General features: G+C 51.1%; 2 protein-coding genes and 2 pseudogenes across 15 annotated transcripts; all 4 read right to left on the reverse strand.

Moving 5' to 3' along the window:
* Positions 1 to 61,918: 61,918 nt before the first annotated feature.
* On the reverse strand, positions 61,919 to 62,540 carry LOC128053777 (uncharacterized; annotated as a pseudogene).
* A 2,293-nt stretch (positions 62,541 to 64,833) lies between these two features.
* TTC7B (tetratricopeptide repeat domain 7B) lies at positions 64,834 to 332,084 on the reverse strand. 9 transcript variants are annotated; one of them, XR_008199968.1, is made up of 23 exons: positions 331,938 to 332,084; positions 303,059 to 303,213; positions 298,106 to 298,274; positions 259,116 to 259,246; positions 240,438 to 240,559; positions 200,639 to 200,717; positions 193,956 to 194,128; positions 186,519 to 186,582; positions 182,637 to 182,774; positions 163,032 to 163,115; positions 161,712 to 161,816; positions 159,742 to 159,859; positions 157,679 to 157,736; positions 150,683 to 150,755; positions 147,215 to 147,375; positions 123,084 to 123,200; positions 115,027 to 115,124; positions 110,900 to 111,070; positions 108,353 to 108,403; positions 99,506 to 99,646; positions 88,448 to 88,650; positions 74,533 to 74,640; positions 65,120 to 65,157 (listed from the first exon to the last, which is right to left on the reverse strand). XR_008199968.1 is itself a non-coding variant. In XM_052646209.1 (22 exons), exons 1-22 carry the CDS (start codon positions 332,056 to 332,058, stop codon positions 64,936 to 64,938), a joined length of 2,754 nt encoding a protein of 917 aa, XP_052502169.1. In that variant the 5' UTR covers positions 332,059 to 332,084; the 3' UTR covers positions 64,834 to 64,935. The 9 variants fall into 9 exon arrangements, 8 of the variants coding, with proteins under 8 accessions (XP_052502169.1, XP_052502171.1, XP_052502170.1 ...); XM_052646209.1 differs by lacking the exon at positions 74,533 to 74,640 and having other exon boundaries at positions 64,834 to 65,157; XM_052646212.1 differs by lacking the exons at positions 65,120 to 65,157; positions 74,533 to 74,640 and adding an exon at positions 87,862 to 87,894.
* On the reverse strand, positions 228,283 to 228,405 carry LOC128054906 (uncharacterized; annotated as a pseudogene).
* A 40,124-nt stretch (positions 332,085 to 372,208) lies between the features above and the next one.
* On the reverse strand, positions 372,209 to 551,617 carry RPS6KA5 (ribosomal protein S6 kinase A5). Of its 6 annotated transcripts, none has more exons than XM_052647253.1 (17): positions 551,502 to 551,614; positions 498,024 to 498,095; positions 474,939 to 475,157; positions 450,564 to 450,679; positions 447,744 to 447,851; positions 418,622 to 418,705; positions 416,271 to 416,374; positions 399,205 to 399,355; positions 394,213 to 394,374; positions 392,041 to 392,166; positions 391,516 to 391,649; positions 390,772 to 390,865; positions 387,192 to 387,362; positions 383,580 to 383,771; positions 378,314 to 378,473; positions 376,450 to 376,613; positions 372,209 to 374,013 (listed from the first exon to the last, which is right to left on the reverse strand). In XM_052647253.1, the coding sequence occupies exons 1-17, from the start codon at positions 551,575 to 551,577 to the stop codon at positions 373,774 to 373,776; spliced, it is 2,373 nt and encodes a 790-aa protein (XP_052503213.1). In that variant the 5' UTR covers positions 551,578 to 551,614; the 3' UTR covers positions 372,209 to 373,773. The 6 variants fall into 6 exon arrangements, with proteins under 6 accessions (XP_052503213.1, XP_052503218.1, XP_052503216.1 ...); XM_052647258.1 differs by lacking the exon at positions 551,502 to 551,614 and adding an exon at positions 537,644 to 537,683; XM_052647256.1 differs by lacking the exon at positions 551,502 to 551,614 and adding an exon at positions 515,873 to 515,908.
* Positions 551,618 to 576,716: the final 25,099 nt, after the last annotated feature.

Raw genomic sequence — 576,716 nt, forward strand, 5'->3', positions numbered from 1 at the left:
CTTTAAAAACATTTCCATCCTTCCTTGTAGTCACAGGTGGCCATGCGCCTGTGTGCTAGCCGATGGAGTGTGATCAAAATGATGTGTGACACTTCCAGGTGAGGCCCATAAAAAACTTCCCACAGGCACTTGTCCATGCTTTTTCTCTTTTGCTAGTTTGATGTAGACAAGCAAGGCAAAGATGGTGAAGCTGCGATGCAGGAGGCTGGGCCCCTCCGTTGCCACATGGAAGAGCTTGCTTGCTTGCTGGATTCCTCAGTCATTTCTGGCTCATCGAGACCTTGTGGACTGTAGCCCGCCAGGTTCCTCTGTCCATGGAACTGTCCAGGCAAGAATCCTGAAGTGGGCTGCCATTCCCTTCCCCCAGGATCTTTCTGACCCAGGGATCGAACCCGGGTCTCCTGCATTGCAGGCAGACTTGTTACCCTCTGAGCCACCAGGGAAGCGCTGGAATAGTCACCCACTAATCAGAGACGTGGCTTCAGACTCTGGTGAACACACAGCGAGCTCCTGCCACGTCTGGCCCACTGTCATGTCCAGGCTTCTCGGTGGGCAGACCCTCCTCCTCCCCCTTCCCCTCTGCCTGCGCCTGTGACCCGCGTGGCGCCCGCTCCCCGAGCCTGTCCTCACCCCCTGGGGCAGCACCCGTGCTCCCGGGACCCTGCCCTGTCACACACCGGACTGTGAATTCCTTGTTTACACACCGTCTCCAGTCACCGGAACCACAGCTGGGGCTCAGCAAGACTAGCGGACTGAACAAGGACCGCGTGTGCAGTATGAAGGTGCACCAGATCCGTGTTCTGAAAACAACGGAAGGCTGGCTGATGTCTGCAAAAGGCTGTGGAAATAACACACTCACCGTCTCGGCCAGCTTTAAGTCTCAAAGCGGACCGTCGGCCCAGCCACAGCTCCAGTCACTGACGGGACGGCTCCCAGTGAAGCCCTCGGGTCTGCACTGGTGCTGACAGCGCGGGCGGCGCGGCCCTGCGTCCCCCGCAGCGAGCTCCAAGCCCCGGCTCTGCGTGGAGCTGGCTGTGCCGTCTAGGACCCGCTGCCCCTACCCTGGCCCAGACTCAGCCCCTCACCCCTCCAGCTCGGAGAGTGTGTCTGGGAGGAGGGAGGCAGTCTGACGGAGGTGGGCCTGGGAAGGGACAGGGCCTGAGGCTGGGGCAGACGCACGGCTTCTCTGGATCCCACGCGGCGTCCAGTCAGCAAGCGCAGAATCGCGGGTCCAGGCCTCGGTTCCCCCGCCTCGGTCAGCTCAACTCCAGCGTCTCAGGGCTCCACACTCCCCATAGGGAGGCCATTACCTTACGAACAGATTCTGGGGACCACTGCCACCCCAAAGTGGAAGCGCAAGTCGCTCAGTCGTGTCTGACTCTTTGTGACCCCATGGACTGTGCAGTCCCTGGAATTCTCCAGGCCAGAACACTGGAGTGGGTAGCCTTTCCCTTCTCCAGGGGACCTTCCCAACCCAGGGATCGAACCCAGGTCTCCCGCATGGTGGGTGGATTCTTCACCAGCTGAGCCACCAGGGAAGCCCACCACCACCAGAAGTCATACAAAATTAAAACAGTACTAGAAATACGGTAGTCCAAATGAGTTCTGATTTTTTTTCATGTTCATTATTTTGAAAGGGCTTTTTACAACACTCCATACCAACGTCTTTCTAAAACGCTTTCTTTTACTCGTTTATTGCGCTGCCTCTGTTTGCTGCCTTCTTCATGCCCGCTGGGCCTCCTGCCTCAGGGCCCAGGAGGCAGGCGGCCTTGGCCGAAAGCGCCTGGGGACCACGGGCCCCTGTGCCGTGAGTGGGGCCCTCCTGCCCCCACGGGCAGTGCTAATGTCCCCTCACCCGTGCGGGAGAGGAGTCAGGCCCCCAGATCCTGCGGGCTCGGAGGGGGCGGGAAGGCCCGCATGTGCGGGGCTGAGGCTGCGACAGAGGCCGCGGGCAGCGGGAGCGGAGCCGGGAGGGGCCAGCAGGCAGGGCCTGGGAGAGGCCGCGGCTCTCCCTGCGGCGGGGCTGCGGGCGCGAGGGCCGGGGGCTTCCTGCCGCTGAGGCCAGCGGGAGGGGGGCGGCGGGGACAGGGGCCCCACAGCCTTCCGGCCGTTCCTCTGGGGTTCCCGCAGCAGCAGCAGAGCAGGACCAGCTAAAGGCACCCCCTTCAGAGCCAGGCTGACCAGATCCAGCCCTGGGCCCCATCATGGCCTTGGGAGCGTCACGTCCTGTTTTCTGAGACAAGACTTGGTCCAAATGGGAAGGGATCAGAAAGGCCAACTAGCCAGCAACCTTGATTTCAGAGAAGGCTGCCTAGGCCTCGTGCGGACAAGGAGCTCTTCAAGAACCTGCTGGGAAAAGGCAAGCAGGAGCCTGAGCCAGGACTTCTGACTCCACCCAAGTGCTTCACCCAGCACATCGCTGTGAATGTCGGGTGCCCAGCAACATCCAGCTGCCTGTTCCCCCCATTTAACACTCATCCCTCCACCTCCATTCAGCCGCCCTAATGCCTTATTCCATCTGTGCTCATCTGTCACCCATCCATGCACCTGTCAGCCTATCCAACTAGTCTGTATCCGCCCCTCTACCCCCATCCTGGCCGCCATCCATCCGTCTACCCACCTGTGTGCCCATCTTTCCATCCAACCACCGTGACATCCATCAGCCTGGAGGAATAGGGCAATGACTTGGGTACACGACCAACAGTTTTGCCACAGGGTGTGAGAAGCTACAATTATTACTATTAAACTCTTTGTTCCAAACTCAGTTCAGTGATTGCTGAGTTTCTATTAAGTTCACTGCTAGGTAGGGGCAGGGATTCAGGAAAAAAGCCCCCAAACAAAATATTTCCTCCTAAAGAAATATGACAACTGAAAGCAATTTTAGACCTTGGGTTGGGAAAATAAAAGAAGTATAAAGAACATTATGGAGACAATTGATGAAATTCTAATATGGATTGTAGAATAGACAATCGTATATTGTTGGTATGTTTAATTTCCTGATTTTTGTAACTGTACTGTGGTTATGTAAGAGAATGTCCTTTTTCTTAGGAAATTCACACCGAAGTGTTTAGGGATAAAGGGACTTGAAATCTCTGACTTACTTGAAATGATTTCAGAAAAAATATTATTTTTATCATATATGTAAATATATATATAATATATAATATGCTATATATGGTAATATAGAAGGAGGAAGAGAGAGGAAGCAAATGGGGCAAAAAGTAAGCAATTGATGGATTTGGGTCAGGATTTTATGGGGGAGCCTTCCAGCCAGAGTAAAATCCTAAAGTAAGGAAACCCCAAGAAAAGGAAGAAGAATATATGGGGGACCTTTTACTATTCTTGCAAAATTTTTGTTTGTTTGAGATGACATGAAATTAAAAGTCATTCTCCCAACTCAATAGTTCCGTTGTCCTGGAGCTTGTCATTTAGATGAAGGAGATACTCACTGGAAACCCAAATACGAGGAAGACAGGCTGTGTATTACTCTGTGAGTGTTCATGTTCCCTCCCCCACCCGCAATGTCGGTAATGAAGAACCAGAGGGCAGAGAAGGAAAGGAAACCGGTAGGGGGTGGGGCGAGGGTGGGCTTGTGAGAGCGGCAGCCTCCGGGTGGACGGGAACTTGGGAGCTGCAAAGGAGCTTCTGAGAATCTGCCATGGATTATGAATTTGATTCTTTTTCAAGAATCAAGGACTGAAATGTCTTTAAAAAGTAATTTTGGTTGCTTGACTATCTTTGAGTGCAACTTTATGCAAAGACTGACTCGCATGGAGCCCTGCGTCTTATCCCAGTTACAGAAGTATCTCGTTCCCTTCAGTGAGGACCACAGCAGAGGACACTGGGGAGTGGGCTGGTCAGAGAAGACAGAGGCTTGAGATGTGAGCGGCACCAGGTCAGGCAGAGAGGAAGCGGGAACCACGGGAATCCAGGTGACGGGGTGTCCCCTGCTTATTCAGCGTCTATGCAGAGCACATCACGAGAAACGCTGGGCTGGAGGAAGCACAAGCTGGAATCAAGATTGTCGGGAGAAATATCAATCACCTCAGATATGCAGATGACACCACCCTTATGGCAGAAAGTGAAGAAGAACTAAAGAGCCTCTTGATGAAAGTGAAAGAGGAGAGTGAAAAAGTTGGCTTAAAGCTCAACATTCAGAAAACGAAGATCATGGCATCCGGTCCCATCACTTCATGGGAAATAGATGGGGAAACAGTGGAAACAGTGACAGACTTTCTTTGCTTGGGCTCCAAAATCACTGCAGATGTTGACTGCAGCCATGAAATTAAACAATGCTTGCTCCTTGGAAGAAAAGCTATGACAAACCTAGACAGTGTATTAAAAAGCAGAGACATTATTTTGCCAACAAAGGTCTGTCTAGTCAAGGCTATGGTTTTTCCAGTAGTCATGTATAGATGTGAGAGTTGGACCATAAAGAAGGCTGAGTGCCGACGAATTGATGCTTTTGAACTGTGATGTTGGAGGAGACTCTTGAGAGTCTCTTGGAAAGCAAGGAGATCCCACCAGTCCATCCTAAAGGAAATCAACCCCAAATATTATTAGAAGGACTGATGCTGAAGCTGAAACTCCAATACTTTGGCCACCTCATGCGAAGAACTGACTCATTTGAAAAGACCCCGATGCTGGGAAAGACTGAGGGCAGGAGGAGAAGGGGACGACAGAGGATGAGATGGTTGGATGGCATCACTGACTTGGTGGACATGAGTTTGCGTAAACTCTGGGAGCTGGTGATGGACAGGGAGGCCTGGCGTGCTGCGGTTCATGGGGTCAGAGGCTTGGACACGACTGAGCGACCGAACAGAGCAAGGTAACAGAGCGGAATGCACAGAGGAGATGGGTGCTCCTGACGCCCTGTGCCGGGCTCGCTTACACCCTTCGTTTAACCCATGCGGTCAGCCCTGCTTAATCCGTGCAGTGCATCCCTGCTCACTGCTCACTGTTAGCCCTCCTTTGCAGATGAGGAGACTGGGTCACGGAGGGTTTGCCTGTGCTGCTGGTAGGGGCAGAAGTAAGAAGTGCGCGGCTCTAAAGACCTTCGCTGCCTCAGGAAAGGGCACGGCTCAGAGACAGCGGCCCTTACCAGGGACGATGGCAACCACTCGCGTGAGTTACCACGCAGCAGGAGGTGCTGGGAAGGAACACAGAACCAACAAGCCACCAGCAGCAAGAGGAGATCGGGAAAGGTCAAAGAGGGAGGAGACACCGTCCACGTGTCCTGCCCACGTCCCAGAGTCCTTCCATGGGGGTCCATCTTGACTGAGCAATGTGCACACCGCCAGGAAGGGTCCCGAGTCAGGACGACTGGCCAGAGACAGCCTGGAAACTCACCTCATCAGCATCAAACCCGAGACTGGGAGCCCCGCGGCAGGGCGGTCCTCCTGGGCCCCCTCACCTGCTGTCCTCCATCAGGGCGCCCCTCCCAGTAAAGTTTCTTCCCTTGTGTGGCCGTGTCTCCCTGGACCGGTCGCTTCTGAGTGTGAGACAAGAGCCCGCTCTCGGGCCCTGGAAGGGGTCCCCCATTCTTACTAGGAGTAAGATCCCAGGCTTCACAAAAGCAGATATCCAGAAAACTACTTCGAGGGAAAGGGCTTGGTGGACATGGAGTAGGAAGGATCTGGGCTGGGGATTCCAAGCTCCCAGTTACCCAGCCGCCCCAGTGCTGACGACAAGGCGACCGCTCAGAGTGCCAGGCTGGCCGACCTCTCAGCCTGACGGCGCCTCCTCGGGGAGGGGACCGCCAGGCACACACACGCAGGGAGGAGGGGTGTGATGCTGTGGGCAGACTCCAGCTGTGAACTGCCGGCTGCCGCTTGCCGTTCTCTCCTGCCGCAGGATGGGGGAAGCCCCCACCCCTGCTAGTGGGTCATCGGTGGGCTCACCCCAGCTGCTCAGTTAGTCCAGCCTCCCTGCTCGGCGGACTGGACTGCAGCCCGGCCCTCCTGGCCAGCCCTGAGTCCAGAACCGAAACTTTCTGGATGGGACAAGGGGCTGAGCGTGTGACTCAAGCCTGTGTCGGGAGGGACGGCTTCAGGGCGGGGTGAGCGGAGCAGTGAAGCCAGAGAAGAAGGTCACTGGGATTCAGCAAAGCAGGGCTCCCCCGACCGGGCCGGGGCCGTCTCCTGTCAGCCAGTGGTGAACGACGGCAGGCCCCGCGGGGCGGCCGAGCCACAAACGGAAGGCACCTGGGCCTCTGACGGACGGTCAGGCCGCCAGCTGACCCGCCACCCTGCGTGCTCACCAGGATGAGTGTAGACAGAGGTGACTTCTGCTGCGGCGGTGTGTCACATTTGGGGCCTGTTTGTTACAGCAGTTAGCTACTCACACGCAGTCTGAATCACCAGGGTGTCAGGCAAAGAGCACCTACTCCCGGCTCTGCCGCCAGTCCACTCTGTCACCTTGGACTGCTCACTGCTCTGGGCCTTGGTTTCACCATCTGCGAGAAAAAGAGGGTCAGTTAGCGGATTTCCAAAGTCTCTTCTGCAGTTCCACAAGTCTGTTTCCTAAAAGGCGGGTGGTGGTGTTTGACAATAGAAACCCCGTCAACAATTTGACAAAATGACCCGAACACTCTTACTGATGACATGGTAAAGGGGAGCTTGCAGTTTGTGGTGGAGACTGGCTGATTAACGATGTCTAAGGACCATTGATAAGTACGTCAGTGACAGCTGGGAAAGGCGGTCTCCAGCGCCATGCTCTTAGAATCAACGATCTGGATGAAGACATAGAAAGGAAGCTGAATAAATATAGATCTTCGTCAACTTACAGTGGGTTACATCCCGCTGTGTTCATGGGCTTACCTAGAGACCTTCTTGCATTAGCCTACAGCTGGGCAAAGTTACCGGAAACAAAGGCCGTTTTATAAGTAAGTATTGAATATCTCGTGTCATATATTGAAGGCTGTACTGAAAGTGAAAAGCGGAACAGTGGTCCGGGTCCAGAACGGCTGTGAGTGTATGGGTGTGCACTCTCAAGACTGCTGACTGGCGAGGAGCTGTGGCTCACTGCCCAGCATCACAAGAGGACTGTACCACATCCCACAGACAGAAGAAAAGCAAAGCTCAGAATCTGAAGCGTGATTTCCACTGAACACACACTGCTTTCGCACCACCATGAAGTCAAAAAATTGTTGTAAGCCAGGGACAGTCTATAGCAAAGCTGGGAGGGCTGGTTCATAGATGGATGTGGGACTTATGGTTCAAAACAGTCTCTGTTAGGCAAGAAGCTGGGACGAAGGCAACAAAGAAAAATGAACCAAGATGAACGCAGGTCAGGGCCCTTGTTTTGGCAACAGGCCTTCGCAACAGGCTGTGCAAGAGTGCCCTGGACACTCCTGCTGACCGCAGGCTCTCATGGAGCCAACGTCATGTCATGGCTGCTGAGACACGCAGCTTCTGAGCCTGCACCAAGCGCACACCCAGGATCCCGGGAGGGGACACCTTGGGAAGTGTCCATCCTGAAGGTCAGGCCATACCTGGGATTTTTGTTCTGTTTAAGGGACCACTGATGCTTCAGAATAGAAATCAGAACAGTCTTTCTGTAAAGGGTCGGAGAGTAAATGTTTTAGGCTTGGTAGGTCCTACAGTGTCAGTGTTAACTATTCAACTTGGCCTTTGCAAATCAAAAGCAGCCACAGACAATAATTGAGTAAGTGTGGCTGTTGTCTGAATAAAACTTTATTTACAAAACAAGGAGTGGGCCGGATCTGGTCTTTGGGCTGCTGTTTGCATTCCCTACTTGGAAAGAGGCAACAAAAATGACTGGAGCTGTCAGGGTCCTGGGGGCAGGGGCATAGGTGAATCGGTGAAACAAACAGGCGGGATTCAGTGTGGAGAGTTAGGCGTGCCACCCAGTGATCCTCGAAGGAAAACTATGATGGGCGGAAGCAATAAAGAGGCTTATTTGCCTTCATGTCAAGGAAGACTCCATAAATTAGCAAAGATGATTCTGTGTCTTCAGAGGTGTGCACGCAGAAGCTGGGGGGTGGGGGAATTGGGCGGGGTGCTCTTTAATGCCCAGTCTTACTCTGGAGTAAAAGCTGCTCTGCCTCCCACGGCGCCCCTGTGCCCCCTTCCTTCCCAGTACTCAGTGCGGAGCTGGCACACCCTGCCCACAGAGAGAGGCATGAACAGTACACGGGACAGGCATCACAGTCCCTCTCATCATCGGCGTCAGGAGCTGGGGAGACGGGGGGACGTTTGTAGGACCGGCTTGATGGGACACTTGTGGTGAGCCCGGTGGGCGCCCGGCGGGCCTCTGGCTGCAGACACGCTCCCCTGCCCCCCTGGGGGAGAGAAAGCTGGTTCCTCAACTGGGAGAACTGAATGCCCAGGCTGGGCATTCAGAGCTCCCAGCGTAACCAGAGTGGATGAGCTCATTCCACTGGTCTTTCAGAGTACAGGCACCTTGGCGCCCGCAGATGGAAATGCAAGCCTCCTTGGTCAGTTTTGGCTGACGCTGGAAGGAGGCTTGCTAACAGAAGCGGGGCCTCCGGGTTTCTTGACGCAGCATTCTGGATCCTGTCACTTCAGTTCTGTAAGGTCACGACTGCCCTTGTCCAGGTCTTACTCATTCACTCTTGGAATAAACCAGAGGCACCAGCCACAAGATTTTGGTTACTAGTAAGAGAAACTCCAACTCACCTGACCGCACAGAAGCAGAGAAGCAAGTGACTCATCACCAAAGGCATGAGACCCAAACGCAAGTTAGTGAGATGCCTGCTCAGGTAAGAGACTCCCCAGTTCCAAACGGCTTCACCAGTGAAGACATACATCCATTATGTCAGCAGCAATCATGGAACCCCGCCTTCCTGGTTACAGCTGATTGGATCAGGGGAAAGCACTGGACTCAGAGCAGCCAATCAGTGGCCCGGCCAACAGTCAGTGGGATGTGTAGAGGAGGAGTCCGTCCAATCAAAGCACTGGCAATAAAGAGGTCCTGGTTGGAGCTCCTTCTTGGAAATTTGGTCCTGAGAGTTGGAGTAAGACCTAAGATCCTTAGAGGGAGCTGGAGACAAACGTCCCAGCCCAGGTAGTGAGTGGAGGAGTTTGAGCTCACGGGTATGGAAGCCAGGGGAAAGCCAGGAGCCGACCTGGAGAGGAGCTGCCCATCTGGACGGCCAGAGCTCAAGCGGCTGCTTCCTGGCCTCCAGTCTGTCCCGGTCTTTTTGCGTCTCTCCAGGGATTTTGCCAGGGATGATGCCCAGTGGCGGCCTGGCGGAGCTGCCATCTCTGCTGCTTTTACAGTGTCTTTATACACGACCTCCCCCCCGCCACCCGATATCACTAGACGGGGTGAGCGGGGCACAGTGGACCCCCTGGGACTCTGAGCTGGTCTCTTGCAGGACTATGATGGGATAGCAGACACCCTGGGTCAGGTTCTCAGGGCCCACAGGAGATAGGAGAGGGCGCTGGCAGTGGCACCCACGTCTCCGGCCTCCTGGGCATCCTGAGTCCAGCCCTAGGCCAGGAGGCTTCTCCGGCCCCGTGGGGGTGAGCACTGGGCAGCCAAGGCCAGGAAACTCAGCCAACGGAGGTGCCTCGCACAGATGGGCAGCTGGCACTGCCCTCCGCCCTGGCCTCACGCGGGAAGGCCAGTGTGGGGTCCAAGCAGTGGGGAGGGAAGTGGAGACTGGGTCTCCAGACCTCCCCGCACCCTCATTTCATTAGCAGCTCCTGGAGTTTCTCAGACAATGGAGACTGTCCAGATACAGCAGAGGCTGGGGGTGTAGTCACGGGATCCAACCAAACTCCTGGGTCTGCCAGTTACCAGGCAAGTCACCCAACCTCCCTGGGCCTCTTCTTGCCCATCTGTGAAATGGGGATGATGATAGTACCTACCACACAGCAGTGAGAGGGTTAAATGAGCTCAGATGCATAAAGCACCTGAGACGGTGCCTGGTGCATACTAGGTGGCCAGTAAACATCGCCTTCTGCTCTTAGGAGCCAAGGTTCAGGGAAGGTTGCGGAGGACCTAGAGAGAGGAGAAAAAACAAGGAGAGAAAGCTCAGGAGAAGACGGGAATGAAGGGGGCAGAGGAAGGGGAGCCACTGGATGCGGCAGCTCCCCCCCCCCCCCCGGGGGGGGCCTGCTTGGGGCTCCCTCTCTTGTTCTTCCCTCCCCCATATGTTCTTCAGAATTCTGAGGAGTTCTGCTTCCACCCCCAGCAGTTGCCATGGTGACGGAACCCTGGACCCAGTGGAGGGTTCTCTGCGCTTGGCAACGGGACCGCAGCGCCCCGCCCCATGCCTGCCTGTGCGTGGGCGGCCGGCTCGGGCTGCCGCAGGGCCTCCTGTCTCCACGGAGACACAGCCCCCAGAATCCAGGCCGGGAGCCCCTGCATGACCGGCACCGATGGCCCTCAGGGGGCATCCAGTCTGTCCCTTTGCAGGTGGGACGCTGAGCCAGAGAGGCCTCCCGACTGCCCTGGACCCGCTCCCTGGGGTGCAGCTGTGAGTCCTGCTGGCGGGGTGCTGGGGACGTCACAGGCAGGACCAAGTCCACGGCAGGGCGGCCAGCTCTGGGGACCTGCGTGGTTGCTGAGACCAGGGAGACACACGAAATCTCGGGGACCCTGAGGAGAGCGCCACTGACCCCGCCCCGGCACAGGTCTCAGTGGAGTTTGCTGGGGGCCATTTTTGTTCTCCTCCCAATAGTCCCGACTTTGAGCCAGAGTGAGAATGTTGCAACGCCAGCCTTTAGCAAGCCTCCCCTGGCCTCCCCTGGCAGGGCCGAGGCCCCGGCTCAGCCCCGCCTCCAGCCCTTTCCTCCCCCAGAGCGAGCCTTGGTTCCCAGGAGTCACTGTCTCCTTCAAGAGTCAGGAGGTCCCGGCTTCTTTCACTTCTCATCTACTTCGTTTCTTTAGTGTGATTTTCTTCCGTGGATCCATGTTTTCAAAACTTTGTCTCGGGCTTCCCTGATGGTCCAGTGGTGAAGAATCCGCCTGCCAGTGCAGAGGACGTGGGTTAGACCCCTGGTACGGGAAGATTCCTCGTGTCTCGGGGCAGCGAAGCCCCTGCACCGCAACTGCGGAGCCTGCCTCTCGAGCCCCGTGTTCCGTGACTGCAGCCTCGGGCCGGCCCACAAGACAAGCCGCAGATGAGAACGTGCGGAACCAGTGCAGCCCCGCTAGAGAGTAGCCCCGCCCACCGCAACTAACGAAAGCCGGTGCACAGTAATGAAGACCCAGCACAGTCAAAAATATAAAAGTCTTGTCCCTTGAGCAAAAAGCCTTTATTGAGCAACTTGCTCACATAGCCCATTAAAAAAAGCTTCCCAGCCCTGGATATCCCAGGTTTGCCTGCCCCAGAGGCAGAGACGTGGGACTTGTGTGGTTGAATGGTGGGTACGTTTCAAGAAATGAAAGTTGACACTTTCATTTCATGAGCTCAGGGCTCATGCAAGTGAAGGTCCTCAGGTTGGTGATGATGAGATTTCTCCCAAGTCCCACGAATCCACCAGTGAGAAGGACGGGGACTGTCTTGGGAGCTGTGGTTACTGTCCAGATTGAGGCCAGGATGCACCATGTCAGGCCCACCCCACCTCTTGGGAGCCCTGAGGGTCCAGGCATTTGGGGGAATGTAGACGACTCTTGTGGTCTGCTGAGAATCCAGCTCTTGGAAAGAAGGGGTCTCTCATCCTGCTTCTGATAATATGACATGGATGACAAAGACACTCATTGGAAGCAAAGGGCTTTGCTTGAGCCATCTTAGTGGCCTGGAAGCTATTACCCCCAAACTAGAGGTGAAACCCATAAGTTCTGATTTTCAATAGAAACTCGGAGTTGGAAAATTCCCTCAGAGGTAGATATTGCCCAGCGTCCTCATCGCCCAGGGCTGTGAACTGCAATCTAGGTGATGGCACAGGCAGGGGGTGAGTGTGAGGTCCAGAGCCACGAGATAGAGGCTCAAACTCCACCTCTTGTTCCTGAGCTGAGCGATTACAGAAGAATGACATTACTTCTCTAAGCCTCAGTCTTTCCATCTATAAAACGTGGCCCCTGTTCATTCCTTCACCAGGTCACGTATTCCACAGGAGAAGGACCATATTAACCTCTTGTTTCTCTTCCACATTCCTATCACAGACAGCCTGGCATAATAGTCCCAGAGAAATCGAAGGACAGGAACCAACCACAAGGACATCACTTCCCCAGACCATCCACCACTCATTCGTCTCATTAATTGATTTGCTCATTTGTTCAACCAAAATTTATTGTCATCACTTACACGTCAGGGACACAGCGGTGTGGGAGACAGACAAGAAGCTTATTGAGGTCAAAAGTGGTCTTCACGCACTGGAATGTGGGAGGTACAGGATACAGAGGAGACCGCTTTCATTTCTGCAGAACCCAAGCAGCCTTCCCAGAGGAGGTGACAACTCAGCCAAGATCTCAAAGATAAGAAGGTTTAACATAAGCAAAGCCAGTAGCTTGAGTTCTAGGAAAGATAAGTGTCACCCGGAGGGGGAGGGGTTCTCTGGGGGCCACGCAATTCCCCTTCCCAGAGAAACGACCTCATTCTGAGCAGAGACCGGCCAGGTGGTTCAGGACCACGGAGAGCACCACAGGGACTGTGAACCGTTTTGAACTTGCTGATTTGCAGGGGTATGACTCAGGCCAAGGCCCGAGGAGACAGGCAGATCCGTGTGGCCTGGGGACCACCAGGTTAGAAGCAGAGGGAGGAGAATCTGAGGACTGACCAAAGTCCAGCTGCCTCCTCGCCAACCGCATGACGGCCGCGGTCACCAGACCCGAGCCTGGTGGGCAATTCCCAGGCCTGAGAGTCCGGGAACCCTGCTGGCCACAAGGAAGACGGCAGGGTGATTGAGACAAGTGATTCTCAAACTGTTACAGAATCAGAAATCCCTTTGAGAATCTCCCAAATAATGAAGAATAAATTTAGAAACATAACATAGTAAAGAAATAAATTAAATAGTACGTCAGAAGGTCATAAATGTCATGGGGAAAAGGACACTCCCTCCCCAGTAAAAAAAAAAAAAAAAAAAAACGAAAAAAAAAAAGCATACCCAAGTGAACCGAATTTTTTGGTATAACTTAGGAAGTTCTTTTTTTTCTTTCAGGAATTCTAAGATCATCTGTTATTTGTTTGTTATTTGTGATTGAAGTTTAGCTGATTTAAATCTTATGTTAGTTTCAGGTAAACAGTGCAAGAGTGATTCAATGGTTTGTAGATTAGATTCCGCTTGAACTCATCATAAAGTGGGGGTCGTGTTCCCTGAGCTGTACAATATATCCTTGTAGCTTATTTCTTCTACACATTGTAGTTTGTAACTCTCAATCCTCTACCCCTGTCTTATCCCTTCCTCCCTTTCCCTCTCCACCAGTACCCACCAGTCTATTCTCTGTATCTGTGATTTTTAGCATGCCTGAACCCTCCGTGGGCACGTTTAAGAACCAGTGCCCCTCCAGAGTATAACCCACCCTGCATGAGAGTCGGGGTGGAGGGGGAGCGTAAAGGTGGAGAGAGAAGCTGGCTGAGTCTGCCGGGACCCCAAGACAGTGTTGGGGGCCATGCTCCCTGAGCAGCTGCTAGGGGCACCCTGGGCTCCCGGCTCCCGACTTACCTGCAGCCCCATCTGTCCAGCATTGTATTAACTGAGCACCTCTGCTGGCTCAGTCCCTGTTCCAGACACTAAGGAGGTACCAGTGAGCAGAAGACGTAGAGCCGATGCCCTCCCTGACCCTCGGAGCCTATATTCTAGTGGATGGATACAGAGAGTGAATAGTCGGATAACAAAATAAGGTTTACTCAAAGTGGTGCGTGCTGGGAAATAGAGGAAGAAGCTTGGCAGGTTAAGAGGGCCTGAACAGGAAGGAAAGCCAGAAAAGAGGGCACACGTGTATGTGTGTGACCGGTTCACTTCGCTGCGCGCTGGAAGTTAGCACAGTGTTGTAAAGCAACTGCGCTCCAGTGTGTGCGTGCTAAGTCGCTCGGTCGTGCGCGACTCTGTGTGGCCCCGTGGACTGTAGCCCGACAGGCTCCTCTGGCCATGGGCTTCTCCAGGCAAGAATGGCGGGTTGCCATTTCCTGCGCCAGGGGGTCTTCCCGACCCAGGGACTGAGACTGTGCCGCTCACGCCGCCTGCTCTGCCGGGTGGATTCTTTACCACTAGCACCACCCTGTCAATACTCCAGTAAAAAATTTAAAAAATAAAATTAAGTAGAATTAAAAAGTAGATAACCAACAAAGGCCTGCTGTGTAGCACAGGAAACCTGCTCACGACTCGGTAATGAGCTAAATGGGAAAAGAATCTAAAAAGGGGACCAGACCATGGGGAGGCTCCACCAGGCCAGCAGCCAGGGCAACGAGAAAACAAGTCAGGTTCTGAACAGATTCTGACAGTAGAACCAGCAGCATTCGCTGGAGGATGAAACGCGGGATGGAAGAGAGAAGACTCAAGAACGCCTCTTCGACCTGAGCCGCTGGGAGGATGGAGCTTCCATCCGCCGAGACGAGGAGGACGCCGCCGGAGGAGCGGCGGGGAGGCAGAACGGGGTCTCGTGCGTCTCGAGTGCTGTTCAAGGTGACTGACTGATATTTGTCTGTTAGAGTCTCCCGGGTCCCTGCGCAGCGCACGGCTCTCCTTGCTGCGTGCGGGCTTCCTTGTCCTAAGGCAAGGGGGGGGTCTCAGTCCCCCAGCCGGAGACTGAACTCACATCCCCTGCGTGAGAAGACAGATTCTGAACCTCCCGGCCACCAGGGAGCCGCCAGCCTTGTTCTTTTTGAGACGGTCATCAGGCATCGCAGTGGAGATGTGGAGGAGGCGTTTGAAGCGTGAGCCGGACTCCACAGCCTGAGTGCCCCCCTCGGAGCGGGCCTGTCTCCTCACGCATCTTCCACCGTGGCTTGCAGGTCCCAGGGTGGTTTCGCTGCGTGGGGTTAACAGGATGAAGATGGGGGGAGGGGGTCCCCGTCCTCGGGCCGTCTCTTCTCCACACTGAGCGTGCCCAGCTCCGCCACGTGCCCTCCCCCTGGTGAGTGTGGTCCTGCCCCTTGGCGGGTGTGCCTGGCACAGAGCCTCTTTAGAGAACATAGCACAGTGGAGAAGAATGCCCACAGACCACAGCCAGGTGTCCAACCCTGGCCCCGTTCTCACCGTGGGACCCGAAGCAGCTTACTCAAGCCCTCTGTGCTTCAAGGTCTCTGAAGACGAGGAGATAACTAGCAGGCCTTCCTTTGCAGACTTCCTGACAACGAAGGGGGATAACGCCTAGAGAGAGTCTAGGCATGGTGCGTGCTCAGGAAAGGCGAGCACCCATCGTCGTGGGTGGAGCTTGACTCTGTACCGACCTCAGCCTGTGTTCAGGCCAGCCAGCCCTGGTCTGCCCCGGTTCACACAGCATGCTCCAGCCCACGTGCTCAGGCGCCCCATTTCACAGACACGGGGATGATGGTAACTCTGAGAGGCCAGCGGACACTTCTCAGGCCCTTCAGCTTGCTGTTGCTGTTCAGTTGCTCGGTTGGGTCCGACTCTTCGTGACCCCTTGGGCTGCAGCACACCAGGCCTCCCTGTCCTTCACTGTCTCCTGGAGTTTGTGCAAGCTCATGTCCTTTGAGTCGGTGATGCCGTGCAACCATCTCATCCTCTGTCGTCCCCTTCTCCTCCTGCCCTCAATCTTTCCCAGCATCAGGGTCTTTTCCAATGAGTCAGCTCTCCGCATCAGGTGGCCAAAGTATTGGAGTTTCAGCCTCAGCATCAGTCCTTCCAATGAACACCCAGGGCTGATCTCCTTTAGGATGGACTGGTTGGATCTCCTTGCAGGCCAAGGGACTCTCAAGAGTCTCCTCCAGCACCCCAGTTGAAGAGCATCAGTTCTTCGGCGCTCAGCCCTCTTTATGGTCCAGCTCTCGCATCCACACATGACCACTGGGAAACCATAGCTACACCACAGCTGGTCAGGGCAAATGCAGCCCCGGGTCTGGCTCAGGAGAGAGGCAGCTACCGGCCTGAGTGAAGCTGCGGTGGGAACTGGAGGCTGGAGCAGGGAGCAGAGGAGACAGGCAGCGCTGGGGGGCGGGCTGTGCATTTCCAGCAGGAGGAGGGAGCAGAAACCCGGGGCCCCCTGAGGGGCAGAGGAAAGTCTGCCATGGACACCTGGCTGCCCCGTTAGGGCCACGGGGACCCCCACTCCCCGGCCCCACGAGCCGCCTGCTCAGCTCCATCCCGCCCTCCTGCCCACTGCCCGAGCCTGGGCTCTGCTCCCCCGGCCCCCAGCTGGCCGTCCCCCTGGGCAGACTCCCTCAGGTCTCAGACTTGCAGACTGTCCTAGGGGCCCCCACCCCAGAACACAGCCCCAGAAGCCAGAGGCCCTGGTGCGCTGTTCGCTGTGCATCCCAAGGCCCACTGTGCAGTCAGGCCGCTTCCAGGCCTCAGGCTCCATGTCCCTGAGCCCGTTCACTGCCTGCCCACCCCCCTGCGTCTGCCCAGCACGTTCGTCCCTGCCCACCAGTGAGAGCCCCTCCAGGACCCCCTCCCTCTTCTCTGTCATCACCCGCTCTCTGCACGCCCTTAATCACACCTAGCTCCACCCACTGAACTCCATCACTCGGCTGGACCACTTCCTGTCCCCTCCTGACCGCACAGTGACCTCCCAGCGGCCCCACCCTGGTCCATGCCCCCAACCCCCATCATGCACACAATTCCGCCCTTCCTGCCGAAGCCAAGTGGGTCCTTCCCCTCCAGGACTCCTCGATGTCCTTGGGAGAGAGTCCAGATCCCTCCGCAGGCCCTGCACGGCCCTTGGAAGCTGGACTTCTTCTTCTTTGTGAATGTTTATCTATTTGGCTGTGCCAGGTCTTAGCTGCAGCACACAGGGTCTAGCTTCCTGACCAGGGATCGAACCTGGGCCCCCTTCACTGGGGGGCAGAGCCTGAGCCACTGGACCACCAGGGAGGTCCCGAAGCTGGCCTTCTGCTCCCCTCTGCTCTGCCTGTATGGCATTCTGCTTGTTTCAGGAACCGCCATGCTTCTCTATGCCTCTGTGCCTTTGCACATCCCATTCTTTCCTCCCGGAATGTGTAAAGGCCTCCCCTGTCTGCAGGAGAGACATCCACCCCTCACATTCCTGAAGCACGTACACAGAAACCCGTCCTGACTGCCCAGAGTTGTACAATTCCTCCTCAAACTTGCACATGTTACTGTGAATACTGTATTACATTTCTCACATTGTACCTTAAGATTTGGAAGTTTCTCTCCCCTATGAGGGATTTCTTTAACAGGCTTATGGTTTATTTAGACTGAACATGAACACCCATGCGCACGTTTAAGTATAAGCAGTGCCCAGCTCAAGTAGGCGTCCATAAATATGTAAATAACGACTGTGTTGACAGACAGCAAGGATGGGAAGACAAAGGGAAGGAGGGAAGAAAGAATGATTGGACGGACGGACGGAAGGAAGGAAGGAAGGAAGGAAGGGAAGAGCAAAGAAGGATGGATGGAGACCTTAAGGAGCGAGGGTGGAAGGACGGGCAGAAAGTGACTGGAAGGAGGTGAGGATGAAGGCTGGGCAGATGGGGGGCTAGAAAGACTGAAGTTTGGATGAAAAGAAGGAGAGGTGAGAGAAAGGAAAGAAGGATGACTCAGAATCATTGGCTGGAAGGAGTGAGTGGATGGTTGGGTGAATGAAAGGCTGAGAAGATGGAGGGAAGAATGGGACGGAAGGGGAGGCAGGGGGAAGAACGGAAAGGCTGAGTGAGTGCGTGAATAATCAGACATGATTCACGGACAGAGGTGAGGTTTTGTGCCACTGAAGCTGGTTGACTTCCTAGCAAGGCGGGCTGGGGCTCCCGCGTCATCCCTGTAGCTGGTCTCAGCTGCCTGATTGGTGTGTTTATACTGCACACTTTGACCTTAGACAATAAAGTCATCATCCATTGGTGCTTATCCAGAAAAACTAGAATTCTGTAGACCGGTTAGTTCCGTAGATTAAGGGCATGTCAGAGCAAACAGCCCTGAGGGTGCAGCAGCCTGCCTGGGTGGCAGCCGGGACCCTGAGACCTCAGCCTTGGCCTCAGCCCCTCGGAGCCCCTGCGGACGGCACACTGCTCCCCGAGTTGCTCACCTCTTCTCCCGGGAGTCTCGCTCTGGGCTATGCCTCGCCGGTCACCAACCTGGAGAGAGGTTTTTTCGTGGAGCAGTTGTGAAAAGGAAAGGACCTCACCCAGGGCTGAGGCTGCAGAGGTCGGAGCGGGGCAGCCACCTTTCCACACCCGGAGGGACTCTGACCAGAGGAAAGGGGGTCAATCCAGGGATTGATCCACGGCCCGCTTCTGGGTGCCCTGCCAGGGCCGAGGCACAGAGGAGGTCTGGGCAGCGCTGGAGAGCAGGCTCAGCACCTGGGAATCCCCGGGGGAGGTGAGCAGGAAGGCAGGGTGCCCCCCCGGGGACCCCCAGACAGGCGTGCGTGGAGGGACCTGGCCTTGTGGGCAGGATCAAGGCTGAGCCCTACCTGTGCCTCCAGCTTTCTCCCCTCCATGGTGCTCGTCCCTCTTTCTCAGCTCTTCACCGTGGGCTTTTTAATGAGGCTTCCAGAAGGCGCCTGGATTCCCGCGGTGCCCACACACTGCCTGTTGGCCGGCATCCGGTGAGGCCGCGGTGAGCCAGCAGAGCCACGCCTGGGAGGCCACCGCCCCTGTCTGCGCCTCCTCCCGCACAGCCCCCTCGGAAGCTGCCTCTGCAGCTCCTCCTCACCTGCTCATGGAGCCCGGTAGCAGCCCCAGAGGGCGGCCTTGGGGTTTCTACTGCATAGTCAGACCCAGACCCGCGGCAAGGGGACCCAGAGAGGCCACACAGCTCAGCCACCAGGCACGGGTTCCGGAAGGCAGCTCGAGGCGTGGGGAGGGCCTTCACTGTCTCAGCCTCTCTGTCTAAGTCAAGTTCCCCTGCCTGCTTGCTTTCTTTTAGGTAGCCTGGGGACAGAGCATGCATTTTTACAAGGCAACATTTTATTTTCTTTTTCTCCTTTTCGTCCTGGAAAACAATTCAGGCCTTTCTTTTCATGCTTCATGACCATAGTGACTGAGAAAAGTCTGCTCTGGAAAGCTGAGGGAGGGTCCAAGTTTCCTAGGGAGGCTGACGGGACCTCGGGGTGGGCCGGCCCGCTTTCCTTGGTGCCAGCGTGGTTACCCCACCCCTGCGGCCAGCCCCAGACTTCCTCTTCGCGGGCCTCGAGCCCGCTGCGGTTTTCAATGTGGTTATTTTTCAGAGTTAAGAATCTGTGGGTTTTAATTGCGCCCCAGGACACATACCACCCTGCTCTGCTCCTGACCGCTGAGCTCCCAGAGGCAGAGCAGGAGACTCCGGGTAAGGCGCGAGGCACTGTCACGCTGACGGCTCACGGAACCACAGAGAGCTCTGTTCACTCAGCCAGAGACAAGTCCTGGGAACGGCTGCAGAGAAGTAGATATACCGGGCCTAATTAAAATGTCCTTGTGCCAGTTAATAGTTCAGTTGTAGAAATACATAGCCAGATTGTCGGAATGCTGTCCTTGGGGGTCTTATTTCTTCGCGTCTTTCAGGGTCCAGACTCCTTGCCTCCACTCTCACCCCTTGTAGTCATTTTCAGCATCTCGTCTGGAGAGAAACTTTAGGCACACACATTCAGGATCAGGTCAGAAAACTTTCTCTATAAAGGGCCAGAGAGCAAGTGTCTTAAACCTTCTGGGTCTGATGGTTGCCGGGGCAGTCATGCAACTCTGCACAAAGCAGCCATAGAGGATAGTAGCCAGATGAGCATGGCTGTGCTCCAATAAAACTTTATTTACAAAAACAGGCTGAGGGCCTGATCTGGCCCTTAGGTTGTATTTTGCCAGTCTCTCTGTAGAAAAAAGACAGATATAAATGGCCAGAATGGCGAACATTCAGGAAGATGAGGGAAAGAACTGGTTGGATTTCTGTGTGGAGAAGCCTTGGAAAGTTAGACATCCACCTCTTTAAAGCATCACGGGAAGGAGGAAGGAATCAGTGGCCCCAGAGGCAGGCTGTACTGGGTCGGGGAGTTACATATATGCTAAAGGTCTGTCTAGTCAAGGCTTTTTTCAGGGGTCATGTACGAATGTGAGAGTTGAACTATAAAGAAAGCTGAGCTCCAAAGAATTGATGCTTTTGAACTGTGGAGTTGGAGAAGACTCTTGAGAGTCCCTTGGACTGCAAGGAGATCCAATCAGTCCATCCTAAAGGAGATCAGTTCTGGGTGTTCATTGGAAGGACTGATGTTGAAGCTGAAGCTCCAATACTTTGGCCACCTGATGCGAAGAGGTGACTCATTGGAAAAGATCCTGATGCTGGGAAAGATTGAAGGCGGGAGGAGAAGGGGACGACAGAGGATGAGATGGCTGGATGGCATCCCCAACTCAATGGACATAAGTTTCGGTGGACTCCGGGAGTTGGTGATGGACAGGGAGGCCTGGTGTTCTGTGGTCCATGGGGTCGCAGAGAGTTGGACATGACTGAGCGACAGAACTGAACTTGATGCTAAGTCGCTTCAGTCGTGTCTGACTCTTTGCTTCCTCATGGAGTGTAGCCTGCCAGGCTCCTCCATCCATGGGATTCTCCAGGTAAGAATACTGGAGTGGGTTGCCATTTCCTCCTCCAGGGGATCTTCCGGACCCAGGGACTGAAACACCTGTTGGGTCTACCTGCATTGGTTAGATGGGTTCTTTACCACTCGCGCCCCCTGGGGGGTGGAGTCACAGGAAGTATATTTTCATTCATGGCAAGACATCAGTAACCGGAGACACCCATAAACAGTGAGGGGGTGAGCTCCCCATCATTGGTCTCTTCGAGCAGCGGGGTCTGTGCTCAATCCCCTTCAAGTCTGGCAGGCCTGTGACAACGTGAGGATGATGCTACGTGACTTCTGAGGCTGGGTCTGAACGGGTGACAAGCTCCGTCTGTTTCTGCTGGGATGTTCGCCCGTGGAACCCAGACACCATGCTCTCAGGAAGCCCGGGCCACGTAAAGGCCTCCAGCTGCTTCGGCCAACTGCCCCACTGAGGCCCGGCTGACAACCGGCCTTGACCTCCAGACACGGGTGTGCGGGAGTCTTCAAAATGACGCCAGTCCAGACACTGGAGCCACCTCGGAGGCTCAGTGAGAGCCAGCCGACCCCCAGAAATGGAGGACACAGGAGCAAAATGTGGTTTTCAAAAAAATGAACTGTAATTGATTTGCCGGACTGTGCTGGTTCTGGGTGCACACTGACATAATTCGGTTATAAATATGTGTGTGTGTATGCACATGTATGCAGAGATACACTCTTTTTCACACTCTTTTCCACGATAGGTTATGATAAGACATTGACTGCAGTCTCCTACGCTATACGGTAGGCCCTGTTTATCTGTTTTATGCACAGCCATGTGTCTGCTAACCCTGAATTCCTAAAGTATCCCTTCTCCCCTCCCCCTACGGCAACCATAGATTTGTTCTCTGTGTCTGCCTCTGTTTTGTAAATAAGTTAATTTGTATCTTTTTTCTTCTTATTTTGTATCTTCTTTCTTTTTTTTTCCCCAGACTGTGAACTCTGTGAAGCCTGTGGGATCTTAGTTCCCTGACCAGGAAGTGAACTCATGTCTCCTGCACTGGAATCAGAGTCTTAACTGTGGACGGCCAGGGAAGCCTCTGCATCATTTTCGAATTGTATTCTACATGTAAGTGGTATCAGGTGGTGCTTGTCTTTGTCTGGCATATTCCACTCAGGGTGACCATCTCTAGGCCCTTTCACGTTGCTGCAAACGGCAGCGTTTCATCTCCTGTGGCTGAGCACTCTTCTACTACATACACAGATATGCATGGAATGCGATAGCTATCTATCTGTATATAGATTATACATAGCCGTCTACACAACCTCTTCATCTGCCATCTGCGGATGGACATTGGCACTGCCTCCGAGCCCTGGCTATGGCAAGTAGTGCTGCTGTGAATGTTGGGGGTGCGTGGAGACTGTTGCGCTTTGTGGTTTTAAGCCACTCAGTGGTGGGGGCGATTTGCTATTTAAAAACATTGAACAGGGGCTTGCCCGGGGGTGCAGGGGTTAAGGATCCGCCCTGCAGTGCAGGGGACACCGGTTCGATCCCCGGTCTGGGGAGGTCCCACATGCTGTGCATGGGGCAACTGAGCCCAGCGGCCACAGCTACTGCAGCCCCCTGCCCTGGAGCCCAGGCTCCCCAACGAGAGACACCCCCGCAGCGAGAAGCCACGCACCCCAACTCCAGAGAGGCCCTTGCTCACCGAAACTAGGGAAAAGCCTGCCGAAATGAAATTAATAAATATTTTTAAAAATGAACAGCAGCAAGTTGGCGTGTTGCTTGTAACCCCAGCATTCCCACTGACACTGACCCCTTCCTGGAGAGCGGCCGTCCGGAGCACGCCCTCCGCTCCTGCGCCCCCCACCTCGCTCTCTGAGTCCCCGCGGGGTGGGGGCCGCCCCCTCCCGTGGAGTCTGCAGGGCCTCCTTCCCCCAGGGGGCTCGCTCCAGGCCTGGGGGCATGGGGACTCGGCTGGATGTACGCCCCTGCCTGCCGGCCGCGGGGCCCTGGTCTGCGTCCTCAGTGCGGGTGGGCTCGGGAAAGTCCACCGCCCTGGGCTCTGGCGGGCACCTCTCCCAGCGGCAGCAGGAGGGTGAAGCCTGGCTCGGCTTTAACTCCCAGCGGCCTTCACGTGAGCCCGGAAGGCTCACCCATGCCAGGACCCCGTCAGGCCCCGGAGCCACACACGTGAGCCCAGGAGAGGAGACACGCCTCCCTCCTTCCCTCTCACGCCACCCCAGGCCCCGCCTTTCGTGGGTGCTCTTCCCAAGAAGACTGAGAGCCCCGTTCCAGGCAGGCGTCATCTGACCTCGCCCCCCGGATGTGGTCAGCACCACGGCCCCAGCGTGGTGACCCCCAGGAGCCCCAGCCTGGGGTTTTCCTGAAAGTCCAGGCTATCCCACGCGGGCGTGGGATTCCACTTTCCCCTTGCAGTGCCCTTGGCCCAGGTCGGGGCGGCTCCCTGCACGTGGCTTCTCCAGGAGAGATGGTGAAGGTTCTGGGAGTCAGGCAGGGCGGGGGCTGAAACACAGCTGCAGAGGGAACCAGACCCTCCCTGGCTCTGTGACCTTGGCCGGGTCACTGACCGTCTCTGGCCTCTGGAGGAGTGGAGACAGCGGCCCTTCGGGGGCAGTGGGGCAGCTCAGGGAGACGACGCGTGTGGTGTGCCTCAGCAGTGCCTGCTGTGTGGGGGCTGTGAGCAGTCGCAGCCGTCGTGCCTGCCAGGTGGCCTGCCAGGGGCACGCAGCCCAGCACAGCGCAGGCGGCCCCGGCCCCGGCTCCTCCGTTTCCCGGCTCTGACTGCCTGCTTCCACCTGACCTCACACTCCGGCCCCGAGCCCGTTCTCCTTGTGAAATGACCACTTGCCCTTTGCTGTTGGACACTATCGTTTACACTACTGGAGTGTACCCGCCCCCCACCCCCCAAAGTCCTCACGGTCCAGGGAGCCGCACGCCAGCTCCCTTCTCGGGCGCGTGAGTCAGAACTGGCTCTCCTCCCTGTCCTGGCAGACCCCTCTCCCTTCTTGTTTACCCCAAACAAAGAGGAAAAGGCCCCAGAGAGCAGGGGGTTGGGAACTGGCCTTGGTGTCAGGGACAAACAGCTCGAGTCTGGGCTGCTAGAGCAATGTGACCCCCAGAGTGCCTGGGGACACGCCTCTGTCCCCACCAGCAGTCTGAGCCTGGGCGAGCTCCTTTCTGTCTTTGAGCCCAAGTTTTGTCTTTCCTGAAAGGGGCGCAAGAGTTGCAGTTGTGAGGCGTCGGGGCTGCCTGCCTCACTCGGGCTGAGCCAGGACCCCGCACTGAGTGGGTCATGACCCTGTGAAGCTGGTCCCCCCTTCTTTCCAGGCTCACTGGCGCCCTCACCCCGACCTACAGTCCGTGACGATGGCATGTGCGCAGACAGGCTCACCCTTTACACGTGGGTGCCAGGGGGGGTGGGACCTCCACCGCGTCCCCTGTCAGGGACCCCGTGCCCAGTGCTGGGCCATACGCAGAGAACCACCCTGATCCAGAGGAATGAACGTGCAAATATGTGATTTCTAGCTGGGCCTGGGAACCCAGGGCAGAGGCTCCCAAGGAGCACCTTGGGGTGAGTCAGCAGGCAGAGGCAGGCGAGGGCAAGGAGCATCGTCTCAGCCCATCTGACCTTCGGAGAATTCCCAAACAGGGGACAAGGACCAGCCCAACCCAGCCTGCTGTAGGCCATGCTGACTCGGAGGGTGATGGATTTCCTTTCCCAGAATCCAGGGGCACTGGAGGCACCTCAGATGAAGAACTCTCTAGCACCCACAGGCCTGAGCTGCTCTGCTTTCCCCAAGTCAGTTTCATCCTGTGATCTTTGTCATTCTCGTGATCCCATTACAATGTATTGTTTTACTGGATAAACGTAATGTTTGATAAATGTTGTATTTAGTTTAAGCAATAACTATGATGTACCAGGCACTATTCCTGGTGTTTGAAAAATATGAATTGACTTACTACATTGACGCTAAAAGATGCTGTTATTCAATCTCCAAATCATGTCTGACTCTTTGTGACCCCATGGACCACAGCACGCCAGGCCTCCCTGTCCATCACCAGCTCCTGGAGTTTACTCAAACTCATGTCCATCGAGTCGGTGATGTCATCCAACTGTCTCATCCTCTGTCATTCCCTTCTCCTCCCGCCTTCAATCTTTCCCAGCATCAGGGTGTTTTCCAAGGAGTCAGCTCTTCGCATCAGGTGGCCAAAGTACTGGAGTTTCAGCTTCAACATCAGTCTTTCCAATGAACACCGAGGGCTGATCTCCTGTAGGATGGACTGGTTTGATCTCCTTGAAGTCGAAGGGACTCTCAAGAGTCTTCTCCAACACCGCAGTTCAAAAGCATCAGTTCTTCAGTGCTCAGCTTTCTTTATAGTCCAACTCTCACATCCATACATGACCACAGGAAAAACCGTAGCCTTGACTAGACGGACCTTTGTTGGCAAAGTAATGCCTCTGCTTTTCAATATGGTATCTAGGTTGGTCATAACCTTTCTTCCAAGGAGATGGATACTGTTCATTAACTGAAACTCAGAGAGGTTGAGTAGCTTTCTGGAGGTCACGTGGCTGATGGATGTTAGACCAGGGTTCTCTGCTTCCTTCTGGGAGGAAGCAGCTGAGAACAGGGCATAGCACGGCTCGGGATCTGTCTCTGGACACAGTCTTGTCTCATAAGCTCCTCCAGGTGCTGTGTGGGCCTCAGTTTCTTCATCTGTAAAAGGGGACAATAATGGCCTGCTCGGTGGGAGTGCAGGGCTGGGGGCCTGGCTCCACTCTCTCCTTCCCATCCACCATCTGCCAAGGCTGGCTTGGAAGCACTTGCCAACGCGATCCTGCTGGAATAAGCCCCTGGGCTGGAAGGAGGTCAGAGCAGGGCGGGGAACGAGCCTCAACCCTGGGGCTGGCTGCTCGAGGGAGCCCCAGGGTGCGCGCTGAACAGCATGAGGCCAGCGCACAGCAGCTGTGGAGCCTGAGCCGCGGGTAGTTTGCCGGGGGAGAGGGGGCGACCCTGATGTCAGATGGCTTCCCCGGCACGGCCTGCCCCCACCTTCAGGAAATCCACTCAGTTACCCGAAGGGCTCCCTGCGCAAGCGACCTGCCAAGGTACATGGGGCCCTCGTGTGCGAAGACAGGCTCTGGGCTGGAGGAGGCCAAGCCGGCAGAAAGCCGTCAGGCACCCACCTGGGAGGGGTGGTCATCCTCCAAACCAGCCTCCAGCCTCAGAGCGCCTACCCTAGACATGCCAGGCCCCCTGCAAGGGGAGGATCAGCAGGGGCCTCGGGCAGGGAGAGGGGAACCTAGCGCTGGCCACCTCACGGGCCTGTCCTGGGAGGCCCCCCAGGTCACCCTCTGACTTTCTCCCCGAAGGAGGAAACGGCCTTGGGCACGGCTGAGACCTCTGCGGAGCAAAAGCGAGCTCTTCTCATGGGGCCTCCCTGGACGCACCTCCCGTGGTCCCTCCGTGTGGTCTGTGCAGAATCAGTCCTCTGACTAGCCCGTAAGGACCGCTGTAGAGTTGCCGCGGGGGCGAGGTGGGATGGGGTGTTAACCGTGACAGTTCATACGTTGGGAGCGTTATCTCACGCCGTGATTCTTACCGTCCCATCCTGACGCATCTTGGTTTGGTCAAACACGGGGAACCTTCGAAATGACGGAGGTGAGGTCAGTTCTCCCCGCGCCCACCCATGGGGGGTGGTGGCGCAGCTTTGAGGCTGCGCAAGTGCGATGACCAGCGTGTGGGGGGCAGGTGGACGCCCCCACGTCCGCTCCTGCGGGGGACAGGACCCGGTGCTGGGCCTGTCTCGCCAGCTCCTTCCCTGCGTCCCTGGGCCAGGACCCCCTGCCATCCCCCTGGGCTTCAGCGTGTCCGTCAAACCCTCGAGGGACCAGTAGGTTCCCCGCTCTGCCGTCCTGCAGCCCCGCCTGCCCAGCCCCGGGGAAGCCCCTCGTGGTGGGAAACCCCTGAGCCGCCTCATGAAGGAAAGAACGCGCCCCTGGAGTTGTCACAGCAGAGCGGGCCTCCGGCACCTCCTGTTTACCGAGGCTGAGTAAACCCAGCCGGGCCCTGGCAACCGGCACAAAGGGCCTCTGTGTGCCCGCGGCCCCGCGCCTCCCCGGCTCAGTGCCCGCCGCGAGCGCAGGGAGGGCCGGCAGGCAGGGGACCTGCAGCGTGCGGCCCGGGGCGTCCACCGCAGGCAGGAAGCTCTGCGGTCAGGCGTGGAGCCGGGACCGGGGGCGGGGCGGGGCGGGACGGGGCGGGGCGGGGCGGGGCGGGACGAGGCGGGGCGGGACGAGGCGGGGCGGAGGCGGGGCAGAGGTGGGGCGGAGGCGGGGCGGGGGGGGCGGGACGAGGCGGGGCGGGGCGGGGCGGGGCGAGGGGCGGGGGCGGGGCGGGGCGGGGCGGAGGCGGGGCGGGGGCGGGGCCGAGCTGCAGTGACTCCGGCTCCAGTACCTGATGTCGACAAGGGGCTGCACCCCATCGGCCTCGAGGCCTCCCGGGCCTCAAACGAGACGAGTCGTACCCCCTTCGAGTGCTGGGGGCTCCGCGCTCCCAGGCCCCCTTTTTGACACGAGGAGCCCCTCTCCCAGAAACCAGCTGTATCCCAGGCCCTGGGTAAGCCCCTCTCCTTGCTGTCTAAACGGGGTGAGGCGGATAATGACAAGCGGTGGATTCATGCAGGGCGTGACGCGCTCCTGCCAACTGAGGAATGCCTTGGCTGAAAAATGAGGAGACATGAGAAAGTAATTCGTAAAACACCTCATAAAAGAGTGGCTGACCAGCACTTGGGAGCAGGGGAACCACACTCCCTGTAACAAAAAGAAAAATAAAGCAACAGTGATGTTTTCTTCTTTTCCTCCCAGTAGATTATCAAAAGAGAAGAAATATCTCCCCTAGTGTTGTCAGAAATGTGGGGACGTAGACTGACTCACTGGAGAAGGAAATGGTAACCCACTCCAGTACTCTTACCTGGAGAAGCCCATGGACGGAGAAGCCTGGTAGGCTACAGTCCACGGGGTCGCAAAGAGTTGGACACGACCGAGCGACTTCACTTCACTTTCGCTTTCAGACTCACTCGATGGACTCGAGTCTGAGTGAACTCTGGGAGTTGGTGATGGAGAGGGGGGCCTGGCGTGCTGCGATTCATGGGGTCGCAAAGAGTCGGACACGACTGAGTGACTGAACTGAACTGAACTGAGGAGCCCCTGCAAACTAACACTCTGTCACCTTCTAACTCTTGGCCACCAACATAAACCTACCTGTTCTTCACTTTCCTTGACTGTAAAGTGGGGATGAAAGTAACCACCTCACAGTTTTGGTGGGAGGATTAAATGAATCATCAGGTATAAAATGCTTAGAGCAGTGCCAGGCAGAGGAAAAATGCTTAATTCATGGTGGTGTTCTTCAGTCACTCAGTTGTGTCCGACTCTCTGCAACCCCATGGACTGCAGCACAGCAGGCCTCCCTGTCCATCACCAACTCCTGGAGATTACTCAAACTCGTGTCCATAGAGTCAGTGATGCCATACAACCATCTCATCCTGTCATCCCCTTCTCCTCCTGCCTTCAATCTTTCCCAGCATCAGGATCTTTTCCAATAAGTCAGTTCTTCACATCACGTGGCCAAAGTATTGGAGTTTCAGCTTCAGCATCAGTCCTTCCAATGAATATTCAGGACTGATCTCCTTTAGGATGGACTGGTTGGATCTCCTTGCAGTCCAAGGGACTCTCAAGAGTCTTCTCCAACACCACAGTTCAAAAACATCAATTCTTCAGTGCTCAGCCTTCTTTATTGTCCAACTCTCACGTCCATACATGACTACTGGAAAAATCAAGGCTTTGACTAGACAGACAGACCTTTGTCGGCAAAGTAATGTCTCTGCTTTTTAATATGCTATCTAGGTTGGTCATACCTTTTATTACAAGGAGCAAATGTCTTTTCATTTCATGACTGCAGTCACCATCTGCAGTGATTCTGGAACCCAAGAAAATAAAGTCAGCCACTGTTTCCATTGTTTCCCCATCTATTTGCCATGAAGTGATGGGACCGGATGCCCACGGTAGCTACTTATTATTATTATTTAAAAAGTAAGTTGGTACAGTCTCTGTAAAGGACAATTTGGAAACACAGTTTCAAATCCCAGTTTTAAATCGCCCACCAGTTCCTGACCTTTCCTGTTGGTTCAGATGGCAAAGAATCTGCTTGCAATGTAAGAAACTCAGATTCAATCTCTGGGTGAGAAAGCTTCCCTGGAGAAGAGAATGGTGACCCACTCCAGTATTCTTGCCTGGAGAATTCCATGGAGAGAGGTGCCTGGCAGGCTACACAGTTCATGGGGTCGCAGAAGACTGAGTGAATAACGCTTTCACTCTACTTTCCAGATCTAAGGAAACAATCAGGCAAGTGGGCCAAGACTTACATGAAAGGATAAGCATCAGAGCATTGTTTGAAAGAACAAAAAACTGGAAAAAATCCTAATGGCCTAACAGGAAACAGGATAGTTAGATTGTAACCCATCTATGCAATGGAATCCTGCCCAGACTCAATCCCAGCGGGCAGGGGTGTCTGGACCATGCCGGCCCACTGGGATCGCGGCGGGCAGAGGTGCCTGGACCAGGCTAGCCCGCCACGACCCCAGCGGCCAGAGATGTCTGGACCAGGCCGCCCCGCAGGGATCGCAGCAGGCAGAGATGTCTGGACCAGCCCAGCCTGCCTCGATCGCAGTGGGCAGAGATGTCTGGACCAGGCTGACTCGCCTCGATCCCAGCGGGCAGAGATGTCTGGACCAGACCATGCCGCGGGCAGAGATGTCTGGACCCGGCCGATCGCCGGGATCGCAGCGGGCAGAGATGTCTGGAACAGACCATGCCGCGGGCAGAGATGTCTGGACCAGGCCGGCCCGCCGGGATCGCACTGGGCAGAGATGTCTGGACCAGGCCTGCTGGCCAGGATCGCAGGAGGCAGAGATGCCTGGACTATGCCGCCCGGCCGGGATTGCAGTGGGCAGAGATGTCTGGACTAGGGCGGCCCGCCTTGTTCTTAGCAGGCAGAGATGTCTGGACCAGGCCGGCCTGCCGGGATCACAGTGGGCAGAGATGTCTGGACCAGGCCGGCCCACCTCGATCGCAGCGGGCAGAGATGTCTGGAACAGGCCGGCACGCCTCGATCGCAGAGGGCAGAGATGTTTGGACCATGCCGGCCCGCCTCGATCGCAGCAGGCAGACATGTCTGGACCATGACTGTCCGCCTATATCGCAGCAGGCAGAGATGTCTGGACCATGCTGGCCTGCCTTGATTGCAGCGGGCAGAAATGTCTTGATCATGCCGGCCCGCCAGGATCGCAGCGTGCAGAGATATCTGGACCATGCTGGCCCGCCTAGATCGCAGCAGGCAGAGATGTCTGGACCATGCCGGCCCGCCGGGATCGCAGCGGGCAGAGATGTCTGGACCATGCCAGCCCGCCGGTATTGCAGCGGGCAGAGATGTCTGGACCATGCCAGCCCACAGGGATTGCAGCGGGCAGAGAAGTCTGGACCATGCCGGCCCGCCGGTATCAGAGCGGGCAGAGATGTCTGGACCATGCCGGTCCACAGGGATTGCAGTGGGCAGAGATGTCTGGACCATGCCGGCCCGCCTCGATCGCAGCGGGCAGAGATGTCAGGACCAGGCCGGCAGGCCGGGATTGCAGCAGATAGAGATGTCTGGACCAGGCCAGTCCACCTTGATCGCAGCGGGCAGAGATGTCTGGACCAGGCCGGCCCGCTGGGATCGCAGCGGGCAGAGATGTCAGGATGAGACCAGGCCGCGGGCAGAGATGTCTGGACCAGGCCGGCCCGACTCGATCGCAGCGGGCAGAGATGTCTGGACCAGGCCGGCCCGCAGGGATGGCAACTGGCAGACATGTCTGGACCAGGCCGGCCCGCCGGAATCACAGCGGGCAGAGATTCTGGACAAGACCGGCCCGCCGGGATCGCAAATGGCAGATATGTCTGGACCAGGCCGGCCCGCCGGAATTGCAGCGGGCAGTGATTCTGGAAAAGGCCGGCCGTCCGGGATCGCAGCGGGCAGAGATGTCTGAACCAGGCCGGCCCACCTCGATCACAGCGGGCAGAAATGTCTGGACCAGGCCGGCCTGCCGGGATCGCAGCGGGCAGAGATGTCTGGACCAGACCAGGCCGCGGGCAGAGATGTCTGGACCAGGCCGGCCCGACTCGATCGCAGTGGGCAGAGATATCTGGAGCATGCCCGTCCGCCGAGTTTGCAGCAGGCAGAGATGTCTGGACCATGCCGGCCCCCCAGGATTGCAGCAGGCAGAGATGTCTGGACCAGGCCTGCCCGCCTTCATGGCAGAGGGCAGAGATTTCTGGATCAGGCCGGCCTGCCGGGATCGCAGCGGGCAGAGATATCTGGACCAGGCCGGCCCGCCGGGATCGCAGAGGGCAGAGATGTCTGGGCCAGGCCGGCCCGCCGGGATCGCAGCGGGCAGAAATGTCTGGGCCAGGCCAGCCCGCCGGGATCGCAGTGGGCAGAGATGTCTGGACCAGGCCGGCCCGCCGGGATCGCAGCGGGCAGAGATGTCTGGACCAGACCAGGCCGCGGGCAGAGATGTCTGGACCAGGCCAGCCCGACTCGATTGCAGTGGGCAGAGATGTCTGGACCAAGCCAGCCCGCAGGGATCGCAACTGGCAGATATGTTTGGACCAGGCCGGCCCGCCGGAATTGCAGCGGGCAGAGATTCTGGACAAGGCCGGCCCGCCGGGATAGCAACTGGCAGATATGTCTGGACCAGGCCGGCCCGCCGGAATTGCAGCGGGCAGAGATTCTGGACAAGGCCGGCCCGCCGGGATCACAGCGGGCAGAGATGTCTGGACTATGCCGCCCGGCCGGGATCGCAGCGGGTAAAGATGTCTGGACCAGGCCGGCCCGCCTTGTTCTTAGCAGGCAGAGATGTCTGGACCAGGTCGGCCCGCCGGGATCACAGCGGGCACCGATGTCTGGACCAGGCCGGCACCCCTCGATCGCAGCGGGCAAAAATGTCTGGACCATACCGGTCCCCTCGATAGCGGGCGGGCAGAGATATCTGAAACATGCCGGCCCGCCTCACTCGCAGCTGGCAGAGATGTCTGGACCATGCCGACCTGCCTCGATCGCAGCGGGCAGAGATGTCTGGACCAGGCTGGCCCGCCGGGATCGCAGCGGGCTGAGATACCTGGACCACTCTGGCCCGCCGGGATCACAGCAGGCAGAGATGTCAGGACCAGGCCGACCCGCCTCGATCGCGGCGGGCAGAGATGTCTGGACCATGCCGGCCCGCCTCGATCGCAGCGGGCAGAGATGTCTGGACCATGCCGGCCTGAATCTCTCTCAGGTGGCAGAGATGTCTGGACCATGCCGGCCGGCCTCGATCGCAGCTGGCAGAGATTTCTGGACCATGTCAGCCCGCCTCGATCCCAGCGGGCAGAGATGTCTGGAACAGGCCGGCCAGCTGGGATCGCAGCGGGCAGAGATGTCTGGACCATGTCGACCCGCCAGGATCGCAGCGGGCAGAGATGTCTGGACCAGGCCGGCCCGCCGGGATCGCAGCGGGCAGAGATGTCTGGACCAGTCCGACCCGCCGGGATCGCAGCGGGCAGAGATGTCTGGACCATGCCGGCCCGCCTCGATGTCCGCAGGAAGAGATGCCTGGACCATGCCGGCCCGCCTGTATCAAAGCGGGCAGAGATGTCTGGATGATGCCGGCCCGCCTCGATCGCAGTGGGCAGAGATTTCTGGACGATGCCGGCCCGCCTCGATCGCAGCGGGCAGAAATGTCTGGTTCCGGCCGTCCCGCCGGGATTGCAGTGCGCAGAGATGTCTGGATCACGCCTGCCAGCCGGGATCGCAGCGGGCAGAGATGTCTGAACCAGCCCGGCATGCCTCGATCGCAGTGGGCAGGGATGTCTGGACCAGGCCGGCCAGCCTCGAAAGCAGCGGGCAGAGATGTCTGGACACGGCTGGCCCGCCGGGATCGCAGCAGGCAGAGATGTCTGGACCAGGCCGGCCCGCCTCGATCGCAGCGGGCAGAGATATCTGGACCACGCCGGCCCGCCTAGATCGCTGGGAGCAGAGGTGTCTGGATCAGGCCGCCCTGCTGGGTTCGCAGCGGGCAGAGATGTCTGGACCAGGCCTGCCCACTGGGATCGCAGCGGGCAGAGATGTCTCTACTATTCCGCCCGGCCGGGATGGCAGCGGGCAGAGATGTCTGGACCAGGCCACCCCGCCTTGTACATAGGAGGCAGAGATGTCTGGACCAGGCTGGTACGCCGGGATCGCAGCGGGCTCTGATGTCTGGACAAGGCCTGCCCGCCAGAATCGCAGCGGGCAGAGATGTCTGGACTATGCCGCCCGGCCGGGATCGCAGTGGCAAGAGATGTGTGGACCAGGCCGGCCCGCCTTGTTTTTAGCAGACAGAGATGTCTGGACCATGCTGGCCCGCCTCGATTGCAGCGGGCAGAGATGTCTGGACCATGCCGGCCCGCCTCAATGGCCACGGGAAGAAATGTCTGGAGCATGCCGGCCCGCCGGGTTCAAAGCAGGCAGAGACGTCTGGACGATTGCGGCCCGCCTCGATCGCAGCGGGCAAAAATGTCTGGACCATACCGGTCCCCTCGATCGCGGCGGGCAGAGATATCTGAAACATGCCGGCCCGCCTCACTTGCAGCTGGCAGAGATGTCTGGACCATGCCGGCCCGCCTCGATCGCAGCGGGCAGAGATGTCTGGACCATGCCGGCCCTCTGGGATCGCAGCGGGCAGAGAAGTCTGCATCATGCCGGCCCGCCGGGATCACAGCGGGCAGGGATGTCTGGCCCATGCCAGCCAGCCTCAATCGCAGCGGGCAGAGATATCTGGAGCATGCCGGTCCGCCGAGTTTGCAGCAGGCAGAGATGTCTGGACCATGCCGGCCCGCCAGGATTGCAGCGGGCAGAGATGTCTGGACCATGCCAGCCTGCCGGGATCGCAGCAGGCAGAGTTGTCGGGACCATGCCGGCCCGCCGGAATCGCAGCGGGCAGAGATGTCTGGACCATGCCGGCCCTCCGGGATCGCAGCGGGCAGAGATGTCTGGACCGTGCTGACCCGCCGGGATCGCAGCCGGCAGAGATGTCTGGACCGTGCCGGCCCGCAGGGATTGCAGCGGGCACAGATGTCTGGACCATGCCAGCCTGCTGGGATGGCAGAGAGCAGAGATGTCTGGACCATGCCAGCCTGCCGTGATCGCTGCGGCCAGAGTTGTTTGAACCATGCTGGCCCGCCGGTATCGCAACGGGCAGAGAAGTCTGGACCATGCCGGCCCGCAGGGATCGCAGCGGGCAGAGATGTCTGGACCAGGCCAGCAGGCCGGGATCGCAGCGGGCAGAGATGTCTGGACCAGACCAGGCCGTGGGCAGAGACGTCCGGAACAGGACAACCTGTCTCATCGCAGTGGGCAGAGATGTCTGGACCAGACCGGCCCGCTGGAAATGCAGCGGGCAGAGATTCTGGACAAGGCCGGCCCGCCGGGATCGCAACTGGTAGATATGTCTGGACCAGGCCGGCCCGCCGGAATCGCAGTGGGCAGAGATGTCTCTACCAAGCCGACACTCCTCGATCGGACCGGGCAGAGATGTCTGGACCAGGCCGGCCAGCCGTGATCGCAGCGGGCAGAGAAGTCTGGACCAGGCCTGCCCGCCAGAATCACAGCAGGCAGAGATGTCTGGACTATGCTGCCCAGCCGGGATCGCAGTGGGCAGAGATGTCTGGACCAGGCCAGCCTGCCTTGTTCTTAGCAGGCAGAGATGTCTGGACCAGGCCGACCCACCGGGATCACAGCGGGCAGAGATGTCTGGACCAGGCCGGCCACCCACGATAGCAGCGGGCAAAGATGTCTGGACCAGGCCGGCACGCCTTGATCGCAGTGGGCAGAGACGTCTGGACCAGGCTGGAACGCTGGGATCGCGGCGGGCAGAGATGTCTGGACCATGCCGGGCCGCGTCGAAGGCCGCTGGCAGATATGTCTGGACAAGGCCGGCCCGCATTGATCACAGCGGGTAAAGATGTCTGGACCAGGCTGGCCCGCCGGGATGGCAGCGGGCAGAGATGTCTGGACCAGACCAGACCGCGGGCAGAGTTGTCTGGACCAGGCCAGCCCGAATCGATAGCAGTGGGCAGAGATGTCTGGACCAGGCCGGCCCACCGGGATCGCAACTGGCAGATAGGTCTGGAACAGGCCGGCCCACTGGAATCGCAACGGGCAGAGATTCTGGACAAGTCCGGCCCGCTGGGATCGCAGCGGGCAGAGATGTCTGGACCAGGCCGTCCCACGGGGATCGCAGCGGGCAGAGATGTCTGGACCAGGCCGGCCCGCCGGGATCGCAGAGGAAACATATGTCTCGATCATGCCAGCCCGCCACGATCGCAGCGAGCAGAGATGTCTGGACCAGGCCTGCCCTCCGGGATCGCAGAGGAAAGAGATGTCTGGACCAGGCCAACCTACTGGGATCGCAGCGGGCAGAGATATCTGGACCCGGGTGGCCCGCCGGGATCGCAACGGGCAGAGATGTCTGGACCAGGCCTGCCCTCCCGGATTGCAGAGGAAAGAGATGTCTGGACCATGCCGGCCCGCCGGGATCACAGTGGGCAGAGATGTCTGGACCATGCCGGCCCGGGGGATCGCAGCGGGCAGAGATGTCTGTTTCAGGCAGGCCCGCCTCGATCCCGGCAGGCAGAGATGCCTGGAACAGGCCGGCCCGCCTCGATCCCAGCAGGCAGAGACGTCTGGACCAGGCCGGCCCTCCGGGGTGGCAGCGGGCAGAGATGTCTGTTCCAGGCCGGCCCGCCGGGATCGCAGCGGGCAGAGATGTCTGGACCAGGCCGGCCAGACAGGATCACAGCAGGCAAAGATGTCTGGACCAGGTCGGCCAGCCGGGATCGCAGCGGGCAAAGATGTCTGGACCAGGCCAGCCCGCCGGGATCGCAGCGGGCAGTGATGTCTGGACCATGGCCGGCCCGCAGGGATCGCAGCGGGCAGAGATATCTGGACCAGCCCGGCCCACCGGGATTGCAACTGGCAGTGATTTCTGGACCAGACCAAGCAGCAGGCAGAGATGTCTGGACCAGGCCGCCTTGCCTCGATCGCAGCGGGCAGAGACGTCTGGACCAGGCCGGCCCGCCTCGATCGCAGCGGGCAGAGATATCTGGACCAGGCCGGCCCGCTCGATCGCAGCGGGCAGAGATGTCTGGACCAGGTGGGCCCACCTCGATCGCAGTGGGCAGAAATGTTTGTACCAGGCCGGCCTGCCAGGATCGCAGCGGCCATAGATTTCTGGACCATGCCGGCCCGCCTCGATCGCAGCGGGCAGAGATGTCTGGACCTGGCCGGCTCACCTTGATCGCAGCGGGCAGAGACGTCTGGACCAGGCCGGCCCTCCGCTATGGCAGTGGGCAGAGATGTCTGGACCAGGCCGGCTCGCCTCGATTGCAGCGGGCAGAGATGTCTGGACCAGGCCGGGCCGCCGGTATCACAGCGGGCAGAGATGTCTGGCCCAGGACTGCCCGCTAGGATTGCAGCGGGCAGAGATGTCTGGACCAGGGCCGGCCCACCGGGATCGCAGCGGGCAGAGATATCTGGACCAGGGCCAGCCCGCCAGGATCGCAGTGGGCAGAGATGTCTGGACAAGGCCAGCTCACCTCAATTGCAGCGGGCAGAGATGTCTGGACCAGGCCGGCACGCCTCGATCACAGCGGGCAGATATGTTTGTACCCGGCCGGCCCACCAGGATCGCAGCGGGCAGAGATGTCTCGACCAGGGCCGGCCCCCCGGGATCGCAGCGGGCAGAGATTTCTGGACCAGACCAGGCAGCGGGCAGAGATGTCTGGACCAGACCAGGCAGCGGGCGGAGATTCTGGACCAGGCCGGCCAGCCTCGATCACAGCAGGTACAGATGTCTGGACCAGGACAGCCCGCCCGGATCGCAGCGAGCAGAGATGTCTGGATAAGGGCGGCCCACCGGGATCGCAGCGGGCAGAGATGTCTAGACCAGGGCCGGCCCGCCGGGATTGCAGCGGGCAGAGATGTCTGGACCAGGCCGGCTCGCCTCGATCCCAGCGGGCAGAGATGTCTGGAACATGCCGGCCTCCGGGGTTCGCAGCGTGCAGAGATGGGTGGACCAGGCCGGCCCGCCGGGATCGCAGCGGGCAGAGATGTCGGGACCAGGCCGGCCAGACAGGATTGCAGCGGGCAGAGATGTCTGGACCAAGTCGCCCAGCCGGGATCGCAGTGGGCAAAGATGTCTGGACCCGACCAGGCAGCGGGCAGAGATCCTGGACCTTGCCGGCCTGCCTCGATCGCAGCGGGCAGAGATGTCTGGTCCAGGCTGGCCAGCCTCGATCCCCTGGGCAGAGATGTCTGGATCAGGCCAACCCACCTCGTTCGCAGCGGGCAGAGCTGTCTGGACCAGGCCGGCCCACCGGGATCGCAGCGGGCAGAGATGTCTGGACCAGGCCGGCCCACTGGGAACGCAGCAGGCAGAGATGTCTGGACCCGGCCGGCCCGCCGGGATCGCAGTGGGCAGAGATGTCTGGACCAGGCCGGCCCGCCGGGATCACAGCGGGCAGAGAGGGATCGCAGCGGGCAGAGATGTCTGGACAAGGGTGGCCCACCGGGAACGCAGCGGGCAGAGATGTCTCTACCAGGGCCGGCCCGCCGGGATCGCAGCGGGCAGAGATGTCTGGAACATGCCGGGCTGCCGGGTTCGCAGCGTGCAGAGATGGGTGGACCATGCCGACCCCCCGGGATCGCAGCGGGCAGAAATATCTGGACCAGGCCGGCCTACTGGGATGGCAGCAGGCAGAGATATCTGGACTCGGCTGGCCCACCGGGATCGCAAAGGGCAGAGATGTCTAGACCAGGCCGGCCCGCCTCGATCGCAGAGGAAAGAGATGTCTCGATCATGCCGGCCCGCCACGATCGCAGCGGGCAGAGATGTCTGGACCAGGCCAGCCTGCCCAGATGGCAGCCGGCAGAGATGTCTGCACCAGGGCCGCCCACCGGGATCACAGCGGGCAGAGATGTCTGGACAAGGGTGGCCCACCGGGAACGCAGCGGGCAGAGATGTCTCGACCAGGGCCGGCCCGCCGAGATCGCAGCGGGCAGAGATGTCTGGAACATGCCAGCCTGCCGGGTTCGCAGCGTGCAGAGATGGGTGGACCATGCCGACCCCCTGGGATCGCAGCGGGCAGAAATATCTGGACCATGCCAGCCCTCCGGGTTCGCAGCGGGCAGAGATGTCTGGACCAGGCCAGCCTACTGGGATCGCAGCGGGCAGAGATATCTGGACTCGGCTGGCCCGCCGGGATCGCAATGGGCAGAGATGTCTGGACCAGACCTGCCCTCCGGGATCGCAGAGGAAAGAGATGTCTCGATCATGCCGGCCCGCCACGATCGCAGCGGACAGAGATGTCTGGATCATGCCGGCCCGCCTCGATCGCAGCAGGCAGAGATGTCGGGACCAGGCCAGCCAGACAGGATCGCAGCGGGCAGAGATGTCTGGACCAAGTCGCCCAGCCGGGATCGCAGTGGGCAGAGATGTCTGGACCCGACCAGGCAGCGGGCAGAGATCCTGGACCTTGCCGGCCTGCCTCGATCGCAGCGGGCAGAGATGTCTGGACCAGGCCGGAACGCCGGGATCGCAACGCGCAGAGATGTCTGGTCCAGGCTGGCCAGCCTCGATCCCCTGGGCAGAGATGTCTGGATCAGGCCAACCCACCTCGTTCGCAGCGGGCAGAGCTGTCTGGACCAGGCCGGCCAGACAGGATCGCAGCGGGCAGAGATGTCTGGACCAAGTCGCCCAGCCGGGTTCGCAGCAGGCAAAGATGTCTGGACCCGGCCGGCCCGCCGGGATGGCAGCAGGCAGAGATGTCTGGACCAATCAGGCCCGCCTCGATCGCATCGGTCAGAGATGTCTGGACCAGTCCGGCCCACCTCCTTCGCAGCGGGCAGAGATGTCTGGACCAGGCCGGCCCGCCTCGATCCCGGCGGGCAGAGATGTCTGCACCATGCTGGCCCGCTGGGATCGCAGCGGGCAGAGATGTCTGATTCAGGCCGGCCTGCCTCGATCCCGGCAGGCAGAGATGTCTGCACCATGCCGGCCCGCCGGGATCGCAGTGGGCAGAGATGTCTGGAACATGCTGGCCTGGGGGATCGTAGCGGGCAGAGATGTCTGGACCAGGCCGGCCCACCGGGATCGCAGCGGGCAGAGATGTCTGGACCAGGCCAGCCCAGCGGGATCGCAGCGGGCAGAGATGTCTGGACCTGGCCGGCCCAGTGGGATCGCAGCCGGCAGAGATGTCTGCACCAGGCCCGCCCGCCGGGATCGCAGCGGCACAGATGTCTGGACCAGGTCGGCGAGCCGGTATCGCAGCTGCCATAGATGTCTGAACCAGGCCAGCCTGCCAGGATCCCAGCGGGCAGAGATGTCTGAACCAGGCCAGCCTGCCGGGATCCCAGCGGGCAGAGATGTCTGGACCAGACCAGGCAACGGGCCAAGATGTCTCGACCAGACCAGGTAGCGGACAGAGAGGTCTGGACTAGGCTGGCCAGCCTCGATCGCAGCGGGCAGAGATGTCTGAACCAGGCCAGCCCGCCGGGATCACAGCGGGCAGAGATGTCTGGACCATGCCAGCCCGGCTCGATCGTAGCGGGCAGAGCTCTCTGGACCAGACCGGCCCGCCGGGATTGCAGCAGCCAGAGATATCTGTACCAGGCTGGGCCGCCGGTATCGTAGCGGGCAGAGATGTCTGGACCAGGCCGGCCCACCGGGATCCCAGCGGGCAGAGATGTCTGGACCAGGCCGGCCCAGCGGGATCGCAGCGGGCAGAGATGTCTGGACCAGGCCAGCCCAGCGGGATCGCAGCGGGCAGAGATGTCTGGACCTGGCCGGCCCAGTGGGATCGCAGCCGGCAGAGATGTCTGCACCAGGCCCGCCCGCCAGGATCGCAGCGGCACAGATGTCTGGACCAGGTCGGCGAGCCGGTATCGCAGCTGCCATAGATGTCTGAACCAGGCCAGCCTGCCAGGATCCCAGCGGGCAGAGATGTCTGAACCAGGCCAGCCTGCTGGGATCCCAGCGGGCAGAGATGTCTGGACCAGACCAGGCAACGGGCCAAGATGTCTCGACCAGACCAGGTAGCGGACAGAGAGGTCTGGACTAGGCTGGCCAGCCTCGATCGCAGCGGGCAGAGATGTCTGGACCATGCCAGCCCGGCTCGATCGTAGCGGGCAGAGCTCTCTGGACCAGACCGGCCCGCCGGGATTGCAGCAGCCAGAGATATCTGTACCAGGCTGGGCCGCCGGTATCGCAGCGGGCAGAGATGTCTGGACCAGGCCAGCCCGCCGGGATCACAGCGGGCAGAGATGTCTGGACCATGCCGGCCCTCCTCAATCGCAGCGAGCAGAGATGTCTGGACCATGCCGGTCCGGGGGATCGTAGCGGGCAGGAATGTCTGGACCAGGCCGGCCCGCCGGGATCGCAGCGGGCAGAAATGTCTGTACCAGGACGGCCCTCCTCGATCGCGGCGGGCGGAGATGTCTGGACCAGGCCGGCCCGCCTCGATCGCATCGGGCAGAGATGTCTGGACCGGACCGGACCGGCCCGCCGGGATCGCCGTGGGCAGAGATGTCTGGACCAGACTGGCCCGCCGGGTTCCCAGCAGGCAGAGATGCCTGGACCAGGCCAGCCTGCCTCGATCTCAGTGGGCAGAGATGCCTCGACCAGGTCTGCCCGCCTCGATCCCAGCGGCCAGAGATGCCAGGACCAGGCCGGCCCGCCTCAATCCCAGAGGGCAGAGATGTTCCTACAATCCCGCCCAGCCTCGATCACAGAGGGCAGAGATGTCTGTACAATCCCGCCCAGCCTCGATCACAGAGGGGAGAGATGTTCCTACAATCCCGCCCAGCCTCGATCACAGAGGGCAAAGATGTCTGGACAATCCCGCCCAGCCTCGATCACAGAGGACAGAGATGTCTGGACAATCCCACCCAGCCTCGATCACAGAGGGCAAAGATGTCTGGACAATCCCGCCCAGCCTCGATCACAGAGGGCAGAGATGTTCCTACAGTCCCGCCCAGCCTCGATCACAGAGGGCAGAAATGTTCCTACAATCCCGCCCAGCCTCGATCACAGAGGACAGAGATGTTTGTCCTGATATGGAAAGTTCTCCCTGTCATGCTAGAGGTTGGAAAAGGAAGTCATGTGACTGCAAATACAAAGAGATCCCATTTATGTGAAATAGATTGGAAACATGAATGTATAGGTTTTGTGTTTTGTGTGAGGATATTCACCAGAATGCCAGCAGTGGCTTTCTCTTCAGGTACCTTTTACTTTCTTCTTTATAATTTTCTGTATTATTTAAGCTAAAATGCAAGCAAACATGGGCTTCCCAGGTGGTGCAGTGGTAAAGAATCCATCTGTCAATGCAGGAGACGCAGGAGATGTGGGTTGGATCCCTAGGTTGGGAAGATCCCCTGGAAGAAGAAATGGCAACCCACTCTAGTATTCTTGCCTGGAGAATCCTGTGGACAGAGGAGCCTGGCGGGCTGCCATCCATGGGGCCGCAAGATCCGGACCCCGCTGAGCACTTGCAGGCACACAAACAAACATGTAAAAAGTTTTTTTTTTCTTTTTAAAGCTTACTCAAACCTTTTCTGTTGTTTACAGTTCAAATGCAACGTGTTGAATGGAGTAATGAAAGCCTTGCTCTCAGCGTTTGTAAGCGGAGCAGGGCGTGGAGGCTCAGGTTGGGGAGAGAAGCCATCTGTCTGGGTGGTGGGGTGTTGGGAAGACAGGGGGGACCCTGGGTGGGGGCAGGAGGGGCCCTGCACTGTCGGGGCCTGCAGGAGTCTGGGGCTGTGAGGCGCGGCGTGGAGGGGGCAGCCGGGTCGCGAGGCTGAGGTCGGATCGCGGGGAGCAGGCCCGGTGCGGGGGGCGGCCCTCACTTGGAAGCCTGGGGCGGCCCTGACCCTTCCTGGCCGCCCACATGCAGGCCTCACCGCTCCGGCCAGGGTGCCTGGGAAAGGCGGGACCGGCCTCAAGAGGCTGGGGCTCACACACCAGCAGCCCCGGCCCCGACCTAGTCTCTCCCAGCCCCGCAGGGCCCGGGCCGCCCGTGACCCGTGCTGAGAGCTCGGAAGGGTCTGGGTCCGCCGTGGTCAGACGGCTCTCCCACCCCGGAGGCCGATGAAGGCCGCCACACAGCGTGACTGGTCACCACGGGGCTCGGGCCAGAGGCGTCGCACACTCACAGGAGACTCGCGCCTCTTCTCAGCTCGGGCCACGCCCCTGGTTGTGCAGAGAGGCGCTTGCCCCCCTCGGCACTCGGTAATTCTCGGTGGGCCCTGTCCCGTGCCCTGTAGGGTGTTTAGCAGCATCCTTGCCCGCTACCTATCAGATGCCGATGCGCCCCTGCCGGTTATCAATGCAAGCGAGGTGTTGGTCGCTCAGACGTGTCTGACTCTTTGCGATCTCATGGGCTGTAGCCCTCCAGGCTCCTCTGTCCACAGGATTCTCCAGGCAGGAATACTGGAGTGCGTTGCCATTTCCTTCTCCAGGGGATCTTCCCGACCCAGGGATTGCTGGGCCTCCTGCACTGCAGGCAGACTCAACCATCTGAGCTACAGCCCCAAATGTCTCCAGACGTCACCCATGGCCCCTGGGTGGCACAGTCACCCCCAGATGGGAACTGGGACCCCACAGTGACCTCTGTGTCCATCTGCCCTCTCCAGGACTGAGTGCTCCTCCCAGGCAGGGTCTCAGAGCCCCAGCTCAGGCTGGGTGCTCAGAAGGGACTCAGCAGTGCTTGACCCCAGCCCTGTCTCCCGCAGACCTCTCCCCTCCCCACTGCAGAGTTGGGGGCAGGAGCAACAGAAAGATGGGCAGGCAGGCCCCGCCCCCTGAGAACCCCACCCCCAGCCCTGTCCCTGGGCAGTGCCCATGCCTGCCCAGCCCAGGATGCTGAAAGCCCACTTCACCCTCCCACCTCCCCCAGGTCTGGTCTCCAAGTCACCATGATCAAAAGAAATCCTTGGAGAGAAACAAGCTTCAATAACCTTTTCAGACACTCCCCCCCGCAACCCCACCTGCACACCAGGAAGCTGGCCTCCCGAGACACAAATGACTCCCTCTCCTTGGGTCTGCACATGCATCTTTCGCTCGTATCCTTCGCGCCCATCCTCCACTCGCATCCTTCACGCACATCTTTTGTGGGCATCCTTCGCCGGCATCCTTCACTCGCATCTTCCCGGCACCTGCTCGCTCAGAGGGTGGGGACACCGGATGCCACGCCACATCCTTAACATCTGGATTATCTACAATGAGTTACATTCTCAGGACGGCCCACCAGAAGGCACGCTGTCGGTGCTGCGCCTCTAGACCTGCAGGCGGGGATGTCCAGGAGGGGCCCCGGGCAGGGGCGCCGCGGGCTGCAGGACCCCAGGTGCGGTGGGCGTGGGGGCTCATGAGGCCAGCGTGCTGGGGCAGGGAGCAGCACCAGTGAGAGGTTCGACCTCCTCAGACTACGATCCGGAAGGGATGGTCACTTCCTTCTGCCCATGCTTAGGACAAGCATAGCCAAACATAAAGCGAGAAGCCATTCCAGGCGGGCGGCCAGCAGGGCACGCAGGGCATCGAAGGAAGGAAAGTCGCGACAGCTGCCTGGCTGGAGCTGGCAAAGCATCTGCGGGTTCAGGGACCCACATGGCGATGCGAATTGTCCCTTCGGAAGGTCCCTTCGCAGAACCCAAGTCCTGGACAAGAGCTCACAGGGCTCATGGGTGTCAGCAAAACCCTGAGGAGGAGGCTTTCAGATAAAGTCAGAGCAGAGCCACGGCTCCAGGAGAAGGACGGCCACCAGTCCCCGGAGAGGAGACCCTGGAACTGATGACCAAGCCCCGCTGCCGGGCTCCCTGTCCTCGGGCTCTATTAGCTGCAGGACAGGCTGTGGACTTCCTTTCAGAAGGTGCCTGCCAGCCAGCCATCTGCAATAAGGACCTTCATTTGCTGCTGCCTCAGGGCTTCTCAGCACTCCTGGTTCCTGGGGCCCATAGAGCAGGGACCACACTAAAGTATCTGAGCTTCTAAATAGCTTCCTAGCTTTTCAGAGTGAAGGGGACCCCAGGCGGCCCTGTGACGCCACTGCCCACAGGCAGGCAGGTGTTTGGTGAGGGCGGGTGGTGAGTGGGACCCTGCGGGAATGTCAGCAGGGGTGCCATGGTGAGTCTGCCCTTGTTGAGGTCCTTTAATGGACCGGAACCTGGTGGTCTGGAGTCGACAGATAAGAAAGTAAAGGAGAGAGAAAGAGGCTGATGATCCTTGGTTTATGCAGAAAGCCAATAAAGCCCCTGCACGGGGCTTGCTCTGTTCACGGAGGCCTCAGGCACCCTCTCGATGGGGTGAAGGCTCAGAGCGCCTTCTCGAGACGGTCTTAGAAGCCCGGGCAGGAAACTGAACTCAGAGGGCCTCTGTGCTCCAAAGAAATAGCCTGAGAGAGAGAGAGAGAGAGGGAGAGAGAGAGAGAGAAAGACAGACATGGGGACCAGAGCTTTGATGGCGCAAAGGTGTTTTAATCAACATGCTGTGGGCATATATACTGTACTTATTCTCAGCAAAGATAAAGATTAAAATTCCAGACTTAGAAAACATAGGCGATCCATATGAAAGAGAGAGAGGGTTGTAAACAATCACTTTTACCGAATGGTTCACAAGAGGAAGAGGGTACTTATCACCGTATAGAAAAACTAATGAAGGCAAGCCCGGGAGAGGCTTGCCTCTCCTCTTAATTCCTGAGTATTCAGGAATTAATAAGGAACAGAGAATTCCAGACAGACCCAAAGCAGCACACAGGAAGCCTCCTGTTAAATGCTTCCTGACCCTAAAGGAAACCAACCCTGAATACTCAGTGGAAGGGCTGATGCTGAAGCTCCAACACTTTGGCCACCTGATGCAAAGAGCATCATTTTTCATTGGAAAAGACCCTGATGCTGGGAAAGACTGAAGGCGGAGGAGAAGGGGATGACAGAGGACAAGATGGTTGGATGGCATCACGGACTCAATGGACATGAGTTTGAGTAAACTCCAGGAGTTGGTGATGGACAGGGAGGCCTGGCGCGCTGCAGGCCATGGGGTCGAAAGAGTCGGACGTGGCAAGAACAATGTCATGGTAGGAAGAAATAAGGGCTGGGCAGGCAGATCCAGGTGTCTGGGTTTGGGGGACACAATGCTGTGACCAAGACTGGTGTCCAGGATGAGCACGAGCAGGGAAGAGGCCCCTCCTGCTCCTAGCAAGCTGGCTGTCTGCAGCAGAGGTGCTTCTGACTGGGCTCCCTCTTTGGGGCACAGCTGCTCGGGATTTGGGGTCCCTTCCTCTCCTCCGCGGGGAGTGCAAACCCCTGGGCCTCCTGGGCCTCCTGTGCCTCTGTCTTCACATTGCCCTGGAGGATGGCGTTCATGGCCATGTGGGTACAAGCACAAGACATTTGCACTGACCTCCCCTTCCTCTCCCTAAGCGTCCGAATCCTGGTTTTGTTTGAATCAGCAGCATACCCAGGGCTGTGGGACAAATCCTGCCTCCCTGATGGTGCTGTGCCCTTTCTCTAGATTCTCTCTTTCCTGAGCTCCCTTGCAAGCTCGAGGTGGCCACTGATTCAGTCCCAGGCAATGAAATATCAGGGGACGTCTGCGGGGAGGAAGTTAGGGAGATATTTGGGAGAACTTTTGCTTCTTCATAAAAGGGGCAGATATGAAAGGAGAGTTCTCTCAGGCCATTGCTCCTCCTTTTCATGCTGGGATGTAGGCGTGATGGCCAGAGGTGGAGCAGGCATCCTGCAACTGGGTGGCATCAGGCTAACACCGAGGATGGTGCACAAAGATATGGAAAGAACCTAGGTTTTTGATGACCTCACCAGACTGCCAAGTCACCCTGAAGCCCCCTACACCCAGGATTCTTGTTAAACAAGGACTTACTGTACTTGTGGCTTAGCTGGGTTCTGACCCTTGCAGCCAAACACATCAGGGCGGCAGTGAGGTGTGTCTTGCTCAGCGTGAGCATGTGTGACCCACCCGGCATGGAGGTCATAATCACCTGGCATGTGTGTGCCTGTGGTGTGCGTGCACTCGGTCGCTTACCCACATGGTTGTGCAGGGATGGATGATGAATGTGTGAAGTATATGCACAGAGTTGAAATGTGATTCAAGTCCAAGTCTTGTGACGCGGCACAGCCCTGGGGAATAGTCCTTCCTTAACTAAACTCAGAGGATGGTGGCGGCTCGCTGAGCTGGAAGTTCATGTGCCAGGTGCCAACACGACCCAGCGGCAGGGCCAGAGTTCCGGCTCTGCCTGGCAGAGGGGAAAGCAAGGCTCCTAGACACTAAGCGATGTGGCCGAGTCACAAGCTGAGACATGGGAAGGCTGGACTTGAACCAAATTTTCTGCTTGTCTACATGGCCTCACACAGCGCTGGGGGCATTGGAAGGCTACACTCTGCACACACACATGTGGTGTGTGTGTATGTGGTGTGTGTGTATAAGGTGTGTGTATGGGAGTGTGTTCAGGGTGTGTGTGTAGGGTGTGTGTGCAGGGGTGTGTCTACAGGGTGTGTGTGCAGGGGTGTATGTGTATGGTGTGTGTAGGGTGTGTGTGCAGGGGTGTGTCTACAGGGTGTGTGTGCAGGGGTGTATGTGTATGGTGTGTGTGCAGGGGTGTGTGTGCGGGGGTGTGTGCAGATGTGTGTGTGCAGGCTGTATGTGTGTAGGCTGTGTGTGCAGGTGTGTGTGTGCAGGGGTGTATATGTAGGGTGTGTATGCAGGTGTGTGTGTATAGGGTGTGTGTGCAGGTGTGTGTTTGCAGGGGTGTGTGTGCAGGATGTGTGTGCAGGTGTGTGTGCAGGTGTGTGCGTGCAGGTGTGTGTGTGCAGGGGGTGTGTGTAGGGTGTGTGTGCAGGGATGTGTGTGTAGGGTGTGTGTGCAGGGGTGTGTGTGTGTGGGTGTGTGTGTGCAGGTGTGTGTGGGGTGTGTGTGTGCAGGGGTGTGTGTGTAGGGTGTGTGTGCAGGGTGTGTGTGTAGGGTGTGTGTGCAGGGGTGTGTGTGTGTGGGTGTGTGTGTGCAGGGTGTGTGTTGAGGGGTGTGTGTGTAGGGTGTGTGTGCAGGGTGTGTGTGTAGGGTGTGTGTGCAGGGGTGTGTGTGTGTGGGTGTGTGTGTGTAGGGTGTGTGTGCAAGGGTGTGTGTAGGCTGTGTGTGCAGGGGTGTGTGTGCTGGGTGTGTGTAGGGTGTGTGTGCAGGGTGTGTGTGCAGGGGTGTGTGTGTGGGGTGTGTGTGCAGGGGTGTGTGTGCAGGGGTGTGTGTGTAGGGTGTGTGTGCAGGGATGTGTGTGCAGGGGATGTGTGCAGGGGTGTGTGTGCAGGGTGTGTGTGCAGGGATGTGTGTGCAGGGTGTGTGTGCAGGGATGTGTGTGTAGGATGTGTTTGCAAGGTGTGTGTGCAGGGGTGTGTGTGCAGGGTGTGTGTGCAGGGATGTGTGTGCGGGGTGTGTGTGCAGGGATGTGTGTGCAGGGTGTGTGTGCAGGGTGTGTGTGCAGGGGTGTGTGTGTGGGGGTGTGTAGGGTGTGTGTGCAAGGGTGTGTGTGGGGTGTGTGTGCAAGGGTGTGTGTAGGGTGTGTGTGCAAGGGTGTGTGTGCAGCGATGTGTGTGCAAGGGTGTGTGTAGGGTGTGTGTGCAAGGGTGTGTGTGTAGGGTGTGTGTGCAGCAATGTGTGTGGAGGAGCGTGTGCACGCGGGCCAGTTGCATGGGCTCGCCCAGACTCCCGGGCTCCGGCAGGCCTGCCCTGTGCACTAACTGCCTCCAGCTCCCGGGGCGCCGGGGCCTGCCTCTCCCTTCTCCAAAGCAGTGTCCGCAGCAGCCACGGTCACAGCCCAGGGGACACACCGCCTCCCCGTTTGTCCTGCCGCCGCGCTGCCCGGGCTGGTCCGGGCCACCACTGGCAGGCGGGTTTCCTGCCCCCCCCAGCCCCGGCCCCGCGCCTTTGTGGCCGGCTTTGCTGCACCTGCTTCCTTCTCATTTGATGCCAAACCCCCAGATGAGGGGGGCTCCCCAGGCTCTTCCGGCCGCGCCAGCCCAGGGGTGGGGTGGGGACCCTGTATGAGAGCAAGCTGGCGAAGGGCGGCAGCAGCTCAGAGAGACGTCCCGGGCTCCTTGCCTGCCCTCACCCCCTCTTGTCCTAGTGGATCTTTCAATCTGTCCTGAAGTCAGGGTCCCCTAGGACCTCAGGCTCTGGCCCAGAGGTCGCCCAGGCACAGCAAAAGGAAGAGGAAGCCCTCCCACTCTCAGCTGATGGGACCTGCCTCCTCCCTGCACTCCTGGTCCTCACCTCCCTTTCTGCATCTCTGGTGGGAGAGTCCCCCCAACCTGGAGCTCAGGGCAGTCCCGCTTCCTGGGCCCGCCCAGCCCCTCCGGCCCCCCAGCTGCAGGCCTCCCTTGCACAATTTTCTCACAACAAGAGCGCTGTCTTGCTGTCTTCCCCCCAGGGAGTCTTTGATCCAACTTAGGCCCCAAGCCAAAAAGTCACTAAAAGAAGGCACAGCCAAGGAGAGGGGAAAATTGCCCTTCTGACGGGACAGAGCTAAACACCACCACATGCCAAGGCTCTGGCCTCCCCAGGAGCTCAGGGGAGCTTCTCAGGGTGGGCGGGGGTGGGCAGAGGCGGGGAATGCCATCTAGCTGGGAGCCCAACTTCATCCCTGACTCGAGCTGAGGACCAGCCCCTGGGGATGCCGCCTGGCCCCTGGCGTGGAGCAGCTCCGGTGAGGAGGGCCTCCCGAGGGCCCCACGGCTCCACGGCTCACCTGTGTGTTTGGTGGGACACCGACCTGCGCCCTTCGCAGGACAGATGACCCCCTGAGGCCTGGGAGCGGTGACCTGCCCAGTGCCACAGAGTAGCTGGGGCAGCCCTGGCTGTTCCCATGCCCCCTGCAGCCCCCCAGGCTAAGGGAGGCAGCGCAGATTCAAGGCAGCGGCCCTCGGAGGTGGCGCTCCCGTCTCGCCGTGTCAGCCCCTTGCTGCAGAAGCTGAGGCCTGGAGTGGGCTCTCTGCCAGGACAGAGGCTGAAACACTCGGCTCATGTTCCTGCCTGCAACCTGCCCAAACCAAGTAGTTGGTGCTTTTTTTTTTTTCCACTTTGGCTGTTTTCGGCATCTTAGTTCCCTACACGGGGATTGAACCAGCGCCCTCGGGGGTGGAAGCACAGTCTTCATCACTGGACCTCCCTTCAGAGGAAGTCCCGGAAACTAAGCAGCTGCACGTGCGGGTGCTGACTGAAAAGATGCACGCAGTGAGAGTTGCGAGTTAAGTGATATTTGGGGCAAAAAGAGGACTGTAGTCCGGGAGACAGCACCTCAGATGCTCTGAGAGAGAGCTCCACAGAGACAGAGGGGGAAGGTCAAGATAGAAGATGTAGGTGAAGGGGAGTTCAGTGCAATCGAGGACTCATTTTACAAAAGGCTTTCTGCCAGTCACGGGGAGCTGATGTCACCGGGAAGGGATTTAGTGCTTCTCTAGAAACGAGGAGATGCGAGGATGAGGATCACGAAATCTGTTCCTGCAAACATCGAGCTGTCTGAAGACCTGCTCCACCGGATTCCCCGGGCGCAGAGCGCCTCCCTGCAGCCTGGACCCCTCAGCGGGTGTTGAAGGGCGCAGTCCCCACAGGGCAGATGGCAAACGCCTTGCTGTTCAGTTGCTGGCAGTGCTCTCGGCGGGCGCCCATTTGTAGCTGACAGGACCTAGTGCTCTGGGTCTCCAGCACATGATCCCAGTTGCTTTTTACAACAAACTGGCAGCTTAGGCCCCCCTATTACCCTCCCATTTACAGATGAGTGAGTTGGGATGGCAAGGGACAGACCCAGGGTCACACGTGGGTCTGGTACACGGTGGGACTCAGACCTGGGGCATCTGACCCCACTGTCCACGGCCTCTGACGCAGGCCGCCCTTCGCTGCTCCCTCAGCATGCCGGTGGGAAGGTGCGTGCTCTCTCTGCAGGGCGCCTGGCGCGTCACGGGTGCCCAGAGGCCGTGGCATGGAATCGAGACCCGGTACACTGAGCAGACACAGCAGCAGGGCGCTGGTGGAGACGTCACGGGGGAGACGGAAGGGGCGGAGGCTGAAGCAGTGGTCAGGGCGTCCCGGTGGCTCAGACAGTGCAGAGTTCGCCTGCCGTGCAGGAGACCTGGGTTCAACTCCTGGGGCCAGAAGATTCCCCTGGAGAAGAAAATGGCAACCCAGTCCAGTATTCTTGCCTGCAGAATCCCATGAACAGAGGAGCCTGGTGGGCTCCAGTCTGTGGGGTCACAAGGGTTGGATACGACCGAGTGACTACTGCTAATCCTGTGAATAATCCCGAGTGCAGTTTAAGGGTCTGCTGTGGTTATGGGAGGCGCGATCCCGGAACATGCAGTTTGTCTGCTCAGGAGGAGGGACAGGCCGGGGGCTGTGAAGAGGAGGTCAGGACCCTTCAGGGAGTAGCCAAGCAGAGTGCAGGGGTCTGTCAGGGAAACCCAGCTGGGCAGCGGCAGGAGACCCTATAGGCTGAACGAGGCAGCCGGCGGCTGGACAGCTTCCTCCAGGCACTGCAACCAGCTGGGGGTGACCGAGAGACGCCCGGCTCTTGTGGCTTCCTCTGTCCCCCAGCCACAGCCGTCCTCGGCCTCTGGAGCTTCTGCTGAGAGCCTGCCCCCATCACCTGCGCCCCACAGGAGTACCACGTTCCCAGAGGGGAGTCAAGGCAGGCCCCCCAGCTTGACACTGCCCCTTCTCGAAGCCGCCTCCGGGCCCCACACAGCCCCCTGCTCTCCCGACCTCTGTGTGATAGCAGATGGGACCAGGCCTCTCAGAGAGACCCATTCCTCCACCAGGGACAGGGGAGCTGAGCCTGGGTGGGTTGCCAGGGCAACAGCAGCCCCCAGGGAGGCAGGCCTGATGGCTGAGTGGAGGCAGGGAGCTGGGTGCTGGGGACTCACAGCCCAGCCTCCTTCATGCTTAAGTGCTGTTAGCCGATGTGTGTGTGTGTGCATGCCTGGGTGTGCAAGCAGGAGTGTGTAATGGGGTGTGTGTGCCCTGGTGCGTCTCTCTGGGCCCATAGGCTCGATGCTGCGGGGAAAGGAGAGGGGAGGGGAGGCGAGGGCCGGGAGGGAGGCGAGGGCCGGGAGGGAGGCGCCTCGGGAACCCGTCCCCATCTCCGGGATGCGGCTCCCTGTGTAGATGAGGAAGCTGGGCACAGGGAGAAGGCGCTTCCCCGGGCCTCCCGGCTCCGAGCCCAGGCTCTGCCCCTGAGCCCTCTGCCCCAATCACACATTTCCCTCTGTCCTGATGGACCATGTGCCTGGTCCTCTTGAGCGGAGCTCCAGGCTCACTGGCCATCCCTGCTCCTGGGGCAGGTTCGGGGCCTCTGTGTGGAGGCCCCAGGCCGATGAAGTGCCTGTGCAGGGCAGAGCCTGGGCCCATGGGGCTGAGGGTCTGGGGGAGGTGGTCGGGGAAAGGGCATTGGGTGCTGGGCTGGACCCCACCCGGTCAGCTGAGCACCGGAGGCTGAGGGTCCCGAGTCCCCTGGGTTCCTCCTGCTGTGCCCCCGTCACCAGGAGGGGCGCCTGGGCAGCCCCTGACCTGCAGCCTCATCGGAGGCCAGGCTCCTTCCCCACCCAGCTCGGTGGGAAGAGCCGGGGACAGAGGGTGGGTCAGGCTTCCCACCCCAGCAGCTCACCAGCCTCGTGACCCAGGGGACATTTCTTATCTCCTCCGAAGCCTTGGACTTTTCACCTGTAACAAGGTACCCACCAGACCGCCCGGGCTGCCACGGCGAAGTACCCGACATGGGGCTTAGACAGCAGACCGCCATTTTCTCAGAGGTCCAGAGGCTGGACGTCCAAGAGCAGGGCGTGGCAGGGCTGGTCCCAGGGCTTGCAGACGGCTGCCTCCTCCCCAGGTCCTCAGCGGTCCTCCCACGGGTCCTCACTGGTCCTCCCCGGATCCTCAGTAGTCCTCCCCGATTCCCCAGCGGTCCTCCCCCGGTCCTCGGCGGTCCTCCCCAGGGTCCCCAGCGGTCCTCCCCGGATACTCAGCAGTCCTCCCCCGGATCCTCCACGATCCTCTCCCGGATCCTCCCCCAGATCCTCAGCTGTCCTCCCCCAGATCCTCAGCCGTCCTCCCCGGGCCCCCAGCGGTCCTCCCTCGGTCCTCATTGGTCCTCCCCCGGTCCTCGGTCCTCCCCCGGTCCTCGGTCCTCCCCCGGATCCTCAGCGGTCCTCCTCCGGATCCTCAGCGGTCCTCCCTGGGTCCTCAGCGGTCCTCCCTGGGTCCTCAGCGATCCTCCCCCGGGTCCTCAGCGGTCCTCCCCTGTCCTCCCCGGGTTCTCAGCGGTCCTCCCCGGATCCTCGGCGGTCCTCCTCCGGATCCTCGGCGGTCCTCCCCGGATTCTCGGCCGTCCTCCCCCTGTTGGTGGCTGTCCTCACCTCCTTTCTTGTCTCCCTGTCAGCTTGGGTGTGTCCACCCGCACGGCTTTGTATAGGCGGTTCACGGCTTCGTATAGACGGTTCACGGCTTCAAGGCCCCGTCTCTAAACGCGATCACACTCAGGTCCCGGGGCGGGCCCTCAGCACGGGAATTTGGGGGTGGTTGTGCGGTCGCTAAGGCGTCGAGCTCTCTGTGGCTCCGGGGACCGCAGCCCAGCAGGCCTCCCTGTCCCCCACTCTCTCCGGGGTTTGCTCGCGTTCACGTCCACTCGGTCACTGGTGCCATACCGCCGTCTCATCCCCGGGGGCTACAGCTCAGCCCCTGACAGGCGCGATGCGAGCGGCAGCCTCAGCGCTTTGCTGTGACGGTTGCTCACCGCGGAGCGCGGCCTGGCCTGGGGTCATCACACATCGTGTCCGTGACCCTCACGCCCGCGGGGAGCACAGGCCCGCGCCGCCGGGGAATGGGGGGCCCAGGGCTTGGGGCGTGGCCTGGGTGGGCCCTTGGCTGGGGCGCAGCTTTCTCAAGCCTGCCCTGTCCACTCCACTGCAGGGAAGGGCAGGCGTGCACCGTTTCCAAGGGCGGTTTTCACACCCCCGGACCAGCGGGCACAGCCCGGCCTCAGTGCGAGTGGGGCACGTAGCAGAGCCCTGCACTTCCTGGACGGGGAAACTGAGTCACGGGGAAGCCGTCACTGCAGCAGGGGCTGGGGTGCACCGGGGCTGCAGGCCAGCCTGCGTGTCCCGAGCCCCGGGCGGGAGAGGAGGTGGGCCTGGCCTGAGCAAGGGAAGGGTCCCCGGGCCCCGCCTGCAGCCCCGCCCCCGGACCCGCCCACCGAGCAGCCGCCTCCGGAGCCGGCAGCAGGGACGGGCTGGGCTCCTGAAACCATTCCTAAAAAGGAATCAGGCTGCAGCAGCCCGGGCTATTTTTAGACAATTGTGTTGAAAAATTCCCAGAGTACATGCGGCATCATGCATTTTCTTCTTCGGGAAGAGAGTGGAGAGGGAGCGAGCGGATGCCCCCTCCACTGGGAGGTCCCTGCAGCGCGGAGCCTGCAGCGCGGAGCCCAGGGCCTAGGGCCAGGGCGGGGCTCCCCTCCGTCCCTCCTCGTCCTGGGTTTTCAGGGGGCCGGGGGCCACGATCACCCCTTGTTACAAGTGAGGAAACTGAGGCCATTGGCCCTTGTCCTCATCCTCAGTCTTTACTTAAAAGAAAAAAAGCTTAACTTTTTTTTTCTATTCCTTTAAAAATCGTTTGTTGGAATATAGTTGATTTACAATGCTGTGTTAGTTTCAGGGGCAGCAGTGACCCAGTCGTGCATATACGTGCGCATCTATTCTTCAGGTTTTTTTCCCATGTAGGCCGTTACAGGCTACGGAGCGGGGTTCCCCGAGCTGCGCTTCTTCGTCCTCCGTTTTATATACAATGATGTGCATATGGGGTTTCCCTGGTGGCTCAGCAAGAATCTGCCTAAGATGCAGGAGACCTGGGTTCGATCCCCGGGTCGGGAAGATCCCCTGGAGAAGGAATGGCAGCCCACTCCAGCATTCTTGCCTGGAGAATCCCACGGACGGAGGAGCCTGGGGGCGACAGTCCACGGGGCCACAATACAGCTGGACATGATTTAGTGACTAAACAGCAAGCAGTGTGTCTAACTCACTTCCAACCTCCAGATTTATCCCTTCTCCTGCCCCCACGCCGCGTTCCCCACTGGTAACTGTAAATTTGTTTCTTACATCTGTGACTCATTTTTTTAAAAAAACTCTTAAAATGATACAAATGGACTTATTTACAAAAACAAAAGCAGATGCACAGACTTACAGAACAAGCTTATGGCGGCCAGAGGGGAAGGATGGGAGTCTGGGAGGGACATGGACACACCGCTGTGTTTAAAGTGGATGGCCAGCAAGGACCTGATGTATAACACGGAATTCTGCTCAGTGTTATGGGCCAGCCTGGACTGGAGGGGAGCTTGGGCGAGAAAGGATCCATGTATGTGTGTGGCTGAGTCCTTTCTCTGTTCACCTGAAACTATCACAGCATTGTTAGTCAGCTATACTCCCACATAAGTTAAAAAAAACCCAGCTTTATTGGGAGTATAATTGACTCACAGTAGGCTGCACGTAATTAAATACTTCAACTTGATACCACCTTCGTTTAAACCGATGGGGCCAGCACCGCACTTCAGACCGTGAGCACAGCCATCAGCCCTTAGGCCCCGCCCCTCTCTGCCGGCCCACCCCCCGCCCCCGCCCCCGCCCCCCCCCCGCCCCCCATTCCCTCCCGCCCCCGAAACCACGTGTCTGCTTTCTGTAGCTGACTTGCTTGCATTTTGCAGTAGTTTCTGTAAATGGAATCTCATAGTGGGCTCTCTTTTTATGACTGGCTTCCTCATCGTTCCGTTGCAATACACGCACGTTGTCCTGTGTATCAATAGCCCGTTCCTTTTTATTACCCGACGATCTCATTTCGTGAATGGACTGCGGTTTGTTTCTCCATTCACGTGTTGATGCATACTTGAGCTGTCTCCAGTTTGGGGCTATTATGAATAAAGCAGCTCTGGACATTCACGGACAAGTCTTTGTGTGGACAGATATTTCCTTTATGGTAAATACACAAGAGAGGAATTTCTATGTTTAACTTTAAAAGAAACTGCCAAACTGTTTTCCAAGGTGGCGGCACGGTTTTACATTCCCACCAGCAATACCCAAGGGCTCCAGTTTCTTCGCTTTGGAGCCAACACTTGCTCTCGTCTGTCTTCTGGATTCCAGACGCCCTAGCGGGTGTGAAGTGGTATCTCGTGGTGATTTTGATTTGCACTTCCCTCATGACTAAGGATATTGAACATCTTTCCGTGCACTTATTGGCCCAGATTGTACTTCTTCCTTAAATAAGTGTTTAATTTGGGGATAGTTTTAGATTTAGTAAAAAGTTGCAAAGATAACATACTCATATACTGCTCACCCAGTTTCCTCTAATACTAACCCCTTATATCACCTGGGATTTGTCACAACTGAGGAACCAGCATTGCTCTATTGCCATTAATTACTGTCTAACTTTATTCAGAGCTCACCGGTCCGTTACACTGGTCGGAACCGACACCACATCATAGCCTCCTGTTTCCATACGCTTCTCTGGTTTGGGTCACTTTCTCTGACTTTCCTTGTTTTCCACGCTTTTGACAGATTTGAGAAGTATTGTTAGGTATTTTGTAGAAAGGGCTTCAAATTGGGTTTCTCTGATGTTTTCTCATGATCGGGGTGGTAGGTTTGGGGACCAAGAGCCTTCTCTTCCCTTGGTATCGAGGTGCAGGCTGTCCGCGTGACTGGCACTGGTGATGACCTGATCGCCAGGTCAAGGCGCTGTCTGCCAGCTTTCTCCCACTGTTGCTGTTTTCCTCTTTCCAGACTCTGCCCTTTGGAAAGGAGCTGCTGGGTCCAGCCAGCACTAAGCTCCCTAAGCCTCACTTAGATTTGAGCGCCTTCTGTGCCAGGCCCTCACGCTGATACTCCTTTAACCCTCAGCTCCACCACGGTCTCTCTGGGAGAGGCACCAGTTACCCCTAAACTCAGGAACGATTAGGGTTACAAAGGATGGTCATTCAAAGCTTTTCTCACCCATTTAACAGATGAGGCAGGTGAGGCCCGTAGAGAGAGGTGACTCACTTATCACAGAGGTGGTCTTGGGGCCCTGGGCCAGGGCAGAGGTCTAGAAGGGTGCCCTCCCTGGTCCAGAGCAGGCATCTGTTGGTACACGAGTTGGGCATGTGAGGATTGAAGGGTACAGACCTGCTTGTGATTCAGTTTCTCTATGAGCAGAGAAGAGTCATCAGGATACGTGTGCCGCCCAGGTGCCTGCCCAACAAGCCCCCCTCCACCCTGCTGGGAGTCTGGAATGCCCCCAAACTGGCCATACAGCAGAGCAGAGGCTGGCTCCACACAACCCTCCAAGTGCTCAGGGCCCACAGTGGGCAGACACGATCACAGCCTGCGAGGTGAGTATAAACCGGGAGGGCCGTTAATTCATGCATATCAAGGGCATCGGGCATGTTAATGGTTCTGCTCTGGTTCCCTCAGGGAGGTCATGGATGGGTCGTGGAGTTGGATCCTGGATGGAATACAGGTTTTGCTCTTTCGAGAGTCCCTTTACTACCTCGAGTCTCAGTTTTCTAATTTATAAAATGAGGGTGGATTTGAGAAATGCTTTTTTTTTTGGTGAAATGGGTGGTGTTAAAGTGTGGACCAATCCACCATCCCTATCCTATGGGTGGATAGGCTAGCAAAATTGTACAGGTGCCTCTCACGTGCCCAGTAGCCCCCAGCCCTGCATACCTAGGACCAAACCGCCGTCTAGTTCTGTGTCCAGATGCCTCTGAGGTTTCTGATCCCTGGTCAGACTAGGGGAGGGGGAAGCTGAATCCTGCTGCGTCCGCCCTAGTGGACTCTCACAGGTGATGCCGGGGAACAGGGCCAGCCCGTGAAGACTGGGCGCCCGCATTGGACCCGCTTGCTGACGGAACGCTCCTTGTCGCTCAGTGTCACCGCCTTGCAGAGGGGCCCCCTGGCCACCGACAAAACAACCACCCACCCGTCGCTTAGAACTTGCTCCCAGCAGCACCACCTACCCAATAATTAGTTCATTTATTCACCCCGCTGCTGTCTGCCTCCCTAAGTCCCACCTAGGCTGTGAAATCCCAGGCCCACAGGAAGTGCCCGAAATTCGGTGTCTAATAAAGGACGTCACCCCTGGGACTCAGCTCCGCAGCAGGCAGGGCGCCCAGGGACCTGGGGAGTCTGGGCGGGGCTCTCCTTGCCCGGCAGCTGCACCCTCCTGGAGCCGCTGGGTCAGCAGAGCTGGGGTGAAGCTCCGTCTGGAATGCCCTCCTTCCGGCTGCGGCCTTGGGGTGCGGCCTGGGGAGGGAAGAGAAACCCACTGGAGCCGTCAGGCGTGTTAAATGGCACCGACGACGGGGCACACGTGTCTGCCGAGAGCAGGGCTGCTTCTGCACACACCCGAAATCTTTGCAGTGGCCTTGTCCTGCCCATTTGACGATGAGAAAACTGAGACTCAGAAGTAGGGACCCCCTCCCCGCAAGGTTCTTTGGGGAGTGGGCGTCCAGGGCCAGATTCCAACCCCAGAGCCCAAAGCCATGGACACGGGCCTGCCTCGGGCTGCCACAGACACAGGATCTGGGCGGCAAAGGCGGGGCATCAGCGGCGGCTCTGGGGCGGCCCTGTGGGCAGGGGGCCCAGCCCAAGCCGCCAGCCTCCTTGGGCGGAGAGGGGAGGCTGTGAGCCTTCCTCTGGCTGCAGACAGTCCTGGGGGGAGGCGGGGACGGAGCCCCCATCCCTCAGCCTGGGCCCCCTCGCCCAGGCAGCGTGCATCCTCGGGGTTACGGTACAGCTCATGGCCTGGGAAGCCGAGGGGCACCCCACGTGAGACAGGCCTTGCAGACCCTTCCCCTGGGGTGATGTGAAGACCTGTGAGACCCGCCGCCCTGGGGTCACCAGGAAGCCCTATTGTCCTGACCGGCTGGAGACAGAGGAGGCAGGGGCGGCCGGCTGGGGCTCCTGGTGCCAGCAGATGGGTGCACAGCGTCCCATCAGCTGTGCAGCCCTCCCTGCAGCTGGCTCCATGCTGGCCCCAGCCTCTGGGGGCCTGGCCCCTGGGTCCCCACGGTTGCCTGCTGACCCACTCCCCAGCTGGAAGGGCAGGCTGAGCGGGGGCCCTGGGCTCAGAGGGCTGGTGACTCGGGTCACCCCAGGCAGGCACAGAGCTGGGACGGGTCCCCGGGGTGTGGCCCCAGAGACCCCCGAGGCGCCCCCGCCTGCCCCAGATGCTGGGGGCCGGCCCTTCCAGGTCCCATCCGGCCGTGGCAGGGTGGGGGGCGGCAGGAATGAGCTGACCGCAAGCGGGGGGGAGGCTGGCAGCGGGGATGGTGGCCGTGCTGAGCATCCATCTCCGGGGAGCGGCTGTCTGTCTGTCCACTTGGCAGGAGACTGGGGTCCCCCGACCCAGCAGGGTCTGCCCGCAGCCCGTCTGAACCCAGAAAGGACCTCACGGGCTCAGGAACTGTGGCCCAGGGCGTTGGGTGCTTCCAGAGAGGAGTGGGTGAGGGCTGAGCGGCTGGTGGCCATTCCCAATGCGGCCAGTGCCCCCTGCTGGGGCGGGGGCGGGCAGGGAGGAGTCGGACAGGGTAGGACGGGGGGCTGTGCAGAGAGGGGGTTCCTGGTGGGAGGGGAGACAGGGATGAGGGGGAGGCGGGGATGGGGGAGGCGGGGATGGGGCAGTCCTGCCACCCCCTCAGCTGGTGTCTGCTGGGCTGGGGGAGCTGGGGTGGGCTGTGGGGCCTGGCCAGGCTGCAGAGGGGGTGAGAGTCTGGCCCAGGTGCCCGGAGCCAACAGCATGAGGGCTGATCTCCAGAGAGCAGGGCAGGACCTCCTGGGGGCAAAGGGACAGGCCACCCTGGGATGGCCGCATGACCCCTGAGGAGCTTGGGGGACCGTGCGGAGGAGTCGGGGGCTCACACAGCCCTGAGTCTCCCCTGCAGGCAGGGAAGGGCCGGGGGTGGAGGTCTCCCCTCCCACTGGGTGGCCCTGAGCCCACGCCCTCTGCGTCCGGACATGAGCCAGCCCCGAGGTCCTCCCCTTGAAGGAAGGCCTCCCCGCCCCTCACTCTGCCCCCTGCCGGGCCCCCTGCCCTGTCCCCTCCAGCTCAAGGGGGATGCTGAGCCCTGGCCTCAGGGCCCGGTGCCGGGACTGTAGGAACCGCGGCCCCGACGGCCCTGGCTCCAGCCTGGTCAGCAGGCCTCTTTGCCGACACGCGGTGGGTGCCTTCTCAGGAACGGCTGCGGCCCGCGGCCCCCTCGCTCTGCAATGAGCTGCAGGCCTTCCCTCCGCTCTTGACGCCCCGCCAACCTGGCCTTCCCCGCTCTCTGCCCAAACAGCTCACCTCAGCCAGGGCGGCCACAACAAACCTAACCACAGCCTGGGTGGCTGCAGCAGCAGAATTGCTCTTTCTCACAGCTCTGAAGGCCGGACAACCGTCAGGAGATGGGCAGCTGCGGCGAGAGGCCTGGCGAGAGGCCTCCTCCCTGCCGGCAGCCTCGGCCGTGTGTGAGCTCTCTGTGTCTCTCCTTATGGGGCCACTAACCCTACTGGGTCAGGGGCCCTTCCTTCTGACCTGATTTAACCTTAATTACTTCCTTGAAGGAGCCATCTCCAAATACACACACTGGGGGTTAGGGCTTCAACAAATACATTTGGGAGGGCGCACAATTCAATCGGGGGCTTCCCAGGGGGCTCAGTGGGAAAGGACCCGCCTGCCAATGCAGGAGATGCCAGAGATGTGGGTTTGATCCCTGGGTCGGGAAAATCCCTGGAGGAGGAAATGGCAACCCACTCCAGTGTTCTCGCCTGGAGAATCCCATGGACAGAGGAGCCTGGTGGATTACAGTCCATGGGGTCGCAAAAAGTCAGACATAGCTGGGAACACACACACTCAAGTCAATCCATAGCTGGGAGCACACACACACACACACACACACACACACACACACGTCAACCCACAGTATAACTCTTGCCCAGATCGTTGCTGATGTCTGTGGGGCAAACCCAAGGGTCACTTCCTAGATGTGCCCTACTGGAACTATGGGCACGAACACAGCCAACCAACCACGCTTTCCTCCTGAAAACTGGGTCTTCAGTTGGCCGCTGAGTCTCCAGTCTCCTTTGGCGCTAGGAGGTCCCGCCCTGGCTTCAGTGTGGGGTCCACCTTGCCCGACTCTCCCCATGTCGTTTGGGGTTGGGGGCGCATGACTCAGGCGTGGCTTGGCTCATCCTTCACTCACTCGGTCAGGGAACTAGGTCCCGCATGCCGCATTTTAGCCTGAATGCTGCAGCTAAAAAGACCCCACGTGCCGCAAGAGCCGCCATGCCGCCACTCAGACCTGCTGCAGACAGACTGAAAAAAGAATAGAGGATCCTCGGGTCTGTCGGAGGGCCTCCCCGGGGGCTCAGCTGGTGGAGAATCCGCCTGCAACGCAGGAGACCTGGGTTCCATCCTGGGCTGGGAAGATCCTGGAGAAGGGAAACGCTGCCCACTCCAGTGCTCTGGCCTGGAGAATCCCATGGACTGTAGAGCCCACGGGGTTCCAGGGAGCTGGACGCGGCTGAGAGGCTTTCACTTTCAGGGCTGTGAGCGAGTGGCTCAGGTAGAAGCAGGGAAACACCGCAGCGCGTGGGGGCTGGGCCATGGCGCTGGGAGAGGTGCAGACGCCTCAGACGGGATCTGCGGAGAAACGACAGGATTTCCTGAACGGTAGAAAGCAGAGGGGGCGGGTGGGGTTAAGGACAAGCAGAGGCACTTAGGAGTTCCCACGTGGGGAGTAACGAGTCTGGCGATAATTCCCCGTGCTTCTCAGGCCCCATGCAAGCACAAGGGATGGAAACCTACACTGCTGGCTCTAAGTGAAACAGAGAGCGTACTGGTCCCCAGGATGGAAAGCTCTGGGGCTTTAGTTCTCAGTGATGACCTGGAGTCTCTCTACTGCCCCACCGTCGGCTCTGAGCTGGCATCAATCCCAGGCAGGCCATCCCATGCCACCAAATCGCTACCAGCAGGCCCAAGCTGGCATCTCAACAGGATGTCAAACCCAACAGAAAAAGAAGCTTTTTCCTAACATTTCTGTAACACAAGTCCTAGAGGGGCCTTCCATTGGCCAAGCTTGGACCAAGCATCCAAACCCAGTTCAGTTCAGTTCAGTTCAGTCCATTTCAGTCGTGTCCAACTCTTTTTGACCCCATGAACCACAGCATGCCAGGCCTCCCTGTCCATCACCAACTCCCGGAGTTCACCCAAACCTATGTCCATTGGGTCAGTGATGCCATCCAACCATCTCATCCTCTGTCATCCCCTTCTCCTCCTGCCTTCAATCTTCCCCAGCATCAGAGTCTTTTGAAATGGGTCAGCTCTTCAGATCAGGTGGCCAAAGTACTGGAGTTTCAGCTTCAGCATCAGTCCTTCCAAAGAACATCCAGGACTGATCTCCTTTACGATGGGCTGGTTGGATCTCCTTGCAGTCCAAGGGACTCTTGAGAGTCTTCTCCAACACCACAGTTCAAAAGCATCAATTTTTCAGTGCTCAGCTTTCCTTATAGTACGATTCTCACATCCATACATGACCACTGGAAAAACCATAGCCTTGACTAGACGGACCTTTGTCAGTAAGGTAATGTCTCTGCTTTTTAATATGCTGTCTAGGTTGGTCATAACTTTAAATTTCATGGCTGGAATCACCATCTGCAGTGATTTTGGAGCCCCCAAAAATAAAGTCTCTCACTGTTTCCACAGTTTCCTCATCTGTTTCCCATGAAGTGATGGGACCGGATGCTATGATCTTCGTTTTCTGAATGTTGAGCTTTAAGCCAACTTTTTCATTCTCCTCTTTCACTTTCTTCAAGAGGCTTTTTAGTTCCTCTTCACTTTCTGCCATAAGGGTGGTGTCATCTGCATATCTGAGGTTATTGATATTCCTCCCAGCAATCTTGATTCCAGTTTGTGCTTCTTCCAGCCCAGTGTTTCTCATGATGTGCTCTGCATATAAGTTAAATAAGCAGGGTGACAATATACAGCCTTGATGGACTCCTTTTCCTATTTGGAACCAGTCTGTTGTTCCATGTCCAGTTCTAACTGTTGCTTCCTGACCTGCATACAGATTTCTCAAGAGGCAGGTCAGGTGGTCTGGTATTCCATCTCTTTCAGAATTTTCCACAGTTTCTTGTGATCCACACAGTCAAAGGCTTTGGCATAGTCAATAAAGCAGAAATAGATGTTTTTTCTGGAACTCTCTTGCTTTTTCCATGATCCAGCGGATGTTGGCAATTTGATCTCTGGTTCCTCTGCCTTTTCTAAAACCAGCTTGAACATCTGGAAGTTCACGGTTCACGTATTGCTGAAGCCTAGCTTGGAGAATTTTGAGCATTACTTTACTAGCGTGTGAGATGAGTGCAATTGTGCAGTAGTGTGAGCATTCTTTGGCATTGCCTTTCTTTGGAATTGGAATGAAAACTGACCTTTCCCAATCCTGTGGCCACTGCTGAGTTTTCCAAATTTGCTGGCATATTGAGTGTAGCACTTTCACAGCATCATCTTTTAGGACTTGAAATAGCTCAACTGGAATTCCATCACCTCCACTAGCTTTGTTCATAGTGATGCTTTCTAAGGCCCACTTGACTTTGCATTCCAGGATGTCTGGCTCTAGTTGAGTGATCACACCATCGTGGTTATCTGGGTCGTGAAGATCTTATTTGTACAGTTCTTCTGTGTATTCTTGCCACCTCTTCTTAATATCTTCTGCTTCTGTCAGGTCCATACCATTTCTGTCCTTTATTGAGCCCATCTTACCATCACTAAATTATAAGCCTCTATGGTTCTGGATGAAAAGACTGGACCTTCGAGTTCACCCTTGAGCCATGTGGATGGAGACTGGGCTGTCCTGAGAGGCGGGATGCTCTGGAGGGGACGATGCCAGACAGGCAGACAGGAGCCATCAGCACGGTCTGGTGTGCACAGGATTTTCCAAGGTTAAGTCCTGGCACGGAGCTGGCCTGGGAGAGAGTGGCTGGTATGGAAAGTGGACCGTTATCCTCGGGTGGTGGGCCTGGTCTCCTGCCTTCTCAGTCCTGAGCTGGGTGGGGGGAGTGTCTGCCACCACAGTTCTGCACAGGATCTCAGGCTGGGCGCTCACCCTCTAGCCAGGGCTACCCAGTGCCTCACACTGCAAGTTCCATGACCACCCATGGGAGGCTGCCTGCTGTGGCAGTGCTGAGATTGGGATGCCTACCTGCCCTGCCCACAGGGAGCTTTTGCCTGCAGTCTCTCCCCAGACATCAGCTGCACCCTCACCAGCCTGCTCAGTGAGTCAGGGAGGTCATGCCCAGCTTAGGCAGGGGCTCTCAAGGCTTCAGGGTGCTCCTGGCAATGTGGGGCCACCACACTGATGCTCAGCCAATCAGCTCTGGGGGATTAGGGAGGCCTTCTCAACTTCTCTCCGGTTCTTGGTGTCTACTCTTTACTGTCCAATCTATTGGGTGGAGCCTTCAGCTTCACGTTCTGCTCAAACCCCCTCATACGCCCTCTCCTCATGGTGGCAAGAGGGCTGCTGTTGTTACAGCCTCACAACTCAGGTTCAAGTCCAGTGGGAGAGGGACAGCCTTTCCATGCAGCTCCCATCCTAAGTGGACCACTTCAGGTCACATGCTCACTCCTGATCGTCTGTTGAAGGGAACAGCTAGATGGTGACTGGCCAGGCCTGAGTCACAAGCTCCAATTTCAGGCAACACAGGAAAGGAGAATTGCCCCACTAACATGAGGGCCAGACCTCCTCATTCCAAGGGCTGACCCGTCCAGGGCAGCCCCCAGACACCAAAAGCTCCCTATTCTATGAACTGAGTCTTAGGCTCTCTGTGGTCTGTGGGTTTTCATGAAAAAACACAAGCTGTGGGTCCATTTAAAAATCATTTTATTATTAACATCATCTTTCCATTTAGCCAAGTGTCTGTAATGTATAAGGAATGTCGGTAAATATTCCATTTGAAGCTTCTTTGTACATATTTCCATCGATAAATAAACTCTGAATTCACATAAAAAAGTTAAACTTAAATAACTCATATTTCCTTCTCTTGTAACAGGCATATATTGGCAAAATATAAATATTCTTGGACTCAGGCTTTGTTCTAAGTGAGGACAGTAATTTATCACATGGTACAATTATTGACAACAAAACCAAGAAATTGTCAGCTGGTGTCCTGGCTTGGACTAGTTACTGAGGTGGGAAACAGAGAATTCACATTTGGTTTCCGGGCCAAGGATAGAGCAGGAGTGGTGATGGGGGGGGGCGGGTAGAGAATAGTTTTCTTTACAGCTCTGATAAAAATAATCTGCTCTGCCACTGAATTTTAACTTTGAATACATTCTTCTACATTTGCGGATTAATTCCATAATCATGTTACTTAAAACTCGGACGTCAACTAATAAAATATGACACGTAATCCATTTGAACCACGTCAGTAGGTTTGAGAACTATCATCGGGCTGGCGGGAGCGGCAACACAAATGCACGTGGAGGGCGGTGACTGGGGGTCGGCTGGCTGAGTCCACGGCGGTCGGTCGCACACTCTTCCGGGGCCTCGCGCAGCAGGCGGCCGTGTGCCTGAGCGGCGGGGAGGCCGGGCCGCTCAGAGCGCGCGGGGCATGACGGGAAGGGTACGGCGCGGGGGGTGACGGGAAGGGCACGGCGCGGGGCATGACGGGAAGGGCACGGCGCGGGGGGTGACGGGAAGGGCACGGCGCGGGGGGTGACGGGAAGGGCACGGCGCGGGGCGTGACGGGAAGGGCACGGCACGGGGGGTGACGGGAAGGGCACGGTGCAGGGGGTGACGGAAGGGCACGGTGCAGGGGGTGACGGAAGGGCACGGCGCGGGGCATGACGGGAAGGGCACGGTGCGGGGGGTGACGGGAAGGGTACGGTGCGGGGGGTGACGGGAAGGGTACGGTGCGGGGGGTGACGGGAAGGGCACGGCGCGGGGGGTGACGGGAAGGGCACGGCGCGGGGGGTGACGGGAAGGGCACGGTGCAGGGGGTGACGGAAGGGCACGGTGCAGGGGGTGACGGAAGGGCACGGCGCGGGGCATGACGGGAAGGGCACGGTGCGGGGGGTGACGGGAAGGGCACGGTGCGGGGGGTGACGGGAAGGGCACGGTGCGGGGGGTGACGGGAAGGGCAGGGCGGGGCGGCTCAGAGCGCGCGGGGGATGACGGTGAAGGGCACCGCGGGGCTGCTGGCCTCCAGCTCCAGGGCCGTCAGGAAGCACTCGGTGGCCGCCGCGTCGTTGCCCTGAGCCTGCAGGACCTCGCCCAGGCCGTTCCAGACCTCGTGGGCCGTGGAGTTCACCTGCACCGCGTCCCGCAGGATCTTCTCGGCCAGACTGTAGCGGCCCAGCTGGTGGAGGATCAGGGCCTGCAGAGGCAGACAGACAGACAGACAGTCAGAGAGACGACGCCCGGGACTCCGAGCTGTCCCTGAGCTTCCGCATGTTCCTCGGAGGCAGGCAGGTGTCTCCACCGGGCCGGGCACAGTGGAAGTGCAAGTTCTTCCTGCTCTCAGGGTGGGACTCAGAAGGATCACTCAAACCATGCACCGTACGAAGTCACCGGCATCCCGCCACTTGTGAACAGCAACAAAAAATGTCATTTCAAAAGGTTCACCCAGAATGCACCACGCGGAACGGCCACGGTCTGTCTGTGCTGACGCATGGGTCACGGCTGACACCCGCCGGACAGAGGGGTGTTTGCCATCTTTTACTTTTCTTAACCTCAAGAAACGTCACAACAAACAGAACAGAAATGTCAGCTGCTCACAGCCCCCACCCTGGCCGCACCCCGGTCTCACTGTCCCCTCCGGGCTCGGCGCCCCCCCACGGCTGTCACTTCAGTTTTAATCAGAGCGTGCGTGTTGGTCCCCAGATATCCCATCCTAATTGTGTTTCCAGGTTGTGGGTCTCCACAACTGGTGTGTGTGCATTTCATCTGACAGACTCTCATTTACTCAAGGATTCCCGCGCGGGGAGACCCCCAGGCTTCCAAGTCTCAAGCGACTGAACAACAGCCCCGACCTTCGCGTTGGCACCAGGCCATCGGGGTGGCCTCACTGCGTCTCGGGGCTGAATGGGGCGCGGGTGGGGGTGCGGAGCCCTCCTCGCTGCTGTCCGCTTTCCGGGTGTTACCGGCCATCTTGGCCTGCGCTACTTCAGATGAGCTTCAGGGTTACTGCGAGTCCCTCTGGCTGTGCGCGATCGCTCTCAGAGCAGGGAGAAGCTGACACCTTTACAAAGCCTCGTCTTCCTGGCCAGAACGTGACCTGGCCTCCGGGCCTGCAGACCTCAGGCCTGCACGTTCTCTCCGAGCCTCGCGTGTGGCGGGGCTGAGGCCGCCCCGGTTTCCTCAAGGCTGCACCTCACCAGGGGCCAAGGGCAGAGCCGGGCTGTGCTGCCCGAGGGTTGGCTGCGGCCGAGCTACAGCCGCCAGCACCCTGAGCCCACACTCCAGGGGGCTCCCGCCTCTGAGATGAGCTCCTGGAGTGGGTAGGGGCGCCCTCGGCAGGCAGCGGCCAGGCCCCGAGGGCTGTGGCCTGGGTAGTTCTCAGGACCAGAGGGCACCCTGACCGCCCAGAGCCGTCGGCCCCTCTGAGCACCTGACTCAGGGCAATGAGGCTGACCTGGGAGCCTGTGGTCAGAAGGTGATGGCTGGGACACCCACGGCCTCAGCAACGAGCATGCCTCGGTCCTGGCGGGGCAGGTTCCTGAGTGAGGAGGAGGAGCAGGAGGGCTCGGGCGGGGGTGGAGGCTGTCCTCCCCGGGCAGAGGATGGTAAGCCCAGGGTCAGGCCCCCTCTCGGAGGGGAAAACTGCAAGGAGAATAGCGTGTTTGGTTTCTTAGTAACATCATCATATCTAATGAAGTCACAGGGGCCTCCCTGGGGACTCAGACAGTAAAGAGTCCGCCTGCAATGCGGGAGACCTGGGTTTGAGCCCTGGGTTGAGAAGACCCCCGGAGAAGGGAAAGGCTACCAATTCCAGTATTCTTGCCCGGAGAATCCCCTGACTGAGGAGCCTGGTGGGCTACGGCCGTGGGGTCGCAGAGGTCGGACACGCCTGAGCAGACAGGCTCAGAAAGGCCCAGGGTCTCGCCCGAGGTCACAGGGCCCAGGAGGGTGGGGCTGGGCGGCCAGCCTGAGGCCCGCTCCCGTCCTCCCACCTCAGCCTTTCTGCGCTCGCCGCCGCCGCTGGCACTTTAGAGACCGGCCCCCGGGCACCAGCCCAGCTCCATCTGAGCAGAAGGGTGCCCTGTGCTCAGGGTCCCTCCAGTGGGTCCCTCCCAGCCCCTCCTTCCCGCAGCTGTGATGGGTGGCTCCCCTCCAGGGCACAGCCTTTCTCCCGTCTGTATGCTGTTCGGGAGCACCCTGCGTATTCGCTCAATGACCGGGGGGCTGCTTGCCTCTCTCTGGGGGCCACAGGCTGGCGGTCATCTTGAGGCTCAGGGTGGCTGCAGATGCCGAAGGCCTGGGGGTCCTGTTAGTCAGAAAGCAGATCTGCGAGCTGAGACTCAGGAGCACCGGGACCTTGGTCCAGCAGGGCCTGGAGGTGACTGCTCCCAGCAGCAGCGCTCTGACCCCACCCTGCTGGAGTGCGGGCAAGGACACCAGCCCCCTAGCCGGGAATTTTGTTTCGAAAGTGGCAGCTGCTGGACCTTGGGGGCTCCAGGGGCACAGGGCAGGGGCAAGGGCACCCCTCCGAAAATGCCTGCAGGAACCAGCCGTGGGCTAATCCAACCTGCTGTCCTCAGGGCTGGCCAGCTAAGGGCCTTGTGATTCTCTAGGCTTCTTACCGGCTTGGGAATTTCCAGCCCATCCCTGGACTTATATTTCTAATGTAAGAACAGGCTCCCATTTCCAGATGACCTTGAAGCTTCCTGAGCAATCTGTTTAGTGGAATTAATTCCGAAAGCCGGGGCAGCGTGGGGAGGCATCACAGACTTGCCAGGGGCTGCCAGCTCATGCTTGGCAAGAGAATGAAACATCGGCCTCTCCCCAGTCCCCCAGTGAGCCAAGGGTGGCTCAGAAATCAGGCAGAGTGAGGGCAACCAGAGCAAGCTCCGGCCGGGGGCTGAGTCAGTGCCAGGAGCCAGCGTTGCTGGCAGGCTGGCCAGAGGTGGGCTGGCACCTGGACACGTCTGGCCGTCGGGACCGGTGTGCCTCCGGAGCCCCTCTGCATTGTGAGGGGCTTCCATATGCCCGTTCCCTGATGCCCCCTTCATTCTTCAGGTCCCGCTTCCTCTCTCCTCCGAAGATCAAGGCCTCACCTCTGAGGCTGGCACTCTGCTGTGCTCACCCCCAGCCAGGCCCCGCTTTCTCCCAGAACAGGCCTCTTGGCTCATCCAGGCTGATCCATCAGCCCAGGTATTTCTGCAGGACGCAGTGCCCACCCCTTCTCCACCTCCCCAACCTTGGTCAGTCCCATCCGGCCCTCTTGCTGGAGCTCTAGTCCATCTGCCTGAAGCCTTGACAATCCCAAAGTCCAGGCCACACCATCCCCTTAGGCAGCACTGTGCGTGCGTGTGTGTGTGTGTGTGTGTGTGTGTGTGTGTGTGTGCGCGCACTAAGTCACTTCAGTCCTGTCTGACTCTTTGCAACCCCATGGACTGTAGCCTGCCAGGCTCCTTTGTCCATGGGATTCTCCAGGCAAGGATACTGCAGTGGCTTGCCAGGCCCTTTGTCCTGGGATTCTCCAGGCAAGGATGCTGCAGTGGCTTGCCAGGCCCTCCTCCAGGGGATCTTTCTGACCCAGGGATCGAACCCACATCTCTTGTGGCTTCTGCGCCGGCAGGCGGGTTCTTTACCACTGGCGCTCCCTGGGAAGCCCTTAGGCAGCTCTACCCAGTGGCATATTAAAAAAGCAGACACGTTACTTTGCTAACAAAGGTCCGTCTAGTCAAAGCTATAGTTTCTCCAGTAGTCATGTATGCATGTGAGAGTTGGACCATAAAGCAAGCTGAGCACCGAAGAACTGATGCTTTTGAACTGTGGTGCTGGGGAAGACTCTTGAGTCCCTTGGACTGCAAGGAGATCCAACCAGTCAATAATAAAGGAAATCAGTCTTGGGTGTTCACTGGAAGGACTGATGCTAAAGCTGAAACTTCCAATACTTTGGCCACCTAATGCAAAGAACTGACTCATCTGAAAACACCCTGATGCTGGGAAAGATTGAAGGCAGGAGGAGAAGGGGACGACGGAGGATGAGATGGTTGGATGGCATCACGGACTCAATGGACATGAGTTTGAGTGAACTCCGGGAGTTGGTGATGGACAGGGAGGCCTGGCGTGCTGTGGTCCATGGGGTCGCAAAGAGACATGACTGAGCGACTGAACTGACTGACTGACGCAGTGGCATTTAGGTCCCGTCTCCAGCCCTCAGCCCAGCAGGAGACAGAGAGTTTGATGACTGACATATTTCATTACCTTAACAAGCAAGCCCTCCCCCAGCTCCCACACAAACTCAGTGAGTGCGCAAACCCCAGCCACGCACTGGGGACACAGATGTGGGCAAGAAGCCGTCCTGTCCTCAAAGCTGGGGGCACGGTGATAACCCCAGCGTGACCGAGCTGTGTGCCTGGCACTGGGCTCTACCTCAGCCACCGGCAAGACTGCACTTCACCTCTACTGTCTGCACGTCGGGGCCACAAGGCCGGCTCCTGCCCGAGACGCCTCTGCTGGGGTAAAGTGGCGGAGCTGAGACGTGGTTGCTGCGGCCCCAACGCTAGGCCCGCACTCCTCCTCTGAGGGAAGGCGTGCAAACGGCCTGTGCCTCTGCCAGCCCTGCCGATTCCGGGGCCACCGGAGATGAGGGCCCACTGGGGCCGGCCTCCCGAGTAGACAGGAGCCCCCCGAGGAGGCGACTCTCAGTCCCTCTCTTCAGACGCAAATGAACACAACTTGCTAAGCTTGCAATTATTATAATCAGGTGTTTTGTACAAAGAAGACCTTGGTGAGGCACCACACTGGAAGTGAGGGATTAAATTAAACCTGTTCTTTCAAAGGAGACAAAAGGCACTTGGCAGGTTTGAGGACAATCAGTGTCTTCCTCACTCATGGCTTTTATGTGCGTGTGGAGACTGCTGCCCAGGGATGGAGCCCCTGGTGCCCCTGGCTGCTTGCTGGGGCGCCGTGCGGGGGCCCTGGCTCTGGGGAGCGTCTCTGTCCATGCCCAGGACAAAAGCCCCTTGGAGATTTTTTAATTAAAAAAATGTACTTATTTTTCCTTTTTTTTGGCTGCGCCTCGAGGCCTGTGGGATCTTTGTCCCCCGACCAGGGATCGCAACGGTGCCCCCTGCGTTGGAAGCAAGCGCAGTTCTAACGACGGGCCCCCAGGGAAGAAGTCCTGCCTCTTGGAGACTTTAGACATCACCGCGGGGCTCTGCCCAAGTGCCAAGCCAGCGCTTCGCTTGGGGGTGCACTGGGTCCCTGATCGGGACACCCGCCCTGCGGCACCGCTGCTGGGGGCTCCTGAGCTGGGGGGACCCACCAGGGGCAGTGGAGCCAGTGGAGCGAGAGGGCAGAGGCACGTCGGAGCACGGGCCCCCGGCTCCCCGCGAGCTCAGCTCCACCACGGACTCGGGCAGCTTGCTCGGGTCCCAGGGGCTCTGCCTGAAACATGGGGACAAGGACCGAGACACGGGAGGCCAGCGAGGCCTGCATGAGGCCTGCATGAGGCCTGCGAGGGCTCAGTGACGGAAGCCGTCGCTGAACCGTCCCGTGGTCAACGCCGTGATTCTGAGCGACCGCGGGGCAGGGGCTCCCGGGCGCCCGCGGCCGATTGTCCGCCCCTGCGCCCTCTCGGCCGGGCCTGGTCAGATCAGGGAGCCTCCGATTCGCCTCTGCCTGGGCGGCACCCGGCGCGGCCCAGCACCCCGAGGGCCTCGGTGAGCGTCTGCTGGACGGATGCAGAGACGGATAAGGACGGCGGAGGAGGGAGGTGCGGGGGGGGCGGGGGGCCCAGCTCCCTTCCCTGCGACGTAAGCCTGGCCCCACCGGGCGGCCTCCCAACAACCCTCCCACCCGTAAGCTTTGCCGGCAGAAGCGCCGCACCGGTGCCCGCAGCCCTCGCCAGCCTCGCCAGCCCCCGCTGCAACCCGGCTGTCCCCAGCCCTGTGGACGCGCCCTTCGTGGTGCGAAGTTTCCAGAGCAAAGGAGCCGTGACGCCACCTCTCCGTCGGGAGGTCTGAGCGCCTCTCCGACTTCCGCTAGGAAGAGGCGGAGGCGGCGGCTTCCTCCCTGAGAACCAGCGTAGAGGCGGCGGCTGCGTCTCTTCACCCCCAGGGCTGCCTCCACCCCCAAGTCCCGGGGCTTGAATTACTATCTGCCTCCCGAGGTCTGGGTGTCCCACACTGCAGCCGGCGGGACCCTCAGAGCCCGGGAGGGACCCCCAGAGGGGGGCGGGACCCCCAGAGGGTGGCGGGACCCCCAGAGGATGGCGGGACCCTCAGAAGCCGGGTGGGACCCCCAGAAGCCAGGTGGGACCCCCAGAGGGTGGCAGGACCCTCAGAGGGTGGCGGGACCCCCAGAGGCTGGTGGGACCCTCAGAAGCTGGGCGGGACCCCCAGAAGCCAGCTGGGTGGGACCCCCAGAGGGTGACGGGACCCCCAGAGGCTGGTGGGACCCTCAGAAGCCAGGTGGGACCCCCCAGAGGGTGGCGGGACCCCCAGAGGATGGTGGGACCCTCAGAAGCCGGGGGGGTACCCCCAGAGGGTGGCAGGACCCCCAGAGGCTGGCGGGCTCCCCAGAGGCTGGGCTGGCCAGGTGATGGGAAATCCTGGGTGTAGGCAGGCGATTTCACCATCAGCTGCAGCCTGAGACAGGACTCATAAATTCAATGAGCTCACGCTCAGAAACACCAACATCAACGTCGCCAAAGCTCAGCATGGGGCACCGACCTAATTCAATGTCAGATCTGGCTGGCCCCATGCGTTATCAAGGGACATCCTCGAGAAGGCAGCTCAGGGCAGACTGTGCTGCTCAGGCTGCGGTGGGGGGCTGGCGGGGGCGAAGGCGGGCGGTAGGGGTGGTCCTGGGGTCCCCAGAAGACATGGGGATGCTGGGTGTTTTCCTCACTCTGAGGCCAAGAAAGCTCTCAGTAACATCCCGGCCCATCTCCAGACTCGCTGCCCTCGATCTCCCATTGCAATCGTGTGCCCTGTTGTTGCCAGCGAGAAGGACCTCGAGTCTCCACCAGCCCTCAGGAGAGCACCATGGCACCCGGCAGGACCTCAGCGCCCCCACCAGCTCCCCACGCTCTCACTTTTCCACTCTAATGGCCAAGAGACTCCCGCTGACTTATTTAAACGTCTCCCAGGTTGGCTTATTTTATTTTTATCTGCCTTCTCCAGCAACACGCCAGAAGGGGCAACAGCTCAGGGCGGCCGGGAAGTCAGCGCTCCCCACGAGGCGCCCGCGGTGGAAAGTCGGTGCTAATCACCCCCCGAGGGAGGCGTGCCCGTGTGTGTTTGGGAAGATGGTGCCCCGCCCCTGGGGTCCACCCCAGGCCCGGCCTCCCCCCAAGGCCCCAGGACCCCCGGGGGGGCACAGCAGCCCAGGAAGCCAGCTGGCTCCCCCCAGCAGCTGGTGGGGTGGGGATGGTGGGGGAGACCTGGCCCCAGAGTCCCAGCCAGCGGAGTGGGGGTTCTCTGTGGTCAGGAAGACGTTCACACGGGAACACCACATTGCTGGGGCCGCCCTGGTGGCTCAGCTGGTAAAGAACTGGCCTGCAGTGCAGGAGACCCGGGTTCGATCCCTGGGTCAGGAAGAGCCCCTGGAGGAGGACATGGCAGCCCGCTCCAGTACTCTGCCCTGGAGAATCCCACGGACGGAGGCGCCTGGCGGGCTGCAGCCCACGGGGTCGCGAGCGTTGGCATGGTGACTAAGACACACTGCGCGGCTGAGCTCACAGGCTTCCTGGAGAAGCCGAGGCGCGGGGCCCCAGAGACCCCAGCCCCAGCCTGTGGTCCCGGGCCAGGACCCCTTCCCGACATCCCTGACAACCCCCATCAGACCCCCATCCCAACTTGTCCTCGGTGGGGTGGGGGGTCACACCTTTGAAGCATCACTACACTTGGGTCTGAACATTTATCACCAACACAATGAAAGCAAAAGCCTGTCCTGTCATTTCCAGCAAGGAGCCCCGGCCTCCCCTGGGCCGGGAAGCATCACAGTGGTGGAGAGCAGGTCCTCTCAGGCCAGCTCTGCCGTCCACCACCAACTGTCCAGCTTAGGTAGAACCTTCTCTCTAGCCTCTTTCCTGACCTAGAAAATGAAGGGGTGGAGGAGGTGATCTGCAGATGAAAATTCGAGGCTTTGGTCAAATTTTCCACCCAACAAGTATTTTTTGGAGCATCAGCTACATACCAGCGAAGAAGAGCCTCTAAAGTGAAGGAGGGGAGTGAAACAGCTGGCTTAAAGCTCAACATTCAGAAAACGAAGATCATGGCACCCGGTCCCAAAACTTCATGGCAAATAGATGGGGAAACAATGGAAACGGTGACAGACTTTCTCTTATTGGGCTCCAAAATCACTGCAGATGGTGACTGCAGCCATGAAATTCAAAGATGCTTGCTCCTTGGAAGAAAAGCTATGACCAACCTAGACAGCATATTAAAAGGCAGAGACATTACTTTGACAACAAAGGTCCGTCTAGTCAAAGCTATGGTTTTCCAGTGGTCATGTATGGATGTGAGAGTTGGACTGTGAAGAAAGCTGAGCACCAAAGAATTGATGCTTTTGAACTGTGGTGTTGGAGAAGATTCTTGAGAGTCCCTTGGACTGCAAGATCAAACCAGTCCATCCTAAAGGAGACCAGTCCTGGGTGTTCACTGGAAGGACTGATGATAAAGCTGAAATTCCAATACTTTGGCCACCTGATGGGAAGAACTGACTCATTTGAAAAGATCCTGATGCTGGGAAAGATTGAAGGCAGGAGGAGAAGGGGACGACAGAGGATGAGATGGCTGGATGGCATCACCGACTGGATGGACATGAGTTTGGGTTAGCTCTGTGAGTTGGTGATGGACAGGGAGGCTTGGCGTGCTGCAGTCCGTGGGGTTGCAAAGAGTCGGACACGACTGAGCGACTGTTCTGACTGAATTGAGCTACGTATCTGGTGCATATCTGTTCTTTCAGGGCTTAAACTTTAATTGGAGAAACAAGCAGAAAACACGGCAAGGTGGCCTCTCTCCCGCCTTCAGCAGGGCAGAGTGCCCACGGAGGGCCAGGAAGGGGGCTGGGAAGGGCTGCCTGGGGCGGGGGGTCCTCCTAGGGGGAGGCCCTCGTGGGTGGGGGGCCCTCCAGCAGTAAGACGGACACAAACGGGAGAGCGGCCCCGGAGGCGTGGCCCTTTCCACCTCGAGGCCCAGCGTGGGTGGGAGAGAGAGGGGGTATCTCTCTGAGTCTGGGAGACCCTGGGGACGCCCGTCTCAGTCCCCTGGGACCTGTGTGCCCTGGGACCCAGTGGGCGCTCAGTAAACGCTGCTCGTCCGAAAGGCAGTCAGGACACGTCGGTGCTGGGTGGACGCTGGGCGTGGGTGTCACCCGCTCCCCGAGGAGGGCGGGCACCCTGCACACATGTCTGGGAGCGGCAGGGCAAGGAGGGTGCGGTGGGGCATGTGGGACCTCCAGGCCAGGCCCTGCAGGCTCTGTCGGAGTCTCACAATGGACCCACAGGGCCCAGGGATTTCCGGGCAGTCCCGCGGGGCCGCCGGCCGAGGCCCCCCCGAGGGCGGCGATCCCCTACCTGTCGGGGACGCGGTCATCTTGGCCAGTGGCTGCCGCATCCCCGCCAAGCGCTGGGCATGAACTATTTTTCCACTTTTCCACAGGAACAGGAGTGATAAGACGCTTTCTGACGAAGGGAGAACAGGAATTGATAAAGCCTGGAAAATTCTTTTTCCGCAAATAACAGGAGGAGTCAGCACAGAGTCCGGGCAGGAAGGCAGGTGGGGGTCCGGGGGTGGGCTGAATGTCCTGCCGCCCGTTTGCTGGGACGCGGGACCCTGCCCTGCCCTCGGGGCTGGCTCGGCTCCTCGGGGCTGCAGAGCCCGTGGGACGGACGGCCTGGCCTCCACGCCCCACATGGCAGAGCCCTCACGCTGACCACCCCAGAGAAGAGCCAGCGTCACTTCCTCAACGCTCCCCGTTCCTGTGGGAAGGGCAGGGACGTGGCCCTCGGGGCTGGACTGCGGTGCTGGCAGCTGCCCTTCCATGGACTTCGATGCCAGCGCCGTGAAGTCTGCAGGCCACGAGCCCCTGTGGGGAGCTCCCCGGTGGACCCTGAGGCTGGACGGGTCGCCTGGATGGAGGGAGGGAGTCAGAGGGGTCAGGGGCAGCCGCTGCAAACGGCGCCTGTGGTCAGGCCACAGGACGCGCGCGTGGACTCAGGGAAGGCACTGGTCCCGGGGGCGGCCACTCACAGGCAGGGGCATCTACCCCCAGCTGCACTGCCAAAGAGCGGGGGTCTGCTCTCAGCCCCTGCAGCCACTCGGGGACCCCTGCTCACTGTCTGGGGGACTTTGCTGAGAAGGGAGCCCTCCCCGTCTCCCAGAAGGCAGGGCCCCGGGACACCCAACATCCACCTTGCCGGGCCCCGGGGGCCTGCGCACTTTAGACGGTTCTCGTAGCCGCTTCCTGGAGCCAAAGGAAGGGGCAGAATCCTAACAGCCACCAGGCGGGAGCGCCCCTGGCGGCCTCATGAGAATGGGACTCATGTCTGCAGGACAGAGGCCACACTGCCGTCCAGGGTCGCAGGAGTGGCCAGTGGATGGCAGAGCTAGAACGTGAGCGCTGCCCACCACCTCGGCTCCCATCCCCAAGCCCCGGATGGTGCTGTGTGTCCCCCCGAGCCTCCCCTGCGGGCCGTCTCCACGCAGAGGGGCCAGGTGACCCCACCGCGTCACTCCACGAGCACGCCCGCCCACCCCTTGGAGCCCTGCCTCGCGGATGCCCCCTGCTCCCCTGTCCCCTGCCTCCCTCCATGCTAAGCCATCTGACCCCAGGCCACAGTGTGCAGCAGACTGGCCTCCAGAAGGAAAACGCCCCGTTCACAGCGTCCACCACCTTCCGTGGTGTGAACACCCCTCCGGGGCCGAGTTCACGGGATGTCTCTGCAGGGCTGGGGCGGGTTAGCCCAGGATGCTGCTGTCTCCAGGGCTGAGGGCGGAAGGGGAGAAGCGGCCTTTTTCCCCTCGTCAGGCGATGTGACTCCACAAAGCTTGCGTTAAGTCACTCAGTCGTGTCCGACTCTTTGTGACCCCATGGACCATAGCCCCCCAGGCTCCTCTGTTCATGGGACTCTCCAGGCAAGAACACTGGAGTGGTTGCCATGCCCTCCTCCAGGGGATCTTCCTGACCTGGGGATCGAACTTGTGCCTCCTGCTGCAGGTGGGTTCTTCACTGCTGAGCCCCCGGGAAGCCCCAGGCAAGCTGAGGGTATCAGTGAAATGCCCTTGGAACGCCCCCGGGCCTCTGTCTCCTCCCCTTCAGCCTCCAAAGGCTCCCTGGGCAGCCGGCCTCCTGAGCCTGGCCCCCTAACGCCGGCAGTCCCTGTGAGCTGGGCTGCCCCCTGCTGTAGCCGTGGTGGGCGCCGGGGGCGGGGGCAGAGTCAGCAGGAGGAACGGGGTTTGCAGCGTCAACCGTCCCAGAGGCAGAGGCTGATCCGTCCCCTCCGGGTGAGACACCCGGGGGCAGGTAGAGACATCTAACAGCGTGTGGGAGCTCTAATTAGAGAGCCAGTTATAACCCACTGACCTGCCTGGTTTTGACAGGCCTGGAAAAACGCATGTTTGTTCCAGGAAGAAGCAGGCTTTGCTTCTGGTTTGTTCTGAGAGATCCCCGCGGGGACGGCTTGCTGGCACTTTGGTTCCAGCCTCCTGTGTCTGTCCGGATGCCCGTGGCCCCAACATGGGGGATCAGAGGGAACCTGTGGGGACTCTGGTCCCTAAGGGGAGGGCTGCTTTCCACCACAGGCCTGCTTCATGCTTCTGTTTATGAGGAAGGACACAGCCTGGTACCCATAGGCTCCCCCGCAGGGCCGGGCAGGCAGTTTCTGCTTCGTCTGAAAGGACGTCAGTTGGCATTTCAATCAAGGGTCTCTTCAAGACAGACCTCCCGGCAAGGCCGGGCCCCAGGCTCAGTGGCTGTGTGTCCAAGCTTCCTTGCAGAAACAGGCCCTCTGATCATCAGCTGGGGTCCCTGCCCTCCCCGGGGAGGCTGACGCCTGCCAGAGACTCAGGTCTCCAGGAGACACAGAGAAGGGACGGAGCGCGTTTCTCCCTAGAGCCAAGGCCACGTCCACTGTCAGACGGCAGGCGTGTAGGTGCAGTTAGAGGCAGCGCTGACACGGCGCAGGCGCTGCACAGGCCTTCCGGATGACTCGGGGACGTTCTGAAAGGCGTGGGAGGAAACCGTACCTGCAGAGGTGTGCCTAAGGGACAGGTGCTCTGCAAACCCCGAGCCGCTGAGGAAGGAGAGGGGGGGTGCAGACGGGACGAGAAGGGGCCTCGGGACTGCCAGCAGCCGGCAGGAGCGACCGGGACAAGCAACCCGGGGCGTGGGCAGCAGGGCTGGGGTCCCAGGAACCGAGCCAGAGGGGCCGTGGGGCAGAAAAGCCCTCAGACTCGGGTCCCGCCTCTCCCCAGCTGGCCGCCGAAGCCTCGGGGGGCCCCCGGCAGCCTCCTTACCCAGCACTCAGCCCTGTGCGCCTGCGTGGCTCCCTGGCCAGCAGGCCTCTACGAGCAGGGTCTGCGGGGCCCGGCCCCCGAGCAGGCTCCCAGTCTCCACCTTCCCAGAGCCCGAGGGCTGGAAACCTGGCGATCCTTGGCCTTTCATCACTGGTGCGTGTGGCATCCCTTCCTTCTAAGCGATGAGCCCAAGGACCTAGGGAGGACATCCTGCTAGAAGTTTCCCCCAGGTCCTGCCTCTGGTTTTTCTTCACTGACATCAAGGATATCGGTGTCCACCAGAGTGGACGGGTGGCAGACGAAAGCCTGGACTAAAAATCCCTTACCCCCGACCCCCTTGGCAACAGAAGGGATGCCAAAGATGGACCCAGAGACATTCCTACACATGCCCAGACTCCCAAACCAGAGCTGAAGCGCGTGGATCTAGGCATTTCCAGGGCTCGGGCAGCTGTGAGCAGGGAGACATCCCCGGGCGAGGTGAGAGGCAGGAGAAGGGATGGAGGCTTCACCCAGGTGGGAGCAAAAGAGGAAGGAGACAGCTACAGTAGATGCTGCTTGACACGAAGACAGGGTCACACCCTTCAACCCCTAGAAGGTGGTGAGAAACTCCTCTCCTCCCACCAGAACAAGGGGCTGAGTTCTCTGGGGCGAGGGTCACCGTGCAGGAGGTTAGAAAGCTGATCCATTTCACGCCCACTGCAGCTCAGGAAGGCAAGTGCTAGGATCCCATTTAACAGATAAGGAAAGGGCTCAGTTGCTCAGTCGTGCTCTTTGTGACCCCATGGACTGTAGCCCGCCCCGCTCCTCTGTCCCTGGGATTCTCCAGGCAAGAATACTGGAGTGGGTTGCCATGCCCTCCTCCAGGGGATCTTCCCAACCAGGGATTAAGCCCACATCTCTTGTGTCTCCTGCACTGGCAGGTGGGTCCTTTATCACTAGTGCCACGGGCGTGAAATCTTCAGAAGTGATGGAGTCAGGATTCCTGGGGGTGGGAGCTGCCACTCAGCGCTGCACCCCCAGCTGCCCCCGCATCCCTCTCTGTAAAAGGAGCTGCTCAGATGGGGGGATCCCATGGGTGCTCTAAACCCCGGAGTGCCCTCCACTCTCTGGGGAGCTCCAGGTCCAAAGGCTTTCTGCCACCCATCCACTCTGGCCCCTCATCCTTCGTACTGGTGAGGAAAAACCAGAAGCAGACCCTGCGGGAACTTCTGGCGGGAGGTCCCCCCTAGGCCTTTGGGCTAAAGGGTTTGAAGTTCAGACCGTCAGAAGGTTCAGACCACACGAGGGAAGACACGGCCCAGAGAGAAAGTCCAGAAACACTAGTGAGGGGGCATCTCTGAGACCAGCAGCGGAAGATGGGGGCAATTTAAGCGTCAGACAGGCTGGGGCTGCCAGCCCAGGTGGCCCCAAATGCCCCCGGGGGGAGACGGGGGCCGCCTCACCACGCCCTCCGGCTGAGTTCAGAGGCGGCCCCTGTGGGGGAAGATGCTCAGGAAGCCAAGGAAGCAGCAGGGCTGAGATCCGGGGAGGCCTGAAGCCAGGAGGGCACTAGGGGCCACGCCTTGAGCACAGGACGACCCTGGTAAATGAGACGAGTCCAGACCAAGTTCCTAATCCCAGCTAGGGAGCAAGACCGCGGCGAGGTGGGAAGGTGGTGGAAGCGAGATGCCAAGCCGTCCCGGAAGACTGGAGCAGAATTGCTAAGAATGAGTGGTTTGGGTAGGGTACGTCAGATTTTAAATAGTTTTAGATCATCATTAGTAATGAGACACTGAACCACACCGCCTATAATGAGTCATCTAAGAATACAAAACAGAAAACAGAAATAAACAAAAGACTCTGATGCTGGGAGGGATTGGGGGCAGGAGGAGAAGGGGACGACCGAGGATGAGGTGGCTGGATGGCATCACCGACTCGATGGACATGGGTCTGGGTAAACTCCGGGAGTTGGTGATGGACAGGGAGGCCTGGCGTGCTGCGATTCATGCGGTCGCAAAGAGTCGGACACGACTGAGCGCCTGAACAACAAGGGCACAGCACAGAAAATAGAAACGCAGAACTCTCTATCTTTGTTCCCTTAAGTTGCTGCAAAGGAACGCCTGGTGGCATGGCTTGCATTTCAGAGCCTGCGCCGGGTCTGCGCTGCTTCTGGGTCTGTGACTTCAGTCCTCAGTGAAATCAGGGGTGGCCTGAAGCCACAGAGCCCTGGCCAGCACCCAGAAATGCTGCAGTGGGAGGAAGGACCCAATAATCAAGCAGAAAATGTCTGCAGAGACTACGTCTGCACTGAATGAGGCCGTTGGGGCTGGGAGGATGCCTGGGGGTGGGTGGGCGGCGAGAACAAGGCCACAAGCCACACAGGGGTCGTGCAGGCATCCAGCAGAAGTTCCAGAGTCCCAGGGAACACGCCTTTCGCTCCACTGAGGTCACTAATGCCCAGCTGAAAATGCTGTCAGCTAAAGGACACAGCTCCAAAGGAAGTGAAGATGCAGCTGGTGCCATAAACACCATTCAATTCCTGCTTCTTCCCCTAGGTCATTTCCAGTACCCTCCCCACCCACTCACACGTGCCCTCCGCTGGATGCCCCCCGACCCGCTTCAGCAGACCCGCTCTCCGTTTCTGCCACTGCCGTCGCCTCCCACCGAGACGGGTGTGTGCTGGGGCGCTCAGTCGTGTCTGACTCTGCGACCCCCTGGACTGCAGCCCGCCAGGCTCCTCTGTCCATGGGATTCTCCAGGCAGGAAAACCACAGTGGGTGCCCACTTCCTCCTCCAGGGGATCTTCCCCACCCAGGGATTGAACCCGCAGCTCCGGCATTGGCAGGCAGGCTCTTTACCACCTGCACCGCCCGGGAAGCCCCAAAGCAGGCACTCTGCAAACCCAGTTAGGGCAACGCGGTCTCCCCTTCCCTTCCCCAGAGGAGCCGCCCTCTGAGCGAACTGTGAGAGCGAGGAAGATACCGTGGTGCTGTGGAAATAAGGAAGCTGCTTCCAACTGGGTTTGGGGTGGGGGTCGGGGGTGAAAGAAGAATCTCCTTGAGTCTGGGACCAAGAGCAGAGGTGGTCTCGGCCCGACGGGACACCAGGCCCATGGTCTATGGGGGAGCCAGTAGGAGGGGCTGAGTCACCATCAAGGGACCAGGAAGTGTCCTTGGGGAGAGAGGACGGAGGGGTGACCCACAGGAGAGTTCACCCGGCCCGGGGCGGTGAGGTCTGGGTGTCCGCTGTTTTCAGACAGGAATCGATGCTTAGTGACACTCGCGGGGCGCGCGGGAGGCTCCCCCTTGCTGGGCTGGGCTGTCTCCAGGGGGGATTCCCCAGGAGGCCCTGGTCTCGAGGGAAGAAGGTGGATGAGAAGCGGCCCCTGAAGAGGCTCCGCGGCGGGAGGGGCGCTGCCTGAATCAGCACAGCCCCTTGGTGCCGCCGTGCCAGCCAGCTGCCTCCTCGCCCCCCGCCGCCGCCCCAGGGACCACCTGAGCCTCCCAGCACCCGTGTCTGGGTTGGGCCTTGGGGCCTGGCACGGAGCTTGGCCGGGAACAGGGAGAGCGCACAGGGCTCCGACCAAGGACGGTGGACTCTTGTGAGCTGCCGTTCTGATCTCTGGTGCGGAACTAGGCCCCCTGTGGGCGAGGTCGCGGGTCCGCGCCCGCCTGGACTGAGACCCCCCGAAGCCCCCGCAGACGCCTGCCCTGGGCCGGGCCTCTCCCCGCGACGCTGCTCCTGGGGACCGAGGCCACGCGACTCCAGTCCTGAGCCCTGGCTGGCTGTGGTCCCAGCCACCACGCCCCCAGACGGGTTCAAGGTCTGGCATGGAGGAGTGTCTGGAGACGACAGGACAGGGTCTGAGCGTGAGGGGGGCTGTCCTGCGCCATCCCAGCCCTGGAGCGGAGGGCTGCCGGCAGCCTTCTCTCGCATTCCGCCCCCGGGGCAGGCCTGAGGGCGCCCGCCAGGCCGGCACACCCGGACCCCCCGGGAGCCCGGCTCATCCTCCTGAGACCCGCCGCCGGAAGTCCGTGACTCAGCCCCGCCCAGGCCGCCACGGCGCCCCCTACGTCACTTCCTGTCCTTGTGGCCGACGGGACCTGCCGAGGACGAGGGACGGGGAGCTGGCGAACCTGACCGGCGAGACTAGCCTGTTCCCACGGGCTCTGCTGAGTCTAGTCACGGCAGCGGCCCCAGGGTTTGGGCCGGGCCTTCACTCACGAGAGGGGATTGGTGACAGCTGTGAAGGGCACGGTCACCTCTGCCCCCTCCCACCCCCAAGCCGGCGGCCACCCCCCAGTCTACGCAGCCACTGCGCTGCCAGGCGGGATGCCGCCCCCAGGGAGCAGACAGCTCCGCGTCGGTTCAACCAGTGCTTCCAGGGAGGGCGGTCCAGGGGCCAACACCTCCCACCAGGGTGGGTGGGTGGGGGGCCAAGAAAGGCTCCCCTGGGCAGTGACCCCCGAGTCTGCTCCGTGAGAGGCTCTGTCCCTCCTGCCCGTGCACCTCTGCCCTAGGCCGAGGCCCCAGCATAGCCTGGCCACGGGCCATCGTCCACAGCAGTCCGGTCTGGCCCGGCGTGGCCACCCCGAGCTCGGGCAGAGGTGACGCCTTCTGTCTCTGCCTGAGACAGGTCAGGCCAGCGGAGGCCTCCGCTGTTTCCTGACCCCTTTCAGCCGCGATGACCAGGGCGACAGGCTCGAAAGCCACAGTCAGAAAGTAATACTCGAACAGGAAAGCACCACGCTTCTGGCCAAGCATGTGCCATGATACGTTCTTACTTCAGCTCCCCTAGTTGCTGAAATTCGGTTCAGGGGGAAAGCCACTTCAGAGGTCAGCTCCTCCGGAAAAGAACTCTCAAATAGAAACAGAGGGGCCTCCACCACGGGCGAGTGGACCTGAGCTAGTGCTTAGAGAGCCTGTGGGACTCAACCTGCAAAACCATACCACCAGGCGGCCACTGTTATTATCCCCATTCCACAGCCGAGAAAATGGAGGCCCAGGAAGACTAAGGGACTTGGCCACACAGTCGGGAAGTGATAAAGCAGGGACCCAGGTGGGCTGGCCCCGGCGCCATGCTCTTGACTGCTGTGCTGTCCTATTGTTTAAGCTCTAGACCCTTAACAGACTTGACCTTCCGGTCCTGGCTCTGCTCCTAACTTGAAATGTGACCTGGGGCAGGTCACCAAGCGCAGTGTCTTTCCCATCAGTAAAAAAGAGATTCTCGATTTCACCACACCTTGCAAGAATAAACATCAGACGTGGAGGATGAGGTTTTAAATTTCTTTTCAGAGGTGAAGGTTATGTTCATGCCAAGGATTCCCAGTTCTCAGAAGGGCCTGAAGCTGTCAGAGTTGCTAAGAGGCCGTGTGTACCATGAAAGGGTGGCAGCCGAGCTGGCTGGAGAACCAGCAGCTGGTAGGAAGCCCTGCACCCTCCTCTGTTAGTCTGAGCCCCAGATAAACGGCCAAGAACGACAGCAGAGAAACGAAGGCCTGTACGCTTTTCAAAGATGGCTATCAACAGCACACAGGCGCGCAGAAAGGGTGGCCCTCTAAATATTTCATTAGTCTTTCTTTAAAGCAAACAATCATCCTCCTTATGTTTAAAAGCAGTTTTAAAATCCTGAAAGTAAATGAAATACAATGAATAGATGAGACGGCCTTCTCACTCGACTGCGGTAGTTTTGTTCCCTCCCAATCATGCCTCCCGTGTGAGGAGAGAAATTGATACTTTGGATGAAAGAGATCGGTTTCTAAGGACGAGCGTTCGCAAGGGGAAGGACATCTCCGTTCTGCTCCATTACCTTAATTGTCCCTGGGTCTCGTCTAGAGTAACAGGATCAGAGTTCCCTTCTCTAAGACGGGTTTCTCCAAGGCAAAGATGCGTAGCCCTGCCCTGTCCATCTGTGCCCTGGGCCCCAGGTCCCCCTTGCTAATCTGATGGATAAATTAGATCCACAGACTCAGCTGCCATCTCTGGTGAAAGTGTTAATCGCTCAGTCATGTCTGACTCTTTTTGACCCCTTGGACTATGGCCCACCAGGCTTCTCTCTCCATGGAATTCTCCAGGCAAGAATACTGGAGTGGGTTGTCATTCCCTTCTCCAGGGGATCTTCCCCACCCAGGCATCCAACCTAGTTCTCCCGCATTGCAGGCAGATTCTTTACCATCTGAGCCAGCAGGGCCATCTCTGGAATCACCCTGAAAAATTCACCAGCTTCCTGCTGCCTCTCTCCTCCAACAGGGCTATCCATTGGAAAACATGCTTCTAAATAATGAAATATGAGACACAAGCAATTTCCCCCAAATCTCATGAAACAGATGAACACTTTAAAAGAGCGAGAGGAATAGAAACACCAGAGTTTCATAATTTAGCAGCACAAGCTGCCTGCCTCAAGCAAGCTGGAGCTCACCACCTTCCCTGGATTCAAACCCTCCCTGCCATCCTTCTGGCTTGTCATGCATAATGGGATGAAACATTTTCCCTCAGTAATCAAGCCTGTAAGCTTCTAGACAGTTAAAAGAAAGCTCCGACTTCAGGGCGATGTTGTGAGCCTTGTTTTGATGCTTCTGGCTCAAACTTTAGAGCCGTGAAAACAGCTTAAGCTGTAGTAACCATGCAGAACCTCGCATTTCAGGTCCTCCTTCCAGACCCACCGCCAGCAGGGCGTGCCCCTGGGTATTTCGTAATCAAATCCACTTTTCCGACAGCATGGCCATTCTCTGCCAGCCTCTGCAACTCACGTGCTCCTGAAACAGAACTGCGACCCACATCTAAAGTTCTCACGCTCGATGTCACTGCAGACTTCCGATGTTTCAGAAAGCCTAAGACAGGGGACTTCCCTGGAGGTCCAGTGGTTGGACTTGGCCTTCCAGTGTAGGGGATGTGGGTTTGATTCCAGCTTGGGGGGGCCAAAACCGCCCCAAAAACATAAAGCAGAAGCAATACTGTAACAAATTCAATGAAGACTTTTAAAAGAAGAAAGAAGAAAATGTAAGATCATGGAGGAAACCCTCAGGGACAACTCATCCTGGAACCTTAGCCTGGAGCTCACGCCTCAGTCCAGCCACAGGGGTCAACCAGCACTTCTGGACACTTGATGCCCAGACAAAAAGCTTGTTCTGTTATTTGACTGGCCCTTTATTATGGTGATCCCCAAACTGTCTTTCCACTGAGCAGGAATCCCTCCCCGCCTCACTGATGGGTCCTTTCTGCCCTGCCACCCACCATCAAGGGGCTGTCCAGCCAAGGCAGGCAGGCGGGCCTTCACCCTGTGCCCGCGGGGGGTCCCCGACCCCTGGCTTCCAGTGGTCGCTTTTCCCCATTGTCCTTCCTTTTCTCTGGGAGCTCCACCACGGGGCCTTTCTCACGAGCTCCCACAGCAGAGCAGGAGAAGTTTACCAGCTCTCCGCTCTCCCAGCTACCCTCCTTTGAAGGACAGCTGGCGTCTGTCCCTGGACAGGCGTCCAGCCTTGTTGGAGACCTTCGACGTGCAAGGGCATGGCCCTGAGAACTTTCATTCTATTTTCTCCTGCTCAGCATCGGCTCTCAAATCTTTGTCTGCCTCAGTTGGAGGCCCCGCCCTCGGGGCACACATCCATCCTCTTCCTTGGCGGGGGTGGGGGGCAGGCAGGGGCCCCTGGGCCCAGTCCCTCTCCAGCTCGTGTCTCCATAAAGCTGCACGGGCATGTCGCCCACACGCTGCCCTGCCGCCCTCAGCACACCCTGGGCGAGCCCCACCATCTGCTTCTGATTTCACACCTTTTTTGACCAGCTGAGCGCATTGGTAATGTGCTCCAGGATAAGTCTATTTCTCAGCAACATCTCTCCTCTGGTCTTACATCAGCGCCTGCGCACAGCCCTCCTGGCCCCCTTCCACACTCACCTCTCTGTTAGAGGCTCTGTTCCTCTCTCTCCCCCTCATCTCACATTCTGCTCGAGAGCCCAGGCTGACATGATTGGAGGGCAGGCTCATGGCGCTGCTTGCGGAGCCTGGCCCTGCTCTGGTCACCGTGGCCCTGGTTCTGAGCCCGGCCCGCCCTTGGCCTGGGTGGTGCCACCCAGAGGCTGTTCCTCTGCCCTCAGTTCCCCCTTCTGCCCCCGACTCCCGATCACAGCGTTACTGGTATGGAAAAGGTTGCTCCATGTTTCATTAATTCATCTTGGGTCTTGGGAGTGAAAGGCTTTTTAACCATAGCATGCAAATATATGTAAATTTATACACTTATGCAAAAATGATATGAAAATATGCCTTTAGATTTTTCTGGAAAAAACGTCTGATCACTCTATGAATCCCTCCCTTGTCAACAGCATGACTTTGTAATTCCTCACCCCGTCAGCTCACTGCTCCCTTACTATCTGCCCACACTCAGCTCTCTTCTCTTGTGCTAACTCATTATTAATATTAAACACATGATTTCTCTTCTTTCTTCTCACTGTATGTGAATTTAGACGCATCTCTGAAGGCTGAAACTATTAGAAAACTGTCAATTTTTGTTGGAGTTTCATGTATGTTTCTGTTGTCAAGTCCGACCTTATGTTAACTTTAATGCTTTAATGAAAACCATCTGCCCCCAAGTCATTAATGCTTTTTCAACAGTATCACTGTGCTTGCATTTCTCTGCACTCATGCCTTTCCTGTGAGCTGGGCTGATGGAGGGGGCTGGCACACATTACCACTAGCCTGCTCTCAAAGGGAACAAATATCCCTTCCTCGGGGAACAAGCTCACGCCCCCGACCGGGAACCACTCTCCACGTTTAGCATCAACCCCTAGTCTCTACCTGTGACGCAGAACACGGCTTCCTTCTCTCAAGACGGCTCCCTCCAACAGCCCCTCTGCTCCTCCCCTCTCTCTGAGCATCAGGGCTGGCGCAGACACGCTTCCTGCCCTCTGGGTTTTTCCATGGCCTGCAGTCGGCCTGTAGGCAGCTCCTTCCTTTGGAACCCCTTGCCTTGATCTTTGCGGGGGGGGGGGGGGGGGGGGCGGTCCTCTTTGCTGCTCAGGTTCTTCAAACTCCATCTAGTCTTGACCACTGACCCCTGGCCTGGCCGGGCAGGTAGGCCTCCCTGGTCCCCTCATCACCGCACGGCCTGCTCCCCCAGAGTCAGGTGGGTGCTGACACTCACGTCTGCTTCCGCCTCCTCTGCCACGTAAGTCTAGAGCCCTGCCTCTTCCCTGGGGTGTGACCTGGTGAAAAGACGGCCTCGTCTCCCTGCTGCCCCCTCGTCTTCACTTCTTCCTGATCTTTTTAGGCCCAATCGGCCAGTGCTTACTCGCCCGGTCGGGTCTGACTCTCTGCGACCCCGTGGACTGCAGCCCATCAGGCGCCCCTGTCCATGGGATTCTCCAGGCAAGAATCCCGGAGTGGGCTGCCGTGCCCTCCTCCAGAGGATCTTCCCGGCCCAGGGACGGAACTCATGTCCCCTGCATTGCCGGGTGGATTCTTTACCACTGAGCCAGCAGGGAAGCCCATTGAGACGTCTTAGGGGTTTATTATTATTATTCTTACAGTTTTCTACTGGTGAGACCCCTGAGGGAGCTAATGTCTGCGGGCCAGAGAAGGCTCAGCTGTGGCTCTGGATCCAACAGGCAAGGCTCCGCCATCACCCGGCCCTTGCTCACCAGCTCTCCTAGCCTGGGCCCGCGGCCGCTCCTTTCAGAAGGGAAAGCGCCTGGCATTTGTCAGGGAGCTCAGGTGTCTTGACAAGCTCCAAAGGTGAAACCGAAAACCTTCCTGGTGCGATTTGCCTATTCGATCTTTTGTCTCATGTGTTCCCCTTGGGGATGAACAAGAAATACTTCTCTGAATAATTTATAGGCCCTGGGGTAGAAACACGCTGCCTCTTTTTAATAAAAAAGCTGGGTACATGGCCTTGATTATACCTCTTCTGTGATACTTCAGCAAAGGCAGAGAGACCTCAGAAGCTCTTTACAAATTCCTTTTAAAATAGTGAGACAAAGATAAAAAGCCATGTAATGCTTCTAATCAAATAAAAGAATGTTTGTATAATACATACGATTATTTATAAAGCTGTATTGAGCTGTGAAAGGCTCATACAGGGAAGCTGAAAAAACTCAACAGCTGGAATTGCTATAAGGTCTGATTTACTTTTAAAACTGAAAATGGCTGTCTTCAGTTTTCTGCTGAATGAGCACCTCCTGGGTGTCGGGGCTCTCCTAGGCTCGTCACATGGATCATTTCATGGAGTTCTCACGAGTGAGCTGGGTAAGGAGCGGGTCAAGGCACAGAATCACCGAGGCTCCTGGGGGTGCGTGACCAGCCCACGGTGCCCCAGGACCACAGATGGGGCTGAACTGGAACCCAGAGCTGACTCAGAAGCACACATGTCGCACGGTCCCTAACAGTGGGCGCCCCAGCCTTCCGTTGAAAACTAGTAGATGCCGCTCAGTTCTGTCTGCGTTTTGCGATGTTACTGTGGGCAATGCCGAGAGAATGGAGGGTTTGGGACCATCTGGAGTACATTTCACTTATTAGTTACAACACTGTCTCCTCTTCGCCCTGGACAGAACCTCACGGCCTCTCTGGGTGCAAGCCGAATGTTTTCATTTAACGGGAGGCTGGGGTGACTTCCCTGGGTCCTTGCAGTGTGGGGAGGCTGTCCCCCTCCTCTGACTGGATGTCCCTGCCACCCAGTGGCCTCGGGGACAGGCTGAGCTCTTGGCTCCAAGGGGCCCCCGAAAACGTAAAGAGCTCTGAGTCTTGCCCTGCAGGCTCCCCGGGGTGTGGACACCCCCAAGGGGGCTGCTCCCCACAGTGCGGAGACCAAGACGACAGTGACGGCGCCCAGGGCCACAAGAACGTGTTCGTCAAGGCCGGAGCCACAGGGACACCTCCCCCAGAAGACTCCGCCCTCAGCCAGCCCAGGCGCCCAGGCAGCCCGTGTGCTGCCCGCCCCCAGGAGCTCCCCCTGCGCAGACCGCCGCAGGGAGTGCCCCGCCGCCCCGGAGGGGCCCCTCTGCGCTCACCAGCCGCTGCATGCTCTTCACGTGGGTGGGGCTGATGGACAAGGCCTCCTCGTACCACCGCCGGGCCTCGTCCACGTTCCCGCGGAGCTCCGCCACCTGGCCGCGCATGTAGAGGACGTTGTGGGACATGGGGAAGAGGTTGGCAGCTTCCTGCGTGCAGGCCATGGCCTCCGCGGGCTTCCCGATGCCGATGTAGACTTCCGCTGTGAGAACGAGAGCACAGGCGGATGCATCCCGGGTCACCGCCCCCCAGACGCCCTGCAGACGGCCGGGGCTCTGGCTGGGACGCTGGCGCCCCCGAGGGAGCCTGGCAGGGGCCCGAGCCCGCCCCAGCCCAAGTGGGAACAGCCGGGCGACAGTCCTTCCTGCCCCCAATAGGGGCACGAGAGTCACGGCCACAGGGCCTCCAAGGAGACACCTGTCAGCACCAAGAGGGGCCTGAGGCCTGCCGGGCCCACTGCCCCCGGAGGACACCCGCCCCTGGAGGACACCTCCCCCAGAAGACTCCCGCCCCAGAGGACACCCGCCCCTGGAGGACACCTCCCCAAGAAGACTCCCGCCCCCGGAAGACACCTGCCCCTGGAGGATACCTCCCCAAGAAGACTCCCACCCCTGGAGGACACCCACCCCCAGAGGACACCCCCGGAGGACACCCACCCCAGGAGGACTCCCGCCCCCAGAGGACACCCACCCCTGGAGGACTCCCGCCCCCGGAAGACTCCCCCCCCCCCAGAGGACACCCACCCCAGGCCCACCCAGGACACCGGCCCTCAGCTCTGACGTCCATAGAATGAGGGCTGGCTGAGCCCAAGGACGGGCCAAGCAAAGGTGCACAGCCCCTCAGCAGGCAATGGCGCTGCCCCTCGGCCGGTTCTTCTGAAGCCCGCAAGCGTGACAAGGGCTGCGGGTGGAGGCTGACACGTCTGTGGGTATGAAGTCAGATGGCTGCTCGATCCAACCCTGCCCTGGGCTGAACTGGGAAAACCGCCGCCCGCGGGGACTATTACCTGAGACCGGCACAGCCCGCTGAGACCCCAGGCTGCCACTTTCCAAACAGCAGCGGCCGGAGCCCTCCTCCAGCAGCCCCAAGGCTCCCTCGTCTGCACAAAGGGCCCGTGCAGACGCCCGGCGGTCCGACCCCCGCTCTGGGCCCACCGACGCCGCCTCCCAGCTCAGGGCCGCCCCTTCCCTTCCTCACCCGTCCTGCCCTGACCACTGCCCTCTGCCCTGGCAGAGAAAGCTGTTTCTGTGCCCACATCTCCAAGCTCCACACATACTAATACGTCGTGTAGAACCGGATGCACCCGAGGATAGGAACGACGGAAGAACGCAGTGGAAAAGGGCTCGGAGACGGAGACGGCCACTCTTTCTCACACACCCCTGGCGGCGTCTCCCAGGGGCGCGGCCTCCACCCCGCTCCTGTCTCCTCCAGCCCCTCTGTGTGTCCGCGCAGTCGCCACCAGAGCAGCCTCCCCGGCAAAGCCCTGCGGGGGTCACCCCTTCCCCAAGGTCTCTCGGCCCGGGCACCCCTCAGCCCGCAGCCTTCCCTGACCCCACAGGCAGGACCCCTTCACCAGGGCTAAATTCAGGTGAAGGAGAGAGACAAGGGCCTTCTGAGCTCATTAGATGCAGGCCTGGGGAGTCTCCCGCCTTGAATGATGAGGGGGGCTCCTGACCGGGGGACCTGGCCCGGGACGCACCCACAGGCTCCCGGGTGCCCGGTGTCCCCGTTCCTGCGTCTAGTTTCGGATACTAGTCGGGCTCCTGCTCGGTGTCAGCTGCGAGGCTGAGAACTGGGCCCCGCACTGTGTCTCAGGCTTGGGACCGCGCAGAGGTCCCGGGCGACTGGGGGGTGGGGTGGGGGTCAGTCGCTGAGCAGCCTGGACCCCGCCGGCCAGCCGTGCGCCTCAGGGCTGCGTGTCCCCTGGAGACGGAGACGCTCCCCTCACCGAGGCGCCTGCTCCCCGGGGCTCCGGCTGCCCACGGGCGCTTCTCTGAGACCCGTGGGAGGGCCGCTCCTGGTGCGGATGCCCTCAGACCCCCTTCAGCCGGGCCGCTGGCAGGGGCGGGGGAAAGAAAAGGCGAGTGGGGACGAGCTTCCCCTGGATCCTGTGGGCTCCCTGACCCTGCAAACCACTCCCTCACCCCAAGCCCTGCTTCTCCAGGGAGAGGAGCCTGGTGCCTGGAAAACAAGCTGGGCAAGCTGGTGCTGGCTTCCTGGGCAGCACGCAGGCTCCCCTGCCTTTGTGAATTGGCTCTTTCATGTGGAAATTCCATGAGGGCTAAGAGGACAGAGGTCCTGCGAACCGACGAGCTTCCTGCCTCCTGGCAGAGTCAGCAGGCCTGGGGAGGCCGCCACCCTTATCCGCTCCCACGGGAACGGCCCTTCATTGCTTCTGCTTTGGGGGGCTCAGGAAGGTGAAGGAGGCAGGGGCTCTGCTTTCATGGGTGGGTCCCGGCCCTGCGCCCCTCTAGGACCCCACGCCGGGCCTGCCGTCCCTGCGAGGAGTGCAGCCCATGTCCTGCCCTCGTGGAGGCCCTGTCGGGGTCCTGCTGCACATTTGACATTTGCTTCCGAGTTTGCAAACGGCTGTGTCCACTGTCAAGGGTGACCCCTTTGCATCGGCGATGGCGAGACTCGGGCACTGTGTTTCACCGCATTTGTGACACACTTTGTCCCCGGCCCCGCTGTTTTCCTGTCCCTGCTGCTTCCTGAGCCCCGACCCTCGGCTGACCCTGACTCGCCACCCGAGGAGCTGGCAGCAGCCGGCAGGGAAGCCCCTAACCTCTGTCCTTGACCCCTGCTGTCCCCTCTTGGCCCCTCAGGGGTCTCCCTGCAAGGACTGTGCCCCCCACCCCCACCAGGGCGGCCCCCTCCCCAATGCTCCACTGACATGCCTATCTGTGTCACCAACTCCCGGATCCCAAACCCAACACAGGCTCCTGTCTCCTCCTTATCCACCCTCAGCACCTCCCAGCTGCTATGTCCACTGAAAACTCACTGCTTATTCACAGAGTGGAGAGGGAAGGCGAAGGGGCAGGGGACTGAGACACACGGACTATTAGGGATGAAAGAACCTACGACGATGTATTATACAACACGGGGCTGCGGGGAACATTTGATAACACTATGGAGTGTATTATAATGTGATATACAATTAATATATGTACATACTATAATGTTATAATTAATATATATACTATTCTAATACACACAGGCGTAGTGGGTGCGTTATATATTATGAGCCTAATATACATACACGTACAGCGTGTGCATACTCAGTCGTGTCCGACTCTTTGAGACCTCCTGGACCGAAGCCCGCCAGGCTCCGCTGTCCACGGGATTTTTCAGGCAAGAATGCAGGAGTGGGTTGCCCTGCCCTCCTCCAGGGGACCTTCCTGACCAGGGATCAAACCAGGTCTCATCACCCTTGCATTGTGGGCAGGTCCTTTACCACCAGCACTACCTGGGAAGCCCAATATAGTATTCAGCATACATTACTTATCATATTTTATTTTATACATGGAGTATAACCTTTAAAAACACATTAAAAATACAAGGCTGATTTAGAAATTATCTTATAAGCTCCTGAGTGATCGCCGCCTGCTGAGCACGCTCGTGCGTCACCGCGACTGTCCCGACGGTGTCACTTTGCAGGGAGAGCAGCAGGCCTGGGGAAGCAGGTCCCGGCAGACGGCGGCGGGGCCGGAGTCTCCATGAGTCCAGCCCGGGACCCAAGCCCCCGGGTTCCCCCGCTGCAGGGACAGCACCCCCTCGCTTTCCCCCACCTTGCTGACCACTCCCTTGCCACTGACTTGGCGTTCCTCTCCTCCCCCGTTTTTGGGGGTGCTGCACTGGACCCCAGTGGTGGGCTGAGGGCCCTCCAGTCGCAGCCCAGGAGCTCTCAGGTGTGGCCTGTGGGGTCCAGTTCCCTGACCAGGGATGGAACCGGGGCCCCTGCATCCGGGGCGTGGAGCCTTAGAACTGGACCCCCAGGGACGCCCCTTCAGGTCTGGGTCCTGGCTGTCCCTTCCTCCATCAGCGTTCCCGCCCAGGCCTTCCCGTCACATTCCTTGGCTTTAAAACGCCACCCACGACTTCCCGTTTCCTGCCCAAACCTCGAGCGAGGGTTGAATATCCATCCACCTGTTGCCCCACCCAGGCCGCCAGTGGCGGGAAGCAGAAGCACCGCCACACGCGGACTCCTTCGCGCGCGCGCCTCAGCCAGCAGCGGCTGCTCTGTGCATGCTCGTCGGCTCCCCCCGGGGACCGGCTCGGGCGCCCCGCCGCGACCTGGAGCCCCCGCGGTCCAGCAAGAGCGCCCCCGGCCTCGGCGCGCCCCCGCCCCCCACGGCCTGGTCTGACGACGCCCCCTCCGCGCCTTCCACGCCCGGCGCCACCTCCCTTCGGTCTCCCGAGCCTGCCCCGCCGCCCCAGGGCCCTCGGCACGGGAGCCCAGCGCGGCTGAAGCGCCAACCCCACGAAGGGAGGCTCGCCGGCCGCCGAGGCCGCCCCAGAGCCTGGAGCTCAGACGCCTCCGGCGGGCTCCCGGCTGGGGGCCGCCCTGGGTCTGGATTCCGGTTTCTCCCCGTGTCAGCCGTGTGACCCTAGCGGGGTGGCGGGAGGCCTGTCTTGCTGTTTCTTGGGTAAAGCGGCGTGACTGAAGGCAGGTATACCTCATACGGCTGCGCTTCCCCAGCGGCCCATCGGTAAGGAGTCCCCCGGCGGGTTCAGTTCCTGGGTCGGGAAGATCCCTGGAGCAGGAAATGGCAACCCGCTCCAGGACGCTGGCCTGGAGAATCCCATGGACTGGGGCCTGGTGGGCTACAGTCCATGCGATTGCTGAGTTGGAGACGGCTGAGCATTTTAAATGGCTACTGCAAGGAGCAGACAAGCTGAGACGCATGCACTCCTGAGAGAAGATCCGGCAGGCGGTGCTTGGCAAACGGCAGCCAGCTGCAGGCTGCACCCCGGGAATCCAACCTTCCCCCAACCCACCTCCAGGGCAGGGTAGGGGCAGGGCCGGCGGGGCTGACCCGTGGAGACTGGCATGAGGGCAGCCTGACCCCTGGGCACTGAGGCTCCCTCCCGCAGGCACGCCCTGTGCAGGGACCCTCACGCCACCTGTCTGTGAGTTGTCTCCATCCTGGCCTGGTGCCCAGGCCACTGGCTCACCCTGCGACCCCACCAAAGCACCTCCGGGCAGCCGGGAGGAAGCAGGCAGGGGGCAGGGCGGAAGGGACAGGCCAGCCGGGGCCAAGGAACTTGTGAGGGTCACAGCTCCACACTCCCAGCAGAAATCCAAAAATCTTATCTTGCACATCTACGAATAGCCGCTGGTTTTGACGGTGAGAGGTGCCAAAGCGAAAGCTATAATTATTAGTAAGTAACAAGCAGAAATTATCCACCTACTGCAGTCATTTTTAGCTACCATCCCCGAAGAGGATACTGAAGGGTGGGCACCAAGAGGCTGCTTGGTTTGAGAAAGACCCTGGCTCAGCCCGTGACTGTGAATGTATGAATTTCCAATGGCTGGTGACCACGTGCGTGTGCTTCTAAAGAAACAGGTCTATGACTCCCAGAGAGATACGTCTTAAGGCGCAACTACCCTCACGTGCTTTAACTCAGCCCCCCGACTCCTGTCTCAGTGAGACTCCAGAGGAGCTGGCTCCTCTCTGGCCTGGGTTTCCCTTCTGTACAACAGAGGAAAACACCCCTTCTGACCTTCTTTATAAAATGGTGTATATATTACAAACAGCACTGGAAGATACTTGGAACTTTCAGGAAAAGAGACCGTAAAAATGGGCAGTTGCTTTTGAAACATCGTGTGATGCCCAGATGCTGTAAAGAAAAGATTGATAAATGTAAAAAAAAAGAATCGGCAAAAAAAATCACAACAACAAAACCCTAAAACACAAACTAAATGAGAGAAAAGATAGCGCATATGACGCAAGGCAACTTTCTCTGGCACACAGCCAACGCTCACAAATCAGAAAGAAATGCTCAGCATCTAAGGAGGTAAATGGCAGGACCCACGAGCAGACAATGAAGCCCCACTTTCCCCTGTCAGACTGGCCACCACCTGGAAGTCGGACAACTCGCTGTGCTATAAAGATGGGAGGAAATATATATGTATATTTATTTATATATAAAGATGGGAGGAAATATATATATTTATATATAAAGATGGGAGGAAATACATAAATTTATATATAAAGATGGGAGGAAATGGCCTTTCGCATCTTGTTGCTGTTGAGTCGCTAAGTTGTATCCAACCGAGGGACTGTAGCCTGCCGGGCTCCTCTGTCCATGCAATTTTCTAGGCAAGGACACTGGAGTGGGTTGCCATTTCCTTCTCCAGAGCATCTCTCCGACCCAGGGGCGGACTCTACCGCTGAGCCACAGGGCAGTCCTGACACCTTGCTGGCCGGAATGCGAACTGGCACAGCTGCGGAAGGCAACGTGACAGACTTTCCAGGACTGAGGAGTAACTTTCGATCTATCAATTCCACCTTCAGGGATTAGCCTTACACAGAAGGACTGATGCCGAAGCTGAAGCTCCAGTACTTTAGCCACCTGATGCGGAGAACTGACTCAATGGAAAAGACCCTGATGCTGGGAAAGATTGAGGGCAGGAGGAGAAGGGGGCGACAGAGGATGAGATGGTTGGACGGCACCGCCGACTCAATGGACATGGGTTTGGGTGGACTCCGGGAGTTGGTGATGGACATGAGGCCTGGCGTGCTGTGGTTCATGGGGTCACAGAGTCGGACACGAGTGAGCAACTGAACTGAACTTACGCAGAATGATGTACAGAAGGCTATTACTGATGCACTGTCTGTAACAAAAGAATACTAGAAATAATCTAAACGTGAGTCAGCGGATCACTGGTTAAACGATGGTCAGTTCACACAATGGGTTCGGTCTCTGATGTGACAGGTAGCGGTCTCCACGAGAGTCACCCCTCTGACAGGTGTGCAGCTGCTCACTGGCGGCCGTGGAGGGGGGTGACTGGTGCTCAGCATGGGGAACGCCTCCATTCCATGTCTTTTGTGCCCTTTAAATGATGTACCATGAACTTGGATTATTTTTTCAAACATAATTTAAATGAAATTGTCACATTCAGTTCAGTTCAGTCGCTCAGTCGTGTCTGACTCTTTGCGACCCCAAGAATCGCAGCACGCCAGGCCTCCCTGTCCATCACCAACTCCCGGAGTTCACTCAGACTCACGTCCATAGAGTCGGTGATGCTATCCAGCCATCTCATCCTCTGTCGTCCCCTTCTCCTCCTGCCCTCAATCCCTCCCAGCATCAGAGTCTTTTCCAATGAGTCAACCCTTCGCATGAGGTGGCCAAAGTACTGGACTTTCAGCTTTAGCATCATTCCTTCCAAAGAAATCCCAGGGCTGATCTCCTTCAGAAATGGACTGGTTGGATCTCCTTGCAGTCCAAGGGACTCTCAAGAGTCTTCTCCAACACCACAGTTCAAAAGCATCAATTCTTCGGCGCTCAGCCTTCTTCACAGTCCAACTCTCACATCCATATATGACCACAGGAAAAACCATAGCCTTGACTAGACGGACCTTAGTTGACCAAGTAATGTCTCTGCTTTTGAATATGCTATCGAGCTTGGTCATAACTTTTCTTCCAAGGACTAAGCGTCTTTTAATTTCATGGCTGCAGTCACCATCTGCAGTGATTTTGGAGCCCAAAAAAATAAAGTCTGACACTGTTTCCACTGTTTTCCCATCTATTTGCCATGAAGTGATGGGACCAGATGCCATGATCTTCGTTTTCTGAATGTTGAGCTTTAAGCCAACTTTTTCGCTCTCCTCTTTCACTTTCATCAAGAGGCTTTTTAGTTCCTCTTCACTTTCTGCCATAAGGGTGGTGTCATCTGCATATCTGAGGTTATTGATTTTTCTCCTGGTAATCTTGATTCCAGCTTGTGTTTCTTCCAGTCCAGCATTTCTCATGATGTACTCTGCACAGAAGTTAAATAAGCAGGGTGACAATATACAGCCTTGACGGACTCCTTTTCCTATTTGGAACCAGTCTGTTGTTCCATGTCCAGTTCTAACTGTTGCTTCCTGACCTGCATACAGATTTCTCAAGAGGCAGGTCAGGTGGTCTGGTATTCCATCTCTTTCAGAATTTTCCACAGTTTCTTGTGATCCACACAGTCAAAGGCTTTGGCATAGTCAATAAAGCAGAAATAGATGTTTTTCTGGAACTCTCTTGCTTTTTCCATGATCCAGCGGATGTTGGCAATTTGATCTCTGGTTCCTCTGCCTTTTCTAAAACCACCTTGAACATCAGGAAGTTCACGGTTCACGTATTGCTGAAGCCTGGCTTGGAGAATTTTGAGCATTACTTTACTAGTGTGTGAGATGAGTGCAATCGTGCGGTAGTTTGAGCATTCTTTTGCATAGGTTCAGACAAACCAAGTGGGCGAACATGGACAACCCGCGTGGGTCGGCCGCTGGGTGTCCCGGGAGGAGCTGGGGGCTCTGGGTCAGAAGTGCCAGGGCGGGGATCGCCCTGGGGGCGAGCACCCCTGCTCTCCTGGGCTGGGCTCCCTGCAGGGCTGGTGGCTGGCCCCTCAGAGCAGCAGAGGCTCGGGGCTCCCACTCACGACCTCTCTGCCTTTCAGACACACACCCCGTGGCACGGGACCTGCTTGTATGACAGGCCGGACGTCTGGGTCACCTCAGAGTGGCCTCACCTGCCACTCTCAAACCCGGGGCCGCCTCCATTGGGCCCCGCCTCACCAGCTCCCGCTACACTCGGACCACAGGAGACAAGAGGCCCACAGGCCACAGAAAGACCAGCCTGGGGTCCTGGGCCTTGATCTAGCTTCCTCTGAAACCTGCGACGTTTACAGAAGCTGGCGGTATTGCTGGAGCTGATGATGGACAGAGATGTTCCCTGGTTTCCATACGTTCTCAAAAAATGTGGGTCACTTTTATTTTGCCTCCCAGAGCAGTCAAGCTCAAACCACATATGGTAAAACCTTACATTTCAGTGGAAGGTTGTTGTATGAATTCTTTCTGAATTTACCTCTTCAAAGACTAGATTGAATATATGACACAATTCTAATCTTGACTCAAACAAAGTCAGTGCTTTGGAAGAGTCAATAGGGCATCAGTCCTATAAGATTCTAATTTATGCCACTATTCATGCTACATATGTGTGATTTGTATTCTGCTCGGAGTTTATATGGCAGGTACGACATTTGCTTTCCAGAATTCAATTCCACCAACTCCCAGAATGTTAAAAGCCATACCTATTAATAGCAATGAGAGCTTTATTCTTTCTTATAGGCTATGGCAATGAGAAATGGATGTCACGTGATTAGTAAAACTTCTAGGACAACTCCAAATGGAATCTTAGCTGCCAAGTTCATCAATGCTCTAAGAAGCAGATACAGTTTCTTCCCAAGAGTCATGGCAGGTCATGCCAAGAGGAGCAAAGTGTGGCCTTACCACACATCGGGCGGGCGAAGGTGTCCTGAACTCACTGAGCCTCATCCAGGTCATCAGCATTTCTGAGACACAAGCAAGAACGGCAGGGCCTGAGGGGTCAGGGGAGCTGGCTCCAGCCTGGAAGGGTCCCCACCAGCCCTCTGGCTTTTCAGACTTTGGCCCTTCAAAAACTCAACTTCAGGGATTCCCCGGCAGGCCAGTGGCTAAGACTCCATGCTCCCAGCACAGGGGGCTCGGGTTGGATCCCTGGTCAGGAAACTGGACCCCGTGTGCCACAGCTGAGAGTTTGCACAAAGCGACCGAAGGTCCTGCCACCGCAGCTGACACCTGCGCAGCCAAATAAACGCCCATTAAAGACAACAACAGTAACCTGACTTCAGGCCCGTTTTAAAAGACAGCCTGCCCCTCCACTAGCCCGCAGGTTCAGGCAGCCTCACCTGACCTGGACACTAAAGAGAACCCCTTCTCGTTCTGTTTTTTGCCATCAGGGCTCATGAGGGTGACGGAAGAGGACAGTCATTACGTCCTAGACTGGGGACTGGGCTCTTCTGCAAGCAAGCTGCAAGGGAGGCTTCACAGCTGCTCCCGGGTCCTCAGCATCAGCCCGTCTAGAGCCCCCGTGAGGCCGAACGCTGGCAAGCGTCTGCGCAGGGGAACAATGAGCAGGGCCGTGAGTCAGCCCACGTCTATGCTTCTGCTTAGAAGAATATAATTTGTTAATTTACGGGCATTGTTACCGCTCGCAGAAGGCGCTGGCTGAGCTTGGCTCTGGGACATGCCCAAGCCAGGTAAATAAACCCACCTGTGTCTTCTTACGCAAAGGTCGAAAACAAGGTTGCGCATCCTACAGTTAGCCCTGGCACAAGCGGACCAAGCAGGTGGGCAGGGGTGGGTAAGAAGCGCTTTCCCCAGCCAGATCGGGGCTTTCACCAGGCACCCGGGAGCCAAGCCTGGGAAGGCCTGGCAGGCCCAGGGCTAAAACATGAGGAACGCAAGTGATCGTTCACACGGAACTACACGCCTGCAAGCAAGTCAGCCGCTACCACTGGCTCCCTACAGGGGCCTCTCACGGTGAAAATGCCGGGGTGCTGGATTTACTTGGGGGACTTCCTAGCTATGCAGAAGCAGCCGTGAGAAAATGGGGAGGTCACACCTGCTTTCTGGGCTAGCGTCCCGTCCCGCAGCCATGGGTACCTGCCTTGCTCTCTGAGGCTCACCAGGAGTGCCGTCAGAGAGGGGAGCCTGGACACAAGGGTGCAGCCCCTTCCCCGGCCTAGATGAAGACGTCTTTGTCACCCGGACTCCCGACCCCTCTCCCAGGGTCTCTGGGATGTCACTGCTAGAGTGCGCGGGGCGCTGAGCTCATCACCCCAGGAGAGGGTGCAGTGAACCCCGCGGCGCGGAGGAGGAAAGGGAGGCTCAGAGCTGAAGCAGGACCGCCGGACCTCCGGGCACCCTGCAGAGGCGGTCTGGGGAGCAGTGGCCCTGCTCCCGCGTGAACGCTGCCGCCCCGGGTGCACGCCCCCCCTCGGCGCAGCGGCAGGCGGGGTGGGGCAGGGGGCAGAGCCGTACCTGCGTGCAGCCAGATCTGCGCCAGCGTCATCCAGGGGTGCAAGGGGCCCTGCTTGGGGGCGCTGCTCTGCAGGGACGAGGCCACTTCTGACAGCGCCTGCTCCACTCTGGAGGCCGCGACTGATGTGGCGTGGATGGAGCCTGCGGGGTTTGGGTGGGGGTTCGAGAAGACGGCGTCAGAGGCGAAAGGACAGACCGAACCAGCCAACCCCACACGCCCCGCAGCCCCCACACAGACACGAGACCAAGATGCACGCACGTCCCTCCCCCGGGGGTGTCTGAGTTTCGAGGGTCACACCCCATGCGACTGCTGGGGCCTGGCATCCTAGTTTCTGTCCTTGGTCTTAGTTCCTGTCCTTGCTTTTGCTGCCCTCTGAGTCACCGCAGAGCTTAGACTGCAGAGCGACTCTCCAGGAGCCTCGAGTGGGCTAAGAAGGGGGACGCTGGCAGAGACGCGCTGCTGAACCCGGCGCGCTTGAAGGGTGACCTAGGCAGGCGCCAGAGCACCCTCCCGGGGCCTGGACCTGGAGACTCCCCGGGGGACAGGGGAGGGACCACCCTGGTCTGCGGCGAAGGATTCCGCCTGGAGGGTTTTGCTCTCAAGACACACCCAGCAACCGCCCACTTTGTCCCCTGGCCTCTGAAGGATCTGGGGCCACAGTCTAGGGTGCGACTTGAAAGCTACAGAAGCACTTTTGCCCGCTGTGGAAGCAGACGGCCACCGCCGAGGCTAACACCAGCCTGCTGGAGGTCAGGCCGCCGCAGAGAGGCTGCGCCTGCCTTACTCGTCTGTAAAAGCTGCTCTTCTGAGGGGCTGGGGCAGGCCGCCGTCTGGACAGGTTCACTAGCCTGAGGGATCTGGCCAAAGGGCTGCTACTCAGACATCAAATGAGTCAAACCACACGTTCTTCCCATGCTGACCTGGGGAACTCCTGCCAGATAGGGGCCACCTTCCGAAACAGGGGTCTCTCCCCACCTCTTTCCCACATCCCCTCTTGGAGGAATGGTTTCAGAACCGAGAACAGGAGTCTCAGTTATTTCAGATTGAAAACTCGTGACATTTATATTCACCGGCAACACTCTTAATTTATAGCTCGTCCTCAAGCGTAATACAGGGATAAACATTCCAGCCCTGTCGGTGCTAACTATCAACTTATCATGAGGTTGAAAATGGTGATTATAGAGAGATACACGCTGACTACTCAAATAAACCCAAGCTGGGTCTACTCTGGGTAAGAGAAGACTGTGAGCATAAAAATAATTTCTGCTGGGGCTTTCAAATGTACCATAATTTATTCATTTTTAAGAGTATTTGCAGTGATAAACTGGCCATCCATATTGTGTTTTGACAGTCCCAACATGAAGGAATGTGGATTTTTCTCAATATACTCAAATCCTGTGGTGGCAGGGGGTTGGTGGAAGTGAAACGTGGGAGGGGGCTGGGGACCCCAGAATCCAGCTTCTGTGGACAATCCCCACACAGACAGCACCCACAGGGTCACGTAAGAGGGCGGCTCTGGAGAAGGACCAGGGAGGCCTCCAGAGTCAGCGCTGCCCTGTGAGGAGGCCCATGAGGCCAAGTTCAAAGGTAACGCAGGAGAGCTGATGGAGCTCAGCTAAGAACTGACTGTGCGGAGACCAAGTGTGTCAGACTACTTAAAAAAAACCCTAAGCAGCAAGATGATGAAACTGCTGTTGGTTTGGGGGGTCTTGTTCTGTTTTCAACCTCTTTATGGAAAATCAGCGTTTTAACTTTGATAACAGGGATGGACGTAGCTTCTCTGAGATTTTTAATAGCAACGATTAGTTAAATAAATGAAACTGCTGTTGCTACATCCTGACGCTGTTACTAAGCTGGCTTACCTCTCACTGACTACCTCCAACAGGGGTTCTCAACCTTGGCTTCACATTAGAATCACTTATGGATTAAAAACACGACCACGATGCCATAGCTACAGCATCACTGACGCTGGAGGGGGGGTGGGGCAGCCATCTATTCATTAATAGCCCAGGCAACACCAACGCACAGCTAAGACTGAGGCCCCGACCTGGGGAGACGGGAAGAGGGTGTTATTAGAAGACGGTGGGTCAAGAAAAGCCTGCGGGCTTCGGCCCCACAGCTCAGCCAGCTTGAGCGGTCCTGCCTCCCTGCAGCCCAGCAACCTGGGGAAAGGGGACCAGGAAGCTCTTGTTCTTTAGGACAGACGTTCTCAGAGCCCTCTTATCTCAGAATCTCTTTGGACTCTGCGAAGTCATTTTCTTTAATTAATTAATTAATTTGGCTGCACCTGGTCTCAGCCAAGGCATATGGGATCTATTTCCCTGACTGGGGATCGAACCTGGGCCCTCTGTATCAGGAATGTGAAGTCTTAGCCTCTGGATCGCCAGGGAAGTCCCTCTGCAAAGTTATTGCAAGCCCTCTCAAGAGATCTTGTTTGCATGGATTATATCCATTGATACTGAAATCAAAAATGAAATCAAAACTGAGAAATGCTTAAAATGTTTCATTAAAAAAAAAATTAACCACTGCTCTAGAAAAATTCTACACATTTTCTACTAAATTCTCAGACTCCTTGGTTACAAGGATTTGTGACTTTTAGACAAGGGGCTAATTTTGCTTTTCAGATGATTCACAAACGAACTTCTCAGAAATAATGTCAAAGTTCCTTCTCTTCGTAATGTCTACACACACTGGGGCTTCTCTGGTGGTTCAGGTGGTGAAGCGTCTGCCTGAATGACCCAGGTTTCATCCCTGGGTCAGGAAGAAGATCCCCTGGAGAAGGAAATGGCAACTCACTCCAGTACTCTTTCCTGGAGAATCCCATGGACGGAGGAGCCTGGTGGGCTACAGTCTTTGCTACAGTCGCAAAGAGTCAGACACAACTGAGCGACTTCACTCACTCGCGTACACAACTAAATTCATTAATTCTTCACATACGAACGTTTCACTGTGAAGAAGGTCCGGCAAACGATGATGCCAGCAGTGGTGATTATCAGTTTTAGTGAACTAGTTTTGATTGTCATTTTTGATTATCAGTCTTAGAGGCCTGTTCCAGGCACTCTGGTGTGCATTCTATGTATATTGCTTCATTTAATTTTTAAACAATTCTCTGAGGCAGGTAACACTGTTACCTACATTATTTAGACGACAAAATTGAGATTTAGTGAGTAAGTTACCCAAATGCATATAGCCAGCAGGTGACTCAGACACTAGTCTAACTGCAAATCTAGGCTCTAAATCCAGCTCCGATACCGCCTCCTCCAGGAAGGCTGCCGTGAGCCTTTGGTTCCTCCTCCCTACCAGCCTCGGGCAAAACGTTAGAGCTCGGGACCTCAGTGCCCCATATCTTCCTGTGGCCATGGTGATCCCTGTACAGACAACACTGTTTTACGTTAAAGTTAACGTAACCATCTCTCTTATGAGACTGGGTGGTTCTGGGAGACAGGAGTCATGTCCTCCATTTAGGTATTGTGAAAGTGAAGTGAAAGTCACTCAGTCGTGTCCGACTCTTAGTGACCCCATGGACTCTTCAGTCCATGGGATTCTCCAGGCCAGAATACTGGAGTGGGTAGCTTTATCCCTTCTGCAGGGGATCTTCCCAACCCAGGGGTCGAACACAGGTCTCCCGCACTGCAGGTGGAGTCTTCATCAGCTGAGCCACCAGGGAAGCCCGCTAGGTATTTTAGGGGCTAAGAATGCCAGGCCCCTGAAATGCGCTTGGTAAATGCTCGTGGAACGAGCGAGCGACTGAGTGAAGACCTGTCACGGTATGAAACCTGGAAGAGAGGGGCCCCTTCGAGGGAACCACGTCTGGGTGCCCTACCCGCCTTCCCTGATGGCCCAGGGGCCAGAACCTTCCCCGTCTCAAAGGGCTCCTCCCAACCACTGGCACTAAGACTGACCGTGGTGCACTCCCGAATTAACACTGCTCTTACCTAGGGGCTTCCCAGCTCCAGGGTAACTAACCCCCTTACAAAGGGAGGGTGACTGAGGTTCATCAGAAACAACTGTTTCCTTCCTAGATGATCCCTTTTCACACACGTCTCACAGGGCAGACACCCTTCAGGTTCTGAAGGAGGGGTGGGTATTTGAGCATTCAATATTTATTAACAACAGCAGGTGATTTACAATAATGATAAAAATACTTAATAGCTAATGTCTACAGGGCTTCCCGTGTGGCTCAGCTGGTAAAGAATTCACCTGCAATGCAGGAGACCTGGATTCAGTCCCTGGGTTGGGAATATCCCCTGGAGAAGGGAATGGCGACCCACTCCAGTATTCTGGCCTGGAGAATTCTATGGACTCTATAGTCCACGGGGTCGTGAAGAGTTGGATACAACTGAGCAACTTGAACTTTCACTTTCACTCTTCCTAGCAATAGTGCAAATATGTCAAACGCTTTCACTGGGTTAGAATTTGGAGGAAGAAAGGGCTAAGCGTCACTATGAATTAGAATGGATAAATCTGATTTTACAAAAAGTAATCAAAACAGCCTGCATCTTACTGTTGCATAGGACTGAAATGGTAAGTGTCAAGATAGATTTTGATTTATGTAGTCAAGCTAGAAACGCTAGTGCTGACCAACCTATTTTTAAAGCAACCCTTTTCTTTCTCATGAAAGCAAATGTATTCTTACAGCGTGCGTGGGGGTTAAGAGGATTATCCCTCCAAGGGAAATGGACAAACTGAGGCTTGAGAAAGGAATCAGAGGGGGAACAGAAGGCATATTTCTAATTTGAAATCCAGGACTCTGGAGGAATAAGCTTCCAGATAATCAGGTTTGACAGGTGAGTCAGGGGACGTGTCTGGCCGCTGAGCATCTCCTATTTATCACATTAATTCGAGAAGTGCTTATCCCTGTCGGAACCCTCAGGGCCGAGCAGCCACCAAGTCCCTCAGTCACAGGGTGCAGGGACTCTGAAAAGCCACCGTGAAACCAACTGAACCGACAGCTGACGTGGGCAGGTGAAAGTGGGCCCTGAAACCTGGCCTAGGTTCTGTGTCCATGGGGAACATGATGTCCTGGAGCTGAACTTCCTCCCACCTAGATGCCCAAGAGAAAATGCTGCTTTGGACCTCTGATACGTCTGCAAAGCGCCGCTTGAAGAACTGTTCTGATCCCCAACTCCAGGGTCTTTATCTGAGTCCCCGCTTAGGACCACCATCTGCGTGGGGTGTGGAAGGGGGCTGCTGATAGAGAGCCCAGGCCGCGGGGCCAGGAGCCAGGGCCCCTGACCTCAGGAAGCAGAATGCAAGCTCCGCACCCCCAGAGGATTCCTACCCCCATACCTATCATTTCCTGAAGCCCACAGAGAAATTCTGCCAGAAGCAGGACAGCGGGTCCAGCCAGCTCACACTGCCTGCAGCTGACGTCTTTCCAAATCCTCTCCTCAGCTCACTACACCTGTGGTCAGCTTCACACAGACCTCCGACAGGGACCTAGTTCAACACTTGAAGTTCATCAGGCAAAGGAATCTCAGAGCCCGTAGCACTGTTAAGCAAAAGGCAGTAAACTTCGGCCGGGTCGTGTTCGGTCACCTGTATTTGCACAAGCAGGGTCACTGACTGCCTGGCGTGTTTTTACACTCCAGCGGCCCTCTCGACTCTTCTGGTGGCGGAACCTAAGCCGCTGTGGTGTGAACGATGCCCACCTTCCCTCCCATCCTCACAGCGCGTAGACGGGGAACAGGTCTCAGATGCAACCCTGCTGACTTGGTGCATCACAGCCCACGAACAACTGTGCTACTGACGTGCGAAAAAGAACAAAAACCCCTCTCCCGAACAGCCACGAGCGGGCCCAGGTCCAAGAGTCCGCGCGGGGTCCAGGCTGCCCTCCGCCTCCAGCCCTGGCGCGCTCGGGGCCCCGTCCCGTCTGCCCCGGGCAGCCTCGCAGGCACCCGCCCGGCGCTGCTCTGGGAAGAGCCCGTGTGCGCAGGAATTACCCACTGCCCGGAGCTCTCTGTCTTCCCTCGGTCCTGAATTGACTCAGGGCTACCTGTTGGCAGAGTTCACTCAGCTTCCGGTTCTTCGAAGCTGTGCCCCTTCCCCAACAATGAAATTAAAAAGAGAAACAACGCAGCTTCACTTCTCAAAGGCCCCGCGCACTGAATGGTGATCTGAACGACTAAACATTCCGCCAGACAGCTGGGCTGGAAACCTTCCATCCCTAACAGGAGAAGGATGCCTGTTTCTCAAGACGAGGCTTGAGCGCTGATGAGGGGTGGTCGGCGACCTCCTCGCACCGGTCCCTGCGCTCTGAGAGCCTCGGGGGCGCGGGCCTGAGCAGCGGGTGAGGAAGGGGAGGAGGGACAGGGCCCCGCATGTTCTCGGAATCCTTAAAACACACGGGCCATTTTCCCTCCACGCCCACCCCTCAAGCCCGGGTCGGGACAATCCCCATCTCCGCTGGAGACGGTCCCGCCTCTGATTTGGGGGGGTGGGCTCCTCACACGGGGCTGTCAAGGGTCTCCCTCCCGCATTCTGGCCCCTGGAGGGCTGCCCCCTCCCCCCGAGTTGGCGGCCTTAGGGGCCACTTAGGTGTCATCCGCCTCCCGCCCGCCACGAGGCCTGCTGCCTGTGGGCTCTGCGGATCAGTAAATTTGGGGGCTGTTCTCTAGCTACTTTCCTTGCTCCCTGTGTGAAAAGGACACTAAGACAGCCAAGTACATCCGGACAAGCCAACCCCCCAGTCCCAAGACGAGCCACGACTCCCAGTGACTTTCAGAGTGCCAAGCACAGCTCAGCCCTGATGGGACGTGCTTTCCTCCTGCAAGGGGGGGTCCTCTCCAGGGAAAGGGTAGGGAAGGACCCCGGAGGCAGGGGGCATGCGCGGCGGCCAGCGTGCGCCAGAGGTGTTGGCGGGGCGCTCAGCAGGCATGCGGGGGGCCGGCTGCAGGCGGGAGGCAGTACCTTCGGGAGGACTACACGGGGAGGCTCCCCACCTGCCCCAACCCCGCCGCTGCACAGTCCTGAGCCCCCCACTCTGCACCGAAGCGCCCGCCCCTGGGGAAAGCGGCTTGTGGACGCGGCCAGGGAGAAGGCTCCCGGCTTGGGCTGCGGTCTCGCTCCCGGACACACACGCCCGGCGTCAGCCCGAGGGCCGCATTACTGACGTGTCCACCTCCTGAGCTGCCATTCAACCTCGTCTAGAGAAAGACATCCTGGAACTAAGTGAACTGCGGCAGCGTCCAGTGTTTGTCGCTCAGTCGTGTCCGACCCTTTATGACCCCGTGGACTGTGGCCTCTGTCGTGGGATTCTCCAAACAGGAACCCTGGGGTGGGTTGACGTGCCCTCCTCCAGGTGATCTTTCTAACCCAGGGATGGAACCTGAGACCCCCACGTTGCACGTAGATTCTTTACCATCTGAGCCCCCAGGGAAGCCCAAACTATTTTTTAAAGAGAATTAACTTTAATTAAAAAAGCAAGAACGTTTACACTTCAACTGCCACCCCTCAAAGGCAGTGGGGCCATCATTAGAGGGACCTTTTCATATATAGATTAAAAAGTGACTTTTTTCTGTTAGGCAGAGGCAGAAGGTAAAGTCAGTCACCACCTCACTGACTGGTCACTTCCTGATCCTGACGGATGTTTTTAAATGTCAGAAAACGCAACGTCAATAATAAGATGCTCACCAGCTCGGCCTAGTCTCTCACTTTGCTTCACCTGAGCGGTGTGTGTTTTACTTAGAATCATTCTCTTCTCTGGGCTCCTAAAGAAAGCAGCACTTTCCTCAGAATCAGTGAAATGAAATGAAGCTGGGGACAAGAGCCGGCACATTCTCGGAGAGAACACCCACCCAGCTCCCCCTCCAGAATGACGACCGCTGGGGTGGGTGCACGGGGCGCCCGGGGGCCTCAGCTCAGGAGTGCGGGCACCGTGGGGGCGGCCTGGCGGCTACCTTCCAGGCCAGCTCTCCCCGCCTGGCCGGTCACTGCCCTCTGGGAGCCACAGGGGCTGGTAGAGGCTTAAAGTCAGGACCAGCTCCTGGTAAGCCACAAAGGCGTCTGTGAACAGCGTGCTCAAGTTGCTTCAGCCGTGTCCGACTCTGCGACCCCACGGACTGTAGCCCGCCAGGCTCCTCTGTCCAGGCAGGAATACTGGAGTGGTCCGCCATTTCCTCTCCAGGGCATCTTCCTGACCCAGAGATCAAATTGGCATCTCTTGGGTTTCCTGCATTACGACTAGTGGCACCTGGGGAGCCCGGGTGTGTGAGCAGAATAGCAAGCAAATTTAGCTCCTCACAGGTGAGGAGTCCAAGGCCAGGAAGGTTAAATGGGTTGCATGGGCCCCTCTGCAGAACTGCCCGCTGAACCCAGATTCCCCTGGCCTTCCAGAGACTGCGGGCTGTTTTTATCAAAAGGGTTAAGACCTCTGTATGAATACGTCAAACCTCATTTTACCGTATGGAAAGGGAATCGCTTTTTCTATGTAGCAAAAAGAGTTGAACCAGAAAGGAATTTTGAGATTCAACTAGTTCCCTCTACCCCAAATCTACAGATGACCCTCGCTGGGAAGCCTAGATGTCTCACACTTTGGGTCAGTCGCCGCGGGGCTGCTGACACCCCCACCGCACGCCTTCCCTTGGGCATTTTTCCTGCAATGCCTCCGCCTGTAGTCCTTCCCAGACAAGCGCTGCCTCCTCCGTATTTAAACCCAAGCTGCAGGCGGGAGCGTTAGAATCTCGCGCGAGCTGGGCCCCGCGAGGAGTGAGCAAGCGGGTGGCAGCTTAGGGTCCAGGCCATCCGAACACTCCCAGGAATCAACAGCCACAACACACACTGCGCGGTGGAGGGTAGCGTGATTCTGGAGACCCTGGGGAAAGTTAATAGATCGGTGAACTACTTACTAACTGAAAAAAGGGAGGGAAAACCATGAAAGTATACTTCTGGAGAGTTGCCTTGGAACAACAAATCAAACCAAAAATTAAAACCAAGAAACAAACATTTGAAAACTCAAAATTAAGGCTAAGAAAGCAAATGGAATTCTCATAACCTTCCAACTGTAAGTCTGGTTGTCTGGGATCAGATTTCAATTCAAGAGTGACATATGTTTTTCCACTAACAATGATTTTTTTTTTAAAGCAAAGGAAGGCCAACTGGGCATTCCCCTCCGTGTTTAAATGTTCCCTCAGCACGTGAAAGCTGACCAATGCATGGACTGGTTTGTTTCCAGGGCAGGAAATTCCAAAGGGAAGGGAAAAATAATCAAACAAGCAATTTTCAGATCTTTCCACACATTAAGCCTCTTCATGATTCCAACAGTTGTAGGGTTGGGCTAGTGATCAATCCTGTGAAGTCAAAGGATTGGGGGTGGGGTGGGATTCATGAAGCTTTAGGTCTAGGCTATCTGTTCTAGGGGAAAGAGCTGGCATTCAAATTTCCTATAATTTTAATCAAGAAATTCTGCCTGTACTAGGCACGTGCACGTGCGGCATGTTTCCCTTCTCTAGCCGAATGCTGTGTTTGTGGCTGGGATGCAACACCTGGTGACCGGTGACCGGCGAGGGGCTCCCTGAGGACGGAAGGTGACTCAGAGCTTTGTGAAGAATAAACAACTGAGCACTGCCTGGTGCATATTATGTTCAGCAGAAAGCCCACAGGGTGCACGCTGCCCTGCCCATTTGCTCATTAATCTGATATCAGGTGTCCCACCGGAAAGGTGGACCTCAGTCCTCAGAGGTTTAAAGGGACACAGGGCGTCTTGGGATGCAAGGAGGTAAATATCGGTGGGTGTGGAGGTAGGTGGCTTTGTTATGCAAACGAGAAGGGGAGGGGTGGTGGGAATATCTAACCTCATTCTGGAACAGTTTTTCTTGTTATTGTTCAGCTGCCAGTCTGTCTGACTCTGCGACCCTGTGGACTGCAGCCTGCCAGGCTTGTCTGTCCATGGGCTTTTCCTGCTGACAATACTGGAGGGGGCTGCCATTTCCTCCTCCAGGGGATCGTCGCCACCCAGGGATCAAACCCACATCTCTTGCACTGGCAGGTGAATTCTCTACAGCTGAGCCACCTGGCTCAGTAAGATTCCGTTTTAAGAACCCCAGCCTCAAGCTGGGCAAAAAATGTAAAAAACAACTTTTCTGGAAAAACCAAAACAGAAAAAAAACCAAAGTTGGCAACTGCTCCTAGTCATTGTATTAAGGGAAAATGTCTATTTTAAGAAGTAGATTAAAAACAGCGTAAGCAGTTTAAAAACATTATCTTCATCTTCCATTTTGTAAAAGTGGGATTGTCATCGAGGCTGAGTTCTGAACAGCTACTACGCAGATAAGTAAGGTCAGAGTGTTTCTTGGTTTAAATGATTTATTTTAGACGATAGTCTCCTTTCTGTGTGTGTGTGTGTGTGCACGTGTGAGTGAGTCTAACACAGCAGGTCGCCATCAGAAATATGAGCACATTAGGGAGAGTACTTTATATGCTGAGGTTTTGCTCAGCATATAACTGAGCGTTCGGACCAAAGATGAGCCCTTATAAATCAGGGATATAGAGATTAAATTTTCTGGCTGTGTTGCAGGTAAAGTGAGCATTAAATAAATGAGTGGAAGAGCAAGGGTGGATCTCCTGGTGAGACCCACATTTAGGGGCCATTTCAGGACTTTATCAACCAGTGTCTCATTTTAATACAGGGATCTTTTTTTTTTTAATTGACAGGACCCAAAACAGACTTTCAAATGTTCCTATTATTTAAAAGCAAGATTATATTAAAACACTGTTCAATTTCCCTGCCTAGATTCATGCCACAAGCCCTACATTTTCTTTCCCTGCAAATGGAAAGCAATTTATAGTCTTACAACCACTGGCCCTGGAGCCACGAGAAGGTATTTCACACACGTGCACACTCTTGAGCCCCAGCTCAGGCCTCCTGAATCGTAAGCTCTGGGGGTCGGACCCAGGGAGCCTGCCGTCTTCAAAGCTCTCTGCGTGACTGTAACACAGCGTAAGCTCTGAGAATCACGTATTTAAAAGGCAGATGACCGATATCTTTACAATGCGACCTTGATTATGACTTACTTGTTGAATTCATTTCTAAATCGAAAACTGGAAATAATTAGGGATGTTCTAATCTGTCGTTTTTAAGAAAATAGGATCTTTATGCATTGATATCAACTCCAGGAAATCACAGGCGTGCTCAAGAGCCAGAGACAGTGTTCTAGAAAAGCTCCCGTTGATCCTGCTCAAGACGGGTTTCCTCTGCGTTCCGGAGGGCAGGGCGGAGCTCAGCAACACTGCCTCCTGCCCCAGGCAGCACCTGGGATTTCAGACTAGCAAGATTTCCTGTCAGTTGGATTTGATGGCATTTGCTACCCAGCTTATCAGTTAGGAAGATTATCAGAAAATAAAACATCAGGCAAATGAAGCAGGTCTAAGAAAGGAAAAAAAAAACAAACATAAACCATGTTTCCACAGAGAGGGCTCCTGGCGGGGCCCCGGGTCACTGACTGAGCGTGCAGCCGGGGGCCACACGAAGGTTTCGGTTTTGGGGTGAGAAGGAGGATGAGGAGACAGAAACAGGTGGAGAGGAGACGCGGTTCTTGGAAGAGAAGAGGAGGAGGAGGAGTCTGACACTAAGAGTGAAAGAGAAAAAAAGGAAAAAGGCAAAAAGCTTTAGAAACACGAAGAAAAAATGAACTAGCTTTTAATACTCACATAAGCTGCAAAGAAAATGAGGTCATGTGATACACAATCATTCCTCTACTTGACAACAGAATACAAGTGCTTTTCGAAGAAAACAAATTTGCTGTTTTTCCACTGGTTATTATCTGTTCTGCAACAACACCATGGAATAAAGATAACTCAGATTTACCTGGGCACAGATTCGGCAGTATGGTCCATCGAAAATAATACGTCTTTAACCTACAGTATCCGCAACATTCTAGAGGGAAAGAAACTCTTTGCTTTTCAATTGGAAAGGATTAGAACTTGACTTTTCCTTGATTTGTTTTTTTATGAGAAGCACTTATATAAAATTTACTTGAACACTAAGGTTTTCCTAGGTGCGGCTGTTGAGGGGCAACCACGGGCCGGGTCCCAGCATGGCAGCAATGGGGTGTCAGTGCAGGGGCTGGGCTGGCTGTCACCTCCTGTCTTCAGCTGGAGAGACCCAGCACGGGAGGGAGGACCACCACGGCGACAGCTGAAAACTTTCCTGGACAAAGTGGGGCAAACTTTCAAGGTGGAAGAATCATTTTACTTCGGATAGGTGTCTGGCAATATCCACCAATGACTAAAGATAAATCCCCTTACTCCACATCCTGTTTTGAAGGCAAAAGGAAGAAAAAAAAATTTTTTTTTCATCCTCTATTTAAGGAACTAACTTATTCCAAAGAAAAAACAATGACTCATAGTTCCAGAGTTGAAAGACTGTCCTTCCGCTGGAGTCTCTTTTGACGGCTAGGGCCTACTGGACGGTAGAGGTGGGGGTGGGGAGAGAAGGGGACCGAGAGGCGGTATTAGGAGGGAAAGCGGATTCTTCACGGGTCGTTCTCACTCTGCCACACCCGCCTAATGAACCCCACGTCCACCCTCTGGCTGCAGTGGGCGTGGCTGGCCCGAGGCTTCTAGACTCGGGCTCCCCTCCTGTGACGGCTCAGATCCGCATCTGGGCAATTGCAGGGGTGGAGACAGGCGTCCCGGCGAGTTACCCACCTTTCAAAACGAACACCGCCAAGCCTGTACTTCACCATGCCCCAGATGTGTGATGAGGGTACCTTGGCTAGACTTTTAAAGAACTCTTATCTGTTTGACACATACATTGAAACTTTAACAGGCAAAATATGATATCTGAGATCTGCCTCAGAATACCTTACAGAAACTAAGTGTTGGACAGCAGAGATAAGGGGAAAAAAAATAGGGACTGTTGGGGGCTAGTGGCAGCTACACGGGGACTCATGGCACTAGTATCTCTGTTTTGGTGTATTTGAAGCTTTTCCACAATAGAAAATTTAAAAATAAATAAAAGGGAAATAAAATTTTAGCTCTAGAAAACAAAAAGGACAATCCAAGGGGGGCTGTGGCTTCGAGAAGGGGTCTCCTGTGCCACAGTGACGGGGTGGGCGGCGTTGTGACCGCGGAGGTCGCCTCCGGGCCGGGCACGCGTCTTCACCCGCTGTGCTCCTGGCAGAGGCTTGGGTCCTTCAGGGCATTTAGAAAATCCACTGATTGTGGAGCTGAAATAAAGCCCCAGGACACTCTCCGCTGACGAAGGCAGGGGGGCTGGGGGACGCGTGAAGGGGCCCCACGGGGGCCGAGCAGCCCAGACACAGTCGGCTGTTTTCAAGTCAAGGGATGTGGGAAATAAGATCTAAGCTTATTTGCATGGAAGGGAAAACCAAAAGCTAATAAAACCGGTTATCTTCAGGAAAAGGCGAGGGAGAAGGGCAGGGAGGAAGCAGGGCATCCCTACGGAACCTTCGGAATCAGAGCTTAAGCTAAATCCGTGGGTCGTTCGGGAGACAGGGGTCCACACAGATGCGCCAATAGGCACTGCTGTCCTCCTGGAACTGCCCACGGGCTCAGCTGAACAAAACTGCCCTTTATTCATCAAGACGGAGGCACCTTTTCCATTTACGGGAGAGTCTGTTGGGTTTTTTTAAGTCTCTTGGATTTAAAGGATCATCTCAGAATGTTCTGCCATCATTTACGACCAGTCTGGCGCTGATAAGGTCTGCTAACATGGCCTTCCATTCTTCCGGCTCCCTAGCCTCCTGGTAAGTCCTGGTGGTGGTAAAACCAACGACTTGGGGCTCCCGGGCAGGGCGGGTAAGAAGCGCCTTGGAGGGGCTCATGTGGCAAGTACAACCACAACACCACAGCAACACGGCCACTGGTCGGCACCTGGGAGCCTGCGCCCCAGCAGTGTGGACCCCACCCCTGCTCAGGATTCAGGGACAGCGGTGCCCACTGCGGACAAGGGCGGCCGCCCACTGCGGACAAGGGCGGCCACCCCCGCTGGGCACGAGACACACCTCACCGGGACGCTGTGGCACCTGAGGCTTCCTCTGCGGAGGGAGCCTCCTGAGGGCTCGGGGTGGGGGGGACGCTCCTGGGGCAACGGGAGAACCAACCCCAAGGGCCTCGCTCATTTTCTCCTACCTGTTCGCACTGTGATGTAGACGAAAGTTTGGGGACCTCGGGGCAAATGAAGACCCCGACCAGCTGGAAGGACAGGGGGTCTGACTTCATACCAGGGTCCTCACAGGGTCCTGGGCGGGGAGGAGGCCCCAGGCGGGTGAGCATCACCTCCCTGTCTTCTCTCCCCGGAGGTCAGAGCCTCGCCTTGTGGGGGCTAAGAGCCCGACCTTCCCTTTTCTGCAGCGAGGGGTCACGCACGTCCCTCCAGTGGGACTGGACCGTGAGCAGAGTCCAGCTCAGGGTCGGCCTGGTTCACATCTAAGCCTGCCAGTGGCTGGCCCTCAGCCCGGGGCCCAGGCCGCTGCAGGGCCGAGCCCCTGTGGCCCTCCCAGCCTGCACCTGGAGCGGCGGCTGGTAAACGGCACTGGCTGAAATCTGCGCTGCTCAGCGCTCTCCTGACCGGGGAGCCCCAGGGCCCTGTGGTCGGGCTTCCTGTGCCAACTTGAGGTCTGGAAAAGGGGGCCTAGCCGGGCAAGGTGGGCAGCTGGGAGAACAGCTCAGGCGAGGACTGCGCCCGGCTCCCGTCCCCGGGGAGAGGCTCTCCAGGGTGACCCCCCGCGCTGGGCTCAGGGCTGCTCTCCGGCTCTTTGCAGGGACTGGGTCAGGACCTGGGGCCGCTGGGGGCGCCCGGAGGTGGACTGAACCACACAGAGCCCCAGGCGGGTGGCGGGGAGGCAGCAAACCCGCTCCCCACGACACCCGGGGTCTGCCTCAGGCTCACAGCTGGACACATCTCAATAGTCCAGGGGTCCGTTGAGTCCTCCAGACGGCCCCCTGAGATGTCAGTATTCCTATCAGAAATTACTTGTCTGCACTTCTGGAGATGACAGCGGTATCTCTACCTGGCCTATACTTAGGCAACTGTAGAAACACAGATGTGAACTGACGTGCTAGTATCTACAGAGAGGCAGGAAGTGCGGCAGGCCTCCTCTGGGGGGTCAGTAGACTCGGAGGCTCAGAACCCACTGCCCCCTCACAGGGGTCCTTTGCGGGGTGGGTGTGTGTTCGTGGGTGCCACGGATGAGACACCGAAACCTTGATTTCAGCAAGTCTGAAATCTACAGAGAGACAAAGAAACACAAAAGCCGAGGGACGCCTGCAGGGGATGGGAAGAGTCTAATTTTAGTTTCGAATTTTTGGCTTCAAGAACAAGGGGAAAAACAGAAAGATTTCAAAGAATTGTGTTGGCAAGGAATAGGACGGCCCCCACCGTGAACACAGGCTTGAAAAAGACCCTGGGGAAAAGGCCCGTCAGACGGCAGATGAGCCAGTTTCCCTGGGGGTGCCTCCCCACCCTGGGCCCGGGGATCTTCACCCCACGGGGCTCGGGGCCGGGCCCCACCCCGCTCCGGTTAACACCGTTTCAGCCCCGCTGCCCGTTCAGTCTCACCTGTCTCGGGATCGCTGAAGTCTGGCAAAGTAATTGTATTAAGCTGTCGTCTGTCAGCGATGGTTCTATCTAAGAGGCTGCTCCCACGTCCAGAATCACTGCAAAACACAGCTGCAAAGGTCAGTCATTGGAAGGTGGGCGGGGGAAGGAACGAGGAGCACCTGATCCCCACGCCCGAATTGCGTTTCTGACGTTCTTCGGCACCTCGTCACCTGTCACCACGCATCCAGCTTTCCCTGGGCCGGCTTCCTTTCAGCATCCGTATCCCCAGTGCGGCTCAAGCCGCGCCTGCGGGCCTGAGCTAGTGCGGGAAATGAAACGTGGAGCCAGTGTCTCCCCGCCAACGGGGGCTCACTGCTGGGCACCCGCGCTGGGCGCCAGGCTCGCCGGGCCCATGAGTGCGCCATCCTCCCGTTGCCTTACGGAACCCGCACTCAGTACGTATGCTTCCAGCCGGTGGCGGCCCAGAAAGACCACCCGGGGCATCTCGATAAGCCGCTGAGGCCCGGGTCCTGCCCGACCCAACAGATCAGAAGTGCTGGCGTTCAAAGCTCCCCTTGGTTCCAACGCGGAGCCGAATTCAAGAACCACTGGGCCCTACTTTTCAAAGGCTATCACAGCCACGGCCTCGTTTGGGTCCTGAGAACAAGCCTTTATCATCAATAATGCGGTCGAGGCCTCTGACTAATGAACAAGGGAGAAGCTGTGTGAGGCTGCACACGGGACAGGGGGCTGGCAGAGAGCCCCCAGCCAGCGCTCCTGAGCAGGAGGCAGCCTCAGGAAGGGCACTGCGGGTCCTGCCAGCAGCCTCCCAGCTGGCGCCCCCAACCAGCGTCCCGCACTGAGCCTCGCAGGCTGCTCCTGCAAAACGGGACTGGCCACCCCTCAGGTGAGTCACGGGGAGACCACACAGGCCACTCACTCACAGCCCTTGGCTCACACTGCTCCCCTCTAACTGCAGAAGCCTGCAAGCAAAAACAATGAAAACCGCCTTCTTCTTTTTCCTCCATCACGATACTCTATCAAAGATGCATATTTGTGTCTTGAGGTTTGAGCCTAATGCTTTTCTTTCAATCCTTTTCTTTTGTTTTTAAATCTGGGGGCTCTACGGATGATTTTTTTAGTTGTTGTTGTCAAGAAATTCAACTTTGACAATAAAGGGACACGATTTCCTTCCTCTCTGCAGCTGTTGCTAAAAGTGGTACCAACAAGATTTGCTATGAAACTTAATATGGTTTGCAGGCTGTAATTTCCATGTCCAGTGAGGTAGTCAGAGAAATCCACAGGAAACAGAAGGAAACTTGCTTCAGTACAGACTGTTTGTCAGCCTATACTTATGACATCACTGGATACATGTTTTTTGGAAACTATTCTATTAGTTATTTCCATGTCTCAGAAACAATAAATGTCTCTGAGCAGAAGACAGCATGAAAGTCTGTGCAAACAAGCATTAATCACATCACCAACTGAATGTTTCTGGCATTGTTCTGTTCAGGCATGTATTTTTAATATAAATATTACAAAAATACGATAAAAATTTGGCAAAGAGTTAATCATCTGAATGTTGCTATAGGTCCCCACCTAGGAGTTTTGGGAAGATATGATCTCAAAATATAGTGATAGTTTTCATCACCTTGGGGATTCCAGGACACAGTGAGGTGCTGGAATTGCAAAGGAAGGATGTGCCTAGGTTTTCAGTGAACTGAACCTTGGTAAGAGGATGGGAACTGTCTGTCCCAGGCTTCCCACTGCACCAAGTTTCAGAGCACAGGGCTGGCTGCTGCGTGCTGTGTTGCATCCTGGAACCCAGCCGGCCCAGGAGTCTGGGTTCCTTCCTACATCTGTCCCTGATGGTTGGTCACTCTGAGCAAGGCCACTTCCTGTGTGCTTCGGGGACTTCCCTGTGAGATGAGGAAGATTGTCTTCCAACGTACGCACAAGTCAGGCTGAACTGAGGTCATGCAGACACAGCATTCAGAAGAGTGACAACTCCTGGGCACACACCTCAGAGGTGCTTATAAGTACCGTGCTTGCAAATGTCACATGACGGCAGGTTTGAGGAAGCCGAGTTAAGGACCTCCAACCCCAGGTGTTAGAAACCCCAACTAAGACAAAATCTTGACTTACAAAGATCACTCAGTAAGCTGTTGACCTGTTTCTCTCCCACCAGCTGAGAAACTACGTACGGTTGTATTCCTTCCTTTATCTCCACCGTATATAGGCAAGAGTAACTAGTCTGAACGGAGACGGAGACGCTTTTGTCTCCACCCTGACTTAGTGACTAAGAATCCCGCTGGACGCTTTAAGCAGGTCCAGTTCTTGGCTTACATGCCGCAGACTCTGCCTTCACCGTGACCCACAGGAGGAGGGAGAAGGGGCCGGGGAGGCCTGGCCGGCCCTCGAGGCGGCTTAGCGCTCGCGCTCTGGCCTGTCCCCCCGTGAGCCCTCCTCTCTCTGGGACACGTGTGCTTGGGCTCCTCTGCGGACCACCTCCCCCGATGGCCCCGCCACCTCGGCTCCTCTCTGGCTTGCCCTTAGGTGCCAGGACCCCCTCCCAAGGAGGCTGGCAGAAAGGAAGGGAAAACCATTCCCGGCAACGGTGTCAGTAGAAGGTTTAGAGAAAGAAAACCAGAAGGAGCCTCAAATCCACTGCCCATGAGCTGCAGGGACCCACACGTGGAGATGGACGTGTCTGGGAGCTCCTGCGCCCCTAAGTCAGGACTGAAAGTCCAGAGTAAACTCTCCTGATGGTTGAGCTGTTCTGGAAACCGGAAACTTCTCTAACTGCAAGAGGAAAGCTGGTGGGGGGCTGGGAGTTGGATACTAGAGTTCATCACCGCTTTGTCGCTTCCTGGCTCTGAGATAGTGCCAGGTACATGATGAATACTGGATGTAACAGGGGGCCTTGGAGCGGAAACTGGAGCATTTCCCAGGCGTCTTCAGGCAGGATCACACAAACAAGGCAAGTCCCTTCACTTCCGAACTCAGCTTTCTCATCAGTAAAAAGGGTCTGACAGAACGCAACAGCTGCCCATTTTCTGGGGCTGCTCTGAAAAGGCATGAGAGCGCACTGTGCAAAAAGAAAATCTCCTCCGAAATACGGGGGACTACCAGCATTAAGAAGAGGCGGCGAGGACACACAGAAGAACTACACAAAAAAGATCTTCACGACCCAGATAACCACGATGATGTGATCCCTCCTAGAGCCAGACATCCCGGAGTGCGAAGTCAAGTGGGCCTTAGGAAGCATCACTACGAACAAAGCTAGTGGAGGTGATGGAATTCCAGCTGAGCTATTTCAAATCCTGAAAGATGATGCTGTGAAAGTGCTGTACTCAATATGCTTGGAAAACTCAGCAGTGGCCACAGGACTGGAAAAAGTCAGTTTTCATTCCAATCCCAAAGAAAAGAAATGCCAAGGAATGTTCTAACTACTGCACAATTGCACTCATCTCACACGCTAGTAAAGTAATGTTCAAAATTCTCCAAGCCAGGCTTCAGCAATACGTGACCCGTGAACTTTCAGTTGTTCAAGCTGGTTTTACAAAAGGCAGAGGAACCAGAGATCAAATTGCCAACATCCGTTGGATCATTGTTTTTCAATGAGAGTTCCAGAAAAACATCTTTATTGATTATGCCAAAGCCTTTGACTGTGTGGATCACAATCAACTGTGGAAAATTCTGAAAGAGATGGGAATACCAGACCATCTTACCTGCCTCCTGAGAAATCTGTATGCAGGTCAAGAAGCGGTTAGAACCAGATATGGAACAACAGACTGGTTCCAAATAGGAAAAGGAGTACGTCAAGGCTGTATACTGTCACCGAGCTTATTTAACTTATATGCAGAGCACATCATGAGAAATGCTGGGCTAGATGAAGCACAAGCAGAATCAAGATTGCTGGGAGAAATAGCAATAACCTCAGATATGGACGTGACACCACACTTATGGCAGAAAGCAAAGAAGAACTAAAAAGCCTCTCGATGAAAGTGAAAGTGGAGACTGAAAAAGTTGGCTTAAAACTCAACATTCAGAAAACTAAGATCATGGCATCTGGTCCCATCACTTCATGGCAAATAGATGGGGAAACAATGGAAACAGTGACAGACTTTATTTTAGGAGCTCCAAAATCACTGCAGATGGTGACTGCAGCCATGAAATTAAAAGACGCTTGCTCCTTGGAAGAAAGGCTATGAGAAACCTAGGCAGCATATTAAAAAGCAGAGACACTATTTTTCTAACAAAGGTCCATCTAGTCAAAACAATGGTTTTTCCAGTAGTCATGTATGGATGTGAGAGCTGGACTATAAAGAAAGCTGAGTGCCAAAGAATTGATACTTTTGAACTGTGGTGTTGGAGGAGACTCTTGAGAGTCCCTTGGACAGCAAGGAGATCCAATCAGTCCATCCTAAAGAAATCAGTCCTGAATATCCATTGAAAGGACTGATGCTGAAGGTGAAACTCCAATCATTTGGCCACCTGATAAGAAGAACTGACAAATTTGAAAAAAACCTGATGCTGGGAAAGATTGAAGGTGGGAGGAGAAGGGGATGACAGAGGATGAGATGGCTGGATGGCATCACTGACTCAATGGACATGAGTTTGAGTGAACTCCGGGCTGCGGTGAAGGACAGGGGGGCCTGGCGTGCTGCAGGCCACGGTGTCACAAGGAGTCGGACACGACTGAGCGACTGAGCTGGTTAGCGTGAAATGGGGTTTCCCGTTCCCAGCTGAGGTTACAGCAAAGAACTTGTCCTTTTTCCCTTTCAACACTTACGTGCTATGCATTAATGTGATTGAAATGGGACTTAGGAAGAAAAAGTTTCCTTCCAATCATGTGACTACATGATGGATGGTCCAAGTGGTGGCGACAAGAGGGAGAAGAGTGGTTAACAATAAGAAACCAAAGGCAAAGAAGCTGGCTGTCGACTGAGAGAGGGGCATAGGCGGTGGGGAGGGCCTGGATGTTCAGCAGACCGGGGTCTGAATCAAAGATGTACCAGTTGTTTAGCTGAGAAAACTAGGGCAAGATCTGTAACCTCACGCAGCTTCACTTTTTTTTTGTTTATAAAGTGGAATGAACAGCAGCCGTCTGGCAAGGCTGAGACATGGCTTGAGAAGAACGTATAAACAGCCTGGCCCGGCAGCAGAGAGACGGGGAAGTGCTTCCACGCCGGGAGGCTGCTGGACTGTCTAGTGAGGCTCTGGCCGAAGTCACTCGGTCTTGAGTGGCCAGGTCAACACTTGCGAGAACAGCCGGAGCTGTGCGCTTCCCCGAGAGAGGAGGCAGACCATGAGGCGGGTTTCTGTCCCAAAGGCAAGCGCAACCTTGCAGGCCTCAGGAAGTCCGCCCAGGTTTCTGCAGTGACCGGCACTCTGCCAGGCGCACGCCGAGGAGAACGCCCTGCCCCCTGCGCTCACGGGAGCTGTGGCCTGAGCTGGGGGTGTGGCTCTCCCTCAGGCCAAAGTTAACAGGAGGGGCAGGTTGCAGAGAACACTCAGCGAGGTCCGGCCGCAGTCTGGCCCTGCGATGCCCCAGGGTCGTCCTCTGTGCCCTTGTGTTCCCGGCTCTGGAGGCCCGTGCCAGCCCCCAGGGGGGTTTGTAGGGGTGGGAGCAGGGGGGAGACCCTGAGGGTGAGAAGAGACCTCCCCACGAGGCATCCTAGACCCAAGGGGCGCCTGAGCCCCAAGTCATCGAGGCCCTCCTGCAGCCGGAAGCCAGCCTCCTGCAGCCAGGGGGCTTTCTGCTTCCCAGGCAGGGCTGCCTCTCACCCACCTGCTCATGGGCCTCTGGCCTTTTCTAGAACCCTGTGTGACCCGACTGGGGCTGCCGGGCCCAGAGCTGCCCTGATCTGGGGACCGCGGGGCGCTGCCCTCCCAAGCCCTCCCCCGCCCAGCCCCGTACTGTGCCCCCTTTGTGCCAGGGCTGCATCCTCCGACGGCGCGGGGAGGGCGGCTAAAGCTGCGCAGCGGGGAGGGCCACAGGAGAAGCGCTTTATTTCTATCCCAGAGAAAATACAGTTAGAAGAGCAACAGGAAGACCTGCCGCCCCTCCCCCGAGGCACCTCTCCCCCCAGGCACCCCTCCCCCCCGAGGCACCCCACCCCACCCCCCACCCCGCCCCATCCTCCCTGCCCCGCAGCCAGGCTCCACCCTGCGCCGCCAGAAGATCCTCCGGGAGACGGAGGAAGCATGCACACAGCCCAGGCATTTGGTGAAGTATTTTTAAAGAGCTTTCCGATTCTGCTATTTTTTTTTTTTCTCCTCACATTCAATATTCTTGGTTGCTACGTGGGAGGAAATGTGGGGAGGTGGGAGAGGTGTGGAGAACAGAGGGGAAATTGGCAACATGGGAGCTGGTGGATTTCTTTCCTCATTTCTCCGGGGCACAGACAAAGGCATGAGCTCCAGCGGGAAGCAGCCAGCTCCACAGTGCCGCCTCCGGCCCGGCTCGTGGCAAAGACCCTCCCCACGGCCCGAATCCTGCTGCTGCAGGGAGACTGGGAGACAGGGAGGGGGGCTCTGGGGACAGAAATGCGGGCGTTTCCCACTGCTGCCTACAGACTGAGAAGGCAGCCTTCTCCAAACATCAGGATGACGTTTAGCTCCAGAACACAGCCACAGAAGGAGGCCCGTCTCCGGCGGTCTTCCCACCGAGGGGAGACGGCTGGGGTGGCCTCCCCGCCTGCGCCGGGGGCTCATGAGAGACGGCCTGGGCCAAGGCCTCTCCTCCTTCACCTTCTCAGCCCTGCTCTGCAGGGTCTAGACCTGACTAATGCTCCCCAGTTACCGACCAGCTCTTCCCTGTTCCTGTCACACCAGCGGCTGTGCGCTCCGCCCAGCCCTTCAGAGCAGGAAGCTTAGCCCTGGCTTCCTTTTTCGCTCCCTTGGAGTCGCCCCAGACTCTCCTGATGTTGCCTGGCCCCGGTCTCTTCACTGTCCTTGTGGAAGCCCCGCCTGAGCCCACACACCCTCCCCCTGCCGGCCTCCCGGGGGCTGGGCCGGACCCCGAACACATCCGTGACTTACACATTTCAGACTCCTGACTCTTCAGAGTAGCAGGCAGGCTATCCATACGTCCTGCTGCGAACCTGAACATATTCTGAGTGTGTGAGTGGCTCTCTGAATTCACCTGAATCACCAGGTCCCCTTTTGCTAAATCACTTCCGTCACAGGTCTGGGCACACTTTGTAATCTAGACATTTGCTGGGAACAACTGCTCAAGACTTGAATATGATGCTTTTCGGGGACATACTGGGAGAGGACTGGTGGGCCGCCTAGCGGCCCTTCCCCACAGAATCTGCCTGTGCGGCGTGGGGCCTTGACCGACTGAGACTGGCCAGGCCGTTTCACAGCTCTGGGGGGCAGAGTTGCCCGGCGGAAAACCTACCAATTTTGTCTGGTTGAGACACAATCAGTGTCATTAGAGAAGGTAACCCCAAACAATATATTTCATTGTTTTATAGGATATTATTTTTTTTATATTTGCAAATTCATTTCAGCATATCTAGTTTTCAAATTCTTCTTTGACTTGGTCTTAACAGTTTATTGCTTCCTTCATTAGTTAATGAGATAAATAAAACCTTTGATACATGCTTCCTGTATATTTGAGTCATGATTTTAGCTGCTTGAAAATTACACTTTATCACCCCAATAGCAATTTCTACTCTCCCTGGTAGGATGCGGCCTGTTATCCACTCAGGTCTTTTAAATATTACTGTGAGAACACCATCTGGAATATATAACTGACTAGTCTAGCCACAAATCACTAGCAAGATGGTAAGACTCTTCAAAGGAATTATGTAAATGGCTGGTTGAGCGAAATCAGGAGACCGATCGGAATTGAGCCTAGCAGGCCACCGTGGTGGCAAAAGCATAAGAAACCCATAACTTGGCGGATTCATCAAACGCTTTAACGTGCCCTTAAAGACGGACGTGAGGCTCCACCGCGCGGCTGGGGGTGCACGGGGCTGGAGAGCCCGTCCCGCCAGATGCCGGGCGCCACGCGATGCCCGCACGCCGCGCGATGCCCGCACGCCGCGGGCCTGGCCTCTTACCTGGGGTTGGTCAGGTTGTAGCAGGATTTCCAGATCTGTAGCATGTGCTTGCACGTGAGGAGCGCCTCGTCCGGGCCCCGGGAGAGGGACTCCAGCTTCACTTTGGAAAACAGCAGTCTGCGTGGGGAGACAGAGGGGAGGACACAGCTCAGGCCGGAGCCCGGCAGGACGGCTCGGGCGGCCGGGAGCTCTGGGAACCCTGCAGGGGGGCACAGCGTCCGTTCGGGTTTTCCCTAAGGAACCGGAAGGGACTCTGGCCACCGTACAGGAGGGGGAGTCCGAAGGCTGGACCCGAGGGAAGCGCAGCAGCCGGGGACTCCAGAGCTCGCGGGGCAAGATCCGGCTTTGCCCGAGTCTCGCCCCCACGGCGACGTCGGCACAGTGCCGCCACGGGTGGTCAGGTGAAAAGCATCCGAGCGGCTGATTTCATTCAGGACACAGAGATTTTAGGAACAGGGCGCTTTTTAGAGCACAACCACCTTATCTGCAAAACCTCAAAAATCCATCAAAAGTGAATTTTGATTTATTTACAAAACTCCACGCGATGTGACTCGGTTGATATAAATATCTATCAGTGACGTTACGCAGTGATCATCATTGCATGAAGGAGATGACAGCTTGCACCCAGGGCTCATGAAAAGCGGGGCCTGGGTAAGGCCTTCCCCTCTGGATCTGCTCCAGCCCTGCTCTGACGGGGCAAGGACTTCACCAAGTCACCACTGTCACTGACTGCCTCCCCCTTCTTGGCCCTGCCCATGGCCGTCCAGGCCGCCAGGGCGCTCAGCGTGGCCCCTCCTCCCTTTCCCGGCCTCTCAGAGCCCCTCTGCGCGCAGTCTGCTCACTCCCTCTGGCATCAGCTCCCTTGGTTCCCGGGCTCATTGCCGTTGTCCTTGTGAAGCCCCAGCCTGAGCCCAGCTTCCGTCCCGATGGCCGTGCTATCCTCTCACTTTCCCGGCTCTGAGAGATCGTACATGAAGAAATCGCATCTAAACGTCACTCCCACGCCCAGCTCAAGAAACTACAGTGGCTCCTGACCGCCTGTAACGATAAGTCAAGATTCCTTACCGAGGCCTTGCAGACTCTGCCCGCAGGCCGCCGTGTGTCACCAGCCCGTTTGGCGCCGTGTTTTCTACTGGGCTCTTTGCTCCTACCAGCGTAATTCACTTCGGAGAGCGTGCGTGTGAGCTCAGTCGCGTCTGCTGATGCACTGCAGCCTGCCAGGCTCCTCTCTCCATGGGGTTTTTCAGGCAAGAGTACTTGAGTGGGTTGCCATTTCCTCCTCCAAGAGATCTTTCCAACCCAGGGATTGAACTCATGTCTCCTGCACTGCTGGCGGATTCTTTCACCGCTGAGCCACCTGGAGGCCCCATGTAATTCTCCAGAGTCTGTGTTTTGATCATAACTCTGAGAGTACACGCCATGTTCTCAATCTTAACCTCTGCTAATCCACGTCTCTCCTTGATTCCTCCTAAATTCACCAAAACCCCATCTCATCACACAAGTCTCCCACGGATCCCACTTAATCACACCTTCATCTTTGCTCCATGTGCGCCACAGGCGTGCAAAGTCACTTCAGTCGCGTCCGACTCTGCAACCCCGTGGACTGTAGCCCACCAGGCTCCTCGGTCCATGCGATTCTCCAGGCCAGAGTCCTGCAGTGTGTTGCCATCTCCTCCTCCAGGGGATCTTCCTGACCCAGGGATCGAACCCGCATCTCTTGCGTCTCCTGCAGTGGCAGCTGGGTTCTCTGCCACCAGCGCCACCTAGGAAGTCCTTGTGAGGCGGTGTTTGTTGTTAATAAAAGGAAGACGAAGACAGGGAGGAGCTCCTGCTTGTTGAAGTCTTCTGTGTGCCCCCGCTCGGCCCTTTACAGGTCGCCTTTGTAAGGACCCTTCTCAGTCGGTGGTGTTCATCTCCCATCAACAAGAAAATCCCAGTATCTCTCTCTGGCCTTCCTTCCACAGTGCTTAGCACTGTAAGGTCAACAAGCTTCAAATCAGCATTTTCTCTCTAAACCACAGATGATAAAGAAAAATGTTTCTAGTGATTGAAGTTAGACCTATAGGAGAATTCCTCACTAGAGACCACTCATTTGAAGGCAGGCACTTCTGAGGTGGGCAGTCTCTTTTCCTCTATGAGCTGGAATAAGCTGGTCCTGAGAGGCGCCACCCGAGCTCGGGATGGCTCGGCACCATCCTCTCCCTCCCAGTGGAGTCCGGATGCCCGAGCAGGTGCTGGCGGCCCCCCGGGGTCAGGGCTGTAGTCCCCTCAAGCCTGGGGCTGCAGAAGCTGGGGGGGAGGGGGGAAGAACCACAGGCCAAGAAATGAGGGCAGCAGGGCCTAGCCTACCAGCGGCAGGCAGAGAGAGGCCAGACGGAGGTAGGGCTTGGCTTCGGCTCAAAAACACCTCAAGGAGTGACGTTCCTGGAGGCCTTTCCAGGACTGCTTGCAGGGAACGGCAGCTACTCAGGCTGTCTTCAGGGGTTTTTAAGAAGGCAGATGTTGACTCATGAGTGTCTTCATGAGTCTAGAAGGTAGTGGGAGTACTTTTTCACCAGAAAGTGTTAAAAGTGAAAGTGAAAATGTGAGTCACTCAGTCGTGTCTGACTCTCTGCAACCCCGTGGACTGTGGCCCACCAGGCTCCTTCGTCCATGGGGTTCTCCAGGCAAGAAGACTGGAGTGGTTGCCATTCCTTCCTCCAGGGGATCTTCCTGACCCAGGGATAGAACCCTGGTCTCCCGAGTTGCAGACAGATTCTTTACCACGTTTCCAGCAGAGTCTTCCAGCAAACACAGGTCACCTGGGAGGCGTGTCACAGAGGAAGCAGAGCTGCTGAGCGGTCACCTGTCAGCTGTAGTGGGGACCTGCTTGGACGCCAGAGACCTCACGGGTGATGGTTGGGCACCAAGCCAGTCGGGCCAATGGGCCACCCTGCCAGGACCACGGTGGGTTCTCGGAGGCCCCCGGGTCCTCTGACTGAGCCAGGCTCGAAGCGGGCCTGCCCACAGGGGCCAGGAGGTTGGTGGGGAGATCTCCGCCCAGCATGCAGCTTGGCTCTGAGAGCAGTTATCACGGCTCCTGTAACTGGACAGGACGCCAGAGCCTGTCTCTAGGCTGCAGCTTGGGAGAGCAGTTCTGTGCAAGGCTTCCTGGTGGAAAAAGAACTTCTAATTAACATGAAATAACAGCTTTCAAACACTTGACTCAGGACATGGAGTTGAAAAGGTGTGGGCTGGATTTCAGAAAACCCGACGGGAAGACCAATAGTACAACTGCTGAGCCCGAGTGATGGGGAAGGCGCCGGACGAGGCGCGGAAGGGAGCAGCGCGATGGAGAGGCTGGGGTGGCAGAGGGGCCGGGGACGGGGCCGGGGCCAGGGCCAGGAACGGGGGGCTGGGGGACAGGGGGTCTGGGGACAGGGGGCTGGGGGCAGGGCCAGGGACATGGGGGCTGGGGGACAGGGCTGGGGACAGAGGGGCTGGGGACGGGGGTGCTGGGGGACAAGGGGGCTGGGGGCCAGGGACAGGGGGCTGGGGGCCAGGGGGGCCGGGGACAGGGCCAGGGACAGGGGGCTGGGGACAGGGCTGGGGACAGAGGGGCTGGGGCAGCAGAGGGGCCGGGGCCAGGGCTGGGGCCAGAGGGGCTGGGGCAGCAGAGGGGCCGGGGCCAGGGCTGGGGACAGGGGGGCTGGGGACGGGGGTGCTGGGGGACAAGGGGGCTGGGAGCCAGGGGTCTGGGGACAGGGGGCTGGGGGCCGGGGGGCTGGGGGCCAGGGGGGCCGGGGACAGGGCTGGGGGGGCAGAGCCACTCGCCCACCGTCAGGCATGTCCTGCACGATGGCAGACCTCCGGGACCCCTGAATCTGGCCCGCCCTTGAAGGCAGGCAGAAGTGGGGGCAGAGGGCTGGCCTCAGAGCCCGGCCCTGAGCCTGGCTGGTGAGGCGGAGAACAAAGCCGGAAGAGACCCCGGGACCCCTGGCGCCCTTCCCGCGGAGCCCAGCTCGCGCATCTCAGGACTGTTGCAAACGCCTGGCTGGGGGCACGTTCCACTAGGACAGACTCAAAGATACACACAGCGACTGGCGTTCACGGGCCGCGGTCGATGTCCCAAGAGGCCGCAGATCCCACCGATGGAGGAGACCCTGAGGCAGAAATCCCGAGACCGACCACCCGCGGCTGTCTCAGCGCGCCGAGCTGTCGATGCGACGGAGGCGGCAGCCGGTGGACGGCTACACCCACCCCCGGTCCAACCACGGCCAAGTGAGGTGTTTCTCTAAGTGCAGTCAGACGTCAGGTGCTGGGAGAATGGCCTCTTCCTGTTCCCTGCAGCTGGCTCAAAGTCCATTAATCTAATTTTAAAACTCTTTGTTCAGAGACTCCTCGAATCCTTACAGGAAATTAATGAAGACTAGAACTTCCCTACAATACCCATCTGACGATGTTCCTGGAGCCCAAATCTAGCAGCTCGGGCAGTGCCCCTGAGGGCCTGGCTCCTGCCCATGTGCTCCGCCCGCCAGGAGCACCCCCATCCTAGTCAGGGTAGGTCACCCTCCTCACGCCCCTGAGTCTGTGCGCAGGCTGTTCCTTCTGTCTGGAGCTACTTTTCCATCCGTTTCTGCTTTTAAAGCCTTCTCTACTTAGCTTTCAAGATTCAGGTCAAACCTCCTTGCCCCCCAACCACTGAAGCCAGCCTTAAGTAAACAGAAGCTAAAACTCCCAAATGGAAATGCAATTCCAGAAAATACAAGAGCTCTCCGTTGTGGAATAATGAGCTATAAGCCAGGAAGCTTCTGCTTCCAAGACAAGTGAAATAATAACAGTAACCACAGTGGCTGCCAGACGCTGTAAACATGTAATCCGTGATTCTTACAACATCTCTTCAAGTTAGGCCGAAAGCTAAGTCTTCTGCCCGAGTTCACACAGCTGGATCCTGGCAGAACAGAAATGTACGCCCAAACCCACTTGACTCCAAAGCGCAGGACAAGAAACCAGAGAAAGACTTAAAATATTCTAAACACACTACTGACACTAATGAAGAGATGTAGCATTTTCTAATGCACTGTTAAATATTTAAAACCCTAAAATGTGCAAGTGATAACGAATCCACCTACAATGCAGGAGACACAGAAGGCATGGGTTTGATCCCTGGGTCAGGAAGCTCCCTGGGAGCAGGAAATGGCAACCTACTCCTGTATTTTTGCCTGGAGAATCTCCTGGACAGAGGAGCCTGCTGGGCTACCTTCCATAGGCTCACAAAGAATCAGACAGGGCTGAGCACGCATATGGAGACAAAATCTGCAAAGATCTCCGTTAGATGCTGTGTGGAAGAGAAAGAGGCATAAAATACAGTTCCTTGCCCTCAGAGAATATATAGTCCAATCAGTAAAATAAAGACTTGCCACAAAGATGAGGTAAGGTTTCTGGCTTAGGCACAGATTGTGTGTGTGTGTGTCCGACTCTCTGTGACCCCTCTCCAGGCTCCTCCATGCGTGGGATTCTCTAGGGAGGAATTTTGGAGCGGGTTGCCATTTCCTTCTCCAGCGGATCTTCCCAACTCAGGAGGCCCTGAAATTTGGGCAGGGCTGCAGGGAAAGAGGAGTTGGGGCTGCTGAGGTATTGTTCCTAGGATGCGTGATTCTGAATAAAATGATTACATTTGCTTTTTGTGACTTGCTTCTTCCCTCAAAAGTCAGGTGCATATAAAACTCTAGACACTTGACGGACATGGTTAATCAGGGTTTTACTTTTCATTAGAACTAATAGAAATAATATTTTACCCCATTTTTGGAATTTTTTTGAGAATCCCAGAGTAACTCTCAAAATAACTGCCTGGCTTAGTGTAGCGCTGAGAGAGAAGATGTGGGCCCCTGGTGAAGCTCTGGGGTCTGTGGCGTCGCGAGTTCTCATCAGGCACTTTGGGCAATGCACCAGGGCCCGGTTTAATCTCCAATTTCACCCCCAGGAAGGTTTCCTCACTCCCTGGACACCCTACCTCGAGCACATCCCTCTGGTTTAGCTTTACCCTGGGCCCCACCCCCATGCGACCCAGACATGATCCCTCACAGGCCCTCCTACCTCTCTGCCTGTGTTCTCCGCCCGCCTGGAGGTCTCCTTCCCAGGGACCCTCCCAACGACCCGTGCAAGTCCATCTGTCTGACATTTCTGATCTGCCCCTCCCCACGCAGCAACTAGCTTCTTCCTCATCTCATTTGCATATTTCTTTTCATCTGTTTACTTATAAACATAGACAGCATATTAAAAAGCCATCACTTTGCTGACAAAGGTCCATATAGTCAAGGCTATGGCTTCTCCAGGAGTCATGTACGGGTGTGAGAGTTCACCATAAAGATGGCTGAGCACCAAATGACTGATGCTTTTGAACTGTGCTGTTGGGGAAGACTCTTGAGAGTCCCTTGGACTGCAAGGAGATCCAACCAGTTGATCCTAAAGGAAATCAGTCCTGAATATTCACTGGAAGGACTGATGCTGAAGCTGAAGCTCCAATACTTTGGCCACCTGACGTGAAGGAGTGACTCATTGGAAAAGACCCTGATGCTGGGAACGACTAAGGCGGGGTGGGGGGGCGGGGGGCGACAGAGGATGAAATGGTTGGATGGCAGCACAGACTTGGTGGACATGAGTTAGAGTAAACTCCAGGAGACAGGAAAGACAGAGAAGCCTGGCGTGCTGCAGTCCATGGGGTCACAAAGAGCTGGACACGACGGAGCGACTGAACGGCGAGCTACGCAGTTGTGAGCGTGCCTGATCATGGATCTGTTCATCTTCTTGTTAGTCATTTAAAAAGTGCCTAATAGGCCCTCGAGGCCACAAAGAGGAGTAAGACGCGGTATTCCTCCCCTCACCAAAAGCTCACAGTCTAGCGGTCTAGACACAGGATATGTGATAAACCCATAGACATACGGATGAGGTTATCTGGCAGCGCAAAAGGAAGGAGACAGGGTCCATGGAGGACAACCGAGAGGGGCTTTTCTAGTTCGGGAGGGACGGGCTCTGGGGAGAGGCCTTCCAGACAGGCAGAGGGACCATCTCAAGCCAAGGCAGGATCGTCCCCGTGTGCTCAAAGAATGGGGTCTGGAGTCTGGGATATAAGGCTGGGACCTGAGAACACGACCAAAGAGGAGATATTGCTAAATTCTGAAATCTAGTATGCCTCACCAAGCTTTCTGATGAAGAACTGTCAATGACAATAAATTAGGAAAGTTTAGAGAAATGCCATAGTAATAAACTCCCTCCAATCTTACTTGACAGCATAGAAAATGCACGCATTAATTGCATCAAGGAGGAAACACACATGTTAATAAACAAACCCTCACTAATCAGATCCGTAAACGCTGTCGTCAAGGCCGCTGACTCAGAAAGAACATCTCGGGAAGCCAGAACGTCTGGTATTTTCTGCTGATCTGTTTGCAGCGCTTGGGCTATGCCTGCCAGGGACCTGTCTTTGTTTAGCGGCTGAATGTCAGCCAGGATACAAAACAGCTGTGCAGAAAATGCCTGTGGTGTTTGCCCAAGCGGGGCAGTGGCCACGGGGACCTCGAACACCGCCCCCATCTCTCTTCCGGGGGCCTGAGCTGAGGGCTGGCGTGGACCGGCTGCAAAACACCTGCGGGGAGCGTCAGCAGGCGGAAGAGACCGCACAGGGGGCAGGGGTGGGAGGAGGCAGGTGCGCTGAGACGCAGTGTGAGGTGGGGAAGGTGGCTGGGCAGCCACGCAGCAGAAGGGGAGAGGGGCCGAGCGGGGCGCCCGGAACACATGGTGAGGCAGAGGCGGCGGAAACCCGACGCCGGGACGGAGTCTGAGAGCGCTGAGCAGGCCCCTCGCCGGTCACCGACCGGCCGTCATCAGACACCGCCGACCAGCCCTCCAACACCGGGGTGAGCGGCAGCCCTCAGGTTCCAGGCTGGCTTTGGGGAAGGAAATCCATCTCAACTCCTCCTCGCCCGCGTTTCTGACGGCCTGCTGGTCTCGGAGCCCTGGCTCTCCCGCTGGAATTAGCAGGCTGATCCCGGGACGGGGTGTTCTCTGCAAAACGTGGTCTCTGATACGGGCTGAGTCACCGTCGCCAGAGGGAGCGGGGCCGGGACTGGTCACCGGGCCACCTGGCCTGACACATCTCCATGGGCTCAGCCACACCCAGGCGTGTCCGCAATGGTGGGCGTACAGCTGTGCGGGCCCAGGGCTGGCGCTCCCGGACCCCCGAGGACCCTCTGAGGACAGGTGGAAGGAGGAGGGTTTGGCGCCAGTCACATGACGGCTCCCATAACCACGTGGAGAACAAATCACTCATGGAGATGGACCAACAACCATCATCTGAACGAATGGTCTGTCTGCTCAGCTTCCTTCATCATCTGGCTCACCTAACTGCCGTGCTGACAGCTGTTCATCGACTCACTAGAAAAAGAAAAAGATATAGCTTTTTCCAGTTAACCCAAACCTGAGAAAGACCTTGAGGGTCCTGCAGTGAATGCTTTGCTACTCAAGAATGTGGTCAGGGCGGTACCTTCTGCGTGCCCTGGGAACCTGGGAGAAGTGCAGAAAACCCACCCACTCCAGGCCTAGTGCGGGTTCCCCTGGTGGCTCAGACAGTAAGAACCTGCCTGCAAGCCAGAAGACCCAGGCTTGCTCCCTGGATTGGGAAGACCCTGTGGAGAAGGATCTTCAGTGTTGGTACCTGGAGAATCCCGTGGACAGAGCAGTCACATGTAACAAGACGGGTTAGAATCTTGTTCTAATGCATTAGAACGAGACCTGATGGATTAGAATCTTCATGTAACAAGATTCCTAGGTGATCTGTGTGCAAATTTAAGTTCAAAAAGCACCACTCTACTTCATAACTCTCCATTTTTACTTTCAATGGTCTGATTTTTTTTTTAAGACCTCCAGGAAAACACTTCCCATAGTCCCTACACTTAGGCAGTTCTGTGTTTATTTCATTCCAGTAAGAATTTTGAAGGTATTTTATTCTTAAACTCAGTGGCCATTCTGATCAACCACTTACATTAAGGTCATAAATGAAGGACACCCCCCCCACCTGTGGTCTCTAACCTTCCTTTCCTTTTAGAGAGATTCTCTGGGTGACTTTCTGGGGGCTGTGCTATAGGAAATGGCAACCCACTCCAGTATTCTTGCCTGGAAAATCCCACAGACAGAGGAGCCTGGTGGGCTACAATCCACGGGATCGCAAAGAGTCGGACACGACTGAGCGCCTAAGAACAACAAGGTCCTTGCTGAGCGTGGCTAGTGGGGACCAGTGTTCCGAGCCAGGGCACCACTCACCCTGTCAGCCACAGAAAGGGCACCTGAGTGCAGAGCGCTGGACCGTCACCACTGCCCGGGGCGTCTGCCTCAAGGCTGGAGAACTCAACCGTCTTCCTGAACCAGGCAAGAAAACAGGAGCTGGCTTCAAGGCCTCTTTGGAGCCATGCCTGCCCACCCCAAAGCTAATCAAATCCAGACATTCCTGAGATGTGCATTCACTTACAGGGACTCTGCTGACAGAAGTCTGCCCATGGCTACCGGACGGACACCCCTGGTCTGCAAGCTGGTCGGAGACTGAGCGCCTGGTGTCCATCACAAACCCCAGAGCGCAGGCTGACGTCTGCTCGGCTGGCTAACAGAACCACCAAAGGAGGGTTGAAGAGCGTGGCTGGAAACGAAGAGCGGCTGGCCCAGGGGGCTCATTCGCCAACTTCTCTGGGAGCCTCTACCACTGAGGAAGTTCTGGAAATGCGACCACACTCAGGGCCCGCGGCCGGGGAAGGAGACCCCGCACAGGGTGCTGGCAGGTGTGGGGGCCCCCCCGCCGGCCTCCTTGTCTCCCCGGCCAGGGCTGCCCGAGCTGCTGGCTCCAGGACCACGGGCGCCACTTCTGTTTGGCCAAAGCCAGCCCCGCGGGGAGACACCTGGGTTTACAGGCGCGCCCACCCCCAGCGCAGGCCGAGGCCGGCCGCTGGCCTCCTCTCCGGACAGGCAGGGCCTCCCGCTGAGCCCCGTGTCAGTTACACCCTGCTGCGCCTTTCAGCCGGAGTGTCAACAACCTGGACACTCCCCCATCCTCCTAGCGGTATTTTTAGAACAAACAAACAACGGACATATTTAGCAGCAATAAATCACCCTGAGAAACCCCAGTGTGGCTCATTTTTTGCTCGCACTTTAGCTACTAACCTCAACTCTGATTAGGGTCCTGGAACCTCAGCTGGAAGTGCCCGGGAGGGCTGAGCGAGAACACGTGTGCACCAGGCCGCCGAGGCCTGGGAGAGCGGCTTCGGGCCTGCGAGCGACGTGCTGGCGACGGGAGCCGTGCCCTTCAGTGCCACCCTCAGAGCAGCAGTCAGGACGGCCTCCCAGGCACCGTCTGACCGGGTAGAACCGGGGCGGAGGGGGTGCAGAGAAGCAAGAGGCCCAGAAGCCGCCCTGGAGCTGGGAAGCGAGTGGGTGAGCAGCGGTCTGGGCCCAGGGAGCCCTCCGCCACGGAAAGGCGCAAGCAGGGAAAACTAGAAGCACCCTTTCCCAGGAAACTGCCCGAGCCCTAAAAATAAGACTTTGTTCTCTCTCAGCCAGGACCACCACCGAGTGTCTCTAACACGGGCGGGGCGAACCGAGAGCGGATTGGCCCCTCGCCGGGGGCTCGAGGGGTCCCAGCTCCCTGAGCAGAGAGTGCACCTGCATCCCAGCGGTGGACGCACAGAGTCGGAGCCCCGGGGCCGCCAGAGGAGTCCCTTCATCTTTACTTTCTGACTCAGCTGCCACGGCCGAGGCCTCCCCGTGTCCCCACGTCTGAGGATGGGGACTCAAGAAGGAAGGACAACACTGGGCCCCTGCAGGGATAAAGGCAGACGCTGAAAGGACGGGGACCCTACAGTCACCCAGACCCAGAGGGAAGGGGGCTCGACCCCCCAAGACACAGACTCTCAGGAAGCCGTGAAGGTCTGCGACACAGAGTCAGAGTGGGAGCCAGACGGGGAGGCGTCGGGTGCCTGGACGCGGGCCGGTGGAGCGGGCAGAGGCGGAGCGGGCTCAGAGCCCACGCGGGGCCAGGGTCCTCGCACAGCACTACTCCTGTGACCCCGGGCGCTTTGCCCTCACTTTCTCTCAGCACATGGGGAGGTCTGGTTTGTCTTTGCTGCTTCCCAGGTGCCCAGGGAGGCCTGGGGCTGCGGCTCCCGAGCAGCACGGGCGGCCGCGGCGGTGGTCCGTGTTCCCAAGCGCTCGCGCACCACGGTGGCCCCCGAGCTGACGCTGTGCTGTGGGAGGGGCCAGGGGACGGCCCCCTGGGCCTCGGCTCGGCGGGCACAGATCGGCAGGAAGCAGGCCCCCCATCCTTAACTGCTGCTGCTGTTGTTCAGCTGCCAAATAGTGTCCGGCTCTTTGAGACCCCACGGACTGCAGCACGCCAGGCCTCCCTGTCCATCACCAACTCCCAGAGTTTGCCCAAACTCACGTCCATCGAGCCGGTGATGCCATCCAACCATCTCATCCTCTGTCATCCCCTTCTCCTCCTGCCCTCAATCTTTCCCAGCATCAGGGTCTTTTGAAATGAGTCAGCTCTTCACATCAGGTGGCCAAAGTACTGGAGCTTCAGCTTCAGCATCAGTCCTTCCAGTGAATATTCAGGACTGATCTCCTTTAGGATGGACTGGCTGGATCTCCTTGCAGCCCAAGGGACTCTCAAGAGTCTCTACAGCACCACGGTGCAAAGGCATCAGCTCTTTGGCGCTCAGCCTTCTTCACAGCCCAAACCTCCCGTGTAAGAGTAATCATGCACGGCTTGTCCTTTTGTGACCAGCTCATTTTATCAGCATAACATCCTCAAGTTTCATCCATGTTGCGGCTTATTTCATAGCATATTTCAGATTTTCTTTTTTTTTTTTTTAGATTTCCCTTCCTTTTAAAAACCTGAATCATATTCCATGTATATAGGTCACACTTTGCTCATCTATCTACTCATCCATGGACGCTTGCGTGGTGTCTGCTTTTTGGGTCTTATGAATACTGCTGTTATGAACACGAGTGTACAGCCTCTGTTCCTTCTTTCAATTCTTTTGAGTATTTACCCAGAAGTGGAATTGCTGGACCATACAATAATCTATTTTTATTATTTTGAGGAACCGCCACACTATTTTCCACAGCAGCTGCACCATTTTACATTCCCACCAGCAGAGCACAAAGTTCTGGCTTCTCCACGCCCTCTCCAACACTTGTTACTATCTGCTGGTTTTTTTTTTTTTTTTAATAATAGCCATCCTAATGGTATCTCATTGTGGCTTTGATTTGCTTCCCCTAATGATTAGTGATGCTAAGACTATTTCCATGGGCTCACTGGTCACTTGAATATCTGCTTTGGAGAAAGTGAAAGTGAAGTGAAGTCACTCAGTTGTGTCCGACTCTTTGCGACCCCATGGACTGTAGCCTACCGGGCTCCTCCCTCCATGGGATTCTCCAGGCAAGAGTACTGGAGTGGGTTGCCATTTCCTTCTCCAGGGGATCTTCCCGACCCAGGGATCGAACCCTGGTCTCCTGCATTCCAGGCAGACGCTTTAACCTCTGAGCCACCAGGGAAGCTTTGGAGAAAGGTCTATTCAAACCCTTTGTTCATTTTTTTTGTTTTTTCATTTGAGTTTTTGTTGTCGTTATGGAAGTCTGATTTTAAGCAAGCTACTGCACCACTGAACCCACTCCACTTTGATCTGTGGTATCTTTTAGGCAGTCACTCACTACCCTTTGCCCAAAGATTGCCCGAACTTGTATCCGAGGAAAGGGCATCGCCAGTCAGTTACTGTGAGCTCATCCTTCCCAGACATCCTTCCATGGGTCATTCCTCCAGTTTAACAGGATGAACAGCCTCTTTCCTTGCGTTCCAACTTTCTATCAAATACAGATTTAATGGGCATGTTCATTAACCCATCACTCAGCTCAGACATAAAAATAGCCCATAACACCTGGCCTCTCAGTAATCCCTACATCGAAACATTACTCAATATGATATTTCAACTTAAAACTGAGTTTCTCTGAGAGTGTGTGTTGAGTGAGACAGAGTGAGAAAAAGGCATAGTCTTACTTGCCAAGTAATGACTTGTTTTAAATCAGATACATACTCCACTCAAGAAAAGGATGCTCTTCACCACGTTTTCTGGTTTCTTGAAGAGAATAACGGAGGAGACAGGACGAGCCCCTGCTCACAGCGACTGCTGGCTTGAAGAGAACATGGACCGTCTCTGTTGTCCGGGGCAGCCTCTCCAGCCCCTCACACGGCAACTGGAATGTGAGGGGAGCGCAGAGCTTCCAAGGCACAGAACACAGAGGCTGAGGCCAGGCTGCCTGGGCCCAAAGCCCGACCCCGACATCGAGGAGACGCATCATCTCGGACAAGCCGCTTAACTCCTCTGTGCCTTAGTGTCCTTATCTGCAAAATGAGGGTGATAATACTACCAGCCTCTGGTGTTCTCATGATGATTAAAGTAGTGTGAAGTGTGTGAAGTGCTCCTAGGAGTTGCCTGTATACAAAACGGGCTTCCCAGGTGGTGCTAGAACCTGCCGGCCAGTGCAGGGGACATAAGCGATGCAGGTCTGATGCCTGGGAAGGTCCCCTGGAGGAGGCAATGGCAGCCCACCCCAGTGTTCTTGCCTGGAGAATTCCATGGGCGGAGGGGCCTGGCGAAGAGATACAGCTGAGCAACGGGGCGCGTGTGCACGTATACAAAGTAGAACGTGGCTGGAGATCGTTACTGCTGAATCAGTGGACAAACGGGTGAGTGAATGGGAGTTATATACGTTTCCATGCAGTTAGTTCCTACTGGTGTAAAAAGAAACATGATTATCCGGCAAAATCCGCGTCCATACTGGTGCGAGTGAAAGCCCATGAAGAGAGCTCGTCTTCCGAGCTGGTACCTCGAGGATTATCTGGGCATCTGACACGGCACAGTCACGGATCGGAAACCACCACAAGCGCCCCTCTTGTTCTTTTACCTTCGAGAGGTTTCAAGGGCTGCTTTCTGTGCTTTGTGGTGACATCTGATGGCTTCTGTGTGCGGCTGACTGATGGCCTCTCTGAGAGCCCGAGAATAAGTGCCTTCATAAGCTCTATTTAAGTAGGAAATGGTAAAGTTCAGATCAACTGAAAATCTGTAATTAGGAAAGCTGTATAATCACAACTTCTCTTAGGGCAAGAAGCTATACCTTGGCGTGGCTGGGTATAGTTAGATGCCTTTGGAAGGCTGGGCTGAATTAGAATAAAACTCAGTTACACTAGAGTTCTCAAATCCGCCATTGGCACGATACTCTCTGATATATTTTCCAAAGACAAAAGTAACAGACTGTCAGCTCTTACTGTGATATTCTATCTAAAAATGAATAATCCCAGGCAGAAGCACAAAGTCTGCGAGGGCCTGACCACACCCTGGTCACGCTGTCTTCAGAAGAGAGAAGTGCTTCCAACATCAGCCAGCATCAACGTCTATATTCCTGGACCAATAAGGAGAATTACTAAGTAAAATATATTAATCAATTAGGAAATTTTTGCCAAGCTGTATTTTGAAAGAACAACAGAGGCTCTTATACCAAGTACAAGAGACAGTGCATCTACCAGAATCCATGAACACCATATAAAAATGTACATTTTGTTAAATTTTATTTCAGGAAAAACATACAGTGTGTTAAAAGACTTTTAATATATAATCAGCAAATGCTAAGTTTCCATCCTTTAGTTTAGGCATTTAATAGTTAAAGGCTTTAAGAAAACAAGTTTTCAACAGAAGAAAAAGGCAGTATTAGAGAGAGAAGAAAGACAAGACGCCCACAGAAGCGGCAGCCACACGTTCACCCGTCGCTGATCACACCAAACGTAGAAGGAGCAAACACTCGAGACAAAAGGCGGAACTCACCTGGCTAAACAGGAAAGCAAAACCCTAACTAACAAGACCCAAGAAAACGAAATAAAACCGCCGTAGGAGAAGAGATGCCAGAAGGAGCAATGCCTGAGAATCTCCTACCAACAGCAAACACAACGAGACCAGCTCACAGCTGGGGAGCCCCGAGCAGGGCTCGCTCCTTAGCCACGCGCCCCACGGCGGCGGCGGCCGCAGCAGACGCCGCAGCGCCTCAGCCACGCCGGCGCCTGCGTCGGAATGCACCGAGGCGGGCTGCGCAGCAGCGGCCAAAGGAGCAGGCCCTCAGCGGCGAGGAGGCCGGAGCCTGGACTCGTGGGTCCGGCGTGAAAATCTCTTTTGAGAGAAAGGCCAGACACAATTTTGGACACAGACCGAGAAAGTTTTGCCAGCAACAGACCCTCACTAACATTTCCAGGCTGATCACTAAACAGCAACAATCAAAACAGAATGCTTCTTTTCCAAATTAGTAAAGGAAGGATAGGTAACAAAACCATAATTGATCTGCAAGAAGGTAGGAGAGGATTAGATACGGGAAAAGAGCAGGGCAAACAGAAAACACAGATGAAGGGGAGACATTAATACAAGCATGTCACTCTTCACAGTAGATGGCAGTGAACTAGCCGCTCCAGATACAGTCAGCCTGAGCTAAAAGGAATCGCTACATACAGTGAGCACTGAGTGTGTCCACAACCTAAGACGCTCCCAGGAAGGATGGAAAGATATTCCAAGTACACACACACAGACGGTACGTGTGTATATATGTGTGTGTATACGTATATATGGACATTTGTAAGTGGGTGTATGATGAAGCTAACTATGCAGTTTGGTACATACTGATGAAAGGTAGGGTTTACAAGGAAGACATAGCAATTCTGTGGCTTCCCTGGTGGTGCAGATGGTAAAGAACCTGCCTCCAATGCAGGGGACCTGAGTTCAATCCTTGGGTGTGGAAGATCCCCTGGAGAAGGGAATGGCTACCCGCTCCAGTATTCTGGCCTGGAGAATTCCATGGACAGAGGGGCCTGGCAGGCTACAGTCCAGGGGGTCACAACTGAACCACTAACACACATAGCAATTCTAAAGTTAAACACACCTAAGAAAACAGCTTTAAAATATATAAGACGAAAATCGCTGTAACTATGTGGTGAAATAGTACAATCTACCAGCAGAGTCAGCGTGAACATCCCTCTGCTCAATAATTGATAGATGACGTACACAAAACAACACTGACAAGAATAAATAAGATCTGAAAACACAGGTGACAGCTCGACCTTATATATAAAAGTAAGATTGATCCCCAAAGGCAGGAAACAGTCTTTTCAAGCACACGTGAAGTATTTATCAGAAGTGACTATATGCTGGGCCATAATATAAGTCTTAACAAGTTTCAAATTTATATAGATTGCAGTCTCTGAACACAATTCAATGAAGTTAAAAGACCATTGACAAAAGATAAGTTTTAAAAAGTCCAAGTATCTGATAATCATAAAACACAGTTCTAAAATAATTAATGTGTCAAAAAAGAATAATGGAAATTTTAAAATATTTAGAACTAAACAGTAACAAAAATTTCACATATCAAAACTTGTGGTTTGTAGCTAAATTAGTACTTGGTGAAATATTTTCTCTTAAATGCTTATGTCAGAAAATAAGAAAGGGGGATTTCCTGGCAGACCAGTGCAGTAGAATTCTGCACTCTCACTGTCAAGGGCTTGGGTTCAATCCCTGGCCAGGGAACTGGGATCCTACAACAGCATGGCCAAAAAGGTCAACAGAAAATAAGAAAGGGAAAAACCTTTCTATGTGAGCCAAACATCCAACTGAAAAGTTAAGAAAGAAAACCAGCTAAAACAAAGCAGAACAGATTGTAAGAAAATAGGAGAAAAGAAATAACAGAAACAAGGACAGAAATTCATAAAAGAGAAAGCAAATATACACTTGAGATGATTTAAAAAAAAAACACTGGTTCTTTGAAAAGATCAATGTTTCAAACAGGTTCCTGGCAAGATTGTTCAAGGGAAAAAAAAAAAAATCAAACAGTACTAAAAAGACTTAACCAAAAATGCTATATGACAGTAAATAGTGTTAAAACATTATAAATAATTCTTTCAGTCATATAAGAATGTTCAAACTACTGCACAACTGCACTCATCTCACAAACTAACAAAGTAATGCTCGAAATTCTCCAAGCCAGGCTTCAACAGTACGTGAACCGAGAATTCCCAGATGTTCGAGCTGGTGTTAGAAAAGGCAGAGGAACCAGAGATCAAATTGCCAGCATCCACTGGATCATCGAAAAAGCAAGAGAGTTCCAGAAAAACATCTATTTCTGCTTTATTGACTACGCTAAAGTCTTTGACTGTGTGGATCACAACAAACTGTGGAAAATTCTTCCAGAGATGGGAATACCAGACCATCAGGCCTGCCTCCTGAGAAATGTGTATGCAGGTCAGGAAGCAACAGTTAGAATCAGACATAGAACAACAGACTGGTTCCAAATTGGTCAAGGAGTACGTCAAGGCTGTATACTGTCACCCTGTTTATTTAACTTATATGCAGACTACATCCTACAAAGTGCTGGGCTGGATGAAGCACAAGCTGGAATCAAGATTGCCAGGAGAAATATCAGTAACCTCAGATATGCAGATGACACCACCCTTATGACAGAAAGTGAAGAGGAAGTGAAGAGCCTCTACATGAAGGTGAAAGAGAAGAGTGAAAAAGCTGGCTTAAAATTCAACATTCAAAAAAACTAAGGTCATGGCATCCAGTCCCATCACTTCATGGTAGATCGATGGGGAAACAGTGGAAACAGTGACAGACTTTCTTTTCTTGGGCTCCAAAATCACTGCAGACAGTGACTGCAGCCATGAAGTTAAAAGACGCTTACTCCTTGGAAGAAAAGCTGTGACAAACTTAGCATATTAAAAAGCAGAGACGTTACTTTGTCGAGAAAGGTCTGCATAGCCAAAGCTATGGTTTTTCCAGTATTAATATATGGATGTGAGAGCTGGACTTTGAACTGTGGTGTTGGAGAAAACTCTTGAGAGTACATTAAACTGCAAGGAGATCCAACCAGTCCATCCTAAAGGAGATCAGTCCTGAGTGTTCATCGGAAAGACTGATGCTGAAGCTGAAACTCCCAAATTGTAGTCAGCTGATGTGAAGAACTGACTCACTAGAAAGACTCTGATGCTGGGAAAAATTGAAGGCAGGAGGAGAAGGGGACGACAGAGGATGAGATGGCTGGATGGCATCACTGGGACATGAGTTTGAGCAGGCTCCAGGAGATGGTGAAGGTCAGGGAAGCCTGCTGTGCTGCAGTCCACGGGGCCGCAAAGAGTCGGACATGGCAGAGAAACTGAACGGCAACAAATAAATAACTCTGCCAACAAAACTTAGGGCTTAGAGTAAACGGACACATTCTCAAAACACATACAGTGTATTAAACATAGATTAATAAAGTAGGATGCAGAAAACCTCAATAGCCTTTAATCATTTAAAAAACAGTATCAGAAGTGCTTCCATGGACAAAAGACCGGTCCCAGATGGTTTTACAAAGAATTTTAATCTTACACAAAGATTCCGAAAGACACACAAAAGAACTACTGCAACTCATTATGAGGCTGGCTTAATCTCGATGCCAAAACCTGACAAGGATATAACAAGAAAGAAAAATCATAATCTATTTCATACATGAACATAAATGTTCTTTAGAAAATGAATAAACTGAATCTATTAAAGAGCTAATAGATTACAATCAAGTTGGGCTTATTCCAAGAATGCAAAATTAATTTAATGTTTAAAAATATCAATTAATATAACATTCACAGATTAAAAGAGTAAAATTACATAATAATCATATTAATAAATACAGAAAAAGCACTTGATAAAATTTAATATCAGTTTATGATTAAAGAAACAAACTCTTAGCAAGCCTTCTTGGAAGAAAGAAATTTTCTTAACCTTTTAAATAAAGGTTTAAGTGGAAAAGCATGGAATATTTTTCAGGCAACTAGGAATAAATCTAGTAAACACTGGAAACATGTTTATAAAGAAAATTATAAAGCTTCATTTAAAAAATATTTTTAAAGGTCTAAATAATTAGAGACATCTAACTTTCCCCCAACCAAGTTATTAGATGAAATGTATTGGGTTGGCCACAAAATTGTTTGTGTTATTCTGTAAGGAGTTACAAAAAACCTGAATAAACTTTTTTGCCAGTCCAATAATTCCAGTCAAAATCTCAACAGGTTTTTTTTGGTGGAACTTGAAAAGCAAATATGAACGTTTATATGAAGGCTCAAAGGCCTGAGGACAGCCGGGACACCCCCAAGAAGCGAGTTACGGGGTGGACCGACCTCATGGATAACGTTGCGAGAATGATGATAGAGCAGCAGCGGCAGAGACGGGCGCCCTGAACGGTGGGGACGCGTGGGGAGCTCGCAGTCAGCTCCTCCCACGGACCCATGTTTGATTTAAGACCAGAGCGGTCCTGGGGAGAAACGGGAAAGGAGTCTTTTCAATACATGATGCTGGACACTTGGGTATCCCCATGGGAAAATGACCGTGGATCCTTATCATCCCCCATACACAAAGCAGTCAGTTCCATAGGGACTCTAGCTTCAGGGATGAAAGATAACCCGAGAGGGCTTTAGAAGATAACAAGAAAGGCTTCTTAAGCCAGACACAGAACTACTATCCTTGGATAGGACTGATTCAACTGATTCAATTATACTTCAAGAACTCCTGTTCCTCAAAAGATCCCGTAAGAGAAAGCAAAGGCAGGACACGAACTGGGGGACTTTCACCACACAGGTAACCAACAAAAGCCTTTTGAACTATACATAAAGAAGTCTGACAAGTTATTATGAAAGAGACAGCCCAGGTAGAAAAGAGGACTTCTACAGAAAAGCTGAATGACCAACAAACAAAAAGGTGTTCAACCTCCTCGATAATGAACGCCACGCCACTTAGACTCACCATGGGGTGCCACTAACCAGCGCCGCCAAGTCTGAGTGTTGGTGTTGGGAGCCACGTGGGCTCTTGGGCACCGCTGGTGGAGAAGAGAATGCACACAACCACTTTGGAATTATTCGGTAAGACTGAAGATACACGCATCCTACGGTCCAACAGTTCCGCTCCTAGGAGTCCACCTGACGAAAGGCTTGCACACAGGCATCAGAACTGTGTCAGGATATCTGTAGCACCATGCTTCATGACAGTCAGACACTGCAGACAGCCCACGTACCCACTTATGGCAGACGAGAAACAGAAATGCGGGTGTATTTATACAAGAAAGTACCATTCGTATAAATGAGCACACTGCTGCTGTATGCAAGAGGGATGACCTCAGAAACACAAAGCTAAGCAATGAAAAAAGAATAAAAATGTATTATTACTGAGTACAATTCCATTAAAATTTTTTAAAATACACAAACCCAGAAATTTTTATCATTTAGGAATACCAACATCTGTGATATAGAAACACAAAAGACTGCCCAACACAGAGTTCAGGAGAGCAGCTAACCAGTGTAGGGAGAGGTCGGGGTGGGAAAGTGGAGCGCCCAGGAAGCTCGCAGCAACATTAAGGGTTTTTTCTTAAACACAGAAGCACTTATACATGGGTTACTTGCATTTTTATTTTAAATAGATTTAATAAGTAGTCTTTTGCTTCTACTCAATATTTAATCACGTTAAAGGATTCAAAATATCACATGTGAAGCTGCTGTGTTCGTTGTCATAATATTTATAGGAATGCCTTTCAATTATTGAAACATCAGTTCAGTTCAGTCACTCAGTTGTGTCCGACTCTTTGCGACCCCACGAATCGCAGCACGCCAGGCCTCCCTGTCCATCACCAACTCCCGGAGTTCACTCAGACTCACGTCCATCGAGTCGGTGATGCTATCCAGCCATCTCATCCTCCGTCGTCCCCTTTTCCTCCTGCCCCCAATCCCTCCCAGCATCAGAGTCTTTTCCAATGAGTCAACTCTTCGCATGAGAAGGCCAAAGTACTGGAGTTTCAGCTTTAGCATCATTCCTTCCAAAGAAATCCCAGGGTTGATCTCCTTCAGAATGGACTGGTTGGATCTCCTTGCAGTCCAAGGGACTCTCAGGAGTCTTCTCCAACAACACAGTTCAAAAGCATCAATTCTTCAGCCCTCAGCCTTCTTCACAGTCCAACTCTCACATCCATACATGACCACAGGAAAAACCATAGCCTTGACTAGACGGACCTTAGTCGGCACAGTAATGTCTCTGCTTTTGAATATGCTATCTAGGTTGGTCATAACTTTTTTTCCAAGGAGTAAGCGTCTTTTAATTTCATGGCTGCAGGCACCATCTGCAGTGATCTTGGAGCCCAATGCCTTCACCGCCCTGGCCAGGACAGAGGACTGCCGCCGGAGGAACAGCTGGTGCCTCCAGGGTTGCCTAACCATACTGACTGCCACCATGAGATGATAAAAGCTGGTGGTCAGGCTTTCCTGGTGGCTTGGAGGTAAACGATCCACCTGCCAATGCAGAAGACACGGGTTCAAGCCCTGGTGCCGGAAGAGCCCGCTTGCCACAGAGCAACTAAGCCCGAGCGCTACGCTGCTGAGCCCGCGCTCCAGAGCCGTGAGCCCGCAGCTGCTGAGCCCACGCGCTGCCGCTACTAAGCCCCCGCGCCCTGGAGCCCGGGCTCCGCGGTGAGAAGCCCCTGCGACGGGAAGCCCACGTTCCGCAGCACAGCGCAGCCGCGGCAACCGGGGAAAGCCGCGGGCAGCGGCGAAGACCCGGCGCAGCCAGCCATAGCACAGAATAAACCGATTCTATTAAGAACTCACAGTTACGTATCTTGAAGGAGCTCCAGTTCCTCGGCTTAACGGGGACCAAGTGTTAAAGTCACAGTGTTAGCTGCACAGCCGTGTCCGATTGTACCTTTTCAGGCTCCTCTGTCCGTGGGATTCTCCAGGCAAGAGTACTGGAGTGGGTAGTCATTCCCTTCCCCAGGGGATCTCCCCCACTCAGGGATCGAACCCAGGTCTCCTGCATCGCAGGCAGATTCTTTACCACCTGAGCCGCTCAGGGAAGCCCCAGAGGGAACCAAAAAGCTCTGTAATTCCCTGCATCAGGCTAAGATGCTAGTTCAATCAGTTCTTGGTTCAATAGCCGGAGAGGCCTGACCCTAACAGCAGGTCTTCCTGCTCTCATCTCCCCCTGGCAGGGGCTGAGGAAACACCCACTACACCCCCAGGCTGGGGTGGGTCACAGCTGTCAGACACGAGGCACAGGAGGCCATCCCAGGCTTCCCAGAGTCTGCAGCTCTGCGCGAGACGAGCTGGTCACAGACAGATGACGCTACAGGGCAGTTGGGACAGGTGCCCAGGGAATCTTGTTTAGGTTGGTGTTGAAATGTTTTACCCAGGATGGGAAGAAACCATGGGATCTACTGACTACATCTGGCCCCCGACTTTTAATAAAGTATTCTTGGGAAGAAGTTCCCCATCACAAAGGAAGAAATACAAATATTTAAAAAGCAAACAAGTCATCAGGGCTCTGAGCCCCGCTGCCATGTGCTCTGCTTTTTTGAGCTTACAGCTTAACATTAAAATAACAGGCTCGCATTCCTCAAATATCTCCACTGCTGTTCCTTACTTCCACTACTTGAAAAGGCTGTCAGCTGCTGTCACTTGGAGGCATTACCATATTTGCCACCACTGTTTGCTGCTTGCAGTGTGGCGCGGCCATTAGTTTAATAAGCCTGCTGTTTATTGACACCCCAGGCTGTCTACGCGAGAGCCACAGGCTGGAGTTTGACTTCTAACAAAGGTGCTGAGGGTGGGAGGCAGGAGCGACCACTTTATACATATTGATGAGAGAAACGGAGTTCAGTTGCATCAGGCTAAACTTTACTGATGGGCCCCGTGTTTTTTTAAAGTGTTTCAACCACTTTATGGTTCCATGGGCTAACCAGCCTTGGATAAAATCCAGACATGTCCTCAGAGAGCAGAAAAGCAAGCTTGAGACCTGCAAGAAGTCAAACTCGGAGGCAAAGCCCTTTAATTCACTCCGCATAAATAGCTGAGCCTGCAGAAGAAACCTCCAGTCAGAGGTGTCCTGGATTATAACGAGAATTTTCTCGATGGGAAGAAGAGAAATGCCCTTTCCACTTGAAGACAAAGAAATGTTTGTAATGGAAATGTGTGAGCCAGTTTTCCAAGGGGAGTTGCTGAAACGCACTGATTAAAACCACCGTGAGGGGAGGAGGCAGAGAGATGAAGCCAAGGCTGAGCCACTTACAATCTGCGGCGTTTCTGAGAGCGGAGAGCCAGCCCACCTTTCTCCCCCTGCCCCGGGCCGCCCCCCCCCCCACCCCACTGGTGACCCTGCACTAGAGAATTAGAACCCGCCAGCCTGCAGGACTGCTCACTGTCTCTGACCACTGTGTTCTGGTTACTAAGCCACTCCACCGAGGATAAAACGGGAACCGAGCAACCCCAAAGACGATGTCCTTTCCACCAGAGCCTCATCACTGCCCTGGATTCAGGGATTCGGAGGGAAGGGGTGAAGACGCGCAGGCAATTCCAGCACACGGCGGTGTGTTATGACATTTCTTAGCTTACATACAAATATTGTTGATTGATTTAAGCAGTTCCGTTTCCAAGAGAATACAACGAAGACACAAAGGGGTCAGGTATCCTGATCAAAGCCGCCTACAATATAGCAATCACCTGGAATTTGTGCAAGTCCTTGGCAATGTAGGATAAACAAGCTCTAAAGCAATGATTCCCAAATTTTAGTCATTGGCGTTTATGCAACGTCACTTTTGCCATATCCACATATATTAATATTTTCCTTTAAATTCACCTTAAAACAACTCATTAAAAAATTTTTAGTCTCCCTCTGAGCAATCGTTTCTGTGAAATCACACTTTGATATGCAGCTGTGTTTTTTCTAATGTTCATTTAAAAATGCATAACTGTTAAAATGAAACAGTTCATCCATAATGAATTTCAAATCATCTTGTATACCTCAAGGGTACACACTGGAAAAAAAGGGATAAAGTATTTCACCTCAGGTTGACTTGAGAGACTGTTTCTAAATATCATAAAAAAATAAGAGTGAAGAGGATTTTGTACTATTTACCACCAGGATGTTCATGAAGGACTTGGACAGATTGAAGAGCTAAATCTCACACCTTCTGTGTAAGGAAAAATAAGTAAGTCCGGGATCACTTACATGAAATTTTCTGGATGCTCGCTCAGGGCCATGTCGATGATGCTCAGAGCATCGTGGTGATGCTTCTGCGCTGAGAGCAGGAGGGCGAGGAGGTGCAGGGAGTTGGCGTCGTCGCCTTGAAGTTGAAGAGCTTGGCGGACGTATCCCAGAGCCTCTGGGATCTGGTTTAAAATAAAACCCAGAAGAATTCTCAGACACACGCACACGCCCAGCCACCATTTCAGTATCGGAAAGTCGAAGCATTAGTCGCTCAGTGGTGTCCGACTCTTTGCGGCCCCGTGGACTGTAGCCGCCGGGCTCCTCCGTCCGTCGGATTCTCCAGGCAGGAAGACTGGAACTGGTTGCCATGCCCTCCTCCAGGGGATCTTCCCAGCCCAGGGATCAAAGCCAGGTCTCACACACGGAGGGCAGACTCTGTGCCGTCTGAGCCCCCGGGGACGCCTCTGATTCTCTGTAAACGTTGGGAGTTGTTTCCCCATGTGTGACATTCAGATTTTAAGCCATACTTATGGCCGCCCCAGGATATTAACCACAAACACGAAGACAGAGGCCCCTTCAAGCGACAGAATGACTGATGAAGTGATGCAGACTCCCTCAGCAAAACTGCCAGTCCCCAATCTTCCAATTCTCCCTAAATAAACCATCTCTCTCTTTTCCCACACAACTGCTTTACTTTTGATTATGCCCAAGATAATTTCACTCTAAATGGAGACATAACAAATTGCCAAAAGTTGTTAAACTGCCTTAGCTGAACGGTTCCCATTTTTTCCCAAGTAGTGCTGAAATGAAAGTACTTAGTAAGTTTCAAAACTTTACACGGAGCTTTCCAAATGATCACACACCTGTGACTCTTTTCAAGCTCCTTTGTCCTGGATCTCAAGGAGATACGCAAACAAACAAACAAAGCACCCACACCTTTCCAAACTACAATCCAAAATAACACCACCCAAGAAGCAGACTGCGAGGCCACGCACAAAGCGGGTGTATCCAAGTGTGAGCAGGACTCGATGCAACTCTAACCTTTAAAGTCTGCAGCTGTTCAAGACTTTCTTCAGAATCACCCAATACAAGCGTTGATAAAATGCATACGTAACGGATATGTGAACACCAGAGTTTCCATACAGGTTTAACAGTATTCACCTGCCAAGCAGGAGACCTGGGTTTGATCCCTGGGATGGGAAGATCCCCTGGAGGAGGAAATGGTGACCCACTCCAATGTTCTTGCCTGGAGAATCCCATGGACAGAGGAGCCTGGCGGGCTGCAGTCCACAGGGTCAGAGAGTTGGGCACGACAGCGCGCAGCAGCAGCGGCAGTGGAGAGCGGGGCCTGGAGCCGGATTTCGGGGCAGGCTCACGACGGGCCTCCTTAGCACGCGGCCCAGGGTGCCGCCTGCCTGCTCGCTCCAACCCCGGCCCGGGCTGGACCCCTCTGCTCTCCTGCTTCCTCCCAGCCCCCGTGACCGCGCTCCTTAGCAGGGAGCCGTGACCTCTGTCTGTCCCCACGTCTGTTTGTTTTCCTCTCTGAAGTTCCATTTTTGATGAATGTAAGTTAAAAATGCTGGTTTAGAGGGGTGTTCTGCTTCTGAGCCCTAGAATCCCAGCTATCACAGTGGGGACCTATCGTCTCAAGGGGGTGAGGGGAGGGTCTGCAGTCCAGAGAGGAGACGTGCCTTGGGTGGGTCCCCCAGCCTCGTGCGGAGACCAGAGCGGCTCTGCGTCCACTTCCTCCCCCGCAACCTCCTCCAGGTCAGACAGCAACGGCTCTGAGGACAAGGGGGCTTCCCTGTGGCTCAGCTGGTAAAGAATCCGCCTGCAATGCAGGAGACCCGGGGTTCGATTCCTGGGTCGGGAAGATCTGCTAGAGAAGGGAAAGGCTACCCTCTCCAGTATTCTGGGGCTTCCCTGGTGGCTCAGCTGGTAAAGAATCCATCTGCAATGCAGGAGACCTGGGTTCGATCCCTGGGTTGGGAAGATCCCCTGGAGAAGGGAAAGGTTACCCACTCCAGTATTCCGACCTGGAGAATTCTATGGACTATATAGTCCATGGGGTCTCGAAGAGTCGGACCCGACTGAGCGGCTTCCACTTTCATTTCACTTTCACTAAGGACGAGGGCCCCTCCCCGTCGCCCTCCCTGCCTGGGGGGCAGGCACACGGCACAGTGTCCTGCTGGGGGCCTCCGGAGGCCCACGTGGCACCCACAGAGCTCCAGCAACTCCTCCCCTCCCCAGGGACAGCCTACTGCGCAGACAGCACTCAGCTTGGTATCTGGAGAGACTCAAAAAGGCAGGTACACTCGCGATGTCTGTTTTCAGGGAGGTCCAATCCAATCAAGAAAAAACGGATACAGGATCCAAAGTGGTGCTCTCAGAGGCCAGGCTGACCTGAAGGAATTCCAGGTTGGTTCCTTCATTCACCCAGCATTAGTGAGTGCCTACCACGTGCCAGGCAGCGTGCCGGCTGCCAGGGCAAAGCAGTGATGGTGACTGTCGGGGGTTCCTGCCCTCGGGGAACCTGAAGTCTAGAGAGAAAGACAGCGAGCAGGAGCGCAGGACAGGAGGGAGGAGCGGAGTAGGGAGCCCGGTGAAGGGGCTTCAGGGAGGAGGCGGGAAGAGGTCCTGGTGCCGAGGGAGGCGGGCGGTGGGTCACCCCCCGACAGCTCTCGCTGCAGCAGCGCATGGTCAGGCCAGCGGCGAGCCGTGCGAGGCCAGGCAGCAGGACCTGGACACGGACGGGGTCTCTTGGTTCCCGCGGCCCCCGGCCCCCAGCGGGAGCCGCCTAGCGCCCTTCGCCAGGCTCCAGGAGGTCAGACGCGTGGGCACAGCCCGGCCTGCCGGGGGAAGCGCGTGTTCGGGGAGCTGACCCTTGAGTCACCCTCGGGCCGGCGCTCGGGAACGTGCTGGGGTCACCACCAGCGTCTCCCGCCTGGTGGGCCGGCGGGCACGGGGCTGGCGCCGGGAAGGTGGAGACCGGCGGAGCGCGGCCCTGCGGCCAGGCGGGCACCGCGGGGGCTCGTTTCGGGGAGCCGCTGTGCGTTGCTGTTCACCCTCCTCCGTGTTTGACAGGGACGGGTCTCCTCTGCGTACACCGCCAGCGTCCTCCGGCCGGCCGATGCCCGGGCCCCTCCGGTGACGGAGTCCCTGCCGCGCAGCTCAGCCCCAGGCTCTGTGAGCGAGCGGCGGGGGGCTCCCTGGCGACCCCTGGGGTCACCAAGGGCTGACCCGTCGCCACCCGACCAGGGGAGCCCTCCAGATTGCATGTGTGACCTCCAAAAGCAGGGCCCGGCCTGCCTTGTGTCTGCACGGCTGCCGCTCCAGCGGACGAAACCCGGGGCCTGTGCCGGAACTCAGCGTCCCCGGGGAGAGGCTTCAGGGCAGCCCCAGGGGGCCGAACGCAGACGGTCCCCAACCCAGACCGCGCTGAGAAGGAGCGGGCGCCGGGCCTCCGGGCGCGGGGCCGGCGGGACTGACCTGTCTGGAGATGGCGAGCTGCAGGGCCAGGTAGAAGGCGGCCTGGTGGTCCGTGGGCGACAGGCTGTGGGCCCTGCAAGAGCGTGGGCAGCGGTTAGGGCATCAGGGGCTCCCATCGGTGCTTTTACTTATACCGAGGCCCCATATTAACAACCTCTATGTTGCACACAAATGAAAGTATTTGATAGCCCTTATGGGCTCAACGTTTTCTTTTTATACAAGATATCATCGTAGTCTGTCTCCAGTAAGTTCTTCTGAGACCCCATTTGGTGCAACACTGACATAAACTGCAGATCCCTCTTGGTCCATGTTTGCATGGCCCATCTTTTGACACCTCTTTACTTTCACATATTCTATATCCTTGTAATTCAGTGGCCTCTCTTGCAAACAGATTAAATTGCTTATAAACCCAGTGCTGCTGTCTTTGTCTAGCTCTGTAAGGCAGTCACTTATAATTATTATACTGATTCATGTATTTGGTTTTAGTATTTCCTTTTTGGGGTGCTTTCTATTTTTCCTCCCGGATCCCGGTTTCTTTCTGCTTTCTTTCCTTATTTTGGAATTATTACTTTCTAATCAGCTTTAACTTTTAAACCAGTCATACATGTTGCTAAAGGTTTTACAGTATTTTTAAATATGAATACCCTTAGTACAATAAAGTCTAACTACAACTTAAAGTTTTTGTTTCATTTACACTCTTCTCCTCTGTCCACTAGCTAATGGAATGCACGTCCCCTCTTGGCCCTGCACGTGGGATGACACATTTCTGGGTTTCATCTTGCATCGGCAATGGCAGCCGATGAGCCTGGCTTCGAGAAGGAGCCTGAGGTGGAGAATCCGCAGGACACTGTCCGACGCCCCCAGCGGGCGCCTCCCTCAGGCTGGGCAGGCGAGGCCACGTGTCACCCTGGGAGGCGTGAGCACTCCTGGCAGGCCGACGGCTGCTGTGGTTAAGTTGTGGCTTGGCCTTGATGCTACTTCATCCAAATTTCTGGATTTCAGAGAAACCATATGAAAATCAAAGGCCTGGCTTTGCTTGTAAAGTGAGGTTTTGGTTTTTTGATGAACTGCAGGGAGAAATAGAGGATACTCATTCACTCTTTTGAAGGTTCCACTAAGTCCCACGTAGTTTTCTAAAGACATGTAACTGTGACATGTAAGACTCCATGCCCAGACACTAGACTGTCTATCAACTGGCTTTTGGCGCCAATAGGAAGAGGCTATACTGGCCTCTTACTTGATGGTAAGCATGTCATTCTTGCTTTTACGTGGAAGTCTACTGTATTTTATAGACAACTCAAAATGGGGCTATAGATGAGACATAACTCTGTGTCTAACAGTCCAGTGGGAAGAGAAAAACAAACTTTTACTTTCTTTAAAAGGCACTGTAGAGCAGACTAATCACAAACGGGGAGGGCCAGACAGTGAACAAAACTTCAGACTGTCCTGTCAACATTCTGTGATTAAGGGAGGATCTTCTACCAGCAAATTCAAGATGAAAAAGAATGCCAAATCACTATAGAGTCAACTGTGGCAAACACGCGGAGGATGGACTTCTATAGTAATAGGCCTTTTTAACAGGGCTGTCTGTCTGCTGTGGGGAAAAAGGCGAAAAAGTCTTCTGAATGTTTGCAACCCAGAAAATATGTGAACTTCAACAACCCGGGGCACTATCTGGGCAAAGACCCTGACGCTGGGAAAGACTGAAGGCAGGAGGAGAAGGGGACGACAGAGGATGAGGTGGCTGGAGGCATCACCGGCTCGATGGACGTGAGTCTGAGCAGGCTCCGGGAGTTGGGGATGGACGGGGAGGCCTGGCGCGCTGCAGTCCATGGGGTTGCAGAGTCGGACGCGACTGAGCGACTGAACTGAGCTGCTCTGGGCAAATGTCGTAGCTCATGTGTGGGACTCGGGGGAACGAGGGGGTGAGGGGGGACCCTCTGTTCCTTTTACAATCTTAAGAGCGAAACTCCCATCCCTGGGAAATAAGCTTGCCTCAAAACACAGCTGGAGGACTTCTCTCACTTTAGTCTAAGAAGCTGAGGCTGAAGACTTGCCTTTGTTGCCCTTGGAGATGCTGTATTTCTAGTGGAGGCCTACTCAGAATGCCCCAGTTTTCATTACTTGACAGGCATTGGTTTTCCATGAATTTGTACATCAAAGAATTTTTTTCTTTGGTGTTCATAAAAAGTAAGATTGGAATGTCATGGTTTCTGTCTCTCCCAATTATTCAGGGAAAATGAATACAAAATGAATTATGAAGAGACTTTGAATTAATTAGCATTATTTATTTTATCTCATCTTCTTTCACAATTAATAAAACCAGCTTCCTACAACCCTCAAAAAGAATTCCACAGAGCTAAAATTTTCTCAGCACAGTTTAGATTTTTTACAAATGAAGTTAAATTAAATCATGGTTGCCTCTACCCAACACCAACCAAGTAGAAAGCTGGCAGTGGTCTGGAGAGCTCAGGGGTGGATAAGAATGGTTCTGACCAAGGGTCCTTCCTACTTAGCATCTGCAAACAATTATTAACTATTAATCCACAGCACCAAGAAAGAGATGTGCTAGAAATCTTGGCATCACTGGGGTGCATTAGGACATCTGAAGAACTGCCAGTGTGGCTGATGATGAATATACAGTCACCAAATTTCTGATGAGTTAAAACTTAAACACACACATTTTAAAACAGCTTATTTCCATAACTTGGTTAAAGAGATAATCTGGTCACTTCAGCCTATGAAAGAAAAGAAGAAACACGGAGTTGCCCAAGAAAACTAGAAAAGCTCATGGTGTTCATCTCAGGTAGACTCTAAAAGCCTCTCTTCAGCTGCGCAGGACGACTTCGGCAGCGAGGCGTCCCGTGACACCGTGTCTGTACGCCCACAGGAAACCTGCTCGACAGAAATCACCAAGCCGTGCAGGCGAGAGGAAGGGCGTTGGTGATCTTGAAAACTGCAAGCCTGCTGGACCCTGTACGTGAATAGAGAGCAGCCCTCTAAACCCCATTCCCACGCAGTGAGTATCTGGTGAAGCTGCTAAGAGAAATTCAAATTCCTAAAAGTGTCTTCACAGGGAAGCTCACAAAGTGCTTCCCTTGTCAAAGCACCTCCGTATTAATTAATTCCATGCTTTAACAGAAACAGCTGTTAAACTACTGGCCCACTGAGGCCACCATCTATTCATCCACCCACCCATCTATCCATCCATCCGTCCATTCACTCAGCCATCCATCCATTCATTCAGTCATCCGTTCATCCAGCCACTCAGCCAGCCAGCCATTCACTCAGCCATCCGTCCATCCATCCGTCCACATATGCAGTACCTACTGTGATGCCAGGCCCTAGCCCCAGTGACAGCCCCTAGAAGCTGCCACTCAGATCAATTCTTCTTCTTAGAAAGCTCTGCAAACAACACTGGTTTTCTTCACTACACTTTTGTACAGGACAAATGAGTTGGTTCAACCTCTTAGGCTGAACTTGTAAGCATATGAACAGCTGAAGATTTCAATATTATGGTGCAATCACGTAACTGGGATGTCTTCAAAAATCACCTTTCTGAATCCAAGAGGGAGAAACCTTTTTGAATTCTGACTCCAGTCATAACTGAGGTATTTTTCACGTTAGCTCTGCAACCTCACCACTTTTTGAGTTACATCATTTTCTTTTTAACCAAAAATTACCAAAACAGTTGTATTAACAGAACTGTGGGAAGACTTAAAATATATGATAAAAAAAAATTCTCACCCAAATGATTTTTAAATATGCATTTACATATAAGAAGCGACACAAGTCCTTCTCATGTTCTTAAAATCTTTCCCTTATAGCTTTCCGTGACACGCACGGTCACAGACTAGGAGCGTCCTAGTTAATGTGTGCTTGAAACAAAATATTTTGATTCCTTTGAAAAATACACTTAAATACACATAAATAAAAATTTAGGTTAGCCTTCCCCAATATAATCACATGGGTTAGTAGGATTTTATTCCTCTTTATTCCCATATGAACAAATATTTTAAAAATCCCTTTGAACTAGAAACTAAGAAAAAGAGGGACAAAAAGAAATTCAGGCCAAGGGAACAGCTGTTACATAACACGAAGTTACGAGCTCCGCGGCTCAAGGCAGACCACCACCATGGCTGTTTTTAGAGAGCCAGTAGACGTGCTGGTTTAAGAAAAGTGAAACAGATGTAATGACCACTTTCTTAGGCATCCATGTGTGGGTTTTACAAAGTAGGACTGGAAAATTTAAAACTCCAGATCATTTGAAATGGAAATGCTTTCCACACTCGGTGCTGAAGAGCATCAACAGAAACTTCGCGCCGAGACAGGAGGTCTGTTTGCAGCTGTCAGTTGGTACTTTCTGTCGTTAACCAGTCTGGGACTGGCAGTGTGAAGGAGCTATGGTGAGCCTGCTAGGGAAGGGAAAGGAAAGAGATGAAAGCATCTCAGACTAACTGAAACCCAGCGGTAATGATTTCATGAAAAAAGGAGCATGTCCACGGTGACGGATCTGCAGGAAACCCTGGTTCTAGGGACAGAGATCCATCAACAATTATCAGGGACCAGAGAGCGCTCAGACTACCGCAGAGCTGCACTCAGCTCACGCTCTGGTGAAGCAATGCTCAAAATTCTCCAAGCCAGGCTTCAGCAATACGTGAACCGTGAACTTCAAGCTGGTTTTAGAAAAGGCAGAGGAACCAGAGATCAAATTGCCAACATTGCTGGATCATTCAAAAAGCAAGAGAGTTCCAGAAAAACATCTATTTCTGCTTTCTTGACTATGCCAAAGCCTTTGACTGTGTGGATCACAAGAAACTGTGGAAAATTCTTCCAGAGATGGGAATACCAGACCACCTGACCTGCCTCTTGAGAAACCTATACGCAGGTCAGGAAGCAACAGTTAGAACTGGACATGGAACAACAGACTGGTTCCAAATAGGAAAAGGAGTACGTCAAGGCTCTATATTGTCACCCTGCTTATTTAACTTATATGCAGAGTACATCATGAGAAATGCTGGGCTGGAAGAAGCACAAGCTGGAATCAAGATTGCCGGGAGAAATATCAATAACCTCAGATATGCAGGTGACACCACCCTTATGGCAGAGAGTGAAGAGGAACTAAAAAGCCTCTTGATGAAAGTGAAAGAGGAGAGTGAAAACGTTGGCTTAAAGCTCAACATTCAGAAAATGAAGATCATAGCATCCAGTCCCATCACTTCATGGGAAATAGATGGGGAAACAGTGGAAACAGTGTCAGACTTTATTTTTGGGGGCTCCAAAATCACTGCAGATGGTGACTGCAGCCATGAAATTAAAAGACACTTACTCCTTGGAAGGAAAATTATGACCAACCTAGACAGCATATTAAAAAGCAGAGACATTACTTTGCCAACAAAGGTCCGTCTAGTCAAGGCTATGGTTTTCCCAGTGGTCATGTATGGATGTGAGAGTTGGACTGTGAAGAAAGCTGAGTGCCGAAGAATTGATGCTTTTGAAGTGTGGTGTTGGAGAAGACTCTTGAGAGTCCCTTGGACTGCAAGGAGATCCAACCAGTCCATCCTAAAGGAGATCAGTCCTGGGTGTTCATTGGAAGGACTGATACTAAAGCTGAAACTCCAGTACTTTGGCCACCTCATGCAAAGAGTTGACTTATTGGAAAAGACCCTGATGCTGGGAGGGATTGGAGGCAGGAGGAGACGGGAACGACAGAGTATGAGATGGCTGGATGGCATCACCGACTCAATGGACATGGGTTTGAGTGAACTCCGGAAGTTGGTGATGGACAGGGAGGCCTCGCATGCTGTGATTCATGGGGTTGCAAAAAGTCGGAGATGACTGAGCGACTGAACTGAACTGAGAGATCCTCCCGAAACTTCAGGGTAGGTAACTGAGCTTCTAATATAACAGCAAGAAATCAGGGTAACACAGATATTTAAGGAGACAGGATCAATACCAATTCCACACTGGACGTCACGGTGCTATGCTCTCAGCGATCCATCACACCTCCAGGAAGAATCAGGTCAGGGCACCGTGGTGCAGGGGGCTTCCTGGGTGGCACTGGTGGTGAAGAACCCGCCTGCCAGTGCAGGAGATGTAAGAGACCTGGGCTCAGCTCCTGGGTTGGGACGATGCCCTGGAGGAGGGCATGCAACCCGCTCCAGCACTCTTGCCTGGAGAATTCCATGGGCAGAGGAGCCTGGCAGGCTACAGTCCACTGGGTTGCAAAGAGGAGTCAGACACGACTTAGCCGCAGCAGCACTGGTGTAGTGGGTACCAGAGAAGCTGGTCAGCATCAGAGACCTTGACCTTCCCGACTTCCATAGCCACAGGCCTCTGGCTCTTCATCCCGGCATCTCAGACCCTTACCTGCAGTGAACACACACCTTGTCTTGTCTACTTACTGATGTGGGCCAAAGCTCAAGTAAAGGGTGTGAAAGGGCCCTGGGACACACAAGCACTGTCTAACATAGGGCCTTCTCTAATTTCGTGAAAGGCACAGCGATGGGGCTGACCGTAAGGTGTTATGGAACACGGCAGGGATAGAGAGCCCTGGGCCTGCTGGCCTGACTGTCTTAGGTAGTATTTCAGAGACTGTCCTAATATCTGGCTTTTTTCATTTCCTAATATAAAAATCTGCAGCTTGACATGTTAAAAAAGAAAAAAGCAAGCAAAGAATGATCCTTTTTCTAGATGATGAAAAATGTCTTTAATAAAAGGAATCGTCTCCGTGGACATAAAAAGTACCTCTCCTGGAGCTGAAATAACTTGATTAGGAATGAACATGTGCCCAGATGAATAAACAGATGAAGAATGTGGATCTGCACGGCAGCAGTGACGCAGCACGCTTCATGCTGTGTGTTCAGTGCTCAAGAGGAAAGACTCCCAGGGGTGGAACACTGTTTACATAATCCTTATAAATATCTCTTCTTTTTATACTCACCACACTCTGGTGTCATTGTGTACAGCCGAGTGAAGAGAGGAACTCCCACTCACCTCTGAAACGCAAGAAGCGCCTTTCTCTGGAGGACCTCCTGCACCCCTCGCAGAGAAGCTAAGGAAAGGGTTCAGTTAGTCAGTGACATGGAACAAATATGAAACATTACAAAACCACACATTTGACTGATTAAGAGCCACAGATTCTGGGTGCCTACATGCCCAGTGTGCCCTGGTGCTATAGAGGATGGCAGACAAAGGCCAGGTCAGCTGAGGTCCTTACGCTTGGGCATAACTCTGCAACCATGCCAAGGGGAGAATGGGCGGTGGCTGGGCAATCTTGGTACCCCCAGGAAAAGGGGCCCATCTTCAAAAGACCAGCTGGGAATTCCAGAGAGGAAAACATTCTCAAGGGCAGGCACGTAATCCCCAGGTGAAGCAAGACTCTGCCAAAATGGACTAGGAGAGATTCAAGCACCAGTGGGTGGATTAGACAGTCTTCAGAGAGCCTTCTGGCACCAAGAACCAAGGACACCAGCCTAAGGCCAAGAGAGACCAGCTTAATTCAGGTGGGCAATGCCCAGGACCTCTGATATCTTGATGTGAACCCCAGAGACAGACCGGGCAAGCTCAATAGCAAGACTGTAAATCAGCTCAACCCTGCCCCTGTGTACAGGACATGAGAAAGGGCACCTCAGAATCTGGTAGAAGCTAAAAAGATACTCCTTACTGCAACAACAGAAAAAGTCCTGCTTATGGTTGCCTCTGGAGATGGCCCTTATCTAACGAATCCAGCAAGGCAGAGCCCATCCTGACATCGCTCTGAGGATGGCGGAGGGCTGCCAGAACTGGGTGTAGCTGAAACCCATGGCTAACTCAGAACAAGAGTAAGTGAGCTAGAGGGAAGCAGAGGGGTGAACCAGGGGAACCACGGACACAGATGAACCCAACAGGGCCATGCGACTCACCCAGGGCTCATCAGGGGTACAGACCAAAGAATTTACATGGATAAATACAAGGTACTAAATTTCACTTCACTGAAAGTCTGCTATAGTTAAAAGATGTTTTGGGTATTGCCAGTATATCAAGCGTATATGAAAAATTGGCAAAAAATCCATTACTGAGAATCAATGGATATGCAAAATTTCTCCAGGATCTTTAGGGATCGAACCCAGGTCTCCTGCATTGGAGGCAGACACTTTAACCTCTGAGCCACCAGGGAAGCCCCTTTGATATTTTAGAGCAGAGGAAAGAAATATTTGGGGTAACATGTCAAATAAACTCTAGCAATATTACAAAGGAAGAAAAAGGAAATGATGCGAGGGTAGTGTTTTCTCTTAAGGGGGCTGTGATTTCTGGGGACGCTTGAAGGGCTCCCAGGTGGCCGGCAAAGTTCTATCTCCTGAGCAGGGTGGTGACTGTAAGGATATTTTCCCTTTTAATAATTTACTGAGTTAGATAATCATTTTTTAGATTTTTTTTTGGTATCTGTGTTATATTTCACAGCAAAACATTCAAGAAATAATAGAGCTCATAAAAACAATTTAGCAATTGACCCTTTCTGCAAACATTGAACTGAAAACCTCATTAGGTGCAGAAAACATACTTAAGATTGTTTTTTAGCCAAGAACACATCTACTGAAACAGTAAATACGTCCAGAGTGTCGGGTCACTGCATGGACTGTGCGCCCCTGGATACACACGCACGTGCCTGTGAGCTAAGACGTGCAAATGGAGGGGGCGGGCCCTGAGAAACCAAGGTGGGCTTTCTGGGGGAGGTGAGCCCCGAACACTCCTGCATTCTTGGGCCTAAGACCAACATCCCTTCACACAGGGCGGGCTCGGCCGGGGCTTGGGCACAGCTGGCTGCAGGCCAGGGGGGTTGCGTCGTCTCTCATAGCACAGCTCTGGGCAGACCCCCCACATCTGCCGGCACACACCCCCGTGAAGAGGGACCTGGGCGCCCAGGCCCAGGGCCATCGTCACCCGCTCCCCATCTCTGCCCTGTCTGAGCAAAGAGGACGCCGGGGGCAGGGCCCCCAGGACAGGGGGACCCGCCCTGCGCCTTCCGGAGACTCGGGGCAGCGGCAGTGCCGCCAGCCCCCGTGGGTGGCCCCACTCACCGTCAGTGGCCTGCAGACTGTAGGTCAGCCCCAGGGCCAGGTAGCCTTTAGCCTTGAACTCTGACGTTTTCTCTCCTGCATCAACCACCGTTTTGGCAAACTTCTCGGCTTCTTCCAACTGAAAAACCAGATCAGTTAAAAACAACAACAACCTGCAGAATTTCTAATGAGAGTTCCCCAAAGCATCTGCTGCCAAAGACGATTTCTGATGAGTCACTGTTAAAATAAGTCCAAAGCCTTCCAGGGCCACTCTGGAGACTGTGTTCTCTTAATTTGAGCCTCTCAAACAGGCCTCAGGACCCCCACCTGGCCTTTTTCCTTTAAACTACCCGGTGTTGCTTTTCTGCCTCTTTCCCAAGGCCCCTTTCACACTCTGTGGGGCTGTTCCGTCTCTGCTCTTCCCCAGCGGGCTCTGTGGCTGGGCTGTGCTGGACTCAGAAGTTACGCACGTCTGTACGTGTGATTTGCAAAGAACAAAGGTCTTGAAATGTTTTGTGCTTCAGTAGTTCCTTTTTAGCATGATACAAAGAGTCCTTTAGGCTTGGAAAAATTTCAAAACTCCACCTATTTATTTTATTGAGTTGGCCAGAAAGTTCGTTCAGGCTTCGTACGCACAGGCCAGAAACCCGAATGAACTTTTTGGCCAATCCTGTACACTACACAAGGCATGGCTCTCACCCCAGCAGCTTCCAATGGGAAAGCAGTGCAGCCGCAAACCACACCCACAGTAAGGCGACCTTCTGCGCACCTCATCAGAGACAAAAGCAGCAAGGTTTGTTCCTTCGGAGCATGGTAAGTATTGATGCTACTGAAGCTGGGGGACAGTACATGGATGACAGCTGATTACACTCTTTCCTTCTGTGGTATTTTGAAATTTTAATAATAAAAATATTTTAAAAACACAGAAATGACTTGCTATTCTCATCTTGAAAAAAACAGGTTTATTTAAGGCGTCATGGAGTTGAACAGTGCCACGGCTGGAAGCTGGCACGCCCAAAGAGCAAAGGTTTGGTCCCCGGCCCTGGCCCCCGCTCAGAATCTGCCTGCTTGCCCCCTTGCTTGCCACGCCAAGCTGCTGAAACCTGCATGGGCCACACGACGCCTTCACAGCTGTGATTCAGGTGAGAACCTGCTCTTTCAAGATGCCTCTTTTCTTCCACATTTCCCGCCTCCCCCCACCTCCAATTCCCCCTCCGCTGGTGAGAATAAACGGAAAAAACAAGCAACAAGGACCATACTAAAAACCTCAGCCAGGAGCCTCTGGCCTGTTTGGGCAACTTCTTATCACGAACCCCAACATGAAGTTAGAGGAGGACGTTAAGACTCCACTACGTGTGACAGTCATCCATACACCATCTCAGCAACAGCCTGCGTTGTCTAGCGTCTGCTCAAAGGGTATATTTTTGAGGAAGCACACCGAATCAATGGACACGAGTTTGAGCAAACTCCGGGGAACAGGGAAGGGCAGGGAGGCCTGGTTTGCTGCCGTTGACGGCGTCACAGAGAGTCGGACACGAACAGCAACGATTGCTGCAGGTCAGGCTCTTCCCGAATTCTAACCTGAACAAGAACGTTTGAGAGGAAAGCCTCTGTGCAAGGAGAGGGATGAGGGGGCTGGGTTTACACACGAGCTAAAGCGGAGGGTGCCTCTTGGCTTTACAGAAGAGCTCAGGCTAAGAGGGAACCGCTAAGGGGCCAGCCCGTTCCGGTCCGGCACGACTTGCGTACAGGATGCATCTGAGCAGCGTTCCAGTTCTATCTCACCATTTCTAGCTCTGAAGCGCATTCCCATGGAAAACAAGCACCTGGAGTTCTACTGATTCCTGAAGTCCCTGGGGTGGGAGCTAAGGCCCGAGAAGGCCAGAGGCCCAGGCCAGGAGCCCGGGGCTCGAGCAGCCTTGCTTGTGTGCGGCCAATGATTCCTGCGGTCCCCTCTCCACCCAGATGGAGCAGGGCTCGCGGGCACTCACCCAGTGCAGGGAGCCCACACACAGCTTGGCGGCCAGCAGCGGGATGGCGGCGTCGTCCGGCCTCAGGCGGATACACTCCTTCAGCACCTTCACGGCGCGCGCGGACTTGGCGAAAGGAGAGCGTCTCTGTGAGACTCAGCGTTTCTGAGCAGAACCAAAACCTGAAGTCTTCCCAGAGGGGTTTCTGGTGAGGACACCCCCTAAATGAGATTTTCCAACTTGGGCCCAAGCGAGCAGGGGTCTGGGGATGGTGGTAACCAGGGTTGGAACTTCTGGGGGACTGGGGAGTAAACTGTGGTCAAAGCAAGTGAAAATGCTTCCCTGGCATCGGTGCCCTCGCTTCATTCCCTACCTGCTCAGTCGCTGTAAAAGTAAGGGCAAGAAGACAGCAGAGGTTTGTGGCATTATAGAAAATTAACTGCCCAACTTAAAACGTGTGTGTGTCTGTGTGTTAGTCACTCAGTCGTGTCTGACTTTTTGCGACCCCATGGATCGCAGCCCACCAGGCTCCTCGGTCCATGGGATTCTCCAGGCAAGAATACTGGAGTGGGTTGCTATTCCCTTCTCCAAGAGATCTTCCCGACCCAGGGATCAAACCCAGGTCTCCTGCACTGCAGGCAGATTCTTGACCATCTGAGCCACCGGGGACGCCTGATTTAAAGTGTACCGTACAGAATCTCCGTCTCCACTTGCCCGAAGAAAACTCTTGTGTCTCAGACTTGACTATTTACTAAAGGGCCCAAACTAACAAGAAAAACAGTGGCCACTGTCTTTTATCGAGAGTGTTCGGGCCGGGACTACTTTAGCACCTTGTGGGTGTCATCTCACTGCCTGATGACAAGTCTGTGAAGCTGGGACCACGTGTCTATGGGGTGGACACTGAGAGACCTGCCAGGGGGCATGTGGCCGAGAGGGCAGCGCCAGGCCCCTCTCCACAGTCCTCCCTTTCAACCACACACAGCCTAACCACACACAAGCTAAGACAGCCATGTCTTGCTAACAATAATTAACAGACGTGCCCCTCCAGGAACAGCTGACACGCTTAGATGAGTGAAAGGGGTCGGTGTGAAGAACTGACCTTAGTTTAAGCCATATCTTAACAAAGTTACAACAACTAGAAAAAAATGCCAGAATTTCAAAATTTTTCTTCTCCGTGACGTCTCCATGTTGGCCCCCAAATAATTAAACGTGACCATTCATTTCTTAATGACCACAGGAGCGTTTCAGAGAACTGGTGCAGACGTCTACCGGGCCCCACCGCATCCCATGAAAGTCAAGTTACCCGTGGGCGCGGGGACTGCATGCCGCGGGGAGACTCACTTTTCCTGCAGCCATGAGCGACAGAGCAAACTGGTACCACAGGTGGAACTCCTCGAAGGCAAACTTCATGGCTCTCTCCAAGCACTGGTTGGGAGAGAAGAAGGCAGACGGCCGGGGTGAGCTGCCGGCATCCCGGCTGGACAGGGGTGAGCGTGGGTCCCGCCAGACCTGCCTCCTGGAGCGTTGAGCACACCCTCCCACAGTGAGCACCCCCGCGGGCCCCCAGCCACACACTGTGCCACAGGCCGGGACAGTCTGCAGCTGGCTAACACAGCCTTTTCTGGTTCAGTCTCAGCATATTTTATTTACAGTCCATTTTACGCATCTTAGTGTATAGTTCTGAGAGTTTGGACAAACGTATATAACAATGTAACCACCAATACAGACTAAATGAAGTGCAGTCCAATCTGCCATCCCCCCAAATTCTCCCGTGTTCTTTTGCAGAGAAACTGTTCCGACACTGCCTCCGACCCGCCAACCCCCGCCACTTCAAGACTGGAACCTACATTTGTCCTTATGAGTTTTCCTTTGCAAGAAATGTCATAGAAATGAAGTCAGGCAGTATGTAGCTTTTTGAGTGTGGTTATTTCCATTTCGGATAACGCATATGACATTCATCTATCTGCACAACACGACCCTTGATCCCAAAGAGCTTCTCATGTGGTACAGGGAAAGAGGAAGGCACAGTAAACTGCTCAAACGCAAGGTCCTGACCGACAAGGCTCCCGAGAGGAGGAAACGGAAAGCCCTGGGAAGGCGGTCTTGGGGAACAGGAACGGCGTCCTGGAAGAATGCACTTGAGCCGGGCTTTCACGGATGAGAAGGGAAAACACACAGCTGGGATTTGGAACTGGTGCTTCCGGGCGTCCCGGTAGCTCAGTCAGTAAAGAATCCGCCTGCAGCGCGGGAGACCTGGGTTCGATCCCTGGGTCGGAAAGACGCCCTGGAGAAGGAAATGGCAACCCACTCCAGTATTCTTGCCTGGAGAATCTCATGGACAGAGAAGCCTGGTGGGCTACAGTCCATGGGGTCACAAGAGTCGGACACGACTGAGCGACTAAACCACCGCCGCTCCCGAATGAGGGCGGACACACAGACACGGAGGCAGGAGTGCACTCTTCTCCGGCAGCCCCGGAGCCCTCAGCGTGCCGGGGGGCAGACGGCCCAGTGTGGCCCACCGAGGGCTCCGGGGCTGGGGGCAGGCGTGGCTGGGGCTGCGGCGCTGAGCGCCCCACCGGCCTCGCCTCCTGTGACTGCCCCTCCCTCCTCACCCAGCCTCGCTCCCCCGCCCCTGTGCGCCCACCCGCCTCAGCCCAGCCCAGCTGCACTCTGAGAAAGTACCCAGGGCAGAGATCCTGGCTCCCGTCTCTCCAGGGGCAGAGCTACAAATCCCGGCCACCCAGACGATGAGGGGCCTCTCGTTTCCGCACAGAGTGGCTCGGCCACCCCAGAGCTTCAGGGAGACTGCAGGTGGGGAGGGGTGCACCCCAGGGTGGGGAAGGCCAGCCCTAGGTGGACACGGGGGCCGGGGCCTTCAGAGCCAAGTGCAGAGCTGAGGGATGTGGCTGCAGTCAGCATCAGCAAGGAAGGGCCACTCAAGGAAGGAGCGGGGGCAAGTGAGATGGGAGGGAGAGGACCCCAGAGTGTCTGGCCTGCATACCGAGGAGCAAACACATGGCACAGAAGGCCTGTGTGTGTGTGTTCATCAGAGGGAGGGACAGAGAAAGAGACAGAGAGAAAGGCACTCTAGAATTAAGGGAGAGTGCAGAGGCAACCTGTGAGGAACAGGTGGGCAGAGAAGAAAAGGGATAAGCCAGAGGCCCAGGCCCCCAGAGCAACGGACCCTGGGCCGAGGCCTTCCCGCCAGGGGGCAGGTTCTGCAGGGCTAAGAGGCGCAGCCCTTGGACCCCGAGACGCAGCTCAGCCCGTTTCCTCTCTAAAGATGGAACGAGCCAGCTGCTGGGAGGAACGGAAAGGAACAGGGCTAGGAGCTTCCAGAATGAACAGGGCAGTGGCACCCTGAAGGAGCAGAGTGCGCCCTTGGAGGCGGTGGCCGCTTCTCTGCAGTGAAGCCCCTCGCGGCTCGGGGACAGGAGAAGGCAGGCGTTGCTCAGGAGGAGCGGAGGCGAGGAGGGGCGTGCTCAGCGTCCGACTCTCTGTGACCCACCGACTGCAGCCCACCAGGCTCCTCTGTCCACGGGACTCTATCAGGGAAGCCCCAGGGGCTCAGCGGTAAAGAATCCACTTACCATGCAGGAGACCTGGGTTCGATCCTGGGTCAGGAGGATCCCCCGGAGAAGGGAGTGGCAACCCACCCCTGTATTCTCGTCTGGGGAATCCCATGGACAGAGGAGCCTGGTGGGCTACAGTCCATGGGGTCACAAGAGTCAGACACAACCGAGCAACTAACACAACAGCAAATGATGGCACCGATACAGGATGTGAGGTGGACACCGCCCCTCGCTGGAGACACACAACGCAGACCTCAGGGCTGGCCACGCGTCTCCATCCCGCACCAGGATGTCGGCAGGAGTTCAAGGGAGGAGCGCTCAGTGGGCACACACTCTGCCCTCGGCTCCGGACACAGTCTCCACGCTGGAGGTGGGTGGCCAGGAAGCGAGAGCCCTGGAGACAGACGTGCCTCCCTGGGATGCCTGAGCAGAGCCGGGCCGGCCCGGGGCCGCGGGGCGCTGCAGACCTCCTGCCGTGCGGAGGAAATTAACCTGCACTCGGTTAAGGCACTGTCAGCTTGTCAGCTACTTCTGGATTCGCCTCTCACTAACACAGACGCCGGACGGCAGAGACCCGGAGCCCTCTTACCTGCTCCACTACGTGGCCGAGCGACAGGCAGGCACGACTGCGCCTTTAGGAAGTGCAGGAGGGGAAACGAGAGGAAGGCAGCTCGCTGAGAAGGTCGAGCAGGCAGGATGGGGTGCTGGGGGCAGACTCGGCCCAGGTGTGGGGTGGTACGGCTGGGGAAACGCGGGGAGGCCAGGGGTTACGGAGAAAAAGTGAAAAGTCAACAGAATCTGGAAACTGATTTAGGGAAGGGGGATGCGGGATGAGAATGATGATCACACTGACGGAAAGAGGCAAAGGAGTCGGTGTGTGCGGAGGAGGTAGACGATGATCAGAGAGGAGGTGTGTTCCAACAGCTCCGCTCAACTAGCTCACCGCAACACAACCACGAATGCTCAAATGTATAGACAGAGACAGTCAAGTGTTTGAGTGCTTTTCTTCTCCTTTGCTAAGGGGAATGATAAATATCAACTGTCTCCCTGATAAACAAAAGGAGCTCATAGCTGAAACAGTCTGTTCTGAACCAAAAAGCCAGATGCTATAAATAAGCGTGCATCCAAGTTTTCTTCTGTGATAGAGGCTAACGCACTCATCATCCTCAGTGAGAAACGTTCACGGAAGCTTAACTGGTACAGAGCTCCATCCCAGGTGCACCAGGGAAATAGCAGCCCTCATAAAGACAGAGTCTCAGGGCCGCCAGGGAGCTCGGGAAGCACCTAGTTGAGGTCCTCAAAGGAGAGGCTGCCAATCAATCACCTCAAAACTCTTCTTTTTGCTTTCAGGCAGGGAAACTGGGGGAAGGACACCCTGGATAAAAGGGGCACAGACTCTCCCTTCCAGGCAGCCAAGCCCAAGGGTGAATGAAGAAGGAAAGAGATTGGAGTGTTTCATGTGACCTGAGTACAGCCAATCAGGTGCTCCCACCACAGAGCTCTCTCCAGAGGTCAGGGCAGGGGAGCGGGCTGCTGGAAGCTGGTTTCTGTGGCTGGGCCTGGGGCCACAGTAGCAGCCAGGCTGGTGGAAGCCCTCCAGACTTAACTGTATCCTCCCAAACTGGGGCAGGAGCCTCCTTAATCTCTGTTCACTCCTGATCTTGAGGCGTCTATGGATTCTGGGTGCTAAATGGTTTGCACCGGTAGATGCCTTTCCTGCTTGAAAGAACGAGCTGGGCTCTGTTAGCCACAACCTTGTCATGGGTTCCAAGATCACTGCAGATGGTGACTGCAGCCATGAAATTAAAAGACGCTTGCTCCTTGGAAGAAAAGCTATGACGAACCTAGACAGCATATTAAAAAGCAGAGACATCACTTTGCCAACAAAGTTCCATCTAGTCAAGGCTATGCTTTTTCCAGTAGTCATGTATGGATGTGAGAATTGGACCATAAAGAAAGCTGAGCGCTGAAGAATTGATGCGTTTGAACTGTGGTGTTGGAGAAGATTCTTGAGAGTCCCTAGGACTGCAAGGAGACCCAACCAGTCCATCGTAAAGAAGATCAGTCCTGAATATTCATTGGAAGGACTGATGCTGAAGCTGAAACGCCAATATTTTGGCTACATCATTGGAAAAGACTCTGATGCTGGGAAAGATTGAAGGCAGGAGGAGAAGGGGACAACAGAGGCTGAGATGGCTGGATGGCATCACTGACTGGATGGACATGAGTTTGAGCAAGCTTCAGGAACTGGTGATGGACAGGGAGGCCTGGCATGCTGCAGTCCATGGGGTCGCAAAGAGTGGGACACGACTGAGCGACTGAACTGAACTGAAGGCCATGAAGGTGTACCCAGGCTCCACTTATAACAAGCCCTACCTCCCAGCCCACAACAAGCACTTGTACCGCTTCTGCCTGCGAACCTTCCAGAATAGGAGAATCACCTGGACAGCAGCCAGAAACAAAGAATCTAGGCTTCACCACAGATCACTGCTGCTGAGTCGCTTTAGTTGTGTCCGACTCTGTGCGACCCCATAGACGGCAGCCCATCAGGCTCCGCCGTCCCTGGGATTCTCCAGGCAAGAACACTGGAGTGGGTTGCCATTTCCTTCTGCAATGCATGAAAGTGAAAAGTGAAAGTGAAGTCACTCAGTCGTGTCCGACCCTCAGGACCCCATGGACTGCAGCCCACCAGGCTCCTTGTGAATTTGGGCAAAGCCAATCAACCCCTAACCCAGATTCCCCATTACCAAACGGGAAATACAGCAGCAAGCAGTGTAAAAATTATCAGGAGGATTAAATTAGCTAACACATAAAAAGCGACAGTACTCAGATCCAGGCTAGTAGATCAGCTTCTTTTTTTTTTTAATGAATACTCTTAAATTAAGAAAGAAAATGTAACATGATGCCTATCATTTTATCCAAATTTAATATATGAAAATTCAAACTTACAATACATCGTATCATAAATAAGTATTTACTTTATAAAATGTTTCCTCATTTGAGGAAAGGATTCAGACTGAGGACGTTGAAAATAACGTACAACTTTACAGAACCAAACGAGAATGTACGTTTGTGCTGAGTGTGCGCTCAGTCGTGTCCGACTGTTTCCGACACCATGGACTGTAACTCACCAGGCTCCTCCGTCCATGGGATTCTCCGGGCAAGAACACTGGAGTGGGTTGCCATGCGCTCCTCCAGGGGAGCTTCCCGGCCCAGGGACAGAATCCCTGTCTCCCACACTGGCAGGTAGATTCTCTGCCGCTGAGCCACCAGGGACGCCCGTATCACTTTTTAAGGGAATAACAAGGCAGATGCTCCAGCTCCCCAGGTGGAGCAGTGGCCAAGAATTCGCCTGCCAAGGCAGGGGGTGCAGGTTCGACCCCTGGGTCGGGAAGATCCCCTGGAGAAGGGAGCGGCAACCCACTCCGGTATTCTTCCCTGGAGAATCCCATGGACGGAGGAGCCTGGTGGGCTACAGTCCATGGGGTCGCAAAGAGTCAGGCATGACTGAGTGGCTAACACTTCCAGTAAGTGGTATGGAGTGAATGTTTGTGTCCCCCTAAAATTCATATTGAAACCTAACCCCCCATGTGATATTAGGAGACCCTGGTCAGGAGGGTGGAGCCACAGAGAGATCCCTTGCTCCTTCAGACATGGTGGGCAGTCTGCAACCCGGACGTGAGCCTTTACTAGACAGCAAACTTGCTAGTCATGATCTCGGACTTCCCAGACTCCAGAACTACGAGAACTAAAAGCTTTTTGTGTACACGCAACCCAGCCTGCGGTACTCTGTTACTGCAGCCCAGATGGCTGAGGCCACAAGCTCTTGGCTAACACTGCAGCCAGGCGCTGTTCTGATTGCTTTACGAGAACTGCCTCATCCTGGTCAGGTGACCCAACGAGGTCCAACAGATGGCTGTTCAGTCAGTGACTCGTGTCTGGCTCCTTGCGACCTCATGGACTGCAGCAATGTCTGCTGGAGTTTGCTCAGACTCACGTCCCTCGAGTCAGTGGTGACGTCCACACAGGTACTGTTCCACTTACCGAGGAGGCGGCGGAGCGGAGCTGCAGCCAGGACTGCGCCGGGGCTCAGAGCGCCGGGAGAGCAGGCTCTACGCCCAGCGGTCCGCTGCGGAGCTGGGGCCACAGCTCCCCCTGCCTCTGAGAGCTCCCTACGGACAAGCCGCTCGAACGGCTAGGCGCCCTCTCACCACATAAAGCAAAGTTTGGCTAAATAAAAGGCTCCTGAAAATGCCACATGTTCCCTGAACTATTCCTGAGATTCAGCAATATGCCCTTGTTTCCACGTCCTCTGAGGACTGGGGTCTTTTCAGCTTGCAGGATTTTCAAGAAACCACAGATCTCACGGTGTCCACTAGCACCGCTGTGCCATCTCAAAGGCGCACAGTTTGATAAAGACAGGCCGTGGTTTCCTCTACGTGCAGACCTTTCACAGGCCTCCCCCAGCTCGGACCCCTTCCTCGTTACTGTAACAACACACATTCCAGTATAAGCTGTAGGGGTGCTATAAAGACAGACAGGAAATGCAAGCCAACAATTACAAATTAACCCTTTGCGCTGATTCCGAAATATCCCAGCTCTGGCCTCACAGCGGATGGCTGTCCTCCTGAGGGCTCTTGGCAGCCTTTCTGAGAGCTGGCTCGGAAAAGTGCCCAGACAGCTCCAGCTGTTCCTGAGGTCCTGATGCCAAGCATCCCGCTAAGCCACGGAGCGTGTCCTCCTCTATGTGCCTGTGAATGCTGAAGTTACATAAGTCTCTAAGTGGCTCAGGTCAGCAGGCGTGCGTGCACGCTCAGTCACCTCAGTCACGTCCGACTCTTTGCGCCCCGTGGACAGTAGCCCGTGGACAGTAGCCCACCAGGCCCCTCTGGCCGTGGGATTCTCCAGGCAAGGATCCTAGAGTGGGTGGCCAGGCCCTCCTCCAGGGCATCTTCCTGACCCAGGGACTGAACCAGCGTCTCCTGCATCACAGATGGAGTTCTGTACCGCTGAGCCACCAGGGAAGCCTCGCAGGTCAGCATCACAAAGGAAACCCTCTTCCAGGGAAGGCGTCTAAGTGCAAGGGGGGCTTGGGGTGTCACTGGGGCGCTTGCCGCCCACAGCCTCTGCTCCTTAGACCAGGTGTTGGCTCACCTTGATTCTGTTTAACTGCACCTTTTACGCGTCCTAGTCATATCTGGATGTGATAAGAGTACAAATGTGCAGTTTCTTCCTTCTTAAAAATTTTTATTATTGAAAATGCTCAAACTAAGACAAAGACGGGGAAATAACAAAATAAAACCCCAAGTACCTGTCACCTTGTTTCAACTATCAACTCAATTCTGAATCTTTTTTAAAAAATACTTATTTGGCTGCACGTGTCTTAGTTACGACATGTGGGGTCTAGTTCCCTGACCAGGGACTGGACCTGGGCTCCTGTCTTGGGAGTGCAGGCTTAGCCACCAGACCACCAGGGAAGCCCCTCAATTCTGAATCTTGTTTCATGCATATCCCCAACGCATTTCTCCCCAACATATTATTCTGATGCAGATCATAGCATAACATCTTGTCCATAAATTTTAAATTTCCAGTTTTAATAAAGTAGGGAGATTGGGAAGAGACTGCTAAGTCGCTTCAGTCGTGTCCAACTCTGTGCGACCCCGGAGAGAGCAGCCCACCAGGCTCCCCCATCCCTGGGATTCTCCAGGCAAGAACACTGGAGTGGGTTGCCATTTCCTTCTCCAATGCATGAAAGTGAAAAGTGAAAGTGAAGTCGCTCAGTCGTGTCCGACTCTTCGAGACCCCATGGACTGCAGCCCACCAGGCTCCTCCATCCATGGGATTTTCCAGGCAAGAGAAGTGGAGTGGGCTGCCATCGCCTTCTCTGTGGGAAGAGACTATGTGCTACAAAGTAAAAGAATTCACATTTCAGTAATGGCTCCAGTCTAAGTGGATGAAAATGGACTTTTAAGAAGATGTAGGCTTTTGGGGGCGAAGCCAGATGGGAGTGGGTGCACGAAAGAGGCAGCCTCGGTCACCAAGGCCCAGGCAGGCCGGTGGCTGGAGAGGAGGCACAGGACGTGCTGACTCCATGCCAACTCCCCCCTCATCAGCCAGAGCCGCACTGTGGGCTTCAAGCAAGGAACGCGTGAAAACGCTCGGAAGACGGACTTCCTGCGGTTAAGACTGTGCTTCCAATTCAGGGGGCTCAGGTTCGATCCCTGGACAGGGAACTAGGATCCCACATGCCACACAGCTCGACCCATAAACGAATATTAATACATAAATAAAATTTTTAAAATGCTTAGAAGAGTGGCTGGCGCAGAGTAAATTCAACCAGCATGTTGCTGTCGGTGTTGCTTTCATCAGAGAAGCAGATGCTGCTGCGGGGAGCCCCGGGATCGGGGTGCCAGCGGAGGGCAGAGGAGGGTGGGAGGGAGCCCCCAGGCGAGAAAGGGGAGATGAGAGCTGGATGCTGGCCCTTCTCCTCTTCCAGCGCCCAGCGGAGAGACGGTGGAGCAGGCCCAGGGTCCACGTATCCCTGCGTCACCCACACGCAACAGCGGCGCCACCTCCAAACTGTCTCCCTCATGAGAAAAGAAGGCGGGCTTGGCGACAGTTATTATTTCTACCAGGAAAGAGAGGCCCGTTCACCGCCAACATCCTGCTGCCACCTCTCTAAATCCCAGACAACATTCATTTAATACCAAGAATATTTGGGAGAACAGTTATTAGACTCTAGCTGGCATCCTCATCATTTGAGTGGTAGTCAAAATGTCACTTCCAAAATAGTGATTTCCTTTCGGTAGCAAGAGCTCACCCTTTCCCACGCCCTGTTTCGGCTCTTCCTCGATCAGCCATCTCTGAGGGGGCTCCAGGAATGAGAAGTTCTTCTGGCACAAGAAAAGGGTTTAGCGACTGCCTTCCCAGCCCCATGGCGTGAGCCGGGTGCGTGGCACTGACAGCCGTGTGACACCGCGAGCAAGGGGAAGCCAGCGCCTGTTTCTGGAATTCGAGGGTGAGCTTCAGCCTCCAAAAACCCATGGGGGAGGGGGGATGGATAAAATAATCAGATACCCCTCAAATTTAGCCTGGAGCTGAAGTCTGAAATCCATCCCTATTAAAACAGAACAGTCAGCGCAGTGAACTTCCTTACTCACCTTTGCGGACGTGACGGGCATATCCTAGAAGCTCTCGTAACCTACATTCCTCAGCCAACCAAGTAGGAAGGCTTTCTTTGCTTCATCATAGTTACTTAATGAGTCAAGTAATTACTGCGACTCCTGGCAGCTGTGTGACAGTTTTTAATAATTGAACATGGTATATGATATTTCATTTTTTTTAACATTAGCAATAAAAAACTAAGCAATTTATATTTTTTAGACCATTACTTTAAATCCATGAATTGACATAATCAGAGAACGTGCTGACCTTTGACATGATCTCTTCCTGTTCATACTTTACTAAGGATGTGGAAACTAAGCCTCAGAGAAGAGACAGAACCTGCCCAGGGTCACACGGTGGCACACCTGAAATTGGAACCCAGGTCTCATGACGCTCAGCTCCGAGCCCTTATTTCCAAGTCAACGAACTGTATTGATAAAAGTACAAATCAAAGTACAGTTCAAGAGATCAACTCTGCAAAGAGTCTGGGGCCAAGAAAAGCTTCTACAAAGGCAGGCTGCTGGGACTCTCAGCTACATATTTCCAAATCAACTAACTATATTGATAAAAATACAAATTAAAGTACAGTTCAAGAGATCAACTCTACAAAGAGTCTGGGGCCAAGAAAAGCTTCTACAAAGGCAGGCTGATGGGACTCTCAGCTACAAATAAAAGTCCTCCCACCCAGCTTTGAGAAAATATAGACAACATCCGTCAAGGCTTGCTCAAGTTTTCTCCCCTTAAGTTGGAAATAAAACTGAGCTAACCCCACATCCATGCCCCCGCTTCCCGTCTCTCTTTTTGCCCTGTAACAGTGACATGGCAGAGGCGTTTCTAGCTCTCTTGCTTTGGCAAATGCTTAAATTGGAGGCCACCGCTGCCCCTGGCCACAGTGGGAGGAGTAGAGAGTGGGTTGTTTCTCAAAGGTCACAGGCTTTACTATAGAGCATGAACACCGGACACCACCCTCCGGCACGCTCTCCCTCCAGCCATACGAAGCAACTGGGTCGAGTCTGCACGGCGGCGACACTGGAGTTTAAGTGTTTTTATTTAGACGCTATTAATGGGAGAGGCGGGCGTCCCAGGTGGATCAGTGGTTAAGAAGCCGCCTGCCAATGTGGGAGACGTGGGTTCGATCCCTGATCTGGGAAGACTCCCCTGGAGAAGGAAACGACACCTGAAAGATCCCATGGACCGAGGAGCCTGGCAGGATACAGTCCATGGGGTCGCGAAGAGCCGGACACGGCTCAGCAACTGACCCGCAGCAGCGGCAAGCGGAGAGGCCGCCTGTTTTCATCGGGCAGTCCACCTGCTTGGGCTCGTTGGGGAGGCTAGTTCCGCTGGGCACAGCTCTAGACTGACTGCGGGATGCGCTCTCAGTGTTTCCCGTTTTCCATTGTGACTGCTGATCTGCTGCCAGTCAGCTTGTCATGACTGAAGAAACACTCTTTCCCCTACAGGTGCTTTTTTTCTACTTTTGTTATTTTTATGAGAACAGTGATTTGGGGGGGGGGGGTTTGTTTGTTTGTTTACTCTATATCATCAAAATCCAGAATAATGTCTGGTGATAGCTTCTCAGTAAATACTTGCTGAATGAAAAAAGACACAGAGTTTGCACAGTGAGTGAAGGGTCCCCAGGGCTCTGTGCAAACACTGCTCCAGCCATTCTTTCACTGAGTAGCTCTGCTGTTCTTATAAATGAGCCACTTTCTCAAGAAATGGGCATTTCATTCCTCAGCCTCCTCCCTCCTCTGCTGCACTCACCTTCTGGTCTTTCCAGCTCCCCTGGCTCCGACCACCAGGGACTTCAGAGTTGCCCCCGAACATGTGCAAGAGCTAGGGAGGGGAGGAAGGGAGCCGCAGGCTCTCCCCAGGGGTGTGTCTTATACAAAATAGGTGCTTGATGAATGCCTGAATATAGATCCAGCGTCAGGATCCATTCTTTCAGATGGCCTGCAAGGTGTGTGTATGTGGCGGGGGCAGGGGGAGGGGCGGGGGGGGGGGCTGGCACAGAGAAAGAAGGAGGCGTTGTGAGAAGCGCAGTGAAACACCAAGAATCCAGAGTTGATGCCGTAACAGAAACAATGAAGAGTCAAAGCAATCTTGAAAAAGAGCAGCGTTGGAAAACACAGCTTCCCAATTTTAAAGCTTATCATAAAGGCACGGCAACGAAAACAGTGTGGATTGTCCTAAGAATAAGCACGCAGACCGACAGGGCAGAACGGAAGCCTGGAGATAAACCCACACATCTGCTGCCTAATGGACTGTTGACAAGGCACCAAATTCAACCAATGGGGGAAAGAATGGCCTCTAAGACAATGTTGCCAGGAAAACTGAATTCCCACATGTGAAAGAATGAAGTCGGAGCCCCACCTGACACCATATACAAAAATTAGCTCAAAATGGGTCAACAAGAAACAGTTTCTTAAAAAATAAAAAAGAAACCATAAAATTCTTATAGGAAAATATAGGTAATAATCTTCGTGACCTTGGATTTGGCAATGGATTCTTAGATAGGACACCGAAGCAAGAGCAACAAAAGAAAAACAATCAGTACACGAGGCTTCACTGGGATCGGAAACGTGTGAGAGAATCAGTACACAAGGCTTCACTGGAGTCGGAAACGTGTGTGAGAATCAGTACACGAGGCTTCACTGGAGTCGGAAACTTGTGTGAAAATCAGTACACGAGGCTTCACTGGAGTCGGAAACTTGTGTGAAAATCAGTACACGAGGCTTCACTGGGATCGGAAACGTGTGTGAAAATCAGTACACGAGGCTTCACTGGAATTGGAAACTTGTGTGCATCAGAGGACATTTTCAAGAAAGAGGACGACAACCTGCTGAATGGGAAAATATGTTTGCAACTCATACATCTGCTAAGACTTTCACCTATACTAAATAAAGAACTCCTATAACTCAACAACAAAAAGACAAACAACCCAACTTAAACACAGGCAAATGTCCTGAACAGACGTCTGTCCAGACAAAATAAACACATGACGAGTATGCACATGAAAAGATGTTCAACGTCAGTAGTCAGTAGGCAGACACACAGCGAGGTACCGTTTCCGTTACCAGAATGGCTATAATAAAATGAACCAAAAAACAACAAAAAAAATGCAAGTGTTGGTGAGGAATTCGAATCCTTGTGCCTTTCTGTATGGAATGCAACAATGGTGCCGCTGCTGTGAAAAACAGTTTGGAAGTTCTTCAGAAAGTTAAGAGAGAATTACCATATGACCTGGCAGTTTCGCTCTTGATAGAAGAAAACAGGAACTCAGACACATGTCTACCAGTGTCCACAGCAGCGTCATTCACAATAGCTAAAATGTGGAAACAGTCCACGTGCCCATCAGCAGAAGAATGAACAAAGTGTGGCCCACACACAGTGGAACACTGCTCAGCTGTGATGAGGAGTGAAGCTTTGAGCTACGCGATCAGATTTACCTTTATGACATTGAACCTTGAAAACACTAGACTACCCGAAATCAGCCAGAAACAAAACATCAGTATTGCATGACTCCATGTATATAATGTACCCAGAACAGGCAAGAGTCATAGACACAGAAATTAGCTGAGAGGCACCAGGTTATGGAAGCTGTGGGAATGGGGAGCATTGCTTAGCAGATAACGAGTTTCTATTTGGGATGACGATCAAGTTTGGAAACAGACATGATAGCTACTCAGCTCTGTGAATCTAGTTAATGCCGCTGAATTATACATGTTTAAAAGGTTAATATGGCATTAAGGCAAAACATTTTTCCCTTGAGGGCTGTAAGAACAATGAAGCTTAATTCAAAAACATATTCATGTTGGTGGGGTTGTAGGTACCAGTGGCCACGCAGTGGCTGAGATTCTTTGCGGCAGGACTGTTGATAACAATGGCGGAGCCGATCCCTCTGGAGGCTGACCCCCAAAGCTGGACCAGAGCTGGGATCCTACCAGTCAGTGCTCGGCCCCAAGTGGGGCCCACCTCTTCCTCTGTGACCCAGTTCCCACATAGATGACCTTTAACCTTTGGGCCAACCTCTGGAAGCTACACTCATTGCACATCCAGGGACAGGTTACCCCCAAACCAAAGAAAAGCAGGATGAGAATGTCCACTGGTTTTGAAGGACTGGGTGATTCAGCAAGTTGTTACTGGGTGCCTGTAATAAACCAAGGCTTCCCTGGTGGCTCAGCAGTAAAGAGTATGCCCGCAGTGCAGGAGGCATGGGAGACAAGGCTTTGATCCCTGGGTTAGGGAGAACCCCTAGAGAAGGAAATGGCAACCTATTCCAGTATTCTTGCCGGGAAAATCCCATGGACAGAGGAGCCTGGCAGGCTCCAGTCCACAGGGTCACAAAGTCGGACATGACTGAAGAGCCACTTCTGGGAGCCACTTCTGAGACAGGAGGACAGGTGAGCACGTAAACCAAACCACCTGCCCTCCTGTCTCAGAAGTGGCTCCCAGGCCATCAGGCCGCCCTAACGCCTTCCGGAGACCCTGGCACGCAGGTCAAGGCTGGGTTTCTGCAGAGTGGGGCTGCATGACAGACCAAACACTAATGTAAACTAACAAATGGTAGGCCAGTTAAGCAGGTTTAGTTAGACCTTCAAGTGCTTTTCACGAGGCTCCCTGATTAAATAAGTGTTTGGGGGGCAGGGATGTGTAAATGTCCCTTTGGTACTAGCCAGACATTTCTACCCACAGAACTACAAGAGTTGCTGAGATTTACCATAAACAAATGAACACGAGTTCAGTGGGAAAGATAAAAATACCATTTCTGTCTTTAAAGCTGCCATGTCTATGGAGAGGGGATACATACACCCTTCACAAAAGACCCCATAACGTTCCGTTAAAATGGAGCCATTAATAGTCAAGAAACAAGCCTCCTTAGCAGCTTGGGTTCATTCTCAAAAGCAAGGAAAGCGGAGCTTGTTGCTTTACTTTTAATAGCACAGGTTGTCATGCCAACTAGTGCTACTGTTTAAATTGAACAGGGAGAAAAGAAGTGTTCCTTCCTACACAAGCCTTTCAGCAGGGCTCACATGAGTCTTGTTTTTTAATTTATTTATTTGGTTGCGCTGGGTCTTAGCTGTGGCACGCAGCACCTAGCTCCCTGACCAGGGGTCAAGCCCGGGTCCCCTGCGTTGGGAGCACAGAGTATTAGCCCCTGGACCACCAGGGCAGTCCCCACGTGAGTCTTTAAGAACACACAGATGCCTAGCACTGCAGGGACGGCGACCATCGCTAGTATTTAAACCTGTCGGGATGAGGGTGGGCCGCCCCTTTGGTTTGAATTCCCTCTGTACACCGTGCTCCTCACCCAGGGGCTGGCTGAATAGCGCCCGAGAGAAAGAAGGGCATCGTGTGGGCACACACAGGGGTGGTCCTTCTCGAGATGTGAGAAGAGACTTCTGTCTCAAACAACAGACAGAGAAGAGCGTGGCTCTGCTCCCCGAGTAAGCAGAGTTCTTCTGTTTTTTAATTTTTAGACATTTATTTTTATTTTGGCCATGCTGCTCAGCAGGAATGTGGGATCTTACTTCTGCAACCAAGTATTGAATCCGCGCCCCCTACATTAGAAGCATGGAATCTTAACCACTGGACCGCCCCGGAGGTCCCCAAGCACAGCTCTTGAAGGGCAGAGTCTGCACAGCACTTAGAACCCATGCAAAGCTGTCAGTGACAGGAGGGGCAAGGAGGAGACGGGCTGGGAGCCGAGGCAGTCACGCCGGCCTCTTCCTGCTGGCAGGAGGACCTGGGTCAGCGGGTCCTGACGCAGGAGTGCTGCTGTTGCTTGGGGACAAGAAAAGGGAGGAGGGCGAGAGGAGGGGGCGAGCAGGAGGCAAGACTGCCTCTCTCACAGCAGCCTGGTGGTGGTGACTCCTCTGTTCATGAAAGGTCCAGCCGGCACAAAGGTGACCCCTGCATATCGGGGCCTGGCAACCTGCCTCCACACTTTCCACCCGGTGTCCTCTCCTCCTCCCCGCCCTCCCGCCTCTCTGACCTTGATGGTAAGGCTGTCCCTCTGCTCGTAGATGTTTTGACTCCTCTCAGGCCTTGCGGAGCCAATTCACACATTGGCTGCTGCGATCCTCCCTGGTGACCAGCTGGCCAGCTCCGCCGCACCTGGCCTAGAGCTCTCACCTGCAGTCAACAGGCCTTCACTATCCGGCCTTCTCTAACTGGCTGCCTCTCCACGTGCTTGTTCCTGACGACTGGAAGTTTCCAGAAAGGTCAGGTCACTCCTGTATACTTAGCTGCTTGCCTGATGCTGGGCAAGTCCTGTGCAGAGTGGCGGGGACAGCCCGGCAGCATGCAGCTGCGGTTTAATGCAATCTACGCGCTGGGCTCTGTTCTGAGCCCTTTGCACGGATTAGCAAACAAGCCTCAGAATGATATGAGACGGGTCTGAGTATTATCCCTGTTTTACAGAAGGCAAGATTGAGGCATAAGAGGTTAATGACTTGCTGGAATCGTATAACTAGTAAGTGGCAAATCAGGAACTCAAACCCAGGCTCTCCGATTTCAGGGCCTGGGTCCAGGACACATGAGGTTGCTGACTTAGGTTTGGGCATTGAGGTGGCTGGGCTGGGGGGGTGGTGTCAATGGAGGAGAGAAGAATGCTTGGGAATATTCACAATAAAACATCTATAATATTATTCCATTCCTTGAAACTTACAAAGATGTACATGTATTTATTCATTAAAGCATAGGTTCAAAATTATAATGAAACTATTCTGTAACATTATTAAAGGCAAAATTTAGAAATATCCTAAATGACTATAAACCAGAACTGGTTACATAAATTTTAGTACACTCAAACAATGGAATACTATACAGCTATATAAAATGATGAAGTTACATACAGTCACTGCCAATGGGTAAGTGAAAGTATATAATAAGCTCAGAAGATCATATACTGGACAATTCTATTCATATGAAATACAGTAAGTCACCCACATATGACCCTTCAAGTCACACACTTTCACAGACGCAAATGTGTGTCCCGTCAGTGCCAAGTGTGAGTGAAGCTGCAGCCTACCCTCCATCTCCTGCCACTGATGACCCTTCAACCCCACCATCTCCCGCCTCCTCTCCCTCCTCCAGTCAGTAACTCTTCCTGCCTGTTCACTCGATGGCCAGCCTCCGTATGCCAGTGGTTGTACGTACTAGTGTTTTCAAGGTATTGTACTGTAAAATTTAAAATGTTTTGCCACTTTTTTTATGTATTATTTGTGTGAAAGGTATTATAAACCCATTACAGTACAGTACTATATAGCTAACTGTGTTAGTTGATATCTAGACTTACGAACATGCTCTCGGAACGGAACTCCTTTGTATGTTGGGGACTTATATTCAAAATAGCTAAATTCACAGAGTCAAAAATCAGATCAGCAGCTGACAGGGCTTGGCAGGAAGGAGAAATGACGAACAAATCCTTATGGGGATGGGGTTTCCTTTCAGGGTGATGAAAGTGTTTTGAAATTAGAGGTGATGATTGCCCAATAGCAGGAAAGTATTAAATGCCACTGTATTGAACCTTCTAAAATGGTTAAGTATATGTTTTATAAATTTACCTCGATTAAAAAAAGTTCACTTAGCCTTTTAACCTAAAGTCCTCAGAAAATGGAAGGGCAAATGAGAAGGAAAAAAGAAAGAAAACAGCAGCAAATGAGGGAAGCAGGACAGTTTAAGTAGGACCTGGAGCAAAGGGCAGCGGGGGTGTCCATGCTCAACCAAGGGTGGACCGAGCCCCTGTCCCCAGGAGAGCTCTCCAAAGACAGGCCTGGCCTGCGAATGCTCTGCATTTTTGCCTTCCTCCCACGACAGCCCTACTTAGATCTGAGACAACGCAGATACCAAATGTTTGCTGGGGAAAGCTCCATCTGCAAGCCCAAGAAGAAATAGCAAGAAAAACTAAGGCCAAGGATTCAAGTCCTTCGTGACTGTATGCAGAACCTGCACGGAGACTGTCCCAACATCAGGCACCCCAGATGGTGACTGCCTGCTGCTTTGGCCGTCTCTTCTTCTGGACTAGAGGTCACTCACCCGCAGGGACTCCACCTCGATCCAGATACTGCACCCCCAGCCCTAATCACAGCCCCCAGCACAGAATCGGGGCCTGCATATATATGGGATTTTAAAAAGTGAATGTCCTCCATTTTATATATGACCCACTGACTTATGGGTAAAACACTGACACGGCACAAAACTCAAAAGGCTCCAAAGGCTCCCACTGTTCTGCTCCAGCCCCTTCAAGGCAACCCCGCACTGTCTCCACAGGGTCCGTGTGACCAGTGCGGTGAATTCTGAACCAAGGCTCTGCCAACCAACCAGACTACCCAGCGACTTGGGCGTCAGGGCACGACCACCGGACGAAGCGAGGCGTGGCGTCAAGGTGAAAGCCATCTGGCTGGAAACGCGGTCCCAGGATTCCGCGCCAGGCCGAAGCGCATGCCAGGGAGCCGCCGGCTCCCAGAGGAATGCCGCGAGGTGACAGCCGTCGCCCAGAGCCCTTCGTGGCACGAGGGTACGCCCGCGGGCAGGGGCCGTCCAGCTCGTCCGCCACCCCGGCCGGCCTCCTCACACCTGTTTCGGACACAGGCGAATTTCAAGCCGGGGGCCGGTTCTGCGGCCCCACGACGGGAGGAGAGCGGTCGTGCAAGCCCCACGCAGCCTTGGACGCCGAGGCTTTTAGCGGTTGTCGGGGCGGGGAGGGGAGTGCACCTTAGAAGAACTCAGCTGTGAGCTGCGTGGCTCTCTCCCTGGTGGAGGCGGCGGACAGGAACTCAGCCGGCCAGGAGGAGAGGGTCCCTGGCAGTCGAAGCCCCCGGGGTGATGAAGCCGGGCCCACCCCCAGCCTGGGACGCGCCCGGTGGGCACCTCGGGACAGGAGCACCCGGACTCATCGCTTCATCTGAGCCCGTTTGTGAGGGGCTTTTTTTTTTTCCCTGAAGCCTGAGTAACCGTCGCCCTGTGTAGTCACCAAACCAAAGGCTAAAAAAAGATGGGAGCCACGCAGGCTCGTCTGTTCCCCGAGGCTCGTGCCTAAAGCGGCGGGGCACCGGCGGGCTACAGGGTGAGCCGGGCGCCCGAGCGACGTCAGCCAACCTGTTACAGTATTTCATTCCCCGTCCGCGTGCCCAGAGGCTGGTGCAACGCGCATAAATTTAGAAGAAACAAGATAAATACCGTGGAAAGATTCATTTGAACAAAAGGAGTGGTTTTTCTCTCCTCCTCTTCTTTTTACTCCTCTGGGGAAGAGAGAAAATGATCCTGTGACTAAGTTAGCCTCTCGGGGGTAGATTTGGTGTCCTGGGCAGTCCCTCAATAACGCATAAGCATGGCCTCCGACTAACCAGCTTCTCCGAAACTGTTAAACAGTCCAGCTTCCAGCCTGAATGCCTCTCAGCAGCGGAGGGAATGAGGCGGCAACATCTGCAAGCAACTGGGGTCTCCTCCGAATGAGCGAAAGACTACACACAAAGGCACCGCCTACTCTCCCTTAAGCCTGTACCGCCTCACTCCGCGCACCCCGGGCCGGAAATCCCGGCTCACTCGACGCATGCTGTCCCGGAAGTCAGGCTCACTCCGCGCACCCCGGGCCGGAAGTCCCGGCTCACTCGAGGCACGCTGTCCCGGAAGTCAGGCTCACTCAGCGCACCCCGGGCCGGAAGTCCCGGCTCACTCGAGGCACGCTGTCCCGGAAGTCAGGCTCACTCAGCGCACCCCGGGCCGGAAGTCCCGGCTCACTCGAGGCACGCTGTCCCGGAAGTCCCGGAACACTCGACGCACCCTGGGCCGGAAGTCGCCAGTGCGCCAGTAGTTATGCCACAATACTTGACATAAAATAAAACCAGCTTTACAAGGAAATTAATATCACAGATGGGAGAATGGGGATCAGCATGGAAATCACACTGAAAAAGAAACTGCCTGAGAAACGCTTGCTTTCTCTTACAGACAAACTCACCCCCAGTGGGTTTACGGACCACCGGTAGGAAGTAAGCACTGGTGAATCCCACCGTCACACTGTGCAGCCTGATCCCCATTTTGCAGAAAAGGAAACCAAAGTTAGATGAGGGGCCCGAGTGTACATGGCTGCCAGTGAGGGGGGCGGGGTATGTGTGTGTGTGTGAAGACCAGGTCGCCCAGCTCCTCCAGCACTCACACCGCCAGCACCACCCACTGCCTGGAAGTCAACCAGACTCAAGGGCTGTACCTCTGACAGCATCTCATACTGGCCTCTTCTTCCAAGAGCAATGGTCAGTAAATCATAGACCACAGATGCGCTCTGTAAACTGATGAGACGGTCGCTCTTGTGCTCAGGTATCCTGCTCAGCACAGCGTCGCGGTTGGCCTGAAAACAACACAGAAGAGAGAAGCAGATGGTGAGCTGGCCATGCACACAGCTATCGCTTTGTGCAGGGAAGCCATTCAGGGCCTGCTGCCCCTGAGAGCTTGCCGAGGGCCTGGGGACAAGGGCACGAGTGAGTAAGGGGTCGTTTACTCAAGATCCCCAGAGCACCGCAGGACTCAGAAGGCCTGGAGGGCACTTGCCCGCATTGGCAGGCGTCTGGAGGAAGCTTCAGGAGCGGATGCCAAGCACAGTGGTTTCTCCTGGGCTCAGGCTCACAGCCAGCCACGCAGCAGACACAGCTGCGCTTGAGGGCAGCAGAATCGTCCATCAGATGAAGCCCTGCTGTGTCTCAATTATGGATCCTGCTTGTCCTCTACATGAAAGAGCAGGAGAAAATCCCCAGCCCCACACTTCCTATTGCCAGACGCTATTATCAGGGCACATCAGTCCTACAGAGATGTATCCTCCTTTTCGTCTCTCACCCAAGCAACATTTGAATCTCTGTGTGATAGCTTCACTGGAAAAGACTACAAAGACTCATTCAACTTTGTTCAGGGGAGCACAGAACAGATGTAGAAGAGAAAGTAAGACGCAAACAGACTTTGGTTTTAAAAGATGTTAGTGCAGAGGGCTCAGGAGAACAGGGAGGCTTGTCTGTTTCACACCCCCACTGCTCAGCACAGGAACACCGCAGGCGCATTCGAGCTTGTTCGTCTGATTTATCTAGAAATCAACTGCTCTCCATGGCAACTTGTTTTCATTACTTTTGCAATTACTCCACCGATTCCTCCAAACACATCACATGTACTCGAGACTCTAGACGTAGCCCATTTTCCTTTTCTCCCTAACAGGGAGTTCGGTACCAATAAAGTTGGACTTTGCCTGTCTTCTTTGCCCTTCTAATTAACAGAAGGCTCCAGACCTATCCACCCCTAGGAACACAGAAAGGGCCCTTCCATTTCCCCTGTGAAACTGGCTCTCGAGGGACCAGGGTCACTGGTTCCGGCAGCCCAACGTCTACCTTCCAGCCTGACACTGGGAAAGGCCGTGCACACACCTTCTCGCTCGCTGATGAGCCGGACGCTTTCTTCTGTGTGAGCCCAAGGCACTGGCCTGTAGCCTCCTGTCAGCACTTGCTCATCTTAGAGCTCCCTCCTCTTAAATGTCAAAGACAAATAAGAAATATGTGAGACGGGCCACTTCCTACAAAGTGAGTCATCTCTTACGGAAACAAGCCTGCTTTTGAAAATTTCATTGTAAGTTTGTCTGGTTAGGAATGCCTTTGGAGCCAACAAAAGAAGCTGTGAGGGAAATAGGGCCTGCTATCAGTGGTCTCATTTGATTTATTTGCTCCAAATGTTCCATACTGAGACCAACCTGAGAGAGAAGGGAACACAACAAAACATTATTTAAGAAAGGTTTTCAGGTTATGCCAAATGCGTTCCTTTTTTCTTTTTAAAGAGAGAGTCTATCAGTGCCTTTTGATTAAAAAGGTACAGTACAGAATCTCAAGCAGGTCCACAAATAATAAATATCCCAGAATGCTGTCTCAGTGGTAATTGTGCTGAAATACAGTTCTGATAACTCCCTTCTCCTGGAGAAACTAATTTGATTTGAGGTAAGAACACAGTTCAACTCCAAATGAGTTCTTGTAGGCGGAGGGACCATTGACAAATTTATGTTTCTAAGTTAAAATCAGGACCAGAGGAGAATACAATTTTCTCAGACACACACACATAGACAACACAGCAATTCTCATTTTGGTTCTGAAATTGAGCACATCTATTTTCTGTCTAAAAACTGGAAGAAAAAAAAATCAAGGGACGTGAAAAAAGGCTTCCAAAGGCAACTCAATTTAGACTTCTACCTACGTACCCATGGAAGGATCTACAGGGAGAACATAGCCGTCCTGGTTATTTACTGTCATCGTTTGGATTTCATCATCCTCTGAGGAGATTTTCTGGAAATTAAATACGACAGAGTCGAATTTGACTGCCTCCAGGGGATCCGAAATTTGAGTATTATTAGGGTCTGTCGCTGCAGTGAGGAAGCAGGAGAGTTAGACGTCTACTCTGAGGGCATGCCTTCTAGAGACGTCGCCAGCTTCCCCAAATTCCAAACTGCAGCGCGCACAGCCTGACAACAGAACACGGTATTCTCAATCAGAACTGTCCAAGAGGGCGGAAGTGCACGGTCACCATGCTCTCAGACTGTTCCACTGTCACTAACCGAGATTGCCCAAAGGAAGCTAAACGGCAGGTTGTGAAGAGCCCCGTGAGGAGGAGGGAATGCAGTGGCGCTCCCCCCGCCCCATCCACCTGCCACGGGACTGACGACCGAGCGCGGCGCGACCCGCTCGTCTGAATGCCAGTTACAGGAGCCCACGGGCGCTGGCCTGTGCCAAGGCGGAGGAGAGCGTGTAAATGACACCATCCGCAGTCACCAGCTGACAGTCAGGGAAAGATGAGCCATGGAGGCGACCTGTATCCTTCAGAGGAAGTGGGGCCAATGACGTCAAAGGGCTTCCAAATAAAAAGATGCGGTAACTCAAGCAGTCTCCCTGTTGTAAACATCTCAGGGCCATTTCACAGAAAAAGAAAACCCAAAGCTTTAAATTAAGGCAAGAAAGTCCCTGCCCAACCCCAGCCTCTTCTGCCCCTTCTTCACTCAGCACCCGTTTCTAAGTCTCCTTCCCCGGAGGATATTTCATGCTTCCACTTAAACTGTAAGCTTGGAGTACAGGGGACCACCTTCTTTTGCTTTAGTTACACCTTGTTTTTCTCCTTGTTTTTCCTCCTGCCTGCCCAGCACGTTGGGAGTTATGGAAGGAGACAGAATGTCTGCTAGAAGGAGCAGGAGGCCACTGAAGGACGCCTCCAGTCCCTCGTCTAAATGAGTAGGTGGGCACAGGACCTTCCAAGCCCCGGGCTTGCTGTTCTGCTCAGGTGCTCAGCACACGTCATTTAAGTGCCAAGGTACTAACTACTATGACCCATATTACTCTGGCATGCTTCAAGCTGGGCTGTCACACCTGGCGACGTGCTAAGAAGAAACCCAGTAAATGATGAATGATGAAATTCTAGACCTAAATTCGATCTCCTGGCCAAACACGAAGAAAACATCTCGGAGGAATCTGATGGTCTGGCAAAAACTCCCTCCCAACAGTAGAGCCGGGTAACAGAGTGGGCTCTCCTGGCCTGGGACTCTGCAATGCCTGGGGAACAGGTAGGGGGTTGAAGAGAGGACCTGGGCGGCACACGAGGCAGGGTCATCAGGCTGCTGCTATGGAAACCAGAGGTTCAATACAGCCAGTGTTTCACCCCCCAATTCTCCCTCCCAAGGCAAATGAAGAAGGCTCATAAAGGCTGACCCTTGAGGGCTTCTCCCCCACCCCCCATTTAAGGTTCCCTTGATGGTCATTTTAGCTGTAGTTACCCATATGCAACTGTGTTCTTGTTCAAGCAGTACTTTGTGGATAAATGAATGAACTCAGATGCCTGCTAATTGCTAAGGGAAAGAGGAGCTTCATGCTTCAGGCCAACCCAGGGCCATTTCTAGCCAGCCCAAGAGTTAGAAACATCTCTCTTTAAACCACTGTAGTTATTTTTCCCACCAGGTATCCCCTTCAGAAAGTGCTCTTCTTGTTTCTGCAAAGAAAGAGTCACTGTCCTGATGGGGTCACCGTATCAAAACAGGGACTAAAGGAATAGGGGAAAGAAAAATGTAAAGACACCTTCTACTCACCATTGACTCACTAATCAGCAGTAACAACAGGGCTTCTTCAGTATTTTCTTGAGGACAAAAAATGCTGTATAAAGAAAATTCACTTTGATATACGGCAATTTCAAAGTAACACACAATATGTAACCAAGAGCAGGACTGAATGCTAACAGCTCCTAGATTCTTACACAGTATAGAACCCATGAGAAATGCTGGATGATGGACACTTGAATCAATGTGTTTACTTCTGTGGTAATCTATGGAACTTACACATTTTAACTATGCATCTAAATAGCAGGTAACAGGGTAAAGCTGTAGAGACCAAGTTAGAAGCCCAAGTAACATTTGTGACTATTATAGGGGCAGAAATTTTGATAAGTACAAACTGACACTGTCTCAATAACACAGACTCTCTCCTAAACCCATTATGAGTTATCAACTGCAGACATTTCAGTACACGGTACTCTTCTTATATCTTACTTGCTAGCTGGCATATTGTATATTGTCATTTCAATGAAGTAGGAGATTGGAAGCAATTTTAGAGTTTGAATAATTCCTAGGATACTGTAAGAGTTTCATGAGCTAAGTGAGCTATCTTACAGAAACACATATGCTGTATTTTGGGGTAACATACAAGAACTGTCTTATTAATCAATTTTATGGAATTTGGCTAGACTTGACATCTTGGATTAAAAGGAAAGGCTTTCAGGCTCAATGTTGCTCAGGATTATAGAACAATAAAAACCAAACATAACTCTGACCTCCATTCTCTATATCATTTTTTTTTTCTGATTTGAGTATTTTAAAAGACTTCCTGCAATTTTCTCCATTCTCAACCTCTAGAATCCTTGAGTGGAACTGCGAGCTGCATCACAAGTTGGGCCAAACTCGACTCTTGTTTTGTGGAATGCTAGCAGAGTGCAGGAAGAATGGTTAGGGACTTGCCCGCTGGTCAGTGGTCAAGGCTGCGGGGGCACAGGCTCAGTCCCTGGCTGGGGAACTAAGACCCTGCATGCTGCGCAGCAGGGCCAAAACAGAAGTTAACTTGGTTAAAAACAAACAAACAGACTCCTGGATTTTCGGAGATGACTAAATAAAGACTAAATTCACACCTTCCCAGGTACTATTACATTTAACTTAAGAGAAGGGATGAGGGCCCCCGCCACCCTCAAACGGTCAAAAAATGTTTTCCAAATGATTCTAAACACTTGTTCTCTTTTAAGTGCCGGCAAGTTTTGTGCTGCGTCAAAGACCACGAGGAGTTAGGAAAGCACAGTGACTGAGACTTTACGACTCGGACTCCCTGGATGTGAGGAGACCACCTGTGGGACGGTGCCTGTTGCTCTTTCAGGACTAAGATTTTTAAAAAGGGCCTGTGGGCTTCAGGGCAGCAAGGGAGAAACAGGCATAGAGAACAGACCTGCGGACATGGGAGAAGGGGAGATGAATGGAGAGAGTAACGTGGAAACGGACAGGACCGTGTGTGAAACAGATAGAATGGGAGCGTGCTGTGCGACTCGGGGAGCTCAGGCTGCAGGCTGGGGTGGAGGAGACGGGAGGGGGTCCGGGAGGGAGGGGACGTGGGTGTGCCTGTGGCTGATTCTTGTTGAGGTCTGACAGAACACCGCAGAATTCTGTAAAGAAATTATCCTCCAATTTAAAAAAATTTAAAAAGGGGGGTGCCTGTGAGCAAGGAGTGAGATTCTAGAATCTGCAGTGACCTCATTTAAGAGGTAGCTTTAGGTGCCTTGGGTTTTTACAAGAGAGAACACTTCTTTCCCCTTAAATTCAGAAATAGAGCCTACAGGCTTTGAATTCAGAATGCTCGTGTGAGTGAGTGTGTGTGGTGTGTGAGTGTGTGCATCCAGCCATCAGTTCCTGACATTCTGGTTCATGTTCACATGCAACTGGGACCACACAAAAAAAACAGTAACATTAAGCTTTTTTTTTTTTTTTGCCCCATAGCTAGCCAGTTCTGCATTGTCCAGACTAACTGAAAAGAGAGAGAGCCCATGCTAACTGTGACTTAACACCAGCAAACCGAGTCCAAAATAAGCCCCAGATTCCATCTGCGCCGTCTAGGCTGCCTGGATGTGAGGCTGTGTTATTTTAACCAGAGCTGCTAACAAGTAGCACGTTAACTGATTCTAATTCTACTTCCTCCACCCTTCCTGTACCCTCTACCCTTTCCAAGGCAGGCAAGATGGGTCCCCAGGGGCGCTGCAAAGCTCTGAGGACCCGCAGGAAGAAGCAGGGACCAGAGGAGGGGAAGGACAGTTTTCAGAGATGCACCTGCAAGGCTGCACACTGTAGTTGACCCCCGCCAATTACGAATCCTCTAGACCTATTTCTGGCTGTTCTTTCCTCTTCCTTGTGGAGCTCAGGGTGGACAGTGAAAACTTCTGGGCTCTCCTTTTGTGATGTTGTCCTCTTAGGGCCCAAGAGTGTCAAGGGGAGGCTGTGGAGCTGGGAAACTGCGGCCTTAGATCTGAAGGAAGGTGATGGAAGAGCTGACCATTTATCCCTTTGGTTCGGCCATCAAGTAGTTATCAGGACTCTTCAATGTCCCCATCGCTGTCCTTCAGACAGCATCCTCATCCTTACCAAAAGCCTCTGCGTTGGTTGCCAGGAGGTTCCGACCTGTATTTAGGATGCCAGGATAATTGCTTTCTCCTCTGAGGCCTGCAGAGGAGTTTGGCACGATGTATGGCACTCCATGGGGTCGCACAGAGTTGGACACAACTGAAGCGACTTAGCAGCAGCAGCAGCATGGCACGCCTAGTGTTCAAAGAATCATCATCTACTTCCTGGCACAAAACAGTGGCTTCTAGCCTCCTTCTTTACTTTGTGCTAATTATCCAATCTAATGTGCATTTCCTTATCTAAGCCACCTCAAGTGCTCCTTACGAAGAGAAATACAATGGAAGAAAGAAAATGAAGCAGATGCGTCCATGTTAGGAAGAAGTAAAACTGTATTTGCGGACGACATGATCTTGTACATAGAAAATCCCAAGGGGTCCAAAAAACTATTCGAACTAATAAACCAGTTCAGCGGGACTTCAGCATACACTATCAATACAGACAATCGATTTTATTTCTATATACTTGCAACAAACAACCCCCAAATAAAAGTAATAGTAGCAACCCCATTTATATAGCAACCCCATTTATATAGCAACCCCATTTATGGTAGTATTGAAAAGAACGGCAACAAACCGAAACACCCTCAGAAAGTTTACAGAAGAAGCGCAGACAGCGTGCCTTGAAAGCTTCGAATTGTCGTCCAAAAAATTAAAGAGAAATGGAAAGACATTTCCTGGTCACGAAGACTTAATATTGCCAGGATGGTGTGCATAAGTGCTAAATCACGTCAGTCGTCTCCGACTCTTTGTGACCCCATGGACTGTAGCCGGCCAGGCTCTTCTATCCATGGATTCTCCAGGCAAGAATACTGGAGTGGGTTGCCATGCCCTCCTCCAGGGGACTTTCCCAACCCCAGGATCGAACCCATGTCTCTTAAGCCTCCTGTACTGGCAGGCGGGTTCTTTACCACTAGCACCACCTGGGAAGCCCTGTTAAGATGGCAACACTCCTCAAATTTATCTACAAGTTAGATTCATTTCCTATCATGATCGTAGTTGCCCTTTTTTGTTTTTTGCAGAAATAGACCAAATGATCCTAAAATTCACGTGAAAATATAAGGGTTTGGGGGGAAGGCAGGCTAAGGGGTGCTTATTAGCAGCAAATAAACGAGAAGGAATACCACGGAAGAAAGAAAATGAAGCAAAAGGCGTCTATGTTAGGAAGAAGTAAAACTATATTTGCGGACGACATGATCTCGTATATGGAAAATCCCAAGGGATCTTTGGGGGGTTTATTTGGGGGGCAATAAAAATGTTCTAAATTTGACCACAGCGACGAGCAATGTGACTCTGTTAAAAGCCATATTAAAGTGCACTGTACACTTTAAATGAGCGAATTGTACAGCGTGTGAACTAGACAGCAACAAAACATTAATAAAAATGACCATGTGTATTTGTGTGAAATGAAATTTGTGCCTCAATAACCATTCACGGTATAGGAATCTCCCCTTTAACGAATAACTCCATTTAACTCGATCGATGTTTTGCCTTCGTAACTCTGTACAGATGGGGAAGCTGATGTATGGCAAAGACCGGGTGGTTCCAGAAAGAAGAGAGACACGGCCGGCACTCTGAGCTTTGCTTCCTTCAAGGGGTGAGGCCACACTGGAATAGCACCCAGACAGACACAGAGCTTCATCCACATGGCAAACGACTGGGGGGGGGGAAGCACGAGCTGGAGTCTTCAATATACTGGGCTAATGAAGCATCTAAAGCAGAGGAAAAATCTAGAGTCTATTTTTAAGTGTTAAAAACATTACCTAAAAAAGAACCTCAGTCCTGCTGCTAAATAGCTCATAATAAGGGGTCAGCATTTTACAAGTGAGAGTTTGAGAACTGCTAGAACAGATGTTCTATGAATCCAGATAAGGAGTAAGGAACGCAGGAGAAAGTTAAGAAATTGCTCATTAGTCTAAATCCATACAAGAAATGCAAATTGAACAAGATCACGAGAGAGAGAAAGGCCAGGGTCAGTTTAAGAAGACTGAGAGGCAGTGGCCAGTGGCCACAGGACGGGAAAAGGTCAGTTTTCATTCCAATCCCAAAGAAAGGCAATGCCAAAGAATGCTCAAACTACCGCACAATTGCACTCATCTCACACGCTGGTTAAGTAATGCTCAAAATTCTCCAAGCCAGGCTTCAGCAATACGTGAACCGTGAACTTCCAGATGTTCAAGCTGGTTTTAGAAAAGGCAGAGGAACCAGAGATCAAATTGCCAACATCCGCTGGATCATGGAAAAAGCAAGAGAGTTCCAGAAAAACATCTATTTCTGCTTTCTTGACTATGCCAAAGCCTTTGACTGTGTGGATCACAACAAACTGGAAAATTCTTCCAGAGATGGGAATACCAGACCACCTGACCTGCCTCTTGAGAAACCTATATGCAGGTCAGGAAGCAACAGTTAGAACTGGACATGGAATAACAGATTGGTTCCAAATAGGAAAAGGAGTACGTCAAGGCTGTACATTGTCACCCTGCTTATTGAACTTATATGCAGAGTACACCATGAGAAACGCTGGGCTGGAAGAAGCACAAGCTGGAATCAAGATTGCCGGGAGAAAGATCAATAACCTCAGATATGCAGATGACACCACCCTTATGGCAGAAAGTGAAGAGGAACTCAAAAGCCTCTTGATGAAAGTGAAAGTGGAGAGTGGAAAAGTTGGCTTAAAGCTCAACATTCAGAAAACGAAGATCATGGCATCCGGTCCCATCGCTTCATGGGAAATCGATGGGGAAACGGTGGAAGCAGCCAGAGACTTCACTTTGGGGGGGGGGGGGTGCTCCAGAATCACTGCAGATGGAGACTGCAGCCAGGAAATTAAAAGACGCTTGCTCCTTAGAAGGAAAGCAATGACCAACCTGCTGCTGCTGCTGAGTCACTTCAGTCATGTCCGACTCTGTGCAACCCCATAGACAGCTGCCCACCAGGCTCCCCCATCCCTGGGATTCTCCAGGCAAGAACACTGGAGTGGGGTGCCATTTCCTTCTCCAATGCATGAAAAGTGAAAAGTGAACGTGAAATCGCTCAGTCATGTCCGACTCTTAACAACCCCATGGACTGCAGCCCCCCAGGCTCCAGGCAAGAGTACTGGAGTGGGGTGCCATCACCTTCTCCATGACAAACCTAGACAGTGTATTAAAAAGCAGAGACATTACTTTCCCAACAAAGGTCCATCTAGTCAAGGCTATGGTTTTTCCAGTGGTCATGTATGGATGTGAGAGTTGGACTGTGAAGAAAGCTGAGCGCTGAAGAATTGATGCTTTTGAAGTGTGTTGTTGGAGAAGTCTTGAGAGTCCCTTGGACTGCAAGGAGATCCGGCCAGTCCATCCTAAAGGAGATCAGTCCTGGGTGTTCATTGGAAGAACTGATGCTGAAGCTGAAGCTCCAATACTTTGGCCACCTGATGGGAAGAACTGACTCACTTGAAAAGACTCTGATGCTGAGAAAGATTGAAGGCAGGAGGAGAAGGGGACGACAGAGGATGAGATGGCTGGATGGCATCACCGACTCAATGGACATGGGTTTGAGTGAATTCTGGGAGTTGGTGATGGACAGGGAGGCCTAGCGTGCTGCAGTCCATGGGGTCGCAGAGTCGGACACGACTGAGTGACTGAACTGACTGACCAACTGAGAGGCAGTTACCCTGAGAAGCGCTGCCCCCCAAAGCTGCAGGGCGGTGCTGCTCAGAAGCCTCAGCCACGATAACCCTCCAGTCCCCACGTCTGTCCGCTCCCCGGGGCCTCAGAGGCAGCAGCCTGCGGGCTCTCAGCCATTCTCCCGCTGCGCAGTGACTAAAGGTGTCCACGGTTATGTGTACATGCTCCTCTTTCCCTCACGGCGAGGTTCTGAAAAGCCACCGAGCCTCGGTCTTGTAGGAACAAAGGCGGGAAGGAAGGCTCCGAGGGGAGGAGTCGGGAAAGAGTCAAGCCTGGTCCTGTCTTCCTGCCGCCTCGGGGCCTCTCCCTGTCTCCCGCCTACTCCTTCCCGAGGGGGAAAGCCCAGATGTAGCCCGGCGTGGACCCTTATCCCGTCATCCTCAAAGGTGATCCGGTCCCAACTTCAAAACTGGAAGCAGTGAACACAGTCTACAGAAACATCACCTTTTAATCCCTTGTAAATTATTAATCATTTGTTAATTACTTAATTCTCCTTCTTCTTACAGCTAATTCGGTTTAAAACAAATTTTTAAACAAAGGATCAAGGAATTGCTGAGGAAAAGAAAAAAAAGTAAATTCTGGCTTACTAATAACTTTGTATAATGCTGAAGTTCTTGTAATAATCTGAATGAAAATCCCAAAACCAACAGTGAAGGCTGAGAATAGCAACCAAGCTATTTTAGATGAGAATGAGAGCATTTTCCTACTTAAAAGGTCCCCGCTAGTCGCTAGTGCATGGACTTTGCTGAAGTTATGGAAAATAAAGAGGTATCTTTATTAAACTGGTAAATTAGAATTGCTCGTCTGGTTCTCTTTCAGGGGAGAAAAAATCTACCCTTGAACTTCTATATGTCCTTGTGTGTGTGTGTGTGTGTGTGTGTGTGCGCGCGCGCGCTAAGGTGCTTCAGTCGTGTCCGACCCTTTGTGACCCTGTGGACTGTAGCATCAAGCTCCTGTGTCCATGGGATTCTCCAGGCAAGAACACTGGAGTGGGCTGCCGTGCCCTCCTCCAGGGGCTCTTCCTGACCCAGGGATCGAACCCTGGCCTCTTATGTCTCCCGCACTGGCAGGCGGGTTCTTAACCACTAGCGCCACCCAGGAGGCCCAAAGTCTCCCTCCCATCCCCTAACCTCCAAGTGAGACAGCGGTTCCCTTACTTCTCTCCTGAGTAGACGCGGGCTTTCCGGGTGAGGGTGTAGGTTTTCGTGTTTGCTCCTTTCCGGAGAGGATCGTCCAGGGGCGACTGGCACGGCGGATCCTCCAGAGGGTTCCAGTAGCTCTGCTCACACATACCCCGCAGCAAGATCTCCGCCAGCTGCCTGGCTATCGTCTGGGGACACGAAGGAGCAAAGGGACAGTCGTGAGTCTGCGCCGCGCCGTTCGCTGCGCCATTCACTCATTCACTCGTTCGTTCAGCAAATACTCCTCAGCCATCACTTTGTCATCACTATCCCAAGACTCATTAACAATTTCTACTATGACGAAAATTCTCCAGTTGATGACAGCAAAAATAAAATATGATACACTAAGATATTTGAAACACTTAAAAAACAGATAACCTCATGCCCTGCAAATGCTGCCCTGCTTCTGTTATACTCTGGAACACTAAACATGTTTTGGACCTGAAATTCTTAGTTAAGCTCTTTTCCAAAAGCTCTTATATTAACTAAACAATAGGTGAGCTGCAAATATTTTTATCACTGTCCAACCGATGCCTGCTAAAGCCTGAAGTTGGCAGAAAGCCAGAACTCAACCTAGATGATGTAATCCCTGAAAAACATCTCTTTGTTGATGATAAGAGGATGTCTGCTGCAGATTTTTAGAACGTCTTCCTTCTTAGGCATGCCAAGGACAAGTCCTATGTGTCCCCGCCCTGGCCCTCAGCACCTGAGACCCTGACCTGCTCCCACTGGCCAGGTGCAGAGAGGGCAAAGTGGGAACTATGGATACTGTCAAGAAATACATTTTTTCAAAGCCGGGTAGACATCTCTTTTCTCACTATGAAAACTCGGAAATATCTGAGTCTTGTCCTAGATTAGACGCAGATTGGCGTGTTTTCCTAACGCTATAGCTCTGCTGCCTGGAACAGCGCCGTGGGTGTGAGCCTGCTACGTCACTCAGTCCTGTCCGGCTCCTTGCGACCCTCCGGACTGTGGCCCGCCAGGCTCCTCTGTCCATGGGATTCTCCAGGCAAGAATGCTGCAGCGGGCTGCCGTGCCCTCCTCCAGGGGATCTTCCTGACCCAGGGATCGAACTCACGTCTCTTACGTCTCCTGCATTGGCGGGTTCTCCACCACCAGCGCCACCTGGGAAGCCCGAATAGCGCCGCGGACGATGTACTGGGGGCAGGAGAGAAGGCAGCTACTAAGAAGAACTGTGCTAACTGATGTCCTCATCATCTCCCAGTGGCAAAGAAGAGAAATTAAAATTAAAAAAAAAAAATCCCTCTGAAAATAGAAGGAGTGCATTGCAGGGTGATCCAGGCGACCTCACACTCAGCCAGAGGCAGGGGAAGAGAACGCCGCCCAGCGGGCTTCCCACAAGGTCTTAACATTCTCTGGAAGAGGCAGGCAAAGGATACTGATCTTCCCTGAGAATAAGACTTTTTAAATCAATATGTTCCGGAAGAGAACTTTGCTAGGCTTTCATCTATGGGAAATCTCTTAAAACACCACAAGGAAACCAAAATGCAACCCAATCACTAGCTTAGTGGTTCCTGATAACCTCTGGGTAAAGGCAAATTTTCTTCATTATTCCCAAGTAAGACCCACTGGCTTTAAATGTCTATAAAAATGTGAAATTAGATGCACTCCAATCATCCCCAGCTGAGCCATCTGTAAAGATCTCATAAGAACACGATTTTCAGGACCTAAACAGTTCCTGGACCATTTTCTTAAACCTCCCGTTACGGCCTCGTTTTGATCTCACTGCAGTCATATAAACTAATGACTTCTGCTGGAAGCATCAACTGGCAAGAATAACCTCCACTGGCTCTAGCTGAGGGGAAAAAAAATGTTAAAGGGGAAAAATGAACAGGAACTTCACATTGTGGCTGTATCCGACACAGAGGGATTCTGAGGTAAAAGTCTCTGTCCCCAGGATAGCCTGCTTGTCCGCTGCTGGACAGCTCATGTCAGACCTCATTTTCCCTCAAGGCATTAACCTTCCAGAGAGAGCTTTTTGATGAGGTTTTGATGTGATTGCATATATTAAAGGCATCAGCTCATCACACACCTGTTAGGAAGGATGTTGGTTATATTCACTGAAAGCACAAATGAAGTTCAGAGGAGACTGAACAGGAGAAATTATCAGCAAGATCACCAACGTCTATGATACCTTTTATGTTTTATACTCAGGGCATATCTAGCTTGTAGTTTAAATGCCTAAAAATTGTTGATAACTACCAAATATATTTCAAATGAAAGGAGAGAAAGGAAGAAAGCTGGTCTGGAAGAAGAACTTGAACTTCTTTGTACAAATTTGGTCATTAAATGCACTGGTTTTTTTTGCATGTGTTTTTAAACCTCACGTAATGTAAAATTCACCATTTTAAAGAGTACAATCCAGTGGCACTTAGCACAGACACAGCGTTGTACAACCTTGGTCACTGTCTGGATCCGGAACATTCTTTACCCTAAAAGGAAACCCCATACCCTTTAAGAAGCACTCTCCACGCTCCCTCCTCCCACACCCTGGGAACCACGACTCCGCTTCCTGTGGCTGTGGGTTGCCTAGTTTGGACATTTCATATAAAAGCACCCACACAACCGGTGGTCTTCCTGTGTCTGACTCCTGTCACTCAGCAGGGTCTTTTCAGGGTTTGTCCACGGAGCAGCATGAACCAGCCCTTCACTCCTCTTTGCAGCGGAATGATATTCCATTGTATTCCGTTCATTCAGTCATCAGCGGTAGAGACTTAAATTGTTTCCATCTTCTGGCCACCGTAAGGAGTGCTGCTGTGAACACTGGTACACAAGTTTTGGTTTGAAAACCTGCTTTCAATTATTTGGAGGATTTACCTAGGAATGGGGTTGCTGTAAATGTACTTTAAAATCCTTCTCTGCTATAGTTTCACACCAGAGTTTACCAGGTTTTCCATCTCATAGTGTCAGTCGCTCGTCGTGCCTGACTCTTTGCGACGGGGACTGCAGTTCACCGGGCTCCTCCGCCCATGAGATTTTCCAGGCAAGGATACTGGAGTGGGTTGTCATTTCCGTCTCATAAGAATATAATAAATTTGCAATTATCAGCTAATCGAAAAGGACTCTTACAGCAATTAAGAAACACTGTCTTAGAGAAGAAGGAAAATCGTATGACATCCTTTATGTGTAGAATCTAAAAAGAAATTACACAGATGAACTTATTTACAAGACCGAAACCAACTCCAAACTTAAAGAAGGAACGTAAGATTGCCAATGGGTAACGGTAGGGGGAAGAGACAGTTAGGGAGTTTGGGATGGACATTTACACACCGTTGTGTCTAAATGGATAACAGCAAGGACCTCCTGTAGAGCTCAGGGAACTCTGCTCAATGTCACGTGGCAGCCTGGATGGGAGGGGGGTCTGGGGAAGAATGGGTCTATGTCTATGGAAGGCTGAGTCCCTTCATGGTCCATCTGCAACTATCACAACATTGCTAACTGGCTATACTCCAACATAAAATAAAAAGTTAAAAGAAAAAAGTCTCTCTCTCTCTCTCTCTCTCTCACACACACACACACACACACACACACACACACACACGAGAAACCCTGTCTCATGAGTGGCAATAGCTAAAGAAGCTTCCTCACGTCCAGTGGAAACCAGAGGATGCCAGTGAAGATGTCCCAGGAAGTATTTCTCAGCTGGGCTGGGCAAAGAATCACTTGTGGAAGGTGGACAATACAGGTTCTTGAGTCTGGCCACAGGCTGGCATTCCCGAGGTTAGGCACAGGGCTGAGTATTTGCTCAAAGGCCTCAGATGTATCAGATGCACGCTGCTGGTTGAGCACTCAAGGAATTAGAAACAGTTTAGTTTAGGTCACTCGTGGACCACCAACCAAGACCAAAGGTGTGCCTGCAACTCAAATGTGACATTGAGTGTGAAGTGACTCCCCTCGTGTTGAAGGTGAACATGTCAGTCACTCAGTTGCGTCCAACTCTTTGCAACCCCATGAACTGTAGCCCGCCAGGCTCCTCTGTCCATGGGCTTCCCCAAGCAAGGGCACTGGAGTGGGCTGCCATTCCTTCTCCAGGAGCTCTTTCCAATTTAGTGATCAAACTCAGGTCTCCCGCATTGTAGATGGACCACTTTACGGTGTGAGCTACCGGGGAAGCCCGTGTTAACACTGACCAGTTAGTTAAGAGCTGGGAGCGTCCAGGGTCAGCTTTAGTCCTCACGGCTTCCTTTAGAAGTTTCTTCACTGGGTTTCTCAGGAAAAAAAAAAAGAAATCACTCTTCCTTCCTAACATATTTTCTGGCCAGACTCCTACCTCACAGGATTTTTATAAGTTAAAACACATTGATTGAAAATCATAAATCTTACACAATAGTAGAAAATATTCTCTAACTCTGAAAAATAATGTTGGCGTGAGCAACAGGCAGATTCCCACGGTGCAGTCCGTGTACACGTGCCTTTTTAATGAGGAAGAACCATTCATTTCCTTAATGAAATGTATATTTTTTGAGAGTGTATATTTAAGAATTTTGAAAGATTGTCTAAGCGAACTTTTAAAACAATTACAAGAACACTTGCCAGTACTCTCGCTACGCTTTCAAATCTTTTAAGCTGTTCATGCTGACCAGTTGGGAAGATTTATGGAATATGGGGAGGAGGTCAATTTGAGAGAAAAGACATGTGGCAATAATTTTTATCCATATTTTTGCAGGGTTTTTTTTTTTCCCCTTAAAGAACTGTGTTGATCAAAAAATATTTTCTTTGAACTTCTGAGGGCACGCATAAATCATATCAACACATAAATAAATACCAACAACCAAGTGAGTTCTTGGTGGTGGTGGGTGTGTGTGTGTGTGTGTGTGTGTGTGTGTGTGTGTGTGTGTGTGAAGTCACCCATCTTGTTCTACCTCCTATAATTCTGGGCCTTCCAGGTGGCGCTAGTGTTAAAGAGCCTGCCTGCCAGTGCAGGAGACTTAAGAGACACGGGTTCAGCCCCTGGGCTGGGAAGACTCCCTGGAGGAGGCGATGGCAACCCACTCCAGTGTTCTTGCCTGGAGCATCCCAAGGACAGAAGGGCCTGCCGGGCCACGGTCCGCGGGGTCCCCGAGAGTCAGACACGACCGAGGCGGCTTGGCGCTGTAATGCTAGGGGAGCCTGTGGCTGAGCCACCTGGACCGCGACTCGCGCGTCCACATCCTCGTGTTCTGGAGACGCCCAAACGAGGATGCAGCCTCATTTCCCGTGGCGGGAGTGGCTTAGCCTCAGCCAGCTGAGCACTCCCAGCATCTGCAGGACTGCCGGGGGCTCCCCTGGTTCCTGTGTTGAGACCCCAGGCTCAGTCTCTGGGTTCAGTCTCTGGTCAGGGAGTTTAAGATCCCACATGCCATGTGCTGTGGGCATGGCAACGGACGCGTGGTAACGGGCAGACCGCGGCACGGATGACAGGACTGAGGCCGCGCCCAAGCGCTTGGGGCTCTGCCTCTGAAGGGCGCCCTGCGGAGCTGTGACTAAGCCCCCCGGCAGGAGAGTGAAAGGCTTAAAGGGAGGAGAGAGAAAGCAAGCCCACAGGCGAGTCAAGCTGCTGACCAGCCAGTGTGTCTAACCAGCTTTCCTGTGTTTGGGTCTTATGGTCAATGTAGTTGGACAGCTAGGTGCTCCTAGGATCGAACGTGCTTTGCCCCATCCACGGTGCGGGATGACCCTTCAGCATACAGCCACACGGGCATCGGGAGGGCCTAGTGCTAACCGCCACGCAGGGTGCACGCCTTACGGTCTAACAGAGCGCGATCGAGAAGGGACTGAAAAGACGTCCATCATTCGCCATCAGGGAAACGCAAATCGGAACCTCCATGAGCCAGCACGCCACACTCACTAGGATGGCTAGAGCTGAAAAGAAATAACAGGCACGTGCTGTCGAGCACATGGGAAACTGGAACGCGCCTCACTTCTGGTGAGAAGGTAAAATGGCGCGATCGATCTGGAAAACAGCTTGGCGATTCCTCCAGGGGTCAAATGTAGAGTTACCATGGGATCTAGCAACTCCAATCCCAGGTATGTACCCAAGAAAAACGAACACAAATATCCACACAAGAACTTGCATGAGGATGTTCACAGCAGCATTATTCATAAGAACTGGCAAGCAGAAACAATCCAACGTCCTAGGGACTGGTGGCTGAATAAACAAGACGTGCTCTGTCCTGCGCTGGAATGTCATCCTCCGCGGAGAGGAAGAAGACTCACGGCACAGGACAGATGGGCCTTGAAAACGTGTGCTAAGTAAAGCCAGTCACAAAGAGACCACGTACCACACACATCTGCTTATATGAAATGTCTAGAACGGGCAAATCCACAGAAATGGGAGGTAAGTGAGTGGCCACCCCCAGCTGGAGGAAGAGCAGAATGGGACTGACCAGTAACAGGCATGGAGGTTTTTGTGGAGTGATGAGAAGGTTCTGAACTGAAGTATGAATGATGGCTGGACGATTTTGTGACTACTAAACTCCAATGACTTTAAACTGGTGAGTGAACGATGTGTATCGATATGCTTCACTGATAGAACTGAAGATGTATAACGTCTGTATTACCTAATGTGTGATGATACATCATATATAATTCATAATACGAAAGAGAGAGAAGGTGTCTGCAGCGCCTTTGGGCCTGAACCAAGTCGCGGTCACACTTACCATCCGCAGGTTTTGGGTTGTTCTCGTCTCAACCGCTCTGAGGAGCTCTCTGAATCTCCCGACTCCTCTTGTCAGGCTCCTGTGGGCACACAGAATTTGACAGGGCTCCCATCCGGCGCCTATTAATGTTAAATATTTTATACATGCATTCCACTGCATTTTGTCTACATAAAAGCTGTCGGCGAGACAGCAAGCAAACCATCGCTTGGCACGTGTCTGTCCGTCTTTGCTCAAGTCTGAAAAATCTGACCTAAGATTGATGGGCTTTGGTGCTTCCACAGTCAGAGTTTCTCAAGCAAAGAAATGTTGGAAAGCCAGATCTGAGGCAAAAAAAAAAAAAAAAAAAAAGGCAAGATATCTTTCACAAGTCTATCTTCCACCCCCCAGTAGCTCAGCCTGCTCCGTTAAGTGGTGCTGAACTCTTTTCATCCCAGAATGGCTGGCATAAAGGTATAGGAATGTGTGCAATGTGGGGAAAGGTTTTTGTGACCTGCCTCCTTTGTGGGCGAGACCAGGGGCAGAGGCATGAAAACCAAGGGGCTCCATCAGGCAAGTGCTCTGTGTCTTTGAGAAAACACACTGCCCAGTAAAGCCGCCTGCCCCACCCCCAGCCTATCCCCAACCCCAGCAGGCAGGCAGAGGGTCACAGCCCCTCCCAAGTGGGCGGGCGCCCCTGGGCTGAGGTCAGCGCATCTCACACACGGCCACACACCTCACCGTGTGGGTAGCTTGTTTTGAGAAGGGGCAGATCACACCTGGCTTCACCCTGACCCACACGCCCAGACCCCACGTGTCTGTCCCCCTCTCTGAGGCTGTGCCTAGCCCGGCCAGCTGGGATCACTTCCCCACAGGTCTCTTTACATCAAGCGCTGCCACCTCCTATGGCATAACCCGGTGGTATTTATAACCTGCTCATTAGAACACATCTCATCTTTCCAAAAAGCCACCGAGCAGGTCAGCCGGTGCCGGCGCGGCAGAGGCCAGGTTTCGGCTCTCTTCTTCGATGACACTTTAAGTCGCACAAAGGGATGAAAGCAGATGATACATGGGCTCCATGTGCTCTGAGCACTCACGGGGCTATTAATTCGTGTCTTATATCGACGCAACGTCCCAGGGCTCTCATTCACAAGAATAGCCCCAGAACTTGAAGATAATGGTTTATTGGCGCCGGGACATAAACACTCCCATAGTCCTCTCACCCACACATATCAGATGATATCGGATCAGAGGCTTTACGGCAGCATAAAAAGAGAAGCTTGTGCTCAGGACTCCAGGCAGCGCTAAAGGAGACATGAATAAAAATTAGGTAATAGGCCCTGGGACATGCAATCTCTGCTGCTTTCCCCTTCATTTGCTTTTATGGGATCTGTGTTCACAGGCAATAGAGTATATTCGCTTTGGATTGAAGCTCCGTTCTCTTAAGTAACATGGCAGGGGAAGGAACAGCTACAGCTGAGAACGGGATGGGCAGGACAGAGCAGTGTCATTTTAGCCCAGAATCCCAGAGTAAACTCCTAGTATGCACGAAAAGAGGCTTCCCCAGGGGCTCAGGAGCAAGGAGTCCACCTGCTATGCAGGAGAGGCGGTTAGATCCCTGGGTGGGGAAGATCCCCTGGAGAGGGAAGGATCAACGCACTCCAGTGTTCTCGCCTGGGAAACCCAAGGACAGAGGAGCCTGGCGGCTACGGTCCACAGGGTCGCCAGAGTGTGACCTGACAGCGCACACAGCACGTACACATGCGAGCAAACCATGGCGTTTTAAGCTGCGTGAGTAAAGGTGGCGCTGAGACAGCGCAATCGGAGGCCCAGCCTTACACGGCGGTTTTGGCAGGGGGGACAGCAGGCAGCGTTCAATCCAAACGCCGTAACTCAGCGGGAAGACACCAGCTGGGAGCTGGCCCTTCAGAGAGTCTCCCGGGCCCTCCTCGCAGAGGGAGACACCTGTCCAATCACAGAAGCACGGAATTTTCTAGCTAGAAATGATCCCGACATGGCCTAGTCCACCGTGACACGAGAGAAGCGGCTCGCTCAGTCGCACAGCAGCGGGAGGGCCAGCTGGGAGCTTTCCGCCAAAGCTCTCACCTGGCTGACACAGGAACCGCAGCTCTCAGACCAAGGACGATGCTCGCAGGGGGAACAAAGCAGCAGGGACTCAAGACAGGCTGCCTTCTTAGAGAACCAACTTCTGGTCGCGGGGAAGGGTGGGGGGAGGCATGGCTGGGCGCCTGGGAAGGACGCGCAAACGGGTCACCAGCAAGGCCTGCTGCGCGCCGGACTCCCCCCTGCAGCCTGGGCGGGAGGGGCGCTGGGGGGACGGATTCGCGCACACGTGCGGCTGGGTCCCTCCGCGGCCCGCCGGAAACCATCACGACATTGTTAACCCAAAATAAAACGTTTAAAATAAAATACTGGGGGGGGGGGGCGAGGAAGGTCTGCTTTCCATTATTAATATGCAAATTCATATGTACATGATACAAATCTGACGCTTCCAGTGATCCCAGCGAATGAGCTACTCGTAGGAACTGGTTCAAAAACTGGAAGGAGAACCCGCTGTCGCGGGAGAAGCAGCCTGGTGCCCAGGGCGAGGCTCGCCGCCGCCCGAGCTGAGGGCCGCGGGCGCAGAGCCGCCGTGCGGGGGCCGGGCGGTCCTCCCGCGCACGGCCGGCGCCCCCCGGCGGCCGCGGCAGGAAGTCCCCGTGAGCGGGGACGGCGGCCACCCGGCCGGCCACACCCGCAGCCACGCCGGAGGGCGCCCCGAGCACTGCCCTGCCTCTGAGCAAGTCGGCGCTTTCTCAAACTGCTTCCAGCTTTTTTCTGGGAAGAGCTTCGGCTGCAGAGTCTAGCGCTTCCCGAAGCCGGGGAGAATTGTGTTCATCAACAGAGAGTCCGCAGTGACCGCAGGGCGGGGACCAGCGCGGGGCTGGCGGCCGCAGGAGGGGGCTGGAGGGGGCAGGTCGCACAGCTTGAACGTCAGAAAAGGAACAAAGTGTCCTAAATACAGAGACATCCAACCACCAGCAGCTCTTATACCATTCATGTTTCTATAGTCACATAATTCTATTCAAGCAATCACTTCCACGGTTGCCATGACGGCAGAAAAAAAAATTTTTTTTAAGATAATCATGATAGAAAGAAACAAAAAGATTAACTTGCAAAAATTACATTCTAGAGGCTATGAAATACCCCCAGTTTGAGGGAAATGAATAAAACCCACAGGGCTGCTTTCATGTCTCTATCAGCTTATTCTTACAGTGTTGACACCGTGAAACAGCTAGAATGAACTGCTGCTTAGAAACTCCACTCCAACACGAAGAGAAAGAGAGCCACGGACTCCCCCGGGTGTGAGGGTTTCCACAGACCCTTGACATGAGGTCATTTATTCCGTTTCAACACCCCTGACTGAGAGAGTGCAATGATGTCAGAATTCATTATGGGAAACGAGTCTCAAAAAAACGCTCTCGCCAGCATTCGGGCAGCGGGCACTGGCGAGCGGTCAGAACTCGGGGTTCACCTCCTGCACCTCGCTTCTTGAGCTGGGGGAGCTTGCCTCCACGGGGGACGGTTCCCAGCAGCGCAGCCCTCACCAAGGAGAAAGGGCCTGCCAGTCCCTGGAGCACCAGCGGGCTGACCGGAGGGCGAAACCCGCCCAGGTCGCTGGGGGCCCCAGCCCTGCTTTGGCGCGGGCCCCAGCTGCAGGGAGCATCCTCAGCCGAGCTGGGGCAAACCCAGGCGGGGGAAGGCGCACCCGCCGTCCCGGGGCTGCGCTCCCCTCCAGCCTTGACCTGCTTCCATTTTCCTTCTCTCCTCCCTCCTCTTCTACCGGCGCCCCCCTCCCCCGCGCCCTCCCCCGCGCCCTCCCCCACCCCCGCGCCCCTCCCCCACCCCCGCGCCCCCAGCCCCTCCTCCTCCTCCCAGATCTCAGCGCCCTGAGGTCCGGGCAGGAGCACGACCCCTGAGGACGCCAGGGGGGCGGGGGGCACTGACTGGCCAGCACCGGTCCCTTCTTGACCTCCTGGGCCCTGAAATCAGCATTTCTGACGGCTGGCCTCTGAAATCTACGTTCTCACGTACAAATGTACAGCAGCGTCTGTTCATGTCCTGTCCCGCTGTGACTCCGAACCGCACACTCAGTTCTTTAATCCTGTCACCTGTCGCTAAACTGTCAAACCGAGGGGGAGACAAACTGGAAGGCACCCAGAGCTCCAGAAGCAAACTCCAAACGGAAAACCAAGTCTCTGAGCAACTCGGAGACAAGAGAATCATTTCACCTCGTGATGGGCAGCGACTTCAACAGCAAGCTCAATCTACTATTTCACATTCATTTACATTTTCACATACACTTCTTCGGAGCCAGGGGGAAAATAAAATCCCTCCTCTTCCACTCTGTCCTTCCAAATTATCTTCTAGCCTCAGAGTTTGGCCCAGGTAACCCAATTTAAGCCCAGTGTACTTAAAGTCAATATCAACTGTCACTGTCATGCAAACTCATAGTTCTGCTGTGAATAAAATACTTTTCATACGAGATGTCAAATTCCTAGCTCATAAGGGAAAAGTTACTTGTTAGCGTAGGTTCAATATTTTTTCTCCTTATCTGTGGCTGAGAACCTTAAAGATCAATTTTAGAACAAGCCAACACAGTAGATCTCTTAAAGCTAAGAAATTGTTTGGCTTTTTCCATGTTTCTTCTTACCAACTGGTGTTCTGAACCTAAGTGATAGGTTATTTCATAGTTACTGAACACCAAACTTGGGCAGGGCTTCCCCAGCAGCTCAGATGGTAAAGAATCCGCCTACAATGCAGGAGACCTGGGTTTGATCCTTGGGTTAGGAAGATCCCCTGGAGGAGGGCATGGCACCCCACTCCAGTATTCTTCCCTGGAGAATCCCATGGACAGAGGGGCCTGGCGGGCTACAGTCCATGGGATTGCAGAGTTGGACACGACTGAGCGACTAAGAACAGAACATACTTGGGCAAACTGGGAGACGGTGAGGGACAGGGAGGCCTGGCGTGCTGCAGCCCACGGGGTTGTGAAGAGCCAAACCTCATCACACCGTGGGTTCCCGGCTCATCCTTGAGGACACATGGTGAACAAGGGAAGCACCAGGAGCCACGCGTGTCCTCACATCCCCAACGAGAACGTAGGCGCCTTGAGGACCCAGGTCTTTGTCCCTCAAGCAGAGCCAGCTTGCAGAGAGTGCTCAACAACTACCTATCGAACCAGTGAAATTCACAACTGCCAGGAGCTGAGTGAACCAAGACCCCGAGGGCATGCGTTTTCTCCCTGTTTCTTGCCCCCTCCTTTCTCACTGCACACGGATCAGCACGAAGCTCAGCAAGTGTTACTTTAAACAGAATCCGCCTCGTACCAGGTCTGCAGCAGGATGTCGGAGGAGCAGTGACATGCAGGCAAGGCGCCCGGTGTGCCCTGCCTGGCAGCCTCGAGAGGGCTGTGTGCAGAACGAGGAGTGTGAGGTTTAAAAAAAAAACTTTCAGAGAAACTGTGCTGCCCAGGCACCGTTCCGCATGCCCCGCTCTCTGCCTGAAGAGTCCTGGGTCATCCTCCAAGACCCGCTCAGACGCCTTTCCCACGCTCCCGGGAAGACGGCACCGCCTCCCGGTGCTGTCCGCAGGGTGCAGGTGTTTTGAGCACGGACAACATTCAACACGCCGATTTTCACTTGTATCTGTATCTGCGCCACCGTAAGGGCACAGGCCCGCAGCGCACCCACCTCTCCTTGTCCCAGCGGCCTCACGCGCTGACCAGGTACCCAGTGGCCTCTAGTAAGCTGTGCACCCCCCGGAGAAAGAAACAGACGATGCTCACTTCCCATTCGTGACTGCACACTAGCAGACGCGCCGCACCGTGTCTGGACTCTGCCGTCACTTAGAAGTCTAGAGAAACAGAGGTGACCCGGGCTTCCCTGGCGGCTTAGATGGCAGAGTCTGCCTGCAACGCGGCAGACCTGGGTGTGACCCCTGGGTAGGAAAGCTCCCCTGGAGGAGGGCATGGCAACCCACTCCAGTATTCTTGCCTGGAGAATCCCACGCACAGAGGAGTCTGGCAGGCTACAGTCCATGCGGTCGCAAAGAGTCAGACACGACTGACCAACAAACACAAAACTCAGTGCACCTCCAGGCCAATTTCTCTTTGTTCTCAGGTTTGGAAATGCTTCCCCTTCATTTATATGACATCAGTATCGTCTACATGGGAAACGTCTGGAATCGAAACCAGATCTCCCGATCTGGAAAGTGGGAGAAGAAAAAGACATCCATCACACTCCAGGAGGCCACGTCTGGCCGGCTTTCAGGGAGCTGTTTTTCCCAGAACGGATCCCAGCTTCTCCCTCTGCGCGCTTTTCGCCTCAGATCCAGTGACCCGCGCCCGTGAGGACAGATGGCTCGCTGCAGTCGGGGGTCAGGGACCAAACCCACAACCTTGGCCTCGTTAGCAGAGGACTCTCTCTGATCCTGGGGCGAGCCGGCTGCCACCTGGATATGGCGACAAAGGGCGTGAGAGCCGCGCACCGGGACGTCCGCAGGCGGGCGAAGCCCCAGAAGTCTCTCTGCAAACCCAAGGAGGGTTGTACGAGGCTTAGCAACGAGGGCTTCCTCGTGACAAACGCGGAGCCAACCAGGCGGCCACGCCGCAGGGAGCAGGTGCTGGTCCCGGCAGGACGGGTGCACGAGGCCTGGGGGCCCCGCTGAGCCCGCCGCTCCAGCCCACGGCGGGTGACAGCCGGACGCCCTGCCTATGTGTGCCGTCCTCAAGTCGCCAGGCTTCTCTGACTCTGCAACCCCATGGACCAAGGCATGCCGGGCTTCCCTGTCCATCACCAACTCCCAGAGTTTGCTCAAACCCATGTCCGTTGAGTCGGTGATGCCACCCAACCATCTCATCCTCTGTTGTCCCCTTCTCCTCCTGTCCCCAATCCCTCCCAGCATCAGGTGGTCAAAGTATTGGAGTTTCATCTTCAGCATCAGTCCTTCCAATGAATATTAAGGACTGATCTCCTTTGGGATGGACTGGTTTGATCTCCTTGCAGTCCAAGGGACTCTCAAGAGTCTTCTCCAACACCACAGTTCAAAAGCATCAGTTCTTCAGCGCTCAGCTTTCTTCACAGTCCAACTCTCATAACCATACGTGACCACTGGAAAAATCATAGCTTTGACTAGATAGACCTTTGTCAGCGAAGTGATGTCTCTGCTTTTTAACACGCTGTCTAGACAGCCAGATAAACTGCCGCAGGGGCTTGGATGGAAGGACAGCATACTCTCCTACTGGCTCTTCCCTCACGGGGACTCCCAGGCTCTGGGGAAACACGGGATATATAGGAAGGCCTGCCCCCTCCCATCCTCCTTCCTTTTAACTTTTGGAAATGAGTCAAAGGACGTCCATCCTCCTTCAGGAAACAACACCGAGCGCCCACTAGGCACGAGGAGAGGCTGCGGGGATGTGGCGCTGGGCCAGCCGACGAGCGTGTTTCCCCCGGGCCCGGGCCTTTCTGCTTTCAGTTTTCGTTTGCTTATTTGGGCTGCGCCAGCCTCGCTACTGCTGCTCAGGCGTCTCTAGTGGCGGTGAGTGGTGGCTGCTCTCTAGCTGCGGTGTCCAGCCTTCTGATTGCAGCGGCTTCTCTTCCTGCAGAACACCGTCTCCAGAGCACCAGCATTGTGGCTCACGGGCTTAGCTGCTCTGCGGCAGGTGGGATCTTCTCAGACCAGGGATCGAACCCACATCCCCTGCACTGGCGGGCAGATTCTTAACCACTGGACGACCAGGGAAGTCCCTGAACCTGGAACTTAATGAGGCTCAGTTTGACCCAAGAGGCCTCTTGGTACCTGATGCAGAGCTGGACTCAATCTCATGGCACTTTTAACAAACAAACCAACGCTCACCTAGCATATGAGGCTTGCTCTTCAAAGTATCGACTTGAAAATCAGGTCTCATCTACATTCTCAAACAGCATAGAATACATAGTCTGGAGCCAGACCGTCTGGGCTCAGACACGAGCTCGGCCACTTGACTGGTTATCAACTGTGGCCAAGAGCTGGGCCTTGGTTTCCTCATCTATACAATGGGGAGAACAGATGCACTCACCTCATAGCCCGGCTGTAGGGACTGAATGAGCCAATACAGGGAGTGAGGGCTTTTTAAGCGTTCACGATTATCGTTACTATTGTCCTCAAAACTGTGCCGTTGCTCAAAACAGTTTTGGAATTCTGGAATCTACCTTCTAGTTGATATATAGACACACAAGTCTGTTTTACTTCTTTGAAGTCATTTAATCCTGGGGAGGGGGGGAAGATACTCCCAGTTTGATGGATTCATTCACTGTGCTATTTACTGAAAGCCTAAGAAAAGCTATGACCAACCTAGACAGGATACTGAAAAGCAGAGACATTATTTGCCAACAAAGGTCCATCTAGTCAAAGCAATGATTTTTCCAGTAGTCATGTATGGATGTGAGTGTTGGACCGTGAAGAAAGCTGAGCGCGGAAGAATTGATGCTTTTGAACTGCGGTGTTGGAGAAGATTCTTGAGAGTCCCTTGGACTGCAAGGAGATCCAACCAGTCCATCCTAAAGGAGATCGGTCCTGAATATTAGTTGGAAAGACTGACGCTGAAGCTGAAACTCCAATACTTTGGCCACCTGATGCAAAGAACTGACTCATTGGAAAAGACTGATGCTGGGAAAGATTGAAGGCGGGAGGAGAAGGGGACGACAGAGGATGAGATGGTTGGATGGCATCACCGACTCGATGGACGTGAGTTTGAGTAAGCTCCGGGAGTTGGGGATGGACAGGGAGGCCTGGCGTGCTGCGCTCCATGAGGTCTCAAAGAGTCAGACACGACTGAGCGACTGAACTGAACTGAACCGTGCTCACAATGATGAGACAACAACTGATGTCAGGTGGGAAGAAGCTCTCTCCTGGGGCCTTTTGGTCCCTCTAGCAGCGAAGAACGGTGACTAGGGGTGCTGGTGTCCATGGGGAGCAGCAGAGTCCCCGCCGAAGGCCATGGGGCGAGGGCCCAAGATCCGCACAACACAGAGGATGCAAAGGAACCAAGGGAGTAGGGAGCTGAGTCCTTCTTGCTCCAGCTCAGTTAATACAGCTAGCGTTTACAGGCTGCTCTGAATCAATCAGGGTCTCCCGGATGATAGAGAATTTGCCTGCCAGTGTAGGAGAGGCAAGTTCAATCCCTGGGTCGTGAAGAGTTCCTGGAGAAGGAAACAGCAACCCACTCCAGTATTCTTGCCTGGGAAATCCCATGATAGAGGAACCTGGGAGGCTACAGTCCATGGGGTTGCAAAGGAGTTGGATACGACTCGGCAACTAAAAGAACAAGAACAACAGCTGAATCAATCAACAGGGGCCAGCTGAAACGCGAGGCTGCGCGCCTGGGTGGCTGAGCCGCTGGAGGCAGTTCAGTGGTAGACTCCTGGGTCAGGCGCTGAGCCACCAACGTGCCGGGAGAAGCTGATACCAAGCTGACAAGAGGGCGGTTCGGCACCAACGTCACTCGCTTCCGTGGAGGGCCGTGTCTGTTCCAGACCAGCCCGGGCGGGAAGACACTCACACGGAGCCCAAGAAAAGGAGAGGCGCAAGCCGGGCTCCAAGAAGGGACGCGTTTCATTACGAAACCCTGAGACGCACCCGGGGAATCTGATAATAAAGTAGACGGAAGACCATTTAGGAGGTAGGGCTGGTCTGCTAAACAATGACTTCAAACATTCGTGGATTCTAAGCCGCAGTCACGCAGTTGGTCCATCCTGACCATCCAGTCACCTGGGCTGTGAGGAGGGCAGGGGGCAGCGTCCACTCTCGTTATTCTAACACTGGAAACAGGAGAAACACATTTCCAAAACAGCCTCTCGGGACGACACTTCAAAAGATGACAAGTGACGAGAAGGACTTTAAATGTCCAGGAGTCACGGGTCCAGATGCCTCTAGGGGCCAAGCAGGCCGCAGCGCGGTGGGGGTGCGGGAGGGGCGAGCTGAGCGGGGCGGGGGCTGCGGGTCTGGGGGCGGTGCTCAGCCTGGGGGGCCGGGCAGACCCCCGGGAGGGGAGAGGGCGTTCACACCGGCAGACCCCCGGGAGGGGAGGGGGCGTTCACACCAGGCAGACCCCCAGGAGGGGCGAAGGCGTTCACACCGGCAGATCCCCGGGAGGGGCGAAGGCGTTCACACCGGCAGATCCCCGGGAGGGGAGGGGCCATTCACACCAGGCAGACCCCCGGGAGGGGAGGGGGCGTTCACACCAGGCAGACCCCCGGGAGGGGAGAGGGCGTTCACACCGGCAGACCCCCGGGAGGGGAGGGGGCGTTCACACCGGTAGACCCCCGGGAGGGGAGGGGGCGTTCACACCGGCAGACCCCCGGGAGGGGAGGGGCCATTCACACCAGGCAGACCCCCGGGAGGGGAGGGGGCGTTCACACCAGGCAGACCCCCGGGAGGGGAGAGGGCGTTCACACCGGCAGACCCCCGGGAGGGGAGGGGGCGTTCACACCGGTAGACCCCCGGGAGGGGAGGGGGCGTTCACACCGGCAGACCCCCGGGAGGGGAGGGGGCGTTCACACCGGCAGACCCCCGGGAGGGGAGGGGGCGTTCACACCGGCAGACCCCCGGGAGGGGAGGGGGCGTTCACACCGGCAGACCCCCGGGAGGGGAGGGGGCGTTCACACCGGCAGACCCCCGGGAGGGGAGGGGGGCTGGGACAGGGGGCAGCACGTGAAGTGAGGCCGCTCAGTGGTGCCCTACTCTGTGACCCCGTGGACTGCAGCCCGCCAGGCGCTCCTGTCCATGGGGTCCTCCAGGCAGGAAGACTCGAGTGGGTCGCATCTCCTCCTCCAGGGGATCTTCCCGACCCAGGGATCGAACCCGCGTCTCTCACCTCTCCTGCACTCGCAGGCGGGTACTTCACCACTGAGCCACCTGGGACCCAGCCCATCACATACTGGTCAAACTTTTTTCTCAGCGGACAAGTATTTGGCATGTTCTGTAGTTTTACCCAGGAGGAAACGAAGGCCCGGAGATGTTATGTGACGCGCCCGCAGTTATCACGCGGCCCGCATACAGGAGAGCTGGTATTTGAACCCGGGCGCAGTCTGACTCCGGTGCCCAGCAAAGCTGACGGTCCCTGTCAGACAGGAGCCTGCAGGCAGCCTGGAAACTGCGCCCAACTCCCGGGTCCCAGAGGCGCGGGCACGCAGGGCAGGAGAGAAACAGGGAGGCGGGCGGCGGCCGGACCCCCGGCTCCGAGCGCGGCCCTGAGTCGGTGGCTGTGAGTCGGTCAGTCGCCGCGCCGGCCGGCGACTCGCAGCGCGTTTCCGCCGCCTTGGCCAGCCTTCGGAACCCCGAAGCGGGCCGGGTGGACTCAGACACTAAGGCTCTCACAGAACCGAGCCTGTCCACAAGCTTCCATCCTGCAGCTCTGCTCTCGTCGCAGGCCTCACGGATGCGGCCCTTCCTGCGGAGCATCCCAGCCGGGCACGCGGGTGGGTGCTCAGCCGTCCCCTGCAGCGCCTGCCGGAAGAGCCCGGTGTTAGGCACGCGCGCCGGGCGCTCGGTGCCCTTGGGGAGCACACTGAATTTGCTCACTCGACTAAGCTATTCTCAAGCCCCTCCAAGCCATTCAGAAGAGCAGACATATACGCATGGGTCTCAACGAGATCGTTACAAACGAGTCCCCTCTCACCAGGAAAGCCGCCCTGAGACTCGGGGCTGCCTCGGGACAGAGCGCGGGTCCGGAGTAAGGCCCGCGGCCCGCAGAGCGCTTCTGCGAGCATCTCAGCGCAGCCCCCCTGCTCGCGAACCTCCGCCGCCATCGCCTTCTTCCGAGGGGACGAGCCGGAGCCACGCCGCCCTCCGCTCACGGCTCCGGATGGTTCTCCCACCAACTTGGCGAGCAGGCAGGGCCTCTCACCCTCAGCCGACACAGGCAGCGACTGAGCCCCAGGGAGCGAGTGCGCGAGGCCCGCCCGACAGTGCTGGGCCGGCAAGGGAGCCAGGACCCGATCCCCGCCGCAGGGACCCCTCTCCCCCACCCCCTGGTTGGCTTCCTTCTCTCCCATCTTTCATTGACCCCCACCCCAACTATTTAACTCCTGTTGTATAAAATATGGGCTTCCCAGGGGGTGCAGTGGTAAAGAATCCCCCTGCCAATGCGAGAGAGAAAAAAGATGCGAGTTCGATCATTGGGTGGGGAAGAGCCCCAGGAATAGGAAACTCCAGGGAAGCAGGCAACCCACTCCAGTATTCACGCCTGGCAAGGGCAGAGGAGACTGGCCGGCTATACTCCATGGGGTCACAAATCGTGGGACATGACTCGCACTCATGCACACATATAAAATATAGATACAGAAAGCCAGATAAATATATTGCTTAGGGAATTATTACAAGGTAGAAACCCTTGTAATTATCACCCAAGCTTGGGTTTGTTTTTTGTTTTTTTTTTTAAGAATGGACTCTTGTCATTCAACCCATCCCAATTAACAAGCCTGTCCCTCCATCCAAGGGAAGTATTGGGCTTCCCTTGTGGCTCACCTGGTAAACAATCCACCCACAATGCGGGAGACCTGGGTCTGGTCCCTTGGGTTGGGAAGATCCCCTGGAGAAGGGAAAGGCTACCCAGTCCAGTATTCTAGCCTGGAGAATTCCATGGACTACAGTCCATGGGGTCTCAAAGAGTTGGACACAACTGACAACTTTCACTTTCCATCCAAAGTAAATGTGCCCTTGACTTTCACACTCATTGCTTCACTTCATTTCCTTACAGCTTAATCACTCAAGCATATATCCTTGCACTAGAGTTTAGTCTTGCCTAGTTTTCTTTCTTGATGAGTCTTTAAAACCTCTCTTAATCTACAGATTCCCCTTCTATCTCTTTCTTTCCATTACAATTTACCAGTTAAAGAATCTGAGCTGTTTGATGCATGGAGTTTCCCATTGGCTGGAAAACCAGACAGTCATGCAGGTCTCCACAGTCCTCCTTTCCCTGTATTTCTTGCTTCTCGGAGCTGGATTTCAAGCCTTACCCCGTTCAGGTTTCATCCCTCTGCAAGACTTTGCTGGTGGCGTGTTCCTCTGCCAGGAGGCACGTTCCTCTGGCAGGAGGCACGTCGGGTCTGGCTGTGGCTCTTTGTTTGATGTTAGCAGCCCTTGACACTTGACGGTTAGATATGTTAATTCACTGGAGTTACAAATGGTGACATTCTAATTCTCTCACTACATTTTCATTTACTAGCTGGAGTAATTTTATAGGGAGGTATTTCCTTTCATCTAACAGTCGGTTTTCCATTTCACATAGTAAAGGTAGGAAAAACATCTGATTCTTTCTTTGTGTCTACTTTGTTGGATACTGAATTAGAACTCATGAGTTTAAACGCATCTGATGAGACTGCTACAATTTTTATCCTTCCTGGAATTCAAGTTGCCCCATGTACAGCCGGAACCCTATGTTAGAAAACATGGCCCGAGAAATCTTTGATAGTTCTCTTGCTGACTGATATGCAGAGATTCTACAAGCCTGTCTTATTTATTTCCCACCCCAGAAATGAATGAGGTTTCTTATCGGAAAATGATACTTCAAGATCACACCCTAGGCGCCAGGGATGGTCACTGCTACTGGGCCAGGCACTGAGTCAGGCCTCCTCCCCTCTCCTGTCCCTCTGAAGGACTTACTTCAAGGACTGTCCCTGCTTCTCTCAGCCTCTCTCGCTCGCTCTCACACACACAAACGTGTGTATTTACACACATGCACACACAGACACCCAATGATTTCATATTGACATTTCCAGTTCAGTCATTCAAATTTAGGATTACACTTTATATATTATTATATATCTACTTTACTTCTATGTTAATACACTTTATGTATATTATGCAGACTCTTTACCAGCTGAGCCACCAGGGAAGCCCAGGATCACACTACAAGTAGCCCACGCTGAAGAGGGTATGCAGAGAAGGGAGCGCTCCCACACGGCTGGTGGGAATGTAAGCTGGTGCAGCCACTGTGGAGACCAGGGCGGAGGTTCCTCAGGAGCTAAAACTAGAATTATCATACGACCCCGCAGTCCTGTTCCTGGGCGTGCACCCGGGCAAGCCAGCAATTCACACAGATACGTGTGCCCCAGGGCTCACCGCAGCACTGATTACAACAGGCAGGACACGCAGGCAGCCTGGATGTCCATCAGCGGACGGATGGATACGGAAATTGTGGCATCCATTGGGCACACACCCTGAGAAAACGATAACTGAAAGACGCATGTGCCCCAGGGCTCACCGCAGCACTGATTACAACAGGCAGGACACGGAAGCAGCCTGGGTGTCCATCAGCAGACGGATGGATATGGAAATCATGGTACATGTAAACAGTGGAATATTACTCAGCTATCAGAAAGAATGCATTTAAGCCAAGTCAGTCCTAATGAGGTGGATGAAGCTAGAGCCTACTCGACATGAATGAAGAATGAAGTGTCAGAATGAAGTGCATCGGAAAGAGACAGACAGACACTGAATATTAGCGCATGCACATGGACTCTAGAAAGCGGGCACTGATGGGCCGATCTGCAGGGCAGCCATGGAGATGGACACAGACAACAGGCTCGCGGACTCCGTGGGGAGGGGGATGGGGGCGAATTGAGAGAACAGTATGGAAACATACACCTGGCCACATGTCAAACACAGAGCCAGCGGGGACTTCTGAGAGACACAGGGAGCTCGACCCAGCGCTCTGCAGCCGCCTAGAGGGGTGGGGCGGGGAGGGAGATGCGAGCGAGGGTTAGGAGGGAGGGGCCACACGCACACCTGTGGCTGATTCGTGATGATGTAAGGCAGAAGCCAACGCAATATTGTAAAGCGATTATCCTCCCCCCCCCAGAAAAAGCGGTACATAAATAAAACGGAGCACCACTCAGCCATAAAAGTAATGTAATAATGCCAAGCGCAGCAATACGGATGTGACTGAAGGTCCGTGTACTGAGTGAAGTAGGTCAGAAGGAGAAAGACAGACACTGCATGGTCTCACCTATACGTGTATTCTGAATGTGTATTCGTGACTCACTTTGCTGTACAGCAAATTCAGGACTCGAGTTTTTTCTTGATTTTTTCTATCTTAAATGTATTCTGTCTTTCTCTCATACCAAGACTCCTGATTCCGAAGGACATAGGGGAAAACAGAATTAGAATATTCCACAAGCATTAATCTGCCCTATTTTACGTTGCACAAAATATTTCACGATATCAATACTAATCATACCGCCATCATTATGATTACAGAAAAGCTAAAGCAAAGCCCTTCTTCTCTGTATATGCTGTTAGCACTCTCCTTTCACTTATCAGTTTATGGTTGGACTGTATCCATCATGAGACGAAGAAACATGGAAGCAGGACCTATGTTTAGAAAAAAAGGCGAGTCAAGCACTGAATGCAGACCTCTGAAGAAGAGCAAGGAGAGAAAAGCCTTCCTCAGGGGTCAGTGCAAAGAAATGCAGGAAAACAACAGAATGGGAAAGACTAGAGAGATCCTCAAGAAAATCAGAGGTGCCGAGGGAACATTTCATGCAAAGATGGGGACAATAAAGGACAGAAATGGTCTGGACCTAACAGAAGCAGAAGATATTAAGAAGAGGTGGCAAGAATACACAGAAGAACTGTACAAAAAAGATCTTCACGACCCAGATAATCACAATGGTGTAACCACTCACCTAGAGCCAGACATCCTGGAATGTGAAGTCGAGTGGGACTTAGGAAGCATCACTATGAACAAAGCTAGTGGAGGTGATGGAGTTCCAGCTGAGCTACTTCAAATCCTACAAGATGATGCTGTGAAAGTGCTGCACTCAATATGCCAGCAGATTTGGAAAACTCAGCAGTGGCCACAGGACTGGAAAACGTCAGTTTTCATTCCAATCCCAAAGAAAGAATGTTCAAACTACCACACAACTGCACTCATCTCACATGCTACCAAAGTAATGCTCAAAATTCTCCATTCCAGGCTTCAACAGTATGTGAACCGAGAATGTCCAGATGTTCAAACTGGATTTAGAAAAGGCAGAGGAGCCAGAGATCAAATTGCCACCATCTCTTGGATCATCAAGAAAGCAAGAGAATTCCAGAAAAGCATCTACTGCTGGTTCACTGACTACACTAAAGCCTTTGACTGTGTGCATCACAACAAACCATGGAAAATTCTTCCAGAGTTGGGAATACCAGACCACCTTACCAGCCTCCTGAGAAATATGTGTGCAGGTCAGGAAACAACAGTTAGAACTGGATGTGGAACAGTGGACTGGTTCCAAATTGGGAAAGGAGCACGTCAAGGCTGTATATTGTCACCCTGCTTATCTAACTTATATGCATATCATGCATATAAGCCAGCCTGGATGAAGCACAAGCTGGAATCAGGACTGCCGGGAGAAATATCAATAGCCTCAGATATGCGGATGACACCACCCTGATGGCAGAAAGCAAAGAACTACAAAGCCTCTTGATGAAAGTCAAAGAGGAGAGTGAAAAAGTTGGCTTAAAACTCAACATTCAGAAAACAAAGATCATGGCATCTGGACCCATCGTTTCATGACATAGATGGGGAAACAGTGGAAACAGTGAGAAACTTTATTTCTGGGGGCTCCAAAATCACTGCAGATGGTGACTGCAGCCATGAAATTAAAAGACACTTGCTCCTTGGAAGAAAAGCTATGACCAACCTAGACAGCATATTAAAAAGCAGAGACATTACGTTGCCGACAAAGGTCCATCTAGTCAAAGCAATGGTTTTTCCAGTAGTCATGTATGGGTGTGAGAGTTGGACTATAAAGAAAGCTGAGCACTGAAGAATTGATGCTTTTGAACTGTGGTGTTGGAGAAGACTCCTGAGAATCCCTGGACTGCAAGGAGATCAAACCGGTCAATCCTGAAGGAAATCAGTCCTGAATATTCATTGGAAGGACTGATGCTGAAGCTGAAACTCCAATATTTTGGCCACCTGATGTGAAAAACAGACTGAATGGAAAAGACCCTGATGCTGGGAAAGATTGCAGGCGGGAGCAAAAGGGGACGACAGAGGATGAGATGGCTGGATGGCATCACTGACTCAATGGACATAAGTGTGAGTAAACTCCGGGAGTTGGTGATGGACAGGGAGGCCTGGCGTGCTGCAGTTCACAGGGTCACAAAGAGTCGGACACGACTGAGCGACTGAACTGAACTGAACTGGAGTCAATACAAACTCACTCTGGATTAGCCTCCCTGCTGGATTCAGCCAAGACCTCAAAGTGTCTGTTATGAATATGAACAAAGGATAGAGACTATGCTTAAAGATTAAAGGAAACGATGAGTCAGCAGATAGGGAATCTCAATCGGGAAAGGGAAACTATAAAAATTAACCAAGGGGGATTTTAGAGTTAAACAGTATAACTAAAATGAAAAGTTTCCCAAATGGACTCAACGGCAGCTTTGAGATAGCAGAGAAATAATTGAACTTAAAGATAAATCAAAGAACAGAGGGAAAAGAAGGCTGAAGAAAAAGAGACATGTAATGATCAAGCTACTGAAAAACAAAGAAAAAAAATCTTGTAAGTAACAACTGAAAATAATTAATCACATAGAGGGAAACAACAGTTAAGATTAATAGCGACTTCTCATCAAACATGGTGGAAGCTATCTGCCTGGCAGTGCAGGAAATGCAAGCTACCCGGCTTCAACCCCTGGGTTGAGAAGATCTCCTGGAGCTGGAAACGGCACCCACTCCAGTATTCTTGCCTGGAAAATTCCATGGGCAGAGGAGCCAGTGGGCTATAGTCTATGGGGCCGCCAAGAGTCAGTCATGACTGAGTGACTGACCCTTAGAGTATACGTTGCATTATATGGCACCCCACTCCAGTGCTCTTGCCTGGAAAATCCCATGGACGGAGGAGCCTGGAAGGCTGCAGTGCATGGGGTCGCTGAGGGCTGGACACGACTGAACGATTTCACTTTCATTTTTCACTTTCTTGCATTGGAGAAGGAAATGGCAACCCACTCCAGTGTTCTTGCCTGGAGAATCCCAGGGACGGGGGAGCCTGGTGGGCTGCCGTCTGTGGGGTCGCACAGAGTCGGACACAACTGAAGCGACTTAGCAGCAGCATACTCAAAATGATGAAAGAAAAAAAATTATCAGCAAGAATTCTATCTAGTGTAAAATTGTCACTCAAGAATGATGGCAAAATAAAGACATTCCCAGGTAAACAAAAAGGGGGAGAATTCACAGCTAGCAGACACGCACAATACAGAAGTTTATAGGAAGTCCTTCAGGCTACCGGGAAATGGCCACAGACGACAATGTGAAACCACAGAGATGAGCCAGTGAGAGTGCTAGAAATGTGAATATTTGAGTAAATGTGAAAACCTGTATAAATATACTTTCAAATCTTGTCTTTAAACTTCTATTAAAAATAGGATTGTATGAGAAATTATCATTTTGCACTGTTGTGTTTATCATATATACAGGCATTAGTAGCAAAAGAAAGAAGCTATATTAGAATAAAGAATGAAGCTGTGGTAGAGCCAAACTTTATATTTTACTGAAATAATTGATCATTTAAGATATGTTTTATAATTCATAGAGAAATCAGCGTAATATTTTTCAAAAAATACAGGTTAAAAAAATCAACAGAAAAATTAAAATGTAATACTGAAAGGTATTTGTTTAATACAGAAAAGGGTAATAGGGAGGAATAGAGAATTCAAAAAAGATATGAAACATAAAGAAACAAAAGAGCAAAATGGCAGAAGTAAATTTAATCATTACATGTGAGTGAGCTAAACATCCCAATCAAAGGGCAAATTTCCAAACACTGGATAAAAAAGTAAACTCCAGCTGTCTACAGGAGATATGCATGAGGTGGGCTTTAATCCAAAGACACAAAATTGAAAGCAAAGGATGAAAAAGATACACTACGGAAACCAACCCCAAGATGGCTGGAGCGGCTATATTAACATCAGATAAGACAGACTTGCAGTGAAGAAATGTCACTGGAGACAAAGACATCTATGGGAAACCTCACTTTATGGTGAAAGGCTGAGCACTTTCTCCCTAAGGTCCAGCAGGAGCATGATAAAGAAGTCTGATCGCACCACGTCCATCCAACGCTGTACTGAAGGCTCTGGACTGTGCAGTAGGTGGTTGTAAACACAGGAGACATATAGCTTGAAAAGGGGAAGGAAAGCTGTGTTTATTCACAGATGACACAATCCCATACGGAAAAATCCTAAGTCATTAATCTGTTAAAAATTATAAGAACTAGTTAACAAGTTTAGCAAGGTTGCAAGATAGAGCATCTATTTATAAAAATCAATAGTATATATATGAGAGCAAAGAATAACCTGAAAATGAAATTAAGAAAACAATTTTATTCACAATAGCATAACATGAATAAAATAGGAACAAATTAAAAAAAATTTTAAACCTATGCAATAAAAACTACAAAACATTTTTGAGAGAAATTAAAGAGAATCTAACTTAAGAGACAGTGGATGGGAAGACTCACTACTGTTGATGCTAAGCCATGTCCTGCTCATTTGCAGCCCCATGGACTGTAGCCCACCAGGCTCCTCTGTCCATGGGATTTCCTAGGCAAGAGTACTGGAGTGGGCTGCCATTTCCTTCTCCAGGGGACCTTCCCAACTCAGGGATCAACCCTGAAACTCCTGCATTGCTGGTGGATTCTTTAACGCTGAGCCACCAGGGAAGCCTGTTGTTAATGTGATCATTCTCCTTAAATCGACCTAGAGATTGACTGCCACCCTTACTAAAATCCTGGGAGGCACTCTTTTTTTGGTAGAAATTGACAAGATGATTCTAAAATTCACATGGAAATATCAAAGACTGAGACAGACAAAATTTTGAAAAAGAACAAAGAGGACTTATACTATCTAATTTCAAAATTTACAATAAAGCTGCATATTCAGGACGGTGCGCTATCGACTTAGAGAGTAGATATATGATGACACAAAATACAGATTCCAGAAATAAACCTTTATATTTACGCTCAGTTAAGTAATGTTTACTAAAGTGTCAGGACAGTTTAATGGGAAAAGAGTTGATTTTTCAACAAATGGTGCCTAGACAACTGGATATCTAGATGCAAAAAAATAATAATAATAATAACTTACACTCTCACTTCACAAGATACTCAAACATTAACTCAAAACAGATTAGAGATCCACCTGTGAGAGCTAAAACTATAAGCCTGCTGGAATGAAACACAGGAGAAAATCTTTATAGTCTTGGATTGGGCCAAAATTTCTTAGATATGACACCAGGGATGGTCTAAAAAAGAAAAACTAGTTAAGCCGGACTTCATCAAAATTACCTTTCCCTCTTCAACTGACATGACTGAAAAAAATGGGTACCAGCCAGAAACTGGCAGAAAATACTTGCAAATTATGTATCTGACAAAGGTTTTGTATCCCGAAATACGTAAGGAACTCTTACAACACGATAAGAAGACGACAATCCAAGTGAAAACAGGGCAAAAGCTCTGAATAGATGTTTCACCAAAGAAGATGCGGGAATAGCTAACAGCCACATGCAAAACTGCCAAACATCATTCATTGCTGGGGAAAAGAAAATTAAAACCACGATGAGACACCACGACAAACCCACTGTGTGTGTCCTAGTCGTTCGGTCGCGTCCAGCTCTTTGCAGCCCAGGCTCTTCTGTCCATGGGATTCTCTGGGCAAGAATATTGGAGTGAGTTACCATTTCCTCTCCAAACCCACTAGACTGGCTTTAATTTTAAAGCTGACAATACTAAGGGTTGAAGAGAACGGAAAGAAGCTGGGACTCTTACATTGCTGCCAGGGACGGCACAGTTAGACGGCACAGTCGCTAAGGAAGACAGCTTGGCAGCTTCTTACAAGCTAAACAGAGACGTGCCGTCCTTTCGTCATTTTGCTCTCAGCATCGTCTTCGTCGTGGGGCCCAGTCCCAGTAAAGAGCCCTAGTGGGGTGGTTCCAAGTCTCCAGAGGGGCCGGACCGCTCCAGCCCCTCAGCTCTCACTTGGCAAAACTCTTTCATTTTCAGCTGCAGATCCCAAATCGGCCAGACAAGCTTTCCAGTAGTCTTGCTGGCTATTTCTGGGTCTCCTGTCCGCAGGCCCTAGAATACCCCCCTTTCTGCTTTCTCCCACACAAATGCAAATAACATGCTTGTCTTGAGCTGCTGAAGTCTGTCCCTGTTAGCTTGTATCTACTTTGAGGTTCATGGGTACATTCTGTCATCTAGCTCTGTTCTAAATGTTGTTCATGGGGTTTTGGTTTTGCTATCTGGCTACTATTTTTTTAATGTCAAGATATGAGAAGACCCCTGATCCCTGCTGCCACGGCTGTTATCTTCCCAGACTTCTCAGCTGCTCATTCGAATCTTCTCTTCTGAAGTGAAAGTGTGGTTTAGTCGCTGAGTCGTATCTGACTCTGTGAACCCATTGACTGTAGCCCACCAGACTCCTCTATCTTCCAGGCCAGAACACTGGAGTGGGTTGCCATTGCCTTCTCCAGGGTATCTCCTTGACCCAGGGATCGAACCCTCGTCTCCCGCACTGCAGGCGGATTCTTCACCGTCTGAGCCCCAGGGAGCTGACAAACCCTAATTTATCATGCTTGCCGTGTGCCAGACACTGTCCAAACACTGCTTCCTAAGGCTCTTAATCTGCCGCACAGCATGAAGCAGGCACCGTTGCTACCCTCAGTTTACAAATGAGGGAAACGAACCTCAGAGAGGTCAAGGTCACACAGCCTTCTGTGAGAGAGGGTTCACACCCAGGTCGCTCACTAACCCCTAGATGATGCTGCTTGCCCGGAGCACAAGGGAGTCGTCCCGCCTGGGGGCCACGACCACCGTCCCCACCCGCCTCCCCCGCAGGCCTCCTGAAGACAGGAAAAGACGGGGAAATCGCACCGTCCCCCAAAGACCGAGCTCAAGTCAGCTCTGAGAAGCGCAGTGAACACACCCAGGCCAGTACCCCCGGCCCGCTCCCGGACCCCCAGCCCGTCTCGTCACCGCCGAGCCGTCACAGGTGCCAGAATTCCTTGTTGGCATCTTTGTCCTCCCCATGAGCTCAGAGAACATTCGTTATTCATCTCAAATCCCAGAGCTTATCCTAGAGACTGGCAGCCAGCAGGCTCTCAATAAGTGTCCATGGAATTGAGCAGGCAACAGCGTCTCTTAAAAAAAAAGAAAATCTAGCTCAAAATGTACTTGAAAGCAATATAATTGCATCTTTTAAAAAAAAAAATTCTGTAATTCAGAGGTTTTACCAAGCCTGGCTAATGAGTTTTTCTGGGTATTTCTTCAGAAGAAATACAGTCTCAGATTCTTCCTGGTATTTTAACTGCTTGTTTCCAACATGCAAAGATTGCTGCTTCTGATGCTAATTTGCCAGGGAGATTCAAGAAGCAGCAGCTCCCACGCCCTTCAACCATGTGCCTGCCAGCAAAGAGACGAAGCCCAGAAGCAAAGGCGCGGCGTGTCTGCGCTGGGCCTGGAGGGCTGCCCCCAGAGTCTCCTGGGAGTGAAAAGAAAAACGCACACCCAAACAGAGAGGAAGGTGCAAAACCAAGCGTCAGCTGAAAGAAGCAATTCATTACCTGTTTTGAGTCTCACAGTTTCATGCAGGACTTTGCTGTGAGAACACACAATTATGTTGTAGCTGTGTTTACTGATGTGCAGATCAGTGGCAGACATTGCTCCACAAATATAAAGGCAGGTCTTTGTAAGAAAATGTATGGCCGCTCTCCTTTTCAAGAGAACCTTCTAGCACTTCCTAAGAACAGTCATAAGTGCTCCAAAGATATCTCAGTCATTTTCTGGGCTTTAGCTCAATCTCTCTGTGACTCTCTGTAAGAGTTGACTAAAAATACCTCTGCCAAAAAAAAAAAAAAGAATAGAGAGAAAAGTGGTGACTTAGAAACAGGTAGGAAGTATCTCTTGAAAAGAGCTGGGGCCTCAAGCCCACGCCCTGCCCTCACAGGACACATTCCGAGTTTGGCAACCACACCTGGGCAGCGGGGGAGCAGGTGGATGAGCACGGCCCGGCTGGGAGCTGGGGCAGGGAAGCTGCTGGCTTGCCCAAGCCCCGGCCACCCACCCCGCCTCCCCAGCAGGCACATCTGGACGTCACCGAATTACCAAGAAAGCTCCCCGCAGTCTGACAGGTGCACAGAGGGTGAGATCTGGCTTCCTCCTTGACCAGATGGGACATGAATTCCTTTTTCCCGGCACACACGAGCCGCTGCCTGCAAGGCCCGCACTGACACAGGCCCGAAGGCTCCTGCGTCCAACTTCACTCCATAAGACATCAACTCAAAAGAGCTACAGACAAAAAAAACATGCGGGTCTGGGAGGCTCTGGGAGCATAGGTTCTCAACAGTAAACCGTGGAAGAGGATAACACGCTCCTGCTGGGGGAACCCTGAATCCAGACGTCTGGGCTGAAGGAAGGAGGCTGGCCAGCACCACGCTGCCACCCAGAGATGAAACAGTCTGCCAGACCTGCCTGGGGGTCGTTGTTCAGGCACTAAGTCGTGTCCGACTCTTGGCAACCCCATGGACTGCAGCCCGCCAGGCTCCTCTGTCCATGGGACTTCCCAGGCAAGGATACTGGAGGGGGTTGCCATGCCCTTCTCCAGGGGATCTTCTCCACCCAGAGATCGAGCTGGTGTCCCCTGCGTTGGCAGGAGGATTCTCCACCGCTGAGTCACCAGGGAAGCCCCTGCTTGGGGAGCATCTTATAATGCAGCTGGCATCATTGGGAACAGCCTTATCTCAGAGATAAGGCGGACAGCAGAAGCCCCTGAGATGAGCCCGGAAAACATGTTGCTTCTGACTGAGGACGAGGCGACACGGTCCCTGGCCCCCTCCACCCTCTTTCAACGGAAAGACATCACCTTGCAACGTCCAGGAAGATCTGGAAGGCCAGAGCACAGCTCCGCCCTCCCACCAAGAAGCTGCGGCAGGAGCAGTAGCTCCGTGAGCCCCGTCCAGGCGGCCGCGCCCACCCTGCACCCCAGGACCAGAACCCGGCTCAGCCCTTAGCGCTGAGTACACGTGTGCTGTGTCAACTCCTTTTAAAGAAAACACACAACTGTCGGGCGTCTACGAGCCACAGCCATCCCTGAACATGAGAGGTTCACTCACTCACTCTCTCCTTCACACATAACCGTAGACACAGACCCCTCCCCAAACCAAACAGACAAAAATTCCTGGAACTTGTACGCCTGTGACGGGAGGCAGACAACAAACAGCTCAGGAAAAAATACATAAAGCAGGCGAGGGTGAACAAATTCCTCTCCTCTCCGGCTTGAGAATCTGACCTTAAGTTAACTTTCTAGTTCTGTTTCTCTGGAAACCTAATTAAAGACACCCACAGAATGTCAATTATGTTAGGAGGCAACATTGCTTATGATAAAAATGACCCCTGATTGATAACTTGCGTCTGGACTGGAAAGAGCCATAAATGTCTGATGGGGACAAGACAGCTTCGGGCTTCCTTGACTGTGATGACTTACAACTGAGCATCTCCCCAGGGAGACCTTAACCCAAGACACAGCCCACGCCTACTCGATGCGAGGTTCCTTCTCCAGAGCGGGAGCTGTCACTCCACAACGGGGGAGGGCGAAGCTCCCGGGAGGCCGGATGGACAGTCCAGCCCACAGGGCACGCAGGAGAGAAGCCCCTGCCCCTGCCCTGCTGGCAACCTTTGATTCTATTCAGGGCCGTCTCAACAGACAGATGCCCAGTGTGGCGAGTGAGTCTTGTGGGTTGGAACGCTAAACAACCTGAGGAGATCCCTGTAAGCTCTGTTCACCGTATACTTGACGCTGGTTAAATGCTGTGTGCTCAGTCAGTCGCATCCGACTCTTGGCGACCCCACCGACTACAGCACGCCAGGCTCCTGTGTCCATGGGATTCTCCAGGCAAGAATACTGGAGCAGGAAGCCATTCCCTTCTCCAGAGGACTTCCGGACCCAGAGACTGAACCTGGGTCTCCCGCATTGCAGGTGGATTCTTCACCATCTGGGCCACCAGGGAAGCCCAATGCTGAGAAAAATGAGGCGGAGCAGAAGAGTGGGCTGGCTGAACCACATGCCTCTGGTGCCAGTTCGGATCCTTTCAGGTCTAAACAACACTTCCCACCCCACTTTGCCTTTGCGAGTTAGCTCCTGTCCACTGATTCATCTTCAGGCTCTGCTCAGACACTTGCTGGGGAAACTTCCCCTGCCTGCCCACCAGGCCCAGGTCAACCTCCTTTGCAGATGGAGTCTCACAGGAATGGGTTCCTTGCCTCCTGAGCACCATCTTGGGGTATCGGCATACACCAGGAACATAAGGACCCGGTTTCTTTCTGAGAGCAAGAAGCATACCTGGCTGCTCACCATGTCACCCCAGCGCCTGGAGAATGTCCGGCAGGAGTCGGAGCTGAGTAAACCCTGGCAGAACGAGTGAGTGTTACAACAAGCCATCCGAAACTAAGCAGAGGTGGGCAGCGCTCCTCACTCCGCACCGCATGTTCCTGCTGCGTCTGTTCATTGGCGACACCCCGTCCAGAGTACGACCCGAGAGCCCGCCGGCCAACGCTGCCATCTGTCTCAGAAAATTCCAGAGTCAATCTCCGGTCGTATCAAGAGTTACTGGGAAATGTATTTTTTTTTAAAGTTAATTTTGATTTTGAGACACCACTGTTACATAACCATCTCTTTCGGGGGAACTTGCAAAGTGAAAGGCTAAATTTAAAAAACATAGTATTGCCTTCTCCCTTGCTAAGACTTAAGCCCACCTGTAGTTATTTATTTTCCTGTTGGACTAGAAAATCCACTGGGATCTTGTGCTGTCTCTACCCTAGCTCCTGGCACATAAATGTTTGATGGATGAATAAATAAGTGAATGAATAAACAAAGAATCTCCCCCTTCCCCCCCATTAAAACAGAAAATCACTAGACAAAATCTTGGATAAGCTCAGGGTGAAGAACTGGGGTAACTTCCTGCAGCTGCTCATCTTCAGGGAATTCTAGCTCTGAATGGTGGCTGACGGGGGCAGCCTGCAGCTGGGAGAACCAGGCGGGGAGGGGCCTTGAGAGCTGCCGTCAACTGCCAGTTAGCTCAGCAGCCCCCTCCCCTCCCCTCCCCATCTCCCCGCCTGAAGCCAAGGACCGCCCAACACGGAGGCACCCACCGTCCTGGACGCTGGTAGCGCTTCGGTGACACACGCCTCTAACACTCAGAGCACGCAGCACTTGTGAAGCGCATGGAAAGCAACCAACTACCCGTCCCCATGGAAAGCGGTCCTGGAGTTTCATAAGGAAAACTGACAAAGATTCCTTTGTTTTCCCATTAAAGTCTTGACGGCATTAAGGGATAAGCCAGACCAGTCTACACTGAAATGAAGGACAGACGCCTTGGCTGGCGCTTCTTACGTAAATAATGACCCCTAGGACACAATTGAGCGACTTCCCTTTCACTCTTCACTTTCCTGCATTGGAGAAGGAAATGGCAACCCACTCCAGTGTTCTTGCCTGGAGAATCCCAGGCACGGTGGAGCCTGATGGGCTGCCGTCTGTGGGGTCGCACAGAGTCGGACACGACTGACGTGACTTAGCAGTAGCAGCAGACTGACTTTAAAAGCCCTTATTTTCTGAGTGTAATGTATTCTTTGCTGCCCAGCTCTCCATCTTCAAGAAGGGTGCACTAACTGGGCAGTTGGCGCCAGCGGTGAGGGAACCGGGCTGGGCTTCGAGAGGCGCGTTAGCAGCACGGCCACCAGCTGGCTAGGTGGCCCTGGGTCAGTCACCCTGCCTTGTTTAATCCTTCCCCCTCGTTTTTAACACTTTCAGGTTTATAACCACATTGACAGGAAAGTACAGAAATTTCCCATATGCCCCCTCACCCCAAATACACAGGTGTCAGCAACATCACTCACCAGAGCGGTCTTTTTTTTTACACCAAGGATGACCTTCACTGACGCATGTTCATCACCAAAGTCCACGGTTCACCGTAAGGTTCACGGTAAGGAAGGGAAGAGCGCTGCACATTCCGAGGGTTTGGACAAAAGTCTAATGACACTGATCTGTTACCGCGGGCTCCCTGGTGGCTCGGCGGTCAACCATTCGCCTGCAATGCAGGAGATGCCGGTTTGACCCCTGGGTTGGGAAGATCCCCGAGAGGAAGAGGAAATGGCAGCCCACACCGGCATTCTTGCCTGGGAAATCCTGCCGGGCCACAGTTCATAAGGTTGAAAAGAGTCAGACAAGAGTTAGGGACACAACAACAACAATCCTTCACGACAACGGCACACGAAGTACTCTCACTGCTCCAGAAAACTTACATATCCTGTGCATTCATCGCCCCTCTCCCCCAGACTCCTGGCAACCGCTGATCTTTTTACTGTCTCCATAGTTTGGTCTCTTCAAGAATGGCATATAATTGGGATCTTTGCTTTTCCTCTGAAAAGAGAGGTTCAAAGCCTTTACGTCTGTAAGAACACTCAGGGCCCACCCACAGGGACTGAACAGTTCTAGGTGGCAAGTTACTCGCTAACGACTGCAGCTCTGCTTCCAACACGCAGCTCTGCAGCCGGGCCCGCCCTGCAGCACGCGGAGGCACAGGGCTCACGTGCAGGGTGCTCATGGGACGGCCACAGGTCTCGGGCTCCTTGTCACGGTGAACCCAGAGTCCTGTGGCGTGTTGCACACAGACGAGTCATTTCTGCAGGCAGACTGCTCTGAACACAGCTCCACACTGCCTTGCCTACTGCTTCCCCAACCAAAATGCAAACCCCATCACGGCAGTGAGTGGGTCTGACTTGTTCACTTAGAACAGTGTTTGGTGCTAGTAGGTAGCCTAGCGAGGTTCTAGATAAACATTTATTGAATGGTCATCCAACATGATTTCTCTGGGTCTCAGAGTTCTGGTCTCTAAAGGACCCTGATTTTTTCTTTTAATGTGAAAGCGAAAGTCGCTCAGTCATGTCTGGCTCTTTGCGACCCCATGAACTATACTGGAGTGGGTGGCCTTTCCCTTCTCCAGGGGATCTTCCCAGCCCAGGGATCAAACCTAGGTCTCCCACATTGCAGGAAGATTCTTTACCAGCTGAGCCACAAGGGAATTTTTAATGTGCTCTAACTCATTTCAGACTCTTTCGTCCAAAATGCAGTACTTGGATGCAATCTCAAAAACGACAGAATGATCTCTGTTCGTTTCCAAGGCAAACCATTCAATATCACAGTAATCCAAATCCATGCTCCAACCGAAACCCTGAAGAAGCTGAAGTTGAACGGTTCTATGAAGACCTACAAGACCTTCTAGAACTAACACCCAAAAAAGATGTCCTTTTCTTTATAGGGGACTGGAATGCAAAAGTAGGAAGTCAAGAAACACCTGGAGTAACAGGGAAATCTGGCCTTGGAGTACAGAATGAAGCAGGGCAAAGGCCAATAGAGTTTTGCCAAGAGAATGCACTGGTCATAGCAAGCACCCTCTTCCAACAACACAAGAGAAGACTCTACACATGGACATCACCAGATTGTCAACACCGAAATCAGACTGATTATATTCTTTGCAGCCAAAATGGAGAAGTTCCATACAGTCAGCAAAAACAAGACCGGGAGCTGACTGTGGCTCAGATCATGAACTCCTTATTGCCAAATTCACACTTAAATTGAAGAAAGTAGGGAAAACTACGAGACCATTCAGGTATGACCTAAATCAAATCCCTTATGATTATACAGTGGAAGTGAGAAATAGATTCAAGGGATTAGATCTGACAGACAGAGTGCCTGATGAACTATGGATGGAGGTGACATTGTGCAGGAGGCAGTGATCAAGACCATCCCCAAGAGAAAGAAATGCAAAAAGGCAAAATAGTTGTCTGAGGAGGCCTTACAAATAGCTGAGAAAAGAAGAGAAGCGAAAGGCAAAAGAGAAAAGGAAAGATACACCCATTTGAATGCAAAGTTCCAAAGAATAGCAAGGAGAGATAAGAAAGCCTTCCTCAGTGATCAATGCAAAGAAATAGAGGAAAACAATAGAATGGGGAAAACTAGAGATCTCTTCAAGAAAATAAGACATACCAAGGGAATATTTCATGCAAAGATGGGCTGGATAAAGGACAGAAATGGTATGGACCTAACAGAAGCAGAAGGTATTAAGAAGAGGTGGCAAGAATACACAGAAGAACTATACAAAAAAGATTTTCATGACCCAGATAGTCACAATTGTGTGACCACTCACCCAGAGCCAGAAATCCTGGAGTGTGAAGTCAAGTGTGCCTTAGGGAGCATCACTATGAACAAAGCTAGTGGAGGTGATGGAATTCCAGTGGAGATATTTCAAATCCTAAAAGATGATGTTGTGAAAGTGCTACACTCAATATGCCAGCAAATTTGGAAAACTCGGCAGTGGCCACAGGACTGGAAAAGGTCAGTTTTCATTCCAATCCCAAAGAAAGGCAATGCCAAAGAATGCTCAAACTATGGCACAATTGAACTCATCTCACATGCTAGGAAAGTAATTATCAAAATTCTCCAAGCCAGCCTTCAACAGTACCTGAACCGTGAACTTCCAGATGTTCAAGCTGGATTAGAAAAGGAAGAAGAACCAGAAATCAAATTGCCAGCATCCATTGGATCATCAAAAAAGCAAGAGAGTTCCAGAAAAACATCTACTTCTGCTTTCCTGACTATGCCAAAGCCTTTGACTGTGTGGATCACAATAAACTGTGGAAACTTCTTCAAGAGATGGGAATACCAGACCACCTTACCCGCCTCCTGAGAAATCTGTATGCAGATCAAGAAGCTACCGTTAGAACTGGACATGAAAAGGAGTATGTCAAGACTGTATATTGTCACTCTGCTTGTTTAAATTATATGCAGAGTACATCATGAGAAACACTGGGCTGGATGAAGCACAAGCTGGAATCAAGATTGCCGGGAGAAATATCAATAACCTCAGATATGCAGATGACACCACCCTTTGGGCAGAAAGCAAAGAAGAACTAAAGAGCCTCTTGACGAAAGTGGAAGAGGAGAGTGAAAAAGTTGGCTTAAAACTCAGCATTCAGAAAACTAAGATCATGGCATCCAGTCTCATCACTTTATGGCAAATAGATGGGGAAACAAAGGAAACTGTCAGATTTCCTCTTTCTGGGCTCCAGAATCACTGCAGACGGTGACTGCAGCCCTGAAGTCAGCAGACGCTTGCTTCTCGGCAGGAAAGTGATGACACACCTAGAGGTGTGCTGAAAGCAGAGACGTTTCTCTGCTGATAAAGGGCCACATCGTCAGGGCTGCGGTCTTCCCAGTGGTCACATTCGGTTATAAGAACTGGACCGTAAAGAAGGCAGAGCACCAGAGAATGGATGCTTTCAAACTGTGGTGCTGGAGAAGACTCCTGAAAGCCTCGTGGACAGCAAGGAGATCAAACCAGTCCATCTTAAGGGAGATCAACCCCGAATATTCACTGGAAGGACTGATGCTGAAGCTGAAGCTCCAGCATTTTGGTCATATGATGCGAACAGACGGCTCATTGGAAAAGTCTCTGATGCTGGGAAAGATGGAGGGCAGAAGGAGAAGAGGGCGTCAGAGGACGAGATGGCTGGACGGCATCACCGATGCAATGAGCGTGAACTTGGGCAAACTCCGGGAGACGGTGAGGGACAGGGAGGCCTGGCGTGCTGCGGTCCGGGGGGTCGCAAAGAGTCACGACTGGGGACAGAACAACAGCAGCAACAGCAACAGCCCATTTGGATTCTGAGATTTTCAGATTCCATAAGCGACCATCAGCTCAACTACTATGAGAAGTTTTCTTGTTACTGAAATGACTTGTGTGAAGTGCTTGGCACAGGTGACTGGGTTGACCCAAAATCTTCCAGACTCAAGACTGCCTGAAGGACAAGAGGCATCACCGGGGTGGGCGTGGCGGCCAGGCTGCGGGACTCACACTGGTCCAAAAACTTCGCCCGAAGTGGTTGTGAGTAAAGGAAGCAGCCACCTACACGGCCCCCCACTCTCTCCATCACCCCATCTTCCTCTCAGTCAAACGCACACATGGTTCTTGCTGAGATCACAGTGTAGCCTATGGCCAAAAAGCAAGTAAAATGAACCACATCTGACTGGCGCGGGGGCATGATTCTTTTGGCACTAGATTCCGGCCAAATGAACCACCCTAGTCTGGGCTCTTCCGGATACCCCACCCTTCTCCACAGCTGGAGAATGAATTCCCTGCCCTTAGCCTCATTTTTAGCCTTCCGCCATCTTTCCACCACCCATCCTCCAGCAAGAAGCCAGCTTGGAAAAGGAAATGGGAAGGGGATAACACTGCAAGCGCCCCGCCTCTGAGGGCACCCTTGCGTCCGCGCCTCTCTCCGCGGGCGAGCTGCCGCCCTGACCGTGCAGCGTGTCCCCGGCCGGCCCGGCGCCGCGCCCGCCCTGACCGTGCAGCGTGTCCCCGGCCGGCCCGGCGCCGCGCCCGCCCTGACCGTGCAGCGTGTCCCCGGCCGGCCCGGCGCCCTCGCGGACACGGCAGCAGCAGTCGCGCCGGTGCCGCTCGGGGTCTCGCGGGGACGCCTGCCGGCCCCGCCGTGGCTCCGTGGGCCCCTGCCCCCAGCGCAGCTGCCGGGGCTCCCGCCGGCCCTGGGCTCTCCGGCCTCTCGCCTCACGCTGGGCCTCCCTGGCCCCGGCCAGTCCCGGGCTTTAAATACCGCGCACGCCCCCGGGGGCCACCTGTGCCTCGGCGCACGGTCCCCTCGCTTTCGCTCCGCTGACGCGGGGCTGCCTCCCTGGACGGCCTCTGCTCCCCCAGCGGCCGCCCCCGCAGCAGACCGCCTCCCTCAGGGCCAGCCAGGCCAGCGGAGTCTGGGCCTCTCCCCTTGCCCCTCCGCTTCCGCCCCACGCGGCCCCTCCGACGGCTCAGCCCGGCAAGCTCTTCCCTGGCGCAAGACCTCGCGCGGCGCCCGCTGCTCAGCCCTCTTTCTCCTGCTGCCGGCCTGCTCGCCTCCTGAGGCTCGGTCTCCTGCCGCCTCCTCAGGAGGCCTCCCCGGCCACCTCACGCAGCACGCGCCCTGTAATTTGCTGCACTCTTTCATCTTCTAGCCCTCACTGAATTGTGATTTTAAGCACGGCTTTACTCGCTTATCGTCCCCCTCACTAGGCCGCATCCTCCCTGAGAACCTGGGCTACGTGTCTTCTGTTCACCAGCTCAGGGCCACGCACCGGCCCGGCCCACGGCAGAGCTGTGTAGCTGGCTGACTGCACGTCCTGCCAGGTCCTGTGCAGGGAGGTTTATAGAAAAACCTGTGTGTTTCTACACAAGCCTCCGCCCCACCCTGAGTGGCTTCCTCATACCCTGCAGAATCCATGCAATGCGGTGTGCATCTGTGCTAAGCCGCTTCAGTTCTGTATGGCATTTTGCGACCCCATGGACTGTAGCCCACCAGGCTCTTCCGTCCATGGGATTCTCCAGACAAGAATACTGGACTGGGTTGCCGTTTCCTTCTCCAGAGGATCTTCCCGACTCAGGGATCAAACCTGAGGATCCTGCGTCTCCTGCACTGACACGTAGGCCCTTGGCCACTGAGCCCCCTGGTTTCCCACAGTCCTAACCCCATGCTCCTACCAGCTAGTTGGAAAGTACCCCCGACTCTCCCCAGCCTGCACCTACGTCACCTCAAGCCCGCTTCTCCAAAGCTGCACCCCCCTTCCCAAATCTGCAGCCGTCTCAACATGCAGCTTCCTGTCTGCTGCTATGGCAAGCTGGCCTTCCCCCATCACAACATGCACCGACTCTTCTGAAACTGCTTGCTTTATTTAATTCTCAGAAACAGAGTTCTAGGAGGCCAGGGACTTTGTCACCCTTTTTCACCATTAGCGCCCCAGTGCTAAGAGCGGGCCCAGTTCCTGGTAGGGCTACGCGCAATCCTCATTGAACGAATGAATGGGCCTGCGAACTCCAGCTCAGTTAAAGTGATTAGGTGTTCTTCCAGGGTTCGCTCCTTTTTTAAAGAAGCATTGAACTTATTTAGATGTGTCGGGTCTTGGCTGCTCATGGGACCTTCTCCTGCGGTGCATGGACCCTGAGCGGTGGCACACAGGCTTAGCTGCTCTGCCGCACTTGGGCTCCTGCTTCCCCCACCAGGGATGGAACCTGTGTCCCCTGCCTTGCAAGGAGGCTTCTTAACTGCGAGCTCAGGGAAGTCCCCTGCCGTTTTCTCTCTGCCATCACCTTTAAAGTGACATGTGACGTCTTCCCCTGTTTCTTTTCTCCTATTGTCTCCCAGAGTGCAGGCTCATTTCCTTTTACTCTCTGAATCTCTTGAGAAATGTCACGTACAAAAAGTTGATATATATTAAATAAATGCTTACTGGAAAAGTGGCTGAATTTTCTCTTCGACTCTTAATGTAAAAATGAGTGTGCAGTTGAAAAAGCCACCACTTCTATCATCGCCAGAAGGAAGACGTTCTGAAGGCAAGAAGGCAAAGGACAGGGCCAAGTCGCTCTGCTCTGGAGCCTGGAGAGACCAGCGCATCCAGCAAACGCCACCTCCCTGGCTGCAGGAGCCTGTCTGAAGCTCCTGCTTCTCTGAGGCCATAAACCCAGGAAGCTTAGCACCCACGGGACACGGCCAGCCTCACGGCCCTTCTTCCTGCCTGCTGATTCCAAACTACACAGAGCAGGGCTGAACGGTTGCAAAGGTCAACAAGACAACTGGGGAAGTTCAGAAACTTCTACAAGTCAACGTGTAGTGGTAACTAGTGGGCTAGCTAAAACCAGCACATAGTGGTGCCACAGAGAGTCATAACCAACACACAGAGTCCCTGGGCTGCAAGAGATCGAGCCAGTCCATCCTAGAGGAGACCAGTCCTGAATGTTCACTGGAAGGACTGATGCTGGGGCTGATGCTCCAATACTCTGGCCACCTGATGGGAAGAGCTGACTCACTGGAAAAGAACCTCGTGCTGGGAAAGACTGAAGGCGAAAGGAGAAGGGGGCAACAGGATGAGATGATTAATACGATCGCTGACTCAATGGACATGAATCTGAGCAAACTCCGGGAGACAGTGGAGGAGAGGAGTCTGGCGCACTGCAGTCCATGGGGTTGCAAAGCACCGGGCACGACCTAGCAACTGAACAACAAAAACATCCTGGTGACTGACTGTGATCCCACAATCCCCCCTGTATTGCCTGGCCTGGCTGCAAGCTCCTCAGGGAAGCCCCGAGTCTGACCATGCTGCCTGCCCTCCGACGCTCTCCAAGTCAGGGCCTCCCACACAGAACTCCTGATGCGACCCAGGAGAGAGTACAACCCAGTGGGCGCCATCTCCCCGCTCGGACGCTCAACCCAGCGGGCACGTCTCCCAGCTCGGGCACGTCTCCCAGCTCGGGCGCTCGTGTGTCTTCCTGCGTTAATTCATCCCCACCCTCACCCTCCCTGTGCTGCCCTGGCGGCTCAGACAGTGAAGGGAAAGCGTCTGTCCACCTACAGTGCGGGAGACCCGGGTTCAATCCCTGGGTGGGGAAGGTCCCCTGGAGAAGGGCACGGCAACCCACTCTAGTGTTCTTGCCTGGAAAATTCCATGGACAGAGGGGCCTGGTGGGCTGCAGTCCGTGGGGTCGCAAAGAGTCGGATACGACTGAGCCACTTTCACTTTCACTTTCCCTGAATTAAAACCAATTCAGAACCGGGGAAAACACACGCCACATACAGCCCACTTGGCTTGCCCAGCATGCCTGACATGCAGACAAGGGGCAAAGCTGCTAGAAGTCCCCTCGGCCCCGCTGTTCATGAGGCATAGTTTGTTGCTGCTCAGTCGCTCCGTCGTGTCCGACTCTGCGACCCCATGACCTGTGACCCTCCTCTGTCCGTGGGATTCTCCAGACAAGGACACTGGAGTGGGTTCCCGTGCCCTCCTCCAGGGGATCTTCCCGACCCAGGGATCGAACCTGCGTCTCCTGCATTGGCAGACAAGTTGCTTACCACTGAGTCACCTGGGAAGGCCAAGATATGGTTGAATATTCCTAAATCAACGTGGAGCAAATAAACAGCATCCCGACTCAAGCTGCTCTGGCAATTCTGGCGCGAGGACTCACGCTGCAGGGGTGGGGTGACACTTGTCTCCTAGAAAGCTGCGGGAGCCCCAGGCCGCTCCTCTGCCCTGGCTGTGCTGCCGGGAATGCTCAGCCCCTCCTCCCTTCTCTGAGACACAGCTGCGGCCCTCGGTTATTACGGGTTATCCAGGCTAACCGCAATGCCTCTTGGGCAGAGACCACGCGCACCAGCGGTCACAAATAAATGCCCTTCCTTGAGGACGCTGCTGCATGAGGCTCTGCAATCAAGTGGACGATGCCTGCCTCGGGAACTGGAGTCTGACCTGCCTGTGGTCCCGCTTCCAGTTGGAGAGCCAGCCGGGCATCATCGTCAGCAGAAATTACAATTCACCGCTGCCCGCCCGCCTGACGCTGCACCACGTGCTCCACGCGCGTTCTCTCGGTTGCACCTCACCGCACCTCTCAGGGGTTTTGGCCAATAAACAAGGGCTTCCCGGGGCACTAGTGGCAAAGAGCCCACCTGCCGATGCAGGAGACATAAGAGCCGCGGGTTCGATCCCTGGGTCGGGAAGATCCCCTGGAGGAGGGCATGGCGACCCACCCCAGTGTTCTTGCCTAGAGAACCCCGTGGACAGAGGAGCCTGGCAGGCTACAGTCTACGGGGTCACACAGAGCCGGACACGACTGAAGAGACTTAGCACACACACGTGTGCACACACACACACGTGTGCACACACACACACACACAGAGAAAGAAACGGACACCCAGCTGGGAGGAGGGCTGGCTCCTCACCAGGTCCTCTGGCTCCAGCACCCACTCGGCCCCCATCCGAAGGCCTGCCGCGGGCGGGGCAAGCTGAGGATTTCAGAGCAGCGGCCCTGGCCCTCTGAGGCCAGTGTGCTCTGACCTCACCTCTGCAAAGCGTCAGTTCAGTTCAGTCGCTCAGTCCTGTCTGACTCTTTGAGACCCCATGGACTGCAGCATGCCAGGACTCCCTGTCCATCACCAACTCCCGGAGCTTGCTCACACTCATGTCCTTTGAGTTGGTGATGCCATCCAGCCATCTCATCCTCTGTCGTCCCCTTCTCTTCCTGCCCTCAGCAGCAAACCCTCAGCAGGATGTTTTTTAGCCTTAACAGGCCTGCTGCTGCCACCCAGAGGGACGAGAAAAACGGAGGTGAGATCCACACGGGTGTGTGCCAAGTCAGACCACGCCCAGGATACATGGGCCGCATGAGAGCAGGTGCTGCCTCCCTCCAAGGGGGCTAGAGAGAAAGGGGAGTGAGGAGGGGAGGGCTAAGGAAGGAAAGAGAAGGGAAGGAGGGGAGAGAGGAGGGGCGGGAGAAGCAGCCGGATAGGGTCTGGCAGGCGAGGAGTGTGATGATGGCCTTCCGTTGCTCAGTCGACTCTGACTCTTTGCAACCCCTCTTTGCAGCTCACCAGGCTGCCCTGACCTTCCTCCAGAGTCTGCTCAAACTCATGTCCATTGAGTTCATGATGCCACCCAACCATCTTATCCTCCATCATCCCCTTCTCCTCCTGCCTTCAATCTTTCCCAGCATCAGGGTCTCTTCTAATGAGTCAGTTCTTCGCATCAGGTGGCCAAAGTATTGGAGTTTCAGCTTCAGCATCAGTCCTTCCAATGAATATTCAGGACTGATTTCCTTTAGGATGGACTGGTTTGATCTCCATGAAGTCCAAGGGACTCTCAAGAGTTGTCTCCAACACCACAGTTCAAAAGCATCAATTCTTTGACACTCAGCTTTCTTTACAGTCCAACTCTTACATCCATACATGACTACTGGAAAAACCATAGCCTGACTAGAAGGACCTTTGTTGGCAAAGTGATGTCTCTGCTTTTTAATATGCTGTCTAGGTTTGTCATAGCTTTCCTTCTAATGAGCAAATGTCTTTTAATTTCATGGCTGCAGTCACTGTCCACAGTGATTTTGGAGCCCAAGAAAATAAAATCTGTCACTGTTTCCACTTCTTCCCCTTCTTTTTCCCATGAAGTGATGGGACCAGAATCTTAGTTTCTGAATGTTGAGTTTTAAGCTAGCTCTTTCCGTCTCCTCCTTCACCCTCAGCAAGCGGCTCTTTAGTTCCTCTTTGCTTTCTGCCCTTAGGGTGGTGTCATCTGTGTACCTGAGGTTATTGATATTTCTCGCAGCAGTCTTAATTTCAGCTTGTGATTCATTCGGCCCGGCATTTCGCATGATGTATGCAAGTGTGATGAGAAACCACCACAGTGCAGGCTGGGAACCACCCCAGCCATGCCTCATCCTGGGTCAAGTGCTTCTTCACGAGCCAGGCTGGACGGTGGATGAAGCCACAGTCTGAGGGTCAGACCGAAGCCCAGCACACAGCATCTCCCCTGCAGCGGGGCAGAGCCAAGAGGACTGAGGTCACAAGCGCAGAAGCCAAGCGTGTGAAACCCAGACAGCACTGCAGGGCATGGGTGGACGTGGACAAGACGCCGCCGCGAGGGTCAGCGACCGGGTGAGAGCACGCGGTGAAGAGGAGAGATGCAAGGCAGCAGGAGGGGCCCAGGAACTGGCCCCAGGGCCGGGGTCTTTCTGAGAGAGCCCCGAGATCACCGGCTTGGAATGAAATAGCTGAATATATTTAAGCATATTTCTAAAGTAAAAGATACGCTTTATCAATTGTGTGTCTCTTATTGCTAAACTCACTATGATGCGTCTTCCTATCCCTGAAAATCAGTCAATTTCTGTCCATTATATCCTCCCAGATACATATTTTTCAAATGTAGAAACACAAAAAGGAGTGAGACAGCGGGGCAGCAAACACATCGCAGGACGGGAAGCCCCCGGAGCCCGTCCATCTGGCCCCACGTGCCCTGCAGACACGGGTGGGGGGGGGCCGCCACTGTCAGATGCCCCCCAGGTGTGGCCCTCGGGCTCTGGGTGACCCACCACGTACGCAGCCAATGGCACTGGGCACGTCCAGGACCTCCTGCTGGTCTCTCTCCTTCCCCTGTACCTTGTGGTCTCAAAACTGGCCTCCGCCTCCACCCACCCCAGTCAGCTCTTATCACTGCTCCCAGCCTCTGCCTTGAGGAGCTCTCCCCAGCCGCTGGCTCAGGGCATCGCTGCTCTTTAAAGCCCAGTGAGACAAGCAAGAGGACACGCGAAGAGGGAAAGGGGTTTCGAAATGGAGCAGTCCCCTAACTGACTATGCCAACGGGCTTCTCCTCGCACTGGGCTGAGATGAAACGAGACTTGAGCCAGGGAGCAGTTCCAGCACGTGATCCGTCACCTTCGGGAAACTTCTCATCATTACTTTTCTGTTGGGTGCTGGGGGCATCCAGAGGTTCAGGACAAGAGGTCTGAACCCAACGGCCTTGCTTCTTCCTGCCCGATGAGCAGGCTTCAAACGGGAAATAAGCTGGCGGGCCCACACTCATCAGTCTCACACAAAGCATTTCCAACAGAAGCTGCTGGTTGGGGGTTTCTGAAAGTCCCAAGGAAATTCATTCCAGCCTCTGGGCTTGTCCATCAATCACGCGCACTCTCAGTTACAGGGAGGGAAAGCCAGGTTGGAGTATCCTCTGTGATGACCACGATTTATTGTGAAAAGGAAGAAAGAAGATCACTAGGAAAATATTCCCATGTTCCGTCCCTTCTCCCTCTATGACAGCAAGGAAACGAACTCAAAACTCAGCCTGGGGGCCGAGCACCATCACTCAGACAATCTCAATCAGAGACAGATGAGATCAAGCTCGAAAGCATCTCTAAGCCAAAGCCGCCAAGCCATTCCAAACCTTGAGGCATTTACTGCAGCGTTTTGTGGGCCCTGCCAATCCGAACCTTTGGAGCAAAGCGGGCCTTCTCCACAGTTTAACAGGATCTGGAAATAAGCACTCACTCTCCAGGGAAAGGGAAATGGAAGCACAAGGCTCTGGGCCCCCAAGCAGAAATGAAATCCGGCTCCCGTAAGCTATGCCCCAAGAAGAGCGGGCAGCTCCACAGTTCCATTATCCCGCTCGGAGCTCTGCGGGATCGTTCCTAGAGAGAGGCGCCCCCAGCGTGCGGCTACGGGGGGTCAGACACCTACTGTCGGTCCCCACGGACACCTATCCTGAAGCACAAGGTCAAAACAAGGGGCAGCTGAGGAGGTCTGAACAGCATCATCGCGTTTCTTGTAAGGGCAACACGGGAAGGACAGCAAACGTCAAATGCACCCCGCTTAAGCCTCTAAAAGCCCCTTTCAGAGGCAGCTCAGGGAGGAACCGCACCCATTCCAGCCACATGCGCTTTCGTAAAAACCGTCTGAGACCCGGCAGTCCAGTTCTCTAAAGGGACCGGCCATTCACAGGGAGGCGATCCTGTGGGCCAGGGCTGCCCACTCACTAACGTGTCCCGCAGCAAAGCAGGGAGGCCTGGCAGGACCGTCCCACGGGGGCAGGAGGGCGGCACCGTCCCCACGGGGGCAGCAGGGCATGCAGCTGGGCCCCCCTCCCCTGGCCCCAGGGCTCCGGACCGAGACCCGTGTTCACACGGCCCTCTCCCTCCTTCGAATCTCCCGGGAAGGTGACGAGCCAGGTGGAGGAGAGACGAAAGAGCCTGCGCTCACTCTTTCTTCAAGAAATTCCAGCTGTGGTGTGTATTTCAAACTGCTTTAGGATAATAGCGAAACTGAACACAGCATGATGAGGCTTTCTGCTCTCCTGTAGGAACTTGATTTAAAAAGAGAAGACGGCTTACCCATTTTTGAAATAGAGGACATGGGCTCTCTGCAGTCCCGTTTCTAGGAAAAAACCTAGTTCTTGATCGTGGGGAGCAGGGCCAGGCTTAGGACTTCTGTTCTGAATATTAGAAAGTATTACCTGGAAGGGGAGAAAACCGGAAAACTAATCAGATCCACACGCAAGCCTACTTCCTTCACACCCTATCCGCAAACGCGCAGCTGGACTTGAGTGATCAGTGCGCGGCGCTGGGTGGGGAGGAGAAAAGCGCACAGGGCTTCTGTGCGGCAGGGGCGACTGCCGGCCCCGGCGCGCGTTCCTCCTGCGCGCCGATGGGCGGTGACGGGCACACGCTGCCAGCCGGAGCCTCGGAGGTTCGGCTCTGCAAGGCCGAGATGCTGACAGAGAGGCTCGGCGGCAAAGAAGCAGGTCCAGCAACGGGCGGAAACGGCCGTCCCCACCAAGGGCTGAGGTCAGGGACGCAGCCCGCGGCTTCGGCCCTGCAGGCTGGTGCGCTGCAGAAAGAGCGGGAGCGGCCTGTGACTGGCCCGCGGACGAGCCAGGCAGCGACTCCGCCAGGCCCCAGGGCTGCGGCGGCGCTCACCTGCTCTCAAGGGCAGAGAGCTTAAGGAAAACGACCTCGGCCCCCTCTCTCCCCACACCTGCCTGCCTGTCTACGATAGCGAGGCTTTAAAGGGTGGCGTGTTTAGCCCTGCCAGAAAGACTGCCACCTACTCAAGGGAAAGATTTGCGAGTGGAGGGGGACATAATGAAGTGTAAACACACATCGACCGTTACAAGGGTTACTCTCTTTAAACTCACGAGTCAAATAAAGCATTTATCAACCTGAAGCTACTTGTGGCCCATTTAGAAACCACACAGATGCTCTCCAAACATGCTGCCAACATCGACTGCACGTCAGCAGCTCTCCAAAATCCCAGCTGTTAGCCAAACCCCCGATATCCTCGAGGTCTTGAAATGATCCTTGCAGGGGAATTAAGGCAACTGCTGGGTCTGTACCTTGTGAGCCCTGGGGTTGCGGGGGTGGGTGGGGGAGACGTGGAAGATACATACAATGAACAGTATGTTGTCGAATGGCATCCAAGTGGGCAGCCCTCGCATTTGAACTGCATCCCAGCATCTTATCAGAAGTGCCTGGCTCCTTCCTGACTTAGCGCTGGCTCTGCAAGTGCTGAGAGGTGGGCGTTCCTCCTTCCTCTGGGCTCCGTCATGTTCGGCCCGGCTTCGGCTCCTCCCCCAGCCGCCCTCTAGGCGAGTCGGAGATGCAGGGCGCCCCTCTGAGCCCCCGTCCCCTCCTGTTACGCCTCCCAGATGACCTCATCTGCTCCTCAGAAACCACCTCCACGCTGCCACCTGCCCACTTGATCGTCTCTAGTCCAGACTTTTCCCAGACTCATGTCTAAGTACTTCCTTGACATTTCCACGTGGAAGTCCAACGTTGAAACTTTTAAAAAAATTATCTTTCATTTGTTTTTGAGAATAGTTTTCAATTTTTAAAAGCTCCATGATTATTTTAAAGCAAAAAAAAAAAAAAAAGAGGTACCATACAAAAAAAAGGAAAAGCAGGACCAAGTTCTATCACATAACAATAACCAGTGGACGCTGACTGAACAATAACCCATATGTCTGCCTACACAAGTACCAAGAGGAGAGAAAGATAAAAATCATTTCACAAACACTGAGACTGTGGTACGTGCTGGTTTTAAATTTAAACCATTACATTTAATTTTAATGAAATTTAACAGGTGAAACAAAAGGGTAACCAAAGTAAGCACTCAATTTCAGAAAAATGTGTTTTCTAACACAAAGTTCACAGTCTCTCTAAAATTAAAAATACACCTGATATTTATCATATGTACGCATGTGTAATGTGTACGTGCATGTGTGTGTTACATGTGTAGACAGACAGAGACGAAGGGATAAAGCAAGAGGCAGGGAAGAGAGACAGAGAAGAGAGACGGAGAGACTGAGGGTCCCTTCTCTTTTTTTTAATGGCCATTCCTTTGGTTGTGCTGGGTCTTCGCTGCGGCGCCCAGAGTCCTTGATCTTCGTCGCGGCATGTGGAACACTTAGCTGTGGCGTGTGGGATCTAGGCCCCCAGGGCTGGCGCCCAGGCCCCCTGCGTCGAGAGCACGGAGTCTCAGCCACTGGCCCACCAGGGAAGCCCCATTTTGCTGTTGTTGCTGTTCAGTTGGTAAGTCATGTCCAACTCTTTGGGACCCCGTGGCCTGCAGCTGCCGGGCTCCTCTCTCCGCCACCGTCTCCAGGAGTCTGCTCAGATTCACGTCCACGGAGTCAGTGACACCATCCAATCGTCTCATCTTCCGCCGCCCCCTCTTTGGCCATCAACCTTTCCCAGCCTCAGGGTCTTTTCCAACGAGTCAGCTCTTCGCCTCAGGTGCACGGCTCATTCTTTTATTATCCACATATTTCAGCTCCGCACGGGATCTGTTGACCCACGGCAGCAATAAGGAAGCTGGCATAGCCACACTACCCTCTCCAGCGCCTTCTCCTCGGCCTCCTCTTTTGTTACAGTACTATTTTATATTGTCAAAATTCCTAACAACTATGTCCAACCCCATAACTGGTTTTCATCAGTTCTATATTAAAATGCATCCTAGGGGTCAGACACAGGTAGGGATTAAGAGGTACAAACCAATGTGTATAAAGTAAATAAGCTTCAAGGATATATAGTACAACAGAGGGAATATAGCCAGCGTTTTATAATATGTAAAGACTATAATTCTAAATACTATAAATGGGACTACAGTAACTATAACAGAATACCACCTTTAAGAACTGCGAATCGCTACACTGCACACCTAAAATTTATATAGTACTGAACCTCAGCGATACCTCGATCAGTCAGTCAACAAAACGCATCCATCGTCTCTTTAATCCTCTATTTCAAACCAATTCCTGCTTGGGGGAATACTGCCCCAAAGGGAGCCACAAGTCCTACACTCTTCCACGTTCAAGAACGTCTCCCTCTCGACTCTGTCTCTCTAAACCTGACTACAACGTTCTTGGATTTCACACTTTCTCTCCCTCAGAATATGACAGACGACACCGCCATCACCAGCTCTGAAGGTTGCTGTGGACAGCCTGGAAGGCAGCCTTGCTGTCCTCCCTGTAGACGACCTGCAAAGAGAATCCTTTTCTCCCTGAAGCCTAGAAACTCTCCCAGAAGCTGCCGTGCCAGCCAGCGTTCTGTGCCCATTGCTCTTGGAACAGAGCATGAACTCTCTGTCTACAAATTCACATGTGCAGGGTCCAGTAAGGCACGGGAGTCGGGCTGCCATTCTGAGCTCGAAGCCCTGCTCCGCCACTATGGACAAGTCACAGGCTCTCTAAGCTCCACTTTTCTCGTTGGAAAAATGGAGATGGCAACAGAATTTTTCACTCAGTACAGTCCTATGGACTAAACGGAGTAATAAACGGATAGAACACTTGGCACAGAATATGCCAAGTGCTCGGTAAAGTCTTACTTCTTTGAGTTCAAGAATTTCTCTTTGATCATATAATTGTATTTTTTTATTGTTTTTTTTCCACGTTATTTTTCAGGAATACTAACTGTATGCACTGTCTCAGCTACTGTAGCTTTGTAGAAAGTTTAGAGACAGGGAAGTGTGAGTCCCTCAACTTTGTTCTTTTTCAAGAATGTTCTGGCTCTTTCGGTCCCTTCCATTTCCATATTAATTTATGAATCAGCTTATCAATTCCTGCAAAAAAAAAAGGCAACTGAGATTTTGATGGGGATTCAGTTAAATTTGTAGATAAATTTGGAGAGCACTGTTATTGTAACAAATTAAGTCTTTTGTTCCATGAACATAGGCTGCCTTTCCATTTATTTAGGTGTTTTTTTTTTTCATTTCTTTCAACAGTAATTTATAGTTTTCAGAGTATAATGTTTGAACTTCTTATTATTTTAATCTTTTTTGATGCTATTATAACTGGAATTATAATTTTAATTTCACTGTGTTAGTGGATACAAATAAAAATGATTTTTGTATACTGACTGTATCCTATAAACTTGTTGAGATCATTTGTTAGTTACAGTTCTCTGTGTGTGAATTCTTCAGGTTTTCTATAAATAAGAACATGTTATCTGCAGATAAAGACAGCTTCACTCCTCCCTTTTCAATCTGGATGCCTTTCATTCCTTTTCCCACCTAATCGCACTGGCTGGAACCTCTAGTCAACGGAAGCAGTAAGAGTAGAGATCCTTGTCTTCCTCCTGATCTTGGGAGGAGGGCATCCACTCTTTCCCCATTATGTATACGGTTAGGTGTTCCATGGGTGCCTGCTATCAGATTGAAGATAACAGCTTCTATTCTTAGTTTGTTGAGTTTTTAATCATGCAATGTGTTGGATTTTGCCAAATGCTTTCCCTGCGTCTGCTGTACTGAGATTATCATTACCGTGCAGTTTTTTCCTTTATTCTATCGAGACGTTGTATAACATAACTGACTCCCATATGTTAAGTCACCCCTGCATTTCTGAAATGAATCTTTCTTGTGGTGTATCATTTTTTCTAAATGCTGCTAGATTCAGTTTGCCATTTTGCTGAGGACGTTGGCATCTATTCATAAGAGACTTGTTGTTGTTTAGTCAACTCAGTCTTGTCTGATTCTTTATGACCCCATGGATTGCGGCCCATCAGGATCCTCGGTCCATGGGATTTCCCAGGTAAGAATACTGGAGGGGTTGCTATTTCCTCCTCCAGGGAGTCCTCCCACCCAGGGATGGAACCTGCATGTCCTACATTGCAGGGGATTCTTTACCGCTGAACCACCTGAGAAGCAAGTAGGGCTCTCATAAATCTAGTCAGGGAGTGTTTTACCCCTATCCTATTGTTTGAAAGCTTTTATAATACTGGCGTCACTTCTCCCTTAAATTCAATCTCTCTTCATTGAATTCACCGTGGAAGACAACTTGACCTGTAGTTTTCTTTATGGGAAGGTTTTTAATGATAAATTCAATTTCTTTCATTCATAATTCAGCCTCCCTGCTCCACCCTCAAAGCCCCTAGTCAGCTTTGCAGGGCAAGGGGAAGGCTGGCTCTTGTCCACTAGCGCTCTTAGAACTTTCCACGGTTCTGCAGCCTGGACCCAGCTAACCTACGGGGAGTGGGCCATCTATTCCTTCCTGAGTGAGTTTTGGTACTTTGTGTCTCTCAGAGAATTTGTCTATTTTCTATAAATGATCAAGTTTATTGGTGTTAAAGTTGGTCATAATTTTCCCTTACATCCTTTCAATATCTATAGACCTATAGTGCCTCTTTTTTTATCTGGGTATTGATAATTGGTATGCTCTCTCTTTTCTGGTTCATATTATTAATGGTTTACATAAATTTTATTGATCTTTACTAAGAATCCATTTGTGGTTTTACTAGTTTACTGTTTATCTGCTTTCTAGTTCACTAATTTGTTTTAATCTTTACTATTCCCTTCCTTCTGCTTATTTTGGTTTTAACTATTATTTTTCTAGTTTCTTGAGCCAGAAACTTAGATCATTGATTTAAAATTTTTCTCCTTTCTACTGTAAGAATTTAATGTTATAAATTCTTCTATACATTTTGTTTCATATATATCGTGAAGTTCTATTATTAGGTATACATACTTTTACGATTATAATGTGTTATCGATGAGCTGACTCCTTTCGTTCCGTAACTCCTTTTGTCTGCTGTAATGGTTCTTGCTCCTAATCCTACCTCATGATATAATACAGCCAGCCTAGTTTTGCTTCAATTATTGTTTGCATAGCGTGTAATTTTACTTTTTGTCTACCTGTGTATTAACATTTAAATAGTTTCTTGCAGATAGCATATAGTTAGGTCTTACTTTTTTGTCCAGTCTGAAAATCTGCCTTTTAACTGCAGTGCTTAGACAATTTACATTTAATTGATGTGACCATTGATGTGACTGGAATCATCTTGCTAATTGCTCTGTATTGTCTCCTAGGTTCTTTTTTTCTTTCCTTTTTTTTTTGGATTGATGATTCCATTTCATTCCCACTATCAGCTGGTTAATTATGTCTTTTTTTTCCTTATTTTTTAGCGGCTGCCCTAGGTTTTACAATATAGCTTTTCATAGCCTTTATCTAAATTATATTACACAAACTCATATATAATACAAACACTTTGGGCTTCCCTGGTGGCTCAGCTGGTAGAGAATCCGCCTGCAAGGTGGGAGACCTGGGTGCGATCCCTGGGTTGGGAAGATCCCCTGGAGAAGGGAACGGCCACCCCTCCGGTGTTCTGGCCTGGAGGGACTTCTGCCTCCTCCCCTGTCCTTGTTGCTATCATGGCCGCGAGTTTTACCTCTATGCTATAAATCCCACAAAACCTCATTAACATTTTAGCTTAGGCAGTCAGTTGTCTTTTAAAGGCATTCTATCCACCCTCAGTGTGACGGTTTACGGAGCTCTTCATTCCGCTGCATGGGTCTGTATGTCTCCTTGCTTGAAGAATCTCTCCCACGTTTCTTGTCTCACAGGCGTGCTGGCGATGCATCCTGCCAATTTTTTGTTGGTTCCAAAAAAGTATCTTGTCTTTCCAGTGTCTTCTAATTTGCATATTGTCTTCTGAGAATGCTTATATCGCTTATCTTTATTCTTCTGAATTTAAAGTTTCTCTTTCTCTGGTTGCCTTCACGGCTTTTGTCCTTGATTTACAACAGTTTGACTATGATGTGTCTAAGTGTGTGTTTGTATTTATGCTGCTTGGGGCTCTCTGAGACTCTTGGGTCTGAGATTCTTTGCTGCACTTCAGTAATTCTGAAAACTTCTGAAGCATTTTCTCTCCAGATGTCTTTCCTCTCCCAGCTTCTCTCTTCTCCTCTTGGGGCAGCAGACACATGTGATGTTCCCACAGCTCCTGGATGCTCGCTCATCTCTCCCCACTCTTCCTTTTCCTTTTGTGTTTCATTTGAATGATCTCTAGTAACCTGTCTTCACATGAAAGTCTTCCTCGGCCGTGTCCAGTCGTCTGATAAGCTGTCCGAGAAGCTCTTTGTCTCCTACGTCACGTTTTGTTATTCCTAGCATTTCAGTTACATCTTTTCATACTTTCCCTCTCCTTCCTGAAACTTCCATCTGTTCCTGCGTGTTACATATCTTTCCCACAATACTCTAGCATATAACTCGAGGGTATTTTAAAGCTCTTGTCTGAGAGTACCTGGGTCGTTTCTGGCTTGGGTTCTATTTATTACTCTTCACAGTGGTTTGTTTTATTCCTGGTGGTGTGTATGTGTATATGTATTTTATAATTTTCATTTAATGTGGATAATTGTGTACAGAGAAATAAAGTGAGGTTGGGCTTCCCTAGTGGCTCAGACGGTAAAGTGTCTGTCTGCAATGCAGAAGACCCAGGTTCGATCCCTGGGATGGGAAAATCCCCTGGAGAAGGAAATGGCAACCCACTCCAGTATTCTTGCCTGGAAAATCCCATGAACCACGGAGCCTGGTAGGTTACTGTCCATGGGGTCGCAAAGAGTCGGACACGACTGAGTGACTTCACTTCACTTCAGATAATATTCACACTTGAAAACGGGCGCTCCTTTTCTTTCATCAGGCCCTGAGTGTGGGGGGATCGAGGCAGCCCACTCAGCAGGCAGGCTGGAGTCGGGCTCCATGCGCCACAGGCCCCAGCTCCTGCGGCACAGGGGCGCCACCTCGGGCCCCCTTGGGGCTGGGGTGCCGGGGGCTCCTGCAGTGCTTCTGTCCCACCCTCAGTGCTGAGCAGGCTCTGCCTGCTTGTGCTCGGAGCGGGCTTCTCCCACACTCACGCCCCCTCCCTGGCAGTGCTGTGCTGCTGCGCACCGCCTGGCGCCGCGCTTGTCCTGCGACTGTGCTGGGACGCGGCAAGTCTTGGTTCTCCTGGCCCAGTTAGGAAGGGTCCGTCCACCAGAACCTCAGGAATGGGGCTCTCCACAAGGACCCCTTTCCAGCATCTCTCTCCTAGCCCCTAGAATGCCCTCCTGGGGGAGGAGCCACCTCACTTCCACCACCAGACACCGTCTCAGCGTGATTACTTTCCTGGAGCCCAGGTTCAGCACAAACTGAAGCCTCTATCATCACCCCCTTTGTATAGAGTTGGCCCTGCTCTCCCCACGGGTTCCAGGCCTATAGACTCTGGGGGACGACTGCAGTGGTCCATCTTATATACGGGGCTTGGCCATCAGCGGATGCTGGAATCCACAGGGGGCCCTGGAGGCAATGCCCACAGATACCGAGGGGCTGACCGCGCTGTTGTCCAGTCCACCGTCCAAATCAGACGCCGTGGGCTGAGCCCTGACGCCCTGGCACTCCCTCGCACCTGATCTATTACTATCCCCTCCTAATTATTTCTCAAATGTGCGCACACATGCATTTCTACAACTACAGCCTTCATCACTTCCTATTAGCTTTCTAATAGCCTCCTAAACAGCCTCCACACCCTCTCTAGCTCCTTAACCTCCTCTCCACCCGCCACAAGCAGCTGCCTAGTTTTTATAACACACCCTGGATAATTTTTAAAACACACCCTGGATAATTTTTATAACACACCCTGGATAATTTTTATAACAACCTGGATCGTGTGACTCTCGGGCGCTTTCTCATCTCTGCTCGGTGATCACTTCTCAGAAGGGCCTGCCCAGACCGGCTGCCATAAAGCAGATCCGTCTCTGTCACTCCCTCTCACAACATCCCGTTCTATTCCTCGGTTGCATTTATCAATGTATTTTTCCTTCATTGTCGGCTTCTCCCTCTGGAGCTGCAACTTCTGTGAGGTCAGGGGCCACATCCACCCCGTTTACTAGCAAGTTCAGAGTGTACCTCAGCGTCTGATGCAGGGTAAGCATTCACTACACATAGTAAATGTAGTAAATGAATAAAATACACAGTAAATAAATGAATGAGTAAATTTGCAGGGACAATAAGAAATGCAGGGAAATGTGATCAGAAAATAACCTATTATGCATTAGGCACTCTGTAGGCACACAGGCTGCCTCATTAATTCCCCCACAAAAACCCGCTGAAACGCACACTATTACTTCTTTTTTACTGAAGAGGAAACTAAGACTGCTCCACCGAGCAAGTTGCCCAAATCACTTCGCTAACAAGTGCCAGGGCTGGTGTTGAAACTCAGGTCCACCCGTCTCTGCAGTCCAGCTCCTCCCCTTTGTTCTATTAACCTCTGTTTGCTTGCAGAACAAAGTCCAGAAGACAAGAGGTCAGAACTGCCAGGATGAGGCAGGCTGAGAAAAACGCAAGGGGGAAGACAGAGAGGGAATAGGTCAGCTCTGACTTTGCCCTGAAGTCTAAGCATCTCGGACTTAATCCCTTCCTCACAAAGAGCCTCTAACACATGGGTCTGGGCCGGAGCATTGTCTGGCAGTATCGAAGCCACCACTTGTTCTGCGGATAAACACTTGCCTGCGACAGGACTGCCAACAAGTATCCTTAACAAGTACAGCCTGCTTTGGCAGAAGCACACACCCAATGCCTGAGGAAGCGTGAAAGCAAGTGGCCAGGGCCAACGATTTTCGGTCAAAAGGCCCAGGTCCGAGGTCTGGTTCTGACAGTCCTCACCACGTGTGGACTTAGGACAAATCCTTTGATCTTTGAGATGTTCAGTGTTTTCATCTGCATAATGGGGATAATAATACATTCTTACATTGTGAACTGCAAATGGAAAGCTTAATGAACACACAGACATTATAATCCTTATTGGAGATCTAATAAAGTATTGCCTTCAAGCAGGAACAAAATGAGGATACTGTCCACCGCCTTTACATTACCACAGTTTTAGGAAAGTCTGGAGACAGCGCATGAAAGAGACGCAAGGTGGAAAATCCAGAATGGAAGAAAGACTAAGAATAACAGCCTTTCCTCGGCCCTGTGTTCATATTCTTAGAAAAATGGGAAGAACCCACTCTGTTTTTACAGAGGAGTCCAGCATTGTGGCTAATCGTCCTGTATGGCCATGCTTGCCGGCCTTCAGGTTCGGCTCAGGGGTCATCTCTTCCAGGAGCCGTCTCTGAACTTCCACGCTGGTCTGAGGCCCTGCTCTGGGCTTGCAGAATTCTCTGAGGGTTCCCCACGAAGCAGCCCACACACTGTTTATGGACCAGTGTCCTCAGAAAATGCTACGTTTCCTAAGGACACACTCTATGGTTAATTCATTCTCCAGCCCCTTGGGTCAAGAACAGTGTGCAGGACAAATGAGGCACTTATTAAATACTTTTGTAATTGAACTGAAAAAAAATCAAAGTCTTGTTCTATGTTAAAAAAGAAAGAAAAGAATGACCCTATACACAAAGCAATACAAACAGAAAAGACCTGGGGGTATAATAACTCTACTGAAATCTGTAAAACAAAAGGTCTTGCAAAATGGAAGGAGGTACCATGGTCACAGATGAGTGAAGACTGAAAGTAATTCTCCAAACCAAGGCGTAAAGCTAATAAGAATTCAACCCAGTCCCAACAGAATTTTCCTAGAACAAACTGTTCTAAAATACATTTAGAAGTATCAACAGAAAAGGACAAAGGATATCCTAAAAAATAAGTAGAAGACACTCCTTGGAAGGAAAGTTAAGACCAACCTAGACAGGATATTAAAAAGCAGAGACATTTGTCAACAAAGGTCTGTCTAGTCAAGGCTATGGTTTTTCCTGTACGGATGTATGGATGGGAGAGTTGGACTGTGAAGAAAGCTGAGCACCAAGAATTGATGCTTTTGAAGTGTGGCGTTGGAGAAGACTCTTGAAAGTCCCTTGGACTGCAAGGAGATCCAACCAGTCCATCCTAAAGATCAGCCCTGGGATTTCTTTGGAAGGAATGATGCTAAAGCTGAAACTCCAGTACTTTGGCCACCTCATGCAAAGAGCTGACTCACTGGAAAAGACTCTGATGCTGAGAGGGATTGGGGGCAGGAGGAGAAGGGGATGACAGAGGATGAGATGGCTGGATGGCATCACGGACTCGATGGACATGAGTCTGAGTGAACTCCCGGAGTTGGTGATGGACAGGGAGGCCTGGAGTGCTGCAGTTAATGGGGTCCCAAAGAGCAGGACACGACTGAACTGAACTGAACTGAATCCTTTCAGATGTTAAAACATACCATAAAGAAGTACTTAGTAAATAGAGTCATGCTGGTCCAGTATAGAATTAGCAGAACGAAACAGGAAAGCCGGAAATGACTACTGTGTCTAAAATTTTACTAATGCCTTAAAATACATAACAGAAAATATGAAAATGGAAAGATAACACCTCCTTAAAGTGGCTCTGAAATTTGAGGAAAACATTAATTTGGAGTCATATCTAATGTTACACACAAAAATAAATCTCTCCAAGAAGACTTTGGAAATTGAAAGTTCTTTTTAAAAAATATGGAAAATGGCTGAAAACTTTTTAAAGGCTAGAGAAGGTTTATCCCAATATTTCAGCTTTAAAACTATGAAATAATGTAATAAAAAGATAATCAGATTCAACTAGTATATACAGATTTAAACTTTATGAACAATTTAAAAACGGAAAATTACTGATTGGGAAATTATTCAGAGCAAACTTGATAAAGGGTTAACATACTTATGATGTGAAAGCTTTATTCAAATTATAAGAATAATACTAAATCCAAAAATCAGACAGAAAGTATAAAGAGACAAAAAAAGAAATATAACAAGGTTAAACATACAGTTATCACATGACCTAGCAATTCTACTCCCAGGAATATACTCAAGAAATATGAAAACATTTGTCCACACAAAGTGTTATATGCAAATAGTTATAGCAGCATTATTATAACAGCCCAAAGTAGAAACCATCCAAACGATAAATGATAACATGATGAATGGATAAACGCAGTGTAGCATATCCTTACAGTGGCACAGTGTTTGGCTTAAAAAGAAATGAAGTAGCGATGTGTGCCGCAACCTGGATGGAACACGGTGCTAAGCCAGAGAAGCCAGTCAAAACAGACCCTACGCCACAAGATGTGATTCATGGGGAAGGCCAGGACTGCGAGTCTGCAGAGACTGCGGAGAGTGGCAGCGAACGGGTGCAGGGTTTCTTTGGGGGTGACGAGAATGTTCTGGAATTGAATACTGGTGATGATCACACAACTCGGTGACGACCGGGAACTGCTGAATGGAATGCTTTAAATGGACAAATTCTGTGGTGTGTGAATGGTGCCTGAATGACGCTGCGATTTAAATTAATAAAGAAAAGAGGGCTATGAGCAAGTAGACGGAAAGACTTTTAACCTGACTAATAGGAAATGCAGAGCAAAACTGCAAGGTACAGTTTTTACCCAGCACATTGGCAAAGGAACTTTGAAACAAATGTGACCCTGTCGAGACTGCAGAGCAGCCACTCCCCTTCTGCACTGCCAAAGGTGGGAGAGGTCAGTGCGACTCGCAGAAAGCACCTGCACGCGGTGTGCAGCGACCAGAATGTTAGCAATGGCCGCACTTCCGGGAACCGGCCCTTAGGAAACAACGGAGAGCAAAGGAAACGCTGCCTGAAGGAAGGTGACCTCACAGGTTATGACTATGAAGACAGCTTATAAAACAGGCTATCCCCGGCTCTCAGTGAATTACATCACAGAGGCCATCCCCTTAGTAACATATTACATAGGCATGAAAATAAGGGTTTTTGTTTGGTTTTGGTTTTGGAGAAGATTTTTTTGATGCAGACCGTTTCTGAAGTCTTTACCGAATTTGTTGCAATGTTGCACCTGTGTTACGCTTTGGGTTTTGGCCACCAGGCAGGGGGGACCTTCGCCCCCCAACCCCGGATCAAACCTGCGCCCCCTTCCTTGGAAGGCGAAGTCTTCACCACTGGATGGCTAGAGAGCACCCCTCTTTGAAGTCTGGACATAATGTTGCTGGAAAAAGACAGACAGGACGCTTCACCGCTATAAAACTAGGAGGCGGACTGACAAGCGCGTTCAGAGAGGCACAAGCAGCTCCGCTCTTTTCTGGCTTCTAGGCTTAGGCCGCCTCGCCGCCTTTCCCCGCCAGGGAGGCGGCGCGCTGCGCGGCGGAACGGCCTCCCGGCGGTCACTTGGCGTTTCCCCGCGGAAGTGCTTTGCTTACGTGCGCTCCGCGAAGCCTGCTCAGGCTGCAGGGAGCCGGCGGGAGAGGGAGAGGCCGCCCGGAGCTGCGAGGCCCGAGGCGCAGCCAGGCGGCCCGCGCCAGCCGCTGCCTTCCCGGCGGCGCCACTGAGGCCTTCTCCCCGGACCGCCGCTTCACTTCCAGACACACGGTGGCCTTCGTCCAGTCCAGCGGCGAGTCCGCCGCCCCCGCCTGCCACTGCGCCCTCCTGCAGGGAGGCCTGGACCACGCGGGGCGGACCGCGTGGCCAGGCCACGACCCCGAGGAGCAGAGGGCGTCCGGGCCGGCCCGCGGCGTCCACGCGCCAGCGGCTGCTTCTCCACACTCCAGGGCTGGAACGGCCCATGAAGGGATCTGTGGGTGTCCCGTAACTCAGCCTGAACTGCTTTTCTACAACGGGGTGTAAAGGAACGAAGCGTCAGCAGGTCAAGTTCCACCCGGGCACAGCTCCTGCTCAAGAAAGCCAGCCCCGGCCGGCCGATGCACGCCGAGGACAGACGGCTGATTCCCCGGCCAAAAGCAGGGCTCGTGTTATTAACGGTGGGCGAGGGTGAAGTCATCTTTATTCCTGTCACGGCACCCCGAGAGGCAGGTAAGTTTATTTACTGTTGGCCTAATGCCACCATCTGAAGGTAAACTAATCAAGGCTACTCCATGTCATTTCCAACGATCCTAATTCGATTCATTTGATTCAGTTATTCTATATGCATAATTCTGAAGGGATCTTGTATTCCCCTTTGGAGAACAAACTGTCGGAGAAGATTATTAGCAGATGTCTCCGTGATGTGGCAGGGACGACTCTGAACAAACACTCCGCGCGCGGCCCTCAGGCTCGCCGGGCTCCTGCGGCCCCGCCTCCACGCTTGGAACAAGCAGGGCCCTGTCACACTGGTGGAAGGCACTGGAGGCCCGCTGGCTTTCGCCCCAGACAAGGCAGGCGGTATTAACTCTGCCATGAGGGTGGAAAGCTGAAGCTCACAGATATAAACGACCCGGCTAAGGTCAAAGGGCCAGGTGAACAGAGATTCAGAACCCAGCTATGATGGGGACTCCAGGCAAGATGCTGTACATTAGCTTCCAGACGAAAAACACAAAACCAGCTTCTGAAAAAATTACTCAATAAGTATGAACTCCTTATTACCAAATTCAGACTCAAATTGAAGAAAGTAGGGAAAACCGCTAGACCATTCAGGTATGACCTAAATCAAATCCCTTATGATTATACAGTGGAAGGGAGAAATAGATTTAAGGGCCTAGATCTGATAGACAGAGTGCCTGATGAACTATGGAATGAGGTTCGTGACACTGTACAGGAGACAGGGATCAAGACCATCCCCGTGGAAAAGAAATGCAAAAAAGCCAAATGGCTGTCTGGGGAGGCCTTACAAATAGCTCTGAAAAGAAGAGAAGAGAAAAGCAAAGGAGAAAAGGAAAGATATAAGCATCTGAATGCAGAGTTCCAGAGAATAGCAAGAAGAGATAAGAAAGCCTTCTTCAGCGATCAATGCAAAGAAACAGAGGAAAACAAGAGAATGGGGAAGACTAGAGATCTCGTCAAGAAAATTAGAGATACCAAGGGAACATTTCATGCAAAGATGGGCTCAATAAAGGTCACAAATGGTATGGACCTAACAGACACAGAAGATATTAAGAAGAGGTGGCAAGAATACACAGAAGAACTGTACAAAAAAGATCTTCACCACCAAGATAATTTCCATTGTGTGATCACTCATCTAGAGCCAGACATCCTGGAATGTGAAGTCAAGTGGGCCTTAGAAAGCATCACTACGAACAAAGCTAGTGGAGGTGATGAAATTCCAGTAGAGCTGCTTCAAATCCTGAAAGGTGATGCTGTGAAAGTGCTGTACTCAATATGCCAGCAAGTTTGGAAAACTCGGCAGTGGCCACAGGACTGGAAAAAGTCAGTTTTCATTCCAATCCCAAAGAAACGCAATGCCAAAGAATGCTCAAACTACTGCACGATTGCACTCATCTCACACGCTAGTAAAGGAATGCTCAAAATTCTCCAAGCCAGGCTTCAGCAATACGTGAACCATGAACCTCCTGATGTTCAAGCTGGTTTTAGAAAAGGCAGAGGAACCAGAGATCAAATTGCCAACATCCGCTGGATCATCGAAAAAGCAAGAGAGTTCCAGAAAAACATCGATTTCTGCTTTCTTGACTATGCCAAAGCCTTTGACTGTGTGGATCACAATCAACTGTGGAAAATTCTGAAAGAGATGGGAATACCAGACCACCTGACCTGCCTCTTGAGAAATCTGTATGCAGGTCACGAAGCAACATTTAGAACTGGACATGGAACAACAGACTGGTTCCAAATAGGAAAAGGAGTATGTCAAGGCTGTATATTGTCACCCTGCTTATTTAACTTATATGCAGAGTACATCATGAGAAACGCTGGGCTGGAAGAAGCACAAGCTGGAATCAAGGTTGCCGGGAGAAATATCAATAACGTCAGATATGCAGATGACACCACCCTTATGGCAGAAAGTGAAGAGGAACTAAAAAGCCTCTTAATGAAAGTGAAAGAGGAGAGTGAAAAAGCTGGCTTAAAGCTCAACATTCATAAAACGAAGATCATGGCATCCGGTCCCACCACTTCATGGGAAATAGATGGAGAAACAGTGGAAACAGTGGCTGACTTTATTTTGGGCTCCAAAATCACTGCAGATGGTGATTGCAGCCAGGAAATTAAAAGACGCTTACTCCTTGGAAGGAAAGTTATGACCAACCTAGATAGCATGTTCAAAAGCAGAGACATTACTTTGCCGACTAAGGTCTGTCTAGTCAAGGCTATGGTTTTTCCTGTGGTCATGTATGGATGTGAGAGTCGGACCATGAAGAAGGCTGAGTGCCGAAGAATCGATGCTTTGAACAGTGGTGCTAGAGAAGACTCTTGAGAGTCCCTTGGACTGCAACGAGATCCAACCAGTCCACCCTAAAGGAAATCAGTCCTGAATATTCCTTGGAAGGACTAATGCTGAAGCTGAAGCTCCAATACTTTGGCTACCTGATGCAAAAACTGACTCACTGGAAAAGACCCTGACCCTGAGCAAGACTGAAGGCGGGAGGAGAAGGGGACGATAGAGGATGAGATGGTTGGATGGCATCACCAACTCAACAGGCATGAGTTTGAGCAAGCTCTGGGAGATGGTGAAGAACAGGGAAGCCTGGCGTGCTGCAGTCCATTGGTTGCGAAGAGTCAGACAAAACTTAATGACTGAACAACAGCAAGGATTATATAAACCTCCTTGATGGTCGGGCTGAAGAACCCAGTGGTGAACAGGTGGTTCCAAATGAATACAGGAGGTGGTACACCCAGATCTGCCAATCCCCAAGTCACTACAGACACACAGACGAACCTCCTTTCTCCAAGCCGGGAGGAGGTGGCCGTACCTTGACAACAGGAGTAAAGTACAAAATAAGGGTCCACGAGTGTCAAGGACTGTGCAGGTCCATGAGAACCGCTCGGCTGGGGCAAGCCAACATCTCTGCTGCCAGGAACTGGCTATCAGGGAGGCAGACGGTGAAAATCTTGCGGATGTTAGAAGCAAGCTGCACGATCATTTCTCTAAAGATTGTATCATAAATTCTGAACAGCTAATCCCCTTCTCACAGCAGACTTCTGACACAACAACATCTTGGCAAGACAGCCAAGTATCCTCCTGAATTCCTGGAATCGTGAGCTACGGTTCATACTCCATCCTGGTGTGAGCCAGGCCAGACACCTCTCCCTCGGCCCTTGCCCCCGCTTCTCTGAAGCTCTCACCGTGCCTGATCCTGCAAGGTAATTCTGATCCTCACCACACACATCAACACATTACAGAAAGGACATTACTTCCAGTCTGTACATTTACAAAAGAACAAAAGCTGTCAAGACCTTGGTAGCCCTTCTCTATTCTGACCCCTGGGGGCTCAGACGGTTAAGGACCTGCCAGCAATGCAGGAGACCTGGGCTTGATCCCTGGGTCGGGAGGATCCCCTGGAGAAGGAAACGGCAACTCACTCCAATACTCTTGCGCAGAGAATTCCATGGACAGAGGAGCCTGGCGGGCCACAGTCCATGGGGTCAGAAAGAGTCGGACACGACTGAGCGACTAACATTCTAACCCTTAAGCAGACAGAGAGCCCATAAATGGGTGGGAGACAAGACTCTGACCAAACCCAGAGTCTCACAGAATTTCTAGTCACTTCAAACAATCTCGCAGGAAACACTTCTGAGTCTGAAGGGGGATATATCAGGATCGAGCCGTGGTAAGAATACCAGGAAACGCTGGGAGGGCCAGACGTGGCTCGGAACCGCTGCTCTTGGTAAAATGTGTCATTTTTGCAGGAATGGGATACGTCCCTGCATCTGGGTTAAGCGTCCTTATTGACACGGCCTTTTACAGTCCCCACAGGAACTCCGTGCAGCGGACACCCATTATCTTGCTCCTTTTCCAGATGGGAAGTTGAGGCTGAGAAGTGAGGAACCACGGAGGGCAGAGCTAAAAGACAGGGATCCTTCTGAACAGAAGCTGCCCACACCTCGCCAGCCCCAGCCAGCGCTCAGCTCCCTCGGCCTGAGCGTGCGTGCTCAGGGCCCCTTGCTCACGTGTTCTCTGCTCAGGGCCCCCTGCTCACGTATTCTCTGCTCACACGGCCCCTTGCTCACGTGTTCTCTGCTCAGGGCCCCTTGCTCACACGTTCTCTGCTCAGGGCCCCTTGCTCACACGTTCCCTGCTCACGCGGCCCCCTGCTCACGTGTTCTCTGCTCAGGGCCCCTTGCTCACGTGTTTTCTGCTCATGCGGCCCCCTGCTCACGCATCCTCTGCTCAGGGCCCCTTGCTCACACGGCCCCTTGCTCACGCATTCTCTGCTCAGGGCCCCTTGCTCACATGTTCTCTGCTCACGCGGCCCCCTGCTCACGTGTTCTCTGCTCAGGGCCCCTTGCTCACACGTTCTCTGCTCACGAGGCCCCTTGCTCACGCATTCTCTGCTCAGGGCCCCTTGCTCACACGGCCCCTTGCTCACGTGTTCTCTGCTCACGTGTTCTCTGCTCACGTGGCCTTCTGATCAGCTGTTGGTTTCATTCTCCACCTCATCAGTGAACCACTGACTGTTGGGAGTGACCCATCCCAGATGACTCGGGGATCCACCACCTGCTCCCAAGTTGGTGGAGAGTCCCCACAGACCTCTGGCATGACCACTGAGCCTCCCAAACCCCAGATGTACTCTGTGTTGGTACACAGTCCATGAACATAGTCCGTGTACGTACAAACACAGCTCAACCTGTTTTGCCTAAGAGAACAGGGATGATCAGCCAGCTTCAGGGCACTGAGGGCATAAATAGATGTATACTGTCATTTCTGTTGAGAGGATGTTAAAATGCTTCCCAAACACTGACCTGTCTATTTTCACAAGGAGCCACACTCACCAGCGTATTCTCCTTAGTGTTTAAGAATATAAGCAAAGCTTTGCAGACAGAGACAGACAAGTTGAAGGCTTCCAGAGGTTGGTCACAGTTCTGTATGATGTGGTTTGAAATTCTAAAATATTACCAACTGACCCTCACTCACCCTTTCTACCTCCTGGAGGTACAGGAGGGCAATGTCCCCCGCCTTCTCATAGCAGGTGATGACGTCCTGTTCCCGGTCCACGCGGAGACTGCCGGTAGAAGAAGACACAGGCAACTTCTCTAAACAGAGTCCTAAAAGAAGTCAACATACAAAAACTGGGTGAGTTGTTTTTTATGGGACTAAATTTTTTAGTATACTCTAGGGGGTCGCACAGAGGCGGACACGACTGAAGCGACTTAGCAGCAGCAGCAGCAGCAGAGAGCCAGATACTATGGGCGCAGCAGATTCTCTGTCCTCTCTAAGGACAAAATGGAACATCAAAACAGAACACCAGAAAGAAAATCCGGAGGTTATGGATCAAAGAGGCCCCTCAGTATACAGAAGGCACCATTTCACGCTGACATCCAGGTTGAGAATTTGATCAGGTACTTCACCAGGATCCCATTCAGACCTAACAGAGCTTCTCATGCAACCGTGCCCCAAGATCCTTAAAGAATTTTGTAAGTAAGTACAGCGAGGCTAGGGCTTCTGAGGTGGCTCAGCAGTAAAGAATCCACCCGCCAAGCCGGAGACATGGGTTCGACCCCTGGGTTGGGAAGATCCCCTAGAGGAGAGCACGGTGACCCACTCCAGTGTTCTTGCCTGGGACGTCCCAGGGGACAGGAGAGCCTGGCGGGCTACAGTCCACGGGGTCACGACCGAGCTACAAAGCAACAAGCAAAGAGCTAGGCAAACAGCACAAAGCAAGGGAAAGAACACCTCGTATCCTCCACAACGTACGCTTAAGCGATTGAATATAAAGCACTTCTAAATGCACTCAGGAGCCAGGAGTCAGTCACCAGGAAAATCTGCCAACTCTCGGCCTAGGTTTCTGCAGTAACAACACTCCAGACCAGCTCTCAGTTCCAGGCCAAGAAAACACCCAGAACCTTGCAGTGTGGGCCCTTCTTTGGAGATAGAGGAGATACTCCTTGCCAAGAGAGAGTTCAGGCCTGCGATGGGTTAGGAAAGCATGAAAGGCTGGAAGATGACAATGCCGAGAGGAGCAGCCGTTGCCTGAACCCAGCACCAAACTCAGCCGCTGTCCTGGGCAACCAGCCTGGGCCCGTCAGGCTCTGGGTCTCCGCCTGCAAGTGGAGGCAGAGGGGGAGCCCTGCGGGGAGGGTTTGCGCTGCGCCGAGCACCCTGGGGTACAGGGAGACACACACCGTGCACACGCGCCCCTCCCTGCAGGAGTGTGAGAGAGGTGTCCACACTGACCGAGCCAGGACCCGCAACCGGAAGGGGCCGGAGAGGCTTCCTGGCAAGCGCTCTCATTTCATAGGTGAAGAAGCTGAGAGCCATCGAGGGACGGTAGGAGACTTGCCCCAAACCTGACAGGCAGTTCACAGAGCAGCAGAGGCCAGAACCCGGGTCTTCAGCCTCCAAAGCTCCTCCTCCTACCTACTAAGGGAGCTGCTGACTTTCAGAGTAGGGGCCGCTGCAGAGAGGGGACCAGATGAGCCCAAGGGCAGCGAGTGACCCAGAGCCCCTGCGCATCACTGTGAGAACGGCCCCGTCCCAACTGCTCTTAACAAACGGCCGCAGTCCCCTGGCTGTCGAAGGTGACGGGAGACGCGGTGCTCCACGGGAAGGAGAGAAAGCACTTCCATCCGCAGGGAGCCGACACTTCCATCCTGCCTGGGAGCTTAGGGGTGACAACTTTGTCACAGAAGGTGTGGACCAGCCAAAGATTTTGCTACAGGCTTACAAAGATTTACTGAGGTGGAACTGGCATATTAAAAACTGCACAATGTTTCATCCTGATTTCTGTTGTTTTATTTATTTTTGATTAACCGAAGTCCATCGTTTACATTAGGGTTCACTCTTTGCGTTGTGCAGGTCTATGAGTTTTAGCAAACAGAGCATCATGTTTCCACAATCACAGTATCATACTGATACCATCAAACCAATTCAGGGCCCTGAAAACGGGCTCTAGTCCTCTAGGCCTCCCTGAGCCCTGGCAACCACTCATCTTTTCACTGTCTCTACAGTTTGGCTTTGTCCAGAATATCATATAATTGCAATCATACAGTATGTAGACTTTTCAGACTGGCTTCGTTCACTTGGAAATATGCTGTTAAGATCCCCCATGTCTTTTTGTAGGCAGATAGCTAATTTCCTTTTATTGTTAAGTAATACTCCGTTTACTCATTAATCTGTTTCAAGGCATCATGGTTGCTTACGAGTTTGGGGAACTATGGGAAAGCTGCTATAAACATTCACGTGCAGGATTTTGGGTGCTCAACTCCATTGGGTAAATACCAGGAAGAGGAGCTGGTGGATTGTATGGTGAGAACACGCTGGTGAGAAATATCTGAGTAAATCTATTTCATTTACAGATAGCTTTGTAACAACCAATATTACTTTTAGCTTCGTAAGAAACTACTAAACTAGTCGTCCTCCAAAGTGGCTGTGCTATTTCGCATTCCTACCAGCAACGAATGAGAGCTCCTATTGCTCAGCTTCCTTGCCAGCATTTGCTGTTGTCAGCTTTTGAATGCTGGCCCCTGATATGCACAGTGGCGCCCCACTGCTGTTTTAATTGGCAGCTTCCTATGGACACGTGAGGTCGATTTTCAATGCTCATTTGCCGCCTGTAAACCTTCTCTGGTGAAATGTCTGGTCAGATCTGTTGTCATTTTGTCAGAAAGACTGAGTCGTTTGTTTTCTTGTTGTTGACTTCTGAGTTCTTTATATATTTTGAATGTAAGTCCTTTATCAGATATCTATTTTGCAAATATTTTCTGTCTGTGACTTCATTCTCTAAACAGTGTCTTTCACAGAACAAAAGTTGCTACTTTCCTTAAAGTTCAACCTGTCAATTTCTTTTTTCATGGATTGTGTTTTCGGTGTAGTCTCTAAAATGCCACTACTAAATCCAAGGTCACCTAGATTCTCCCCTATGTTATCTTCCGGAAGTTTTATTTAGTTTGGAATTCAGATTTAGGTTTACAATCCACTGTGAGTTACCGTTTATGAAAGGTACAAGGATTCTGTCCATATATACACATATATTTAGCATGTGGATGTCCATTTTTTTTTCAGCACCATTTGCTGAAGAGATTACCTTTCCCTCATTGAATTGCCTTTGTTCCTTTGCCAAAAATCAGTTGATGACAGTTGAGTTGGTCTTTCTCTGGGCTCTCTATTCTGTTTCATTAATTTTTTAAAATGTTTATTTATTTGGCTGCATTGGACCTCGTAGTTGAGGCTGACGAGGCCTTTGTTGCATCATGCGGCATCTTCGTTGCAGCTCACGGGCTCCCTGGCTGTAGCTCACAGGCTCTGCAGCTGTGGCTCACAGGCTCTCCGGCTGTAGCTCACAGGCTCCCTGGTTGTGACTCATAAGCTCTCTGGCTGTAGCTCACAGGCTCTGGAGCTGTGGCTCACAGGCTCTCCGGCTGTGGCTCACAGGCTCCCTGGTTGTGACTCATAAGCTCTCCGGCTGTAGCTCACAGGCTCTCCGGCTGTGGCTCACAGGCTTCCTGGTTGTGGCTCACCAGCTTAGTTTCTCCACAGCATGTGGGACCCTGGTTCCCCTAAACAAGGGATTTGGGAATTGAACCTGCATCCCCTGCCTTGCAAGGCAGATTCTGAACCACCTAACCACCAGTGAAGTCCTTTATTGAATTTTTTGTCTATTATTTCAGCAATCTTATGCTGTCTAGATTACCAAGGTACAGTGTATCATTTTTAAGGAATAGCTCTATTGAGGCAATAATTACATGGCAAAAAATTCACTCATTTTAAGTAAAGTTCATAAAAATTAAATATCTCATCTTTTGTGTTCAGTTAGTATGTTTTCAGTGTTCATCCAAGTTACGACAATATTGATTTCTTTTCACTGCTGATGATATACTGCATTTTATCTCTCCATTCGCCAGTAGTGGGCATTGGGGATGTATCCCTCTTTGTCCATAATGAATAATGCTCTCATGAAAATGCATGTATAATTTTTGTGTAAACATGTATTTTTAATTCTCTTGGGTAGATACCTAGAAGCAGAAGTGTTAGGTCAGAAACAAAATTTACATTTAACTGTTTAAGAAACATGTCTTCTAAAGTGGCTATACCATTTTACATTTCCACCAGCAATCCATGAGGGTTCCAGTTTCTCCACATTCTTGTCAACACTTGTTATTGTCTGTTTTATCACAGCCATCTCAGTAGGTGTGAAGTGGTGTCTCAGTGTGGTTTTGATTTGCATTTCCAAAAACTAGTGAGACTGACTCTTCATGTGCGTCTTCTTCAGCGAAATGTCTGTTAAAATCTTTTACCTGTCTTTCTTGGGTTGTTGGTTTTCTTATCATTGAGAGTTCTCTATGTATTCCAAATACAAATGCTCTATCAGATATGTGATTTGCAAATATTTTCTCTCAGTCTGTGATTTGTGCCACTTCCTTTTTTAAAAAAATTAGGGTATCGTTGCTTTCCAGTGCTGTGTTCGTTTCTGCTGTACACGATGAATCGGCTATGTTCCATACGGATATTCCATATGCATCCCCATGCTCCTTCCCTCCTAGGTCTCCATCTGCCCCCCACCCTCCATCTCACGCATTCAAGTCACCACAGAGCACCAAGCTGAGCTCCCTGCGTTATACTGCAGGTTCCCACGAGCCATCTCTTTTGTACATGGAGGTGTATATGTATCAGTACCAATCGCCTTTAACACGTCTTTTGAAGATGAGAAATTTTAAATTTTGATGGAGTCAAATTTATCAGTATTTTCTTTCATAGATTGTACTTTTGGTTTCATATCCTTAAAAGGTTACAAAGGCTTCTTCCATAAGTTCTTCTAGAATTGTTATATTTTTAGGTTTTACATCTAGGACTGTAAATTATCTTAAATTATTTTTTGTACATCTTGCAAGGTATGGATCAAAGTTTACTTCTCTGCCAATAGGTATCTGGATGTTGTGGTACAATTTACTGAAGCTTCTCCTTTCTCCACCGAAATGCCTTTCAGTTCAGTTCAGTTCAGTCGCTCAGTCGTGTCCGACTCTTTGCCACTCCATGAATTGCAGCACGCTAGGCCTCCCTGTCCATCATCAACTGCCAGAGTTCACCCAAACTCATGTCCATCGAGTCAGTGATGCCATCCAGCCATCTCATCCTCTGTCGTCCCCTTCTCCTCCTGCTCCCATTCCCTCCCAGCATCAGAGTCTTTTCCAATGAGTCAAATGTTCACATGAAGTGGCCAAAGTATTGAAGTTTCAGCTTTACCATCAGTCCTTCCAAAGAATACCCAGGACTGATCTCTTTTACAATGGACTGGTTGGATCTCCTTGCAGTCCAAGGGACTCTCAAGACTCTTCTCCAACACCACTGTTCAAAAGCATCAATTCTTCGGCACTTAGCTTTTTTCACAGTCCAACTCTCACATCCACACATGACCACTGGAAAAACCATAGCCTTGACTAGACAGACCTTTGTTGGCAAAGTAATGTTTCTGTTTTTGAATATGCTATCTAGGTTGGTCATAATTTTCCTTCCAAGGAGTAAGCGTCTTTTAATTTCATGGCTGCAGTCACCATCTGCAGTGATTTTGGAACCAATAAGCTGGAACCAAATATTTGGAACCAAATAAAGTCTGCCACTGTTACCCCACCTATTTGCCATGAAGTGATGGGACCAGATGCCATGATCTTCGTTTTCTGAATGTTGAGCTTTAAGCCAACTTTTTCACTCTTCTCTTTCACTTTCATCAAGAAGCTCTTTAGTTCTTCTTCACTTTCTGCCATAAGGGTGGTGTCATCTGCATATCTGAAATTATTGATATTTCTCCCAGCAATCTTGATTTCAGCTTGTGCTTCTTCCAGCCCAGCATTTCTCATGATGTACTTTGCATAGAAGTTAAATAAGTAGGGTGACAATATACAGCCTTGATGTACTCCTTTTCCGATTTGGAACCAGTCTGTTGTTCCATGTCCACTTCTAACTGTTGCTTCCTGACTTGCATACAGGTTTCTCAGAAGGCAGGTCAGGTGGTCTGGTGTTCCCATCACTTCAAGAATTTTCCAGAGTTTATTGTGATCCACACAGTCAAAGGCTTTGGCATAGTCAAGAAAGCAGAAATCGATGTTTTTCTGGAACTCTCTTGCTTTTTCCATGATCCAGCGGATGTTGGCAATTTGATCTCTGGTTCCTCTGCCTTTTCTAAAACCAGCTTGAACATCTGGAAGTTCACAGTTCATGTATTGCTGAAGCCTGGCTTGGAGAATTTTGAGCATTACTTTACTAGCGTGTGAGATGAGTGCAATTGTGCGGTAGTTTGAGCATTCTTTGGCATTGCCTTTCTTTGGGATTGGAATGAAAACTGACCTTTTCCAGTCCTGTGGCCACTGCTGAGTTTTCCAAACTTGCTGGCATATTGAGTGCAGCACTTAAGTGCATCATCTTTCAGGATTTGAAAGAGCTCAACTGGAATTCCATCACCTCCACTAGCTTTGTTCGTAGTGATGCTTTCTAAGGCCCACTTCACATTCCAGGAAGTCTGGCTCTAGATGAGTGATCACACAATGGAAATTATCTTGGTGGTGAAGATCTTTTTTGTACAGTTCTTCTGTGTATTCTTGCCACCTCTTCTTAATATCTTCTGCGTCTGTTAGGTCCATACCATTTCTGTCCTTTATCAAGCCCATCTTTGCATGGAATGTTCTCTTGGTACCTCTAATTTTCTTGAAGAGATCTCTAGTCTTTCCCATTCTGTTCTTTTCCTCTATTTCTTTGCATTGATAGCTGAGGAAGGCTTTCTTATCTCTCTTGCTATTCTCTGGAACTCTGCATTCAGATGCTTATATCTTTCTTTTTCTCCTTTGCTTTTCACTTCTCTTCTTTTCAGAGCTATTTGTAAGGCCTCCCCAGACAGCCATTTTGCTTTTTTGCATTTCTTTTCCATGGGGATGGTCTTGATCCCTGTCTCCTGTACAATGTCATGAACCTCCATCCATAGTTCATCAGGCACTCTATCTATCAGATCTAGGCCCTTAAATCTATTTCTCCCTTCCACTGTATAATCATAAGGGATTTGATTTAGGTCATACCTGAATGGTCTAGTGGTTTTCCCTGCTTTCTTCAGTTTAAGTCTGAATTTGGCAATAAATTGAGGAGTTCATGATCTGAGCCACAGTCAGCTCCTGATCTTGTTTTTGTTGACTGTATAGAGCTTCTCCATGGTTGGCTGCAAAGAATATAATCAATCTGATTTTGGTGTTGACCATCTGGTGATGTCCATGTGTAGAGTCTTCTCTTGTGTTGTTGGTAGAGGGTGTTTGCTATGACCAGTGCATTCTCTTGGCAAAACTCTATTAGTCTTTGCCCTGCTTCATTCCATATTCCAAGGCCAAATTTGCCTGTTACCCCAAGTGTTTCTTGACTTCCTACTTTTGCATTCCAGTCCCTTATAATGAAAAGGACATCTTTTTTGGGTGTTAGTTCTAAAAGGTCTTGTAGGTCTTCATAGAACCGTTCAACTTCAGCTTCTTCAGCGTTACTGGTTATGGCATAAACTTGGATTACTGTGATACTGAATGGTTTGCCTTGGAAACAAACAGAGATCATTCTGTTGTTTTTCAGACTGCATCCAAGTACTGCATTTTGGACCCTTTTGTTGACCATGATGGCTACTCCATTTCTTCTAAGGGATTCCTGCCCACAGTAGTAGATATAGTGGTCATCTGAGTTAAATTCACCCATTCCAGTCCATTTTAGTTTGCTGATTCCTAGAATGTCGATGTTCACTCTTGCCATCTCCTGTCTGACCACTTCCAATTTGCCTTGATTCACGGACGTGACATTACAGGTTCCTAGGCAATATTGCTCTTTACAGCATTGGACCTTGCTTCTATCACCAGTCACATCCACAGCTGGGTATTGTTTTTGTTTTGGTTCCATCCCTTCATTCTTTCTGGAGTTATTTCTCCACTGATCTCCAGTAGTGTATTGGGCACCTAATGACCTGGGGAGTTCCTCTTTCAGTATCGTATCATTTTGCCTTTTCATACTGTTCATGAGGTTCTCCAGGCAGGAATACTGAAGTGGCTTGCCATTCCCTTCTCCAGTGGACCACATTCTGTCAGACCTCTCCACCATGACCCTCCCGTCTTGGATGGCCCCACAGGGCATGGCTTAGTTTCACTGAGTTAGACAAGGCTGTGGTCCATGTGATTAGGAAAGCACAGCCGCTGCTCCTTACCTTGGACGTGGGGTAGCTCCTCTCGGCCGCCGCCCCTGGCCTTGGGCAGGGGTAGCTCCTCCTGGCCACGCTTCTGATGGTAATGGGAGTAGTAGATAGGCTGCGACGGACCACGCCGAAGCGGCCGAGAGGAGCTACCCACCGCCCGAGGTCAGGGACGGCGGCCGAGAGGAGCTACCCCACGTCCAAGGAGCGGCGGCTGCGCGGGCGCAGGAGGGCCGAGAGGAGCCACTCCGCGTTCAAGGTCAGGAGGGGCGGAGGTGAGGAGATACCCCTCGTCCAAGGTAAGGAGCAGCGGCTGTGCTTTCCTGGAGCCGCGTGAAGAGATACCCCACGTCAAACACAAGAGAAACCCAAGTAAGACAGCAGGTGTTGCGAGAGGCATCAGAGGGCAGCCGCTGAAACCACAGTCACAGAATTGCCTTTACACTTCTGCAAACAATCAGGTGGGCATAAACGTGAGTCTGTTTCTGGACCCTCCATTCTGCTGCAGAGATCTATTTGGTTAAACTTATGCTAATATCACCCTCTCCTGAAATTACCACATCTGGATACATCTCGAAAGTAGTGTCAGGGCTCCAATTTGTTCTACTGTTTTAGCTTTTCTTAGCCCTTTGCATTTCCACATAAAATTTACTGGTCAATTTCATTAAAAACAAACAAAGCAAAAAAAAAGTGTGGCTGGGATCTTGACTGATTCATGTTGAATTTGCAGGTGGATTTGGGGAGAGCCGAGATCTAAACAGTACTGAGCTTCCCAGCCTGTGCACAGAGCATGTCTCCTGTTTACGTAGGGCTCGCATCTCTCAGAGACGCTTTGCAGCTTGCAGTCTGCGTGCCTTGCAAGTCTCTTCTCAGACCTTCCCTTAAGTATCCATATTTATTAGGCTGTTATAAGTGGTATTAATTCCTTTTGCTCGTGGCTAACATTTAGGAATATAACAGATTTCTTAATATTGGTCTTGCGTTCTATAACCTTGCTAAATTCATCTATTAGTTCTACACAATCAATCACGTTGTTGGTAAATACAGTTTTCCTTCCCTCTTTCCAGTCGGGATGCCTTCTCCTGCTATTTACTGCCTGATTGCACCGTCGAGGACCTCCATTACAACGCTGGAAAGAAGGGGTGAGAACGGACATCCTCATCTTATTCCTGACCTTAGGGAGAAAGTATTTAGTCCTTTCACACTAAGTTTGATGTTGAAGTTTTTCACAGACGCCCTTTACCAAGTTGAGGAAGATCCCTTCTACACAAATTTTGCTAAGAGTTTACATCAAAAATGGATGTTGAGATTCCTTGAATCCTTTTTCTGTGTCTATTGAGACAATCATATGGCTTTTTCTCTTTTAGTTTTTCAACCTGGTGAATTACATCCACTGATTTTCAAATGTTAAACCAAACTTCCATTCCTGAAATAAATCCCATTGATGGTGATACATAATTCTTTCTTTATATTGTTAGAGTTGATGAGATAAATTTCTTGTTTGGAAATTTTTTCATCTAGGTTCATGGGAATATTTGTCTATAGTTTCCTTGTAACATCTATCCTGTTTCTGGTATTAGGGTAAGTCCTTACCTAATAAAATGACTTCAGAAGTATTCTCTTCTCTTCAATTTCCTGAAAGAGTTCATTTGGAATTATTTTGTTCTTGGATGTTTGGTAGAACTTATCAGTAAAGCCATCTGGACCTGGAGTTTTCTTTGGGGGGAGCTTTTTAACAGTAAATTCCGTTTCTTTGACATAGGATTGTTCAGGTAATCTCCTTGTTCCTAGGCGAGCCTTGGTAGTTATCTTTTAAGCAGTCTGCCCATTTCTCCTGAGTTGGCGAATGTACTGGACCCGTGTTGCTTATGATGCTCCCTGATCCTTTCAGTGTCTGTAGTATCTCCAGCGCCGACATCTCTCTCACTCCTGATACTGGCAGTTTGTGTCCTCTGTTTCTATCCTGAACAGTCCTCGAATGGTTTTGTTGAAATTCTCAACAGAGATCTTTTAATTCCACTGACTTTTGTTTCACTGATTTTTCTCTGTTATTGTTCTATCTTCTACTTCACTGACTTCTGACCTTTATTATTTTCTTCCTTCTGCTTTACCTTGAACTTGATTTACTCTTCCCCTTCCAGCCTCTTAAAGTATAAACCAAGGTGTAAATTGGAGACCTTTTTCCTTTCCTAGTATAGGCATTTTGTGTAATAAATTTCTCACTAAGTACTATTTTAGCAGTTTCCTACAAACTTTGATACATTGTGGTTTTATTTTCTTTCAGTTCACAATACTTCCTAATGATTTCTTCTTTAAAAATGTGTTATTTAGTTTCTAAACATTCAGGGATTGTCCAAAGATCTTTCTGGTATTGATTTTTAAATTAATTCCATTATGGTCTGTGTCCCTTGGATAGCAAGGACATCAAACCAGTCAATCCTAAAGGAAATCAACCCTGAATATTCATTGGAAGGACTGATGCTGAAGCTGAAGCTCTAGTACTTTGGCCATCTGATGCGAAGAGCTGACTCATTGGAAAAGACCCTGATGCTCGGAAACACTGAGGGCAGGAGGAGAAGGGAGCGAGAGAGGATGAGATGATTGGATGGCATCACTGACTCAATGGACACGAGTGTGAGCACACTCTGGGAGACGGTGAAGGACAGGGACCATGAGTGCAGCAGTCCCTGAGTTGCAAAGAGTCAGACACGACTCAGAGACTGAGCAACAGATGGCCTGTGGGATAAAGAGCTGAACAAGCTCGAGATGCTCCGCAGATTCCAGAGAAAGGACGGGCCTTTGACTGGAAGATAATGTGATTTACAGCATGGGTCTTAGGCCACACCATACCACTTTGACCTCTGAAGAGACTAGAGACCAAATAATTAAGTTCCATGGGCACTCTTTGCCTACATAACTGACCTCCAGTATGAAATCTGGATATAGTAGCCTGAGCAACCTTTGCCGGCCGGCAGTACACCATTAGTGCTGCCCCGTATCACTGCCAGGAGAACGGAGTGCCAACCATATCATCCCACTGTGATTAGACGACTTAAATTTGGAGCCTGGTCTCCTCTGGACTCTGCCTATGTGCCTTTTGCCTTCAGTAATCTTCACCTGTAGCTTTTGTCGTGTAAACTGTGACCACAGGCATGACAGAACTCATCCTGTGCCTCGGGTGAATCCCTGACCTGAAGGTGGTCTTGGGGATCCCTGACAGAGGTCAGAGAACACATTCGAACTCTTCTAATTGTGTTGAAGGTTGTTTCTTGCCCAGAATATGATCAGTCTTGACAAGAACCTTGCAAAGAATGTGCACCCTGCTGTCGGCTGGGGTGACACACAGACGTCAACTGGGTAACTGGTTTACTGTGTTGACCCAGGACATGAGCCTGGAAAACTCTGGGAGAAAGTGAAGGACAGGGAAGGCCGGCGAGCTGCAGCCCACGGGGCCACAAAGGGTCGACATGACTTAGCGACAGAACAGCAAGGTCTCTGTACGCTTACTGGTCATCTGTCAACTTGATCGATCACTTACTGGAACAGGGTATGAGCGTCTCCAAGCATAACTGCCAGTGGTTGCCTTAAGGTTTGATTCGTCCCAGTCCATTCAAAATGATATTACACCTCTTCCACGCACAGAACACCTTTGCTAACTCTCATTTCTTTTTTGTCCTGATTTTCTTATACATCACGTTTCCACATGGATTATAAATCCCAGTCCACATGATCACCATTCTTATTGAAATGGTCAATTATCTTCTAATGATGTGGAAAAAGCAGATACAGTCACTGATACAGCTACGATTTCCACTGCTCTTTGTTCCTTTGTGCAGAGTCAGACTTTCCTTCCCCTGAACAGACTCCTTTGCCACTTCGTACAGTGCTGTTCCCCTGATGATGAGGCTTTTCAGCCATGGACCACCTGGAAAAGCCTTATTCAGCCTTCGTGTGTGAGGACACTTTCATCCACACTCACGCGAGTTTGCCCCGCCCCTGCCCCAGGACTAGCGATGCTCCCTGTGGTTCCCACTTGCGGGTTTTTGACAATAAACCTCCTGTCTCCCTTACGTTTATTCACCTGCAGGTAATGTGTCTTTTTTCCGGCTATTTTTAAGATTTCCCCTTTATCACTGATCATGAGCAATCCGGATTATGAAGGGCTTTGGTTCCGTTTTCTCCATGTTTATTGTGCTTGGGCCTCACTGAGCTTTCTGGATCTGAAGATTTACAGTTCTCATAAAACTTGAAAAGCATTCAGCCATTATTTCTTCCAAGCTTTCTGTGACCCTTCCCCTTGCTTGCTGAACTAAGTCATTTGTGTCTGACTCTTTGTGGCCCCATGGACTGTAACCTGCAAGACAGCTCTGTCCGTGGTGACTCTCCAGGTGAGGGTACTGGAGTGGGTTGCCACTCCCTTCTCCAGGGGATCTTCCCGACCCAGGGACTGAACCTGGGACTCCTGTAGCTCCTGCACCACAGGCGGGTTCTTTGCCACTGAGCCCCCGGGGAAGCCTCCCCTCCCTTAGGGGTCTCCAGTCCCACACCTTCAGGTCACCCGAAATTATCCTAAACTCACTGATCTTCTTTCCACTTTATAAAAAGCTTCTTCTTTTTTAGATGGTGTCTACTGCAATGTCTTCAAGGCCACTGATCTTTTTATCAATGTCTAATCTGCCATTAACCACATCCAGTGTATTTTTCATCTTAGACATTGTAGGTTTCATCTTTAGAAATGAGATTTGTTCCATTTTGAATGCCCATGCCTCTACTAAACTTTTTGAGCTTGAGGAATATACACGATGCCTGTCTTAATGTCTCTCCAGCCCTAAGTGCTCGGTATTCACTCCCTGTTCATTCAGAGCCGAAGTTGTTTATGTGGTTGCAAAATAAGAGAAATTCACTAAGCATCCTCTCTCTGTTTCAACCTCTTTAAATGTTCTCCAAAGGAGAGTACAAGATAAGCTGAACAGATTCACTGTTTGGTAGAGCAGCTCCAATACTCAAAAGCAAGCACTTGACCGGAGCGCCCTAAGTGTGCTTTAAGTAGTCATTTGTGCCACATTAAAACCTCCAGAAAACAACACAAAGAGAGAAACTGTTTCATAATCTGCCTTCTGCTTCCATGAGGAGCAACCAAATAACATGCAAGTCGATATCAGGGATTTACTGTAAAGGAAACAAACTCCATCCTATGTCAAAGTGAGTGAGTGAAGTCGCTCAGTCGTGTCCAACTCTTTGCGACTGTAGCCCACCAGGCTCCTCCGTCCATGGGTTTCTCCAGGCAAGAATACTGGAGTGGGTTGCCATTTCCTTCTCCAGGGGATCTTCCCGACCCAGGGATCGAACCTGGGACTCCCGCATTGCAGGCAGATGCTTTGCCGTCTGAGCCACGAGGGAGGCCTACACTATGTCAGGGGACCAGGAGAAGAAACGGGCCTAGTCTTCCACACTCCGCAGCGCTGCAGGCGGACACTGACCACTAGGGTTCATGAAGACGGCCCAGGCCCTCGGGGACCTGCCACACCCAGGGAGCCGAAGAAAAGACCGAGCTAGGTCAGCACAGTTTGACTCCCACCTGTCCCGTACACTCTGGAATATGCAAAGTCCACCTCCCAGGGCTGCAGTCCCACAGCCACGTATGGTCGGTAAGGCTATTCAGAGCAGACAGATGACTTCATCCTCCACTGTGAGGAGAGACTTGTCCTGGTCCGTGGATTCCTGTTCTAATTACGGAGCGACAGGAACACCTGGCCACCCACTCCAGTGTTCCTGCCTGGAGAATCCCACGGCAGAGGAGCTGGCGGGCTACGGTCCACGGGGTCGCGAGAGCCGGACATGACTTAGTGACTATACCACCACCACCACCACGAACACCCAAGGCCTTGGCTGACACATGGGCCTTTGGCAAGGAGCCCATTCTCAGGTGGGAGGCCACTCATGGCAAATATTGCTCGGTTCCTTCTCCCAAATGCTGCAATGTTCCTCCCATGCGCCACCACACGCATCTCAGAGCAACAGCAGAGTCCTGATCTACCACAGTGAATTCATGGCTACACAGCTCAGTTCCAGAACATGCAGCTTTCTGTCAAAAGCTGCTTACAGGACCTCAGGACTAGACTGTAACTTTTCAAGTGTCTAGGGTCAGATAAAGCAGAGTTCTGAGGTCGTGGTCCAAACTGGCCCTCATTAGCATGTCAGACAATGCCTTGTCAGTTTGGAAAGCTATCACCAATAATGTTTTTAGTTACTTTCTTTTTTCGAGAAATGCACGGCAAAAAAGTGAAAAGCAGACTTGAAAACCAGCTGGTACGATAGCTTAATGAGCAGCTCAATGAGACCTGCATCTCCAAAAGCAAGGCTGGGTACCACAGAGTGGAAGTTAAGCACTCCACGGCCAAGCATCAGGGCCAGCTTTGAAGCATGGGTGGAAAAAGTGGCTGGCTATGTGCTGTGATTTAAAGAATGCTAAGCAGGAGCTCCCTGGTGGTCCAGTAGTTAAGAGTCCACCTGCCAACGCGGGGCACACGGGTTCGATCGCTAGTCCAGGGAGATCCTACACGCCCCAGGGCAAGGAAGCCCGTGCGCCGTGACTATCGGCCTACACTCTAGAGCCTGGGAGCTGCACCTACTGAAACCCGCGCACCCCAAGGCCCGTGCTCCGCAACTAGGGAACACCTGCGAGCAGCAACAAAGACTCAGCACGGCCAAGTGATTAATTAATTAAAAGACAAAAATAAATACATAAGTCCTTAGGCTTGGAAAAAAACAGAATACTGAGTAGCCACTGGACCCAAAATTTATCTCCCTTCCCCACGGGGACTCCCACAGAGGGGCTCACTTCTGAAAGTTCCTTTGCATAAAGGGTAACACATTTTGATTAAACTGGTGACAATAAATTCATCTAGGTCACACCTGACTGCTTTGAAGCTCTTGAACATGAATTAGCCTGTGCAATGGGTACCATCCTCCTCCCAATCTTGTGGGGAAAGAAACACGAGCTCCCTGGCTTGTCTAAGATCTGCACAGGGGCCAGAACTGAGGTTACAATTGAGCCCCTGAGCTGGGCCAAGTGCATCCTGCCCCAGGTGACGTTCAAAGCATCTGAGGCAGACGGGCTGCGGGAAGCACAGGTGTTGTGCGAACGTCAGGGAGAGTGGGCCTCACGGTCGGGAAGGGGCGCCAGGCAGTGAGGGGCAGCCAGCCCTGGACGCGCCGAAGCACACACGTGTTCAGCCTCCAAATTGCTCTATTCAGGTGTGTCTTTGTTGCTGTTCAGTTCTCACTTGTGTCCGACTCTTTGCGACCCCATGAATCACAGCACGCCAGGCCCCCCTGTCCATCCCCAACTTCCGAGTTCACTCAGACTCACGTCCATTGAGTCAGTGATGCCATCCAGCCATCTCATCCTCTGTCCTCCCCTTCTCCTCCTGCCTTCATCCTTCCCAGCACCAGGGTCTTTTCCAATGAGTCGGCTCTTTGGATCAGGTGGCCAAAGTATTGCAGCTTCAGCATCAGTCCTTCCAGTGAATATTCAGGATCAATTTCCTTTAGGATTGACTGTCCAAGGGACTCTCAGGAGTCTTCTCCAGCACCACAGTTCAAAATCATCACTTCTTGAGGACTCAACCTTCTCTATGGTCCAACTCTCACATCTGTACATGACTACTAGAAAACCCAGAGCTTGGACTATACAGACCTTTGTCAGCAAAGTGATGTCTCTGCTTTTTAATACACTGTCTAGGTGTGTCATAGCTTTTCTTCCAAGGAGAAAGCATCTTTTAATTTCATGCCTGCAGTTGCCATCTGAAGTGATTTCTGGAGCCCAAGAAAATAAAGTCTGTCACTGTTTCCATTGTTTCCCCATCTATTTGCCATGAAGTGATGGAACCAAATGCCATGATCTTAGTTGTCTGAATGTTCCACTTTCAGCCAGCTTTTTCACTCTCCTCTTTTACCTTCTTCAAGAGGTTCTTTGGTTCCTTTTCACTTTATGCCATAAGGGTAGTGTCATCTGTGTATCTGAGCTTATTGATATTTTTCCCAGCAATACTGATTCCAGCTTGAGCTTCATGCAGCCTGGCATTTCATACGATGTACTCAGTATATCAGTTAAATAAGCAGGGTGACAATATACAGGCTTGATGTACTCCTTTTCCAATTTAGAACCAGTCTGTTGTTCCATGTCTAGTTCTAACTGTTGCTTCTTGACCTGCATACAGATTTCTCAGGAGGCAGGTAAGGTGGTCTGGCATTCCCACCTCTTTAAGAATTTTCCATTTTGTTGTGATCCACAGTCAAAGGCTTTAGAGTAATCAGTGAAGTATAAGTAGGTATTTTTCAGGAATTCTCTTGCTTTTTCTATGATCTAATGCTGGCAATTTGATCTCTGGTTCCTCCACCTCGTCTAAATCCAGCTAGTGTATCTGGAAGTTTTTGGTTCATGTACTTTTGAACCCTACTTTGAATGATTTTGAGCATTACCTTGCTAGCAATGTGAAATGAGTGCAATTGTGCAGTAGTCTGAACATTCGTTAGCACTGCACTCCTTTGGGATTTGAATGAAAATTGGTCTTTTCCAGGCCAGTGACCACTGCTCAGTTTCCCAAATTTGCTGGCATACTGAGTGCAGCACTTTAACAGCATCATATGGCAAACTGGACTCTGTCCTTTGTTTCCTTCCACACAAGGTTTCATCACCTCTGAAAAGGAGCTCCAATTTTTCTCCTCAAGTGCTGTACATCCCCGAAAGTTTGGCTGAGGAAGTGGACAGCTACACATCTCATTGCCAAAAAGAAAAAAAGAAAAAAAAACCTCTGATCACTGAGGGGTTAATTCTTTCAGGACTGTCTGAATTTGAGATCCCTTAGCTACAAGCCTGATCTGGGCATGCAAGACTGCAGAGTTCCCACAATAACACAGGTTCATTATCAAGGCCTTACTCAGCATCCAGCAGTTTGCCTGGGCTTGACACACACCACTTAGTCCTCCAGGCCACTCTTGCATGGAAGGCGTTAGTAACACTTTACAGATAAGGTTGAACCTAGAGTCCCACACTGAGTAAACGATAAAGCCAAGTTTCAGCCCCTGGTCTATCTGACTACAAACCTCTGTTCATGACATCCTGTCTCACTGAGCTGCTGACAGCATATTCCGTGTCTGATAAGAGCGGTGACATTAAAAATGAGTTTCAAGTTGCAAAGGCATAGAAGCTGAAGCACAGGGCAGGGCCTCCTCTCCCACCAGGAGCTGAGTCCCTCTCACCTAGAGGGGGAAGAGAGCAAGAGGATGAGATGGTGGATAGCATCGCCAGTGCAACGGACATGAGCTTGGGCAAACTCCGGGGGACGGTGAGGGCCAGGGAAGCCTGGCGTGCTGCAGTCCGTGGGCTCACAAAGAGTCGGACGTGACTCGGCAACTGGACAACAACGAGGCGAGTCCCTGGATCGCTGGGCCTCCCAGGCCTCATCTGTGCCACGAGGGCGGAGTTACTAGAACACCATCTTGAGCCGATGACTCTGCAGGACTAACAGCCAAAACAAGCTTTTTTTTTTTTTTCCAATTGATTAACATGAGCAGGGAATTAATTTGCGAAGTGAAGCAACACAATAAAAGGCTAGAAAATATAACTATGGGCACTGTGTCCAACAGCATTAGGCACCGCTTCCTCGTGTATCGTAACCGCATCTGAAGCCAGGCTGGAGCCAGGTACACCCCGGGGCCTTGCTGCAACCTGACCCACAGGGGAGTTCCGGGGAAACCTCACTACAGTGGCATGTCTCTGTGGCAAGGACTTCAGAGGCAGCAGGACAATTTGAAGGGATCTCAATTTCCAAGGTCGAGAAGTAACTCAGGAAAAGAGATTCGAGGTTCTCAAAGCAAGTCCTGGCCCCAGGTTGCTGGCCGTGCATTCTCACCTGTAGAGCAACTGGGTTCCCACAGGTTGTTCAGCTCAGCACAAGGCAAGACAGGCTCCAGGAGTAGAGGCTTCCTGCCCGGTTTCCACACAGTGCAGCCCGCGGGGCCACTAAGAGCCAGACACAATTTAGTGGCTGAGCACGGCGCAGCACGGCGCAGCACGCGCGCTTAGCCGCTCGCTCGGGGCTGGGTCTTTGCGCCCCACGGGCTGTAGCCCCCCGGGCTCCTCTGTCCACGGGATTTCCCAGGCAAGAATACTGGAGTGGACTGCCGTGCCCCCCTCCCTGGGATCTTCCCCACCCAGGGACTGAGCTCGTGTCTGTCTCCTGCACAGGCAGGTGGGTTGATCATCAGGGCCACCACTGCGGCACGCGTCAGTACTTCATCCCTTTTTTTCAAACAGAGGGGAAATTCACGTGACAAGAAATGAGCCATTTCAAAGTGAAGAATTTAGCGACATTTATTACAGTCATGATACTGTGCAACTTCCGCTCTATCTAGCTCCAAATGCTTCAGTCTTTATGGCTGACTAATACTCCACTGTGTGGAGATAACACATTTTATTTACCCGTTCATCAGCTGACCGACACTTGGGTTCTTCACACTTTTTGGATCTTATGAATATCCATGCACTGGCTGTTGTATGGACATATGTTTTCATGTCTCCTGGATATACACCTTAAATAGAACTGGGAGGTCAAGGGGTAATCCTATGTTTCCTTGTAACATTTCTAATCTTTGTGCCAACAATACCAACCATGACCTGCAACCCACACGCTGGGCAAACAATAAGTGAAAATACACAAACATGAAAAACACATGAAAATATATAACTGGATATAATTCAAACCCTTGCTTCTCCATTTTCTAGCTCTGTGACTTTGAGCAACTTCCTCAATATCTTGGGGCCTCTGTTTCCTCAACAAGCAGATGAAAATAAAAGCATTTGCTCTAATTGATTATTAGGAGGTTAGTCCAGTCTGGGCTACTATTGATAAAAAGTAATTATTATTATCAACTAAGAACCTTTCCTGGGGAGAACAGCAATCCTCCTCAACTTTCTGAGGAGTGTCTGTAAATATAGAAAAGCAACGAGAAGACAAAGCCGCCAACTGCATCCCTAGCACGTGGAATCAAGCACAGCTAACAGACCCTCGATCTTGCTAACGCACGTGTGGACGTGCTCAGCTGCTCAGACACGCCCAACCCTCTGCAGCCCCGTGGACTGTCGCCCGCCAGGCTCCTCTGCCCATGGGATTTCCCAGGCAAGAATACTGGAGTGGCTTGCCATTTCCTCCTCCATTGTTAATACATGATGCAACGTAAACCTTTGGTGTTGGTTCCAGTTTCCTTCCTAAGAGTGGACTCGTCCTCCTCCGGGGATCCCTACAGCACAAAGTGTAGCCCTAACGACAGCAAGGAACCCGAGTGGCCAGTGAACTGCTGAGCCTTCCCTTTCTCCATCCCACAGGTTCTCTGAAGGCACCACAGCTGGGCTTCATAGAGCCAGACCCAGTCCTCTCCCTTGAGAAGCCCCATCACTAGGATGGAGAAAAGAGACATTTCCACCACAAGGTAAAAAGTACAGTGACTGAGCTAGATATGGTATCAGAAGAATTAAGTACCAGTACCTCAGCGAACCTTCAACTAAGCCCCAAACTTTTTCTGGGCTCTTTAAGTCTGTTTGTTCCCCAAATAAGAACCAATGAGGAGTCAGTCAACACAACCAACATGAAATATGAATATGGGTCAGCAGCAATAAAAGGGCTCTTACTCTTCTTACACCATCTAAATATAAACAGGAAGCTTTGACTTGCAACCTGATATGTGTGGCATCCAGCCTCCCAGGACTCGCAGAATCGTTAATTCTAGGTGGGAGGAGGCCCGAGGGAGCACGGCGGGATAAACAGCTCCCGACAGCTCACAGGGCAGGTCCGCAGCAGGACACGGCCTCACGGCTCCCCCGTTCTCACACCAGCGCTCCCACATTTTCTGGAGCTTGCACATGGACAAACCATTCTGCAAGGACCCCCAGGACCCCACGTTGCCACCACTTCCCTCCTCTCTTGGATAGTTTTCTACTGAACTGTTTTTTCACTGCCCCTGAAGAGATCTCAAGACTTCAAAAAAAATCAGCAGCAGCTTCTGAAGGGGAAAAACTGAACCCCTATCTTCTCTCCACCCCTATCTTCTCTCTCCTTACTCTGCAGGCTCAGAGTGTGTGTGTGTTCAGTCGCGTTGACTCTTTGCGACCCCAAGGACTGTAGCCCTCCAGGCTCCTCTGTCCATGGGATTCTCCAGGCAAGAATACTGGAGCTGGTTGCCATGCCTTCTTCCAGAGGATCTTCCCAACCCAGGGAACCAACCTGAGTCTCCTGTCTCCTGCATTGGGAGGCGGCACGGGCTCAGAGGGTGCATTATCTGCCCCAGGTCACACAGCACTGGCTGTGAGCTTGCCTCCAGGGCGAGTTCACAGGCGCGGGGACCGGCCTCACGGTGCAGAACGCTCCTGCCAGGCAGGAAGGGCCTCCCTCCAGTGGGACAGGCCGGGCTCTGGGGGCAGGACGCCTAGAAGGCCCCAGTCACCAGCGCACCCCCCACCCCTACAGATGGGGATCGGGTTCTGCCACCTGCAGACGCGGTTCACCTACGGGGAAAGACTAAGACCATCCTCCGTGCTTGTCCGTATCACCAGGGGCTTCCAGTCCTGAAGAGCTGGGGTCTGCCCCTCCTGCTAACCCTCCCCGCCCAGAACGCACTCCCGCAACTCCGCGCTCTTTCCCAGGCGTGCCTGCACCCGTTTAACGTCCCGAGCCCCCTGCGGGGCTCCCTGTGAACGCGGGACCGCAGAGGGCGGCGGAGGACGGACCCCGAGACCGGCAAGGGCGGCCGAGACCCCGGGGAATCGCCCACACGGGGCACGATCCCGGGGAGCCGCCCCGGCGCCCGCAGGAAGCCCGCCGACCCCGAGACGGTAGACGCGGCGGGCGAGCGCGCGCAGGACCCAGAACTCCGCGCGCGGCGGCGGCGCGCATGCGCGGGCCTCGGCGGCCGGCCCCGCGCGCCCTGGCGGCGGCGGGGGGGACGGCCCGGCGCCCCGGCGCGAGGCGCCCGCGCATGCGCGCGACCCGGCGCACGCGGCTCCGCGCCCCCTGGCGGCGGCGGGGGGACCGGCCGGCGCCCCGGCGCGAGGCGCCCGCGCATGCGCGCGACCCGGCGCACGCGGCTCCGCGCCCCCTGGCGGCGGCGGGGGGACCGGCCGGCGCCGGGTGAGGGGCCCGCCTCGCGCCGCGACGGCGCCTCAGGCGCCCGCTGCCGAGCCTGGCGTGCGTCCCGGGGCCCTCACGTGGCCACGGCACCCAAGAAAGCTGCTGTTCGGTCAGAAGCCCGAGCGTCGGCCCCGCTGTTCTCCAGGTCGCCCTGCAACGTCCGACCAGGCCTGGGGGCCGCTCCCGGCGCCCCGGGGCAGGCGCCCTCGCTCGGGGCGGCGTCTCTGCTCCCGGGCGGCCTGCACAAACGATGTACCGGCCGGTCCCCAAGGCAAGCGCCTGACGGCAAGCGGGGGAAGAACCGGGGCTGAAGCAGAGGGTGCGCCTTGTAGTCCTCTAACTGGGGCGGCACCGCGTCAGGTGTAAGGGCTTTGGGGGCAGGGGCGTGGAGGGTGTCTGGGGGGGTTAAGAATGCTGTGCGTGCGGGCTCAGTCATCTCTGACTCTCTGCGACCTCACGGACTGTAGCCCACCAGGCTCCTCTGTCCGTGGGATTCTCCAGGCAAGAATCCTGGAGTGGGTTGCCATTTCCTCCTCCAGGGATCTTCCTCACCCAGGGATCGAACCCACAGCCCCTGCATTCTTTACCACTGAAGCCGCCTGGGAGGCCCCTAAACGTGCTGTAATTACTAATACCTGACTACTGTTACTCCAGAACCTGGCTCATAGTAGGAGCTGAGCAAACCCGCGCTCCTCTCCCTGTCTTGCAAGGTTGCACCGTGCCCTGCAGGGCAGACACAGGTCTCTGGCTCATGGGTCAAGGAACTCGGCAGGGGGGCCCAGCCAGTGTCCAGCGCAGCTTCCTCTGCTGCGCTCGTCCCAGGGGGATGGGGCGGGGAGCCGGCAGAGCCAGCTCTGACACCCTCCTCTCCGCAGTACAGTCTGTGCTCTGCTCCCGCCCCCAGAGAGCTCTGAGCTTTCCAAATATGGATGCTTTTTTTATTCCCAAAGCATCAGGAACATTTGGGGGAAGAAAATGAACACCAGACACGGCCTGGAAATAATGGAAGCCAAGGGATGCGCTGTGGCGGCATGAGCGCTCTTCTGGGAGTCAGGAGTCCGGGTTTTAAAATCCTAAATGGAAGCCTGGACCACGTGATCTTTTAGAACCTGGCTAGCATCAAGGGGATCCTAGAAATAAGGACCCAAATCCCAAGAATGAAAAATACAGCAACTGGCATGCACTGCAGGGGAGAAGCGGAGAAGGCAGTGGCACCCCACTCCAGTGCTCTTGCCTGGAAACTCCCATGGACAGAGGAGCCTGGTGGGCTACAGTCCATGGGGTTGCTAAGAGTCGGACTTGACTGAGCGACTTCACTTTCACTTTTCACTTTCACGCATTGGAGAAGGAAATGGCAACCCACCCCAGTGTTCTTGCCTGGAGAATCCCGGGGACGGTGGAGGCCAATGGGCTGCCGTCTGTGGGGTCACACAGAGTCGGACACGACTGAAGCAACTTAGCAGCAGCAGTAGCAGCAGGGGAGAAGACTGCATTAAGGAGGCCCAAAGAGTCCCTGGGTTCCAAAAAACATGAGCTCTGGGAGATGGGGTCTTCAGAGCCCAACAAACTGAAAGACAGGTTATAAACTGAGATGATTCCACCTGAAGGTGAGCATGGGCAGAAGAGGAGTTAGAGACGAGATTATTTGTCTTATAGTAGGCCCAGACCAAAATCTATTTTCTTTTAAAATGGAGAGCATTTCAGGACACACTAAAAACATTGCACTTCTGCTTAAGAAGTTGTTATGTAGGTGGCGTCTGGGCTTCCCTGGTGGCTCAGAGGGTAAAGCGTCTGCCCACAATGCGGGAGACCTGGGTTCGATTCCTGGGAGGATCCCCTGGAAGAAGGAAATGGCGGCCCACTCCAGTATTCTTGCCTGGAGAATCCCATGGACAGAGGAGCCTGGCGGGCTACAGTCCATGGGGTCACAAAGAGTCGGACACGACTGAGCGACTACCACAGGTGGCGTTTATCTATATTAGATAGATAGCGTGGTCCTGGATGCCAGGGGAAATGTGTGGAGAGCCATCCCAGCACACGTACTCCTGTGTGGCAAGCACGTACCCTGGTTCACATGCTGGAATCTGCAGCCAGCAGCCTAGACCTGGCCCGGCCCAGAGCCCACCCCAGAGCAGGCACTCTCATATTTGCTGGTTGAGTGAGTTCATTAGTCAAGCAGTCATAGTCTGAGAGAGGCACGTGACAGATGTGCAATAATTAAACAGAAACAGAATGCCAAGCTGGATGGCGCTCGCTAGAAACAGAGGTGGAATCAGAGGAAGGAGAGGGCTCGAGTGGATGACGGCGCTGGAGAGGTTGTCAGCGAGGCAGACTCCAGGCTGGAGGCGGAAGCCAAGCGGAGGTGGGAATGAGCCCGGCAGAGGTGAGGCAGGCGGGCGGGCAGCCGGCAGCCAGGGGAGCAGGGTGTGGCTGGGACAGAGCGGGAAAATGCACGCCCGGCCTAGACTCGGCCTGGTCAGCAGAGCTCATCCAGAGCTGCAGCTTCAACAGGAAGGAAAAGGGAATAATGCGGGAGGTGGGGAGTGCTGTCCACTCCCGATGCCCGCCACATGGGTTTCTCTGTGGTACATTCAACCTCAGACTGCGTACAGCCTTCATCACGTTTTAACTTCGACCTACTTAAGGATTCAATCTGCGACAGATGTACAAATGCTCACGTGCTTTAGGTCAAACCCAGGGAAAAGCTGTCTGTCACCTGCGCCCCTTCCCCCTCTGTGAGCCGAGCCCTGGCAGGCACTCTGCCTGTAGGCTCAGCTCCCGTGTTACATGTCGGGCCGCCTGCCTGCCTCACTTGGTGGCCCCCTGAAGGAGATTCAGCCACCCCTGGGTTGTAAGCAGATGTACACAGTCTGTCCCCAGACCCTGACCAACAAACCAGAAGCCTGGAGCCCCTCCTGCTGGGAGCTGGAGCCCCTCCTGCTGGGAGCAGGAGCCCCTCCTGCTGGGAGCGGCAGCCCCAGAATGAGGATGGGTCCCTGCACAGCACCCCCTTGTGGTCACAGAGGCAGCACGTGCTCACCTGCACCCCCGTATCTTCACCCCACCCTCCTAGGAAGACTGGGGGCTCCTCTGTGATCCTCACCTGGTTGAACAGCAGCATTACCTGCCCAGAGAGCTAAGCCAAAAATCTCACAGTCCCCTCGATTCCTTCCTCAACCACCCAGCATACATACCATCTCCATGGCCTACTGCAATTCAGGTTTTTGCACTGTCAGTTAGGACAAAGGAGTCAACTCTAGTTCTTTCAAATAAAGGAGATTTAATGTATGGAACTGTCTGCCTAAGTGATGAAACGGATAAGAAGCCAGACAGGATGGCATGGCATCCCCAAATTCTGCAACAACAGAAAGGCACGGACATCCCAGGGTGGAAAAGAATCGCGGGAGGAGGTGGAGTTATGGCGTGGAGAAGCTGGGCTGCTGGGTGGGACCCAGGAGGAACCGCAGAGGAAGGGTCTGGCTGGCTGCAGTGGAAACAACTGAAGAGAGACGGTTGCTGTCAAAGGTGCTGCCTGACGCGGCTCCTCCTTCCTCTTGCCTTCTAATTTCCTGCCAGTGTTTTCTGCTGGTGGAGTCCAGACATCTGGAAACAGCCTCCAGAAGTCAAGCCCCCTGAGATGCAGAACCCAAAGCCAGCTCACCTCTCCAACCATTCTCCTTCCTCATAATCTTTAATTCCTTCTAATCTGTTTTCCACTATGTGCCAGAAAAATCTTTCTTGCTCATGAACTTAATTAAGTCATTCCTCCTGCTCACAACCTGGCAGTGGCTGACAGCCTCCTAGCAGGAAAAACTAGGACCCATCCACCAGGGTGACTTTGCTAATCAATTGCAAATATAGGTAGTCCTGCTTCCCACAGCTGCCACATGTACTGAGTTCACTTTGTAACACGGGTGAGCAGCTACTCACGGTGTTATGATTCTTCTCCTATAACATTTTATGGCGGAGTTGAGCTGATTAACAATGCTGTGGTAGTCTCAGGTGGCGAGCAGAGGGACTCAGCCATACAGACACATGTCCATTCTCCTCAGACTCCTCTCCTGCCCAGGCTGCCATGTGACACTGAGCAGAGTCCCCTGCGCTCTGCAGCAGGACCTTGTTGGTTGTCCACTTAGATACAGCACTGTGCACACGTCCATCCCCAACTCCCTAACTAGCCCACCCCCCAGTCTCCCCCAGAAACCACAAGTTTGTTCTCTAAGTCTGTGAGTCTGTTTCTCTTTTGTAAATAAGTTCATTTGTATGATATCTTTCTATATTATCCATATAAGGGATGTCATACAATATCCCTCCTTCTCTGTCTGACTTACTTCACTCAGTATGATGACATCTAAGCCCATCCAGGTTACTCAAGATATTATTGTAGAAGAAAATAGAGACTGTTCCACAGGCATCCACCCTGAGAATGATAACTGGCTGAAGAGCATCCTTTTCTGACCAGGATTGTTTGCCGTGATCAGAAGCTCAGGGCTCCAATGAAAAGATGCCATGAAGAAGCAAATGAAGAACAAGGAAAGGCTATTAAAGCCTGTTAAGCAATAGAGGATCAAGAGATTGAATCAGTAATCAAAAAACATCCTACGAAGAAAAGCCTGGGCTCAAGCGGCTTGCTGGGGAATTCTACCAACTGTTTAAAGTAGAATCAACACCAGTGCTTCACAAACTCTCCCAAAAAGTAGAAAAGGAGGTAACACTCCCCAGCTTACTCTGTGGCACCAGTATTATCTTCACACCCAAACCAGACAGACATCCCAAGAAGACTACACCATTATGAATACAGATTAAAACTCCTCCACAAGATGTTAGTGCACCAAATCCAGCAACATATAAAAAGGGTCACATATTACGACCCAGTGGGACTTTTTCCAGGATCCGCGGTTGGCTTTAACATACAAAAATCAATCAGTATAATCCAGCCTGACAGAGGAATGGCTGCCCTGATGGTTCATCAGTAAAGATCAGCCTGCAATGCAGGAGACACAGGTTCGATCTCTGGGTCCAGAAGATCCCCTGGAGGAGAAAAATGGCAACCCACTCCAGTATTGGTGCCTGAAAAGTCCCGTGGACAGAGGAGTCTGGTGGGCTGTAGATCAGAGTCGGACATGACTGAGCGAGCACAGAGCACAACAAGAGAATCAGGCACAAGAGATGACACAGTGATTTCAGTAGAAAAAGCACCTGACAGAGTCCAACACCCCTTTACAATAAGGACACTCCACGAACTGGAGATAGTTCCTCAACCTGATAAAGACCATTTATGAAAAACCCACAGCTAACACAGTACTTCTTGTGAAGACTGAAAGCTTTCACCCTATGTCAAAAACCTCTGCTCTGGTTACTTCTATTCAACACTGTACTAGAGGTTCCAGCTAATGCAGTTTGGCAAGAAGAAACAAATAAAAGGCATTCAGATTGGAAAGCAAGAAGTAAAAATACCCTATTTACAGATGACATGTGTATGGAAAAGCCTAAAGAAGCCCTAAGAATTATGAGCTAATAAATGAGTACAGCAGGTTGTAGACTAAAAGGTCACTATGCAAGAGCCGGCTGTGTGTTCTGCACACTAGCAATGACCATTCTGAAACTTAAAACAGAGGAAACAATGCCACTTATGATAGCACCCAAAAGAATAAGACTTGGGAATAAATATTAAAAAAGGAATAAGGCTTGTACACCCAAAACTAAAAAACATTTTTGAAAGAAATTAGAGATGACATTCCATGTTCATGGATTGGAAGACCTAATATTGTTAAGATGGCAATATTCCTCAAATCGATCTACAGACTCAACATAATCCTTATCAAATTCAACATGATCTTTATCAAATTCCCAGCAAGCTTTTTTTCCCCACAGTAATTGACTATTTGAGTCTAAAATTTATATGGACATATAAGGGACCCAGAAAAGCCAAAACAATCTTGGGAAGAATAACAAAGTTGGAGGACTCATACTTCCCAATCTTAAAACTTACTACAGAGCTACATAATAAACACAGGGTAGTACTGGCATAAATGTAGACATACAGACCAATGCGATGGGATGGGAATCCAGAAATAAACCTTGACATTTATATGCAATTAATTCAACAAAGACATCAAAACAATTCAATGGGAAAAAAACAGTCTCAACATGGTGCTAGAATAACCAGAAAGAAAAGAATGAAGTCAGGTCCCACCTCACACTATATACAAAAATCAACTCAAAGAAGCACACAGACCTAGATGTAAGAGTTAAAACTATAAAACTCTTTTTAAATTTAAAAAAAAAATTTGTGACAGTGATTAGTCAACAGCTTCTTAGATACAACACCAAAAGCACAAAAGAAAAAAATAGAGAAACTAAAATGAATAAAAACTTAAACTTTTACGTTTCAAAGGGCACCATCAAGAAGGTAAACAGATAACCTACAGAATGGGAGAAAACACCTTAAAACCGTATTGATGTGCAGAGACTGTAGACTGTATAAGAGCTGTTATAGCTCAGTAATAAAACAGATTGCCCGCTTTTAAGACGGACACAGGATCTAAAAAGAGATTTTTCCAAAAAAGATATACAAATGACCAATAAGAACAAGAAAACTATTCAACATCATTAGTTGCTAGGGAAACGAACACCACAATGAGATACCACTCCCCTACACACCAGCACAACTGCAATCAAAAGAGCAGATAAAGTGCTGACCAGGACGTGGAGAAACTAGCACCTTTCAGAGTAATACAGCTCTCTTTGGAAAATAGTTTGAGTTCCTCAAAAAAGTTAAACACAGAGTTATCACATGATCCAGTAATTTCACTCCTAAGTAATACCCAAGAGCAATGAACACATGTATCTACCGCAACTTTGGTGCAGAAACGCTCACAGCAGCGTCACTGACGACGGCGAGAAAGCAGGAGCAGCCTCACGCCCATCAGCTCTGCGCGGGTTAGCGGGTGTGGGCGTGGCCTCTTTATACAACGGAGTCCTATTCGGCCACAGAAAGCAACGAGACACGCTGTATGTGACACGTGAGAGCCCTGGACACACGCCAAGTGAAGGAAGCGAGACGTTCGCCGTTCCGTTTATCTAAAGCGTCTAGAATAGGCAAATCTATAGGGGAAAAGCAGCTTAGTGACTGACTATGCCTGCGGGGCGGGGTGGGGCTGGGGGCTCCCCTGGCGGCTCAGCTGGTAAAGAATCTGCCTGCAGAGCTGGAGACCCTGGTTCGATTCTGGGTCAGGAAGATCCCATGGAGAAGGGCATGGCAACCCAATGCAGTCTTCTCGCCTGGAGAATCCCGTGGGCAGAGAAGCCTGGTGGGCTACAGTCCATGGGGCCACAGAGAGTCGGACAGGGCTGAGCGAGGAGGCACAGCACAGGCCCGGGGGGGGCGGGGGGGCGGCGGGGGGGGCGGGGGGGCGGGGGGGGCGGGGGGGCGGCGGGGGGGGCGGGGGCGGCGGGGGGGGCGGGGGGCGGCGGGGGGGGCGGGGGGGCGGCGGGGGGGGGCGGTGACTAATCAGATAATGGAAGTGACTGTTACTGAGCACTGGTTTCTTCTGGGCTGATGGAAATGCTCTCAAATTGACCGTGGTGATTGTTACACAACTCTGAACCACTGAAGTGCACACTATAAAAGGTTGTACTTTATGGGATGTAAATTATATCTCAATAAAGTTATTTTTCTAGAAAGCTGTAGAGCATATCCGTGATATGAAAATCTGAAGCAACACAGATGCTCCACAGGCAGCTGGTTCAAATATATGCAAAGGCACACATCCACTGTGCAACCTTAAAACCTGGTTTCAAAAATACTTCATGACACGGGAAAATGACTGCCACGCACACACACACATACATACAGTGGAAACACTAGGAAATGGTATATACAGCACAACCCTAACTGTGCGCAGAATATAAGTCTCTATTTCATGGGCCTCCCAGGTTGCACTAGCGGTAAAGAACCTGCCTCTCAACGCAGGAGACCGAAGAGAGGTGGCTTCAATCCCTGGGTCGGGAAGATTTCCTGGAAGGGGGCACCCCACTCCAGTATCCTCGCCTGGAGAAGCCCATGGACAGAGGGGCCTGGCAGGATACAGTCCATGGAGTCGCAGAGTCAGACACGACCGAGTGACTTAGCACAGCACGGCACATAAATCAGACTTATTTAAAGATAGATATAAATATCTGTCTATATATCTTTTTAAAATATATCATTATTAACTAACTCAAGCAGCAGTAAGATGACTGGTTTTATTTTCTGCTTTATAGTTTTCTTAATTTTCCCAATAGCCTATACCTGACATACAAGTGAAGAATAAATGTTCATTTTCAGATCAAAGGTCGGAATGAAAGGTAGCTAGTCCCACACAGTGCAGGTAGAAAGCACATGGGTGCGGCTGTTCTGCAGGACAGTCTGGAAATAACTCCTCTCCTGACCCAGAAACCCCACTTCTAGAAACCTCTCCCAGGGAAACCGTTAGGAATGAGCGCAGCAACCAGGCTGAGAGGGCGTTGGTCACAGCCTCACATGCAGCCAGGAAAAGCTGAAAACAGCCCACATGGCCAAAAATAGAGGCCTTTTCAGTTAAATATATTATAGCTCATCCATAGAGTGAAACGCGGCACCGCTGCTGAGACGCTGCAGAAATGCACCTGCTGTCCCAGAGTGGCAGCAGGTCCCAAAGCAGCACATGATAGGACCTCATTCTATAAAAGACAAAAGGCCACACGGGGTGTGTGTGGAGACGATCTGGAAGGAAACACTCAAACGTCAGCAAAGGCGGCTCTTGGGGGACAGGGTGATGGTTATTTCAAGGTTCTTTTGACTGGTCTGTATTTCTTGTTTTTATACGATGCGCACGTGTCTTGTCGGTGCCAAGAGGAATAATAAAGTGAAAGCCGGGGGAGAGGCAGAAGGTCAGCCTCAAGAGGGAAGCGCCGCCCCGCGACAGGCAGGGCCGAGCGGAGGGCAGAGCCCATCGCGGGATCCCTGGGGTCAGACCTTCTGTTGGCTCTGGTCTACACAGGCCGGCTCTCCCTCGTCGTGTCTCACTCATCCTTCTCAGGGTCCGTGTCAGGTACCGCTGTTTCCATTGTGTAGGTGAGAAAAGTGAGGCTCTGATTAAATTGCTGAAGAACTGCAGAGCAGCATCAAAGGTGAGCAGGTGTCTGACACCAGAGTCCCCTCAGTGACCTCCCTAATCCGCAGAAACAGTCCGGGCTCCAGAGTCCCCGGGCCTGGATTCGAATCCCACCTCACCGCTCCAGCGTTCTCGCCCGGAGAATCCCAGGGACGGGGGAGCCTGGGGGGCTGCCGTCCATGGGGTCGCACAGAGTCGGATGCGACTGAAGCGACTCAGCAGTCACCTCTGAAATGCGAGCTCCCAGCCTTCTCTGCAGAGAAGGGCACCCCCTTCAGCACAGGACTGTTCTCAAGATGCAGCGCCCTCAAGCGGGAGGCCTGCAGACGGCGTGCCTGGCTCCTGGGAGAGTGAAGGTGTGAGTCAGTCGCGTCCCACTCTTCACGACCCCATGGACTGTAGCCCACCAGGCTCCTCTGACATGGGAGTCTCAGGTGAGAACACCGCAGGCTCTGGGAGGGCTCAGTAAGTGCTAATCCAACAGAAACCCCACCTCTCAGGGCCGCAGGAGTCTGAGATGGCTGCAGCTGTGAGAAAGGTCCCGAGATACGGGAATAACGGGCTCCGTGCAGTTCCCACCGCCCGGCTCTGGCTCTAACCCGGAACCCAGCACAGTCCAGTCCTTCTTCCCTCTGAGCCCTCCACCATCCCTGCAGGCTGCCTGTGTGGTCTGGTCCCAAGGCCACCTCCAGCCACAGTGACTGTCACAGAGCAGTCGCCTGCAAAGTATTCAGTCACTGAATCGCGTCTGACTCTGTGCGACGCCGTGGACTGTGGCCCACCAGGCTCCTCTGTCCATGGGACTCTCCAGGCAAGAATACCAGAGGGGATTGCCATGCCATCCTCCAGGGGGTCTTCCCAACCCAGGGATGGAACCCAGGTCTCCCACATTGCACACGGATTATCTACCGTCTGAGCCCCCAGGGGAGCCCGTGACACCTGGCCGCCCCCCCCACCCCCGCCCCCAGCTGTCGCTTCCCCTCTTCCCCTGTAGGGATCGCCTCCAGGAGACAACGCCATAAGGTGCCCGGCTCTTTGATGAGAAAGAGGCTCATCTTCAGAGGGGCCGCTGCTGAGCCACCTGGAGACAGCCCCCTACCAGTGCCCTGCAGGGCCCACCCTCTTCATCACGGCCTTCCTGAGGGTCCTGAGCCGGCTCCAGGGCACGCCACTGGAACAGCGTCGAGGGTGCAAGCGTGACCCAGGCGGGGCCAGCGGGACCCAGTGAGGACCTGGCTGAGACTTCCGAGACTTTGCCCAAGGGGAGCAGAGTCTGGCGCCTGGGAAGGGAAACAGCGGGGGGGGGGGGGGGGGGGAAGACACGCTGGGCGGTGGAGGGAGGGCAGCCCTGGCTTCCAGCCCTGAGGCCCGCTGCCGCCACAGTCAGACTGAGGCGGGTCTTTTACCCTGCAGCTGGGAGGCCCTGCCCTGCGGCTCCCGGCAGAACTTCACAGGAGTCTGAAGCCCAGGTTTACCCTCTGCACGTGTCCGCCGCCGGGCTCTGACTTCTGGGATGTTATAGTTGCCGACTCGGGTTGGCACTCTGTGAGCAAAGCACGCTCGCTCACCGAGTCTGCTGAGGGGCCGGCTGGGCAGACAGAGGGGGTGACACAGACCCCCGGCCTCCAGGCCAGCCCCTCCGCACCGCCTGTCCCAACAGCTGTCCCACTGCTCTTCCCTGGGGGCTCAGACAGTAAGGAATCCGCCTGCAGCGCAGGAGACCCGGATTCAATCCCTGGGTGGGGACGATCCCCTGGAGGAGGGCATGGCAATCCCCTCTGGTATTCCTGCCTGGAGAATCCCATGGACAGAGGAGCCTGGTGGGCTACAGTCCGTGGGGTTGCAAGGAGTCAGACATGACGAAGTGACTTTCCATGTTTAAAGGTTTGTGTTGACGGCCCTGGGCGCGGCCCCTGACAGGCAAGCATCTTTCCCATCTTGACGCTGCGCCACAGGACGGGATGCTCAGGCACAGCGGGCCAGTCTCACGTGAGGAAGGGGTAACATTCCCAAGGGGGTGCTGTTGTTCAGTCACTAAGTTGTGTCTGACTCTTCGCGACCCCATGGGCTCGGGGACGCCAGGCTCCCCTGTCCTTCACCATCTCCCGGAGTTTGCTCAGATTCCTGTCCACTGAGTCGGTGTTGCCATCCAACCATCTCATCCTCTGCCACCTGCTTCTCCTTTCGCCTTCAGTCTTTCCCAGCATCAGGATCTTTTCCGGGGGGCGGGGGGCAGGCTATAATTCTGTTACCACCTCCACAAAGCTGTGCTCGTCACACTGCACTTTTGCAAAGCGAGAGGCCCACAAGGTCTGCAGACTCCAGAAGGCGAGGCCTCCGCCCCGGAGGGGAGGTCTGGTGGGGAGGGACACGCCCTCCTCCCTGGGGCCCAGAGGAGACAGTTTCTCCTCCTCTGCTGTGTCTTATCAGCCAGTGTGTTCAGCACGTCCCTTCTGAAGACAGCTATCTGGGAATGCACTGAATTGTTCTTGGCTCTTAAAGGAAGGCTGGTTGAATCCAACGATCCATCCCCAAGTGAACGGCCCTTTGTGATAAAACCATGAACGTGGGTACAGCTCTAAAGACCTCTAACCTTCCGGGTCAGCCCTGGGCAAGACTGGTGCCGTGAAGCGTGACCTCTGACTTGGCCCCCCCAGCAAGCAGTCCTGTGAGGCGTCTGCTCCCGGCGTCCCAGGCCCCTGGCACCCGCGCCCTCAGATGCCATCAGCAGACTCTCCTCCCTGAGCACCGCTCCAGGCCTCCAGACTCGCTTGCTCTCCCACATCCGGAGCCAGACCCTCAGCCACACAAAGCAGGCACCCTACAGCGCCTCTCCCCTCTTCCCACAGCTGGGTGTTCCCGGAGGCTGCCGAAGAGATCTGTCCATTTGGGTTTAAACTAAGTGCATACGTAAGAACAAAACTAGCTAATCTCTGTTGATCTGCCAGGCACGTGCTAAGTGCTTCACAGGTGTTCACTCATTTCCTACAACCACCCTGTAATGTAGAAACCATTATCACCTCCATTTTATAGATGAAAAAAAGGGGCCCCAGTGAGGTAAAATTTGCACAAGACCCTAAAGCTAGTAAGTGACAAAGCTAGAGATCAAACACGCGTCTTGAAGTCTGCCTCCAAAACCCCAAACTCTGAGCCAGCGGGTCAGAGGAGCAATTCCAAGCCCACGAACAAAGGAGGCCCCACGTAGCTCCCAGCACGGTAACCGCCGCATTCTCCAGCTGGGCACTGGTGGCTCAGCGGTCAAGAATCCGCCTGCCAATGCAGGAGACCCAGGTTCGATCCCTGGGTCGGGAAGATCCCCTGGAGAAGGAAACGGCAACCCACTCCAGTGTTCCGGCTGGAGAATCCCATGGACAGTCCACGGGGTCACGAAGAGTCAGAGTCGGACGCGACTGAGCAACTCAACACCACCACCACCGGGCCACAGCCCTCACACAGCCCGACGAGCCTCCTAGCGAGAGCTAGCTCCCCTCCTTGGCCCTGCCTGCGAGTCGCTGGCCGAGGGAGCCCCTTGCCCTCTCTGGCACCGTCTCCTCCACTGGAAAGCAAGACGTGTGTATGAGAGACGGCTGCGAAGGCCCCGTTTGTATCTGGGGGTCAGTCCTCCACAATCTGAAAAGAGGTTGACCCCGGGTGGCTGCCTCCAGGCTCCCGGTCTCCCGCCGCAGGGGCGCCAGTGCCCAGCCTCGGGTCCCGTGCGCCCCCTCTGTTCACTCGGCACAGGCTCCTCTGTCTGCGCCCTCCTGCAGGTCCTGCGTGGGTCAGAGACGGAGCTCTGGGGGGCACACCCAACGAGGGGCTTGCATGTCCCCGGTCTCTCCTTCCTCCCCAGCGCCTGCTGGCCGTGGCTCTGTGGGAGCTCCTCACCGGCCGACTGACGGGTGTCACTCCTGCTCACCCAGAGCCGTGCAGGGCTGCCACGGGCTGCCGCCCCCTGGGGCCGTCAGTGGCACGGAGGAGGCCGCGCCCTAGAGGAGCGCGGCAGAGCAGCCGCCCGCCAGCCTCGAGCCGGCGCTCCCCCGCAGGGCTGGCGCGGCCCGCGCTCACTGGGGCCAGGGCAACCTGCGCTCCCTCCTGCAGCAGGGCACGAGCCTCGGCTGTGGGCAGAGGCCATCTCGGGAGACAAGCCACTTACCGCCCCCGCCGTCCTAGCTGCAGAAAGTAGCCGATGTCCCGCAGATCTAAGTCCCAAAACAGACGGTGGCCACGCGTTCACCGTTCCCAAGCCCCCCACTTGGGAGATTTCACGTGGTACCTCAACCTGCACTCAGAGCAAGGACCTCTACACTTGATTCACCCACTTCTACCGGAAGCGGAAGACTTCCTGCATGCCTCCTATTCTCATCCTCCGCTTGTCTTCTGAGGTTTAAGGGACAGGAGGAAGGAGCTGGGGGCTGGAGGGGAGCTGAGGTCCACGTGGAGGCTCCCTGACAACGGGAATGAAGTGAACTGGCCAACCTTTGGGGAAGGGCCCGCACCAGGCTCTGTCACTCGTGACGCCGGCAGGCTCTGCACTCCTCTTAACAGGCAGCGGCTGAGTCTGAACGAGCGAGCTGCGCTCACTGTGTCAGCACTGGGCAAAGGAGATGCCTCTGACCATCACAGCTGGGAGCAGAGGCCCAGAATCGCCTAAATTACATGATGGGCATCCTGCCCAGTAGAAATCTGAGCAAAGGAACGTCCATCAGTTTCAATCAATAATTGAGCATCTCAGTGGGTAAAGAATCTGCCTGCAATGCAGGAGACGCGAGTTCGATCCCTGGTTGGGGAAGATTCTCTGGAGAAGGGAATGACTATTCACTCCAGCATTCTTGCCTGGAGAATCCCATGGACAGAGGAGCCTGGTGGGTGGTCTTTGCTACCAGGAGTCCATGGTAGAGAGAGGACATGACTGAGCAAATAACACTTTCACGTCCAACAGCACTATGCGCCAGACACCGTGCTAGGTTCTGAGGATGGCACTCGAGCAAAACATTTCTTCCTCGAGTGGAATTCACAGACTGGCGGGAGGGCCTGGAAACAGTACAGCTGGTTCCAACATGGTGTTCAGGGGACTCTAACCTCCGGTGCTACGATACTGTCAACGTGGTGGACTCTGAATGGGTGAGCACTGGGGGGCCTCGGAGAAGACGGGAATTGTAAGCCTGCAGGCTGGGGCTTGTAGGCAGGAGCCTGGGGCAGGGTGAGCACTGAGGGGGTACCCCAGGGGGGCACCGGGAGAAGGGGTGCGGGTGCAAACCAGGGGTTCTCCAGGGGCCTGCATGCCTTCTGCCTGCGGAAACCTTACTGGCCCGAGCAGACTCCCACCCACACGCCAGTGGAACAGGGTGGCTGAGAACATGGACTCAGGAGCTGAGCACCCCGCAGTCTGCCCCGCTCCCAACACAGCAGAGGAGCAGGGGCCGAGGCTGAGTCCCGGCTGTAGGACCCCAGGCAGCGTATCCAACCTCCCTGGGCCTCAGTGTGCTCATCTGTGAAATGGAAAGAGTCGTGTCCATCCCACAGGTGGTGGTGAGGCTTGGCTGAGACGCCCAAACAAGAGTCACAGCACCTGGCACACAGCAGGCACCAACGTCATTAGTGACCTAACCCCGTTGCGTTTCCTTCGTCTGTGAATTAGGGGTGTGGAGGATTAACTCACCTCTCAGAGGAGGTGCTTGTAACTGCACAATGTGGGTTTCGGACTCCCCACGAGCCAAGGCTAACGTTACCCAGTCAAGGGAAACCGGTCCCAGCCACAGCTGCCCCAGCAGATGTGGACGTTCGGGGACATTCCCAGCTCTGGCTGAGACCCCGGGTCGAGTCAGACCTCAGGGGCCCCTGGAAGAGGGGAGGTGACCTGTGAAAGTGTGCAGCTCAGTCCATGCGGGCAGCAGCCTGCAGGCGGCAGAGGGAGGGGCGTGGGCCGGTGCCCGACCGCCCAAGGGGCCCCTGCCTGGGAGGCCCGCCCGGGCTCACTCTGGTGAAGGAGCGCCTCCCTCCTCCCACGAGCCGGCCGGCGTGTCCCCAGAGTCGTGCTGGGGCCGCCACTGTCACGCACCACCCAGGGCCAGTCTCGAGCTGCGGCCCTCCTTGCCCGCTTGGGTGGCAGCACAGTCTGCCCCACCAGGCTGAGGCAGAGCCCAATTCCGGACCCGAGCTTTCGGCGCTAAAGCACCCTCAGAGCTCCGCCGCCCCCAGCGGGCAAACCAGCAAACCAGCCCCCGGGGAACAAGCCCACAGGCCCCAGGCCAGCCAGGCGACTGGGAACCGCCAGGTGACGCGCGCACACACACACACACACACACACAGATACACACACACACACAGACACACACACAGATACACACAGACACACACACAGACACACAGACACACACAGACACAGACACACACACAGACACACACACACACAGACACACACACACACACAGATACACACAGACACACACACACAGATACACACACACAGACACACACACACACAGACACACACACACAGACACACACACACAGACACACACACAGACACACACACACACAGACACACACACACAGATACAGACAGACACACACACACAGACACACACACACACACACACACAGACACACACACAGACACACACAGACACACACACACACACACACACACACACACACACAGACACACACCCCTCCCACAGCCCAGGGCATGTGAGGTGCTGGGCTAGCCGCAGGCAGAGGAGGGCGGCTGTGTGGCGCAGACCCTCGGAACCACTGAGACGGCCTCGCAGGCCTGTCAGCCCCAGCACCCTGTTGGAGTGACGGCCCACGGGAACGCAGAGATTAACTAGAGGAATCTGAATGTCCTGGAGCAAGATTCCCGGGGAACGGGGTGAATATGCCGCCCGGCCACAGAGCTCTCAAGCGGGCACGCTGCGGTTGGGTCGGCACTGCACCGGGCAACCGAGGCGGACCGCAGCTGCACACAAGTGGCCAGCTCACTGCTGGTCCAGAGGGGTCGGCCGCCTGGGACCCAGGCCTCTGTGTGGCCACGGTTGGCAGGAAGGGGAGAGGCAGCTTCAGAGGGTCTCCTTCTTACTGAGGCCTTCAGAGCGCCACTAAGTGCGCCTCTTCCTCCAGGAAGCCTTCCTGGCCCCACTGGCCCACAGTCATCTTTCCTTTGCAAAGCTGTTACCCAGGCGTGGCTTTTCTTGTTTGCTGTTTTGTTTGGGGCTAACATTTCAATACATCATTTAGTAAGTGCTTTACATATATTATGTGACTTTGTCCTCAGAACTCTATGAAGTGGTTGTGATTATACCCATTTCACAGAGGAGGAAGTGACAACTTAGAAAGGTCAAATAGCGTGCACGTCCTGCCTCCTTGTCCTTTTCCTCCCCACGGGACTGAGCTCCCTCAGATCCGATTATAGTCCTCTGCGGCAAACAGAGCAGCCCTACCCTCTTCTGTGCCCTGAGCTGCTAGGCCCCCAGGTGAACGCCAAGGCTTAATTAACCCAGCATGCTGAGTCACTCAGTCGTGTCCAACTCTTTGTGACCCTATGGACCGTAGCCCCCCAGGCTCCTCTGTCCATGGGATTCTCCAGGCACACACACTGGAGTGGGTTGCCGTGCCCTCCTCCAGGGGATCTTCCTGACCCAGGGATCAAACCTGTGTCTCTTACATCTCCTGCATTGGCAGGTGGGTCACCTGGGATGCCGAGGTGGTCTTAAAATAAAAATGCGGTCAGCCAATAAAAATCAGCCATGTGTCGACTGGCCATCCAGTAAGGGTGCCTGTATATATACTGTGTGCGTGCATGCTGTCACTTCCGTCCTGTCTGACTCTCTGCGACCCCACGGACTGTGGCCCGCCAGGCTCCTCTGTCCATGGGATTCTCCAGGCCAGAACACTGGAGTGGGTTGCCATGCCCTCCTCCAGGGGATCTTCCCAACCAGGGATCGAATCCGGGTCTCCCTCTTGGCAGGTGGATTCTTTACTGCTGAGCTAGTGGGGAAACCCTGTTTATATGCTGTGAATTGAAAGCCGCTCAGTCGTGTCCGACTCTTTGCGACCCCAAGAACCACTCAGTCCATGGAATTCTCCAGGCCAGAAGACTGGAGTGGGCAGCCTTTCCCTTCTCCAGAGGATCTTCCCAACCCAAGGATGGAACCCAGGTCTCCTGCATTGCAGGAGGATTCTTTACCAGCTGAGCCACCAAGAATGGCCCCTGCTTAAGTTGCAGATAAACTATCGGGAAACTTGACTGAAATATATTTCTCCTGCAAAGCCAACTGAGGAGCTGCAGTTCTGGGGAAACACCACGTCGCCGGGCCTAGAAAGGCCCACAGCCTGCGGTGGGGCAACCCCAGCTGCCTCGCCAGGAGCGCCCGGGGATGACGCCCAGGAAGCGAGGCCCGGGCAGCAGAGCCGGGGCTCAGCCCGCGGGAGCGCGCGCGGCCTCACCTTGGGTGGCGTAGGCCTCGGCGGCCATGCGCAGCCGGTAGGGGGGCGCGCCCGCCAGCGGCCAGTCCTCCAGGCCCGCCCGGGCGTAGAGGCCGAGCGCGCCGTCATAGTCCCCTTCCACGTAGTGCAGCTTGGCCAGGACCAGACTGGACTCCTGCAGGAATTCTGACTGGAGGGGAGAGGAGAGAAGAGAAACACTGTCCTCAGATGCGCGCCCGCACTCCCCGCGGGCCTGCGCTCCCCACGCCCGGACGGCCCTGGGAGCTCCCCGGCCGCGCCGCCCACGGGGCCCAGCGACTGCGACTGCGGGGCGGCGGCAAAAGGTGGTCTCTCCGCCCCCCGAACATCACTCCGCCATCATCAGGAACGGAGTGCTGACCCCCGCCGCCACACGGGCCAGCCTCAGAAGCATGGCGCCAAGCACACGCTGCGGGTACTGGCCGGGGCGGTCCGGTCTACCGAGGCTGAAACAGACAAGTGCCGCCCGGGGCTGGGAGGGTGGGGGCAGAGGCGGCGCCTGCCGGCGGTTACAGGCTCATTTCTGGGCTGATGAGAATGTTCCAGAATTGAGGCAATATTTGCACAGCTCTGTGACTCTACTGTGAAAGTGAACTGAAAGTCACTCAGTCGTGTCCCACTCTTTGCGACTCAATGGCCTACACAGTCCATGGAATTCTCCAGGCCAGAATACTGGAGTGGGTAGCCTACCCCTTCTCCAGCGGATCTTCCTGACCCAGGAATTGAACCCAGGTCTCCCGCATTGCGAGCAGATTCTTTACCGGGTGAGCCACCAGGGAAGCCCACGAATACTGGCGTGGGTAGCCTACCCCTTCTCCAGTGGATCTTCCCGACCAGGAATCAAACAAGGGTCTCCTGCATTGCAGGCAGATTCTTTTTAGTGACTCTACTGAAAGCCATTAAATTGCACACTTTATCTTTTTTGCAATAGTAGAAGATGTTTATCAGTTTTCACAATCAATACCCAGGCAAAAAATAAAAGGATCATTACAATTGCAAGCCAGAATGCAAACATGATTAACCTAACAATATAAAATAATTACATACAGTTTGGGGTGTTAAGCAGAGTGATGTGCTAAGTGGAAGTGCACACATGCCCAGGTTTTCATCTGCCCAGCTAGTCTCTGTCTTTTGGTTCGTGCATTTAATCCATTTACATTTAAGGTAATTATTGATATGTATGATCCTATTACCATTTTCTTAATTTTGGGGGGTTTATGTAGGTCTTTTCTTTCTCTGGTGTCTCCTGCTTAGAGAAGTTTCTTTAGCATTTGTTGTAAAGCTGGCTTGGTGGTGCTGAATTCTTATAACTTTTGCTTGTCTCTAAAGCTTCTGATTTCTCCATCAAATCTGAACAAGGATTCTATGGCATGTGAATTATGTTTCAATAAAGCTGCTGTAAAACAAGCTCCCCTCAGGCCTCAGGCTGGGCCAAGGATGGAAGGAATGTGTTATGAACAAAACACAGAAGCACCTGTCTCAACAAAGGTGGCTCCGTGGACATCCTGGTGGGTTGAGCGCACAGCACTGGGGCTGTGCCACTGACTGTAGCCCGAATAACCCGAGGAGGGAGGCTTTCTAAACTCGTGTAAGAACCAGACTTTCTTTCCAGGGACAAGCTTTTCTAGCTGAGCTATTCCAGCTGCTTATGGGGACTGACCAGGTCCCTCCAGAGGGTGCACGTTCGAGCTGTCCTCTGATGGGCTCGTCCTCCTCCCCATCGGAGAGGCTGGCTTCCCCGCCCACACGTGTGCCAGCCTCATCCTGGGCCCTTCCCCAGCCCCACTTATCCCTGGGGAGAGGAGAGGTGACCCAGCCGTCTGTGTAGCACCCTCTCCTAGGCATCCTCCTTGGAACCCCAGCCATACAAGGCTGAAGTTTTCAGCTGACGGACGCACACCGCGAAGCGCCACTATCCCGTAATCTATGGCTGAGATGGGGTGGGCGATACACAGGTCACTGGCCAGAGCGTGGTCAACTTCCAGGCAGTCCTTGAAAGGGCACAGGGGCCGCGCTGGAAAGGACACAGGGCAGACAGAGAATAAGGGAGCAAAGGGGTTTTAAGAGTGGCCCAAGCAAGTGACACCAATGCACGCATCAGAATTATATTTGGAAACAGAAAGAAATCAAAGCAGACTTGAGAAAACAGAAAAAGAGCTATGAAAAAGCATCCACTGCGGGGTTCTCCAGCAGGAGGGGGGACAGCCTGGCTACGGTGGACAGGGTTCTGCCGTGCCCCCTCTCTCTCCCTAGAACTGAGAACTGCAGGCTGGAAAGCAAACTGAAGCGGGAAGGGGAGGGGAATTACTGTCTGCCGGGTCCAGAGCTTCAGCTTGGGGTGATGAAAAGGTTCTGAGGATGGGTGGTGGTGATGAGGATATGAACACACTTAAAACCACTGGCTTCCCTGGTGGCTCAGAGGTTAAAGCATCTGCCTCCAATGCGGGAGACCCGGGTTCGAACTCTGGGTTCGATCCCTGGGTCGGGAAGATTCCCTGGAGAAGGAAATGGCAACCTGCTCCGGTATTCTTGCCTGGAGAAGCCCATAGACGGAGGAGCCTGGTAGGCTACAGTCCACGGGGTCGAAAAGAGTCGGACATGACTGAGTGACTTCACTTTCACTTTCAAAACCACTGACTTGGGACATTCCTGGCGGTCCAATGCTTAAGACTTTGCCCTCCAGAGCAGGGGGCACAGGTTTGATCCCTGGTCAGCAAGCTAAGACCCCACATACCTGGCCAAAAAACCAAAACATGAAACGGAAACAATATTGTAACAAATTCAATAAAGACTTTAAAAGTGGCCCACATCAAAAAAAAAAAAAAATCTTTAACAAAATAAAAAATGAAGCCAGCGAACTATATGCTAAGAAATGGTTATAATGATAAATTTTGTTATTTATATTCTATCCCAAGAAAAAATGCTTTCAATTTAAAAAAGGTTAACAAATGTGAAAGCCAGATGTCCAACATGAAGGAGCTTGAGGAAAATTCTCAGGGATGGAGGCGCAGCCTGTAGAGGCTTGCTGGGCGAGTGCGAAGGAGGAGACAGCTAGGCCCAGGCCCCAGCCAGGGGACCCGGGAGCAGCCCCAGCCTCGGGCCCACCGCCCAGCCCGGGATGAGCGCAGCTTTCTCAGCTTGAGTCAGAGGCCAGGGCCCCGGCAGCTCGTTCAGACTTTTTGCCACAACACGGCCCCTGCTCTGGTCTCTCCAGCCTCGGTGCACCTGTGTTTCGTGGGCACCTATGAGGTCGCTGGATGGCATCACTGATTCAGTGGACATGAACGTGGGCAAACTCTGGGAGATAGGGAAGGACAGGGAGGCCTGGCGTGCTGCAGTCCACGGGGTCGCAGAGTCGGACATGACTGAGCGACTGAACAAGAACATGTCTGTATAGGGCTTTCCCAGCTCCCAGGCAGGAGACCCTGGACCTTGAGGTCAAGCAGAGGGGAAATTTCACATGGGCCAGTGGGAGTGGGGCGGTCTGCCCACGCAGTAGCCAGGCGACTCTGGAGCACTTTACAAGGCTCTGGTGCTCACGCTCGGTCGTGTCGGGCTCTCTGCGACCCTTGGACTGCAGCCCACGGGATTTTCCCTGCACGGCTTCCTCTGTCCCTGGGATTTTCCCACCTAGAATACTGCAGTGGGCTGCCATTTCCTGCTCCAGGGGAATCTTCCTGACCCAGAGATCAAACCTGCATTTTCAGTGTCTCCAGGATGGCAGGCAGATTCTTTACCGCTTAACCACTGGGGAAGCCCCACTTTTGGCAACGGGAGAAACACTGTATGGGCAGAACCAGGAAAGGAGCAAACACTGCCGCGTATCTAGAGCTATCCGACTGGGAAAGAATCTGTACCCCTGAGACTCAAAACGACTTGAGCTAAGTGGGCTTACAGGAGAGAAATGTGAAGCTCAGAGGTTAAGCAGCTTCCCAAGATCACATAGCTTATGACGCCACGCTGGAAAGCAAACTCGGAAATCTAAGTTGAAATTCAATATTCTTGCTGCCACACAGGATTGTGAGGGATGAAGAGGACCCGGTGAAACAAAAGGTTTTCCAGACGAAATGAGGGGGATTGGAAGTGGGACAGAACCTAGTCAGGGGCTCCCACCCCGCGCAGCCACAGGCGCACTCCCACTCCTGGAAGGACACCTGAGTGCCTGCACCGTCCCCTCTAACGAGACCCACCAGAGTCCCGAGAACCAGCTTCGTGAAGAATGACCGACATGGAGACAAGAGTCCCTAAGTCTGAAGGGAAGTGCAGGAAGGGAGGAAGGAAGAAGGAAAGAAGTCAGAGGTGCAAAAACTCACAGCACTGCAGGCTGCGCTGGGAAGGGGGCCGGGGCTGAGGCGAGATGAAAAGCTTCCAGCAGGAGAGCCTCGCGAGGGGGGACGCAGATGAGACCCAGAAACGGGCGGATGAACGCAGGGCAGCCCCTCAAGCGCTAGGGCCCTCGGCAGGCAGAGGGGGCTCCTGCCAGGTCCCCCCACAGCTCGGCCCGGCCGCCCGGGACGCTCGGCTGCAGACCTCGGGCGGGCGAGGATCGCTGGCTAAGGGACCGCGGGACTGGCTCCTCCGCTGTCGGTGGGATAAAGCCAGGCTGAGCCCCGGGCCACACCTGACAGCTTCATGCCAGACCCCTGGGGACGGCAGTGCCATTTCTCAGGAGAACGTGGCCTCAGAGGCCCTCCTGGGGGAGAAGCTGCTGGTCTGGAAGCCCCGCGTCGAGTGCCCTCCCGAGCCCGGAAGCACGTGGGTGGAGCGGCTCCCAGGACCCGCCCCGGCCCCGCCCCCGGCCCCAGGCCCCGCCCCCGGCCCCAGGACCCGCCCCGGCCCCAGGACCCGCCCCCGGCCCCCGGCCCCCGGCCCCGCCCCCGGCCCCCGGCCCCGCCCCCGGCCCCCGGCCCCGCCCCCGGCCCCAGGCCCCGGTACCTTGAGGTTGCCTCGGTCCAGGGCGGCGGTCAGATGCTTGCGGACCTCCGTCAGCTGGGGCCGGGGGCCTCGGGGGCTGGCGCCCTGCCGCAGGGGGTGTTCCTTCAGGTACTGCTCCAGCTTGGCCTCCCCGAGGAGGAGCTCCGCCATGTCATCTACGAAGAACAGAGGCAGAGGGTGAACGGGGCGAGGGTGGTCTGCGTGCGGGGAGCCTCGGGGACCATCTCACAGTGAGTCCTCTTAATTAGTAAAGAAGCTTCCAGAGGAGGGCAGCTCAAGCACTCACTCCTCGTCCCGTATTTCCTGCTCTAGAAAGATTTGCTGATGTTGCTCTGTCGCTCAGTCTTGTCTGACTCTGACCCCACGGACTGCAGCGCCCCAGGCCTCCCTGTCCATCACCACCTCCCGGAGTTTGCTCAGACTCATGTCCATCGAGTCGGTGATGCCATCCAACCAAAAGACGGATACACGTTAACATGGAGAGAGCTCAAGATCAGTAGGAAACACAAAGTTGTCTTATGATTTATTCAGTACGATCTTACCAAGACACATAAGACGCAATACTCTGTATCTTCCAAAGACGATGCAGTGAAATCTTCTAGCTGTTTTGTGGTCTATAGCCTTATATGTGGACATGAACTGGTAGGATGTCTTGTGTACGCAAGACCTTTAAAACAAGTTTGTATGGAAATGACCTGAACATAGGCAGTCTGTTTCTGCCTAAAAGTCAGAACTCTGCAGACATGCTGTCTGGGAATGCTTATAGGAAGGCTCTCCTCCAAGAGTGTATTACTTACGCTTCTAACTTTGTTAATGTTGCTGATGGCTTGTTAATTAGAATAAAAACCTCACTCTGAGAGCAGCTCTTTGGAATCCACACATCCAGATTGTTCTGAGAACACCCAGAACAATTCATACCCCAGCCTGAACACGGTCTATTTCTTTCTGTGATGGAACAGAACATACTTGTATTAAAATATAAATGCAGTTTTTAAAGACCTAGGAAAATATGCCTCAAGCTCAAACTCATGACAGGAGTTCTCTTTCACGGATCACAGCCTCGTTGTGGCAGAGGGGCCTGTGGAACTCATGAAGCTATGAGCCACACCATACAGGGCTGCCCAACAGGGACAGCTCATCATGGAGACTTCTGACACAGTGCAGTCCGTGGAGGAGGGAATGGCAAACCACTCCAGCATTCCTGCCTCAAGAACCTCATGAGCAGTATGAAAAAGCAAAAAGATATGACACCCGGAAGATGAGCCCCAGGTCAGAAGGTGTCCAATATGCTCCTGGGGAAGAGTGGAGAAAAAGTCCCAGAAAGAATGAAGTGGCTCGGCCACAGCAGAAACGATGCCCAGTTGTGCACGTGTCTGGTGGTGAAACTAAAGTCCAGTGTTGTAAAGAACAGTATTGCGTAGGAACCTGGAATGTTAGGTCTGTGAATCCAGGCAAATCGGACATGGTGAAGCAGGAGACAACAAGAGCGAACGTGGACATCTTAGGAAAAGGTGAACTACAATGGACAGGAGTGGGCGAATTTAATTCAGGTGACCATTATATCTACTTCCGTGGGCAAGAGTCCCTTGGAAGAAATGCAGTAGCCGTTTTAGTCTGAAATGCAGTACTTGGGTGCAATCTCAGAAACGACAGGACGACCTTGGTTTGTTTCCAAGGCACATCATTCAACATCACAGTAATCCAAGCCTAAGGCCCAACCATTACCCAAAGAAGCTGAGTTGACCAGTTCTATGAAGACCTACGAAACCGTCTAGAACCAACACCAGGAAAAGACGGTCTTTACATCACAGGGAACCGGAATGCAAAGTAGGAAGTCAAGAGATACCTGCAGCAGCAGGCAAGTTTGGACTTAGAATACAGAATGAAGCAAGGCAAAGGCTAACAGAGTTTTGCCAAGAGAGCTCACTGGTCATAGCAAACACCTGTTTCCAACACACAGAAGATGACTCTACACATGGACACCACCCGATGGTCAACACTGAAATCAGATTGATTATACTCCTTGCAGCTAAAGACAGAGAAGCTCTGTAGAGTCAGCGAAAACAAGACCAGGGGCCGACTGTGGCTCAGATCATGAGCTCCTTACTGCAAAATTCAGGCTTAAATTGAAGAAAGTAGGAAGACCATTAGGCCATTCAGGTATGACCTAAATCGAATCCCTTATGATTTGTGGAGGTGATGAGTAGATTCAAGGGATTAGGTCTGGTAAACAGAGTGCCTCAAGAACTATGGACAGAGGTTCATAACCTTGTACAAGAGGAAGAGACCAAAACAATTCAAGGAAAAGAAATGCAAGAAGGCAAAGTGGTTGTCCGAGGAGGCCTTAAAAATAGCTAACAAAAGAGGAGCAAAAGGCAAAGGAAAAAGGGAAGATAGGCCCACTGAGTGCAGAGAATGACAAGGAAAGGAAGAAAGCCTTCTCAGGTGAGCAATGCAAAGAAATAGAGGGGAGCAGCAGGATGGGAAAGACTAGAGATTCACTGGAAAAGACGCTGGTGCTGGGAGGGACTGGAGGCAGGAGGAGAAGGGGACGACCGAGGATGAGACGGCTGGATGGCATCACCGACTCGACGGACGCGAGTCTGAGTGAACTCCGGGAGTTGGTGATGGACAGGGAGGCCTGGCGTGCTGCGATTCATGGGGTCGCAAAGAGTTGGACTCGACTGAGTGACTGAACTGAACTGAACTGAGAGACGTCTTCAAGAAAATTAGAGATACCAAGGGAACATTTCATTCAAGGATGGGCTCAATAAAGGACAGGAATGGTAAGGACCTAATACAAGCAGGAGAAATTGAGAAGAAAAGAAGGGGCAAGAATGCACAGAACTGTACAGTAATGGTCTTAATGACCCTGCTAACCACAGTGGTGTGGCCACTCACCTAGAACCAGACGTCCTGGAGTGAAAGCCAAGTGGGCCTCAGGAAGCATCACAACTAACAAAGTTAGTGGCGGCAATGGAATTTCAGCTGAGTTATCTAAAATCCTAAAAGATGATGCTATTAAAGTGCTGCAACTCAATATGTCAACAAATTTGGAAAACTCAGCAATGGCCACAGAACTGGAAAAGGTCAGTTTTAATTCAAATCCCAAAGAAAGGCAATGCCAAAGAATTCTCAAACTACCACACAATTGCAGTCATCTCACACGCTAGCAAAATCATGCTCAAAATCCTTCAAGCCAAGCTTTAGCAATATGTGAACTGAGAACTTCCAGATGTAGAAGCTGGATTTAGAAAAGGCAGAGGAATCAGAGATCAAATTGCCAACATTTGTTGGGTCACAGAGAAAGCAAAGGAATTCCAGAAAAACATTTACTTCTGCTTCATTGACTATGCTAAAGCCTTTGACTGTGTGGATCAGAACACACTGTGGAAAATTCTTAAAGAAATGGGAATACCAGACCACCTGACCTGTCTTCTGAGAAACCTGTATGTGGGTCAAGAAACATCAGTAAGAACCAGACATGGAGCAAGTTCCAAATTGGAAAGGAGTCCATCGAGGCTGTATTTTGTCACCATGCTTATTTAACTTATATGCAGAGTACATCATGAGAAATGCTGAGCTGGATGAACCACAAGCTCAAATCAAGATTGCCGGGAGGCATATCAGTAACCTCAGATATGCAGATGACACCACCGTTATGGAAGAAAGTGAAGAGGAACTCAAAAGCCTCTTGATGAAAGTGAAAGGGGAGAGTGGAAAAGTTGGCTTAAAGCTCAACATTCAGAAAACGAAGATCATGGCATCTGGTCCCATCGCTTCATGGGAAATAGATGGGGAAAGGTGGAAGCAGTCAGGGACTTCACTTTTCTGGGCTCCAAGATCACTGCAGATGGTGACTGCAGCCAGGAAATTAAGACACTTGCTCCTTAGAAGGAAAGCTGTGACAAACCTAGACAGCATATTAAAAAGCAGAGACATTACTTTGCTGACAAAGGTCTGTCTAGTCAAGGCTATGGTTTTTCCAGTGGTCATGTGTGGATGTGAGAGTTGGACCATAAAGAAAGCTGAGCACCAAAGAATTGATGCTGTTGAACTGTGGTGCTGGGACTCTTGAAGGTCCCTTGGACTGCCAGGAGATCCAACCAGTCCATCGTAAAGGAAATCAGTCCTGTATATTCATTGGAAGGACGGATGCTGAAGCTGAAGCTCCAATACTTTGACCACTTGATGCGAAGAGTTGACTCATTGGAAAAGACCCTGATGCTGGGGAAGACTGAAGGTAAAAGAAGAGGGCAGCAAAGGATGAGATGGTTGGATGGCATCATCGATTCAATGGGCATGAATCTGAGCATACCATGGGAGACAGTGAAGGACAGGGCAGCCTGGTAGTTACAGTCCATGGGGTGGCAAAGAGTTGGACACCACTTAGCAACTGAGCAACAACAAAAATTAACCAAAATGTATATACATATATATCACAGACGGCCCCCTGAGATTGGAGAATTGGGTCTACGAGCTGTAACGAGAGCCTTTCCAAGTCCTCTGGTCAGTGACCCAAAGCTGCTGAATCGCTAGTTCTCAGCAGCGCCTCTGTCTTGCACTGGGGAGCTGATTCTAGAGACGAGACCGAGGGCCTGGGAGGAGCCAAGCAACACCAAACAGGGCTGAGTAGGCTGTTGAACACAGTATCATGCAGTCGTCTGAGAAGAGAAAGCAATTGCCTGGTGCTGTGCAGGACTCCAGGCAGGCCCCGGGGCTGTGACAACGCCAGGACTGCGGGGCCGTGCACGCGGGGCCCGGGCCACGGAGCAGCCAGGCACGGAGCGACGGCGCTTCCTCGGCGAAGTGTGAGCTTCCTGAGAAAGAACCCGGACTCAGCGGTGAGGGGCGGGCAGGCAGAGGCCTGAGGGTGAGCATCAGAGCCTCCACATGCAGAAATACTGACAGCGTGGGAGAATCACAAGACAGAACGTGGCTATTATAAGCTAATACGATGCAAACACTGTATCTCAGAAACTGGGAGGAACTTCAGGGGCCCTCATTTTTCAAAACTCAATACATGTTAAAGAAAAAAAATAACTTTTTTTTTTTATGGTATCAAGGATCTCTTTTATTTAATTTTTCTTCCCCTCTTTTTGGCTGGACCATGCAGCAAACAGGAACTTAATTCCCTGACCAGGGTTCGAACTGGCAGCTCCTGCAGTGGACACGTGGAGTCTTAACCGCTGGACTGCCAGGGAAGTCCCAACATCAAACTTTTTAAAGCTTTATTGGACTCTTTAGGGGCCTCCCTCGTAGCTCAGAGGGTAAAGCATCTGCCTGCAATGAAGGAGACCTGGGTTCGATCCCTGGGTCAGGAAGATCCCCTGGAGAAGGAAATGGCAACCCACTCGATATTCTTGCCTGGAAAATCCCATGGATGGAGAAGCCTGGTAGGCTAGAGTCCATGGGGTCGCAAAGAGTCGGACACAACAGAGCAACTTCACTTTTTTAGGAACTGATGTCACGAGGTGAAGCATTTATATGGAGCGCTACAATTCCTTCAGATTCAGTCTGTTCTTTCCATGAACGCTTCAGTCAGTCAGTCAGTTCAGTCGCTCAGTCGTGTCCGACTCTTTGCCACTCCATGAATTGCGGCGCACCACACCTCGCTGTCCATCACCAACTTCTGGAGTTCACTCAAACTCACATCCATCGAGTCAGTGATGCCATCCAGCCATCTCATCCTCTGCCGTCCCCTTCTCCTCCTGCCCCCAATCCCTCCCAGCATCAGAGTCTTTTCCAATGAGTCAGCTCTTCACATGAGGTGGCCAAAGTACTGGAGTTTCAGCTTTAGCATCAGTCCTTCCAAAGAACACGCAGGATTGATTTCCTTTAGGATGGACTGGTTGGATCTCCTTGCAGTCCGAGGGACTCACAAGAATCTTCTCCAACACCACAGTTCAAAAGTATCAATTCTTCAGCACTCAGCTTTCTTCACAGTCCAACTCTCACATCCATACATGACCACTGGAAAACCCATAGCCTTGACTAGACGGACCTTTGTTGGCAAAGTAATGTCTCTGCTTTTGAATATACTATCTAGGTTGGTCATAACTTTCCTTTCAAGCAGTAAGCGTCTTTTAATTTCATGGCTGCAGTCACCATCTGCAGTGATTTTGGAGCCCCCAAAAATAAAGTCTGACACTGTTTCCACTGTTTCCCCATCTATCTGCCATGAAGTGATGGGACCAGATGCCATGATCTTCGTTTTCTGAATGTTGAGCTTTAAGCCAACTTTTTCACTCAACTCTTTCACTTTCATCAAGAGGCTTTTTAGCTCCTCTTCACTTTCTGCCATAAGGATGGTGTCATCTGCGTATCTGAGGTTATTGATATTTCTCCCGGCAATCTTGATTCCAGCTTGTGCTTCTTCCAGCCCAGCATTTCTCATGATGTACTCTGCATATAAGTTAAATAAGCAGGGTGACGATATACAGCCTTGATGTACACCTTTTCCTATTTGGAACCAGTCTGTTGTTCCATGTCCAGTTCTAACTGTTGCTTCCTGACCTGCACACAGATTTCTCAAGAGGCAGGTTAGGTGGTCTGGTATTCCCGTCTCTCTCAGAATTTTCTACAGTTTATTGTGATCCACACAGTCAAAGGCTTTGGCATAGTCAATAAAGCAGAAATAGATGTTTTTCTGGAACTCTCTTCCCTTTTCCATGATTCAGCGGATGTTGGCAATTTGATCTCTGGTGCACCTGCTTTTTCTAAAACCAGCTTGAATATCCGGAAGTTCATGGTTCACGTATTGCTGAAGCCTGGCTTGGAGAATTTTGAGCATTACTTTACTAGCATGTGAGATGAGTGCAATTGTGCAGTAGTTTGAGCATTCTTTGGCATTGCCTTTCTTTGGGATTGGAATGAAAACTGACTTTTTCCAGTCCTGTGGCCACTGCTGAGTTTTCCAAATTTGCTGGCATATTGAGTGCAGCACTTTCACAGCATCATCTTTCAGGATTTGCAATACCTCAACTGGAATTTCATCACCTCCACTAGCTTTGTTCGTAGTGATGCTTTCTAAGGCCCACTTGACTTCACATTCCAGGATGTCTGGCTCTAGATTAGTGATCACACCATCGTGATTATCTGGGTCGTGAAGATCTTTTTTGTACAGTTCTTCTGTGTATTCTTGCTACCTCTTCTTAATATCTTCTGCTTCTGTTAGGTCCAGACCATTTCTGTCTTTTATTGAGCCCATCTTTGCATGAAATGTTCCCTTGGTACCTCTCATTTTCTTGAAGATATCGCTAGTCTTCCCCATTCTGTTGTGTTCCTCTATTTCTTTGCATTGATCACTGAGGAAGGCTTTCTTATTTCTCCGTGCTCTTCTTTGGAACTCTGCATTCAGATGCTTATATCTTTCCTTTTGCTTTTCGCTTCTCTTCTTTACACAGCTATTTGTAAGGCTTCCCCAGAACGCCATTTTGCTTTTTTGCATTTCTTTTCCATGAGGATGGTCTTGATCCCTGTCTCCTGGACAATGGCATGAACCTCCATCCATAGTTCATCAGGCACTCTATCTATCAGATCTAGTCCCTTAAATCTATTTCTCACTTCCACTGTATAATCATAAGGGATTTGATTTAGGTCATACCTGAATGGTCTAGTGGTTTTCCCTATTTTCTTCAATTTAAGTCTGAATTTGGCAATAATTCAGACTTAAATTGAGTTCATGATCTGAGCCACAGTCAGTTCCCGGTCTTGTTTTTGCTGACTCTATAGAGCTTCTCCATCTTTGGCTGCAAATAATATAATCAGTCTGATTTCGGTGTTGACCATCTGGTGATGTCCATGTGTAAAGTCTTCTCTTGTGTTGTTGGAAGAGGGTGTTTGCCAGTGCGTTCTCTTGGCAAAACTCTATTAGTCTTTGCCCTGCTTCATTCCGCATTCCAAGGCCAAATTTCCCTGTTACTCCAGGTGTTTCTTGACTTCCTACTTTTGCATTCCAGACCCCTATAATGAAAAGGATATCTTTTTTGGGTGTTAGTTCTAAAAGGTCTTGTAGGTCTTCATAGAACCGTTCAACTTCAGCTTCTTCAGAGTTACTGGTTGGGGCATAGACTTGGATTACTGTGATATTGAATGTTTTGCCTTGGAAAGGAATAGAGATCATTCTGTCCTTTTTGAGATTGTTGCATCCAAGTACTGCATTTCGGTGCAATATGAACGCTTATTACTAGTTTATTTTCTAAACAGAGCCGTGCTATCCAACAGAAACACATGCAAGCTGCACGTTACACTGAAATTCGTAGTGAAGTGAGGCCGCTCAGTCGTGTCCGATTCTTTGCGACCCCGTGGACTGTAGCCTAACAGGCTCCTCCAGCCATGGGATTTTCCAGGCAAGAATACTGGAGTGGGTTGCCATTTCCTTCTCCAGGAAATCTTCCTGACCCAGGGATTGACCCCAGGTCTCCCACATTGTAGGCAGACACTTTACCGTCTGAGCCACCAGGGAAGTCAAGAGAAAAAAGAAACGAGTGAAGTTAGTTTTAATAATATATTTTGTTTAACTCAATATATCTCAAATATTATCAGTTTAACAAGTAATCAGTATTTTTAAGCTGAGATATTTTTACATCGTTTTCCATGTTAATTTTTCTAAATCCGTCTGTTCTTTGTTCTTGTAGCACACGATTCACACCTGCCGTGATTCGAGAAGTCAAGCAGCTCCATGTGGTTAGCGGCTACTGTCCTGAGCAGGAGTGGTGAGCACTGCTCATAAAAGGATGTCTGCCCCCTTAAAATCGGCCTATGTCCCTAGAGAGATGTCTAGAGTGATTATCACTGGAGTAAATGATAGGAATCTCTGAATGATAATATTTGGAATAATTTTTAAGCTCTCATCTTTACAGTTTGAATTCTTTCTACTGAGCAGAATCATTTCCTATTACTTTTGGAAAAAATGAACTCTTCTATAAGCTATAGAAAAAATCTATATGTCAGGATATTAAGAGCAGTTATTTCTGGGAGGTAAAACCATTCAGTGTACATTGAATTTCTTTTTGTTTCTAAGAAATCAAAATGTAAAATGGGATCCACAGCCCTAGATTTAAATCTGTGTGTCACCCTGTGACTTCGGGCCTGGGGGGGTTTAATCTCAGCGGGGGCGGGGGGGGGGGGGGGGGGGAAGGGGGATGGTAATTCTAAGAAAAGCTCTGACACATAAGTCGAGGACCCTCTCGCTGCACCGCTCCACCCTGCTCCGCATCACCAGGCTCACCCCCTGCCACTGCCCTCCGCCCGGCCTCTGGAAACAGCACGCAGAGCGGAATCCCCGGGCAGGAGAGCACCTGCGCCTCTTTCTAGGTGCGGGGCCGGGCACGTCAGCTCACTTCTCGAAGCATCCACTTCCCCCATGGATGAGACGGGGGCCACCCTACGACCGCAGCAGGGCTGCAGGACGGAGCCGCTGAGCGCTCAGGAGCAGCGGGCCAGGAGGGCCAGGCCACCGCGCTCGGCCGGGCCTCGGAGGAGGAGCAGCCCAGGCTGGCAGACAAGATGGGGCGGACAGGCCAGGCGAGGGGACAGCCTGCCTAAGGAAGGCGCGCAGGCCAGCTGCCTTTGCCTTGAGCCAAGTGCCCAGAGACCCGGGTGGTGAGTGAGGAGACCAGCTGGGCTCAGAACTCAGCGCCTCCCGCTGTCCACTCCCCGGCCCCGCCACCGCGGGTGACGTCCAAACCCTCCAGCCTGGGACGCGGCCCCGGCACGTTCTCCCCACGGCCGCCGGGCTCGGTCCCCAGGCCGTCCGTCGGGGGCTCGGGGTGCTGAGAACGCGCTGGCGGCGCCTCGTCGCCGCTGACCTCCTCCAAGGCCGCGCCCGAGCCTCGCCCGCTGCCCGGCCTCTCCTGGGCCGCACGGAGAGGCCTGGAGGAAGAACCGGCAGTAAGCGGCGAGGTGACTCGGCAACGGCAGAGGCGAGTGGAGCGACCCGCGGGTCGGCCTGTCCCTGCCTTTGGCAGCGTCTGCCAGGCACCCGCCCCCCCCAACACGCGGCCTCCCCTCCTTCCTGTGGATCAGAGTGCCCGGGGCTCACCGGTGCACGCGGCTTCCCTGCTGCCGCGTGGGCAGCGACGGCTGCCAGGCGCACGAGCGTCACGGCCGGGAGCGTCACGGCCGGGCCCGAGGGGACGAGCTGGCCTCCAGGCCCGCAGCGCCCCCACCAGCTGCGCCGAAGGGCGGAGCCAGCTTCTGCGGGTGGTGACAGCAAGGCGCAGGGAGCCTCGGTCTCCGACACCCACGAGCGGCCACCGGGCCCTGGACGCTGCTCGCGACCAGCTGGGACACGAGAGAGAAACATTAGCTTTCGCCTTGTTCTGCCCCCGTCACTCTGACCTTTGTTACAGCGGCCAGACTCGTATCCCAGCTAGATCTCCCAAACACAGAACAGGCTTTCCGCTGAGAGCCATTATCTGAGAAAACTTGGCCACGTCCGTCCCCAAGATGACTGCTTTCTAAACAGAACTCCACAGAAGCCAGCTGAGGGCTCTGGTAGAACCCTTGGCTCTTCACCGCTCCTGTCTCGTGGGTCTTGACCTCCCTGCGTTTGCGCTTAGTTGCTCAGCCGTGTCGGACTCTGCACCTCTCTCGACTCTAGCCCACCAGGCTGTAATCTGTCCGTGGGATTTTTCAGGCAAGAATGCTGGAGTGGGTTGCCCTCTCCTCCTCCGGGGGATCTTCCCGACCCCAGGGATGGAATCCCACTGCAGGCAGATTCTTTACCCACTGAACCGCTGGGGAAGTCCCTTTTACTTCCTAGGCTTGCAAAAATGTTTCTGTAAACAAAGAGCTGCACAGCTGAAGACGGGGTAAAAACTAGTCCCCAGTGCTGGGTGGCGTCTGCGTCCTTGGTGTTCACTGATCTCCTCACCCTGGGGCGAGTCCCCAGAGTCTCGATGCAAGACGTGAAGAGAGCCCTGCGCTCCAGAGCAGTGGGGAGGGGCCCCAGCAGGGGTTTAACTGAGAGAAGAGGCTGTCCTTAGAGTTACAAGACCGCATCCCTTATCTCAGGCTCCCCAGGTGGCGCTAGTGGTAAAGAACCCGCCTGCCAATGCAGGAGACGTAAGAGATGAGGGTTCAACCCCTGGGTCAGGAAGATCCCCTGGAGAAGGGCCTGGCAACCCACTCCAGTATTCTCGCCTGGAACATCCCATGGATGGAGGAGTGGGTTCCGACAAAGATGTGTGTAGCCCTGGCTGGGTGGAGGAGGAGACAAAGCCTTCACCAAGCGTGTTACGGGCATTTATTTGCAAGGAGGAAAATGTGTGGAAAGGCGTTCTGGGCAGAAGGAACAGAATATGCAAAGGTGAAACACAGCCCAGCTGCTTGGGGAAACTCCAAGACCTGAACCATGAAGGGAGGGGAGAGTGGGTGGGTGGTGGGGAGGGATCTCCTGTCAGGTAGGCGAGAATTAGTTCCTCAGTTCTAGAAGGAGCTGCACATTCTGGACAAAGAGAAAAATTCAATTTGAAAGGTAGCACAGTGGCTACAAAATCATTTTGAAATTTTTTTAATTTCCAGGTTATAATTAATCTCCTGGGCAAATTTAAGTTTTCTTGGCTTCCTTTTCAAAAAGGTGACTTCCTTGCCCCTCACTCTCCCCATGAGGAAGGCAGAAATCTTACAAGTATCAACCAGCTCATGCTGGAGATATTATGCAGAAATTACGAGGCCAGAGGCTGCAAGGCTCAGTCCCAGTGATGGAGGAGGCTCCTGGGTGCTGGCCAAGGACCCACAGCTTCCCGATCAGAACCCACTATCGGCGAAAGAAACAGACGGCCTGACCCAGCAGTCAGGGCCCAACCGTGTGTCCCGCTACGTGCCAGGGCGATGACGCACAAGGGAGAAAGGTACCTTGGGACACACAGGAAAATTAATTTTCACTGGATTAAAGAATTAAATACAGAATAAAGGAGGATCAAAATATTAAAAACAGACTTTCCCTTCCAGACAAGATGGACAAAATTTACCCTTCCATCTGAAAAATCCACAAAATCAAGATAGTTTACACTAAACAAAAAGTACTTTTCAAGACATTGGACATCAGGCAACAGAGGAAAGTGATCCCGGAGGACTGGACAGCAAGCAAGGTGCTCCCCACGGCTGCCTGGAGAGCCTCCCAGTCACGACCCAGCATCCTGATCCTGAAAGACTTCCCTCTCCTCCCCCACCTGCTGCTCATACCCCGGGCACTGGGCGGGGCGGAGGAACTGCAGAGTGGGCTGGGGCGTGCTCCCCGGGGGGCGTGCTCCCCAGAGTGTGCTCTCCGGGGCGTGCTCCCAGGGCTGTGCTCCCCAGGTGTGCTCCCGGGTGGGGAGCCCAGGAGCACAGCAAACAGCCTCGGCCTCAGCCGGCCCTGGGCCTGAAGCCCTGCTCCTCCCCTCGCAGCTGTGCAGCGCTGGGCAGGCGACTCGCCTCTCTGAGCCTTAGTTTCCTCTCCTTTGGCAACTGTGAGGGCTAGAGAGACAGTGTGCGGCGTGCATCGTGCCGAGCAGGTGCTGACCAAGTGTCTGTTACTAGCTCTAGTTTTTTCCCGCTTATTTAGGACTTACTATTTCCCAGAACGATTACCCTGGATCCACCCGGGCTACAGACACAGTGTCTGCGCTCAGGAGGCCCACAGTCCAGCCGCGTCGCAGACGCTGAGCAGCATCTGTCACCGGCCGAGCCACCCCGCGAACGCCGGTCGAGCGCTGGCGTCCACATCACCCCGGGTCCACCTCCGGCTCTGGCGGAGAGTCGGCCCAAGAGGAGCAGCGATGTCCGAGGGCCCTGAGTCTGCCTGTCCTGGAGCAGGGCTGCAAAGCCGGGCCGGGCCTGCCGGGTCTCCCGGAGCAAACTGAGGGGCGTCGGCTTCGGGCGCCGGCCGGCTTCCTCCCAGCCCTGGGGCCGGCTTCCTCCCAGCCCTGGCCGCGGGGACAGGAGTTCCCGGGTCCTCTCCTGCTTCCCCGGGGAGTCTCAGATGGCCAAGGGGCCACGAGTCCTTTCACGTTTCCTGCGGGCGGCCTAAGGGCTTTGAGGCAGCAGAAACCAGCTCCCCAGTGACGTAAACGGAGACCATTCCGCAGGGCCCTCACCGGGAAGAGCCTGGGGGATTGGCCCCTGGGAGGTTCTGTTTCCGACCAGCCCGCGCCCGGGCGGCCTCAGCCCCCGGGAGCCACGGAAGCCCCTTCTGCTTCCTCGTAGCTTCCCCCTGCGAGGCGAACAGCTGCACCCAGAGACTTGATCCGATGGGAAAGAAAAGACATCAGCTTCCCAGTCTGCTCCAAGGAGCACTTGATATCAGTGCAAAATATCTCAACCGCTCGGTTTCTCTGTCAATAGAAAGGCATTAGATCTATTCAAACTACTCCCGCTGTGACTGAGGTCCAAGAGGAAAGGCAAAGCCCTACCGAAGGAGAAACTGGTTTGTCCCCTTTGCAACTCGTCAAAGATGGCCAAGTTCCCACCTCTCATCTGCACGTGACCTCAGTGAACTCCAGCCCCACTCAGTGGCCTCCTGAAAACCACAGGGACCTTAACGCTCGCAGCATCTGGATCCTCCTGCCTCCCAAAGCCTGGTAACAGGAAAACAGAGACCATCAGATGGTGTTGGAAGGAGTAGACACTGATGTGAGTGTCTGCAAAGAGCAATCCAGCAACAGCTACATCACCTGCAGAACAACGTGTGTTCCCCACCACCCGACCCAGAAACTCCAGCTTTGGAAACTCCCATGGGTGCACGCACTCGTGAGCACAAAGAGGTCCACGTAAGAACGCTCACTGCAGATGGCCTTCAAGGCAACGGGCGGAGGTGACAGGGGTCCTGTTAAATGAGTGGCGGTGGCCCCAGGCAGTGGGACAGGCAGCGTCCAGTAATCAAAGGGAACAGATGCAAATACCGCTCCCGGTAGCCTGATCACACAGACTGCCCCAGGCCCTTCCTCATGCCTGCCTGAATCTGCACGCTTCGAGGCCGGCCACGCGACTCGCTCCAACCGATATGACAGCAGCCGATGCGATGCAGAGGAGCCTGAAAGGAGCTCACCCCCTCCACCTCCATTGCTGCGGCGCAGCCACCGGGAGAACGTGCTCGGCTGGTCTGGACCCAGGAGGCTGCAAGGCCACAGGCAACAGCATCCCTCAGCTGGCCCCCGGCCGCTGAGGCAGGAGCAAGCTTTGGCAAGCCCAGAGTCATGAAAAATAATGAAAGGGGTTGTTTTAAGACACTGAGCGTTCCACTGGTAATAGACAACAGCTCAAAGACAGACAAAATACGGAGTACCCTGTGTCACTACTGCGTGTGAGAGCCGGAGACGGACGGCAGACCCTCTAGTACACGCAAGGTGCACGGAGCACTTCTGACGGGGACCCCGAAGGACACAACTGTGCCGTGTCGGGGGCAGGGAGTGAGAGGAAGGGGACACGCAGGGAAGCAGCCGCTTGCACTGTGTCCCCTCTGAACGATTTGATTTTAAGGACCACTTATATCTGTCATCTGCACAAAGCATGACTCGGTCATTTCAAATGAAAACACACGGCCGTGTTACACTGAACTCTGAGTCAAGAGTGACGGGTCCTGTCCCCCACGGAGGGGTTCCCTGACCTCGTGCTCCAGCTGAGAAGCACCACAGGTGTCTTGAGTCTGCAGCTGTGAGAGGCGGTCCCCCCTCTCCAGGGCTGCCAGCCCCGCTCACTCACACTCCAGCGTCCTTCCGGGGCCTGACTCCCCAGAGGGTGCCTGACGTCTGGGCCTGCCTCCCTCTCCGCCAGAGCCCCGGGCGGTGTCTGAGCACCATTCAGGGTCCCCTGGGAGAAGCCCCCCAGCTCCCAGAGCTGAAGGTGTTTAAGACAGGATCCGGTGTGTGCGCTGAGCTTACACCAGCCGGCGCTAGGCGCACAGGGCAGGCCTCAAGACAGGAGACGCCTCTGCCCTGGAGAGCTTCTGTGGCTGCACAGAGATGAGACAAAGCAGAGAAAGGCCCGAAGGTGGTGAGAGGCTCCTGGAGAGAGGGCAGGGCGGCCCCACAGAGAGCGCAGGCACGGCCACCCGAAACCAGGTCAGAGCAGGAGCCCTGGGGAAGTGGACGCCCGGCGTGAGCGATGGGAAGCCCACCATGCAGACGGCTGACAGGACAGCATCCTCTCGGAGCCTGGTGTAACTTGGAGGTAAAGGAAGCCAGACCAGCTAAGGGAAAGGACTGGATGTTCAGCAGAGAGGACGGCAGCCCCCGCCCCAGTGAAGCCAGAGCGTCCTAACTCCTGGAGCCTGTGGACTGTCAGCGTGCATGGCAGAGGGACTTTGCACATGTGATTAAGTTAAGGATCCTGAGATAGGAGGATTATCCTGGATCACCTGAGCGGACCCTTGGGAGAGAGAGGCAGGCGGGTCAGAGTCAGAGGGGAGACATGCTGACTGGCGCAGAGACGGAGAGGCTGCAGGACACTGAACCGCCGGTTTCAGAGGCGGAGGCGGGGCCCCGAGCCAAGAGCATGGCAGCGCGCAGAGGCCAGCGACGGCGGGACACAGCTCCTCCCGGGGCTCCCAGAAGGCACGCGGCCCCAGCGACACTGGCTTCTGGACCGAGGGGACCCATCCCCTGCTTCTGGCCTCCGGAACCCCGAAAGAACAAGCGTGCATGGACTGACGTCGGGACACCTGAGACAACTCGTTACAGGAGCAACAGGAGGCTAACGCGCGGGTTGAGGGAAGGAAAGGACAGGATTTGAGGCCCTTTCTGGAGTTTAGATGGCATGATAGCGTGGACCGTGGCACCACCGTGCACTTACTGAGTAAGGAAGAACTTCCCACAAGCTCTGTGTTAACCAGGCTAAAGGGCATTTGATACCCAAGTAGAGAAACCAAGTCAGTGGATGAAGGAAGGGGGACGAGGGTCCAAGCTGGGGAAGGCTGAGGAGGAAGGAGCAGGAAAGACACCAAGAGAAGTCATGGGAAGAGGGCCTGGTTGGGTGGCTCAGAGCGGCCGGAATTCAGGGAGACAAGAGCATCAACATAACCACCACATTCGGCCCCGTGGAGGCAACCCTGGAAGGCGACCTGGACACGAGACGGCTCGGGGAGCCAGGGAGGGCAGAGCCGGTGAGGAAGGGCCGCGATCAGACAGCGATGAGAGGGCGGCTCTGACAGGGAGTCCGGGGACAGGTGCATCCCAAAGGGCATGGTCCAGGGGAGCAGACAGAGAGAAGACGGGCCCAGGGCGTGGGGAGAGGCCTGCAGAAGCTGGTCTGGGGGGCAGGGGCGGGAGGGCTCGGGGCAGAGGCCAGGGGGCTGCAGGCCCTGGAAGGAACAGGGTCCGCGACGCTGGGGAGGGGAAGTGGGTCTCCTTGCAGGGAGGAGACCAGCGGGTCCCCCACTCAATTCTGTTTCCTCAACCAGAATGAGGCCAGGCCAGGAGCGAGGGACAGAGCAGCGTGGCAGGTTGCAGGCCACGGGGTTGCTGGGAGTCAGACGTGACTCGGCAACTGAACGGCAGGAGCGAGGAGCGGGAGTGTGTGGCCTTCGGGGGCCGCTCAGGGCCCAAGCAGAGCAGAGCACGCCTGGGGGACGTGCTGGGAGGGGCGGCAGAGCTGCTGCTGGAGGAAGGCAGTGCCTCTGAGGCCTCCGGCCACCAAGCCACGTGGTCAGCAAGGCCAGGGCGTTTCTCGGCCAGACCCATGGGAAGGTGGGGCTGGGCCGAACCAGCGAGGTGGGGAAGAGAAGGGCACACACCTCAACTGGAAAACACGGATCGGATGCCCTGATCTGTTTCAAATCCAAGACGGATCATGTCACGTTCTTCCTGCCTTTCAGTCGCCCCGTCGTGTCCAACACTCTGCGACCCCCCGGACGGCAGCACGCCAGGCCTCCCTGTCCCTCACCGTCTCCCGGAGTTTGCCCAAGTTCACGCTCATCGCATCGGTGATGCCGTCCAGCCATCTCATCCTCTGACGCCCTCTTCTCCTTCTGCCCTCCATCTTTCCCAGCATCAGAGACTTTTCCAATGAGCCATCTGTTCGCATCATATGACCAAAATGCTGGAGCTTCAGCTTCAGCATCAGTCCTTCCAGTGAATATTCGGGGTTGATCTCCCTTAAGATGGACTGGTTTGATCTCCTTGCTGTCCATGAGGCTTTCAGGAGTCTTCTCCAGCACCACAGTTCGAAAGCATCCATTCTCTGGTGCTCTGCCTTCTTGACGGTCCAGTTCTCACAACCGAATGTGACCACTGGGAAGACCGCAACCCTGACGATGTGGCCCTTTGTTGGCAGAGAAACGTCTCTGCTTTCAGCACACCTCTAGGTGTGTCATCGCTTTCCTGCCGAGAAGCAAGCGTCCGCTGACTTCAGGGCTGCAGTCACCATCTGCAGTGATTCTGGAGCCCGGGAAGAGGAAGTCTGTCACTGTTTCCACCTTCCCCCTTCTGTTTGCCTGCAGTGATGGGACCGGATGCCGTGATCTGTTTCTTTAACATTTAGTCAGATCTTCATCCCTCACCTCAAGCCCTGCACTGGCTGCCCCGTCACCCAAAGCGAAGGCTTAAATCTTTATCAGACACTGAGAGCCTGGTACCGTACCACCTGCGCCCTGACCTCCACCCCCGGGTGCCTGGTCAGTCAGGCCATGACGCTCGTGGAGACGAGACCTCCTGTGGCCCCAGGCCCCTGCTCTGCACCTCCTCCGCTTAAACCGCGGCTGGCTCAGGGCCCGGCCTCGGGGAACTCCTCCGGACATCATCCAAGGCCCATGAGGGAAAGACAAGGTGCAGAGGAGGCTGGCGGAAATGGTGTCTGGGAAAGCCTCAGGCATCCGAGTGCAGGCTTCATGCCAAAGCCTCCTGTGTGCACAACATGAGGCTGGAGCGCAGGCTGGGCATGGAGACCAACGTCCATGGCGCTGGGAGAGTCAGGCTGAGCATGGAGACCACCCTCCACGGCGCTGGGAGAGTCAGGCTGGGCATGGAGACCAACGTCCACGGCGCTGGGAGAGTCAGCCTGGGCACACCCTCCACGGCGCTGGGAGAGTCAGGCTGGGCATGGAGACCAACGTCCACGGCGCTGGGAGAGTCAGGCTGAGCATAGAGACCACCCTCCACGGCGCTGGGAGAGTCAGGCTGAGCATGGAGACCACCCTCCACGGCGCTGGGAGAGTCAGGCTGGGCATGGAGACCAACGTCCACGGCGCTGGGAGAGTCAGGCTGGGCATGGAGACCACCCTCCACGGCACTGGCAGAATGACGAGCGTGCTAGACACACACACACACACACACACACCCCTTCCCCTAGAGAAACCCCATCTAAGGAGAGACAAGGCAGCCGGCCGGGCCTGTCCCCAGAGCTCAGCCAGGCAGGAAATGAGTCCAGCGGGAAAGGGGTGTTATCAGAGCAGTGCAGGAGGCTTGGGCGCGCTCGCAGGAAGCCAGCCCCACATGCCGCGCTGGCCACGCACCCTCACGGAGTCCACAAGCTCCTCCCGCAGATCCAAGTACCCATCCGGTCCCCGCCTTCAAGGAGCAGCGTGCGCGGGGAGGGGGCACCACCGCCTGTCCAGGGGTGTGCGAAGACCACCAGGGACTCCCAGGAAGGTGTCAGAAGCGAGCGAGGCGTGAGGGGCCTGGGGAGCTCTCCCCAGGTGAGATTCCTGGAAGAAGGTGACGGGGCACAACCGGCGTGTGCTGGGGTGTCTGCAAAGGGCCGGGGAGGCTGCCTCTCCAGCGCCCAGGGCCCCGTGGGGAGCCGAGCCCCCGGGCCCGGCGCCTGGTGGCCAGGAAGGGGCTGTGGCGTTCCCCGCGGGTCCTGCACTTGGCACCGCTTCCCCTCAGCAGTGTCACCAGCTGACCACCTGGAGAGACAGATTGATCTGACCTCACGGGTGAGGGATGGCAGCCCCTCGAGGGGGCCCAGCGTGCGGCTGGGCACTGAGCCGGCCCGGGTGTGATGAGGAGGGGGGTCAGGGGCAGACAGGCGCCTGGAGACCCTTGCTGGGATGGGCCTTCCGGCAGGCGTCTGATACACAGCTTCCCCAGAGAGGGGGAGGAGCCCCCTGTCCCCACAGCCTCCCATCGGCCCCTGGCAAGCCCAGCGCGGTCCCAGGAAGCTGAGAGGCGGCTGTGCGCAGGGATGCTCCCTTCCCCGGGCCGCCACCGCCCTGTGCCCGGGCCTGACCCCGTCTGCCCAGCCTCTGTGTACCAGACTCTGCGATCACCGTGTTCTGGGCCCTCAGGACAGGGGCTGGGACCCAGGCGGTGCTCAGTAGGTGCTTGGTGAGTAAACACATCCAAGTTAACTGCTCCAGAGCGGAGGCCAAGTTGTTCACTTAGTAATTAGTTCAGGGAGGGGAGTCTGGGGGAGAATGGACACATGCACATGCGTGGCTGAGTCCCTCCGCAGCTGACTTGAAGCTATCAGGACGCTGTTAACGCACTGCTTATGCGTGTGCGTTCAGCCGCTCAGTCCTGTCTTTGCGACCCCTTGGACTATAGCCCGCCAGGCTCCTCTGTCCATGGAATTCTCCAGACAATACTGGAGTGCGTAGCCTTTCTCTCCTCCAGGGGATCTTCCCAACCCAGAGAACCCAGGGATCAAACCAAGGTCTCCTGCACTGCAGGTGGGTTCTTTACTGTCTCAGCCATTGGGAAGCCCTGGTGGCTATATCCCAATACAAAATAAAAAGTTAAAAACAAAAAATTTGTTGGGTACCTGCTGTGGGCCAGCCATGTGGCTGGTGCTTGGGGCACAGCAATGAACTGAAGATCCAAAGGCCGTGCCCCCCGGGGCGGCCAGGCTCGGCTGGAAGAGGAGGCCTGAGGGGCCTATCAGAGCTGGGCCGAGGCGCTCACCAGTCTGAGGCCCAGCAAGTCCGGGTGGCTGTCAGCTTCACGCCTCAGCCCCGATTCAGGGCAACAGCACCCCTTCCCCAGCCCGCCAAGCACCTTGCTGTTACTGCTGTCCTGCCCGCTCCCACCATGCCCTGAAAAGGCCTGAGTATCCGGAACTTTCCACGCTCCCCCCACACCCAAACCTCGTGATTCAGCCAGGCAGCTCCAGAGGGTGCTGATAATGGAAACTTCACTGTCTTATCTGCTCCTGAAAGCGACTGTCGAGATAAAGAGTCAGGCTCAGAGCAGCTCAGTGACTCACCCGAGGCCAGAGGAGCCGGGTCAGCCCGGGACGGAGCCCAGGTCTAAACCAGGCGGTGCTTTCTCCTGCTCAAGGCTCCTCTCCTCTCTGCTAAAATACCTGCATCCGCCTCACGCGGTGCCCCACCGGCCCACTGCCCAGCACTCCTGGGACACAGGACGCCCGCTGCTAAAGCCGGGAGCGTCTCAGGCTGACCGGGATGAGGCCCCGCCCTACAGGCTTGCTCCACCAGCCGTAGCCACTGCGCAGCCCCTGGGACCCCGGCTGCTCCCAGGAGCCCCTGTGACGCTGTCTGGTTCTGCCCAGCCCAGGTGACACCTGGCCCCACCTCAGATGATCCCGTGGGCTCAGGAAGCCCAGGGCTGCAGTCCCCTGGGTGCTGCTTAACAGCCTTGCTCCCCGAACCCCGCCCTGCCAAGACCTCCCACAGCAGGAGCTGGGCCCCAGCTCGGGACGCTGAGGTGCGAGCCAGCCGGTGACTTGGCCGCCCGGAGGCTGAGTGGCTGCCCGAGCTGGAAGTGCCCTGAGCCAGTGACCGGCTTGTTCGGCCTCTTCTGGGGCAGCCGGCCCGGGGGAGGCGCTCAGTAAACACTGAGAATCGCAGCTGAGGGCAGGGCCTTCCAGGCCTGACGATGCAGACCGCCGGAGGCTCCACTTGAAAGGCAGGTTTCCAGCCCGCATCTCGGACCAAGAGTCCCCACCCACAGGAGGGGTCTGGGATCCACAGCGTCCCAGCTCCCTTAACTCAGGGCTCCCCCGAGCGTACCCATGGGCAAGCACCATGGACGTCACCGCAGGCTTGCAAAGAGGGAAGCCCGGCCCCTCCCCGGACGAGCTGTGGCAGAGTCGCCAGGCGTGTCTAGGGGCCTTGCAATCTGCGTTCTAACACGCCAGCTTGGTGATTCTCTGATCTGAAAAGTTCAGAAAAACACTAGTGTCGAATAATGGAACGAGAGTCACAGGTGGGTGAGAATGCTTTCGTGAACATCACGCCTTGGTCCACTTGTGCCCTGGATGGGAATCACAACCCCAGTCGCACTCCCCTCAATTGTGACCATCAACTGGGATCCGTGTAAAAGTTCACGCTCAGAATCCAGCATACAGCAGAAGCTCAAGACACGCCTGTTCACTCTCCCTCCTTACCGGCACTGTTTCAACACTCAAGGAGTCAGGAAAACGAAGGCTTCAGTGGCTCAAGTCATGTGCACAAGGTCACTTGGAGGGCAAAGACCTGCGGACTCTGACTGCACGCACGGCAGGCCCAGAAAAGGGCCAAACAGCCTCAGTTCCGCCTGGTTCCGGCCTCCCCACCGTGCTCTGTGCCACACAAATGGCGACAGGCCTGGTGGTGGGCGGGTGACAGCCCCGCTGTCAGGGTCCCTGGGGAGCGGCTGCCCTCTGCAGCCTACGGGGCACGCGGCTCACCCACCTGCCGGACTCCACTCATCTTCGTCTTGCTGGCTGCACGGGGTGGTTCTGATAGAGACCCTTCCCCTCTGCGGCAACACGGATGGAGGTGGAGGGCAGGTTGGTTCAGTCACTCAGCCGCGTGCGACTCTGCTACCCCGTGGGCTGCAGCCCACCAGGCTCCCCTGTCCATGGGATTTCCCCAGAAAGATAGTGCAGTGGGTGGCCGTTTCCTCCTCCCCGTGAAATAAGTCAGACAGAAAGACAAATAAGGGGATGGCAACGCACTCCGGTATCTTTCCTGGGAAATCCCACGGACAGGGGAGCCTGGTGAGCCACAGTCCATGGGACTGCAGAGCTGGGTACAACGGAGCCACCGAGACCCTGCAGGTAAAGAGAACAAACTGGTGATCGCCGGGCTGGGGAAGTGGGCAAAGCACTGGCTCAAAGAGAGATTCACGGATGCATTCTGCAACACAAGGAATGTAGCCAGTATTTTCTTATAACTGTAAATGGAAAATAACCTTTCTAAATTGTATAAAAATTCAAAATTAAAAAGAAGAGCCTTTCCCTCTTTCTGGCCACTCAGATGGAAGAACTGGCTTTCACACAGGCAGAGGTCTGGAGGCCTCCACGGCCTGCCGAGCCCACCCGCCCGAAGGCCCTTCCCGGGCCGCTCCTGGGCAGAGGTGGCGGGCACTCTGGATGAGAGAAAGGGGGGCCAGGCTGCAAGTGGTGACCAAACGCCGTGTCAACAGGGCTTCGGCAGGAAGCACGCAGAAAGCCCAGGGCAGGGCCGGCGTCGGGAGAGCGCCAGGGGCTCAGCAATGCGACCGGGGTCGTGCCTCGCCTCCGCGTCCTGCCCTCTGTGGGCCTCCCTCCTGGGCGGGGAGCTCCCTGCACAAGACGGCCACGGCTTTTGGCAACAACGTGCAGGACAGGACACGGTAACGTTCTTCTTCCCACTGGAGCACGTGTGTCACCCCGCAGCGTGAAGACATCCCTCCTAGAAGCCTGTTGACCGCAAAGGCCTCTGATATCTCACGGGCTGGAGCGTGCTTGTCAAAGAACAGTAACAAGCGACGGACTGAACCCCCAGGGGCCAAGGCCCAGCTCCTGAAAACACAAGGTGCCCAGGAGGGCTCGATCAGGAAGGAGGAAACGGTGGTGGTGGCAAGCACTGGACCGCCAGCCAGGGGGCCTCTGGCCGGCCCGACTCCCCGACGCCAGTCCCCACAGGACGGGTCTCCCGGACTCACGGTCGTCACTTGTCCTTGGCCCTTTGGGAAGCCCTCAGCCGTTCGTCCTGAAGGACCAGTTCTGATTAAGCAGGAGCCTCCCCGTGTGAAAGTCTGTTCAACTGAGCACAGCGAATGCCGGCCACGGGGCTGACGGCCGCTCCAGCGGGCCGCGCGCTCTGCGCTCTGGAAGCACCGCCGGGAGCCAGATGGGGCGCCTGCCGTGGGGAGGGCCGGGGCCCTGAGCCGGGAGGCGGGAGGCGCTCGGGAGGGCGGCGGCGGCCCGAGAAACACTGCCAGGCGCTCCTGGGCTCGTTGTTCCGTTTTGTTCTCGGGCCTTCCGGCCACCCTCTCAGTCCAGCACTGTCATTACAGATTACGACTCCGTGTCTGTGATTTCCAAACTCCAGACCGCTCTAAGAACCCAAAGCTTCGCTGTTAACTTATTGGGCAGTTAAACTGAACCAACACGAGGCTCTTTAGAGTGACTTTATCTTTTTGGCAATGACAGTTGATACGTTTTGAAGCAGAAATCCTGATTGTTTCCCACGAAGCACTGTTCCCTGACCCCACCTGACCCCACTAGGACTGTCACGTAGGTGACAGTATTTATAACGCATTCGGCAAATGTCCGCAGCCTGAGACGCCCCTGCCCCATGTGCTGCAGGAGAGGGGCCTTGGATGTGTGGCCCCACCGTCTACATGAGCTTCCCCGAGGTGGAGTTTCACTCTGACCCGGGTCCAGACCTCTGAGCCCGGCGGCTGCTCGATTCTGCCACGCCTGGCGGGTGGCTAAGGAAGACTCCTCTCTCCCCGGGTCTGTCCCTTCAGCTATAACAGGGGGAGGCCGGACCAGATCAGTGGGTTTCAAGCGTGTTTGTTTGTTTGCTTTGTTTTTTAAGCACCTTAGTCCTTCCTTCAAGGGAAACTTACAGGGAAAGTATAACTGCTCCAGCGAGTGTGGCCTGCCCAGCGGGCCACCAGGGTGCTCCCGCGACAGGACAGTGTGAATACTGACGTGTGCGGTCTCACTCTGCGCTTGTCTTCTCAGAGGCCAACGGCCCTTTCTGAGAGGGAAGGACGGCTGGGGGGAAACGCACGATCTTGACGGACAGGAAGGCTTCCGACCTGCAGAGAGGCCCAGAGCCGAACGCCACGAGCTCCGGGGAGAGAGGAGCAGCTCGGGGAGGGCGCGGTCCAGGAGCCAAGTCAGCCGAGGGAGGGGGCGCCAGGGCCGGCAGGGAGGACAGGACAGGCACCAGGGGCGGCCGCGGGACCCCACCCTCCTGACCGCCCCAGCCTGAGGCCCCGCCCTGACGTCGCGGGCAGGGGTCGAGCGGGGAGCCACAAGGCCTCCTGCCCCGACCACAGCAACCACGAGCCCGGGCGGCTTAGAGCCACTGGCGCGCCACCACCGGACGACTGCGTCCTCCGGGCCCCAGAATCAGAACAGGTGGGCTTCCACAAAGGCACGTGCTTCAGAGGACAGACCATCTGAAAGCAGGATGCGCCCGGACGGGGAGGGCCAGGAGGGGACTCCACAGTCCCCTTCCCCTGGGTCTGGGGGGTGGACTTCGGGGAGTCGGGGGCACCCCGGGATTCCCCTAAAGGCCAGGCCCACCTCCTCACCCCGCCGCAGGCTCTCAGCTGCACCTCGGCCTGGTTTCCAAAGAAGCTCCTCGGGCCGGCGGGGAGCCCCACTTCCCATCCACCAACGCCTCCCCCTCTCTGGGAACACTCCAGGGGCCTGAGCAAGCCCAGCCCTTCTCCCGAACAGGAAGCCATAGTGCCGCCCGGGGCCCCTAGAAGCACAGGAACATCGGCTGTTGGCCCAGGCAAGACCCTCACTCCACCCGATGGTCTATACTTGGTGACCAGACTTTGCCCCCTCTCTCCAGACACTCTTGATTTCAAGCATCAGTTCGCTCCCCGTCCATCACTAAGGGGTAATTAAAGGATCTCAAGATCACCCCTAAGCAGAAGGGCGGTGGTTCCTTCCAGAAGACACCCTCATTAGGGCCCAACTGTTCCCAGTGGCCGAGCTGTCTGAGCGGCTGAGTGTCCTGGGGGGCGGGGAGGCCCGCGCCGTCTGGGGGGTCGGGGGGCTCCAGTGACGGCCCTGTTGCTGGCCACGCAGCCGTCCGACTAGGCGCTGCTCAGGCCTGTGTCTCGGGGTCTCCGCGCTTCCTCCCCAGCAGGGGAGAGCCAGGACTGGCCGGCCTCGCCCAGGGTCAGGGGAGGGCGAACCCCGGTTCTGCAGGTACCGCAACCCACTCCATCCTCACAGCCACCGGCCGGAGCGGGCGTTATCAACCCAATCTCACGGAGGAGGAAAGCGCGCTCAGAGAGAGCGCGGCCACGCAGCCGCAGGCGGAGTCCGAATGAAGGGGGAGGCCGGATCACGGCCCTGGCTCACGGGAGGCGTGGAGGCGGCCGCCGGGAGGAGCAGGCAGCTGCGGGGGCCTCGGAGCCGGGCGGGGTGCGGGCCGAGAAGGGGCCGATGCGCACGGCTCCGAGTCCACCCGGCCCGACCCCGGCCCAGCCCCGCCGCTGGCCCCCACGCTGCCCCCGCCGGCCGCGCCGGCCCGGGGGTCTGCGCCGGCTCCAGGCTCGCGCGGCCTCGCGCCCGCAGCAACCCCGCGGGCCCGGCGCCCAGCTGGTTCCTCGCGGTGGAGTGATCAGGACCGGGGTGCGGTGTGAGGCGGGAGGGACTGCAGGGCTCTGTTTCCAGCCCGGCCTGGCCCTTTTCTTCCGTATCCATCTCGGCAAAACTGTGAAACCAGGTTATCTCACAGGAGGCGCCGGAGCGGCTCTGAGAGCGGCCGCCGTCGCCGCCCTCCCGGGCGGGCAGCCCTGCCCCACGCGGCCGCGCGGAGCGGACGGCCTGCGGCCAGGGCGGCACCGAGGACCCCGACGCTTCTGCTCAGAGCCTCCTGGGGTTCCCACGTCGCGCAGAGGAAGCCCGGAGCGTGAGCCGTGACCTCTGAGGCCCCGCCATCTGGCCCCGCCACCTCGGCCCTTGAGGTCCCCTCCCTGGGCCGCACTGCGCCGGCGGAGCGCTTATCTCAGGCCGCCGCCCCGCCGCCCTTCCCCAGCCGCCCCGCTGAAGCCAGCAGCCCGGGCCCCCACCCCGTCGCAAAGCACGTGTTCCCTTCCGCGCTCTGTTCTTCTGATGCCACTTCACGCTGTCTGACAGCCCGCACGTTTCACTTAGTGATTTTATCATATACGGCACCCCTTCCCCCTTAGAAGGCGGGTGTCACACAGGGGCAGGGACGTTTCCCGTTTTTGTCTGATTTGGTCACTGGTGTATCCTCAGGGCCATCGACAAGCACGTGGCAAGCACTCGGTGTGGAATGAATGAATCCAGGAATGAGTGAAGGGCCCACCTACTAAGGCTCTGGGGCTCGCCCTGGGAGCCTTTAGGCTCCTTTGAATCTCACAGCAACCCCTACAATAAGTCTTTTAATCCAAGATGAAAAAATGGATGCTCAGAGTGATTACTAATTTGGCCAAGGTCACAGAGTTAGGAAGTGCCAGGCCCGGGACTCAGGCTCGGGTCCGGTGGGCTCTGATGACGGTGCCCGTTTCTGCCTGTGGTTGCCGTCAAGGCAACTGTCTCGGTATGACAAACAGGACACTCACTCCCTGTCCTTATTCCAAACAGCAAGTGTGTTAGTTTACGGATTTTGCCAAATCTGTCCCAAATGTGAGGTCCAGTGCACCAGGTGGAGGTCCCGCTGCAGCCAAGGGGAAAGACGCTCCTTCAGACACTGCTCTGGACCCAAAGGAGAGCCTCAAGAGTCCTGCTTGGCCTCATCCTTCACCTTTGCTTTATTTTTTGAACCTTCCTGAGCAATGTCTTTGACCTTTTCTTGTCTGTGAGACCTGCCATCAAAGACTGCTGTCTGCCATGCAGTTCCTGGAGGCAGAAATCTCTCTCGAGTTGCCCCAAACCAAACGTGCACACACACCCAAGGCCCACCGTGTGCTGTACAACTGGCTCCCCAGCACCGACCCCAAGCCCCACCAGGGGCTGAGCCTGAGACCACGGGGGCCAGGCCTCGGAAAAGGAGCCGAGCCTGGAGCCATGAGGGCGAGAGAGGCCCAAGCGCCCGGAGTCCATCCACCTCTCATTCCAAAGACCGCCCTAGGCGGAGTCACCCACGGCCCCACCCACCGTTCTCACAAGACTGTTTCCCTCAAATCACTGCTCACTGTCTGAAGCTACCAGGCTTACTGTATTTGGTTACATCTGTCTCCCCAGAGGAGGCCGCGCATGAGGGTAGGAGCTGTTCGCCATTATCGACACTTGGCACAGGTGGGCATGCAAATATTGGTTGAATGAGTAAATAAAGCAGGAAACAGGTGGATTCTGAAGGAAAAAATCAGAGGCCTCCAAAATGAACCCATTTAATCCTAAGATCGACCTGCCCTGACAGTATTATGTGCCCACACAGCTGGGAAGTGACAAAGGAGACCCAGGACTGTCTAAATCCGAAGACACAAGAAAATGCTGCAGGTACAGGGCAGAGACCCTGATGCTGGGAAAAATGAGGGCAAAGGGGGAAGAGGCAGCGGAGGCTGAGATGGTTAGATAGCATCACTGACTCAGTGACATGAATTTGAGCAAACTCCAGGGGACAGTGACGGACAGGGAAGCCTGGCGTGCCGCAGTCCATGGATGGTGACCCTTACAGGCACGGCAAGGTCAGGCTGCCACTGGGGCCCAGGGAACCGAACACCTTTGCCTCAAATGCTGATTCAGTTAAGAAGAGTCAACATTCCCCACCATGCTGAGCCCAGGTAGCTCTGTGCTTCCACCGTGCCCCTGGCATGAAGAGTCAACATTCCCCACCATGCTGAGCCCAGGTGGCTCTGTGCTTCCACCGTGCCCCGGGCATGATCACGGCACCGGCACCTGGCCAGGAAACACCTGTCCGAAGCCGGGACCATAGCTGAGAGCGTGCAAAACCCGCTCTCATTTTGAGGCACTAACACCATAAAAGGCCCACACACACCATCCTTGAAGAGGACACGTGCCATCTCTCCACTTCTGGGCAGTTTGGGTGAGACGGCTGAAAACAGGGGATGCCCTTTCTGAGAACAGCGTCATTCATTCATCCGTCTGGCTGGCATGTGCTTGCCCAGCCTCAGGAGGCCAGAGATGAAATGGGACAAAACCTCTGCCCTCTTGCCAGTCCATTGGTGCCTGTGGTTTTGACGGGCACGAAAAGACAAGCAAATATTAAGGATACTTGCTTCCAAAACAAATAAGGCCACGTGGGGCTGTGCCTTGGGAAATGGGGTTCTGGGTGCAATTTTCATTCCATCAGGTACAAGAACCAGTTGAGTCAACAGGGGTCCTAGGCTAACTCCGGGCCCCAGGCTGCTACTACTTCGGGGCTCTGTCCCACCCACTCTTCCTCTGGGCCCTGAGCCCCTCACATACCCACCCCCATTTCCCAATCTCCCCATTTCGCAACATTCCTCGACCACGTTCCCACCTCTCTGCTCAACACTCTCCCTCTTGACGCCTCTCACTCTCTTTCCCCGTGTTCCCGAACCTGACCTCCCCATACCCTCCGCTTCTCCTCTGTCGGGACCCCAGGACACACGTCTCAACCTGCCTTCCGCCACCCCACACACACCCCAACTCTGGGCTTCCGCCTGGAGCCCTTCCATGCCATATGTTTACAAAGCGTGTGTCCCAGGGGTCTCGGTTCAGCCCCGCTCACTCGCAGGACTCCCCTAAAGCCGTCGTGACTCGGAGCACACCACCCGCGCAGCCTGGACCCCCCCTACATCCGCCGCCAAGTCCTGAGGACGCGCCCCCGCCCGTCACACCCGACTTCTCTGAAGCCCAGGCCGGCCCCCGACCCCGGGAACCCGGTGAGACCCGCACCCCGACTCGGCCGGGAGCCCGCCCTGCGCCGGGGCCCCGGCGCCCCCCCCCCCCGCAAGCGCTCGGCCGCGGGTCCCCCGCCGATCGCGCCCCCCACCCCGGCCCCGGAGGCCCCGGAGGCCCCGGCCCCGCGCGCGCCCCCGGGCGCCGCGCCCCGCGAGCGGCGGGGGACCGGCCGGCGCCGGACGGAGGCCGCGGCGCCTACCGTGGGCGATGAGCTTGGCCGACAGCTGCCTCGCCAGCTCGGGGATCCGCTCCCACTGGCTCTCGGAGCGGCAGCGCTCGATCTCCGTCTCCAGCCGCGAGCCCGCCTTCCTGGTCGCCATCGCGGCCTGGCCGCCGCCGGCCGCCGCCTCCCTCCCCGCCCGGCTCCGCGCGGCTCGGCTCCGGCGCGGCGGGCGCGCCGCTCGGGGGGCGGAGGCGGCGGCCGGCGCGAGGAGCGCCCCTGCCGGCCAGGGCCGGAGCCGCCGCCGGGCCGGGCTGCGGGAGGCCGGGGGGCTGCGGCCCGGATCGGGGCGACGGCGGGGCCGGGCGGGGCCCGGGACCCGGGAGGGCGGCGCAGGGCCTGCGGAGGCAGCGAGGGCGGCGGCCCTGCACACCCGCGGGCGCGGTGACCCTGGCGCAGGTCCCGGAGCGGGCGGGACTGGGGCGCGGGCGCGAAGGGGAGCCTGCCCGAGCGTGCCCTGGCTCTCAGGTTTGGGGGGCCGTCTCTCCGGGCCTGGCTGCGCTCCTGCCCCCGAGCAGGCCCCTTCTGCGCCCGGAGGCCTCCCGGCACCTGGTCCCAGGCGGGTGGAGACGCGTCGAGGGCCCCGCAGCTGCCCGGGGCCCCATAAAAGTCTGCTGTCGAGCTGGACTGAGCCCGGCAAGGACCGCCAGCCCAGACGCCCGGTCCCTTGTCCTCCGAGCAGGATCACCAGTGGGGTTTCCTCGTCCCGAGCCTGCAGGCTCAGAGCTGAGGTGGTGGTTGTGCAGTCGCTCAGCCCCTTCCGACTCTTTGCGACCCCCCCGCAGTTGAGCTGAGGCCAGGTGTCCAAATGTGCCTTCCTTCAGCTATCCGATGACTGTGGAGTGATCGCTTAAGAAAGCGACCAGAACACCTTCCTTGGTTACATTCCGGCTGGGGGCTAAATAAGCAAAATGAAGTAGGAAGTTAGAAGATAAAAGTGGTTAGTTGAAGAAACAGTCGTTCAGTCTCTCAGTCCTATCTGACTCTTTCCGACCTCATGGGCTGCAGCACGCCAGGCCTCCCTGTCCATCATCACCTCCCACAGTTTACTCAAACTGATGTCCATTGAGTCAGTGATGCCATCCAGCCATCTCATCCTCTGTCGTCCCCTTCTCCTCCTGCCCCCAATCTTTCCCAGCATCTGGGTCTTTTTCAGTGAGTCGGTTCTCATCAGGTAGCCAAAGTGCGGTAGTTTCAGCTTCAACATCAGTCCCTCCAATGAACACCCAGGACTGATTTCCTTTAGGATGGACTGGTTGGATCTCCTTGCAGTCCAAAGGACTCTCAAGAGTCTCCTCCAACACACAGTTCAAAACCATCACTTCTTCGGCGCTCAGCTTTCTTTACGGTCCGACTCTCACATCCATGCATGACCACTGGAAAAACCATAGCCTTGACTAGACGGACCTTTGTTGGCAAAGTAGTGAAGAAACAGAGCAGAGTCCAATGAGAATAAAGACCTGAGCAGGTGGCGGGTGTTGTGATTTTAAACGGGATGGTGGCTTTGATGAAGTGGCATTGGGCCAAGGTCTGAAGCAGGTGAGAAGAGTATCTTGGGGAGAAGTGTCTGAGCAGAGAGGTCTGGGGCTTGCTTAATGGGTTGGGGTTTGGAGAACTCAGAGATAGGAGTTGGAGTCGTAGCTCACGTTGGGCCTCCAGACCTCTATGGAGACTTTGGCTTTTCCTCTGGTTAAATGGGGCCTCCGTGCAGGACTTTTAACGAAAGAGTGGCAACCCACTCCAGTGTTCTCGCCTAGAGAATCCCGTGGACAGAGGAGCCTGGTGGGCTGCTGTCCATGGGGTCACACAGAGTCAGAAACGACTGAAGCGACTTAGCATGCATGCATGCATTGGAGAAGGAAATGGCGACCCACTCCAGTACTCTTGCCTGGAGAACCCCACGGATGCAGGAGCCTGGTGGGCTGCCGTCTGTGGGGTCGCAGAGTCAGACACGACTGAAGCGGCAGCAGCAGCAGCAGTCACAACACGACCTGCATTTTAGGGGCATCCCTGTGGCCACAGGACTGAGGACACAGTAGTCTGGGCAGGAGACGGTGCTGCATGGGCCAGGCTGGTGAACGGGGCACCGAGAGGGTTACATTCTGGGTGCTGGGTCTGAGGGTGGAGCTGACGTCTGGAATGCCAGCTATGAGGAGCAGCAGCTGACCTCACGTCTCCTCGGGGAGCCTCCCTCTAGCTCACCTGCAGGTTCCCCTCACCCCTCAGCAGCCATGGGGCTGTTCTTCGGGGAAAAAAGACACCGAGCCCAGGTAACCAGTGATGAAGCTGAAACTCAGCCATGAAGAGGCGAGGAACAGGGTCTCCCCAGGTGGTGGTCTAGTGGTTAAGCAACCGCTTTTCAGCGCAGGAGCTGTGGGTTCAATCCCCGGTCAGGGCACTAAGATTCCACGTCACCTCGGGGCCATGAGGCCCACAGGCTGCAGTTAGAACGGCCGCGTGCAGCAGCAAAGATCCTGAGTACCACAGCTGAGACCCACCTCGGCCAAAAACAAGTATTTTTTTAAAAAAAGATATGAGGAAGCTGCTGCTGCTGTTGGCTAAGTCGCATCAGTCATGTCCGACTCTATGCAACCCCACAGACGGCAGCCCACCAGCTCCTCTGTCCCTGGGATTCTCCAGGCAAGAGCACTGGAGTGGGTTGCCATGGCCTTCTCCGATATGAGGAAGGAAGATCAGGAAATGCCTTCTGATGTGACCAGCTGAAACTCAGGTACCTCCAACGACCTCTGAGGTGCTGCAGTCGCCGTGGGCAGCACACGGAAGGGGAGCTGGAATGTCCGGGTTTCAGCAGGGGTCCCTCTGGGGCCCTGATGCTTTAGTCCCACCAGGAGGAAGCCGCAGGCACCCCCAGGTGGTCTTCCCCGCCACATCGCCCCCCGCCCCCACCTTCTCTCCGGAGCCAAGCTGGAGCTTTGCTTCCCTGGAGGCACAGGACGTCCCAGCTCCTCTGTCCAGGAGGGGAACTCCTGCACATTGTCTGAGACCCAGGCCAAGGGTCAGGGTTGCTCAACCCCTGACCGGTGCTGTGATGGGGCTTCTGACAGCCACGCTCTCACATCACGACCAGTGTGGACCCGCCCGGTTGCCCCGGTGGTCGGTAGGTTCTCCGCATCACCCCTGTGTGCCCTCCGACCAGCTGGTAAGTTCCAAGACAAGGCCTGTGTCTTCGTGAAGGCAGCGTGGAGCTTGACCCCTGATTCAGTGTATGCTGCCCGGGGAGCATTCGCTCACTCCATGCCTTCCGTGCTGACAGTTCCCCAGCTGCGCTGCCTGCTTCATAGGTTAACGGAGAATTAAAGGAGGAAGCACACGTAAAGCCTTAGAAGGGTGCTGATCGAACGTAAGTTCGGTTCAGTCGCTCTGTCGTGTCCGACTCTTTGCGACCTGTGGACGGCAGCACCCCAGGCCCCCTGTCCATCACCAACTCCGGAGCTCAGACTCATGTCCACCGAGTCAGCAAGAATGCAGTATGTGTGACCTGTCATTCCGTGTCTCTGTACCCTTTGCACCCAGCATCGGCTCTGGCACAGTGGAGGAGCTTTTGAATGAAATTAACAATGAATGGGGGCTTCCCTGGTGGCTCAGCTGGTAAAGAGTCCACCTGCAATGCAGGCGACCTGGGTTCAATCCCTGGGCTGGAAAGATCCCCTGGAGAAGGGAAAGGCTACCCACTCCAGTGTTCTGGCCTGGAGAATCCCGTGGACTGCACAGTCCGTGGGGTCACAAAGAGTCGGGCATGACTGAGCGCCTTTCACCTTCATTGTCTGGGCTCACCTGGTGAGACACGCAGGTGGTCAGAGAAGGAGAATATCCAAAAACAGTTTTCCAGGTGAGTTTACCTGCAGGCAGCACTCAGGGAACCTCAGGAGTAGGAAGTCTCCTGTGCTCATAATAGTAATTAAGCCAACATCATTTTAGCCGGGCATTGATTGATACTACAGGTTAGACAAGGAAGTGAAAAATATCCCAGCCCGTAGGTTGAATCCAGCCTCAAGGCCTGGCAGTGGCTTTGAGAACGAGAATAGGGCAAATAAACTACCTTTCAATTAAACCCCCACACACCCCTACGACTAGAATAGGGTAAGAAGTGAGCAGAGAGGAGAGGGCTGGAAAGAGAGGGCAGGCTGGGGGGCGTGGGGCCTCCGGGGACTCGAGTGAGAGTGAGAGTTTCAGGCCTGGCCCGAGAACGTCAGCTCCAGGAGGGCAGGGACCTTCGTGTGGTCTTGTTCGCTGCCGCAGCCCCAGCACAGGGTGGGTGCTCAGCAAATCTGTGTGGAGTGGCTGAGTGCGGAAAAGCAAGGTGGTGGGGCTGGAGGCAGGCAGCTCGCTGAAGCATGGGGGCAGGGTTAGGGGGAGAGCGAAACCCGGAAATGAGAGGGGGCTCAGGGGACCTCCAGGACAATCCCTGCTGACCTTTGACCTGCCTGAGCCCAGGGCGGGAGCCACGACCTGCTGGCCCTGCAGACGGGCACTCTGGCAACGTTTGTGACCGACGGGAAACCACGCCGCAGGGCCGTGCTCAGCCTCTGAACGCCTTTAATTGTGAGGTTTTTGACCCCCGCAAAGACACAGGTAATCAAGAGGCGCCTGTATAATAAAATAATAAAGTGAACCTCAGGGATCCACCTGACCATCTTAGAGTTAACCACGAGCCTGACTTTCGCTTTTATTACAGACTTATTTTGTTTTTGTGCTCATTACACCCTTATTTTGGCTGACTTGTGTTGGTGCTTCAGTCGCTAGGTCCGACTCTTGCAATCCCATGGACTGTAGCCCGCCAGACTCCTCTGTCCACGGCATTCTCCAGGCAAGAATACTGGGGTGGGTTGCCATTTCCTTCTTCAGACTGTCGCGTTTATCACACCCTTATTTTGTCTCTGAAGTAGCTTCCTGCCGCCCCTGGGGCGTGAGTGCGCAGTTTCACGCTTTCTGAAGCGGTGTCGTGTCCTGCGACTTGCTTTGTTGCTCACTGCCCGCCTGGCTCTGTCCTTGGCGAGCACCGCTGTGGCTCCTTGCTTCTCTGTAGTGTGTGATGCTCCGTGGCGTGGAGTATTACCCATCCTCTGGGTTAGTCATACTTCCAGGGCTCAGGTTTGCTTTTATGAACGAGGCTGCTGTTTAAAAAAGCTGCATCACGGCCGCTGTTTGGAGCAGGGCTTCTGAGGGTGACCCAAGATGGTTCTGCGCCTCTCCCCCACCACCTCACAGTACCCGGGGACCTCCGACTCTCTTCCCAAGGGCTGCCTGCTGCCGCCCGGAGCCATAGTCTCACTGCAGGAACAAGCCGGCGGGCTCCTCGCTGAGCAGCTCAGCTGCAGGCATGGGAGCCGGTGTTTCCTGTGAACCGTGTGGCCGTCTGAGAGGAGCAGCCAGCTGAAAGAGGCTGGCCGGCTGCTGGAGGAGGGACCCAGCACAGCGTGGGGCAAGGGTGCAGACCACACACCCGCCTGGCCTTCAGCTTTGCAAGTCCAGAAAGAGCAGATGCTCTAGGGCGCCTCCCACTTACTCCCACTCATTAAGCTCACAGTGGCCCTTGCTTACACTTCATGCCAACTTCCGTTTAGAATGGAAACCATCCCCCAGCGTCCCTTACCCAGGGACCCAGTCCCAGGGCCACGATGCTTGTAAAGTGGAAGTGGTTGCTTGGTGAGAATGGACTTGGAAGAGAAAGAGGAAAGCCTCAAGAAGATCACTGTCCAAACCCTGGAAAAGCTCCGCGTCTTCTCGTCCCATTCCTGAGCCACCTCCAGGGCTGAGACCACCACGTGTCACAGAGACACACAGGCCTGCCCTGGATAAGGCCGGGCCTGCTCTGCAACCGTTCATCTCCATTCATGATGACCTGGCCGAGGCTTTGGGCACCATAAAGATCAAGCTGGTTTTCGGTTTAGTCTGTATGGTGGAAACTGCTTACTTCCTGAGTGTTTTTCCCACACAGAGTTCTGGGCACTCTCCTGTTACCCTGTGCATCACCCGTCCTAACTTCTTCCGGAAAGGCAGAGTCTGCTTACGTTAAAATACGCACCTGTATGTCTAAATGAACAGCAAAGCAAGAGCAGGAACTTCACAGATAAAGGGGAGAACACCGTCCCATCACCAGGGAGGAGACTGTCCTTCAGAGTGTGACTAGGATGATTTTTGAGCTTCCTAGCCGGCCGGGAACAGAAGGAAACACATGGAGTGGTTTGATTTGAATAATGCACTTGGTTCACACTTCTGGAGTTTTAAAGGGCGATCAGGAATTAGGTTAAGCACAAGGGATCTTGGTTGTTTTTATGGAGTTGTATTAGCAAACAGTTGTGAAGTTTTCATTTCAGACGCCTTACTAATAAAAAAGAATGAGAATTCTCATTCTGTGCGAATGAGTCTCACAGACACAAAATCCATTTCTGTTGGGAATTGCAAGCAGTCGTCTCCTGCACAAGGCCACTAGCATGCGAGGTTTCCACAGTTCAGTTCAACGTTTATTGAGCGCCTGCCATGTATCAGACAGTGTTAGACCCTGAGGACACAGAACTGTAATACGACGTCCGGCGCCATCCCTCAGGAGCTCATAATCAGCTGAGAAAAGGGACAAAGAAGTGAACGGTAGCGGCACAGCTGGACTCAGATGAGCACCGGGGGCTGGGAGAGCCTCTGACCCACCCTGGGGGAGTGGGGGGCTGGGGGTGAGGTTTCACGGAGTCATGGAGGGAGCAAGTCTTGAAAAAGGGTTTCAGGTCCAGCCCGCTTGCCGAGTCTCCCCAGCTAACAGAGTGGCCCCGAGTTTCCAAAGATCCTTGACTCAAGAGAGGGTCATGATGTTCAGACACATCAAGCTCTGGAACACCCTCAACGTCAGAGGAAAAACATCCACGGCTTGGTCCCCTTTCCCTGTAGCAAAGCGCCTGTTGGTCAGAGAGGCTGGGGACGCGGGCTCATCTGAACTGCTGGCTGGCGTCCCAGGTGGCTCAAGCGGTTAAGAATCCACCCACCACTGCAGCAGACACGGGCAGGAGATGAAGGTTCCATCCCTGAGTCGGGAAGATCCCCTGGAGCAGAAAGTGGCAGCCCACTGCAGCATTCCTGCCCTGAGAATCCCATGGACAGAGGAGCCCGGTGGACCATAGTCCGTGGGGTCGCAAAGAGCCGGACAGGACAGGACTGCTCGCTGGCGCTCTCTGAACCGCTGGGCAGCAGAGAAGCAGACACACACTCTGCACTGTCTCCTTGCTCCCACATCAGCTGCTTCCAGTACCGAAGGGACGCTCACGACACCGGCCCTTCCCTGGGGGCTCGTGGGCTTGCCATTCCTTGCAGAGTTTGGGGCTCATGCCTCTACGCACCACCAACTGGCTTATGATCAAATCCCCATCAATTTCTTCATTTGCAACACGAGCGCCCTGCTCTGCCATCCATGAGTCCATCCTATCAAAGGAAGAGTTAAGCAGTTGCTGCAACGTGAGGAAACCCGGATCATCCCTTATTGGTATGTGGATCCCCTGTAGGTGAGGTTCCTGGACTGCGACGCTGCTCCGCGCTCTGCGGCGGCAGAGGTGGGTGTGGGGGCCGGGTGGGGGGTTGCAAGCCTGCAGTTGGAGGTAAGAGCCTGAATCTGACTTGCGTCTCTGCAACTAAGCGGCTGTGTGACCTCCTCATATCCCCTCTCTGGGCACCAGCTTGTTAATTCCCAGGTTAAGTGTGGGACAGATGATCACGAGCACGCCACAGTAAATTCCGGCTTGAGAAATTCATCCGCCGCGAAGCAAGACAAAACTCGTTAAAAGGCATGATTAAAGTAAACGGGAAATGAGCGACCGGTCAGGTATCTAGGAAAGGCTGAAGACACCAGCTGAACAGCAGTAGCGCAGCAGTCAAAGGCCAGCGCCGAAAAGCAGCACTTTGTCAGAAAGCAGGACTTCCCTTCGGAGAGCGCCGCTGCTGGCAGAGGAGCCGCGGGCCGGGTAAGGCGTCAAGCTGCTCTCAGCCCGGGAGCGCTAGTGAGGGGTGCGCCCGCGCCGCAGCGGCAGCCAATGAGAGGGCCTCCCGGTGACGTCACGGAGCCCCTCGGCTCCTCATTGGCGGCCCCCGGGCTGGGCGGACCTCGGGGCTGGGCGGCTGGAGGCAGTCTAATCCCCGGCCCGCGAGCCTTGTCCTGCCTTTAGTTACTAGTGAACCTCGCGCTCAGTCCGCCTCAACCAGGAGGGAGAAATGAAAATGCCCAGAAAAAAAGAGTTTTCACCCACCCCAAAGGCTGGATTTACCATCCTGAGGTTAACCGCCTTTGCTTTAGTGAAAGTGGCAAGTTTGTTTTGCGTTAATCCAAATACAATGATTAATTAACCACTTTAACCGTTTAATAACACTGAGCATACATCCTTGGGCTTCCCTCGTGGCTCAGACAGTAAAGAATCTGCCTGCAATGCAGGAGACCTGGGTTCGATCCCTGGGTGGGGAAGATCCCCTGGAGAAGAGAATGGCAACCCCCTCCAGGATTATTCTTGGGGCTTCCCTTGTAGCTCAGTTGATAAAACATCTGCCTGCAATGCAGGAGACCTGGGTTTAATTTCTGGGGAAGATCCCCTGGAGAAGGAAAGACCAACTCACTCCAGCACTCTTGCCTGGAGAACCCCATGGATAGAGGAGCCTGGGGCGCTACAGTCCATCGGATGACAAAAGAGTCAGACACGACTGCGTGACTGACAGTTTCAGCTGGTCACGTTTTATTTCCCCATGGTGACACTCAAGGTCGGGAACAAAGACATTTCTCAAACGGCCGTGCACACACACGCCCCACCCCAGGGCCCTTCCGACTCTGGAACCTGCAGGTTGAAGAAACAGGCGGGGCCAGCAATGTGGACCCCACTTTGGGAACCAGACGTTGAAAGTATCTTCAGAGCTTGTTACAAGTGCAGACTCTCAGACTGTGCCCTCCAGACCCACTGAATCAGAAACTGTGAGTTGGGGTCTGGTCATCTGTGTTTTGCGGCTTCCCAGGTGGCTCAGTGGTAAAGAATCCGCTTGCGATGCAGGAGACATAGGTTCAGTCCCTGGGTCGGGAAGATGCCCTGGAGAAGGAAATTCCACTGCTCTTGTCTGGAGGATCCCATGGGCAGAGCCTGGTGGGCTACAGTCCACAGGGTCGAACGGGTTGGACATGACTGAGCAACTTAACGACGACATCCGTGTTTTAACAAGTCCTCCCAGCGGTTATGATGCACCCTCAAGTCTGAGAACTGATTCACTACTATGATTTCTTTTTTTAAAACTCTTTACCTAATTTTTAAAAAATTATCTATTTTTAATTGAAGGATAATTGCTTTACAATATTGGTTTGATTTCTGCTATGCATCAACATGAATTAGGTGTACAGATGTCCCCTCCCTGAGAACTGACTTTAGTCAGCTCATCGTGACCCGCGAGATGATGGTCTCAGAACAATCTGGAGAGCTGCTCTACAATCCACTCACTCGTACCGTCTCAGGACGTTAGGGCTAGGCGGGCCGTGGTCCGGTCCTTCTGGGGGAGAGAATTCTGGAACGCCTCCCCTGCTCTCACCCTGAAACTGCTGGGCTCCTCGCAGCTCCAGTGCCTTCAGCTCTGAGTGATGGGACCGGAGATGTGCCGGTAACAGTCCTGTCCTAGAACTGGTTGGATGGCTTCTGTGCGTGACCACATGCTGAGGGGGAGCTTGGTACCCAGGGCAGCCTTGTCCTGCCCCACGGCCTGGGGAGCAGAGGAAGCCGGTCTGCAGCAGGAGGAGTGAGGCAGACACAGGTCCCGGGATGGGAGGCAGGAAGGGAACATCCCCGAGGCCCTCCCGCCCTGCACTCCCCGCCCCTGCCTCCCTCTCAGAGGTAACTCCCGGCTCACGGGGCTCTGTGAGCTAAAGAGAGGATCAGGTGCACAGCCCACCTGGGGCCCTGCTGCCTTCCAGCCCTCAGGGAGCAGGAGAGTCCCCAGCTTGAATTCTCTAATAACAGAGTCTGGCTCTGTTTTGCTATGAAATCCTCCCGGCTAACGCATGTGGATTCCTCAGATTTGCCACCAAGTGCTCTTGAGGGATTCCACCTTGTTTTACAGGCAGGGAAGCAGCCTCACTGACCTGCCCAGGGTTATATGAGCCCTGAGCTTGCAGGCCACTGCTGCAGGAGACTCACTCTCACGACCTTGGGTCACAGCCCGGGGCTCTCCCACAGCAAGGCAGCCAACCTCAGGCCTTTCTTCCTCCTCTTGTAAGCTTTTAATAAATCAGTTTCATTTTCAAACTACTGCCCAGAATAGTCTGTGATCAGTAAAAAGGCGCTGAGAGCACTGTCTATTCTAGGAAGTTACTTTATTTTCTGACGAACTGTGGAGGGAATGGATGGTCTGAATGCTCCTGTCACTGAAGGAGCGTGACAGATGTTACCGTGGTCCTCGCCCAACCCAGATTTCTTTTGTAAGAAAGATGATATCATTTCACCATGATACGATCCAGTAATCCCACTCCTGGGCATTTATCTGAAGAAAATGGAAACACTAATTAAAAAGGATATATGCACCCCATGTTCACTGCAGCTTTATTTTCAATAATCACCAAGACATGGAAACAGCTTAAGTGTCCGCACCCAGACAAGTGGAAAACGAAAATTCTAAAATGCAAGATATATGTGTGTTATATAATATATATATTACTCAGCCATAAAAAATTATGAAATTTTGCCATTTGCAACAACGTGGATATACCTTGAGGGCGTTATGCTAAATGAAGTGTCAGACACAGAAAGATAAATACCATATGATGGTCTCACTACTACGTGGACTCTAAGACAAAACAAAGCTCATAAACAGATGGGTGGTTGCAGGGCTGGGGATTGGGGTGACCCAGGGAAGGGGTTTGAGATAAATTTCCAGTTATAAGATAAGTAAGCCATGGGATGTAATGTATGATACGGTGACTGCGGTTAATATTGTTCGTGTATTTGCAAGTGGCTAGGAGAGTAAATCTTCAAAGTTCTCATCATAAGAAAACAGTTCTCATCGGTACTTTGCCTGAGTGACTGTTATCAGACTCAGAGATGGTGCTGGTTGGAGAAGGCAGGGAGCAAAGAGAAGAGAATTACCAGCTGCCCTTGCTCCTGGGGGCGGAACTGCTACTCTGCCTGCCTGCCTTGGGGCCTCCTGGACCTTTCTGTGCGCTCCTGTATTGGGGACCACCCCCCACCATGAGGAGGAACCGTCCTCCCGCTGGCGAGGCTGAAGATGGCCAGGCGCTCATGGTGCCAGACTCGCCTGTGACTGCAGTGAGGCGGGTAACTCAGCTCTGCCGGCGGACGCCCCGCGGAGCTCAGGGGGCGTCCTGACTCGGCCAGGTTGCTCCGGCAGCGGTGGGGGGCAGGTCCCCGGGCGCCCACACCCAGCGGCGCAGCCACGCCGCCTCCTTGCCAGAAGGGTCCTGGGGAGGACTGCCAGCCTCTGCTGCTAGGGCCCCGCTTCCCAGCCTGGTCCGCATCCTCCCGAGATTGCGAGCCACCAGATATTAATTCCATTTCTGCCTAAATAAGCCACGGCTGGGCTCTGTGGCTTCCGACGAAGATCAGGACGGAGGGATGAAGCTGCCCACAGGAGGGCGGGTCCTGGCGGCGCTGGAGGGGCGGTGCCCAGGTGGAGGAAAGGCCCCCCCGGAGCAGGAAGGGAGCCGCCTTCGTGGGCCTTCAGGGGGGTCTCCGCGGGGGAGGAAAGGGTCGCGTGCAGGTCAGAGCCCCGCACAGGGTCAGCAGGGATCACAGCCACGGCCTGGAGGGCTTCCTGCGAGTCTGGCTTCTTTCCTGTGCTGCTTTCTGAGCTTTTCGCTCAAGAACGCTGGGCTTTTCCTTTGTGGACGCAGAGGGTGGGTCAGGAGGGGAGGTCAGGCTTTCAGAGGTCTGCATGGGCAGCTTCTCGGGGGCCTCAGGGCGCCCCTGCTTCAAGCCCCAAGAGCGCAAAAGTTAAGCCCTTCACCCGACGTGTCATTTAACTGTGGATGGCTTTCCTTTATCTCTTTTCTTTCTTTCTTTCGATCACGTTCGTTTCAGGGGTACAGCAGAATGATTCAAGGGTTTTTTTTCTTTGCAGACTGTATTCCATTGTGGGTTATTACAAGACACTAGATGTAATTCCCTGCGGTATGCAGTAAATCCTGGCTGCTTCTCTATTTGAGGTGTGGTAGCTTGTATCTGTTAATCCCATACTCCTAATTTGTCTCCCCACCTCCCTTTCCCTTCGACAACCATAATTTTGTTTTCTGTCTTTGCAAGTCTCTTTCTGTTTTGCATATAGATTCCTTTGTATCATTTTTTAGATTCCACGTGTGAAGTCGCTCAGTCGTGTCTGACTCTTTCTGACCCCATGGCCTGTAGCCCTCCAGGCTCCTCCATCCATGGAATTTTCTAGGCAAGAGTACTGGAGTGGGGTGCCAAGTGTAAGGGGTATCATGTAGTATTTCTCTGTGTCCGATTTATTTCACTCAGCATGATATTCTATGGGTTCATCTGTTGTAAATGATAGTTTATTCTCTTTCATGCTGAGTAATATTCCATTGTACACACATGCGTCTTTTTCATTGTGATAATTCTATTTAAATTTATTTCTGATGGATGCATGGTTGAATTACACTGTTGTGTTACTTACTACTATATAGAAAAGTGGTTCAGTTATACAGAAATATGTTCCTCCTCATATTCTTTTCGATTACGGTTTATCACAGGATATTGAACATAGTTTCCCGTGCTGTACAGGAGGACCTTGTTGTTCATCCATCCACGTAGGATACACCAGCTTCATCCCAACCAGCCAGCCCGACCCTCCCCCGCCCCCCTCACCTTGGCAGCCAGCAGTCTCCTCACAGTGGCGCCGACTCTGCCCCATAAACGGGTTCTTTCCTGCTGTGGCTTAGACTCTGCGTGTAAGTGACGCCATGCAGCATCTGTCTCTCCGACTCGCTTCACTTAGGTCGATAACCTCGAGCTCCATCCATGTTGCTGCACATGGCATTGTTTTATTCCTTTTTCTGGCTGAGTTTCACATGTGTAACACATCTCTTTCATCCATTCATCCGTCAACAAACATGTAGGTCATTTCCATTAGACTCTTCCCGTAGTCCAAGCTGCTGTGGCTAGTGCTCTGAGCATAGGGGTGCGTGGGCCTTTTTGGGTTAGAACTTTGTCCTGATACATGCCCAGCAGTGGGGTGCTAGACCAGACGGAAATTCTGCTGCGCGTTTTCCGAGGCGCCTCCGTGCTGTTGCACATAGTGGGTGCGCCAACTTGCGTTCCCACCAACAGTGCAGGAGGGGTCCGCTTCCTCCACAGCTTCTCCAGCACTTGTTATCTGCAGGCTTTTTAGTGATGGCCATTCTGACTGGTGTGAGGCGGTACCGCGGTGTATCTTTGATTTGCATTTCTCTAATAGCTAGTGATGTTGAGCACCTTCTGTGTCTTCTGGTCATCTATATATCCTCTTTCAAGAAATGGCTATTAAAATCTGCCCATTTTTAAAATTTTTTATTTTTTTGTAGCATTGTATGAGCTGCTTGGAGATTAAGTCCTTGTCAGTCACATCATTTGCAAGTATTTTCTCACATTCTGTTGGTTGTCTTTTTTCAGTTTTCTGTTTTTCCCCCAGTGGTTTCCTTCGCTGTGCAAAAGCTTGCAAGTTTGATTGAGTCCCATTTGTTTTATCTTTCCTTTGGGAGACTGACCTAAGAAAATATGGCCAGAATTTATGTCCCATCATGTGTTTTCACCTATGCTCTCTCTATTCTAGGAGTTATTTGGTGTCATGTCTCAATTTAGGCCTTTAAACCACTTTGTGTTCATTTTCGTGTGCCGTGTGAGGGAATGTTCTCATTTCACTGCTTACACGCAGCTGACTATGAACCCAGCTGGAGCCCAGGCCCTCACCCAGGAGCCGACACCATCCGGAGAACCTGTAGGCCCGGCTGCCCCCTCCGCAAACATGTCGGTGCTCCTTGCGCAGAGACTGCAGCTCAGGCTCCCTCATTCCCTTACAAGCAGGGGAGCGTGAAGCCTGCTCTGCGTCCCAAGCTTCCTGGGCTCCTGGAGGCGTCCTCATCTGGCCTTGTGTGGCCAGAGACCCAGGACCCCAGACCACACAGGGCTGTTTCTGGGCTGGCCGGGAGGCAGAATTACCACTTTCATCCAGGCTTCTGTCTGCCTGTCCCAACACAGGAAAGCTGCAGAGCCCCCTCCTGACAAGCATGGTCCAGCTGCATGGGGCCAAAGGATGCGCCGCAGGGACCTGTTAACAGACAGAATCAGCGCCGGGCCACCCCTCGTCCAGAAGCTGAGCTCTAAGTCACCCGTGCTCCTCTCTGTGGCGTATTCATGTGGGATGTCTGTAAACAAGGCTGAGAATGAGGTCTGTCTTTTTCTGTCTCTTAAGAAAATTTCTAAACAAAACCCCGAACATCATCATCAACAACAACATGATGTCCACAGTGGTGCTGGCTCTGAGCGTCTTTCTACCAGACCGTGGTAAGTCAATTAATCTTTCTGAGCCTCGGTTTCCTTGTAAATATTTCCTGACCCCAAAGTACCTCAGAGTAGGAGGGCCCAGACACCCCTTTCTGCTCAGCAGCCAGCTGCACAGTGTCCAGAAACTCAGCTGCATTGTGACTCGGAGCCTCCCCTGTCGTCTGGTAGGTTTCACTGGTAGGTTTCACGTGGAGGGGCTGTCTGCCTCCATGACATCACAGAGAAGCTCAGACCCCAGCTTAAAACCTCAGGAAACATTCATTTATCAAAGGACAGTCATCAGGGAACGAGGTATTGTTCCTTTGTTTGACGTGTGTGTTCGTTTTTTTCTAAGCGCCTTTGAAACGAAAGCCGTAAAACTGCAGGATGACTCAGGAGTTTGCCGATTATCCTCTCATGTTCCTGACAGTAGTCTGAGTTTTAGCTATTTCACACGTAAGAGGCAGACTGTGTTTATAAGTTCAAGCAGTGGCCTTGATTTCACAGAGAAATTGGGAAAACTTGTTAGCTCACACATGGCCCACGTTGAGCGGATCAGCTTGCTCCTGTGAAGCTGGGTCTCCTGGAAGAGGACTTCTCAGGGAGCCTGCATGTGCTCCTAATTACAGCAGCTACGTAATCACTGCTCCGGAAGTAGGGTGCATGGATGGCTGGGAGAAGGGATGAGACCTCTGAGGCAGTGAGTCATGTTCTTTCAAGCTGGGAAGGCAAAGGCCCATGGGTGTGAGCGTCAGTGGACTGAAGAGCCAGCGCGACCTTGCTGCTGCTTGCATTCCTCTCTTTCTCAAGGATGGAGATTAATATCTGGTGTCTATGGGCCTTTTTTCAATCTCTTCTCAGAATAAAGCCCTCGCTGTTGGATGCAGCGTCTTGACGGTCATTCTGCACCACCATAGACGGTCACCCAACTGGGGGTGGGGTGGGGCGAAGGTGCGGGAAGTAAAAGGGAGCTTCAGAAGACAAAGCCAGCTTGATAGCCTTACTCCTTGCCGCTTTCCCTCAGGACAAAGAAGGCGCTTCACAAAGATCTGCTCTCCGCTCCTCCCCGCACGTTAGCAGGGCTGCCCCCACGGTGGCACTCCCTGCTCAGAGGGGCCTGGGGACGCAGTCAGGCTGCAGGTCACGGCTGCAAGCCCCCAACCCCCAGAGGCCCGCTGGCCCGCGTGAGGGCACACAGCTCCTCAACGAGCTCAGTGCCCGCTGCTCACTCCCCACCGGGGTCTGGGGTAACAACGCCATCCTGGGGGCCTCTGCTCACCTCCGTCATGCTCAGGGCAGACTGTGCCTTACCGGTTGTTCAGGGAACATTTTGAATCTAGTTCTAAGGAAGCACGGGCAAGCCTGTCTGCTGTCCTAGGGCTCTTCTCACGGCAGCTCTGTCCCTTTCTGCCTGGCTATGACATCCAGATTGGACTCACGGGAGGGATAAACCGGGAGATGGGACTGACATATGCATACCACTGTATACCTAGTATAGCCACGCACACCGCTGTATGCCTATATATACCCACGCATGCTGCTGTATACCCACCCATACCGCTGTATACCCACGCATACCGCTATATACCCACGCATACCGCAGTATACCCACGCACACCACTGTATACCCACGCACGGGGCTGTATACCCACGCACACCGCTGTATACCCACGCACGCCGCTGTATACCCACCCATACCGCTGTATACCCACGCACACCGCTGTATACCCACCCATACCGCTGTATACCCACGCACGCCGTGGTATACCCACCCATGCCGCGGTATACCCACGCACGCCACTGTATACCCACGCACGGGGCTGTATACCCACGCACGCCGCTGTATACCCACGCACGCTGCTGTATACCCACCCATACCACTGTATACCCACGTATGCCGCTGTATACCCACGCATACCATGGTATACCCACTCATACCGCTGTATACCCACACATACCACTGTATACCCACGCATACCGCTATATACCCACGCACACCACAGTATACCCACGTATACCGCGGTCTACCCACGCACACCGCAGTATACCCACGCACACCGCGGTCTACCCACGCAAACCACAGTATACCCTTCCATACCGTGGTATACCCATGCACACTGCAGTACACCCACGCACACCGCGGTATACCCACCCATACCGCTATATACCTATATATACTGATGCATACTGTTGTATACCCATGCACGCCGAGGTATACCCACGCACACTGCGGTATACCCACGCACACCGCTATAAACATACAATAACTAATAAGGACCTACTGTATAGCACAGGGGCTTCCCTGTGGCTCAGCTGGTAAAGAATCCGCCTGGAATGCGGGAGACCTGGGTTCAATCCCTGGGTTGGGAAGATCCTCTGGAGAAGGGAATGGCTCCCCACTCCAGTATTCTGACCTGGAGAGTTCCCTGGACTGTATAGTCCATGGGGTCGCAAAGGGTCGGACACGACTGAGCAACTTTCACAGGGAACTCAATACTCTGTAATGACCTATATGGGAAAAGAATCTGAAAAATAGTGGATTTATGCGTATCTGGCTTTCCCTAGTGGCTTAGACAGTAAAGAATCTGCCTGTAATGCAGGGGGCCCGGGTTCAATCCCTGAGTCGGGAAGATCCCTTGGAGAAGGAAATGGCACCCTACTCCAGTATTCCTGCCTGGAAAATCCTTGGACAGAGGAACCTGGTGAGCTACAGTCCATGGGGTTGCTAAGAGTTGGACACGACTGAGCGACTTCACTTTCCCTTTTCACTTTCATGCATTGGAGAAGGAAATGGCAACCCACTCCAGTGTTCTTGCCTGGAGAATCCCAGGGACGGGGGAGCCTGGTGGGCTGCCGTCTATGGGGTCGCACAGAGTCAGACACGACTGAAGCGACTTAGCAGCAGCAGCAGAGAAATAGGTAGATTCGTGTGTATTTGTGGAAACATCAGAGTTTGTGCGCGCGGGTGTTCACCTGTGTTCGTAGACGTATGTGTAGCTGGTTCACTTTGCTGTACAGCAGAAACTAACACGGCATTGTAAATCAAGTATACTCCAATACAAACTGAAAGCAAAGAAGCAAAGCAAGATGCAAGCAACTCTGCAGTACAGATATGCCTTTAAATAAGAACGGACTGTACTCTGCTGGTGGGACTAGGTCTATGATGTTCTTTAAAGTCACTAAGGAATATTTCTGATATGCAAAAAGGCACAGGGAATGTCACAGTGAGCGCCTGTGTGCTGCCACTAAACTCCAAAAAGAAAACTTCAGAAACACCCCTGCAGCCTCCTGCTTAAAGAGCCCCAAACGCTAAAGCAGAGCTTTGCCATTTGCTCCCTAGCTGAGATCAACACCAGTTTGTTGGGTCACAGTGAAACACAGCTTCTGTGTTGGATCTGGTAAGACACCGCAGAGCTGCTCTGGGCCTAGGAGGTCGCTAACAATCACGATCTGATCATTGCATCTTTCTGCATCCAAAACGGGGCCCCGGTTGCAAGATCAACAACGGGGAGGCCTGTGTGGCCTTGGAATCCTGGCTTCAGCCCGCTGAGCCCCCTTTTCACCCTAATTATAACTATTGGCGGCATATCGCCCAGGCCCACAAGCTTCCGCTTTGCCCAGACCTCCGCCAGCGCCACCCTGCCCGGACTTCAGGTCACACTGGCTCTTCCCCCTTTAGACTCCTCCTCAAGAGCGTGGCACACTGTCGGCCCAGCCTCTCCTTCAGTGGTCACCGTCCACTAAGAACTGCCATAATTTTTGAGCACCCCAACTGCATCAGATATTGTGTATAGACTTTACAGCATAAAGAAATGTCCCCAGTCTTCTGTGATGAAAGGATAACCTTAGCGTCACACTCATTTGCAGGAGAGGAAGCTGAGGCCTGGACAGTGTCGGCCTTGCAGCGCTCGGAACACGGGCAGGGCTGAGGGGCCACAGCAAACATGCTGAGAGGGTGGGATTTGGGGGCACAGATCGTCTCCAGACCGCCCACCACAGGCTGACTGTTTTCCTGCCAGGCTGGTCCGTCCATTCATTTGCTTGCCTTTTAGCCACTTGTGGTCAGACCACGCTGTTCAGCAGAGGGACCCAGGGGAGGCTGTCAGAGGGGTTTCCTGTGGGTTCCACAGCAGCGCGAGCTGCAGCCTCCAAGCACCACAAGGTACAAGCTGGGAGAAGCGGCTGCTGCTTTTGCTGTTTCACCCATGAGATGAAAGTCTGATGGAATAAACACGTTTACTAGAAACATCCATGGATGCTTCTGTGCTGTGAGCTCAGTTAAGTCATTTCCAACTCTTTGTCTGTCCATGGGATTCTCCAGGCAAGAATACTGGAATGGGTTGCCATTTCCTCCTTCAGGGGATCTTCCTGACCCAGGGATCGAACCCACACCTCTTGCGTCTCCTGTAACATCAGGCAAAGTCCACCTGGGAAGCCCATGGGTGCCTGACATACATTATTATCTTGCAAACATGCTGCTGCTGCTGCTGCTGAGTCGCGTCCGACTCTGTGCGACCCGAGAGACGGCAGCCCGCCAGGCTCCCCCGTCCCCGGGATTCTCCAGGCAAGAGCACTACATGAGATAATAATAAACCTGACTTGGCCCCTGCTTTGGCTCAGGATCGTCTGCAGTCAAACCTTCTGGGAAGTGATCGCGCAGAAGAGGACGGCAGCCAGCCTGAGCCGCTGTCTGGGTCGTCAGGTGGCCTCAGGGCTCCCCTTTGCCCCACAGCGCTTCCTGGCAGCTTAGTCCCCAGCCTTTGGCATCACTCACCTGGGGATTACTTCTTCTTTGTCTTATAAACAGCCAATCACATGCCTAGGTTAGTTATTAACCCCGGGGCTGGCTCTGAGATTTCAGAACCTTGTCTTCCTCAGATTGAGAACACAAAGCAGAGCTGACCAAAGAAACACACAGACACACACAGACACACACGTGCGCACACACATGCACGCACCCCCACACACAGACGTGCACGCACGCACACGCACGCGCCCACACACACGTGTGCACAAAATGCACACACATGCATGTACACACGCTTTTACACACACATGCACGCACAGACACACATGCACACACACATACACGCACGGACACGCACGCACACAGATACACACACAGATACACATGCATGCACACACAGACATGCTCACACATACAGACACACATGCGCGCACGCACACAATGCACACACACTCAAGACACAGACACACATGCACGCATACAACACACACATGCATGCATGCACACACACGCACACATACAGACACACATGCACACACAGATACAGAGACATGCACACGCGTGCGCATGCACACACATGTGCATACAACGCGCACACACATGCACTCACACAAACACACTTACACACTTACACACGCACACAGAGACACATGCACACACACAGCATGTGTAGCGCAACCTAGTTTTGGGAGAACTGGTCAACAAGGGAAGTGTGCTGAGACCAGCCCTCACCGCGCGATCCTGTTCACGTGTGTGTGCGTGTGCTCAGCCGAGTCTGGCTCTTTGCACCCCCTTGGACTATAACCGCCAGGCTCCTCTGTCTGTGAAATTTTCCCAGCAAGAATACTGGAGTGGGTTGCCATTTCCTTGTCCAGGAGATCTTCCTGACACACGGAATCCTGTTTATATTATCTCGTATAATATAAAGCTATTTTTAATGCCCCTCCGGCAGCGGAAGCTTTCACCACTCTCTGCTCGCTAGTGATTCTTTGTGATGAAAGGAAGCTGCTTCCATTTGGTGAGGGGGTCAGTGCCCAGATGAAGGAGCAGGAGATAGGAACGGAGAACTGGGCTCAGAGCAGGAGGGTGGGCTGCGGTTTATCTCCAAGAAATAAAAAAGGATTAAGGTACAGAAAGAGCGGGGCCCCGAGTCGGGAACACTGATAAGAACCTTCCTTCTCTACAGCTCTTTTTTTATTTTTTCTGCACCCAGTTTAAAACAAAACCTTAGGAAAAAGTTCCTGCAGTTTTCAACTTGATGCAAATTACAAACATATACTGGACACAGCCCAGCTGCAGGGAATCAAAAAATCAACTGTAAACAAATAAAGCTTTACTCTTGGGCCTAAAAAGAACCCAGGCTTTTAAGCTGAGGACACCTTGATTTCACTTGTAAATTTTGGTTTTAGCTGGCTGAGCTCAAGAGCGGAATGTCCTGAGAAAAGCCTCCAGGCCTTGTCCCAGGCTGAGCCCTTCCAGGAGGCTGGTGGGAAGGGGAAGAGCTTCGGCATCTCTGGGGCTGCTGCCCTGCTTTGTCCTGTGTGCTCTGTTCATTTGGTGTAAAGGAAAGCTTGTCTCACCCAAGCTAAGGAAAAAGACACCCCTCCAAGAGGCTGTGCAGCACCCAGGAGCCAGGAGGCAGACGCTGGGAGAGCTTGCACTCAGCAGGGAGACGAGCAGGGAGGCCACCGCGAGACCGCGTGGTCCGAGGAGCCACTCCTGCTGCTGCTGCGACAGCCGTCACGGACACGTCGGCTCAAAGAAACACAAGGTTAATCTTCGTTGGTTCTTTTTAAAACAGATTTATTGAGATACAATTCACAGATCACACAGTTCACCCGCTGAAGGCATACAACTCAGGCTTTCAGTGTAAGCACAGGCATGGACAACTGTCACCACAGGCAATCACAGAACACTTTCACCACCTCAAAAAGAAGCCCTGCGCCCTCTTCTCTCAGCCCTTACATCCCTAAACCCCCTGGTCCCAGGCGAGCGCGAACCTAGTTCTGCCCGGGGTTGGGGACCACGGCGGGCCTCCTTCGGAGTGAGGTCTGGCTCTGGGGCTCAGTGGGGTAGGGGGTGTGGGGCGCAGGCCTCCGAGCCTCTGCAGCAGGGAACTCGGCTGCAGGCATCCGGCAAGACCAGGCCTGAAGTTCTCGTGCCCCAGGACTGCGGCGGAGCACCCCCCCGCACAAGCGGGGGCTGAAGGAGGGCCAAGCCCCAGCTCACATCGGCACGTGCCCAGAACGCGGCCTCGGCAACAGGGAGCTGGCGCGGGTGGAGAAAGGCTGCCTCCCTGCGTCTCCTGGGAAGACAGCCTCTGGAGCCGGGAGAGAGGGGCCCCTGTGCTCTTGGCTGCCACGTTCTAGGGGGGTCTCATCCTGCTAAGCGGGGGTCCTGAAGTCCAAAGTCGACCTCGCTGGTCTAAGTCCGTGTCATCAGGGCTGGTTCTTCTTGGGGAGCATCCCTTTCCTTGTCCTGGGACCACCCGTGCCCTTAGGCCTGCAGGCCCTTTCTCTTCAGAGCCAGCAGGATAGGGCTTCTCTGCTCTCTGACCTCCTGCCTCTCCCATGGGGACCCTTGTGGTGACATCAGGCCCACCTGGATCATCCAGGTTGCTCTCCATTTCAAGACCAGGAAGCTTCCTTTTGCCGCATAAGGCACCATATTCTGAAAGTGAGTCATTCAGTCGTGTCTGACTCTCTGGGACCCCAGGGACTATAGCCCACCAGGCTCCCCTGTTCATGGGCTTCTCCTGCTCAGAATACTGGGTGGGTAGCTGTTCCCCTCTCCAGGGGATCTTCCAAAACCAGGGATCAAACCCAGGTCTCCGGCGTTAGAGGTGGATTCTTTCCCGTCTGAGCCACCAGGGAAGCCCCATCCTGAGCCTGGGCGTGACCACTGTCCTACCGCAGGGTGAGCAGCAGGACGAGGACGGAACGGGCCGCGCTCAGAAGCCGCCCCGGAACCCCGCCCCAGCGCGGCTTCCGCGCTGCGCAGCTGGGGCGGCCCCGCGCGCTGTGGGGCTCCCGGGGAGCGCCCTTCCCGCGCGCTCGCTTAGCGCCACGGCGGGGCCCATCCCGCCTGGACCCTCAGCAGAGACCGGCCTTGTCCCCGAGCCCGGGGCAGCGACTGCCACTCACGGAACACCCGCAGCGCCCCACCCGCAGATGCTCTGGGCCCAGCAAGCCCACCGGAGTCGCTCCCCTGCGACGAGGATTACCGCCCGCCACTGCGGGGCGACTGGAACAGCGCGTTCTCAAACCAGCCCACTGTATGAACCACGCGGTCTGCCCCAGCCACCCCGCACACGCAAAACCGGAATCCCCTTTCACACACTCACAGGCTTACTTTTTTCTTAAAGTTGAACAAATACATCTTTACACACACACAAATTGACAGAAAGTAAGCCCTTACTGCTTTGTTAAAAACAAAACCCACATATAAAAACTTTGAGGCTGAACTCCCAAGGCAAGACGATGCCGTATTTCCACGCTGTGCTCACTTTTGATTCCTGTGTGTCTTCCAGCGACAACTCATTCAGACCTGCCTGAACAAAGGGGAGATGAAGTGAGAGGCCAGGGGCTTAAAAAAAGCACATCCCTCTTAAGCAAGCAGTATGGGATGCTGAGAATTCTCAGTCAATAGCTCTTAGTATATAAATTCTTAACTCCTTATATTTTACCTTTAATCAATAGCAATACCAGTTATCACTGTTATAAAGCATTCAAATAACATTCAAATGACTATGAACATTTATAGCAACAAAAGAAACGAATGCTTAGTTCTTCTAATCGTAGAAGAGGGCAAGTTCATTATAAATTAAAACTTGAAGATTCTAGCCCAGCTAGAATTAATTTAAAAAGTCCTACCATGAAGTATTATATGGGATTCAGGAAAACAGCTACAGAAAAGCTTCTACATACTTAATGTGGGAGACCTCCAACCAGTCCCTTTGGGGAGGACTAATACTAGAATAATACTAATAAAACCAATGAAAAACGGCAGAAAGGCAGATATAAGAGAAACATTGATCCTTGATGTGAGGATAATTTTATTTCTTGCCTTGTCAGAATGTCTTCAGTTCTTCTAGAGTCTTAGGGAAAAAAATCATGCAAATAAAATTGTAATTGCGTGCCACTTAAGTAACTCTGTCAAAGGTTTGCCCTGGAAGGGCTTTTTCAAAGAGGTTAAAAACCCATTCTAATTGCCATCCAAATTGAGGTTTACAACCCAAAGAAGAAATTATCTAGTCCCAAAGCAAACCCTATTTATTTATAGATTTCACGTAAAAGGACTTTTTGCTTCTTTCTAGCAGAAAATAGCGGAGAAGGCAATGGCACCCCACTCCGGTACTCTTGCCTGGAGAATCCCAGGGATGGGGGAGCCTGGTGGGCTGCCGTCTATGGGGTTGCGCAGAGTCGGACAGGACTGAAATGACTTAGCAGCAGCAGCAGCGTAAAATAGGAATTTTTAACATTGGAAAATTGGGATAAAGGTGAGAGAGAGAGAGAGAGAAAGTGAGATGCAGGTAAATAGCCTCATCAGGGCAAGCAGACCGCGGCAGGGACCCAGCAAAGGAAATACAAGCAGGCATCTGTGAACAGAGCAGCTCCCCTCTGATGATGAGTCGCTGGCTCCAGCTGGAGAGGCTGCGTGCTGCCTGGGGTCTGAGCGCAGCAGCCCCTCCTCTGCGTTCAGGGGAGGGTGACTCAGCCACTGCTTATCAGGCAGCGGACAGGGCCAGCAACAAAAGGTTGCAAGACACCTTCAGAAGCAACCCTTTTGAAATTGCAAACAAAGTTCTGACCAGGGATGAACACGCCCCCATATGTCTGAAAAGAGAAGTTTTTTTTTGAAGGAGGTAATTAACTACAGGTCTTTTATTTTAGAAGCGCACCCTCTGGCTGGCGATTCTTCTGCCTGAAGGGCCACCTTAGACTGCTGCATAGCTGATGTGACCAGACGGCAAAAGTTGTTTAGAAGTGTCTAAAAGAGGTAACCTGGCGGCCACCCAGTGATAAGCTCTGAAGAGGGTCTGGAGCCCGAGGCCGGTGAGGTGGTGACCTGGAGGCCAGAAAGGGCAAGCACAGCTTCCTTCAGAAAGTGGGGACAAAGCAGGGGGGTCCCGCGGGGGGAGAGGAGAGTGTGAAAGGAGAGAGAGGAGCAGAGAAGCGAAACCAAATGAAAAGATAGGACTGAAGCGATTTACTTACGGACGCACATTTGGTCCAGAGAGCAAAGCCAAGGTACGGCCATTCCCCAAAGACGGGCAAACGGGAGGGTTTAAATACCAGAACTAGGTATGTCCTAAACCTGACCTGCTGAGGCAAGATGGGCGCACCGTCTCGGGCTGCCCTACCTGGCAGCGGGCGCCACACCGGAGCGCCACGCCTCTCCTGTCTTTGGAAGCGCGCTCTGGAGGAGCCTCGGCTGCAGGGCGCTGGGACGGTCCACTCTGAGGTCCGCTCAGCTCCCCTTCCCCAGAGTGCCTGACGCTGCTTCCCGGGCACTGCCCTGAAAGGCACGGCTTCTAGTTTTGAAGGACCTTTTAAAATAAGAGGTGCTTATCAACTCAACGGCCACAGGAAGCCAAGGACAGAAGTCAGGGGTTTAGCCCATTCAAAAACCAGACATCCCTTCCCTCCTTGCTCACCATAAACGCCAAGTGGAAGAAGAGACAAATAAAAGGGGAAGAATATATGGTCAAATTATTAAGAAAATGGCGAAAACCACCCAATCAACGATGAAACCAGGTCGAAAACAACGGGGAAAACCACGGAGAAAACAGAGATGAAACAAAACCCAGAAAATGATGCCAACCCAGGCCCTTTAAGTAAGGACGGTGTTCAATACGAAACTGTGAAAGCTTGCATTGTCCTGTGACACATGACTAGTTCCAAAGTTTTAGGAAAGTCTTGAACGAAAGGGGCACATCGAAGCAGCGAGGAGGCAGCAGAGCCCTCCTGCCCCAAACCATTCTCAGGAAGAGGCTGCGCCAGCGCGCAGCAGCGAGGCCACCAGGAAGGAGCGTGGCTTCCAGCAGGAAACTGCCCTGGATGAGCGCCAAGGTTCCCAGATTCTGAGGTTCCGGGATACGCTAAAAATACTGCCATGATGATGCTTTGACCTGATCAACTGTGCAGGCCTCTGAAATAACCAAGCCAGCTCAAATAGGAAGGCAGTCTACAAATTAGCTGGGTGTAGTTTTACGTTCTAAATCCACACTTAGATCTATAGTATACACTCAAAATTTCTCCCCAATACTATTTGATGACATTAAGTATTAAAAATCTATGTAATTAAAAAACTCCCTATTATCAATTTCCACTTCAAAATGCTGATATTCACTACACAGAATCAAGCAAAGACACGACTAAATTGCTGCGCAACAAAGTCATTATTAAATAACAGCTGCGTCCATATTCTGTCCATCTTTGGGATCAACGCACCTTAGAGAGTTTTCCTCTACTTTGACCTTTCACTGTGCTGCTGAGGCAGGGGAGGGCAAATATAGTTCTTCTCATTTTACAGGAGGAGGAGGAGGCACACAGGGGCTGAGGGTCTGGCCATCTGGAAATACAGTACTTAATTGCCTTCCCACCTGTTTTTTGCAAACTCATCAGCAATACTCATGGAGAGTCAAATGTAATACCTTTTACTCTTTAGTTAAAGCCAACAGTTCCGGAAAGAGAGAAAGAAAAAGAGAAAGTGAGCTCTTTTCTGGTAACCCTGCTTTCCTTTAAAGGACAAACGTGCTTAAGATACTGATAAGTGTATTTATTAAAAACTGAACACTAGGAAACAAAGCCGGGGCCCTGACTAAGCGACACATGGGCTTTATGCGTCATTACTCACGGCTTCCTGAGACTTCGGTTCTCCCAAGAGGCTCAGTGAAAAATAGTCAACTTTGCATCCAACTTCAGCACAGTGTTCCTAATCACCTCAGAGCTCTTTTGAACAAAAAGAGCTAATTTAATAACATGTTGGTCAATATTAAGAAATAATGATTTGGTAAGAGTCCTAGAATATAGAAATATAGTATTATACCTAAGCAATTCATCTACAAAAAAAGAATGGGAATTTCATCTACAACGGTTCCTTAAATCTATGGCTCATGAGCAAACCATTAATTTCCAATGTCTAAATACCTTAAAAGGAAAAAATGTTTATGTATTACTCCCATCATATGAAATCTGCCCAAATAAGACTTTAAAATGCTCAATGTAAAGTGCTAAGTTTAATGAAAGACTATGTATTTGCAAGCTGGTAGTATGGTTGGTGATGGAGCAATGATGATTTAGAGTCGCCGTACGAGAGGCATATGTGCAGCTTTTATTTTCTCCACATTAAAAATATTCTTTAAATACAAATAAATTCCAGCCAGCCTCTTATCAGAAAGGAACATTATTAAGTTTGCAAAAGAGTGACAATGAAAAGAACCCCAGAATATTAGCAAAAACTGCCGAATATGCTTGTCTTTCTATACATGAGATGAATTTACTGTGGAAAAAAGAATTCACTATGATGCTGCTCAATTTGCCTACCTCCCAACATAGGCTTTGAAAAACTCCTCTAAACGCCACAACTTTATAAGGGACATGTATAGTTTCACGATATTTCTGCTGCAGAAACTCCTTAGGTTATCCCCTCACCCACAAGAAACCCCCAAACCAACCAACCAACCAAACAAAAAATTTTTTTTAAAAATTCAAATACCCAAAACTCAGTGGAAAGAGTTGACTAACCAAACTAAAATTCCCCATGAATGCACCAATGAAATAGCTAAAAAAAACAAACAAAAAACAAAAAAACAAAAAAACACACATTTATAAAGTCTAGATAAAAATCAACCAAGTAAATAAAATGTATTCTTTACCTAATCTTCAAAAAATAAATACCTATCTCTGGGTGTTTTAAACACCAAAGTTTAGGACTCTGAAGTTGTTGTATTAAATCCAAATTCTAGCCATCTTCAAAGCTACGTTAAAATAATCCCAGATCTAGAATGTCGTCACGGGCTACAGCTCTACTAGCTCTCTTTTTAATGTTCACTTCCGTTTCTTTACTTGGCTGTGTCGGGTCTTGGTTGTGGCGTGCAGGCTGTTTATTTGCAGGACACGGGCTTAATCGCCCCACGTGGGATCTTAGTTCCCTGACCAGGGATCAAAGCCGTGTCTTCGGCATCGCTAGGCAGACTTTTAACCACTGGACCACCATGAAGTCCCTATATTAGTTCTTAGGAAACCAAGCTGGTATTAGTAGTTTTAACTATGTATAGCCTTCTCTTTCATTTACAAAGAAACAAACGCAGCACAGATATCTCATATTTGATGGTTGCTTTGATCACTGGTATCAGAGTACTTCGGTATAGGCTAGGATCCCAGCAAAGCACTCTATTTAAGGAACGAGTCTTACTAATTAGGTGTTACAAGCCCCAAATATATTTCACTGAACTATTCAGTAGCTAGCGACAAGTGAATTGTTAAGTAACTAGACAACAGAATAGTATTTTTTCCCTCCAAACTATTTATTTAGACTATTAATGCAGACTAATTTTAAGTAATTGTAACGCAAGTATGAAGAGTTGACATTGTAATTTATAGTTTAATGATCCCTAAATATGCTACCAGATTTAAAACAAAACCCGTTACTACAGCCGCCATGATCTGCTAATGTTTGAAAAATTAACATAAAACCACTGCAGAAACTAACTTAAAGAGCCCACATAAGGGAGATTCTGCAGTCCATGGGGTCGCAGAGCCGGACAGGAGCGAGCAGCTGGACTGGCCTGAACTGAACGATTATACGTTAAGGAGAAGAGTCACAAACAGTTTCCTTTCTAGCTTTCATAACGTACACACTGGAGAAGGCAATGGCACCCCACTCCAGCACTCGTCTGGAAAATCCCATGGACGGAGGAGCCTGGTGGGCTGCAGTCCACGGGGTCGTGAAGAGTCGGACACGACCGAGAGCCTTCACTTTCATGAGCTGGAGAAGGAAATGGCAACCCACTGCAGTGCTCTTGCCTGGAGAGTCCCAGGGACGCGAGCCCGGTGGGCTGCTGTCTATGGGGTCGCATGGAGTTGGACACGACTGAAGCGACTTAGCAGCAGCAGCAGCAGCAGCAACATACCTATGGCTCAAACGAGTCAATTTAAACACTAATTAGAATTTTGAAAGACTTGAGTTTTTCACTGTATGTGTTTACCACGAGAAAGACTTTCCTGAATTGTTAGGGGAGTAGGGCTTTTCTGACATTAGAAAGCCAGTAAGAGTCCCAAAAGCAAGGGCAGCAAAAATTAAAAAAAATCTGGACTACCTCGCCAGTAGACTTTACTCAAATATCTAAAAGACAGAATTACTCAGTAAAATAATAGTGTACTTATTACAAATAATTTTTATCTTCCCAGCCCACTTTTAAAACATATATGCAGTTAATGATAAAACAGTTATTCTATACGTACTATATTATAGGTGCGCTTTATTCTAATATACTAAAAATATTTCAAGAAAAAAATTTTAATGTACCACTTAAAAATACTTTCAAAACATTCACCAAAGTTTATAAAAAGTATGACTTTATTGTGCTGCAATATATATTCTTCCCATGAAGATTTTATGTAGAACAATTTGTGGTTTGAAACACCTTTATTTGCATTTGCTATAAAAGCATTTTGACACTTTTAAAGTTGAATTCTCTTCAAAATAGTTCATATCTTTGCTCGGATAAAAGAAAAGTTTCTTGTGCTATCTCAATTGGTGAATAAAAAGGTTCACTCTCATGTTGATAAAATCTTTGCATTTTGAGTATAAATAAATTATTAAGGTTACATATATTTGAAATGCATACAGTCGAGTTGAGACAGCATAACCTCTGACCACAGTAGACCTCTGCACAGGGGGTTTAAGGGTGCCAACGCTCCCTGCAGACAAAAGCCTGCGTGTAACTGCTGGCCGGCCTCCTCTAGAGGAAGACCTTTCGTATCCTGCTTTAGGCAACCAGGACAGCACAGAACCGCAACGTATGAGAACCGCAACGTGTGAGAGCGAGAGCCGCTCAGCCGAGTCCGACTCTGTGACCCCATGGACTATGCAGTCCACGGAATTCTCCAGGCCAGGATACTGGAGTGGGTAGCCGTTCCCTTCTCCAGGGGATCTTCCCAACCCAGAGACTGAACCCAGGTCTCCTGCACTGCAGGCAGATGCTTTACCAGCTGAGCCACAAGGGAAGCCCTGAGGGTTTACTATTGGAAAAACCCACATATAAGTGGACCCGCGCAGTTCAAACCAGTGCTACTCAAGGGCCAACTGTACTCTCAGCAAAAAGGCAGTCTTGAGGAGCATGAGTTCCTGGCGCTGCAGTGGAACTGTGTTTGAGAAAAAAACGACTGCTCCAAATGACTTCATGACTCAAGAACATGCTTTGCTGCACAGACGAATCTGCTTCTGAGAGAAAGCTAACGGAAGTAGGATTAGATATTTGAGAAAAGCGTTCACCAAAGGAAAATGTATGTGAAACACGGGGCTGGTGGCCCCCTTATGACGAGGCCAAAAGTGAGGGGCTGACCCTCAGAGCAGATATAATACGGTAACAAGAAGCTGTATGTAATTGCTGGTAAAATATAGGGTGCGTCGGTATCCATCCACCACCACCCAACGCTGGGAAAACACGGTCCGAAGGAGGTGCCCTCTGTTAGGCTGGGTTTTTGAGGTTTGCCGCAAGAAGCACATTCACTTTGAACCCAAGAACTTAAGTTCTGTTCCAAGAGGCTTTCCAACCAGTATCGACTGTGTTTCAAATCGAGTTGCTGCTGAGATAAGGACGGCTGGGAAGGGTATTCTCTGAATAGCAAGGTGTTAGAGCTGGCTTCTTCAAAGTAACTATTTCCTCTCCAGCTGGTAGTTCTTTTAGGTGTATGTGATTTTGAAAAAATTAAGATAACATTCACAGAACATAAAATTCACCATTTGAACACATCATTGATTGAGGGAGTTTTGCAGAAACTAATGCCTGTGGTCATCACACATCTCCAGTCAACAATGTGCTAAGCGGACAACCCGGTGGCCTTTAGAATAGTCACAACCGTGCGCAGCCACTACCACTATCTAATTCCAAGCGTTCTCAGCATCCCCAGACCTTATCGCCCACACACAGGCAGTCACTCCTGTTTCCCACCCCACCATCGCCGGGAACCGCTGACCTACTTCTGTGTCTATGGATGTGCCTATTGGCACATTTCATATAATTGGGATTATACAACATGTGGCTTCTTGTGTCTGGCTTCTACTTTTTTAAAAACCTTTTTATTTTATACTGGGGAACTGGGGCTTCCCAGGTGGCGCTAGTGGTAAAGAACCCGCCTGCCAGTGCGGGAGACATGAGACGAGGGCTCGAGCCCTGGGTGGGGAAGACCCCCTGGAGGAGGGCCTGGCCACCCACTGCAGTGCTCTTGCCTGGAGAACCCCACGGACAGAGGGGCCTAGCGGGCTACGTCCCCAGGTCACAGAGTCGGATGCGCCTGAGGGACCGGGCACGCACAGCGGATCCACAGTGCTGCGGTCGTTTCAGATGAACAGCAAAGGGACCCGGGCTGCTCGTCCTCTTCACTGGCGGTTCTTAGACCATTCCCAAAGGGCGGTCATTCCACGGACACCAAGCCAAGCTGCTGAGGATCCCTGGCCTGCCCCTGACCGCACTTTGGTTTCTAGAGCTTCTCTGTCTGACGATGCTCCAGCTTTTCGACTGCCTCTGATCCCGTGAACATGGACTGCAGTTGGAGGTACAAAGGGTCGTCTCTGGAACGTGGCTTTGGGATAGAAAATAATCCATTAGGTAAAATTTCCGACGTGGGAGAGAACAGCAAAGGACAGAGGAGCAACCTTTCCACTTGACCGCAATACCCTAACAGTGCTACGTGCCCAGGTTAGACCTTCCTCAGTGACACCGAAGCTGTTCTGCAAGAGTGAGAACACCACGCCGCCTCCCAGTCTCTCGGAGCGTTTAGCGAGTGCTCCGCCGCGTGTGAAAACTGAAGTGAGGAACGACAGGCGGCTCGTTCTTCATCAGACGCATGGTGACACTCACGGAAAGATTTAATCTCAGAGTTAAATTTGTTCTCCGTAAATCAGTTCCTGGAGCTTCAGCTCAAACGCTCGTATAACCATGTTTCAAATTGAGTTCTGCACATGTTTGTCTGATGTGAAGACTCACAGGTAGAGAATCACGCATGATGCCCTACCTGTGCAGGGGCGGAGCATCACTGGCGTGTTGCGTGTGCACCGTGAGCTGAATCAGTCTCAGCAGGACTTTTTAAAGGGCTAAAAACATTCCTGTAAAATAGGAAGGTGCTGTCATCCCAAAGATCTTAGTCCATCTTTCTCTCACCTACATGTGAGCGAAGTCTTTAATTAGTACAGGCGTGACACAGGAGCCATTAAGTAGCCTTTATTTAAAACAAGAGGCAGAGACCTTATCTAATTTACTCTTATATTGCCTGTTTCTAAAATAGTACCTGGCCTGAAGCAGGAGCTCAAAAACTGTCTCGTGCATGAAGGGAAAAATGAACACAGGTGAGCCTGTGACGACTGAGTCCTCACTGCCAGGAGCCGCTGCGAGGAAGCGACGGCAGTGATTCAGACGACGGTCACCCAACCTCTGCTTCGGCCGCAGCGGAGCAGCCTGGGACTGGGACTAACTCCCCAGTGAAAAGAGCATGAGAGCTCGACAAAACGCATGGAACCTGCTTACGGACCTCAAGGAGCAAACCAGTGCAGGCAGACCCTGAGGAGCTGCGGCCCCTAAAAGAAGGACGCACACGAGGGTGAGCTCCTGCTCATTCTGCCTTCTCTGGAGAAACTGAAAATTCACAAAGGAAGCAAAGCCGGGCAGAGAGCAGCCCGCCTGCCCGCGTGGGACACACAGGTCGGACCCCTGGGGTGGGGCGGTTCCCTGGAGGACGACCACCCACCCCAGTGTCTCTCCATGTATATATACAACACATCTTCTATAAATAATAGATACGGTGGTATATGCACATGAAAAGATACAAAAAAATCTACAGAATTATGAACTGCATTTAGTGAGGTTGCTGGATGCAAAGACAATACAAAAGTTAATTTTATTTCTATATGCTAACAAGAAAAATTAGATAATAAAATACAAACACCAAACCAACATCTAGAAATTTAAAAAAAAACTAGAAATAAATCTAACCTGTACATGTAACTCTTAAAATATTGCTGAGCCAAATTCAAGAAGGCAAGTAAGTAGAGGGATATACCATGTTTATGGATTGCCAAACTCGAGATTGAGAAGATATAAATTCTCCTGAAATTGATGTATATTTTCAATGCAGTATCAATTAAACCCTAGGGTCATCTACATGGTCCCTTAGGGAAACTGAGCCACTGTTACTAAGATGTGGCTGAAAATTCAAAGGGTCGAGAGTAGCTAAGAGCATCGGGAAGATCAGAGGTGTCAGAAGTCCTACATTATCATATGCGAAGACTTAACAACTCCAGCTGCAACGCACCGAGCTGCTCAGTATATCGGACTGGGCCAAGGGAAGACGCTCACAGAAATAAGTGACTTTGGCTGCGTCCTCACACCACATACAAACGCCGGCACGAGGTTAACTGTGCGCCCAGTGTGAGTGATGAAACAAACGTTTAAAAAAATTTAAGAATATTTTCATAAGATTGGTGTAAAGCTTTATTAAACAGGACACAAAAATCATTAACCATAAGAGAAAAGATTGGTATATTGGACCTCATAAAAATTAGTACTTTCTGATCACCAAAGGCCACTATTTGGAAAGTGGAAAAGCCAACCAAAGAGAAGATATTTATAATAATATATCACTAAAACCTCACCATCACTAAAACATAAAGAATCCCAGCAAATCAGCAGGAAAAAGACAGACGACCCGCTAAATACGGACAAGCAACCTGAACAGGCGAGAGGCAATCTCCAAACCGCTAACAAAGATACTGAAGGGTGTTCCAGGACACTGCATTCAAAGATGTGAAAACCATGATCACTGCTCATGCAGAGTTAGGGCCCCAGTGTGACTGATCCTTTTGGCCACAGAATGCCAGGGGTCTGAGCAAAAGGCAGGAGGAAAAGTCTGGAAGGACGGAGGTAGGGAAACAGAGCAAAAAGTTATCAACAGGCCCCTGAAAGGAAGACAGCCACCTTACAAAGCCTGTACATAACATGTTTACTGAGTTTATCCACACAGCAGACAGAATTATTAAAAGGTGTCTATCCATACGGTCACTGAAATACCGAGGGCTCTGCTATGCAGTAGCGCTCTCCACATCCACACCAAACGTTCGCATCGCAGTGGTGCGGCTGCGCGCTTCCTCACCGGGCATCATCATTTCCGTATTCCTGTCCGATTTCCATCCCCAAATTTACTTCTCTGCCCCAATCAAGGCTTTATGTCTGTGATCTTAATTACGACCTATAAATGCTAGTCAAAACATATTAAGAAATAGTCTCTCAACAGTCTTCTCCAACACCACAGTTCAAAAGCATCAGTTCTTCGGTGCTCATCTTTCTGTACAGTTCAACTCTCACATCCAAACATGACTACCGGAAAAACCATAGCTTTGACTAGATGGACCTTTGCTGGCAAAGTAAGGTCTCTGCTTTTTAATATGCTGTCTAGGTTGGTCATAAATCTCCTTCCAAGGAGCTAGTGTCTTTTAATTTCCCGGCTGCAGTCACCACCTGCAGTGATTTTGGAGCCCCCCACAATGAAGTCTGTCAGTATTTCCACTGTTTCCCCATCTATTTCGTATGAAGTGATGGGACCAGATGCCACGATCTTCATTTTCTGAATGTTGAGCTTTAAGCCAGATTTTTCACTCTCCTCTTTCACTTTCATCAAGAGGCTCTTTAGTTCCTCTTCACTTTCTGCCATAAGGGTGGTGTCATCTGCGTATCTGAGGTGATTGATATTTCTCCCGGCAATCTTGATTCCAGCCTGTGCTTCATTCAGCCCAGCGTTTCTCATGATGTACTCTGCATATAAGTTAAATAAGCGGGGTGACAATATACAGCCTTGACGGACTCCTTTTCCTATTTGGAACCAGTCTGTTGTTCCATGCCTGCTGTAACTGTTGCTTCCTGACCTGCATACAGGTTTCTCAAGAGGCAGGTCAGGAGGTCTGGTATTCCCATCATCTCTTTCAGAGTTTTCCAGAGTTTGTTGTGGTCCAGACAATCAAAGGCTTTGGCATAGTCAATAAAGCAGAAGTAGATATTTTTCTGGAACTCTCTTGTTTTTTTGATGATCCAGCGGATGTTGGCAATTTGATCTCTGGTTCCTCTGCCTTTTCTAAATCCAGCTTGAACATCTGGAAGTTCATGATTCACATACTGTTGAAGCCTGGCTTGGAGAATTTTGAGCATTACTTTACTAGCGTGTGAGATGAGTGTAGTTCAGCTCAGTCGTGTCCGACTCTCTGCGACACCATGGACAGCAGCACTCCAGGCCTCCCTGTCCATCACCAACTCCCGGAGCTTGCTCAGACTCATGTCCATTGGGTTGGTGATGCCATCCAACCATCTCATCCTCTGTCATCCGCTTCTCCTTCTGCCTTCAGTCTTTCCTGGCATCAGGGTCTTTTCCAATGAGTCGGTTCTTCGCATCAGGTGGCCAAAATCCTGGAGCTTCAGCTTCAGCATCAGTCCTTCTAATGAATATTCAGGACTGATCTCCTTTAGGATGGACTGGTTTGATCTTCTTGCTGTCCAAGGGACTCTCAAGAGTTTTCTCTACCACCACCATTCAAAAGCATAAATTCTTTGGTGCTCAGTTAAGTCCAACTCACATCCATACATGACCACTGGAAAAACCGTAGCCTTGACTAGACGGACCTTTGTCATCAAAGTAATGTCTCTGCTTTATTAATAAATGCTGTCTAGGTTGATCATAGCTTTTCTTCCAAGGAGCATGACTCTTTTAATTTCACGGCTGCAGTCACCATCTGCAGTGATTTTGGAGCCTAAGAAAATAAATACCAGTGTAGGGATACATTAATGTGTATCCGTAGTCACGAAACCAGAAAACAAAACCAGTGCAAGAGAAGCACCAGCGCTGCGGCAAATGAAGACGGCAGAGGCCGCGGCGGACGCGGACGGCCGCCCTTTGAGCTGCGGCTTGGCGACGCTTTTACTCTTAGGTGTCCACATAGAACTGAGGGGAAAAAATGTTTTCCATCTTTTTCTTCCATTTACTTTCTAGGGAGAAAAAGTCTTATCTTTATGTAAAGTTGTGGAAGAATTTACATAGTTACATAGATTACTGCAGCTTAGCTTATTTTCAACAAGTGTTCAGTTCCACACCTAAAGATGCACTACCATGTTAGGCTGCTGCTGCTGCTGAGTCACCTCAGTCGTGTCCGACTCTGTGCGACCCCATCGACGGCGGCCCACTAGGCTCCCCCGTCCCTGGGATTCTCCAGGCAAGAACACTGGAGTGGGTTGCCATTTCCTTCTCCAATGCAGGAAAGTGAAAAGGGAAAGTGAAGTCACTTCAGTCGTGTCCGACTCCTAGTGATCCCATGGACTGCAGCCTTCCAGGCTCCTCCGTGCATGGGATTTTCCAGGCAAGAGTACTGGAGTGGGGTACCATTACCATTTTAGGCAGAAGTATACAATTAAAAGACGCTTGCTCCTTGGAAGGAGGGTTATGACCAACCTAGAAAGCATATTCAAAAGCAGAGACATTACTTTGCCAACAAAGGTGCGTCTAGTCAAGGCTATGGTTTTTCCAGTGGTCATGTATGGATATGAGAGTTGGACTGTGAAGAAAGCTGAGTGCTGAAGAATTCATGCTTTTGAACTGTGGTGCTTGAGAGTCCCTTGGACTGCAAGGAGATCCAACCAGTCCATTCTAAAGGAGATCAGCCCTGGGTGTTCTTTGAAAGGAATGATGCTGAAGCTGAAACTCCAGTACTTTGGCCACCTCATGCGAAGAGTTGACTCACTGGAAAAGACTCTGATGCTGGGAGGGATTGGGGGCAGGAGGAGAAAGGGACGACAGAGGATGAGATGGCTGGATGGCATCACGGACTCGATGGACGTGAACTTGAGTGAACTCCGGGAGTTGGTGATGGACAGGGAGGCCTGGCGTGCTGCAATTCATGGGGTCACAGAGTCGGACACGACTGAGCGACTGAACTGATACAAATTATAAATTAAAATGCCAGCTTTTACAAAATTCCTTTATGTATGAGTAAATGTGGTTTCCTTTTTAAAATTCATGCAATCAAGTTTTTAATGGTATTTTTCAAAATTTTAATACTAAAGCAGTAACTTTATATGTGATGTAGCACCTCTGTATTCCTCTTCTTAGCCATCAGAAGTATGAGAATTATTATGCATTAACCTTTCCTTTTACCAGTATTTGGGGCTTGCATTGTATCTCACCTGGCAAAGAATCCGCCTGTAATGCAGGAGGCCCCGGTTCGATCCCTGGGTCGGGAAGATCCGCTGGAGAAGGGATAGGCTACCCACTCCCGTATTCTTGGGCTTCCCTGGTGGCTCAGCTGGTAAAGAACCCGCCTGCAATGCAGATTCGATCCCTGGGTCGGGGAGATCCCTTGGAGACGGGGAGATCCCTTGGAGACGGGAAGAGCTACCCACTCCAGTGTCCTGGCCTGGAGAATCCCAAGCACTGTGTATCCACAGGGTTGCAAAGGGTGGGACACGACTGAGCATCTTTCACTTTCACAGTGTTTGTGATCTGAGCAGACAGGGTAGCGCTGCAGGACCTAGAGTAAGCTGTCACGAAGGGTCAGACGTCTCCACGGCAGCAGGTGCTTAGCGAGGATTATCATCACACACCATCCCAACCCGACAGCACCCAGTTACACGATCAGGCTCTTACAAAGCCAGAAAAAAAAACCGCAGTGAAGAATGCCAAGTTCCTCAACCGTACTGAATTTTAAAACAAATGACACATCAGCAACAATGATTTTCCAAACTATCTACAAGCAGAAATGCCAGGAAATAAACCTGTACCATTCTGTGCATACAACTTAAATTTCCTTTTCTAAGTCACGACGTTTTGGAGGGTTGTTCTTTTGTTTTATTCTTCTTTTTCTACATAGCAGGACTTCAAAACCTGAATGATCAAAACTGTTCTTGTTTGTACGGAAAGGAACAAGAATGAAAATGGAATTTTAATTTTTTAAGTGAAGAGACAAATTTTATAAAACTGTATAAATTAACAATGTCATACAACGTTAAAGACTAACGGAAACCACATAAAGCTAAGAATTATCCCAGTTTCCTGTGCTCTGGGGAAAACCTGCTGCATTAAACACTACTTGACCGATCTGAAGTGTCCAACTCCTTACGACAGCCGACGCGCTCCTGACGACAGCCGACACAGTACTGCATTAGTAAGTAGAGAAATGTCACACAATGTCCTCCTACTTATTCCGGCAGAAATACACCAGAGAAATTATGCCTGATGAATAAACACCAAGATTCCTGCCTTTTAATTCAAGTCTCCTTCTAGATACAGACAGCTCGGCTTTCGCCGCGTGCGCAGGAGTGAGCGAGAGGAACTGGCTGACAATGGGGGAGCCTGTTCTGCGCTAATGTGAAGCCGAGACAGACCGGGGAACCACTTCACCTTTGGTCCAATAGTAGGTGAGTATAAAATACAGATACCTGCTTAATTCACAGATTCATGAACTAAAAAGGGGACAACTGCCTTGGGGAATGAAAGCATTAATCACCTAATTATATAACAGGGAGCTGGGCACACAAAGAAAGGGGCTCAGGAGAAACATCTTGAAAGCTCAAAGGCAAGAAATGAGACGAAGCAAATGTTCTTAAGATGAAAAATGCTGCCTCCTTGAAAATACACTTTTCCCCCATATAAAAAAAATTTAAATAACTACCTTTTAGGAAAACATTCTAAGAAAGATCACAATTTGGAGTTACTTAACATGACAGCAAATAAAACCTTTATGCCGCTGAAGCAGCTACTTTCTTTGGATAGACCTTACTTAAAAACTTCCCTGCATCTGTTATTTTATGACCACTTTTACTTTCTTTGAGTTTGCCAATAACTTGAATTTAAATTCTGAATTTTATTAAAGTCTGCCACATAACATTTTCATGCCAGATAAAGGTATTAAATAAAGGTTGACTCTTGCATGGTGTAAATAAATTAAAGGCCAGAAATTGGGATGTTCTAGTGTAAGACATTTGAGGGTCCAAAACTCAACAGTTTAAAGATATTTCACTATATTACAGTAAATCACCTATAATTATACTGCTGTGGTGTAAGCAGCGTATCTGAATTTAACTTATTTACTTAGATCTTAATATTAAAAGCATGATCGCACAATCACCAAATTGTGTTCTTATTACTCATCATTAGGAGAACACACAAAGTAATCAGGTGGTCTCACACACTTATAAGGTCAACAATGTAGAAATTTTCACCATTTTGGTACCCCGTTCTTCACATATATGACAATAACAGGTACTTGGAATGAGGGTAAGGTAAGTAAGTAGACAAACTGTATACTTGTATACAGTATTTGAGAACATACTTAAAAAAACTGAGATACAAAAGGAATTCTCTTATTAAAAAAAAGTCACAGCTACCCTAGTGTTTTTTTTCTTTTAATAACTTGCCTTATACAAAGCCATTTACACAGTTATTTAAGTTCTCAGCATACCACAGATATTTAAGAAATCAGCAGTAGTACAAAAAAATAAATAGAAGGTGGTCTCTCACGGGTAAGTGAATCTGCAATTCCGAGAGAGACCAGAATATTGAAATTAACTCCGGAGACTTGATTTTCTGTTCCAGTGGTTCAGTGGCTTATTAGTCTACAAAGGGTTGGAAGAACTGATGAATTTTAAAGCAGCTGATTTACCTCACTCAGCACCGGGTCTGGCGCAACAGTTAGAGGCCAGCTTTGCGGTGTGTCTTTCCTCTGCGGCTCCCGCTGTCTCATTCCTGCCTCTCAGCCACGGGCAGTTACAGACCCAGGAGCCACTCATTCCTGCCTCTCAGCCACGGGCAGTTACAGATCCAGGAACCAGAGGCATCATGACATGAAAACCGACGGCGTAGCCAAGGGAGGAGGAAGGGGAGTGGTGATTCGGCTCTGTCCCCAAAACTATTACACAGAGGATTTAACGTTCATGTTTGTCTGTCTTAAAACTACTTCCATTCTTCTCCAAAGAGGAGTCTTTTCATTTAACGTTTTCGTATTAAGTATTTTTTAGGTTTTTTGATGTGACTACATCAGAGTTGCATGAATTTTACAGCGCCATTCACAGACACCGACGGCCTGCAGCATGAGGAGGGGCAGGCCCTGTGGGCCCTGCTCCGAGCGCTCCGCAAGGCCGCTCAAGGTTATGAAGGAAAGCCCAGCAGCTGATAAACTGGCTTTCTCTTTCCTTCCTCGTGTGCTGCCCACCATTTTACCGTTTCATTTTGTCAAGTCCTGCAGAAGTGGCAAAGGTAATAAACGTAGGTGGAACCCACGAATTTCCAAAACTCACACTGCACCACCGATGCCATCAATCACGAGGGTGTGCCGACTACCCTTCTGGATCATCCTCCCTTTGCAACAAAGCCTCCATAGTTTACACTTTATTCGTATTTTCTCCTAGAATGCACAGTTTTTAAAATGTATGGCGCTAACTCACACGTTTCTAGATATAGTCGATCTTACTGTAGATATAAATGGACATTTTCTTGGTTATTTTAACTCTGTGCCTGATGGAATCACAGTCCGCGAATTAGCCTGAGTTCGGTGATAATGCACCTCAGATTTACCACCATTACTGAGAAGGACCAAAAGCCAGAAGCACAAAATTTTCATGGACATGAGAATTATGCAGCCATTTGGGCCACTGAAAAGTATAAGAGTTATCTCCGATAATCACTGTGAACAAAAATGTGGACAGGATAATACATTTTGAAAATAGTTTAATATTTGCCATTTTTGTTGCCTGTGCTATTAATATATACATTGGTTCAGTAATAAATATGCTACTATTACATAGAGTGCAATATTTTTAGTATTCATAACTGGCTGAAATTAATGCTGCTATTATCTCAAGAAAGGAATAAATAAATACCATGCCCAATTCCAAACTAATGCTCAAGAGGTTATTGTTAACAAAACTGATAACATAAACATATTGGGCATTACCTTTTTAAACATGATTCCTGTAAACATAGCAAAAAATCACTTTTCTCAGTCCTGACATTTTGTGTGATGGCTTAAAAAAAATACAACACACAAATCCTGCCACCTCTTCTTTTGCATAGGGAGTGAATTAACCATATTCCAAAATGCAGCGATCATTCAGTGAAATGTCTTCAGCACACAGCGCTTGCTCTCGGTTATGAACTCAGAACTTTTGAGCTATACAAGTGCTCTGCATAAGTTTATAAAATATGCTTTCTGGTTTTAAAATTAAACAGAAAAACTTCCAAACAAGTCATAGATATGATTCTAAAATATTATGTACATAGTATCTGACTACAGGAGGAAAAGCCTCACTGCAGCGCAGCACAGTGTACCCACGAGCACAGTGTCTAATGGGGCTTCCGTCTAGGGTTCCTCACAGCAGTGCCTCAGTGGCCAGTGCTTACGCCATGCAACACAGCCCCTTCCACGTTGCATCCTAAGCAGAAGGCGGATGTGAGGGCAAATTTAAAGTGGATAATGCGGAAAAAAGAGGGCAAGAATACCGTACATATGCTCTAAAGAGTGCACTTTATAAAACAGCTTGCTTTATTCATGTTTTTTAATAAAGTGCAATATTACTTAAAACAGAGACATGTACCTTAATATTCTGCAGTAACCATGAAAACAAACTGCCAGGAAAGAGCAGTGCAAAACTAAAACCATACGTAGCTTAGCATGCATCTCAGAGAGGCCCCTGATACGCAGCATGGGGCCTTCGTATGCCTTTTATTTTAGTTTTTAGAAAAAGATTAATAACAGTAGGTTATCATCATAGGTAACCATAAAACAAAAACAATAAGTTAAAATCCTCTCTCAAGAAATAAGTATACACCACACATAAAATTCTTGACAGAATCTTTTGGAAAACAGTTAGACCTTTTCTTTTTTTTTGCTGATAAATCACTGTTCAAAGGATGCATCTCTCTTAAAAACCCGCAATACCCACAAGGTGAAGCAACAGCTATCATCACAGTCCTAGGGACTCTTGCTGGCAGACCTCTGACGACCCTGTGACTTACTGTCAGCGGCTCAAACCTCACCGGCCCCCACTCAGACGGACAGACACCTGTGCCCTCTCAGGAACAGTCATGCGGGCATCATCCAGGTCACTAACAGCATCCCGTGTGCTCTGCTCACAGTCCCATTCTCTGCCCGGTGCTTCTGGATGAGGATAACCAGTTGGGTTTTCCTGGAAAAATTCCCTGCGGGGCAGATGCCAACGGGATCAGCGGGATGCAGCTTCTCAGACACAGCCTGGCCTCCAGGCAGGCCGAGGGCGCTGAAGGCACAGCGGAGCCGGCTCGGTTCCCAGGCCCCCGGGCTCTCAGTCCGAGAACTGGAAGAGGCTCTCGGGGGCGCCGCCCTCGGCGGGGTTGCCGGGCTGCAGCGCCCTCGTGGGCGTGCTCTTGCCGTGGGAGTGGGAAGACGAGGAGCGCGAGCTCTCGCTGGAGCTGCTGCGCGTCTCCGTGCTGGTGCTGGTCTTCTTCATCCTCCGCCTCTTTGCCAGAGGGGCCTTATCCACGTTCTGCAGGCAGAACCCCTCTCTCTTGTATTTGTTGAAGGCCTAGGGGAGAACAGCAAGATCAAACCAGTCCGTCCTGAAGGAAATCAACCCTCAACACTCACTGGAGGGACTGATGCTGATGCTTTGGCCACCTGATGCGAAGGGCTGACTCCCTGGAAAAGACCCTGATGCTGGGAAAGACTGAAGGCGGGAGGAGAAGGGGGCGACAGAGGATGAGATGGCTGGAGGGCATCACCAACTCAGTGGACAGGCTGCTGCTGCTGCTAAGTCGCTTCAGTCGTGTCCGACTCTGTGCGACCCCATAGACGGCAGCCCACCAGGCTCCCCCGTCCCTGGGATTCTCTAGGCAACAACCCTGGAGTGGGTTGCCATTTCCTTCTCCACAATAGACATGAGTTTGAGCTAACTCTGGAAGACAGTGGAGGACAGGGAGGCCTGGCGAGGTGCAGTTTACACAGTCACAAAGAGGTGGACGCGACCGGGAGACTGGATAAGAAGGGAAGGAAAAATACAGGGGAACCGCCCCCAAAGCGACAGGACCGCAGTCTCCCTCGCAGCTACGGCCGGCAGATAGTGCGAGGCTGGCACCCGCAGCTCCAGCTCGTCCTGGGAGCGTGAGAGCCAAGGTCGCTCCGCTGTGTGTGGCTCTTGGCGGCCCCGTGGACTACATGGCCCATGGACTTCTCCAGGCCAGAATCCTGGAGTGAGTGGCCTTTCCCTTCTCCAGGGGATCTTCCCAACCCGGAGGTGGAATGCAGGTCTCCCGGGTTGTGGGCGGACTCGTTACTGAGCATGAGGTGAGCCACAAGGGAAGCCTAGGAACATGGTCCTCCGACCACTGCCTCTGAGACGCCAGGAGGGCACAGAAGTCGCCGGGGGAGGGTCTCTGAGGCCCTCTTGAAACCCACCAGCAAGGCTGTCCAGGAGTCCCAATTCTAGTCAATCTTTTGAAGAGGGGGCGCTCCCTCTCAATTACAGGAACCACCGACTGACTGGAAATTCCTGGAGAATGTCAGCAATCTCACTCCCTTCCCCCCATTAACCTCACTCATCCTGAGCTTTAAGTCCCAGCACAGAGCCCCTGACCTCCACGCCCACGTCAGTGCAGTCTGGGTACGTGCTGGACACAATAATACGCAGAGATGAGCTCCACAGACCTCAGCCTGGCTTCCTCCTCGCAGCAGCCCGTCTCTGCTTTTCTCAGATTCGGGCATAGGCACTGCGGAGGTGCCAACCCTGCCTCACACGCCACTGAGAAGGTCTGGAGCATCTGCAAACGCCTGCAGTCAGCCTCACGCCGCCCCAGACCCCAGTCCGTTAGCTTCTTCAACCCACTTCTGCAGCCGAGAGGAGATGCTGTCCTGTCTCCTTCCTCAGCTACCCTCTCAGAAGCAATGGTGCTTCTCTCCGACTCCCCTGCTCCTCACACAACCACCTCAATGGACTTGCATCTGTTCGGCACGAGTGTGCCAGGATCTACGCTTATTACTGTGGAGCCTCAGCCTTTCAAGTATACAATAGTTACTTAATACTAATTAGCTTACTTCTTATCCCTTAGGTTCTAGAACAATAAAGTTATGCACAAAATGAATGCTGAAGGGACGGACGTTTGCACGTGCCTTAATTTCTAATGCTGATTTATAGTTTCCACGGACAGTGACTCAGCTTATTTGAGAGAGAAAAAGTGCTGGTACAGACTTACGGTAGCCAAGAGGGAAGGAGGGAGGGGTAGGGATGCACTGGAGTTTTGGTTTATCAGACGCAAACTACTATACACACAGAATTGAATAAACAACAAGCTCCTACTGTACAGCTCAGGAAACTATATTCAATATCCTGTGATAGACCAGAACAGAAAAGAATGTGCAAACATAGAGTATGTATTTATATGTAAGTATAACTGAATCAGTCTGCCGTACAGCAGAAATTAACATCGTAAAATCAACTAACCTTCCACAAAATAACATTTTTGAAAAAGCTCTAATAATATGCATAGTGCTTTCCTTAGCGACTGAAAAACTTCAACTATCCAAGTATCAGACGACTGCCTCAGCTCAAATGTCAAATAAATATTTTGTGGGTTTGTGGTGACTCTGGTCCCTATGCCCTTTCTGTTTAGAAATGTGTTTATGTCATGAAAGTGAAAGTGAAAGTGAAGTCGCTCAGTCGTGTCCGACGCTTTGCGACCCTGTGGACTGTAGCCCGCCAGGCTCCTCCGTCCGTGGGATTCTCCAGGCAAGAATACTGGAGTGGGTTGCCATTTCCTTCTCCAGGGGATCTTCCCAACCCAGGGATCGAGGCAGACGCTTTATCCTCTGAGCCACCAGGGAAGCCCCGTGTGTCATGAAGGGAGCGTATCTGAAATTAAAAGAACTTGTTTAAAGCCTGTCTGCCTGACCGTGAGCCTCTGAGGTTACAGAGCAATGACATCCAGCCCCTCTCAAACCGCCCAGGAGCGCAGAGCCAGAGCCTCACGTGGAAGGTGGCTTTCACACACGTGTGCACCGCAGCTCCTGAAGAGCCCAGAATGTCCGGAGTCATCAGAGGATTCGAGGACAGCTGACTGCCACCTTGAAGCCATTCACTGTACCTCAAGTCAGGCATTTTAAGCCTTCTGTTTGGATCGACTGTGAGAAGCCCTGTGGGAATAAATTAGACATTTTTATTCCATGAGCTGCCATTTCAAACATAGTTTAAAATCAACCTCAGAGATTCTCAATTATGTTCACAAGACATGATGGTTTCGATATGGCGTCAACCTCCTACAAGGATAATTACCTCCACTTTCATTCACACTGAGATTCCCTGGTGAGCGCTGGCTGCTCACAATAAAGCCCACAGCAGCCTGTTTCCAGGAGGCTGCGGGCTCGTGGGGCTTTCCAGTCTGGGGAAAACCACCACTTGAAGCAAGAACTCCCACCAGGGGCCAGGAAAGCCCCCTCCAAACGGAGAGTGCCGAGATCTACTGGACGCACAAACATCTTCCGCTGGTCAGGGAGCGTGCAGATGGACCCGGGGAGGAGCTGTGCGCGAGGCCTTACCCCGACTGAGGACACGTGCACAGAAGGCTCCGGGCAGGGCTCCCCCCTGGGGGGTGGGCACCCTGGGGGCTTCCAGGAGATGGGTCCTGGGGGATGAGCAGGGCTCGACGACACAGTGAGCCCCAGGATTAGGGCGAGCACGAGTAAAGGTGAGCAGAATCTAAAAACGCAGCACATCTGAAGAGTGCAGGCATCCCACAGTGCCGTCCAGCCTGATGATCAACCCTGAGCATTCACTGGAAGGGCGATGGGAAATGCAGGTACCCCACAGCGCCGTCCAGCCTAATGGAAACCAACCCCGGGTGCTCACTGCGAGGACTGACGCTGAGCCTGAAGCTCCAGTACTCTGGCCACCTGGTGGGAAATGCAGGTATCCCACAGCACCCGTCCATCCTAAAGGAGATCAACCCCGAGTGTTCACTGGAAGGACTGATGCTGAAGCTGAAGCTCCAGTACTCTGGCCACCTGATGCGAAGAGCCGACTCACTGGAAAAGACCCTGATGCTGGGAAAGATTGAAGGCAGGAGGAGAAGGGGACGACAGAGGACGAGATGGTTGGATGGCATCCCCGACTCAATGGACACGGGTTTGGGCAAACTCTGGGAGATGGTGATGGACACGGAGGCCTGGCGTGCTGTGGTCCCCGGGGTCTAGGAGAGCGGGACACGACAGAGCAGCAGCAGTAGCTGCTGGAGCGAGGGCGCCAGGAAACAGTGGAAGGCAGAGCCAGGCCGTGAAGGCTCCACTTAGGGGGTCTGACCTACAGCTCACTGGCCTTCCCTGAAGAGCTGCCAACAGAGAAAAGGCATGAGTGCATTTGGGTATTAGGAAGGTCACTGAGCCGACGGACGACAGACACATAAAGCCAGGGCAAGTAGGTAAGTGGAAAGCATGTTGTGGATTTTAGGAGAGAGCTGTGACCAGACCTCGGATGAGAGCCATGGGGATGGGGAGAGGGTGGCTGGCAGTGAGGCTGACCCCAGCACCCAGGGCCTGGCTGCGGGAGGCGAGGAAGGCGGTGGGCGTCCAGGGTCTTGGCCACGGAAACAAGCGGGAGAGAGGAGCACGCACGGGAAAGGAGGGGAAACAAAAAGCGGTTCTCTTTGAAGGTGTGATTGTGAACGTGGATGAGACTGCCGACAGAGGGTATCCAGACATGAAGCTGAAGCTGAACAGAGGAGCCTGAACCCTTAAACACACAGGGATTCTTAAATAATTCACAAACAAATGTATGTATCACGGGTATGGCTCCACTTCAATCGCTACACATCACATAAAATTTTTCATTAGATTCTTACCTTGGATCAAGTCTTTAGCCTCTTGGGATACGTTCTTCCAGGCTTCTCCTTCGAAGGAGAAGTCTCCCTTTTTAATTTTCTTCACGATCTCCACTGCGCTGGTGCACGTCAGGCTTTTATCATGAGACTGAAACGGAACTTGCCCCGATAGCATCGTATACTATCGAGAGAAAAGAGCGAAACGGACTGTCTGCCAAAGTCGCCATCAAAGCCGCTCTGGTGATTTCATCCCTAACTTCATCAGCGTGATTTCCCAAAGACTACAATTATCATCACTAAGTTTAAACGATTACATGACTTCGATCACTGAAACAACCAATCCACTTCAGACTCGTATATAAAAAGAAATGGCTTATTATGATATCAAGATTTTAAACCATTTTTATAGCTATATTCAGGATAGGAATAAAAAAGGGATAATCTAATCATTAACAGGGGAATGTGCATATCCCAGAGGAACTGCAGGCCCTGGCTAATAGCCCAGGAGGGGCCAGGGACACAGAACAGAAGGGATCCTGAAGACGCGGAACTAGGGTGGGCCGGTGGGGCATGAGGCCTGACGGGGACATTATTGCCACGGCAACACTCATCTGAAACTCAAGACTGAACATCCCGGCAAGGATGCCTGGGGCCAGTGAGAGCAGTCGGCTGAAATGCTTCCCGCTGCTCTGCGTGCGTCTCCGAGCACAGCTCCTCTGGTGCAGCAGACATTCCTGTCGGCTGCATCCCTGAGACGGAAACTGCCGGGTCATCTGGTCTGTGTGTTCATAGATACTGCCAAACAGTTTTTGAAAATCTGCTCCCCTTCTTAATCTTACCCCACTTCCTAACACATACATTTATGACTAAATATAAAAAAGTATCCTTTATATTAGAGTTTTCTTGCTCTGCTGTGTAATAATTCATCAAGCTGTTGGGTGGAAAGATGAATTCACCATCTTTGGAAATATTTAACGGAGAGTGGTGATGGGCACTTTATGGAAAGATCCCTTTTCTGGAAGAGTTAGAATTAGACAACTTCAGGCTCCTCTCAACTCCAAGATCTTAGAATTTAGTTGATTATCCAGGAATCAACTTCTGTTAAGAATAATTCTGTGTCTGCAAACTGTTGGCAAAGGTTGTGATAAGAAAGTATCTGTACACATAAAGATTGTGTGTGTGTGTGTGTGTGTGTGTGTGTGTGTGTGTGTGTGGAATTGGGGAGAAAGCAAAAGCAAATGGGGCGACATGCTAAATGTTCACTGTGTTATTCTCCCAAATTTTCTCTAGGTCTGAAATTTTCAAAATAAAATTTTGAGAAGAAAGTGAAAAAATAAGAAATCCTGAATAAAGTGAAAAAATATGAAATCTCGAATAAAACACTTGGGAGAAATATGTTTTAACTGTTATTATATTCCATCCCATGGGTATGCTATATACACCTGTGGAATAGCGTATAATCCTATGCTACATTTTCTAAACACTGTCTGTTAAGCTCTGAATTACTGTGTGCCTTAAAAATTCACGTACTGAGAAGTCACACCACCCCAACATGGCTGACTTGAGGACAGGACCCTTGTGGAGGTAAAGGTGATGGGGACACGGGGGCTTCGCCCATGAGGGTGTCCTCACAGAGATGCCAGGGAGCTGCCCGCTCTCTCTGTGAGCTCGTGCGAGGAGAGGCCACGTGAGGTCGCCGTGAACAGGCGGCTGTCTGCAACCACAGGGGAGAGCCCTCACCAGATACCAACCGGCTGGCACCCTGGCACTGGGCCTCCGGCCTCCAGAACTGTGAGATACATTTCTGTTGTTCAAGTCGCCCAGTCTGTGGGATTTCGTCACGGTGATCCTGAGCGGACTGATCACCGTGTAAGCTCTGTTTTAATCGGAGTCCTGAATGTTTCCAGTGAACTGCTCACCCATGGGGTATACTGAGTTGTAATCAAAGCCACGTGTGTGATGTGATGCATCTTTCTCAAGTGTCTGCTTACCCAGTGACGATGACGTGAATTATCTTCACATTAAAGTGTCCATATTCGTGTTTATCGCAGGCAACATGTCAAAGGGGCACAGATATCTAAGGCAAACAACTCCAAATAAATTTTGTGCCTACTATGGGATAGCTCAAATCTAGATCCTCTGGAGAGAAGCACTCATTTATATGGAAAAGTTTACAAGGCATTCTTTTTTTTCCTGGACAGTTTAATGCAGGGGCTAACTTAGCTTTTCATAAGTTAAGTACTGAGTGGCCAAAAACTTCGTTAGGGTTTTCCAAGAGCTGTAACGGAAAAGCTCAAATGAAATTTCTGGCCAACCCAGTATTTCACTTTGTGTCTCTAAAAGGCAAGGGCTTTTAAAATCCCACAACCACAGCCTATGATTGCACTTAAAAACCATTAGCAGTAATGCCTTTGTATCATCCAATATCCGGTCAATAATCAAATTTCCCCAATTGTATTATGAAGTGAAGGGAAGTCGCTCAGTCGTGTCCGACTCTTTTCGACCCCATGGACTGTAGCCTACCAGGCTTCTCCACGCATGGGATTTTCCAGGCAAGAATACTGGAGTGGGTTGCTATACACACTGTTTATAACCACGTCTGTATGACAGAGTTTGAATTTAACAAACAGAATTAAAATTAGGATTTGTCTGAACTGAAGTACAATGAATTCAAGAAATGCAAATATCGTTTCTTAAGCGTCTTTTAATCTCTGGGGGCCCAGCCTCGTTTTTATTGCAGCTTTGCTGAAGTAACTGCGTTGTTTGTCCTGTAGAATTCCCACAGTGTGGACATTCTGATTATACACTGGTGGTATCGTTTAATCTGTTGTTTCGTGCTCCTGTTTAAGAGTTGACAATTACATCTAGAGAGAAGCCTGGCTTCTCTCCATGCCATTATACAAGGTTATTTCCATAGACAAGGCATTTGGAGGCTCTAAAATACCTGTCTGCATGTCTAAGAATGCCTTTTAAAACCTTAAAAAGCATGATAATTACATTTGGCCTGTATTTAAGTAAAGGCTCTTTACAAGGGGGTAATCTTGTATTATCTCTAAAAAAGAAAGGCTTTTTTTATTTAGATGAATTTTTTAGGAGAGTGCTACTGTAATCAGTTTAAGTTGAACAAAACTCAAATCTACAGAAGTTAGCTGTTTCTTATTTAAAAACCATACTCATAAATATGTAATTTGATTTTCAAATTATAAATGATGACTTAAAACTGCTGAAATAAAAACCTTTAGCTTAAAAATAAAAGAACCATCCTGCAGGGACAAGTGGCTGCCACTGGGGGCGAACAAACTGCCGCGAAAATAAACCCCAGATGCAGCGCGCGGGCCTGGAGAGAGAACAGCCCCAGCAGCAGGTCTGAGAGAGCATGTCACGACCGTGGGCTGGGGGCGGAGTGCCAAGCTGACATCGAAGCCAGAAAGCCAGAAAGGGAAAGGCTGCCATATCTCGCGTGAAGGCCCTTCAGTCGCGTCCGCCTCTGTGACCACATGGGCGGTAGCCCGCCAGGCTCCTCTGTCCGCCGGAGTCTCCAGGCAAGAACACTGGAGTGGGCTGCCCTGCCCTCTTCCAGGCGACCTTCCCACCCAGGGACTGAACCCGCGTCTCTTATGTCTCCTGTACTGGCAGGGGGGTTCTTTACCAGGAATGCCACCTGGGAAGCCCAACATACTTGAATTTTGCTTTTAGACGGGTTTAATAGATATGTTTTTTGATTTTTATGTTGTAACATAAAATTTTTTTAATTTCTCCATTAAAACATAAAAATAAAAAGTTTCTTTATTTAAATCTCTCTAAAAACAAAATTAAAACCTCATCTAACTGTGAACAAAGTTTTCCAAAAAATGACAAACCAGAAAAAAACATTTCCAATGTTAATGTCTGACAAAGGATTAAAATCCTTAACAGAGCTGTAAGTTTCAATATGGAAGATTTTCCCATGGGAAAGCAGGTAGAGCTCATAAACAGCAATTCATGAAAGAGAAGATTAAACTGTTCAAATACATGAAAGGGTGCACACACTGGATACTTGTCAAGGAAAATGCATGCGAATCATAAGAACCACAGGAACTAATTTAGATTGAAATCGATAGCATCCAATGTATTCACATACAGCTGATGAGAACATGATCTGGAAAGCTTCTAGAAGGAAATACAGGCATGTATGTAAAAATAAGGACGTATATACCCTTCTCCTAGGAGTCTAGTCTAAGGAAATAGTGAGATCAAAGCAAGTACATATATCAAAAATATTCATTTGTGTAGCTTATAATTAGTGAGAGGCTAGGAAATGCTAACTGCTCATTAGTAAAGAAATGTTAAACTCTGGAGACTCAAACAATGTATCACATAATCTCATCTGTTTAAAAAACCTGAATATAGATACAAACACATAGGAAACCGTGTAGAAAGATACACAGTATACATAATATGGGGGCGGGGTGGGCGGAGGGGAAGAGCTTAGGCAACACCATCTCTCTATCACGGGACCACGAGCCATTCCACCTTGTTCCCTGTATCTTTCTCTGTTGTCTGAAGACTTCTCCCTATGATTATGCATTACAAATTGTATGCAGAAAAAATACAAGCTATTTTGAGGAAAAAAAAAAAAAACACGCTGAGATTTTTCTAGCTCATGTTCTGTTTCTGATCCTGGCTGCCAAGGAGATTTTGTGAAAAGCATGCTTACCATGATTACTATAAGTTACTATAAATATTTTAAATTTTATTTATTAATTTGTTAATTTATCCTAAGTGATATTCCTCAATTGCTTTCTAGGTTGAAAATCTCAGAGAATGAATATACTTTTAAATATTTTTTCATTAATGAGTCACTTTGCTAGTTTCATATTGTATCTAATATGCATAGCTTATGAAGAGACTATTGCTTCTTTAAAAATACATATATATAACTGTAATTCACATAAAACACAGTTGCCTTAAATATTACTGATAAACCAAAATAAAAATTCCTACATTTTCTCCACTATAAACTTTAAGAAAGGGAAATAGTCTTCAGTCGGGCCTTTTACCGTTTGTACAGAAAAGAAACCAATCTGCCATTTTTTTCATGAATTTGAGAAAAGCCTAGAGGGTGGGATGGGGGTGTGAGAGGGAGGGGTGACGTGCGCGCACATGTAGCTGGTCCACCTCACTGTATGGCGGGGACTAGCAGGACGCTGCGGCGCAGTTATATTCCAGAAAAAAAAAGACAGCAAACGGAGAGATGCGGAGGACAGAGAGCTGACTGGGTTGGACGGCGTGGCGGATACGAACTCACCAAAATGACACCCAAGCTCCAGAGGTCGCAGGACTCATCATAGCCGCTGTGATTCAAGAGCTCTGGGGCAGCGTAGTGAAGAGTGAAACAGGGCGTCTTCAGAGGCTGATTATCAGGGGGCTTCAAGCGTGCAAACCCGAAATCAATGACTTTAATTTCCAAATTGTCATTTTCATCAGTGAACAGTAAATTCTGCAAGATACAAAGTTTCTCATTAAAATGTCAGGGGCCTTGGAGAGGCATTTTGCAATGTTATCTACCAACATTTACACTGGACTCAGACACAGAGGTCTGACGCGGAGGCTGTGAGCGGGACCCCAGCATCCGCTGTTCTCTGCTCCAGCTTTCGGGACCACCTCAAGTTGACAAGGGCGCAAGGGACACTCCCGATGGGGTCACGCGCCTTCTTCGTCTTCTGCTGTGTCTGTCTTCTACGTCTCCCACCAACCTCCCTTCCAGCCCGGCTCTCAGGCCTCCAATCCTACTTTAGAGATGTCACCAAACTGAAGGTGGACACTATTGTATTTTCTTCTAGCGTTTACTGTTCTTTTCTGACATTTATCAGCTCTGCACCATTAGTTCAACGTCTTCACCCACATTAGACCACAATCCCATGAGGCCAACACTTGCATCTATCTTACTCATGACTTTCTCGTGTAGCAGGTGGTTTGGTAAATATTTGTCTGTTGAATGAAGTCAAATGAAATAGTTATATAATATCTAGCAAAACAGTTAACAGTATTTAGTAAAACCTATTCAGTAAAACCTAAAAAAACAAAAAAATGTATGGTGGAGCCATGCATTTCAGAAATATTTTTTCCAAAACAGTTAATACTTGAACATTTTTTGATGCTTATGGAGATTATCCCTCTATTACCCAGAAAATATTATTTTGGATCATTTTCCAAGCCTTCTCAATCGTAAGGTTTTACTGATTTTTTGCTTTGTTTTTATCTGCACCATGCAGCCTGCAAGATCTTAGTTCCTCAACAGGGATCGAACCGGTGCGCCTGCACTGGGAGGCCCCCTCTTAGGCACTGGGCTGCCGAGATAGTCCCTGATTACTCTCGTATTTATCACTTGTTTAAACAATCTAACTGTACTGGTGTGCAAATCATCATTTTCATTAATACATCAAAATAGTACCCACGGTAAATGAAGCTGATTATACTGTCTTTAGCCATCCTAACAAAATCTAGTATGCCTTTTTGATCATTAAATTATTCCCCCAGCTCTAGAACATCATTTGCTTTTAATATTATTCAAAGTGAAAGAAAATATATCATAGAAGGCTTCACTGATATAAAGAAGAAAAATCTTCTAGGCCCCCTTTCAGAAGTTAAAAATGAGTGAGTTTTTTCAGCTAAAACAATTAGCTGAAAGGGCTTCTTAAACTTTCCATCATACTGAAGGCTTAGTCCTGAATTTCCGATGGGATTTAAATGTGAGTGTGATTCAATGGAAGGCCTCGCCACGGCTGCAGTCACGCTGGAGTTCGGGCAGGAGAACCTGGAGAGGGCCTGGAAGACGCCCCTGGGCTCCCCTGTGGCAGGAGGCGCTGGGCTGCGGCACAGCCGGCCTGTCCCCACTGAGCCTGCAAGTCTCTGGAAAGGACTTCAGTGTCTCCTATACCAGGACCGCCTAAGGACTGCCTTGTTCCCAGATCTTGAAACGGAGGAGGTGCGGCATTCCCCTCTTCACTCCTCTCCCAATTCTCAAAGTGGAGCTGGGCGCACATGGTCAGGAGTGGCAGGAAGTCACCACTCAAACCACTTACATCCTTGTCTCAAGCTGTGCCAGGAACTAATTCGATAAAATTTCTCAATCTTTCAAGAACATGGGCATCAGCTTGAAAAATACAAAGCAGCCTACTAAAGAATGTCAGCCAGCTTCTAAATTTATTTGATTCTCACCACCTAGAAATTATCTTGCCTGTGTAGAATATGAATACCACATAAATATCTATCAAAAGAGACATAAACAGATCTTAAAATGCTGTCAGGGTGAAAGGGATTAAACTTTTAGCTTGAAAATAATATAATCAGCCACTTAAAAGTCAAAGCGAAAGCCACCCACAATGGGAGCGCTAGTGCCAGGGCGCATCCCTGTCTCCAGAACACGCGGGCTTAGGACTGTCACAGTAGCAGGATGTCCCACATAATGAGACAGTTCTTTTCAAATGCCTACTTGAATCAAAATCTTTTTAACAGATAAGAACAAAGCTATGTGAGTGTTTTTTTAACCAGTAAACTCGGAACGCAAATTTAAATTCTGTTGGAGAGGACAGTTGCATCGTTTGAGACCCATGAAGGGACAGATGGCCAGTTATCAGAGAATAAAACATGTGAAAATGAATTCTAGACAGTCATGGAACAGATCTTTTCAATTAAAAAAATTACATGCTTGTTCCTTGTCTATCAAAAAAAGCATTTAAGTGGTATGTGTTCACATTTTAAAATAGACAGCTACTCTCCAATGTGCGGAGCGCCATACTTTCAGCGGGCGTTGCGTGGGAGAGTGAGAACTGTGATGCGGGAAGCAGAGGGGCAGCTATCAGAGCTGCCAGCTCATAAAACACAATTCACTTTTGATTAATCACGAGTAATGGGAATAACAATAATAGAAAGTACACAGAAGTTTAACTCCTTTAGGAATCAGTCAGTTATATCCAAAGACAGAGAATTCCATTTTCAAAACATCCTCTTCCTACCAGTAACCTAAGGTACTTAACCAAAAGGCATAAATGGTGCTTTTTGAGAGACTTTTTTTTGTAGTCTAACACAAAAATAAACACTAAATTTTATTTTAAATATACTTGAAAATGCATTACAATCACATAGCAATTAAAACTGAAATTCTATTTTAGAGAGTAAATATATGTAATTTTGCCTATGGTAAAGGATGATCCATTGTTATCCTTTTATAAAGTACTGGGTTTTTAAATTTGCATTATTATTTTGATGATTTTCTAAAAGAGAAGAATTTTCATATTTCTGATACTAAAAAGGGATTACTCTAGAGTTAGAACCTTCTTAACCTTTTGAAAGAAAAAAATATATGAAAAGCTGCTACTTCTGCACTGCTATACAGTTCTATAAATACTGCAGTACATGAGCAGAGAAAAGCACATGTAAAGATCACATAACTAATTAAACCAAGACAATGCTTTAAATATTCCAAACAGGATTATATATGTTCCTATTCATGAGCTAATCAATTTGATTATGAAAGTGAAAGATGAGCTTTCAAAATACACCATTAAAAAAAAAATCCCTCTAAAATGGTATACATATAGGAGGGATATTATTTTCTGCTACAAAAATTTCCATTGCTATTTTTAGTCCACAACTGTTGCATAAAGTATTTCTTCCATAAAAGGCTCTCACACTTACAAATATAACCTCGAGATGATCAGCTGGCAAAAAAAGAAAAGACAGATTTATTTTAGACTGAAATAGACAAGGAAAAAAATCCAAGAAACATGGTATTTGCAAGTATTTATTTAAAAAAAAACCCCTGAAAATAAAAAACCAACCCCCCCTCAAAAAAAAGCCCACACGTGTCTAGGGGACATTTAATAATGATGCTAGACTGCGACAAATGATTTTATACCTCGGGTTTCAGATCTCTGTGGACCACTCCGACGTCATGCATGTGGCTTACAGCTGAAACCAGCTTCCGCATGATGTAGCTGGCTTCTGTCTCACTGAAATGTTTCTTTCTCTTAATGCGTTCAAACAGCTCTCCCCCGTTAAGAAGTTCCATCACTAGAAATGTGTGAAGCTAGAAAAGAAAGAACAGCAACGTGGAGGGCCTTATTGAAGAAGAGGAGAGGCTGATCAACGCATAAAACATTTATTGACTATGACCTGTAACCGATAAATAGTCCCTTGATAAAATAATCAGTGGTGATCCTTGCATTTTAGAGGAAAGAGCTGAAGGATAATGTGTCTTTTTTAGAGTTCTATTTCGGTAATGGAAAGTTTCAAGCACTGCAGTGAAATCCTTACGTCTCCTTTCCTTGATGAATTCTTTCAGCTGAACTGCATTCCAACCCTCTATTGAGTTTACATATGTTTCTTTTTAAAGTGTGACCTCGTACTGATAATTATGTGAAACTGGCCGCTTTAAATAATATAGACGATTACTAATGGAACATGCTGCCCACAGAGGCCTGACACACACATTTAACGGCAAATTTACCTTTTGAAAAAAGGCATTATTGGATGATGTCACTCTAAATCTTCTCTTAGGGCTCAACAGATTAGTTTCAGGTTCTTGTTAATTCCCAAGGCAAACACCCATAACTCACTATGGGCTTTTTAAAGACAAAATTGCTTTTGATCCCAAAGGCATTATCTTAATTAAATAGTATCAAAAGTTACATACTTATTATATTTTGCATGTATTTCCATAAAGAAAACAACAGAAGCTATTGAAAAACAAAGGAATTCTATCTGCTCTCCAATGAACACAAATGGTTTAAAAAAGTTATCAATAATCAGATTCAAATACTATGCCTTATCACGCCCATGTCACTCAACAAACAAAAAGCAAGCTTCCCTTTGAATTAGCAAAGTCTGGAAAAACTGCGTCATAAAACAGATGGTTATAAATACATTATCCTGCACACAATGGGCATATTCTAGAAGGTGAATAACCCTTTTTAAAAAAAGAGAATTGCTCCCAGGCTACTAGAGACATGCTAACTTGAATTTCTACATCAGCCAAATTAGGTCCAAGCTAAATGCTACCAGTGTGTGCCAGCAAGCTTTCAACAGAGGAGAGGCAGTAGCTGGAGTGATTCAAGAGACAGGCTTCAGAGTCGAGCCTGCACCCGAACGCCATTTCTGCGACTTACTTACGACCCAGTGGATGTTACTTTACCCCCATGAACTTCAGCACCCTTACCAATAAAAATGTAGATAATGGTGAAAAACGTGTCTATGGTAGCCTGAATAACGGCCCTTCGAAGATGTCTACATCCTAACCCCCAGAACCTAAAGACGCTACCTTGCATGATGAAGGGATTTCTCAGATGTGATTAAGGATCTTGAGATGGAAAGCAGACTGCTGGATGTGGCCTGAGGTAGGCAACCGCGTCACCATTACGGGGAAGCAGCAGCCCAAGAACAGCGGCCGCGCCCGAGAGCAACGCGCACCTATGCTGGTGCGCAGAGCACGTCACGCGGCGGCGTGCGGGCCGAGCCGGGCGTCCGCCTGGGTGCGGAGGCCTCTCTCGCGGCAGCACGCGGGCCCAGCTGCTCTGAGCAGTGGGATCTTAGCGCCCCAACCAGAGACCGAACCACTGGAAGGTGGGGTCCCAACCACTGCACGCCAGGAGAGTTCCCCATGAGATGGTGTCTATTCCAGTAACTCTTGAATATGACAGCAGCAGATGATAAAGTTAATTTGTCACATAAATACAATACTAGGGGTGTAATTCCCGGGATGTGATGGTGGCCTGAAGGTCAGGGATCCAAAGTCTTGCGGGGAAGGGGGGGGCGGGGGGGTGCTGGGAGTAGCCCAGAGCACAGCTGCAACCACGGAGGGGCGTGTCAAGGTCATCCACCAAGCCCTCTCCGGACGTGCGAATCGTCTACAACAGGAAGCCGGCCGGTCTCCTCCTAAGCATTCCTAGGGCACAGGGACTCACCTCCAGAGGGGAGGCTGCGAAGGAGCAGGGGAGACCAGTTCCCCCACTCCTTGTTTCAGAGGTCTTCCTTTTCTGATTAGAAGCACCAGGCAGCAAGCAGACAGTGTCATTTTTTGGGTGCTCACTCACGCGACAGGAAAACCAGTCAGTGCATCCGCCTCCCCTGAGGCAGGGGACACAGCAATCAAACGCTTGCTTTGAAGCTGGACTGTGTCAGTTCAGATCCCAGAAATACCACTCAGAGACGGGGAAACGCGATTACCTACCTTCTGTGAGTTTTGCTTTTCCCGCTTCAGAGTCACAGTAAGGACTGAGTAAGACGATGCACGCAGAATGAGAGCTACAGTGCCTGGGCCAGGCACGGCACACGGCAACAGGCAGCAGCTATCGCGGTGACGCTGCTCCTCCGCCACCGGGCTCTCTGCCGTGGGTCCTGCGGGCCCTCGGCGCTCCGGGGAGTTCAGTGTGGCAGAGGGCTGGGCCACGGCTTCCCGCCGGCGTGCATGTCCGGGCAGCTCACTAGAGGGAGCCCGGAACCAGAGACCGGCTCTCCAGCGGGATTTTCACTGACTTGCTATGTGACTTTGGCTGGATAAGTCTCATGATTCTTTTTTTCCCCCACTGTGGGAAAACCCTCCTGACCCTTCTGAACCTCAATTTCTTCACTGGCAAAGTCGGGGCCAACCACACCCAGGGCTGGTTTTGGCTCTGCTGCCTGGCATGCCGTCCTGCGTGCAACTGGGCCACCCTGCCCAGTCCCGGAGGAGAGACGACTGTATTAGAGCGATGTTTGCAGAGGAGGAGGGGGCATGGACCTGGCACAGCAGCGTCCCTCCCGTGTCCAAAGTGACAGCCCTGAGTGAGGGTCCTGACGGAAAGCGGGACTGGCGAGGGGAGAGCGGCGGGGAGTGTGAGCCCCTCAAATGAGAAGAGGGAGGGGGGCATCCTTGCTCTTCTGTTCCTGTCTGCTCTTTACCTTGCACTAACGAGGCCTCCCCGCGGGCTCAGTGTCAAGAACCGCCTGCCAGTGCAGGAGACCCGGGTTTGATCCCGGTGTCAGGAAGATCCCCTAAGAGCATGGCTACCCACTCCAGTATTCGTGCCTGGGAAATTCCATGGACAGAGAGGCTACAGTCCACGGGGTCACAAAAGAGTCAGACACAACTTAGCAACTAAACAAAAACAACAACAACGAGGCTCCAGGCTCAGCTCCACTCTCAGACTCACAGCATCAGGCTGAAGGCGAGTATAACTTGAGCTGAGAGGCCGCAGGGACGAGCTGGGGGGCGGCAGCCGGACCACAGGGAGCGCAGGGGGCGGGGCTTGCCCTTGTCCACGCCCTGCACGGCCACGACTGAGAGAAGCGGAGGCGGCGCTGACTGCTGGGTGGTGAGAGTGCAGAGGGGTCTTCACCTCTCGAGCGGCTGCGCCGCGGCCCACATCCCTGGCTCTGCGCCAGAAGCACTGAGAAAGCGGCGAAAAGGCGGCGCTGCCTGCGAATTCGGGCGCAGAGCACACGCAGAAAAAGCGGGCTACCTGGTCATGGAAAACCTCGTGCAATCTCACGATATTGGGGTGTCCTTCGCAGAGTCTCAGCGCTGTCACCTCTTTCTGAGTGCTGGCTTCCATCCTGAAAGATGAAGCGGTCAGTGTCCACACTCTTCTTCACCAAGCTGTTGGGAGCACAGCCCCAGCCCTAATTTCGTTTTTACTTACAGCATATTCAGAATGTGAGTGTCAAAGTATCAGAAGGAGGCTTTCATGAAAGCAGTGACTCATACACCCACCAGAACAAGTGAAGCATTATTCTTGAGAAAAATGATTATTTCCGAGTCAGGAAAGTGCTTAATCATATGAAGAAATGGATGCCCTATGTGCCTGACAATTTGGTCATAAGAATAAACCATCATGGAGGTAACAGTCACCAAAACAACTAGTTCTCAAAGCTACTTGTGGATTGGTAAATAGTAATAATTTCAGAAAAAATATTTCAAATATAACACCTAATAGGACTGGCAACAGCTGCTGAACTCACTAAGCAAGTCTGCTTAAATAACACCGCCACCGGAAAGGCTTCTCCCAATAACCTCAGAAGCAGATCACACTATGATTTATGTCTAAAGTGGGTTACTGTCTCAGAGCTAGAAGTATAATGGATCAACTGATGAGCTGAACGGCTAAAACCTTGGTTAAAAAGCTTAGAACATACTGTTACTTTCCTTTTCAATAAAGATCTTAGAGAATCCACCGACTGGACAAGCTTATGAGAAAAGGGCGCACCTTCTGCTGATTATTTTGACTGCGAATGCCTGGTTGCTTTTCCTATGTACGCACTTCCGACAGATGGAGAAACTCCCTTCTCCCAGTGGTGTGTCCTTCAGATCTAGGTCGTAGTGTTGGTAGAATGGAGAGTCCTGGGGAGAAACCAACACCATTTAACTTAAGAAAATGTCAGTCATACATAGGGACAGATAAAATTGCTGAGTAACAGAACGTTATGAATGCAGTAAGCAGGACTGGACTACATTCATAATCTTTTAAAAAATCCATCATTAGCTCGTTTCTAGCATCTCTATCACTTATTTAAATGCACCATTTTCTACTGCTGTAAAACAGGAGCTCCCTGCTCCTTCAAATGGACGTTGGTAATTTTCTGGGGCAAATATCGCTATTTCCATTTATTCACTTTTTAAAATTAGGTTTGAGTCAAATGGAAAGTCTATTCCAGATTCACGGGACTTGAGAACGGCGCCGAGCGCTGGCATTTAAACCGCGAGCGCTCACGCGACCACCGCGCGGCGGTACCTTCAGCATCGCGCTCCTTGCGACGTGCGTCGCCCCGGGGCGGTCCACCCCCACGTGGAACTGGAGCGGGTCCACGACGGCCGCGTTACGCTTGAAGAGGATAGAAGGGGCGACGAAGGAATAGCCCTTAAAAAGAAAAGGAAGCAGTCATTTCTCTCCTTTGACTCGACGCTTTCAGGGCCAAGGCCGTGGGTTCCACCACTGGCTGAGGAACCAAGGCCCAACACGCCATGGGGCAGGGCCAGTGGAAAATGTTCAGATTTTTGTTAAGACAAACCTAGTTTTACTTTATTTGCAATCCAAAACACAAGGTCATTTCAAATCAAGAGAATGCTTTTCAGAAGGCGATAATGCCATCTTCTGGCAGAACTCAACCGATTCAAAATGAAAGGCAGAAAAATACTTCCCTATAGCTATAATTCTTTTGCACTGCTGATAAAAATTTGCTTCTAAACAACCAATTTCTCAAAAAAGGTATAGTTAAGGAACCAAATGTGACTGAAATGCTACTGGTTTTCAAACTAGCAAAACAGCAAGTTTCATTCCAGTCAGCTTCTAAGTCAGCAACTGGCTCCCCCGTCCATGGAATTCTCCAGGCAGGAATATTGGGGTGGGCTGCCACTCCTTCTCCAGGGGACCCTCCTGACCCAGGGATCGAACCCTCTCCTCGTGTCATCTCCTGTATCTCCTGGACTGCAGGCGGATTCTTTACCTGCTGAGCCACCGGTGAAATTGAAAAGCAATAAAATCAAACGGCAGAATGATGTGCCGAACCAAAAGTGGCTCAGATCCTCCATGCCTCACACTGGGGTTCTGTCCTGATAAACTCGCCATACACTGAAATTAGTACAAGTTGCAAATGCATTTGACACACCTAACCCACCTAACGTCACAGCTTAGGCTGGCCTACTTTAGCGGTGCTCAGAACACTCACAGAACCCAGTTGGGTAAAATCGTCGAACACAGAGTCTGCTTTGCAGTAAGTGCAGCCTGATCATGTCAGCTACTGACTGCTGCGCTGAGTGTGAAACACAAGGCTGTGTGTCCGGAGCAGCTGCACTGGCCGCTCACAGGGCGCCGTGTCACTGGACGCTGGCTGCTCACAGGATGCCGTGTCACTGGCCACACTCGCTGCTCACAGGGTGCCGTGTCACTGGCCACACTCGCGGCTCACAGGGCGCCGTGTCACTGGCCACACTCGCGGCTCACAGGGCGCCCTGTCACTGGACGCTTGCTGCACTGGCTGGTCGCTGCAGGACCGCGTGGCTGCCTGGGAACGAGGGCTCACCACAGCCCCCAGCACTAAGAACAGATCCCACTGCGCACCCACATTCCAGAAAAGAGCAAACTTCAAAGTGTGCTTCGTATCAAATGTGGGTCATTTTTGCACCACCATGAAGTCAAAAAATCCTCAGCTGAACCACTGTGAACTGGGGACCATCTGTATAATGATGGATGATAATCTGTTCAAACGAGAACCCTCAAGAAACATTCCTTCCACCTGCTATGTGCCCAGCCAAGGGCAAGCCTATGTCCAGAGACAGGTAAACCTTACTTACTGGGGTGTTTCTGGGGGTCAGAGAAATGAAGCTACAGTACATTTAATAGTAGGAATATTTTATCTTAAGTCTGAGTAAAGATGCTTTCCTAAGTATAAAATCCTTTCTAAATCTTTTTCAAGAGTTGGGAAACAGTTCAGATTATTCACTGAAGATAAAAAAATTAGACAACACTGTTTACACAATATTAAGAATACTTTGAACAGAGGTAAAGTACTGCATTTTCTACAAAAGAGCCTGAACAGAAATAAAACTTCAGGTGTTAAGTCTAACAGTTATTTACATAAAAAATAAACACACAGAAGATTTCCTCAGTGGTCCAGTTAAGACCCCAGTGCAGGCGGTGTGGGAACTAAGATCCCACGTGCTGTGCAGCGCAGCCAAACCTAATTAGACATGTAAAGAGAGCTCTTAAAAGACGACACACATAGATGACGCCTGCTATTTCACAAACCACAAGCTCCAGTTAACAATCTGCCATATCTCTGCATTTAATCACTTTACAGAAATCAAAGTCCTGTTTTTCAAGGCCAAAAAGATTTCATATGAGAACATCAATCTTTTCTTTGAAAGCACCTGTGGCCAAGCAGCACGGCGCGCCCTTCGTGATTACCTGGAACAGCCTCTCGGAGCTCTGGGGCAGAGCTGCAGGAGAGTAGGTGGGGTCCATTTCTGTGAATTCTTCTGCGAAGTTACTCACATCTAATTCATCTCGGATGACTGGCTTAAAAGGTGCGGGCACTTTCTTGGCAGCTAAATCATCCCAGTTTATTTTCTAAAACAGAAAGAAAATTGGTACAAAGGAGAAATCAACCCAGTTGAAATGCATTTTTGGAAAATAACAAAGGCAGGTAATTTTCACGGAGCGAGAGAGAGCACAGCACGTATCTCCAACCAGCAACTAAAACCAATTCCCTCTTTACAGGCAGGAGCATGTTTTTCGGGGGGGTGGCTTCATACATGTGACCAGTTTGTGGAAATTTTTATATTCTCGTTATAAACCATTTGGATGTCTCAAGGCTGACTGATTCAGTTACGGTGCTGACTAGCTCAGTTGCTTTTTGACTGCAGTTTACAGCTCCAGCGGACGCCGGGACCGGAAGGTGGTACGGCTTTCCATCCCACTGCCGTGGGGTCTCGTCCTGGCCACTAGGGGGCACCAGGACACCCCAGTTCACCCTGGGGACACCAAGAGTTACCGTCAGGAGCCCGGAGAAAGGCGTTTAAGCCAAACCAAAACAAAACCAAACCTAGCCTGAAATAAAGGGCTTTAAAATGGATGTGACTATTAACTCTAAAGGAACAGCCCTATTTTCAAGAGGCAGTGTTAACTAGCTTTCCTCCTGGCCATCTAGACAGATCAGAAAAGAAACTCTAATCCACACATTGGTTCATGTCTGTATGTCTGACTGATGTAACCCTTCTTTTCCCATTCAACTGTATTCAGGGGCTTCAACACGGCCTCTTCTCCCCCACAGGGCATAATCCGGGCCTCCTTCCCACACATGTCAGTCACCAACTGTCTGATAAACTGCTCTCTTACATGATCCAAACCCCACCCTCTGCTCGTCTTCGTTGTTGTTCTTCTGTCACGTAGAACAGTCTCTGATAAAACTTGCTGAGCTGAGTCCCACAGTATATATATATATAGATATATACTATCAAGGGATTTGTATTACAGATATATAATATATAATACTGAGCTGAATCCCACAGTGTAGATATACATAGAGAGAGTCTCAACGGATTTGTATTACAAATATATAATATATAATACTTACTGAGCTGAATCCCACAGTGTATATATATATAGTATCAATGGATTTGTATTACAAATATATAATATATAATACTGAACTGAATCCCACAGTGTAGATATACATAGAGAGAGTCTCAACGGATTTGTATTACAAATATATAATATATAATACTTACTGAGCTGAATCCCACAGTGTATATATATATAGTATCAATGGATTTGTATTACAAATATATAATATATAATACTTACTGAACTGAATCCCATAGTATATATATATAGTATATATATATATATAATATCAATGGATTTGTATTACAAATATATAATATATAATACTGAACCGAATCCCACAGTCTCAATGGATTTATATTACAGATATATTAATATATAATACTTACTGAACTGAATCCCACAGTATATATAGTATATATATATATAGTATCGATGGATTTGTATTACAGATATATAATATATAATACTTGCTGGACTGAATCCCACAGTATATATATATATAGTGTATATATATATATAATATCAATGGATTTGTATTACAAATATATAATATATAATACTGAACTGAATCCCACAGTCTCAATGGATTTGTATTACAGATATATAATATATAATACTTATTGAGCTGAATCCCCAGTGTATATATATATAGTCTCAATGGATTTGTATTACAGACATGTAATATCAATGGGTTTCTCCTAGAATCTAAGATGTCACCCTTGACAGTAAGATGCGCCCTTACTTTACACACCATTAGACAGAAAAGGCATGACCAACTAGAATAGCAAAATCCTGCCCACTGTAAGCTGCATGCTGATCTCGAGGACAGTACAACATGGAACTTGCTCTTCGTGATGACATTCAGGAAGTAAAGTCAACATAACATGTTTTTGTTGTGCCCTCTTGTGGAGGCGATGGAGGCACAGTCACTAAATTACAGGTCTTCAAACTCCCCAGCTGGAAGGGGTTTCAAAGGTCATTCAGCTCACCCTCTTCATTTGATCCAGATGGAAGCTGGAGCCTGGGAAGCAGGACCCTCTCACCGAGACACCCGCTGGCGGAAGGGCCGCCTCTTGGCTTGCAGCTCGTGCTCCCCGCTCCCTGCGGCTGCAATGCTCTCCATTACGAGCACATGGTCTGCGCTTGGCTACTGCACGTGGATTAAGAGGAGCTTCTCGAGTAAAGGGGTAACTTAAAGACATCTGTTCTTAGCAGGACAACATTTATTATGTAGAAAGTTGAATGCTATTACAATCCTCTCCACCTCCACTCCATTTGGGCCTTTGCAAGTAGAATTTTGGTCTTTCCTGAAGTGTCCCTTGGAGAAGGCAATGGCACCCCACTCCAGTACTCTTGCCTGGAAACTCCCATGGACAGAGGAGCCTGGCAGGCTGCAGTCCATGGGGTTGCTAAGGGTCAGACACGACTGAGCGACTTCACTTTCACTTTTCACTTTCATGCACTGGAGAAGGAAATGGCAACCCACTCCAGTGTTCTTGCCTGGAGAATCCCAGGGACGGGGGAGCCTGGTGGGCTGTCTGTGGGGTCACACAGAGTCGGACATGACTGAAGCGACTCAGCAGCAGCAGCAGAAGTGTCCCTGTCATTTACAAAGTCAAGGCAATTAAATAACCTAAAATTACTACTCTAAGCAATAGAAAATTGCTCAAATATGAAAGCTATATTGAAATATTCTTAAGTACAGGGAACTGTGGAGGAAAAGATTCCAGGAAAATATGACTTGGGCTATTCTGCTTGAGTTGTTCAGTGGCTCAGTTGTGTCTGACTCTTCACGACCCCAGGTACTGCAGTGCACAAGGCTTCCCTGTCCTTCACTGTCTCCTGGAGTTTGCTCAAATTCAGGTCCATTGAGTCGGTGATGCCATCCAAATGGCAATCTTTCCCAGCACCAGGGTTTTTTCCAATGAGTCAGTTCTTCGCATCAGGTGGCCAAAGTATAGGAGCTTCAATATCAGTCCTTCCAATGAATATTCAGAGTTGATTTCCTTTAGGATGGACTGGTTGGATCTCCTTGCAGTCCAAGGGACTCCCAAAAGTCTTCTCCAACTCCACAGTTCAAAAGCATCAATTCTTTGGCACTCAGCTTTCTTTGTAGTCCAGCTCTCACATCCATACATGACCACTGGAAAAACCATAGCTTTGACTAGATAGACCTTTGCTGGCAAAGTGATATCTCTGCTTTTTAATATGCTATCTAGGTTAGTCATAGCTTTTCTTCCAAGGAGCAAGCGTCTTTTTATTTCCTGGCTGCAGTCACCATCTGCAGTGATTTTGGAGCCCAAGAAAATACTGTTTCCATTGTTTCCCCATCTATCTGCCAGGCAGTGATGGGACCAGATGCCATGATCTTATTTTTTAAGCCAGTTTTTTCACTCTCCTTTTTCACCTTCATCTTTAGTTCCTCTTTGCTTTCTGTCATAAGGTGGTATCATCTGCATTTCTGAGGTTATTGATATCTCTCCCGGCAATCTTGATTCCAGCTTGAGCTTTACCCAGCCAAGCCATTTCGCCTGATGTACTCTGCATAGAAGTTAAACAAGAAGTGTGACAATACACAGTCTTGACGTACTCCTTTCCAAATTTTGAACAGGTCCATTGTTCTATGTCTGGTTCTATCTGTGCCTCTTGACCTGCATACAGGTTTCTCAGGAGGCAGGTCAGGTGGTCTGGTATTTCCATCTCTTTAAGAATTTTCCACAGTTTGTTGTTAATTTTTGAGCCAAATTTCTGAACAAGATATCTGAAATAGTTTGTTCAAATGTTAACCTTTTAATCTAAGAAATGTACATATTGAGAATTTTATTCTAAATGTATCTCTCACTATGCTACTGAACCTCTAAAAGAAGTACAGTAATACTTTCTAAAATGGCTGAAACTGAAATAAATGTGTCCTTTTTTTCACATATAAGATTCTTATTTTCTATTACTGTTTTTCTCTACTAGGCATGGAAGCTTACTCTACAGCAGTTTGTTAATATTTTCATTCATTTTCGTGATAATGTGAAAGCTCAGTTTGCAAAATAAAACTCTGATGGTCCCTCTAGATATAAATATTTAGGTCATGTTTCTTGATAGTATTAAATTATTTAAAAGTCATACACTCAGAGTTTTAGAAATCAAGGTCATTATATTTCAGATTGACTATTTAGATTAAAATAACTAGCCAACTCAGTCTATTTTTTCCCAGTTATCGAAAACTATGGTTTGTTTTTTTTTTTGACTACACTGAGCAAACTAGGGTGAGCAGACATGTTGGGGCTCTGCAGAGTGGGCTCATCAGGCTTCTGCAGAATAAGAAGAGCACTGTCTCAAGTACAATGAAAATTACTGAGTAATTCTTCACACATTACAGATAGTCAGCTGAGAAGGAGGCCGATCTTGAATGGCCCCAGATCTCTCCTGGGAGAGGAGAGAGGAAACGACTGTCTAAAAAGCATGACACAGTGGCGGTGGCAGCTCATGAGCTGAGGCTGAAAAATTCGGTGCAAGTCTCCTCAGCCTAGATGCCTCCATTTCCAGATCACAGGTGGACACCAATACTTAGAAACGCTAATCAATTAACATGTAGGAAACCAACTGTTATTAGGATCCTCCCCATTCTCACTCCATTTAAAGAGAAAAAAAGACTACAGAGGTCCTTACAAGTAGAATCCTAACCCTTCTTAAAGGGCTCTGTCATTTTAAACAGGGATGACACATGGAAGCAGAGAGAAAACGACCCTGAAATGCCTGCGGTCATGCATCTCACCAAAAACGCCCAGGGCCTTGGAAACAGCGGGGCATGGAAGCCACCTGCTCAGCGTGCTTCACCTGGAAGAAGGGATGCTCTCTGATCTCATCTGCGTCACGCGGACCCCAGCCCAGCCTTTTCTTGGGATCTTTCATCAGGAGACGCTGGATCAGGTCTTTGGCCACAGCACTCATTTCCTGGGGATATGGAGGCTCGCTCTTTAATATTCTCCTGTAGGCAGATAAAACTTGCTGTTAAAACAAACAGAGGGTGAAGTTATAGTGACCATGTTCTTTGCAGAAAGAATTATGGTGCGACACACTCTGAAATTTAACTATATGTGAAAAATGGAGATGAAAATATTTAAACTGAGATACTATGAAATCAAATTTCTGAAACTTAAAGAAGCAGAAACAAAAAGTACTGGATTATTTTCCAGTATGTCAGTCCTAATGGGAAGTGTTAGTTGCTCAGCTGTGTCCAACTCTTTGGGACGCCATGGACTGTAGCCCACCAGGCTCCTCTGTCCGTGGAATCTCCAGGCAAGAATATGTGAGTGGGTAGCCAATCCGTTCTCCAGGGGATCTTCCTGATTCAGGGACTGAATCTGGGTCTCCTGCAATGTAGGCAGATTCTTTACCGTCTGAGCCACAAAGTAAGTCCATAATGGGAAACTACTATTCAAATATTTAATTGGGGGAAAACAAAAAAGGCTTGGAATTGGGTTAGCTCCCCTATCTATGCACTAGGCTCTGTGATGAAAGCTTTCACAATGGAGACAGCTGTAATAGATTTCAGAGCAGAGAAAACTGGCACTCAGGTTTGCAAGGACAAGTGAAACCCCAACCACCCCGTCTTGCTTCCCCTGCCCCGTGTGCCAGTGAACAGAAGGTGCCAGCGGGATGCGGAGGGCAGGGGCCCCAGACAGGGAGCAGAGCCACCTGAAGGAGGCTCGGCCTCAGTGTCTGAAAAGCGGCGTCAGAGCTGGGGGCTCTTCACGGACGAGAGCACCCTCCTCCTCATGATCGGCGACGATGAAACAGACCAGGGAGCCCCGGAAGGCACGTGGTGCTGCAGGACAGAGTGGGCTCTGCTCGTCACCGACAGTACGGCCAAGTGAATAAATTAACATGATCATATTTTAAATTCTTCTAAGGTCACAGAAGAAACCAATCCAATCCTAATGTACCTCTGTCCCTCTTAAGAGCCGAAGCAAGAGTTAAATGAGAAAAATATAATGGGAGGGGTTGATGGCAATTAGGAAGCTTAACACAGTATATGTGGAGATAAACAGTTTCTCAATTATTTGGGCTGGAAAAAGATCCCCTGTTGTGCATCAGAATAGTAACACTGTTTTGGAACAAAAAGATAATTAAGAGACAGCTACAGTGCAATACAAGCAAGAATTCTGGAGCCCGTCTGGGTCAGGTTCAAGCACTGGCTGTGTGACCTTGGAACAGTTCATCAGTGTCCTCATACCAGAGCTTCCACAACAGTTTTCTCGACAGCAGGACCTGCCTAAAACGGGCATCACTGCCGACATGAGTGCGCACCTAGCGCGTGGTGTTTGGCGCAGCCCCGGCAGACGCCAGACAGACGCGAGCTCCTCCCTGCCCCCTCCCTCACCTAAGGAACCCCGAGAAACAGGCGGCCTGCAGCTCGGGGAGTGACGGTGAGACGGTCACTTCCAACTGAGCATTCCAGCAGCGCTGTTCATTTCAAAGCTCACTCTACATCTAACACTCCATCCTGGGACCCTAAAATATCGCTGAAAGAAGAAGCGAGACACGAACACGCAGAGCGCAGCAGAGGGGTTCCCTGGGGCCCAGCGGTTACGGTTGCTCTTAACACAGGGGTGCAGGTTTGATCTCTGGTCAGGGAAGTAAGATCCCACACAGTGCGGAGCAATGACTCGGCCTGCTGGCTGCAACAAAGAGAGCCTGCAAGCTGCAACCGAGACCTGACACAGCCACACAAATAAAAATTTAGGAAGCACAGCAGCACCCCCTCTTCTTATGGCCCCCTGCCCGTCACGGCTGCAGCATGAGAGAGGGTCCCCTCGAAGGACATACGGCGTGGGCACCCCGTCCCTCAGGGAAGGCAAGCCTAGCCTGCCCGCGTCTCCACCTTCCTTCTGCAGCCACAAGCTTCTCGTGTGGAGGGATGAGGCTCCGGATACCCTGCTGAAGAGTGAACCAGGTGCAGCAGGAAGCGCCTTGCAGACTCCTCCTGAGGGTCCTGACTCTGTACTAGCACTTCTTATGCTGGAGTCACCCACGTTTACTGGAAGTCTGCTCCATGCCAGGTGCTGGGGGAAGGACTGGTCGGTCTTGCTGACCATGCTGGGTTCACAGGGAAAGAGGGCTGGCGAGAGGGGAGTGAGCCCTGACGACAGGCACGGCCCCACCAAGATGCCCAGCCTGTGGGGAGCAGCAGGAGGCGCGTGCACACTTCAGGGCAGCGGTCTGGACACACAAACAGCACGGTGTGCAACCGAGACGGGTGGGCCGGGGGCCACATGCAGGGAAGGGGCAGGCTAGACGGGGTGAGAAGGGCATCAGATCGGGAGGAAATGAGCAGAGGTCTGCAGGGATTCCTGCCGAAGGCAGAGCTGATGGGGAACAGGCAGAACACACAGCCATCTTTCCCCAGTGAGGGCAGCAGGTCGGCAACCCGCCAGGTGAGGAGCGGGGCCAGTGGGGGCCTCCCTGGAGGCGGCGGAGGACCACTCCTGCAGGAAGCGCAGTGGGACGGGCTCCTCAGCGAGGCAGGGACGCTGTGAGGGCCTGGAGACGGCCAGAAATGGGGGCGGGCAGGGAAGGAGACGGCAGGCTCAACCCTCCACCTGTGGCAGGGTGACCTCGGACTTGCCTTCCTCTAACACAGCTTCCCTGGAGTGCTCAGGTCAAGACGGACGTGAAGCATGAGGTGTGTGGTTGCTGTGGAGTTACCCCCGAGACCCGATCTGCACCCACCCCACTGGTGAAGGCACACCGGTCCTGGGGCGTCCCAACTGGTCGACAGCCCAGGACTGTTTTCTCTTGCTTCTAAATGAGCCCGAGCCCTCTGGAAAAACCTGAACCGGCTCTGAACCAACAAAGCGCGCCAGACACTCCAGGCGCAGAGTACTATCATTCCATCCAGGCAGCGGCCCATCAAAAGGCTCTTATCATCCTTGTTTCGCAAATGAGGGAAGAAAAGATATAGCTATGAATTAAAATGTCAACCAGGTATTTTAGAGTCTGGATAATATTAATATTCATTTGCAACAATAAGTGATAACACAGCTAAGAAAAATGTGAGAAATAGTGCGAGAATTTGCCTAACTACATGTGAAAATGTATTATGGAACTGTGAAAATGAAGCGGTGGTAGAATAAATTAACAGCCATATCGAGGGAACAGAAGATGCCACTGGAAAAACAGGCATAAACAAAAAGTCACATAGTTTTTCTTTCTTACTTGTTTTTAAAAAACGACCAGCCAACACAGGAAAGGCGGGCATGATGTGGCACGCGCCCCAGGGAGCCAGCTTTCTGGGGAGGAGATGAACAAGGCCAGGGCCTTGCCTTGTAAACTCCAGTGGATCAAGAAATTACATGTAAACACCAAATGAAGTAACATAAAAATCTATAACATAGAAACGAATATAAAATTTGTTCCAATTACGGATGTTTAAGTTTCTAAAAACCCCTATGGTAAAAAAGATCCATAACCAATTAGCCGAAGAATTAGCGGAGTAAAGGGTGAGGACACCAAGATTAAAATTACACCTGTGATGGAGGAAGAGGCGGGCAGATATGTAGCAAGCAAGGATGTAAAATATTCATGGTAGAATCAGGGCAGTATGTGGGTGTCCACCGTAGCAAATATCTGAAACTTCCCGTAGTAAAGCGTGACGGAAGCAGTAAAACCAGGGAGCTTGTGTATGTTCTGTCTACTAAACCGTGACAGCCAAGAGCTATCCCAATTACAAGTTTTCAGTGGCCTGCAGGACAGTGGTTTGTGCTCACCCCCATCGCCCCATCGCCCCCATCACCCCAACCCCCCCATCCCCCCATCTCTCCCATCGGCCCCATCGCATTGCCCCCATCGGCCCAATCCCATCTCCCATCGCCCCAATCCCCCCATCTCCCCATCACCCCCATCGCATCGCCGCAATTCCCCCATCCCCCCATCTCCCCCATCGCATCGCCCCCATCGGCCCCAAAGCCCCAATCCCCCCATTGGCCCCATCACATCGCCCCCATCAGCCCCATCCCCTCATCTCCCCACCGCCCCAATCCCCCCATCTCCATCGGCCCTATCGCCCCCATCGGCCCAATCCCCCCATCTACCCATCGGCCCCATCACCCCAATCCCCCCATCTCCATCGGCCCCATCGCCCCCATCGCCCCAATCCCCCCATCGCTCCCATCGGCCCCATCGCACTGCCCCCATCAGCCCCATGGCCCCCATCTCCCCATCGCCCCCATCACCCCAATCCCCCCACCGCCCCCATCGGCCCCATCGCACCGCCCCCATCGGCCCCATCGCACCGCCCCCATCAGCCCCATGGCCCCCATCCCCCCATCTCCCCACCACCCCAATCCCCCCATCTCCATCGGCCCTATCGCCCCCATCGGCCCAATCCCCCCATCTCCCCAATCTCCCCATCTACCCATCGGCCCCATCACCCCAATCCCCCCATCTCCATCGGCCCCATCGCCCCCATCGCCCCAATCCCATCTCCCCATCACCCCAATCCCCCCATCGCCCCCATCGCACCGCCCCCATCAGCCCCATGGCCCCCATCCCCCCATCTCCCCATCACCCCAATCCCCGCACCGCCCCCATCGGCCCCATGGCCCCCATCCCCCCACATCCATAAGACTGCTGCCTTTCCCACACTCTAACTTTCCCTTTATCTTTCTTCACGGAATTTGCAGACTATCACATGTGTACCTATCGGATCTCCCTCCCAAATAACACGTAAGCTCAGCGGGAGTGGCGGTGTCTCTCTACAAAAAGCAGTCTTGCTCCCTCCTTTATTCTGTGGAGCCAAGAGCCCTGCTCTGGCCCAAAGCAAGTCCTGCACAAACGTCCACTGCAGCAGCAGACGTCTAACTGTTCTCCACTTACTAAACCAGGAGCTTTCTTCCTCAGTCTCAATCAGTGCGCGTGTGCACAGTCAAGTCCAACTCTCTGCGACCCCATGGGCTGTAGCCCGCCAGCCTCCTCTGTCCATGGGATTTCCCAGGCAAGAATACTGGAGTGGGCTGCAATCTCCTCCTCAAGGGGAATCTTCCCAAACCAGCATCAAGCCTGGTTCTTTACCACTTGAGCTAGGCTTGCAGATAACCTTTTAACTGTTTTTGCAGAAGGCAGGAGACAGCTTGATTATTTCTGTTTGCTGTCTGTAAGTTCACAGTCTTCCCCATGTCATTGCTGACTTTCACTTTCTGGTTCCCCAGTGGTCCCAAAATGACAGAATCACTTATGTGCCTACCTGAGTTAGGAAGACTTTGCTACACTCCACTCACTCTAAACTGCTGTTCAACATGAGTGGACCAGTAAAGCGTCTACTCAACAGAATGACACACAGCCAGTAAAAGATCATGCTCGCGAAGAGTCTGTCATTAGAGAATGCTCAGAAACGTACACAAAAACTGCGAAACGGGAAGTCGCATTTCCAGCGCGAGCACAGCATCACTCAGGCGAAGGAGGTGGACAGGAAGCGCTTCAGCCGTGCTCGTCTCTGGGCATTCTCATCACTGTTTCTCCTCAGGCACACTGTGCACTGCAGTGAACACTCCTTTCAGATGAGGAATAATAAAACGACCTTCATTTACAAGGTCACGGGCTCGCAGACAGCCGTCCACAGGCTGGCGAGGACTCCACGGGGCCTCCAGGCTCTGGCTTGTCCCCTCATCCACGCTCCAGGCCACCCTGCAGCTCGATCAGGGCATCCCTGATGCTCCCAAACCCCTAGGCCCTGTGCCCCCTGGATTCCCACAGCACTCCTCTTCCACTCGGCCCCCAGTCAACACCGTCTCCCATTATCAACTGTCATCTAATTATTCCATATCTTCCCAAATAACATGTAAGTTTTCTCAGGGCAACAACTATGTCCTTCTATTTCTTTTCCTCTCAGGAGTGAAAAATCACTCACTGAACACTCCAGAGATGAATGAAATCAATCTTACTGCTGTCTACAGGCCAGCCCTTCCCAATCCTTCACCTGAAACAAGCATCTGCCTCACCAGGAAAGAACACAGCCTCAGGGAACCACGTGCTACCCTGGAGAGAGCATAACGCCACTTCCGGTCTCTCACCTGCCTGTAGACAGCACGTGCTGCGACCTACCTTTCAGGGCTGTAAGGACCCAAGGACATGGCGCAGGTGACTGGGCACGGGGCTGGCCTCGGGGGCCCTCAGCCCACGACTCCACAGGAGCACGCCTTCTCGGGGCCGCAGAGCTGGCTGCCCTGGGGGGACCGTCCCACACCATCACTTGCTTCTGCCTGTTGCGGAGTTCTTTCTTGACCCTCCTACCCTGTATCTCCAGAGGCCACGTCTGCTGGATAATTAAGAATAACACATGCAGGACTTCCCTGGGGCTCTCAATGCAGGGGCCCGGGTTCCATCCCTGGTCAGGGAACTAGACTGCACATGCCACATCTAAGGGTTCACATGTCACAACTGAAAAGAAAAAAAAGACCCCACCCGCTGCAACCACAGGCCCCGCATTCCACGATAAAGACTGAAGGCCCCGTGTACAGCAGCCAAGACTCAGTGCAGCCAAATAAACAAATGAACAAATGCTAAAAAAAAAAAAGAAAAACAAGATGAGATTCTTTGGCTGGTGCCCTTGCCCAGGTGCCAACACTCATTGGAAGGACAAATAAATTTTCACCTAAACCAGGGATCTTCAAACTTTTTTGTGAAAGGCACATGGTGGAGAGACGCCCAAGATCCCGACAATCGCTCTTCTTCATGTATCCACAGCCTCGTGCGGGCTGGACCTGGCGGCTTTGTTATAACCACAAATGTATAGCAAAGATGGGGAGATGGTGCACTCAGCATCAGGTAACAGAACACCCGCCTTCCCAGCAGACTCTCCGCTGCTTTGATGAAGACGCTGCCGGGCTGCAGGGGCCCTCACCACAAGGAGCTGAGGCTCACAGTCCTACAACCCAGAGGAGCCGAATCCGGGAACCACCACCTGTGCCTGGAAGCAGACCCTTCCCTGGGTGAGCCCTGAGACACTGAGAGCCCAGCCAACACTCCGACTGCAGCCTGTGAGTGACCCTGACGTGCAGGACTCAGCTAAGCTGTGCCCAGATTCCTGATCCACAGAAACCCTGAGGTTATAAACGTTTGCTGTCTTAAGCCACTAGTTTTGAGGTCATCTGTTACTGAGCAATGGGTTGCTGTTGCTGCTAAGTTGCTTCAGTCGTGTCCGACTCTGTGCGACCCCACAGATGGCAGCCCACCAGGCTCCCCCATCCCTGGGATTCTCCAGGCAAGAACACTGGAGTGGGTTGCCATTTCCTTCTCCAATGCATGAAAGTGAAAAGTGAAAGTGAGGTCACTCAGTCATGTCTGACCCTCAGCAACCCCATGGACTGCAGCCTACAGGCTCCTCTGTCCACGGGATTTTCCAGGCAAGAGTACTGGAGTGGGGTGCCGAGTAATAACAAGGCCAGACAGCGCATCCTTCCAGCTCTGGAAGCTGCAGGGCTTCCGGGGCAGCTCTTCAGTGCTGCTCCAGCACAGAGGCAGCCAGACAGGACACGCAAGTGGACGCCAGAGCCATGCTCCAATAAAGCTTTCCTGATAGACACCAAACTCAGACTTCACATCATTTTCACATGGCACAAAGTATTGTTCACCTTTTCATTTTTTCTTAGCTCACAGGCCACACAAAAGCAGGGAGCTGAATGGATTTGACCTGCAGGCTATAGTTTGCCAACCCCTGACTTAACGCAACTAGAGTCTGTTTAAACCATGATTTTGATAACCCTTAGACCTGAATTTATATAAAAATATGCTTGTAACAGCACAATGAAACATGAATAAAATACACTTTACTGACGGATAATAAAATACCACATAAACATCTCCCGGCGTACAGTTTGTAAATGTCCAAGTCAGAGAGAGAGAGGCAGAAGCAACGCTGCCGGAGACGACAGAAGAGCTGCCGAGAGAACGCCACGGCCTGGTGCCCAGGCGAGAGCAGGCCTAACTATCCTGACCTACGCAGCTCTAGGCAAGCGAGGCGCTCCCTCTTGCAGGGGAGGCAGGAAAACTGCCAGGAGACGGTGGCTGAGGGCACCCACGGGGCGGCAACACACGCCCGGATGAGGAGGCGCCACAGAGAGGCAGTGAAAGCGGCGGGAAACACACGTGTCAGAAATGCTGCTGCAGGCGTGAAGCAGAAAGAAGAGCAGATGCACAGGAAAGCCAGAGCAGGCACCCAGATCTGGGCGCTGGAAGCTTAACTTTTACTCAAACGGTACCGAGGGGTGAAGCAGCTAGAAATGATTCACATGAACAGTTAAGAGAACAAGACCCATCCTACATAAAACTAGCGTCCGAGGCCTAATGCAAGGTCTGGAAGAAACTACAGAATTACTCTGTTCTTTGGGGCACGGGGCCCAGGACTAGGATTTACGTGCAGAGGCTGCTGCTGCTGCTGAGTCGCTCAGTCGCGCCCGACTCTGTGCGACCCCACAGACGGCAGCCCACCAGGCTCCCCCGTCCCGGGGATTCTCCAGGCAAGAGCACTGGAGGGGGTTGCCATTTCCTTCTCCAGTGCGTGAAAGTGAAAAGTCAAAGTGAAGTCGCTCAGTCGTGTCCGACTCTTCGCGACCCCATGGACTGCAGCCCACCAGGCTCCTCCGTCCACGGGATTTTCCAGGTAAGAGGACTGGAGTGGGGTGCCACTGCCTTCTCCAACGTGCAGAGGTCAGAGGAAGCTAATTTCAACTTCTCTTTAAGGAGGGAAAAATTCTACCTGCTAAAGTTAAAAAATGGAAGGGGATTCCTTGAAAATATCTTCTACAACGGTGTTATCTGTTCACTGATGGCTCAGACAGAAAAGAGATGACCATCTGGGTAACTGGTGAAGGGATTCCTATACCAGGGAGAAAGCGCTCACCTCATTCTAAATCCTTATCATAGTTTGCAATCTGATAACGAGAAAAACACATCTGTCTTGACTTTAGGCTACCTGTAGATAACAACAGGCAAACAGATAATTTGGATAATACACTATTTTGAAGCATCTCAAATAAAAACTGAAGGAAGCATGCAGAGATGGGGGAAGAGTGCAGTAAGTAAGGGATGGAGGAGTTCAACGATCAGAAAAAGCACTGGCCAACCAAGCATCTGGAGACAAGGCAACGATACGCTTATCTGAGTGGTGCACATTTTGTAAAGAATAGACTATTTCTGAAAGATTTTACACCAGGAAAGACAGTCAGAATGGTTATCTTCGGAGGAAAAAGTAATGTACGGTAATTCAGGTATTACACTCTTTGTAAAGGTATAGTAATGAAACAAAACCAAAACCCCATGGATCACAGGTTAGCACCAAGCTTTAAATAAAATTATTAATAACAAGACAAAGTGAATAATTAATGGATTAAAGGGAAGGAATCCTATTTAAATTCTTGAGAAATCTACTCTAGTTTTAAGATTTTAGATAATCTGATTCAGACTCTTTCTCTTGCTACAATCAGAATGCCAACTAACTGATCTAACGGCAATAAAAACAATTTAAATTTGAACATCATCTGGCTCGGAACACTCCTGCCATAGAGACCAGCAACACGCTGTCTCTTTAGAGGCAGAGCTGTGGTGGGAACGAAACCTGTGAAGGAAGACTGCCTGTGTGCGTGGAAGCAAAGAGGGAAGACTGCCTGTGTGCGTGGAAGCAAAGAGGGAAGACTGCCTGTGTGCGTGGAAGCAAAGAGGGCGCCAGTCAGAGGGGCCACTAGTAGACGCTGTCAGGTTAGCTGCACCCTTTCGTTCACCACCGCGACGGGTATGGCCTTGCACAGGACCTAAATTCTCAAGACTGTGGTCAAGGTTTCCTATACTTTGGAGGCATTCTCAAACTGTCCAAAAACACATTTAAAATAAGCAAAGTCATGTTGAGAATTTTAATAATAGGCACGATTTAAATTTGATTTTAACAAGAAATATTTCTCATCACTTAGTTCTGATATTAAATAAGCCAGAATAGTGAAAAATTATTTAATTCTTATTCCATCCTGTAAAAGGCACATTCTAAAAAATTTAGCAGTTTTGCTGAAGTAAAATTGAGGTACAATAAACTCAGCATGTAAAGTGCACAATCTGATAACTGCAGTCACACACAAAGACACACACACACACACACACACCTATATATAGCTGTGAGCCCACCCGCACCGCCCAGGACACGGCCGCCCCCATCACACACACACACACACACACAGCTGTGAGCCCACCTGCACCGCCCAGGGCACGGCCGCCCCCATCACCTCCGAGGCTCCTGTGTCCCTGATGCCACTCCCGCCCTCCCCCGTCCAGCCCCTCCGTCAATTCCCGCACTGGAGCCAGTTTACACGCCCACAGCCTCTTGAGTAGAGGGGAGCGTGGGTCCCCGCGGAGGGACCCTGAGAGCTGACTGTGCGTCTTCCTCCCAGCCCTCCCCAGAGGAACCTCTAGCCTTTCAGCAGAGTAACCGCTCCCAGGGGAAAGGGGAACATCGGACTTTCCCGGGCCTCTGACCTCTGGCCCTGAACCGACATGAATTCCCAGAGACCCATCGGCCAGAGAGGGGCTTTCAGTTCAGTTCAGTTGCTCAGTCGTGTCCGACTCTTTGCGACCCCATGAATCGCAGCACACCAGGCCTCCCTGTCCATCACCAACTCCCGGAGTTCACCCAGACTCATGTCCATCGAGTCCGTGATGCCACCCAGCCATCTCATCCTCTGTCGTCCCCTTCTCCTCCTGCCCCCAATCCCTCCCAGCATCAGGGTCTTTGCCAATGAGGCAACTCTTCGCATGAGGTGGCCAAAGGACTGGAGCTTCATCTTTAGCATCGTTCCTTCCAAAGAAATCCCAGGGCTGATCTCCTTCAGAATGGACCAGTTCTAGCACAGGTCCATCTCCACAGAGGATGCAGCCGTCCCTGACCTCATCCTGGGATTCCCGCCCCAGGGTCGGACGCGTAGCTGGGACAGACACTCAGCAGCTGGCAGGAGCCCGGCACCGGCGCCCCGATCCGAGTGAGGGCGGCTCCTGCGGTAAGGGCCAAGCGGAGGCCATCGGAACCGCCTCCGCCCGGGGAAACGGCGAGTCAGAAAGTGGCGCGGGACCTCTGGGGCTGCTGAGGCTCGCGCCACCAGCGAGGACGAGAAAGTGGTGGGAAGCTGCGCGCAGCGCCCGTGAGCTCGCCCGCCTGGCCCGAGCAGAAGACAGCGGATCGTTATAGATTTAGCCAGGTGGGAGCTCTGGGTGCAGCTGCTGGACCAGACCTGGTTTCATTGCTTCAGTAAATAAATACAAGCTCTGGTTTTTCTCCACCCTGTCCATCAGTCCCTCCAAAAGGCACTCCTCTTGGCTGGGAAAGCCAGCCATGTACCCTCACCGTCCTGCCTCCAGAGTTCTCCGTTCTCCAGCCCTATGTCATAATTCAGTCCACAAAGCTCTTGATTGCCTTTCCTCTTCACAGACAACCACGCTGGCCCGTTGCATCGGTGGCTTTAGGCTGACTGGGCCTGGTGAGCAAGAAGTAGCAATGTCTCGAGACTTACTGGTGAGCCCCTGTGTGACACAGGGTGGGGATGGATCTGCCTCAAATCCAGGGGCCTCCGCCCTGGTGGGTTTCTAGGAGTCCAGCGGTGCAAGGCACCTCAAGACAGCTTTGCCAAGGTGAAGGGGGTGTTGGTGCAGCTGGCCTCTCCCACCACCAAAACAAGAGGCACGATGCCTGGCGGGCCTCAGGATGTGGGAAGCGGCATATTCATCACTGGGTGTGTTACTCCGGGCAGTTTACCAAGCGACTTGAAAAGCTGCTGTTGAGTGGAGTCCAGAAGAAGAGCAGGTCCAGGCCACTGTGAAGCTGCTCTCTCACTTGGATCCTCTGATTCAGCAGATCCAGGCGCGCTGGAAGTGGCAGACAGGTGCTGTTTGGAGCCTTTGCCAGCCCTGAGTGGTGAACTAGAGCACTAAGGATTTTGGAGCAAATCCCTGCCATCGTCTGAGGATAACCACTCCTCTTCTGAGAAAGAGCTCTGAGTCCACTACTTGGCCTGAACATTTAACTCTGGGCCCCCAAGTTGCACGCCACCCGAGATGCCCACTTATCTGGTCCATCAAGCTGTGGAGTTGGGAGTGCACAGCAATACTCCATCATCAAGCGGAAACAGCAAACACGAGGCTGGACTGCGCAGGCGCTGAAGATGCCACGCGCCGCATGGAGAAGCAGCCTGAATGCTCACAGCCCCCTTCCCGGCTCTGCTGCCCTCTCTCCACCAGTCTGCATCTATGGATGGCCACACCGGGAGACCCTGCCGTGGCTGAGAGGGGCAGAAGACTCAGGCTTGGCTCACAAACAGCTCTGCACGATGTGCAAGGTGAGAGCAAACCCTCCCAGTGGGCCGAACACTGAGCAGTGCACCTAGTCATTCACTGCACCTGCAAGGACAAACGGCCAGACATGTAATTTTATATTCATTAATGGGTTGTGGCCAGCAATTTGGCTGGTCAGGGACTTGGAAGGAATATGAATGGAACGTCGGTGACAAAGAAATCTACTTGACAAAGGTGTGTGGGGGAAAGCTTTGTTGACAGACCTCTCTGGGCAAAAATGGGAGGTATCTGTGTACTATGTGAGTGGTCACTGCAGGGTGACCTGAGCAGCTCAGGATTGTACCAGTCAAATGCATATGCTGGCCTCTCTCCAGCAAACCCCGTCATCAGCCAGTGGACTCATGGGCACGGGGACCATGGAGGCGAGGCTGGAGCTGAGGTCTGGACTCAGCAGCAGGATCCCCACTCCCCAAGGCTCATCGGGCTTCAGGCCACTGCCTGGAGCCCAGCACTGCGCACCTTGCCTGGGCCAGCTCCCAGGGTCAGCAGCCAGCTTCCGGGGGAAGGCTGATTACACCGGATTGTTGTCATCATAAAAGGGACAGGTTTTCACTCTAACTAGAGCAGGCACTATGGATACGGACTTCTCCTACGAGCAGTATTTCTGCCGAAACTGTGACCCACAGGCTCAGACGGTTCCCTGTGCGCTGCCATGGTGTCTGGAGAGCTCTGTTTATGATCAAGGAACTCACTTCACAGCGAAGAAAAGTGCAGCAACAGACCACGCTCACGGAATTCACTGGTCTCAACCATGTTCCGCAGGCTTCTGAGGCAGCTGGCTTGATATCATGGTGGAATGAGCATCTGAAGATTCAGTTACCGTGCAAGTTAGGGTGGCAAGTGTCTCCAGAAGGCGAAAACCCCAGAATCGCCATCCAGTACATGGCGCCATTTCTCTCATAGCCAGGATTCACGGGTCCAGAAACCAAGCAGCAGATGTGGGAGTGGGGCCGCTTACCTTACCCACAGTGATTCACTAGCAGAATGTTTGCTTTCTGTTCCCAGGCCTTTATGGTCTGCTGGCCTAAAGGTCTTAGCTCCAGGGGAAGTAATGCTTCCTCCAAGAGATTTAACAGTGACTCCACTGAACTGGAAATTACGATGGCCACCGAGCCGCTTCCTCATGCCTCTGAAGCAGAGGCGGCAGGGGCCGTGACAGCGGCTGGGATGAACGGCCCTTGCTACCACGGGCCGCTGGACCACTACTCCACACGGGAGGCCAGGAAGGGCACGCCCGGATACAGGAGGCGCATCAGGCCGCTGTTGCTATCACCATGCCTGTGATGGTCCACTGAAAACAACCGCCGCTCAGCGCAGCCAGGACTACTAACGGCCCAGACTCTTTGGGAATGAAGGCTGTGGTCACCCCACAATCTGAGGAACTTGCTGAACGCAAAGGGAATGCAAAGTGGGTGGTGGGAGACAGCAGTTACAGATACCAGCTATGACCCCAGGTTACACAGACTCTACAGACTGGGGACATAGACCCCGTTTCTATGTAACCAGTTACAGAAATGGGGACTTTACTGACAGGACTGTTTCTTCCCTGTTTTGTTACGACTATGTGTGTGTATAAATAGGTGTTTGTTTTCCCCCCGCCTTATTCCTTCATATATACAATAAGATCCGCTGACTTTATACCACAGTATTTAAGTATTTTAAATTTATACTCTAGTATTTAAGTTATGGGATTTCAAAGGGAAGAGCGAACATCACCATACCACTCAAGGACTTTACATTCTCTTCTGGGGAAGGGGTTAACTGGTTGGCAGTAGAGCCGTATTATGTTAGGTGGAATTGCAATCTTGTTATTATCTTTATTTAGAGATCAAATATAGTTTAAGGAGATGCAAATGGTGGTCAAGGTGATGGGGATGGGCTGTGATGGTTGCCTTCAAGTGTCACGTGACTGGGTCACTGGTTGAGAGTAAGCATTGTTTCTGGGTGTGTCTGAGAAAGTATGTCTGGGTGAGACTGGTATTTGAATCTCCTTCCCAATATGGTGGCCCAGCCAATTACACAGGTGCCTGAACAGAAAGAAAAGCGGAGAAGAGGGTCGGGCCCTTCTGGCGTGCCTGCTCGACCTGGGACGCTGGGTCCCTGCGAGTCACGCCGCTGGCTCCTCCCGTTCGAAGGCCGTCGGGCTTGGACTAGACCCTGCTGCAGCTCGCACAGGCCCCCAGCTTTCAGAGGGAGGTAACGGGCCTCTCGGCTGACACAGCCGGGTGAGCTAGCTCCTTATTTGTGTGTGTCCCGCTGGCACTCTTTCCCTGGAGGCCCTAATACGGCCAGCCGCTTTATTGCTAAGTCACTCCGGGGAGCATACAGAGCCACCTCACTGAGGCTGGATGTGCATTTCCCAGAAGACTGATGGTGCTGGTCACTTTTAAAGATGCTGGTCACTAACGACGTGCTCTTCTGCTACTCATGTATCTTCTTTGGCGAACTGTTCAAATCTTTTGCCCTTTTTAGAAAAAATGGAGGGTTCTTTTCCCTTGAGTTTTGAGAGCTCTTCATGTATCCTGGATACCAGCTCTTTATCAACAGACATAATGTGTAATCCTATCACAGTCTGGGGTTTGTCTTTCCAGCCTCTTGAAAGTTTCATTGGAAGAGCAGAAGCTCTTAATTTTGATAAAATCTAATTTATCCATGTTTGCTTTTACAGATCGCACATTTTGTGCCTTTGCCTAACCCAAGGCCACAAAAATTTTTCTTTCAGAAGTTTTTATAATTTTTAGATTTTTAGGCCTGTGATCCATTTAAAATTTTCCTATAGCAAACAGTATTTAGCAGAGTTCATTTTTTCCCCATACAATAGCCAATGGTTCCAGCGTCATTTGTTGAAAACCTATCTTTTCTTCACCAAACTGACACTGAACTTCATAAAAGAAAAAGTCAGTTGCCTAAGTTTGTGTGGTTCTATTTCTGGACTCTCTATTCTACTTCATCAGTGACTTGTCTACCTTGATATAAACACGACAGTGTCTTAGTAGCTGTAGCTTATAAGTCTTCAAATCAAATTTGGTCTACTCTTTCAAAGGTGATTGGGCTCTGCTAGGCCTACGCATTTAGACCCAAGTTGTCAATTTCAACTAAAAACAAAAAAGCCTGTTGGGATTCTAATTGTGCTGACTCTGTTAGATCAATTTGGAGAGAAATAACATCTTAGGTAAGTAGATTGAGTAGTTTCCTCCTACACGTCCTTATCAGTGCTTAACCAACTGATACTTGAAGGATTCCCCCCACAGAGCTCCGGACTTCTCCTGCAGCCTCCTCCTCACCAGCACTGCTCTGCGGACCCCAGCCTCGCCGGCCTTGCTGAGTCGTCGTTTCCGCCTTGCTGAGTCGTCGTTTCCATCACAGCTCCATGGCACTTCCCCCCAGAAATGCAGCCTGCATCCTCTCTGGAGGCCTAAGCTCGGCAGTCAAAGGGGCTCCCCTCGTTTATTTCCCGTCTCTCACCGTTCACTGGGCTTCACTGCTGGATGTTCAAAGTCTTCAATACTGTTGTTTCATATATTTTTGCCCATTTTAAAAACTGTTTCAGGAACGGAAGTAAACCTGGTCCCTGTTATTCCATCTTGGTAATCGGTGGAAGTCTCAATGGTTAATGTCAAATCTGTTCTCAAAGTTACAAAATTCAAGTAAAAACTGGACAAAAACATAACGAGTAATCAGTATACTGCTGCATCATGCTTCGTTCATTTGTTCATCAACTCATTTCATTCCGAAAACATTCACTGAACTCTGCGTGGTGAGCCCTCCAAGCGCACCATGGTGAGGACCAAAGCCAGAGTCACCCGGCTCCCGGAGCTCACAGCCCAGTGGGAGAGACACACTCGTCAGGTAACACAAGCAAAGACGCAGCGCTGCCCTGTGCTGACTGCTCCGCAGGAAAGGAACAGAATAAGGCTGCGAGAGCCTACACGACGGTGGTCTCAGGGTATCTGTTTCTCCTGGGCTTACACCCATGATCTAAAAAATAACTCCTGTTTCTTTATGTTGAGGTCACCAAGAACTTACATGATGTATACACTGGGAAAAAGCACCCAGCAAGTAAACACAGGCTGTGTTCCCGGGTAGCTCAGCGGGTAAAGCCTGCAACGTGGGAGACCCGGCTTCCATCCCCTGGAGCAGGAAATGGCACCCCACTCCAGTCCTCTTGCCTGGAGAATTCCATGGACGGAGGAGCCTGGTAGGCTACAGTCCATGGGGTCGCAAAGAGTTGGACCCGACTGAGTGACTTCACTTTCTTTTTTTCCTTAAGACAATATGGTAAATGCTTTGGAGATAAAGTTACAACAGTATGAAAAGTAAGGTCTAACTGAGCATCTGAAGCATAAAGAGATATAAAGGCTATAAAGCTGCATCCTATGGAAATAAAACTGGCAGTTTACTGTTTACCCCATTTTTGTCTACACCATTAAAAAAATTAATTTTTGTATCAGCCAGATTGCAGAAATTTGATCAGGTCCTTTGAGAAAACAACACATTTATTTTATTTTGTCAGGTCTTACCTCGATATCTCAGCTTGGGAGTTCTTCTCGCCATCAACAGTGAACGGAGATGCTCCAGTTAGTAATTCATACATTAGAACACCTAAACTCCACCAGTCAACTGCCTATAAAATAAAAGACATTTCATTTTCTTGAATATTAACTAATTACCTTATAAAAAATGAAAAATGAACAAAATAAAGCTATATAGTGACTCAGTTTTACACACACACACACACACACACACACACACACACACTCTCTGCAGCCTCCTTTTCCATCGCGATCTACCACAGGTACTGAATGCAGCTCCCCGTGCTGTGCAGAAGGGCCTTGCTTTTATCCAGTCTAGACGTCACAGTTTGCATCTGCTAACCCCAAACTCCCAATCTGCCCTCTTCGTCTCCCTCAAAAATTTTCTTAAAAGTGAAGTTTTAAATTTTAAGTAAGCAAAACTGACTTATGACAATAGGGCAAAAAAGTATTAATCAGCATTTTTGTTGATTATTCAGTTCTGATAAATATGAAATTTTTTAAAGCCAAAGAATGAAAATGAAAAATAACCCATCAAAAGGAGTTACTTTCACATAACCACCTAAATCAGTTCCTCTTATGGGACACATCACGTAAATCCAACAGTCTTTAGTTTGTGGGAGGAATGAAAAGGCTGGAAATAATATAAAATGTGGTCTACTTTAGAAAACAATTTATAAAACCAGTTAACTGAGAGCATAGCAAATTATATACTTAATTTACATATAGCAATTTATATATATATTTACTAAATTCAAAGAATCCTGATATGTTGAAAATTAGTTCTTTGACAATTAGGCGAATCAAGTTCAATAACTGCTGAATACATGAGCTGACACCAGTGAGAAATTAGCTGAAGCTAAAATTTTAAACCCGCTGCTCCCAAATTTCAGGGCCAAGGTTTCAGAGAGATGATGCAAAGTTGGTGAGCCCAGAGTTATGTTAAAGGAAATATGTAACAATAACGTCTAAACCAAACCTCAGTTGTTTATTCTCTAGACAAGCAGTTTTACTGCCATCTGAGTCAGGATCCACAGAACGCTGGCTGCGAACCGCGCTCACAAATTATGCAGATCCGTCACCAGACTCCCCGTCGTGGACTAAAGCCAACACCACACAAACCTGAAGAACCCCTAAGGGCTCTTAAATACACGACTGGTCATTAGCAAGGTGACTGCTGATTCTCCCCACCCTTAAGACATTCCCACCGTATATGTGAGATTTTGAAAGGGGATGAGGAAGATGGGGAGACGAGGAGTGAAAAAGGCCGAGTTCTTTATTTTCAGAATGTTACTAATAAAGCAAAAGTGTTAAGAAGGAACTAAACAAATCTAACAAATCTGTACCCTTTAATCCAAGACTTTGTGCTTATTCGTGTCCAACTCTTTGTGACCCTCTGGACTGCAGCCTGCCAGGCTCCTCTGCCCATGAGACTTTTCAGGCAAAATGCTGGAGTGCATTGCCATTATAGGAAGAAAAAATATCTGACCTAGATTTTAAAACTACTCAGAATGCCTCATCTACACTTTTCACTCTGCACATTCAAAGGGAAGCGAGGAGAGTAAAAAAAAAAACCAAGCTTTTTCTTAGAGGGCTTAGGAAAACAAACTTAGACCATCCTGAATGCAGAGCTGCATGACTCCAGCGGGAACAGGATGAACTGTTTGGGCGTCCATGACCCCTCTGTACTGCACTGTGGCTCAGCTGTGTCCTAAAAGGCCAGATCACATGAAACCAAAGTGATTTTTGTTTTAATCAGGGTTACAACTGATGCTTTGCTCAAGACATGACACAATGGAAATAACAGAAAAATTATTATTTCAAGAATCAGTTGATTTTGTGGTTTCCCTTAACAAAAGTATTACTCTCTAAAACAAAAAAATTATCCTCATCAACAAAACTTGGAAAAAAACGGAAATCTAGAATGTCTTAAACTTTCTATTATCTTTTTCTTCCAAAATACTAGATATCATAATATGCTTGTGTATGCAAAGGAAAGGGGAAAAAAAAGGAAACACCAGAAGAGCCTAAGTTACTAAGTAGGATTCTTTGTATGTGCGTGTGTAGCAGAGTTTTCCTGAAGTATAAAAAGGACAGAGAAAGCCTCTGACAGAGAGATCCGAAGGGACAGCGCCCCACTCACTGGCCTTATCAGGGCCTTATGTACTTGTTATCTTAAGACTATATTGTGGGCTTGGATCTGGTAAGACCTTCTTATTGCTAGTCCTAAACTTGTCAGTTGAAGACGTCTGTTGTGGGAGTAGGTCTAGTAAAAGTCTAAGTAGGATTCTTATACATTTTATGGAGGTACATCAGGAAGTGTCAAAAACAGAACCCACCTTGTCATGTCCTGAGTCTCCCCCTCTGACAATATCTGGCGCCATGTATTCAATGGTTCCACAAAAGGAATATGCTCTTTCAGCCTTAAAACAATCAAGCAAACAAAAAGAGATTTAATTTTAAGCTGGTATGAAAACTGACAAAAAGAGTTACCACCACATGGCAATGTCAAGATATACCACAGTAGCAAAGTAGTGGCAGAATCTACCTGGCAGACTCGTCTCATCGGGACAAACCAGTGTCTACACATCTGTATGCTGGGCTGGCCAAAAAGCTCGCTCAGGTTTTTGGGTTACTCTCTTACGGAAAAATCCAAACAAACGTTTTGGCCACCCTAGCGGTACAGAGCCGATGGGTAAACCTTTTAAACCCTGAAACCCTGCAGTCATTCATTAATCCATCCATCCATGAAGCCACTCGTTCCCTCTCCTTTTCTGTACATGTATATACTCCAATCACTAATTTTTCACAACTGTTCCTGTAAGAAGACAAAAACCCTAGAAGGGGCACTGTATGGACGTAGCTATACGCTCAGACGCTGTCATGTCCGACTCTTTGCGACTGCGTGGACTACAGCCCGCCAGGCTCCTCTGTCCATGGGATTCTCCAGGCAAGGATACTGGAGTGGTTTGCCATTTCCTCCTCCAGGGGATCTTCCCGACCCAGGGATTGAACCCGTGTCTCTTATGTCTCCTACATTGGAAGGCTGACTCTTCACCACTAACACCAAACTTTTAGTGTGAATGACTTTATTTCCAGATCAGCAAGACTGGAAAACCACTGGGAACCTTAAGGGAAAAGGGAGATCGAATGCTAAGAAGGGAAAACGGGGCCCGAAGACGGAAAAGGGTGTGAAGGCGCTTTCTGGCCTCATCATCACGCCCCAGTCTGGCACCGCCACCAGTGGGCTCAGTGCTGATGAGCAGAGATGTCCTAAAAGAATGCTGTCTCTTAAAGGCAGTTGTTTCTCTTTTGTACTACTTCGAAAGGGCTAATTTAATATATCAACTTGAAAATATACTTTAAAAAATCAAGTAATTAAAAAAAATGACCAATTGCATCATATCACAGTGTAATAAAGAAGAAAAATATCTGAATTTTTATGCAGATATATTAAATAGGGGAAAAATAATTCTTCTTTAATAATATACATTCATTTGGCTACATCTGAAATTTTAAAGGCAGTTCAGTTCAGTCACTCAGTCGTGTCAGACTCTTTACCACCCCATGGACTGCAGCCCACCAGGCCCCACCGTCCATGGGATCTTCCAGGCAAGAGTGCTCGAGTGGGTTGCCACTGCCTTCTCCGCAGGCCTACCTATCCATCACCAACTCCTGGAGTTTACTCAAACTCATGTCCATTGAGTCGGTGATGCCATCCAACCATCTCATCCTCTGTCGTCCCCTTCTCCTCCTGCCCTCAATCTTTCCCAGCAGCAGGGTCTTTTCTAATGAGTCAGTTCTTTGCATCAGGTGGCCAAAGTACTGGGAGTTTCAGCTTCAACATTAGTCCTTCCAATGAATATTCAGGACTGATTTCCTTTAGGATGGACTAGTTGGATCTCCTTGCAGTCCAAGGGACTCTCAAGAGTCTTCTCCAACACCTCTGTTCAAAAGCATCAATTCAGCGGTGCTCAGCTTTCTTTACAGTCCAACTTTCACATCCATACATGACTACTGCAAAAACCATAGCTTTGACTAGATGGACCTTTGTTGGCAAAGTAATGTCTGTGCTTTTTAATATGCTGTCTAGGTTGGTCCTAACTTTTCTTCCAAGGAGCAAGCATCTTTTAATTTCATGGCTGCAGTCACCATCTGCAGTGATTTTGTAGCCCCCCAAAATAAAGTCAGCCACTGCTTCCAATGTTTCCTCATCTATTTGCCATGAAGCAATGGGACAGGATGCCATGATCTTCGTTTTCTGAATGTTGAGCTTTAAGCCAACTTTTTCATTCTCCTCTTTCACTTTCATCAAGAGGCTCTTTAGTTCTTCACTTTCTGCCATAATGATATCTGAGGTTATTGATATTTCTCCCGGCAATTTTGATTCCAGCTTGTGTTTCTTCCAGCCCAGCATTTCTCATGATGTACTCTGCATGTAGGTTAAATAAGTAGGGTGGCAGTATACAGCCTTGACATACTCCTTCCCCAATTTGGAACCAGTCTGATGTTCCATGTCCAGTTCTAACTAGGTTAGGACATTCTACCTGGGTTACACGTGGGTGTCATTAAAATACATTACAAAACTATTTTAGAGAAAGTCTTCCAATTTACACTCTATTTTTCTACCACCAGCAAGGTTCCGTTAAAAATTCTTCCTACTTACCAATTTTAAATGTAAAGAACACGACCCCAGCAACGTCACAGAAATGGCTCTGGTTGTTTAGTTGCTGAGTCGTGTCCAGCTCTTTGCGAGCCCAGGGACTGCAGCCCACCAGGTGCTCCATCCATGGGACTTCCCAGGCAAGAGTACTGGAGTGGGCTGCCGTTTCCTTCTCCAGGGGATTTTCCTGACCCAGGGACTGAACCTGCGCCTCCTGCATCGCAGGCGGGCTGTTTACTACTGAGCCATCTGGGAAGCTCCAACACAGAAGTGACAGAAATTCCCGATTTTATTGGCTGAACAATTAAGCTCAGAGATAATGACTGTAATGAATTTATTTAGACCGTGATAACAAATATATTGAAACTACTTGGTTATGATACATATAGGTCAATAATTTTATATAAATAAAAATAATTGTGTAATTTTATATGGTTTATGACTCATTTCTTTTTATGTAATACATATACTGAAAGATTACTATTCCCCAAGAAACTAAAAGAAATAATTCAGTTATACTTAGATGTGGAGAAAATTTTCTTGTTAGCTGGCAGAATAAAATCTCACTGAACAGCTAATATAAACCAGACATCAAATGTCATTATCTCTCTGCTTCATCACTTCAGTACAAAATACTAATTTCATAACAAAATACTAGAAAGATTAAAGCTAAACAAAACTGATTTCATATAAATTTGAGTATAGAAAGTGATAAAACAATTGGAAACAGTTTGTTAGATATGCTTAGACTGAAGAAAGTGTGCATTAGGAGGCATTCATCTCTTCACTGAATTATTAAAAAACAAATACTACAAAATTACTTTTTTAAAAAACCCCAACTTCATAAAAATAAATACATCGTGTTTCTATTGATAGTTTTCGTTGTTCAGTCGCTCAGTCACGTCCGACTCTTTGCAACTCCACGGACTGCAGCACGCCAGACCTCCCTGTCCCTCACTATCTCCTGGAGTCTGCCCAAGTTCACGTCCACTGCACTGGTGACGCCATCCATCCATCTCATCCTCTGTCACCCCCTTCTCTTCCTGCCTTCAGCCTTTCCCAGCATCAGGGTCTTTTCCGATGAGTCAGCTCTTTGCATCAGCTGGTCAAAGTATTGGAGTTTCAGCTTCAGCATCTGCTCTTCCAATGAAAATTCAGGGTGGATTTCCTTTCGGATTGACCGGCTTGATCTCCTTGCTGTCCAAGGGACTGTGAAGAGCCTTCTCCAGCACCACAGTCCAGAAGCATCAACGCTTTGGCACTCAGTCTTCTTTATGGTCCAGCTCTCACGTCTGCACGTGACTACTGGGAAACCACAGCTTTGGCTGATGGACCTTTGTCAGCAAAGTGGCATCTCTCCTTACTGTGCTGTCTCGGTTGGTCATAGCTTTCCTCCCAAGAAGCAAGCATCCTCTAATTTCATGACTGCAGTCACCATCTGCAGTGATTCTGGAGCCCAGGAAGGGAGAATCTATCACCACTCCCACTTTTTCCCCTTCTATTTGCCATGAAGTAATGGGACCGGGTGCTATGATGTTAGGGTTCTGAATGCTGAGTTTTGTCAGCCTGTTCACTCTCCTCTTTCACCCTCATCAAGAGGCTCTTCAGTTCCTTTTTGCTTCTGGCCATTAGAGTGGCGTCCTTCGTATCGCTGAGGTTGCTGATATTTACACAACATAAATATACATTTATACACCAACATATTATTAAATAGGCAATATATTATTTATTATGCAATAGCCCTTTTGGGAATATTAAGCAAAAATTGTTATATAGCTGACAAAAATAAACAAGTAAAAATTGCTAAGTCAGAGTATTTATCATTTAATCTCATCTCTTATTTTGCAAATTCCAGTAAACTGTCTTATTAATTACTTTTTAAATTGAAGTTAGTCGATCCGCAGTGCTTCAGGCGCACAGCAAAGCACGTACATTCATATATATATGGGTTTCTCTGGTGGCTCCCTGGTAAAGAGCCCGACTGCCAATGCAGGCAATGTGGGTTCAGTCCCTGGGTTGGGAAGATCCCCTGGAGAAGGAAACGGCAACCCACTCCAGTATTCTTGCCTGGGAAATCCCATGGACAGAAGAGCCTGTGAAGTAGAGGCCATGGGGTCACAAGAGTGGGTCACAGCTGAGGGACTAGATGGCGACAGTCATGTCACAAGCCACTCTGGAGTCACGTGCATCCTAAGAGCGCGACAACGTTTACATCTTACAACTTAGAAGTCACAGAAACCTGCACTCTTCTGCAAATGCTAGCTACAAGCCACTCTGGAGTCACGTGCATCCTAAGTGCGCGACAACGTTTACATCTTACAACTTAGAAGTCACAGAAACCTGCACTCTTCTGCAAATGCTAGCTATTCATCGGCTTCACGTGAAATGAGTGTGACGCATGTGGATCTTACGATCGCTGTGGGAAAGCCCTGAGAGCCACCGCCACTTTCCATGTCTGTTTTCTTCTTTATCTGACAACGAGAACTGTGCCATAATGTAGCTCAGTTCTCCAGGGTCTTGACATACAGGAACCTCAGAACCACAAAAACCCTCAAAGGTATTTCTTCTATCTTCTTCATTAGATTTCTGAGCTCTTTCAAAATTCACTTTAGCTATTTTTGAGGGGGTGGGGGATGTAGGTAGTGTCTACACTAATAAATAATTGAGATAATTATTTACTTTATAAAAATTCTAAGAGACAGAAAAATTAAGCTCAAGTAATGAGAACTTCCAGTCCCTGAGGAATAACAGTAAACAAAGATAAAACATTTCTTAAGTGTCTGTTACTTTGAAACATTGCCATTTATAGCCCTTGCAATTCTGCATCTGTTTTCTCTTTCTCTGTTCCAAATGGAAGTCTTACTCCCTCCAGGTTCAAGCTTCTAATGTGTCAGTCTGAATTTCCTAAGACTATCTTTCATCGTTAAAAAAAAAAAAAAGCCCCAATTTTACTTTTGATTTGTCTTTATCTACCTAGCAAGGTGCTTATTATCCAGAGTGCATGCTGAATGCCTTTCAGATCACTATGCCCAGAAACTAAACTGATGGAATGTGATAGGGGAACGTTTCTGGTAGGGGCAAAAAGATTTCAAGGTGATATGTTGTGAACTATTTTATAAAAAGGCTAGGACAGTATAGCTAAACTGTATTAAGATTACTGTTTATGCACTTAAAAATTAACATTTTTCTCAAGGAGACAGGCAATCAGCCTATCTAGCATTTAAGTTCACGCTACTTTATAAGCAACATCAGTATGAAAGTTACTGCAGGGTTCAGATTGTGCAGGAGAGTTTACCTGATGTGAGAATGCCAAGCAGTGTGCACCACCCTAGCACATATCACGGAGCGGTGTGGGGTTTAAGTAACAGCTGATCAAGGAGGCTTCATTGTGCCTGAGAGAAGGATCAGATGACACTGGGCAGAGGCCTGGTTTCCTTCTCAGGGACTCAACTGTCAGATTCTCAGGTGCTTCTCAGTAAACACTAGATGAAATCCTGCCTAGTTTTTATTTGCCAATGTTTTATCTTGATCTTATCTGCTTATAACAGATAAATTCGTGAGTTAAATATACAGTTACCAGAGAAAATCTTATTCCCCCATGCTCTTTTTTCCCATCTGAATTTCGATACATCTCCTCACAAGGAGTATATGTAGAAATGTCATACTTTTAAGAAGAAACACGGCATTGCTAATCCTCCAAGTCTCTGCTCACAAGACAGACAGGGGACGCCCCGGTGCCAGCCACGGAGCGGGTGCCGAGGGCCAAGGGCAGCGCAGGAGGTGGGTGCAGCAGCAAAGAGAGGGACGGGCAGCATTCCAGACCTCCACAGTCAGAAGCCTGAACTTCAGCACTTTCGCGCGGACAAAAGAGGAGGCCGTCGGCTCAGATGAGATGGACTGCAACTGCCACTCCTGTATAAACCTTGGAATTTAAGAAGCTGAAACCTCAGTGAAAGCAAAGTCTAGAAAAAATAAACTCATCCAGCAGCACAGGTTTGTTTCTGTCTGAGCCCTAGGTTTAAAAACAAACAAATAAGTGTTCTTCTGCTGAAATCCCGAGGCTTGTGCTTCTTACAGATTTGGGACCTATATTTATTCCTTCCCGCTAGAACGGGAAATAGATTCAAGGGATTAGATGTGATAGACAGAGAGCCTGAAGAACTATGCACAGAGGTTGATGGCATTGTGCAGGAGGCAGGGATCAAGACCATCCCCGAGACAAAGAAATGCAAGAAGACAAAATGGCTGTCTGAGGAGGCCTTACAAATACCTGTGAAGAGAAGAGAAGCAAAAAGCAAAGGAGAAAAGGAAAGCTATTTCCATTTGAATGCCGAGTTCCAAATAGCAAGGAGAGATAAGAAAGCCTTCCTCTGTGACCAGTGCAAAGAAATAGAGGAAAACAACAGAATGGGGAAGACTAGAAATCTCTTCAAGACAATCAGAGATACCAAGGAACATTTCATGCAAAGATGGGCTCGATAAAAGACAGAAATGGTATGGACCTAACAGAAGCAGAAGATAGTAAGAAAAGGTGGCAAGAATACACAGAAGAACTGTACAAAAAAGAGCTTCATGACCCAGATAACCACGATGGTGTGATCACTCACCTAGAGCCAGACATCCTGGAATGTGAAGTCAAGTGGGCCTTAGAAAGCATCACTACGAACAAAGCTAGTGGAGGTGATGGAATTCCAGTTGAGCTCTTTCAAGTCCTAAAAGATGATGCTGTGAAAGTGCTGCACTCAATATGCCAGCAAATTTGGAAAACTCAGCAGTGGCCACAGGACTGGAAAAGGTCAGTTTTCATTCCATTCCCAAAGAAAGGCAATGCCAAAGAATGCTCAAACTACTGAACAATTGCACTCATCTCACACGCTACTAAAGTAATGCTCAAAATTCTCCAAGCCAGGCTTCAACAGTACATGAACCGAGAACTTCCAGATGTTCAAGATGGATTTAGAAATGCAGAAGAACCAGAGATCAAATTGCCAACATCCGCTGGATCATCGAAAAAGCAAGAGAGCTCCAAAAAAAAACATCTACTTCTGCTTTACTGACTATGCCAAAGCCTTTGACTGTGTGGACCACAACAAACTGTGGCAAATTCTTAAAGAGATGAGAATACCATCTGCCTCCTGAGGAATCTGTATGCAGGTCAGGAAGCAACAGTTAGAACTGGACATGGAACAACAGACTGGTTCCAAATAGGGAAAGGAGTACGTCAAGGCTGTATATTGTCACCCTGCTTATTTAACTTATATGCAGAGTACATCATGTGAAAGTCCAGGCTGGATGAAGCACAAGCTGGAATCAAGACTGCCGGGAGAAATATCAAAAACCTCAGATATGCAAATGACACCACCCTTATGGCAGAAAGCGAAGAAGAACTAAAGAGCCTCTTGATGAAAGTGAAAGAGGAGAGTGAAAAAGTTGGCTTAAAACTCAGCATTAAGAAAACTGAGATAATGGCATCTGGTCCCATCACTTCATGGGAAATAGATGGGGAAACAGTGGAACTGGTGAGAGACTTTGTTTATTTGGGCTCCAAAATCACTGCAGATGGTGACTGCAGCCATGAAACCTCCTTGGAAGGAAAGTTACGACCAACCTAGACGGCATGTTAAAAAGCAGAGACATTACTTCGCCAGCAAAGGTCCGTCTAGTCAAGGCTGTGGTGTTTCCAGTGGTCATGTGAGAGCTGGACCGTGAAGAAGGCTGAGCGCAGAAGAACTGATGCTTTTGAACTGAGGTGCTGGAGGAGACTCTTGAGAGTCCCTTGGACGGCAAGGAGATGCAACCAGTCCATCCTGAAGGAGATCAGTCCTGGGTGTTCACTGGAAGGTGAACTGGAAGGTGATGCTGAAGCTGAAACTCCAATACTTTGGCCACCTGATGCAAAGAACTGACTCATTAGAAAAGACCCTGATGCTGGGAAAGATTGAAGGTGGGAGGAGAAGGGGACCACAGAGGATGAGATGACTGGATGGCATCACTGACTCAATGGACATAAGTTTGAGTAAACTCTGGGAGTTGGCGATGGACAGGGAGGCCTGGTGGGCTGCAGTCCACGGGGTCACGAAGAGTCAGATGCGACTGAGCTGAACTGAGGGCAAGAAAGTGTGCAATCTGGCCCTAGGTGGCGATGCTCTAGAAAACACAACCGAGCCAGAGGAGTCCCCACAAATTGGCTGCCTCGGGATTCACACAAATAAAGCCCTGGAATGTCTCAAAGCTACAAATCAGTGAACTGCTACACTGCGTAAACAAAACAGGAGGATTACTCGAAACACTAGAATAATCATCTAGAAAACCCCAGTAATGTTGTGAAAGATGAACGACATAGGAAAGGGAAATATCTGTAAAACAACACAGAAGCATAGAAAAAACGAGCAGCATATGGAAAGCTAATGCGGTAGACTGCACAGGTGAAAAATACAGTAAAAACAGGCTAAAGAGTAGACAGGATGAAAGAGAGCTCTAGGCACAGACATGCTTGAGAAAATCGCCCCGAATGTTGTGAGAGCCCCAAGCAGACTGAATAGGAGCAGGTACACGGGCGGCAAGTGCGTGAGCGGCGGTCATGCGAGGGTTTGCCTCACAGGAACACTGACAGTTCACCAGCCTCACAGGAACACTGACAGTTCACCAGCCTCACAGGAACACTGACAGTTCACCAGCCTCATAGGAACACTGATAGTTCACCAGCCTCATAGGAACACTGATAGTTCACCAGCCTCATAGGAACACTGACAGTTCACCAGCCTCATAGGAACACTGATAGTTCACCAAGCTAGGCTTTTGTTTTTTTGGTATGTATTTTATTTTACAATAAAAAGATACCCAAAACAGAAACCATCCAGCTAAATTACCACTCAATATACAGGGCAAAATAAAGCCATTTTGATTGAACCAACTTAGCAGCAGCAGCAAGACAAAGACAGAGTTCACTATTTAGTCATCCTTGTTAAAAAGACATTTAAGGGTGGGCTTCAGAACTAAACGGAACTCACAAGAAGAGTAAAATGTAAGAAGCAACAGTGAGTAGAAACAATGGGTAAAAAATTGGGAAAATCTACACAAGTTTTGAATTTATAAAATGAAAATAATAATTACACAAATAATAATTATTAACACAGGGAGATAATCAGCATGGGGATATAACACAGGGGAGACTATAAAGTAGTAAGCAACAATGCTGCTGCTGCGTCGCTGCAGTCGTGCCCGACTCTGTGCGACCCCAGAGACGGCAGCCCACCAGGCTCCCCCGTCCCTGGGACTCTCCAGGCAAGAGCACTGCAGTGGGTTGCCATTTCCTTCTCCAGTGCATGAAGAGAAAAGTCAAAGTGAAGTCGCTCAGTCGTGTCTGACTCTTAGCGACCCCATGGACTGCAGCCCATGAGGCTCCTCCGTCCCTGGGATTTCCCAGGCAAGAGCACTGGAGTGGCTGCCCCTGCCTTCACCAGTAACAGTGAGAGAACCCATCTGGACAGCTGGGGCCACAGCGTTCCAGCGCTCCAGTGATGGTCGTGACCACACAGACACAACGGCCGCTTCAGGCTCCGTGCGGCCGGCGCACAGGCACGCTTGCTTTCACTGTGCCTGCTTTACCGTTTCTCAGAGACACTGGGCTTCTTACAGGCTGAAGCCTGTGCTACCCCAGACAAGCCAGGCAGTTGGCCTCGTTTTTCCAACAGCAATTGGCTCACTTTCTGTCTCTGGGTCACAGTTTGTTAATTCTTGCAATATTTCCAACTTTTTCATTATTGTTACGTTTCTTATGGTAGACTGTGATCAGTGATCTTTGATGATGTTACTCTTGTAATTGTTTTGGGGTGCCAAGAACTGGGCCCATATAAAACAGCAAACTTAATCAATAAATGTTATATGCGACCTGCCACCAAATGGCTGTTCCCCCAACTCTCATCTTTATCTCAGACCCCTCGTTCCCTGAGACACAACAATGTTGAAATTAGGCCAATTAGTAATTGTGCAGTGTCCTCTAAGGGTTCAAGTGAAAGGAAACGTCTTGAGGCTCTCATTTTAAATGAAAAGCTAGAAATAATTAAGCTCAGCAAAGAAGGCATGTCAAAGGCCTAGAAGGTCAAAACACAGGCCTCTTGCATGAAATAGCCAAGTTGTGAATGCAAAGGAAAAGTTCTTGAAGGAAATTAAGAGTGCTGCTCCAGGGAACACACAAATGATAAGAAAGCGAGATAGTCTTATTGATGATATAGAGAAAGTTTCAGAGGTCCGGATAAATCAGACCAGCTACACACAACACTCTCTAAAGCCAAAGTCTAATCCACAGCCAAGCCCTAACTCTTCAATTCTATGATGCCCTGAGAGGCAAGGAAGCTGCAAAAGAAAGGTGGAGCTAGCAACGGCTGGCTCAGGAGGTTTAAGGAAACAAGCTGTCGCAGCAAGTGTGGATACAAAAGCTGTAGCAGGTTATCCATAAGATCTAGCTTACATAATAATGCAGGTGCCTACAAAACCAAGAAATCTCCAGTGTGGACAGAACAGCCTTCTGTTGGGAAGAAGACGTGACTAAACTGCTGCAGTTTGATATTTTAACACGTGATGAGTTGTTTCTTAATAGACAAGCAAAGAAGGTGGTTTCTTGAAATCTACTCCTGGAGAAGATCTGTGAATATTGTTGAAATAACAATAAAAGATTTAGAATGTTACTTCAGTTCAGTCGCTCAGTCATGTCTGACTCTTTGCGACCCCATGAACCGAGGCACGCCAGGCCTCCCTGTCCATCACTAACTCCTGGAGTCCACCCAAACCCATGTCCATTGAGTCAGTGATGCCATCCAACCATCTTATCCTCTGTCGTCCCCTTCTCCTCCTGCCCTCAGTCTTGCCCAGCGTCAGGGTCTTTTCCAATGAGTCAGTTCTTCCTATCAGATGCCCAAAGTATTGGAGTTTCAGCTTCACCATCAGTCCTTCCAATGAACACCCAGGACTAATCTCCTTCAGGATGGACTGGTCGGGTCTCCTTGCAGGATTTGAGAGGTTTTCAGTTTTGAAAGTAGTTTTATTCTGGGTAAAATGCTACTGAACAGCATTGCATGTTACAGAGAAATCATTTGTGAAATGCAAGGTCAATTGCTGCGACAAACTTCACTGCTCTCTTACTAAGACACACAGGAAGCCCGACTCCAGCAAACAGCACACTGATCAGTGAGCAGCCGTCAACAATGAGGCAAGATCCTCTACCAGCTATGAGACTACAATTCACTGGGGGCTTAGGCAGCGGTTCGCATTTTTAACAATAAAGTATTTTTAAATAAAGATATGTACCTTTTTTTAGGCATAATGGTATTTGTAGCACCCTTGCCAGACTGCAGTGAAATGTAGATATAACCTTTATGTGTGCTAGGAAACCAAAACGCTCACATGGCTGACGTGGTGGTGGTCTGCAATGAACCCAAGGTATCTCCAAGGTACTCTTGTGTAAATGAAAAATTTCTGGGTAATAACCCCTCAAAGAATAGATATAAAATATATATAACTCTTAGACCACTGGAAAAATGAAATGAAGAAATCTAAATCGTTTAAATAGAAGACAGGGAAGAAGGGAAAAAAGTAAAGAGAAATTATAATAGAAATACACAGCAAGAAAAGAGAAATAAAACTGTATCAGCACTCATAATTACAGATTTAAGTCACCACTTAAAAGACAGAAACTCTCCGGATCAAAAACAAAATCCAGTTACATATTATTTACAAAAGACACATACGGAACATAATAGCAAAGAGATACTGAAAGTAAAGAGATGGAAAAAGATACATCAGACCAACACTGACCAACAGAAAGCCGGAGTGTCCTTATCAATAGCAGCAGAATTAGCTTTAAGGCTAAAAAATTATTAAAATTAGGCACAGTCACTGTAAAACGATGGGCTTCCCTGGGGGCGCTGGTGGTGAAGAGCATGCCTACCAGTGCTGGAGACAGAAGAGACGCCGGCTTGACCCCTGGGTCAGGGAGCTCCCCTGGAGGAGGGCACGGCAGCCCACTCCAGGACTCTTAACTGGAGAATCCCATGGACAGAGGAGCCTGGCGGGCTACAGTCCACGGGGTCACAGAGAGTCGGACACGACTGAAGTGACTTAGCACACACTTAGCATTCTACATAATAATAAAAGGAATATTTCACTAGGAAATAACACTAATCCAAGACTAATATACTCTACTCAAAAAATTCTGAAGTGACTTAAATTACACAAAACGAAAATGGTGAGAGCTCCAAGAGGAGATGGACAGATTCACAACCACGGTGGGCACTGTAACACATCTCTTTCATAGCTGACTGACCAAGCAGTAAGATAACTGGTGAAGCTATGGAAGATAAGCATGACATTCATGAAAACAAATAAAACCTGACATCTAACACTTGAGAGAATGACCACATACTCTTTACAGGTATCTGAGGCAAATTTACAGAAATTAAGCAAATAATAGGTAACAAAGCAAATCTCAAAAACCACAGAAATAAAGCCATATATGTTTTCTTGTCCTAACAGAAAGCAATAAAACTAAAAATCATTTACAGAAAGAAAACTCAAAAATTCTATACACATGAAAACTTAAGAACCCATTTCTAAAAAATTCATGGCCCAAGGAAAAAAGCACAATGAATAGTAAAAATGCTATCTATTGTAACTTAGGAGAAACATCTAAAGCTGTTCCTCAAAACTCAGTTTTACTTCCCTAAAATGGGGAAGGAAATAGCCACTCAAGTCCAAGAAACCCAGAGAGTCCCAAACAGGATAAACTCAAGGCAAAACACCCCAAGACACATATCAATCCAATTAACGAAGACCAAACACAAAGTACAAATATTAAAAGCAGCAAGGGAAACCAACAAATAACACACAAGGGGACTCCCGTAAGGAAAGTTGATCTTTAATAGAAACTCTTCAGGCCAGAAGGGAACGGCAGGACATACTTAAAGTGATCAAAGAGAAAAACCTACAACCCATATTACCGTACCCAGCAAGGATCTCATTCAAATATGAAGGAGAAATTAAAAGCTTTACAGACAAGCAAAAACTGAGAGAATTCAGCACCACGAAACCAGCTCTTCAACAAACACTAAACGATCTTCTCTAGACAGGAAACAAAGAAAAGGTGTATAAACTCAAACTCAAAGCAACAAAGTAAGTGGCAACGGGATACTTATCAATAATTACCTTAAACGTAAATGGGTTGAATGCCCCAACCAAAAGACAAAGACTGGTTGAATGGATACAAAAACAAGACCCTTCTATATGTTGTCTACCAGAGACCAACCTCAAACCAAGGGGCACATACAGACTGAAGGTGAAGGGCTGGAAGAAGACATTCCATGCAAATCGGGACCAAAAGAAAGCAGGAGTAGCAATACTCACATCAGATAAAATAGACTTTAAGATAAAGGCAGTGAAAAGAGAAAAAGCAGTTCACTACATAATGATCAAAGGATCAGTCCAAGAAGAAGATATAATAATTATAAATATATATACTCGTGACCTGCCTCTTGAGAAACCTGTATGCAGGTCAGGAAGTAACAGTTAGAACTGGACATGGAACAACAGACTGGTTGCAAATAGGAAAAGGAGTGCGTCAAGGCTGTATATTGTCACCCTGCGTATTTAACTTCTATGCAGAGTACATCATGAGAAACGCTGGGCTGGAAGAAGCACCAAGCTGGAATCAAGATTGCTGGGAGAAATACCAATAATCTCAGATATAGAGGTGATGCAGATGACACCACTCTTATGGCAGAAAGTGAAGAGGAACTAAAAAGGCCTGTTGATGAAAGTGAAAGAGGAGAGTGAAAAAGTTGGCTTAAAGCTCAACATTCAGAAAACGAAGATCATGGCATCTGGTCCTGTCACTTCATGGCAGATAGATGGGTAAACAGTGGAAACAGTGTCAGACTTTATTTTTGGGGGCTCGAAAATCACTGCAGATGGTGACTGCAGCCATTAAATTAAAAGATGCTTACTCCTCAGAAGGAAAGTTATGACCAACCTAGATAGCATATTCAAAAGCAGAGATATTACTTTGCCAACACAGGTCTATCTAGTCAAGGCTATGGTTTTTCCTGTGGTCATGTATGGGTGTGAGAGTACGTCTGTGAAGAAAGCTGAGCGCCGAAGAATTGATGCATTTGAACTGTGGTGTTGGAGAAGACTCTTGAGAGTCCCTTGGACTGCAAGGAGATCCAACCAGTCCATTGTGAAGGAGATCAGCCCTGGGATTTCTTTGGAAGGAATGATGCTGAAGCTGAAACTCCAGTACTTTGGCCACCTCATGCGAAGAGTTGACTCATTGGAAAAGACTCTGATGCTGGGAGGATTGGGGGCAGGAGAAGGGGACGACCCAGGATGAGGTCGACGGACCTCATCTGACTCGACGGATGTGAGTTTGGGTGAACTCCAGGAGTTGGTGATGGACAGGGAGGCCTGGTGTGCTGCAATTCCTGGGGTTGCAGAGAGTCGGACACGACTGAGCGACTGGACTGAACGTAGGAGCACTGCAGTGTGTAAGACAAACACTAACAAGCACAAGGGGAATTAACAGCAACACAGCAAGAGCGGGAGACGTGGACACCCCACTCCCACCTATGGACAGATCAACTGAGCAGAAAGTTACCAAGCAAACACAGACCTTAGAGGAGACAATGGGCTAGTTAGACCTAATTGATATCTATAGGACATTTCACCCCCAAAGGAAGAATTTCACCTTTTTCTCAAGTGCACATGGAACCTGCTCCAGGACAGATCACATCCCGGGCCATAAATCTAGCCTTGGTAATTAAAAAAACCTGAAATCATCCCAAGCATCTTTTCTGATCACAATGCACTAAGGTTAGATGTCAACTACAAGCGTCTGCCTCCAGGGCAGGAGACCCGGGTTCGATCCCTGGGTCGGGAAGATCCCCTGGAAAAGGAAATGGCAACCCACTCCAGTATTCTTGCCTGGAGAATCCCATGGACTGAGGAGCCTGGTGGGCTGCAGTCCACAGGGTCACAAAGAGTCGGACACGACTGAGTGACTTTACTTGCTTACAGTAAAAAAAACTATTAAAAATAAAATCATATGGAGGCTAAACAACATGCTTCTGAATAACCAACATCACAGAAGAAATCAAAATATGCATAGAAACGAATGGAAATGAAAACACAACCCAAAACCTCTGCAATTTTCAGTAAAAGCAGTGCTAAGGGGAAGATTCACAGCAATACAAGCTTACCTCAAGAAACAAGAGAAAAGTCAAATAAATAACCTAACTCTACACCTAAAGCAACTTGAAAAGGAAGAAATGAAGAACCCCAGGGTTAGTAGAAGGAAAGAAATCTTAAAAATTAGGGCAGAAATAAATGAAAAAGTAACAAAGGACACCATAGCAAAAATCAACAAAGCTAAAAGCTGGTTCTTTGAGAAGATAAATAAAACAGACAAACCATTAGCCAGACTCATCAAGAAAAAAAGTGAGAAGAGTCAAATCAACAAAACTAGAAATGAAAATGGAGAAATCACAACAGACAACACAGAAATACAAAGGCTTGTAAGAGACTACTATCAGCAGCTATATGCCAATAAAATGGACAACTTGGAAGAAATGGACAAATTCTTAGAAAAGTACAACTTTCCAAAACTGAACCAGGAAGAAACAGAAAATCTTAACAAGCCAATCACAAGCACGGAAATTAAAACTATAATCATAAACCTTCCAGCAAACAAAAGCCCAGGACCAGACGGCTTCACAGCTGGATTCTACCAAAAATTTAAAGAAGAGCTAACACCTATCCTACTCAAACTCTTCCAGAAAATTGCAGAGGAAGGTAAACTTCCAAACTTATTCTATGAGGCCACCATCACCCTAATACCAAAACCGGACAAAGATGCCACAAAAGAGAAAACTACAGGCCAATATCACCGATGACCATAGATGCAAAAATCCTTAAGAAAATTCTAGCAATCAGAATCCAACAACATATTAAAAAGATCATACATCATGACCAGGTGGGCTTTATCCCAGGGATGCAAGGATTCTTCAATATCCACAAATCAATCAATGTGATACACCACATTAACAAATTGAAAGATAAAAATCATATGGTTATCTCAATAGATGTAGAGAAAGCCTTTGACAAAATTCAATATCCATTTATGATAAAAACCCTCCAGAAAACAGGAATAGAAGGAACACACCTCAACATAATAAAAGCTATATATGATAAACCCACAGCAAACATTATCCTCAATGGTGAGAAACTGAAAGCATTTCCCCTAAAGTAGGAACAAGACAGGGTGCCCACTCTCACCACTACTATTCAACACAGTTCTGGAAGTTTTGGCCACAGAAATCAGAGCAGAAAAAGAAATAAAAGGAATCCAAATTGGAAAAGAAGAGGTAAACTCTCACTGTTTGCAGATGGCATGATCCTCTACATAGAAAACCCTAGACTCCACCAGAAAATTACTAGAGCTAATCAGTGAATATAGTAAAGTTGCAGGATATAAAATCAACACACAGAAATCCCTTGCATTCCTATACACTAACAATGAGAAAACAGAAAAAGAAATTGAGGAAACAATTCCTTTTGCCACTGCAATGAAAAGAATAAAATACTTAGGAATAAATCTACCTGAAAAAACAAAAGACCTATATATAGAAAACTATAAAACACTGATGAAAGAAATCAAAGAGGACACAAATAGATGGAGAAATATACCATGTTCATGGATTGGAAGAATCAATATAATGAAAATGAGTATACTACCCAAAGAAATCTATAGATTCAATGCAATCCCTATCAAGCTACCAGCGGTATTTTTCACAGAACTAGAACAAATAATTTCACCATTTGTATGGAAATACAAAAAACCTCGAATAGCCAAAGCAATCTTGAGAAAGAAGAATGGAGCTGGAGGAATCTACCTGCCTGACTTCAGGCTCCACTACAAAGCCACAGTCATCAAGACAGTATGGTACTGGCACAAAGACAGAAATATAGATCAATGGAACAAAATAGAAAGCCCAGAGATAAATCCACACACATATGGACACCTCATCTTTGACAAAGGAGGCAAGAATATACAATGGAGAAAAGACAATCTCTTTAACAAGTGGTGCTGGGAAAACTGGTCAACCACTTGTAAAAGAATGAAACTAGAACACTTTCTAACACCATACACAAAAATAAACTCAAAATGGATTAAAGATCTAAATGTAAGACCAGAAACTATAAAACTCCTGGAGGAAAACATAGGCAAAACACTCTCTGACATAAATCACAGCAGGATCCTCTATGACCCACCTCCCAGAGTAATGGAAATAAAAGCAAAAATAAACAAATGGGACCTAATTAAACTTAAAAGCTTTCGCACAAGGAAGGAAACTCTAAGCAAGGTGAAAAGCCAGCCTTCAGAATGGGAGAAAATAATAGCAAACGAAGCAACTGATAAAGAATTAATCTCAAAAATATACAAGCAGCTCCTACAGCTCAATTCCAGAAAAATAAACGACCCAGTCAAAAAAAATGGGCCAAAGAACTAAACAGACATTTCTCCAAAGAAAACATACAGATAGCTAAGAAACACATGAAAAGATGCTCAACATCACTCATTATCAGAGAAATGCAAATCAAAACTGCAATGACGTACCATCTCACACCGGTCAGAATGGCTGCTATCAAAAAGTCTACAAACAATAAATGCTAGAGAGGGTACGGAGAAAAGGGAACCCTCTTACACTGTTGGTAGGAATGCAAACTAGTACAGCCACTATGCAGAACAGTGTGGAGAATCCTTAAAAAACTGGAAATAGAACTGCCTTATGACCCAGCAATCCCACTGCTGGGCATACACACCGAGGAAACCAGAACTGAAAGAGACACTTGTACCTCAATGTTCATCACAGTACTGTTTATAATAGCCAGGACATAGAAACAACCTAGATGTCCATCAGCAGATGAATGGATAAGAAAGCTGTGGTATATATACACAATGGAGTATTACTCAGCCGTTAAAAAGAATGCATTTGGATCAGTTCTAATGAGGTAGATGAAACTGGAGCCTATTATACAGAGTGAAATAAATCAGAAAGAACAACACCAATACAGTATACTAACGCATATATATGGAATTTAGAAAGATGGTAATGATGACCCTGTATGCGAGACAGCAATATAGACACAAATGTAAACAACAGACTTTTGGACTCTGAGGGAGAGGGCAAAGGTGGGATGATTTGAGAGGGCAGCGTTGAAACATGTGTATTATCCTATGTGAAACAGATCACCAGTCCAGGTTCGATGCATGAGACAGGGTGCTTGGGGCTGGTACACTGGGATGACCCTGGGAGGTGGGATGGGGAGGGAGGTGGGAGGGGGGTTCAGGATGGAGAACACATATACACCCACAGCTGATTCATGGAATGTATGGCAAAAACCACTACAATATTGTAAAGCAATTAGCCTCCAAATAAACTGAATAAACTAATTTTTAAAAATAGAAAATCTAATACATGTATAAATTTATCACAGAATCAGAAAATATTATTGAAAGAAAAATAATGAAATAAATGGGAAAAGATGAATATTTATGCAAATTCATATTGGAAGATTTGATATCCAAAGATCACAGTTTTCTCCAAATTAATTTATAAGTTTAATTCACATGGAGGAACAAAAGACCAAGAATGGAGAAGATAGCGGTGAGGGAGGAGGGAAGTTAGGAATAAGAAACAGAGAAACACAGGATAAGCGTAAAGAGAAGAAAGATCTCACCTGCCCAGGTTAAAGATGAACCATAAAGCTATGGTCCTTCAGATTTTTTGGTTTTGACTCAGCCAGAGGCAAGCAGACAAATGGAATTTTAATTAGCCTAGAAACAGACTCACAGGCATGCCCAGGAACCCAGCATATGACAAAACTGGAATTTCCAATCAGCAGGAAAGGGATTAGCTATCGGATGAATAGTTCAGTCAACTGGGTTATCTATATAAAAAGAGATAAGAATAAGATCCCTACCTCAAGAGTACATAAAAATTAATTCCTAATAAATTAAACATTTCAATTTGAAGAAAACAAAAGATAATATCTTAGTGCACTGGGACAGGAATAGGTTTCCTTTTGAAAGATTCAAGGAAATCATCCGCCTAACTTTAACCCAAAGGAACTAGGAAAAGAACCCACTGAACCAAAAGTCAGCAGAAGGAGGAAACAATGGCAGAGACTGAAGCAGAAAAAAGCGAGACAGAAGAACAACAAAAAACCAACAAAGCTCTTTTAGAGCTCAGTTCAGCTCAGTCGCGCAGTCATGTCCGACTCTTTGCGGCCCCATGAATCGCAGCACGCCAGGCCTCCCTGTCCATCACCATCTCCCGGAGCTCACCCAGACTCACGTCCATCGAGTCCGTGATGCCATCCAGCCATCTCATCCTCGGTCGTCCCCTTCTCCTCCTGCCCCCAATCCCTCCCAGCATCAGAGTCGTTTCCAATGAGTCAACTCTTCGCATGAGGTGGCCAAAGGACTGGAGCTTCAGCTTCAGCATCATTCCTTCCAAAGAAATCCCAGGGCTGATCTCCTTCAGGATGGACTGGTTAGAGTTAGTTTTCTGAAAATATCAATAAACTGACAAACTCTCAAGATTAAGAAAAAATGAGAGAAGATTCAGCTAAAGTCAGAAATTAAAGAGAAGGTCTTATAAGAAACTAAACCATACACCAACAAATCGAATAATTTTGGAATGGATAAATTTCTAGAAACATACACTCTACCAGTACTGAATTATGAAGAAACAGCAGATTTGAACAGACCCATAATCAGTAAGGACACTGAATCAAAAACCTCCCAACAAAGAAAAGCACAGCCACCCACAAGATGGCTTAACGGGGTAATTCTTTAAAAACATCTGGAAGAGTACTGGGATCATTCCTCCTCACACTTTCCCTAAAAAAACTGAAAAGAGCACTTTGAAACTCATTTTATGAGTTAAGCATTACCCTGAAACCAAAGCCAGCGAAAGATACTACCAACAAAAAGAAAATTATAGTCCAATATTTCTGATGGAAACCGATATAAACTCAACAAAATGCTGGCAAACTGAATTCAACAGCACATAAAAAGGGTTATACACCATTATCAAGTAAGATCTCAGAACGCAAGAATGGTTCAAGATTCAAAAATCCATCCATGTAATGCACTACATTAACAGAAAGACAAAAACCACGTGATCATCTCAACTGATACAGAAAAAGTATTTGACAAAATTCAATAACCTTTCATAATTAAAAAAAAAAAAAACCCACTAACAACATGCTAGGAATAGAAGGAAACCACCTCAATATAACAAAGCCACGTAAGAAGAGCCCACAGCAAACATCACACTCAACCGTGAAAACCCGAAGGCTTTCCTCCCAGAGCAGAAACGAGGCAAGGCAGCTTCCCCTCAGCACTCCTGTCCAGCGGAGCACCGGAGGCTGACCCAGAGCAGCCAGGCGGGAAAAGGAAATACAAGACATCCGAATTGGAAAGGAGGAGTGGAACTGTGTCCGCTTCCGGATAATATGAGCTTGTATGGAAAAACCCCTAAAGACTGCACACACAAAGCCCCATTAGAATAAGAGAGGCCAGCAGTGTTACAGTACAAAGCAACACACAGAGGTCAGGCATGTTTCTACGCTCTAACAGTGAGGTTCTCCAAAAGGAAATGGGGGGACCTCATTATAATGAGCATCCAAAATAATAAAATACTTAGAAATTAACGTGACCAAGAGGTCAAAAGACTTGGACCATTGAAATTACAAAATATTATGAAAGAAATGTAAAAAGACACAAATACATGGAAAGGCACTTCATGCTGGCAGACTGGAAGACAATAATGTCAAAATATCCACAGTACCCAGATCTACAGAGTCAACATAACCCCATCAAAATCCTGATAACATTTCTGCAGAAACAGAAAAAAAATCTTAAAATTCATATGTAATCTCAAAGGACCCTTAAAAGCCAAAACAATCTTGAAAGAGAAGGAACGAACTTGGAGGTCTCATACTTCTTGATTTCAAAACACATTACAAAACTACAGCAATCAAAGCATTTTTGACTTAAATATTTAAGACAAACATACAGACCAATGAAGAGAAGAGAGAGCCCAGAAACAAATCTTTAGGCACATGGTCAAATGATCTTTGCAAGGATGCCTATGGGAAAAGGACATTCTCCTCAACAAATGATGCTGGGCAAACTGGGTGTTCATAAACACAGAAAAAGGAAGTTGGATCCTCCCTCAATCCAGATACACAAACTAACTCAAAATGAATTTAAGATCAAAATGTAAAACCTGAAAGTATAAAGCTCCTAGAAGAAACCAGAGGCAAGGCCTCACGATGCTGGATGTGGCAGTGACTTCCTGGATCTGACATCAAAAGCACAGCAGCAAAGGCAGAAACAGACAAACGGGCTGACATTAAAACAGAAGACCTCCCTGCATAAAAGGAACCAGGCAAAGGAAAAACGACAACCTACAGAATAGGAGAAAAAATTGAAATCATGTATCTGATAGGGTGCTAATATCCAGCATATACAAAGAACTCTGACAACTCAACAACAAAAAAGTAAATAACTCTGATTAAAAAACAGGCAAAGGACTTCAACATTCATTCATTCAGTGATGATATACAAACGGCTAAGAGCACGTGCAAAGACGCCACTAATTATTACAGAAGTGCAAATCAAATGTACAATGAGATCTCTCCTCATATTCATGAGGAAGTCCAGGATCAAAACGCAGAAATAACAAGTACAGGTGAGAACGTGGAGGAGCTGGAGCCCTTGTGCTCTGCGGATGGGAATGCAGAGTGGGGCAGCTACAATGGAGAACAGCGTGCAGGCGCCTCAAAGGCTGGAAACAGAACCTTCACGAGAGCCAGCACTCCACGCCCGGCTCCACACCAGCACCCCACACCCGGCTCCACGCCCCACGCCACACCTGGGTCCACGCCCGGCTCCACGCCCGGCACACATGCAGAGAACTGAGAGCAGCATGGCAGAGAGACATCTGCACACGCCGTGCACCGCAGAGCTGCCCACAACAGCCCGTGAGTGGAAGCGACGCGCGGCGTCAGATGGATGGATGGACAAGCAAAATATGGTTCATACAGAGAATGACATGTTATTCAGTCTCAACAAGGAAGGAAATCCTGTCACACGCCACAGCATGGATGAACACTGAGGACATTACCCTAACTGAAGTTAGCTAGTCACAAAAGATACATGCATGATCCCACTTTTACTAGGCATCTAAACCAGTCAAACTCACAGAGACAGAGAGACAAGTGGTGGTGGCTGTTGGGGGTTAGGAGGAGGGGAAAACGGGGAGTTGTTCAATGGGTGAGAATTCAGTTCTGCAAGCTGAAAAAGTTCTAGGGATCTGTTGCATAAAATGTGAACAGTCAACACACTGACCTGTACACTTAAAAGTGGTTAAGATGGCAACTAAAAAAATTTTTTTAATTGGAGGATAATTGCTTTACAGAATTCTGCGGTGTTCTGTCAGACCTCAACAAGAATCAGCCACAGGCACACCCACGTCCCCTCCCTCCCGGACCCCCTCCCGTCTCCTCCACCCCAGCCTGCAGCCTGAGCTCCCCGAGTCGCACAGCACGCTCCCATTCTATCTGTTTCACACACGGTCCTGTACGTTTCCACGTTACTCTCTCCCTTCTCCCATGTCCGCAGGTCTGTTCTCTGTGTCTGCTTCTCCCTTGCTGCCCTGAAAATAAATTCATCAGTACCATTTTTTAGACTCCATATATACGTGTCAGTATACGATATTTATATTTCTCTTTCTGTAAGATGGTAATTTTTATGTTATGTGTTCAGTTCAGTTGCTCAGTCGTGTCCGACTCTTTGCAACCCCATGAATCGCAGCACGCCAGGCCTCCCTGTTCATCACCAACTCCTGGAGTTCACTCAGACTCATGTCCATCGAGTCCGTGATGCCATCCAGCCATCTCATCCTCTGTCGTCCCCTTCTCCTCCTGCCCCCAATCCCTCCCAGCATCAGAGTCTTTTCCAATGAGTCAACTCTTCACATGAGGTGGCCAAAGTACTGGAGTTTGAGCTTTAGCATCATTCCTTCCAAAGAACACCCAGGGCTGATCTCCTTGCAGTCCAAGGGACTCTCAAGAGTCTTCTCTAACACCACAGTTCAAAACCATCAATTCTTCTTTGCGCTCAGCCTTCTTCACAGTCCAACTCTCACATCCATACATGACCACAGGAAAAACCATAGCCTTGACTAGACGGACCTTTGTTGGCAAAGTAATGTCTCTGCTTTTGAATATGCTATCTAGGTTGGTCATAACTTTCCTTCCAAGGAGTAAGCGTCTTTTAATTTCATGGCTGCAGTCACCATCTGCAGTGATTTTGGAGCCCCCAGAAATAAAGTCTGACAGTTTCCACTGTTTCCCCATCTATTTCCCATGAAGTAATGGGATTGGATGCCATAATCTTCGTTTTCTGAATGTTGAGCTTTAAGCCAACTTTTTCACTTTCATCAAGAGGCTTTTTAGTTCCTCTTCACTTTCTGCCATAAGGGTGGTGTCATCTGCATATCTGAGGCTATTGATATTTCTCCTGGCAATCTTGATTGCAGCTTGTGCTTCTTCCAGTCCAGCGTTTCTCATGATGCACTCTGCATATAAGTTAAATAAGCAGGGTGGCAATATACAGCCTTGACGTACTCCTTTCCTGTCTTCAATGTTAAAAACCATACGTTCATTGCAGACTGACCCATAGTGGGATCTGGGAAAGGCTTGCTGAACTGCCTCCGTAAAATCCTGTGATGAGCATAGATTAGCGTGCAGATATTTAGAAATGTCTTTTTTTTTCTTTCCAGAATTTCAAATTCTGTGTTGACAAAACATATCAGTAAAAGAACCAAATTTGTAAATTGTTCATTATCATATGAAATATTATTAAGGCTTCTAAAATAAACCAATTTTATCCACTATACAATTTAGTTAGCAAGCTGCAATCTAGAAATTATATGATGTAGTGATGAACGCCTCTAAAATCGAGGCTCACGAGGGCAGAAATTTGTTATGTTCACTACTGCACTTCTAGTACTCTTGCCTGGAGAATCCCAGGGACAGAGGAGCCTGGCGGGCTGCCGTCTCTGGGGTCGCACAGAGTCGGACACGACTGAAGCGACTTAGCAGCAGCAGTACTTCTAGAGTCCAGCACAATACCTGGCACACAGTAGTACTCACCAAATATTTGTTGAATAGTAAATTAATAAACACACAAGGATTTCCCCAGCAGTCCAGCGTTTAAGACTCGGTGCTACCACTGCAGAGGGCGTGAGTTCAATCCCTGGTCGAGGAACTAAGAGCCCCCACGCCACACGGTGCAGCCAGCAACGAACAGAAGCTTCAAACATGTGGGAGGGAGGTTCCAGAGAGAGGGACGTGAGGATTCCTACGGCTGACTCATGCTGATGTATGGCAGAAACCAACACAATTTTGTCAAGCAATTGTCTTCCAATCAAAATAAATAAAAAAATAAAAAAGACTTGTCAAACAAACAAAGTAAAATCCTGAAAATTAAATAGAAAAATACATTTCCTAGGTTCAGTGAAAGCAGAATTTGTAATACACGAAACTGTGATAAACTAAAAGAGAAGTGGGTTTGGGTGGGGGAATGGTGATTCAGGTTTAGAAATGCTGAGCTTATGCAATCTAGGAGAGAGTCAGGGAGACGCACCAGCGCAGGTCATGCATACTGAGGAAGCAAGGCAGGGAGCGCGAGCCACAGCAGCCAGGCTGAGGGGCGATCTCCAGCTCCACACCCCAAGACAGTCAAGTCAGCGGAGGACTCGACAATACCCAGAGTGGAAGTCAGCACCAGCCGTGGCAAGAACAGGCCCAGTCAACTGGTGGGAGGTGCGAGTCTCACTGGAGTAGGTTAGGGAGTGAGTGACAGGCAGGCATTTGTACAAATACTTACAAAGGAGAACACAAGACCAGAGCTGAAAGGGAATATGGGATTCTGAGACTGTTCGCTGTTTCCCACTCAGTCCATCCACTCACTCACCTCTCCCTTCTAAAAAATTTAAGACAAGAGAGACTAGGCTAAAATGGTGACAGGAACCGTCCAAGTGGAAGAAGAAAAAGGTAGAAAGGGAGAGGGGTCAGCCAGAGACAAAGATGCATAACCTCTCTCTGAAAGCTGGCGACCACGGAGGAAACCCTTCAAAGCGAAGCTTACGCTGAAAACCATGGAGGCCGCAGAGCAACACACGCAGCAGCTCCTTCCAAGGAAGACGGCACTCTGACACATCAGGCTGGCACACGAGGCCAAAGAGGAATGCTAGCTAACCGAAACAGAAGTCGCTGGCTGGGAGTACTGTCGAGGTGTAAGAGGCCAGGCAGGGAAACCTGATGAGCAGATGCAGGCGGAATCAGGAGAACAGGCTCATCAGATCGAGTTTTAGTAGGCTCATTCGATTGAGGTTTAGGGGACCCAGAAAAAGAAGCTTCCTCCTTGAGCCCTGAGAATTAAACCCAAAGCCTAGCACAGTGGTATCGTCCTCTTCAGCTAAAAGCAAGAGTAAGCTGGTCGTCTGAGGGGAAAGGAGAGGTGGAACCGTCAGGTTTAGTCACGTATGACACTAAGACATAACTACACAAAATGCAGCTAGGTTGCATTTGGTGAATAACCAGAGAATCCATGAACCACTTCTCCACTCCAGATTGAATTTTTTCATTTTTGGACCTAAACAAAAGGTTCAAACACTGGCATCCAGTAAGAATTCCCCTCATTCCCTTGAGGAGTAGCTGCTGACATGTCCAGCAAAAAACACAGCCTCCCCTGTGAAAAGTGACACAGCTGATTCAGTCACTCAGCAGCTCTGACTCATTTGTATTAAAGCCCAGTACCTCTGATCATGCTTGATTTTTATTTATTTTTGCTTTGGTTTCTAACAAAAAGGGCCAAAGTCTGTCTCTGCCATCTGCCAAACGACCAGAAACACAGAAGCGCACGTCCAGAAACACAGGGTTCCCTCAGCGATCCTCTCATATCACCAGGACCTAGCCTGAAGACTGGCAGGCAGAAGGCTCTCAACAAACAGACGGAGAGAATGAGTGACTATGTGAACAGTTCCACGGACAGAGGAAAGAGTGATCACCAGGTCTCTCTGTGGGGGGAGGCAGGTCCTCCATCTTCACACGCCAGGACCCTCTGGTGGTCTACGGAAGTCACCAGAGCCCTTCTCAGAGTGCTTCTGAAAATACGGTAGGACAGAGCACACTAAGACAAACACGGAAACCAAAACGAAGGACAAAGTGCGACGCCGCCCCGAACACGCTTCTGTGGCCGAGGCTGTGGTCGAGCCTCAGGTGTCACTCGGGAGGTCTGGCCGGACCACCTCACGGGCAGAGCCCAGGCGCCAGCACCTGCAGACTGCTGTTCTCAGAGAGGAGTCCTGCCCACTCTTGTCTCCGAGTGCGGGGGCAGCAGAGGCCTCGGCGGTCCCACGGTGAGGGTCCGTCCTCCCCTGCCTCCTGGCGTCGCCGGTGTCCTCGCCCTCCCCTGCGGCCCTCGTCCCCGAGTCCAGTCTGCCTGTTTAGCCTTCGCAGCTCTCCACGAGCGTCAGGAGAGCAAGGCTTCCTGCGCAGCAGTGCAGACACGGGGTCTGGCAGGGGAGGCATCTGTGTCTTACATAGACTTCCAAGAGATCCTCTTGTGTCCTGCACGCCTGGGATGAGGACTAATCCTTGAGCCTTTCTCAGGGTGAGAGGTGCAGATCAGCCTGCTTTGGGGCTTCTCCTTGTCGCTGGCTTAGGACTCAGATGCTTCAGGGGTGGAAGGTGACGGCGACCAGTGTTTCTGCCGTCCACTTCCCAGAATCTGCTTGCTGTTTCCCTCCCACCACCTCCCACATTTTTTCCTTCTTCTACAAAAGAGGGTTTATTGGGAATCAACAAAGAACTGCAATTTGGGACCCATACCTATTGTGAGCCACAAGAAAATCCTCAGGCAGAGTGTAGAACAGACCGTGTTCATTGAGGGAAAAGGCAGTTTTGAGGGCTACGGCGAACCCAGTGTCCATAGCTTTTCACTGGCTGGATCACGAGCCTTTCACTGGCTGAGTTCTTGCTAAGAAAACAGACACATCTCCTCCTTCCTCTCGGTCTTTGAAACTCCCCCTTCTGGCCTCCTACCAGGACTTGACTGAGGTTCTTGGTTTGTTTGTTTGTTTTTTCCTCGAGATTTCCCCCTTTTGAGTTGGACCTTTCCCTGAAAGCACCGCTGGTCGTCAGGTTTTCATCTCGGGGATCCTCTCCCCCTTCTGCGCGCACGCCAATTTCACTCCTTTTCTCCTCCTGGTAGGGGAGCCTGGTGGCTGCCGTCTCTGGGGTCGCACAGAGTCGGACATGACTGAAGCGACTTAGCAGCAGCAGCAGCAGCAGCAGGTTTAGTGAGGAAACAACCATGAACGTATTTCACCTGTCACATTTTTTAAGTTGCTACTAAATTTTTAAACAAAGAAGAAAAGTTTGAAAAACCAAACTTTGAAGTAAATTCCTCAAAAGTTCATCTCATCTGCTTTATAACTATGTTTTTCCTATCAAAGATAACTCATATATTGTTATATCCTCAGGCTCATGAAGGTGGAGACCATTTCCCCTAATCTGTCACTGTATTACCCAATACCTAGCACAATAGAGGAGGTCAAGAAAAATTTATTCACAAGTGACTGAATGAGATAGATATGATTAAAAAAAACTGGGATCCTTTGTTTTCATACTTCTAGTACTTATCTAGTTCACCTAAGACTGTTTTGGAAATATTCTAAAAAGTAAACAATCAGAAATGGATACACCTAATCTAGAATCCAAGATGTGTTTCACAACAACAAAGTCCTTTACTACAAAAACTTTACTGTAATTGTATATATTATAACAAAGTTTCGCATTTAAGTTTACTTAGCTCTCTTGAAAGACTAGTAGTATAAAACATACTTTTAATTTATAATTGCTACATAAGTATTATTTAATTACAACTAAAAATGTATAATTTTAAATGTTATTAAATAAATCTGTGATAATAAGTTTTAATCAATACTGAAAATGCAGAGTCCTCCATATTTAAAATCTGTATATCAGTTATTACATTTTAATTTGTACGAGCAAAAAACCACAAGTTTATTAAAAACTTAGGTCTAATAAGTAGATCCTTGCTATTTCTGTCAAATGAGCTTAAAGGGCCATAATGACATGTCCCACTTTGTACGTGTAGCGTAAACTATGTGTGCTCTGCTCTGTAGCCCTTTGGTTTTGGCCACACCGGGGGCACGCGCGTCTCAGCTCCCCACGCAGGGACAGAGCTGCACCCCTGCACTGGAAGCAGGGGTCTTCACGCCTGGGCCACCCGGGAAGACCCCGTTCTGTGAGTTTCATTGGCTATTGTCTAAGCTATAATTCTCCTGAAAGGCCCAAAGCGTTATTTAAAAATTCCAGTCATATTTTACAGAGAAAGTTAAGTGTGTAACTTGGCCTTGTAATTCTGACACGTCCATGGAAGGGTCACTTCTAACAGGGTCCTTTCATGGTGGTTTCAGACTAAAACCCTTACAGTCATTCATGTCAGAACGTGCCTCTGGGCACACTTGTACAAAAGTCCACCATTTGTCTAGTACCATCCCATTAAATGCTCCTTCTACAGCTGATTTTCATCACCGCTTACACTCTGCTTTACTAACTTCAGATTAAAATACGATACTCACTTCGTCAGCCACAAACTCCTTACTCAGACCAAAATCCGTCAGCATCACGTGGCCATCAGAATCAAGCAGAATATTCTCAAGCTTAATGTCACGGTATATAATCCCCAACTGTAAAAACAAACAAAGATGCATTTTAAAATAACAATTTCCAGAAAGTAAATTAGGAAAGTCTTTATTATGAACCTTGAAAACAAACCAAAATGGCATTCCCCTGCTCAGGGTGCCGTCCCTGCTTATCTGCTGGGCTCCTGGGGCCTCTGGAACCACGTTCCCCGTAAGGAGGGGCCCTTCTGTCGGACTAGCTTCTCTGGGGTCTGCTTTGACGACTGCTCCTTCCTGGGTTACTCTTCGTGATGGAGTTCACCCTCCCTTCAGGGGATCTTCAGGGGCTTTCTTAGCCAATTCATGTTCATCCTTTCTTAACGGCTTCACAAAGGCCTTCCTGGCTAACCAGTTCCTGCACTGGCCTTTTTTTTTTCCCACAGAGCACCTATAATCACATTGTACTTTTCTACCTATCCCTCCATTTTGTTTTGTATGTAAGTTTTATTGTAAAACATCTTAATTATATGACATAAATAAATCTGCCCAAGTTAGACAAGCAGTGCTTGACAAATATGCACTCCCCGTTTCCTGTCCTGTCAGCCTGGACTGAATGCTGTCAAACTTTTTATACTGAGCATTAGCAAACTTAAGACTGTGTGCTTTCATCAACACCAAGTATACGAAAAAGAAGACTCTTGATGCTTTCTTAAAATTGAAAGATTATACAAGGAAACACACCAGGCATTTTCTTTCAAGACCCCCTCCCCCCATACTGGGAAGCGTGATGGCCGTGAGCGCACTGTCTGCTGAAGGGACATCTGGCTTGCAGCCCACAAGCGCCCAGCAACTGGGATGGCTTTTTTTCCAAACAGCCTCTTTGGAAAAGATTTTAGGAATAAGTCATTTAGCACCTGCTTTACCACATCAGTTCCAAGAAAACTCCCCGTTTTTGTCCCTCCTGAGAAATTCAAAATGAGCACACCAAAATTAACATTTCTGGCTTTGTGCTCTATTTCCTTGTATTTCTCTTTTTCAAGGTAAGATTAAGAGAAACTGAACGAAGATCTAATCTGTACACACTTTTCACATCAATCACGTTTACATCTGGCATCCTCATATTCACTACCTCTGTTTCTGATTACCCTGTTTTAACAATAATGAAAGTTGATGGATTTTCCCTTTAATAAACAGAATTAACAGTTTTCATACAAATTAAAAACTGAATTTACTAGCTTATCTGTTGGAGCTTTGCATTTTGTGTTTACGCTTCTATTTATGGTGATTTCCACCATCATGTTTATGTTACAAAAATTACATCTGATTCCTCTAAGCATAAAACAAAGCTTTTCAGCCTATTCCTAGGCCCAATCTGATGCATGTATTATATATATACATATATATATAATAACGTGTGTGTGTGTATATATATCCCACAAAAGTAACTAAAGGCATAAAGCTCACCTCCACACCATGGATTCTATCAGAAGGAACACGGATGCCTCTTCCCACACTTCAGTTGAGCACTTAAGCTCCCACCTGAGGCTCCCCTTGCTTTAAGGCCCTGCAGCCCTGCACGCCCCAGAGCCACTTTCCCTTTCCTTCCTGTTCATCACCCTTTCCTTCACTCCCCTTAGGCCTCCTGTTCCGACCCTGTCCCTACCTCCCTGCCCGGTTATGCCTCTGCCTGGCCCAGACTCACCCATCTCTCCATCCTTTCCTTCCCGCATCTTCTCATCTTTCCTCACAGCCTCTCCCATCCATTGCTTCCATCCTGCAATCCCAATCTCCCTGCCCCTTTAAAAGCTTCATCTTTTCCCCTCATTTCTCTCCATTCTTTCTTGCGCTGCATAAGCAGCTCTTTCATCTCTTTTTACCTGTCATCTAGTTTAGAACATGAGCATATAACAAAGGAAAACAGTGACTTTATGATGTACTCATATCATCCAAATGTAGGGATTCAGGTCATGCTCCTTGCGGTCTCACACAATTATGATAACAAATGTTCTAGTACTTTCTATTTCTTAGGCAACACACAAACCTAATCCACAGAATGACTGTTTGCTTCTACAATAATGTGTCCTCATTAAAAAAAAGTTTTTAGTCAAAATATCTTGGATCAAGATTAACAGTATCTGAAATAATATTTTTTTAAAGTTTAAGCTGATTTTACAGAATTCAAACTCGCATACATACATGAATACCACTTAAAGTTTTCAGTAACTGAGCTTCTGTCAATGAAGGCCATGGAGTGGGAGGGATGGAGGGGAGCAAGAGAGGACCTCGGGGCCAAACAAATGGAAAGGCGGGCCACAGCCGGCAGTGCGACAGCTGGGTCTGTAGGTAAGTGCTTCTTTCAATTGTCTCAAGCTAACAGGGAAACGTGCCCTGAAGAAATACGGGCAGAGTCTGCAGCGCAGTAAGCCACAATTAAGGAAGCACATATTAAGACTTGTGGTCTAATCTTGAAGGTTACTTTAAGAACAATTTTTAAAAAATTCTAATGATACTGGGTAATAAGCATTAGGATTTTTCATGAACAAAACCAAAAAAAAAGTCCTCAGGTTCTGCTTTTTTAATCTGCATCCCAGGAACTACAAAAGGAAAGACAGCCGTTTAAAGAGGGAAGGGTGAGGCTGAACCTGCTTGCGGTCTGCAGAGTGCGCCTCCACCATCTCCCCGGGGACGATGCCGTGCCAGCACATCAGCGCTCTTCGTCCCACCATCACCTCAGTTACCAGATTTTTCAAGGCAAACCCCGGAAGTGGAGCGTCTTACCTTGTGGAGGTGTCCGAGGGCAAGCACGATCTCTCCAGCATAGATCTGCACCTCGCGCTCTGAGAAGCGCTCTCTCTGAGAAAGATGAGTAAAAAGCTCTCCACCATTTATATAATCTAAAAACGAAATATAGTTTTTCTGTCTTTGACTTGTATTCATAAACTAAAGGAAGTATTTCCTTTTAATCACTTTGGATTAACCATAAGGCACTAATTTTAACATATTATTTTGGCAGAATTCTTAGTATATAGTTTCATATAGAAAATATTACTAAATTTATATAAATACAGTTTTATAAGTTAATGACTATTCTAGAATGCAATCAAATGAATTAGCATAGAATACTGTTATTAAAACTATTATGTGAAATCTGCATATATTTAAATAATTTTCCCCAATGCAGCATATCAGAAACCTGTGCCATCACCATACAATCCTAGCTTTCTGTAGAGTACCAAATCACCAACCGCTACAGCAACTAAAATGAACAGAGTAAGACAAACAGAAATCCCAGCCATTGCTTTGTCGTAATGGCCAGTCACTTTTTTAAAGCAGATTCCCTGTGTTTCAGAATTGTCTGGAAAGTCCTTCCAAAACTGTGTATTAAGTAGCAGGTAGCCTTCTTATTGTGCCATGTAACTCAAAAGTAAAAGCAGGAGTACACAGCTGAATCAAAACCTGAAATGAAAAGATGCCCATTTCCCTTTCAATTTGCCCTTTTTATCCCATGAGGAATAATGAAATAAGAGACAGAAAAGCTACAGTGAAAAGTAAACAAGGAGCGGAACAGGAACAAGCCACAGCAGAGTTCATGATCGGTCTAAGGCGCCATTTGCTGACACAGCGCTAACGGTCTGATCAGAAAGTAACCACCACCCTGGACAGCATCTGTGTGCGAGAAACAACGTACACCCGGAAAACAGCTGCAGGCGTGGGCTACAAATGCCGAGAGGACAGGGCTGAGAAAAGCACACGTCCCAGGGATAGTCATCTGTCAAGTTTACCACAATCTGATCAACGACCAAAGGAAAATCTTCACAAACTCACAAATTTTCATCTTGCCCATTTAACTTTAAATTCCAAACAGCAGATTCCACAGAATGAAAGGGCTCTAAAAGCTACTTGCGTTGCAACGTATTTTACAAAGCACAAGAGAGCAAAAAGCACTGCCCTTCTAAGACTTCTGTATTTTGCCAGATACTTCCGATTTCTGCACTTAATTATATCCTAACACAAACTAACTATTAAAAAGGTGTAAAGGAACACAGCGTTCCTGCAAACTAACAATGAATATTTTCTGCCTCTAAGTAGTTACTTACTTAAATTGTCACGGCCCAGAAGTAGGTGTTCATAGGCTAGCTGGCCGAATGGCGGAGCTCCCACGCACCCGTGAATGTCCTACTCGTTTCTCTCTCCGATCGCCTCTCAGGCAGAGGGGACTCGCTCCTCCTGTGGTGCCCACTGCACTTATCGAGACTTAGACATCAACTATCTTGCTGCGCTACAAATGTCTGCATACTTTCTCTGCTACGTTCTGGGCCTTTCAAAGTCATGATCAATGTATTCATCTTACAAGATCCAACAAGTATGCACGCAAGATGCTTAGTGCTTTATTAACTGAACACACATCCTTTATACTGGAATAAATACTGGAGTCCGAAAACATCACTCTGAAACTCAAAGGCAAGTGGGTTGTGGGGGAAAAAAATATCCAGTGTACTCCTGTCTTTGAGGCAACTTGATATAATCCAAAGAACTCAGGCTTTATAATCAAGAGGCCTGAACCAGGTCACAGAGTCAGACACAACCGAGTGACTAACACACAGACCACGGCTCCACTGTGTCCTGACCTGAGCAGAGGAAGCCTCTCTCGGTGCCAGTTCTTAACAAAACGGGAATCAGAACTCCTACAGGTTACTGTTGCTCAGAGCACAAAAAAAGTGTTTTTCTTTCATTTACTGGGGAGACTGAGAAGAACTAACTACAGATCTAAGAGGACAACCCTGAAACAGCACTGAGTAGCTTTCTACTTGTAGAGCAGGCCAGTAGCCCAGGGAGCAGACTTGCGTTCCTAACACGTGCTTCGTCTACAGGCCCAGGGCTGCACACTGCAGAAGGTGAAGCACCAACTCTACCCGGTGGCCCAGACTTCAGCCCCGGGAAGGCAGGCAGAGAGGCAGCCAGCAGGCTACAGCAGCAGCAGCTATGACGTCTGGACCCTCGCTACGGAACAGACGCCCTCATCCACCGCAGGGACGTAAGGTTAGCGGGAGTCTGTAAGGTAAGCGTCCGGTACCCTCGGTCGTTATAACCCTAGTAGGTCTGTTTGGTGGGTCGCAGTGTGTCATTGTGGTTTTAATTTGCATTTTCTTGAATGACAACATTATTTAGTATCTTTCCCTGGCTTACTGGATATTTCTATACCTTTTTTTTTTTTTCCTTATACCTTCTTTTGTGAAACATCTATTAAGGGTTTTTTTCCTTGCCCCTTTTGGTTTTTTCTATTTTGACTGAAGTATAATTCACATACTGTGAAATCCACCAGTTTGAAGTGTAAGATTCAGTGGTTTTTCACATATGAAGACTGGTGCAACCATCACTATAGATTCAAATTTAAAATATTTTTACACACTCCCTCCCAGAAACCCCAATTTATCTGTTTTTCTTTAGCTGCTTTTGCTTTTGATGTCACATTTAAGAAATCACTGCCAAAACCAATGTCAAAAAATGTATCCCTATGTTTTCCTCTAAGAGACTTACAGGCTCAGTTCTCACTGTTCGCCTCTGGCCCTTTCTGAGTTACGCTTTGATGCGCTGTGAGTTAAGGTAGGTCTGTTTGGTGTGTCGTGGTGTGTCATCATGGTTTTGCATTTTCCTGAATAAAACATGATTCAGTATCTTTCCAGGGCTTACTGCAAACGTACTTCGCATGTTTGCATACGGTTATCCAGCTGTCCCAGTACCGTTAGTTTAAGACTATTCTTTCCTCACTGGCATCCTTGCCAAAAAACTGATTGACCGTACGTGAGAGGATCTACTCCTAGACTCGCAATTCTATTATTTCTATCTATGTCTATCTTTATTCCAGTGCCACACTTTCTTGATTATTGTAGCTTTGTAGCAAGTTTTAAAAGTGTTAGTCTTGCTATTTAACTCTTCCTTTCCAAAACTGTTTTAGCTGTTCTAAGGTTCCTTGATTTTACCATACATAATTTAGAACAACTGTCAATTTTCATAAGAAAATAAGCTGGGATTTTGAGAGAGGTCTGTTAAAACTACAGATCAATTTGGGGAGTACTGCCATCTTAAGGCAATGGTAGCCCACTCCAGTACTCTTGCCTGGAAAATCCCATGGACAGAAGAGCCTGGTAGGCTGCAGTCCATGGCGTTGCAAAGAGTTGGACACGACTGAGCAACTGAACACCGCCACGCCTCTGAACCTACTGTGTACACACGACAGCCAGCACGCGGTTGAGTCTTTCCCCTCCTCTGGCAATCTCTCGTCTCTGGCTGCACCTGCTAACCCATTCACACTGAGCGTCGCCACTGGCACAGCTGGACTTGCTGCGGCTCATTCACTCAGTCATGTCCGACTCTTTGCAGCTCCATGGACTGCAGCATGTCAGGCTTCGCTGCCCTTCACCACCTCCCAGAGTTCACCCAAACTCACGTCCATCGAATCGGTGATGCCATCCAACCATCTCATCCTCTTCGTCCCCTTCTCCTCCTTCCTTCAATCTTGCCACCATCAGGGTCTTTTCTAATGAGTTGGCTCTTCGAACCAAGAGGCCAAAGTACTGGAGCTTCACCTTCATCAATTCTTCCAATGAATATTCAGGCTTGATTACCTTTAGGACTGACTGGTTGGATCTCCTTGCAGTCCAAGGGACTCTCAAGAGTCTTCTCCAATATCACAGTTCAAACGCATCAATTCTTCGACACTCAGCCTTCTTTATGGTCCAGCTCTCACATCCATGCGTCACTACTGGAAAAGCCAGTATGAGCCACGAGGCCTTCCCTCGTGGGTCAGCTTGTGGGTCAGCTGGTCAAGAATCCCACCGTGATTCGGGAGACCTGGGTTCAATCCCTGGGTTGGGAAGATCCCCTGGAGAAGGGAATGGCTACCCACCCCAGTATTCTGGCCTGGAGAAGTCCATGGACTATATGGCAAAGAGCTGGACATGACTGAGCGACTTTCATTTCACTTTCACTGGGAGAACCATAGTTCTGACTATACTGACCTTTGTTGGCAAAGTAATGTCTCTGCTTCTTAACACGCTCTCTAGGTTTGTCATAGCTTTTCTGCCAAGGATCAAGCTTTTTAATTTCATGGCCGCAGTCACCATCTGCAGTGATTTTAAAGCCCAAGAAAATAAAGTCCCTCACCATTGCCACTGTTTCCTCATCTATCTGCCGTGAAATGATGGGAACGGATGTCATGATCTTAGTTTTTGGAATGCTGAGTTTTAAGGCCAGCTTTTTCACTCTCCTCTTTCACTTTCTTCAAGAGGCTTAGTTCCTCTTCACTTTCTGCCGTAAGGGTGGAGTCATCTGCATATCTGAGGTTACTGCTATCTCTCCTGGCAATCATGATTTCAGCTTCTACTTTATCCAGCCCAGCATTTCGCATGATGTACTCTGCATGTAATTTAAAAAAACAGGGTGACAACATACAGCCTTGACGTACTCCTTTCCCGATCTGGAACCAGTTTGTTGTTCCATATCCAGTTCTAACTGTTGCTTCTTGACCTGCACACAGGTTTCTCAGGAGGCAGGTAAGGTGGTCTGGTATTTCCCATCTCTTGCAGGATTTTTCCAATTTGTTGCGATCCACACAGTCAAAGGCATTAGAGTAGTTAATGAAGCAGAAATAAATGTTTTTCTGGAACTCTCTTGCTTTTTCAATGATCCAGTGGATGTTGGCAATTTGATCTCTGGTTCCTCTGCCTTTTCTGAATCCAGCTTGAACATCTGTAAGTTCTCGGTTCATGTACTGTTGAAGTCTAGTTTGGAGAATTTTGAGCATTACTTTGCTAGCCTATGAGATGAGCGCAATTGTGTGGTAGTTTGAGCATTCTTTGGCATTGCCTTTCTTTGGGATTGGATGAAAATGGACCTTTTCCAGCCCTGTGGCCGCTGCTGAGTTTCCCATATTTGCTGGCATATTGAGTGCAGCACTTAAGTGCATCATCTTTCAGGATTTAAAACAGCTCAGCTGCAATTCCATCACCTCCATTAAGCTGTGTTCGGAGAGATGCTTCCTAAGGCCCACTTGACTTCACACTCCAGGATGTCTGGCTCTAGGTGAGTGATCACACCCTCATGGGTCATTCAGATCTTTGCTGTATTGTTCTTCTCACGTCTGCTATTTTACTTTTTATATATTTTATATCTTTGTTCCTTTATTCCTCCTTACTTCTTTTTCATTAAGTAAACATTTTAGAAAGTTATTTTCTTAGTGGTTACTCTATGGCTTACCACATATTATCACAAACAGTGTGAGATTCATACCGACTTAATTCCAGTGATATACATAAACATTACTCCCACACAGGCCTACTCTCTCTTCCTCCTGTGTGAGACATTATTGTTATATATAGCACAACTATATGTGTTACAAACTCAGTAATACATTATAATTATAACCAGATGTAGTTTTATGCTTTTCAAAGAGGCTGAAAGGAAAGAGAGTGAGTACATATCCATGGTCTGCCATTTTAGCTTTCCCATTTATCATTTTCCAGTTCTCTTTACTTTTTCTATGGCCTTCTCTTGGCACTGGACAGCACAGAGGCTCTGGTCATTTTAAGGATTTCGTCTTTTACTCTGAATGACATAAGAAGCCTCGGGAAGATTCTGAGCACAACAGCGGTGTGACAAGGTTTCCGTTTTGATAGATCAATGACTGGCTCTTTGTTGAGAACAGTAAGAGTGGAAGTAAGGAGGCCACCTGCAATAAACAAGGAGAGGTGACGGAGCCTGGAAGAAGGGCCGCAGCAGTGGTGGTCAGGGCCCAGCCCGCCCAGAGCACAGGGAAGGCGGGGACGGACCCTCAGCTGAGTGCGCAAGCCTGCGCCAAGGGCAGACGTGAATGCGGCGATGCGGAGTTCACTTCCGGCAAGGAGGACACACAGGTGTCTAACCAAGGGTGAAATCTCAGTAAACGGTACTTACCATCATCGCCATCTCGAATCACATGTCGTCAGACTGTGAAAAGGGACAAGAGAGCCCTTCTGAAATCCTTTCAGGAAGGTGGTGGCTTAGCCACCCCATCGTGTCAGACTCTTGTAACCCCATGGAGTGTATGTAGCCTGTCAGCCTCCTCTGTCCAATAGCAGTCTCCAGGCAAGAATGCTGGAGTGGGTTGCCGAAGAGAAAGGTAAATTTCAGATCATCAAGAGGAGGCTCCTCGTAAATTCCCTGAAATTATGCGCAGTTTTTCAAGCATCCGTGAGCATGTGTGCATCCTGCTGAGAAGGGAGGGGCCACCTGTTCTATTAGATTCTATAGGGAGTTGCCAGCCGGAGCAGTTCTCAGAACATCACTCTTAAGACAGCATTCTAAACCTGAATGGAAACACACCAATCAAGTTTATTTATAAACAAACCAAAACGTGGACTACCGGCACAAGGGACACATCTGAGAGGCGCGTCCTCCAGCTCGCCAGCAGCAAACAAGCACCGCATTATCGCAGCGCAGACGCCCAGCATCACTGTTTCTGAGCATTCAGACCGCTTATCCCTGACTTCTAGCCTTGCTTGGCATTAGCTGTCCTGGAGCTTCTTGTACTTGGAATTGGACTGATGAGGTTCAGAGCTTACAAAAGTGAAATGGAGCACGGGTCTTCGTTGTCAACAAGATTTCTGACTTCTGAGAGTGTGCTGGAACTGCACTCTGATGTCTTTACACCTCTGCGTTTATCCAGAGAGCCAGCAACTCTGGAGAGGGGAATGCTGACACTTGCTCTTGAGACTAAAAACAGCTTAGCCAGGCAGTGAGACAACATATAGAACAAACTTTAGAAAAGACTACAAGGATTATTATTAGATTGAATTGAATTATGAAGTTTTTATTCTCTTAGAACAATGGAATCAGGAATGCAGGCAGATTCTGGGAGAGTCAGCAGTGGTGGGAATACACTCAGAGATATCATGAAAACCCAAATTGTTACTGACATCTGAGAGGAAGATTCTTCTCAGCTTTATAACTCAAGGAGCCCCCCATTCCTCTCCTCCACTCCCATCCCTTGCCAACTGGGCATAAATTACATTCCTCCACTAAAAAAAAAAAAAAAAAAGTACTGAAAAGCTCAAATGGAATAAAGCACCTGAGTGGAAACTGTCTACTATCAGAGTTGTTTAAGGCCGACTTTGCCTGGGGGGCCTTGGTCCATGCCAACTTATCTACCGTGAATAACTGTCCTTTCAAAAACTATACATTCATTAGAATTCTAGAAATTAGATTTCTCAAGTGTCCGCCAATTTCTTCCACAACGAACTGCAAGCATGATGGCTGGTTTTTCTTTAAGCCAATGCTGACAGTTTTTATCCTCTTTATGGGAACAAACAGCATGAGAATGTTCAGTTTCTACTGATATTCCTGAGGCTGTCTGCCTCTGTGGACAAACAATGAAAATGGACCAAGCGGTGCTGGCTCCATCTACACCGCTGGCCACTGCTGTTTGTGTGGAAGCAGTGCCTTAGTAACCCCGGCTCGTCACGGTGAGCGGGAAAGGGCTCCTGGCAGATAAGAACTAAAGTGATGTAAAACAGAGTTTTGGCTGACTTCCTTTAAGATCTGTATCTTAACACAGCTCACTGCTTTGAAGACTAGACAACGACCTAGTAACAACTAGAGATACTGGGCACTTTCAATGTGCCTGTTTTATTCAGATACGATAACAAATCTGACACTCAAAAACAATGCTATGAAGCTGGTGCTATTAAATACTAGTATAACTCCCAGAGAAAGTAAATTAATCTCTAGAAAACAGTGAAACTCAGAGAGGTTAAAAAAATTACCCAGAGCTGCATAATCTTTTAAGTGAAAGAATAAGGATTATGAACATAGGCAGTCTAACTCTAAAAACAGGAATTTTTTAAATTCTATTTATTTTTTAATTGAAGGATAGTTGCCTCACAGAATTTTGCTGTTTCCTGTCAACTCTCAACGTGACTCAGCCATCGATTTACCTGCGTCCCCTCCCTTTTGAACCCCCTCCCACCCCTCTAGGTTGGTGCAGGGCCCCTGTTTGAGTTCCCTGAGCCGTGCAGCACACCCCGTTGACTATCTGCTTTGCACACGGTCACGTAAGTTTCCATGTTACTCTCCATGCGTCTCGCCCTCTCCTCCCCTCTCTCCGTGTCCGTAAGTCTATTCTCTACATCTAAAAACAGGAATTTTTTTACAATGCTACATAGAGCTGCCCTTTTCCCTCCTGGAATTCCCAACTGGTATTGCTAATCACTGTCAGAAAACCGGTCTTAAATCACCTATTCTGTCCTTCAGATATCTAAAAGGTTTGGGGTCCCATAATTCTATATATTTGGTCATAAAGTTTCTCCATTTTACATGCTTTTCATGGTTAAATTCTGGAGGGCTCATGAGAATGTCACAGTACTCAAAAGGAGACATTCCCAGGAGTCTGTAGTAAGACTGCTTTTCAATGGCCACAGTAAACAATGATTTTCAACTTTTTTTGAGAATGTGCCAAGCTAAGATTATCACTGACATACTTCTGACACAGAACTTGCTGCTGCTGCTGCTGCTGAGTTGCGTCAGTCGTGTCCGACTCTGTGCGACCCCAGAGACGGCAGCCCACCAGGCTCCCCCGTCCCTGGGATCCTCCAGGCAAGAACACTGGAGTGGGTTGCCATTTCCTTCTCCAATGCATGAAAGTGAAAAGTGAAAGTGAAGTCGCGCAGTCATGTCCGACTCTCAGCGACCCCATGGACTGCAGCCCACCAGGCTCCTCTGTCCGTGGGATTCTCCAGGCAAGAGTACTGGAGTGGGGTGCCATTGCCTTCTCCGGACACAGAACTTAAGAAAGTCAATTTCTATCTTGTAGGACCAATTTGACAGGCATACTCCAAGATACAGAAGTCCTGAAGGTGCAGAAGAAAGGAGAGGGGAAGAAAACCTGAGCGTCTGCAGCAGGCAGCCCAATCCCTGTTGGCGTCAGTAAACGGGGGTGGCGGCAGGGGCTGCAGGGCTGGGAGGCGGGAGAGGCGAGGAAACTCACAGGAGAGGCACGTGACCCCAGTGGACCCCCGACTCCAGCACGAAGTTCATGCCAGGCCCCGCTGACACATTTTGGAGACACATGAGGAAAGCTTAGAAAGCTGGTACTGGGAAAAAATCTGCAGAGTAATAAAAGCAACTTCCACGTCAGGCGAGGAGGCAGGTTAACTCAGCAAGCGACACCAGTGTGCCAGACCAGGCAGATCTCAGGCCAGTGAGGAACGCACCCACCACCCAAAGGCAGCGCCGGGAAACGGGCAGGAAAGACTCAGGGAAAGGCAGAGTCAATGAGACCTGGAGAACAGACTCAGGGAGTGTGAGAAGAGAGGGGTGCAGGACTGCGGTCAAGGAAGACACCGGACTCTGAGGTCTTAGCAGGGGCTGGTTTGAGTGATATGGCCCAATGTATGGTTAGGCTTCTAGCGGTTAAGAATCCACCTTGCATCGCAAGGGACACTGGTTCAATCCCTGGTCCGGAAAGATCCCACATGCCGTGGGGCAACTGAGCCCATGAGCCGCTACTCAAGAGTAGCCCCCAGTTGTTGCAACTGGAGAAAGCGTGCGCGAAAGACCAGCACAGCCAAAAACTATCATGTTCGCCAGAAGGAGCTCTGGCATGGTGTGGAACTGGCTATCAGCATGGTTACTAAAACTGGAGAGGATGGAAGCAAACTGGAGGAAAGAACAGCTAACCCTGATGGCTAATCACTGGGAAAGGCAGGCGCACATCCAGGCGCCAGTTAGCTTCTAAATGGCGCCTGACCATCATCACTTTGTTGAGTATTAAGGACTAGAACGGGGCAGTGGGTGGTCTTCTGTGAAAGGGCCTGCTGGAGAAGTACCATCCTCCAAGGACAGGAGGCTTGATTTTAGATAAGTAAGGCACACTTAGTTAAGATTTAGGGAGCTTGTGCACACGGGATTATTCATAGAGCACAATGGAGGGGTCAGCAGAGGAAGATGAGGGGGAGAATGAGGCTGAAGTACGGGAAGAATAATTCTAAAATCCTAAAGATATTAAAATAAACCCCAAACCACCAAAGCCTCTACAAGAGTAGACTCATGCAAACTTAAGCTTTACAGAGAGCACAGTCCACACACAGAGTCACACTCCTCTAACCAGGTGTCTCACTCTTCATTCCAGAAGCCAATTTCAATGTATCCTGACAGAAACCAACGCTGCAACCTAGTATCAGTGAGACAGGTCAGAGTCTCAGGGCAATTTTCCCACTGCCAGGCACAGGGCCGCACACCAGCAAATGTCAAGCACTCATTAATACTGGTTGCGTGAACTGAATAAACATGCGATGCTCTGCTTACCGGCTGCTGTAGCCACACAGGAGAACGAGGGTAGATTTTTCACCTTGAGTTTATTAACAGGAACAGTAGAAAGAAAGAAAGAGTTACATATTGTAATAGCTAAAAACTGCAATTTAGATGGACCAGTGGACAGGACCACTGTCCTGAAAAGGAAAATGGAACCGACAGTAACTTTACAGGGTTTCCCTGGTGGCTCAAGGACAAAGAATCCACCTGCCAACACAGGAGATACCAGAGACTCAGGTTCGATCCCTGGGTTGGGAAGATCCCCTAGAGAAGGAAACGGCAACCCACTCCAGCAGTCCTGCCTGGGAAATACCGCGGACAGAGGAGTCTGGCGGGCTTACAGCCCACTGGGTCCCAAAAGAGAGACATGACTTAGCAACTAAACAACAATCATATGGTAAAAACACCTTTCCTGATGAATCTCTCTTTAAATTCTGATCTCTTCCCTCCTGGAAATGTTCAGAATAAGTCTCAATATACATTCTGTTCGTAACAGAAGAAAAGAAGGGGACCATCAACAGCATGTCTTCGTGACAGTAATTATAAATAAGCCAGTGAGTAAGTATGATATGTTCTCTGGAGCAGTGAGGCACATTTCATCAAGGTGACTTTTATAAAACATTTGCCATCTTAAAATCACACTAAGACTCATTTACAGCCCACACAATGGATACCTTATATGATGCTTGTACAGACTACTGGTTCCTTGATTAAACTACAGGGAACTTCCTATATGGAAACAATTATACTTCAATTCATTTGTAGTTGCTAAGTGATGATCTTTATATGTAGAATGGCTCATACTCTGTGTCTATAAAATATGAATACAAATAATTCCATCATATATAAGACTGTCATGGGGATTAAATGAGCTATTGAAACTTGGGCCAAACATACAGTGAGCATTTTTTTAAAAATGACTATTAGCTACTGTTACTATTTACAGACGTAAGTTACAATTTATAGAACTGAAAAACAATGACATATTTAATTATAATAATTTTAAAATAAAATTCAAATACATGGTATCCTGACATCTGTTCTGTCAATGTAATCATAATTTCAAAGCTTATAAATGTTTAACGTATATTTCTAGAAAGTACCACAGGGTCTAATTAGTTTTAGTCAGTATTAAGCAAAAGAGAAGTTTTCTTAAATAATTGATATTTTAGTGCAAGCCTCAAGGTTTAAGATTGCAGAGATAGCCTGCTTTTATTCAAATGCGAATAAATCGCCTTTAACGACTTTTATGTGACAGTAGCTGGAGTGTGTTTTTAAGAAGCGTAAAAATCACACAGACACACACAAATAATGTGAAAGTTCAAAGCCACAAAATCTCACCCACTTTAAAACATGAGCATCCTCCCTGAATCCCGCACACCCCGCCTTCTCTTTCCTCTCCTCTCCCCTCCCGGCACAAGTTCCTTAGAGAGCATCCTCCCCGAATCCCGCACACCCCGCCTTCTCTTTCCTCTCCTCTCCTCTCCCAGCACAAGTTCCTTAGAGAGCATCCTCCCCGAATCCCGCACACCCCGCCTTCTCTTTCCTCTCCTCTCCTCTCCCAGCACAAGTTCCTTAGAGAGCATCCTCCCTGAATCCCGCACACCCCACCTTCTCTTTCCTCTCCTCTCCCCTCCCGGCACAAGTTCCTTAGAGAGTGGTCTACGTGTCTGATTCGCTCCTTGCTCACTCTCTGTTCTCCTCCTACTGCAGCTATAACAAATTACTAGTCTTGGGGGCCTAATATAAGACACATTTATTGTTTTATGTTGTAGGTTAGAAGTCTGGTGTGGGCATCACTGGGCTAGATCAAGGCGCTTGCAGAGCTGTGTTTATTCTGGGGAGTTCAGGGGAGTCTGCTTCCTTGCCTTTTCCAGCACTGAAGAGGTGGCCCGTGTGCCGCCCCTTTCCTCCATCGCCCGAGCAAGCAAGGACAGCTGAATCGCGTCTCGCCCCGCATCACTCTGACCCTCCTGCAGGCGCACTCCACCTGACTCTCTCCTCCCTTCCTCCCCACTTTCATGGGCCCTGTGCTTATACTGGGCCCACCCAGGCGATCCAGGATAATCTCCCTATTCTAAGGTCAGCTGACTAATAACTTTAATTCCATCTGCACCCTTACTTCTCTTAATGTGTTTGGCATGTAACCCAACATGCTCACAAGTTCTGAAGAAGAGACTCTCGGCGTCTTGGGATGGCTGTCATCCTGCCTAACAGAGCCTCCACTCACTTCCGAACAGAGCAGTGCAGCTTCCACCACACAGCAGCGGAGTCTAGGGCTTAGAACCATCTTACGTCACTAAAGTAAACGGACACTTTTCAGTTTGCAAACCAAGAGAAAGGATACTGCAAGGAGAGCAAAGCGAGATGGCTCAGCAAACACCTCAGCGGCCCAGCCCAGCGTCAACGCCATTTAACATGCGGTAGTCTGCTATGCGGAAGAGGCCAAGAGATACATCAGTAATTTGTAGATCATGCTTGTAACCAAGTGACTTGCTCAAGCTCTCACAATTATTAAGAGATGAAGCTGAAACTTAAATCTGAGTCCTTTTGGGTCTGGTGTCTAAAGACCCTGTATGGCCTGCCCCGCAGGCATGCGTGCCTGGCTGCTGAGTTGTATCTGACTCTATGTGACCCCATGGACTGTAGCCCGCCAGGCTCCTCTGTCCATGGGATTCTCCAGGCAAGAGTCCTGGAGCAGGGGGCCACGCCTTCCTCCAGGGGGTCTTCCCGACATTAAACCTGTGTCTCTTCTGTCTTCTGCATTCGCAGGCAGGTTCTTTACCACTAGCACCACCTGGGAAGCCCTATATCCATATAGCAGATTGGGTACTTTAAACTAACATAACATGTCAGATATCTGTTCAGTTCGGTTGCTCAGTCATGTCCAACTGTTTGAGACCCCACGGACTGCAGCATACCAGGCTTCCCTGTTTTTCACCAACTGCCAGAGCTTGCTCAAACTCATGTCCATTGAGTAGGTGATACCACTGAACCATCTCATCCTCTGTTGTCTCCTTCTGCTTCTGCCTTCAATCTTTACCAGCATCAGGGTCTTCTCCAATGAGTCAGTTCTTCGAATCAAGGGCCAAAGTGTTGGAGCTTTAGCTTCAGCATCAGTCCTTCCAATGAATATTTAGCACTGATTTCCTTTAGGATGGACTGGTTTGATCTCTTTGCAGTCCAAGGGACTAAGGCAAACATATCTTATGGAATTAACATTAGGACAAACAACATCTGTTTCAATCAAAATTATTGATTTTAAAGTACATATTATTTACATTTCAAAACAAAACAATTAGCTGTTCGAAGTCACCTCTAACTATTTGCAACAACTTTTCCTGATCACACTATTAGCATCACTGTATTAGGGCATTAAGAACACTGAAACACTCACTCTGTTGAGAAGAAAGACACACTGTCAGCTAGCTGGGGATGGTTCCGGCCGCGCATCTAACCCGACTTCACGCCGAACCTCTCCACTGGCCGTGGTTCTTCTTTTTTAACGTATTTATTTTAATGTGTTTATTTTTGGCTGCTCTGAGTCTTAGCTGTGGTGAATGGGGGACCCTCCTGCTGCGGCCCGCAGGCCCCAGGCTCAAGCCTCAGTGGTTGCACCACTCGGGGTCAGTGGATATGGCACGAGGGCCACGTGGCTGTGGCGTGGGGAATCTTCCTGAACCAGGGATGCACCTGTCCCCTGCACGGGCAGGCAGACTCTTGGCCCCCAGACCAATAGGGAAGCCCTGTCAGAGATACACATGTTCTGTTAACAGATGGAGAAACTGGGGTCCAGCGGAGACCCTGAGCCTTGGAGTGTCACTGAAAACTGCAGACACCACCCGACGGCGTCACTCTCCACTGGGGACGCAGGGCGTCACTCTCCACTGAGGACTCAGGGCAGCCACAGAAGGACCTGGCCCGCTTTCCAAGGCTCCGCCTAGTTCACACAGATGCATGGAAATCTGCTGGAAGGAGAGGAAGTGGCCAGTAAACCGACAGAAGGGCTAAATCCTGGGTCTCCTGCATCCAAAGAAAGTTTCTCTGCTTCACTTTCAGCCTCCAAACACCTACTTAAATCTAGTAACATTCTGACCCATCTCCAGTCATCTAGCCTTTTCATCTCAAATCCTCTTCAGAACTTCTCTAGTTTGTATTTCTTATGGTAGCAACTTCCAAAGAGCTAACTGCCATTATTCTGCAACTCACCTCATTCAGGACCTCCTCATCCTCAGCCAGGTCCTGCTCTCCATCTTATTCTTCCTTCACACAGCTTCTCCTCCTCCTCCTGGGCCCCTCGCGTCTGGTCTGCACTCCCCCTGCGCCTCCTCCCCTGAACGGTGCCTGACTGCTCCTTTCACTCCTGAATCTCAGGAGCAGGCGTCACGCCATGCATCACACACACCTGAAGGCAATTTCTTTTCATGTCATGCCGGAGTCATCTCAATTTTCCTTCCGGTTTTAGCTCAACGTTCTGACGGGACCTCTTGCAAATGCACTCCGGGGCATCAGAATCACTATGAAGTTCTGAATGAGGCCCAGTGCTACGCGTCAGTCGTATCTACGGAGGGAGCTCCTTCAGCTGCGGTCTGTCTCGCTTGCGCTGTAGCTGGATCACGGACCATTCTCACTGTCGCCAATTCAGCAAGTATCCTCACCCCTGCAATCTCTGAGATGAAATTAATACTCAAAAGTGAAACTTCAATGTCTTAAATACCTTTGAGCTCTTGTTGAAAGGGTGACTCACAATGACAGAACTGTCTGGAAGGCAGGTGGGGGGCGTTCATTACTGAGACTGCTCCTCAGCATCACCTTTATAAGGACCTTCGTGATTTGCTTCTTTAGTGTCTTGTGAACTCTACTGATTAATCTGACAGTTTACATAGTCACAGATCAGCTGGTATTTTGACAAAATTATAACTAACTGACAAAGAAAAATTGTTTTCCCAGATTATTTTCTACATAGAATTCCCTCCCACTGACAGCTAAAATGAATACGAGTTTTAAGAGAGAGAAAGAGAACAGATGAAAATATGTTTATATTTCTTGCTGTAACCAGGCAGAGAGATATAAGGAAAAAGTTATAAAAAGAGGAATGGGCTCCATGTTGTAAGATTTGGAGAGGCTAAAAAAAAATAAAAAAAAAAATCCACCAATCTGTATGATGCCATTAGATATAAATTAAAACAAAGCCTGACGTTCACGATGTAGAATTTAAAGAAAAGCACAGATGCGACTTAGATGCGTTCACTGCAGGGGTCAACAAATTACAGTCCAGAGACCAAACTGAGCGCACTGCCGCTGACCCCTAACTTAGAGGGCAGCCCGCGGACACAAATGGGCGGAGGCCATCACACGCAGCAGAGCGCACTCCGGGGGCGACCGCGCGGTGCCTGCAGAGACAGACGGGGCGGCAGCTGCAAGCGCCCAAGACGGCGGTAAGCCCGGGCGTAGAGATGCCCGTGCCCGCGGGCGGTAAGCTCGGTGCGTGGAGACGCCCGTACCCACGGGCGGTAAGCTCAGCGCGTGGAGACGCCTGTGCCTGCAGGCAACATTCATCCAAAGGAACAAGCCTGGTAATCCCCAGTGAGCCAGGAACCCCAGAAGAAGCATGATGGCGACTTGGTCCTGGATTTCCATGTGTGCTCCCAAAACATCGTGAAGAGCAGAAAGGATGCCTGTGAATCTCCACGACCCACTCCCTCAGCAAAACTTCCAGCCTAAGAAAGCGCACACTCGCCAACGGCACGCTGCACGCAGGCTGAGAGACAGCATGGGCACAAAGACAGCTGACACCAAGAGGGCAACAGGCGCACGGAAACTAACAGCCGGAGGCTCCGCGAGAAGGACCCTCCCGACAGCAGCAACAGCGGACCGACTGCCTAAGGCCGACTTAGGAGACAGGAGACGTGGAGAGGAGAAAACAAGAGAAGCAGACTCCAACCCAGGAGGAGACACAGCATGCTCCTGGACAGGAATAACCGGCATCATGCAAATACCAGTTCTCCCGAAATTACTTTTTTAAAATTTAAGACCAACAGCAATTAAAAACACCCGAACAACTCCCCCTCCAAAACTAGACAATTTGATTCAGAAGTTCACATCCGAAGTAAACAAACATGACGGAACCCCAAAAACTCTGAAAAATAATAGAAATGAAAGACAAGGGGGTCTAGACTTTCTGAGTATTAAACCATGCTGCAAAACTTGGATAAACTAGAACGGTATGGTAATGGCATATGACTCAACAAAACAGGTCAGTCAGTCAGGAAAGACATGAAGACGTACGAGAATTTAAGATACGTAAAAGGCAGCACCTCAAGTCAGTGTAAACCTGGACTTTTTAGTATACGGTGTTGGGATGTTCTCCATGCAAAAAATAAAACCATGCAAGCACTGGAAAAACGCAGATGGATTCCTTATAGCCTCGGGAATCTGCGATCTTTCTGACTCTGACTTAAACTCCCTAAGCCATAAAGATCTTTTTAAACAAATTCTATTCCATATAAATTTAATTAAGTTTTACATGGTAAAACATCATAAAGTCAAAAGAAAAGTGGAAAACAGGGAAGGATTTACTATGACTATTAAAATGATTAACCTAAAAGCTCCTAGAAAACTGAGATGAAAACAAATGGGCAAAGGGCACAGACAGACAATTTGCAGAAAAAGACTAATGACCTTTTAAACATACGAAAATATATTCAACCCCACTAAAAAAATTTAAATTAACCCTACACTGAGACACCACCTATCTATGAGACAGACGAATATCCAGAAGTTTGAGACTATGCTTTGTGGAGAAACAGGCACTCTAACACAGTTCTAGCGGGGGTGTAAATGGCAAAACCCCGGTGGAAAGGTATATGTGAAATTGAAGATGCAAAAATATGGACAGAGCACCCTCTTCCCATGAATTACGGCTACTTTTTTCCTCCGCAAGTGGGAAATGACATGTACGAGTTGTGTTCTCTGGATCAAAGGGTAAGACTGGAGACAACCCGAGGATCCTCCCTAGAGGACTGACTGGGTGTGTTACGGAGTGGAATGGAAACCTGTGCAGGAACAAGAAAGAATGGGCGAGAGCTTTACAAACTGATGCGGAGTGAGCCCCAGGACACACTGCGAAGTGGAAACAAGAAAGGCCAGGCAGTGTCCAGAGCAGGCCGCCTCTGGTTATGGCTGAAGACAACTGACTATCAGGGATCCTGAAACACAGCACCATCTGAACGCTCTTCGACTTCTTTCTTGGAATACTGGCAATTAAAGGGACTGCATCTGGTCTTTCCATTAGAAACTATATCTCAGGATCTCAGGGTAAACAAAAAATTACAGTGGATGAGACAAAGCCATACTTTTTCAGAAGAATGCCAACTAATAGACGCAGAAGAAATGACAGGTTTAGAAAATCACCCTTTAGTCAAAAGGTTCAAACTCCAATTATAGAACAAGTCAGTCATGGGGATGTAATGTACGGCAGGGTGGCTGCAGTTAGTAACACTGGACTGCACATCTGAAAGTTTCTCAGAGAGTAAGCCTTTAACATTCTCATCACAACAACAAACAATTTTGTAACTCACAATGAAACAGTTGATTTAAGCAATGAATTACAAAGTGTTAAATGTTAAAACCATAAAGTATCAAAACATCACAGATTATTTTCACTTCTAAGGGAAAAAAATTATCACTCTATTATAAACAGATCGGATTATCACCTCTGTAATTTAGTCTGAGCATCACTAACAACCAGATCGTCGGTTTCTGCACTGTGATATGGTGTGTTCCAGTAAACATATCTAATGTCCATTTATCAAGACTTGAGCTCCGATTTCTCAAATACTGGAATTCAGCAGAGGAATAAGCTAAAGTCACTATATGTTTTCAGATCAATAAACCAAGGATATAAAAAAGGGAGCACTCCACGTTGAGAGTCTTCAAGCAGACAACCAAGTGAGTGCTCCTGGTTTGAACAAACCAGCTGCAAAGGATTTTATGGGACAGTGAGTGAAATGTGAATACAAACTTGTGTGGTAGATGGCCACAAATTCTTTGCAATCGCCACATTACGAAGCAAAGTCTATTGAGGTTGTGGAGAGAAGGGAACCCTTGTGCACAGTTCGTGGGAATGTAAATTGGTGCAGCCACGATGCAAAACAGTATGGAGGTTCCTCAAAAAAATTAAAAATGGAGCCACCATATGATCCTGCAACCCCGCTTCTGAATGTTCCTCTGAAGAAAACAAAAGCACTAACTTGAAAAGACACGTGCGCCCTCATGCTCATCGCAGCGTTGCTTACAACGGGAGATAGAGACACACCCTAAATGCCCACTAATGAATGAACGACCAAACAGAGAGAATGTGGTTTGTGTGTGTGCGCGCGTCTGCGTGCATTTCCACACGTACATAAAATGGAATATCATCTGGTCATAAAGATGAAATCTTGCCACCTACGACATCATGGATGAATCTTGAGGGCATTACGCTAAGTGAAATCAGGCAAACAGAGACAAGTACCATATGATCTCACTCACATGCGGAATCTAAAAGGAAGAAACGAGAAAAGGCAGGCTGACGGCTGCCAGAGGTGGGAGCCAGGGGTGTGGGTGAGGCGGGCGAAGCCAGTCAAGGGGCAAGCCTCCAGGCAAAAACAGACCAGTTGTGGGAAAGGGACGCACGGCGCAGTGGCGACAGCGAGCAGCACTGGGCTGCGTACTTGAAAGCTCCCGGAAGCGTAGGCCGTCAAAGTTCTCACCACAGCAACAGCAGGTGAGTCTACAGCTATGGGTGGCGACGGGTGTTAACCAGACTCACTGCGGCGACTGTTGTGCAATACATGCAAATATCAAATCATTAGGTGGTGCATCTGAAGTTAATTTACAGTGATACTGTATGCCAATTATAATACATAATGTTGTATGTCAATTATCTATGTGTGTGTTCAGTTCAGTCGCTCAGTCGTGTCCGACTCTTTGCGACCCCATGAACCACAGCACGCCAGGCCTCCCTGTCCATCACCAACTCCCGGGGTTCACTCAGACTCACGTCCATCGAGTCCGTGATGCCATCCAGCCATCTCATCCTCGGTCGTCCCCTTCTCCTCCTGCCCCCAATCTCTCCCAGCACCAGAGTCTTTTCCAATGAGTAAACTCTTCGCATGAGGTGCCCAAAGTACTGGAGCTTCAGCTTTCACATCATTCCTTCCAAAGAACACCCAGGGCTGATCTCCTTCAGAATGGACTGGTTGGATCTCCTTGCAGTCCAAGGGACTCTCAAGAGTCTTCTCCAACACCACAGTTCAAAAGCATCAATTCTTCAGCATTCAGCCTTCTTCACAGTCCAACTCTCACATCCATACACGACCACTGGAAAAACCATAGCCTTGACTAGACGGACCTTAGTCAGCAAAGTAATGTCTCTGCTTTTGAATATGCTATCTAGGTTGGTCATAACTTTTCTTCCAAGGAGTAAGCGTCTTTTAATTTCATGGCTGCAGTCACCATCTGCAGTGATTTTGCAGCCCCAAAAAATAGAGTCTGACACTGTCTCCACTGTTTCCCCATCTATTTCCCATGAAGTGATGGGACCAGATGCCATGATCTTCGTTTTCTGAATGTTGAGCTTTAAGCTAACTTTTTCACTCTCCTCTTTCACTTTCATCAAGAGGCTTTTTAGTTCCTCTTCACTTTCTGCCATAAGGATGGTGTCATCTGCATATCTGAGGTGACTGATATTTCTCCCAACAATCTTGATTCCCACTTGTGCTTCTTCCAGCCCAGCGTTTCTCATGATGTACTCTGCATAGAAGTTAAATAAGCAGGGTGACAATATACATCCTTGACGTACTCCTTTTCCTATTTGGAACCAGTCTGTTGTTCCATGTCCAGTTCTAACTGCTGCTTCCTGACCTGCATACAGATTTCTCCAGAGGCAGGTTAGGTGGTCTGGTATTCCCATCTTTCAGAATTTTCCACAGTTTATTGTGATCCACACAGTCAAAGGCTTTGGCATAATCAATAAAGCAGAAATAGATGTTTTCCTGGAACTCTCTTGCTTTTTCCATGATCCAGCGGATGTTGGCAATTTGATCTCTGGTTCCTCTGCCTTTTCTAAAACCAGCTTGAACATCAGGAATAAGGAAATATTATTTAAAGAAAAGGCACGGCGAGAAGCCGAGTCTGCTTCCCCACTCATTCGCCCCGGGCTGGTCTGTGCTGCAAGTGAGGCTGTGTGAGCTTCAGGGCCTCAGGGCGCCTTGCAGCCCCTCCCTTCGCCCTCCTGGCTGTTTGCACAAGCTGCCCCGTGGCGGCCGCGATGGGAAGAAGCTGACCTGCCGCGCTGCGGGGTGAGAGCCATGTGCAGGGGAAGAGAGGGTCTCAGCCAGAGCAGCAGCAACTTTCAGACGCGGGAATGACACCAGCTCAGCCCTCAAGCCCAGCCAGCCCTCCACTCTCTACCACATGAGCAAGTCCAGCCAACCCAGAGCATCACGAGAGAACACGTTATTGTTTAAGCAATGAAATGTTAGAGTTATGCGGCAACAGACAATGAGTATCACCAGATATTAAGTGAAATGAAAATTTACTAACCAGGAAAAAGAGATATCATTCATCTATCAAAAGAAAAAAAAAGCTGGTTACCAATCCTTTGTACAGGACAATTTCATCTTAAGAAAGTATACACCCCTGCGTGCAGACACACAGACAAAAAGATCTGGAAGAATATACTAAGGTAACAACAGAGAGAGGTGCCATGAAGTAAACTCTGGGTCCTGAAAGTGTTTTCTTGTTTTTGCTTTGCCACAGTTTCTACATGCATGTATCTGCTTCTGTAGTAAAAATGAAGTTTTTTAAAGGGTCGATAATGTTTGTTTATCCATCAGAACAAAGGTCAGCCAGCTGGATCCCTGAAAAGCTTGCTTGACATGTGAACTCTTGCCATTAATCTCTAACAGTACACAAAACCTAGATAAAGTTAATCAATATACCTTTAAAGACAGTTATGGGCTGAAACGGTCTCCCCCAAATTCGCATATTGAAGTCTTAGTGCCAGCACCTCAGAAGGTGATTGTGTTGGTAGTCAGGCCTTTTAAGGAGGTAATTAGTTATTAAAATGAGGCCACTAGGGGAAGCGCTAATCCAGTCTGACTCGTGTCCTCCCCAGAAGAGAAGGTCTGCACGCAAGAAGCAACACTCGAGGTGTGGCTGCAGAGGGTCAGCCACGTGCAGGGGCGGTCAGAGGGGCCTCCACGAGCCGGGGTGAGGCTGGGCCAGGCCCTTGCTCACGGCCCACACAGCAAACTCCCACTGGCGCCGTGGTGCTGGACGTCCAGGCACCGGAAGCAAGAAGGAAGACCCTTCTGCTCAGTGAGCCACCCGGCCTTACGTTTTGTCCTGACGGCCCTGGCAGGCTGCGACCGCACTGGAGGGCCGGCCTGGCATGCGCTGCAAGCACGAGACAGGTAACAGAACCAGAAGCACAGAGCCAGTTCAGTGGAGCCCCATTCGAGACTTCTGAAAAGCTCTGTCTTTAAAGCCAAACAGCAACTACAAACATGCACACAGAGAGTGGGAGGAAAGGCGTCTGAGGGGAGAGGAGGCGGAGGGCAGGCTTTCTGAACGCACTGCCTGCCTCGCCCACGAGGGACAAGTCCACGGTCCCGGCTGCGTTCTACCCGAGCTGCCAGAAGAGACGGGCCTTCTCGTTCGGGGTTCTCTGTTTATTTGTGGGCCGCTGACAAAGAGCAAAAGTAACGAAGAAGCAACAGAAAAATCAAAACCAAAATAGGCCACTCATCTACTTTGAGGTTAAAAGTACTATTTATAAAAACTGCACTATTTACAATAGACAACTTGGAGCACAGCACAGTCAGGGAACAGAGCAGAGGCGGCGGGCGGGCAGCGGGCGCAGAGCCCAGGAGTCCAGCTCTCCCTCGGGGCTCGCGCTGGTTGTATGAGCTCAGGCATCTGATCTAACTGGCATGAGCCAGTTTATTGAAAAAGCTTGTTCACTGAACAAGAGAATCATTTACAGCAAGTCTTCCCGTGGCTACTGAGACTGGGGGAGGACCAGAAACACATGGTAGGGCTCGGTGCCCTGAAGCTCAGACTCAAGCAGCGCTCCTCACTTCTGTCTGCCCTCCAACTGAAGGCTTGTGTTTGCACTTGAGGGAAGGGCTCCGATGCTAAAGATCTTGAAGCCACTGTATTACGATGCCCTGTCCATTACATGCTACTGGGAAAAATACAGAAGGAATTGCATTTAAAAATCAGTAAACAGCAAAGCTGAACAGATACACACAGGAGAGTAAAGGCCTGAGACACCAGGCAGATGGTCGCTGGAGTCGGGACCCTGGCCGGACAGGGAGACTGTCGCTAGCGGGTACAGAAGATTTGGGATGGTTAGGGCATGCCAAGCACTGCAAACTGGGCCTCAAGAAAGGAATGCAATTATAGGCAGCATTAGTAAAAGTATAATTTTCAAAATGAGAGCATCTGAAAAGTCTGTTTGTACCACTAGTCATCGGAGAAAACAAGGGGCACTGCTGGACAGACGACACGGTTCAGATCTGAGTTCTGGTCTTTATTCTCAAGCTTATACAAGGTAAGTGGCTGCAGGAAACGCAGCTTCCAGCACCGCAGCACCTCTGACGAGAGGCAGTACTGCTGTGGGGGTTAGTGGTAACTAGGACAGCACCGAGCAGAGGGCCCACACACCGAAGGGACGAGAGAGCCAGCTACGCTCACAGAGCACGCGTGTGAAATCCCGCCTCACTCAGTCCCCACAGGAGGCCAGCACCAGGGTTCGGTAGTGCGTAAGTGCGAGTCCTCACAGGGTGGGACTGCAGCCGTAGCAGAAGACAGATTCTGGGATGGAGGAGAGTGACGCTAGGAGCACTGCCGTTTACTCCCAGCAGGAAGAGAGGACGGCACGACTGTCCTGAAAAGAAACCTGGCCAGACTTCACACCTGCACAGAGGACATTTCGGGTCCACATGCCCACAGCAGTCCAGCTCTGTCCGACAGGGGTTCCCTGGCGGCTCAAGCGGTGAAGAATCTGCCTGCAGTGCAGGAGACCAGGGTTTGATCCCCTGGTTGGGAAGAGCTCCTGGAGAAGGGAATGGCAACCCACTCCAGTATTCTTGCCTGGAAAGTTCCACAGACAGAGGAGCCTGGCGGGCTGCAGTCCATGAAGGAAAGGATTCAGACAGCGTCTGTGGGTGGGAGCGGGCGTGAGCAGAGAGCTGACTGACTCGTGGGGATCTCACCTGTGTGTTCCTGAGAACTGTGGCCCACTTTCCCACTCAGCTCCTCACATCTGAATGGGATTTACCGCCCAGGGAAGCAGCCACGTAAATGACTCCCGTGTTCAAGCTTAAAAAGGAGCGTGAAAAAAAGGCCCACGAATTTCTTCAGGCCGGGAGGTCCCAAATCCAGAGCAATTCCAGATGTTCAAGGAAACGCCACCACGGGAAGAAGAACGGAAATCAAAAGACCTCGTCTCTCCTTTTGTTTTTGAGGATTGTTTGTTTTGAAGTGGACCAGTTTAAAGCTTGCATTGAACACGTCACCATGTCGCTCCTGTTGCTCACGTTCTTATTTTTTTGGCCGTGAGGCACGTGGGGTCTCAGTTCCCCGAGCAGGGGTCAAACCCTCACTCCTTGTTTGGAAGGCAAAGTCTTAACCACTGGACCACCAGGAAGTCCCAAGACTCCACCCTTCTAAGCCTGCAGTGTGCCACCCTCGGGGCAGGTCACAGCTCAAGGCCCGGGTGAGCGTGGCGAGCGGGAGGGGCGGCGGGGCGGCACTCACCCAGGATGAGGTGGAGCTTGGTCTCCGTCTGGAAGGCGTAGTGCAGTGTCACCAGGAAGGGCGACTGCCGGACGTGCTCCAGTACCTGCCGCTCCGTCCGCGTGTGCTCCGCGCTCTTGGCCTTCTGCACTATGGAGGCCTTCTTCAGAACCTTCATGGCGTACAGCTTCCCAGAGTCGTGGCCACTTACTTTACGCACAAGGAACACCTTTCCGTAAGCTGGAATGGAAAGGAAAAGTCAGAAGAGTTATTAAAAGGCTACCCAGGCAGAAAGGTGACTGAGTGCAGACTGAAGGTTAACAGTGCACAAAGGAACATTCTCTGAATGAAAAAGGACCCTTAGTACCGTTTCTGATGGTTCTTTTACACGTTTCTTTGAGTTTATGCCAGACATCTCTCTAGGTCTAACCCGCAAATGCAGGTATCTCACCACTGCTGACAAGGAAGGCTTTCGCCCTTTTCCTGTTCTCACCTCAGTATGCTTGCTGCTGTTGAGTCGCTTCAGTCGTGTCCGACTCTGTGCGACCCCATAGAGGGCAGCCCACCAGGCTCCCGTCCCTGGGATTCTCCAGGCAAGAACACTGGAGTGGGTTGCCATTTCCTTCTCCAGCGCATGAAACTGAAAAGTGAAAGGGAAGTGGCTCAGTCGTGTCCGACTCTCAGCGACCCCATGGACTGCAGCCCACCAGGCTCCTCCATCCATGGGATTTTCCAGGCAAGAGTACAGGAGTGGAGTGCCATTAGCTGTAGGTAACTACTGGTATCACGGCCAATTAACCACAGTCCAATTCTGAACAACCAGGACATGTTAGAGGTCACATAAAACCTCTAGATTCTGCTACTGCTGTAAACAAATATAAATAGTTCTTAATGAGAATCTAAAAAAAAAAGGCGCATACATACATGAATCAAGTACCTCAAGTGCTCCTCTATGCTCACCTTAAAAAGTCTAAAGCAGCATGAGCTGATCTGCACAAACAGAAGAGACCCTCAGATTCCTGAGCCAGGGGTCGAACCTGGTACAAACAGAAGAGACCCTCAGATTCCTGAGCCAGGGGTCGAACCTGGTACAAACAGAAGAGACCCTCAGATTCCTGAGCCAGGGGTCGAACCTGGTACAAACAGAAGAGACCCTCAGATTCCTGAGCCAGGGGTCGAACCTGGTACAAACAGAAGAGACCCTCAGATTCCTGAGCCAGGGGTCGAACCTGGTACAAACAGAAGAGACCCTCAGATTCCTGAGCCAGGGGTCGAACCTGGTACAAACAGAAGAGACCCTCAGATTCCTGAGCCAGGGGTCGAACCTGGTACAAACAGAAGAGACCCTCAGATTCCTGAGCCAGGGGTCGAACCTGGTACAAACAGAAGAGACCCTCAGATTCCTGAGCCAGGGGTCGAACCTGGGTGTGTCTCTCCTGCGTTGCAGGCAGATTCTTTACCGTCTGAGCCACCAGGGAAGCCTGTGAAAGTGAAAGTGAAATGAAGTCGCTCAGTCGTGTCCGACTCTTCACGACCTCATGGACTGCAGCCTACCAGGCTCCTCCGTCCCTGGGATTCTCCAGGCAAGAACACTGGAGTGGGTTGCCATTTCCTTCTCCAACGCATGAAAGTGAAAAGTGAAAGTGAAGTCGCTCAGTCGTGTCCGACTGTGCGACCCCATGGACTGCAGCCCACCAGACTCCTCCATCCATGGGATTTCCCAGGCAAGAGTACTGGAGTGGGGTGCCATTGAAAGACTCTAAATAGCAAGCAATACCAACAGAATCCCCTTGACAGCTCTGGTCGGCAGTTGACAAGTTAGTAGGTGAACCTTGCCACGTGTTCCCTAAGTTTGGGCTCAGCTGGGAAAATCCTGTGTGCAGGGCTACTCCGCTCTATGTGGAGGCATTGCGGCCAAAACGGATACTGTGCCCAGAGCAGACATCTGTGCTTATTCACCTAGAGAAGCAGGGAAAGGCCAGGAAGAGGCGGGAGGAAGGAGGAGGAGGAAGGCAGACAAAAAAACTGGTAAAGGGAAGGAGTAGGTCCCCAGTTCACCCCTACAGGGTATAAAGTCTCTTCCCGTCTCAAAATGCAAACACCTCCTGGGATGGTTGAGCCCTGTCCCACTTCTGAAGGGCTTTCATTAAGACCATTCTGGAGCTGGTCTGAGTTCTGATCCAGATCCGTGCTTCCTCAGACTCTGTCCACACCTCAACAGTGTTTAGCATATAATCCTGTTCTAACCTGCCCACAATAAGGCAGTTTTAAGGGAAGGGCCTAAATATTCATTGGAAGGACTGATGCTGAAGCTGAGGCTCCAATGCTTTAGCCACTTGATGCTTAGAGTCAATTCATTGAAAAAGACCCTGATGCTGGGAAAGACTCCTGATGCAGGAGGAGAAGGGGACGACAGGGAATGAGATAGTTGGATGGCATCACCAACTCAATGGACATGAGTCTGAGCAAGCTCTGGGAGATGAAGGACAGGGAGGCCTGGCGTGCTGCAGCCCATGGGTCACAAAGAGCTGGACACGACTGAGCACTGAGCAGCAGCAGCAAGGGACGGGCTCTTACGCCACAGATGCTGCTCGGTTCAGGACGTGAGGAAGTCAGTGAGTGCTGACTCGTGATACCCAATGGACAGAGAATGGTGGTAACGTCCCTGAGAAGTGAGGGAGAACGGTCAGTGAGGACCAAGCGATGCAGGCTCTGTGATAAACACACTCCACACAGCCACTCGCTCGCTGCTCAGCAGCCAGTGAGGCTGGCACTGTCAGTAACCCCACATGGGAGTGCAAGATGGAATCACCGAAAGGAAGTGGCCAGAGTACTTGGGTAAAAAGTGGCAGAACTGATTCAAATGGAAGCCGTATGACTCCAAGGACTACACAATTAGCCGCAGTGATTTCTTTTTAGAAAGAGACATTCTTCATGAGTACTAGAAATTGGATGGTGTGGATTCTATACGTAAACATACTGAACATACTCTGGACTGTAGAAAAAGTTAACAAATGGGTTATGTCTTGTATCGAAAATAAAATGATTACAAATTAAGAGTTTAGTAAGGCAGAAGTGAACCAAAAAAAAAAAATAATAAAGTCAAAGGATTGTTAGAACCTAACAATCTATTCAGAAGCAGTGAAATGAAGCTGGAGAATATTCTAACAAGGAGTCCTTACTACACCTTCCATGGAATAAGCTACAGAAACTTCTGGAAGGAAGTCAAGCCCTCCACAAGGACCAGGTCTCCATGTTCCCCACACACACAAGGCGCCGCCCGAAATGTCTGTCCTGAGATTCCTGTCTCCAGACTCTCATGGTCCTGAGAAACGGCTGCCCGTCTGTCTTCTCCAACAAGGAAACTCTTTCCACAGCATCGCGGGAAGATGGCCATGGAGCCCTTCCCAGTGCTCACACACGTCCTGCAGCCCAGGTGCCGCCCACACGGCAGACAGACGCAGGGTGTGAGTGCCGGCCTGCTGAGGGCCTGCTCCTCAGAGACAAACCCTGAGGCTCCCACAGCACCCCGAGAGGGGGTGAGGGATGACCCCCACTTTAGAGGGTCTGCTCCTCAGAGACAAACCCTGAGGCTCCTACAGCACCCCGAGAGGGGGTGAGGGGTGACCCCCACTTTAGAGGGTCTGCACCTCAGAGACAAACCCTGAGGCTCCCACAGCACCCCGAGAGAGGGTGAGAGGTGACCCCCACTTTAGAGGGTCTGCTCCTCAGAGACAAACCCTGAGGCTCCTACAGCACCCCGAGAGGGGGTGAGGGGTGACCCCCACTGTAGAGGGCCTACTCCTCAGAGACAAACCCTGAGGCTCCCACAGCACCCCGAGAGAGGGTGAGGGGTGACCCCCACTTTAGAGGGTCTGGTCTTCAGAGACAAACCCTGAGGCTCCCACAGCACCCCCACAAGGGGGTGAGGGGTGACCCCCACTGTAGAGGGTCTGCACCTCAGAGACAAACCCTGAGGCTCCCACAGCACCCCCACGAGGGGGTGGGGGTGACCCCCACTTTACAGGTGAGGAAATGGAGCACGGAGAACTGGGCCCCTGGCTCAAGGTCACAGCCGCCCCTCTGGTGTGACTCCTAAGACCCCACTCCAAGCAGTGCTCCAGCACCTCCCTAAAGTGAATGAGCTCACAGACAAAGAAATGAGGAACCAGACACTAGACAGAAGTCACGATACAGGTCAGCTGTTTTCCTGATGGCAAAGACACAGCACCAACACCTCCAAGCGGAGGAAGCTTTGTAAAGTGGACCGTCTTGTGGATGGGGGGATCTAAATATTCAAAAACGTGCCTTACCTTGGGTGGAACCGGGTCTTTCTACACTATTCATCAGTTAGTCCTTATACCTTCTGGACTTACAAAACAGAATATTATTCATCTTCTAGAAAATAATCTTTTAAATATTTAAAAATACAGTCACACCATCTCATCTAAGCAAAATGTCCTTGCTCGCTAAGCCATCTAAAAGTAAGTGAGGTGAAGAGTTTGTGCCACTAGGAGGCTCCCTTGAGGTGCACTGTGAATTTGCAAACAATTTTTCTTTGATTTTTTTTTTTGTTCCTTTAAACAATGTCATATTTCACTTCAAATAAAAGTGAGACAGCATCGGATGCTAATGTAGGTGGGCAAATAACATACAATCGCCCTTAATGCCATGTCACACACTGCGTGGCCAAATAACAGACAGTCACCCTCCTGCCATGTGACGGTGACCAGAAGGTTTCCAATAAGTGAGACATAGCCTGCCATCAGCATTATTTTTAATCTATCAGGAAACTGTCAGGGGAAAAAAGTATGCTGATGCTCACAAGTCTTCAGTTTTTACTTTTATTAACTGCCACGATTAACTGAAGCTATGGTACTTCTATCACATGGTACGTGCCAATAGATGCTTACAGCAATAAAATTCAAGAAGTGCCTTACAATGTTTCAAACAACAAGTATTTCAGCCAAAGAAGATCTTATTTTTGAGTAGGCTGCTTAAGAAAAACAGAGTTGCCTCCAAACCGCCCTGCTTTCTGAAGCTGCCATAAGGTTGCTGATCACTTTGCAAAGGAGGAAGAAAACGTCCACTGCTGGAGGGACCTTGAGGAAGCCACCTGCCTGGACTGAGCGGGTCTGCAGGTTAGTGCCGAGCAAGGGAGGAAGGAGTCCTCCCGCGGAAGAGTGCCATCCAGTCCAGAACCGCCTACGTGTCTTCCAGTGTTTTAAGAGGGGCCACTGCAACTGAACCTGGTGGTAGTCTCACTTCCTTTTAGTTTCCAGTGAGATGAATGACTGCCCTGCAGTGAAGCCAACTCCTGGCTTTCGCTCGCTGTGTGCTGATGGTGGTAGAGCCTATTCTGAAAGCATCTTTTGGAAAATATAAAAAGCAACCAATGGCGAAAACTCTTCTGGCCAAAAAAGGTCAGCAATAGTACTTGTGCTCAGATGGAGCCCTACAACAGATGCTTGGCAGCGCAGCTGGGATCTGCAGCTTGGGCCGAGAGACAAAGCTTCAGGCTTCAGCATAACTAGTCTCTGCACCAGCATGAAATGGCTTCAGGTGCACTGCCAGCAAGCTTCACAGAGGCCTGTGCAGCGGTCTGATCTTACCAGGTTCTCCGGAGAAAGGGCCTTTCCAAGATACTCTGTCAACAACGTCAGCACAAGAAGACACGGAGTTCAGAGGTTTTCCAGAGATCAAGTCTAGCAGCGCTTGGTGAGACGCTGAAGCTCTGCTCATTAGACTGAGGGAAGTGAAGTGAAGTCGCTCAGTCGTGTCCGACTCTTCACGACCCCATGGACTGTAGCCTATCAGGCTCCTCAGTCCATGGGATTTTCCAGACGAGAGTACTAGAGGGGGTTGCCATTTCCTTCTCCAGGGATCTTCCCCACCCAGGGATCGAACCCGGGTCTCCCGCATTGTAAGCAGATGCTTTACCATCTGAGCGACTGAGGGAAGGCAAACTCCAAAAGGCCTTCCCTGGTGGCTCAGTAGGTACGTGGGAGAGCTGGGTTCCATCCCTGGGCTGGGAAGATCCCCTGGAGAAGAATGGCTGCCCACTCCAGCACTCCTGCCTGGAGAATCCCAGGACAGAGGAGCCTGGCGGGCCACCGTCCACAGGGCCTGCAAGGAGTCTAGTGACTGAGTGACTACACCAACTGACTGCATTCAGAACCGAACGGCAGCGAGGAGCGGGGCTCCTAGTGGGCCAGCGGTTAGGGCTTTGCGACTTCACTGCTGGGGCCCTGGGTTCAGTCTCAAGCTGCATAGTCAGAATTAATTCCTGCCTGTGCTTGACAGACGCCTGACCACATGAACGAGGTGCACCTTTCATTTTAAGGTTCGACAGACATTGCTGTGTGCTCCCACACCACCAGGGTATGGTGGCTGTTTCCAAGGAGAAGCCTGCATCCAGACAACCACATAAGCTTCTTCCAAGCTGGAAGGAGGAGTTCCATAGGTTGGGGGCAAACTACAGATATATTATGAAGGTCATTTCTGCTCAAACTGAAATATGGATTCAGCATCCTATTCTACCAGACACAGACAGTGCAGTGTTACAAACCTTGTTGACAGTGGTCTCCACGGCTCGATGATGAAGTCATGTAAGCTGAGCTAAGCGCAGCATCAAGGGGAAACGTCTAGCTCCTCGGCCCAGGTTTCAGCCTGCTGTTCCACAGGTGAGACTCTGATCCCATCGGCCGCAGTGGTCATGACGAACCAGGCTTTTGGCGTGAGTCGTGACACAGAGAAGTTAAAGCAGGCCGATGGTTTCAGGCAAGGTGCCTTGCGTGCTGTCACAGCGGAAGCTGCTGTGCAGCTTCAACAACTTTTTCAAGCTAGACAAAAGCAGCGTTCTTGCTGAGATTTATCTTGAGCACAATTAAACAGATCTCTTCACTTTATGTGTAAAATCTGAATTCATTAAAATTTTTCAGGAAGTACTGGCATTAAAATGTGATCAATTTGTTAAAAAAAAAGAAAAAAAACATTTTTACGGTCCGACTGCGGATGCGATCAGCTTACAAAGCCGTATGATTAAATGCAAGGAGAATCCGTCTACATTTACATGCATTGTTCTGGAGAAAACGGTTAAGAGCTAGACGGCCCCTGGATTAACTCCTCCAGTCCCCTGCTCACCCAGAACACACCGTTCCCCCTGGGGCCCGAATGCTGACTCTGTGAGAGCACCGATTTCTGCCACTCAGACTTTGATTAATGCTGCTTAAACCCTATACATTGTACACTCTGGCTTTCCAGTCATGCCACACTTGGGGTTTATTCCAATCTCGTAACTTCTGTACTGGAACTATTGCTGTAACATGTATATATACTGCAGAAGCGCTCCTGGGGACGCCCCCCTGCACACTCCCGACACTAGGGGCACTCGCCTCTCCACCCGAGAGACAGCCCTGCAGCCCGACGCCCTGGCCGGCCCTGCGTGCGCTGCTGCCGCCCGTGCTGCTCTGCCTCCCGCGAGCCGCTGGCGCGCACTGCCTGGCTGGCGTGTGCCTGCCGTGTATGTTGCTCTTACATAACTTAGTTACGTATGCATAAGCCACGGAAATGTAAATGTGAAAGGAAAGAGAAAACTGAGGTTACGAGCTTTCAAAGAGCTACCGAAAGCAAGACACCTGGGGGAGAAAAACAAACACCAAGACTGTCAAAAACATAGGCGTGGGTGAAGCAGCTATAGAAGGCTAAGGGAAAAATTTTACCCAGATTACTTCAAATGTATCTGGTTCTCACTTCACTTTAAAGAACTGGAAACGTGATTGTAGATGATGCGTTAGGAGTGTGGTTTATGCAAACCATTGTTTAAGAACTTACTTTCAAAGACTCTTGTGCCTGCACGCAAAATGAATATGTATTTATATGTTTGAAGTGAAAAGTAGTATGTTCAAACTACATATTTATATATCCTTTTAAAACAATTTTCCACTTGAACAAGCTTTTTCTGATTAACCGCCAAGTACCAGTGATGTAATCGCAGAGAGATCCCACCAACTCGGCGACCACAGTCAGTGTCCCTGGAGCTCACCCCCTCCCCCTTCCAGAACACTGGAGTCTGGCTGACGGTGACTTCACCAGCAACCATGCTGACTCCTCCTCTCAGTCTGCACGCATCCTCATCTAGTAAACATGCCTTTTGTGTTGTCGTCTAACTCGCTGCTAAAAAAAATGACCCTTCTGGCTCAAAACACCCGGCTTCCCACGACTCCTCAGATAGTGAGAGTCCTTGCTGCAGCCTAAACTGCGCGCCTCCTCCCCCTCGCTCCACTTCTCACCGCCATCTGCTCACTCCTTCAGGCGTGACAGCCTCTCCTGACTCCCCAGCCCAGCCCAGCTCCTCCAACCCCACACCCTCCTAGCACTGCCACAGAGACGGTCAGAAACGAGCTCTCACTCAGCTGTGCGGCTGCCTCACTGCGCAGCTTTCGCTGGGCCGCAAACCCCACACACCCACGGGCCATGCCTGGTCTCACCCACTCTGTATCTTAGCGAACTCTGGAGCTGGTACACTGGGGAAACTCAAAGTTGAATGCGTGAAAAACAAAAATAGAGAGCAAACAAAGCAAGACCTCTGCAGCATACAGCCAAATACCCTTCTCCGCTGACAAGCCTGACTTCAAGGTGGGGGAAGTCTTCAGGAAGAGAAACTAACAATGCCAATCCACTGCAGAGCGAGCGCGCCGACCCTTTCCCCTTGAGCGGGAACAGCGGGCTTTCATGCAGAAATCACTTTTAGGAAAGAAAGCAGTGTTACTCACTCAGTCAAATCTGACTCTTTGCAACCCTGCAAACTGTAGCCTGCCTGGCGACTCCATGGGATTCTCCAGGCAAGAATACTGGAGTGGGTTGCCATGCCCTCCTCTAGGGGATCTTCCCGACTCAAGGGATAGAACCTGGGTCTCCTCAATTGCAGGCAGATGCTTTACCGTCTGTGGCTCAGCTGGTAAAGAATCCACCTGTGATGCGGGAGACCTGGGTTCAATCCCTGGGTGGGGAAGATCCCCTGGAGAAGGGAAAGGCTACCCACTCCAGTGTTCTGGCCTGGAGAATCCCATGGACTGCATAGTCCATGGGGCTGCCAAGAGCTGGACACAACTGAGCGACTTTCACTTCACTTTCACTTTCTTTACCATCTGAGCCACCAGGGAAATCCCCAACCCTTTTAACATGGGATTATGTATGACGCCTGACAACATTCCCTAGGGACACTAGCTCAGGAAACTTAGCTGCCAACACTGTGGAAAGGAAAGTATCTTAACATGGTGTCATCTCTCTCTGGCCACTGCTTTGTAAACCTGCCTCAACTACATAAGAACTGGTTACAGTGCCTGGCCACATCCCTTCCTCATATATGATTTAGCTTGAGAAAAGATTTCTACCTTTCCCAGACATTGACAATCAATCCACCTGCCTTCCCCACTCCAGTCTCTCTAGACCAGTTTTTTTTCAACTGTGGGCTATGACTTGTTAGTGGATAACGATACCAATTTATTGGGTTCAATGGGCATTTTGGAACAAAAGTACTCAAAAAAGAACTGAATATACTAAAAAGTGTTTCATGAACATGTGGAGGTATCAGTTCATTTCAGTCGCTCAGTTGTGTCTGACTCTTTGCGACCCCATGGACTGCAGCACGCCAGGCCTCCCTGTCCATCACCAACTCCTGGAGTTTACTCAGACTCAGGTCCATCCAGCCAGTGATGCCATCCAACCATCTCATCCTCTGTCATCCCCTTCTCCTCCTGCCTTCGATCTTTCCCAGCATCAGGGTCTTTTCCAGTGAGTCAGTTTTTCGCATCAGGTGGCCAAAGTATTAGCGCTTCAGCCTCAGCATCAATCCCTCCAATAAATATTCAGGACTGATTTCTTTTAGGATTGACCGGTTTGATCTCTTTGCAGTCCAGGGACTCTCAAGAGTCTCCTCCAACACCACAGTTCAAAAGCATCAATTCTTCAGTGCTCAGCTTTCTTTATAGTCCAACTCTCACATCCATACATGACTACTGGAAAAACCAAAGCTCTGAATAGATGGACCTTTGTCAGTAAAGTAATGTCTCTGCTTTTTAATATGCTGTCTAGGTTGGTCATAGCTTTTCTTTAAAGGAGTAAATGTCTTAATTTTAAGGCTGCAGTCGCCATCTGCAGTGATTTTGGAGCCCCAAGAAAATAAAGTCTGACACTGTTTCCATTGTTTCCCCATCTATTTGCCATGACGTGATGGGACCAGATGCCATGATCTTTGTTTTCTGAAGGTTGAGCTTTAAGCCAACTTTTTCACTCTCCTCTTTCACTTTCATCAGGAGGCTCTTTAGTTCTTCTTCACTTTCTGCCATAAGGGTGGTGTCATCTGCGTATCTGAGGTTACTGTGTTAGGCATACATGGGTGGGTACACGTGAATGTAAACAAGTCTAAGCACACGAGAGGGAAAGGAGGGCAGTGCAGAACAATGGTTAAGAACATAAGGCTCTGATGCCTGACTGCCCAGCTTTGATTCCTAGATATGCTGTTCAGTACCTGTGTGAAAGAAAGTGAAAGTTTATTCGCTAAGTCATGTCTGACTCTTTGCAACCCCATGGTCTATAGCCCGCCAGGCTCCTCTGTCCATGGAATATTCCAGGAAAGAATACTAGAGTGGGTAGTCATGCCCTTCTCCAGGCGACCTGCCCAATCCGGGGAGTGAACCCAGGTCTCTTGCACTGCAGGCAGACTCTTTACAGTCTGAGCCCCCAGGGAAGCACAGACTGTGTATCCCTGGGCACAACAGGCAACAGAGCTGCGCCTCAATTTCACCATTAGGGACGGGAACAGTTCTTACACCATATGGTCTGGGGACGTAAGAAATTAAAGTAAGATTCAAAGGAAGGCCTGGCAGGTAACAAGCACTACACAAATGTTAGTGGGAAAGGCCTGTGTGTCTGTACACGCTGTTTCTGTTTCTACATACATACATAAACACACATACTGAACTGCCACACAAAAATACACCTATTTTGCCCTATGCATAATAGTCCAAAAACCTTGAAAGCTACAGCTCTAGACGAACTTATGTGCTTTTCCTTTAAAAAAAAAAAAAAAGGCAAATTATGTAGGCCAAAGAATCTTCCCTTTCTATCCATCTCTTAGAAACCTCAGGGTTAAACTTAAGACGCAATTACAACGACTGTCTCAGCCCAGATTTCTACACCATCTATTTCACTTTCCTGTTATCTGACTTTTGCTCTATTTTCATCTTTCTTTTAAAGTTCCTTATTGTTTTTATTGTATCTTTGAAAATGCCCTTCAATCTCTATCTGAAAATTGGTACATTGTAAGATACATTTAAAATAAAATGCACTTGATTTTACATATTTATCAAACAGAAGCACTGATTCCTAAATTCCTTTATAGAACAGATACCTTATTTGCACACTAAATTCCAAATCTTAAAAAATACATAACTATATAAAACTTAATATTGCAACTATAAAACTTAGTATTTCAATATAATTTTAAAATAGAAACAGAGAATTTGAGCCATTTAATTCAGTCATTTTTAAAGTTAGTCACTATTGCCAGGATTTTTAAAATAAAAACAAAATGTCTAAGATTAATGAAGATAGACAGATTAAAATAGATTCTTCTAACAAACAAAGAGCTGTGAGCCCAGAACACGCTATGAGCCCAAAACATGCCTCATACATAGACAGACGCTAAAGGCAAACATGAGATAGATTCCTATAACATACAAAGAGCTATGAACCCAAAACATGCCTCATACATAGACAGACGCTAGGCAAACATGAGATAGATTCCTCTAACATACAAAGAGCTATGAACGCAAAACACACGTCATACATAAGCAGATGCTAAAGGCAAACAGGAGACAGATTCTTCTAACATACAAAGCGCTATGAACCCAAACCACGCCTCATACATAGACAGACGCTAAAGGCAAACAGGAGACACAGTAAAAGCACATGAAACCATAGGCAGTAGTTTTTTATGCAAGAGACTGAGACAGGCTATTTGTTTTAGGTATAAACCCGTATATCCTCTCTAGAAGATATACACCACCGACCTGGAAGACAGTAAAAGCATCAGCATTCTACATATAATCCAATTAATTTTTTAAACTAACCAGGGTCAAATGTGACTCATTTAGTGGATTACTTTAAATGGTCAAACACAGTTGCTCAGCTGAAATCGAGACCACAAAACCAATGCATTTTCTCATGGATGGTGTCAGCTTCTTTAAAAAAGAGATTTAATGTGTGAGAAAGTTGACGATAAAAAATAGTTTCAGGAATGACTACTGTGGGTCCCACTTTTGCACACTGGGTCAGCTTGAATAATTAACGACTGAGTGCATGGCACCCGCCAGATCAGCACTTTTTAATTTCAGAGAAAGCACTCAACACCGCGGGCACCAGTCCCCTAACAACTGCAGTGAGCACGCGGCATGGCCATCTCCCGACTGTCTCCCACGGATGACCCATGTAAACCACATGGCATTTCGTATCCCTGGTCCCAAATGGCTTGGAAACCAAAGACCCATCAGGAAAGGAGAAAAAGCTGCAAAGGAAGCCACGTTCCACGGAGAGACTAGACTAGAACTGATCACCCGTGGAAGGTGATTACCAAAGGACCCACTTAAAGGAAAATACAGGAAATCACAACGATGAGCTATTTGGGTTTAAAATGCTTGCCTCCTCTCTCTTGCGCCAAAACTTCCCAGGTTCAGGCTGAACCCAGACCCGAGCCTCGGCCACACGCTGCTGAGGCTCCTCCTCTGCCCTGCCACCCTCACTCTTCTCTGAGCATTCCTGCAGAAGTCAAGCGCACTCCATTCCAGCAAACGTGCCCTAGGACAGCATCAGCGAGGAGTCAGACTGTATCTACACTAGGGAGGTGATGTCAACCAACACCCTTAAGTGGAGTTATCTTTTGATTCTAGAATTAAACACCACAAATATTGAACCCCTAAGACTTCCTTCAGCACTGCAGGCTCACACTGAAACGTAAGGAACAGTGGGCACACACAGGTGCAAAACTATGAACGTTTTAAGATGACAGTTTTGACGATTTAACGAATACAGGCTTTTAAAAGCACTATTTTGATATAATACTTTCCAAACACCTAAAGGGAATTAAACGACAAACGATGATGCTGGCGACGGAATGAAACACCAACACTGCAGAGGGGTTTGAATCTTTGTATTTTAACCCTTGCTTCTTACAGCTGCTTTACTTTATATCTTCTGCACAACAATCTACAGGGCAAGTTGCCAAACACCATAATTCAGCGACTCTACCGCGCGCAGGCGCGGGGCGCGATGACCTTTACCTTATTTACTGCAGCTAAGACTTTGTTTTGGGGAACTTCCTTATCAACTTAGAATCCGTCTTATCCCTGGGTCTGTTCCTTTTGAGGAATCAGAGAAACATCCTTGTGTGCAAGAAATGTTCTTTTCCCACGGGAACAAACAGAGGATTCTTAGCTGAACATCTCGTTTGCAAGAATGTTCAGCCCTGGTTGAGAGTCTCGTTTGCAAGCACTTCCCAACCTTCCTTATACCTTGTTCCCTAGACGATGACTAAGTCATCATTTTTGAAACAGTCTGTACATGACTCAATCAAGCATTTTTCCCTTGCATCATAAGGCCAAAAAGCAGCTGTGTCTTCAAGCCGCCTGGTACAATTCCTAGCACCATCCAGTGGCAGATTATCCAGAAGAAAAAGAAAGGTCGTCTTATGTAATAAATGAGAAGTGTTTCTGAAAAGTCTGCAATAAAAAAATATAAATGTCTATATATTTTACAAGGCTCTCCTGTTAGGGATGACTTTCATGGAGTCTGGGTTTTGTTTGTTGTTTTAGTTGCGAAGTCGTGTCGGACTCTTTTGCAACACCATAGACTGTAGCCCGCCAGGCTCCTCTGTCCATGGGATTTCCCAGGCAAGAGCACTGGACTCGGTTGCCATTTCCCTCTCCAGGGGATCTTCCCTACCCAGGGATCGCCACATCTGCACTGGGAGGCAGATCCTTTACCACCGAGCCACCTGGCAAGCCCAGAGTCTGACACCAAAGAGCAAAGAACCAGCAGCATGAACATCCGAGGACGGCATTGACGGCTGCCAGGAGCGCACGGCCGTCCCTCCACTGGGCGGCACTGACGGCTGCGTGAACGGCGCACGGCTGTCCCTCCACTGGGCGGCTCCCTCAGGACAGCCTGTAGGACCTGCCGATTACATGGCCACCCCGCCCGTCACCTCCAGAAAAGAAAGAGTAAAAGAAAAAAGCACCCTTCTTAGGAGGGCACCAGGGACTGAGGAAGACAGAAATGGGTGCTGCTCATTAGATATTACTGGAGGCAAGGCATTTTGAATCTCTATACTCAATCAGCACTCATTTGAAGATTAAAACCCAGAAACAAACATTAAATGAAGATCACATTTTTCAGCTTGCAAGTCTGTGTATAATATATCTTTTTAAAAAAGTGCTCACTGGGGAGGCTCAAGAGGGAGGGGATGTATGTATACACACAGCTGATTCCCTCTGCTGGACAGCAGAAACTGACGCCATTATAAAGCAATCACACTCCAGTTTAAAACATGCTCACCACTCTTTTCCCCGCACCCAACACAGCACCTGCCTCTCAACAAATGCATGTGAATGAATGAGCCCCCAGAGCAATGGGAAAGACGTGAACGGCTGTGAATATGAAAGGGATGTGACCACACTTACACTTAGGAAAGAAGACTGGCTGTAGTCAGAGAAAGACCAGGAAGGCACAGCCTGAAACTTAAGATCTTTTGGTGGCTACGTGTCCCTATTTACCGCTGGACATATTTTGGTTTCACGATAAAGTATTTGTTAAGAGATGACGATCACTTATGTATCAAGCTAATGACCTGAGACCCTGATAATGCACTATACGAGCTCTTTTAAACTCTAGGCTTCTTCCCCTTTCAGATGCATAGTTTATATAGCATGTACTAGGTATCAGGCAATCTAGATGTTTCATTACTCATTTTATGCATATCTGGGGGCTTCCCAGGTAGTGCAGTGCAAAGAATCTGCCTGCCAATCCAGGAGATGAAAGAGACTCAGGTTCGATCCCTGGGTCAGGAAGATCCCATGGAGTATGAAATGCCAACCGCTCCAGTATTCTTGCCTGGAAAACTCCCTGGGCAGAGGAGCCCAGCTGGCAACAGTTGATGGGGTCGCCAGGAGTCAGACACGACTGAGCAACTGAACACGCATGCATATTTCAGCGTAAGACCGTTAGCCTAACACACAGAAGGCTGTTCAAAACCTAGGACGCTTGAAAAGCTAAAGAAGAAAACAAAGAAACACAGTCTTCATTTGGCATTTTATTTTTAAGGAGACACAAGAAACGTGGGTTCAACCCCTGGGTTGAGAAGATTCCCTGGAGTGAGAAATGGCACTCTACTTCAGCATTCTTGCTGGAAAACTCTATGAACAGAGGAGCCTGGTGGGCTACAGTTCATGGGGCTCAAAGAGTCGGACGTGACTAAGCAACTAAGCGCACGCACACACAGTACACAAATCAACCCTCAGAAATGCTGACAGGATGTCGGCTACCAGTAACACCTACGAAATGCTTGCTGTTAGATTTTTAGTATTAGAAATATGACTTCAGTTGGAATTACTCCCAGATATGCTAACAAAGTGACTACAAGAAAGAACTAATAATCTGTCCTTACGAAGAAGTCCTAAATAACTGCATTTCGAATTTAGGGTACAGCTTTACAGTAGAATCCCCTGTTGAATAAATAATAACTGGCGGTTATCTAGCAACTGGCGATTCATATCGATTATCTCATTGATGTTGTAACAACATCGTGGGATAGTTACCATTAACTTTGGCCCATAGGGACTTACGCTCACAGAGTTCAGGTAATTTACCCAAGGAACACAAGTAGGCAACGGTGAGGTCAAGATTCAAACCTGAGTCTTCCAAGTCATCGTTGATAGCCAAGTACCTCACAACTATGAAAGCACCACAATTAGAAATCAACTCAAATGCACCCCTTATAGTTCCATGACAAAATTTACCCTTTTTTTGCCATAATGACAAAAAAATCTCTGAAATACAGATCAACCATGATGAATAAGGAAAATTCAAAAGGAATACATGCTCCACTTCATTAAACACCAGAACGGCTAACAATGCACAGTTCAGTTCAGTTCAGTTCAGTCGCTCAGTCGTGTCCGACTCTCTGCGACCCCATGAATCGCAGCACGCCAGGCCTCCCTGTCCATCACCAGCTCCCAGAGTTGACTGAGACTCATGTTCATCGAGTCCGTGATGCCATCCAGCCATCTCATCCTCGGTCGTCCCCTTCTCCTCCTGCCCCCAATCCCTCCCAGTATCAGAGTCTTTTCCAATGAGTTAACTCTTCACATGAGGTGGCCAAAGTACTGGAGTTTCAGCTTCAGCATCATTCCTTCCAAAGAAATCCCAGGGCTGATCTCCTTTAAAATGGACTAGTTGGATCTCCTTGCAGTCCAAGTGACTCTCAAGAGTCTTCTCCAACACCACAGTTCAAACACATCAATTCTTTAGCGCTCAGCCTTCTTCACGGTCCAACTCTCACATCCATACATGACCACGGGAAAAACCATAGCCTTGACTAGACGGACCTTAGTCGGCAGGGTAATGTCTCTGCTTTTGAATATACTACCTAGGTTGCTCATAACTTTTCTTCCAAGGAGTAAGCGTCTTTTAATTTCATGGCTGCAGTCACCATCTGCAGTGATTTTGCAGCCCAAAAACATAAAGTCTGACACTGTTTCCACTGTTTCCCCGTCTATTTCCCATGAAGTGATGGGACCGGATGCCATGGTCTTTGTTTTCTGAATGTTGAGCTTTAAGCCAACTTTTTCACTCTCCTCTTTCACTTTCATCAAGAGGCTTTTTAGTTCCTCTTCACTTTCTGCCATAAGGGTGGTGTCATCTGCATATCTGAGGTGACTGATATTTCTCCCGGCAATCTTGATTCCAGCTTGTGCTTCTTCCAGTCCAGCATTTCTCATGATGTACTCTGGACATAAGTTAAATAAGCAGGGTGACAATATACAGCCTTGACGTACTCCTTTTCCTACTTGAAACCAGTCTGTTGTTCCATGTCCAGTTCTAACTGTTGCTTCCTGATCTGCATACAGGTTTCTCAAGAGGCAGGTCAGGTGGTCTGGTATTCCCATCTCTTTCAGAATTTTCCACAGTTTATTGTGATCCACACAGTCAAAGGCTTTGGCATAGTCAATAAAGCAGAAATAGATGTTTTTCTGGAACTCTCTTGCTTTTTCCATGATCCAGCGGATGTTGGCAATTTGATCTCTGGTTACTCTGCCTTTTCTAAAACCAGCTGGAACATCAGGGAGTTCACGGTTCACGTATTGCTAAAGTCTGGCTTGGAGAATTTTAAGCATTACTTCACTAGCATGTGAGAGCAGTGCAATTGTGTGGTAGTTTGAGCATTCTTTGGCATTGCCTTTGGAACTGGAATGAAAACTGACCTTTTCCAGTCCTGTGGCCACTGCTGAGTTTTCCAAACTTGCTGGCATATTCAGTGCAGCACTTTCACAGCATCACCTACCAGGATTTGAAACAGCTCAACTGGAATTCCATCACCTCCACTAGCTTTGTTTGTAGTGATGCCTTCTAAGGCCCACTTGATTTCACATTCCAGGATGTCTGGCTCTAGTGATCACATCATCATGATTATCTGGGTCGTGAAGATCTTTTTTGTACAGTTCTTCCATGTATTCTTGCCACCTCTTCTTAATATCTTCTGCTTCCGTTAGGTCCATATCATTTCTGTCCTTTATCGAGCCCATCTCTGCATGAAATGTTCCCTTGGTGTCTCTAATTTTCTTGAAGAGATCTCTAGTCTTTCCCATTCTATTGTTTTCCTCTATTTCTTTGCATTGATCGCTGAAGAAGGCTTTCTTATCTCTCCTTGCTTTTCTTTGGAACTCTGCATTCACATGCTTATATCTTTCCTTTTCTCCTTTGCTTTTTGCCTCTCTTCTTTTCACAGCTGTTTGTAAGGCCTCCTCAGACAGCCATTTTGCTTTTTTGCATTTCTTTTCCATGAGGATGGTCTTGATCCCTGTCTCCTGTACAGTGTCACGAACCTCATTCCCTAGTTCATCAGGCACTCTATCTATCAGATCTAGGCCCTTAAATCTATTTCTCACTTCCACTGTATAATCATAAGGGATTTGATTTAGGTCATACCTGAATGGTCTAGCGGTTTTCCCTACTTTCTTCAATTTAGGTCTGAATTTGGCAAAAAGGAGTTCATGATCTGAGCCACAGTCAGCTCCTGGTCTTGTTTTTGTTGACTGTATAGAGCTTCTCCATTTTGGCTGCAAAGAACATAATCAATCTGATTTCGGTGTTGACCATCTGGTGATGTCCATGTGTAGAGTCTTCTCTTGTGTTGTTGGAAGAGGGTGTTTGCTATGACCAGTGCATTTTCTTGGCAAAACTCTATTAGCCTTTGCCCTGCTTCATTCCGTATTCCAAGGCCAAATTTGCCTGTTACTCCAGGTGTTTCTTGACTTCCTACTTTTGCATTCCAGTCCCCTATAATGAAAAGGACATCTTTTTTGGGTGTTAGTTCTAAAAGGTCTTGTAGGTCTTCATAGAACCGTTCAACTTCAGCTTCTTCAGCGTTACTGGTTGGGGCATAGACTTGGATTACTGTGATATTGAATGGTTTGCCTTGGAGACGAACAGAGATCATTCTGTTGTTTTTGAGATTGCATCCAAGTACTGCATTTCGGACTCTTTTGTTGACCATGATGGCTACTCCATTTCTTCTGGGGTATTCCTGCCCGCAGTAGTAGATATAATCGTCATCTGAGTCCATTTACAGATTTTTTTCTATACTTGGGTGAAGCACAATGGTCAAAAGGAAGGCAACAGAAAAGGTAAAAAGAAAAACTGGAATCACTACTCCCACAAACAGTCCAAAATTTCATCATGAAACAAAGATACTTCCTGCATCTGGAAGTGTCAATCTCCAGAGGACCCTAGAAACACACACATGAACTGCGGAATTACTAGCCTATTGCTAAGCTCCACAGTTACCGGCTGTGGGGAGGGAGCAGGGCAACAGGGTTGGAGACACAGACGACGAAGATCTTCAGAGTCTACAATCCAGAAGAAAAATAGCCGCTGTGAACGAAAATGCCGAAAATCCCACTCAGAGCCCTGATCCCTACCGCTGTGAACGAAGTGCAGAGAGCCGCTCAGGGCCCTGTTCCCTACCAAGGACTTCCAGGGCCGCAGTTCAGAGAAGGAAGCAACTGCGCAGGATCTGCACGGGTAGGAAAGAGAAAAAGTTTGAAGGTGGGGAAGGAGATAACGCGGGGCCTCAGGGAACAGGAAAGACACATAACCGTAGGGGAGTGAAAACCAACCAGACTGTGAGCAGGTGGAATATCGAGGTAACTGGAGAAAAAGACAGGGGAAAGCAGAGCTAAGCCTGAAAGCAAGCAAAGAATCTGGACGTGAAGAATTAACTAGAAAAAAGGCACTAAAAGTTCTGAAGCAGAAGAATAGCACAATAATGCTGAATTCCAATGAGGCTGCATATTATTACAACAGGATACGTATAAAATGCATGAAATGGGAGAGAGAACTCGCAGAAAGTCCAGTTTAAAAAAAACAAACCTCACCAACAATCCATGTATAAGGTGATACAAGTCAGGGCACTGAGAACACAAAGGGCAAATCCAAGGGTCATGTTGGAAGAAAAATCACAGGGTTTTTGTGAGAAATAAGAAATAAAAAAGTCAAAATAGAGAAGGGTCAAGTATTATTTGCAAGTTTCTAGCTTAGGAAACTCACTAGCAGATTAGCAACAGATTAAAAGAAATAAGATAGCTGAAAACAGAAATCAATACTCTGAGTAAAAGGTTTTTTTTTTTTTTCCCATAAATATCACATGTATTTAAATATGCGATCAAAAAGTAAATATTTCATTTTCCAATATTCCACGAAGTCTTCAAGATACTGAAGGAATAGAATCTTTTCTGGTTCAAAGTACACAAAATTAAATCATCAGAAGAGTTCTCGGTTCCACTGCCAAAGAAAGCCTGATAGGACACATTAAAAGCATCTGATGAAGCTTTTCTATTATCCTAAGTAGTTCTGGGGGAAAATTATCTTAAAAAGGTAATGAAACTGAAAGATCAGTGGTAAAATTTTTGAATAAAAATTGAGATTTTATTATAATCATAATAAAAGTTTCCACCTACTCCATTTAGTCATCAAAACTGTGATTTTAAATACAGAAATACCTACAATGACACCTAGCAGTGATTCCATCTTCTCCCAAGAGCAGGATTCGGTCAGCTGACGAAAAGGAAGAGCAGCAGCATGGGTGACACAGCCCAGGAACAGGAGAAGCGTCATTCGGAAGCGCAGGCAAAGCCCTGCCCTAAACTCTTGTCTCACCTTTGCAGAATTATCTTAGAGACCTGTCTACGGTCAAGCTGCTCCAAAAAACCGAGGTAAATAATGAGACAAAGCGCTAAATATGTTGATAGAATATCCATCCAAAGTTTGTTTTAAAATCTGGCCTATAATTTTTCTTCTTCATACTCATGTGTTTTTGGAATCAAGGTAATGCTAGCCTTATACAACGAGCTGGAAGAAATAATTCCATTGTTTCTGTTCTCTGAGTTTATGAAAGGTCAGCATTATCTGTGCCTTGAGTGCTTGGCAGAACTCACTCTAGAAACCACCAAGTGACTCCCTGATGGTCCAGTGGCTAAGGATCTGCCAGCCGGTGCTGGGGACAGGGGTCCACTCCTGGTCTGGGAAGAGTCCCACGTGCCACAGAGCAACCTGGCCTGTGCACTCCACCACTGAGCTTCAGCACCAGAGCCTGCACTCGGCAACAGGAGGCCAACGGCCTGCGGCCAGAGAGGGGCCCGCCTGCTGCCTAACTGGAGAGGGGCCCGCCTGCTGCCTAACTGGAGAGAGCAGTGAAGACCCAGAGCAGCCACACAGAAGTGAACAAACAAATATAAAAACTGTACCAAGTGTTTTCCCAGCAGGAAGATTTTTACTCCCTGACCAGTTTCTTTAGGGATTGAAGGACTATTCAGGCTTTCTATTCTTTCTTCAATCAATTTGGTGTTTTACACATTTCAAGACTCACGTGCATGAAAACATTGGAGAAACACTACCTCAGACCACTAAATTCCTATCGCTTCCCAAGTTAGGTGCCATCTCTGTCCAACATTTCAGGTTTCTGGCTGTTAGCCCCACAAATCCAGACATTCCGACCACGGCTTTACACAGTCAGCACTGTTTACATCTTGATTCACCAGCAGTTTTTGCATCTCAGAATCTCTCCTGAGATCACTTTCCTTCTCCCTAAAATTGTATCTTTTAGCGAGGATGCATTGGATCAAGGGAAAACACACTCAGCTTTCTTAAGTCTGAAAATCTCTATTTTGCCCTTCCTTCTGTAAAACAGCTTTGGGGGGAACCCAGTTCTGAATTGACAGTTATTACTCTGGGGACTGTTTGGACATTCTTCCACACGGCTGTGGTATTCGCACGGTCGCTGCTGGAAAGTCCTTTGCTCATCTATTCGCTGTTTCTCCAAAAGGCAGTCTCCTCTCCCTGGCACCTCTTAGGGGGTCTCTCTGTCCCCGGTGCTCATCAGTTCCTCTCATGTATCCGTGTAAGAATCCCTTCACAGTAACACTTGTCTGAGATCTTCTGTTTCCTAAATTTACAAATCCACACATTTGATCAATCCTGGAGAACGCTCAGCTGCCCCCTCTATTTGCTCCTTCTGGGACTCTGATTAGATGAATTTACATGCCATGCAATGAGCAGGTTCACTGCAAAATGAAAATGTGGGGCGCCTTGTTCACAAGTTATTTAGAATTTCAGAGGGGTAGAGCATGAAATCAAACATGAGGCTCTTCTAGTGTGGGGATCTCTGCACCTGCACAAGTCACATGCCCACGAGGCCCTGACTTCAGATAAGCAAGGACAGTGATAGTAAACATCCTGAAGGCAGAAGGAAGCAGAAATCAGAAAACCAAGAAACATCTCCCACCCAGGGACAGCCACACTCTTATCATCTTGATGCACGGATCAGAAACTTTTCTATATATTCACATGTAGCTATTCAGTCACACAATTCTTGTGCTATGGAAATGGTATGCTGCACATTCTCTTCTACAGTCTTTTTCCAAATTTACTCTATTATGGAGAGCTTTCAAAAACTTCAGTAAATACAGATCACTTCAGTCCTATTGTACAGATAACAGAACATACAGTTACATGGTCATTTAAGCAAATTCATATTGTTCGGTTTCTGAAGAGTCTTGAGCTTTTCACTTTTAAAAGTGATGAGCATGGGCTATGAATAAAGTTGAGTGTGGACTGAATGAAGCAATCAGTATAAACCGCACTCACAGAGAACTTGGCAGGTAACAAACTCTCCATAAATGTTAGTGGTTTTATAAAACATTATGTCTCATGTAAAAATTGAATTCATCTATACTCCCAAAAGCAGGGTAAGAGAGATTTTTTTTCTTGATCCTTACCAATTCTTTTAAATTTTGCCTTTTATATTTCTTCTCTTTTTCAGTTTAGTTTCTATTGTAAAGTGAATCAGGCATGCGTGTACACACATCCCCTCTTCTCTGGAGCCCCTTCCCCTCTCGGTCACCACAGAGCACTGCGCAGGTTCCCTCAGCTACACAGCAGGCTGCTGTGTAGGAGTTACCCGTTCTACGCACAGTGCCAACGGTGTACACTTGTCAATCCCAACGCATCTCACCACGCCCTCTTTCCCCCTTCGGCGTCCATATGTTTGTTCTCTACATCTGAGAACATCTCTATTTCTGTTTTGCAAATAAGGTCATCTATACCATGTATTTCTTCTAGACATGCTCCGTTCACATTCTCTGACAGTTCTCCTAACGGATTCCTTATTGTTTTAAAATTTTAATGATTTCTGTATTGGAGATGCCAATCCTTTGTCATAGGGGTATCAAGTGCTTTTTTTTTTCTCTTAAAAGAAAGAATAACTTAAAGACTTACCTCCAGTTCCTAAGACCTTCAGGAGCTCAAAATTCTCAATCCCCACCTTCTCTGCATGTCCTGTTAAATTAGCTAAAAAAAGAAACAGAAAAAATAAACAATTAAGGGGATGAGTAACAGGAGATAGTCCCTGGGGCCTCTGATGTACCGCAGTGTTTCATTTCTTGGAATGTTAAATAAGGATTCACTTGATCACTATTTGTTAAACAGCACAGCTATGCTCATGTAATTTTCTGTACCTCATATATTGCAACTTTTTCTTAGAATTTTGTTACTATGTATCATTTGCATCGAAGGTCAACCATAAAGTGCTATATGACTTTCTACTAACCAAATAAACTGAAAATGAGCACAAATTCTAACATGTAGACAGATACACAGGAAGAAAACTGGACAGATTCAGAAGATGCATTCATTTATTCAACAAACATTTACCGTCTGTAAAAGCCCCTCCAAGGCCGCAGACTGTGCTCCACGCCCACTTCTGCCCCAAGCGCAAGCGCACGAGCAGCCTGCACCAGCGCCTGACCACGCTGGGCCCCAGCTCGCTCGGCCCTGATGCGCAAGCGCTGATCTCAGTGAAGCCCAAGACCTCCGCCAGTCCAAAATTCTAGAGCTATGCCGAAAACCAAACCTCTTCAAAAACACATTCTGGAATAAACGAAATGAGGATACCTTACACCGAGTATCTTCCAGTGTACCCCACTGAATTCTGGTCCCACTCTACCAGAAGTTAAGAAGTGTGATGTTGGGGGAAGGTGGGGAAGAGTGCTCAGGCTGAAATGAATCTGGAAACAGTCAGCTTAAAGCTTCACAAGTTTCTTTAATGCCGAACCTCACAGACACTGCACCATGAAAACACACATCTGGATCTTCAATACTGAGACACTTACATCTGTCAGATTCACTGGACCACAAGCGACTTTGTATGGTGATACCGATCCATACTGCGTGAGCCAGCAGATCAGAAAGACACGATCAAGAACGGCTTAGTTCAAACCCTAGTTCTACTGCTTAAAAGCTCTGTCATCCTCAACAGACTGCTTGACTTTTCTGTGTTTCAGATCCCTCTAGTTGAAATGGGGAATAAAAATGCTGCCCTCAAAGCACACTGGTGCCTGCAGTTTATGTTCAAACGTGTTTCAAAGAGATGGACTGACGGGAGAACACAGGTATGGACAGGTATGTGATAAAGAAGGGCTTACCAGTGGCTCAATGACAGAGAATCACCTGCAATGCAGGAGCTGCGGGTTTGATTCCTGGGTCAGGAAGACCCCCTGGTGGAGGGCACGGCGACCCACTCCAGTGTCCTCGCCTGGGGAATCCCATGGACCGAGGAGCCTCGTGGGGTACAGTCCACAGGGACTGAGCACGCACACGTGTGATACAGAAGGTATGACCGATGCTAACTGCAGAATCTCGATAGTGAGTGAACGGGCATTCAACATACAATTCTTCCAAATTCTCTGCATTATATTTGAAAATGTTCATAATAAAACGGCAAATGGTAAAAATAGGGCCTTGTGATGATTCTGTGAGCTTAATTCACACAGTATTTGCTGTGTCCAACTAAGACTATTAGTGTTTGCAAATAAATTTATGCTTTGGACTACTGGACTTCCCTGGTGGCTCAGCTGATAAAGAATTCGCCTGCAATGCAGGAGACCTGGGTTCAATCCCTGGGTTGGGAAGATTTCCCTGGAGAAGGGGAAGGCTCCCACTCCAGTATTCTGGCCTGGAGAATCCATGGACTACAGTCCATGGGGTCACAAAGAGTTGGGGACATGACTGAACAACTTCCACTTTCACTTTTGGGACCATAATTTTTTTAAAAAATTAGACTAAGAACTTTTAACTAGAATTTAAAGTTTCAGAGGGAAAAGCAATTTCAGCATCTTTCCAAAGTTTAACTAAATGCATTAACTTAAAAAAATATTTTAAATTGTGGTCACAATTAACCACAGAACAAAATTTACCATGTTAACCATTTTTAAGCATATTCTACTGCTAAGTCACTTCAGTCGTGTCTGACTCTGTGTGACCCCATAGATGGCAGCCCACCAGGCTCCCCCGTCCCTGGGATTCTCCAGGCAAGAACACTGGAGTGGGTTGCCATTTCCTTCTCCAATGCATGAAAGTGAAAAGTCAAAGTGAAGTCGCTCAGTCGTGTCCGACTCTTAGTGACCCCATGGACTGCAGCCTTCCAGGCTCCTCCATCCATGGGATTTTCCAGGCAAGAGTACTGGAGTGGGGTGCCATTGCCTTCTCCGTTTCAAGCATATAACACAGTACTATTCTGTTAACTCTAGGCACATGGTTCACAACAGAGCTCTACAATTTTTTCACTGTGCAAAACAAATTTCATTGAACAATGACTCTTCGCCCTCTCTTCCAAACTTCCAGAAACCACCATCCCATTTTCGGTTCCTAAGAGTCTGACTATTAACGCATACTTTCATAGTGAGAACAAACCAGTGTACGTGGTCCATGCCTCAAGCTCACACTGGCTTCAGCATGAATCTAACATGAATACCCAAGGCAGTGTCTTAACATCAATACAGTAAAGCAGCATACCCTCCTGCAGTATGTCACACAGACTATAGAAAAAGCAAGCTCACAGGAAACCATCACTTCTGCAATAATGAGCTGGCTCTAAATGAACAATAAAAGTTCTGTTATTTATTGCTGTAACTGAGTGCTAAGTTCTGTTATTTTATTAAAAATATTCTGAAGTTGAAGACATTAACGAGTCACATGTTAGAAGTTACTACTCCCGATTCTATTAGGCATCATCTTTTATTTACAAGATGTGTGACGGCCCAGCTTTCCGAAAGCACTGTCCATATGTTAGGGGAAGCACACCGACCGGAACCGCCCACCCGGACAGGCACCAAAGTAACCGTCTGCATGAGTTGTTTTACAACAGGAGGTCCTGGTAAGGAACACAGAGCTATTAAGCCACCACCAACCGGAAGAGTTCGGCAAAGATGAAAAGGAGACACCACATGTCCGACCACCTCCCAGAATCCTTCTCCCTGGCCTCCATCTCGGCTGAACAAGGTGTGCACCACCAGGAAGGACTCTGAGTCAGAATGACTGGCTGAAGACCACCCGGAAACTAACCCCATCACCATAAAACCTGCAAGCCATGTGGCAGAGCGGTCCTCCCGGGGCCCCTCACCCTCTGCCCTCCGCCCGGGTGCCCCTCTCCCAGTAGAATTCCTTGCACGGTCAGCACATGTGTCTCCTCAGACAACTCATTTTCGAGTGTTAGACAGGAGCCCAGTTTCGGGCCCTGGAAGGGGTCCCCCTTCCTGCAAAACATATACTATTTCTCCCATATCTGTATTTGCAGCTGGACTAAGGGAGATAAGGAACTCTTCTGATACACAGTCACTCCAGCCTTTTCTTCACTAACCACAGAATTTTTCTCATAGGAAATCAGCAAGAGGTCATAGATTAATTACACTTGGTTCTTATATGCAGAGTCCATCATGAGAAACGCTGGGCTGGAAGAAGCACAAGATGGAATCAAGATTGCTGGGACAAATATCAATAACCTCAGATATGCAGATGACACCACCCTTATGGCAGAAAGTGAAGAGGAGCTAAAAAGCCTCTTGATGAAAGTGAAAGAGGAGAGCGAAAAAGTTGGCTTAAAGCTCAACATTCAGAAAACGAAGATATGGCATCTGGTCCCATCACTTCATGGAAAATAGATGGGGAAACAGTGGAAACAGTGTCAGACTTTATTTTGGGGGGCTCCAAAATCACTGCAGATGGTGATTGCAGCCATGAAATTAAAAGATGCTTGCTTCTTGGAAGAAAAGCTAAGACCAACCTAGACAGCATATTAAAAAGCAGAGACATTACTCTGCCAACAAAGGTCCATCTTCTAGTCAAAGCTATGGTTTTTCCAGTAGTCATGTATGAATGTGAGAGCTGGACTGTAAAAAAAGCTGAGAGCCGAAGAATTGATGCTTTTGAACTGTGGTGTTGGAGAAGACTCTTAAGTCCTGTGGACAGCAAGGAGATCCAACCAGTCCATCCTCCAGGAAATTAGTCCTGAATATTCATTAGAAGGACTGATGCTGAAGCTCCAATACTTTGTCCACCTGATGCGAAGAACTGACTCATGCTGGGAAAGACTGAAGGTGGGAGGAGAAGGGGACGACAGAGGATGAGAAGGTTGGATGGCGTCACTGACGTGATGGACATGAGTTTGACAAAGCTCCGGGAGTTGGTGATGGACAGGAAAGCCTGGTGCGCTGCAGTCCATGGGGTCACACAGAGTCGGACCTGACTGAGCGACTGAACTGAGCCGAGCCCTTTTCTAAGATTCTTTTCCCGTAACGGTCATTACAGAGCACTGAGCAGAGTTCCCTGTGCTAACTGACAGGTCCTTATCAGTTATGCATTTTACATACAGTGGTCTGTGTATGTCAATCCCGATCTCCCCATTTATCCCTCCCCCTCTTGCCCCTAGTAACCATAAGATTTTTTTCTACACCTATAACTGTTTCTGTTGTATAAATAAGTTTATTTGTACCCTTGTCTTAGATTTCACATACAAGTGATATCATATAATATTTGTACTTCTCTGCCTGAAAACACCTCTAGGTCCATCACGTTGCTGCAAATGGCTTTATTCCATTCTTTCTCATGACTGAGCAATCCCCCACTGTAAATACGGCGGACCTTCTTTATCCACTCTCCCGCTGATGGACATTTAGGTTGCTTCCAGACAGGCTATGGCCTTCTTTGGGGTCATCTGGCCTGGCACTTACCAAGTATCTTAGATCTCTGAGTTTCTGTTTTTCACCCAATTTGAGAAGTTTTTCCCTTAATTTTTCAAATGTTCGTTTTATCCCATTCCCTCTCTCCTCACTTTCTTAAGATTCCAACTGCACATATGTTTGATTGTTTGATACTAAGAGGTCCCTGAGACTCTACTCATTTTCTTCTAATGTTTCCTCTGCTCTTCACATTAATCCCCATTGTTCTACCTTCAAGTCCACTTACATTTCCTTCCAACATTTCTATTCAACTGTTGAACCCATCCGACAGATTTTTACATTTCAGACATTGTATTTATCATTTCTAGAAATTCCATGTGGTTCTTTTTCATTGTTTCTATTTATCAGATAAGATTTTTTTATTTTTTCACTCGCAGAGAACATGCTGCTTTATCTCACTGAGGATATTTTGAGAGACGTTTTAAAATTCTTGTCTGCTACTGCCACTATCTCGTGCATCTCAGGCTGGAATTCAGTTGTTTTTATTTCCTCCTGGGATATGTTCCATTTCCTTGATCCCTCCTATGTAGGATAATTTTTTATTGTACTCTCAACATTAACCCTTAAATGCTAACTAGTGAAAACTCTAAGATTGTTATTTCTCTCCAGCAAGAGTTTCTTTTGTTTTAGCCAGCAAATATCTTGGTTTTGCCTGGACTGACTTGAATTACAAATCAGTTTCTTAGAAGGCAGCTCTAGGCCACTTCAGATTTGTTTTTTAAGTCAAGCTGTTCTGAGACTGTCGTTTTCATGCATGGTTCAGAAGTAAATGCACAAATTTTCGTACACAAAATTTGAGGACTCTCCCTCCTCTGAGGCTCCTCTCTTTCTTTTAGGGATTCCTCCACTATCATCAGTGGCCAAGGTTCTCTGACCTTAGTTTCCCAGTTTCTCTGACCAGAAACCATTGTTTCTTCATCAGAGTCCAAAGAACATGATCTGTGCTCACCCTGAAGCTAAACTTAGTGAAACGGCGATGCGGCCTTCCCCGCCTCCTCCCGCCGTGCGCTCTCCCTGAGGGCCTGCTTCTGTCCACTCTCAAGGGCCTTAAACATTGCTTTCCTCTAGTAAGTCCAGTGTTCACAGTCACTTTCTACAAAGTAATTCTCTAGAAGGTGGTCTTATTTTGATATTACAAGAAGTAATGGTCTTCCTAAGTCAACATTCAAATAAAATAGCAGTTTCTGCTTTCCACTTCAACTACTACCCCTGGAAATAAACTTCAAAGAGCAAATAAAATCTTAAAGGTGATACAATATAGGCCCATCTCAGGGGTCATGAACTTAATCTCCGTATGATTCTTTCTTTTACATCATATCTGCCAGACACACACAGGGAAGCAAATCTACAGGGGACTCTATCACGTTTAGGCGCTGGGGAATACTGTTAATTAAACAGATTTTTTTCATTGTGTTAATGACAAAACACATAAAAGCAAACAAAAATACGATGCTATAAGAACCCAAGCAATGACAAACAGATATCCAAGCATTGAGTCTAAGAGTCTAAATGGTTCTCATTTCTCCGGCATTGTTTTTCATTGTAATCAGAAGTCTTTGAGCATGAAAGTCTAAAAATAAACTACATCTCTCTTAATTAAACTGTCAACCTAAGAGCAAGAGCTCAACCTTCCCAGCAATGCTACTAACGTCATTAGAACAAGACTTAAATATTTACGTGTTTTACTTCATCCTAGAGGCACACTGCACAGCAGCCCCTTAAAGGAGCCTGTGCTTCTGAGTCCTCTACCTGCCTCAGCAAAGTCCAAAGTGACATGTCAGGTGACCTGCAGCTGCCTGGATGTCTGGGACCAGACGTGACCGGAAGCAGACCTGTGTCTGAGAGACGGAAGTGTCCGCTGCCTGTCCTCACGTACGGAAGGAGACGGCTCTTCCTGTGGCTGCGGGAGCTCCTCCACCTGCGCCAGGCATGCTTCTGCCCGACTCTCTGTCTAGCTCTTCCCAAAGATAAAAAGAAGTTACTCATTACTGAAGAGTCTAAAACTCTGACTGGGGACAGTCAGTAGCAAGCGGAGTCTCTGTGTTAAGAACAGTCTCCACCCAAGGCCTGTTCTTTTTCTTTTTTGGCTCAAACTTCTGGCCTGGCCTGACCTCCTGAGAAGGCCATCCTCTTGCAAGCCTCCTTCCACTGTATATGATGGTTAGTAAGTGGATGTGGAGGTTCCCTTGGGACCTAGTGTTCGCTCATTGTGTGTTCTTTCTAACCTGCAGGCTCACACAGCTCAACATGCTGGTCCCAAGATTATGATTAGACAGGTTTGGGAGGGACGCAGGAGTTCTCACTTAGGTAAACTACATGCGCCGATGCCGCTTTAAGAAGAGCTCTGCACTGGCCTATCGGAAGCTTGCTCAGCTTTTACAGACAATGCGGTGCAGAGTCCCACCAGCTACTGTTCCTTGCAGACAGTTCCCTCATGACTCTTGAGGAATAAGAGTAATATGACTGCGCAGACTTTGGGCACTTCTGGATTTCCAGCTATAACAGCTTAATTGCACCAAAATCTCATCCTCAGCTCCTGAATCCTATATAAAAGAATGAACTCCCACAGAAACAATGCCTACGGAAACTCTTCACAAATACCTAAAATAACAAACAATATCAACAAACTTTAAAAATTTCGTCTAGAACTACTCAGTTGGTACACAGTATGATCGTATCATTGCTCATTCAGCTCAGTTCAGTCTCTCAGTCGTGTCTGACTCTGTGTGACCCCATGAACCGCAGCACGCTAGGCCTCCCTGTCCATCACCAACTCCCGGAGCCTGCTCAAACTCATGTCCATCGAGTCAGTGATGCCATCCAAACATCTCATCCTCTGTCGTCCCCTTCTCCTCCTGCCTTCAATCTTTCCCAGCATCAGGGTCTTTTCCAAGGAGTCAGTTCTTCTCAGCAGGTGGCCAAAAGTATTGGAGTTTCAGCTTCAGCATCAATCCTTCCAATGAATATTCAGGACTGGTTTCCTTTAGGATTGACTGGTTTGATCTCCTTGCAGTCCATTTTGATGCCCACATCATATGAGTTATTAAATGTTAGCAAAAGTCAACTAAAACAATAAACATTTCCAAACTTTTCAAGGCCTACTTTAGGCCTATCTCTTTTATTAATTAGTTTAGGTAGTCTCCGCTCATCAAAAGAATTTGAAGATTTTTTACATTAATACAATATTAATCATTTAGAAAGGACAGGTGTGAATAATTTTAATGCTTCACAAAGCAATTTTAACTCATTTTTTTTCTTATTAAAATATTAGGAACTCTCCCACTGAAGATCCTTCCCTTCCTGGGACTTCCCTGGAGGCTCAGGGGCTAAGAATCTGCCTTATGAATGCAGGGGACACAGGCTCAGTCCCGGCGGGGGACGAAGAGCCCGCCTGCCTGTGCCACAGCCAAGGGATCTGTGCCACAACGAAAGGCCCTGCAGGACACAGCGAAGACGGACTAGCGATTTATAGGGAGAACCCTTCCCTTCTTGACCAGTGTCGCCACCCTATGCTGTACTCTTACTAGTGAGGAAGTCACTTTTAAGACTAAACTTAACTAAACCCTTTACAAGAAGTCAATGGATTTGTCAAAAATATGTTTGCTGCAACTCTAATAAATTTCACTTAATACAAAAACTCTCTTTAGAAAAGTCTGGTGAATACTTCTGAAAGGAAAAATCTTGTATTATACAATGACTATAAAATACTTGATTCTTTATGCTGTAAGTGGATCCCTCCAGCTTCTCCTATAATATTAATGTAGATGTGTGCACGGTGGGAAAACATGACTGACAAAACTTTTAAAATAATAAATTTAGACTAAAAAGATCATTGTCTTTTCCCCCAAATTCCAAGAGCATTTTTGTTTTTACTATAAAACAATCCATGTTCAAAGTTTAAGAAGACAAATAGCGTAAACAGGCTTTCTAAAGAGGCCCTGAGAATCTCCAGAGCCCCCCCACTCAAAGATGGCTGTCGTTGGCCTTTGGCATGTTTTCCTAGGATTTTAGCCACAAACGAACGGTTGATAAATGCTTCTTAACTTTCTAGGCAATTCTATTATCAAATGTAATTTATAAAGCACATAATCTATATACATATTTTTTTAGGTTGTGAGATATTTAACTTGGAACATCCCACTCTCACGGAGGAAAAGAATCAGTAACACCACATTTTATTCTGTTGCCATAGTTTCTGCTAAGCTGCACACATGTAATTGCACAGAGGATGTGCTGAAATCATTTTATTAGATCCAATGATTCACTTATGCTAACATGAAAGGCTTAATTTAACAGCACTTTTACAATTAAAGTAGAAATAAAGAGGATAATGCTTCTGAAGCCATTTCAAGTAGGTTTCTTGGTATATGACTAAGGCACTCATATACTAGATTTTATTCAGTGAATTAGTTACTTATTAAATTTGCAATAAGCTCTGAAAATGGAGTTTAATAGAAAAGACTACGGAGTCTGTGGACATTAAAGGGAATATCAGCATCATGTGAGGCTACCAGACAGCCTTATTGAGCATCACTCGTCCTCGAGGATGAGACGGCTGGATGGCATCACTGACTCGATGGAAGTGAGTCTGAGTGAACTCCGGGGGTTGGTGATGGACGGGGAGGCCTGGTGTGCTGCGATTCATGGGGTCACAAAGAGTCGGACACGACTGAGCGACTGAACTGAACTGATTCTCTCATTTAAGAAACATTTACCAAGTGCCTCCTAATACCTGAACCAAGTGTTAGGTCTGTAGCCAACAAGTACAGGATTTAAACTAGCCAAGACGAGAGAATGGCTGGGAGATTCCGGACCAGAAGAAGGGATGGAACAAAAGCATAAGTAGGAATAAGTATTTTCCCACCAGAGAATATTAGTTATAAGAAACATGCGGGAGAACCAGTAAAAGCATGACAGAAAACAGATACAAGAAACGCGCTGATTCCAAACCTAGAATGCCAGACTAGTTTCAACTGAATCAAAACTACTGAATCCGTAAGTAACAGCAGCTCCTGACGAGACCGGAGTACGGCTTCAGGAGAATTACCCCAGCAGCAGCATGCTGCCGTGTGGATACAGCAAGGGGAACGAGTGCGAAAAGCTGGGAGGCCGCTGCGACAGACTAGATGAGTGCTGAGAGGACCTAGTCCAAGCATGGACAGAACCTGAAAGGAAGGGGAACAGCGAACCCAAGACTCACCGAGACAGGGCTTCCCTGGCGGCTCAGCGGCCAAGCACCCGCCTGCCAGCGCAGGAGACGCGGGTTCAGCTCCCGGTTCGGGAGCGCCCCTGCCGCAGAGCAGCCCAGCCCGGGAGCCACAGCTCCCGAAGCCCCGGGGCCCCTGTGCTCGTGGCACACAACCGGACAGACCAGAGCAGCGAGACGCTCACACGCCGAAACTAGAGAGAAGCCGCAGCAAGGGAGACCCGGCACAGTCAAGCACAAGTATGCAGTGTGTGTGTGTGAGAGTATGTGTGTGAGAGTGTGTGTGTGTGTGTGTGTGTGTAGAATCACTGAAATACTGCAGAAAAGCCCGCAGCAAGGGAGACCCGGCACAGTCAAGCACAAGTATGCAGTGTGTGTGTGTGTGTGTGTGAGAGTGTGTGTGTGTGTGACTGTGTGTGTGTAGAATCACTGAAATACTGCAGAAAAGCCCGCAGCAAGGGAGACCCAGCACAAACACAAGTATACAGTGTGTGTGTGTGTGTAGAATCACTGAAATACTGCAGGAAGCATCTGCTGAACACCTGACTTGGGAGCTGAAACTACAGAATCAAGCAGGACAGGACCCCCACTTTCGGATGAGCTGACTGAGCCGCGCCATCTGTCTGTGTGTGTGTGTGCGTGTACACAGGACAGGACCCCCACTTTCGGATGAGCTGACTGAGCCGCGCCATCTGTGCGTGCGTGCGTGCGTGCGTGCGTGCATGTACACAGGACAGGACCTCCACTTTTGGATGAGCTGACTGAGCTGCGCCATCTGTGTGTGTGTGTGTGTGCGTGCGTGCGTGTGTGTGTGTACACAGGACAGGACCCCCACTTTCAGATAAGCTGACTGAACCGCGCCATCTGTGTGTGTGTGTGTGCGTGCGTGCGTGTGTGTACACAGGACAGGACCCCCACTTTCGGATGAGCTTACTGAGCCGCGCCATCTGTGTGTGTGTGTGTGTGTGCATGCGTGCGTGCGTGTGTGTACACAGGACAGGACCCCCACTTTCGGATGAGCTGACTGAGCCGCGCCATCTGTGTGTGTGTGTGTGTGTGTGTGTGTGCGTGCGTGTGTGCGTGCGTGTGTACACAGGACAGGACCCCCACTTTCAGATGAGCTGACTGAACCGCGCCATCAGTGTGTGTGTGCGTGTGTGCGTGCGTGCGTGCGTGCGTGTGTGTACACAGGACAGGACCCCCACTTTCAGATGAGCTGACTGAACTGCGCCATCTGTGTGTGTGCGCGTGCGTGCGTGCGTGTGTGTACACAGGACAGGACCCCCACTTTCAGATGAGCTGACTGAGCTGCCCCATCTCCCCCCAGCGACCCCACATCTGGAGCACAGGAAACCGTGGCGAATGGCAGCTGCTGACAGCGTCTTGCTGAAAGGGGAAGCTGGAAGGGAAAGCTGGAGGGGAGGCTTGGGGCCTCAGCACTGATTCTGAAGTGGCGGCACGCCATCCCAAGGGCTATCATGCGGGGAGCTCTCGGCAAGGAAGTGCAGCTCCGCACAGACCGCACGTGGATGGGGTTCAGGTCATGCTGCCCCAAAGCACAGTACTTGGTAGAGTGAGTATTTTAAGCTGAAGGGATCTGAGAAACAGCGCAAGCAAGGACTCTCTGACCTTCCCCTGAAGTCAGCCACAGCCCCTCCTGTGCCAAGGTGCCCTCCCCGCACACCCAGAGGAAAGGAGCATCCTTCCCTTTCAAGCCAGGGACACGGAGAGGAATCGCCAAGCTTCCCCCAGTTCACGACCCACACCCTTTTCCCACGAGGTCCCATTTTTCACTAACCCTAGCATGAAAAAGCTCAGGGTTAACCCTCTCTAAAGACTTAGCGAGATGGTGGCCTGGTGAAGGCGCCAAGCAACATAAAGCTCACATGGAGCCAATCTGTATGCTTCTCTGTTGTTGACTGTCTTCTGTTACAGGAATACAAGTTGAGAATTCAGAAGAGTGAAGAAAAAAGCATTTTTCCTTCCTCCCCTACAACGTCCAAGGTTTTTAGAAGGGGACAAGGGCTAAAGTTTTAAGAAGAAAACCCTTCAGGAGATCACGAAAAGAGGGCAAGTCTTGATGACGACCAACAGTCAGGACGCAAGGAGAGAAAGGGCTAGAAAACGAATAATGTGTAGAATCCAAGCGAAGACAAATGTCAGCTGAAAACTGATCATCAGGGGAGTCACTCTGTGATACACTGATAAATATGTATATTTGGTCTTAGTCCTAAAAGCTTAGGAAGCTCCTGAGAGTGATGAGAGTCTTGTCAGTTACTGAGGGAGGGGGTGGTGCCAGACACCAGGGACTCTGGACCCACCCTCCGCCTTCCCACCCCAGGGGCGGGAAGAGGGGCTGGACAGGGAGTTAATCAACGGCCATTATTCAATCCAGCACGCCTGTGAAGAAACATCCCTGAAGACCCCAAAACGACAGGGCCTGGGGGTCAGAGAGCTTCTGGGTTGAAGCACACACACAGAGGCTGGGACGGCATCTTCCCTGAGAGTTCTAGAAAGTTCCACACTTCTCGGCACCTCCCACATCCCAAATACCCAGCCCAACGAATCTCTTCCCTGTGATCCTGAGTTGCCGCTGTATCAATCAATGAAAGCTGTATGAGTAAATTAAATAAATCGAGCCTCCAAACTACACAGGGAGGTCAAGGTACAAAGGTGGGGGTGGAGAAACAAAATAATATTCTGAAAAGTAATGGATACAGGTAGTTTTATTCAAGAACTGGAGATTAAAGGGAAGGAACTGAGGAAATGGGCAAGAATCCCATGAAACTTTTTTCCAGCTTGGAAGGCAGATGAATGAGAAAGCCCATGGACAAAAGGAACACGAGAAAGGCTGGGGGGTGTTTTAGGGAGCAGATCCCTCAGAAAGTGATAAACAACGGGATGCTGGTCAGAAAGGGCCAGAGAGAAGGACTGAAGGGCAGAGGTGAAGACAAGGGCATGTCAAGGCGCTGCGACTGGAAAAAGGGTTCTGCGTAGCCTTTCTAACGGGCGCAAATGGCCTCCACCAGAGAAGCAGTGCCCGAAACGAGTCAAACGCCTCGGAAATCAGCTAAAACGCACAGCGGACAGCGGAGTGAGGTCTACAGCAGAGAGGATCCGCAGGCTTCTTCCACTGGCTCAGAGGAAAGAGTCCACCTGCAACGCAGGAGAGATGAGAGAGGCAGGTTCAGTCCCCGGGTCGGCAGCCCAGCCCAGTGTGCTTGCTGGGAAGATGCCACGGGCAGCGCCTGGCAAGCTGCAGTCCCTGGGGCGGCACAACAGTTGTCACAGCTGAAGCCAGCACATGCCAGTCGGAAGAGCTACAGCGTTAAAGGAGGACAGCAAAGGCCGAGCGCACGGGGGGCTGGGCAGAAAGAGCACCGAGGCCGGGGCCAGGCCGGGCGGGGCCCCAGCACGCCCCCGCGAGCAGCCTCGCCGACCGCTTGGGACCCCGGCTCCCAGGAGGGACACCCCTATCCTCAGGTGGCTGTGCTGCGCTCTCGCGCTGTTCCGTCCAGCTATCAGAACACACAACCATTCCCCTTTTCTCCTAATTCCATGCTCCCCCAAGCAAACCAATCTTCACTTGATACCTTTACCCCAAAACAAAAACGCACTAATTAAGGACACAGAGGTACGTCACGCACTTGTTGATTTGTGTTGCCCACTGTAAGTGGGGGAAATGTCACCGGGGTTTGCATCAGTCTTCTGTGATTGAAACTACGAGATGCACGAAATCGAAGAATGAAGAGAAAACACAGCAGCGTTGACAACCCAACACTGAACCCTACCTGCCACCAGCAAGGAACGCTTAATTGACAGCCATACGTACAAGACTCAGCAGCAGACCCCTAACCTACAAGACTCAGCAGCAGACCCCTGTCAGTGGTTTTCTGACTTTTTCTCATTTCAGAAGAAAAGGAGAACCATTACAAAAAGCAATACTTAGTTGAGGTTGAGTTTTGAATGCAAAAGGAAGCAGAGAAACGTCCAGTCTATTGCAGATGAAACAAATAATGAAGCTATAACTTATTATAAATCTGTGATTTACAGAATAACATCAACTTCTACAACTAAAGCACGGTCAACATAAAATTTTGCCAATTTTCAGATACTTAACTGATTTTTTTTCCTTGAGACATTAACTCATCAATTTAAAAAAAAAATGGGGAAACAAAAACTAACAAGTTAATGAAAAAGTTCCTGTTTTGGGTAAAGAAAAGAATTTCAGACCTGGCCCAAATTCCCTATTCCTCAATAATTAGTTTCAGCTTCCCCTTTCCAGCACCTTCAGTAGTAAAGACATCAACATTAACCTCCAATTTCCAAGTGCCAGTGTGAGCAAGATCACACCACAACATTGTGGGCACCTTCCTCTTTTTAAAACTTTTCTTTTGTTAGGAGCTGTGACAGAGAAAGGCTCAGGGACGGGACGGCTGAAATCCCACACCCTAACCCTAGCTAGCCACATTTTGTGTTCATTTTTGCTCTTTTGCTGATAGGGTGGATCCCCGTTACCAGCAGAGGCCTGTCAGCTCCTGAGAATCTAGACTGACAGGCTCGAGTCCTGCAGACCCTCAACCTGTGCCAGTCAGACACCCCCCAGCCCAGGGCTCCATGAGGTCCTCAGCGGACACCCTCAGCCCCCACCAAGCCACTGAGGGCCATCGCGGTTCTGTGCTGCAACCAACCAAGCAAGGTCTGGGTCCTTCTCTGCACTTGATGAAAGACAAAGGTGAAAGTGAAGCGGCTCAGTCGTGTCCGACTCTTTGCGACCCCATGGACTGTAGCCCACCAGGCTCCTCCATCCATGGGATTCTCCAGGCAAGAATACGGGAGTGGGTTGCCATTTCCTTCTCCAGATCTTCCTGACCCAGGGATTGAAGCCGGGTCTCCCGCATGGTGGGCAGACACTTTACCGTCTGAGCCATCAGGGAATGAAAGACAAAAGCAAAACCCAAACACACAGAAAAAGCCTTCCTTAGCGCAAGAGACTTGAGCGAAGACTTCGGGGAAGCCAGAGGGCAGCAAGCACGGCAGCAACAGGCAGGGAACTGGAACCGGGAACACCCTCGATCCCTCGCTCCACCCCGCGGGAGGCCGTCACCTCACCCATCCCCTGGTCTCACATCAGCTCTCTCACTTCCCTCCTTTTCTCCCTCCTTCCTCATCAGGAACAAAACCAGCAGATCTGGTCCCTTGTTTCTTACCAAGCAGCTTCCTCCACTCTGAGCCCCTCAGGGCCGGGTAACACCCGGACTCACAGCCCTGGGGGGCCCGGGCAGAAGGTGACCTCAGGGCACTTGCTGCCATGCCAGCGGCGCTGGTGCCCGCTGCGGCCGTAAGGCCTGGCTCCTCCTGCTTATTCACAGGCTGTCCCGTAGGCGCCGGTCTCTGTGAGAGCGTGCGTCCTAAGTCACTTCAGTCATGTCCGGCTCTTTGTGACCCCATGCCAGGCTGTTCTGTCCCTGGGATTCTTCAGGCAAGAACACTGGAGCGGGTTGCCATGCCCTCCTCCAGGGGACCTCACAGTCTGCTAACTGAAGAAACACTCTGAAGGCTTCCTTGGAGCCGATCCTGCATGAAGCCCCGGCGAGCACACCCATTCTGAAATCAAGGGGCACGGGGTCCAGGGCGGCCACTCGGGCAGGTGGAGCAGCCCAGGGTGCTGGCAGCAGCAGAGCAGTAAGGGGCCGGGAGAGGAGCACGACGGAGCACCGGCCGCTCAGTGTCCGCGGAGGCCGGGCACGGAAGGGCAGCGCACAGCCTGTCCGAAGGCGGAGAACACAGCCCGCCTGGGGACCTGCAGACGCCAAGCACCGCAGCACGCCAGGCCTCCCTGTCCATCACCAGCTCCCGGAGTCCACCCAAACCCACGTCCACTGAGTCGGTGATGCCATCCAGCCATCTCATCCTCGGTCGTCCCCTTCTCCTCCCGCCTTCAATCTTTCCCAGCATCAGGGTCTTTCAAATGAGTCAGCTCTTCGCATGAGGTGGCCAAAGTACTGGAGTTTCAGCTTTAGCATCAGTCCTTCCAAAGAACACCCAGGACTGATTTCCTTCAGGATGTACTGGTTGGATCTCCTTGCAGTCCAAGGGACTCTCAAGAGTCTTCTCCAGCACCACAGTTCAAAAGCATCAATTCTTCAGCACTCAGCTTTCTTTATACTCCAACTCTCACATCCATACATGACCACTGGAAAAACCATGGCCTTGACTAGACGGACCTTTGTTGACAAAGTAACATCTCTGCTTTTTAATATGCTGTCTAGGTTGGTCATAATTTTCCTTCCAAGGAGTAAGCGTCTTTTAATTTCATGGCTGCAGTCACCATCTGCAGTGATTTTGGAACCAATAAGCTGGAACCAAATATTTGGAACCAAATAAAGTCTGCCACTGTTACCCCACCTATTTGCCATGAAGTGATGGGACCAGATGCCATGATCTTCGTTTTCTGAATGTTGAGCTTTAAGCCAACTTTTTCACTCTTCTCTTTCACTTTCATCAAGAAGCTCTTTAGTTCTTCACTTTCTGCCATAAGGGTGGTGTCATCTGCATATCTGAAATTATTGATATTTCTCCCAGCAATCTTGATTTCAGCTTGTGCTTCTTCCAGCCCAGCATTTCTCATGATGTACTTTGCATAGAAGTTAAATAAGTAGGGTGACAATATACAGCCTTGATGTACTCCTTTTCCGATTTGGAACCAGTCTGTTGTTCCATGTCCACTTCTAACTGTTGCTTCCTGACTTGCATACAGGTTTCTCAGAAGGCAGGTCAGGTGGTCTGGTGTTCCCATCACTTCAAGAATTTTCCAGAGTTTATTGTGATCCACACAGTCAAAGGCTTTGGCATAGTCAAGAAAGCAGAAATCGATGTTTTTCTGGAACTCTCTTGCTTTTTCCATGATCCAGCGGATGTTGGCAATTTGATCTCTGGTTCCTCTGCCTTTTCTAAAACCAGCTTGAACATCTGGAAGTTCACAGTTCACCTACTGCTGAAGCCTGGCTTGGAGAATTTTGAGCATTACTTTACTAGCATGTGAGATGAGTGCAATTGTGCGGTAGTTTGAACATTTTTTGGCATTGCCTTTCTTTGGAATTGGAATGAAAACTGACCTTTTCCAGTCCTGTGGCCACTGCTGAGTTTTCCAAATTTGCTGGCATATTGAGTGAAGCACTTTCACAGCATCATCTTTCAGGATTTGAAATAGCTCTACTGGAATTCCATCACCTCCACTAGCTTTGTTTGTAGTGATCCTTCCTAAGGCCCACCTGACTTCACATTCCAGGATGTCTGGCTCTAGGTGAGTGATCACACCCTCGTGATTATCTGGGTCATGAAGATCTTTTTTGTACAGTTCTCCTGTGTATTCTTCCCACCTCTTCTTAATATCTTCTGCTTCTGTTAGGTCCATACCATTTCTGTCCTTTATCGAGCCCATCTTTGCATGAAATGTTCCCTTGGTATCTCTCATTTTCTTGAAGAGATCTCTAGTCTTTCCCATTCTGTTGTTTTCCTCTATTTCTTTGTACTGATCACTGAGGAAGGCTTTCTTATCTCTCCTTGCTATTCTCTGGAACTCCGCATTCAAATGGGTATATCTTTCCTTTTCTCCTTTGCCTTTAGCTTCTCTTCTTTTCTCAGCTATTTGTAAGGCCTCCCCAGACAGCCATTTTCCCTTTTTGCATTTCTTTTTCTTGGGGATGGTCTTGATCCCTGCCTCCTGTACAATGTCACGAACCTCCGTCCATAGTTATTCAGGCACTCTGTCTATCAGACCTAATCCCCTGAATCTATTTCTCACTTCCACTGTATAATCGTAAGGGATTTGATTCGGGTCATACCTGAATGATCTAGTGGTTTCCCCTACTGTCTTCAATTTCAGTCTGCATTTGGCGATAAGGAGCTCGTGATCTGAGCCACAGTCGGCTCCGGGTCTTGTTTCTGCTGACGGTTAGAGCTTCTCCATCTTTGGCGAAGTCTACTGTCACCTCTGCATTTAACTCTGTTGTGAGAAAGGACTTTATCAACACCCTTTCCTTTTTCTGTTTTCCAGACTACATGCTGCTAAGAGTACCAATCTCGTTTTCATCAGCACTCAAATTGCGGCAGCCGAGAGCCACGCATCAGACGGCAGGAATCTGCTCGCAGCTACAGACTTTCACAGGGTTGCCACCAACTCGTTTTTCAAGCACAATCCCACCTTCTAAAAACGCTGATTTTAATTCATGGTGAACTGTATAATTTAATGCCACGAACGCTGGAGATCAAAGAAGCTAAAGTCATCCTGCCTTGGCCCAGCCTCCCTCCATTTCAGCTTTCACTGTTTTCTTCAAAGCAGCCACGCTCCGACCCCACATCTGTGATTTGGAAGAAAGGTCCCGGGCAGCTCTAGAGGGACTCACAGACACCAAATCTCGAGAGCAGGTGCGCCCCGTACCCCCTCTTTTCGTCTCAAGGATGAGGTGTGTATCCCATTTTCTTGACACCAAGTTGAGCAGTTATGACAAGGGTCTGAGCATAATTGTGTTGCCATGAAAAAGGTACAGACTGTCTGGCCTCTTAATAACGTACCCTATCATTTACATTTTTCTTTTTACTTTAAAGTGGCTTCAAAATCCAAAGCTGCAGAAACAGCCAACTCCCATATTCATAATCACTCATCTTTAACATTCTGCCACATCTGTCTCCAGTCTCACCCATACATTCACACACACACACACCCCTTATTCTTGTATGATCTACTTCAGAGTCGTCTGCACACAGCGTGCACCCTACATTTGAGTAGTTCAGAATGAAAAGTGTAAGTGTTAGTCACTCACTCATGTCCAACTCTTTGTGACCCCTTGGGCTGTGGCCCACCAGGCTCCCCTGTCCACCGGATTCTCCACGCAAGAACACTGGAGCGGGTTGCCATGCCCTCCTCCAAGGGCTCTTCCAAACCCAAGGATGAAATCCAGGTCTCCCGCACTGCAGGCAGACTCTCCACTGTCTGAGCCCCCAGGGAAACCCTAGTAGTTCAGAGTGCTTTTCCTAAAAATCCTGTTAAGTGACCTCAGCAGAGGTACCAAATTCAGAAAGCTTGATATTGATAAAATAAGCTACGGTCCCTTTGGGCTTCCAGATGGCTCAGGGGTGAAGAACACCTGCTAATGCCGGAGACATGGGTTCAATCCCTGGGTCGGGAAGATGCCCTGGAGCAGGCAATGGCTCCCCATCCCAGTATCCTTGCCTGGAGAATCCCGCGAACAGGGGCGCCTGTCGGGCTGCAGTCAGTCCATGGGGTCATAGCGTCAGACACGACTGGGTGACTGAGCATGGACGCGTGGTCCCTGTTCTGATGTGTCAACCGTTTGATGTCCTTTGCGATGGCTAATTTTACGCGTCAACTTGCCTGGACCACAGAGTGCCCAGATATTAAGTCAAACACTATTCCAAGTCTTTCTGTGATGGTGCTGTGGGATAAGATTACTATTTAAATCGGTGAACTCTGGGTAAAGCAGCTTGCTCTCCATAAAGGTACGAGCGCACAGCAGCACTCCATCATCAGAAGGAAGTGACAAGCGTGCGCCTGGGACTGAGCAGGTGCTGAAGGCACCGCTACACTCTGTGCAGAGGCGGCTCGCACGCCCGGGCCCCTCCTGCTCCACCGCCCTCTCTCAGCCTGCAGCGCTGGCCCGTGGGGAGCCCCCTAAGACCAGCAGACAGAGAAGGCGAGGCTCAGGCCTCTTTACCGACGGCTCCGGGCCATGCAGCCAGCCACGGAGCACTGCGGCGCCTTCCTGGGACACTGCTGGCGGCAGCGGTGATGAGGCCACGCGACCACTGCACACGCGAAGGCTGTGCTCGCCAGCCTCGCTCTGCTCTGTGATTAGTAACGTGCTGTTTCTTCCTTGTTTTCTTACCTTATTAATAATATGTTTGTGGGGAAGAGTGTGTGTATAAAACAAGCATCTTTATTCTCCTCCCTCTCTTAACCCCTTTGTGTAACGTGATGTATTAAATTTATTTCACAGTATTTAAGTTACAGGATGACAAGGAGCAGAATAACCACCACGCGGGGACTTCGAACCCTCTTCTGAGGAAAGGCTGAGTGTGTTTTGCATTGTACACAGGATAGCGTCAAGTAGTAGCTGCACGTTATGACCTTGCTATTGTTTTTATCTGGGGTTTAAGTATGGTTTAAGGGGATGCATACTGATGTCCAGATATTTGGCCATTTAGATGTTATTCTGGGTGTCTCTATGATGATGTTTTTGATTAACATTTAAATCCATGGGTTTTGAGTAAAGCAGACTGCCCTCCATAACGTGGATGGGTCTTATTCAATCCATTGAAAGCCCAAATAGAACAAAAAAGACCAGCCTCCCGTAAGGAAGAGAGAATTCTCTGATGGGAACAGAGCCTCTTCTGGATTTCAAGCCTGCTGGCCTAGGCTGCAGACTCCAGATTGGCCTCCACGTCACATGAGCCAATTACTTATGAAGAATCTCTTTGGCTCTGTTTTTTGGAGAACCCTAACACATCCTTTAACGGCATTTATTTCTTGCATACAAAGTCCAGTATACAATCACATGTTGTATTTATCTGTTTAATCTCATTTAATCTTGAAGATGTCCTCAACCTTTGTCTTTTATAACTGACTTTTTCTGAAGAACAGAGGTGCTTGTTTAAATAGAACTTTCTGTCTGACTGACATTTCCTCGTGATTCAAGTTCTGTGTGATGGCCAGAACCCTACTCAGATCGCGTGTGCTTCTCAGGCGCCATGACCAGAAGCGTGCGAGGTCGGCCGGCTGCTCACTGGCGACGTCTGTCTGCTCACTTAGGCAAAGAGCTGCCCAGCTTCTCCATCATGCAGGCAACACTTGGGGCCGTTAAGGTGCCCTCGGTTCAGCTCAGCTCAGCTGCTCAGTCATGTCTGCTCCTTGAGACCCCATGACGGCAGCACACCAGGCCTCCCTGTCCATCACCAACTCCCGGAGTTCACTCAAACACACGTCCATCAGGTCGGGGATGCCATCCATCTCATGCTCTATCATCCCCTTCTCCTGCTGCCCTCAATCTTTCCCAGCATCAGGGTCTTTTCAAGTGAGTCAGCTCTTTGCATCACGTGGCCAAAGTACTGGGGTTTCTGCTTCAACATCAGTCCCTCCAATGAACACCCAGGACTGATCTCCTTTAGAATGGACTGGTTGGATCTCCTTGCAGTCCAAGGGACTCTCAAGAGTCTTCTCCAACACCACAGCTCAAAAGCATCAATTCTTCGGGGCTCAGCCTTCTTCAGGCCAACTCTCACATCCATACATGACCACTGGAAAAACCAAGGCCTTGACTAGACGGACCTTTTTTGGCAAAGTAATGTTTCTGCTTTTTAATATGCTGTCTAGGTTGGTCTTAGCTTTTCTTCCAATGAGCAAGCGTCTTTTAATTTCATGGCTGCAGTCACCATCTGCAGTGATTTTGCAGCCCAAAAAAATAAAGTCTGACACTGTTTCCACTGTTTCCCCATCTATTTCCCATGAAGTGATGGAACCGGGTGCCATGATCTTCGTTTTCTGAATGTTGAGCTCTAAGTCAACTTTTTCACTCTCCTCTTTCACTTTCATCAAGAGGCTCTTTAGCTCCTCTTCACTTTCTGCCATAAGGGTGGTGTCATCTGCATATCTGAGGTTATTGATATTTCTCCCGGCAATCTTGATTCCAGCTTGTGCTTCTTCCAGCCCAGCGTTTCTCATGATGTCCTCTGCATAGACGTTAAATAAGTGGGGTGACAGTATACAGCCTTGACGTGCCCCTTTTCCTGTCTGGAGCCCGTCTGCTGTTCCGTGTCCAGGTCTCATGTTGCTTCCTGACCTGCATACTATCATCATTACAAAATAATAATTTTTCACCCTTCCACTCCTTCCACACTTATCAGTCAGCACCAGACTGAGAAGAATCCTCCCTTCGTCCTATCTATCACCAGACTCTTCATGGATTACTGGTTTTTCAATGACTTAAAATTCATCCTTGCCTGCTGACCCGTATTTGGTCAGTGGGAACAGCTGCAGGCTGGCTTCTCTGCCCTTCAGACTCAACTCCTTCCTTTTCCTTCCTTCCTTTCCAAGCACTTCCTCGCTTTCTCTGAAGAAGCCTTGACTCCTTTTAGTGCAAACGGCATCAGAAACCAAGACTGGGTGTCAGCTGTGCTCACTGCTACTGGCCCATCTTGCCTTCTAGGCTCTTCCATGGGCAGAACCAGGAAATATATGCTCATGTCATTTTATACAGATAGATATACACACACATACTTAAATCTGCTATGCAAATACTTGCACTGTATAAGAACTTCTACTGTACAAAGATATGTTTTACACATTTGTGACGTGTGTTTCAAAATATTGTCAGGGATTCTTCATTCAACTGGTGTATGATCATTTCCTTACCATCTCCGCCTGCAAGAATTATTTGTACGTGAAATTATTTGAGCTTATTTCTTATTTACTAGCTTCAGTCAGTCAGTTCAGTGGCTCAGTCGTGTCCAACTCTGTGCGACCCCATGAACCGAAGCACGCCAGGCCTCCCTGTCCACCACCAAGTCCCGAAGCTTGCTCAAACTCATGTCCACTGAGTCAGTGATGCCATCCAGCCATTTTATCCTCTGTTGTCCCCTTCTCCTCCTGCCTTCAATCTTTCCCAGCATCAGGGTCTTTTACGACCGGAAGTAAAGGCTGGGATTGGTGAACATTTCCATGATGTGAGGGGTTCTGAGCTCCGCTTCCGTGTACTACAGCTCATTGGTGAACGTGTCCATGGTGTGAGGGGTTCTGAGTTCTGCTCCTCGGTGCTACAGCTCAGGGGTGAACGTGTCCATGGTGTGAGGGGTTCTGAGCAATGGCACCACACTCCAGTACTCTTGCCTGGAAAATCCCATGGACGGAGGAGCCTGGTAGGCTGCAGTCCATGGGGTCGCTAAGAGTCGGACACGACTGAGCAACTTCACTTTGACTTTTCACTTTCATGCATTGGAGAAGGAAATGGCAACCCACTCCAGGGTTCTTGCCTGGAGAATCCCAGGGACGGGGGAGCCTGGTGGGCTGCCGTCTATGGGGTTGCACAGAGTCGGACACGACTGAAGCGACTTAGCAGCAGCAGCAGCTACAGCTCAAAGAACTGTATTTTTACTGTGACCTCAAGTAAAGACTTCTGTGACCTCTGTTCTTCGCATTAAGTGGCCAAAGTACGGCGAGTTTCAGCTTTGGCATCAGTCCTTCCAAAGAACACCCAGGACTGATTTCCTTCAGGATGGACTGGTTGGATCTCCTTGCAGTCCAAGGGACTCTCATGAGTCTTCTCGAACACCACAGTTCAAAAGCTAGTTTAAGTCACCACAAATCAACCAAAAAGCATACAGTCAATTTACAGGAAGTACAAGAGTAATGATCTAACTCTGAATGATGAAACCCAAATGTTACAGTGTTGAACAGACGGAATGTGAAGCACATCAGTAATGCCCATGTCCCCAGATGACTGACACGCCGTCACTAAGCCACTTGTCCTCAAACAACCTGTGAACTCAGCTCCCTGTGTCCTCCAGTAAATATCAGGATGTCAGCAACTACAGGATACTGGTGGCGGCTGAAGCAGAAAAGAGGCTAAGGATTTAAGGAATCAGGTCCTAGACCAATTTCCTATCACCTTTTACGACCGGAAGTAAAGGCTGGGATTGGTGAACACTTCCATGGTGTGAGGGGTTCTGAGCTCCGCTTCCGTGTGCTACGGCTCAATGGTGAACGTGTCCGCGGTGTGAGGGGTTCTGAGTTCTGCTACAGCTCAAAGAACTGCATTTCTACTGTGACCTCAAGTAAAGCTGAAACGGAATCCAAAACTGGGAGCACGTGCGTATACACGCTTACGGCCTAAGCCTGCTTGTGCAGCAGAGATTACAAGCAGTTACACAGGCAATAGGACTCAAGGCTCTCGAGCTGTCCTATCTGTGGCTCCCCTCTTTGACTCAGTCTCAGCTCTGTAACTGAACAGTGAGTGCTCATTAGTCAGAGCTTTTTCCACCTCTTTAGATGAACTCACTGTCCAGCACATTCCTCAGGAAGACTCCCTATGTAAGGTACTTTCTGAGTTCTTAAAAACTCAAAACTTTTTTACAGTTTTAATCTTAAAGCTGAATGTAATTCTTGATTCACACCTTCTTTCCTTAAGCTCCTTTAAAAGTAAAAAAAAACTGCTCCGGTGTTGCCTTCATGCCACTTTTGAGAAGTCTGACATCAGCTAATATTCCTACCATTGTACGATTTAGTTCATCTTTTGGGCTGAAGCTCTGAGCATGCATCTTTAAAGTGTAATAGATATGTCTCAGAGCTGATTAGCTTTTCCCAGTACCCGGCGGTCATTTCCATGTGTAGACTCCAGTCTTCTTTTATTTTTGGAATTGCATTTCTTAGATGAGTTAGTTTTATCTGTAAGAACGCCAGCTGTACACGTTACATCTTTGTCTTTCACTTCAGCTACTCTCTCTCAGGCCTCCTTTTCTTGCTGTGTCTACCTCAAAAACGTTGCTTCCTTGCTTTTCTTTAATACTCGTTAGATTTTCATTCTGATCTATTCTCCCTTCAGGACTTGGTTATTTAGTCTTCATTTCTGACATGAGTCTGTCTTTTTCTTCATTTCCCCCCTTGAGTTCAGTCAACTCTCACTGCACTTCCTTCTGTTTTCTGGTCCATTTCTTTCTTAATTTTTGAATATTTGATTCAAGGTATTTTTTCAACATTACCAAGGCTTTTTTTTTTTTTTTTTTTGGCTGTGCTGTGGGGCATGTGGGATCTTAGTTCCCCCAATCGAGGGCTGAAGCTAGCCCCCTGCAGTGGAAGCAGGAATGTTAGCCGTTGGACCAGCAGGGACGTCCCCCTGGTGCTTTTCTAAAGACACTGCCTCAGTTGGGAGTGCTCATTCCAGCTTCTCTTCTGCATAATGTGGAGGCAGGGAAGACTGCACCACCTGGAACATGTAATTTGCGTTTTGTTTTATTTTCACAGAAGCTCTGTATTCCTCTTTCCTGCTCCTGTGTATTTGAGGCACGGGCTTTCTCCATCAGTTTAGGGAGGGCCACTTTGCTTCATGGACGACGGGGAGGGACTGTGGGCGACTCTTGCTTCTGCGAGGCCCGTAACTTTCTCCGCTTCTTTTCTCTTCACCGGCCACATTCCCAAGGCGACTAACCTTTCCACATTTACTCTCCTCTAGAAGCAAAGCTTCTTTACCACTGCCCTTCTGATCCTGCTCACTTTCAAGCCCTTCTCCTAAGCCAGAGCCAGGGCCTACCAAGTCCCGGTGGGGAGCAGCATTTCTGAGCGTGCTGCTGACGCCTTCTCTTTCTGAGGTTACCTTTCGCCTGTGTTTTGCCTGCTTTCTGTGCCGCTGTCTTTCTCTTTCAAGAGCCTCTCAAGACGACCTTCCCCCACTCCATCCCCCACGGGACTGTGGCAACAGGACCTCCACGGGGACTCGCTGCCTTTTCCCACCCGACAGTGCTGTAACCTGAAGATGACGGCTTCTCCATCTCCCAGCAAAGTTGGAGGTGCAGTCACAGGTGGTTTTATTTGAGCTTCTTACTGATGTGGGGGTTGGCAGGGGTTGGGGGGGGGCCGTGGTATATGGAGATTTGGAATCAGGCAACTGTCACTACCAGACAGAGAATATCTATTCTTGTTCACTGTTAAAGTATCATTTCTGGAGTTTCCAAAAATAACAACAAAAAATCCTCAAGGCAAACACAGTTTCCAGCTTGGTCTGCAAGTCTCTCAGAGGATGTTACATAAGTTTAAAACCCTTCAACCCCAGCTCCACCTGACCGGCAACGGAAAGTTAAATGCCACTACCCTTTCCATCTTAAAAAGTGATGGATTATTTGCTGCTTCACAGTCTTAAAATTTTCAGAGGTCTCATATAAGACTCCCTAAAGTAAATTTCATCACTCAATCATCTAAGTTTTCCCACAGCAACGTATCACCCTAGTGGCTGAAAGCAAGAGTCTCTCTCATCCCGCATGGCCACTGTGGTCGCCCAGGGTTCTGTTCCACGTCTTCTTCACCACAGTGCCCAGCATCACAGAGAAGCCGCTGCCTAAAGCACCAAGAGCTGAGGAAGCAGTGGGGTAAGGTGTTGGAAGGGCGTCACACTGGCAGTTAAATGCCCAAGTTAAATGCCTTACACAGAACCGCTGATCAATTTTGTTGGCCAAAACTAGTCAAATGATTCTACCCAAGCACAAATGGACCTACCTTGTGCCAGAGGAGAACCAGAAATCTGTATAACAGAAGCTTCATCTTAAACCTGAAATATTTCTAAATATTTCTGCTAACTGCAATAAGCAAATGTACTTCTTAGCATGTGAAAACTAGACTGACTCAATATTAAAATCAAAGAAATCACATTCTAAGAAATTCAAATGACATGTAGTAAATCCAAATAAGACCTGTCAAATATATGCAATATTTTAGTTGGCTAAAATGACAGCAACTGGATGTGAGAGTTGGACTGTGAAGAAAGCTGAGCGCCGAAGAATTGATGCTTTTGAGCCGTGGTGTTGGAGAAGACTCTTGAGAGTCCCCTGGACTGCAAGGAGATCCAACCAGTCCATTCTGAAGGAGATCAGCCCTGGGTGTTCTTTGGAAGGAATGATGCTAAAGCTGAAACTCCAGTCCTTTAGCCACCTCATGCGAAGAGTTGACTCACTGGAAGAGACTCTGATGCTGGGAGGGATTGGGGGCAGGAGGAGAAGGGGACGACAGAGGATGAGATGGCTGGATGGCATCACTGACTCGATGGACGTGCGTCTGTTGGTGATGGACAGGGAGGCCCGGTGTGCTGCAGTCCACGGGGTCGCAAAGAGTCGGACACGACTGAGGGACTGAACTGAACTGAACTGAAAATGCCTTAATTAGAGCTCTCATCAAACAAATTTAGCTGTGGCCAAAGCAAGTTATTGCCGACTTTAAATTATGGAAGATGACTGTGTCCATTAATATCCTTATGAACAGAATCTCCCCAGATTTTAGTAAGTGAAAGTGTTAAGTCAGTCAATCATGTTTGATTCTTTGCGACCCCATGGACTGTAGCCCATCACACTCCTCTGTCCATGGAATTCTTCAGGCAAAAATACTGGGGTGGGCAGCCATTCCCTTTTCCAGTGGGTCTTCCTGACCCAGGGATCAAATCTGGTCTCGCCCACTGCGGGCAGATCACCGTCTAAGCCACCAGGGAAGCCTGGACTTTAATAGAAGGAGCAACAAGCATGCGCACTTGGGCTTGGTTTATAGGCCCAGGTGTTCCTGTGAGTCAGGCCTCCCGCACTGCAGGCGGCCTTTTTACAAGGCCGAGCCATCAGGGAGTCCAAATATATATTTAGGTGTTGTTAATTTACCTTCTTACTTAGCACAAAAACATCAGCACAGTCGATGGGGTGGTGAATACAGAGTAGGGTATTTATTTAATTTGTACTTGCCATAGTTCTCTAACTTGGCTTATACACCTGGAAGATAAAAAGGCAAGTTTTAAAGTAGCTACAGTATCTGAACAACAGTACACTGACAAGCATAATCCTTTTTAAAAAATTCAAGGACATCCATAGTGAAAGATTAACCGTAGAAAAGACTTACTTGTTCTTTGCTGTATGCCTGTAAGAGGACCTTTTAAAGGAATATTACAAGAATAAAAAATTGGACACCCATATGTTCCTCATGGGAAATGACATTAAAAATTCAATTTTGCCTGCCCATTATTTGCTTTATTATTGCCTTCCATTTTCTATAACCATTAAAATGTGGGTGAAAACATACTAGCTTTTAAAAAGTAGGTTTCCACTTTATGAAGCTGTCCTCCTTTATTATATTGAAATTGACTCTGAAAAAATGGGAAAATAAAAAATATTAAAATTTCACAAAGAAAAGAAGGAGTCAACAGCTAAGCAAGAAAGTATATCTTTTAAGATACATTTTAATTAAAAAAATGAAAACCCAGAGTACACTTTAAAATGCTTATTCTACAAATATCTAACCAGTTCTAATTACACGTAGGCACTGCATAGAGCTATCTAGAACAGCAGTGACCTAGAACTTCACTGTGTAGGTTAGGGTTCGGGCACCATCTCCAGCTGTGCATTCTCAGACAAGCTGCCTAACTTCCCTCTCTGTACCCCTGTACCGCCGTCTGTAAAGTGAGGACATTAACGGTATTGGCCCTACAGGATCTGCTCTGGGAATGAAGAGAGGTAAAAAATTCAGAATCCTTAGGAAACGCAGTGTTTGGTCCAAACGAGATATCGTACAGACTAAACAAGACAATGAACGTGAACCACTCAGGGTGATGCCACACAGGGCTTCCCTGGGGTGGCTCGGCGGTAAAGAATCCACCCGCAATGCAGGGTCACAAACATTCCCTGGAGAAGGAAGTGGCAGCCCACTCCAGTATTCCTGCCAGGAGAATTCCATGGTCAGAGCAGCCTGGCAGGCTACAGTCCATGGAGTCTCGAAAGAGTCAGACACGACTCAGCAAGTAAGCAACAGCGACACAGAGAGTAAGGGCACAGTGCACTCGCTGCCGCCGTGAGCCACTGGGAAGAAACCACCTGCGGATCCCAAACGCACGGCAGGGAAAACGCGCCTACATCCTGGCCTTCCAAAATAAAAAGATGCTCCCAAACCGTAAGGTAAACTAGTAACGTTGTCACACATACGAGAACACAATCAAGACGTCTGAAGATCAAAAAAATCTTTAAGGTGAAGCCACAAGATCTGGGGGAGAAACAGGACTAGGCACATCATTCTCGAGATGACGGTGAAGGGAAGTCCCACGGCGACAATCACACAGCAGCTGAGAGTAACTAGTCCACATGGATGAGGACAGAGGGCTCAGCAGGAAGGTCTCCAGGAAGAAGGGTTGTCTCATCCACAGAAAATCACACAGAAAAGGAATTCACAGAGCTGCTAAAACAGGTGGGGCACCTAGAGACTCAAAGGAAAGTAACTGAATGGAAAGACTGGGCTAAGTTAGCTCTGGGGAAAAAAGTTACACGAAGAAGGAAACAAATTCTTGGCTCAGCTATGGCTGTTTAGACAGCAACTGAAGACTGCACATGGGCTCAGCCAGAACTGTGACTTCACCACGCGGGAGGGAGAGTGTAAGGATACTGGAGGGGGCTGTCATCTCCTTATCCAGGGGATCTTCCTGACCCAGGGACAGAATGCGGGTCTCCTTCGCTGCAGGCAGATTCTTTACCACCTGAGCCACCAGGGAAGCCTGTTAAACAGATGAACAAATAAATAAAGGAGTTCTAAAACTGCTGACTGAAGAGCTGTGCAGTGTCATTTTGGCGGACCATGCTGTAACAGAAGAAAGCAGAAAGCAGAGATGGAGCGGCGGGAGAGGGCCAGGCCGCGGACCGCGCTTCACAGTGCTCTCTAAGCACATGCGTGGATCACTTTTGATAAAGTTTTTTAAATAAACAGAGTGTTCATCAAGTCCTCTTTATGGCAGATGCTATATACAGGTCACTCACCGCCGTTCTCAACCACCATTTCCCTTGCCTTGAGAGGCTGAGAATACATATCCGATTTCACAGCCGCCCTTGCAAAAGGATGGCCACATGAAACTGTATAGCCAAAGCCAAAAACATACAACAGTGTCTCCTGAGGAGGACTTCAAATCCTACACAGGAAGCAAACACCTCGCAGACAGAACGTCCTTCCCTCTTGCCCCACATTCCTGTCTGAGTGTGGACAGTCGACGTCAGCTGTCAGCACTGAGGCCAGAGGTCACAGGCTGAGGCCTGCCGAGCAGCCAGCAGGAGCCTGGACGCCCCAGGGTGCGGGGAGCCCTCGCTACACGCTGTCTCCTCCACCTTCTTTTCTGAAACCACTGACGCTGAGTCTTCTCTCACCAGTTATTATAAGAGGACTTGGGAACCAGTCTTCTCACGCTAATTATGATAGGCACTAGGAAACCAAGACGGAGACAACAGCTCCCCCAAAGCTTACTATCTAACAGAGTAAACTTTGCCAAAGAAGAACCAAAACACCCAGTAAAACGCTCTGCCGTCAAAATGTGGGGCCGTCAGAGGAAGGAGAGATTACGTCCAGCCAAAACACGCAGGACGGCTTCCGCTGGCTGCCATGGGCCCTGCAGAACTGAGCGAGTTTTCACAAAAATGTCCCTTGCACATTTAAACACTACCACACAAAACAGAAACAGACTCTGCAGATGCGGAAAACGAACTCATCGCCACCGAAGGAGCGAGGGAAGGAAGGAGGGACAAATTAAAGGTATGGGATTAACTGATACAGGCTTCCCTGGTGGCTCAGCAGCAAAAAATGCGCCTGCCAATGAGGGAGACCCAGACTTGACCCCTGGGTCAGGAAGGCGCCCTGGGGAAGGACATGGCAACCCCTCCAGAATCCTTGCCTGGGACACCCCGCGGTCAGAGGAGCTGTGGGCTACAGTCCAGGAGGTCTCGAAGAGTCAGACGTGCTTAGAGACTGACTAAACACCACCGACAGTGACAGACACAACTACTGTGTGTGAAGCAGACGGGCAGCAAGGCCAGGGCAGCGGCCCCCGCTCAGGGCTCCTGCCTGGAGAGCCCCGGCGGCGGGGGAGCCTGCTGGGCTGCGGTCCACGGGGCCGCACAGAGTCCGGCGCGACTGAAATGCCTTAGACGCAGAAGGATAGAGCACAGGGACCAGTCACCCGTAAAGGAACGTAAGCTGTAGAAATTACTGAAGCACTATGCTGTCCACCCGAGCCTAACACAACAGTGTGAATCGGCTACTTCAAGCTAAAGAGAGAAGCTACAAGCAAACATGGGGGGACAGTACAGAGAGTCTTCAAGTAAAGCAAGTGCTCCTGAGCTAAAAAAACCTATTTTCTAGTCTCAACCACATAAGCTACCAGGCCTGTGACCTTGGGGAAGATACTGGATTGAGTTGGCCAAAACGTTTCTTCAGGTTTTTCTGCAACATCTTATGAAAACCCAAACAGACTTTTTGGCCAACCCAATATCTGTGATAGAAAGACAGAGATTCTCAGATGACTGTTGTAGCATTATTCCTGATACTTTACATACACTTTTTAATTTTCTAGTCTATTCCACAGTTTAAATAATTGTTTTCACCACATGGGGTACACAAAAAAGACAGAAAAACAGGTAGACAATTTGAGGCAGAAAGAAAGTAACTGAAACAAATATAAAATAATCTTATTAATCTTTTTAAGTCAACTAACGGGGCTTGTTACTAAAAAAGTGAGGACAATGGAATTCACTCCACTGTGCATTCCCTCAAATATCTGAGTATCTATCATGTTCCAGACTACTCTAAGTGATCAGATATAGTTGTGAAGAACAGACAGAATCTCTGTCCTCATAGAATTTCAATGCCAAAGCAACAGGGGGATAAAAGACTGTTTCAGATTAGCCAGTGGGAACATTAAAAAGTTAACAAGCAGCGTCAAGCACAGTGGAGGCCCGATCGACACATAAGCGTCTGAAAGGTTTCATGTTCCAGCAGCACTGAGAAACCCGAAAGAGGAAAAGTTACTCTTGAAAAGCTGTAATCTAGAATTTTAAAAGATGATTTTCCTGGGGATTTACAGTAATACCTGCCAGTCTCAAGCGCTCATCGTTTCTGCTGGGATGGAGCCATGCTCACACTAACCCAGAAGTCACTGTTCAGCAAATGCGCTCGCCCAGGGTCCAAGTCCAAGTCCACATACAACTGGGGCTAACCTAGGGGCTCCCCAGATCTGAGGAAAGCAGCTCGTCACAGCACATCCACTCCCCATGAGACACACAATCCTGGGAGCCTCACCCAGATCATTTTATCTAAAACCAGACGGCAGAGAGGCAACGAGAGGCACCGGGAGCACCGAGAGGGAGACGAGGGAAGAGAAGAAGCGAGGAGAACAGGGAAGTACTTTCGGAAGTAAACAACAATTCTGAAAGGCACAGCAGTCCAGCCACTGAGGACCGATCACCAGCAGTCTCACACACCTCCCGCACTGCCATCTAGACAGCACAGTAATGTTGCTCACAGGCATTTTTAAAAGGGCTAAATTATATCCAAAATACTGTCTAAGAAGTTAGGGACACAGGGCGTGTAATCACAGGAATGGGCTCCTTTCAAACAAAGAAAAGCAACCCAATTGAAAAAAAAATAAGTGAGGGGGCAAATGACAGGGCAGTTTCACAAAAGAGGGAAACCAAATGGTCGACAAATCTTCTATATTTTTGTTTTGCCTCATTTTTATTTACATTTTTCAAGAACCCTATCAGGCCTATCAGTGTTCAGGGAAACGACACTGCAAAAAGAGACAACCTCACCCCATCAGATGAGCTTAAAGACGTACAGCCGAGAGGCGACCCGCGACGTGAGCTCTCGCGCCCTGCTGGTGGGAATGTGAGCCAGCAGTCGGTCTGGAGAGCAGTTTGGCAACGCTGAGTGAAATGAAAGCTGTGCACACCCACAGACGACTCTAACCCTAGGTATACACTAGAGAGAGACTCCTGCACACATGGGAGTGGGTGCGTGAACATGCCACACACAGCACCCCTGCACGACGGAAAATAAAGCCCTGAGCATCCATTCACAGGACAATGCACAGGAAACCATGATACAGTCATACAAGGGAACACCAAGGAGTAACAAAGCTAAACTGACAGAAGTTACAGACGGCCAAGCAAACAGCGCTCACTTTTAATGCAGCAGTGAAGGAGACACATAACAGGCCTGCATGTGTTTACTAAGGACGTGTATATTACATGATGTCGTATTTACGTAAAGAGATCCCTGGAGGAGGAAATGGCAGCCCACTCCAGTATTCTTGCTGGGAAAATCCCATGGACAGAGGAGCCTGGTGGGCTATGGCCCGTGGGATCGCAAAGTGGGGTCACGACAGAGACAGAGCGCACACACACACGCAGAGAGAAAGACACGCAAAATATCATCACGTGCTGTGACTTAAGCACATATGCTTATGTTGTAAGAGTATAAAAACACAACTGGGATGACAAAACCTGCATTCAGGATAATGGTTACATAAGGTTTCAACTGAACTAGTAACAACTTCTAGAAAAAGACGGACATGGGGGCTTCCTAGTGGTCGAGGGGCTGAGCCCCACGCTCCCGGGGTTGGGAGCCGGAGTGCGGTCCCGGTGGGGCAGGAGCGCCAACACGCCGCGTGCCAGAGTGTGTGCGGCTAGGCAGAAGCCCCGCACGCGGCACTGAAGACCCTTCACGCCCCGAGGAGGACAGAGATCCCTCGCGCCTCAGCTAAGACCTGGCACAGCTAAGCAGGCAAGTAAGCAGACAATACACGCAGTAGAAAAAGAAAAGCAGGTACGAACCCAACATCACAAACCAGTGAGGTCAGACAGCCGCAGCGGGCAGGCTCACGGGTGTCTGCTCTGCACACACACCAGAAAGACCCGTCTTTTAAAGCTGGCCTCTCTAACAACTACAGAATCGGACAGTTCCTGAAAGCAACCCTCACCGTCATCACCCTTGTCCCTCCACCCCCGCAATGGGAAATAAAGAAACGAGTATATCAAGGCACGTTCTTCTCAGGTCGCGTGAAAAATCAGTCACAAAGAAACAAAGGTTTAGGCAGGGCAGCTGCTGGAGTGCAAATATCGAGGTTCACACCTGGTTTTGCCACTTGCAAGCCGTGTGAAGTGGCGCGAAGCCCCGGACCCTGGTCTCCTCTCAGGCTGCGGCACACACAGGGTCGCTGGCGGTTCAGCAGAGCACACAGGAAGAGCACCCACCAAACTCACGCCACCCAGCGACCACAGCTGAGTCAGAGCACAGAAGCCTCAGGACCAGCCTCAGGATCGAAGTGGCCCGCTCACAAATCTTTAAAAAGGGTTTAGTAAGATGGCTATCCATTTATTCACGTTTCTAAATTAGGGCATAACTGGTCTAGAGAGCACAACACAGTGGCCCTAACCCTCCTAGGTCACGCCCCACACACACGTGCTATTGAACACTGTCAGTGGCTTCCTGTGCTGCGCCGTACGTCCCCGCGGCCCGTTTATCTTGCACACAGCAGTCTGTACCTCTTAAGCTGATGCCCGTCTCCTGCCCCTCCCCGTCCCTCTCTCCACCGGGAACCACTGGTCTGTCCTCCGCGTCTGCGCTCACAGCCTTCGGAATGGCTTGCAGGGAACATTGCTGAGAAAAGTAGGGTCAAATGTCTTCTTGTCATGTCCACCTGCAACCAGAGTGTTTCCAAAGAAATTCCTCCGTAGCTCTAGTGCCATGTGGCTTGTATACCGTTCCTTTTGAAAAGAGCAAACGCACAGTCAAAATACAGACTAGCACAATTCAAGAATCATCACACAATTAGAAGAACTGAAGGAAATGATCTTGCGATTAGAAAAACACTGGAAAGAATACTATTCCTTATGGCACACAAATATCAGATGACTATCCATTATGTTCCCTCTTTTTTCCTTTTTAGTTTCAGAATATAAAAAATAACAAATCCATTTTCTGAACAAACTCATCTAGAGAGGCAAATTCCCCTTCTGACCTGTACATGAGTGAGCTGACGCAGCCCTATGCTGACTAACGCCTGTTTATAACAGCAGCTCTCGAGAGAATTCTGAACGAGACAGGGGTTGTTTGGAATTCCTACAATGCAGTCCTATAGATCTCTTTTTTAATCTTCAAAATCTTACTTGATTTTTGTATCTAATAATCATGGCCCATAATACCAAATGTAGAACAAACGGGTTAAGTGGATCTCTTGGTCTGAGAAGAAACAGCCCTCATTATAAATATGTTTACAGTTGGGCAGGAAAAAAGAACAAATTTGTATCAATAAAATACTTAACTATTAGGTAAAGGGTCTTCATTTTCACATACCTAGTTTTCTTAAGGATGTACACCCATATTGTCAAATTCTTTATTTCAAAGCCAATTCAAAAAAAGCACAGAGAAATTATCCCTCAATTAAAAATAAACAATTTTTTTTAAGCAAAAGCAAGATCTTTATACGGTGCTAAAAACTAGCAAAAACTGAGCAGAAGATGAATTTTGGCACTCCTATTTCCAAACTCAATCAGGTAACTCAGCACTGTGCACGTAAGAATCCAATTTTGTCTTTTCCACTGGTATGTGGAAGTTCAGCCACGTGGCACCTAAACACATCTTGTATAGCAAAAAGGTAGAAAGTCACTTGAACCTTAAAATGATCCATTAAAAACTGTAACTTGGGGTCAACTGTATTCTTCTACTTCTCTGTATATTCATTCTACTAATTTTTCAGAGTTTGATATTGAAACTCCAACTAAAAATCTTAACTTACAAACTTGAAGAAATAATTGTAATATATAGTTGAACTATATGGGATCTTGTTCTGTATTTTCCAAGCCTCCTATAAATGTACTATCATAGTTTCATAAATTAAAAAAATTTTAAACCCAGTAATTTTGCAGAATCTTTTCACAGATTTTCTTTTTAAAGAAAAAAAAAACCATGAATCATTTCAGATTCTAGACTTTTAACTATTCAGCAATATTAGAAAAGGTATTTATTAAAGATATTTCTATTTGCAAAAGCCAATCAATTAACATTCTAAGCTCTGTGGGAAAAAGTGGTAATCTTATTATCTTCAGCTTTAGTGTTATGACGACAGAGGATGAGAAGGTAGGATGCCATCACTGACTCGATGCACATGAGTGTGAGCAACCTCTGGAAGCTGGTGATGGACAGGGAGGCCTGGCGAGTTGCAGTCCACGGGGTCACAAAGAGTCGGACACGACTGAGCGACTGAACTGATCATAACATAAACCTGATCATTACTCATAGTTTTTTTCTTCTTTTAAAACTGAAGGTCACTATGATCCAAAAACAGTCACATTATTCACAGTGGATAGAGCTGACTTTCATCCACTGACTGTGCTTCTATTCTAAGTAAATCAATCCAGTTAGTGGGTGCCACTATGGATCGCAAAAAAGAAACACACAGTTTGCCCTGAAGAGACATTCACAATTTGACGGGGGAGGGGAGACAAGCATCTAATTCCAGTGCAGTAAAGCACATGCAATCAGAGAGAGGCAAAAGGTCAGGAGCGCAAGGAAGCAGCGAGTGCCGAGCACGCGGACCGGGAGCTTCAGAGAAGAGACGGCGGTGGAGCCTGAGCTGAGCCTAAAGAATGGAGGAACTTCTGGGTTTAGGGGACAATGAAGGCCCCAGATTTCAAATTTCCTCATTCACCCTCAAAAGTAAATGAACAAAAAAGACAAAACAGGGCCTTCCCGCGCGGTCCAGCGGCTAAGACTAGGCCTTCCGGCGCAAGCGGTGCTGGTTCGATCCTTGGCTGTGGAGCTAGGAGCCCACAGGTCTGGCAGCCAAAACGCCAAGACACAAAAGGGAAGCAACACTGTAACGAAGTCAACAAAGACTTTAAAAACAGGTCCACAACAGAAAACAGACAAAATACACACCACCATAAAATCAGCAAAGACGCAGGGAAACCATACATGACCCACGCCTGGAGCAGTACCAGGAGGCAGAATTCTACAAGCTTCCAGTGGCCTGCGGCTGAAAACCAGACCCACCCCACAGAGACTCTGCAGGTTCAGAGGTAGGGAGGGACACTTGAGAGCCGCTGAGAAAGGGCAGAGGGTAGACAGAGCAGAATCGTGCCCAGAAAGGCCCAAGGATAAGGCTGGAGTACTGCACACAGTCAGGACTCGGTACTTGAAAGGGCCGGCTCGGAAAGAGGCTCGAGAGCCAGTGGATCCGACCGAAACCAGGCACGCACAGCTCCTGAGGCAGACCAGCTGGGGAAGGGGAGGTGCCTAGGAAACTGGCAGCCAAGGGCAAGGGCCGAGAGGAGGGAAGGCAAGCGTCCCAGCAGAGAACAGGCCCTCCCCGCCCCAGCACCTCCCAACAAGCGCGGAGGACGGCACTGCGGAATTCTCCAAGAAGGGGTGAACGGATACGCACAAACGCAGAAAGCAGGCCACGGACACAGAAAACTACTGTTTAAAACAAAATCAGACACTGCTAATAAAAGCACTGCCACTGACGAACCCGTCCCCCTCAAAAAGGAAAGCCAAAAGCTGAAGAAAACAGCGACACAACACTCCAAACCTAATTAAAACCTTCACACAAGTGCTCGAGAGACGAGGGGAAAAAACAAAGTCCGGAAGCAGAAACACAAAACTAAGACCAGAGATGAGCAAATAAACAACCAAAAAAGGACCCAAGGCACCAAGAGGCGACCGAACTCAGAAAAACAGCAAAAAGGAAACACTTTCCGTAAAAGACCATGAGGGGAGCGCCCCCAGACTGAGGTACAGGGGAAGGAGGGCTCACTGCAGAGGGGGCGTGCTCCCGGCACCCTGCAGACGGGGGTCTCTCTAAGGGCCGGGCACGCTCCCGGCACACCGTAGACGGGGGTCTCTCAACGACCTCTGCGAGCTGGCAGGGGGGCCAGCTCCCGGAGGACGAGGCCGGACAAGCCCCCTGAGACGAGCTGACGGCATCTTCAGAGGGGAAAGGCGGTACATCAAGGGAGAAGAGACCTGCTCTGGCTTCAGACGGACTCAGAACTCCAGCTCCACCACCGACTAGAGCTGAGCTGAGCACTTACCTTTATCATTCGGGGACTGGGTGGGCGGATGGACGGATGAACAGGTAGGTAGACGGATGGCTGGCTAGACACACAGACACACACACCCCAACACAACAGCTGCACTTGTCTGACCCTGCTGCTGCTGCTAAGTCGCTTCAGTCGTGTCCGAGTCTGTGCCACCCCATAGACGGCAGCCCACCAGGCTCCCCCGTCCCTGGGATTCTCCAGGCAAGAGCACTGGAGGGGGTGTCTGACCCTAAGCACCTCCCGAAAGGAGAGCATCCGCAAAGGACGTGTAAACAGGCCACGACATCGGAAGGAGAAGAAACGGACCCAAGAGGCTGAGACTGGGAAGGGGCAGGACAAGGCAAGCCGACCGTCCTGACACGCTCACCACCACGGGGACATGGACACGTTCACCACCGCGGGAACATGGACACGCTCACCACCGTGGGGACATGGACACGCTCACCACCGCGGGGGCACGGACACTGACACGCTCACCACCGCGGGGACACGGACACTGACACGCTCACCACCGCGGGGACACGGACACTGACACGCTCACCACCGCGGGGACACGGACACGCTCACCACCGCGGGGACACGGACACTGACACGCTCACCACCATGGGGACACGGACACGGACACGCTCACCACCGCAGCAACACGGACACACTCACCGCTGCCAGGCGACTGAGCCCACGGCCAGCCGGAGGAAGAGGCAGTCTTCGAGCTGAGCATGAGTGGGCCCCGAGGGCTGCCCAGCTGCCTCCTGCTCGGCGGGTAGTTGAGAGTAACTGGTAAGGAACGCCAGAAAGAGATCCAAGCGGAAGAGAGAGACTCGGATGGTAGTTCAAGGCGTGATACTTGATTTCCCGGAAAGACCGTGCAGAGTTAGAGGAAAGAGGGCTGACGGCAGATTACCAACATTTAAAGGGCAAGCAGAGGAGGCCAAGGGGAGAGGGCGGCAAGGCGGTCAGGGACGGGCGGCCCGGGGAGAGCAAGGCCACACCAAGCCCACACTCGCGCGCCGCCGGCCCTAATGGGGCCGAGGAGGATTAAATGGAGGCTCTTCTCAGATTAGAACAGGGGGACATGAGTAACTGCAGAGAGCACGCTTCTGGGGGGCATCAAAGACTAAACAGGACATGAAGCCACAGCAACAGCTGGTATAAACTGCTCTTTCAACCTCTGGTGGGAAAGGGAAAGACAGAAAATACTAGAGGGCCACAGAGGAATTTTTCCCCCCTGGTAAGATGGTTCAGCTATGCGGGAAGAGGAGCCTGAGGACCAGGGAAAGTGGAGAAAATGGGGCAAGTTCTCTGCGGAAATGGAACATCTCACACAGAGGCGTGAGGGCGCCACACGACTCAGTCACGCTTATTTAATGCGCCTGGGTCTGTTCTTGATCCACCAACTGAGAAGCACAGATTTAGCATCTATTTTACTGCGACCAGACCAACGAAGTTGTAAAAGAACTTTTCCTGTAAAGCCTTGCCTTTTCTTACTCAACGCTGCAAACACATAAGCTTCTTGGACTAATTTAGTTTCAGTCAAAAGGTGACAATTGTATGCAGTGAGAAAAAACTCGTTCTCTGCTATTTCGGTTCTTTTTTTTTGTTTTCGTCAAGGGGAAACAAATTATTTATACAGCAGTTTACAAGGTGAACTCTAATTCTGAGGGCATCCAGCGCGTCCAAAACTCTGAAACCTAAACATGCTGAGCCTTCGTCTGCAGAGTCGAGTAGTCTGATCCTGGGGACGACATGAGAGCGGGCGGCTAAGCTGAACAGCCAGCACACTCGGTTCCTTTTAAGTGCCAGGTGGTAAGCTGTTCTGAAGCTGTTTAGATTTGTGGTTGGGCCTCAAACCATCTCTCTGGACGACATTCTGCTGGAGGCAGAACCAAGTTATATTTAATATCTGTGTACTTTAAAACAGCGCTGCCCACTTTCCTCTTATTGCCGGGGTCACTTACCCTTAAGACTCACTGTGCGCTCAGTGTCTAAAACAGCAGTGTTTACTTATCCAGCTGATCCTGGAATCACGTGACGGAACCCATGTGAAAACTGAGTCAATACGAAAACAAAGGCTTGTAAAGAAGTGACAAGCAGCCTTCCCCCCAATACACGTACCAAACAGATTTAACTCAGAAGAACGGAACTAAACATAACACTTCAGAAATAAGAAAAAGAACATTAAGCTTACGAAGAATTTTGGCATGACCCAGAAACCACGTCCAGGGAACGACCTCTGTGGAGAGCGCAGGAGCTCATCAGTGGCTGCATCCAAAGCCTCTCTGTGTGCCCTTCCACAAAGCTCTCCTATGAACTTTCGTCTGAAGCGTGTGAGTTCTGTCTACCTTTTGCATGTTCCTCCATATCTAAGAATTTTTAAAGACCAGAAGAACAATTTTTAAAACAATAAAACTATTTTTCTCCTCTTGAATAAAGAACTGCCCTTCTTCACAACTCATAGAGAAGGGGGGGAAAAAAGCACGGCCTGGAAACTCCCATATCTTCCTGCCACCAAATCTACAAAAGAATCTGATCCGTTCCCGCTTCTCATCATAACAGAAGCGATGAGGGCGCTTCCCTGGTGGCTCCGTGGCTAAGACTCTGTGCTCCCAGAGCAGGGGGCAAGGGTCGATCCCTGGCCAGGGAACTAGCGCCCACATATGGAAACCGAAGGCTCCGTGTGCTGCGACTGAGACCCAGCATCGCCAAAAAAGAAAGAAATTGTTATCAAAAAAAAAAAAGAGAAGTAATGGGCCTTCTCTTATCATGCCTTCAGTTATCCCCTCTTTTTGTGTATTTTCAATAGCTCTCTTTCTCTTTCTCCCTCCCTCTCCCTATAATGGATTCACACTAAACGTATTCTAGCATCACTTCTCTTAAAATAACAAAAAAAAGCTGCCCCTGCCCCAGCGGAACCCCACATTCCCCTCTGGCTAAGTCTCTCTCTCTAATCCCCTCTGGAACCAAGACTCTCTTCCATTTCCACTTGCAGACTTCCCTGGCGGCACAGCGGATAAGAATCCACGTGCCAATGCAGGGGACACAGGTGTGCCCCCGGCCCGGGCAGAGCCCACGTGTGGCGGAGAAATGGAGCCTGTGCCTCACGGCTGCTGAGCCCGTGCTCTAGAGCCCGGCCCGCACTGCCAAATGCAAGTTAAATCAATGAACAAAGCAGTGTTGTACATGTAGAAAAATAACTTTTCTAAGTATTCACTTCCTTCCACTCCTCAGTCCATTGCAATCTGGCCTCCCCCTCAAACCTCCACTGAAACTGCTCTCGATAAGGTCATCAGTCGGCTCTGACAGGCCCCTCGAAGCACCTTCTCTCCTTGCCTTCCCCAGCATCAGAGCTCTCCAAGGTCTCTCCCACCCCGACCCGCTCCCGGCCGTTCCTCCTTTGCATTCCTTCTTAGCTACTCCTTTCCTACACATCGTCTAAATTCTAGAGTTCTTCAAGGCTCAGCTCTGAGTCCCCTCTCTTCTCCATTCTACAAGCTTTCCTGAGATGATCTCATCCACAACTGGGTTTCCAAAGCCATCTACAGGCCAATGACGCTAGAATTTTCACCTGCAGCCCAGACACCTTCGCTGAGCTCCAGGCCCACATCCCACTGATGAATGAAAGCACAACAGTTTAGGTGAGCCGGGGGGGCCAGACCACTCAGGCTCCAAAACTAATTTTCCCATTTACTTCCTGGGTAACTCTGAGCAAGTCGATGAGCTAAGACTCAGTTTCCCATCTGTAAAATGGGAATAATAAAAAAGGTACTGACTTCGTAACGTTACTGCGTGGACTAAATGAGTTGATAAAAGTACCAGGTCGGCAGCACACAGCAAGCTTTCATTACCCACGACTGCTATCACCACGCGTGTCTACTAGAGTATGTCAGAGGCATCTCAAGCTTTGATCTGTACACATCTGGGTTCTATCCTTTCTGCCCACCCCACGGGCATCACCCCTGGCTCACCTTCTGTGAGCTCTAAGGAAGAATCCCAACGCGGCGTCCCTCCGTCAGGTGGCCTCCGTAGCCTCTGTGCGGCCCCTCCACTGAGCGCCTGAGCACGAGGAGACGCCATTTTCGCTGCTCATGCACTTAAGGTCCCAAATCAGCTGATCTCACAATGGGAAGATGGTTCAGGCAGGTCTGACCTAATTACACAAAGCCTAGCGATGACAGAAGATCTCGACATCAGCGCGCCAGAGCCGGGGAAGCCTGTCGCCAGCTCCGAGGCCTGAAGGCGGGGGGGGGGGGGGGGGGGGGGGGGGGGGGGGCCGGGTGAGTGGGTGCAGGTGGCCTCTGCGGCCGACAGAGGCCCCACTGGCGCCACTGAGGACGCTGCTGCCGCAGACTGCAGACGTCGGGAAAGTCTGGTGGCCAGGGCAACGAGCTTCCAAGCACATTTCTTCCCAGAGCCTCCAGACAAGAACTCCGGCTGGCTACCATCTTCTTCTTTTACTATTTCTGATGTGGACCATTTTTGAAGTCTTTACTGAATCCGTTACACTATTGCTTCTGTTCTGTTTTGGTATTTTTGGCAGCGAGGCCTGTGGGATCTCAGCCCCTGAACCAGGGACTGGACCTGTGCCCCCTGCATCACCAGGAAGTCCCATCTGCCTACCATCTTGACGTTAACCACGGGCCTACCGAACTGTAAGCTAATGAACAAGTGCTGTTATAAGCCACTAAGTTTGTGGTGACTCGTCATGCAGCAACTGAAAATTAATATACCATCTGAACAAACCGTACCTTCACACACGTCTGTTCCAGCCTGAAAATCTCATATCACTACCACACCAAGTTCCGCTGTTACATTCTGCTAGATACATCTCAAATACTTTCACGATTCTTAATTTCTAATCATTACCCAATCCCAACTTGTATTTGCACCTAACTTCCGCAAAAGCCTCCGAACCGGTCTCCCCTCAGACACTCTTTCCTACCATGTTCCTCACATGAGGAAGCCATTTTTTTAACAGTGCAAAACTAATCTCTGAAAAATCCTTCAGCAGCTTCACCCTGCACTCAGGGTGACGCCTGAACAACCCACAGCGCCCACGCACGAGCTCGGCCGCCTTCTCCGAGCGCCCCTGCAGCCCTCCCGCTCGGGCGCGAGCTCGGGCCACAAAGGCCTTCCGCTGGTACCCGGGCTGCAGGCCCCCCTGCGCCAGGACCATCTGCCGCCGCCTCTGTGGCAGGAGCGCCTCGCTGCCCGCCCGCCGCGCGGCGCCCCGCGGCAGCAGGGCCGGCCAGACACGGCCCCCTCCTCCGGAGGCCGGCCACCCTCAGACTCTCTCACGGCGTCTGCACGACCTCACGGCTTATCACAACTGCAATCCTATGGTCAACTGTACGGTTACAAGGGAAGGTCTTTCTCTTCGATGTGTTCGACAAGGGGAGGAGCCGTGTCTAATTTGTTCCCTGCAAAAATCCAGCACCTGTTGCGGTGCCAGACACGCAAGAATCAACAAGTCCTTAATGGATGAATAAAACTGTGGCTGTTTTGCCCAATTTATACACGACGAAATTACATCAGGGTTACGTGTTTGATTTGTGTGTACCCGTTAGATCTGTCCTACTCTAGCCAATTATGATGTTTCCTTACAAACAAAGGACACTGGTATAAAGGAAAAACAGGCACACATTCACGTGGAAAGGGCGAATGCAAATCTACTGCTGAGATTCAGGGTTCACACCCTTTCACTGCAACATCGTTCATTTAGGCACGAATTACAACATTTCCTTATTACATGTTTCAAATAGTTTTTTTCTATAGGAAAAACATGTCATTCCAATCCAGTATTGATGTGGTTAGAGGACAGACTGCTTCAGTGGCCTGAATTTTCCCATTACTGAGGGGATATTCCACCAACATAGAAAAGAGAGCCCTGTGTACAACCTCCATCATTTTGCCAATAAGGTTTGTTTTTTAAAGTACGCCTCAATTTTACTGATTTCTCAATACATACTTTTTAAAAACTCTAAAATGCCATTAATTAATCAGAGACCTACTTCTTCCTTCTTAGGAGAAACATAAAAATAGCACGAACACCACGGCAAAGATTTAAGAAACAAAATACTGGATAGAAAGTCACACGTCTTTCCACGTTGTCCGTATTATTCATGCTTTGTATATAAATGCATTGATTTAATGAAATATTTACCTAATTCCTGCTCTGGTCTAGAAAAGACTTAGGACAGTTATCGAAATTAACTAAAGTGTAAGGAAGGAAGAAAGATTGAGGGCAGAAGATGACGCCAGGAAGAGGCCTCAAGATGCACGCTAGGTCACAGCTGTATGTGATGTGGCCCTGAGATGTGGAGCTTCCTAGCCACCAACTTGATAAGAGGCCTGCCCCGGGGGGTCCACTTCACAGCACTCCTATGCAAACCAGAACCGCTGGCCACAGCCGCTCAGCCAGGCTGGGTACTAAGATCAGAAAGGAACATCTTCTTGGGGATTCCCTAGAGGGGACACCATCCTATTTCTTCTAAGAAGTAGACATTTGTTACCAATTTCTACTGAATGGTTGGTTGTTTAAACCAACCACTGGTACCCCATGCAGTTGCCCAAGCCTGGGGCACGATCATCTCCTGGCTCGTCCAGTCTTAAGCAAGATGTGTTGGTTTCCTATCGCTGCTGTGAAAGATTACATAAACTTCATGGTTTATGAACAACATAAATGTGGCTTATTACAGTTCTAGAGCTCAGAAGTCTCAAGCTGGTTCCACAGAGCAGCCAAGTGACAGAGCGCTGCCCTCCTCTTGGGCAGGCCAGGGGCCTGGCGGTCCTCCGCCGTGCGCGCCGCTGCTCCGGGGCTCGGGGCCCCTCTCCAGCAGGGGCGTCGCCCCAACTCCTGCTGCCACTGTCGCACCTCCTTCTCGCCGTCTGTTTCCACTCTCCTAACACCTCCTCTGGGGTCCACCTACTTCCCTCCTGCAAGGACCTCTGCTTACACTGCGCCCATGTCATAACTCCCCACCCTTAAGTATGCAAGGTCTGCCATGTGAGGAAACATATTTACAGGTTAGGGGGAGGAGGTGTATTAATTCAGTCTACCACGTAAGACCCCATCAATTTACTTGTCTGCAGATACTGGCAATTTACACATTGTAGGGATGGTGTCAGAAAAATAATATTGTAAGACCAAATTTACACAGGTACCGTAAAGCCACAAGTGGAAAACTCAAAAGTTTTTTCTTTAACTTCGAGAGTTAATCATAGAATTATTTTAAATACTAAGTTCACCTATCTTCCAAAGAATTTGATACAAAGAAATATTCTTTACACAATTTTTTGTCAGGAACACACTAATTATATAAAAAGAGACACACCCACACCAAAACCTGAGTGTGAAATTTAAAAGTCGCAGTTCCGAGTCCTGGGCTAAAATCTGGGAACTTTACCTGCCTAACTCCGGCTGCCACAGGGCAGGACGCCCACTGAGTATTAAAACAGGTGAGCACGCCAGCTCACTCACAACTCTGGGTAGTACAAAGTCCAGAGAACGTCCGTGACTTCTAGGAGAACAGCTACAGCTGAACCCGGAGGGGCACTGCGGCAGACAAACACAGCGAGGGCAGGCTTCTCCTTCAGACTCAATCACCTTCCCTGGAACAAGAGCACAGCAGGGGCGCTCCCACCCCTGAGGCGCACCGAGGCCTGGAAATCGTTCCAGGAGCTCCAAGGAGAAAGCTGCGCCAACCCCTCCCTCCCACTGCAGCTTGGGGTTGACATCTCTCAAAAGCGTGTTTAATTGTGACGCTTCAGTCAACACATGATGTTACTATGCCAGATGTCCCCCGGAGGAATTTTCACCAAGCATCAGCTTCTTTTTCAGGGGAGGAATTCAATCCTGCCCACCAGATCACTTGTGTCTCCAGGAATCTGAGGTTTCAGGATTCTTTTCTGCTTTGCAGTATAGAGATTAATGGTAGGTCTTATACAACAGCTGACTTGCCACCTAAGAAGGTTTTCCCTGACTATGGACCGCAAATACAAAATACACTGGAATCCCCCCAGACTTAAGGGCTGAGATTCCACTTCCTTTGCCCAAATAGATCATTTTCTTAATCTCTAAAACTTGTGATAGAAACTTAAGAACAGATTTTCTTTTAAGGTCTAAGCTCCAGGGAATCAGGTACTATCAATATCCTATTATGCTTTCGACCTTCCCAATGAATCCCTATAAAGCTAAAGACAGAGCACAAGTTATGCCTGCCCGTTTTAAGGTGAGGAAGCGAAAAAACAAAGCGGGGGAAGCACTATAAAAAACGTCTGGACACACAGACACAGTATATGTCTACACACGCGTGATACAGAAAGGAGAGCCGCACTGTTCTCACAGATAACCAAGACTGTCAGCCAAAGTATCTTGTTGTAGATAAGCATTATGTTCCTAAAAAGCTAAGTATAAATTAAATCATTATAAATGGAGTCATATTTAAAGAGCATCAGATAATTATTTTTCAATGGGATTCAATCATGGGTCCTCTGGCAAAACAGAATTATCTTTTAAAGTAAATCACCACTCCTGACTTTTGTCTATACCAAGGTTTCCATAGAAATTCCACAGAACACCTTTACTCGACCTCTCTTCGCCTTTACTCAGAGGCTCTAAGCAAGAATGGCAGCAACCAAATGGCTAAAATCTTTAATGGGTGGAAGAAATCAATCAAACACATTTTGGGGAAACCAGAGAGACACTGTCCGCTCTCTCTCTCTCACACACACAAATACCTCTTGTGAATAGAGACACAAAAACCCTCTACAAAACACTAGCAAACTGAATCCAGTGTGGGACATAGAAAGAAGTATACACATTACCCAAGTGGGACTTATCCCAGGAATACAAGGTTGGCTTAACACCCCAAAATTAATATAATACACCTCATCAATAAAACAAAATAAAAACACATGATTATCTCCATAAATGCAAAGAAAGATGCCTTTTCATGATTAAAAATACCCAAACACACAACACTGTAAAGCAACTACACTCCAATAAAAATTCGTTAAAAAAGAAATTTGTTTTAAAGCTACCTTGGGAAAGAGGAAACACACACCCAAACCAGGAAAAGAAGAAAATTTCCTCCATCTGACAAAAAGCATCTATGAAAATACCACAGCTAACTTCACACTTAACGCTGAAAGACCAAAGCTAATATTCTAGTTTAGCAGGGCTGCAGGATACAAGACTAATAAAAATAAGTTGTATATGTTTTCAGTGAACAATCCAAAACTTAAACTAAGGAAATAATTTTCAAAGTAGCACCAAAAAAAATAAAGTATGTGGGAATGAATTTAACAAAAGTGTAAATATACATTCTGAAAACTACAAAATGTTGTTAAAAAAAACAATGAAAGAAGATGTAAATGAATGGAAAAACATTTCATGTTCATGGATCACAAGATTTAATATGCTAAGGTGGCTGCTGCTGCAGCTAAGTCGCTGCAGTCGTGTCCGACTCTGTGCGACCCCATAGACGGCAGCCCACCAGGCTCCCCCATCCCTGGGATTCCCCAGACAAGAACACTGGAGTGGGTTGCCATTTCCTTCTCCAACGCATGAAAGTGAAAAGTGAAAGTGAACTCAGTCGTGTCCGACTCTTAGCGACCCCATGGACCGCAGCCCACCAGGCTCCTCCATCCATGGGATTTTCCAGGCAAGAGTACTGGAGTGGGGTGCCATTGCCTTCTCTGGCTAAAGCAGCAATACTCCCAAAACTGATCTACAGGTTCCAGGCAATCCCTACCAGAATTACTGTTGGCTTCTTTATGGAAACTCACAAGCTAGTTCTAAAATTCATATGGAAACTCAAGGGACCCAAAATAGCCGAAATAATTCTGAAAAAGAACAAGGTTGGAAAACTGACCATTTTCAATTTCAAAACTTACCAAACAGTTATAGTCGTCAAGACAGTGTGGTGATGGCTTAAGAACAGAGACAAACAATCATCTGATCTGAATGGAGAGTCCAAAAAGAAATCCATACATTGACAGCTGATTAATTTTTGACGAGGGTGCCGAGAAAATAAAGTGGGAAAGAACAGCCTTTCAACAAATAGGTCAAAAATCTAAACGTAATAGCTAAAATCATAAAGACCCTTTGTAACCTTAAATTAGGCTAAGAGTTTTTAGATACAACACCAAAAGCACAAGAAACAAAGTAAAAAAGTTGATTTCACCAAAATTAAGAGACTGTACTTCTAAGGTTATCACCAAAAAAAAAAAAAGACAATTTTCTCCTATAAACCGGGAGAAAATATTTCAAACTATACTAATAAGGGATCTATGTCTACAAAACATAGAGAATTCATATCTCAATAATAAATTAACCAATTTAAAAATGGGCAAAGGATCTGGACAGACATCTCTCCAAACATATACAGAGCACTCATGAGCACATGAAACGATGCCTAACGTCATTAGTCATTAGGAAACACAAATCAAAACTACAGGGAGACAACGCTTCATACTCACGAGAATGGCTATAAGCAAAAAGAAAAACAAGTGACGGCAAGGACGTGGAGAAACCGGAACCTGTGCACCCTGCTGGCGGGCTAGACAGCAGTGCTGCTGCTGAGCCGCTTCAGTCGTGTCCGACTCTGCGCGACCCCACAGGTGCAGCCCCCCCGGCGCCCCCATCCCTGGGACTCTCCAGGCAAGAACACCTGTGCACCTTGCTGGCAGGACTAGACAGCAGTGCTGCCACGCTGAAAACTCGAAAGGTTGACACAGACTCACCACGTGATCCAGTAAGTGTACTCTTAACATCTACCCAAGAAAAAAGAACACTCGGGTCCACACAAAACTCTGCACACAAATGCACACAGCAGCAGCATTCACAATGGCCAAAAGGTCGGAACAACCCAAATGTCGACTGATGAATGGACAAACATACAGGGTATATCCATACAATGGAACGTTATCTGTCAATTTAAAAAATGAAGTGCTGACACACTAGAAACTGATGGATCTGGAAAACATCACGTTTAGTGAAAGAAACCAGTCATGAAAGATCACACACCGGGCTTCCCTGGCGACCCAGTGGCGAAGACTCTGCCTGCCAGCGCAGAGGACACGGCTCGATCCCTGGTCCAGGAAGGTCCTGTAGCCACGAGGCAACAAGCCCATCTGCCACAACCCCTGAGCTTGTCCTTTAGAGCCTGGGAGCCGCAGCCTCTGAGCCCGCGTTCCCAGAACCGGAGCGCTGCGACCAGAAGCCATGCTCTCTGCGACTAGAGAGAGGCAGCAGCTGCCGAGACCCGCACAGGCAGACGTAAGCAAGAACACATTTAAAATGAAAAGATCACAGTTTATGAAGTTCCGGAACGTAACATGTCCCTGGGCAAATACACGGACAAAAAGCAGACTTAGCAGATGCCCAGGACTGAGGGATGCACGGCGAGAATGTGGAGTGACCAGAAAAAGGGCAAGAAGTTTCTTTTTAGAGTGATGGAAAGTTCTAAAATTAGATTGCGGAGACAGCTGTGTAACTATAAATAGACTTAAAATGATTGAATTGTACGCTAAAAACAAGTAGACTTCATAGTATGTAAATTGTATCTCAAAAAAAGCTGTTTAACAACAACAGGGAAGCACTGCACGGTCCACACTGCTCTTCCCTGCGATCACCTGTCCCAGGGGAGCCGGCTGTCACGCCAGCAGGACACGCAAGCAGCCACGAGGAGAGGGCCACAGACTGAGGACCTGAAGCGTCCTGCCCACAACATGCGAGTGAGCTGTCTTGAAAGGGCATCTCCTGCCCCAGACAAGTCTTCAGGTGAACGCGGTCCTGGCCAAAACCTTGACTACAAACCCGTGAGAGACCCTGAGTCAACAACACCAGGCTAAGCAGCTCCCGAATTCCTGAGCCGCAGGAACCACGGTGCTTTAAGTCACTAAGTTTGGGGATCATTTATTGCACAGCAAGAGATAACTAATACCCCTTTCCTGACCTTCTCCTCAGCGTGAGGCTCTCTCTCCTAATGGCGGACATCTACGGAAATGTGTACCCACCAGTCCGTCCTCTTGTAGGAGTTTAGTCTCACCCCCGTCCATGTGTTCCCCGGGGTAGCTCTCATGCTAGCAGAACAGGACGCCACTCCCTGGCCTGAGCTGACCAAAGCCAGGCTACTAAAGTCCTTCCCCAAGATGTGCATGCCTGAACCTGATCCAGTACCCAGAGCTGTAAGAACTAAAGCTTAGAGTCCGTCAACAGCTGAGCTCCTGCCCACGTGGAAAAAGGCAAGTAGCAGTGAAGGGGGCCGTTACAGAGACAAGCGAAGACTCAGGATGGAGACAACAGAGACGCACCAGTCCCTGCCTCCAGCGATGTCTGACGCAACCCTGTCGTTTCAGGGGGAGACCACACGTGTCCTGTAACCCCAGTATACAACGTGGAACTCAGTACATGAGCGGTAACGAAATACGGAACAAATGAGATAACCCAATATCCTTCCAATAATAATCCCTGTTTTGCTGCTGTTGTCCGACAGTTAGATTATTTGAAACCTAAAAGCCCTAACCTTCGTCTTTGCTATCTTTATGCTCTGTGCACCCTTCTCTTACAGTGTGACAATATACGCTAACTACTGGTTTACCTGCCTCCTCCCTGACCAGCAGAGGCCAAGATCCCTTCTCATTTTTGTGTGTCATTAGTACCATTTAGCCTAGAAAACAGAGTGTCAGGAAATGTGCATTTAACTGATCTAATCAATCCCTTTCTCTTCATTTTTAGCTTTCATGGTTGCTGGCATCCATTAACCAACCACCTAACATCTACAAGATACTGGGACTACAATAAACAGATTTTGTCCTGGATTTTCGTGCATTCAGTGAATTCACCCAACATTTGAGTACTTACTATATGCCAGGGGCTGAAAATGGATAAAGGACATGGTAGCACCTTACAGTCCAGCACAGACAAGTTAACTATTACAGCTCTGTGTGTTAAACGTTGTTGAAGAGACACACACAGACTGCCAAGCAGTGGGGATCGCGGGGGTTTACACTCGGCTTCAGAAGGCAAGACGTACATGGAAAGAGATGACAGCTGAGCAGCACAGCACAGGGCGGGCGCCGAATGAGGACCCTGAACTCAAGCAACCTGCACGCTCCAAGAAAAGACGCTGTTATTGGGTGATCTTCGGACCTACACGAACCAACAGCTCCTGAGAGCCCTTTATGCGCCAAGCAAACTGCTTAGCACTTTTCCAACAGAGTCTCCTTCAGTTTTCTATTCTGCAGGTGAGATGAGTGAGTCTGAAAGAGTGAAGTGACCTCCCCAAGTCTACACCGCTAGTAACGGGCAGAGCTCGGCTTTAGAACAAAGTCCAGAATCTGCCTGCAGTTCAGGAGTCGCAAGAGACTTGAGCTTGATCCCTGGATCACAAAGACCCCCTGGAGGAGGAAATGGCAACCCGCTCTCAGTATTCTCGCCTGGACAATCCCATGGACAGAGGAGCCTGGTGGGCTGCAGTCCACGGGGTCCCAGAGGGCCGGCCTCACTTCCACACCCAGGCCTGCTGTGCTGCTCGGCCCACGCCACTGGGACCCCTTCCGTACCTTCCCGTGTAACGTGTGTGGCCTTTCTGTTCATCCTACAGCAGACAGCGCAGTGTCGAGCACAGCCGAGGAGTCACCGGCTGCCGACCTGAGATGACTACATGCTTGTCCACATCTTGAGAAGCCAGGGACCACGTCAGATCGAGTTACTGCAGCGCCTCTTACAGCCGCGTGTGTTGACAGGAGCCCGGCTGCCTGAGGATGACTGAACCTCTCAAGCTGTATTTTAAGTGTTTTTGACCACTGTATCTGGTCAGTTGTTTCAATGTTCAGCAATAAATCAAAGTGACTGTTCTGTTCCTTTGACAGTTAACAATACTAATGAATTCAGTACGATTTCACCAGCCATCAGAAAAACCTCTAAACACGCAAGCCTGAAGCTGATGATTCAGAGTTAGTAGAGGAGGGAAAACAACGCAGGACTCACTGTTCTCTACACAACTAGCATTGTCTGCAAACCCGGAAACCGGGCAGCTGGTCGACCACTAATCAAGCAGGGGCCCCTCGGCCAGTCAGCAAGACGCTGCTTATCGCACCGTGGCCACACAGCCAGCAGGACACAGGGCCGCGAGCAGCCTCTGCTGCACAGCACGAGGCTACATGTATGAATCAGTGAATCGTTACGTAAGAAAAGAAAAAGAAATTCAAAATCTCCACACCAGGAAGCGCCTGACACTGAGCCTGGCACAAATCAGACGTTAACAGAAAAGAATAAAGTAAAAAGCTTATGGAATAAAGTATTGAATAGCCCTGTGAAAACATCAGTTGTCTATTAAACCGAGACAGGAAAACCACACAAGCCCACACAAGTTACATTAGGAACTCCAAAAAATTATGGAGTAACTGGCTCAAGATACATAACAAACTCATATTGACCAAAAAAAAAAAAAAATTGCTTTAAGCCAATGTTAATGTTGAAATAAGTAAGCATGCATTTGACATCCCTCTTAAGTCACCACACTGGCGCTCAATGGAATGCTAACCAGCAATCACAAAAACTAAAAGAACAAGCGACAGATATAACTTTGCAATCTGTTCAAAACTATACCAAGGTGCTAGGCACACACCTGAAACCTGCTACGTAAGCTCTGTCCCCACACAATAAAAGAATATCCCAAGATGCCAAAGAAGCTGAATCGAAATTCTTAACACTCACAGAAATATTTAATAGTAAATAATGAACAACTCGTTAAAATGTATTATCTGTTCAGAAATGAAAAAGGATCTCTAACAGGGGACTGGACTCCACAAATATAAACCCAATCTACACCGATTAGTCGGAAGAAGCGTTTCCCATAAGGAACAACCCAGACCCACAAGGAATAAAGTAACAAGTAGAAAACCTGAGTCGACTGCAGAGACCCCAAAATCAGCGCGTGAGCGCCGTAAGGGGGCTAATCAGCCGGTTTTACCCGGAGCTTTGAATTTACTGAGCCTCCTCAAAAGACCTTTGACAGAGATTCCAGGCCAAGTTCGGTACTTCACTGTGCGGGCTCGTAAAGCCCTCAGTGCCTGCAGCGCTGCGGCTGGACTGCACGCGGCCGCGGCACAGCCGCCCCTTCCCCGTGCCCAGGACGCCGGCACCTCAGGGGCCCCTCCAGGGAGGCGAGAGCGGGGGAGCCGCGCTCCGAGCGCAGCGTCGCTCCCGCCGCAGCGAGAAAGGCGCGCCTCCCCGACGCGTGAGGGGCAGGTGCGTCCCGGGGCGGGACGGGGCGCGCGCACTCCCGGGCCAGGCAGCGCCGCGGGCCCAGGCCGGCGCGCCGCGCACTCCCCGGAAGCTCCGGGCCCGCCGCCCGCCCCCCGGACCCCCGCCCGGGCCTGCCGCCCCGCGCCGCCCGCCCCGCCCGCCCCCCGGACCCCCGCCCGGGACCCGCGCCCGGGACCCGCGCCGCCCCGCCCGGGACCCGCGCCCGGGACCCGCGCCGCCCGCCCCGCGCCGCCCCCGGACCCCCGCCCGGGACCCGCGCCGCCCGCCCCCCGGACCCCCGCCCGGGCCTGCCGCCCCGCGCCGCCCCGCCCGGGACCCGCGCCGCCCGCCCCGCCCGCCCCCCGGACCCCCGCCCGGGACCCGCCCCGCGCCGCCCCGCCCGGGACCCGCGCCGCCCGCCCCGCGCCGCCCCCGGACCCCCGCCCGGGACCCGCCCCGCGCCGCCCGGGACCCGCGCCGCCCGCCCCGCGCCGCCCCCGGACCCCCGCCCGGGACCCGCGCCGCCCGCCCCGCCCCCGGCCGGCAGGGGGCGGGCCGCTCACCCGTCCGCAGCTCGTGCTTGACGACGCGGAGCTGCTCTCCGCCGGCGTCCCCGCCGCTGCCGCCCTTCTCCTCCATCTTCCCCTCGCCCGAGCGCGCGGGCTGCTCCGGGACGCCCGGCCCCTCAGCTCCCGCCGCGGCCCCCGGACGCCGGGGCGAGCCGCCTCCCCGCTCCCGCCGCCTCCCCCCGGCGGGCGCCGCTACTACCGCGCAGCCACTCCGCCCCGCTCCCCGCCTCCCCCGGAGCCGCCCCGCCCACAGCCAGCAGGGTCGGCGGCCTTGCGAGTCGCCGTCGCCGATTGGGCGCGGGGCGCGCGCCGCCGCCAGCGCCGGGCCCCGTTGGGCAGCGCCGTCTGACGCGAGGCGAGCCGCCCCGCCCCGCGGCTCGAACTGTTGTTGCTCGCGGGCGGCAGGCGAGGGAGGAGCGCGTGCGATCCGATTGGTGAGGCCGGCCTTTGCTCCGCCCACCCGCGCTGCTGCGCACGCGCAGTGGGAGCCTTCCCGTCCCCGACATTCCCAGGACGGCCACGCCCCTTATCCCCCAGCTCCGATCTGTTAGTAAACAGTCTAGTAGTCTGGAGGCGCTCGGGGCCTGTGATTGGCTGTTGCTGAAAGAGGCGGGGAGGGCTGATTGGACAGTTTGGCCCGCCAATCACCATGGACAGAGGAGCAGCCTGGAAGAACGCGCCTCTCACGCACGTGTTTGCAGGTGTTCGAACCTCAAGGCCTCAAGCATTCCAAGGTTTGCGCCCGCTGGGCCTCGGTGTGTCTCTAGAAGATGTTGCTCGTCCTAGTAAGTTCTGAACAAAGTAAAGTGGAGTTCGTGCTTGAGAACAGGTAGTTCTTAGACATTTCAAAAATTCACAATCCCAGCTCTCCTTGAGGACTTTTGCAGTGGATAAACATTTTCATTTTGTACTGGTTCAGACGGTAAAGAATCTGTCTGCTATGCAGGAGACCTGGATTCATTCCCTGGGTCAGGAGGATCCCCCGGGAGAAGAGCATGGCAACCCACTCCAGTATTCCTGCATGGGAATGCCGTGGACAGAGGAGTCTGGCGGGCCACAGCCGTGGGGTTGCACAGAGTCCCCAACACGACTGAGCAACTAATACTTTTTCTTTTCAGGCACCAAAAGACTACGTAAATTAATAAGATAGAATACAAACCCTGTCCCTTAGCAGCTTTCAGTAGAACATGAGAAACAATCTTTGTGTATACACAGGAAACTTTAAAGCAGGATTTGAAATAAAACAGTTATACAACCCTAGAGAATTGCACAGATGCCAATAATTGTTCTCAGTAGAGGAACTGAGGAAGGGTTTTAGGGCACTGAGGCACTTGAGATAACCGACTTAAAGGATGGATGAAATAGAAGCACCAGCTGCAGATATTTCATACAGAGATAGTAACTGTGAGCTAGGCTTGTAAGTAGAGAAGACAAGGGTGAGTTATGATTGCTAATGCTGGGTGGAGATATGATGTTAGGAACATAGTTGAAAAGATAAGCCTTGGCACAATAAGGGAGGATCTTGGCTACAATACTAGGCAGTGCACATTTTGTTTAGGACAGGATGAGGAGCCCCAAAGAGTACCTGTGATGTCAGAGCTCTTCTCTTGGACGTTAGCTTCGGTCGTAGTGAGAAGACAGCCTGAGGGAGGAGGAGAAACGTGGCACAGCAAGAACACTGCGGCAAGGTTAGAGCTTACCAGGATTTCCGGCCGTGGGTGTGAGAATGGGAAAAGCAGGGAATTAAAGATGGACACCTAGATGGGGTTCACATAGAAGTGGACGTTTAAACCAAGCAGGATTGGGTTAGGGGGAGGCCAGCAAACTTTTCCTATGAAGAGCCAGGTGGTAGGTGGTTATGTTGGGCTTTGCTGGTGCGGTCTCTTTCACAGCTGTTCCTCTCTGCTCTTTCAGTGTGAAAGCAGCATAAACAAGCACACTAGTGGATGTGGCTGTGTTCCAATAAAACTTTATGGACACTAATTAAATCTAACACAATTTTCACATGATTATATATTCTTTTAATTCTTTTCAAATATCCAAAAATATAAAAATAATTCTTGGCTCTTGGGCAATTAAAAAAAAAAAAACAGATAGGAAATCAGATTTGCCTGCAGGCCATAGTTTGCAGACTCCTGGCTTAAAGTGCCACCGGAAGAAGCCAAGACGCCACAGGGGCTCGTTCGGGTGGCTCCCTCAGCTCCTGGGCTCACCTGCATGGAACACTCCTCCCACTAAACCGGGACTGTCTACTTACTCGTCTTTCTCTTCCACAAGTAGTATGCTCTTTGGAGCCAGGAGATGACTGTGTGCAAGTGTTCATTTGTTCACTCAGCAACTTTTATGCCAATTACAAACCAAGTTCTGTGATGGAGGCTAGAGACACAAGGGGAGCCAGGCAAATGCAGTCTCTGCTCTTACGGAGCAGAGAGTCTCAGAATGGAAAGGAGCACGGAGTACCCACGTAGAGGGGTGTAAACTTCCCAACTCGATCATGCTATAAAGGAAAACTAGCGTGCCACAATAGGGTACACTGGGGGCACCTATTTAAGTTAGAGGGGCTTGGAGCTTGGAGGCCTGTATAAGGAAGTATCTTTTAAACTGATTCTTTAAAGATGAGTAGATTTTAACCAGGATGTGGCAGAGCCTGGCCTGATGCTCACCAATCTCATTTCCTCTTCCTGGACACACAGGAAAAACGTATTTTTCCCTTTGCAGCTAGGCTGGGGTCATGTGCCTATGATCCTGCCAGCGGGGTGTGGGCAGGTGTGATGTGCCATTCCAGGCCTGGCCCCATCTATAGTCATCCACACTCTGTTCTCTTTACACAGCAACTTAATTGTGGGCATTCCACAGTTTAGACCAGCCCCGAACCCGAGTCTCCATGTGAAGAAGAGCCGTCCTGACCTCCATCAGACTGAGATGTGAGCAATAAGGAAATCTTTTTAGGCACCACCTATTGAGATGATGGGGTTGTTTGCTACCAAAGCAGAAGCCAGCCTACCCTGACGATTGCAGAAGGGAATCGCTGCGGGGAGAGGATTCGAAGGAAGATGCAAATGCAAGTTCTGAGACTTGCAAGGAGCAGTTGTGTTCTAGAGCTCGAGAGAACGCAGATGGGGCTCCCTTAACAGGGTGAGCAGGAGATGGGGTGAGGGAGGCAGAAAGAGACTTGGTGGTTAAGTCTGTGGCAAGCCTATTAATAATTTGGGAGTTTTTCCTATGTGAAGTCAAAAGCGGGAATGATGGAGTTGACGAAGTATTTCCACAAGGAACTGTGCGGTTAGTATTTGGAGAGTGGGCTGGAGGGAGCAGGAGGGATACAGGGAGACCAGTTAGGAAGTTATCACAGTAGTCAGGGTGAAAGGTGATAGCCGGTGCTATAGATAGGGAAAAGAAAGGGAAGGCGTCCAGATGCATATCTTAGACTTCATGGAGGGTTGATTTCATTGACGAGGGTAGAAGGGATGTCTGAAATGACATCAAAGTTTCTAGCAGGTGCAGCTGCGTGGATGGGAGAGAAAGGTGGCACTGTGTAATGAGGGGGTGAACTGAAGGAAGGGCACAGCACAGAGGGATACTGAGTTTAATTTAGAAAGCAACCATACTGCAAAGACAAATTAGCTAAGATCAGTCCTGGGTGTTCATTGGAAGGACTGATGCTAAAGCTGAAACTCCAGTACTTTGGCCACCTCATGCGAAGAGTTGACTCATTGGAAAAGACTCTGATGCTGGGAGGGATTGGGGGCAGGAGGAGAAGGGGACGACCGAGGATGAGATGGCTGGATGGCATCACCGACTCGATGGACATGAGTCTGAGTGAACTCCGGGAGTTGGTGATGGACAGGGAGGCCTGGCGTGCTGTGATTCATGGGATCACAAGGAGTCAGACACGGCTGAGTGACTGAACTGAACTGAACTGAATGAAAAATAAGGAAATTCTGACACACGCTACAACATGTATGAACCCTGAAGTTATGCTAAGTGAGGTAAGCCAGCCACGAAAGAACAAATTCTGTATGACTGTGCTTATCTGAAGTACTGAGACAGAAAGTGGACTCGTGGTTACAGGCAGGGGTGAGAGGAGTAGGACGTTACTGTTGGATGGGTACAGAGCTTCAGTTTTGTAAGATGAGAAGAGTTCTGGAGACGGATGGTAGGGATGGTCACACGACAACGTGGATGAACTTAATGCAGCTGAACTGTACACCTAAAGTAGTTAGAATGGTAAATTTTATGTCAGGTGCATTTTACCACAGTTTAAAAAGGAAAGAATTCTAATTTTAAAAAGGTTTCATTTTGAGACATTCAGTGCCTGTAGTACGTAGCTATGTGTCTGTATGAGTCTGGACCTCTGCACAGAGGTCTCGGGCAGAGGTAGGGATTTAGGAATCACTGACCTATAGGTGGTGTTTGAGGCCAGAGGCGTCAATAAGATTAAGGGGGAGAGAATGTGAAGGGAAGAGGAGGAGCCCAGGACTGAAGTCTAGGAATTTCAACAATGACGTTGAAAAGGGCGAGTCGGAAGCGCAGAAGAAAAATCCGGAGAGTTTTCTATCTTGGAAGCCAAGGTGTTTCAAGAAGGAGGAAGTGGTCACGTGGGTTCCGTGCCCTGAGCGGTCACATAAGACAAAATCTGGGGAAGATTTCACAAATGTGCCGCTTGAGTGCCACTGGTGACAATTTCCTATGCAGTTTTGGTAAAGCAGGTGGGAGGAAAAGGAGCAGAAACTGCGCACGAACGTGTTTCTCCAGGAATCTGCTTCTGAAGGGAATAAGGAAGGAAGGCCCTAGCTGGAGGCACCCAGGAAGTTCATCTGTGTTTTTTTTACTTTTTAGTTTCAGATAATTTTTACATTGCAAATCACTTGTCAGGAAGATCCCCTGGAGAAGGAATAGGCTGCCCACTCCAGTCGTTCTCGGGGGCCTGCAGTGCAGGACACCTGGGTTCAATCCCTGGGGTGGAAGATCCCCTGGAGAATGGAACAGCACTCCAGGGTTCTGGCCTGGAGAATTCCACGGACTGTGTAGTCCATGGGGTCACAAAGAGTCGGACACTACTGAGCGACTTTCACTGTCACTTCTTTGCAAAAAAGTAAATATATTACAAAGTCTCCACATATCCTCCGCCTAGGTTTTCCTGAGGTTAATAGGTTGCATACTATAATCCAGTCATCAAAACTGAGAAATCAACATTGGTACAATATTGCTAAATACACTACAGACACTACAGATTTCACTTCTTTCATAAAAATGGTTTCCATGTTTGTTAATGATTGAAAAGGGATTAATATAAGAAGGGACTGCCATGATATAGGGAGATGGTGTGAGATTTAAATGTCAGTGGGCCAGAAGCCAGTCCACTTTCCTACACTAACCCTGACCCTTTAGTCTCCACTCCGGTCAGTTCAGTTCAGTCGCTCAGCCGTGTCCGGCTCTCTGCGACCCCATGGACAATAGCACGCCAAGCCTCCCTGTCCACCACCAACTCCCGGAGTTTACTCAAGCTCATGTCCATTGAGTCAGTGATGCCATCCAGCCATCTCATCCTCTGTCATCCGCTTTTCCTCCCACCTTCAGTCTTTCCCAGCATCAGGGTCTTTTCCAGTGAGTTGGTTCTTCGCATCAAGTGGCCAGAGTATTGGAGTTTCAGCTTCAGAATCGGTCCTTCCAATGAACATTCAGGACTGATTTCCTTTAGGATGGACTGGCTGGATCTCCTTGCCGTCCACGGGACTCTTTAGTCTTTTCTTGCCTTTCATGACCTTGACTGTTTTGAGAACTACTGGCTACGTACTTTTGCAGTATGACCTTCTGTTTGGATTTATCTGATGTTTTATTTATAGTTGAATTGAGGTTGTGCATTTTTGGCAAGAGTCCCACCGAGATGGAACATGCTGTGTCAATTCATCATATCAGGGGTACCCAGGGATTGGACTTGAGTTTCCTGCATTGCTGACAGATTCTTTACCATCTGAGCCACCAAGGAAGCCCAATCAGGGGTACAAGAACTTCATCTTATTATTGCTTGTGATGCCACCCTTGAACACGGGGTTAAGGGTGGTGGTTGCCAGGTTCCTCTGAAGTCGTTCTTTTCCCGTTGTAATTAATAAATATTGGGAAGGCGAGTGAGATCCTTTTAGACTATGCAAATACCCAGTTTCTCTTTAAACCTCTGCCCACTGATTTTAGCATCTTTTGGTAGACATTGCTTACAGCAATTATGACTATAATATTTCTATTGTTAATTTTCTATTCAGTTGTATTTTAAGATGAAAAGTACTGGAACATGTTTGGATGGTGGTGGGATGGTCATGGAGGAGAGGATCAGTTCAGTTCAGTTTAGTTCAGTCGCTCAGTCATGTCTGTCTCTTTGCGACCCCATTAATCACAGCACGCCAGGCCGCCCTGTCCATCACAAACTCCCAGAGTTCACTCAGACTCATGTCCATCGAGTCCGTGATGCCATCCAGCCATCTCATCCTCTGTCGTCCCCTTCTCCTCCTGCCCCCAATCCCTCCCAGCGTCAGAGTGTTTTCCAATGAGTCAACTCTTCGCATGAGGTGGCCAAAGTATTGGAGTTTCAGCCTTAGCACCATTCCTTCCAAAGAAATCCCAGGGCTGATCTCCTTTAGGATGGACAGGTTGGATCTCCTTGCAATCCAAGGGACTCTCAAGAGTCTTCTCCAACACTACAGTTCAAAAGCATCAATTCTTCGGTGCTCAGCCTTCTTCACAGTCCAACTCTCACATCCATACATGACCACAGGAAAAACCATAGCCTTGACTAGACAGACCGTAGTCAGCAAAGTAATGTCTCTGCTTTTGAATATACTATCTAGGTTGCTCATAACTTTTCTTCCAAGGAGTAAGCGTCTTTTAATTTCATGGCTGCAGTCACCATCTGCAGTGATTTTGCAGCCCAAAAAAATGAAGTCTGACACTGTTTCCACTGTTTCCACTCTTTCCCCATCTATTTCCCATGAAGTGATGGGACCGGATGCCCTGATCTTCATTTTCTGAATGTTGAGCTTTAAGCCAACTTTTTCACTCTCCTCTTTCACTTTCATCAAGAGGCTTTTTAGTTCCTCTTCACTTTCTGCCATAAGGGTGGTGTCATCTGCATATCTGAGGTGATTGATATTTCTCCCAGCAATCTTGATTCCAGTTTGTGTTTCTTCCAGTCCAGCGTTTCTCATGATGTACTCTGCATAGAAGTTAAATAAGCAGGGTGATAATATACAGCCTTGATGCACTCCTTTTCCTATTTGGAACCAGTCTGTTGTTCCATGCCCAGTTCTAACTGCTGCTTCCTGACCTGCATACAGATTTCTCAAGAGGCAGGTCAAGTGGTCTGGTATTCCCATCTCTTTCCGAATTTTCCACAGTTTATTGTGATCCACACAAAGGCTTTGGCATAGTCAATAAAGCAGAAATAGATATTTTTCTGGAACTCTCTTGCTTTTTCCATGATCCAGCGGATGTTGGCAATTTGATCTCTGGTTCCTCTGCCTTTTCTAAAACCAGCTGGAACATCAGGGAGTGCACAGTTCATGTATTGCTGAAGCCTGGCTTGGAGAATTTTGAGCATTACTTTACTAGCATGTGAGATGAGTACAATTGTGTGGTAGTTTGAGCATTCTTTGGCATTGCCTTTCTTTGGAATTGGAATGAAAACTGACCTTTTCCAGTCCTGTGGCCACTGCTGAGTTTTCCAAACTTGCTGGCATATTGAATGCAGCACTTTCACAGCATCATCTCTCAGGATTTGAAGCAGCTCAACTGGAATTCCATCACCTCCACTAGCTTTGTTCATAGTGATGCTTTCTAAGGCCCACTTGACTTCACATTCCAGGATGTCTGGCTCTAGATTAGTGATCACATCATCATGATTATCTGGGTCGTGAAGATCTTTTTTGTACAGTTCTTCTGTGTATTCTTGCCACCTCTTCTTAATGTCTTCTGCTTCTGTTAGGTCCATATCATTTCTGTCCTTTATTGAGCCCATCTTTGCATGAAATGTTCCCTTGATATCTCTAATTTTCTTGAAGAGATCTCTAGTCTTTCCCATTCTGTTGTTTTCCTCTATTTCTTTGTATTGACCGCTGAAGAAGGCTTTCTTATCTCTTCTTGCTATTCTCTGGAACTCTGCATTCAGATGCTTATATCTTTCCTTTTCTCCTTTGCTTTTCACCTCTCTTCTTTTCACAGCTATTTGTAAGGCCTCCCCAGACAGCCATTTTGCTTTTTTGCATTTCTTTTCCATGGGGATGGTCTTGATCCCTGTCTCCTGTACAGTGTCACGAACCTCATTCTGTAGTTCATCAGGCACTCTGTCTATCAGATCTAGGCCCTTAAATCTATTTCTCACTTCCACTGTATAATCATAAGGGATTTGATTTAGGTCATACCTCAATGGTCTAGCGGTTTTCCCTGTTTTCTTCAATTTGAGTCTGCATTTGGTAATAAGGAGTTCATGATCTGAGCCACAGTCAGCTCCTGGTCTTGTTTTTGTTGACTGTATAGAGCTTCTCCATGGTTGGCTGCAGAGAATATAATCAATCTGATTTCGGTGTTGACCATCTGGTGATGTCCATGTGTAGAGTCTTCTCTTGTGTTGTTGGAAGAGGGTGTTTGCTATGACCAGTGCGTTTTCTTGGCAAAACTCTATTAGTCTTTGCCCTGCTTCATTCTGCATTCCAAGGCCAAATTTGCCTGTTACTCCAGGTGTTTCTTGACTTCCTACTTTTGCATTCCTGTCCCCTGTAATGAAAAGGACATCTTTTTGGGGTGTTAGTTCTAGAAGGTCTTGTAGGTCCTCATAAAACCGTTCAACTTCAGCTTCTTCAGCATTACTGGTTGGGGCATAGACTTGGATAACTGTGATATTGAGTGGTTTGCCTTGGAGACGAACAGAAATCATTCTGTTGTTTTTGAGATTGCATGCAAATATTGCATTTCGGACTCTTTTGTTGACCATGATGGCTACTCCATTTCTTCTGAGGGATCCCTGCCTGCAGTAGTAGATATAATGGTCATCTGAGTTAAATTCACCCATTCCAGTCCATTTTAGTTCGCTGATTTAGTTCGTGAACGTCGACGTTCACCCTTGCCATCTCTTATTTGACCACTTCCGATTTGCCTTGATTCATGGACCTGACATTCCAGGTTCCTATGCAATATTGCAATCACCAGTCACACCCACAACTGGGTATTGTTTTTGCTTTGGCTCCATCCCTTCATTGTTTCTGGAGTTAGTTCCCCACTGATCTCCAGTAGCGTATTGGGCACCTAATGACCTGGGAAGTTCCTCTTTTGGTATCCTATCATTTTCCTTTTCATGGGGTTCTCAAGGCAAGAATACTGAAGAGGCTTGCCATTCCCTTCTCCAGTGGACCACGTTCTGTCAGACCTCTCCACCATGACCCACCCGTCTTGGGTTGCCCCGCAGGCATGGCTTGGTTTCATTGAGTTAGACAAGGCTGTGGTCCTAGTGTGATTAGATTGACTAGTTTTCTGTGAGTATGGTTTCAGTGTGTCTGCCCTCTGATGCCCTCTTGCAATACCTACCATCTTACTTGGGTTTCTCTTACCTTGGCGTGGGGTATCTCTTCACAGCTGCTCCAGCAAAGCACAGCCGCTGCTCCTTACCTTGGATGAGGGGTATCTCCTTACTGCCACCGTTCCTGACCTTCTAAGTGGGATAGCTCCCCTGGGCCCTCCCGTGCCTGCTCAGCCACCGCTCCTCGGGTTGCTCCTCCCGGCCGCTGGCCCTGGCCTTGGGCTCGGGATGGCTTCTCAGGGTCACCGCCCCGGCCTTGGGCACGAGGTGGCTTCTCCCGGCCGCCCCTGACCACGGACGTGGGGTATCTCCTCCCGGCCACCACTGGCCTCGGACGGAGGAGAGGTTGGAGAACCAATGAAGAAAATCTCTCTGAGAGTGGATGGGGTTTGGAACCTGAGCTCTCTGCGAGGGCCGCCTTTGATGGGAGGAGGTGACACGTCCTTCACGGCGGCAGGCAGAGGGGAGGGGCTAGAGGCAGGCCCGGACCAGCTTGTGGACCTGAGGGCATCTCGGTCCTCTCATCTCAGCATCCCTGGCATCTCACATTGGCTGAGCCCAACGGAGGCTTGCAGTGAATGTTTGTTAAGTGAGTGAGAGAGAAAGCAGGAAGCATGCCTCCAAAGAGTAGGCACACTGTGGCCGACTCATGTTGACGTTTGGCAGGAGACAGCAAAATTCCATAGAGCAGTTATCTTTCAATTAAAAATAAATAAACTTTTAAAAATAAAGAGTGGGTATAAAAAGGCTCACTAATTGTGGATATAATCTCAGTAAAGCAGGAATAGGCTCTGTGAGCTGATCCCACCTGTAAATAGCTAAAAACTATACAATCGTGCACACATGTAGCAAAAATTTCCGACAGACAATTCAGACAGTCCAGCCCTGTGCTGAGGGGCAGGGGAGATGGGATGAGATGGATTTGGGATTTAAGGATAGTGGAAACAGTTTGGAACAGTCACTGTAGAAACTAGATGCTGTGGGACAGCTTGGGTGATCGCTGACTAGCCCAGGCGGCTCAGGCAGGGTTTGGAGACGGGCAGCTGGGTGACAACCTGGTTGAGAGGGCAGTGCAGCCAGCCCTGAACTGCTCACCTGGGAGCCCGGGCTGGAGACCAGCAGCCGGAGCTGACGGGGCCGAGCGAGACAGCCCTTCCCAGGCTTGGCTGCACACTGGAGTCAGCTGGCATGCTTAAAATATATATATATGCATTTCCATCCCTGGAAAGTGTGAGTTAGTTGCTCTGAAGCCTGGACTTTACTATTGTTCTTTTATAAGCTCCCAATCGATTATAATGTAGAACCAGTTTTGCAATGTGCAACTCTAACGTGCAACCGTTAGGGCAGAGGATGGTAAGTAAGAACAAGTCGAAGTTTGGAAACAATGGCAACTTTTCAGAGGTAGCGATGATGCCAGATAGAGTGGGAAGGAAAGTTGGAAATCAGTGGTTGAAAAATGCCAAATAAAGTGGGTGGGCGGGGCTCACCTGATGAGGCAGCGACGCGAGAGGGTTCACAGGCGGCTGATGCGGGAGACACAGGAGAGTCGGGTTCGATCCCAGGGTGGGGAAGATGCCCTGGGGGAGGAAGTGGCAGCCCGCTCCAGTGCTCTTGCCTGGAGAATCCCACAGACAGAGGAGCCTGGCGGGCTACAGTCCATAGGGTCGCAGAGTCGCACAGCTGAGCGACTAAGCGTACACGCGGTGGGCGGATGGTTGGGGTCACAGGAGGAAGCATGTTGAGGAGGAGTCAGATGGTGGACAGGGCTCTGGGTGCAGCTCTCCCTCCTGCCCTGAGAGATGGACAGGTAGGGAAAGCAGGTCCGTGCATGACAGGGCTGGGAAGGACAGGGCATCCGGGAGAAAGTCAAGTCTCTGCCAAGGCTGGGAAGAGTGACAGAGGCATAAGCTTGGAAATAGGGTTGTTCCCCCTAGGAATGGCCTTCCACCAGGCTTGCTGGTGCTCGGTGCTGGAATGGGGCTCCCCGCTCAGCCTGTTGTCTTGTGGGCCTGCGTCCGTGGCATCCTGCCGTGTGGGCCTCTTACCCTTAGACGGGGCTCGGGAGGACTGAGCGCGGCGGCGGCGGAGAGCCTGGCTTGTGTAAGGCCTCAAGACTTAGCGAGCCCATTTTCACGCAGTGCGAGCTGCGTCATCTTTGACTTTGTAAGAACTGGGAATCTCCAATCTCACCACCTCACACCCTTTATGACCCCATGGGCTGTACCCCGCCAGGTTCCGCTGTCCGTGGACATTTCCAGGCAAGAACACTAGAGGGGGTTGCAATTTCCTTCTCCAGGGGATCTTCCCAACCCAGTAATCAAACCCACGCCTCTTGGACCTCCTGCGTGGGCAGGTGGATTCTTAACCACCGCACCACCTGGGAAGAACCTCTTTACAAAAACAAAAAGTGACGTTGTCATCATCTCGATTCTGTTTTTGGCTCTGTCAGAACCTCCTTGTGTGACATAGACTCAGGACATTTAAGGGGCTCTCTGTAGGCGCAGAGGCCGACAGAGTCAGGCAGTCTGACATTCATACTCTCAGAAGTCAGCCATCCACCGCTGGAATGGATATGTTGCCGCTGTTCTCAGCGAGGAGGTTGGGAAGCCACACACACCTGGAGTTCACAGCTAGGAAGGAAATCCTGTGATGGGGTGAGAGCGTTGAGACAGTTTCTCACGCTACTTCCGGGTGTCCCATATTGAACCCTCCGAATGAGGCCACTACGGAGGCCTTGACTGAATCTGAGGATCGAGTCTGAGATCCAACTGTGTGGACCTGTGCCAACCCGCGCACAGCTGGGAGAGGCCGTAGAGGCATGCACGTCACAAACAGATCCAGTTAAAGTTAGCCAAGACATTTCACTCCCTTCCTGCTCACACACACACCCCCAAATCCGGAAGCAACGAACAGCAAAGCAAAGCAAAAACACAGAAAAAGCCCCACTTTTAATGAAGCAAAGAAACTCTCAAAACCTCAAACCACAAACCGTGAAGTGTGCCTGCCAAACACTAAAATTCTGCACTGAAATTGCTGAAATGTGGAGAGCCAACGTACACTGCCTCCAGCCTTGAGCCGGAAACACATTTTCTTAGGTGTTGGTGTCTTACTCCCAAGGGACCAAATCATTGATCCTTGAATTGGAGTGGGATTTCCCAAAGGCCGGGGGGATCTTCTGTTCCTGGGGGAACAGGAGGTAAGTCTAGGTGATACATGGAGAGTCATTTAATTATATCAAATAGTGTAATGAAAGGTGGTCCATTTGGAGCTAGGTTTCATTTGTGATTACATCAAGAAGACAGTCTTGATTTGATGCCAATGGCCTTTAACTTATTTCTCATTTTACTAATCTCTCTTTCTGACTAGAAAAACACAGACCTCAGACAAGGGTATCTGGCTAGAACTTGCTGCCTTTGCTGTGTTTTCATTGCCCTGTAATAGTTACTCCCTATTTACAGCCAGTGATACTGGCTTTTCATTCATGGTGATGACATGCTTCCGTTTTAAATAAGTGAGAATTGGGAATTGGTTCAAAAAAGATTGTTTATTGCAACAGAGGTGATATGAAGATGAGGCGAAAATTGAGAAGTGGTACCCAAATGACTGCAATTTAGATTTGAGTAACAAGATCCAATGGACAGAGGAGCCTGGTAGGCTATAGTCCATGGGGTCGCAAAGAGTCAGACACGACTGAGCGACTTCCCTTTCTTTCTTTTCTTTCAACAAGATCCAGGGGCCCCAGAATAAACAGGTAGTGTTCTTACAGAAGCAAAAACAGGATGATAGCATAGAAGGTCGACATTAAGGAAAAACAGGGTGACACTTAATTACTTATTTCTATTATATGTGACCTGGCCTCCAAGCCAAAGAAATCTCCTGGGGGCCAGAAGGTGAAACCAGTGGAGGGGGAATTGCTAGCTCGTTGCCGAGAGTCTGGATAAGAGGGCCCTGCTGAGGGTCTCAGGAAACTCTTCAGCACCCAAACCTGAGAACCCAAGAGACATTTTTTATGGATAGGAGACGAACAGATTTGGAGTCACACCAAGTAAAGCTACCGATGTCTCTACGGCCGCCTTCTTCCTCTTCCCGTGCTCTTGAGAAGTGCTAGTCGCTCGGTCGTGTCCCGCCCTTTGCGACCCCATGGACTGCAGCCACCAGGCTGCTCTGTCCACAGAATTTCCCAGGCAAGAATACCGGAGTGGGTAACCATTTCCTTCTCCGGGGATCTTCCCAACACAGGGATTGAACCTGTGTTTCCCACATTGCAGGCAGATTATTTACCGTCCCGTGCTTTTCTTTAGCAAGTAATTCTCCATCTCACTGGAGAAATTACAAAATTTTTTAGAAGTCTCAAAGAGGAGGTTCTGAGGTACAAATAAGGAATTATATAGCAACAAAAGAGGATAAAGCCAAGTGGCAGAACTCAAGAAAGAAAAGCGTGGAATCAACCGAAAATAAAATGAACAAGTGAAACACAGTAGAACAGTCTGAAGAAGGACAGAGAAATGCTTCACATTGTTCAGAACCGAGATAGTTACAGAAAGGGAACAGTGGAGACCCAGTCTGTGAATAGTTGGCGTGCCTGGAGAAGCACTCAGGATAAATGGAGCAAGAGGAGAAATTTAACTGGAAGAAAGAACTGCGTCAGCACGTAGACACCGCACACTGTGTCACCGGGTGATCAGCGGCCGCGCGCGCCAGAAGGAACACCTGTGGAATAACAGCAAGCCTACAAAAGCCAAGAGCGTAAGGATGTGGCTGGCGAATTTTCTATTCTGCCAAGTCTCCTTTAAGTATAAAGGCTATTGGCAGTCATTCTTGCACATTAAAAACTCGGGCTTTGCACATTCTTCAAAGTTCTTTATACTCAAACCCAGTTAACTGAAAAATCAATCAAAGCAAATCGAGAACTGAGGATAGAGAAAAACTGCTGAAGATGAGTTTTGAATGGTTTCAAATGTGGAGTTGTTTCAACAGCTATGGGGTTGAAGGTTAAGAGAAAAATGTAAACTTTCCAAACTCTACAGAGTAAAAATAACTATGTACCTAACAAAAATGTGGGTGTTGGGACAAAAGGCAGTGGGAGAACTTGGAAGTATGCAAGTTCGCTCATCTGTAGTGGCAAGGAAATAGTCACTCTGAGAAATGGAATGCGTGAATTGGAGCCTTTCATGCAAGCATGATTCCAACTTCTTGGTGATTCTTATATTAATGTTTCTTATCATCTTTCAAGGGGATACGGCAAGAATGTTTGTGGTACAGAAACATTTAGCCAAAGTTCAGCAATTCCTTCAATTTTATTTCAGGGTTTTTTTTAGAAAATTAATTTTCATCATTTTACTTAAAAGTAATTGCAGAATAAAATCCCGCCGCTGCCTGTTGTTCTTGCTCCTCCATTTGACATAATATATTCCAAATGCTGATGGCTGTTTCTAGGAAGTGAGATTTGGGGCATGTTTTTTTTTTAAAAAAAAAAAACTTCCTCTTTGTACTTTTGCATTATTTTTATCAGAAAACACGTGACGTATAAAAGCAGCAGTCACTCCCCGAGTAGTGTGGTGGAACAGTAGAGCCGCCCCGTGGCCTTCGTCCTCGGCTGTGACCCCTGTGGTTAGGGTATGTTACACGGCAAGAGAGGGTTCACGGGTGTGATCACGGTTACGAAGCAGTCGACTTTACCTTTGGGAGATGAGCAGGGTGGGCCTAACCTAGTGGTGTGAGCACGGAAATGCTGGGAGTGTTCTCTAACTAGTAGCAGAAGAGACAAGATTCAAAGCATGGAAACGCTTCAATGCCAATAGATACCCTGACGCTGGCTTTAAGATGGAGGCGGGCACCTGAAAAGGCCCTGCCTTGAGCCAGCCTCTCAGAGCTGATAGCAACCCTCGCCAACCACGACCAGGAAAAGCAGGCCCTTTGCCCTAGGGCTGCAAGGACCTGAGCTCTGCCCATGGCGTGAATGAACTCTGGAGTAGGTATTTTGCCGGAGCGCCTGGGCAGAAGCCCAGCTTGGCCTGCAGGGCCAAGAGCGCCCGAGCAGAAGCCCTGCTTGATTCCAGCCTTGTGAGGCGCTAACACGTGTGGTCTGGCAGGTGCTGCCCTGCAGAGCCGTGAGAGCGTAACTGCCGCAGGTCTGTGGTCCTCTGTTACCCAGTGAGAGAGAGACCAGTGTGCACTGCCTCGGGCAGAACATCGCTCGGAACCTGCAGGGAGCTCAGCTGGTGCTCAGCGGGGGCCTGGGTGGATGGAATCGGGGGTGCGGGTGGGGGAGAGGTCCAAGAGGAAGGGGATGTATATGTATATACTTACAGCTGATTCAGTTCACTGTACAGCCGAAACCAACACAACATTGTAAAGCAGCTATGCGTGTGTTTGTGTGCACGCTCAGTCAAATTTGACTCTTTGTGACCCCGTGGACTGTAGCCCGCCAGGCTCCTCTGTCCATGGAATTTTCCGGACAAGAATACTGGAGCGGGTTACCATTTCCTCCTCCAGGGGACCTTCCCGACGCAGGGATCGAACCTGGATGTCCTGCATTGGCAGAGGTATTCCCTACCGCTGAGCCGCCCGGGGAGCCCAGAGCAGCTATACTTCCTGTTAAAAAGAGAAGGCAAAACAAAGAAAAGCTGTGCGTGTCTCTCTCCAGGCCAGACATACAGAGCCAGAGTCCCCTTCCTCAGCCCCCTCCAACCCCGTGCCATGCTCACTCTGATGCAGGGCCTTCCTTTGCATCTGCAGAGCCCAGAGGACCTCTGGAAGCCCCACATGAGCTGTGAGAAATGGACCACTTTGTACGATGGCCGGAAGACTCCAGTTTTGGATTAGATGTTTGTGGAGGCATTGGATCAGATTATGCCTTTTGCCCCAGTTGACTTGAAAACAACAAACAAAACTTTGGTTTTACACGGATAAATAGACAAGTCTGAGTCAGGAAGCTGGAGGTGAAGGGGAGGGTCAGGAACACACAGGGTAGAGGGCCGGAAAGCACCGTGGTGGGAGGCCAGGTAGACAGGAACTGGAAAGCACCCCGCCCCGCCCAGTCTTCTTCCCCCAGTTCCATCCCTCAGAGACAATCATCTCAGCTCCTTTAGAGGATTCTTCTGGGGTTAGCTCTATAGCTGAAAACAATGCGCTTGTGTCACTATGACTGGTTTCATATATTTTTTTTCTTATGGTAAATACAGATTTAGGTCATTTTCCGGAGAAGGCAATGGCACCCCACTCCAGTACTCTTGCTTGAAAAATCCCATGGACGGAGGAGCCTGGTAGGTTGCAGTCCATGGGGTCGCAAAGAGTCAGACACAACTGAGCGACTTCACTTTCACTTTTCACTTTCATGCATTGGAGAAGGAAATGGCAACCCACTCCAGTGTTCTTGCCTGGAGAACCCCGGGGACGGGGGAGCCTGGTGGGCTGCCGTCTACGGGGTCGCTCAGAGTCGGACACGACTGAAGCGACTTAGCAGCAGCAGCAGCAGATCATTTTCCCCAGGACGCCCCTTCTCTTTATGCCGTTATGTGACTCCCTTGTTTTTCTGCAGGGTACTGTGTCACAGTTTAGGCCTCTACTTCCTGCTGCATTAACGAGGGCTGTGTCTCCTGACCGCTCACTTTCTAAGATGAAGGTCGCAGCATCTCTACTCTTCACTTCCACATCTACCTCCCAGCTTCTGCCATTTACAGTTTTAAGGATAAGAACAGATACATTCCACTCTTAATTACAACCGACTCTCCCACAAACCAATCCTAAAAAAAATGAAAACCACTTAATAGCATTTACATTGCAACTCAGTACACATTGTTCTCTGAAGACGCAGAATGTTTATGAAGCTTGCCCTTGCTTTTATGATGCAGTTTCTTCCCCTGAATTTCCTATTTGCCTCTCTTTCACCTCGTTACATTTTTCTTTGCCATGGCTCATTTTCCCCCCAGCGATTGCATCTAAGCAGGTGTTCTGTTGAGCTTTTAAGCCCTCCCCTCTGAGGCCGGACATCGTCCTGCAGCAGACGGCGCAGCTGGTGAGACGGGACTTCCCTCCAAGGCTGCCTACATGGGTTTCCAGGCTTTCTGAGACCCACGTTCTCCCATTTCTTAGACGATGCCTTTCTTTTCCTGCAGCTCATTTTCCTGTACCTTCCTAAGAAATGATGCATGAGGGGTCAATTTTCTGGGCCCTGTTTGTCCCAAAAGATCTTTATTCTGCGCTCCCACTGGGATGTCAGTTTGGCCGGGACAACACTGGGTAGAAAATCATTTTCTTCCAGATTACTGAAGGCACCACACTCTTGCCTCTTTCGTTCTTTTTGCCCTCAGCTGTGTGGCTTATGGGACCCTAGTTCCCCAGCCAGGGTTTGAACCCAGACGCTCGACAGTGGAAGCGTGGAGTCATACCATGGGCCACCAGGGAACCCCCCACACTCTTACCTTCTAACACTCCGTGCTGCTAATGAGAAGTCTGTCTTATTTTCATTATTATTTTCACTGCTCTATCAATTACTTTTTTTTAATTGCAAATTTTTTTAATTGTTCTCTTTTTCTTCGGTATTTAAAGTCAGATTATGTGATTGGGTGGGTCTTTTTTTCAAACTCTGCGTTTACCCCTCAGTGGACGCACTGTCTGGAGCTGTGTGACCCTCAGTGCTGCACAACTCTCGTGGGATTTCTCTGACACTGTCCTCTCCACTGATACGTCTTCCTCCCTCTTTCTCTGTCTTCTATTAATTGGATGTTAAAACTTCTCTATTTTCTACATCTTATTTTCTACTTTTTAAAGGTTTATGTGCTTTTCAGTTCTACTTTCAGACAGAGTGCTGTAGTTTTTTATCTTCCAAATGTTTTGTTGACCCTTTCATAACTCTGTTGTGCTTTTACCTTCGAGGAGCTTATCTTGTGTGCTTTTCTTTATGGATGAAATCGCTTCTTGAGTCTTTCTGAATAAGTTAATTGGGAAGCTGATGGAGAGCTGTGGCGTTGAGCTTACACCGAGTTCTAATTCAACTGAGCCGCCAGAAGAGCAGGGACCTCTGAGTTTCTTTTGGGTGAGGGGTTACAGCCTCCTCCCCAGGCAGGGTTGGCTTCGTCACTGTTTCCTGATTCCTGTGTACGTTTCACACTGAATGGTTCAAAGGTTCCTGTGCAAATACGATAGAAGCAATTTTTATAAGAGCAAACCCTTTGAAAGTGACGTATTTGCTTAACAATAGAATGGTTAAATAAATCACGTTTTATGATGTAGGGTTGTGCAGCAGCTATGAGTGTATTTGCAGAGTGATCCGCACTGGGGGATGGCAACGGCACAGACGTGGTGGTACTAACCTGGACCGCGGGCGAACCCCCTGCTCCCGGGGCAAAGCCAGATGCGAGCATGACTTTGAACCTTGCAGCACAGTTGAGCAGGGCCAGCTGTTCACAGCGGCAGACAGCTGCCACCTTCGAGGGGAAGTGGATGCCACAGACACTGCCTAACCCTCGCACACCCGCACTTGGGAAAATCCCAGAAGCCACTGGTGCATGTTTTCCAAGAAGGCTACGTGTGGGGATGTTGTCCCTGTTCATGACTGTCATTTCGCGTGAGAAGAACCAGGTCACCATGCAAAGAAATCCGGGAGGAACTCAGCTGTATGTGTCAGTGGAAGCCGGGTTCTGTGAGCTAGAGTTTAAGATGTCCTTTAATGCAAACGAAAGTTGAGTTGAGTCATTGCTTTTATCCTTGACCCTGGGACTTGTGTGGGCCCAGGGGAGGGAGACAGTCTTAGCGCAAATCAGAGTTGATGGGCTGGATCGTCTCAACAGAGGACTGATTTCAGGGCCAGCTAAAGAGCCTCTGGGAGTGCAGATCCCAGGAGAAGCAGCAGCCCAGCCAGGCACAGAGAGATTTCCCTGAGAAGAAGGCCAGGGTCACCCGAGAAGCTGAGCAGTTCTGATGCTGGTCTCCTGGCTAGAGCCCTGAGGCGTTTTCGGGCTCAGCCCCCAGTGCTGTCCTCCCTGAACTCCACAGGGTGGAGGCGAGAGGACTCGTTTTACCAGAAACACTCTTCCGTACGGGGCCAGACGTGGACGGCTTTGGCGCTTTGCTAACAGTGAACTGTGGACGGGACAACGCAATCTTCCTCCCAAGTCATCCAGACGACTGACCAAACCGCTCTGATCACAGGTGGGATCTGGACCCAGGACATTGGCGAGAGGCGAGATGGCAGGGGATGGGCGGGGTGTGGGGGCGGGGGGGCAGCATGACCCCAGAAGCTGCTGAGGGAAGTTTTGATAGGAAATACTTTGGCCACCTGATGCAAAAAGCCAACTGACTGGAAAAGACCCTGATGCTGGGAAAGATTGAAGGCAGGAGGAGAAGGGGACGGTAGACGATGAGATGGCTGGATGGCATCACCGACTCAATGGACACGAGTTTGGGTAAACTCCGGGAGTTGGTGATGGACAGGGAGGCCTGGCGTGCGGCAGTCCACGGGGTCGCAAAGAGTCAGATACAACTTAGTGATTGAACAGCAACAACAACAAGGGCCCTGTATGAGAAGGTAGGGACCAACACTAGGGAAACTGGTGACTCCGTCTCTGCCCGTAGCGTGTTGAGACTTGAAAACCAGTTTACATCCAGCTAGGGAAATTGAGCCAGAGAGATTAAATCAGTTGCCCAAAAGCACAAGACTGTAAAGTGAAGGGATCCACATTTGGACCCAGACCTTCCTGATTCCTGCTTGTTCTACTTTTCATAGGACCTTTCAGGAGCAGCCAGAAAATGTCCCAGGAATACTGGCAGGCCAGTTGGCTAGAAAATAAAAGTGACCGCTGTGCCGTGCCTAGTCGCTCCGTCGCGTCCGACTCTTTGCGCCCCGTGCATGCGGGGAGGCACGCCAGGCCTCCCTGTCCATCAGCAACTCCCGGAGTTCACTCAAACTCATGTCCATCGAGTCCATGATGCCACCCAACCATCTCATCCTCTGTTGTCCCCTTCTCCTCCTGCCTTCAATCTTTCCCAGCATCAGAGGCTTTTCCAATGAATCAGCTCTTCCAGTGCCAAAGTATTGGAGCTTCGGCATCAGTTCTTCCAATGAATATTCAGGGTTGATTCCCTTTAGGATGGAGTGGTTTGATCTCCTTGCTGTCCAAGGGACTCTCAAGAGTGTTCTCCGGCACACAGTTTGAAAGCATCAATGCTTCGGCAGTCAGCCTTCTTAGGGTTAGAACCTGACGCACTCCCCTGCACGGGGAGGCGTAGGGAGGGCGACACGTGGGTTAGGATTGAAAGGTGAGGAGGCAAGGGATGGAGGAGGCACTCCAGGGAAGGCAGCGCTGGGGGAAAAGCAGGGGGGCAGCAGAGTACCCTGAGGCTTTGCAGAAGCCTGGAGCCAGCAAGGCTGCAGGCAGGGAGGAAGTCACGCGCTGGGCCACAGGGCCAGGGTGACCCCCACCCGGAGCGGGGAACTTACAGATGGCAGAGTGAAATGAATCTCTTTTTCATAGCATCCTGCCAAACAGAGCCTGTTTCTAGTGCCTTTCTGGTTACAGTAAACATTGACGAGCCTTGAAACACTGAGCTATTTTGTTTTAATTAATTTTAAAGGTAATACCAATGTCAATAAAAGCTACTTTAAGGATATGCTAATGAGCAATTAAATTCAGTTCCTCTTGAAAACTGAATTTCATAATGCTGACCTACATGTACTGTCAAGGGACTTGGTTGTCTGCTTTTATCCTGAACATGAAAACAAGTGTTTTAGAGCCTAGCTTTTTATGGTGAGGCCGCAGTGGGGAGAATGAAACAGCTTGCCCTGTCTCCCACCAGCCCCCCCACCAGCCCCGGGGGTCTCTTCCTCCGAGTCCTTTTCTCTGACAATCCTTTTCATCCTTTCATTCCCTAAACTGGTCAGTGTGCCTTTCTGCCAAGAAACAGATGCTCTTTTTGAAAACACTAGACTGACCTCAGCAGCTAGGATCCGAGTAGCAGTTCTTAGGAAAGGAGGTCACCTACACCCCGGAGGGTGTGACAGTCCCAAACAAGCGAGAACCGGGCCACACTGAAGTTCTGGGCTTTTCAGCCTCTGGGGCTTTTGGTTTTGGTCTTCAAAGTAAAGTGTGTTCTCTGAAGAGCGCTGGCGAGTACAGAGAGTAATAAGGAGAGGGGGAAATGAGCGCGTTTCCAGCCGTCCAAGGGCAGCCTCGGCTGCTAGTGTGGAATCGCTTCTCCTAGCGCTTTTCTCCTGTTTTTTATCTCTGAGGGAAGTTCGTGTTCGGTATGGGCTTCTCTGTCCCCAGCACAGGCCTTCAGTGGGTCGGTTAGAGGGACGGGTTGTGCTTATTTGGAAACATCTGCAGGCCTTGCACGTCCCGTCCCCGCTTTCGACCAAACCTCCGTGTGAGGAGCAGGACAGGGGAGAGGGCCTCCGTCGTGGGCCGCCCCGAGCACGTTCACGCCTTCACCACACGCAGGCCCGTGGTCTGCCACACACGTCCGCAGGGAGCTGGAGACACGTGCTGGCCGAGCGCCGAGCCCTGCGCCCCTCAGCCCTCAGGGCCGAGCCCGCCGCCCTCGCCCTCCCTTCGTCCCCGGCTGTAACCACCTCTGCCCCTCCGCCCTCCCTCGCCGCGGCCCCAGCGTTCAGCTCCTGAGACAACTGCAGGATCCCCGCGGCTGGCTGCTGCCAAGGGTCCCTCCCGCGCCGCACCCTGCCGCTCCCCCGTTTATAACCCACCTTCATTCCCCTCCCTGCAAATCCCCAGGCTGATTTCCCGTGTGGTGGAAGAGAAGGGGCGCCCCTGGAGTTGCCTTGGAATTGGGGGTGAGAGTGGGGAAGCTCAGACTGAAAGCAAAGCCATGGTTTTCCCACCAGCTTTGCTCTGTTCCGTACTCAAAAAACTCCATTTTTCCTATCAAGTACTATGTAGGGAGGGCCTGAGATTCTGCTTATGGAGGAGGTGAGGGTGCGGCCTTTGAAAGTCGAGAGAGGCGTGAGTTGATCTTTCTCCCAGACGGGCCACGGATCGCCCTCCTCTGTGTCTCCCCGCGTGGACGCGCCGTCCCGACCTCCCAGTCCTCTCCACGGGCCGGTCAAAGGCCGCTCCTGCGACGCCTGCCCACCTTCCTCCTCTTCCGCACAGAGCGAACTGCCCACCCCTGAAGCCCCATGGAGCGTGTCCACAGCCCTGACGGGTCATTACTTTGCACCGGTTCAGATTCCCATCAGACTGTGGGGCGCATGAGGGCAAGGCACCCCGAATCCTAGTCAACCCAGGCTGTCGCAGCGGGGCGCCGCACGAGTTGGCTTAAACAATAGACGTTTCTCCTCTGGGGTTCCCCTGGCGGTCCCGGGGGTGGCTCCGAGCCCGCGCCTCCTTCCAGTGCACGGCCACTGGCTCCGTCCTCAGCTGGGGAACTGAGAGCTCACCTGCCACGCGGCACGGCCCAAACACCCAGCGTTTATTTTCTCGCCGTTCTGAAGCTCGACGTCTGAGGCCAGCGGGCCGGCAGGCCTGGGACTGGGCGGGGGCTCCCCTCCGGGCTGGTGGCGGCCGCTTTCCGCTGCGTCCCTCATGCTGGAGAGAGGCGGGAAGCTCTCTTCTTGTGAGGACGCTAATCCCGTCAGACCAGGGGCCCACGCTCCTGGTTATTTCCCCGCAGCACCGTCTCCAGCTTATGAATCCGGGGGGGAGGTAGGGCACAGACATTCAGTTTGTGAAACGCAGTGAACGTCTTGCAGCATCTACTGGGCCGCGCTGGGCGTCAGCTGCCGCGCGCGGGGTCTTCCATGCGGCGCAGTGCAGGCTCGGGGGCTGCAGAGCCTGGGCTGTGTTCTCCGTGGCCTGTGAGAGCTTAGATCCCTGAGCCCATGTCCCCAGCATTGCAAAGCGGGTTTTCAACCACTGGGTCACCAGGGAAGTCCCCCTCAGGAAACATTTTTTAAACAAGTCATGAACCTAGGCCTCCTTCAGTTCCCCGTGACGAGGGGCAGGATTGGTCCCAGGGTCCAGTCCAGCGCAGGGCCGTACCAAGAGCCGGCTGCAGTTCCTGGGAGCCACCTTTGAAAGTCAGAGGCGCTGAGGGGCTCCAGCAATTTGCGACAGTGTCAATCCAAGCCGGTCTTGTTACCTGAGTCCTTTTCACGGGTCCTTTGCACCCCAAAGAAGTTCAAGGGACTCGGTCGGTGTCTCATTCATCTGATCTGTGCCTGGAACGTTGCTTACAAAATCATCTTCATCCATTCAGAAAGTGTTTATTGATCTGTGCTGGCCTGCAGACGGCCTCTGCCCAGTGTGGGGGGACCTGTACCCACAGTGAGGCCCGCGCCTCCTGCCAGCTCGGGCGGAGCCTCTGACCCAGCCCGGTGGTCCAAGGGGGCGACCTGGGTAGAGGGGACCGCCGAGTGGCTTCCAAGGACGAGGAGGAGCTGGGCAAACGAGGGGCCTGGGAGGAGACGGCGAGCAGGAGGCCAGGGAGGCCAGGCCCTGCCGGGAGCTGCTAGCAACGACCGAGAGCTGTGCGTGTGTGCCGAGTGCTGCCCCCAGGCCCAGGGCTCCAGCAAAGCAGAAAACAGGGGTCCTGCCCACGACGAATTCACAGCGAAAGATCCCGGAAAGTGCAGAAACACAGTCTGGGCGTTGTGTTCCAACTGACTTGGGTGGGGTTTGGTTCAGTTCAGTCGCTCAGTCGTGTCCGACTCTTTGCGACCCCGTGGGGTGGACAGGCGCTTCATAAAATGACAGTCTGGTCTCCTTCTGAGCCCCAGCCCACTGCTTTTAGGGACATTTCTTCCCTTTGGGGGCGTCTCCTTCCACAACAAGCCCACAACCCCAGCGCCTTGCGGGTCCCTGGGAGCCGCGGTGACTCTGCAGTTCCAGAGAAAACCAGGGGAGCTGGAGCCCCAGGGTCTTGTGCCCCCTCAGCGGCCGGCAGGCAGCGCCTTGGGGCACGTGGGCATTTGGGGCAGGGCCCCTCCAAGGCAGACCGCGCCTCCAGCGTGCGGGGGAGGGCCGCCAGGGATGGGGGGCAGGCCCGCTCCACAGGGTCACCGTGGTCACAGTGGACCTCGGCCCCCAGAGCCCAGCCCCGTGGATGCAGACGGGCGCATGTGAGCACACACCCAGGCAGGGGGCTCCTCATCCAAGGCCGCGAGCACTCTGGGACCCCCACCCTCCGAACCCCTCATCTCCAGGACTGCCCTCCCCCGGTGAATGACACCCCATCGTGGGAACTGAGGGGGACGACAGGTGTAACCCGGGGACTCTCTGTGAAGCTGGGAGTCCCCGTGGGGGTGCAGGGGGGCCGAGGAGATGGGGGCCCCCAGAGGCTCTTCCTCCCTCCCTGCTGCACACCGCGCTCACTCAGCTTGGAGAGGGAAGCTCTACGTCCAGCGCCTTCTGAAATCGCTTGTGGGGGAAGGGGCCTCACAGATCGGGCCCTAGGCTGGTTCTGCCCGAGCCGTGGGTCCCGGGAAAGACCACTCACTCCCTCTGGCCCCCAGTTCCCATGACCGCAGATGCTGAGGGGCAGGAGCCGGCAGAGACCACGCTGTCCTCCCCAAGCCTCGGCCCTCTGTTTCAGACGGTGCCGTCTCCTGGGCCACCACCTGCCTCGCCTTTCTGATACCTCGCCTCCCAGTTCCTTGGACCATCAGCTCTGACTTCTCGTCCGAGCCGAGG

The sequence above is a fragment of the Budorcas taxicolor genome, chromosome 10 (assembly GCF_023091745.1).
Source record: "Budorcas taxicolor isolate Tak-1 chromosome 10, Takin1.1, whole genome shotgun sequence".
Taxonomy (NCBI): Eukaryota; Metazoa; Chordata; class Mammalia; order Artiodactyla; family Bovidae; genus Budorcas; species Budorcas taxicolor.

Excerpts from the sequence above, each read along its gene's own strand:
- RPS6KA5 (XM_052647253.1), bottom strand. The coding sequence starts at position 551,577 with ATGGAGGAGAAGGGCGGCAGCGGCGGGGACGCCGGCGGAGAGCAGCTC. Across the intron at positions 475,158-498,023 it reads GAAGGTCTTAGGAACTGGAG|CTTACGGAAAGGTGTTCCTT; the intron begins GTAAGTCTTTAA and ends TTTCCATTCCAG. Across the intron at positions 387,363-390,771 it reads ACGAGGTTTTCCATGACCAG|CTTCACACATTTCTAGTGAT; the intron begins GTAGCCCGCTTT and ends TTTCTTTTCTAG.
- TTC7B (XM_052646209.1), bottom strand. The coding sequence starts at position 332,058 with ATGGCGACCAGGAAGGCGGGCTCGCGGCTGGAGACGGAGATCGAGCGC. Across the intron at positions 240,560-259,115 it reads ACCTCCAGGAGGTAGAAAGG|GTAATACTTTCTAATATTCA; the intron begins GTGAGTGAGGGT and ends CTCCCCTTCCAG. Across the intron at positions 200,718-240,437 it reads GTCCTCTATTTCAAAAATGG|GAGCCTGACAAGAGGAGTCG; the intron begins GTAAGCCGTCTT and ends GTGTGCCCACAG.